The 495,885-nt window shown below is 37.9% G+C and overlaps 13 protein-coding genes across 33 annotated transcripts in view; 6 read left to right on the top strand and 7 right to left on the bottom strand.

Annotated features, from left to right (window-relative positions):
• plxna4 (plexin A4) overlaps positions 1 to 21,689 on the top strand; it is a 222,602-nt gene extending 200,913 nt beyond the window's left edge. The window contains exons 26-29 of the mRNA XM_032590154.1: positions 11,250 to 11,449; positions 15,652 to 15,864; positions 17,176 to 17,326; positions 17,786 to 21,689. Coding sequence (XP_032446045.1) covers positions 11,250 to 11,449; positions 15,652 to 15,864; positions 17,176 to 17,326; positions 17,786 to 17,881 — 660 coding nt within the window. The 3' untranslated portion in view covers positions 17,882 to 21,689. The remainder of the gene's footprint in view (positions 1 to 11,249; positions 11,450 to 15,651; positions 15,865 to 17,175; positions 17,327 to 17,785) is intronic.
• An 84,991-nt stretch (positions 21,690 to 106,680) lies between these two features.
• Positions 106,681 to 121,256, top strand: nrf1 (nuclear respiratory factor 1). Of its 3 annotated transcripts, none has more exons than XM_032589920.1 (12): positions 106,681 to 106,794; positions 108,922 to 109,030; positions 109,161 to 109,305; positions 109,753 to 109,867; positions 109,975 to 110,101; positions 110,908 to 111,048; positions 113,864 to 114,022; positions 114,852 to 115,067; positions 115,160 to 115,258; positions 115,389 to 115,546; positions 117,375 to 117,496; positions 120,265 to 121,256. In XM_032589920.1, the coding sequence occupies exons 2-12, from the start codon at positions 108,962 to 108,964 to the stop codon at positions 120,423 to 120,425; spliced, it is 1,512 nt and encodes a 503-aa protein (XP_032445811.1). In that variant the 5' UTR covers positions 106,681 to 106,794; positions 108,922 to 108,961; the 3' UTR covers positions 120,426 to 121,256. The 3 variants fall into 3 exon arrangements, with proteins under 3 accessions (XP_032445811.1, XP_032445814.1, XP_032445812.1); XM_032589923.1 differs by having other exon boundaries at positions 115,398 to 115,546; positions 120,265 to 120,425; XM_032589921.1 differs by having other exon boundaries at positions 106,689 to 106,794; positions 108,925 to 109,030.
• Positions 121,257 to 140,775: 19,519 nt separating this feature from the next.
• On the bottom strand, positions 140,776 to 164,551 carry ube2h (ubiquitin-conjugating enzyme E2H (UBC8 homolog, yeast)). Its single transcript, XM_032589252.1, has 7 exons — positions 164,237 to 164,551; positions 148,115 to 148,191; positions 146,801 to 146,875; positions 146,687 to 146,726; positions 145,958 to 146,010; positions 144,702 to 144,830; positions 140,776 to 144,596 (listed from the first exon to the last, which is right to left on the bottom strand). Exons 1-7 carry the CDS (start codon positions 164,287 to 164,289, stop codon positions 144,472 to 144,474), a joined length of 552 nt encoding a protein of 183 aa, XP_032445143.1. The 5' UTR covers positions 164,290 to 164,551; the 3' UTR covers positions 140,776 to 144,471.
• A 1,404-nt stretch (positions 164,552 to 165,955) lies between these two features.
• On the bottom strand, positions 165,956 to 171,928 carry zc3hc1 (zinc finger, C3HC-type containing 1). Its single transcript, XM_032589833.1, has 10 exons — positions 171,784 to 171,928; positions 170,692 to 170,794; positions 170,377 to 170,527; positions 170,181 to 170,264; positions 169,970 to 170,097; positions 169,709 to 169,848; positions 169,373 to 169,637; positions 168,099 to 168,299; positions 167,318 to 167,530; positions 165,956 to 167,233 (listed from the first exon to the last, which is right to left on the bottom strand). The coding sequence occupies exons 1-10, from the start codon at positions 171,909 to 171,911 to the stop codon at positions 167,162 to 167,164; spliced, it is 1,485 nt and encodes a 494-aa protein (XP_032445724.1). The 5' UTR covers positions 171,912 to 171,928; the 3' UTR covers positions 165,956 to 167,161.
• A 919-nt stretch (positions 171,929 to 172,847) lies between these two features.
• On the top strand, positions 172,848 to 179,659 carry klhdc10 (kelch domain containing 10). Of its 2 annotated transcripts, none has more exons than XM_032589919.1 (9): positions 172,848 to 173,099; positions 174,402 to 174,623; positions 174,717 to 174,871; positions 174,995 to 175,143; positions 175,244 to 175,328; positions 175,406 to 175,472; positions 175,863 to 175,910; positions 176,000 to 176,139; positions 178,826 to 179,659. In XM_032589919.1, the coding sequence occupies exons 1-9, from the start codon at positions 173,009 to 173,011 to the stop codon at positions 178,871 to 178,873; spliced, it is 1,005 nt and encodes a 334-aa protein (XP_032445810.1). In that variant the 5' UTR covers positions 172,848 to 173,008; the 3' UTR covers positions 178,874 to 179,659. The 2 variants fall into 2 exon arrangements, with proteins under 2 accessions (XP_032445810.1, XP_032445809.1); XM_032589918.1 differs by lacking the exon at positions 178,826 to 179,659 and adding an exon at positions 176,517 to 178,241.
• cax1 (cation/H+ exchanger protein 1) lies at positions 178,394 to 186,020 on the bottom strand. The gene is made up of 20 exons (XM_032589917.1): positions 185,864 to 186,020; positions 185,005 to 185,181; positions 184,769 to 184,887; positions 184,027 to 184,135; positions 183,350 to 183,466; positions 183,203 to 183,264; positions 182,942 to 183,115; positions 182,679 to 182,864; positions 182,133 to 182,232; positions 181,896 to 182,037; positions 181,377 to 181,560; positions 181,197 to 181,296; positions 181,006 to 181,124; positions 180,839 to 180,876; positions 180,625 to 180,752; positions 179,776 to 179,909; positions 179,565 to 179,659; positions 179,326 to 179,404; positions 179,000 to 179,108; positions 178,394 to 178,900 (listed from the first exon to the last, which is right to left on the bottom strand). Exons 1-20 carry the CDS (start codon positions 185,937 to 185,939, stop codon positions 178,827 to 178,829), a joined length of 2,322 nt encoding a protein of 773 aa, XP_032445808.1. The 5' UTR covers positions 185,940 to 186,020; the 3' UTR covers positions 178,394 to 178,826.
• Positions 186,021 to 187,485: 1,465 nt separating this feature from the next.
• On the bottom strand, positions 187,486 to 195,284 carry smo (smoothened, frizzled class receptor). The gene is made up of 12 exons (XM_032589485.1): positions 194,399 to 195,284; positions 193,619 to 193,818; positions 193,144 to 193,353; positions 192,855 to 193,027; positions 192,552 to 192,771; positions 192,343 to 192,466; positions 191,881 to 191,973; positions 191,469 to 191,577; positions 190,336 to 190,521; positions 190,106 to 190,254; positions 189,679 to 189,813; positions 187,486 to 189,524 (listed from the first exon to the last, which is right to left on the bottom strand). Exons 1-12 carry the CDS (start codon positions 194,649 to 194,651, stop codon positions 188,941 to 188,943), a joined length of 2,436 nt encoding a protein of 811 aa, XP_032445376.1. The 5' UTR covers positions 194,652 to 195,284; the 3' UTR covers positions 187,486 to 188,940.
• Positions 195,285 to 196,058: 774 nt separating this feature from the next.
• tspan33a (tetraspanin 33a) lies at positions 196,059 to 202,700 on the bottom strand. Its single transcript, XM_032589486.1, has 8 exons — positions 202,399 to 202,700; positions 200,519 to 200,576; positions 200,270 to 200,397; positions 199,426 to 199,500; positions 199,126 to 199,221; positions 198,739 to 198,867; positions 198,475 to 198,636; positions 196,059 to 198,377 (listed from the first exon to the last, which is right to left on the bottom strand). Exons 1-8 carry the CDS (start codon positions 202,498 to 202,500, stop codon positions 198,276 to 198,278), a joined length of 852 nt encoding a protein of 283 aa, XP_032445377.1. The 5' UTR covers positions 202,501 to 202,700; the 3' UTR covers positions 196,059 to 198,275.
• A 544-nt stretch (positions 202,701 to 203,244) lies between these two features.
• LOC116737121 (zinc finger protein 583-like) lies at positions 203,245 to 207,461 on the top strand. 2 transcript variants are annotated; one of them, XM_032590121.1, is made up of 8 exons: positions 203,245 to 203,380; positions 203,574 to 203,776; positions 204,536 to 204,646; positions 204,806 to 204,901; positions 205,175 to 205,285; positions 205,787 to 205,904; positions 205,990 to 206,190; positions 206,273 to 207,461. In XM_032590121.1, exons 1-8 carry the CDS (start codon positions 203,362 to 203,364, stop codon positions 207,298 to 207,300), a joined length of 1,887 nt encoding a protein of 628 aa, XP_032446012.1. In that variant the 5' UTR covers positions 203,245 to 203,361; the 3' UTR covers positions 207,301 to 207,461. The 2 variants fall into 2 exon arrangements, with proteins under 2 accessions (XP_032446012.1, XP_032446011.1); XM_032590120.1 differs by having other exon boundaries at positions 205,987 to 206,190.
• A 1,888-nt stretch (positions 207,462 to 209,349) lies between these two features.
• On the bottom strand, positions 209,350 to 400,910 carry cacna1c (calcium channel, voltage-dependent, L type, alpha 1C subunit). 13 transcript variants are annotated; one of them, XM_032589673.1, is made up of 53 exons: positions 399,924 to 400,909; positions 346,192 to 346,621; positions 338,710 to 338,815; positions 289,835 to 289,974; positions 285,791 to 285,930; positions 283,265 to 283,417; positions 281,401 to 281,600; positions 279,300 to 279,403; positions 273,661 to 273,748; positions 272,996 to 273,080; positions 264,649 to 264,739; positions 261,754 to 261,780; positions 259,001 to 259,161; positions 258,799 to 258,872; positions 257,051 to 257,202; positions 256,746 to 256,947; positions 256,499 to 256,619; positions 256,156 to 256,270; positions 254,947 to 255,064; positions 254,793 to 254,862; positions 254,429 to 254,561; positions 254,193 to 254,322; positions 251,805 to 251,864; positions 251,247 to 251,353; positions 250,828 to 250,842; positions 247,501 to 247,588; positions 247,304 to 247,411; positions 247,170 to 247,222; positions 246,927 to 247,073; positions 246,238 to 246,439; positions 245,649 to 245,807; positions 245,147 to 245,257; positions 243,098 to 243,181; positions 237,396 to 237,485; positions 233,612 to 233,749; positions 231,656 to 231,721; positions 231,218 to 231,309; positions 230,508 to 230,670; positions 230,217 to 230,344; positions 230,035 to 230,131; positions 229,369 to 229,471; positions 229,002 to 229,103; positions 228,774 to 228,901; positions 228,536 to 228,676; positions 225,953 to 226,317; positions 225,706 to 225,729; positions 222,899 to 223,027; positions 222,669 to 222,796; positions 222,468 to 222,565; positions 221,602 to 221,698; positions 221,316 to 221,424; positions 221,056 to 221,215; positions 209,350 to 220,106 (listed from the first exon to the last, which is right to left on the bottom strand). In XM_032589673.1, exons 1-53 carry the CDS (start codon positions 399,979 to 399,981, stop codon positions 219,612 to 219,614), a joined length of 6,885 nt encoding a protein of 2,294 aa, XP_032445564.1. In that variant the 5' UTR covers positions 399,982 to 400,909; the 3' UTR covers positions 209,350 to 219,611. The 13 variants fall into 13 exon arrangements, with proteins under 13 accessions (XP_032445564.1, XP_032445562.1, XP_032445563.1 ...); XM_032589671.1 differs by lacking the exon at positions 250,828 to 250,842 and adding an exon at positions 249,434 to 249,466; XM_032589672.1 differs by lacking the exon at positions 250,828 to 250,842 and adding an exon at positions 249,434 to 249,466 and having other exon boundaries at positions 228,542 to 228,676.
• A 7,897-nt stretch (positions 400,911 to 408,807) lies between these two features.
• dcp1b (decapping mRNA 1B) lies at positions 408,808 to 423,849 on the top strand. 2 transcript variants are annotated; one of them, XM_032589685.1, is made up of 10 exons: positions 408,808 to 409,277; positions 409,507 to 409,547; positions 409,930 to 410,057; positions 417,269 to 417,335; positions 418,298 to 418,457; positions 418,554 to 418,646; positions 418,735 to 419,458; positions 419,986 to 420,221; positions 421,466 to 421,678; positions 421,832 to 423,849. In XM_032589685.1, the coding sequence occupies exons 1-10, from the start codon at positions 409,125 to 409,127 to the stop codon at positions 421,907 to 421,909; spliced, it is 1,893 nt and encodes a 630-aa protein (XP_032445576.1). In that variant the 5' UTR covers positions 408,808 to 409,124; the 3' UTR covers positions 421,910 to 423,849. The 2 variants fall into 2 exon arrangements, with proteins under 2 accessions (XP_032445576.1, XP_032445577.1); XM_032589686.1 differs by having other exon boundaries at positions 408,811 to 408,948.
• A 2,914-nt stretch (positions 423,850 to 426,763) lies between these two features.
• Positions 426,764 to 492,428, top strand: LOC116736679 (voltage-dependent calcium channel subunit alpha-2/delta-4-like). Of its 4 annotated transcripts, XM_032589306.1 has the most exons (30): positions 426,764 to 426,959; positions 427,037 to 427,336; positions 429,531 to 429,727; positions 432,205 to 432,286; positions 434,574 to 434,690; positions 434,835 to 434,894; positions 435,418 to 435,580; positions 435,667 to 435,798; positions 436,123 to 436,183; positions 436,915 to 437,065; positions 437,232 to 437,306; positions 439,559 to 439,648; positions 439,782 to 439,895; positions 439,983 to 440,061; positions 441,038 to 441,171; positions 441,847 to 441,924; positions 442,152 to 442,232; positions 442,728 to 442,802; positions 442,914 to 443,000; positions 443,104 to 443,175; positions 443,387 to 443,448; positions 444,270 to 444,337; positions 444,427 to 444,472; positions 444,567 to 444,664; positions 444,777 to 444,870; positions 444,990 to 445,082; positions 445,321 to 445,448; positions 446,396 to 446,473; positions 447,266 to 447,334; positions 492,092 to 492,428. In XM_032589306.1, the coding sequence occupies exons 3-30, from the start codon at positions 429,552 to 429,554 to the stop codon at positions 492,268 to 492,270; spliced, it is 2,742 nt and encodes a 913-aa protein (XP_032445197.1). In that variant the 5' UTR covers positions 426,764 to 426,959; positions 427,037 to 427,336; positions 429,531 to 429,551; the 3' UTR covers positions 492,271 to 492,428. The 4 variants fall into 4 exon arrangements, 3 of the variants coding, with proteins under 3 accessions (XP_032445197.1, XP_032445196.1, XP_032445198.1); XM_032589305.1 differs by having other exon boundaries at positions 426,764 to 427,336; XR_004342654.1 differs by having other exon boundaries at positions 426,768 to 427,336; positions 446,382 to 446,473; positions 492,092 to 492,175.
• Positions 453,453 to 477,003, bottom strand: lrtm2a (leucine rich repeat transmembrane protein 2a). The gene is made up of 7 exons (XM_032589308.1): positions 476,225 to 477,003; positions 468,182 to 468,372; positions 459,749 to 459,975; positions 458,667 to 458,792; positions 458,243 to 458,331; positions 457,223 to 457,380; positions 453,453 to 456,157 (listed from the first exon to the last, which is right to left on the bottom strand). The coding sequence occupies exons 2-7, from the start codon at positions 468,255 to 468,257 to the stop codon at positions 455,631 to 455,633; spliced, it is 1,203 nt and encodes a 400-aa protein (XP_032445199.1). The 5' UTR covers positions 468,258 to 468,372; positions 476,225 to 477,003; the 3' UTR covers positions 453,453 to 455,630.
• Positions 492,429 to 495,885: the final 3,457 nt, after the last annotated feature.

The raw sequence follows: 495,885 nt of genomic DNA, 5'->3' as shown, positions 1-495,885 counted from the left end.
AATGTCCAAACAAATAACATACTATACTATGATGTCGAAAATGTCCAAACAAATAACATAGTATACTATGACGTAGAAAATGTCCAAAAAATGACATACTATACTATGATGTCAAAAATGTCCAAAAAATTGACATACTATACTATGACGTTGAGAATGTCCAAAAAGTAACACACTATACTATGTCGAAAATGTCCAAAAAATGACATACTATACTATGACGTCGAAAATGTCAGAAAAATGACATACTATACTATGATGTCGAAAATGTCCAAAAAAATAACATAGTATACTATGATGTCGAAAATGTCAAAAAAATTGACATACTATACTATTACGTCGAAAATATCAGAAAAATGACATACTATACTATGACGTCGAAAATGTCCAAAAAAATAACATAGTATACTATGTCGAAAATGTCCAAAAAAATCACATACTATACTATAATGTCGAAAACGTCCAATAGATAACATACTATACTATGATGTCGAAAATGTCCAAAAAAATGACATACTATATACTATGACGTCGAAAATGTCCAAAAAAATGACATACGACGTCGAAAATGTCCAAAAAATAACATAGTATACTTGACGTCGAAAATGTCCAAAAAAATGACATACGACGTCGAAAATGTCCAAAAAATAACATAGTATACTATGACGTTGAAAATGTCCAAAAAAATAACATACTATACTATGACGTCGAAAATGTCCAAAAAATGACATACTATACTATGACGTCAAAAATGTCCGAAAATTGACATACTATACTATGACGTCGAAAATGTCCGAAAAATGACATACTATATACTATGATGTCAAAAATGTCCAAAAAATTGACATAATATACTATGATGTCGAAAATGTCCAAACAAATAACATACTATACTATGATGTCGAAAATGTCCAAACAAATAACATAGTATACTATGACGTTGAAAATGTCCAAAAAATGACATACTATACTATGATGTCAAAAATGTCCAAAAAATTGACATACTATACTATGACGTTGAGAATGTCCAAAAAGTAACACACTATACTATGTCGAAAATGTCCAAAAAATGACATACTATACTATGACGTCGAAAATGTCAGAAAAATGACATACTATACTATGATGTCGAAAATGTCCAAAAAAATAACATAGTATACTATGATGTCGAAAATGTCAAAAAAATTGACATACTATACTATTACGTCGAAAATATCAGAAAAATGACATACTATACTATGACGTCGAAAATGTCCAAAAAAATAACATAGTATACTATGTCGAAAATGTCCAAAAAAATCACATACTATACTATAATGTCGAAAACGTCCAATAGATAACATACTATACTATGATGTCGAAAATGTCCAAAAAAATGACATACTATATACTATGACGTCGAAAATGTCCAAAAAAATGACATACGACGTCGAAAATGTCCAAAAAATAACATAGTATACTTGACGTCGAAAATGTCCAAAAAAATGACATACGACGTCGAAAATGTCCAAAAAATGACATACTATACTATGACGTCGAAAATGTCAGAAAAATGACATAGTATACTATGATGTCGAAAATGTCAAAAAAATTGACCTAGTATATGTCGAAAATGTCCAAAAAAATAACTTGCTGTACTATGACTTCGAAAATGTCCAAAAAAACTACATACTATACTATGATGTCGAAAATGTCCAGAAAATGACATACTATACTATGACGTTTAAAATGTCCGAAAATTGACATACTATACTATGATGTCGAAAATGTCCAAAAAGTAACATACTATATACTATGATGTCGAAAATGTCCAAAAAAATGACATACTATATACTATGACGTCGAAAATGTCCAAAAAAATGACATACGACGTCGAAAATGTCCAAAAAATAACATAGTATACTTGACGTCGAAAATGTCCAAAAAAATGACATACGACGTCGAAAATGTCCAAAAAATAACATAGTATACTATGACGTTGAAAATGTCCAAAAAAATAACATACTATACTATGACGTCGAAAATGTCCAAAAAATGACATACTATACTATGACGTCAAAAATGTCCGAAAATTGACATACTATACTATGACGTCGAAAATGTCCGAAAAATGACATACTATATACTATGATGTCAAAAATGTCCAAAAAATTGACATAATATACTATGATGTCGAAAATGTCCAAACAAATAACATACTATACTATGATGTCGAAAATGTCCAAACAAATAACATAGTATACTATGACGTTGAAAATGTCCAAAAAATGACATACTATACTATGATGTCAAAAATGTCCAAAAAATTGACATACTATACTATGACGTTGAGAATGTCCAAAAAGTAACACACTATACTATGTCGAAAATGTCCAAAAAATGACATACTATACTATGACGTCGAAAATGTCAGAAAAATGACATACTATACTATGATGTCGAAAATGTCCAAAAAAATAACATAGTATACTATGTCGAAAATGTCAAAAAAATTGACATACTATACTATTACGTCGAAAATATCAGAAAAATGACATACTATACTATGACGTCGAAAATGTCCAAAAAAATAACATAGTATACTATGTCGAAAATGTCCAAAAAAATCACATACTATACTATAATGTCGAAAACGTCCAATAGATAACATACTATACTATGATGTCGAAAATGTCCAAAAAAATGACATACTATATACTATGACGTCGAAAATGTCCAAAAAAAATGACATACGACGTCGAAAATGTCCAAAAAATAACATAGTATACTTGACGTCGAAAATGTCCAAAAAAATGACATACGACGTCGAAAATGTCCAAAAAATAACATAGTATACTATGACGTTGAAAATGTCCAAAAAAATAACATACTATACTATGACGTCGAAAATGTCCAAAAAATGACATACTATACTATGACGTCAAAAATGTCCGAAAATTGACATACTATACTATGACGTCGAAAATGTCCGAAAAATGACATACTATATACTATGATGTCAAAAATGTCCAAAAAATTGACATAATATACTATGATGTCGAAAATGTCCAAACAAATAACATACTATACTATGATGTCGAAAATGTCCAAACAAATAACATAGTATACTATGACGTTGAAAATGTCCAAAAAATGACATACTATACTATGACGTCGAAAATGTCAGAAAAATGACATACTATACTATGATGTCGAAAATGTCCAAAAAAATAACATAGTATACTATGATGTCGAAAATGTCCAAAAAATAACATACCATACTATGTCGAAAATGTCAAAAAAATTGACATACTATACTATTACGTCGAAAATATCAGAAAAATGACATACTATACTATGACGTCGAAAATGTCCAAAAAAATAACATAGTATACTATGTCGAAAATGTCCAAAAAAATCACATACTATACTATAATGTCGAAAACGTCCAATAGATAACATACTATACTATGATGTCGAAAATGTCCAAAAAAATGACATACTATATACTATGACGTCGAAAATGTCCAAAAAAAAAATGACATACTATACTATGATGTCGAAAATGTCCAAACAAACAACATAGTATACTATGATGTTGAAAATGTCCAAAAAATGACATACTATACTATGATGTCGAAAATGTCCAAAAAATTGACATACTATATACTATGACGTCGAAAATATCAGAAAAATGACATACTATATACTATGACGTCGAAAATGTCCAAAAAATGACATACTATACTATGTCGAAAATGTCCAAAAAAAATGACATAGTATACTATGACGTCGAAAATGTCCAAACAAATAACATACTATACTATGATGTCGAAACTGTCCAAAAAATTGACATACTGTACTATGACGTCGAAAATATCAGAAAAATGACATACTATACTATGACGTCGAAAATGTCCAAATAAAAAACATACTATACTATAATGTCGAAATCGTCCAAAAAAATAACATACTATACTATGATGTCGAAAATGTCCAGAAAATGACATACTATTATATGACGTTTAAAATGTCCGAAAATTGACATACTATACTATGATGTCGAAAATGTCCAAAAAGTAACATACTATATACTATGATGTCGAAAATGTCCAAAAAATTGACATAGTATATGTCGAAAATGTCCAAAAGAATAACTTGCTATACTATGACTTCGAAAATTTCCAAAAAAACTACATACTATACTATGATGTAGAAAATGTCCAAAAAATTGACCTAGTATATGTCGAAAATGTCCAAAAAAATAACTTGCTGTACTATGACTTCGAAAATGTCCAAAAAAACTACATACTATACTATGATGTCGAAAATGTCCAGAAAATGACATACTATACTATGACGTTTAAAATGTCCGAAAATTGACATACTATACTATGATGTCGAAAATGTCCAAAAAGTAACATACTATATACTATGATGTCGAAAATGTCCAAAAAATGACATACTATACTATGACGTCGAAAATGTCCAAGAAAATAACATATTATACTATGACGTTGAAAATGTCCAAAAAATGACATACTATACTATGACGTCGAATATGTCAGAAAAATGACATACTATACTATGATGTCGAAAATGTCCAAAAAAATAACATAGTATACTATGACGTTGAAAATGTCCAAAAAATAACATACTATACTATGACGTCGAAAATGTCAGAAAAATAACTTGCTATACTATGACTTCGAAAATGTCCAAAAAAAATAACATACTATACTATGATAAATTTGAATAAAAGTGTCCTGAGAACAAAGATTCTGAGTAATCCTGCATGTGAATTTGTTTACTAAGGTTTGTAATTAAAGTGGGGCAAAAAAAATAACACATAGTATAGTATGACGTTCAAAGAGAGCAAAAATGTTTCAGTACATTATGATGTACAAAATGAGCAAAACTGACTCATAGTATAGTATGACGTTCAAAAAGAGCAAAAAACACAGTATAGTATGACGTTTGTCATGGAAAAAATACTATTTCCAAGCACTGTTCAGGTGAAATCCCTCAATCAGGTTTATTCATATATTGTGCACAATACAGAGAGCTCAAGGACAATCAGTAATGAAGCAGGTCTGGGTGAAAAGCTCTGTCAGGCAGAGACAACACATGAGTTTTATACCAAGGATAAAGAATTAATAAAAAGGGGCGAGACAGTCTGGTTCTGATGCAGCTGTAGAAAACAACTTCCAACCTTCTACATGTAACCCAAATATTTCTTTTGGTGAGGGTTCATAAGCACTTCATATAACATGACTAGCAGATGTGACCTTAATGTAATTTTTCTATCACATTTCCCCCCTTTTGATTATAAATAAATATAATATTTAATATTAATCAACACACATTTCCCTCCTCAGTCATAAGACATAACACAACACTATCCTGGAAGACGTAACAAAAGAAACATATAGCAAGATACAAAAAAACCTACCAGCAGTTCCCTTGTCTACCCTGCAATAATATAACTGTGTTTGGTAGGAAAAGTTATCTTGCAACCCCTCCTTGCCAGGGAGGCAGTCCTCTATATGTTCCATCCAGGAAAAGTGAGGAGGTATCATACCAATGATTGAAGACAGAAAAAAATCAAGAAACAGTAAAAAAGAAAATAAAAATGTAACACAAAAGCTAATTACGGAGGAGAAAAAAAATTAACAATAAAAAAACATTTAAAAAGAAAAACAAAAAATCTACGTCAAAACAAAAAAAAAAACAAGCTTAATAGAAAACTTATATCTAATCGCATAACTCAATCTGAACCACATCACAACAACAATCTATAATCATGAAATACCTTACTCCAACTAAACTTAAAAAGAGAAAAAAACCTCAAAAGGAAAAAACAATTCATTTCCAGATCAAATGAAAAATAAAATCAGCATATAAAATGCATATTTAGAACACGCAGAAAGGACAGGCATTTGTTTTTGTGAAACATAGACATTTCTGTGAATTGCAAAGCAGTATAGGAAAGATAAGCTAGGATACTAGCCTGAAAATATCAATGATTAACACTACTTACAGACAAAAAACAAAATAAACATTACGCATTATCTTCAATATCACTGCCAATTAATATCCCGCAGTTCATGTAGCGGAAACGTTTCTACCGTAGCAGAGGGAAAGAAACAATAAAAGACAAATAACAAAAAATTAGAAATAACCAACACAAATGTCTGTAATTGAAACAAGATGAAGGCGTGACATCTGTCATAATGAATGTCCTTGTTTTTTTCTTCTTTCTCTCTGGAACTTTTTAAATATATATATTTATTCTTCACTCCCCACTTTGACCACTCGCCAGTGGACCAGCAATAGTTCTTTGGTTGGGGAGCCTTTTGATGTACAAAAGCAACCAATGTTTGTTATGTTTCAGTCTCTTCCGTATTCCTTTCGTTGCATCTTTTCCTCTTCCTGAAGGTTGGGTGTCAGAGGTTACCAGCACTTAACACCAATTGTAATGAAGGTATTTCAGTGATCAAGGAAATTAAACGTAGCTGTCTGCGGTGTCAGAGGTTACTAGCACTTAACACCAGCAGCAGTAAAGTAAGTTGTCCTCATCCAGAAAGTTGCACGTCGTCCTCCTTGGTCTGATGATCTGTCGACTGTTGGACACCAGGATGGGCGTTGTCTCGGCCCTCTTATAGTGGTTGGCGTGCATCCACTTCGCCCTCTCTGCGACGAGCAGCTCTGTACATTTTCCCCGCCAGCGTTTGGAGTTCCAATGCGTCCTCCAGAAGTCTTTCACCACGACCCAATCACCTGGCTTGATGGTATGGAGTGGTATTTCGACGTCATAGTATACTATGACGTCGAAAATGTCCAAAAAATGACATACTATACTATGATGTCGAAAATGTCCAAAAAATAACATACTATACTATGATGTCGAAAATGTCCAAAAAATTGACATGCTATACTATGACGTCGAAAATGTCCAAAAAATTGACATACTATACTATGACGTCGAAAATGTCTGAAAATTGACATACTATTACGGACGACCTATGACGTTGAAAATGTCCAAAAAAATAACATACTATACTATGTCTCCGAAAATGTCCAAAAAAATAACATACTATACAATGACGTCGAAAATGTCCAAAAAATGACATACTATACTATGATGTCGAAAATGTCCAAAAAATAACATACTATACTATGATGTCGAAAATGTCCAAAAAATTGACATGCTATACTATGACGTCGAAAATGTCCAAAAAATTGACATACTATACTATGACGTCGAAAATGTCTGAAAATTGACATACTATTACGGACGACCTATGACGTTGAAAATGTCCAAAAAAATAACATACTATACTATGTCTCCGAAAATGTCCAAAAAAATAACATACTATACAATGACGTCGAAAATGTCCAAAAATTGACATACTATACTATGACGTTGAGAATGTCCAAAAAGTAACATAGTATACTATGTGGAAAATGTCCAAAAAAATCACATACTATACTATAATGTCGAAAACGTCCAAAAGATAACATACTATACTATGATGTCGAAAATGTCCAAAAAAATGACATACTATATACTATGACGTCGAAAATGTCCAAAAAAAAATGACATACTATACTATGATGTCGAAAATGTCCAAACAAATAACATAGTATACTATGACGTCGAAAATGTCCAAAAAAAATGACATAGTATACTATGATGTCGAAAATGTCCAAAAAATGACATACTATACTATGATGTCGAAAATGTCCAAAAAAAATGACATAGTATACTATGATGTCGAAAATGTCCAAGAAAATAATATACTATACTATGACGTTGAAAATGTCCGAAAATTGACATACTATACTATGACGTCGAAAATGTCCAAAAAATGACATATTATACTATGACGTCGAAAATGTCCAAAAAATGACATACTATACTATGACGTCGAAAATGTCCAAAAAATGACATACTATACTATGACTTCGAAAATGTCCAAAAAATGACATACTATACTATGACGTCGAAAATGTCAGAAAAATGACATACTATACTATGATGTAGAAAATGTCCAAAAAATTGACATAGTATATGTCGAAAATGTCCAAAAGAATAACTTGCTATACTATAACTTCGAAAATGTCCAAAAAAACTACATACTATACTATGATGTAGAAAATGTCCAAAAAATTGACATAGTATATGTCGAAAATGTCCAAAAAAATAACTTGCTGTACTATGACTTCGAAAATGTCCAAAAAAACTACATACTATACTATGATGTCGAAAATGTCCAAAAAGTACTATGATGTCGAAAATGTCCAAAAAATGACATACTATACTATGATGTCGAAAATGTCCAAAAAAATACCATAGTATACTATGACGTTGAAAATGTCCAAAAAATTACATACTATACTATGACGTTGAAAATGTCCAAAAAATGACATACTATACTATGACGTCGAAAATGTCAGAAAAATAACTTGCTATACTATGACTTCGAAAATGTCCAAAAAAACTACATACTATACTATGTCGAAAATGTCCAAAAAAAATAACATACTATACTATGATAAATTTGAATAAAAGTGTCCTGAGAACAAAGATTCTGAGTAATCCTGCATGTGAATTTGTTCACTAAGGTTTGTAATTAAAGTGGGGCAAAAAAAATAACACATAGTATAGTATGACGTTCAAAGAGAGCAAAAATGATTCAGTATATTATGATATACAAAATGAGCAAAACTGACTCATAGTATACTATGACGTTGAAAATGTCTGAAAATTGACACACTATGATGTCGAAAATGTCCAAAAAAATTGACATACTATACTATGATGTCGAAAATGTCAGAAAAATGACATAGTATACTATGACGTTGAAAATGTCCGAAAATTGACATACTATACTATGATGTTGAAAATGTCCAAAAAAATTGACATACTATACTATGATGTCGAAAATGTCAGAAAAATGACATACTATACTATGACGTTGAAAATGTCCGAAAATTGACATACTATACTATGATGTCGAAAATGTCCAAAAAAATTGACATACTATACTATGATGTCGAAAATGTCAGAAAAATGACATAGTATACTATGGCGTTGAAAATGTCCGAAAATTGACATACTATACTATGACGTCGAAAATGTCCAAAAAAATAACATACTACACTATGACGTCGAAAATGTCCGAAATATGAATAGTATACTATGGCATCGAAAATGTCCAAAAAAATGACACACTATACTATGACGTTGAAAATGTCTGAAAATTGACATACTATACTATGATGTCGAAAATGTCCAAAAAATGACATAGTATACTATGACGTTGAAAATGTCCAAAAAAATAACATACTATACTATGTCTCCGAAAATGTCCAAAAAAATAACATACTATACTATGGCATCGAAAATGTCCAAAAACATGACACACTATACTATGACGTCGAAAATGTCCAAAAAAATTGACATACTATACTATGATGTCGAAAATGTCAGAAAAATGACATACTATACTATGTCAATAGTATAGTATGTCTACAATATGTTATACTATAATGACATATTGACATTATAGTATGTCAATATGTCTATTGACATACTATAATGTGGAAAACACATATAAATCTGAAACATGTTAAAACATGAACATAAAACTGTCCCCAAAATGGAATTAATCATTCAAACATACATTGTTGTCATCACTGACGTCGAAAATGTAAAAAAAATTACATAGTGTAGTATGACATTCAAAATGAGCAAAAATGACACATAGTATAGTATGACGTTCAAGAAGAGCAAAAATTAAACATAGTATAGTATGACGTTCAAAACGGGCAAAAATGACTACTAGTATAGTATGACCTCACGCACAAATTAGGTATTCCCTTGCCAGTCAGAAACTTGCTGGCCTAATAAAGATGTACATGATCTTATCTTCATAGAGAAATCGTAAGCCGTTGGGAATTCTGGCTGCATTAAAATTATTGCTGCAATTGTTGGACTAACAGGATTCCCTCCTCCAACTCTCTTTTACATCTCTTGACTTTCATTTGGTCATCTGCTTCTCCCAAATTGGATTTTTATTTGCTTGCACCTGTATACACCTCATCTGCCACACTCCATGGCCTCGTTTTCTGATAGGAAACCTGCCGTTTTAATTTCCCTCCTGTGCTTCCACTTTCTCCCCTGCATCCCATCAACTTGTTCTTTACAAGAGGATTAGATTCTTTCACTCTGTGTGTCTCTCCTCTCATCTCCTCCTCCTTAAAGTCGCCAACATTAAATCAAATTAGGGTCAATGGTGCAGTGTGGGAGCTAATCCGGCAGCACAAAGAGGCTTAGGAGATGCACCTCCTGTTCCCAGATATTATTAAAAGTCAGCTGTGAAATAATTTCTTCCATCAAAGCTGCAAGCAGATTTAGGGGTCAGGTCTGCAAGATATAAGTCACATACACAAACATCGGAATGAAGGGACTAAATGAAAATACATCTCACAACTCAGAATATGATTGGAAAAAATATTAAGTTTATAGTAACATCTCATTGGACATTCTTAGTATATCATAAAACATATAAGAAAAAAAACTGTCAATACTGTACCTTATTAAGTATTCATGACAAACTTTGATAAACTTGGTCATAACTGGTATATAATACATGCATGGTTTTAACATAAACAAAATCTCTAATACATGGCAAGCATCTATATTATACAATCCTTAAAATCCAGTGTCCCTTTAGAAGTTGCCTAATTACTAAATTGAGTTCACCTGTGTTTTCTGAGTATAAGCACAATAGACGTTAGGGAATAATGGTGAATGGCATCATTAAGTACAAGGATTACATGAGCTAAGGATAAAGTTAATAAAGTCTAGAGAAGAAAGCAAATAAGTTCAATTTCCAATTTAATCCATGTAGAGGACACAGCAGCCACGTGGGAGAAGGTGCTTTTGCAGGAAATCAATAAATGCACCATCCATCGGATGAAACGTGGTAATGTTACACTACGCTGGACCTGCAACAAGTTGTCTCAGTTTAGGTTGGCAACTGGTAGTGCTAATTTTAATTAGGGGTATCAACAGAGTAAAAAGTGGTGAAAACAATAATTTTTTTCAAATTCTATTTGTAAAATCTGCTAAACCATATAACTTTTCTTTCCTTTTTGATTTGAGAACTACTTTATGAATGTAATGTGATAAATGTGAAAAAGTTCCAGTGGTAAGAATATCTTTGCTAGGAATTTCTGAAGCTTTGAATACCACATAATACATGTGTGCATCTGTTCTCTCTGACCCACAGGGTACATTACAGAAGTTTGTTGACGACCTGTTTGAAACCATCTTTAGCACCGCCCACCGGGGAAGTGCCCTGCCACTGGCAATTAAATACATGTTTGACTTCCTGGACGAGCAGGCAGACAAACACAGCATCCACGACCCGCATGTGCGACACACATGGAAGAGCAACTGGTGAGTTCAAATCGGCAATATTTACTACTTATGAACACAAAATTGTTGACACATCAGGTGTGGTTTCTTTAATAGAAAGTTATTTGCTCATTTGTGCTGCGGTCTGGCTTTTTTCAAGGCCTCTTGTACATTTTGGCACATATACCATAGCAGTGTCTTGTCACTGCCAAGTTCCTCCATGTGCTTCTTCTCTTCCTAATACCCATTAGCCACAGGGGTGTGTAATCTTCGTTAAAGCCATTCACAAGAGGCTAATCCAATTGGCTGCCAAGACTCTCCATTATCATCATAGGTTACAGGGCCAAAATAATGCTCGTCACTGTGGAAATCTCCATAGTGACAAATGTGCACTTCCGGGTGCATGAGTACACCTCTAAATTAATATCCGCTTATTAATTTAGGCCACGTTGACCTCTGTGAAACCACTTTATGAAGCCTGGGTGAAGTTGAATAACCAGCCACGAACGGGAACTGAAGAGAAATGAAAAGGTGTTGAAGAAGTGGATGCAATGGGAGTTAAATACACTAATAACTCGTTAGCCTTCTGGCCTCTGTCAAGATCCCAGCATGCATAGCACAGAGTGAGGCTCAGAAGGACAATTCGAGATGGAGAGAGGAATAGGTTCTTGGAGGCCAAAGAGGAAGTGTTTGCTTTTCATTTTAATTTAGGTAATTCTAGTGTCATGTCATGGGATAGTTTGCGGTTTTTAAGTATTTTTTGACAGCAGAACAGGTTTTGTAGTATTATTTTCTTAATGGGCTCCATCTGTCATAAATGACCAGCAATCTATCATAGGAAACTGTCAAAAACTGCTGAGACTGAGCCGGTTGTAGTTGCTTGAATGTGCATCTGCCTGCACCTTCAGCGTGAATATGCATAAGTTTAAACTGGAATATTAGCTGTGACAAAAGGCCAAGAGTAGAGAATAATGATGCAAGCATCTCCTCCAAGCTGAGCCCCCATCCCATTAAGTCCCCCATTCTCATTGTCATCATACACACCATTAACCTCAGCTGCAGTGAAAGCTTTTGCACCTCAATGCAACCCCCAAAGTCCCATTTACCCCCGTCCCCACCCGCCAAGTATCACAGTATAGCCCTGCCCTTAAATTATTCCCCCGCCTACCATTTGCCTCCTATCTCATTTTCATGTGGTTCTTAATGGTGTTACTATGACGTTAGGTTTCAAATAACATGGTCTACACTGAGAATCTGAATGTTTCTTCAGTTTATTCTGCAAGCTGTCAAAAGTGAAATCCATTCCAGTTTACCTTTGCTTTTGTTAAAGTTTCAGACACTCTGAAACCAACTTGCATACTTTTATTTTCTACAGAAGCTTTAAATAACATAAATGCTCACTCGTTTTCTTCTGCATTGTGTTGAGTTCAGCTGTGGATTTATTTTTGCAATAAGTCTCTACATAGTTGAATCACTGGCTCTAGGAGCCTCTCCAGATGGTATCCTTTGGATTAATGGCAGCGTGTCGGCGTCTGCTCACATCTTCTCTCTTCTGTTTTTTGCCTGCCTGTCGATTGCCACAGTGTGTTTTTCGTGTAGAGGAGATAGAAGGAAATTTAATTACTGTGCAGAACTGTCACATAGATGTGGATCATCTGTCCTCAGTGCTACTGCAGCACCTCCCTACTCAGACTATAAACAGCCCTGTTAGGATAGAGATACAGATTAGTGCATGTTCTAGTCATTAATGTGCCTTTCTCATCAAAATTTGCATATTGGCTTATTGAAGTCCTTTCTGGAGCAAAGCCCACTAGATTGTGTTTATAAAGCTCGTCACTTTCCTGGCTACATTGTAATGCCTCCAGTGTCACATATCCAACCATTTGCTTGTTGACGGTAATTACCCTCACTATGGATGCACTTCGAGCAAATTATATGATTCTATAAAGAAACTGGGTTTTAAACTTCCTGTGAAAAGATTATATATCCTCAGTATGTACAGTATATGACAGTCATTTACCTGTGTGTTGTACCAACGCATTTGAACTATTCAGTGTAGAATTATCATGTAACAAACAACTTAAATGTGTTTGAATAACAACATTTTTGGGCCTGAATTTGTAGGTTTATCTTCAATACAGACAGTGTTACACATTCACTCAACTATGTTTAGTCTCAGTTTAAACTGCTTAGCTGTTGATGAAGCTAATAGTGAATAATTTTATATGTATTTTATTAACTTTTCACAATACAGGCAGTTTCAGAATTAGTAATGAGATCCCAAGCATGATGCTACCAGCAATTTGCTTGATTAAAACCAGTTTTTTAGATGTTTGTTCTTTGGGCTCATTGCCACTGTAGACCCCAAATATTGAGTTGTAAGAGCAGCTACTGCAGACAAATAAGTCGTTCTTTTTAAATGACTTTAGAAGAACGTCCTTATACCCATGTTACATTAACCATGAAACATCAGCAAGTATATTACCTCAATAAAGAGCCTGAATGAATGTTACTTATACCATTAGCTAATATTTATTGCAGTCCAAGAAGTTCTTTGTGATATAGATATTACAATACATTTATATGCATCACTGTGATTTTGTTGCTGATTATGTAAAAGAAAAAAAAGGATTCTGAGCATCAGTAGTTTCTTTATACTGATGAAAAGTTAGACTGCCCATTAAACCAAATAAGGCAACTTTGCCTAAAAGGCCCCATTAGCTGGCCTTTGTAGTCATGAATCAGTGGAAAGGGTCTTTTTTTTCCATGGTTTCATGCACCACCCATCATAATTCCTCCTGGATAAGCGAAGCCCTTGATCTTGGCAGATGATATTTACCCCTAATCCCCGACCGAAACTCCTGATCAAAAAACATCATTCATATACACAGCATGAGCCAACTGCCAAATTTACACGCTTTGGTAATTTTTAGTGGGTGATGCACAAGAATTATGATGGAAATTTTAAAAACTAAATTACAAAATTCGCATGGGGGACTTCATCATTGTGGCAACCACTGCCCTATTGAAAGAGCAGATTGCCAATGATCACTGCAGAACAGCAGTGTTAATATCCCTTTGATCCCTGTACCTAATCCCACTAGATTATTTGCTTAGATTAATTTTGCAGGCATAATACAGAGATCTTTTCAAATACCAAATCCTCTTTTGTTAGAATGTACATCTGAATTGCTTTTGGGCCAAAATACATATCACTAGTGTTCTGCGAGTATTTTAAATGATTTCATTTCCTTTTTTTAATGATTATTGTGCCACTGAAACACTTGTACTGGTTAGAATACGCTGTCTGTCCTGATTGATTTTTTCCTCACATCACCTAAAAAGCTTATAAAATATTAAAGCTACAGTGATCCGCACAGCTCTTTGTTAATACCACCTGAGCTTCTTTCACAGCAGCCCCCAGATAAAGCTGGCCCAGTATCTATTTATTTTGGCAGAAACAAGCTCAGCAAATAAAAAGACTTGTATATTTTTATCATTCTGGACAGGCACAAAAATAGGACCCACTTGCACAAATAAGCCAATATGAATTGTGTCACAGTGCAGCCTCAAGTGAAGACTGCTGGACACTGTTTGAGAAAATGAGAACCGGCCACCACCTGGTTTTAAAGATAAAGCCTTTATTGAATTAGGTAGATACAGGAGCAACAACAGCAACTGTGTACTTGCTTTTCAACATGATTGAATCTTCACCCCCTCTGGCAAATAATATGTTCATGCCTATTGACTAACTCACTGTGGCAAATTTCAAAATGACATTTAAACTTCATCTTAAAGCAATTCTGTGTTGCTTTGCTTTGTTTTCTGTGTTTGAATAGCTAGATTAACATAATGTCATTCACATGGAGCTCATGATTTTAGTCATGAAAATGACTAAAATTAAGGAACATGTGGAGAAAACAAGGGACCAAAACATGGTGTTACACCTGGAAGTCTGTAGTGTAAAAAAATGTTTAACACAATGTCCACCCTAAACAAAAGTAGCTCATAAAGATTTATAAGTTATTATATCCAACAGAAGGAGGAGGTTGTTACAAAAGCAACAGTTTGGCATCTTACAGAGGGATTTGACTGCTTCTGCCCAAAACTGTAAAAAACAGAAGTTAGAGTTTTCTTTGTCCATGTTTAACTGATGATGCACTACAGTAATATAAATGTCAAAGCCTTGACTATGTATAGTAATAATAGTTCACCACTAAACTCTTTTGCTCACCTTTTTTCAGCCTACCTCTGCGCTTCTGGGTGAATGTGATCAAGAACCCCCAGTTTGTGTTTGACATCCACAAGAGCAGCATCACAGATGCCTGTTTGTCTGTGGTGGCCCAGACCTTCATGGACTCCTGCTCCACCTCAGAACACCGCCTTGGGAAAGACTCACCATCCAACAAGCTGCTTTATGCCAAGGACATCCCCAGCTACAAGAGCTGGGTGGAGAGGTGAGCACTTACTGGATGGATGGAAGGAGAGAGAACTTACATTAGCTATGTGGCTGTAGCACTGATCTATGAGCTGTGAAACCCCATCCAAATTACAACACAGTGAGGATGGATGGGAGTGCCTAGGGCAAGAGAGCTGCAGCGCATGTGAGGAAAAAAGAGACAGAATATTAGAGGTACAAGCAGCAGAATGTGGTAATGTTAAAATTAAGACTTCACATTCTTTATTCTTTATCACCAATTAAATCCTGAATAAAAGATAAGACACTGTAAATTGGTTTGCAGTATCTATAATAGCTAGATACTATTCTGATCTGAACAATAACCAAAAAGTTGCATCTTAATTTACAGGCTAATTACATTTCTTTGCATCAAGACTGCGTTCAGTACATGTATCTGGTGTCTTAACTTTAGTGGACATCTGTCAACATAATGTGAAAAAGCTTAAGGGGTGTAAATGCTTTGCTGGGCCCTGTAACATTAACATTCTGACTTAAGTAATTTTGAAATATTTTAAAGGTTCACATGTTAGCTGTCAATTTCTACCCGCAATGATTTATTTTCAAGTCACAATTTACATGCAACTGATTTTAAAGTTTACATTTTGTGACACAGCCTTTCATATTGTAATTGATAATTGTTGTAGATTACACTTTTTAGACCACTGAAGGGCATTTTCAGGTCAAGTAGTTTTAAAAGCTGTATCAATGAAAGGATAGTTGGAGGAATTGTGACTGTAGCACAGACATTTGTGAGAAAATAGTCAAATAGTTCACTTTCAGGCTAGATGAAAACTGAAACAAACACACCTGCTTTTTGCACTAACAATGCCCTGCTAGGAGCTCAGCATTACTGCCTTCCAACACTGAGCAGGTGTTGATGTGAGCATGACCTCTGTGAGCAACACCCACCTGTCTTTCTTTTGCTCAGTTTGGTCTCTGAGCTTATCTGGCAGATACTCGCTCACACACACTCCTAAAATTATTTAGCTATCCAGCAGGCCTGTCCTCAAGTGGCTGCAGCTACAGGAATTTAATATGTTAATAAGCTGTTTTAATTAACATAGCTGAGCAGGGAAACACAGCTGTTGCTAACACTGACTGATTGCCTTTAACTTAATGGACCATGTGTGCATGTCTACTGTTGTGGTGCTGAAATCTGAGGCAGCACAGCCTCCTCAGTCACATTACTACAAAACACACATGTGGTTTCTATAAAATATGCATTAGCTAAAAAATTATTAATGGGAAGTAAGAAAAATATTAACACCTTTCTCTAAAAAAGTTTTCCTGCTACTTTGTCTCTCAACAGGTACTACTCAGACATTAGTAAGATGCCAGCAATCAGTGACCAGGACATGAATGCCTACTTGGCAGAACAGTCACGGATGCACATGAATGAGTTTAACACCATGAGCTCTCTCAGTGAGATTTACTCGTACGTGGGGAAGTACACTGAGGAGGTATGTAACACCGTTACATTTCTAAAGAACGGTCTTTTCAGAACGTGAAAGATGTCAATCCTTTATTGTAGCGTTGGTGACTGAATATTACAGAATAATTTAAAGAGATACATCAGCCATCTGCAAAGTATGTTAATTACTATTCCGTGAATACTTTGTTGGGCCTCCTTTGCTTACCTACACAATTCCACTCTGGTCTCATCTCCATTCCTTCTGGGATTTGCACCATTGAGTTCAATGATGAGTTTCATTTTCTGAAATAAATGAGAAAATAGGGATAAAAACATTTAACATGATATGTATGGTTTCTAAACTGCTCAGCAAAACAGTTTTAATAATACTACAGCTGAGTAGTATTATTGAACTATCCCTTTACATACTGTAATTAATGATTTTTATTGATATGATAAGTAGATTATTAATAAATGTTCCATGTTTGCCTCCCTGTCCTGCAAACAGATTGTGTGTTCACTTGAGCAGGATGACGTAGCCAGGAAACAGAGACTGGCCTTCAAGCTGGAGCAGGTGGTGGCCTTCATGAGTCTGGAGAGCTGAGGACCGCACTTCCCAGGGTGCACTGGGAAGAGACCCCGTCAGAAACCGAGCTGTGCCTGAGCGAAAACCTGTCCCCATTTTTTTCCATCATTTGACTTCCACCCTCAGCTTTTCAGAGATTACTTCTTCCTCAATTTTTCTTCTGCTTCCCTCCTCCCTGAGAGATATTTTGTTTTTCTCATCAACACAGCTGCATAGACTAGTTTACCTGAATATTTGCGAGGGGTGGTGCGCAGCTGAGGTCAACGTCTCCTGCAGTGCAATGTGGGGCGTCCCTCAGCTTCATCACAGGGGGGAGCTTCTTTGGGGGATTACTTGAGAGCTGGCCATATTGGCGTCCTCCCCCTGCTGGATTAAAAGAAGAAAAAAAATTATGTTGCCTTCAAGAATTTACACTGATAGTAAATCTTTGGAAACTACAACGTAGGGTGTCCATATGTTGAACTTTTAAAAATAGGATAGTTAAGATAAAATCATCTAGAGTTCTGTTTAATGTAGTTCTAGATTCAACATATGGCATCAAGTGCAAACATCAAGAGTGATGACTGCAAGCCAAATGAACACCTCTGGAGAAAATTAATGCAAGAATGGTTTGCCAAGTTTACACTGTACCTTCAAGCAAAGCATACATATCCGTGAATCTGGGTCAAATCCAGGCAAACCTAGAATGTTTTTGTGTTCTTTAAATGTAGCTCGGGTTGTATCTAAGGACAAGACTGATGGGGTGTGGGGAGGGAATATCGCTCCCTGAACTTTTCCTCCCTGAAACAAAGCAGAGCATCCTCAGCCTTTAGCTTGTTGTACCTTTCACACCTTTTTACCTGCCTAGTGTACTTTCAAGAAATAAAAAAAGCTCATGATTTCTGCTTCCATGGCTATTGCAAATTAAAGCTATTAGATCAAATACTAGAGCCCCACCCAAGTTGGATCCTCTGATTAAAAAGCACACAACCAACTCTGGAAGACAAACACCAGAAGCAGTCTCTTCCAACGGTCTATCAAAGCACACACAAAAATACACAAGAGAAAAAATAAATCAGCAGCTGCCCAGATATCCACAACAACCCTAAGGAGCTAAAGGGAGAAGCTGACTGAGATGCACGGAGTAAGAATGACTGAACACAGAGTAGCCAGAGATGGCTGACTGCTACCTAAAGGGGCTTTGTTGTCTGAGTAGTACGTCTTTTCGAGGATGTTATTATTTAAGACTTTCACGTGGGGAAAAATGAAACGAGATGGACTTTGCTGGTCAGCCAAAAACCAAAGGAGCTTGAAATTTTCAAAAAAAACGGTCAAAAATGTATTTATACATTTTAAATACATATTTATATGTATTTATAAAGTGCCACTGAGGAACTGACAAAAAAAACATATTGTGACTGGAACTGTAAGAAGCCTGTGTGATTTTTTCTGACCTCAGTGTGTCGAGGTGAGAGGCTCCGTGGGCGACGTGATCCGATCCTCCCCGGTCTCTCCTGCTCTCGGCACACCAGCTGCCCTTTTTTTGTCTGGCTCCTCGATTAACAGCTTATCTGTTTTGCACAAGCATTGGAGATGGTAGCTAGCTGCGTATGGCAAAACTCCAATTTCTTGAGGCCCTCTTTCTGTATTAGTGTAGTTGTCCTCAGTGGTGGCAGGGGGCGGCCTTCTCCAAGCCTCAAAGAAAAGAAACAAAATTCTGTCAGCATCACAGACATGAAGAGTAATTACAACTAGTCGGACATACGCCGGCACCATGAGAGTGAAAGAGTGACTGAAAGTGATGATGGAGGCGCCCTCCGTACCTTTTGACCTCTGCCCTTTCTTTTGCCTTGACAACGTGCCCCATGTGGTGATGTGAATGTGTGAAGACCGCCCTAGGTCCACCTTGGGTCCTTTATTGGCTTTTTAAGCGCATGTAAAATGTAAACCATTTAAGAAACTTATTTTAAAAAAAGTGAAAAACAAGAAAACTAAGCCTTGCAATGATGATGTGGATGTGTTCTTTATTCTTTCTTTTGCTTGGAAGAACCGAGATGGGAAAAAGTGGACTGTTCATATAAGAAAAACTGTTGTTTAAGGTGGAACCTTTATCTTGTTTGGCCTCCTGCAGAGTTTCATACCCACAGTTTTTGTGAAGTGGTAGTTGCTAAATATTACAGATATTTACCTTTGCATGTTGACCTATTTGGATGGTATGAAATGGAAATGCCTTGCTCAAAGATATTCATATACTCCTGCAACTACTTGGGAGATTTAGGTCTACCATGTCTTTCATTACAGGCCATCAGTGCCTCCTGTGTGGTTCAAATTTTGGGTGAGAAAACATACAAACCCTGCAGTTGATTATTTTACCACCCATCTGTTGAGCTTGGACAGAAAGGAAATGTATCAAGAGCACAAAAGAAACTTACTGATGAAAACCGACAGACATTGCTTCATTTAAAAAAATGATTTTGGCTAGAGTTGCCCCAGGTTTTTGTAAAACTTGAACCTGTTGATACTGATTCAGAATTTTCTTCAAGTAACTGCCAGCAGCATTTAATGTGTTGGAAGTACAGTAAACATTACTCACTAGACCCTTAACCCTTGGCTCCAAACATTTTGAAATCCAATAAAACTACCATGTTGACATCTCCAGCTGTAGATCATCTTTTCTTAGCGATAAGTGGGTCAGCATCACTATTTCAAAAAGGCTGAGTTTAATCTTTACACAAAGTAAACACTAATTTTACCTCTCAGAGTTACAAGGGCTGAACAACAATGAAAATCCAGCATATTCTATGACTAAGTGAGGCTGAAAGTTCAAAATCAGAAACTTTACTATAATGCATTCAGCCGTCCTGGAATCTACAGAAGTTGGCTCCAGTTCAATCCACTTCTTGGCCAACTCTACACAATATCTTCAAGGCATTTTCAAATTCACCATCTCCTGGCATACAGCTCATTTCATACTCTAAAGTTTGACATGAAAAGAACATGACTACAAAAGTAAAAAATTAGAGGAACCAAAGCCACCAGCAGCCTGAACAAACAGCCAGTATGTCTCCACAGAATGTAACTTCTTTCTAAATAATGTCTTAGTTTATTTATGCTTCCTCTGACTTCAAAACACATCACTGAGACTTCTTTATTCAGTAATGGCTTCCACACTAAAGAGTGCTTTTGGCACAACCCGCTACCGCTTAGGGTATAGTATATTCACTGATCAGGGAAAAATAATTGTTCACCTTTTTCTTATGAGGAGAATCCTTGCCTGTTGCAATTTAGAGAAGTACACTTAGACAGGCAGTTGGTCTACATATCAAAGATTTTCTGAATTTTAAGAAACAGCAAACTGAAACTTTCAGTAAAGACTCTCTATACATAAACCATGTCTAAAACACAGAAACAATGAAAAGCACAAGCTGAGAGTCCTTGGATGTCATTGTAAAACTCTCTCCTCAGTGCTACTTCCCAGCTTTCCTTTCTTCCTGGCTCAACATTTACCCTCCAACAAAGGTTGCCTGCTTGTAGCCTCCTCGTGCTACCAACAGCACAGATAAAGTTTCCACCTTCAAACATTTTGTAGGAATTTAAAATGTCCTCCTAGCTCAGTGTTATCGCAGGTGTTACACAAACATGGTAGAAAAGACTTTTACTAGATCATATCTGAAAGATAAAGAGTATCTTATTGAGAGATAAAAACGAAACCTGGGGAATTATAAGGCGAGCTTCTCTAACTTTGTTATAATTGTATACCTGTGTATGTAAATATAATGCATTCCTATTTTGCAGTCAAGAACAAAATAATATTTGTAATATAGAATAAACTTTATTATGAAACAAATGGCTGACTAGTTCTTGCTCATTGCCTCATTTTATACAATGTTTCAGTTTGATGGCTTAAGCATTATTTTGCAATCTGTCTTATGCAAATAATCATTCATTCACCTGGACTGTTTGTAGAAGCAGTAAAGACCATAATGGAAGTTCAAATAAATATTTTTGCATAATAGGTCTCTTTTAAAGCTGCAATTCAATTTCGCTGTTTCTTGCTAAAGAAAGGTGTTAAATATCTGAGAAAGCAGCCAACCTTAGGTGCGTGTTCACAATCCACATGTGTGATCAGATGGTGGTTCATGGCATTTCTGGAGATCGCAAGGTTGCTGATGTAACACTCCTGTAAAGCATAAAAAATAAAAATTAAAACCTTCCACAGGACCACAACCTAAATGTGTCAGTATAAGAATCTATGGAGCCGTTTCTGTCTTTTCTTGGCTTGAAATGATAGTCTATTATACAAATGACGATTCATATCAGGTCACATTTGTTTTCACTCCCTTTGACTTGTGTTCAGCACAGCTGAGATCATCTCAGATCTACTTTTTTTCTTATTACTGTTGACTGTGTGGGTGCTATAAATGTACTGCTCTGTAATAATAGTATAAGCAGATAAAAATAGTTTTAGAATATGCACTTAGACAATTGATAGTTTGACCAAAGATCACCATATGCAGGGATTATAATGAACCTCCTTAGGTGTTGCATCATGCACACAATGTATAACAGAAAAAAATCAGCAACAGGAAGTTAACGTTCAAAGGCTATAATTTCAGCCTGTATTTAGACGAGCAGAGGCCGAGTACAAAGTAAAGGCATCCAGTTCAATAAACACCATTGTCAAAGCATCAGATGCTAAAGAAGAAACTTTCCATATTAGTGACAAAGACATCTCACACAGTAGCAGTGGAATGAAACACAAACTATATATGCAACTGAATAGTAATCAAATATTTAACATCTGAAATCCATGTTTAACACGTAAAAGTCACTTATTCAAACAAGCGCTGCCACGTCTGGCAAGCGTTGTCAAACTATTCTGCCAGAAGTTTGCAGATGGCTACAAAAGGCATAACGGCTATTGCTGCAAGAAAGTGCCTGCATATGCAATTCTTACCTACTGTGGACTAAATTGAATCTAAAGTAATTTCAAGTATTTTTGCAGTTACTATTTTTGAAAGCCGGTGAAGTTGTCTGTTGTATTGAGTCTATCCCAACCAAAACTGTCCAAATGAATCAATAGTAACATTTAAATGAGCTTTATGACAATTAAACTGAATTGCATTGGTAGCACAGTATTTACTGTCATATTTATGTCAAAGGCGAGAGCATGTAAATGTCAGAACTGTAGAGCTGAACAATTTAAGCAAGTTCTGGCACCACTTAAAACAAACATGCATTTAATCTCCTGAGGCTTCGCTGTCAAGAGGCAGATTTAAAAAGTCTTTACTCTTTTATTGAGGCGTTTCCTGGCATGATTCAACCCAGGTTACTATAAGAAAAGGACAGCATGCTTGAAGCAAGAGAAGGAATCTGCAGAACTGGTAAAGATTAACTGAACCTGTAAGCCCTTTAGGTAATCACTGCCTATAGGGAGTTTAACTACAAACTGCACTAAATGTGCTTCTACAGTTAAATCTGCACTCCTCCTACCACATCAAAGGCAGTTAAAATATACATTTTGATTAACATTTTCCACGTCAACATGTTATCTTTCCAAACACAACTACTGTTCACAATCTGCATGATAAATTCCTTCACATACTACCTTAAAAATAGCTTCCTTGGGACAAACAGAATTGGAAAAAAGTCAAAAAGTTAGCAGAAGAATTGACAAATGGGAAGGAGGGCAGGAGGTGTGTGAGATGCACAAAACAGAGTGACAACTGGCTGGATGGGTAAATATAGACAGGGGGATGTGGCACTCCAGCAGACTGAGTGGTTTGACAGGGACAAGAGATTGAATTGGCCTAGAGTCACCCTCCATATACCGACCAGTGAACTGGGAGTAATGGGTGAAAAATAGAAGGAGGGATGGTGGGAGAACAGAGAGGAGAAGAGCGAGCCAAAGGAGGAAGGCCTGCCGAGTTTTACCCTAATTTTCTGACTAGTGAGCTGGGAATAATGGAGGGGACACTGGAGGCACCTCTGAAGGGCGGCGGGTGGAGAGAGGCTGGGTGGAGGTAGTGAAGGAGGGAGGATGATAGAGAGCCGGCTATGATTGCTTTGCACCAGGGTGGCTTTCCACACTCCCATGATCACGACAGCCCTTTAACCCTGAAACCCCCACACTGCCATCAAACCCACAGCCAGAAATAATGTGGCTGTGGAGTTTAAAATACAAGATGTGAAGGTCTGCTTACATGGAGATAGAGTGATGAGTAAAGGAAGAGAGGAAAACAGGATGATCAATAAGGCTGAACCCACTGTGTTAGAGACTTCAGCCTATATTCATTCAATGGTTAAGAGACTTATCCTCAACCACAAAAAAACCACTATTACATTTACTGTCAACACAGTAATATGAGTGACAAATCTCACTCCATCAGTAGCTGTGTCAAAGTTCTCTAGGAAGGAAACTAATGTGATGACAACATGAGGAAATGAAAGATCCAAAGCAGCTCTCTGTTAACATTATGCCATGTTGACGTATGGAGATGGCAAAAGCAAATTTCATGTCCATCATTTACAATGAGTGTGCTTATCATTTTCTCTGAGTTTAAAAACACTTCATGCTTATTAATGGCTGGGGCTGGCTAATGGTAGCAGCCTGTCAGATGTTTGTGATGCATCTTTGCGTTTGGACTTAAAAGAGCAGAGAAGGGGGGATATCAGAGGCGTCAAACCACTGAAGGTGCTAAGAGCTTCAATCTTTTTTTTAAATTTATTTATTTTTAGCATTTCACTCATCTTTGCTCTTTTTCTACTTGGAAAGGTTAGAAGATGGTGAAAGTGCATCCATTTTTCAAACTAGCCACTTTGTAACTCTTAATATGAAAGATGAAAGTTACAAACACATTTATACCCTTTACGGGTTTTTTTCCGTAATATAACACCATAAAACTTCATGTTTTACTTAACAGACCAACACAAAGTACAGCATTCTTGTAAAGTAAAAGGGAATTTACATGTTTTTCTTTTTTTAAGCAAATTCTAATCTGAAAAGTGGGCTGCATAACAAAGCAATATTTTGCTGAATAAAAGTTCAGACTGAATGTTTTGTTTGTTCTTTTCAAACAAACTTTTTCAGCTTAGGCAGACTGGATGGACATCATCTGTGTAAAGCAGAGTCATTCTAATGTATGAATATGATTTGACCAAAACCTTTCCTATGGAGCTCTGAATGTAGGCCTGTCAACAATTTTAGATCCATCCATCTTCCCATCACTCTCAGCCACTGACATATTCCTACTGAAGAACAGTATTCCCACAGGATGCTGCTATGTGTCATGTGGTCAGGGTGATGTGCAGTAAATTGATTAAAGCCCAAAAGCTTAAAATTGACCTTAAATCGCTCAGAGCATCAGCCTCTAAATATAGGCTGTGGCAAAACACAATTGTGGATCTTTCCTTGCCTCTCTGTTAAGGCCACTGATTATTAACTTGCTTACAGATTTTACCACCTGAGCTGCAGCTCTGTCCACAGCCCCTCCAAAGTATCCACAGGCCTCTGGGACTCTTCTCTGAACATCTATGAATAGCCTCTGTGGACACTGTTCACTTCCTCTGAAAAGACTTTTTTGATTTGGAGCTTTGGAATGAAGTTCTTCATCTCTCTCTCTCCTCACAACTGAATGCTAGGCAGGCGGGCAGGCAGGATGGATGAATTGACGACAGCAGCTCAGCCTGGACACTCGGTGAAGGGTCTAATTTCAGCAGTGGACTCAGTTATTGACAACTGCAATCACAAGCAGATGGGAGCAATTTCTGATTTATTGGTGCATTCTCCTCCGTCTGTTCTGTTTCTGTAAACATTTGTGTTGCTGGTGGCAGGAGGAAGAAAATCAGAAACACAATGTTACGTCCAGGAAAAAAAGGATTAGACTCTACAGATGGAGGAGGAAGATGCAAGTCTGTCAAGCTTTTTAGCAACAAGACTGAAATACAAAGTAACCTGCTGAGTCATTAGTGGAGTTACTGAGTAGAACAAAGAGCGTGGTAATTCTTCAGCACGAAACCTGCAATATTTCTCCTCTGTCAACCGTGTGATAAGCTAATGAAAGGTGAAACTGCTTATGACGACTTATATTGATAAAAACTAATGCCTCAAATGTTAATGATTAAAACATCATAGGACAACCTTGAATAGACATAGATTTAAGAGACCAGATGCATCCAGTTATGCTAAACAGCAGCTCTGCTTCCCTCACACATACATTAAGTCTCTTTTTTTTTATTGTCTCAACAAATCTTCTCTCCCATTCCAGCTCCTGATCAATAACAACCATGCAGTTCCTTCTAAGCTGCACATTTGCTCCCTGGGCTCCAGTGCCAAATGTTCTCACCGAAACACAAATTACCAAAGCAGCGTGAGTCTATACAACACAGCAAATTGATTATCTAGTTGAGGAGAACACAGAATTTATTTTTACTTCATTGTCTGCTTACATGTCCGACACGTTCCTCCTGCTGGTAATGGATTATAGCTGTGCAACAGATGAGCGCAATTCAAAGGATCCCATTAACATGGAAATATCTATAAGCTGCAACGGACATTTTGATCTTATTTCTTGTTTCAGTTCTGAGTTTTGGTGAATTTGTTCCAAATGATCTGAGAAATGTGCAATAAATTTAGTCTTTCTGCAGTAATGGTACTAAAATTAATGGATTTTATATGAACATATGCACAGTTACAGACAAAGTGTATCATTTACATGAATTTGGATATTATTTAATTGATTCCTATTCCGGGCACAACCTGAATTTATTGAAGATTTACTTTTGTAAACACATGATCAAAATTACACAGTGGATCAGATGTATACATACCCCTACTGATATTTGGTTTGATGTCCATGAGCAAATTAAATTGATTAAATTCTTTCTGTACCCATCAACCAGATTATTCTTTGACATTTGACACTCTTCTTATTTCATTTAATAATAGTGTCAACAATTTTCTTGTGCATAATTGTACATACATCAGACAGAAAGGGGATTAAGTTATTTATCATTTTAAATTGATATAAGTACATCAAAAATGTGTATTAAATGGGTCAGAACATAATTTATAAGTTATTTTATGCGGACCCCTTTATTTTGGATGGCAGGCAGACCACATTATGTTTACCTCTAGAAGTTCTTCTCATTGCTTTCAGTTTAAAAATATTTTGTTGAATTAAAATTGAGCCTCATCCAAAGGCAGATGATTGTGTCTGTTGTGCTTTGATTGAATCATATTTGAAAATTCCTCTTCTTCCAAGCTCCTGCATGAACACATAAATCTATCTACAAACTATTAATAGCACTCTCTCTATATATTACATACTTCATGCCATCCAACGTCGTCACCTCCCTGCAGACTGTGTGGGACGGGTCACACTGGCCAGGTTCACACCAGCCATGATGAACCCATCTGAGCCGAACAAATGCACCTTGGTTTGTTGTGACTGGAGAATGTGCAGTGACATTAGGAAGTGAGTTTGAGCTTTAGAAACTCATTTCCCATTCATCAAATCCACACCAAGTCTGAAGAACTTATTTGTCAATTTTTCTGTGTTAGGCTATACAACAAGAGACATTTCATGAGTCCTTATTACTGCTGGAGCCCAATGGTTTGTCATGGGTCACAAATCTTCCTGCCCAGTCATTTCTGTCAATATCCCAGTCATTTTTTTCTCTGGTGGTTGTTCTCCAATTAAAGATGTATCTCACAGGCAAAAAATGAAAACAGCTCTCTAATAGTGAGTTAGACTCTCCTGCGTGTTTAATCTAAACTTAAAGTTCCTGTCTTTTATTGTTTTAAGGCACCTGCTTTACCAGGATTTACCTGTATGACAGCCATGTTGAATTTTGAGGCAAGGAGTTTATGAGATACCACTGATTTCTCCATTTAAAAATCCAACTTAAAGAGAAAATCCTTACATTTCCAGTTCTGAATAAAAATGAGCTATAACTAACCGTCATTCTGAAAAAATCTCATCACAAAGCACCAATGAATGGATACAAGAAATTGCTCAACTAGGTGGTATAATAAAGTACTCAATTTTAAGACACAGACCCAAGACTTTAAAAATGTCCATCACGAGTAATAAAATGCACAGATACTTCTGCAATTCTTGAGTATCCCCTTTAATATGAGAGGGATCACTGTTTCTGTTAGGGTAGCAGACAAAGGGCACCACTCTATCATCCCCAGCCACCTGTGGGCTGCTGCTCCTGCTCCAGTCACATTGCCACCACGTTTAGCCCTCTTGCGATGGACAGGAGCCCATCAGCTGGACTCGGTGTGAGCTCTGGTTTCTGTGAGGCGACTGCTGTGTGATCCACAAAGACAAGTCCCAGCAGGCACACACTCACACAAAGCGTTGGAACAAACACCCCAGCCTGCAGTGACTCACCATAAGTGAACAAAGCAGCACACGTTTTCGCAGCTTCTGCAGCAACAACATTATGAATATGAATGACCCTCTGGCTCAGACTGCAGCAGGATGCACCATTCTGTGCGGTGTTCAAGCCCTCAAGATGTCAACACAGAGACAGAAGGGCAAACTGAGAAACAAATCTAACAACACAGTGTGGGCCAACAATTGGCTTTAGGCATTAGTCAGTGATCCATTACTGAAAGAATAAAAGGAACCCTGTCCTGACAGTATTTTAATGCACCTTTTTAATGCTGACAATTTGTAAAGAGCTGAGTGATTTTAACCAGTCGTTCAATTTAACACCTCCCTGAGCCCATATAAATCAGGTAGCTGTCCATGTAGTAAACCTAAAGCTCGATCAGCAAGGCAGTGGAGCTTGAAACATCACATCCTTGGTGCAATAGGTGAAAATTGGAGCCCTGCAGTGTTTTAGCTGTTTGCTTCTCTTACTGTTTGCTCATTAACAGCCCAGCACCTGCCCCTTTCTGGCTTGTTTGTGCATGCACATTCCCAGCTTGAGCTAAAAGTTTGTAATTCACTGAGCCGACTTGTCTGGAGCCTCGTGACGACAGCTTGCTGAGAGGGTGCAGATTGTATATGGGTGGAAACGATGGCAGGAAGATTGTCCTCTAATCCAATTCAGTGGAATCCATTTGAATAATTGATGTGGGGACATAAATTGGTCCATTCCAGATGTCCCCTGCTCCCTTAATCAATACTGATTCCCTTAATCAATGGTTGGCTGCCCAGCCCGTGGCTTTGGCTGTTCTCCCTCAACAGTGCCATGCTCTAGCCGGAGCTTCCCTTAGTCCAAGTCACAGGTGGTTGGCTGCAAAGTGGCTGTTTGCAGTGATAGACTCTGGGTAATTGAGGCTCTTCCCCGGCGGGGCTGTGGTGGTGGAAGCAGCAACAGGGACTACAGATTGGCATGGTGTGACTTCCACCGGGAAACGATGGAGGACGCATTCAGATTCTGCCTTCGTTTTACACAAACAATGAAATAATTAGAAGGGAGGAAGAATATGAATGGACTCTGGGATGGCCTGCAGCAAGAGGGGAACTTATTTGTCTTGAAGATCCAGAGGAGGACAGACTTATTGAGACACATGTTTGTTTACCTCAAAACGTTCATTTCCATACGAATAATCTGCTAGTGAAAAGTCAGGTAAATCTGAAGAGCACACACAGGGAGATAATGGTGGGCAGAGGGAGCTGAGTGCCAGGATGCCAGGACTGAGACGAGGCAAAGGGGTTTGTGACAGCTGGGTGGCACAGCTGGGGGAGACAGATAACCCTCGATCTGTTTGAGCTGACAAAACACCCCTCCCTTCCCCTCAGAAGAGGAAAAACAACTTCACCTGGCTTTTCTCACATTCTCTTCATCCCTTTCTACCCTTTTCTCTTGTCCCGTAGGACACCTCTCTCTTTCATTCAACCTTTCATTTTACTCTTTCACAATCCATGTCCCAGTTACATCCCTCACCCTTTCAACATCCTCTTCATACCTTTCTTTGTTCCAGAAGACCACTGGAGTGCACCTGGCCAGTGTCCTGCTGCTGTCAGCAGGACGATGCAGAGATTCATCAATGTGTCACCTTCTTTGGCCAAAACAGAGCCGAGGGAGTTAAACGATATAAAATGATGAATGCAGAAGTGCAAAGCCTTGTTATGAAGTGATTTCAGTCTTGCTCTTTAAGGTAAAAATAATACTCCATTATACAGACAACTGCTCAACTGTGCCAAACACTGCATCTTGATTAATAAGCATTCTTCTTGCTGAAAGTAACTTGAAAGCACAATTGACTTTAAGTATGGTGGTTTGAGGGAATGTCAGAATGTTCTGCATACAGCACATGTAGATAATCTATGTCTGAATGCAATGTTTAACATTTAATCACAATTCAAAACGCACGCTTGGGCTCTGAAGTAGTGCTTAGTGCTGGCTGACAGCATCCTCTCAGGGAGGTGCTGCTATAATCGATTTACACAGCAATCACAGATCAGCACACAGCAACCTTCAACAAGTCCTTGAGCACAATTCTTCTCTTGTGTTCGCAAACCATCAGCAGAAAACATTTAATGGATCGCACGTTTCTGTGCACATTCAAACAGCGACGGCTTTGTCACAAAGCTAATTTTCAGCCTTTTACTCAACAGGTTTTAAAAAAGGGTCTTTGGATGAAAGTCTTTGGATGCCATGGCCATAAAATGTCACATAAATTAATAAAAAGTTGCTCTAAATATTAGTATCAATTTAATTTCTTTTCAGCTTTAAGGAGAAACTTTTAATTATTATTATAACAAAGCATCCAATTCAAAAGTAAGTAAAGTACACCTCACTACTCAGCTACAGTATAGACCTTATAGTCAGTGAAGACTTTTAGAAATGGCAAACTCCTATTTGGACAAAATTTCTACTTGGGGGGAAAAAAAACAACAAAACAAAACAGTAATATCTGGAACATAATTCCCAGCAAAATTACAAGCTACTACATTTTCAAACATTCAACTTGAAATTGACTTTATTGAAGAATCTGACTAGGACGATTTCTTGACCAACGCCTAGCTCTAAATGACTGATCTGTATCTAGCACACATCTACCCATTCTAGGTGTTGACGTCTAAATATGCAATAAAACACCTCCTAAAAGTGAAAGCTTGACCTGGAATCAGAGACTATCTATCGATCATCTTTACATAGGTGCTGACAACCTTTAATAGGAGGTGCAGCTCAGTGTGCGAGTTCATGTGACAGATCTGCTGTTGTTTTCAACTCTTAATGGGCCCTTTGGGTTATAAGGCAGTCAACCAGAGTGTCACCTAGGAGACCAAAGGTCACTTCTGGTCAACCAACGCAAACAAGCTTGGTGGTAGCCACAGACATCATTGTCAGTGGGCAGAGAAAAGGTGAGTGTAGGATGTGCCCTCTCCATCTGCACTCTACCATGGCAGTGTGTAGCCGGATGTGTATGTGGCAGCCTTTAAGAAAAAAGAACAGATTGACAGAGAAGAGAGGGAAATGCACTTTTCAAATGTCACCTTGCCTCACCACCCTTTATGATGTGAGAAAGAATGGTGTGAAATTGAGAATCAAGGAAGGAAAAAGGATCTTGAGCAGAGAACAAAAGTATGAATGTCCTCAGCTGCACAAGACCATGGTACATAACAATTATCTGGTATGCTAGGAGACTTAGCAGCTTTCTCAGAAGACTTTTGTTTTTCAAGTTTCAGACTCTCAGACAAACTCAGTTATTTCTAAGCAAAACTAACTACAGAACAGAGGAGATCTGCACGGAAACAGTGCAAATGGCTTTGTACTGAAAGGAGACTTAAATAATAAAATGATGGGAATAAAAGGATGACAAAATACTGTGACAAAAAGTTCAACTTTTCTGATTACAGTAAGTGTTATAAAATTTTAAAATCTCAAAATCTGTACATCATAAATAAACAACCTTCAACATATAATAGAAACCTTGTCATTTAGTTTTTTTTAAGCCATTTTCTCTGAGCAGGTTTAAAACACAAATCAACCAAGTGTGTTGCTTCAAAGATATCCATACCATAGGCAAATATTTCTATCATTTCTGACAGCCATTTCCTGAATTCAACAAACTTTTCCCAACCACAAATATTTAAGGTTCAGAATTTCTACCAACATAATAAAAGCTATTAATGAATTTTGTGATGAACAAAGTGAAGCGTAGGGGTTTTATTTATTTATTCATTCATGTTTTTCACTGGACCTTCTTTGCTATTTATCCTTGAGGGTCTAATAAGGAATTATGGATGAACAAAATACTGGAATAGAATAGAAGTTTGCTTATTGTAACTTTTATAATTTCAAACCTGTTGGTTTTATGTTTATTTAATAAACATTAAAATAGCACTTTTGCTAAAAAAAAAGAAAAGAAAAAAGAGCTGAGAACGAAAACTTTCTGCCTTCAGATGGTTAGAATCAGTGAAAGGTGGACGCTTTTGATCAGCTAGAATATATTTTTGCCTTGGTAAATGATCTTATTCTCTAGATGTGTTTGTTTTTATATCCAGACTGACCATCAGCTTTCTGGCAGCAGTTGTTATTTCCTAAGTGTGTGCTTTTGTGATTCTGTTATATCAAACAACCAGCTGCATTTTACAGCCAACATGAAAAACAACTCTTGAGAAATAAAGCTTTTGATGATCAACTAAAATGAGTTATATGTGTTGTTCATTCAGTTACCTAGACTCACCCGAAAAAATCTAATCTTCTACTCGCTGATAGACAGGAGGTTTTGCCACTCTGACTTTCTCTAAAATAATCTAATGTAATCTTCTAAACACCTTAAAAAGGAACACAAAAAACTCTCAGAGGCTGTCAAAAAGACTTTAAAATTGGGTCGTTTTTAAAGCTTAAAGTGCATTCAGATAGCATGTTTTTGTTGCCCACCATGACTGAGCTCAAGCTACTTTGCAAAGACTTGTGGGTAAAACCTCACAAAGTGACAAACATGGAAAGTATCAGGAAAATGTATACTTTTTTGGCCATAGAACCAACGCATTGAAGACTGTTTTAAGAAAAGATAAATAAATGAAACTTAATCTTTTGGATTTTTGCTCAAATCCAAAAGATTATCTCCTTTGCTCATGTTTCATTTCTAATAATAGTGTCTGTTGTATAACAAAACACCTTTACATTCAATTTCTTTCCATTTATAAGAAAAAAAATGTCTTCAAAGAATAACTGACATGGTGTCAAGTTGAGTCTGACCTTTAGGTGTAGTGTAATAGCTTTCAAACTCATAGCAAGGTGGTGAATGGCAGGTGAAAGCATCTAAATGTCACATCTGGATGAAGCTTCCATGCTGCAGCACATAACATATTACTTAGACTGCAGCTTGCATTTTGCAGTAAAATACAAAATCTCAAACAACATGCTTGCACCTTCTGTTAATTTTTATCAGTTCTGTGCCACATCATGTTTATTAGGACATCAAAACTTAAGTTTCTAAAATAGGTCGACGCATATAAAAGTATCCATAAAGATATTAACTGTATTTAAATATAAGCTACCCACAATTTGACAGAGCTAAAACTCAATATTAGCAACATCCATTATAAAAGCTGCTACCACAGGTGAAGAAAAGCAGTGGGTCTACAATAACTGACTGACAACTCCTATCAAAGCTGTCGAGACAACCACAAGATGCTCACTAAACCCGTGCCTCTTCTTTCAGCAGGAACACCTGAAGTAGATCCTCGCAGGCTGCTGCAAAGTATTCTGCTGATCCCAACTGAGAGCTGCACAGTGATGTGTGATCTATCCGCGCTGTGCCAGAGAGCAGGTTTGACATCTTCTCCCACTGCACTTCAAAAACACATCAATCAAGTCATTCAAAAATGCCCGAGAACTTCTGCCTGTCATTGTAGGCTACTTTGCTGTGATTGATGGTCCGATGGTAGTCTCCCTCCATCCCTGCGCACTGCCCCTCCCTGCTGCTCGCATCAATTTGCACACCGTAAGAAAAATAAATGGTAATGTTTTGAAAAATGACTCACAATATCCTGCAGCAATTTAGATAAACTATTTAACCTTACTGAACAGAGGGAACAAAACAGAAACAGACAGCAAGCGAGAAGGAGAAAGGGAGATGTTCCAGCATTGTTTCTACATAAACATTTATGGCTTTGACGAAAAATGTTTGTGTTTTTCTCTTGAAAAAAACTTTGAATATCAGGAGGATATAAGAGGATGTGGTTGCTTTTATGTTATTTAAATATGCCAAAGAACAGCTTTCAAAACATGTATTTACCTTCAGTCCCAAGTCTATCTCTGATTTTTATTTCTAGTCCAGAGACTAATGTCCTTAAAAAATTGAAAGCTGTCTTTGTTCTGCTCTTGATAATGGGTGTTACTAACTGGTTTAAATTATTATCCCCCTTAATGTCCACACCTTCCACTACTGGACTAAAATAAACACTAAAATAAGCAATAGGTTTTTTAACAGTAACATTGTGAGTTGAGGTAGGTTCATCATACTATAACAGCAGCTATTGATAAATAAAATTACCAATGATTCGACACAAAGCAGCTTTCTGCTGCTATAATTGTTGACATGTTAAAGATATTTAATGCTGCAAGCCTCACTGTGTGAACTAAACATATTTACTAGGGGGAGACCTTAGTGAAAGAGCCCCATTCCTACAAATATTTTTGATATTTAGTCTTTCTTTTAGGATGCAGGAGCACTTCAAAAAGCTGTAAGTCAGATTGAGCTTTTATTATACAAATGTCACGTTTTAATCAGTGAAGAAAAAAATCTTGTTTTAGGCAACATTTTTTTTACATGTTGACATTATTTGTATTCATGCCACTCCCTCTGCATGTTGCTGTTAAGACTGTAGATTGCTTCCATGCATCACTACTCTTTACGTTTTATAACAAATTTATTAAACAGAACACGTCACTGTGTACTTTATAATCGGCTTCCCTGGTTGTTGTTAAGCCGAAGGTTATGGAAGCACCAGTACAAATTTATGTACAGCCTCACTAGGTAAACTTGCTTTTCATTTGACAGGATTTTGAACAACTACAAAGACTTGCTATAATCTGCAGGACTTGACTTCCCTTTAGAGAAACTAGAACCTTTTCTGAAGGTTTTCTGGTTAAACAGCATTTTTTTAGCGTGACCGTCGGTCATGTAATGATCTTTAATATTCTGAGCTCAGGGGTTGAATGCTCATAACTTCTGTAACAGGGGACTGCAACTGCTGTTCTAAAGCCAGAGCTTGATTTTGCATTGACTCATTTTGCTCATGTACTGTGATGTCAACGTGAAGTTTGTGACTTTTAAAGATGCACTTTCTAAGCTAGCTTTCCTTTGAAAAAAATAATGGCAGTTTATGTCAAGGAAGTTCTTGGACAGTAAAAGTTAAGTAAAAATAATAATTAAGTTCCGATCTGATGGGAAAGTAATTTTAAGAAATTTCTCCTGAATTGTAAGTAAACACTTAATATCAGGCCAAGCTTTGAGGCTTCTGTTCCCTCTCTCTACTCCCTCATTATGTATCTTTCACAAACTCCTTTCCACTTTCATCCTCCATCTGCCGCAAAACTCATTTCTCTATCCAAGTGTCTCCTGCTATCACAACTTCGCTGTTTTGCCCAGAATCAAAACTGATCCTCTGCTACGTCTTTGTTTCACGTGGTGTTTCCCCCCGGCAGTTGTTCCACGGCGCTCCGCCGACCCTTCCCCCTTCCATTCCCTTACACAGAACTATCAAACATCTCCGAGAAGCGAGCAGTAAAGATGATGAGAGGGATAGTCATCCTAATGGTGTGACATGAAGCATTGTCCCAACCCCCTTTGATAAATGAATTTCATCAAGCACTGGCTCAGTGGGTAAAGCATCCTAATTAGGCACGGCAAGCAAAACAAAGATGCAGGCAACTAATTGAGGTGAGGTCATAGAGATGAACATGCCTGTCAATGTGTGTGTGTGTGTGTGTGTGTGTCAAAAGGGAAAGCTCCACCTCATCTGTCTGTGGGATGCTTGTATTCGTGTGGGTTTATATGTGGGCCCGATGGGAGTTGACCTGATACCCTCTTGGGGGAGCCGGTAATAGCGGCCTTTCCTTTTGAGCATTGGCTCTGCAGCCGGAGTCAGAATGTAAATGGATGACCTTGTGTCCCATGTGCAATAACATTTGTTCCCTTCGCTGCAGTGCAGTAACTATTGCATTTCTGCTATTAAAATTCTAGTGGGGACCTGCAAGAGGTTGATGTGAAAATTGAAAAAATGAAAACAAGGGCAATTCTTTCACTTCATACTCAAATTACATAAGCTGGCTAACACATTGATTTCATCTGGATATGAAATGAATCTGTGGCGGAACACAGGAAAGTCTGCTGTGCAGGCCAGTCTCTTAAATAAACATTATTGATATGTTTAGAAATAATCCAAGCGACCTCTGAGGCTTAGACTCCAGTCATTGATAATATTGGCATGTTTACAATAACTCAATGACTGTGCATCTGTCATTCCAACAATATCCATGTGTTCATAATTGAACCACAAATAAGAAAAAATGCCTTTGAACAACTATTTGTTTCCTGCCAGACATATGTAAGTTCTGTATTTAAATAAAATAACCAAAAAACACTTTAGATCTTTGGTCAATTAAAACTGATTTTCAACAATTGCAGCAAAAATGCAGCTACTAAATTGCATGATCAAGTGGAATCAGCTAAATTCAAGTTGAATCAAGGTACATTTAAAAGGAGTTAATTTTATAAAACAATAATCTAGAATAAAATGACATACTGGTGCTTGTACTCATCCATTAAAACTCAGCCAGGCACTAGACTAGCTATCAATAAAAATCAGAAGAGTGCCTTTGAGAATCTCACAAAAGGTGAGGCTTAAGGAAAGTTTTGATTCTGGTAACTTGTAGGCACCTTGTCATTTTTAAACAGACAAGGGTGTAGATTTATATCATGGGGAGATCTAATGGCCATTAAAGCTCAGCTGGGAAGCCTCATGCATCTTTAAGTGGGATAGATTAAAGGTTGGTCAGTTGGGATTTGAGAGTGCCAACCAAGACTGAAGCTCATTTTGTGACTTCATTAACTTTTAATTGACTAAAAGGTGGTGAAGTTACTGGGATGACTTAATACTGTGGTGCAGATATTCACTCTCTTTGATGTTTTACCCTTTTTCTTGTTATAAAGCAATTAACAAAATAAAGCTTTTTTTAATCTTTTTTGTTTACAAAAAGAACCCTTTAATGTCAAAGTGAAAACTGATTTTTACAAAATCATGATAAATAAAAAATTAAACATAACAGAAGTGATTGCATACATTTGTGCAATATTATCAATGATGGGAGTCTGACCTAATTTAACAGTAGTCCAGCAGAATAGTGCCACTAGTCTCACAATGAGTAGAATGAGTGCAGTGATGGTGTCTCAAGTGATTGTTGTACAAGTCCACTTACTGGACCTTCCTGTCTCAGGACCCTTCAATTTTAGTTCCATCAGACCACAGGACATGTCTCCAAAACAAAAGTCTTTGCAAAGAGCTGAATTTTGACAGTAATTTATCACATTCCAAATTCAGTGTTAAAAATCACACTAATAAAAATACATATTTTTATAAATAAATCCTGCGTTAGCAGATGTTTCTTAAATTAAGAGCATAAATTCTGCAAACAAAATAATTTTTAAGTTGCTCTGATTTTACACTTTAAAGCAAAACTTTAGGACCTCCACATATCGACTATGGCCTTGCTCCCAGAATGCAAAACTACAGTATGTCTGTCATAATCTCTAATATTTTTTTTTAATGCACCTGAACTCTAGACAATTTCAATTTATGTTATCCAAAGAATGCCCCTCATAGTAAACTAGTTTTAATCCAGCAATAAGCAAACGTTGTAATATCAAACCGTTTTGAACAGTACGCTGTACATTGTAGGACAGGAGACACTCGCCCAGCTGCCAGCTTGTCTGTATTTGTGACTGGCTGGCTGCCTTCTGAGTTGCAACATGTCTAAACACATAAACCAGCCAGCTCTGCCTTTCTATATGCCAAAGTAAATTACCAGGCTTTGTTTGAAAGTGGGTGGAAGAGGGCAAGATTGGTTTGTCTCTATGCATGAGCATCCAAGATCTCTCACATCTTAAATCTCCCTCTAATCTTGTTATAATTGCCTGGTGAGCCACTCTTATATCCTCAAAGTTAATGCTGCTTTTTTCTGTTTGACCTAGCTTCTTCACAATCACCTCTACAACAATAGGAAACCTAACTGTTCTGAAGCTGGACACACTTTCAGAGTTACAAGGTAAAATTAAATACTATCTTTATAAGGAGCAGATGAGCTTGAGTGATCTTAGACAAAGAAAGGACACAATGAGGATAGAAGAATGTTACGTGGGAGGTAAAAAGCATTTAAATTTAATAGCAGCACATTCTGAATTTGAAAAAATATGATCCTTGCCATCAATTCTCAAAATTCAGAGTAATTTAGATCCAAACCAGAGCTCCACGACAGCAAACCATTTACTTCAGACAGATTAATGATATCAAAACTGAGAGTGTTAATCAAAGGAAACACATCCGTAAGTATTTTTTTTTAGGATTGGGTCTTACAAGTTGAAGGTTTAGATTAAGCTAATATGCTTGATAACTCAGAAAGTTCATTGGAATCAAAACAGTCCAAACAGGAAACAGGTTTTAAAGTTACCTCCATGCTGTGCCATTTACTGAAGACCAAGTAATCGTGTTACAGAGGACGCCAATGATATTAGAAATTATGTTTAAATTATACCTTCTCATTTGTACTCATACGTACTCATATATCCACACTAATACAGATGCATTCATACTCAAAATACTCACACATACATCCTCACATTATCTTCATTTTGTCTAGTATACATTTTCATAACCCAGGTACAATAAGCTTTTGCGAAAACAGAACAATTCCTCACCAGGTTTGGCAATCAAAAATTTGGAAGAATAGACCAAATAAACAATAAAGCAAGCAAATATTTTTGGTCTTGGCATGTAAAAATGTGTGTGCGGGCACGTGCGTGTGTGTGTGTGTGTCCTTACGTCTGTGTGTTTCTGTTGTGTTGTCGAGGGTAAAACTGAATGAGAACGTTTGGGGAAAACACAGTAAGTCCAAGACGCCTGAGGAAGAGAGATAATTGGATGTGGAGATTCTTACAAGGTTCTTTTGTTGCTATGGTTGCAGACATCATGTAAACAGCGACTGATCTACTCTCCTCATAGAAATGACAAAGCATAGAACTATGAGAGATGGACATAAGTCAATCACACACACTGACAGAGTAAAAAAGACACAAATAAGCCACACAAATAAATGAACATTTTAAAATTCACAATTATACACATCTTTCGCATAGCCAGAGACTACAGGCTCAGGGAACTGTCTTGTTTTAGAGAGATTAGGTGGCACATACTCTGTCAGGGCCTCAGGCATCAAAGCTAAATTCAGTCATGTCACCTATGCAATGCCCTGGAGAGCACAATCAAAATTACATTCACCACATTCAGTCTCTGAATAAAGCCTCAAGATGCAGGTCTTTCATGAAAATAGTGTAAAAATTGGAAAATAAAATTGATAATATTATCTTTTTCCAGCCTTATCTAAATGTGGCTCCCCTTGGATGTATACAGACATTATCAAAGGTAGTAGTTTTAAATGATCACGGCGCCTCACTGCAGCAAGATTAGTTTCAATTTAGTTGTTGTATAAGATGTGAGCTTCAGCTCTTATTTAACAAAGATTTCAAACCTCAACCTGCTTATTAAGAGTTTTTAATTTTGTGCATAAAACATGTTATCATCATGGTTTTAGTATGAATGTTAAGCTAATCAAGGCTGTTTTTGTGCTCAGATACAAGAGCTGAGCTCATTGACAAATCTTGGACAGATTTCTTTTAAAAAGTGCACAGAAACACACATTAAGGAGGAGCATTACATACTGCATGGAGAAGAGATGCTGTCCTGTGTTTTGCATCAAGCAGGCATACTTTTATACAAGTATAAATGTATGCTACTCTAAATTCTGTTTTCTATTTTGTTCCTCTTCCTGTACATTATGCACGCAAGTAGAGAAATAACGGCAAAGAGGATTTTCCACTAACATTAAAATAGTAAACTTCTGCACTGTCCAACATAACATTGCTTAATATTGCAACAGGATATCAGTTTTTACTCTTTTTTTAACTTGATGTTTCTACCACTCTTATTATTTGAATACAGGTTGCAGATTAAAATCCAGCCAGTCAAACAATATTATCACTGAAAAACACAGATTTGTCTGACAAAAACTTTAGCAGAATCTGACTGACCACATCACAAAATCTCAACTAGAGTTTTTTATAATACAAATAAAAAATAAGGTTAAAGTCTAAAGTGCCAGCTAAATTTATCAATATAAATGCTACTACCATCCTATAATTCCTATATGATTGTCATGAAAGGAGTTAAAAGAAGGCATTCTCTTTATCAACAGTCCAAAAAACTGAATTAACAGTTGAACCAAGTATTGAAGTATTTGGGTTGTTTAAATCACTTAAGTTACAACAGAACTTTGTTGCTGGAGGGCTATTTAAAAATCTTTCAACTTGCTTAGCATGAGGCCGACTAATTCCTGTTTTGAGTTTGTGCTGGAGCTAGTGGGATGTAGAAAATTTATCTTGTAGAGATGTTTAAATAAATGAACAATACACAATAAGCCTGTACATGTGGGTCAGGCTTAAGATTTTTGCTTTAACCTTCACACTCTCACAGCTTCTGCGTTCTTGAAAGAAAGAGTGAACTAGCAGCATAAAGAATTTTTTAAATAGATGTTATTTCTTTCTTTGTGGCATTACAATTTATTGCACTAAAATTGTAGTGATTTAGTTCAGTTTTTTATACGTAAATGTAATATTTTCTCCTACGAACATAATGACATGAGCTTTGACTTTACATTTTACTCTACCTTCATTAAGATGTTTTTTTTGGTTTTAGGAAAAACCCTTTGGAACTGAGTACCAGGGTTTCGACCTCTCCCCTGAAGTCCCGAAAGAGGGTCAAAAGACCTGAGTCCAAACTGACGATTCTGATGGCTCAAATTAGCATCCTTTCTTCAATTGTAAACGTGGCCATTGACCGTCAGGCCAGAAAGGAGGAGTGGAAAATCATGCAAAACTGCTTATAGGATGCTAGCTTTTTAGCTAAAATCCTTCAGGTCAGTCGACCCGTCTCTGGGCTCCAAAGGTAGAAATGTTAAAATAGGACCCTTCTCTGGTACTTACAGTGTTAAAAATATTTCCAAATGGCTATGAGGTAATTCATGTTTACTGTGGTTTCACTGCTTGAATGTTAAAGTTAATTATATTGTATTCTAAAAACAGTCCACCACATTAAATATCTGTTGTTTTTTTTCTTTTGCACTCTTCGGATTTGGGATTGAATGTTCTCATCCAATCTTATGAATCGGATCAAGCTTGAGGCATTTTTAAATGACCAGTCTCTCATTCCTTGACTAAACACAACTCTCAGTCCTTGTTCCTAGTCTACTGCCTGAGATTCAATGTTAACCATACTCTCAGCGAGCCACATGGGTTTAAGTATTTGAAATCACACTTATTTTCAGCAACTGGCTTGTCTGTGTACAAATACATGTACACATTCTTATGTTTATGTACATGGTCAGGAAATGCAGAATATCTTTTTAATGTTTTTATGTTTAATGCTGTCATCAGAATCAATCGCAGAACAGAGGCCATAATCCAGGCTCCCAGTGACTCATGTGAGATTGCTGGATGAAGAAAAGAGGGGAGGGACAAAATCTACGTCATTGTAACGGACATCCAGCCCGATGCCTGAGAATGCGTCTTTTTTGTTCTGTTGAAAAGTATGAATCAATGCATTCATTAAAGCAGACACTGTTGTATGTCGGTATGTGTCTTGAAATACTCTCCAGACCTTTGCTGACAGATGGATGGACAGAGCACCACAGGTAGCAAGAGACAACTTTCCTCAAACGTAGCTGAGGTCATTAACAGGGACTGTGATCCACAACAGCAGTCATTACTATAGAAACTGTGATCTCTGATACTGACATGCCATAATGTCCAGACTGTGTCAATAAGACAGAATGACCCATTTCAGTAGTCGTTACATGGAAACCATTGAGTCTGCGGATTTGAGGGCAAATGGAGAGAGGGAGTGAGGGGAAGCTGAGGAGCAGACGGCATCAGGCATATTGTTAAAGTCTAATTACAGGCCAGTGTCCATTCAATCATGGAGCTCGTCATCTGGAAAATGTGTGTCTGCTCACGAAGCCAAGGGCGAGTTGCTTTGAGTGATTCTGACCACATTCAAGGCTGTGAGCGTTAATTACTGAGAGTTATAACAATGCTATGAAGTCTGAAAGGCATTTTAAAACATTTACTCAAATACTCATCTTAATAACTTAACTGGCAGTGCATATATTTAATAATAGTTTAGAATTAGATGGTCAAGATTTGATTAACTAGCCAGCAGTGAATTATTTAAGCCCAAAATTCCTCTGGCAGATTTAGATTTAAAGTAGCAAGTTAATTTGGCAAACATGCTTCTTGTAATGAGAAAGAAAATAGATATTTGTCAAATTATATTACAATGTGCCATGGATTTTAGCCAATTTTAGTAAGGAGAGTTATTTTCAAGGTTTGAATTCCACTTTATGTGAAAACAGCACACCCAACTTTATGTTCATTGAAATTGGTTTTTTGGATTTTACACCACTTCAAATAATCCATGTTGCTCCAAAGTATCCGGATCACCCTGATTAATTTAAAACAGCTGTTTTATCAATGTTCAACATTTGAAAGGAAGCAGCTCTGTGTAATTGTTGTGGGGCAAATTGTGGCTAAAACAAAAGGACTCAGTGAAGATTTGCTGTTGCAATTTGTGTCTGGTTACAGCTCTGCAATGGAACTGGGAATGCCTGAATGTTCTCCACTTTTAGCCCCCACAGTACAAAAACATTATTTTCAAAGAATACAAGAAGTTCCAGACTATGGAAAATCTTAGAGAACTTGGTAGAAGGTAAAAGTGACACCTGCATAGACAAGAGTGATTATGTGAAAGGTGAAAAAGAATCTGAGCCTCACCTCCAGAGCCATCTTGAAAACAGCACAACCTCCAGGCATGCAGTCCAGTGGGCACTACAGGACACAGTGGATGCAGGCCAAGCAGAAAGGTTCTTCTCCGATTAGGCCTGCTTGGCATTTTAAAAATCTCATCTGGAAAAAGGAAAAAAAAACCTCCAGGTTAGATGAAATGAAAATTTTGCCCTTTTACCACAATGATGTCCTTTTCATTTTGGGTAAAAGGTGTTTGCTTTGTGGCCAATACCCAAGACGCAGTTTGAAAATGTTTTGCTTCTTATTTCTTAGTTGTTAATTCATTTAAAATATTTTTACTATATAATTTTTCAGTCATATATATTCTATCTTTTTTTACTTCAGCTCTTGGCCTTTTCTGAATATTTGAAAGATCCCAACAGCTTGCCACTGATTATATATTGTATGTGTGTGTTTATATGTAGGTATCCATCCCTCTATCCAGTTATCCATCCACCACAAGAAAGAGCAGCACACTTGAACGGATGCCGCATGAATAATAAAGAATGTGATTTCTGATTGTATACTGTGAAGCAAACTGAAAAGCCAAGATGATGGCAAAAGCTGGGTAATTGGAGGTTTTTACCATTTAGCAGCAAATTGTAGCTATTGGTAGAATTTGGGGGCTCTGAGCAGCATTTTAGTAAATTTCTTGAAAATTGTTTGAAAGCATATGAATGTAAAACACATAAATGGCAGCCAGTTTATATTGTGGCATCTCTTGACAGTTGGTTGAACTGCTGAATAATGCATGACGGTGTTTATTTGTAGTTGATCTAACTGCTGTACTCATTATAAATGTTGATTAATATTCAGTACTTAGAAACACTACAGTATTATTGTTTACATTAAAAGTATTTCAAGAATTTAAGAGTGTAATTTCACTATTTATTCATATGGTTTGCAACTTTCATTTTGGACAAACGCATGCTCTCCAGCTGCAGGCTATTTAACATCCATAGCAAAGCAGTTTGCATTGCACCTGTACTCAAGTTAAGAAGCACACACTGTAAATCTTTAGTTAGTAGGTTTTAGCAAGTAGTAAAACATTTTATGTACTTGCAAATTTCTGAATCGCATCAATCACAGCTCTCATCTTATTAGTAAAAGTCAAAGAATAAAAAAATTTAAATAAAAAAACTTGTTAGAAAATAACCACATATCAAGAAAGGGCAGATCACATTCACAGACTGAAACTTCGGTCCAGTCATTTTCACAAGGTAGTTTATGCTCAACCAAATTAGACAGAAAAACCTCTGTGAGCATCAATTGTCAAATCTTCTTCTCAAAGTTATTTAGTCAGACTTTAACTGGGCCATTTTAACACATGAATTTGCTTTGATATAAATCAGTAACCTTGTTTTTACACAACAATTGAGCCTTGTGGAAATATATATATATATAGTAAAATACTGCTATTTTTTGTGAAATTAAAGAAAAACTATTTTTTTGTTTGTTTAAGAACAAATAAAGTTAAAGGTGTGGTGCCTTCAAATTGTTTCACCTTGATATGTAATTCGCATTGTTGCACAAGTTTGTGTCTGAGATGTAATGTGCACTTACTGCTACAAAAATGGGTGAACACTGTTGATAAAGCTCAAGAAAACCGTTTGCAAACAGAGTATTAAATAGCTCAATATTCCCCTGTTGCATGCTTTGCTGATATTTTTTCCTTTTTCAAAAAATAACATTTGGGCGAGCGTACTTCCTCATATAATACCAAACATGAAGGGGCCAGGGCTGTGCTGATAGGGAGAATTAGGTTTGTACCAGAGCTGTTTGAAGATGAGCTCAGGAAAGTGAAACTTTCACAGTGTTAAAAGTTAAAGCTGACTAACAGTATTACATGGTTTCACTGCAACAGGCAGTCAAAGGAAACATTGACAGACCATAAAAATCAAGCACACCTCCTGAGATGCATTGCTGTGAGCACGCTTTGTTCTTCACATTAGTAAAACTAGCAGTCCACTGCTAAAGCCTGCCCAGGTGTAAAGGGTGATTTATAAGTAAATGTGCAAAACAAAGATAACAGGCAAAAATATCAAGGGCCAATGCCAATATTTTTGCTGTGTAATGCTGTTTAAAATTTCAAATAGTTGTGTCTGAAAAGCCCAGGAGGCAATCTACTAAGCCTGGGTTCACAAATCATACTATCACATTGCATTATGGATATTTTCTTCACCATTTCTTAAAGATATCAGTCGCCCTTCATTTTAACATTTAAAGTTGCTTATCACAGCAATCGACAGATCACTTACTCTTCGAATGAGGCACAATGTGCCTTTGAAGTTCATTGCCCTGTACATTGTCTGTGACATCCTCCGTACCAAGTACAGAGAGCACAAAGAATATTATAGTTATGCAAATATTCCTTTGACTTGTCCTTTTAAATGCCCTTATGCTTCATCAGGTCATGAAACCTTAATTAAATAGTACATTTACATCAGCATGTGTTTAAAAGGTCATTTTCTTTAACCAAGCACTCAAAATATATTTTTTATTTTCAATTTGTGCATTATTATCTCAAATTAATCACTCAGTGTTTTCCATGATGTTCAATAATGCAACATGCAGTTTTGTAGTATTCCCTGATGCTAAATCAAATTTCTCATTCATTACACACATCATGTTTTCACTCTCAAGGGTAATTTATTACATTCTTTTACTGTTCAAGATCCTAAACATGTAATTTAATTCTGCTGTTAGAATCTTTTTCTTGTTTTTAACTGAGGTGACTTTGGCTCTACAAGCACAATCGCCATGGCTATATGCTGGCCTGGAAGACCCTCTAACAAAGGAATCTCCTTGGATGAAGTAACATTGTAGTATAATTGAGAATTGATTTCACTTTGCATGCCCATAATTTAATTGTTTCAGGATGGTGATTTGCTTTAGTTCCGTCCAGTATAATGAGATGTACACAAAGAGCGATTAGCATCGCCTGCTGTACAACCACCACCGCTTACAAACTCAGTGTATATTTTCTAATTACTTAAATTTAGTTGAGATGAAACTTTTGATGGCTGTTAGTAATGCAAACATGTTCATTTAGATGTCCAGCATGCAATTTTTAATAGATTTGTGCACACTACTGGATTACGAACATAACGTTGTTTTATGTGTCCCCCGCAGTGCAAAAATATCTTTAGTAGAATGAATTATACAATGTTTCCACAAGTTAACCTTATTTCCAGAGGAGGAAATGCTCAAAGTCCAACAATATGACAACAACTTGGACATTTATAGTCCTTTTCTGTCTTGTCTTTACTGAAAAATGGCCAGAGATGTAGATGATCAAATCTTTTGCGAACAATCAAACAGCCAATCAAATAATCAGACTGTAGCTCTTTGTTTCAGAAAATATTTTAGTGAAGTACTGAAAACATTAAGACTCCCGCAGTATATTTGAGCAAGCACAATTCTCCAGTCTTTCCAGTTCCTGTTCTCATGCAGTTTCTTTTTAACCTGTTCATGCTGACTTCAGTGCCTGTCTGCATTTGTCTTTCCCCAGCCGTGCAAAGCTCCATGAAGAAAAATAAACTTTAATTGGTCATGCTTTCCAGTTGTGTAAAAAAAGAGAGTGTAAGCCTCTCAATTTTGATGAACAAGGATTGTCCTGTTTGATTCTGGAACAAAAGACCAAAGTCTCAGCCCTTGGATTTCTTTCCAACTTATGTCTATCAAAGGAACGAATAAAGATGTTCATGCTGTTCTTTTTACACTTCATAATTAATAAGACAAGAAAAAGGATTTTCTGATTATTATAAATGACCAGAATTTGTTGGCTGTACCACTCATAACTGCTACCTCAAGGTCCATTGATATTATTCATGTAGCACCTCTTAATTTGCATGTCACTATGCTCTGCACATATATATAAATCATATGCCCACAAGACATAGTTCATTTTTTATTCCATTTGTTGCAATTATAATTTAGACATTTGTGTCAACAAGCTTAAAGTTAGCAAGACATTTCCCCGTCTCATTTTATTCTCATCCCACATGAACAGTCAACAATCACTAGAACTAAATGAAATCACCAACAAACAATTTGCTGGGTTTAATGAGTTGGGACAGATGCATGCTCCACACGAGCCAGACCTGGGACAGTCCTGCCTGAAAAAGCAATTACATTGAGTGAATACGACCTTACTTCCAATGTGCCACACATTGCTCTGTCTGGATAAAGAGCTTTAATCAACTAAACCTCAAATATGAGGCAAAGCAAAGCTGGGCATCAGTACTTACAGCAACCATTTCTAAAATCACTAACTCCACTCTTTTGTCTGATAACTGTATAAAAATCTGGCTGCTGCTTGGAGTGTAATTCTTGTGCATTACTGTACAAGAATGGCCTTAATAATGTCATTGGGTTTGATTTAAAGTACTATTTCACACCTGCACAATGCAAACCTCGGCTTTTGGAATATATCTACAATGAATATTTTGCACAAGTTAAACAAAAATACATTACGGATAAGGCACTTAATATCAGGCGCTTCAATAAGTATTAAGAAATGTATACTTTCTTTAAATTTTTTCTTACTTTCCATCATGAACATTTCCTCACATGGCTCCAAACACCAAAGGAAACCTCCTTTCTACATCTCATTGTATGACCTTATTACTAATCCTCCACTCCCTGTTTCACTGTAGTATAAAAAGAACATGATATACAACAGTGACACATTTATTTTTGTCACTGGCTACTAGGCTAGACAAAGAGTCAATCTTTGCCACCATGCAAACTGAAGATGTTGGCAAACTAATTAAAACTATTTCTTTGGAGAACTTCAGCAAGGAGTAGAATCACCAAGTCTCCATCGCATCCATTAGATGTTGTCTACATCCCACTATTTGTTAAATCACACTGGAACCAGTTGAAACAAAGATTGAGTTTTTTGACAAGCAAAACCCCAAGTAGGTTAAAACAAAACATCACCCCACAGTAAGAACCGTAGAGGATCTGTGATACTGTGGGCCCTTGGAAACTTGTAAGAATGCATGGCATCGGGAACTCTTTAAAATACCAAGGAAAAAATATAGTGGCTTAAACAAGAAATGTGAAAATGGGTATTAATCAATAGATTGCCAAAAATATATTTCCAAATCAACACATAAGTAGTATAAAGGACACAAACTTAAACTTTTTCCTACAGAGAACCTGTGAAGTGAGCTATTTTTTGGCTCATCTACATGAATGTAGAGGCAGATCCATAAAGTCACGGTGTCATATATTTTTTTTATTTCAAATTCAATATAAAACTTAATTGGCTGTATGAGGACTGAGATCCTTCTGTGACTATTTAATTATTCGGATGCAGTCATGGTAGCCAAGTTAGTATTTAAAGATGAAAAAATATATATACTGCTTCTTGTTCAATGCTGCATAATATTTTGCATTTGTCCTGAGAAATCCTATGCAAGGTATTTTATATAGAGGTGTTCTAATGCACATTATTGGATCAGTGTTTGTTGAAAAAAACAACAAGCAACACCCTTGATGATCTTGTGGTAAAAATGATGATAGTGTTTGGTCATATCATCAAACAGTTGACAAATACCCACAAAAAAAAAGAAAAAAGAAAACTGCCAGAAATAGCAAATCTAAAGAGGAAAAAGCACAAAGTGAGGAAAGCCAGGAAAAAGAGCTTGTAAGGATGAAGGATAAAGTGTGAAATAGGAGAGGAGAACAGCTCATCATGGATTGATTCTCACACTCTTTGTGGGCTTGTCCCTCCTGTCTTCTTCCAGATGAATAGTAATTGCCCCACCGCCTTTAATCATGCGTTGAATTGGTGGAAAAAAGAAAAGAAAAAAGGAAAACGCTTCTTCAGCGATTGAGAATCAATTGCTCAAAGAGTCAACCTATTGCTACTTCGCTTTATCCCCCGTCAGACAAACAAACGCTCTTAGAGGCCAATGCACACCCACCTTCACTAAGGCTCTCCGTGACAGAAACATGCACAAAGTAGCGTGTGCACCCATGTCAGAACAAATGACAGAAGCACTAATTACAGTGATGGCTAGGTGAAAGAGAAGACAAAATCTGAGGCAGAGAGGCGAGGGCAGGAGAAAAATGGAGGTGCTGAACGGTGATCGCAGACTCTCATCTTGCCCTGTGTGTCAGATGTGGCAGCAGACTGAGAGGGGGGATAATTGTTTCGTCAGGAGCGTGATTGCCATCACATTCCTTCCTCCCTGTGAACAAAGCACATGCACCTTTTACCACCTGCCACTCATTTAACTTGGTTACATTGCGAGTAGCTACATCCCAAACTTTTTCCTTCTCATCAATACACAAAAGAAAGAAAGAATGAAAAAACAAGTGAGCCACAACCACAAGAGAATTCACTTTAGCAATGTTTTACATTCAGTGTATAAAAGACACTTCCTGTCATTTACTGACATTAATTTACACTAAAACTATTCTGTATCATGTCATCTAGTACAATCAAAATGACTTCTGTGTGCCAAATGACAGAATAATGTGAAATTATTTAGGTAATTAGAGAACGTTTTCAAGCATTTCCTAAAGTTAAAATATCAACAAGTAAAATAAATAAAAACAAATAAAAAATAAAAACGCTGTACATTTTGTCGAAGTATAATGGTAGCCTTCCTGACTGAGGTGGAGTAGCATTATCTTAGTTTTCAAGATAAATCTTTATATACATTTTTATTAACGTCAATGACTTATTTGGACGTGGAAACAAGAGCATCCATTGTTGCAATAATTCAAAAAACCAATAACACCAGTTAACATTGTCATGCAAATTTTGAGCAAATTTTTAAAATGTCCCAAAAAAAGAAAATAGCTGTTTGTATCCACTTATGTAAAGCGTTTCAACTAGGTATTGAATCTTTCCAATGCAATTTAAACAAAAAGTAGCATAAAGTCAATGTTCAACCCTCCCATTCCTTGGCCTTTAAAGGTCACTTTCAGAGTGATGGGAGATTGTTTTCATTTGTGTAGTGTGCCAACACCATAAAGTAATTTTTTCTCCTCCAAGTGCTTTCACTTTAACTTTCACAAGTTATTTTCTGCTTGTATCATTTTGTTGTAAGTATGTAACAGGTGGGGAGGTGGAGGATTATCTTTGAAGGCAACCATGCTGCTTTGGTGAGGCATCTGAAAAGTGATTTTTACCTTAAAAGTCTCCCAATGTAAAACATACTTGTTCAAAGACGATGGATCAGTTTAGAACGTAGCGATGAGTAGCTTGATCTTCTCTGAACAGAGATTAATCTGTTGCATTATGGGGTTATTAAAATCTTTCAAGATCCTCACCCATTTTATGTACTTGTTAGATTTAATTACTCCTCTCATTGCAGACCAACCCACAGTTTCATCCCCTTATCGTGGAGGTAGAGTGTTAAAATGATGGAATCGAAGGGAGATGGCTTTACAGCCGGGTCTCGGTGGTGGTTAATGTGGCAGGTCAGTCAATTCATTTAAACAACATTAGTCTCTGTTGTCGATTTGGGGTGTCAGCACCTCTGCCAGGCTCTCACCATTCTGCTACCTGTGGTGCAGAAAGGATCTAATGCAGGAAACAAAGGTTCCAGTTTGACCAAATAGAGACTGATGGACAAGGTGCGACACCTGAGGCCTGGCCACTTAACAGGCTCTAATGGTTGCACCAGATTACCTGTCCAAGGCAACCCATTGCCATCCCAAATCACCAAGCTTAAATTGATAGCACCAGGATTGCCACAGCAAAACAGATCACTTCAACCCAGAGATCTGATGACATCCCTGCTGCATTAGAAATGCCACTTTCACACCTGGGCGTTTCAAATTGTATTTGGGCATGGTTAATATTCCACTTCTGTGATATCTGGGAGCTCTGTGTGTGGGTGCTATGTGTGACATTATTCAATATTAAGAATGGAATATTAGAATATGTCACTCATCTCAAGGTTATTTTGCTACAAGGAATGGCAGCAGGTCATAAATCTCAAGACAGAAAATCATTAATTTATCGCATCTCAGACATTAAATAAGAGTGTGATCTCTGTGCTCTGCACAAAGTTAGAAACATGACAAAAGCAGCAAGAAAAGAAAGAAAGATTACATTTTGTTTCATTACAACTACCACTTGAATGTGTTATTGGGAGAAAATAATTAAGTAGAGGGAAAACTGTGCATGGTTTTATACATATTTCACAAAGATTTGTATTGTGTGGTTTGCATTGTGTCTAACTTTAATCCCACTGGATAAAACTAAATTAAACTTTCACCCTAACTACACCACTGCCACTGAGAAAAACAGTGGAAGTCAAACATAGAATATACAATCAAGAGATTACAAGTTTTGACTCAAGAAGGCTCAGTGCACATGTCCGCCAGACTTTTCAAATTCTTATTTATCATTTTCCCTTAACTTCACTATTATGCTCTACATTATAGTGGTCTATCTAATACAATCCTAATAAAAGACATTGAGGTTTGGGGTTGTAAGATGACAAAAGGTGAAAAAGTTAAACAGTTTTAACATTTTTTCAGGGCACTGAGTGCAATATTAAACAGGAGGTTAAAAACATTTATTTCACTAATTAATAATGTTCTGAGTTACGAATATAGTGATACAGTGTATCAATTGAGAAATGTGCTTTTAAAAATTCTGAGCTGTACAGTATTGCTTAGTTTCCCTACTAAGGATAGAACATCAAAAAACTCTAATTTTCTTTCCTTCCTCCAACAGAGCACAGACCTGTAATATTTTATGAGAAATGCTTTGGGCATCCATAAGAGGAGGAGAAATTACTATGGCCAGTGACACTCAGAAATCATTCTTTCAAAAGAACTTGAACCGTAATAGCCAGGCTACAGAAAGTTCTGGACTTTTTTCTCTTTAATGACTTATTTGACAGCTAACATCTACCAAAGTCTGATTTGCCTCACCACCTCAGGGCTGAAACTAAGGAAGTCCAGAGGTACTCAACAGCATGTCAAAACACCCAGTTAGGAAACAGCTAATTTAACATGAATAGTTACCTCCGAGCTCTTCGATTCAGGGTAGGAACTTGCAAGAATTATTATAAGACTAAATTGTTGTCTCAGTGGGGATCAATCAAACTTCACATTCATTTCTTACATCTTATCATTGTTTTATAAGAAGTTTAAAAATTAGCCAGGCAGATGATAACAAAACAGCAACAGGTGTTGCCTGCAACTAAATACATAGCACTTTATTTGGTAATAAATGCAAATATTTGTCCTGTGTAGTTATTCTATCTTATAAAAGTCAACAGACTAGCAAGCAAAAGCTAATTTAGGGGTAACATTTTTAGCCACCACATGAATAACAACAAAAAATGAAGCATAATGCAATGCTCAGCTCAACAACAGGGTGCTAGTTTGCATGTCAGTGTTTGCTAGGGTGAGAGCTTTAATTACACTTCAGGCAGTTTGCAGCATGGAGCCTAATAAACTGGAGTGTCAATCTCAAACTCATTTATGGGCGATATGCCGTATCTCTGATTACGTTAATCAATGATACTGAGCCTCAGTGGAAACATGGTAGTGTGATGGATTCTCCTCCCAACATGAGGAAGTTAGAATTATTTGTTATGGAGGTAAATCTGATCAGAGGGTGAGAGTGATTAGCGCTTTGCTTAGTCTATGACAAGTTGCACTTGAGCAAGGTACATATGGAGGTGTTGAAAAATATCAGCCAATTAACTTTTCAGGGTTTCATTTGTATTTTAGATACAGAAAACCTTTTGAAGAAAACATCCAATAATCCAAGGAAATTAACGTCAAAAATGAAATCGATTTGCAATTTAACTGTAAACATATCCATCAAACAGAACATTCACATATAAAATACCAATTAACATGACTACCATTGAGTACTATAATATTTACATAGCATCAAAGGTATTAGACATGATGCATGTTTATTGTTGACAAATTACAAATTTATGCAAAAGTCACAAATGTTTTCATAATTGAATGCATGAAGACACATTTTCCAACACACAGACTCCAATATGACGAATGTCACTTTTAAATTAGGCCACTTGTACATTGTACACTGTACATTTATTAATATGTACAGATACATATCAATAAATTAGACCATTATATCTTTGAAAGGCTTGGTCCATCAAACATAGAGTGAAATATTTCAAGCCTCTAATTTCACACTCTCCCTGTTCCTATTTTCGAAGAAGTGATGTGAAAACAAAATAAAAATCTCAAAGAAGGTGAAGTATGTACAAATGAGAAAGAGAGCTTTTACATGTAAACAGGACAATTTGTCATACTTTTAGTAGTAGCATATAAAATCATTTAAAAAACATATATACAAAAAAGGAAAGCCAAATTAATTTGAATAAGTTATCTCTGAGATCCTTGTAAAGACGGAAATACAGAAAGACTCACCACCAGCAGTTCTCTTCTGATGGGTTTATTCATCCTGTATAGCAACAGTAAGACTCTATGCAGGTGAGAGTTGGTGAATTTTGATTACCGCTCTATTATCCTACACATCACTGTCAATCATCCCCTTCCTTTTCTCTCTATTTTCCAGCCATTATCTTTTTCCTTCAACTCCATGAATCCATTATTCATTCTGTTCAGGAGTAACAGTCTTGATTTCTAAATCCCACATTTTCCACAGCATCTTCACCTGAACAGATGACAGATCGGTGTTTTTTTTCTTAACAGTCAAAGGATTTTAGTTTATCATACCGCTATGAGGCATATATTCATTTGTCTTGCAGTCATGTATCTCCTATACTTGGCTGACACACTGCCACATCTGCGTCTCAAAAAGGAAGTGCAACTTAACAGACTGTAGGTGTGGGAGTGCTGCTGCCCACACACACAGTCTGGTTTCAGGTTCAAGATGGTGCCAGTTAAACATCAGCTGGTGGAGCCCTCACTGCAACCTTAGCAGCCTGCTGTAAGCCAGGCCAGATGGCAGCATCCACCAGGGAGCACATGGCACCTTATGACAGGGCCCTCCAAACGTCAGCGTTTTCTCTGAATTATGGGAAATATTGAGAACTCTCTTCTAAAATTAACACAGCTCTTAATGACATCAAGTGTCTTTGGAAGCTGTGGTTGTTGCTGCTGGCATTCTGAGATGTCATTGTCACATATTTTTGCCATCTCTATTGCATTCTGGGGCTTTATCAGTGACACGCAGGCCTCATCTGTGCTGCTGTGAGGGCACAGTGTGATCCTATCAAAGGGCATGTTAACTGCTGCGTTAAGCCTTAATGAAGAATAGATTATGACATTACTATGCAAAGCACATACCATCCCAACGCCGAGGGGAAACCCGTAAAAGCCCGATAAGGGCTTTTTCTGCTGATCTCACACAAACAGTGTCAGTCCTCAGGGGGTTGTTTGGGCCTGGCTCAATATTTACAATGCCATTGATCACACTCAGACATGTTTGATTTGCTGACTGGGTATCACAAACACTTACAAGCACATAAGAAGGTGATCATGCACATACAGTATACACTAACACACTTGAGTACAAGCATATTCCACTGGTATAAAGCAACCCTTCTTGACCTTAGAGCCTTCAGTCTGCACCTCCTCAACACTTGGATAAGCAGAGTTAAGGTCAAAGCTACAGTTTGTACTTTAATTAACCCTTCAAGTCTCCTTGACTTTCTCTCCAAACCCATCAATGGTGGACTCATTTCCTTGAACTTTATCTTCATTTATTAAAACCCAATGCCATCATACCATCCTGAAACTTTCTTACATTAGCCCTCTTGAAATTGTTAACAATTAGGTTAATACGACACAAATCATATTTTAACACTTGAAAACCTAAAAATCTTCAAAGTATGAAATACAAAAAAAAGTCAGCTTTGTAAACATTTTCAATTCAAATAAAATAATTTTGTACAGAAAGCACAGTTTGATCATTTTACTGGCAATTTTCTACAAAACTCACTGTACTTTTTTTCTACATTTTTACTACATACAAGAGAACAGTTGCTTATGTCCTTGTAAAAATTCTTAAAAATTATAACTGTCCTTTGAACATAAAGCTATTCAAATATATAGCAAACTTGGTCCTTGTGTGTTACTTGCTTTGTTGGCAACAAAGACCAAGCAAAACTCAAACCAATAGAAATGATAGCAATTTCCTTTTCACAAAGTCCATCATCTTGCCAGTTTCCCATGTTTTTTCTGCTTTAAAACACACAGTGCTTTTTCAAAGGGGTTTCAATTTGACTGGTTGAGTTCATAAACACAGGTACACATTCTATCAGTGATCAAGGACACACATCAAAAGCTGTCCATCACTCACTAATGATAGGACATTAGTCAGAAGGTACGCCATCTTGGTGAGAGATAATACAGAGATGGAGAGATAGTCTAAGACAGTGAGTGTGTAAAGGGGGCATGATATATGAGATGGTGTCGACTGTCGTACCTTTCATCATCTCTTCCATAAAGTCTGGCCAGTCATAAAATGAGGACATTAAAATCCTACAGCAAATACAACCATCAACCTGTACAGCTAGCTGCCAGACAGGTAACATGACTATGAAGATGGCTGCAGTTCTGACTGGTCCTGAATGAAGGACGACTTCTTAAAACTGGTTTAGTTTAGGAGGCAGCAGATTACTGGTTGGTCAAGGTTAGTATAAGATTCTCAATCAATCAATATCCCAGATTTAGAGTAAACAAAAGTGATGTGGCTGTATTCCAACTTCTCAAGGTAACCCAATGTACGATCAGTAGTGACAAAGAAATCCTATGAAGGTTTCTTAAATTTCTTTAATCATCAGAACACCCAAAAAATTTGTTTTGCTGAAAGCAGCTATTGACCTCAGTTACAGAAGAAATAAGGAACATACCTTACCATATGGCAAATATATATATATATGTATATAGAATAGAATAGAATAGAAGTACTTTATTCATCCCAGCAGGGAAATTATATATATTTCAGGTAATAAAAAAGAAATTCAGCTTTTTCCTAGTCAATAACATTTTCCATTTTCTTCTTTTTTTTAAGCTGTGACCAAGCTGATTTAAACTGAAATTAAGAAATTATAAGATTACTCATATTCATTCAAAGTATATGTCTTGAGAACTAATTAGAACTGTATTTAAATTCGACATTTTTGGGCCAAACTGAAGATTTAAACTGAATTTAATGAACAGGACAACAATGAAATCCTTCAGTATCTGATATGCTAATCATTAATTAGGGCTGATCAAATGAAATAGATTTGGCATATTTAAATCTTTGCCAAACTGAGTGTTGTATTTCTAACTAAAAGAAGACACAGCCTTAATAGAAATTTCAATATTTGCAAGGGGGGGCAGCAGAGGGTTATCGTAAAATAAGTATTTTTAATGTGTGTGGCAAAAGGGATTTTCAGACAATATAAACCCACAGATGCCTATCAGTGCCCCTGCCATAATTCTCCACACACCCATTGCAACCTGCTACTCTTCCTGCTTTAGTTTACTGCATTGCACCAGAAGTGGTTAGCACATAAGCACCAGGAGACAAAGGAAAAATACAGAAAAAAAGCAGGAAAATCGTCAGAGCTTCAGAGGGAGAGGGCAAAAATTAGAAAGCAAAACATTCACTGGCAGTCTACATCTAGAGACTTTCCTTTTCCATTGATTCTTCAGACATTTTTTAATACACCCTCATCAATAGCACTGGTGGTCTGACAAATGCATTTTTCAAACACTTGGCAGTCAATAGTCATTTAGTCTGTATGTCTGTCCCTCGAGTAAATGGCCTCGATCAATTGAGGTGATGAAAATTCAGATAAATCAGAAGCAGGAATGAAGCGGGGCTCTTTTCAGTATCCAGTGCAGTTAAATGCAAGCAGTCGTGTGAAAAGCCAATACATGGCTACCCCCATGTTTGTTAATGGGAGCTCACTTAAAGGTGTGAGTTTAGGAGATCGAGCTAGCTGGTGTGTAGCACAACCTGGACTGCACACTACAGATATCAGACTTCCAGCTTCTCCAAGAGGAAAAAGAGGGTGGAGCGAGGGTGGAATCAGCTATTATAAACTAAGGTTGGTAAACTGATGTTGCAGTGTTACAGGTGCAGAGCTGTAACACAAAAAATTCAAACAGCATATCAAGTGTCCCATTTTAATCTGAACCACTGCTACACAGTCTTAAAAGATACTTATCTCCCTACTCTCACCATCCAGAATAACAATATATTGTGTTTCACTTCCAGTTCCTATAAACCACGCTTTTGCAAGATTCAAGAACTACAACCTCCCATAGGAGTTGCTGGTCATCTTGTACACCACCATAATTCAGTCCGACTTGCCTTGTACACATGCATTACTTTGCACTTTTGCTCATTTACAAAACATGACAGCTAGAGTACACTGAACAATCAGGTCAGCAGAGAGGATCATCCCTTTACCTAGGAAATGTAGAGGTCTCGGGTTAAGAAAAAGGCAGTTGGTATCTCTGCAGACCCCACATATCCTGGACACAAACTGTTTAGACTTTCACCTTCAGGTTGGTGCTGCAAGCTATCACACTGTTGAACACCTAAGTGTCTTGGAGTGCCTAGATCAATCTCATGCATATTTGAACTAATTAAGCCTCATATTTGTATTTTAAAAACACTGTATTTACAGGGAAAAAAACTTTTTTGCACACAATTCCATCATTTTATATTTAAAAAAGTCAGTACCAAAGGTAAATTCCTTGTTTATGAGAACAAATATGGCCAATAAAGCTGATTCTATTTCAAATAAAGAATTCCTCGTTATAATATGTGCTAGCAACAATAAAACTCCAATAGACATCCTAGAGCACATTCAAAAGCTGGGTTTCATTCTTATTTCAATTTTTTTCAACCTCATTTGGTACTGAACACACAACTTTAAAGTAACAGAAAATTAAGAAAACATTTGCATTTAAAGCCTCTGAGAATTGTGTTGATATCCCTTTCAAGCTATATACTGTACATCTGTGAAATATTATTTATTAAGTTTGTGTAAAAACTATGCATCAATAAATTTGGTATTTAACGCGCAAGTTTATCAGAATTAACCTGAGCAAATGAAGTGTGCCAGAACTAAGAAAAAACAATTAATCTGTCCAAAAAGCTGTCAACGTGAAGAAAACACTGCTATTTATACCAGACATAATTAGATCTACAGCACAGTTGTCCCTTTTTGCCTATCTAAATTTTAAAGTGTTAGTCTCACATTGCCACTATTGCCTGTTAAGATGTGACTCCGCTTGTAAATTGCATTTTCCCTCTCCCTCAACTAATTGCGGAAGATCTATTTTTATATCTCTAATTCTTGAAATGTGATAATGTCAGTTAGTGTTACTCAGAAAGACAACCACGAACTGACAAACAAGGGAATTTGGAAGTAACAAAAAAAATATCTGTTAAACTATAAGCCCAACGTAATATTAAACCTACCGATTTTTTCTTAAAAATTGTACCCAAATGGAGCATTTTAAAACCCATAGATTTCTCATGGGAAAATAAAAGTTGTCATTAAATACATTTGAATGATTTTGTCAATAATATGTTGCTGTATCGCATTATACTTAATATTAATCTTTGTCTATTGTGCTTTAATGCTTTTGTAGCCATCCATCTAACATATAGCAGCTAATAAATTAAGATGAAATAAAAAGATAAATGTGATTTTACACAGTTAGATTGTTGCAAGCAGACATTTAAAATGTAAAATGGAGAAACGTGGACAAGAAACAAAATAAAAACTGAACTTTTTGAAAACGGCATTTAAGCTAACAGAATGTTTAAAAGTTGGCAAGAAATAAAAAAAAATTTAATTAGACCACTGTTTTTGTTGATTACGTTCAAAATTTTTGATGCAAATGGTTCCAGTAGGTCGATTAGAATGTTACACAATTCCAGAGCATCCACAGTCTGGAATATAAGTCCTTTATTGTAAAGCTCCTGTGTCATCTATACCTAAATCATCATCATGGGATTTATCATGAGAACATGCAAAGAAAAATGTTTTCTCCTGGAAGAATTCATGTGTCAGAAGGGCATTGTGAACAGCAGCTCTGTCTTGTTGAAAGAGCAAGTCATCACCAGAAAGAAGAGCCGCAATCAAGAAAGATGCTTGCGGTCACAGTTTGACAGCAAGTTTGGGGTGTAGGAAAGACATGGCTTTTGAGGTCCATCTCTCCCACATGTCATATTAAATGCCTTAAATTGGGACAAGGAAATGGCTGTGTGTTTATGGACATCCCAGTGGATTGTCTAGTTCAGTGCAACTGAAAATAATTTGATACAGCAATTAATCATTTTGTTCTACAACCCTCAGTATGTTTAAACAAATTTAAATGATTTCTTTTGTACCCATCCAATCAGCAAAGCCACATTTCAAGAGGTTTAGCTTGTGCAACTCAAGAATCCAGCTATGTTTAAAGACAGAAAGCCTTTCGCTTTTGAGTTCAGCAGGTCATGACATCGACCCTCACATTTCAATTACACGAAAGCAAGATTTATGAACAGGTTTTCCCTTTTTATGGCTAAGTGTCTTTTGAACGGCTGATGATCGGAATTTAAAAGCAGTTTTCCATATTTTATCCTGTTTTATTGTCTGTCCCTCTTCTTTTTATTTTGAAGTTCTACTTTTTACAGTTTGGTTATAATATACAGCACAAAATGTGATTCTTGTAGTTTGATGCATTTTATTATCATCTCAAAAAGGTAATAATAATAGCTAATCCAATATATTAAATCCATCTGCTCCTAGTTTCACTGTTGATTTGTTTTGCCGACCAGAACTAGCAGCATAACCATCACCAGGTCAGCCGGTGGGCCCTGAGGTTGTGAAGATAACTCCCACTGGCTCCAAATCAAATTATGATCAGTTGACCCATTATTAAGTTGAATAAGTAATGTCCCTGTGGGATTAATACGTTATTTTGATTAGAATAAGGAACCAGAATACCCTGAAGAATATAAAGTAACACAGACCACACAGAAGGATACATGATTGGATATTTGTTTTTCTAACACAAAACTACAACATTTTACATTGTATTCTTGTGGACGAACCTTTAAATAACTTCCCTCCCCATTAAAAAGAAAAAAAATCAAGTCAGGATTATTACTGCATATTTTGAAGGCCTTGGTTTTATTGCTTATCTTGAGAGAACAGGATGGTACTGGAACTATATTTAACTGGGCTAACTTGTGTTTATTTATCACATGTTCAGTTTTCATTCAGGCTCATCCTAGTTCTCCATTCTGTCACCATTTTTAACTTAGACTGCAGGACAGTAAGAACCCATGGAGACCTAATTACAGCCTGGACCAAGACTTCTGCTTTTTGCTAATGGACCACCAGAGCATATCCCCTGGGCAAAATCTTCCTTCCAGTTAATTGCGATTATTCTAGATTGACAGAGGAGGGCTTGAAGTTCACTTGACCTGAAGGAACTTGGGGTGTGAAAAGTGGAAATGCCCCATAGAACCATGAAGCCCTGACTCCCCGACTGCCCCTTCTCTACCTCTTTTGTCTAGCTCATACCAATAAACAGTGAGGAAATGAATAATGAGATGCTGACCCTGGTCCAAATTAACCGTGCTTCCCAGGGCAATTCTCATCCATGCTCTTGCCTAATAAATTTGGTTACTTGCAGATGACTACAGTGAAATTTGCAGAGTCTGACTGTGAATATGAATGAAGATGGAAAAGATATTGATGAGTCAAAGAAAAAGTGAAGTGGTGTTGATCAGAAATTAAATTAAGGAGAACAAGTTATTTATCAACAGGATATATTCTAAGCTTACCAATGCAATGTCTAAAATACCATTTTTGTAAAGAAACCCTTAGTCTAGAATTACACATCAAAAATCACTACATCAAAGATACCAGAGGCGGTTTAGGATAAATTGCACATGTGCGTCTGCCTTCCAGCTCCCAGAGAGAGTGATGTCACTCAAATGGTTTAATGGAGCCCTAATGAACCCCAAACCTCCTGTCAGTGCATTTAAACTGCATTATTGCCCAATGACCTCTGGCCTCTCAATAGAGTGAGGCGGAAAGCACCTATGTCTATAGAGTTCCAGTGTATGGACTGACACATTGTACTGCGTCAGTCTCACAGAATGGGACCAGAAAAGTGGATTCCATGTACAGTGCCTTGCATATCTAATCATTTTCATAGTTAAATATGTTTTTGTTTTTTTAACTTACACATGTTCAATCTACTAGATAAAAATATACACTCAACACAATGGTTTACAACAATCAAAGTATGATAATTATGTATTATTTTAAGGTTTTCTGAAATAAATCAGACACTTGTATCAGCAGAGGTCAATTAAAGCATGTGGCCTTGTGTGAGCCATTCAGATCCTTCAAGTAATCTCAAAATACCCCAAATAAGCAAAAAAAAATCTCATGGCCAGACCAGTGATAGTTTTAAAAGCAAACTTAAGATGCATCTTTTTCTTTGGTTTTAGCTGAATCTTAATTAATTTTACTTATGCTTATTTTTGTTTTATGTTAATTTATACTTTGATGTTTGTAAAACTCTTAGTTTTATATTGATTTAATCAATTCATTCATTTAAGGGAGTTTGACACAAACTCAAAATATTTTTGGAGCATTAAACTACAGGATCATAAAAAAACATTCACACTTTGAAGGTTTAGGAATCCACTGTTGTGAGGTAAGAGGATGTCATGGCTAATTCCAAGATTTCAGCAACGATCTTTTGAAGACCTTTGGTGAAACAGTTAAATGTGTGGAAAAGGTCAGATCTAAGGGGTTCATAAACACTATAATTGTAACAAGATAAAATACAAGAATAATGAACAATTTTGCAAGACAGTGTACATAAAGTATATGTTAATGACTAATACATTCCCAAACCCAGCCCTGACTGCTGGACTGCCCTTCACAATTGAGTTACTGCTCTGTACAACATCTTGATTTGTAGCTTAGGGGAATTTTCAGAGTCAAGTAGAAAGTGGTAAAAGATGACCCCCAGGTAGTTGAGTAGTAAAACAAGGAAGGAAATGTCAAATAAGAAACTAAACCCAAGAAACTGAACATTTACTCAGTTTTCTCACACAGTTTATGTTTTATTCCTTCTTTCTCATTTGCAAGTGTCTCCATAGAGGAATTCAACTCTTGATTTCAAATTCTGTGTATTCAAAGATGGCATACTGCCTTGACAGATTTCCTCATTGGAGCTCAAAAACACTCCATCAGGGGAAATCCTGTCTCTGCATTACTCACTGTTAACAAATGGTGTTCCTGGGATTTCACCGTGTTAGGAGAAAAATTGGTGAGGAGGGATGAGGAATGGAAGGCAGAGTTCAACTAATTACTTGATGATGGAATTTTAGTGTCTCCTTCATTATAAAGCAGCTTCTAAGTGTTATTGATCTTAGGAGGAGTGTCTCGGAGCGATGTGGTATTAGAGGGCCCCACTACTCTGAGGGCCATGCATTATTCAACAGGCATTCTGGAAGGAATCCTCGCCAGGGCCTGCCAATTCCTTTCAGGTGGCCAGGGAGTTGCTGTAACTCTCGTCTCACCCCAACCTACCATATCATGCACTCACCAGCGCATTCATTCTTCTCGTGAAAGCTTTAATGCATGATATGTGATGTGCACACACAGAAAGAAAAACTACAAAAACTCTCAGACCAAAAGCCAGATTAACCCTGCTATCTCCTATTCCCAATAGACAGATCAGTTATCCATACCAAGATATACCAGGATTTTAAAGTTACACTTTAAAAACTTCCAAAATTTACTATGATCAGGTTTAGTCCTTTTAACGTACTAAGGAAAGTTCTGGAGAACCAATAAAGAAGGATACTCATTCTCCTTCCAGAAGAGAAACAGCTCTGTCCAGAAATATCATGGACCACAAAAAAACCTAAGAAAAGAAAAGTCTTGCTATGGAAAGCAAACGAGCGCTATCCCGTTTCTATCTATAAGAGGCATGTCCCATAAATGCATAAACAATAATATGAAAAAAAACAATTCCAAGTATGAAACGAAAATGTTTTGTGATATTCTTACACACCGACAGAATCAGGTGAGCACAAAGTAAATTCTGAATTTCAAACCTTGAAACTGGATACTTGCTTCCTCACCTTTTAAAGACTATTATACAACAAGTATCGAGCCAAATTTTGGGGACACTGTTTTTGGAGATACAGTAAGTGTCATGGAGTATTTTTTGCCTTAGGAAAAAACACTCCATGATGATCACACTGAAGTTATCATGAAAAGGGTTCCTCCTTTAACTGGAGGAGTTTTTTTAACTCCTCCAGTTCCTCCGGGTCTCAGTTATCTAAATAATCTCAGGCAGAAACAGGTGGATCTCCAATAGAAACCTGTTAGTGTCTTCATAATTTACTATTTCAATAACATTTCCCTTTTCAATGATCCAAGCAGTGTTTGCTAAATAGGAATTATGTCTGTGTTAGTCAGTAAATTAATAACTTTTAGTGACTGAGTTTGTTTTGGGCAAACTAGTTAGTGACTTTATGCACCATTTTTATTTCCATTATATTAAATTAGAACATTTGTTTTTAAACATACAATTTTGCACGCAAACTTTCAAGACATAAAATCCCTGTTTGAATTAACTATTTGTTCTACTACTTTGGTATGTTTGTGTTATTCTGTAAGGAGCAGAACAGCAAAAGGTTTAATATTCTGTGCAATAACCACTTGCAGGACCCTCTGGTTGCTGTGGTCCTAGCAGGTCTATGGAGTTCCTGGTTTCTGGGTGGCATGCAGGTCCCTGGGTTCTGTGTGGCATGCAGGTCCCTGGGTTCTGGGTGGCATGCAGGTCCCTGGGTTCTGTGTGGCATGCAGGTCCCTGGGTTCTGGGTGGCATGCAGTGACAACCCTTCCACCTGAGGAAGGGTTGCTATCAAAGAATGGAGAGGAACCAAGAGTGGTTCCTCTCCATTCTTGGTGGGGATCTCCAGGAGTTCTTAGCTGCAATCTCAGGCCTGGGGTCATTTGGGAGGGCTTATTCCCAGCAGAGGATTCATGCTGCTACCTTAGCCCATCCCCTCCACCTCAACCGGTGGAGCCCCCATATAACCTTGGGGCTGTAGTAGTGTTGGAGAGGGATCTCCCCCTTATGGATCTCATGGCTGCTGCAAATTGCCCATATCGGCTCAGTGGGTTGGGAGCTTGGGGAAGTTCCTCCTCCTTGGTATTTAGAGGTTTTGTTGCTGGGGGCTTGTGTGGGTCCCTGGCCACCAAGACAACCGGTTTCCAAGTTTGACCCACCCTGGGGGCTGGATTATAAGATTGGTTATGAGGTTTCTGTACCCTACATCGCTCCTGTGCATTTTAATCCTCAGGGCTGCTGGTCCTGTGCTTTGCTGCCGACCTGGTTCTGCGTCAGGCTTATCGCTACTTTCTGGGGCTACCTGGTGTCTGTCTGTTTGGGACTGGTGAGGCTCTAGGGAGCCAAGTCTTCCCACACCTTGCTGCTTTTGTTTGCTAAGTGCTGTGAGGTTTCGACCCATCTCCCTACTCTAACAACTTAACACATCAAGGTGACAAACTACCACACACACACACACACACACGCGGTTACCTGCCCTATTTGATAGGGACAGATATAAGAAACATAGATCAAGACAATCTAAATCCTACATCACAGTGTACAGAGCCATAGCTAATTTGCAACACTTACAATAGACTAATATGCTTATCTTCTATGTTTCAAAATCTAACTATTTTAGATATTACTACACCTGTAATAATCAATATGAATTGTTTTATCAGTAATTGTAATATTTGTTTCTTTCCTGCCTAAGAGTTCTGTCATGTAAAATGTTTTTGTTTTAAATTTTTAAGTAACTATGTTTAAACTGGTGGTATTTCCACTTGACTTGATCATGTCACAAAAAGGACTAAAAGTGACCCATGCTCAACAAGGCATATACTGTATGTGCAACAGATTTCCATTTTATGCTCACTCAAATATATTATTTAAAATAATACCAGCAAGGAAAGGAAAAATTGAAAAAATACTAAAATAAGGAGATTAAATAACTTTAAGGATATCTATAGTTCACCATTTTCATGATGGAACACAAATGTTATAAAATGCACACTTAAAAAAATAACTCAGAATAAGATTCTATTTACACCATGAAAAATGAGTAGGTTGGGATACATTTCCTTTTCTGTTTTGATTGGCAGATTACTTTCAGTACAATAAAAGATGCGCCTAAACTATCATTCTTCACTGCTACAAAAGACAAATGTAAATGTTATCCTTGTCAAGAAAGAATCAAAGCAAGATGAATTAACTCATGATCCAGGAATATTAAAAAGATTGTCAGTCTAAAATAGATAGTTGAACTCATCGGTTCATTCTCTGAAGGAAGGCTTCAACGTTTTAGTGAATGCAGAAGATTCCCTAGTGGACACTAGGAAATAAGAGCAACAGAAAGTCTCATCCATACATCATTGCTTAGCTCCAGCTTTGGACAAAGTGGGCTTACACTCTTATAATGCATCTTTGTTTTCACTGATTGCAATTATCCAGAAGATCAATGGGTGTTATCAATACCTTACATCAATTAACATTTAATATCCTTCCACAGCCACTTACTCCATTAATGGGTGATTGATTATGCAAGGCCTGGGAGCCCTGCGGCTAGGAATGACATGGATCCATTCTGTCTGTCAAAGCAAAGGCTAGTTGCTCTACTGCACAACTTCTGACTCCATCCATTATTTCATCAATAAGGGGTTACTTCAACTGAGCAAGGTAGATCTTGCGATCCAGAAATTTTCTTTGCTTTGAGTTTGGTGGTTTATCTCAATCCGCTGTTGGTACTCATTCCCTCCCCTTCCACCTCTGCAGCTCGTTATAATCTAATCAGAACTGATATATTTTTAGAGGAAGAAGGCAGTGCTTTCCATTTCAATCAAATCCAGGCTTTTTCAAAGAACCCATAATGCAATGATCCCCAACAAAATTCAGGCCCAATTTAAACCCTATAGACAGCAGATGTATGATAAACACTCCATGTCACCCTTCCTTTTGTGTGCCTCTGCTTTGCTGCAGTGCTTCATAATATGTAGGTCCTGTGCTCTCTGGGCATAACAGAGGAAAACTTTAAATTGGCCGAATAGGAGAACCGGTTTAGGAAGAAGGGTGTGAATAAAAGAAAGTAAGGAATCCTGACAGGTAGAACATTTAAAGAAATGTAATTGGAAGAAACAACCAGTCTCAGTTGGGTGAACAGGTCCAGAGAACAGCCTCTTTTTTAGGGGAACAGAAGAGAGCAAATAAAATGAGATTGGATGTGGGGGGGGGGAGGAGAAAGACTGGGAAGGTTTTGCTTAATAAACACTTTGTTTTCTGCTGACGATCAGAGAGGCAGAGTAAGGGATACATTGAGGGATCAATAGACTGATTTGTTCTAGGCTCTCCATGTTCATCAGACCCATACTTCTCCCTCGGGACATAAAAGAGGGACAAAAAGAAGTGGGAGGAGGGTTAATGTGTGAGTGAACAAAAGAAAATACAGCAGAAGGGTTCAGTCAGAATTGCACACAAACAAATGATTGTGGGCTGAAATAAAGAAAGTTAATTTGTGAGTGAAGGAAAATCTGATCTACAAAACACCTTTATTTTATTTTAGTTTTTTCAAATACCTTGCAAATACCCTAAATCTGCAAAGTAACCTAGTATCCCAATCAGAGGTCATTACTGAATGTTCAAAATAAGGCTGCTCTTATAAAACACAAAGGCTCAAACGGTACATTTGAACATCTGAAAAGTTATATTTTTGGAAAGCTTTTATAAATAATTCATAATTAATTACTTTCATTTTGTTCCAATTTGTTCAGGATCACTCAGTGACATAAAAAGTGTTTCTTTTTGTTTTGTTTTTTGAAGCAAACCAAAATGGTAAACATTCCTGGGACAAGGACAAGTTAAAAAGATCCAGTTTGGTTCACTGAGACAAGACAACAACACGGAGACCACAGTAAGGTTTTCTGCTGCTGCTTTGTGCAGTGTGCTGTGTCCTGAAATGAGTGGAAACAGTTCCAGGTGTCTTGGAAACTTTGAATCTCTACCCAGGTTTCCTCTCCTCAACTTTTCCCCTTAAATTAGTACTGCATGCGTGTCTTTATTTCGACTTTCTGTATGCTTTTACATACTTGAAATAAACTCTTTTTGTGCAATTGTTGCAGTAAGGAATTGTATCAGTCCTGATTTTAAAGAATTAACAGTTGCTATACATCTCAAGTTTTCAGGAAGTTTGTTTCAGAGATGACACTGACTATGTACGTATGTATGGATGGGCATTTTTTAGATTTAAAAAAATTGCAAATAAATTACATATTTGATTACATTGAATCAATTTAATCCAAAGGACAATCTGATTTCCAATAAATATTCTCTTACAGTTGCAATTGAGACTGCTCACTGGGAAGGGAAGGACTCACCCTTCAGAACAGATTTTTAATTTAAGATGTATGACAAATTATGAGACATTTATAATCATGTATGTAAACTACATAGAATAGAAAGTTTCCAAAGAGCCATCTACAAATGCCTACAAATGCTAAATGCCAACAGATTTGGTAGACTGAGAGAAAACGGTTCCAATCTCCGTAAAATCAAAAACAAGCCAAATATGTTCATCCGCCATGCACAGCTCTTCTGATAGAAACAAAACAAAAACGTACACATCATTCACATATCCTCGCCTCATCCTTCTTTCTGATAACCAACACAGCTTTGTCTCGGTATCTTTGGGGGGGAGCTGTATTTCTCCCACTCCCTGCTTATCTCACTCTGGGGGCAACTTTATTCAAGAAGAGATGATGAGCGGAGGAGGGGAATGGTTCGATAATAGCATAGCAATTTTGTGTCTTCTCCACAAAAGCATAAGAGGCCTGGGTGCATAATGGCAGCGAGCAATTGTATCTGCAAAGATTTCCATTGCTATTACAGCATTGTTCACCGATGTAGGATTCTATGTCAGTCAAAAAGCTATAGTACTGCAAATCACTGTCTGTACCTTCGAGGTTCTCTCCACAACAGAAAAGAGGCTTTTATTGCACGACAGAACATGTAGATCCAATTTAATCAATGACCGCAGAGGTCATAATTGTTCGTCTTGGTTAGATGCCCATGAAGGGATCATTTTAATTGTTCTAATCTATGAGGAAATTGCAGCCATTTTTTTTCCAGGTATGATTATGATTCTTTGGGAGAAAAAAAACCAATAATAGTATTTGGTTTTGATAGCTCCTTTTATAACCATAGGGGAAAAAATATTTAAATTGATATCAGAGTTGTGATAAATAATGTGAGTCTGCATGTTAAATTTTATGTCTTGCAGACAATATTTGGTTGTTGATTTCTAGTAAGGATTATGTAAAGAAAATGTATTGTCTAAACTTAATTAAAGCTTAAATGCCAATCAAGAAGCAGACGCAGAAAAAAATTGGCACCTCTGGTTAGGATGTATAAGGAGCCATAAAGTGAATTTATGTTTTAAGCTGCTGTTGCAGCAGCATAACCTCACACTAAAACATGCAGCTTTTCACTTGAATACATTTATTTAGTGGGGAAAAAAGATGTATTTTGTGTCTAGTAGAAAATTTCTGTATGGATTTGGCCATATGTTTTGGACCAATATCCTGTTTAAAGACCCAAAGTGACCCATTTTCAGTTTATTGGCAGAGTCTACAAGGTTTTTATTTAAGATCTCCAGGTATTTTATAGAGTCCAACAAGCCTTGCACTCTAAGGTTCCCAGGGCCTTTGGAAATGAAAGAGGCTCACCTCATCACAGATACCCCACAATAGTGAGTAAAATGCAGTTTTTCATGTGTAGGATTCGCCTGTGCGTAATGATTCTTGATAAGATGACACCAGCATCACCACTCCTTGTGAAACTCTATTAAAATCTTCAAGGAATTTAAGATTTTGTGGATTTCATGGAGTTTTCCTACCGCATTTTTTCCTTCTACTCAACTTTCTTTCCATATGCCTTGATACAGCACTTATTTCTGTAAGTGTTGGTTGCACTTATTGAGCAACCAGCTCCTTTGGTAAAAGATAATGACCTAGTGTGGTTTAAACTCATTATGAAAGATATCAATGCCTGTCTTTTGGAAATATCATTGCATTGATGCCAAACATTCAACTGTTGTGGAACAAAATAGCAAGAGAGCCTTTTGAATGTCTGTCCAGAAACGGTTGCTTTCTTTTTCTTTTTTATTTCACTGGAAGTTTTCCCCAACAATATGAGAACCAAAACAAAATACATAATTGTACAAAAATACATAAAAGGCAAATCTTCCAGCATAAATGAAGAACATAGCCAGGGGTGAGTAGATAAGAAGAAGGACATAAATGAAATTGTAAGGGTATAAATGGTCTACAGACTACAGGTATAAATATGTATTATGAACCCTGCTCCATGGGTGCATTGCTATGGGCTTCCATTCTTCGTCGTGGAAAACAGCCATGGATGCTGTGTTTTAACCAATCAAATTTACCCCTGGGCATGTCGTCTTTGAGGCAGGGGAGCTCAGTAATCTCAGCCAATCCGTTTGTGTGACTGCTGTGGCTTCTGGGTCAGTGAGGAGGGAAGCTGTACAAGGCAAATGCAATTGTACCCTTTGGCTACAAATATGCAGTAAATCCCTGAGAACTACAGCTTCTGTTCATTATGGCAAAGTTTGTCTGATTGTAGCAACACAAAACTTTCTAAAAACTTTCCTCCAAGTAAATTATTTTGAACTTTTGATGGAATTGCTAATGTCCGTTAAGTGTTGACCCTTGTTGCTCTTTCTATGTGTTTGGCTGTTGCTTCTGCTTCAGCAGCCACTCTGTCTCCTCCTTTGAATAACTCCTCCTTCACTTTAACTTCAGCAGTAAAATATATCACTTCTGGTCACCTGCCACCCTCTGTTAGAACGAAAAAGGCAGGCTGGAGCAGCACTGAGGATCCACAAGGGTTTAGCTCCATTCCTCAGTGCAAACTGAATACAAACTTTATTTTAAATCCTACCCAAGCTCCTGCAAGATGCAAAAACACAACAGTGGCTTATTAGGAGGACACAGGATTTTATTTTAGGTTAATTTTGGGATTACCAATTTATATAATATGATTCATTCTTTTATATTACTAAAAATTATAAATAAATTGTAAGGTACTATTATAAATTGTGAATGATCCATATGACATAAAAAAAGAAAGAAAAAATGTCTATTTGATTTACTCTTGCACGATTTTAATTTTCATTTATTTTCTTTACATCAGACGCATCAAACTCAGTTCCATTTTTATGCCATATGAAAAACATTAATGTGTCTAAAGGGTCAGTTGTGCCAGAATGTATTGAAACCCATTAAACTATTAAAATATTAATAGCTGTGTCTTCATTACATCTTTTCACAATCAGTCTCTCCAAGATTCCACAATTGATTTTTGTAAAATTTTTTGCTATTAAAAGCAGATTTTTGTGATGCTAATATAGAAATATTTACAACAAACTTTGCAATATTTGTACATATGTATGACAGTAAATGTGACTTTTTGTTACTCACCGTATAAACTTTAACTTGACCTAAAGCAAGGCTGAGGCAGCAATGTAGCAGAAGTGTGAAATGCTGCTGCCTGCAGATAGTAGTTAGCTTCAGCTTAAGCCCAATGTTTTGACTGTTTTTGCAATAAATACACAACTATGCATCAGCACGAAAAAATGTGAGGATCTGCTGAATTTGGTGAATTTCCAAAGCCATGTAATTCCGATGAAGTGGAGGGACTGTCTGATGTAGTTTAAAAGTAAACAGATAAAACTGCTATGATTTGATGGATAAAATATGATGTGTATCCTTCACTGGAAAAAGAAAACTTATCAATGTTGGAGACAATCTCAATTAAAAATATATATAGCCAATGTGAATCCCATCATTAAAGTTCGGTTTGCCATCCAGCTGAACCCTTTCCTGACTACAACAGAAGTGAACTAGAAAATTTCGGAAGAAATTTAGCCGGGGCCTGCCAAGGCGCGGCCGTGGGGTTCGGGCCCGGCGTCGACGCCAAAGAACGCCGCTACGTAATCAGTGGCACGCGGAGAACTGCAACAACGTTAAGCGAGGCGGACGTGCACCGTTCGGTACGATTTAAAATGTTGTCAAGGCTTTTATTTTGGAAGTTTTGTTAAACTTCATTTCAAAGGGCCAAACTAATCCCATGCGTAACAGTCCTTGGGTTAAAATAGTTATATAATGCTCAAAACACAAGTAGCTGATGTAAAAATATTCAAGGCTTTTATTTTGAAATTTTCAGTATGCTTCATTTTAAAGTTCCGAACCAATACCACGTGTAACAGTGCTTTGGATGAAAAAGTCAAATAAAGCCAAAAAGAGCAATTACGTCATGTAAAAATATTCAAGGCTTTTATTTTGAAATTTTCAGTATGCTTCATTTCAAAGGGCCAAACTAATACCATGTGTAGCAGTGCTTTGGATGAAAAAGTCAAATAAAGCCAAAAACAGCAATTACCTGATGTAAAAATATTCAAGGCTTTTATTTTGGAATTTTTGTTAAACTTCAATTCAAAGGGCCAACCTAATCCCATGTGTAATAGTCATTGGGTTAAATCAGTTATTTATTGCTCAAAAGAGCAATTATCTGATGTAAAATATGTCAAGGCTTTTATTTTGGAATTTTTGTTAAACTTCAATTCAAAGGTCCAAACTAATTCCATGTATAACAGTCATTGGGTTAAATCAGTTATATAATGCTGAAAACGCAAGTAGTTGATGTAAAAATATTAAAGGCTTTTATTTTGGAATTTTTGTTAAGCTTCATTTCAAAGGGCCAAACAAAAGGCCAAACTAATCCCATGTCTAATATTCATTTGGTTAAATCAGTTATATAATGCTGAAAACGCAAGTAGTTGATGTAAAAATATTAAAGGCTTTTATTTTGGAATTTTTGTTAAGCTTCATTTCAAAGGGCCAAACAAAAGGCCAAACTAATCCCATGTCTAATATTCATTTGGTTAAATCAGTTATATAATGCTGAAAACGCAAGTAGTTGATGTAAAAATATTAAAGGCTTTTATTTTGGAATTTTTGTTAAACTTCAATTCAAAGGTCCAAACTAATTCCATGTATAACAGTCATTGGGTTAAATCAGTTATATAATGCTGAAAACGCAAGTAGTTGATGTAAAAATATTAAAGGCTTTTATTTTGGAATTTTCAGTATGCTTCATTTCAAAGGGCCAAACTAATACCATGTGTAACAGTGCTTTGGATGAAAAAGTCAAATAAAGCCAAAAAGAGCAATTACATGATGTAAAAATATTCAAGGCTTTTATTTTGAAATTATTATTATGCTCCATTTTAAAGTTCCGAACTAATCCCATGTGTAACATTGCTTTGGATGAAAAAGTCATATACGGCCAAAAAGAGCAATTACTTCATGTAAAATATTCAAGGCTTTTATTTTGAAATTTTCAGTATGCTTCATTTTAAAGTTCTGAACTAATACCACGTGTAAGAGTGCTTTGGATGAAAAAGTCAAATAAAGCCAAAAAGAGCAATTACGTCATGTAAAAATATTCAAGGCTTTTATTTTGAAATTTTTGTTAAGCTTCATTTTAAAGGGCCAAACTAATACCATGTGTAACAGTGCTTTGGATGAAAAAGTCAAATAAAGCCAAAAAAGAGCAATTACGTCATGTAAAAATATTCAGGGCTTTTATTGTGAAATTTTCAATATGCTTAATTTTAAAGTTCAAAACTAATCCCATGTGTAACAGTTACTGAGTTAAATCAGTTATATACAGCCCATAGCAGCAATTAGTTGTAAAGGCCAGTTCAGTCAACCTCTGTTTCAACTGAGGGTTCCACTATAGATAGAACTACAATGATGCGTATTTGTAGTCCAAACCAGCAGCCAATAGCCTCTTGAGATCCGTTGCTATGGCAAATAATGGTCTCAGCAGGGTGTGAGCTCTGAGCTCTGAGCTCTCAAACACACAATTGTGTGTTTGAGCAAACACGTTTTACTGAAAAGAAGCATTGGAAACAAATCCTTCCTGTTCGGGAACCGTAATACATATTCGAAAAGCGTTTTAAGCGTATGACAGTTCAATGTGTCTTCTGCGATAGTCCCGAGATTCATATCTGTACCTCACTCAGAACATTTACAGCGATGAGAGAAAGAAATGTTGTGCCCAGATATGAACCGAGATGGGCTGTCACTCTAATTTGAGCAAAAATGAGAAAGTTTGGGTCGCTTAGAGGCAAATTGTGGACAAACCATAACTGGTATCGACGAGCCGTCTTCACTTTCGAAGAGATCACAGACGTATCTACAAAATGAAATTTGAATGGCATTTCTAGGTGAATTTGTGACGACACAGCAAATCCTCAAAAATAGGGTATTTCTAGGATTTTTCCCATTGAGTTATAATGGGGTTTTTTTCGTAGTTTTTTGCGAATTATGTCGCCACGTTAAGCCCAAATCCCACCAGAAGTAATAGCTCCAATGGCGTGAATTTTCTGCACGTTTTGATACCTCATTTGTAGGTGTGCACCCAGCGGTATGAGCCGCATTAACGGTTACGGAAGAAAAATAAAGATTAAAGAGACGCTTCTCTCCGACAATAGTAATAGGTTCCTGCCATTGCTTTGCATGGCAGGCCCCAATTAAAGCCGTGGCCTGAGATTCTCTCTTCTTTCATGCATCAAATGAAATCTTTCATCAAAACATTACTAAAGCTTGTAATGATAACCTAATTAACTTCCTTTAGTTTTCAGGTCTTTGTGGTATAGATCTCCTTTGGTCCAAATGACTAAAGTCCAAACAGAGTAAGCTGATTCACCAGTTTTGTGCTAATTGACTTATAGGGTGATATTCCTTAATGACTTGGCAGGGTCCTGTGTTGCAGCTGCTATAGGATGTTAATAAAGTAAAGCGGAACTTCATTATGTAGTGAACATATGGTCAGAGGGGACTAGCCAGCTATTTTTCAAAGGGCAGTTCTTTTACCAGCTATTTGGCAATCATTAGAAGCATGCTTTCTATCATGGACAAATTTTATTTTATTTTTTTTTTCCAGGCAAATTGCGTTAAAACATCTGGAAAATCTGCCCATCACAACAAAAGACTTGAAGCTTCCATGCTATCAGAAATAGTTATTACCTCAAAAAGCTTCATAATATATGGAAAAATATCTGTGGCTTGACATTTGTCTGTATTAGTGTCTCCAGTAGTGCAGTGGTTCAAATAAAGCTCTACTAAGAGTAGCCTATCTAACGCAATCTTCTTGTCTAACAAAAGGGGAAAATGATTTAATCTTGTCAAACACAGCACAAAGCAATCAGAAGGGCTGATCTTCGACGAGAGAGAAGGATTATAATCAAATTGAAACTCACAGTCTGGCTATCATCCTGTGGAATTAACTGTGGCACATCCACAAACTGCACCACTGTAATATAGGAGCACCACTGACATGGAAGAGGGATTTCATTTTGATATATCTTTTAAAACTGCTTTAGAGTGATGGACATGGGTATTTTTAAGAGAAGGAATTAGAGAATAGCTGGAGATTTAAAGTTCCAGAAATATTAATCCGAGTCCTTCTCTCCCTCACTCAAAAACACAATGTTATTTACAAATCATGAAAGTTCAAAGTTCAGGTTGAAGCTTCAGCATGAGAGTCTGGGGATGATTTGGAATGAATCATTTCACATAAATCATCTGAACGTTCATAAAAGGCGCTATATACATCTGATGTCATTTCATTTCATTAACAAAACCACAGTGCTTTATTAATAAATCTGGATTAAACAGATTTAGATTTGGTTCACCGTTAAGGTGCAGATGAGGTGTTGAATTGTTTGTGGTTTCTATAAATATTCACCTTGCTATGACTGACAAACTTATCTTCTTAGAGGGCTGAATGGGAAAATATTCTTCAGTTTCATTGTTGGCTCACAAATTTTGGATATTGTGTCATATCTGATTGTTGCATTCATGGGCCAGGGCAGATCTGCTTTACAAAAACCTTATGTCTGAAAACCATACGACAAGTTAAGATTTTGGTCCTACCTAAGATCAGTAGCATAAATATGTAGATGGCATCAGTTAAGAAGATGTATTGTATATTTATGTGACTGTACATCTCCTGTCCCTCTCTATACACATTTTATCTCTTAATCTAAAAGTACTTTGAGATTGTTCAACTAATTCATTTTTACCATATAAAAAATGCTTGTGTCAGATAGTTAATATCGATATAAACTTTCATAATAATAATAGGACATGTATGAACTCATATTTCAAAGTATTATTCTTCTTCCATTTTTCTACTCAGTGGCACAACTGTCTGCCTGACCGCAAATGCTCTATCTCACTCACAGGTAATCTGTCCTCTAACAGGAAAATGACCCAAAGCATTCAACTAAAATCTCTCAAGAAAAAAGAAAATAACCTTAGACTATTCTCAAAAGGCTCTCCAGGAGCTCAGATTGTAATCCTATTGAACATCTGCAGAAAACTCTTGAAATTGCACAATGAAGAATCCTGAGAAACCTGAGACAACTCGGTTTCATCAGGAAGATTGGGCCAAACTACATGTTGGCAAATGCACTTAACTTATTTTTGGCAGTGATTACTCCAAAATGTGCTCCCACTGAATATTAATTTAATTTTAAAAACACCCTCTTTCTTGCCTGCCATTTTAGTTAACAAGCTGAGACATTCGGCTTAGTTAATCATCCAAAGCAAAGTCTGATTTCTGTTAAATGTGGAATAATCACTGATTGGTTTCAAGTTGTCTATGGGTGGGTGTTTTTTTTTTACTGTATAGAGGTACCAACACATTTAGATTAGACATGTTCTAAGCAGGGCAGCTGTTTTAGATTGCATAGACTTGTGCTGAGGATTGAGCCACATAGTACCCCTTGCCAAGAAGGTAAATCAAATCCAGAAAATGGAAGAAAATCTACTAAAGCACTAGAATATCACTGTACCAGACATTAGTCACAATAACACCAATATTGTCAATATAAAAATCAAACAAATCCTTAAGATTTTTATGCTTAAAACCTCACGTGAGATTTTGCATTCCATATGCAAAATTTGTGTCCTTATTTTTATATACTCGGTTTAATTAGTGCCCTTCTAATTGTCCTTTGTAGCTTCTCCCTGAGGCCTGCAGCGATAGCAGTAAAACAATGTCAAGAGGAAACAAAGGAGACCCATGCTCATGCAGGACATTGAGGACAAAAGCTCAGTCACCCTCTGCCTTTTGGGACTGGAAGAGATATAAAAGCACCTCTCTCCAGAAGGCTTTCCAGGCCAGGACTTACATGTTTCAAGTTGTCCAGCACAAATGTATGGCTGAATATTAGTACAGAAAGTTTCTGAATTAGAAACCAAGCTTGAGAGATCTAGATATAAATCTATCTAACCTTTTTTGTAAGGTGTAAAAACATTTATCTAGACTTGTGAAAACAACACTAAACCAAACGGGACTCGTATCGCTTAAGTGCCACATGGGGGTGTAAAGCAGTAACAGGTGCAGTGCAACCTAATGACATGTGAGATGCAACAAAGAACATTTTCAAGTGGTGAAGATGGGAATAAGATTGTGCAAGAATACTTTGTTGGAAGTTGATTTTTTGTCTTTTTTGCTGAGGCAGCAAGATCTAAAAGGTAAGCTATAGACAAGGGGGCATTTCATCAAACACGACTAATGTTGAAAGTTAGTCTGTTCAACAATGCTCCTTTTTGAATTGGGGAGAAAAGCAATTTTTTTCAATATCAACTTAAGATTTTTTTTTTTATGTACCAAAACAACACCACTTATTAAAAACTAAAAGTGTTATTTCGTGTAGTTCAAACAAGGGGGTTCAAAGTGCAGCCTGCTGGCAATTTGTGCCTCTTAGAATAACTTTCTGTGGCCGGTGATTGAAATTCAAGAATGGTACAAATTTGATATTCCAACACAAGTGCAGCAAGCCATCTCAAACAAGATGCAAATTAATTAATCTTCTTAAAGTGCAAAATGTTAGGCAGAGAAAATACATACATATTTTACTAGTTACATATTTTACTTTGATGTTAACAGGATTAGAAATAACCAGTGACCTTTATATTAAAAAAAAGCACACTTGGGCAATCCTATCCATTAAACATACCGTAGCTAAATACGGCAACCCTTTTCAAACGAAGACTGACATATATGCTGTTATTGCTGTAGAGATTTTCTTCTAAACCAAGAAAATAATTGACCCAAATATTTTAGGAATTGTCACGCCTTTTAAGCCTAAGTGGCTGAATTAAAACAATTTGGCAAGGAAGACTAAACTAAAATTCCTCCCCAGTAACGTTAAAATAATTGCTGTCAGTTATCACAAACCTTTGATGGCTGTTGTTGCCACAAAATGTGCCACACACAGGGGTAATTACGTTTTCCACATAGGGACAACTTGATTTTAATAGCCTTTTTACTCTTTAATAGCCTTTTTACAGTAGTCATTTGAATTCTTTTATTTGCTCTGATTATACTCAGTTGTCTGGTATTAAAATGTGTTTGATGATCTGAAATCTTCAAGTGTGACAAAACACCAAAAAGAAATCTGCAAGCAGGCCAATGCTTATTCACAGCACTGTGTGAAATAACAAATAACATGTTACATCAAAAGTCAATCTGCATTTGCTTTCAGACATATTGGATTTGTTTACGATTTGTGCTTAATCCAATCAAGATTTTAACACGTGGGGAGAACAAGACACTTCAATTTGTCTGAGCAGATTTGGGCAGTATTTTGTACCAATTTATTTTTACACACCTACGTCTTCCAATAATATCTCAAGTATGTTTAGTTAGCATGCACTGCCAAATTATTTTCTTCAGTTTTCCAAAAGAGCCTTTCTCCATGGGTGCACTTATTAAGCCCCCTCAGCAGCACTGGTGAACAATCAGGCACATAAATCTTAACCCATATGCACTAAAGCACTGTTTTTTCTCTTCAGTGCACACATTCGAGAGCAAATAGGAGATGGAGGACATGTTTTTGAAATTGGCTTTGAATCCCTCAATAAGTCTTGGGGTTGAGTCAAGGAATTTAGGTTTGTGGAAGCGGAGCAGCTTGAAAAAAAGATAAACATGCTTAGTGCTTTGCTCTTAGGGTTCATTACTCTGCCGATCCCGGGTTGAACCAGAGTTAAGAGAAGGACTTCATTCATACCAAGTGACTGAGGGGAAAAAATGCATTAACTGAGACCTATCCATCTTGTTAGTGCTGACACCTCCATTTAAATCTCCTTTTTCTAAAAGGGTGTGGAGTCAGAATCGTCCTCTCTCTGCATGATGTCGTCTGCTAGAGTCAAAATCTTTCGCCATGATTTTTTTATTTTTTCAAATTAAAAATGCGAACCAGCATTTCCTGCTCTTTTGAAAGATTTAAATGGTATTTCCTGTGGATTAATTTCAGGCATGAGGTTGTATATTAATAAGACTAATGCAGGTTGCTGTGTTTTTTGTTTTTTTTTCTTTGCTCGGGGGAGTAAAGCTGTAATTTCAAAGTAGGTTTCTATTAATCTACTCAAGGGCCATATATTTAAAGTGGGTCGTATTAAAATTATACTTGACATTTCATCAACAAGAGGTCTACAAGACCTCTAAGGCAAACTATGTAAAGATGAAAAATTTAATTAAGAGTAGCTATGTCTCAAACATGTGGTCAATCATATGGAATATTTACAAAGGGTCCATCTTGCCATCTTTCTAACACTTCCTTGTCCTTTCACTTTAATCTCAATCTTTACTTGAATCTCCAACTACCTGCCTGTGATAATCCATCAAGTGGTTTTGTCACCTGGTCTATTGAGAAGTCTTAGAAAGGGATCTGCTAGGCTTAATCAAATTACCCTTGCAGCCCCAAACTCCCCAATGAGGGTAGCTTTGTGCCAGGTCTGCCAATAAAGTGCCCTGTCAAAAAACAATGGCAGGGAACACACGTCCAGAAACACACACAGACACGCACACACACACACTGATTGGCACTAATCACTGAAAGAATTAGGAGCTCAGGAGCCTTGGGTCTGCTTCACTGGAGTATAATTACAACAAAGGCAAAATGATTGATGTTATTAGACATGTGATGTGTCACTTCAAGCAAGTTTCAATGAAATACAATCCACAGTGATTTAATGGGGTTTTCTTTAATCCCACTATGGGGTAAAACAAAAGTTTAAACAAGTACTTCCTCAGAACATTAACCACTTTATCCTCCAAAAACATTTGTGGCTGTTAAGTGGTTTTATAGGGTCATCCTAAAAATTGAAGTTTCTGTGTGTTTTTCAGCTGCCTAAGACAAAAGGTATTATTACTGTGGCACAGTTTTAAGAATTTATCGTCATGAGCTTCAAGTTGTAGATTGTGGTTGTTCAGTGGTAGAGACTGGCTAATCTTTTCACTCCTGATGAGAGAGAGAGAAGACAAAGTAAAGTTTGTCTGCTGTTTGGAGAGAATAATGCAGGCCCACTAAGAATGGATTCTTGACATTCTTCAGCAATACATTCCTCTCTGACATGATGTGCTTCTCCTCTTTTTTTCTTGAGAATGGCCTTCTTCTGTAAAACTTAGACTGCATAAAACGGGTCATCTGTACGGTGACGAGCAAGCAGCACCTTGACGAAGCTGCCCTTGCCAATCACTTTGAGTAAGTGGAAGTCGCTGGGTTTGGCTGAGTGACTTCTTGACACATTTCAAGAAAAATCTGGAAAAACAAAGAACGTCTGTGTGGCGTGGCAGCTGCTTCTACAGATATTTGATTAATCCCTGAATTGATTCATTTTAACTGTTATGCCATTATTTCTAAAATCAATCAAACTGTTACATTATTTTAGCAGCAACCATAATTGTGGTGTTTTTATTTATATTGTGAGCACCTCATTCATTGATGACTGTATTGATAATCATCTAATTGCTATATTCTCCTTTTGATAAAAACTTTTCATCAAAGGACCTACAGTCAACTATTCAGAAATTAAAGATATATGCAGTTGACTGTTTCTGGAGAGAAATAGTGCAGCTGGATAAAAGCAATAGGCATAGCGAAAACATAAAAATTCAACATTGTAGGTCTGATTAGACTGCAAAAGGCAAACTTTTAAAAAGACAAACTCTGAATGAACCCAGACACTCTATTTTAAAAATCCATTGATGTTTCTACTCTGTTATACAGAGACGTATCAGAAGTCTATTTGCACGTCAACACACACATCACATAAGTATGTTAGGATAACAAATGGAAAGAAATAATTCATAATCCTGTCACTAACATATCACATACACTCCTGATCAAAATCTTAAGACCAGTCCAAAAATTGCAAGAATTAGCATTTTGCACCATTGAATCTTAAGAAGGTTCTAAGTAGAGCTTCACAATGTTAAAAGGACAAATCAGTGCAAGAGACAAGAACATTTGAGCAGGGAATTGTCTGAAAACTGCATTTACACTCAAACATGATTTTTTCAGCTGATCAAAAGTTTAAGACCATAGTCTTTAAAAGCCAAAAGCTGTGCAAACATCTGGATTCCATGTCATTTTCTGTGAAGTCTTTACACTGTCAAGACCTCCTGATGGCAAAAGCAAAAAAGCTCACTGACTTTGAACGTGGTAGGATTGTTGAGCTGCATAAGCAAGGCCTCTCACAACGTGCCATCACTGCTGAGGTTGGACGCAGTAAGACAGTCATTTTGCATTTTTTAAACGATCCTGAGGGTTATGGAACAAAAAAGTCAAGTGGTAGACCCAAAAAAATTTCACCAGCTCTGAGCCGCAGGATCCGATTGGCTGTCCGTCAAGACACGGGACGATCCTCTACCCAAATTAAGGCCATTACTGGTGCTGACTGCAGCCCAATAACCATCAGACGGCATCTGCGAGAGAAGGGCTTCAGAAACAAAAAACATCTTCAAAGGCCACGTCTTCTTCAACACCACAGAATTGCCCGTTTGGACTTTGCAAGGGTGCACCAAACATGGGACATTGAAAGGTGGAAGAAAGTTGTCTTCTCTGATGAGAAAAAATGTAACCTTGATGGTCCTGATGGCTTCCAACATTACTGGCATGACAGGGAGATCCCACCTGAGATGTTTTCTACACGGCACAGTGGTGGGGGCGCCATCATGATTTGGGGTGCGTTTTCCTTCAATGGAACAATGGAGCTTCAGGTTGTGCAGGGGCGTCAAACAGCAGCTGGCTATGTGGAGATGTTGCAGCGGGCATCCCTCATGACTGAGGGCCCTCGTCTGTGTGGTAATGATTGGGTTTTTCAACAGGACAATGCTGCAGTTCACAATGCCCGCCTGACAAAGGAGTTCTTCCAAGAGAATAACATCACTCTTTTGGACCATCCTGCATGTTCCCCGGATCTAAACCCAATTGAGAACATTTGGGGATGGATGGCAAGGGAAGTTTACAAAAATGGACATCAGTTCCAGACAGTGGATGCCCTTCGTGAAGCCATCTTCAACACTTGGAGCAACGTTCCCACTAGCCTCCTGGAAACACTGGCATCAAGCATGCCTAAACGATTGTTTGAAGTCATCAACAAGAATGGTGGAGCTACTCATTACTGAGTCCTTTTTTTTGACACTTTGTTTCTGTTTTGGGGGGTTTTCCGGTTTTTTTGAGCTATGGTCTTAAACTTTTGATCAGCTGAAAAAAATCATGTTTGAGTATAAATGCAGTTTTCAATTAATTCCCCGCTCAAAAGGTTTTGTCTCTTACGCTGATTTCTTCTTTTAACATTGTGAAGCTCTACTTAGGACCTTCTTAAGATCCAATAGTGCAAAATGCAAATTCTTGCAATTTTTTGACTGGTCTTAAGATTTTGATCAGGAGTGTATAAAAGATTTGTAACATTATTCCCAGCTACACAAGTTTCGGTCAACAGAGAAAGGAAAGTAAACAGCATAAAGTAATAACAAGGAGCAAAACTCTTAAACAACCATGGTATATTACTTCTTACAAATCTGCAATATGTGGCACAACTCAAACTATGCACTCATGAGCTTGCACACTCCCACAGGAACTAGCCTTCAGGGGAGCAGGACTCGCTTTAACAAAGTGGAAAATAATTTCCAATACATATTAATGAAGCCGAGTTGAATCGATGCCCTTGGAACTTTATGAGAGAGTAAGCCGGTGCAATGCTGCGACAGCAGCATGGTGTGTGTATAGCTTAGTGTTTTAGAGCTGGTTGTGGACAGTCTCCGTTTGGCTCAGAGTAAGAGCCCTCATCTATCATGCCGAACTTATTGTGTGATGGGCCCCAAAAGGTCAGATGGGAGAAACCCTGACTATGAAAAACTCCATTAATTCATGAGAAAATAAGCAACAGCAGCCCAGTTCTTTACTAATGTGAGCATAAGAGAATTTAAAATTGTGGTTAATGACTCAATCGATTGACCCGCTTAAATCTTACATCTTACTTTTTACATGGGAAATTTATGTTGACAACTAAAATGTGAAGACTTGGAGTGCCTATAACTATAAAATCTCACTTCAGCAGCAAATAGCTGAGAACAGCTTCAAGGGCAGACTGAATATTGAACAGAAATGGTTTTAAGATTTGTGCAGCATCATTAACAGCCTCATGACAAAACCATTTCAGCTCTATGATTCAGGTATTTAAACATATTAATAACTGTGCCACTGGCTTCACTCCATGTGGAAGAGAGAGCTGGAACAATCTAGTAGCTGCACCTTGAAAGTGTTTCTGCACCACAATAAATGATTTTTTGGGGGGGGTGGGAGGTTTATTCAGCAATTATTAACTCTTAAGAGGTATTTTAAAATCCCAATGCATGTTTTCTCAAAGGCTTACCACACTTAAGTTCTTTTAATAAACAATTTTAATTAAAATACATCTCTAGGGAAAGGTTCTCATAACTACAAGGCCCCAAGTTGGGTCAGGTATGAACAGCTAAGTGAATTTTCAGAATCCATTATTTTTGCTACAGTATCAGATTAATAAAGAAAATAATTTCACACTCCAGGTAAAAAAGGCAGAAATTTGTCAGCTTCCCAAAAACTGCTTAATTTGTTTCTGCAGTTTGGCCTTAATACTTGTATCAATACAAATTATATTTCATTTAATTATTCAGCCACGGCTACACTGTATGTAATCAAAAATGCAAATAAATAACCAATAAAACTAAACATAATACTATAGGAAGTGTCCTTTAGCATAACTAAGAAGCCACTCATTGCATCACTTGGAATTACATAACTTATCAGATGAAAGATAACTGCTCATGTGTATATATCCAATAGGAGGCTTGTATTTATTTTCTTAGTTAAATCCAGGTGGTGATGTTTTCTTGGCCAGACAGTATGCAAATATATATTTATCAAGGGTCTTAATATATTTGGTCAGTATAATGTCAATTTTCTAGACATAAAACAAGACACCCAGGCCCTTAATTAAAATATGCCTTGCAACAGCACAAAGATACACGTATAGAGTGAAATAGAGCTGGTTTGAGCTTGTTGTTATTCTTGTGCTGTGTTGGCACAGCGTGATCATGCCAATACCCTGAGGCAATTTGTTATGGACATCAGAGGAGCAACAAAGGTCACAAACAAGACAATTTATCAGCAAGCCAATCATAGCTACTGCTGAGTCAGCACTTCCAAAGACAACACCTGCTGCTAGAAGAAAAAGGAAACGGCTAGAAAGAAGCAAAAAGACAATTTAAAGCCAAAGAGAGGACAAGGAATCTGTCATGGAACAAGAGAGGGTATAAAACCAAGTTCCACCAAAGAATGGCAAATTAAAAAATAACTGTTATGACACTTAAGACCTAATGACTACCAAGTACGAATACAACAGTAAAAATATTTAAAGTGTCCTTTGGGAAAATCAAAAATTAAATGATTTAAAAAAAACAGGACTATTTCTTATATTTTTGTAAATTATATCAGCTATTTAAGGTCAAATACACAATAAAAACGATCTTATGGTATTGCACATTCAGCAGATACAACTCTTATATGACCCATCATTAGAATTGTAAAAAAAAAAAAACAACTATCTGTCATAGATCTTCTGTTTTACTTTTGTTACTGTGATTTCTTCTCAGTTTAACTGTTCTTTGCTGATAAACACAAAATATTACACTTTCTGTTTCTGCTTGAATCAGGATATGAAGGATTACAGGAACTCTGGACCCCTAATTAACACACAGAGTGGTGTCACAACCTCTACAGCTACAACTTTAAGAGTCAGCCAAAAAATATCTGGTTTCTGTAACAAGGCTTAAATGTACCAGCTTTGTACTCCTGTACTTCCTGTACATTAAGAGGAAATTGATTTTAATATATAGGTTTAAACAGTGAAATATCATTTTAGGATACCAGCTGAAGAGATACTACATTTAGTCAGCTTGTGATCGAAGCTTATTTGGTTTTTATATGAGAAGCAAATACAAAATAGTTCAACTGAAGCAGGAGAAATTAAATGTGTTTTTTCAACTTCCAACAGGTTTATTTTAATGGTTACCATGTATTTAGCTTCAAGTTGCAGTGTGTTACATTTTCCCCACACTTAGCATTTTGCATATAGGTCACAAGGCTTTATTTTTGTTATCATGACTTGAGAAACAATGAAAACATGACTTTTTAAGCCTTGTTTCAAAAACAGTTTCTTTCAAAAATAGTTTCCTTCATATTTGTGATGGTATATTGTTTTATCATCCCTTACAATGTTCGTTCTCAAGCAAATCTCTGACGCTCACACTCGACTTCTGAAGGCATCTGAACTTTAGCACAACTTTTGTAGTTATATAATAAAAGAAAGCTGAACATAAATGTATGTTGAATTGTTACTTCCAGTAATTGTGAAAAGTCATGCATCATTTTTCTCCATGTCACTATTATGCACTTCTTTGTCTAAAACCTTAAAAAACCATTATAACCCACTGAAACTGGAATGTGACAAAATGGGTATAAAAACTTTCCTTGACACCAACTTTTCTGAGAAAAAAAAAAGTTGTTCCAGCTTTCAAAAATGTATAAAAGTAATTACATGATAGAAAGAGAGAGAGTGTGTCAGGAATGCATCCAAAGTAGAGAGGGCGACGGGAAGAGTGAGTATTTAGGTCTCTTTAGTGCTGAGTTGCAGCCACTACTAGATTTGGTTCTTCACAGGAAATGGAAAAGCTCTCCAGCCAGGTGCTTATCACTGACCAGAGCTTACAGAGTCAACTGACCACCAAACTGCTTTACACCGACACTCTTAAAGTAAGTTCCAATCAGCGTGTGGAGAGTAATGTCCAGGAAACATACTTCTACCAAGTCCAGTGTAACTTTTCAGAGGGTTCTCTCTCAACTCATAAGACATCCATGTGAGCTAACAATAGAACAGTGGTAACAATGGCACTGGGAGAAGGGGAAGACACACTAAGGTTAGTACAGGTCAATAATAATTAAATACACAGTGGACAGCTTAATTAAATCTGCAATAAAAAAATAATTGCATTGTTGTAAGCATGCAACAGTGACTAAAACATATATAATAGGGTAAAGTACCTCCACTGACAGTATATTCTGCTTACAGAAACATTCTGCTTTTTTAGCTTCACATATTTCAGAAAGCTCAGCAGGCTCAAACTAATATCAGAACAACAAAGCTTGTGTTTAAACAACAATTCTCACTTTAACATAAACTGTAGCTGTGTGTCTGTGTCTGGTGCATTTTTGGTCTTCACTTAAAATTTTCTCAAGTAAGAGTAGTGATATTTTCTGTTAATATTACTCAAAGTAAAAAGCGTAGTGCAGTAAAACTACTTCCAAAATGTTACTCAAGCAAATGTAATTGAATAAAAGTCATAAGTTACTACCCACCCCTGCATTACCATTGATGACTGGCTAAAGATGAAGAAAAGGGAACAGTGGCTCATATTTACGATTATTACACAATAATTATCTGCATGGTTTCAATGAAAAAGGACCTTCTGGCTGAGCTCTACTGTTTTTTATCACTGAAACAACTCTTTATCCTAAAATATTTCAGAGGATGAAGTCTCTTGTTTTAAAAAGCAAGCGACAACACCCTAATGTTTATTATATATTCTAATTAAGCTCAACGGAGAAGGCTAGTGTTATTTCTTTGTTTATATTATGTTCCAAATGCCCTAATTTAACACTGGAACAAGTTAGACAGTGCTAAAAATGTCTAACTTTCATTCAGTCATAAAAATGTATCCTATAATAGTGGGTGCTGTGGTAGCGCAGGGGCAAAGCATGACCCACGTATTGAGGCCTTAGTTCTCGTGGCGGTGGTCGCAGGTTTGATTCCCAGCCTGGCGACATTTGCCGCCTGTCTTCCCCCTCTCTCGTTACCCTGTCTCCTGTCGAACTACTTTCAAATAAAGGCCACTAGAGCCAACAAAACCTTTAAAAAAATGTATCCTATAATAATAAAATTAAACAATAAGTTGGGGGTAGTTTTATTTAAGAATGAAAACTTATTTTTCACAAAAAATATGCTGAGTTCAGTGAAGAGTAAATTGTCGCTCTGAACATCAAACCTGGTTCTATGAATACCTTTGGTAAATCTTTTGCTCTCTGCAAATCCATTATCTCTGGGTGTATGAGATGTGTTGACATTCCCACAAAGGGGTAAAAGAGCTAAGGGTTAGGTGGATGGATGGTAGGGAGACTGCTGATAGTAAGGGGGGGGGAGGAGCACAGTGTCCTAAGAGGGCACTGGAAAAGAAAGGCAGATACAGTCAGATATATAGGTGTGGTATGGTACTGCGGGCTACTGTGTCCTGCAGGGGATTACAGATGGCCCTTAGAATTAAATGAAAACTGTGCTGACTGCCAAGGAATAGGCTCTGAGACACACTGGGTGCCACATGAGAGGGGCTAAGATTGGCGCAGGGGGAGGAGGCTGAAGGCAAGGGCTGCAGCCATAGAGTGAAAATCGCTTTCATATGAGTTTTTGAAATATCTAAAAATAAATTGCCTTTGAAAAAAAAAAAACCTCAATGGACAGCTGATATGCACGATGGATGAGGGCCAGTTTAAAAGTTACCCCTCCATTTTTCTTTGTCGCAGTATTTTCTGTAACTTATTTTCCTTACCTTTCTCACATACTATCTTCATGTACAGAGGCATTGTCTTGTCCTAAATTATGGATTGAAACTGAATTAAATTGCTTTCATTTGTTTGGTTAACAGTTGGGACATTTTGAAAAGGCAGTAAAACACTTTCCACAGGCGGACAATCGTTTTCAAAAAACAGATACATGCTGCAATGAGACAACAGATGGTAAGGTCTATTTTTAGAGAAAAACAATGAATGATATGTAATTTCTTTTGTCTGCGTTCTCATTATTTTTCTCTGCATATGCTTTGTACCTTGTTGTGCAGAAAGAATACCTGGCATCAAAGAAAAATGTTTGTTGGTGACCAAAATAAAACTGTTCCGCTTCTAGAGTGCCTTTCATAATTAAAAGTGTTTGTTTAGCCTGAAAATATATGGTGTTTTTAAGAAAGTTCAGCTTCATTTATTCAGAAAATTAAACTCACCTACTGCCAACTTGGAAGCATGAATGTCTTTCATAAAGTGGAGAATAACTTGTAAACACCAAACAGAACAGGAGAGATGGCATCTACATAATGCAACTTAACATGCAAATTTAAGAAAAATTGAATGAAAGAAGAGAAATGGTAAAAGTCAGTTTAAAAATCAGTCTTACAGAGTAAATCACCTTGATTTAAGACAATTAAGTGTACAAGTTGATTGACTAGTTCTTTAAACATTGCATACTAACTAGAGATACCGTGATAATTATTCTTAGGATCAGTTAGGCATGGGCAAGTTGTAGGTAACTGAGATACACAAAGTATTCCAGAGCATTATTGTATCAAAACTGCACAAAATTCCCATCATATGATTCCCACAGTTTAAAACCACTTTTATTCAGATGCCAGAAAAACTGCCAGAAAGATCAGAGTTTTCTCTGCATGACTCAGAATATCTGCCTATTTGACCACTACCGACTGAAGATTACTGGGAAAGCATTATAGGCGAAAGAGGCATCACACACTATCTATGCTCTGTAGCCGTTGGATCTGATGACTGACCACAGTTATCTCTCAGAGCTGAACTAGTCACCACTATGACGGCAGATATCCAAAGCAGGCTTAGTCTTGAAGATGAAAGCACAACAAAAAAAAGTTGCAAATATATGGATTAGTCTTAACACTACTGGTTGTGAAGATACTAACAAACTATTGATCAAAAATATTGTTTTTCTGAGCATTACAGAAGCATTGCTCAGCTATCATGACTAAAATGTCAACAAAGCAAGAAGAGAACTGCAAGTTGTTCTAGAGGTTTCAAAAACCAAAACATATCAATAGAACAAAATGCATGAAGCAATACATTGGTTTTAAGGATGACTACCAAAGTAGTGTTGATTACTTGTAATGATAACATAGCAAACCCTATATTCTGTGTGCACTGCTGTTTTCTTTACTGTGAAATCATAAATTACACCTCCAAGGAGAAGTTTTTGCCTTTGCAGAAGCATGAAGGTTCTTTCTGTTGGAATTAAAAATTGTTATGAAGTATTTCCATAGAATCAGTTAAGAACCAACTCAAGTAACAGCCCCAAACCAACGCTGATATCTTTTTGGTGGAAGAATCAGATGCCTGCTTCAGGAAACACAAGATGCCACAGTAAGGATGTGTGAGACAATGATAAGGTGGGAGAAATACTTAAACTGGATTTCTTTTCTGTCTGTCTGGGAGGATAACAGTGAACATAGGACGGTTCTAGCAGATTATGAGCCACTTTAAGCTGCTTCTTAATGTGTTGCACTTCATTGCTGCTATCAAGTAAAATAGCCTATTAAAGCTCATCGTGAAGCTGTGTCTGCCATCAAAACAATCTCTTTTACTGGTGTTTGCCTGAGAGGGAGTTTTCACTTGTCATTAAAATGACAATGATTCGCTTTACCATATGCAAATAGACAAAAATCTAGATAGAATTGCATCAGGCATCTTGATGTTTGTGTACTGCACCTGCTTTGCGAAGACCTGGTTTCTTTTATGGGATGGATTTCAGACAGCAGTTATTCCTTCTCTTCCTTTAACCAGTCAAGAATTACATTAGGAGTGAAACCAAACAGAACTTTGTTTAAGCTACAGGACATTTATCCAAACAGTGTCTTTAACCTCTTGGTAGATTGATGAACAACAAAAACATTATAATCCACAATATGGATGAAACTTAGAATCTTGTGCTACTAAACATCCCTTCTCACTGCTTTAGACAAACAATTATCCAACTCAGCTTAGTTTATTCTGTTGCACCACTAGCTGGCACTGACAAACGTACGTACAATCTCAAACCTACCATGGGATTTAAAAGGTTTCCAGGCTTGCTTCCACATTGATGCATATTAAAACAAGGATATAGATTATTTGATAAATAAGAGCTGCTCACTTGATGCAATATATCCAGCTCTGTTAGATAATCCAACATCATTGAGTATATTGCTGATAAAGTGATCTCAGTTTAGGCTAAATTGAAAGTTTTATAACTGCATTTTTCTTGTTTTAAAGGTTCCTTGGAAAGACTTATTATTTGGTGCTATATAAATAAGGATTTTGAATTGAACTGTTTGCAAATGGTATTTTAAGCGTAGGACCTTGAGAATCATTTAAAGGGGTCAAATACTACCCTCCTAAAAAGAAAAGGCAGGAAAATCTAATCATTTAGCACCTGATCAGATGCTTTAGGAAGATCACTTGAAAGCAAATTAAGTTTGCTGAAAATTCTATTTACCCACATACAAAGATGTGATTGCGTCAGCTGCAGAGCACGACTGCATCAGCTGCAGAGCACCTGAGAAGTGGCTCGTCGGCCATGTGTTACATTTTACAGCCTCCCAATTAAATTTCCATTTTAGTATCACCAAAGCACAGAAGGTTGAGAATTGTCATTATACTCATGAGAACACAATGAAGAAATCCCAGGGTGATGATCAATCTAACATAGCCTCAGGCCTTGTCATAACATTGTCACAGTACCAAACTAACATAGTTCCTGTTCATGACTTATACAAACTCACACCATCTCCGTCCCTGAAATTACACACTCCCATATGAACTACCTCTGGCAAACTAGCAGAAACATTAATACCACATTACCATTGGTTTTTGGTGACATTATGAATAAGCATTAATTCAGCACAGCTGTATTCATTACTCAAACGTGATTAAAGGAGTGGACCCCTTGGGCGTCCAGGACCCTAATGATCCTACCCCTGCCTTTTGTTATTCATGTTTGGCTCAGGGCATGCCACTGAGCAGAAGCCCTCACCGAATGAAGCCTCATTACCAACAGACCATTCACAATGGTGCCGTTCATACTCTGCGCCCAGCCGTTGTAAATGAAAGCGATGAACCCCAATCCTCGCTCAGGTCTACCCCTGCCGCAGATGGGTCTGCGATCTTTGCTTCATGAAGATGTTGATGTCCACTTGTGTGACAAGATGACATATGTTACATGGCATTCATCACTGGCTGTTAAATTTCCCACTTCTGGCATTCTATTCAACCCAATCAGCGCTCACCCTCCAGAGACTGGCAATACATATATTTACATAATACTGTGATGCAATAAAATAAATTAACAGAATCCTCTCTGAGGACTGGGAGGAGAGTTCAGTAAAGGAAAACAAATTTGTGCACTGAAGATGTACACGTCTGGCTCCAAGATAGCAAGTGTTAAATGGCCTGTACTTTTATAATGCTTTATCAAGTCCAGACGACCACAAAGCACTTGACTTTACATTCAGTCAGTCATTCATACACACGCTCACAGACTGTTTGAATATACCAAAACATTTGAATATGGTAAAAAATATATATATATATAATTTTTTTTCATTCATGTCAGAAAGTAAAACACATGAAATATGTAGATTCATTACACATAGAGTGCAATATTTCAAGTATTGTTTTTGTTTTTTGTGATTTTCACTTTCATGGCTGAAAAGCCAAAACCCAGCTAATTAACTCAAAACGCCTGTAAAGGTTTCCTGAGCCTTTAAATGGTATCTCAGTCTGGCTCAGTAGGCTACACAATTATGAATGCTGCATCATGTCCAGGAGAATGCTACATCCAAGCATATTCATATAAAGTTGACTGGAGGGAAAAAGTGTGGTAGAAACAGGTGCACCAGCAACACTGATAACCATGGCCTTGAGAGGATTCTCAAGCATTATCCATTAAAGAATTTGGGGGAGCTTCACAGGGAGTGAACTAAGCCTGGAGTCTATGCATCAAGAGCCTCTAAGTACAGGCAAATCCTGCACATAGATTACAAGCATCTTACCTGGCATAGGGAGAAAAAGAACTGAACATTTGCTAATTTTTCTAAAGTTCCCTTTTCAGATGAAAGTAAAGTTTGTGTTCCATATGGAAATAAAGTTCCCAGTGACTGGAGGAGCAGTGGACCTCAAGCGCATCACTCGAACTTTTCACAGTCAGTGATGGTTTGCGGCGATGGTTTGCCATCTACTGGTGTCTAATGTGTTTTCTGAAAACCACCATCAACACAGCCACCCATCATTAAAATTAGAATGCAATTATAACATATAGCATAGAGAGAGAGAGAAAGATACCTACACCTCTCTCATATTTTTTGATTTTTAACTTGAAACCTGTGCTATTTTCCTTCCTCTAACAGTTATGGGCTTCTTTGTGTTCATCTGTGACATTCCATAACATATTTTAAGTCACCGAACACAAGTAAGAGTGCACTGTGTTTCTGCCCTTCTCTGTAGAAATGTCTCCGAAGGGAATAGGAAGTTCTAACGATGCTGCTCATAAACCCAGTATGTCTTCAGCAAAACCTATATTCTGGCACTTTGGTCAATGTATGAAACAAAACCTGAAGCATTAATAAAGAGCAGAGACTACTGCCATCCTTTCAGTGCAGTGCTTGGTTAGCATGGAGACTGAACATAGGCTGGTGGACATGGCTGACCTGGGAGTCATGCTGATTTGAACCCCTGCTGCTTGGTCATCAAGGGATGCTCCCCACAAAGGTACCTTATGATATTCTTGATATGAAGGAAGACACTACTCCATCTTTCCTCCAGGCAAGACAAATGCAATTTTATCAGAATATGTAGATTTTTATGCATACTTATATATATGAACAGTTAAATTCCTTGGTCCATGTACTATTTTATGCTGAATCAAAAATTATTTTCACAAGTCTAAGAAAAACTGATACAATAAAACAAAGTGAAAAATACTATGTACTATAGATTATATAGCATAATTACATTAATGTGAAGCAGATCATTAGTTCACTCATGATGACAGTGTTGTATAAAGTACTGAAATCTCAGAGTCAAGTAAAAGTACAAGTACCTCTCCAAAATATGACTTTGGTAAAAGTCGAAGTCACTGACTGAAATGTTACTTGAGTAAAAGTCTTAAAGTATCTGAAACTTCTTGTACTTAAGTATGGAAATTACTGTAAAAATGGATGTACTCAAGTAATGTAATGAAAAGTACAAGTAAAAAGTAAAACAAAGCAAATGCAGTTTGAATGACATTTTTTATATTTTGGAAAACTTGTCAAATACACTTAAAATAATGTACCCAACCAAGTGCAGGCAAAATTAAACCTGCTAATAGATATACCTGCAGGCATCATTTAGTTAAGAAAATTAGGTGCTTTACCTATAGCACAAGGTTAACTTAACCTGCTTTACAACTGAACCAGCTTCTTAGTAAGTATACCCTCCAGGACAGAAAATACAAAGTTTTTGTAAGCCTTAAGTTTTCCCTTCAAGTAAGGTCAGTGCTGAAAATGAGAAAAATAAATAGTACAGAAAATGCGGCCAACATGAAGAAAAAGAGCTGTTACGATTACTCTACTTCACAAATCAGTGAATCAGTCAATGCTACAGTCAGTAGGTGGTGCACACAACTGGTCATTATGCAAAAGAAAAAAAAGAATTGGGAGGGAAATGCAGCTTATTGGCATCTGTAAACCTGGTTTTGAACTTGCATGCCTTTCCTATATTTGTTAAATTTAGTCTAAATTGCTATCGCTATGGCTTCTGCCCCCCCTTGAACAGAGGAGTCTAGGTAGCCTGCTACAGTCAACATTAGGCCTAAGCTAAATACACCAAGTGTGGAACTGAAACAATGCCAAACAAAGTTCATTTATGGTCAAGATTTCACAATACAGTAGTGCCTAGTGACCAAGCTATAGTTACTGAAACAGGAGGATTATAACCATTTCATAAGAAGTTACCTCGATGTGTTTCTTCAAGTTGGACGGGGAGTTTTTGTGAGATAGAATTTCCATGTGACTGCTACTGATTGCGAGACTTGCTTTGTGTTTAATGGGAGAAGCGAAACAGGTGTATCCTAATTAAAAGTAAAGAAATCAAGAAATGGCAAAAAATGTGGAATGAAGATAAGAAAGGAAGAAGATTATATGAAGTACAAAAGTCAGTTCAAATTCGAAGCATTAATGAAAGAAACAGAAGAGAAGAAATAATAATTAGTAGATTAAGAGTAGGTCATACCTACTTAAATGACATGCTTTATACAATAGGGAGGAAAAATAATGATAAATGTGAGAGATGTGGAGAGAAAGAAAATGTAGAACACATATTGATGAACTGTAAGTCAAATGAACTCGAAAGGGAAGAATTAAAGAGAATAGTTAGAAATATGGGGCATGAATGGAATCTTAAAGGTATATTAGGAAATGAAGGAAACATAACAGATATTCACAAATTAAGGAAAGCATTGTTTATTTATCTTAACCTTCCTATGGTGTTAGGGTCCCTACGGACCCGTTTTGAGTTTTAGCATGCATAAAAGTACTTCATACATTTGTTTTTTGCGTTGAAACTTTTTGACTTTGTCAGGGACTTCCATTTAAACAAAGTAAAATCAATTTTTTTTTTTTTACTAAATTATAAAGTGCTCTGGTGAAAAAAATGACTTTTGTGGTGTTCGGGTCATTTGTGACCCGGTTAAAATTTTCAATTATAAAACAATAAAAAGTGCCAAAAATTAAATCATGAACACACAATCAACCAACAGCCTCTTCCTCCAACCACTTGAGCTTCATTTAGGGGCTTTTCTCTTTGCCTTTTTGTGAGAACAAACAAAGGGAGACATATCCAGGCTTGTCAAGCCATTTGAGTGTAGAGGTGGTGACTTGCAGAGTACACATCTCCAATTCACAGGATGCAACAATGAGGAGAAGATTCACTGTAAATGAAGCTTTGGATCACATCTTTGCTGCAAATGAGGCAGAGGACACACAGGATTTTAGCGATGGAGATGAGCAGGCCTCTGAGAACGAAGATGATGTGGAGTACCAATTGGAAGAAACAGACACAACTGATCAGTCTGAAGAGGAGGTCACTGGTGCTGAAGCTGCTCCTGCTGAATCATTCCAATCCAAACGTGGCAACATCCGTTGGAGCACAGTTCCTCCTGATTAGCATGGAAGGACAGCTGCTGCAAACATCATCAAAATGACCCCTGGGGTCACGAGGTTTGCTGTGACAAGAGTAAGTGACATCAAGACGTGCTTTGATCTTTTTTTGCCATTGTCACTAAAAAAAGTCATAGTTGCTATGACAAACCTTGAGGGGAAAAAAGTCCATGGCAACACGTGGAAAGACATTGATGAGACGTACCTGGATGCCTACATTGGTGTTCTCCTCCTTGCTGGAGTTTACAGATCCAGCAATGAGGCAACTGAGAGTCTCTGGGATGCATCAACGGGCAGAAATATTTTCCGGGCAACAATGTCTCTTCGGACCTTTCAGATGATCTCAAGAGTCCTCAGATTTGACAATCGAGACACCAGAGCAAAATCTGACAAGCTTGCTCCCATCAGGGATGTTTGGGAGAGATGGGTGCAACTCCTTCCACTGATGTTCAACCCAGGGCCAGAGGTTTTGCCCTTTTCTTGAAGTAAATATATACGGGTCCAAAATGACCCGAAACACCATAGATGTTACTATATTTGATAATATTAAAATTAAAATCTTTTTTTTTGTTAAACATTTAAGAAATGTGTTTTAATATCTCTCAGTTACACTCAGGTAACAGAAAAACTGATTATTTTGTTGCCTTCTTCTCTTAAGGTTCATTTGACCACTTTTTAGACATTGAAAACGAGGGGTATGCTGTTAAAACAAAGGCCCAGGGGGCCACAAAAAAATATTAAAACCAATCTTTTCATGGATGAGGGAGCCCAACCAGCTAAACAAGAGTTAAGAAAAACATTGGATGATAAAAGATTGTTTTTAGGGTATTTTATGGCTGATTTAATACACGGGTCCAAAATGACCCGCTAACACTACAGATGGCAGCAGAAAGCTAACACCAGAGGAAGGTTAAGAATACAAAATTAAAAAATAGAATTTAATAGATGTGAAGTAATGCTTCTACACACTCATGTACAGTAGGTGGCGGTATGCACCTTAAAGTTGCTTGTGATCCGCCATAATAGAAAAGAAGAAGAAGAAGGTGTATCCTATTGGTGGTGATGAACAAGCCCAGGCAAGCAGGCTACGGACTTTGTTCGGTAGCCTACTTGCTACTTGCTAATCAGTAGGTGGGGTCAAAACACTTGCGTTTCTCTCTCTCGCTTTTTTGTAACGAGTAACTAAACCACACATTGAAAATGTATCGGAGTAAAAGTACGCAATTAAGTTCGGAAATATAGTGAAGTAAAAGTGAAAGTCATCAAAAATTTTCATACTCCAGGAAAGTATGAAGTACTCCAAAATATACTTAAGTAAAGTAGTGAAGTATTTTTACTTCGTTACTATACAACACTGCATGATGACATACTTTAGTAAATCTATTACTGCAGTGAACATTTCCTCGCCAGCATAAACTTCCTGTGCTGGATAAACCTCCTGTGCTGCTCCTTCCCATCAGCTGGATTCTGGATCACCCCTGCTGCTGACCATGCACTAAATTATTCAGTTGAAAATAAGTCCACATTAAAAATGCATTGAATCACAAGAATAAGACACAGCAGAACAAACTGCACTGTTTAAACATATGAGAGGGGGATCAAGGCAGGAAAGTTTTCCATCATTTGCATAGCAAAAATGGATCATCTAGGTCTCTGAAATCTATATTTAATATGAGTATTTGGAGTAAATTCATTATGTAAATGGAAATTATGAACAATGACTGATGGTATTTTTAAAATTTTGTTTTAAATGTTAGTTGATGTACGAAAGCAAGAGTAAATGTTTATACAAAAGAGGTGGGGGGGGGGCATTGCAACTCAGTTATCAATCCTCCAAACAAAGTTCATATCATCTGAAATACAGCTTAATAAAACAAAAAGGATCATGCTTATGGCAAACTGTTAAAGCTGTAAAAAATAATTTTTATCACAAAGACCATCACAATCCAAGTCAGATAAAAGTTATCTCAAGTTCTTTACCTGGTAACAGCAGGTGAGAAAGCAAATTTGGTCAGCACTGTCCATATACTGTATGTACATGCAGATTTTTAAAGGGTCCAATTAAAATCCCCTTAGTATCAATTGGTGTGCTGTTTGCATTACAAATGAAAAAATGGCAATTCTGAGCTCAATATCAACTAATATTTTCATAAATGCAAAGATTCTTGCAAGTCTGCCAAGAAAATGTTGTGTCTTTTGTTACAGCTACACATTAAGAGGATTCTGCATGTCAGCAAGTATCACTAATGATGAAGTTTAAGGTGCCAAAGACGCAGTGTTCAAAACATCTAGGAGGATGCTGACAGGATCTGATTTGGACTGTGCTGACTCTGAACATTCATGTCTCAGATGGACCTGTGGGGGGTGGTCAGACAGAGGGCTCAGCAGCTTATTAAGCCAGCTTTAATGGCCTTGACCCTGGCCCATAACCCCACAGAATTGCCCTGGATGAAGAAAGGTCAAAGTCTGTATAACATTACAGGGTCAGATGAAGTCAGAAATGCATTTTATTTTTTTTTATTTCCTTTGGCTGAGCTCCATCTTAACATCGACTAAGTGGTGGGATTCTGTTAACCTGGTTCTCTCAAGTTTCTCTCCTTGAAAATGTGCTGAAGTTTGCATTTAAACTCACCAAAGTTTGAAAGCTGTGGGCTAGGTTTTACCTTAGCTCACAGCTAAAGACAATTACAATAGCTTTTAAAAGGTTTTTGCTTTCATGAGGCAAACAGGAGAGTGAGGTGTGACAAATGGATCTTGGCTGGACCAAACGTGGGCCTCGAGGTTATGAGAGACAGATTTTAGACTATTTTACACCAATTTATACACACAGTTATTCATCTTAAATGATAATGCATTAATGTAGTCCACTTTGCTTAAATTACTGTCAGTAGCATTCAGGAAATTGTGAAAGATTAGCATTCTGTCAACTGCAAATTCAGTGCAAGTAGCTGTCATTGTCAGCAATAGATACTGTATATAGATTTCATTTTTACTAATTCATGTCTTTTTATTAAGGATTAATTTATGTATTACAGTCACATAAATTACATAACAGCAAAAATGTAAGTTAAAACTCATAACAGAGTCTGTATAACAGACTAATTTGATTAGTTCATGTGAAAATTGGAACAAACAGATCAGCATGAACCCTTCCGAAACTACTGCTGCCAATTTTGCTTTTCATATAAACTTCTTCTAACTTTAAATCCATCCTATAAAAAAGCAAATATATCTTAAACGTATAACTTTACAAATTCTGTTATACTGAATGTAAGAAGGAAGTGAAACCAGATACAACAAGATAATGCTTGAATTTGCAAGATAGCATCTGAACTACAAAGAGCTGTGCAGTAATAAGCGTTTTACTCTTTAAAACTGTCTTGAGTTAACAAACTGAGTGCTAGTTTTGAAACTTTTGCCATTTCTGGTGCAAAAAGATATTTTTGAATCAAACAATGCATTAGTTCATATCTATCTTGGGGACATTTTTCCACCAACAACCATTGAATATTAGTACTTCCCAAAAATTTACTCATTCTGCACAGAGATCTTGTTATGAGATTACAATAGATATTATCTACCAGATGTCTGATCAATCTTCTCAAATTGTTAAATTTTATGGTTGAACAGTAGGGAAGCGTATAGCTATATGTTGGTCTGTTTATGAATAGATGCAATATTAGTAAATTGGGATTAAATGTGTGTAGGGACAATTGACTCAAAGCCATCAGAACACGTCAGAAGAAACACCCTATATAGAGTTACAAAATATGCTGAATCACAGTTGTCATCGCAATGTCTATATGTGGAATTTCACAATTGTGAAGTAATGATTGGATGACACATCCAGTCGACTATGTTATTACAGGTCCCAAGCATTAAAGCTCTCCATGTCAGTAAAATATTTGGCCAATTGGATGGACTTTCATTGTTCTTTACACCCTACCCCCTTAGTGACAAAGACCCCAAAGGTCAGGCAGTATGATGTTGACCTTGTGATGACGGGAAAAAAAAACTGTTGAAAACAAAATGTGTGATACAGTAGCTATTTCCATCAATATTCAACAATATCATATTAATATGTTACTTTCCTGATATTCTGCAAACCTTAGTCTAATATAAACTGCCAAACAAAGTGATAACCAATCATTGCTTTCATAGTATGGAAAACATGGGTAAATATATCACAATTTCATGCTGTGTCACAGGTTTTACACAAGAAATGATAACATAATCCATCTGCTTCCATTTAAAATGAGTAAGAATGTTTGTTCTGCTAAATTAATGACTGTTAATCATAATTCCTTTATCATTTATTAATCATTATTTATGTAATGATACATAGACATGAGCAAATATTTAAAATAAACGTTCATTGAGTAAACGAGCTGCACAGGCAACATTATAACCCAACTGAAGTAAAAGAAATGGTGCTTTGGTTTCAACTGGGAATATCTGGGTTTCTCTTTAGAAACAGCGTTTCCAAAGAGCAAAATATAAGGCAACTTTTTAAAACCTCTGTATACCGCCAAACTACTTGTAATATGAAACTTTCCCTTTTTATTCACAAATCTCTATTATTTTCTGTGAATTTAACAGATTAATAATTTAAACTAATGAATCCTTTTTTTTTCTTTAACAGATTACTGTCGTTCTAATTTTCCATAACCTCAATCCATTTCTGCTCCATTTGGGGTCTCACTCAACAATTACAGTTCCCACAATTCACCTGCCGATTCCTTCTGCTGAACTCTCAGACATTTGGAATGGAGGTTACAAGTAAACCAATAAGGCTCTTGTGAAATGGCCATGGGATCAATAGGTGGCTTTATAGAGGCAGAACACGTATCCACAGCTGGTCAATTAAGGCAAAGACGGAACAAGTACACACTCAAATATAAAGAGCTAGAGTTGTTGGCCTTTAAAAACAGAGTTACTTTCCATCTTTCGTCAGCTCTTTTTCTGCAGCATAAAATGAATCAGCATGTTGGTATCTTGGCAAAGATAATACCATCCATTGTGGAAAAAAATTACAAAGGTACTGCTTCTCTCACACACACACACACACACACATAAAGGCTATTTTTTATGGCTCAAAATAACTCTTTCTGATAATAGTGGTAAACGGCTTCACAATAGCACATTGATTTTTTTGGACAATTGAACGATGAATGTGTGCGCGAGTTGCTCAGTGGTAAAAACTTTCAACATCCACACATTGAGTTTTTAAGTCACAAAACAAAGCATTGATATTATTTTTAATGCCAGTATGTCATTATGGGTTCTACTCATTGCAAAGATAAAGCACAGCACACGTTCCCTTTACATGTACACTTGCTTGTTTTTGTCTGGGTAATACATACCGAAAATACTACTAATATAGGTAGTGCTGTAGAATTTTTACCAATACCAGATATGTGAAACTTTCAGTTTTGACATATAGCTAACAGAATTGAAATTTGATGCTTGTTGATTTTTACAAATGAAAAGATACAAAAAAAAAATTCTTCACTGTCAAAAACTAAGTTGGGGTTAGCTTTCAATATTTCAGTTCAGTTAAGATTGCCAAGATTATTTTTGTTGGCTACATATTAGAAAAACAAGAGAACTTTAAAAAGAAATTATGCCATGCTGCTTTTAAAGCAATGACTCCTTCCTGACAGAGGGACCTCTCCATTCAAGTTTGGTGCAGAACATTTTTACTATGCATAATGTGTATGAACAACATATTTGAGCTTCAGCTGGTATATTTACAATGGTTTTAGCTTTTCAGCAAACTTTAATTTTGAGGTTAACAACACCTTTTTTTATTGATAGTAAGGCTTTGACATATTTTCTAGTATATTGCACAGCCCAGAAATGAAGCAATACTTTGAGTTACTGGACTTCTGCTCAAATTGTTGTCCATATCAGAACTAGAATCCAAGAGTGAGGACACATCCAAGTTGAGTGAGCTATGTTTGCAAGTCAGAAAAGTTAAGTAGTTTTTCTAACTGTTGTGGTTCTGAATGCAGGCTCTCTTTCCAAATTGAAGACAGATTTTCCACGTTTGCTGGCAAAAACACAAGAACATTCTCTGAAGCCACAACCCTGACTTGGAAAGTCAGAGATTGCAGAGCAGTCCCAATTTCAGCATCTTACGACTGCCACCTATGTAATCCTCTATGATACCTGCAGATGTAAACAAAGTATTTGCATATCTGAGAGTTTGTAATCCTATTAAACCACTGGCACACATAGCACTATACAACCTTCGTCAGTACAGTATGTTTCTTTAGTGCTTCAGTGCATAAAACTGGGAAATATTCTAATCGCACTCTGTAGTAGTGAGCAATACAAAACTTTGCAAATCTCACAAATATGCAAGGACAAGTCAAGGTATAACATTAGCTACAACTTTCTAAACAAACTGAACATTACTATTAGCTTTAAATGGCAATAACAATGTAATTCTCACCATTTTATGGATTCCAACACTGACAGAACGTAGTCTCAAAGAGAGACAATGTTTTCCACTGTAAAACTAGCCAACTAGTAAATGGTTGAAAACTGCAACTTTCACTATAATGCTGGACATTAAAGACAAGTTTGCTCAGACACCTCCATCTTTCCAATTTGGATTTCCAACACCATTGGATATTTTTGTAGCCTTTCTGCTTGAAACTCAGAAATGTTTGTGTACAACCGGAACACATCGTTAATCCAAAAGAAGTCAAGACAACCAATCTTTTACTATATTCAAGATACCTTCATGCATAGTAAGGACACTCCAGAAACACATAATTACTTTGTAGACATGTAGTTTCAGAGAAGCACTCCCTGTACCAAGTAATTAATAAGGGGAAAACAAAGCTCAAAACTAATGAGTCAGAACTTCATGAAGCTCATTAAGTCAAATGGAAAACATTTTGACACCAAGCATCATACAGTGAATCACAACTTATAAAATAAGACATTCTCCCAAGAATGCATCCCAAGTTTACTTGGAGCCAGGGATTTCTAGAAAAATGTTAAATATGTGAAAATATACAATCTGCATAGCTATGCAGCTCAACAAATGGACAATAAGTAAGCACATCAGTTTTATTGATCCATATTGCAAGAAATATTTTTGTGGCAACCAATAATTTTATAGGATTTGCCAACTTTATTATTTAGTTGTAATTTGTTTTTCAAATTGAAGCTTATGAATACAGACACTAAACAACAAAAAACACCGAAACTGGGGTGAGCTGATACACTTAAATCTATATAATTCATCTATACTCCTTTTTGTCTTCAATGAGCAAAATGTCAACCTCACTGAATGAGGTATGATTATAAATATCTTTAAACAACTTTTCTCAGTATTAATAATTTTACAGTGCATATGCTTACACAGTGCATTTTAAATGTGATATTGGGAACATCTTTTAATGTTGCAAACAAAAAACTCAAATTACTAGATGCTGATTTAAATGAAAAATCCTCAGAATTTCTTAGAATCTCTGGATAGATAATAGCAATCTCTAAATCTCAACTTTATTTTCCCATTTGAAGCAATAGGGAAGTTCTCAGAGAGAAACTGAATGAATGTGTCACATCTTTCAGCTGGTGTAACTGCAGAGCACCACAACATTTTCAAGGGAACTACATTTGATGCTAATTCGTGGAACACTAGTACCCTCTTGTGGACAATATACATATTTCACATTTTAACGTCCAATCAGCTCTGAAGGTGGGAAAAGTACATCATCTGTATTCTACATAGTCTTTGAAATTCTCACAGAACATTGATTTAAGGTAAATACACATTACCAGAAGGCTGCAGAGTGTGCCAGTTATCGTTAACCTCTAGAAAACACATTGACTTTTAAGATGTTTCACATCAGCAGCACCACTTCAACAGCAACATTCAAGATTTGAAATTGATGTTGACATGCAGTTTCTATCCCGTGTTATCGAGCTATTTGGCAAAAAGGAATGAGCATAAAGAGTCTAACTGTGGAAAACAAGTTGTGACAAACCTTAAAGGATTTCCAGATTACACTGGAGCCCGAGGTGGTTCGACAGAGTGTGGACTCAAATTAACTGACTTTAAAAGTATACCACACTTTTCAGATTGATGTAAAAATGAATAAATAAACCATCTGTTGTTTCCATCAGATTTATGCAGTACCCTGTTGATTACTCACATGAGATTCCAAGAAAATACTAAAATTATGAATATGTTAAAGCCTTTGCAAGTGACTGTATAAAGATGTTAACTCTAACTGGATGTGCCAGAAACTTAGAGGAGGCAAAAAATCTACATGAATTACCTTACAATACTGCAAACGTTAAGCAGACAAGCATTCTGTTTAACACTATATTTTTTGCTGTAATTTAATGAAACTTTGCAATGTATCATGGCTTTTTCTACTGAAAACACTGCCTGCAGCAGGTCTGCCGCCTTGCTATGTAATGGAGTACACAGGAGATATCGAAATACAATGTTAGAGTGAACGTTATTCCCCATCCCCACCACTTTCCATTTCTTTTTCTTTACCGCTATCTTGACCTGACTCCGAGGCACGTGACGGTTTCACAATTACCTTCAATTATCCTCACTTCTAGCTCACCAATTACATCCATTATTGATTTCAGAGCCCCCAGGCTGCAAGGCTTATCTGTGGCCTGCCACTATCCAAGGAAACGAAAGCAGAATGGAAGCACATAATAACCGCTTGCTTCATTTTCACTCAGTCTATGTCACCTCATCACTAAAATTCTATGGCAATCAAGTGTCCTTCAACCCCAAAATAAACTCCAAGTGGAGGGAAATGCAATACAAAAAAAAGGACCGCACCTCAAAACAGTTCAGAACTTCCAACAAAAACTCTAGAAATCTCGGTTGATTTGTCAGCCTACTCGTTTAAGTAACAATGTAAATACTGCCTATCTGTTGCAAAATGGTTTGTCCATCATGTAGGTGAGAGAGTGACAGCACAGCATCCTGTCTGTTCATGTAGAAAGCAATGACAGACAGGGAGAGGAATAGCAAACAGGCAGCGTAGAAGGAAGGAAGGTCAGTTACAAGGTACAGCCGCTTGAAAGAGTGTAATCGCACTCTGCAGCGCTCTCCTGCCACAATTTTGAATATGATCCTTGCTGACATCTACTGAGACACAAACATAAGCGGCTGTCATCACATGCCGAAGTGAAACATCCATCATCCTGAAAACATGCCAGGGGTATCTGTGGCGTGGTGCAGCAGCGTTGCCCCACTGCCACCTTTTATTATGCAAACTTGCATGAATGAAGCCAAAATACATTGTTTGCAGTGCAATGCCGCCCTCTTGAGGGTTGGAGATGAATCATAATGTATAGGAAAATATATAGACCTAAAAAATATATAGACCTACCTTAATTGCATTTCTGGTCCAGTTCGTTGAGAGCCAGAAGTCGCACATACGATACACTCCAAACCTGTTTTGAGAGTAGGGTTCATAATGTCAGTGTAACATAATTATTTCTCTACATTCATTTACATGCATGTGACTTGTGGCATCTCAAGTAACTATTGGTATGAATGTTGTTTTTCCCAATGCTTTGGAATCATTTTTACAGGGTGAACGAATTTGAATTCATAGTGGATTTATGTAGTCCACACTGTCTTGAAATTATGCATACAAGCTCCAATACATATATTCAATACCATTCAAATTAAAATTCAAATATTCCTTTGCAACTACTATAATTTTTAAAGCATTTGAACTGGCTCAGTCACAATTGACAACTGATTTAATCATGGTAATCAGATTTTTGGCAAATTCATAATATGGGTACATTTTGATATTAATGTACCCATTGTTACAAGATTTTGATATTAAGAATTGGGAATTTGGTAAAGATATAAAGGTAACCCATTATATGGCCTTTTATTGTTGAACTGACTTTCTTGAATACTTGGCTACACTAATCTTGACATAAATTTCTTGTAAACTGTTTTACTTTTACCAAAGACATCATTAAAACAACTAAAAACAACAAGAAAGCCATCACATTTTACAAAAAAAGCAGTTTGAAGAAAACTGTGTCCATAAGTGATGCAACAGAGATGTTTTCCTTATGCTAAAACAAGCAAGCAAGCAACACAGAACTTTATGTAAATAATTCCTTATTAAAAATGTATCAGGTGATAACATTGCTCGTGTAAAAACATTTGGTTTGCACATGCCCAGCCCCAGTTTATCAAGGATGAACCAATCCTGGGAAACCTTTTGTGCTTTTTAAATCTGGTATTTAAGAGTTCCTCATATGAGATGCACAAACTTCAATACGTACCAAAAAGCCCTGTCTGAAAGTTATCACTTTATTCTGTAATTTGGTTGTTACGAGAAGTTTTTTAAACTTACAGTGTGCTGCTTAATTTTTAAGATTGATAATAAAAATAAAAATGCTCAACTGAAAAGGGCAGAAATAGGGAACAGCCTGGTAACCGCTAACTGGATCGAGCGATTTGTTTGGAAACTAAGCTGAATGTCACAGGTGTTACTAATTTTTCCCTCTTTCTTTTATCACTTCTTTATTGTTTACTTTTCAGTTTGTTTGATATTTGTTTTATCATACTAGATATATGATACCTCAACTATCGAGTAGTTTAATTGTTAGACTTACTTCCGTCAGTATAATATTCCAGCAACGACATGAAACACCTGTCCTGCAGGAGCTCAATCACGAGTTGGAAAGGGGGCGTGGCTTCCCAACTCTTAATGTGACCTTCACTGGCTGTAGGAAATAAGAATTAAAATCCATGGCGCACAGCTACAGACACACTGAGTGGGATCGTTTAAAACGTTTAAATCTTATATACATTTTGGGGTTGATAAACAATTTTTGTCGCTCTCAAATGTCTCGCTTATGTTTCCGCAACGGATTTTGTTTTATAAAAACATTTTATGAAATTATAAATACTGCCCAGGTAAATTCTCTAGTTAGCCTACCCTAAAGCTCGTCAAAATAAGTATGTTTATTAAGAATAGCGTATTTTTACATAGCTTAGTCTAAAAATACATTTAAAATGATAATTGGTAAAAATAAATTAAAGGTTGAGGGTTTCTAACTTTTAAATTTAATCTCATAATTTCCAGGTTAAAGTATGAATGTCAAGAGTGAATATGTCAGTCCAGTCATATGTGGTTGCTGGAGGGGCTAGAACAGAATGGTGGACAAAACTTTGGACAAAACGTTTTTGGACAAAAAGGTGGCATATGCGTAAATAAATAAATAAACAAATATTTCAACCCACTGAAGCTTACTGTCTCCCTTTTTAATTTTATATCAATCAGTTAATTAGTCCGACTGCTTGTATTGAGCACAGAGGTGGGTAGGAGTTACATTTACTACATTACATTTACTTGAGCAACTTTTTTGGGGGAAAAAAATTACTTTTAGAAGATGTTTTACTACACGCTTGTGTTTATTTTTGCTTGAGTAAAATCATTATTAAATAATACTCCCTCTCAATCATTTGGAGATCAAGTGAAAATACAATAAACATTATTGTCACTAGAAGCTCTTCTCCCTGTTCCAATATATAATTAATAGCTACTGTAAGTATTAGTTTAGAAAGTCTTATACGGAAAAATAAATGCTCTGGAAAAGTGTTTCTTCTGCCAGAATTTATTTTTGTAGACATGTTATTAGTTTTTACCTTTTAAATTCTAGTCTCACAATGCCAGAATACATAAGTAATTATTTTTCTGCCAGACTGCATCATATTCAAATGATAAATTATATATTGTGATCAAAATCTACTTGAGTAATTTCTTGCATGACTGCTTTTTACTTTTACTTGATTAGAAAGATGCTGAATTGATACTCTTATTTGATTACAATTATTGGCTACTCTACCTCTGTAAGCATGCACACAACCATTAACAAATACAGAAAATGCTAGCTGATTAAATATTATGTTTCTTATCACTGTTACTATAAAAAAAAAAGGAAAATTCCAGTTATAAAGAAACTTCATGTAGGTCTAAGCACCAACACTGATTTGTTTTTAAGTGTCATTCTTTCCTTTCTCGTACATAAACAGGGCATATCATCTTGTTTCTCATTAGCAACAAACAGTAATGTTTCATTGTTTCCAGCGTGTTTTGACTCATTGTCTGTGTGCCATAGAGACTGCAGAAGCTAAGGGGGTGGTACTTGAACGCACCACCGGATCAGTATTGTTTTTCAGTGCTGGCTCCTCTCCGTCCTCCATCAAAGCCCGGCTCCATCTCCGCTGTACGGCGCAGGCCCGAAGTAGCGCAGCCGCTCTGAGGTTAGTGCCCTACCGCGCAATCTCCATTTATTTCAGCCCCGGCGCAGCCGCATCATCGAACCCGGCAGCGCAGGGGCGAGAGCTGATGGTTGTTTAGATGTTGACTCGGAGTGCAACTCTTTAGCATCTGAAGCTGTTTTTTTTGGGAGGGAAAGAGTTTGTTGGCGCGTTTCGACAACCGTTTCAGACAGAGAGTAGCAGCTCTGGATGATCTCTAGGCCGCTCGGCCTCTTTTTAGCGTTATGTTTTGTTTCATATTGCGCGGGTTTCATGCTAGCTGTTGCATTACTGTTGATCGCCTCACACCCTGCACAGACATCGTTATTGCTCACATTTTATAGCTGAATTACTGATATATATATATATATTCGTAATAGTGTTGATATCATTCAGATAATCGACTGTACACCGCCAAATGGTTAGCCAGGAAGCTAAGTAGCCGAATGTAGGACATAGCTAGCTTAGCTTCCTAGAGGACTCATTGATAACAAACAGACTGAAACAAATGTCCTCCGATACCTGTTTCTGTTAGTGTAAGCCTCGTTACAGGCTTTATGGATTATTACATGTGTATATTTATGGCTCAGTGCATTCTTCCCATTGATTTACTAAAGATCCACTGCAAACAAGCTTATCAGCAATGAATTAGATGTTTAGCTGGTTTTCTTTTCTATTATCTCCTCTGGATATAAAGTGATAAATTGAAAAATTAGCTATTTTAATGTAATATTTTTATTGATACTTTTGTAACTGTCACTCTTTAAATTCTGGAGTCTCAGTTTCAAATAATGTATGCTTAAATAAAGTGTGTAAAATTGCTGTATGCATGTATGTGTTTGTTTTTCTTGTTGACATGATTGTCATCTCTTAGGCTGTAATAACCAAATAGTTTACACATTCACACACCCAGTTAACCACTTGTAATGTTTTCTGTTAGTATGAAATAATTGAGATTACATATTTACATATAGCGTTCAGTTTTCTACTTTATGGCACATCAGGATGAACAGGGTTACCTAGTATCTAGATATCCTTCAGTGTACTTTAATTAATTTGTTATTTATTTATTCGTTTTTGCAATAGCCTGCAGTAAATCACAGGATAAACATTACCTTGTCACACAGCAAATTGGGAATACTGTTAACAAAAAAAAAAAATTATGACAACTGTAAAATGTATAAAAAATGCATTTATGTGCCTACTGTGCAGATAATTATGCATTTTTGCTGGTAACACAATTATAACAAGCTGATACTAGCTAGCTAATTAGCCTATATGCTATATCTTCAGCAAGCATAACCTTAATAAGCAAAGTGTTGGTGCTTCAGTACTTCTAGCACAATTTCTTTATGTCTTTTTTTCAAACATCAGAATTTATCTTTGTTAAAAGTGAAGTAATATGTCAAGTAGCCTTCTTTCAGCCAGCATACCAGCAGTGCACAGCTAGGGGATCAGTCTGGCACTTTCATTATCTCCTTATTAGGACAGTAGATGATAGAAATATTAATGGCGTGTAGCTTAAGTGTTTTTGAAACTTTTCAAAACCTTTGCTCATTTCTGCTGCTTAAAATGACTGATTTTCAGTCCTTACCATTTAGACATCAGCCAAACCCAACACAGTTCCCTGGTAACAAATCGATACACATCCTATTCAAAATTGTCTAATTCTATTGATTAGAATATGTAATTCTGATATAAATTAAATAAAATTAACTTGCTGGTTCATCAACAGCAGTAGTCAAAGAGGAACAGCCTTACACCTAACCCAGCTGCTGTGCAGGTTAGGTTGGTAACTGTCTCTATAACCCTAATGCATCACCATGGTACCTGACTCAGGAGATTGGATCAGCCTCTTTTTCTGACCTCTTTGACTTAGACACGACGTTTCTAAAATCCAATTATGGTTTGTTGTAAATAATTTTATTTTAACTCCTTGGCTGAATGTTTAGGACAGTTGTCCTTCTGGAAGATGAACCCCCACGCAATATCAAGTCTCTTGTAACCTCTAGCATGAATCAGTTCATGTTTCCAGACCTGTTTCTATAAAAGAAACATCTTTTGAAACAAAGCATGCATTGGTAAAATGTCCTCATCATGCAAAACCACGTCTTCTTGTATGTTCTCCAGCAGTACTGTCGATCTAGCTGTGTAAGCTTGGCGGCTGATAATGGACGAACACGGGGTGCACGAGACAGAACACATGACCACCATCGAGGCGAGCGCCGTCAGCCAACAGGTTCGCTTCACCGTTCAAATTTTGGAGATTCCAAATGACAAAAAAAAACAACATACATTTTTGTTTCTTTGTGTATTGTCCCATAAAATATGTTTTCTGTTGATATGTACTTCTGATATATTTCCTGTAGGTACACGTGTCTGCCTTCACAGACACTGCGATGATGAGCGCAGATGAAGAGTCGACATCCTCTCCAGATGACGACCCCTATGATGACACAGACATCCTCAATTCAGCTGGCACTGATGAGGTCACTGCTCACCTGGCTGCCGCAGGTGAGAACAATATTTACCTGCTTGAGAGAAAATGCGGTACCAAAATAGCTGGAAGAAGCGACTTTATTCTGGGAAGTTTTATGCGTTGTCTCTCAGGCGGTGGTCTTATAATTCAAATAGCTTTTATAAAGTGTAATTCACTTGGTTTGACAGCAGGTGGTGCCAATGTTCTTAACAGGATTCAAGAACATTGTCCCTCCTGTGTCTGGATTTTGCAGATTCCTCACCTAACAGCTTGATGTCTGGAGAAAAATCTGCCCTGTATATTCAAGATAAACTTTCTTATTGTGCTTTTAAAATGACTGAGAAGTTTACACATTTAAATCTAGAAAAATATAGAAAATATTATGCAGTTCTTCTGTTGTAATCGCAAGTTGTTTCAAAAGCAGATGAAAAAAACCCCTCTTTTTTTGTAGAATTTAAAGTAATTTGTTGTTTGTGCCTCAGGTCCAGTAGGCATGGCTGCAGCTGCTGCTGTAGCAACCGGCAAAAAACGAAAAAGACCTCACATCTTTGAGTCAAATCCTTCCATCCGTAAAAGGCAGCAAACCCGTCTGCTCAGGTGAGTTACTCCAACAGATCTTCAAAATTGTAACTTCAGACATTTGAGCTTGCGTCAGTGCTGCTTTTGATTCAACAAATGGAGTAAAACATGATGTACGTTTACAGGAAACTACGGGCCACGCTGGACGAATACACCACCAGAGTGGGCCAGCAGGCCATAGTGCTGTGTGTCTCTCCCTCCAAACCAAACCCGGTGTTTAAAGTTTTTGGTGCGGCTCCTCTGGAGAACGTAGTGAGTGGATCCACGCAGTCAGAATCTGCTCTAGTCAAACTCAGTGTGCAGTAACTGGAGTCTTGACGTATGCCATCTTGTTTCTTACAGTGCACTTTGCAGAAATGTCTTCCCAGAAATAAATGGCACTGAGCCCCACAAGAAATACTTTTATGTGACCCCACAAAACTTTGCAAAGTCTTAGATTAATATTTGTGAAATCATGCAAAAAATATCCCAGGTTCATGTTCCCAAGTTTTTAGAGATCCCAAATGCATTTCTTTTGTGAGAGCCCAAAAATCTTTAACAAGAGCCTGTGTTAAATTTATAAGATCCCTCTAAAGTTTCAGAAGTGGCTTTTGTTAAATTCTGCAAAGATTTTGAAAGTCATCCAGTTTTTTCCCCCAGAATTTTGCATAGAACTCGTGTGATTTCAAAACATTTCCAGAATCTCTCAAAATAGAACCTTGGATGTTTGAAGAGCTTTGCAGAATCTAGCCAAACAAAAACTGCAGTCTTCGAACTTGGGATTTTGAAAAGCTTTAAAGCACTTTTTTATTTAAGCAAAATGTAAATTATAAAAGTAGTCAGTTTTCTTTACATAATCCACTACGCTGTCTCTGTCATATCAGTTTTTTTTTTTTTTCAAGGTGCAAAGTTGAAAAATATCTAAAGAAATCTAAATTCCTCCAGAACAATTGCATAATCAGGCCAGAGTCCATCAAAGCTCTGTTTTTAACATAAGTGTTTTTGAGTTTTTTTAAATATAATTTTAATCCAAATATTGCCTGCATAATTCACGTCTCATGATGTCTGCTGGTCTCCAGGTAAGGAAGTATAAGAGCATGATGTTGGAGGACCTGGAAAACGCGCTGGCTGAGCACGCACCTGCAGGTGGAGAGCTGGCGTCAGAACTGCCGCCGCTCACCATCGACGGCATCCCAGTGTCCGTGGATAAGATGACACAGGTGAAACGTCCACAGACTTCTGTCTCATTAAATTAAGGAACAGCTGGTAGCTTTGCAGTAAATTACACATTTCAGCATAAAATTCATGTTCCCAGCAGAGGGCGCCCTCTGACAAACCAGAGTGGCGTAAAAATGATTTTATGCATTAGCATTTACTAATGCATAAAATTGGGATTTTTATGCAACAGGAAGTAGTGCATCACTGTGAAGTAGAGGTAAAATGTTCTAAATGTTTTACAAGTAAAATAAATGAAGTGTTACATGCATTTATATTAAGCTCCCTCTAACAAAATCCCAATTGTTTTACAGCAAAACCCTTTAAATGTATGTAAATATACACGTTTATTTTTCCTTCCCTTTTCTCCTACGTCAGCTGTGACACTAATTCATAATTGAACGCTGAATCAGCCAAAGCGAAGCAGAATCTCCCGTCTTTTAGAAAGTGAGAGGAAGGAAGTGTGGCACCGTCTGCTCCTGGCAGGCCTTTCACTGGGAGCATTAGTCCTCTCTTCACCCGAGGGAGCCCGGCTTGTTTACGCTGCCGTCCCCGTGCTGCTGACGCACTCTGTTAGAACATCGTCAGAGTAGGGCACGCTGGCGGCCCTCAGAGACGGTACAGGGAGCGTCCCAGCCAATCCCGGGGCCAGATAAATCCTCAGAGGCCAGGTGTTAGTCTGTGCTTGTTTTTCTGGAGGTTGTAGGATGGGATTATCATGAGTAACCTGTTGCCTCACTCAGCATGGAGAGGCCAGGTGGAATGGTGCGGCTGCTCTTAGAGCTATGAGCTGCCACACCATATCATGTGTTGGAAACGTGAGGCCTTCCTCCCCCTGTGGGAAAACCTCGCAAACCAAGGGGATAGAACTCGTTAAAGCGAACTGTTTCTCCTGATATATATCACAATGCAATAATCTGCAATGTGCTTGACACACATAGGCGCCCGTCACATATAAGGAGCATCTGTAGCAGGTGATCCCAGGTCTAGCCTGAGCCTGTAATTACCCCCCAGTCTTGTTAGGTTCAGGGACCCGGCAATACAGCCGCCATGCCGAACTCTGATTGGCCCACTGCTTTGGAGGATTAAGATTGGAAGCAGGGGGGTGGGGTGGTCGGCATGAGGGCAACATACCACTTAACAAACTAGCCACTTTAATTAAGCCATCTGGCCCCGCACACAAACATCCGCATCACCCACAGGTGGAAATGCAAGAATCCCTTTACAGCTAAGTCCCTGCCCTTGGCTAATCCAAGCTGCGTCCCACTGTTTGCTGAACCCAAGCTTCCCTCACTCCAACCACCAGATGTAGCCTCTGTTTTGTCAAAGCGGCTGTAATTAAGCGCCGCCGACCCTCCATTTTCTTCCGAGATCCATTTTGTCGTGTGTCGTCATGTGACGCCCTGCAAAGCAGTTTATTGGTGGCTGATTGTGACTTAGGAGAGGGGGGGTCTAATAGGGAGGAGGCAGGGATTTATTTCTCTCAGAACCAAATTTAGCCTGTGATGTCAAGGTAGGCAGACGCTGCAATGCCTCATTGTGCAATATAATCCCCTGGTGATGTGTGCATATTACCAGGACACTGAGGACACAGGCACTAAAACCCCACCACAGCATGCCGGTAACTGACTGTATGCATATTTGAAAGGCATAGATGGGACATTATGCATTTGAATATTAGTAAATATGGGGGTGGGGGGGAAACATACAAAAAATGTATTTTAACAAAACAAAAAACTTACATCAAGCATTCCTTCTTAAATTAAAACATGGACGGCAAAAACCATCGAGTGACAGAGTGGAGTTAAATCGAACCTTTGTATTGTATCCTTTTGACTAACAGCCGTAAGAAACCACCTAAAGAGTAGGTGAAATTTAGTGTTTTACATTTCAAGTCAAAGTGTAGTGGAAAACGAAGCGACGACCACACCCTGAACACAGCATCCCCACAATGAAGCATGGCGGTGGTGGCATCATGCTGTGTGGATGAATCTACAAGAGGTTGACGAGTTCCAGGTTTTTATTTTTAAAGAAAGTGAACCAATGCATAATTCACCTCCCATCTCATTATCAATTAATTGTGTTGGTCTGTTAGATCAAATAAAATTAAACACATTGAAGTTTGTGGTTTATTATTGTGAAGCAGAAGTTAGGTGATGCAAGGTTTTCAAAAATGTTTTACAAATTAAAGTTTGAAGGATGTGATGTGCCTTTGCATTCATCCCTGTTCAGTGAGTACTTTCACCACACACTTCCTACTGATTTGCAGTTTTATTGTTCCACCTTGCTTGCTAAATTTTGGTCCCATTTACTAAATATTTATATTATTATTTGTTCAGAGTAAATGCCTCTGAATATAGTTGATTTCCAGGCCCCTTAGTCTCACACATAGGTGCCTTATATGTGACGGGCGCCTATGTGTGTAAGACTAAATATAATTGAGCTCGCCCAACGTGCATTGCGATTACAAATGTCAAAGAATTCATATTTCATGTAGGATGAATATTTTGACACTTGTGAAAATTGGGGAAACCATCAATGTTTTGCTGGGCGCTGCATATAAAGCTCCCAGTCATGCTGAGTGTGTTGCACAGGAGGTTCTCCTGGTGTCAGTCTGGAGCCACAGCCATAGATCGGTCTCCTAATGAACATGTTCTCCTTTTAGCAACCCTGTTTCTATTTGCAGTTCTTCACCTTCTCAGTGTGTGTCCAATCAATACGTATCCACTGCGGCCTGCTCAAGGGCGTGCGCGCGTTAATGTGTGCCTTTTTGACCGGAAAGATTTGGCGTTTTATCTTTTCCTCGTGTTTTCGTTCCAGGCTCAACTGCGAGCCTTCATTCCAGAGATGCTGAAGTACTCGACAGGCAGAGGGAAGCCTGGCTGGGGGAAGGAGAGCTGCAAGCCCGTGTGGTGGCCTGACGACATCCCCTGGGCTAACGTTCGCAGCGACGTCCGCACCGAGGAGCAGAAACAAAGAGTACGCAGCATTCTCATGCAGTTATTTGACTGAAAATTCTTCAAGGGTTCCTACAAATAGGTTTTAGACAAAAGTCTAAAAGTCGTTTACCTTATTCTGTCTGTCTGTGCATCCTTAAAAGGTTTTAAATAGGTGTTTCTGAAACAAAGGCCTTTAAGATGTCTTAAATTTATTTATTTTTTTAATGAAATTTGGCATTAAAGACCTTAATTCCAGGTTTTAATTTTCGCCAGGGTAGGACTATTTAATCACATATATTCTCTTATATCTAGTGTTTTTCTCGCTTGCAGATATCTTTATTGCATACTTTGTGACCTGAAGCGGTTGAGGCTTCTGGTAGCTAGCTGCTAAAATACCCTACCTAGCAACTGGGTCACAGCCAGCAAGGCTTTGTGCAAAAAAACCCCAAAAAACCTTTTAAGGCTGTACAGAGCCATATGCGGTGCAGCTAAAAGCAACAGACTTTTGCTATGCATGATTGTAATACAGGAGGATTGAACCATCCTCTGTATTTCTAGTGTTTTTTTGTCTTAAGTTTTGATCAAGGTGCCATTAAAACATTTTGAATTTTACTGTATTCATCTATCCAGTTACATATCCTTTGTCAATCCATCTGTTTTCCCAATCATCCATCTTTCCACCAGCTCATACCTTTCTCTCATCCTTTGTATATTTGAACTTTGTAAATTTGCGTTAGGAGAAGTATGGAAAAATCACGTTTCTGTATCCCGACTCTATCCTGTTTGAATCCAGGATAGATGGATTCAAACAGGATCCATCTATCCTGTTTGAATCCAGCTCCGCTAACTGTTCTTCGCGCGTCCCCCAGGTGTCGTGGACGCAGGCGTTGCGGACCATAGTGAAGAACTGCTACAAGCAGCACGGCCGCGAGGATCTGCTGTACGCGTTCGAGGACCAGCAGGTGACGACCGTGAGCGCCGCCCAGCACCACCTGACCGCAGCCCAGAGCATCGCTCACCTCGTTCCCTCACAGACTGTCGTACAGACCGTCAACAATCCCGATGGAACCGTCTCACTCATCCAGGTGTGTGCGCTGCTCTGGTTTCGTCAAGGGTTTTGAGTGGCTAAATGTTTCTCAAGATTGATTTGTTCTGTTTTTTATTTATTTTTCTTTAGGTCGGCACGGGACACACGGTTGCAACTCTGGCAGATGCGTCAGAACTTCCCGGCGTCACGGTGGCGCAGGTCAACTACTCGACTGTTACAGATGGGGAGGTAACATTACTCCATATCACTTTTTGAAACATTAATTACACCAAACATAGACGTTCGTAATTATAGAGGGAGTGGAGGTAAAGGTAGAACACAGCAGCCTTTTTTTGTTCTGAAACTACATTTTCCCAAGTTGGAACAGAACTGGGCCACACTTCAGGGTGGAGAGATGACAATCCAAACAACTCAAGCGTCGGAGGCCACGCAGGCCGTAGCATCGCTGGCTGAAGCCGCAGTCGCTGCCAGTCAAGAGATCCAGCCGGGAGCCACCGTAACCATGGCTCTCAACAGGTCAGTCAACAGGGGTGGGGTCATGTAATGTCCAAAGGAAGTGGACGTCGGCTTAAGCTTCTTAGGGTATGATAACTACAAGGAAAAATGGCAACATTTATCTGTAGTCCTGCTAGTATAATTTCATTTAGAAATCACATTGTATCTAACATTTATTTTGATTTTAATACATAAAAAAACAGAACAAATACCCCCAAAATCTCCGATAGTCTTTACACCCTGTCAGATTGTCGTGCTACAAGAAACACAAAAACAGATGGCTCTGTCGTATGACATCATACAAGTCGATCCTTTGAGATCAAGGCCCCTTTGAGCTTTTAGATCATTTCAAATGACAAAATTACAACTTTGAGCATTGCAGATTTGCCCTGGGCAATGCAGTGTTTCCCAAACTCTCTTTCCCCAAACCTTTAAGAGAGAAAAAAAGACATCTCTTGATACTTTTAGCCCTGGTTTAGGAGTTCTTGATATAAATATTCTGGGCAGAACCTATTCCTTGAGGGATTTGCAAGACAGACTTCACTGTGACAGAAAGTAAAGTGATAGTGATATTTTATTGTTACGAAATCTGTTCACACCCTCGCCCCTTAAGCAACTATTTGCACTTTTCCTCATGTTTTACTAGTTTGTAAAACATAAAATCATGTATAAAAGTACTTTTTTGAAACTTCTACACTTTCATATTTAAAATATTTTGGGTAAATATACTGCACTGAGTTATAATAATCCTACTGCAAAGTCTTATTTTAATCTTGTTGTCAAAGTACTCCACGTTTGAAGCCAAAAAAAACCACTCAGACAGAAAACTCGGAGGTTTTCACCTCGCAGGACTCCGCTGTGGCGGATTTATAACATTTACCGTCATGTCTCTCGTATTTGTTTACACCACTCTTAATTTTCGCTTGAATAAAACTTGCGTCTGCTTCAGCAGGTCACCGGGGTTCAATGCTGATGAGTCACCTGCCTCTCGTGCCATTTCAGCAGCTAATTAATTACCCAACAGTGAATTGTTTGTCATACAAGAACAATTAATATTTTTAAACAGAAGCCAAAGGGACAGCGGCTCAGATAAGGATTCTATTTGCAAGACAAAAGATGCTTTTTTTATATGTTTATATGTATATATATATATATATATATATATATATAAAGAAAAAAAAGTTTTGAATTTGCTGAATTCATCATTAATTGCCTGAGATGTTTGCTCGCTCTCCGCTGCAGCACTGTCATGGCAATCCTTGAGTATCTCCCGTCGGGGCTTGTTACCTGCGCCCTCCTGGGTCCTGCTTCCTCTCCCCTCCCCTGCTGCTGTTTACTCGTGCTGAGCTGCTCCTCTCCTCTCACCCTGGAACATTTTCCAGCTCCAGAAGCCTCTTTGTTTTTTTTGATCACTAAGTACCCTTGCAGCGCATCTTCCTTTCCGCTTATCTTGTGCTTCTGTCACAAATATGATTACCAGCCGTTGCAGTTGCTTCCATAAGTTCATATCAAAGCTGCGGTGGTAATAAGCTGGCGATAATTCCACCGAGTCGATCTGGTTAATAAAACTGCTCTGGTAAAGCCGTAGCACCTGGCCTTTGGGGAGATGTGACAGATTCCCTGTAAGTCCAGACAAGTAAAGCCTCTTACCGCTCATACACTCCTGCCTCTTCACCTCACATCTCTAAAAACCCGTGAGCGCGCGCGTGTGTGTCTCAAAGCTTTTAGGCTTTCCGCCAGAAGATTGTATCTTTAGGCCTAGACTTTCCATCTACCTTTTTTTTTTTTTTTTGCTAATGTAATAGCATTTTAAAAACGTGCGCACAAATGTGTTTTGGTTGTGTTGCAGTGAGGCAGCAGCTCACGCTGTAGCAACGCTGGCAGAGGCCACTCTTCAAGGAGGGGGGCAGATCGTGCTGGCAGAGACGGCAGCTGCTGTGGGGGCTCTCGCCGGGGTCCAAGACGCTACAGGTACCTCTTCGCCCTTTGTGTTATCATAAACCCGACAGAAGTATCCGTGACCCTTCATCTTTTCCACGTTACAGCCACAGACTCGAATATAGTTTATTGGAATTTTACGTGACATACCAACCAACACAAAGTAGTTCGGAAATGTGAAACGAGAGAATAATTGTCATTTTCACTTTTTTTTTTTTTTAACAACTAAGATCCAATAACGTTTCGCCTTCATTTGTGTTCATGTTATTAAAATCAATTTTTGCTGCAGTTTTAAACACTTTGTTCACTAATGTTCTCCAAGAAAAAGTCAAAGCCCCTCACAGGCTGGCTATATTTACACTGATGTTAAATTACACAGAGACTATTTACTAACCGCATGTCTTTGAAAGCACCACATGATTTTATTTCGAGGCGTCTGATTAAAGGGAAATGAGTATAACTTTCCACCACTTCACATACATGCTGTATTTTCTATCAGTCCATCACATAAAATCCCATATTTTAGGTCAGAATGTGTGAACTTTAGCTAATGCTAACCAGTCAATGGCATTTCCAATTAGCCTTACTACGTGTAAGCTTCACACCAGTGACACCTTAGTTTTAATCTACTCTGTGCTAATTTAACAGATGGTGTGTTTCATCTGTGTGCACCTTGTAGTAACACTTCCTACTTTGAATGATAAGTTATTACAGTGCTACACAAAAACTAGACGACTCCAGATCCATGAATAGATCCCTCCTACAAAGCTTGATCCACTCCATCATCAATCCTGGGTTTAATCGCTTCACCAGCTGTCAGCACACACACACACAGATGTCCTCTTGCTTTTCTGTGTACAGTTTATGCACACACACAGGCACGGTTTCACCTGTTCATTTAGATTTTTGAAATTTCTGCTCTTGGATAGGCAATTCAGACACACGAAGATGTTTGAGCCAGCATCGCTTTCAGTGTTGAATGGGATAGAGCACTTATAGAAAATCAATCGGTTCGCATTCTTGTCTCAGCTTACTGTTTGTACCCTGCAGAGGTTAAGAAAGCCCATGAGTGAAGCCAGGACCAGAGCGCACACCTAACAAGCACAGTGCAAGAAATTACTAAATTTACAACAAAGATAAATGGGGCAATTGAAGATAAGCTGAAAGAAACTTTTTTTACTGTTTCTTTTTTCATTTTTTACGTTTTTTTATGTACTGCCCGTTTGAAATAAATGTCATCTTGAGATACTTTACAAGACAAGAAGGTCCATTTTATATAGTCAGACAGAATTCAATTTGGTCAAATATCAGTTCAAAACAATCTGATCAATTTTTCTGCAATTCAGTCATATTGCCAGATTCACGTCCAATTACATGCATTCTAATTCAACCCTAGATATTAAAAGGAACAATACCAGTTGGTGAAAAACTACATAACGAAGCCCAGGAAAGAACAGACAGAAAAATCTGATCACATCAGTGAAGCTGAATTATTTAATTAAAGAATACAGAATTTGTTCATCCAATACCCTATTAGCCAACGGTTTTCAGTTTCTACTACACAAGGAGTGTAAAAAAAATAAATAAATCTTTCTATATTATTGAAAAATTTGTCAAATTAAGATATCGGTGAAAATGTACATCAACATTGTACACCTTAAAATTAAGGGTATTCATTTTCATCATTTACAAATAATGCAATATCTGCTGTTGAGGTCAGCTAATCAGGAGCTATACAGAAGTGAAGTGCGCTGACTCAGACCGCTGGCTGACTGGCTCATGTCGTTCACAAACTGACATAAACACAGCCAGGCCTCTGTAATGTCAAAGTGGAAATATCTGAGCGGTCTTTTGGAAGCCTTCAGTCAGTTACTGTGGTTTCTGTGGCCACCTTTTCAGGCCGGCGTTTCTCCAGCTAATCCCTCCTCTGATATCCAGAGCTATTACCAGTCCTGGCATGAGTTAGCTGCTTTTAAACACTTAATTTTAAGCAAAGGTCCTTAAAATTAAGACTCAAAAAAGTATAAAAATATGTATGATTTAATTTTATCTAAGGAATTTCTGGGAATCCAAACTATTAGTAGAATTTGTGCATAGAGTAAAATGAATGAATGTATTTTCCCTGGTCTAAGCTTCGTTACAGGAGCGATCGCAAGCCACTGCCATCTCCTGCGCTGATATTCAGGCCTTCTTGTGACACAGTGGCAGCTTGCAGGGAGGAGCAAAAGGCCCACATGTCCGCAGCAATAATCCCTACAGGCAGAGACTCAAAACACTAAAACAGCTGGGAATGGGGGAAGCGAGGCGAGGATGTCCGATTGGTACAATGCTCAATGAAGTAGCATACAGGGTTCCTACACAATCTGAAGGAGTGTGGAATTTCATTTTTATTAGTTTCCAGGGCTGGATGAATATGGAAAAAAGAGAGGTTTATATCAATACACGTCTCCATCCATCCACTGACCCATTCTGTACATCTAAATTTATCTTCCAATCGTCTATACTTCCTTTTATTCAAATGATATGTCCTTCTTTCCATCCTTCTATTCATTCATCAACACATAGATCCATTTAATTCAGTCATTTGTTTGTCCATCACCAATATGTTCTTCTATTCATCTAAAGAGTTTTCTTCATCTGTACATCCATCTAGAACCAGGAAATTTTAGCATAAAAACTGAGTAGGAACTCTGACATGTGTTGTTGATGTTCTAACAAAAACGTCATCGTCTCTGAGAGGTAAAATGATATTTCCTCTGCTTGGTGTTGACGCCGGTTCCGCTCTCCTTTGTTCCCGTTAGGATTGGTCCAGATCCCGGTCAGCATGTACCAGACTGTAGTGACCAGCCTCGCCCAGGGCAACCGGCCGGTTCAGGTGGCGATGGCGCCCGTCGCCACACGCATAGACAACACTGTCACGCTGGACGGCCAGGCAGTGGAGGTCGTGACCTTGGAGCAGTGACACTATGGACCTCGAACGGAGTAGAAGGCACTGAACAGCCATCTTGGAGACTTGTTTCTCTTCTGTTTTTTTCAAGACAACACATTGTGTACGATGTTGAATATATTTTTAAATGTACCACTGCAGGGGAAAGTAAAAATGATTATCAATGCATTGTGTTTACTATGTAAAGATAAGACTTTTGTTGTTGAATTTCATTTATCTTCATATTTTTTAAGCTCTGTGATGTTGAGTGTCTAGTATTTATTTCTGTAAAATTAACCCTCACTTTAAACCAAAAAACAACAAAAATAAAAAAACACGGAAGGAAAGCCACAATATCATTGCGATCAATTTTGGGCTTGATGTGTACGTACTATGTAATGCTAGTCGATTATTTTTATTTGTTCAAAATGTGGTGCCACGATCAGCAGTCACTCCCTTTGGTTCCTCTCGTTCCCCATCGCTGCTCTGCACACTCCCATATCATTTTCTCACATTAGAGGGGAAAACTAAATTAAATTACATTCTCTTGTCATGTGCTTGTTTCTGTTTTTCTTTTATCACACCCAAACATGCCAAGATTGGCAGTCTCAGGATATACATTATGCTGTTGTTTACTGCTGCGTTACTAAACCCGTCTTGGTTTTTTTTTTTTTATTATTATTATTATTTATAGTGCATGAACTTGGAGGCGCACCCTTTAGTATGTTATTTTTAACATGGATCACTTGAATCTTCTTGATCAGTGCCTCTTCGCTCATTGCTGGAAGCCAAATTTGGATTAAATGTCACATTTGTAATGCAGATGAACATTTTGAGCCGTGAAATAAATGAAATGTGTCTCCAGAGTGGACGTCTGAAACAGCTGTAACTTTTACTTTAAACTCCACCATGCTTGTGTATTAAGAGACTCCAGTGAGATGTTTCTCGGTCAAACGGTTCCTCTGCTGATGGTAAACCTTCCTAACATAGGTTGTGTGTTAATTTATTAATATTAAATAACTAAAGTGACAATGCTTCACAATTTGAAATATTTGGGGATTATATAGTATTTTTGGCTGTCTCTCTGTTGATGATTTGTGTTGGCAGAAACTAGTCGAAGTGTTTCGAATCAGTGGAATATGTTTGTCTCATCTTTGTACATTTGTTTTAATTTAGAGACATTGGAGGGTTTTCAGCCTGAACACAAAATCCAGACTTTGGCTAGACCACTTCAAAGCTTCCAAATGTTTTCTTTTTCATTAAAGAAAGGTGGTAGACTGTGAAGCAGACGCAGACAAACACTCTCCCACCACCATTTTTGTATGATATCCTTTCTCTAAAGAGCAATTAAATTTACACCCAACATAACAGGAAGCACTTTCAATCACTAAGTAAAGGAGCTTTTAAGCTGGACATTGAAGTTTTTTTTGTTTAAAGGGAAAGTAAGACTGAAATCAAGGGCAGGGCTCCTGGGAATGTCTTTGGCAGGCGGAAGAGAATACGGATACGATTGGCTAACCTGGCCTTGCTTTGAATGAGACCTTCTGGAAGCAGCTTCTCATCTGGTCTGTTCAACAGCTCCATTCAGAGCCCCACTGGACAATAGACCCAGTCTGAGGTTCCTAATTTTGTTCTATTACAAAGGTGAAAAATCTTTTTCCTTTTTTGTATTTCGCTGAAGTGGTTTTCTTTCAACAGCACCGTGTTTGCTCAAGTCTGTGATCTTGTTTATGCAAGACACACACACACATCAAATCCACAGGTGTGGCTTACAACCCTCCTAAAGACAGCATCCGCGCTCTCCCAGATGGCGAAATCAGGCTTGGGGACAGGAAGCAAAAGACATCCACATTCACAAAGCAGTTCGGGAGTTACTCTTAACCAGATTCCAGGGCATCTGCTCCCAATCCTTAGAGGATGCAACACACTGCGCAGCTCTCCCTAGGGAATCTGTTGGCAAAGATGGCGATGACGAGTGATCTTTTACCATTTTCAGGGCTCTTCTCCATAATTATCCCACCAAAAGCCCTCAAATATGTAGCCTCAATTACAGAGTCTCTAATTGAAAACAATAGAAATGGCGTAGCCACAGCCGTTAGAGTAATGAACACAATAAATTTTAATTACAAGCTTTGGTAAAAGACACTAAGGCTGAGGCTGGCAGGCTGATGAGCAGCTTCACCACCCAATTCATGAAACGTTTTCTTCACATCAGTCAGGAGGCTCAAACAAACACCCACACATCAGTAGGGTCCTGAGGGCATCAATAATAATCCACATTGTTGAAGGTCATACAAATATAGATCACTTTTGGAGCATTACAGCCTGCCTACTTTAGAGCTGTCCTTTTCTTTAAAGTTCTTTTTTTTTTTTTTAAGTCAATCATGCAATTAGGATTCGGTCTTGTAGGCAACCAGCTTCTCTACGTATATAAAATTCCTGAAATGAAACGACAGGACACATGGAAGAAAAGGAAATTAAAGGTCATGTTTTATATTCTGTTTAAAACTACTATGGATAAGAAGTGAAGCAATGTGTATACTTTAAACCTTGGTATTTATAGAGTTTAACAGTACAGCCTCTGGAAAATGTCTAGTGCCTGCAATCCACTTGTCAAGTTCAATCTGGCGATGCCTACTCAAATTCAAAGAAATCCCACCAGATTTTCACCACACTGACCTAAACATTTGTCTCTTCACTTCTGACATCACTTCCTACATGGCCAAAACCAACTTACTCGTGTCTTTCTTCATGCAAGGACACGAGGAAAGACACATTCTCAGACCTCCGGATCAACAAAAAAATAAAAATCTTTACTTACGAGCTTTTTAGTGTTTGCTACTAAGATTAATTCATTTTTGTCTCCTCAGACATGGGGGATTTTTACTGCTTTGTGGCATGATGTAGACTTTTAAGTGATTTGTCTGTTCAAATCTAATTTATTTGCAACTGATCCATGTGGAACAAGTGGGGGCTTTTTTGTCTTCAATGTTCTAAATTTTATTCTAGTACAGCCTTTAACATGTCTGAAGTATATATATATATAAATATATTTTTCTTTGTAAGTGGAAAAAATATTTTACACTTATTTAGATTCATGATGGTAATTTAAAATAAGGCAAAAATCTAAAAGCTTTTTAACCCCTGTGTTTTCTTTCTGATAAAATTTTGTTCATGTTCTGAGGTTTCGCTGCCCACTTTTTTGTATCTTATTCTTATTGCCTCTTTTTTTTCTAATTATGCCACAAAACCCAATAACCTCAACGCTCCTTTCCACTCCACCCCCCACCTTTCCCGCAGTGACAGACAGGGCCTTGATTACATCATAAGCTTCCTGAACCTCCTCTGCTTTAAAGCCTGGGATTTGCTAGCAGGGCCCTTCTGTTGCGGAGCAGAACAGAGAGAGAGAGAGAGAGAGAGAGAAGCATACAGGCCCTAATCTATCAGGCGTCATAGTGTGCATCCCACTCTTCCTCCAGATTAAAGCCGAACAAGATTGTTTTCAGACAGATGAAAACATCCTTTATTGCTTATTGTTCTAAACTCTCCCCTGGTATTTTGGATTGGAACCTTAAAAGTGTGATTCGCACAAGACTAAGTGCATGTCTCCACATAGCATTTGAGTCATTTTAAGTTTGATATGCAAACTAACTCTGTAGATTAAAGGACTTATTAGCATGTTTTCCTGGAAAAGCCTACCTCTCTCTCTTTCAGTCAGCGACACCACCACAAAGTGCAATCAAATCTTACAGTAGGTGATGCAACAGCTTTGTGTTTTGTAAGTCTATGTTAGAAATAAACCATTTTTAAGGAGAAAATTCAATGAATAAATGATTGATATCTAGGGGTCGTCAGGTTTTGCAACTGAGAGCTACTTCCTGGGTACCACGAGCGGAACAAGTCAGAGTCGGGCCGGGGGGCGGGGCTAATGACCAGGCCCTTTGTACCCAAATAATGAAGCTCATGATAATTTAACTTTACAACATAGACATGCCCGCAACAGTGGAGCTTACAAGTTTCACCACCACTTAGAGCGAATATGTCATTCTGAAATGAATCTGACATGAAGTACAACAAACCGAGAGAACAACAGAAACATCAGGCTACTGGTCATTAACGATGAAACGACACAAATTCAAATCAGTTCAGAACCGCGGATGGGTTCGGATCATTTTGACACTTTATCAATTTCAACTCAGAGCCTGAAGCCTGGTTGACCCGTTGAACAGAGCACGCAGCAGCGCGCGTAGAAGCTACGCTGAGGCACGCTCCGCATGCGCAGTGTGTCGCAGCACCTCGTGCACCTCTGGATATTTGTAACTCGGCGCGGATCGCGCGCGCCGCGGTTCACGCTCGTCCGGGCGGCTCCAATGTAAACCGTAACTATAAACGCCATACTGCTGTCTTGGCTCAAAAACGCGCTCAACCCGAAGCGACTATAACTCAGCCTTCAGCCCCTGACATCACCGTTGTACCAATGACGGAGAGAAAAGGGGATGTAAGCTAGGCGGCTGGGCTGGTACACTTTACAATCAGTAAACTGTGTCAGCTAACTCACACATTGTGAATAATGTCAGAGTTGCTACCTGTAACTAGTCCGGCTCCTTCGCTGGGCTGGCAGCTTTGGCGGGTCTGAATCGCTGCCAACAAAAAAATCCGGTTCATCTCCCAAGACGAGAAACAAAATATGCGTCCAATGTTTGCCTTGTCCTTGCTCTCTTTTTTCCATCCTTTTCACGTTGCCGCTCCATGGAGCTCCTCTCATGTTAACGTAGTCCGTAAAAATGCTCTAGCTAGTTTGCCATCTGTTGCCAAGTGACTGATGATGACGTTGGTGGACGGCTGGTGACAAGCCTTACCCAGAATACACTTGGAGACAATAAGGACGATCCACTTGTGTCATAAAGTAAAATGTAAATAAAGCCAGTCATGTAGCACAAAATTTTATTCAATATTTTACACCCACTATGTCACTAAAATCAGTCGGTCTGGTAAAGTTTTTAGCAACCATGAGTCAACAATGACTGGGGCAGTCTACTATATAATCTACTGGGGCACCATATTAAGTAATAACTCGACAGGAGAGGGCTTTCTTTCTCCAGCTCTCATCAGACGTGATTAAGAACTGGATCCTTGACGTAATTTTCTTTTTTCCATCCGGGCCTCCTCTAGGCCCTGGCCGGAGGCTCGCCGCCCCCCTAAAGTGCCACCCTTGTCGTGTACTACAAACGGCTACCAGTTTATTTTAAATTATGAAATGTAATGATCAATGAAATATCTTTTTTAGGTCAACAGCTCATTGGGCAACTCCTAGGTCTGTGGGGGGCAAACCTGGGGCGCCCAGACACCCTGTTGGTGACCCCTGACCTAGACAGAAAAGCTTTGGTTCTCCATCATGAAAGCAATATATTTAGCAGTGAAAGATCCATCCGAAGAGGGGAGCCACTGCCATTGATCCTTCTTAACAGTTGGATGAAGCTTCAGCCATGACTTCAGTGGCACTGCACCACAGGGGGTGCACTGCAGGGAGGGGCTGGGTCATTCTTTTTGTCCAGAGTTCTGCAAGCAGACTCTGTAGCCGGGCTTTAATCTCCACTAATCGTTTCTTAATACGTGTGCATCCCAGGCTCTCCACCTCTGCACGCATGCACACATATTCCACACATATGGATGACATGCTTCTGGCCTGAGCCCCTACTTGCTCAAACAAGACTTAATCTCTTAAAAATAAAAAATCACTGCTTCGGGACCAGATGAACGCATATTTCTAGTTGTCCCTTATCAAATTGCCTGCGAACTTCCTAAGATTTGACCTTTGGTGAATTTTAACATGACTGAATAACTGTATGTACTAAGTCTTTAATTGGAAGTTTTTGCGACCTAAACTGGAAACACTTTAGAGCTCTTGAAATAGTATAATGTCTAGAAAACTATGTATAAATGTTTATGGACTTTCTCAGATTAAAGAAATGTCTTAGAAGAATTAAGAAAAGCATATTCGGTTTATATTGTGATATAATTTTTTCACATTTCCCACAATCCACCTTTGACTGGTTGAACCTTTCAAGCTCTAATCAAGCTCGTCATGATGACTCCTCTTCCAGAAGCATGCACTGGTAAAAACAGTGCTTAGACCGGGATTCAGTAAGAAAAAACTACAAAACCCACCAAGAGGGTTTGCCTGACCAAATCATTGCTATAATTAATGACCAGCAATTAATTGTCATTATTTTGTAGAAATCAGTTGTCACTTTGACATTAAAACCTCACTTGTGGGCGTGCCGTGGTGGAGTAGGGGTTAGCGCGACCCATATTTGGAGGCCTCGAGTCCTCGACGCGGCCGTCGCGGGTTCGACTCCCGGACCCGACGATATTTGCCGCCTCTCCTTCCCAGTTTCCTGTCAGCCTACTGTCATATAAGGGACACTAGAGCCCACAAAAGACCCCCTGGAGGGTAAAAAAGAAAAAACCTAACTTGTTTTAAACCTTTAATCAGAAAAGCTACATTTTGTTGATCATGACTGATTTGTAAATGCAACAGAAGGGTAAAGCATCCAAGGGAGTGAATAGTTTTACATGCACTGTGCATCAGCGTGCAAGCTAAGGAATAAGGTTGAATTGCAATTGTACATCATAAGTGGAAAAAGTTTGCTTTTGAGATCGACTGACAGACGGACCTGATTGATCCGTGAACCTCAAGCTAAGACGGCATAATCACACTACAAAGTGGAAATACATGCTTGGAGATCCTGTCTTTCAAACCACATCTCCATAAGATGGAAAATGTTCAACGATCTGTGGAAAGGCAATGAATATAATGGGCTAAAATGCAGACATGCTTGCTGATGAAGCATCTTCCGCCTTAAATGCAGCCTAATAGCAGCCGACTCACACCTTCGTCCAACTCCGGTCCAGACACTGCGTAAGGACGAAGATAATCTTATTTCACTAATGCTCTGCAGCCTGCATTAGAACACAGGAGAAGCACTGTCTCAGCTCGACTCTACCCACCCAGGAAACTGCGAGTGAGTCAGACTGAGAGAGAAAGGGGCCAGAGAGTTGCTGAAGGTGGTGGTTGGGAGGCGGGGTGGTCTGTGGGGAGAGGGTGCACTCAAAAATGCAGTGTAACCTGATCTGTTCGGCCCATCTGGAGAAGGCCTCGCATTGACAGGGGTGATCCCACAATGCACTTTGCTGCAGAGAAGATCGTTAGAGGGAAGCTGACACAATGGACGCAGTCTTTTTGGAAGAATTTATTACGGACTTTTTTTGGGGTGTGCTAAAAAAAGAAAAACAAGTAACTTGAGAGATGAGTCAGCAGGTGCCAGCACACTGGAACTTACAGACTGGATGGTTTTGACTAAGGCCTTTTGCCCGCTGAACACAGGTTTTCATTTAGATCATCCCAAATATGTATCTGAACAACCTTCGCACTTACCGACTCTCTTAGTGCCTCAACTGTGCAAAAGCGTAAGAGCCTTTTGCTGAAGTCTAGTGATGAGATCCTGGTAGATCAAATGCACCAGGCCTTCAGGCAAACCGTTCACAATACAAATCATATTAGCTAAAGCTCAAGTGTGGGCCATAAAGCAGGATTAATGCAAAGGCAGATAAAGGGTTTTAAATCCCAACATATCCCCCTGTCACCTACATTAGCAGACCCTGACCCAGATATAGAAAGCTCAGAGTAGAGCAGTTTTATTCTTCTTGATTTGAGCCAAACTGTCAATTCACTGTTAGTGCAAGGTAACATCTGAGGGAGAGTCCCTCGCTCGCAACCATTCGTCGTCAACAAGGCTGCATTGAAAGAGGAGGGTAAGACGACACCGCATGGGTTGGCAATTATGCCACAGGAGCTAAGACAGGAGTCCTCTGATCGCCGCTGGCTGCAAGCAGGAATGGCTGGACATCTGTGCATAAAGTCCACTGCAGCACATCTCATATCACTGCGCCATCAAAGTCAAAACCTATCAGGAAAAACTGACTGATGGGCAGAGAAATTCATTATTGTTGTTGTGTTGTCAGCACAAACTACAAGCAATTTGTATCATCCATTAAACACATGAATGGTCTGAAAGAACTTACTGCTATTGAGAGCTCTGCTTATCTATTTTTTCTAAGAATACGTTAGCTATTTTAGTGCATGTCAAAAAAAAAAGTGATAGTGGTAAATTCAATCAAGCTATTATTTTCAATCAAGCTATTCCTTAAAGGTTCCTTAAAAGTTATCACTTTTGCACATGATGAACAAATTTTATCTATATCACTTCTATATGGTAATAAATATTACTTTAAGTGGTAAAAATGATGACTCACCTCCAGTCATAGAAAATGTGATGGGTCTGCTAGCTAACTGCAAAAATGAGCTGACTGCTGAATTAAAACACCCATTCAAAGCTTCTTCCAGTTATCTAGACAAAATTTGACTAGTTTTGACTGGTAGTCGATGACTACCAGTCAAAACTGGTGCAGGCATCTTCTGAACTGCCTGCAGAAGATGCTAGCCAAAGATTGATGTCGAATTCCAGAGGAGTCAAAGAAAAGTGTTACTTAGCCTGACACAAGCCACCAATGGATCTGCTCATCAAAGTCTTCACAGGCGCTCTCAGTAAAAATTTGATAATGTCACACTTCCAAAAGAAATGGGACAGTATGAAAATCTCACAATAGCGTTAAAAAAACATGGTTTAATAATATTTACATTGCAATTAACATAACAAGCAGCTATAAGTTGGCTAGTCAGGCTATTTGCTAAGGCAATCCACATATAGTTAATTGCTTAACAGGCATTCAGGGTTAGCTTAACATTGTTAGTTTCAAAGCAGTGCTCCCCTTATAAGAGTGGTAGATAGTCAGGATGGCAATATGTGGGGTAGGAGCAGAGCAACTTTAATTGAAAAACACTCCAGTCATTACAGCACTTTCTTTAGCATCATATTTAATAGTATTTTAAGTTATAAGAACACTGAGGGTTTTTTTGTGTGTGTGTGTTTTGGAACTTTTCAAAATCTTGATATTTGTTAAAAATTGGTAAGCATCCTGAAGGCAGGTGCTTTTCTTCAGTAGTCAGTGGACATGAGGCTAGTAGTCTATGGGTACCTGATGGTTAGTGTGCTTTTCATGGGCATATAGTCATGTAAAACAGAGGTTTCCAACCCTGGTTCTCAGGCCTGGTCCAACATGTTTAAGATGTGTCTTTGTTCCAGCATATATGTTACATATAATATCTGATTCAAATGATTGCATGACCTTCTCTGCATGACATCTAGTGCTGCTGAAGTCTGTTAGTCACCCATTTATTTAAGTCAAGTGTCTGACAGCAAGGAGACACTTAAAACATTCAGGACAGGGGTGATTGAGGAACTTTGTTGGGAGTTAATGATCTAAAACAGAGACAATACATTATTGGGTAGAATATTTTGATGAATTAACTTCTCATTTTTTACCTGAACATACTGTATACACCCCACTAATAGCAGAGAGGTGGTTTTATTGAAAGATATGTACAAGTTGGGTTTTTTTTTTTGGAGTGTTTAAACACATTTCAGCTCTGACTGCATTCTGTTAAAAAAACCAAAACTTTTATTGACCTTTGACTAAAAACTCCATATCACATAAGTGGAAGATAATGGATGAATGGATGGACTAGAAACTTCAAGGTATGTTTTGTCTTCTACTGTGCATACGATGCAATCAATTTGTATGGCAGACTCCAAAGTGCCCACAAACAAATGCAGTGAGCATCAAATTCGCCATGAATTTTTAGAACATTTATGACATTGTAGTTGTCTTTTTTTACTTACATAACAGCAAAAAATATGAGGCTTTTGCTTGAATCCAACCATTACAATTGTATGTAACCTGTCCAGATGTGTAACCCATCGTAGATATGTTCCAGCAGCAGGGTGTGAAAAACAAATGGATGGACGACCTTCAAGACCACATACCAAAAGCCTAAAATGACCTTCACGGAGTTACTGGAGTTCTGAGGCCAGGGTGTGCAGGGGAGGAACAGAGGCTCACCCCACCCTTCATCACCTTCAGCCACTCACTCACTCACTAAAAATGTAAAAATGTTCCTCAGACTTTTATCAGCACAGGACCTGCCAGGTTGTTGTCGCTTTTAGCTGGCGGACGCTCCCAGACAGTAGTTGGCAAGTCTAGAACCACCGGATCCATCTACCTCACCAGTGTGAGTTCTACCATTGCCAAACACCACCTGAGAGCTGCCGGGACTCTCTGAACCCACAGAAGCCAAAAACATGAAGAAAGTGAAGACAAACAGTTTGCAATGGAGCCATAAATGCACATGGGTGGAAAAAAAGGTCTGATTTTTTCTTTGATTTGGGGAGAGTCCTCTTGGGTGTTGGCTTCCATTATAACATTCTCATAAAATGGGTGCATTTCCCCCGAAGAATATAAACGAGAGTTAAGCAACCAAACAAATCAAATTGGATGGCGAAAGCATTCCAATCCACAGCCGAGTGAATTCGTTGGAAATCTGTCTTGTCCTATATTGGCACTACACATAATTGCTCAAAGTATATATACAGAAGCAAAAATGTGCTAGTGCCAAAATGGGCAAAGAAGAAGAGTGGCTTGGGTATCCAAAGGCAAGCAGCTGTTGTCACAGAGACACATGGAGGAAAAGATGAACAACATGTCGCAATACAGCCCGTGCACCAGAAAGTTACATCACTTTCCGCATCCCACCCACGAGCGACAGAAGAGCACAGCAGCAGAAAGTAAGCTGAGAAGCAAGTGGTTCTTTCTCTGCTCTGTTTATGGCCCTATGGTAATTCACTGATAGCGAGCTCTCACAGTGAATTCTACCAGTGCCATACACAGAACAGGAGTCGTTATCAATACCCAAAACACCTACGGATTGGCCAGTTAGTGAGTCTGGGCGAGGACAGTCAGACCAGTGGAGCAAAGCTGCGCACCACATAGACCACCACAGACAGGCCTCCGGTGAGCAGAGGAGAAACAGCAGCCCAGAGAGAGAAAGTGCCAGGAAAGACGTTATGTCACGAAGGTGGAGGGGATACGCAGTGGTTGTAGCAGTGACGCAGCTTTAACTCGGATGTGCTGCAGTGCGGTGGACTGACCCAGCCATTGAGTAACAGGTCAAAGACTACTGTGTCTGGACTAAATATAAGTTCAGCCAATCCTGAGGGTGCGCAAACACCCTCGACTAGCCGTTTACGGCTAATCACCTGCGTTGCCATCTTTAGATTTCGAGGAAATTGGGGGTTATAATTAACTATTCTTAAAACAAATGTAAACAAGGCACATCTGAATGGGTTATTGTGCAATGTAACCACAAGAAACTCAAATTTAGAGTTGTACCTATTGGACTTCATTGGTGAGACCTTCTTTAAGGTTCGAGACAGAAAAATGTGTGGCAGGTGCGTTGATGGGGGTAGTAATTTTGAATCCAACAAAAAAAAAAAGGGAACTAGCCACATTTATGCGTATTTTCAAAGTATTTATCCGATTTTTATTAACCTAAAAAAAATGCAACAAAGCACCTGCTCTTGGTTGACACGGTTATTGCAAATACATTTGTAAATTTTCAAATTTTCAATGTTAGACCAGAGGATCTGATTTCTGGCTGGCTGATTGGTCCATCTCTACTAAAATCTAACCAGTGCATCATAAAGGGGAAAAAAAAGGCTGATCTTGCAAAATGAAAAATATTTTGACAAGTAAAAATGTAAACACGTCATCATTTCATTAAAACTACGAGGCCCAGCAAACAAATATCAAATGCAGCTGTGAAAACATTAAAAATCAGAGCAAATAGAGTACTACAAAGGTACATATGCACACAGCCATGTTAGACATAAGGTTTAGCTCAGAAGTTAATCTCTTAACATCCTGATCACAACCACGGCATTTCCAGAGATAGTCACCTTTAACATGACCTCTGTAGATTAGGGTCGTTTTACTTTCCAGCCAATGCTCTTCTGGGGATGACTTTATAAGAGATTAAAGGATATCTTTACATATTTTGGGAGAAAATTAACACCAGCCTTAAACTCAGTTGTGTAGATTAGCTTTTCAATTAACTGGCATACACAAGTTAGCTCCCTCGCCATCGCAAATGAGCCCACAAATCATAATAAAGCAAATACCTTACAAAGACCCAAACAAATTTTGTTATGGAAAATGCGATTCGTGAAGCTTCTCTTCAACATTAAGGCCAGAAATCAGGAATGAATCCATCCAGGATGCAACAACGACCTAACAGCAAATGACTGACCTTGACTCTGTTGTGTACAGCATCTCTCTGCTACAGATAATCCGAGAGGAACGAGCTTTCTCAGTCCTCGGCCCCCGTGCCATGCCAGGGCCCGTGCAGAAGACGCCCCACCCTTGGCCATTAGCTTCCCTGCACTGTGGGGCCCTGCAGTGCAACGGAGCTCCCATTGATTCTCAGCGATCAAACCATGTACTAAGTGATTCCTCAGACGCCCAAATGGCTTCCTGAGCAAGACTCTCAATACCATTTCCTGGAGAAATCAATACCACTAAAAAGCCAAGTCGGGGGAAAAAATAAATAAATAAAACAGAAGAAACACTGTCTCCTTTTTCATACTCATTCTATGATGATATTATTTTTAGTCATGCTTCTTTTCTTTTTTTCCCTTTTTTTACTGGAAGACTTTAAAACGCAGAAATGTGAAATAGAGAAAATACAATGTCATTTCTAACAGAAAGTTGCAGCTTTTAATTTTTTTAATTCCCTCAATGAGAAAATACACCTGGACTTTAAAATGTAAATCATTATCGATAACACAGATACATAACACATCCAATAGCAAAACCACTGTGGTAGACTGAGGTGGTTTTAAGTATTTAACAGGCTTGCATTTTCAACTTGATCATTTTTAAATACAAATAAGAACTGAAATGTAATCGGGAATTTCATGCAAGACATTGCTCGTTTCTTCTAATTGTGAAGCTGTAATAATCATAAGAGAAAGCCCTTTCAACTAATTGAGCTGAACAAAAATAAAAATCAGCTTTGTTGAGTCATGAAAAAAAATAACTCATGACTTGTGTGAAATATTCGAAGGCTGCTAAAATTATAATTCGACTCTATGTGCAACACATTATGTCCTCTTGTCTGCCGGCCTTAAATCAACAACATGAGAGCTGCAACCCCCCCGCAGTTAATCGCATTTGTCTCAGTAGGAACCTACAAGTCCTCAACTTCACGGTTATTTCAGGAGGATTTAGCGCTTCTCTAAGACCTGCAGTGAGATTCACCATCAGCCAACAGTCTCGAAAACAGGAACAACTGAAAACTTGGATCGTTTTGTCACAAAACGAGTTGACTCTGCTGCTTACATTTTCCAAACATAATCAGGATGTTTTTATGGTTTATATTTTTGACAACATTCCAATAATAATAGTAATAATTATTATTTTTTTTTTCTAAAGCGGGAATAAACTGCGAAGAGCTTAAAATTGTGCGGTCACAAAATAAATCCTGGACCTGTATTCTCCGTTTAAACGCATATAAAAGCAGGTGCAACATGGTGACGACAGCCAAGCAGCAGCCTGGAGAGCCACGCAAACAGCGCCAAAAACACATTAGAGAAAAGGACTGTTTAGTTCTCAGAGAAGAAATACGATGGAGAACCGCATTTCTGAATGCTGAGCTCGTTTTCGCGCTTGACTCGACCATGACTTTTTTATTTTTTACTATTTCAAAAATAGTCCCATCTCTTATTGGGTCTGCAATCAATTAAATATATTGCTGGAAATTTAGTTGTATTTTTTACGCTATTTAAAGCCACATACAATATATTTTATAATATGTAATCTTTTCTTTTAGGTTAATCACTCAGAAGCTTTTCCTAAATGAGTTCAAGCTCTATTTTTTTTTTTTTTTTTTTTTTAAAGCCTTGATTTCACATTTATCCGTTGCTAGAGTATAAATTCGCGTCATACCTTTGAATCCCTTGCAGCTGATCGGCACATCTCACACACTAAAGTCGCTCATTTTCATCGCAAACCTGTCATTACGCCTCAAAGCTTTTTGCTCCGGGTTTCAAGGTGCTTGCTGATGGTGACACAAGCCTCCGCTCCGCTCCGCGCCGCAGCTCTGCAGGATCACAATGAGACAAAAGAAATCCCAACGCAGTCCTGAACTTCCTGAGTATCAAATGTCAATTTCAGCCCTCTGGACTCCTCTCCTCCTCTCTCTCCTCCTCCTCCCTTTTTTTTTTTTTTTTTTTTTTTTTTTACCTGCGCGTCCAGAGCTGCTCGCTTGCGCAGGAAGAAGGAGAAAGGTGCACCTATTTAAAGGCGCAGGCACACGCAGGAGTGACTCAAGCTCCAGGTAGAACGAAAACTTAACAAGCTTTTAGATCCCGTCTTCTTCGGTGGTTTTTCGGTCAAAATGGATGCGGATGAGCGCTGGCCTGCACTGAGCGAAAAAAAAAACGAAAAAAAACAAACAGACTTTGAAAACAAAGAGCATGACAATTATTGCTGTGGCTTTTTGTTAAAGACACGGCCCGAGCAGCTTCCATTGAGTCTCCCTCCGCCTGCTGGACTTCAAACAGGCTGAGCGGATGAGGATTGGTTTAGTCTCTGCGGATTAAACGCTTTTACAGCTAAATGTTTTGGAGCAACCCCCTCCAAACTCAAGTCCCCACCTCCACCTGTCCTGGGCAGTATTTTGACTATATATATATATATATATATATATATATATATATATATATATATATATATATATATATATATATATATATATATATATATATATATATATATTAATGGACATTATTTTCAATGATGCATTACGATCCATTTTTTATTTAAACCTTTTGGGTTTTTTTAAAACATCTGGACAGGAACATATTCCAACTGTTTCTTCCATTTAAAAAAAAAAAAAAAAAACAGACAGCAGGAACCCGTCCGTTCTGCTGCAGTAGTTTAGTCATTTAGACCTGCGATATGCCGTGCGAGGATTTCAACGCAATTTTATTCAAATTGCACATTTTTTAAAAACAGCAGCACTGGAGGCTTTTATCATAAAAAACAAACCACTAACAGGCCGAAAGCATGGAGAGGCCTAAAGGCATGTGCTTTATGCAGTCTATAGATTACTAGTGCTTTATACCTTCACAACTGTTTTTATAAATAATATTAATAATAATAATAATAATAATAATAATAATAATAATAATAATAATAATAATAATAATAATTTTTATCCGAGAACCACACAGGTCCCATACAGCATCTTTCCTTTCATGAATTGGAAGTGGAGATGCAAAGTGGAACCATACAAAATACACTAAAACATAAGAAGAGCTGTTCAGTAAAGACAGGAACTTCAATCACAGAAGGTAACACAAGAAAAACATTAGATAGATGTTAAAGATTTAAAGCCATATACTTAAACCAAAACACAATTTATTATCAATAAAAGGCTAAACCTTTCCATCAAGGCAGTCTGAGGAACACATTTAACAGTATAAATATCGAGAATAGTGTCTGTTTCACTATGGAAATATTTGACCTTATTTCTGAATTGGGTCTAGTTCAATAAGTACAGTAGTGTGATGTTGGAAGATTTGACTTCCTATAAATTGGAAGAGATCCATCCTAAAGATTCCAACGAGAGGAACCTGGTTCTCCTGAAAAGTGTAATGCAGCATAATATGCTGAGTTCAGGCCGTTTTTATTGAGAAAATGTGACATGGATATAAATGATATCCTTAGAGAAAGGATATTTGGACATGTTTTAAGAAAAAGGGCAACACCTTTTCAAATAATAACAATAAAGTTTAGCTATAAGCTTTTCGAATACCTGAGGATAATTTCCCATCTCCTTTACATCAACCAGAGTGATAAAAGAACATAAATCTCAACAGCTCAACATCTGACGTAAAGCTGCTGCAAATGATCATGTCATCAGCATATAAATATATTCTGCTCCTTTCTAGATTGCAGCTCCTGTTAGGCTAACAGAAGCTTACAAGGTTTTATATGCACCGTAATTCCGTATTACCATCTGGGAACTTCAAACTCCACTTCAGAGTGTACGCAGAACACATTATGAGTTCATATCCCCATTTGTTTGTAAAAAAAAAGAAAAGAAAAGAAGAATAGAGTGGCACCGAGAACAGATCCCTGAGGAACACCAGTAGGTATTTTAAGTGGAGCGTCTGTGTTGTTTTCTATGGTAACCATCTGAAGTTCTGTCAGATAAATAATTTCTACAATAGTCTGTGGTCAATTCATAGGAATAAAACACCCAAGACTTACATGTTTTAGCTAAATCGACAATAATTCTGTTTGTAGTATAAGTTAATGATACAATTTGCCCCCGTTTTCAATTAAACACACAGCAATTAATTACTAAAATAGAAGTTTAAAATAATAAAAAAAAGACGTTATTGAGTTATTTCTGAATTAAAAACAAACAAACTATAAAGCCCAGTTTGCACTGACATGAATTTTCACATAACCAAAGCAATGCTCACATCTGATGGACTGACCACCGCACCCCCCCCCCCCCCCCACACACACACACCCCCACACAGGATTAGTTTTAGTCGGCTGCTGCTGCTGCTGCTGCTGCTGCTGCTGCAGTTGAGCCCGCAGTTCTCGCTTCGAGATGCTGCGAGATCAAATGACCACGTCCAGATGGCTAATGATTATCAAGCATTGCATTTAAAGCTCGCACTCCACTGCAGATTGCGTAACACTCCCTTGTCCGGGAACAGCAAGGGGCGGGAAAAAAAAAATGCCTTTGCTGCGACACCAAAACTGTGACAACGTATTTCTTTCTCGTTCGTTTTTGCTTTACAAGCCGATTGAATGTCGCCAAACCCTTCAGGTAAAGTTCATACGACCTGGTGATGGAGGGCCAGAGCTGCATCTCTGGGCCTTCACACGGCCTCTGCTCCTCATCCTCCTCAGCCTCCTCCTCGGTTTTACGCCGCAGTGCGCTCACACGGTGCGCCCGCGTTGCTTTTGGATGCTTAATATATGCGTCGGAGCGCTGGCCACGCTCCTCTCCGATGGGCAGCGAGAGTCCATTTACCTGCTGTTGATAATCAGATAACCGGGCGCACAAAACCCCGTCTAATATTTAGAGGTGATGCTGCCCGGATTCGGTTTCGCTCCATTCAGAGCGAATAGCGACGGTGAAATCAATCCTGACCGCCGCCGCTCAGCAGGAGCCCCTTCAAAAAAAAAAAAAAAAAAAGTCTTGACGTGGTTTCCACCTGCTGAAACCCGAACCGTGGATCCGTGTGAGGGACGGCCGTGTGTAAAGGAGACGAGGAGCTTTCTATGAATATTTAAAAATAATTTTAAAAAAAACCCTCATTCGGTTCCTTTTCGTGACAGAATCCGATGGGATCGGATGATGGAGGCAGGAGGGAGGCTGGATGAAACAATGATGCTACGAGAATTAGTCAGTTGGTTCGCTGAAAGGGAATATTTCAATAACCCGGGAATTGATGAGGCCAGGGAGTGACACCATCACAAAAAAAAAAAAAAAAAGTTAAAGTAACGATCACCTGACTGAATGAAAAAGACGCACCAGATGTATAAATGTAATTCAAATAAATAATACGATAACAGTGATGATAAATACATTCGAATCAGAAATGTATATATATATATATATATATATATATATATATATATATATATATATATATATATATATATATATATACATATATATATATATATATATATATATAAATTTTATATATATAAATATAAATTTTATATAGAATAAAAGAACGTAAATAAGTCAAGCTGTGATAAACTTGAGCTGGAGAACATTTTCAAACAAATACAGTAAAACACAACCGAAAATAACAACAACAAAAATATATTCATTCATTAATAAAAAATATATTAAAAACATTTTCTAAAATGGGTATCATACTTTTTATATGGATTGTGCTGTTAAATTCAACATATCAATATTTCGCAGCATATTTATTTGATTAGTATTTCTCAGACCAATTCGCTGTAAAGCTATTAAATTTACATTTATTTTTAATTTTCGTTTGGGAAACAGTTGTGCCAGGTTTGCCTTGGTTTCTCCTTTCAGCTGCTTTGAGTTGTTCTGTGTGTGTGTGTGGGTGTGTGTGTGTGTGTGCGTGTGTGATCGAGGCCATGTTAATCAGTAGCTTATGTATTAGTAAAGACCCAGCGATCATTGTACTACTTGCCGCTGTTGCAACCCCAGACATCAGTTATGGATCTGAAACAGAGCTTGTAACTCGAGAGAACCAATCGTCTGCCACCAAACTCCATTGTGAGGAACCCAACACCTGGAACACACTGATGAGAGTTTCCTCTGATTGGTTGATGAGCTCCCGGCTTCCCAGTATGATCCCATTCTACAACATTGTAAGTCTACGTTGTATTGTACTGTATGTACATTGTAGGAATTACTGACAAGGTCGAGAAAGAGGCATATGGAATCAACAGGGGGTCTATTTTTTATGAGTGGGATACAACCTTCACCTTTCAGCGCAGAGACTCGAGGTTCACTTCCTGCTAAAAGCTTTGTTCTGGAAAATGCTCGAGACAACAGCGATTGATCATGGCTCGCAGCAGACGGCTCGTGAGCTCTAATGTGGAGCCTGCGGGCTTCGTAATGCCTTAAAAGGCCACAGTGGCGCAGGACACCTGACCGCCCCGTCTCTGCGCGGGCCAATCGGATGGCTGCTGCATAGGCTTTTGGGATTACGTCAGCGGGTCTCGAGCAACGCACTGCGGATAAACCAGAAGCTTTAAATATTTCATTGAGGTTCTCAGGTTGCTGGACTTCTGGAGGTCAGGGCGTGGAGGGAGAGACGGCCCCCATTCTCCTCTCCTTCCCCTCCAATAACCTTCCAATGAGGAATAAAAGGGAAGTTTCGTTGAAAATTGTGATAGACCAACGCAAAGTGGTGCATAAATGTGAAGAGGAAGGGAATTGGGAACCAGTTGTACAGAAGTATTTATCCCTCTTTATTTCTTAACAACTGAACAAAACAAAACTTTATAAATCAGAATTTAAAACATTTATAGAGCCCTCCTATTTTAATTTGATGTCAGTACGATTCCAGCTCTTCAAGGGGGAAAAACTTCATTAAAACCGAAGAACCCCGCAGCAGACAGGTTAAGATTATGGAGAAGTTTAAAACAGAGTTAGCTTCTGAAACCTCCGACACTGAACACATTTCCACGGAGATGCTTGGTAGTGACAACGACAGGGAAGCTGCTCATATCTTTTAAACCAAGCATCTTTTTTTTTTTCTTTAAGCCCATTTTAATTCTGTTAGGGTTCCGTTATTTCAAAACCTCACCTCAAATTCTGTACAGTGTCCGACGTGTCGACGAGTTTGAATTTAAAAAAGCCATTTTCACGTTTTAATCAGTTTTCAGCTTCAGTTGCTCTTTAATTATTTGGCGGTTTTCATGTCAGAGATGGGAGAGAAATTCCACGTTTTGGCTTTGCAGCAGCGATGAAGACAAAACAGGAAGAGAGGACAGATTGCTGCGTGACAGAATACATTTTTCAGAGGAGAGCGGATTAAACAGCCTTATGTCGGAACATTTATCCCCCCTGCTGTGATTATACAGAGGGCCGGTGGGGAGTTTCAGCTGATGGACACAGGAACAGAAGATGAGCTAGCGCCCTCGTCTGGTCCGCTGGTAAAACCGTCATAGTGACCGTCATGTTTTCAGGGTACGCAACAAACTAAGAAATTATCAACTCCAGTCGAAGTTGTTCATTTACCATATAATAAAAAAAAGAAGCTAAACCTCAGGAGATGCTCATGAACCATCTACATTTCAGATAACAGCAAAGGCACCTGTTGTGCTCCGTCAGCTTCACAGCACCGACAGGAAGCAGGCCTCACTCTGGACGTTTCTGCACCAACCGCTGAGCGGGACCACACTGACACCTAGTGGAAAAATGTGGAAAGCAAAAACTTCCACTTGAACTTGAAATGTTTTACTAAATTATCTACTAAAATAACCAATTAAAATGTCGTTTTGAAACCGTTATCATTTTAAATAGATTAAAACATCATCAACAGCAAAGTACATTTTAATCCATGAAACTGAAAGCTAATAAATATAAATGTTATTAATCAAGTTCTCACGTCTACATGTAGAGATGGAAACACCCAGAGTAAACTACAAGTTGCAGTTTACTCTGGAACTAAAGGGATGTTTTAGGTACCACTGAAGATAATCAGTCTTAAAAATAATTTTTATTTTGCTGGATCGATACAACACTTTCTGACTTTTAAAAGAACAAAACAAATGCATCTTTTATGGCACTTTTAAATATAGGACTTACACAAAAGAAATCAGCATCACACAGAAGCGCATATACATATTCAATGTTTTATTAAAAAAGAAGTTATAACAGTTTATTTTATACACAACTATTTATGAGATTATAAGCCTGTTAACAGAGAGCATTTGTCTTTTTGACAAGCATGCCCACTTCACAATGGGGGAGGGGGAAAAAAAGGGAAAATAAGATGAACAAATTAAGACCAGAATGAATTTTTTTTAACAAATCAAAACATAAAACCTTCTGTCTTTTTAAATGCTGCAAGTATCACACAATAGGTACCAAATACATAGTTTTTTTTTTCCTTTTTTTTTCAAACTTACATGTTCAAAGCAGTGTGTGCTTGATAAAAAGGGGCTGATGATGGTAGGAGTGCCTGGAAGGGGTTAGAAAATCCACACAAGCACCAGAAACTGAGTGAAGGTGTGCACTGAAAAGCATGCAACTGCTAAAAGGAGACAGTCAACAAAGCGGAGGGAGAGAGAGAGGCGGGATCTTTTGTGCAGACGACTCTTCGGTTGTGCTAACAAAGAGTGGGGCTTTTAAAGTTTGGCTTAAGCTCCTCGTCGTTCTATCCGACAGGGTGCGCAGGCGAGCACAGATTACGGTCCTTTACAGCCAAGAAGCTCCAAGATGGGAACAAACATCAGGTCAAAACTAGACATTTTAATGTCTAGTTTTGCTGAGTGGATACAAAGTGCCAGAAAAGTTTAAGTAATTTCTCATATTTGGGTGAGTCGACCTTATTTTCACGATTCTTCTCTGGAAACACACCAACCTCAGCGCTCCAGTATAGCAATATCTCTGAAGTAGAGATGCATCTATCAGGCTTTTTCCAGCCACAAAAAATACCTGCCAGGACAAAAAAGTGTTGCAAATTGTTTGATAGACATGTTAGTTTTGAATCCAACAAAAAATGAAAGAATTACAAGATTATCCTCATGGATGGGTCAATGAATGTGACCTCAAATTTGATCTGATTTCAGTTAAACTTAAATAAATGCCCTGATGCATTTTTATGACAAAAATGTTTAGTCTTAATTTTATTAATTTAATTAGGGGGGGAGAGATTTCAGTATTTGACTCACTTATGACCAATGAGAGATGACCAAAAGGAAACTTGCAGATTCCAATTTCTGGCTGACTGACTGGTGCACTTCCACTCTAGATAGTTTCAATAGTATCTTTTTTTAAAAAAGACGTTTGCATGATAAATCAGCTGGTATATTAAAAATATATTTTACTAGGATGGCCAAGGCAAGTGTCACAAGCAGCAGGTAAACTAGTAGGGAACACGTGGAACATCTTGAAAAGGAAAGCTTTCACCAAAAGCCACACAGCTGCAGGTGAGAGAAATTAACACATCTTTTTTAAAAAAATAAATAAATCAAATTGTTCTGTTACAAACTGAAAACAAAAGGGATGCCTCTGCATTTGAACGAGTGGATGTTCAAGAGCACAAAAACAGTCTGACAGTAGAAAGATCCGAGCCACATTTCTGCTTTCTGTACAAGTCAGATCCGTCACAACCGCTGCGCCTCAAAATAAAATCGCTGTACAAGCTCGAGCGGGTGCATCTATACGGTTAGATGAGAGTGAAAATTCCCCGTTACTAAAGAACCTCATTAATAGGTTTACCAAACTACAAATCTATCTATCCTGACGCAGTAACAAAACAAAACAAACACAAAAAAAACCAGCTCAACAATTCCTGCATGATTTTCTGCCTGTTTTTTTTTTTAATACCTTCTAGGTGAAACATGGTTAACCACAATGCAGAACAGAAGCAAAGAGTACTTCAAACATTCGCTATAATAAAACCTGGGGCGTTTCAGATGAATTTTGTGTCGGCGCACAAAGACAACAGAACGGACTCGCACCCAGAAAAGAAAAAGAAGGAAGAGAGTTAAAACGATGTGCTTCTCTAGAATATTACAAGTCGTCTCCATGGCTTCTTAAATACATGGTTTTTGCTTGAGTTTCTTGATGCAATGATGAGGCACAGAAGAGTGGGAGGGGAGGGTTAAACTGAAGGTGATGTGATGACTTCCCAGAAGCATGCACTATTCATCTTGGGAACCAGAGCAACAAAATATGTCAGTTTTCTGGATTTGCACCAATTTTCACCCTGATCGGCATCAAAAAGTTAACGTTTTGGCTCAAACTGTTGGTTTTTTTTGTTTGGTTTTTTTGTTTTTTTAGGAGGCCAGAGCCATATGCAGTAGACAGACACTTTATTGTTTTTTAAAAAAAACCATAAAAACTCAATATTTTTATCACAAAGTGAACAATTTTTTTTTTTTTTTTTTTTTAAAGAGTACAGGTAATAAAAGTTTTTGGGTAATAGAACCAACTTATGTTTGCACTGTTTGTAATGTTGTTCTTTCAGCATCATTACTTACCACACAGAGGTTTGTTTTAGGTTAAGGAGACCAATTTCTACCTACATTTCCCCCCCCCCCCCCCCCCCAAATGTCTTTTTCTTCTTAGTAAAAGCAGACTGCCACTTGTCAGGTAACACAGCACAGGTCGGACCGATTACAAAGGGGACAGAGCAGTGGAATGTGAGAAGGACTAACCTGTATGTAGCGACCAAAAAAATAAATAAAAAAAAATAAAAACCTAAGAAACAGAACAAAAAGTGCTCTTCATTTTCAGCCCGATCAACCCAAAAACTCAAAGATCATTGAGTGTGGGATGCTTCACAAGTTTAAAACTTCCTTTCATGCTGGTTTTTAGCAACAAGGACAATCTGCTTTCTGACTAAGAATAATTTTATTCTTAAAAAAAAAAAAAAAAAAACAGGCCAAAAATATGGTTTATATTACAGACTTTTTTTTTTTTTTAATGAAATGTGCTTAAATCAGATACCCAGAGCAATCCATGTCACCCTGTAGTCAGACAGGCATTCATCTGTTCTGCAATATCGGCCTGTTTTTTTTTTCTTCTTTTAAACACCAAGACGGTCAAAAGACTAAAACAAAAATATGTAACATCCAACACAGCACTTAAACCGAAACAGACCTTATTATTCCAGACTTTTCTTCATTAGTATGTTACCAGAGATATGCTTAGCAAGTATTCTGCATTCATCGATGAGTATCTGCTGGGGCTGTGTGCCTTAAAATAAGAGTTTTGTAACCTGAATAAAACAGAAGCATTTCCTCCCCCCCATACTTGCTCTAGTTTGCAACAGTTGTGCGCATCGCAGCCAGCACAGCAGAGAGGGACAGGGGAGGGACATGCAGAACGTGTTTCGCTTCAAATTTGCAAGGAAAGTCAACTTTTGTCTCAAAAGTTATCAAGTTTTTACAAATACTGTCTTGGAGGAGATGGGAGCACTTTTCGCCTTCAAAGAGCAACCGACATGTTACCAATTAGCATGGAGGGACGTGGCTGGCTGTGTCAAATGGAGAAAGAAAAAAAAAAAAGTCTAAGCAAAGGAACGGGACGCTTCGGGTGGAGGAATTTTACAACATTGAACAAATGCAGCAGAGATTGTGAACGCTATCGGGGAGAACGACTACAGAGGAGAAGGGGCGTCTGTCAAAACACACCAAAGGCTATATATCCATAAAAATCCTTGTTTAGTCGTAATAATAAAAATAAAAAAATCAACTTGTTTAAATATGAATATTATAAGTCTGCTTTCTCGTGGTTAGGAAATCAAATATAGTCTCTGTGGGGGGGTTAAAGGAAGGGGAGTGATTGGGAGGGAACCCTTTATTACTACAACTCCATGTCCTGGGCTTCGTCTTCTGAGAAATCAGACATGGAGCTTTCAGATGAAGAGTCTCCCGTTCCTTCCTCCTGCTCCTTCAGGGCTTCCTCTGTTGCATATTTCTGAATGTACTCTGGAGAAGAAAAGACAGAAAACAGAGTCACAATGGCTCATAGGATTGAAATAAAAAGAGCAACTTTTTATTTTATTCTTTTTTTTAAACTCATTTAGGATTAACCTTTGATTTTTTGTTTGTACTCCTCTGGCCGATGAAGATACATGGCAGCTGCGTCGCCGTTAAGGGGGTCGATGGGGTTTGGGTAAGCCAGCAGTTGGGGCAGGAACGATTCAAAGATGTTGGTCAGATCTAAGCATGAAAACAACAAAAAAAAGGTCTGAATTTGACCATTGCAAAAGGTTTATAGACACTAGAAGTTCATAGACACTAGAGCTAAACCTAATGGAGCAATTCTAACCCATTAATAGAAAACATTCCACTGCAGCTCTGGCTGGGCGTTTTGGATCGATGTTCTGCTGGTAAGTGAACCTCCCAACGCTCTGAAGTCTTTTGAAACCTCCAACAGGTTTTTTTTCCCCCCTGCATTATGTTTTGTGTGAACAAAAATGTTTTTCTTGCTGTTGTTCTACAGTATGACTACTTTTGTCCTGTCACTCTCCCAGCTGAGCTGTATGTCTCTGCAGCTCTTCCAGAGTAACCAATGGCTTTATGCTCTCTTTTTACCTTGATAAGGTGCTGTTTTAAAAATCCGTAAAGTAATGAGTTCAAATATTTTTGACTCAAACTTAATTTTTTCATAGCTGGTCTTTTTTTAGAGGACCTGCAATTCTCCCCTTCTCCACTCAGTGTCACTGTTGGGTTTGGTCAAATTAAGCAGCTTCCCTTGTCTTTTCAAAGCAATTAGCGCATTTTAATGCTTTCAAAATCTCCCCCTTTGTAGGTAAGCTCTACGCACAATTCTCTGACTGTTGGCCTAGTTGAAACACCGTTCTCCAATCTGACTGTCTTTATCAGATTGGCATAAGCACAAATGGTCAAAGAAACAAAAGGAGACTATGAATCTAAAACTTATCTTCCCATGTGAGCGCACCGGTTGCAATTAACAGAAATTGACACTGAAGCGTCAGCTCTTTACATCACGATAGCACCATTTCTCAGTTCAACTGCTACTTTAGCTCTCGAGAGGCGACATCATGAGAAACTAATCGGGAAGAGTAATGAGAGCAAGCCATCTTAAAGCCGGCAAACAGAGACTCATCTGTCTGAGGTGAAGGTTTCCTGACCTTGGTGGGTTACAGCATTACCTTATTAGTGTTTACTTTTCTCCCCCAGTAAGTAGATTAGGACCAACAGTGGTTGTCTGGTGTGCTCAAGGGGCTAGCTATTCGCCCCTTATCACACGCCACAATGAATTATTCACACGGGTTTGGGTGGGCGAATTTAATTTAAACATGTACGTCTGTGAAATCACTCACCATAAAGAGCTGTCCATGTCTGGTTGATGACATCTAAGCACACTGTTCCTGACCTGAAAACCCAGAGGAAATCAAGCATTTAACACACTTGGGTATCCCAACAAAACAATGATACCAATTACACATTAAGAATGTATCTACGTAGTAGCCAAACATTAAACTTTTGGAATGGCCTTCCCAAAATATCAACCTCAACCGTTTTTAAACTTCTTAAATATGACTAAAATAAAGGTTTGTTCCAGAAATGTCTTTTTCAACAAGTTCTTCAGATTCTGGTACAATAGTCCAGGTGAACTATTCCGTCAGAATGAAGTTAGGAGTTTGTCAGTGGTGTGGTGTGAGATACTGTAGGTCTATTTCGCCTATAAATACCTTATCCAACTTATGGGCTGGATTAAGAGTGAATTGGAATCATAAGATCTTTGAAAAGCAAAGACATGTTAAATAAAAATCAGTTTGTCTCAACCAGAAACAAACCCAATCTGTCTTTGGACCCCAATCCTATAGATAGTGTGGTGTGCTCAAAACGTATTGCCCTACAAGTGGAACTGTATGTCTATAACAGACCTAATGTTTTGTAGACCAGTAATTAATAAGCTGTACAATAAAATGTAGTAAAAACTAATAGCTTTAATAGTCTGGATGTAATGTAATTGCAGTGTAAAAAAAAAAAACACGACAAACACTCAGAACACCATTAACATAAATATTTGACTTAAATGGACTCACGCTTCATCAATGTTGGGATGAAAAATCTTGTTCATGAATCCTGAAAGAGCAGAGTGAAATCAGCACAGTCTCAGTTAAAGCTAAACATCGGATGCGTGACGGCAGAGCTCCTACCTATGGATGGCGATTTGAATGGGTATTTATCAGGAAGATCTACTCGCACTTTCCACACACCTCCCTCGTACGGTGCTGTGCATGACAAGAGGAAAGGAGATGATAAAGGAAGACCACCAAGCACACAAAATTGTCTTACTTCCCTGATGTTCCACCCTTCACACACTTCAGCAGCCCTTAAGTTGCGTCAATTTCCTCCGCTGCAGCCGGGCTTTTCACTCCCATCTCTATGCCTCTTTTACAGAGTTACGCATTTCAGCCCGTGAGAAATCTTCACCTTCGAATCATTTCAGGATTATTCACAGACATCAAAGAGGAACGAGAGCGACGTTAGCGAGTGTGCTGCTCTCCCAGAATAGCCGTGTGTAACAAGAACCACGTACTGAAAGTGGCCAGCGCACACACTTGTTATGGCTGGACGACGACGCACATGTACGTCGGCGTCCAGCAGCAGCAGCGACGCTTCGTTTGACACATTTTGGAGTCAAGAGGAGCCTCTTCCTCTTTTTACCGATGCATGAGGGGCAGCGTGTGGCAGATGTTGTGAACACAATAAGGAGGAAGTATTTCCTGCAGATGAGGCTGTGGCTCTACTTTGTTTCACACTCCGTAGCCTGGGGTCTGGTTTCAATTCATTTTACATTCCTACCCGACTGTGCGGAACCTCCGTTTTTCACACAACAGAATCCCCTGATCTTTAGGATGACATTCATTATCGGTGTGTGTGCGTGTGTGTTCTGGAGTTCTGTAGTTAATAACTGAAAAATAACCACATCACTCCACCTAATCAAGCAGCTAACCTAAGATATTATGTATGTTACTCCAACCAAAAAGGACAAAAAAATAAAATTCTGCACAGTAAGACCTTGAAAACTACTAAGGGGATTCCGCAAGGTGCAACGCTCGGTCCTTTGTTTTCTGGAAATATACATAGCCAATGACAGGGCATTCTGAACTCTGCTTTTTTACATCTATGCTGATGACACAGTAATTTAGATGTTCTATGCCTACTTCTGAACAAGCTTCTCAGTATCTCCAACAGACCTGCAGAGGTATACAAGAACAGCTCTGTCATCGCCAACTTGCTGTAAACACATAAGATCATGTTAAAAATATTTAGATTTCTTGAGCAGATAACCTTGGAGCGTATGATGAGAATTTCGTCTCAGGTCATGCCCGTTTAAAAACTGGTTGATGATAAATGACTGGATGGAGAAACATTAAAGTGACTAAACTAAGGAGAGAATATGTGGCTGAAAATGGAATAAAAATATAAAAATGGCAAGAAAACAAAAATCAAGCAGGAATACTTACTTCCTTGTGGGCCATAAAACTTCACTACAAATTCATTGAGTCCACTGAGGATGGTGACTTCATGCTTGCTCTCGATGCTAAAAGGCTGTTAAGGAAAACTGCTTTGTGATCAGACAAACAAAAACAAAACCACAAAAAAATAAATAAATAAATAATCAAAAGCTATTAAAATTTGGTTGTATAGGAAAACAGAAAACATCTGAAGTTTGCTTTTCTATTCTCTTCCCATGGTTTTACTGCAAGAACACAAGTTGCTTAAGTCTATTTTCCACACATTTAGCCCATCTTTTTTCATTTTAGATTGTGTACCAACAGATTAGGAAATCTCCAGTAGGAAACATAATCTGATATCAACAAAAATATGCAGGAAAAAAACCCAATATGATTTTATTTGGACATTAACCACAAACCACTGGCCTTTTCTCGCTCCTCCTTCCCCCCCGCCAATTATTTCATTTTTCCCCATTCGAGGTTAAAGCCCTTCTGATTATTTAAATTTGTTCATTAAATGATAAAATATGCATCACAGGAGAAAATTGTTAGAAGAAATTCCAAGTTGTCCTTCAGTTAAGCACAAAATTCACAACAAGAAACCCTCGAGGCTCGAGCTGCATGAAACAAACATCTGTGAAGCTTAGGTTTACTCAAATTTTTACTCTTTTAAATCCCATTTATAAGAAGCAAAACAAAAGAATAAGTGAATAAATCAACCACTAAACGTGTACAATAAGAAAAGACCCAAAATCACAACAGCCAGAAATGACCGAAAACATCAGACACAAGGCAGCAGCGTGCTTGATTGAGAGCGTACCCCGTTAGTAGCATCACAGATATCAATGGGTTAAATTGAACTGGAGGTTATTTTAAGCTCCAGTTTAGTCCGCTAAGAGCAGAATGATTCCCTGGCTTCACTAAAGAAATGTGTCACTGTCAGACAGAAGAGGAGGCTTTCTGCTTGGATGTGAACTTGAGTCGGGGAGTCTCTTTCTGATGCGAGTCGAGTGAAATCCAAGAAATACTGATAAATCACCGACACAGAGACATTCGTGTAAAGCAGCACAAACTTCAGGAGCTGATAGAAACCATCCTCACCAAGTCCAACTAAAAGCAAAGTGTTCACATGTTGCAGCTCACCAAGCTCTGTTCTGGATGTAAGCACTTAGGGGCATTTATCCAACAGTGAAACCACTGGAGTGAGAGAAAAGCTGCACATACAACACAGCGGAGGGGGGATGGGCGGCAACGGTTACACTGGAAGATAACAGTGCGACAAGGTGGGGGATAAGAATCCATACGGATAATGCTGCAGGTTAACCATTTCAGACTCAAAGTCGGACCCGACCTCATGGTGTAAAATTTGACATAAATGCTTTGTGTCTTCAGAATATATGAAAGCATAAGAGGTCTTTACTATATTATACGAGAAAATTTGTTAGCCAGATATGTTGTCATCCAGTTTTTAAAAAGATAATACAAAAAAAAAACAACCTCACCAAGTCTCTAAGTCAGACCTGGGTAAGCTACAGTCTATATCCATAATATTTTGATGTCGAAAGCAAATCCAGAACGTCATATTTTTGGACGTCAAATCCACATAAGCCACAAACATAGGCAGTAAAATGATCGCCACTTCAGATAAGGTCTAAAAAGAAAAACTGTTGCTTTTGTCACCAAAACTTGTGTTTGAGACGAGACGCACAAAAGCCAGAGTCTGAGTTTGGCAAAAATAAAAAGGCTGCGTCCCAAAAGTAAAAATAAATAAATAAAGATAAACCAATAATTGCAGGCTATACTAAAAAGTAAATTTATGAATTTCATCTTTAAAAATGTTTTTTCTTCTAAGAGAGAGCCCAAGTAGTACAAGGCCTGGGTTCCCCTACTGGTATTAAGGGATCAAAACCACTGAAATTTTCTGTTATATCATTCCTGATGTGTAAATTAAGTTGTTTTCTGGTCACAGTGCTGTTCTGCTCCATATGTCACTGCAAGCTTCTGTTTAGCTGGCTAAAAGGAAATACAATAAATAGCATTTAGGAACAATTTCCTGCCAGAAATAACTAATAGTTTCCTTCAAACTAAAGGAGCGTCATACATCATGACTATGCTGGAGGGGAAGCTACAAGCGGCTAAGTCATTTTGGTCAAAACACCTCTAAAGATATACAACTTAAACAGATCATTTATACATTTGCTGATGTCTCTGTATGACATCAACATAAATGTCAGCTGGAATGACTATGAAAGACATGTTGCATTACCTCAACAACAGCAGGAGTAATTACTGCTGTTGTTAAACTGTTTTCTAACACTCCTGTGAAAAATTTCCAGCTATTACCATGACAACGTAGTATTTTTGACTCGAGCTCGTCATATCATGAGAAACGGCTACCTGCCCATGCTTTCTTAAGAACATCCTTCCCTTTGACAGTGAATATAGCTGGACTGGGTACATTCCATCTCCTATACATCATCCCACCAACAACAAAGCACTGCAAATTAATATGACGGCGTGGCGAGCAAGTCTGAACCCGAACAGTGATGAATTTTATCTGATCAGAGTCGTCAGGTGAGCTAGCGCTCTGAGTCATTGGCTCTTAATTTCAGACGGGGAGGCTCGAGGCGATCACTTCTCATAGAGACTAAATAACAAGGCCTCACTGATGAAGACGACTGCATTACGCTCCAGAAAGGAATGTGACAGAAATCGGTCAAAGGAAAAACCGAAGCCTCTTGATTCTACAGCTGCTGGTAGAGCGGCTTCAGAAGGTGGGGATGGACATACGCTGCGTGGCGTGCTACCAAAAACTGGGTTTGGATGCATGCTAAAGGAGTTTCTCCAAAGACATAAATGCTAGGTATAGCTTGAAGATGAAAATAATAACAACTTTGCACAAACTGAATTTTATGATGTTTTATTAAAGCTCTTTCGTGGTTTTCCATCTTAGCATAACACCTGTCCATCCCCCAACTTGGATTAGTACACATCATAATCTGAGGACAGTACCAGGTCAATATCTTTTTATATACACACACATAATCTAACACACAAGGGTCAGTCAAACCAGCAGAATGAATGAACAAAACACAGACGTATCCAGACTATTTCACACATGGAAACCAGAATATAAAGTAGTTTGAAGCGTTTTGAATGTAAGCTTACCAACTCAAGATTTAAATATATATAGTTGGATTAGAGCCAGTTAGTTGCACTTAATTTTATTCAGGGGTGTCAGAGTGAAAGAGGCTGAACACAAAGGCCTGTCAGGTTTTTTTCAGAGTGGATTTCCAAACCATGAATCACCTTCTCCCCACTTCACTACGACTATCCGTCTGTCACATCAAAACCCAATAAAATATGCTCAGTTTTGTGGTTCTAACAAGAATTATGAATAGATAAAACCCAATTGTGTTTCCTAATGTACTTTTGGTTTGCTTGCGGAGCACATCGTCAGCCTGAGGTGTAAATATATCCGGTAAATGGCATTTTCAGCTGCGGTGCAGACATGTTTGTTGTTCTTCTGGCCCTTCCAGGCCACTATCCCCGTTTGACCCCAGAATCAAAATATCACATCCCGCTCAACCTCTTTCCAAGTAGGGAAAATAAACATGACGAATTATAAACAGCTTGCTGTCAAACAATGTGGTGTCATATGCACTCGAACATCTCCTCCTTGGAGACGGTGTTTGTTGAACTTGCAGCAGGAAAGTGCTTAAAAGTTTCACAACCCTTTCTCTGCTTTGTGTACGAGCAGCAGGAGGCAGGAAAACACAGCGATGTTTCCTTGTTTTGTTCCATTTTTACAGGAGGAGATGAGGCTTTCAAAAAAGCAGTTTTAGAAAGTTAATTTTTAGTGTCGTAATCTTCATACATTAAAGAGAGAAAAAGATATCAAAGTTGAAAAATAAAATGAAGCACTGGCAACAAACAGCCTGCAGAGTTTCTGCAGATTTCTAAATTTCTAGATTCATTCAGTGAATCGGATCATAAGACATTTTTCCAGTTTGGGTCTTCATGTTTCACAAATCATCAGAGAACACAATTCTGAAGTTGGTGAATCAATTCTATAATAAAAGGCATTTTTACTTTATAGACCAACTTAGATCTAGTTTATTGTAGAATCTATAATACTTGTCCTAATTAAATCATTTGTGTAGAAGCTCACTATAAATACAGAATATGTCGAGCGCAGTTTGTGATCTGCAGTGTTTATGCATTGGACCTGGCATCTAAACCAGGTCCAGTTCAAAACTCTTGTGTAAGGGGGACTAATTTCTTATATTGTGTGTGTGTGCACATTGATGTATTGGTTCTATTGCTAATTTAAAAACCAAAACCATCAATAAGTTTAACAGCAACAAAAGCTGTGAGTCAAATTAAAAAGTAGAGTAGTGCAAATTAAATAGTAATAATAAAAAAATAGCAGCAAAACATGGATATTTTGTCGAAACATATGTAATTATCTTTTAGATCATGGAATTAGGAGAAAAATCTTGAAACTAAACATTTTTTCTGAACTTACCCCAACTCTGAAGATGGAAAAAAAAAAAAATCTAATTCTAGACTGTTTTAAACTACATGAGATGATTTAAAAGACAATATATTGTTGATTCTGCCTCAGAAGCAGCACCATTTTCCAACTTCACAAATGATCTACACAAAGAAATGATTAAAACTCTCTAATTATTTAAACTCAATCCAGATCTAGCCAAAGCAACGTAAAAGAAAAGTTACTAGCAGAAAAGTTAGAAGCACGTTTCATGGCATATGACTAAAAAGGCTGCAGAAAGGAGTGTTAGTGAAACTTTTTAAAGGGAAGAAGAAACAAGATAGCTTCAACAGAAAGAGAGAAACAGAGAGCAAGTTTTACAGTAGAGATGAGGAACTCTGCACCAGAGACCTCTGTTTCACTTTCCCTGCCTCAAACTCAACTTGAAGCAAGACTACAATGAAAAAAAAAAAAACCTTGAAGATGAAAGGCAGGAAACACAGCTGCTGTCACTGGGGTGTGAGCGACAGGTAGGCTTCCTCCACAAAAACTAGAACTACACAGAGTAAAAAATGAAAAAAATGTCCTTAAAACGTTCCAATCTATCCAAGTCTAAAATGTCTAACAAGAACAGAAACACTAGAATATACATCTGAAAACGAACAACCATTAACGTCTGTAATACATAAACTGTTCTTTCAGTGGTGTTACAGAAACGAGAGCCTACGAAAGTTTCATTTTGCATATTTAATTTGGAGATTATTGGTTTGGAATTGCTTTGCATGCACGCTGCTCCGTTTAAAGTCCAATCCTGTATTCAAATATGGCTGTTTGTGCATCCAACTTTGTATGTCACCGAGCAAAGTAGATTACTGTGCGACAGCACACGCTGAGCACGCCGCCTGAAAAACCGAGGTCGAGCTCGAGCGAGCACGGCAGCCGTCCTGCAGCGGCAGGCTGAGCGACGGGCCCGGCCGTTGCCGTGGGAACGAGATTAAACCAGATCAAACCCAAACACACAGTTTCACCCCCCTTGCAATTATCAACAACAAACTTCAGTGACCCATGACTCCATTTTCACCTCCTATCACTGATATTAACATTAGCCACAAACCAGTTTAATCCATCACATTAGTCCATGAGAAACAGTGTTATTTAACAAATCTTATTAATTTCGAAAAGAAATGCCGTAAAAGTGCCAAATTCTATTGAATCAGCAACTACTGAAATTCCTCTGTAACTTTTTAATGCATCTTGGGGTCTTAAATACTCTAATCGCATAAAGTTAAGTACTTATTTATAGTGCCACAAATATTGGTCCTCCGGTGAAAAATGTGCAAAACATTTTATTATGAGTGATTGTTAGAAGCAGAAACTCACACTGGGAAAAAAAAAATTTAGAAAACTAAAGAAATTAATCTGTAAATTTTTCTAGTTGAGGAAAAAAAATCCCAAGTTATGAAATTATAGCTTTGAAAAAAAAAAAAAAAGTATTTTTTTTTATAACCACTTACTGCTTTGCGCGCCTGTTGGGTGGGTATTATGATTAAAGAATTAAAATACAAAGTCAGTTATCAGTACCTACATATTACTACATGTGATTTTAGCTTTAATATATTGCAGTTCACGTGCTTATAGTTTGCGCTGTAAGCATGTAGCGCTCTGTCTAATAGTAACAATTTCAGAAATCACAAGATGCTCCAGCAGAAACATTCATTTATCATACGAAACAATCCTGCATTTATTCATTAATCAACCCAGAAATAAATGATTCAGTCGTAAAGCCCAATACCTTGATAAATTCTCATCAGGCAATTACATAGCCACTCACTTCTTAACACAACGCATTAACAAGGATGGGAAAACCAAGGAATATTCTGTTAGCTAAGCTGGGCTAGCATATAACTCAATTAATTAGTCAAGTAATACTGGATTGTAAAGTACTGTAAAGTACTACTGAAGGAGTTCCACAAGGTGTCATTTTTGATCCCTTTTTGTTTTCACCACATACAAATAACCCAGGATAGAGTTTTCCATGCACTTTACTAAACTACTGATGAGAACATGAACAGTTCTGTCACAATTTGCTTTTCATAGTTTTTTTTTCCTCTCACTGAAAAATAACTCTCTTCTCTCTCTGACAAGATAAATAAGTTCAGCTGTCGAATAGCAAAAATATATAATATTCTGCACAATAAGCATTTTGATTTGGAAACTACTTCTAAATTTAAGTAACTTTGGATTGTAGATTATAGTATAGTAATACTGTACCTGTCATATTTGATGCGTTTACAAGAATTATTGATGAGCTTGAATAAAAAAAGAAATCTGCATAGTATGTCTAAATATCATGGCTGCAAAACTGGATGACTCATACAGTCCATGACAAGTACAAAGACTTTTTTTTTTGAAAGTCCGACAAACTTTAGTAAGGGTTGTTGAACTGCTGTTGAAAGTTGGCAGTGCTGTGAGGCAACAAGTACAAAAAATGTGAAATTCATCAAAAACAAAAAGTGTGTCTCTCATTTCAGAAAGTGAAATTCTTATATCTGGATTCATTACACAGTATCGTATTTAAAGCCTTTATTTATTGTAATTTTGATCAATGTAGTTTATAGATAATGAAAATCTGAAATTGTGTCTTTCAAAAAATGTGAATATTACAAGAGATAAAGAAAAAATACAATACTTTCAGACACAAATGTCAAGTTTCTGAGAAGTATGTTCATTTCTATGCCCTCAGTCAGCCTGTTGCTCTGCTGAGGTGTAATGGAAGCTCAGGTTGCTTTGATAGCAGCTTTCAGGTCATCTGCCTTGATGGGTCTTATGTGTCTCATCTTTCCCTTAACAATGCCACATAGATTCTCTTTGGGGTTCAGCCCAGGTGACTTTGCAGGCCGATCAAGCACAGTAACACTATGGTCACTGAAGCAGCTTTTGGTACCTTTATCAGTGTGGACAGGTGCATAGTCCTGCTGGAAAATGAAGCCAGAATCTACTTGTCAGCAGGAAGAAACATTAAGAGGTCTAAGACATCCTGATAGATGGCTGTGTTGACTGAACCTGAGCGTCCTACAGTCATCATCAATGACTAGAAATGTTACAAGCAACATGGATTCTCTTCCTCCAGACTCTGGAGTCTTCATTTCCAAATAAAATGCAAACTTAACTTTCATCTGAAAAGAGACTTCTGGTATCTGTGGTTCAGAGGTGGCTTGACAAAGAACGCAAAGTTTCCCTTCCGCTCAATTTTCTATGACTCTACTTGGATACAGCCCTCTGAACAACCAGCTTTTGAGGCTTTCGCTCCTTGTGGAAGATATCAATGACCGTCCTTTGGTCATCTGTCCTTCAGTCTTACCCATTATTGTGCAGCCTACTGACCCAGACTGAGGTCCTGTTTAAAGGCTCAGGAAACCTTTGCAGCTGTTTTGTGTTAATTAGCTCATTAGCAGCACGATTCTCTACTATGATTCTCTGTACGAGTCTTACTTTCTGAAATGAGTGACAAAATATATTTAACTTTTTCACCTTATATTTGAATTTTTTTAGCAAGTAAAATGTCCCCATCCCAAAAAACTGTTAGCACAAACAGGACATTATAAAAAAGCATGATTTACATTTTACTAAGAATCATAGATCCTTATTGCCAGCCTATTCATAAGAATATTAACTCAGAGCCAATTTATAAAATCTGTACATTGATGCAGTTTGTTTGCATTGAAATTATAGAAACACTAAAATCCATAACAAATGTGCCTCTGATTGAGTGAACATGACAGCAGGAATTCCTCCTTCCACACATACATACGTAGCATCCTCTATTACACCAGACCTGCAGAAACTACACAAAAGAGCCTCCAGTGTTTGCCACAAATTAATAACAAAAGCTTCCACTCAAACTGACTGCATTTTACTAATGTTCAAATGAGAAGTTTGGCATTTCAGAACAAAACTGCAGCTTAAACCGACTTGCTCTCAAAGCTTTCAGCTCCTTCTGACACTTTCAGTGTCTGAATACTGATGGTGAGGCCAGCATGTGTGGGCTGCGCAGAAGAAATCCTTGCAGCAGGTTTTACATATCAATGGACATATGGCCCCAAAGGCCTGACTCACTCAGATCCACATGTAAATGTCTGGCAGATGAAGTGGTGCACTCACTTTAAAGGTTGGATGGGAAATACATGAACTGGGAATAACTTTACTTCGTTTTGCTTTGAAAAAGGTCAATAATACAGACCTATGGAGACTTTTTTTTTTTTTTTTCACAAGAAATTAACTACTGACTTAAAAATAAGACGAGGGGAATTCTTTAGCAGTAAAAATACAAATGTAAAAAGCAGAATAATGCACCTGAAACTCTACGACGCCTTGAAATAACTTGAAACACTACCTCAACAGAACCTCAACACCAAAAAAATAAATAAATAAAAAAATCTCCTTTTGCAATGCAGATTTGCCTTCCATTAGATGAAAGCCCAAATATATTGAAGGCTACCTCCCAGAGCGCGAGCTGAAGCAGCACAGAAATGAACAGGCCAAGTTCTTTGTCTTCACTGCTGAGAGATGAGAGCCCACCCACCGCAATCAAATGTGAATCCTTCAGCTGCTCCTCCTCTCAACCCTTCACTAAATCAACAGTCTATTTACAGCTACAGCACGCAGGGGCCCATCCGTGCATGTGTGCGTGTGTCTGTGTGCGAGTGTCTCGGCCGCATGCGCGGAGGAACAAATGACACGATCATTAATGAACACAAAACTGAGCCAGGGCAGGAGACACAACGGGCCGAATCTGAGGCGACAGCCTAATGAGGAAACCTCAGACAAGGTTTGCTGTCTGGCATGAGAACGACAAAAGGTGGATTTCCAGCTGTGTAATGAAGGAACAGCTAACCTGAAATTCAAAGTAGTGATGAAAAAAAAATATGTATATATATATATACACATGTATATAATGCAGTGTTCATTTTATCAATTTCTTCCAGACAAGAAGCGAACAGCAGCTGATTAAAAAATGGGGCGTGGACGTTGTGGACGTGCGCTCTTTGATAAGGGTCTTTACGAAAATACATTTTCAACATTCAGACAAATTCATTTAGAAGATAATAAAATAACAAAAAAAAACCATGATAATTACACTCATGCATGGAAAAAACTGGCTAAGCTACCTAGTGGCCAAAAAAAGAAAAAAAAAAAAAAAAAGAAGGCGAAACAGTAAGGAAGTTCAGTCCATCTGTTTTTCTGCGGGAACTCAGCCAGACGTGCAGGAAGCGTCACTGTAAGAACAGTGGAATTAAAGCCGAGGGGCTCACGTCTCCTCCAAGTGAAGGGGACCGGCTCCTGGACCCACAATGTAAGACTGTCAATCAAAGTGGGGACCTGTTAAGACAATAGCTTTGTTCAAAAGTCAGACAGCCTATTCTGTTAGACCTTTTAAACAACCAATAAGTATAAAATAAATAAATATTTTCTATTAAAAAAATATCACAGACTGAAGATATTTACAGTTTTACCAATTTTAAATAAATGGTATGGAATGGAACCAGTCAAATAAATAAAGGGCTGATGTTTACTACAGTATACATGCAAAAAAACATTTTTATGTTTTCCTTTGATACTAGGAAGTAAAACATAGGGTAACAGTTTGCCATACAGTTGGTGCCTGAAGCAAGTTTGGGATAGAGAGAAGTGAGCATCATGTGGATTTATTGTGAAGTCACGTTGAAACTGCATGCTTTTCTAATATGGTTACAACAAAACTAGCTTAAGTCTTAATAAATAAAATGTAAAACTATTCCTGGGGCTGGTTTTCATCACTGAAAAAAGCTAACAGCCAAGTCAGTGAGAAGTACATTTAATGAAATAATTTGAATAGAGAGGAAATAATACAAAGTATCGTCAATTTTCTAGCCGCTTTCTGAGCAAGTATGTGGCGGCAGTGGAGAGAAAAAAAAAATCTAGAGCCTTCAAAAGTAGATCTGCTACTTTCAGACCCACTATTACTGTTACAATGAAGCTCCCAGCTATTTTAACATCCAACACCATAAAGGCCTAATGTATCAGGTATGATACTCAGAAAATATTATAAACATTTTGTTAAAAGCATCAAATACAATGAAGCTTAATTTCGAAACATTCGTGGTAGTTACTTCTTGTATCAGATTTAAAGGGTAAATAAAGAAACTCATAACACTCTGCAGTGTATTCCATCTTTGTTGTCTGAATTTTTCCCACTCTTCAAACTTCTTCTATTTTTTTTTACCCACTTAAATGCTGTGAAGCTATCCCACTCCGTCTAAAACACTAAATCTGCTTCAACTCCAGCTTCTCTCAAATCAGTCGCTCGTTCAGGAAAGGGCAGAAAACTGCTGGTAATTCCCTTCAGCAGACCGCGTTCAGTTTGTCCAGTGCAGCGATAATAGCGTGGGGGAAGGTGGGGGGTGGTGGAGGGGCGAGTGTGGAGGTGGAGGTCCGATTAGCCGCCTGTGACTGGGTGACACGTTCTGACACAGCAGCAGGAGGTGGAGGTCACAGGGGCTCCTGTAAATGGGAAACACAAAAGAACGGCGCGCTGATGCTGTCCGGATGTCTCGTTACCAGAGCACAATGGGGCCAAAAGCGGAGAGCAGATAAAGCTCAGGAGTGAGATTCAACTTAAACGGGGGAAAGATGGAGGGCTGTTGATAAAAGAAAAGCAGAAAATGAGCTTATTTGGAAGGAGAGCGAAAAGCTGCCATATCATGCGGCGTTAATATGATGGATACTAGGGTAGGATAAATATGCAGGTCCCCTCCCTAATAAATCCCAATAGTCCTGAATATGAATTATAACCGGCCATGCTTCATGGAACTCCTCTCCATCCACACTGCAATCATAGTTGAATCTTGCCAACACACACTCACACACCCTTTCGTGGTATGAAGATTTAAGAAATGGAAAGAAATGCATACATGTTAGCAAAAAAAAAAAAAAAAAAGCAGTCAGACTGCGCTTGTCAGGCCTCCTTTGTCAAACTTAATTTACCAATCAGTGCTGCCACAGTTTCCACATTCATTAAAACTGGCCACAGATTCCACAATGTTGCATAGCAAACAAAAACTTAATAATTATCAAGTGGAAGGTAAATTAAAAACTAAAACTTTTTTTGCAAAGAGAAATAGCAAAACAAGATTGAGAACCTGAATATAATTCAGCCTTCAGAAGTCACACACAGGTAAATAATGAAACAACATCCAAGCTAAGAACATCTCATTAACCTCTGCTCAAGCCATTCAGCAAGACAGCCTATGTTGAAAATATAAAAGTCTTATCCTGAGTGTAAAACATTGCAACAAAAGCCAGCGTCCTCACAGTAGAACACGGTGGTGGCAGTGTCATGCTGGCATGCTGTACTTCAGCTGTGGCAGGGAAGCATGTTAGCGCTGGAAGGAAAATGAATGGAGCTAAAAAGAGGTTGACCTTCCAGCAAAGCAACGACCCTAAACACACCGTCAGAGCTCCGATACAATTATTAATATCAAAGCATGTTCTTATGGAAGAAAGGCTCAGTCAAAGTCCTGACATAAATTCAACTGGAAGTCTGTACAACATTTAAAACCGATGCTCAAGAATACTCTTCACCCAGTTTTAATAAAGTTGAGCCATTTTTCAAAAAAAAGAAAAAAGGATTGGCTCAAAAACAAAACTTTCATTCCAAATTATAATTATGTCATATTTTATGTTGTACGCTTCAGTAATGAAGCAAAATGTGAAAACTTTACAAGTCACTGAGTAGGTTTCAGCTACAACATGGATCAACATTTGTTGACCTGGATTTTAACCAGAAACGTCCTCTGATTCAAACAGCTACTTTAGCATCCATTGAAACAAATGTGGCCATCCACACATATGAGAGAGAAAGCTACAGCTAATCCTGCACAACAAGCTGAACCTAAAGCTCTTTGCAATGTCACAGTCTGCACAGATCCTCACTGAAGAACACCGTGTTCCAGAGAAGTTCAAGAGCAACATGGAATCCATAACAGGGAAAAGTTACACAGGTCGAGATTCAGACTGAACACCTTTTGCTGCTCAAGGCTAAACGTCTTTGTAAAAAGCTGCAAAAGAACAGAAAGAAACCTTGGGCAAAAATCGGAACTGAGCAAAGCAGCTATGAGCTTATAAATATATATATAAAAAATAAATAAATTAAAATGCAAATTGTCGTCGATCTTAGGAAAGAAAGAAAAAAAGAAGCTTTAAACCAATCATGTTACACGTTGAGGTTTTTCTGAGATTTCTGAAGACAAATTCCCTCATGGCCTCCGCTCCAGATTCTTAACTCTCTCTGGCGTTCACCGCAAATTAATTCATGCAACCTCTCTGAAGCCATCTTAAAAGTGGTGTGAGTTTCAGGCTTCAGTTACACCCACGGAGGGAGCAGATAGGCGGCACAGAAAGGCGTCAGCAGCAAAGTTTTTTTTTTGCTTTCTGAGAATCCAAACAGAGTGAGGTAGACTGCTTTAATTCTGACACACACAAAAAAAAATGAAACCTAGAGGCGGTGAATCCCACGTTTTAGTCTGGCATTTAAACACACGCTCGCCTTCTTGAACACTTGCTGCTGACCGCTAACGCTGAATGCTCTGCTAATAAACACAGCTCATTGTGCAGAGCTGAGCAGGTGGCAAACAGCAAATCTGCTCCAGCCTGTCAGTCAGGCAGCTGAATGAGGAGAGCGGCTGTACAACTACTGCAAGATTTTATGCACTGAGGGGGGGGGGAAGACAGAGAAGTCTTACTGTCTGTTTCACTCGTCTGTCACAGCTGCAATAACCATATTGGGTGTCAAGTAGGGGAAGCAAAAAAAGACTTGCTCAAACAAGTGCAGTTTCTCATAAGCAAATGCAACAAAATGCCTCAGGGAGTAGGCCAAAATTAGAGAACTCAATTCTGAAAGGAACATGTTTGATGTGTGAATTTTTGGACTGAAGAAACACACAGCTAAGTAATAGCGTATGGGTTTCCACACGGCTATGATTTTACAAATTATAATGGGGTTTTTTTTCTCGTTTGTTTGGTTTAAAGAACAAGCCCGAAAAATGTAGCTCTGTGTGGGATTCTGGTCAACGGCATCAAGCTGATCAGCTGGCATTCATAAAAAAAAAGTTTGGCAGATGAGTAACTTCTAGCAGATTTCAACAAATTATCAAGCAAACATCAACTAGACCATGTGGATGTTTTAACTACTTGGTCATGTCCATCTGCCCTGTTCTACATATAAAACTTCTGTGTGTTTTGTTGTTAAGAAATGTTCCTGAAATCCAAGCAGTGTTCTTACATTTTGCACATTTTGAAATTGTAAGAACTATTACAGATGTACTGTGCAGCTCTAAGCCACAAGTCCCAAGGACGATTAGGAGAAACTGTAAGATCCACAGCTAAGGTGAGAGAATTTAAATTTTTTTAAAGGATAATATTAGAAATTAGACAACTTTGAGGAAACGTCGCAAGATAAAAAAAAAAAAGAACAGAAAAAGCCACTGCTGTAAAAATAGCAATGGGAAGTTCCAACTGCAGTTTAGGGAAGAATGCAAGACCAAGACTGAACTTTCTGGCCAATACAGCAGATGACCAGTACTCCGCATAAGCCTGAACACAACAGTCCATGCGGTGAAGAATGGTGGCGGCAGCATCATGCTGAGGGGGGATGCCTGTCTTCAGTTAACTTAGTCAAGAAGATGGATGGATGGAAATACAAAGCAGTCCTGGAAAACAACCAGGAAGACATTGCAAAAGACATGAGACTGAAGTGAGTCAAAGTCCAGAACCAAATCCAATTGAGAATCTCTGGCAAAACTTGAATATTCATATCTGACTGAGAGGTTGTGAAGCAGAATTGGCAAATATTTCAATCTCTAGACGGTATGTAACAGAGATGTACTGAAAAGCCTTTGCAGCACTAACTGCAACACGAGCAGCTTAATGTACAGATGCCGTATCATCAGACTTATACTTGAGAGAATTTTTTTTTTTTGAAAACTACATATGGTTTTCTTTCCTCTTAATTATACAATAATTCATCCTGGTCTATGGCTTCATAGATCAGGATGCCAAATCTCCATAAAACACTGACACATTTATGGTTGTAATATAAAAAAGTGTGAGTATGCTAGTCAAAACTTGCTATGGGAATGGAAAACTTTATTGACTAAAAGAGCAAAAATAAAAAAATAAAACAACAACAACAAAAAAACTATCAAGTCATTTACGTTATACTGAGCTAACAAACTGCATGTAAACACGGTCTCTTTGATTCCACAGAAAAGCCTGGTTGGTAGCTTTAAAGTTAAAACAGAAATATATTAAAATCAAATTTTATCATATTCTCTCCCCTTTCTTGATAAATCTGTTAAACCTGTTTGGGCAACCTTCCCTTACTGATTTCATTTGACCAGCCCACTTCAAACCCCTTATTTGACTAAGCTGCACTGCCATCCCATCAGCTGTTCTAAGTCCCTCCCCCTTGTGGTTTCCGGATAGTAACAGGCTGCCCAATCACTTAGCTGGTTTTTTCACTGTGCTGGAACAAAAAACAACAAAAAGAGGGGCTACCAGTTCATAACGTTCAGGAACAATTTATGGGGCTGGAAATCCGTTTTGTTGCTGCTCTGGTTCGGCTGGACAATTCGCTTTTGTCAGAGCCAAAATACAGCAGCACTACAAAAACAAGTCAGCTGATGAAGGCTTTCAATAATAATAATAGCAACAAAAAAAAAAGTAGGAACAAACTAGATGCTGCTCTGCAGCTCAGACTCCAATGAGAACGAATGCTGTTCATAAACTACAGGATCCAGCTCCTTAAATTAACACCAGTAAGCTATGAGACAGTGAAACAGAGTCAGATACACTGATCAGGTGGCCATTTTGATGTTGAAATTAACCAACAGACTACACAGCAAAGCTCAGCTGCGTTTCAACAACAAAATTACAAAACCTCAGCGTGTTGGTGGACAAAAGCAACGACATAAAGACGGGGAGAAAATGTACTCGCTTCAACGGCGAGAACAGTTTTTCTATTGTAATGGAGTGAAACAAAAGAAAGCTGCTGCTTCAGTTAACCTTACGTTATGTAAACAAGCTCCTGCGTAAACGTTTGAGGGGGCAGTTTGACTCAACTCCCCCCCTTCCCTTCCCTTCCTCCTAAAAAAATAGCAAGCTGGACAAAGAAACCAAACTGCCACAAGGTGATTCATGTAGTACTGGATCTGGTAGTGGTCAAACAAGATGAAAGACATTCACAGAACAGCAGAGGACTAGCTTCGTTCTGGGACATTCTTAATATACACAGCATACTAAGCTAATGTTTGTCACATATTGTGCATAAACGCTACATGAACCTGTGACCGATGTGATTGGCTAATAGAGTTGTCCCGATAAGCAACTGAAGGTTCGCAGGACAGAAATAGCTAACACTTGGCTAACGCTATCAAAATGTTGTTTACACAAAACAGCACTAATTCACACAGAAATTCCTATATGTTTAGTCATACAAAGACTAACGAGCAGCATTCATTTAAACAGCTCACACAGCACTTATTCATACATGACGGATGTTAAGACGTACTGTTGTTTATGTTCTGTTGAAAAAAGGATACAGTTTCACCACATCGGTATCCATTCGCCTTTTACCCGGACTCGGAGACGACATTTTTTGTGCTATTTCCACCGCAGAACGCCAGTAAGTCAGCTGAAAGCCAGCTCCCAGGAACGCTAGACAGTCTAGCGGTCGATACTATCCGAAAGTTAACATTTGTTTTCCCAGATGTTCACGTCAGAACCTCCTCACGGTGAAGTGTCTCCGTCCTATTGAGGGTTTGAGCTATACGTTAGATCTCCTGTTCACTGCCTTCTCTGCGATCTCACCATGGTTCTGACAAGCAGGGATCCCTCCGCGAATTACGCCATATATGTGCGCCTAGAAACGCCACCAAATATGGCCATGTTTGTAGTTTCTAGACTAGAAACTACTGTCCAGGGCCAAAAGTGCTAGAAGCAGCCCAAATGTTTTAATGTTTTATGAATTCATAGTTAAGTAAACAATTGTTTACCTGACCATTTAAATATGCACACACACACACACATATACACAGGAGTAAGGTCCTGAACCTTACTCATCACATTTAAGGGGGGGGGAAAATACAATTATAGACCACATGATTGGTCAGCAAAATGATTGACTGCTGACCAATAAGTGTGAGACCAGGGAATGGGTTCATAATATTTTTATGTGTGAATTTAATGGAGGAAAAGACACATTTGAAAACATTATTTACCTATTCATGTAGTTTCCTCCCCCTTTACACTATCCCTATTAGTGTACGCAAGACTTAATGCGTGTCAGCCTTGGCTCAACCCAAAGAATAACAATTTGGTCAAAAATTAGCGATACAGTATTTCAAAATTTTTTAACACAAAATTAACTCTAACATAGGAAATCAGTAGATTTTTATTTTTATAGGTACTTAGAAGCACAAATTAACTTAAAGGAGATAAGGATGTTTTGAAAAATCATGGAGTTTTTTTTCAAACTGCATCAAATTCAGCTATTGCAGCTAACCTAAATCAAACTCCTGAAATTGTTACATCTGTTGTATATAATTTATTATCTGCAGATTAATGTTACCCCCGTCTGACTACCAGTTAAAAACTTTCTAGAGGTGCTCCTGTGAAGGTTAAGCAGTCAAATGATTGCATCTGCGTGGCATAAGGGTAAAGGTTGAAAATATTTCAAAACACAGGACATGAAATAAAGCTGATATAATTTATTCAGTTGTAAATACCAGTTTCAGTTAATTATTTCCAGCTTTAATTTAGTATTTTCAACACAGTAAACACATTCTGTATCTGCTAGAACATTTCTATATATCTAAGGTAGTTATCACTTTTACGTTGCCTTTTTGAACAAAACAAACAAAAAAAACATTTAGGATTTTAATATACATTCAATTTTTTGTTTTGTTCATAACCGGGGTTGTTGGCACAGCTTTTCCATTTGTCACTACAAACAGATGAGTTGATCTGAAATTAATTTCAAACTCGTTTCACTCCAGAATGAATGAAAATCTATAAACAACCAGGTTATAAACTAGTGATTCCCATAGCCGTTTCTGCTTCGATTTCCTTTTTCTTTTTATCTTCTTGATTTGTGACATTAGGTGGCACTGTAACCCAGACTTTGGAAACCACAATTCTCAACAGCAAGCAAGAAAAATTTCTTCAATTTCTTTTCCCCTAGTGCGTTTACAATTCAATCCATCATATCTTAAACTGTATTCACCTATTGTTAGAATGTCAAACAATAAATGCGAAACAAATATTCAGAAAACCATTTTATTAAGTAGCTTTCACAAAAGTCTATGAAGAAAACTGTCTACCTGCCGACAAGAAAATGCTTCAAAAAGAACATCATGCTTTAAAAACAGAAGTATGAGAAACATAAACTTAATTTGCTCACAGTTGGGTTTTTATGAGGTTCATCTTTATAGCTCCTGCAAACAACTATGCATACAGAACATTAAAAAAAGAATTATCTTTCCAGTGTTGATCCAAATGGCCATTTATCACAAACATATTAATTTTTTTGTTAAAAACATGATTGGGATAAGCCTTCCTTGCAGGTGCTCCTTTATGCGAGTCCTGTTATTTGTTGACTGCTTCTAAGACCAAGAACCCAGCAGCCACAAATCTCGCTTGTGTTCAAACCCTTTTGCCGTTTTTACGTTTGGCACATCACAACCACAAGCTCAATGGATTTTACCTAGATGTCAAAGTGACAAAACAACACAAAGAAGAGCATAATTGTAAAATACAAGGAAGACACATAACTTCCAAAGGTGTTCTAAAAATAAAAATTCTAAAAGGGTGTAGGATGCGAGTGTGTTTTCAGCCTCCATTTACTTTGATACTCCTAAATAAAATCAAGTACAGCAGACTGGAGGGCTGCTACCTTGCAGGAATAAAAAAACAAAACAAAACATGACTGTCACATTAACTGAATCCTCTAAATTGTTCTTAGACGCGAGTGTGTGTAGTGTCCTGTGTGTCTGTTTTACCCTGTGGCGACCTGTCCACAGTGTACCCTGCCTCTCTGCCAATAACAATTGGAGATGAGCAGCTTTGAAAACGGAGAATTCTTTTCCCTTCATTTCACAATTATGCACTACTTTGTGTTTATCTGTCAGCCTCAATATAATACATAAATGTTTGGTTGTGATGTCAACCAAATGTAAAAAAAAAAAAGTAAAAAAAAAGGGTCCAGGAAGTATGAAAACATTGCAAGGAGTTAGTTGTACATGTAGCATAAGTGAAATGTTTGTAATACCAAAAGGAATCCTTCACATTTTTGACAGTTTACAGAGAAAACTTCCACTAAATTCCCTCTAGCAACACTTTATGTGTAACAAAAGATAAAAAAGAGGGAGTGACATGCATGAATGATACACAGCACTCCTTTTATGCTGAGATTGATCTTGTTGTAAAGTTAAAAATAGGTAGATCAACAGCCTGTGGATCTAAATGGTCTACTGAGATGAGGAGGATACCTGCCACTGACGAAGAATGGCAAACACTCTTTTAGACTTGTCACGAGGGCCCTAGCAAGACAGAAAAAACAAATAAACTTAACTGTTTTTGGTTTTCTTTTTTTCCCCCAGACATTATTCAAGCTTTCTACTTGCCTGTGCTTGGGTGCCACCTTGTGCGTTGGAGTTCTTCTTTGTGGGCATGAGGAGGTCGAGAGCAGCTTTCCAGCCCTGCTGATTAACGGTCGAGGTTCTGGCCAAAGACGATAAGGCTCCTGGATCCATGTTCTCTTTGCCCTCAGAGATCCAGGGACACCAGTCTCTGTGTTGAGCAAGGGGGTCAAACGCTTTCTTGGGCAGAGGGCCATCCTGATCAAAAATATTTTTAAAAATTAAAAGATGAATTAGTGAGTTTCCAAGGTCCCTAATTAAATTTAACTACAAGAATTTCCAGGATGCTCAGTGCTTTTTCAAGACAAGATTCACAAGTAATTTGATAGAGATTTTTACTGTCATCACTCTTAAAATAGAGGAAAAAAAAACAAAAAACAAATGCGATGATAAACTTGATGTATTGATAAGACAGACAGAGGAAGCGGCAAAAAATGGAAGGACAACAATTTTACACTATTGGTCAGCCAATGAAGTTTGAAAATAAACACATTTTCCATGTTTTATTATCCATATTTATTCAGACCTGGAAAATATCCAAAAGAAATGCCATGCTTCCTTGTTAAAAATGCAATATTGAGGACAATGTTTTAAGTATTTAAGAATGTAAGGAACCTAAAATGGGCTTTTCTTTCAAAATTATAGCTCCAATTATCTTTTGTTTTGTCTTAGCTCTAAAACAAAATAGCAAAATAAAACAAAATGCATAGTAAGTGCTGCAGAGGATCACTTAAACATGGTGCATAGAAGTAATTTTAAGTCTTACTGGACCACCAGCCAATGAGAGACACAGGCGTTTGGGAGGGTGCAGGCTGGCAGCGCCGTCAGTCCCTGAGCCGAATCCCTGTCCCCGACTCCGGGTTGCAGGTCTCTTGCCTCTGGTTAAAGGACTCGGCAGATCTTCACTTGGACTTGGTGAGTCTCTGCTTCGGGCACGGGAGGCTACTGGAGATGCAGTACCATCATCCTGCATCAAACGCAAAGACAAGTCAAGCTGGCATCTGCTTGTTATAGGACTTTGCTGTGGGCACAAAGCTTATGTTGGGTATGAATCACAGAATATGACACATTTCATCTAAAAAAATATATATAAAAATACAAGGCGAGAGAGCAGCATATAGTTTCTATGCTCCTCAACTCCTTAAACGCCTGATATCTGCAGGAAAGGCATATATCAGGAAAACTTTAAATTTGGACTGAAACTTTGTTTACTGCAGTATTTGATCAACAAATCCCAAAAGTGAACTGCTTGTCCCATCCTGAAACATGACAGCAGCTCCGGTTTTAAAATAAACGTATCATTTTTACATTTATTTTTTTATTTTTATGCAACACTTTTAAGCATTTAACAAACTAATTTCTGTTTTTAGATTAACTCTAAAAGAGTTTACTTGTCTTGATATATTTTCTGTGATTTCATTACTTATGAATGGTTCTATGAATATACTAAGAAGAAAGTGATCATTTTATGCAAAGAGAATTGATAAAAACATTTTACCTCACTAGACATACAAATGATAATTTAACACCGAAAGACTCCCTACCTTCACAGATCCAGCTATATCCATAGCAGATGAAAGTTGAACAGTTAAAAGGATAAACTCCGTGTTCTGTTTAGCCTTCCTGTTATTAGCTTTGAATTTTGCCCTCTCTTCAGGATGAACATATCACAGACATGTCTCAATGTGTTGTAAAAAGTATGTTTTTTTTAAATAGCTTCTGAATTCTGCATTTTGTCTGATATATTTGAAAACACCTCACTGACACTGAAATAAGATACGAATGAGCAGTCTTCATTCAGTAACACTGAAGAATGTTTTTGTTACTGCAACAAGGAAGCACTTCTCTATGGTGCATTCCCTAGGCACCATCTTAACATCTTAAAACTGAACGCTCCCATCACTGTCTACTGTGCAAAAATAAAACAAGGAAGACCTGTGCTGGATAAAATTATATTGTGTCCTGAAATAGAAAAAAAACCCATCTCTAATGTATAGATAGGTCAAACCGTTTACTTCTTCTAGCTTCCTGAGAGCTTGCCTGGTCAGTGCGGGTGGAGTCCTGACTCCGAAGCTTCATGCGACATGGAGTTGTTGGAGCCGGAGTGGGTGAGACTGATTCGGAAACGTCTCCGTCGGACGCTGCTGACGCAGGCCCTGCGGTGGGACCAGAGGATCCCACGAGGTTTGGTAGAACTTCTGTGTCGCCACCAAGCCCCTCTATCTGAAGAAAGTTCCACAAGCCCACCTTTCGCATACAGTAGGAGCAGGAGAGGGTCGGCAGGCTCATTGCATGCAGAGCTGGGCTGGATAGAGAGAAGAGCGCATTGGTTATGAATTTCTTTTTAGTTATGACATAAAAGAAAATTCATCTTACTTTGCTCCCCAGCCACAGAGAGAAACGATGCATGCAGACACCTGCACGGCCAAAGACTCTGAGCAGGGAGTCTCTCCCTTTCGTTTCTGTTCTTCCTCAATCAACTGCAGCACAGTGCTGATCACATCCTCTGTCAGAAACTGCAAAAAAAAAAAAAAATAAAACTCACACAGGACAACAGTTACGTCAGGGTAACCAAAACATGCATTTGGATATGTTGGCTATCCTCTTCATGCAGTCCCCAGAAACACTTTACTTTACCATGGACTTGAGCAGCTCTGGCCTCATCGCCGGCAGCTGCTGTGCCAGGACACAGGTGCTCTGGAAGCGTTCCATAAGGGAAGTAAGAAGCTTGGATGGTTCAGAAGCTGGAACCAACCAGAACCGCTCTGGGAAAAAATAATATTTATTATGACAATACCAAAGACTTATGCCATGGCTGCATTAAATACAGCTATGTAACTGGTCCTACCTGGACATGGAAAGTCGGGCCAAGGACAATACTTTTCATGCTGCGTTTGAAGCTGCCTTGATATTTCTGCAACTCGAGTTTTATCTATTTGAAAAATCAAAGAGAGAAAACTTGACTTTCATTTAATAACCTCAGCAAAGCCTCGCCAAAACTGCTCCAGCTCTGGAGAAAGTTAGCTGCTTGAAGTCTTGCTTACATTTCTCAATGTCTAACGTTGGTTGTAGGGATGCACAAAGGAAAGCCTGGCAGCTGGAGCACTTAAGCATATCACAGCCAACGTTGATCCAACCATACCTGGCGCACATCAGAGGAGACAGGATGCGTGGCTTGGCTGCCCATTTCATACAGTGCAATGCTAAGGAAATCCCCAGTGCTATTAATAGAAACTACCTTGCATTGATAGAATGAAATAAAGAGTAAAAATGCATGAATTTATTAGCTAAGAAATAGTCCCAACAACATGCAGCAAAAGGAGAATTCCTCATTGTGAGTTGCAATGAGAAAAGGATATCGAATATGATTCCACTCTGGAGAAAAAAGCTTCATTGTTCGTAGCTTCACAGGGTGCCTGGTTGTTGCCTTTTACTTCCGGAACATTTAAATCTCCTTGTTTGCTGAATAAGACAAAAAAAATAAAAAATAAAAAACACACATATCTTGACATAATTAGTAACAAAATATTATATATTCTTTCTGAAGAACAGTGTAAAACTACCATTATTGTTTACAATTTTCAGTTAATTTGTTAGGGAGGAAATTAAAGGGAAAAAAAACAACAGTTAATTGAATAGGATTGCTCAAGATTCATCATGAGTTTCTTGTCAGAATTTCATAATTTCCTCTTTCATCCAGTGTTAACAGCATCAAGAAGAATCATGAAGAAACAAATAAGACATTAAAGAAGAGGATGGACAGATGACAAAAAAATATGAATAGATAAAAGAGCAACAGCAGGATGAATGGACAAACTGAAGCGAGACTATGATGGATAGATGGAGGGATGGGTAGGGGATTGACAGACAGATAGGCAAAAGGATGGATGGATGTACATACAGACAGACGAAGGACAAATTATCAATCAAAGCAAAGATGGATGAATGGACAAAAAGAACAATGAACAGATACCTTGTGTGAGGATAAGGCAACTGATAGAGTAACAGACAAAATAGTTGATAAGCGGGCATGAAGATGGGTGGTCCGATGAATAAATGGACGAATAAAAGAATAAACAAGTAAACTAATAAATGGGTGGATGGATCAATAGATACAACTTAAAAAACAGTGTGATAGGGGAAAACAGCTAAAATATCTATTACATTAGTCTTTTTCTGCAACTCTTAAAATTGTAAACGTTTAGCATTGACCTCTTTTTCTGTAATTATGCATCGTAGCTGTAGCAGCAATGCTTCACAGGACAAAAACAAATATGCCAAATACGCCACAGCTGTAGCATGTTCGGGTACTGCACCCAGCCCTGTCTTCCAGGCTCTCAGAAACCTCAGCAAAGCGAAGGCGCGGCTACATTGAGCTGCTCGGCTAAGAGCCTAAGCCGTAAGCTAACGTAAACATACAAGGAAAACGCGTGTTGGTTGGCATTAATCACCTGTTGCAGTCTACTGCAGATACCCCCTCATTAAGAAGTTCACGGACTTTCTCAGGGGAAGCGAGGCTGGATTTATGTTGGTTGGAAATGGCAATTCGCTCCCCGCGGCCACCACCGTCCGTCGCCATGGTCGACTCTGAATGGTTTCCCCAGAAACTAGGACCTAAGGAAAGACGTTCCTCTTTGCTAACCCGCCCCCACTGACACCAACAAATTTTAGCTGACTTAACATAGAGATATAACGTGATTTGAGTAGGGGAATGATTGTGGCATTAAACCACGAATTTATTCAATTATTGGTATCAGTATCATAATATAGCACATTTTTTTTCCACACTTTTTTTTTTGGCTTTATAGGTTTAAAGCAAGTTCAAAAAGCTATTTCTTTGAAAAAAAAGAATAAGCAAACTAAAAAAAATAAATAATTATTTTTAAAAATACATTAAAATTATATCTGAAATAGAATTATTATTTCCACCTACATTAAAATAGCATCTAATTTAAGTTCTTGAGATATTCCACTGTTGTTTACAAAGGTCAAAAACAAAAGGTGGAGGAATGTAAGCAACAAACATAGCAGAAAATGCTAATTAGTAAATAAAATAAATTCTGTCTGTTGATCTCTTTTTGCTATTTGGAGATCAGGAAGAAACACTGCACTTTAGATTGACACTGGGGATACTTTACCCAAGGTTCATAAGTTTTATATTGAAAATTTATTGCATTAGATCCTAAATCTGTTATTTTGTAAATATGTTATGCATGTCTATGATTTTTTCCCCCCCGCTTTTGACTATAAAACTAAATTTTGCTCCATTTGATGACAGTTACTCAGTAGCTAAGTACCCTTTTACAAAATACCTTTTTACTCTTACACAAGTAAGTTATTGGACAGTCACTTTAGTAAAAATGCATAGAAGTACTACATTTACTTAACTACATTTCTACTTACATCTGAGAGTACTTAAATTTCATAAACATATTTTTGATTCATACCCACGACCAGTTGGTGGCGCTAACTGCCCTAAAGCATTGTCTTCCGACTGCTTAGCAACACCAGAAGAAGAAGTATGTCATCACCGGTGGAGCTAAAAGAAAAACTATGAATGGCTTCAAAATAGGCTGAAATGCGAAATGAGACATCTACGCTTTATCGGACGCTGCGTTTTTTTCCATGTGACATCCAAAGGGACTGGGCAGTAAAGGGAGAAGAAGGGAACAAAAGATGTCGGACGTTGAAGGCGCTGACAGTTCAGAGCAGCTGAATAAATTTGAGAAATTGACAGGCAGGCCGCCGCCCGGACCGATGTTAGCAGGTAGGTCAACAACAACATTAACATCACGACATAATGTTTAATCCCAGCTTTCATGTCAGACATTGAAGATTGGCTCAGCGCAGTTTCTCCACTCAGAGTGCCTCCTCATAAATTACACTGATAAACCTCACATTCATGCTAAAAGCCACTCATATTAGACGTTTTACCGCGATGTTTCAGGTGTGCGTTGGAATGGCACCTACATGGCATTGTTTTGTTGATTACCGGGTAGCTTAAAGCTTTTCTGTTTAGCTTGAAGATGCACTGCCTTCTCCTGCCTTTTACATGTTTGACTCTTCAATTCAGATCAGTGAACATGCACTACAGTTTTACTGCGCGTGTGCTCTCAGCATTACAGCTCCACATTTTACACCTGCTCAGGTGTTTTTATTTTTATTTTTATTTTTGTTGCTTCAGGAGGCTCGCTTAAAGAGTTGGCACCACCCTGAGATGTTGTACAAATTTATACTCATCTTGGATCCTCTGCATGCCAACATATACACGCAGAAGTGTTTTCCTCTTTACATATTTGCAGTTTGTGCTTTTCTAAATGTCTTGGATCATAAAACAAGTGTTAAGCCATCTAAATCAATCAAGACTGTTTGTGAAAAGTAATCACCCTAAAATCTAATAACTGGGTGTGCCATCCTTGACTGCAACAACCACCATCAAGCTTTTGCTATATCTGGAAACTAATATTTTTTGTCAAAATGTTAGAATTTCCCCTACTCTTCTGAGTTCTCAAGCATGAATGACCTATTGAAGCTCATTTTACACAGCAAATTTTAATCCAGGCTTTGACTAGACCACTCCAAAGCTTCATTATACTTTTATTGAGCCATTCAGAGGCGGGCTTGCAGCCTCGTTTCAAATCTCTGTCCTAATGCTTAAGCGACCTTAAGGTCAGAAACCAATGACCAAACATTCAGGATTTTTAACTAGAAAACTGAATTAATTTTAATTAAGTAAAGTTGTGCATGTCTTGAATCAGTAAAGCAGCTAGAGACCGCTACTACAACCACCATTGTGTCAGAATGTTTTATTCAGATTCAAGTCTTTTGAAGATTTTTTTGACTAGGTTAGAGGTTGACCTGCTTTTCCTTTAGTCCTTCTGCATGTGCGCTTGGCCTTAAGGTCACAAGTCAATGACCAAACATTCTTCTTCATTGAATTTGTAGTAGACAGCAGAATTTCTGGTTCTCCAGGCCCTGAACTCCCCACCAACTACCACCACTACACTAGACAAATGCTTCAAAGGTATTTTATGTCCCCCTTGTTCCACCTTGACTCCTCTCTGTCCAGGTCCTCGAACTCCTCCCGCCCGCAGCGGCCATCGCTGCGTCGCTGACAACACTAACCTGTACGTGTTTGGGGGTTACAACCCGGACTTTGAAGAGTCAGGGGGCTCCGAAAACGAAGACTATCCACTATTCAGGGAGCTTTGGCGGTACCATTTTGCCACGGGCTGCTGGCAGCAGATTCGAACTGAGGGTTACATGCCCACAGAGCTGGCGTCTATGTCAGGTGAAACTCTGGTCCGGCTTCTTGCCTGTAGTTTAGAATCTAAGGTTTGTTGTTTATATTAAAATCTGAGTTTATTGTTCTGTGTCTCTCCAGCTGTTTTACACGGTAACAACCTTCTGGTGTTCGGTGGCACCGGGATTCCCTTCGGGGAAAATAACGGCAATGATGTTCACGTTTGTAACGTGAAGTACAAGCGATGGTCGCTGCTCAACTGTCGAGGGAAGAAGCCGAACCGGATATACGGACAGGTAGCTGCAGGAATCAGTTCCATATCTGCATATTGGATCATTTCTCTTTTAGTATTTAATATTTTGATTCTGCAGGGTAATGACTGTTGCAGTGCACTGACTGATGTTTTTTTTCCTCTCCAGGCGATGGTCATTATAAATGGCTTCCTGTATGTGTTTGGTGGAACGACGGGTTACATCTACAGCACAGACCTGCACAGACTAGATCTGACCACCAGGGAATGGATTCATCTCAAACCTAACAACCCGCCTGATGACCTGCCAGAGGAAAGGTATAGTGCTGGACATCAAACTGCTACTGAAAGCCAAATACATATGTTTTCTACTCTTCAATACACCCTTGACATCACTTCCTGTTTCTGTGTGTAACAGATACAGGCATGAAATAGCACATGACGGACAGAGGATTTATATTCTGGGAGGTGGGACTTCCTGGACGTCATACCCTCTAGATAAGGTACGACACCGCCAGTTTATCTGTGTCGATGTTAAAATATTAGTTCTTGTAAAATGTTTTGGGTTTCCTTTTTGTAGATACATGCTTATAATCTGGAGACAAACTCTTGGGAGGAGATCACAACAAAACCACATGACAAAATAGGTGTGTATGATACAACTTTTTTTCAGAGTTCAGCCTGCTTTTTCTACTAAGTGCTTTGGAAGTAAATCTACTCCTTTAACTCTTTCACATTTGGTCACATTTTATTAATATTTTATGTGGTGAGACCAACAGAAAAGAATGCAGAATTGTAAAGTGAAAGAAAAACTATAAATATTTAAAATAAAGATGTGAAAAGTGTGGGCTGCATCTGTGTTCACTCAATACTTCATAGAACCACAGGTATTTTGAGGCGTCTTTCGAAATAGCTTACGCTCAGTCATATTGGTTCATCTGTGAACAAATATGATCAAATCTCGTCCAAGATACCTACAAAGTACTCCATGTAAAATATCCACAAAAAAAAAGTAAAACTTCTCCGCTTTTTGACAGGATATCCTGCTCCTCGACGATGCCATAGTTGTGTGCAGATACGCAACGGTGAGACAGACAGAACTAAGAAATATCTGCTTGGTTTTTGCACGCTGGCAAACTAACGCACAACCTGTACTTTCCCCTTTTTGCTGTAGATGTATTTATTTGTGGAGGCTACAATGGGGAGTTGATACTAGCCGATCTGTGGAAGCTAAACCTGCAAACTTTCCAGTGGAGTAAACTACCAGCAGAGATGCCTGAGCCAGCCTACTTTCACTGTGCTGCTGTAACCCCTGTTAGTACCTTTCACCTAATGCAGAGAAAAAACAGGTTTATTACACAACATTAACATTTTTGGTGTTTTTCATCAATGAAAGTTTGTATAGTTTTGACTGAAACGTGCATACACACATCATGGGAATGAATGTCATTAGTTTTTATTTGAACTTTTTCTTCCGGATATTTGTTCTTTTAGCAAGTTGCAGAGAAAACACTCTTCCATCCTAGAATTCAGCAAATAGACTGTCAAAGAATATGCATGATACTTTAAAAGTCAGTAAATGCGTGAAATAAAAACAGAAATATATTTAATTAAAAGCATGTTTTCATAAGATACACAACTTAATGTCTGGCGTGCAGCCAGTCAACTGTTAACGCTGCTGTCCTTCCCAGGCTGGCTGCATGTACATTCACGGAGGCGTAGTGAACATCCACGAGAACAAGAGGACTGGCTCTCTGTTTAAGATCTGGCTGACTGTTCCCAGCCTGCTGGAGCTGTGCTGGGAGAAGCTTCTCAAAGCCTACCCCCACCTGACTTCTCTCCCCACCTTTCACCTGTACAACCTGGGCCTCACGGAGGAGCTCGTAGACCGTGTCAAGTAGGCACAGAGGAACGGGATAAATTTCCCAGCAGGACTCTAGATGATGCCTGATGTAGCCCCCGCCTTAAAGCCAAAAACAATGGGATGCCTTTTTTTTTTTTTTTTTTTAAGTTCCCGTGTTTTTTGTTTTGTTTTGGGTTTTTTTGCCTGTTTTTTGTAGATACGAGGATGAGCGTCAATATTTTTGGAATGTTTTATGGATTATATTCTATTCCCTGTGCCATCACTGCATCTGTAGAGCATTAAATTCTGGATGTCCTCTTCCAACAAACTGACAAGTTGTAGAAAAAAAAAAAAAAAACAATACAAAAACTATATTTTGCCATGTGAAAAGTCAGATACTATTTACTCTCACTTCTGCAAATCCTCCAGATATTTTATAAATTCAGAGTGAAGGGAATAATGGATGTATATTTATTTCAAGGACTTGATCACTTTTTGCTGGAATTTTTATTTTTTTTCCCCCCCATCATGAACCGATATTGCTCTTTGCACATTTCCCCTCCTCTGATGTTCTTGTTGGTAATTTTCTTATTTAATAGATCCTTTATTAATCTGTGGCTAGTTATTTCAGCCTAAAGAGGGTGACACATTGGTTTGCCAATTTTTCACAGTTACACTGACACCATACAGTTCTTATTGTCCTTTCCCCTGAGGGGATCTTCTCCGCTTTAGGTTGTCAGATGAAGTAATAGTCGTGCAAGTTTCAGCAGTCTAGTTATCTTGCAAATTTGCACGGACCGACGAACAAAGCTTTTATCTCGCCTCGGAAACGTTATAAAATGTTTTAGATCATTTGTGGTCAAATTACCTAAAACTTGTGCAGACACTTGGGTGTTCATTGCCATGACAAGAACATTTGCAACTAGATTTTTGTCTCTGTTCCTTTTTTTCCTGTTACCATATGGCTTAAACATAAAAAGGAGAATATTTGAGTTATTTCCCTGATTGTGTCGATTCCTAGCTTTATTTGTGAAACTACGCCTCACTGTGAATTGGGTGCTGTTTGAATCTTAAGCTTTTCGTTCGATGATTCTTTTTACCTTCTGTTGAAGAAGATGGCTTTGCACTGAGAGCTGCTTCAGTAGCACAGTCTTTTATCCTGCAGTGCCTTTTTCTAAGATGCATGTTTAATCCCTTCAAATATTCCAATCAGTTCATACAAGTGCTCATTTTAAAAGGCATGTTCTTTCCCCTGTAATAAACAGGTCAGTAACTCGTAATCGACTGCAGCATGTTGCCCTAAAAGAATTCTTGACACTTAATGTTTGTTTAAAAGACGCCAAATATTGTTTCACTTTGAGATCTTTGGTTTGACCCCTACATGACTAATCTTATTTGAAACTTCTGCACTGCCTTCCCAGATTCTTTAATGCATGATCCCTGTATCTGCTTTTCAAAAAAGAAAAAAAATCTTTACTTTTAAAATATGCTTTACAGGTTTCCTATTAAAAAAAAAAAAAGTTGTACAGTCTGATTTTATGAACATTGTCAATAAAAGTATTGTCCAAATATAGTCTTGCCCACATGACTAATTAGCACAAGTAGCACCCTTTACATTTATCGTTCCCCTTAAGATGTGTGCAAGAAAATACATTTAAAAGTAACATGAAGGTGGACAAGTTTGGGTACTTGTTCAGCTTTGTTTCTCTCAGTTTTAGAGACTCCGGATGTAGACACAATCGACTTACTGTTTTTTATTTTTGTTTTGTTCCCACATTTGAAAATACTTCTAGATGACTGCAATATTTTGTAGTATTTGTTAAAGCCACATTATTTTTCATCAATGAAAAGTTTCACTAAATGTGTTACAGTGCAAAAATAGAAATGTCTTAACATTTTGTTCAGGAATTTATTACATTTTATTTAATCACATTCCAAAAGTTTACATCAATAGTCAAGATTCACAAATATCAAACAAAAGCACTAGAAAAATGTTTCAGAAAACAAACGGTACGGTATCAATTGTAGGTCAGAAAAGACGATTTAAATACTCGGATCATTTCCCAGTTTTTGTGCCTCTGAAACCAAATCCAGTGAAAATAAAAAACCGGTGATCTTTTGGCATAAAACTGAACAGATGCATTCTTTTCTTTGCAGATTAACATGAGCGCGGAGAAGGAGCGAAGAAGTAAACGGCCAAAATGATGAAGTATACCACCACTAGGGCTGTACCTGCAAACACAAAGAAGACGACTGAGGACTTTTTGTTTTTCTACAACATGTGTTGAGCCTTGCAAAGTGGAAGCAGGAGTTTGCAACATGATAACTTACCCTGAAAGTAGTCACACTTCCCATCCATGAAGATGTAGTTCACCAGGATGACACTGAAGATGCTGGCCCAAAGATGAATGTCACTGAACACAAGCATAAATCCCACATCCTGGACACAAGAAATAAAAAATTATATTAAGCCAGTCAAGTTGAGCAGTTTGTCACAGACAATGTGTGAAAACATTACACCCAGCAGAGGAAATACTTCATTTTTGTGTGAGGTTAGGCTACTGCAATAAAGGATGAATTCCTTTTAACATGTTTACAAAAGGTGACAATAAATGAGTAGGATGCACTAAATGGACAAAGAAGTAAAACATACTCACATAGAAAGCATTAAAAAGGACAAGAAGTGGAATCTGTATCATGCAAACCTGCACAGCGATGCAATTGCCTACTTCAAGACTGCAAAAGAGTTAGAAATATACAAATCTTTAGACTTTACTGAGAGATTGTCAACAGAATTTCTGTACAGTTTTACATTATGTGTCTGTTACAACTCCCATTACTCAAAATACTACAGTTTGACATAAGTTACCATGACAAAAACAAACAAACAAAAAACCTCAAGCTGATATTGTTTTGCAGTGCAAACTGGATCCCATTGACAATCTCAGGAAGCTCCGGCACCATTGCCAATACGGAGACGCCGATGAAGTACTGCAGGGAAACAAGACCCAGCTGAGTGCAACTGGAGAAGTTCCAGTCTCATCATTTGAACCAAATGTTCTTTGTTGAGAACATTTGTAGCCACAAATGGTTTGCATTTTAACTACCTGGGAGATGGAGGAATGACTCAGGATGGGCTCAATGTTGACAGTGCAAAGATCCGCGCAGCTGGCCATGAGCACTGTGGCAAAAATCAGCACTGCGAGAGCCCTCCATCTGGACCAGTGGACAACAGGATGACCTGATGGCAACAGACTTCTTATCAACCACCAACACACTCAAAATACATGCATTTAAATATTTGTGTGCCACCTTTAAATGTTGACATGGCACAACTTTTTGTTAAGGGAACCTTAACTTTTTTTCCCCCCTTAGAATACCAACATGGTTTTAAAATGTCAGCTTTTAGTTCCTCCTCTAACTTTTATTTATTTTAATAGTGGCCAGTTAATATATACTGCAAAATAAATCTCAAATCTCACAAACACTTTGAGCTCCATCAAATACTTTAAATGTTTAAAGTTTTTCCTCTATCATTATATATATGTGGATGATGCCTTTTAATCCTTTTTGGAAAGTAAAATTTAAAAAAAAGCCTGTGACAAAAATGTTAAGTCAAAAACTTTTACAGCAGTTGATACTAAAAGGTATCCATTTTGCAGCAGTAAAAGGAATTCACAAATTTCAAGGAAAAAAAAAATGTTTCGGCATGCATGACTAACTTAAGCTGGAAATCAAGCACTTAAGATTGTCACATGCATGTAGTTTTTCAGGCAAGCAACATGCAAAAGGTTTTAATATTGCATGCAAATAACCACATGTAACCCACACACCTGTCGGAATGCGGCTAGGTGCAGTAGTGCTGGCATTAATACACATGTTGGTAGGAACCAGATGGGCAGCTGTGACCTCACCAGTGGGATTGTTGGTGTTGGTACCCTCCTGTGCATACTGACCGTGTGCTTGTCCCCCATGACTGTCGCTGACATGGATATCATAAATGTGTGCATGGGTCTTGAGTGTGAAGATGAGCCCGATCAGATAGGAAGCAGGCAGCAGGACGGAAATGGTGTACACCAGAGGCCTAGAAAAACATTTCTTAATTAATCCAAACTCAAGTGGAATAAATGTGCAAGAAATGCATCTTAGAATTTAAATGATTTTACTTACTCAATATGGGACAGAATTAAATGTGGGTCATCTGTAGTCTGTTGGGGAAATAAGAAAGTGTTGCCCGAGTTTCATTTAAATATGTAAAAAAAAAAAAAAAAAGCATAAAAATATTCCTGTAAAAATCTTGAACTTGTTCTGCCAAAAGCTGGGAAAAAGTTGCCCACCGTTTCATAGTGGCAGTCCTTGCAGGTGAATGGTACGGTGCCATTACCAGGAGTACTGGAGCAGCTTTCACACACCAGGTTACCAAAGGTCTTTGAGAAAAGGGTGGGTGCAAACACACCTTCAGAGTGAAGCGCAAATCTCATTAGGACAACTCTGGGAAACGTTTAAAATAACCAAATGCAATCCTTACCTCCAATGGATATGAAGAGCAAAGCTGAGCTCACTCCGGCCGAGCGACTGTTAAATCTCTGCTCACTGTGTTTGATTCCTCCAATAGTCATACAAATACCCTGCAAGAGAGTTTTAGAATCAATTAGACTTGCAGGCAGGCAGGCGGCTGCGTGCTCACATGTCCTTCAGTGACACTTACGGGTATGAACAGAATGCACCCAATCAGTGTGCCAGCCAGTGCAGATTTGACAATCTCCTCGTAACAATTACTGCCAGCGCGATGCCCCCGAAGCAGCGCCGTGATGTAGAAGGTCATCTCTGTGATGGAACCAAACGTTGCGTTGACTACCGCCCCCACTGCGAAGTTACTCTGTGCAGAAATGCTGAGCAGAACACAACAGCAACACTGAAACATGAATTCTGCACACAGCTCTTTGTAAATGTAATCACACTCCTTTCCATACTACATTCATATTTAAAGTGTATTTGATCCATCTAAAAATGAGAGGGGTTGAGGCACAACTGAAACTGAGCATATAAACCGACAGACTTGGAGTGTTAATAAGAAACAGCTCAGGACTGTCCTGTCAAAACTCCCCGTCTTCAGTTTGCCATGAGCCATTTAATGAACACAGTTAACATCAAAGGGCATGAATACTTCTGATGCATTTTATTTTTTGCCCCCTCATTTGTTGAAGACAAAATGGTGATATTTTACCTTGCAATTCCCATGCCAATATAGTAGGACAGGGGAATTATGGACACGATGGCTATTGTAAACATGGTCTCTGTACTGAAGTATTCATGCTCTCGGTCAGTGTAGCCAGCGATTACAGTCACGAATACCAAAGGTAGCAAGTCTGCAAGAAGAGATTAAGGAAAACAGACAGATGCGTCTTAAAAAGAGAAAAAAAAGCCCTCCACCCCCCCCTTCATGACCAGCTAAAAAGGATACTGAGAGCAAAGATGTTGATCCCTTGGACTGTGTATTTGTAGTAATAGACATTGAAGGCCTGATAACAGTACAAGACAACTCTTGTCTCACACGCATCCTTCTGGAAGATCAAATAAAAGAGCAAATGGTAAAAAATAATTACTTAACTAGTTAAAAGCTTTGCAGAGCGATCAGATTAAAGGAAGTCAGTTGCAACAATGAGTTATTTATAATGATCTACCTTTAGCCCTACGACAGAAAATAAGAAAAGTTTTGGTTTCATGGACAGAAAACTCGACCAAATCCCATTATGCAACCTACTCACAATTTTGCATAAACATGATATGTTCCTCATGAATGGCCTTTAAAACTTCTGAAATGTTTATTAGTGAACCTCAGTCTATGACAGAAACAGTTCAAAACACTTAAAAAGCAAGGTTTCTGAAAAATACGACGGGTCGAAAATCTTTGCCATGACTGTAGGTTACAAAACACTTCAAAGGAAAGTTAACTTTGCTGGTGCAACAATCAAAGCCATTGTTAAAATTAATGTTGCCCATAGGAAACCTTGTCCACTGAATGGATCTCGATGTCTTCTGGGGCCATGAGGAGAACAGTGGTTAGGATGCGGCTGTTCATCTTTGCAATGGGGATGGTGAAGACTGGAAGCCAGGACAGGACAAATGCGAGGCAATGGACCACAGCCAGTACAGGGTAACCCAGCAACAACCAAAGGAAAGTGCTGACGCGGCACTGCAGAGACACAATGGGGAATGACTTAGTAGCATGAGAATCATGGATAATCATAAAATACATTCTAACACTCTCACCCAGTGCTTTCTGGTTTTTCTTGGAGGAAGAGTTGGAACAGAGATCTTAATAGGGAGGGGGGAGGACACCAGAAGAGGTGCACAGTCCTTGTCCCCAACCAGATCCTTATGCTCTTGTGGAACAATGTTGCAGTTTGTCGGCTTCACGGCAGACATGTCAACTAAACGACAAGCCTGGAATTTTAAAGAATAGAATATAGAAAATAGTCCATTAGAAAAAGGTATTTGGCTAGAAATTGTGGATGATTTATATCCATTTACCCTTTGTACAGATTTTCCAAATGGCCAAATTATATACCAGGCCAACTTTAAACAGACTTTACCTGAAAGGAGTGAAACAAATGGCTCAACAACATGCAGTAAAACGCTCACGTTTCTTAATGATTCAGCTGGTTCTAGAATACATACCATAAGGGACACCAAAGACAGTCAGAAACATCACAGGACAAATGAGCAGGTAGAATAAGGAGATCCACCAGCCAAATAAAAACACATACACTATGTTTCCAACGCTGACCACTGGGGCTGGAGGACAGAAAGCAAAGAGCTTTGAGGTAAGAGCAAAATACTTAAGTGTATGCATAAAAATTAAATAATAGAGCTGCACAATATATCGCACAGTAATTATTGTTTCAGTACCACTGTATTTGCATTTGACAAAAAACTAACTAGACAATAGGTGCTAGGCAAATATTCAAATACCAGGTTTTTCTGCTCTCTATGAAATATTTTTGCAACACTTACAACATGGAGCAAAATTTTAGAAGGTTAAAAGGAATAAGGGGTCAGAGTTTTTAAAGGGATATCACCCAAGTCATTTCATTCCCAAAAAAGCAAAAGTTGGCCAAAAGCAACTCTCAGTAAAACCCACATTAAGGTGGAAATAGTTTTTTTTTCCACCCCAAAGCTGAACAGACTGCTCATTATCTAGAGTCAATATTTGCAATGCAGCAGAAAGCCAATTTTTAATAAATTGCTTATTTATCCCAAAGTTATATCTTTGCAGCAGCATTCTGAAACAACAGAACATTTTGCTTGTTTTCCTAATAATGTGCTCTCCTGTTGAACAGATAACAAGAAAAGACCTTCAGTGTTCTTCACAATGCTGAGGTCGGTGTGCAGTTCTTTGTCGATGTCAGATCGGTCTTCGATTGGTTTCTCTGTCACGTTGCCCTTCCATTTTCTAAATCCAAACTGGAAAACAAAACAAAATGGAGAATATTATGTTAACGTAGACTTTCATACCATCTTGGAAAAATATTCATCCACTGGTTTTTCCTCCCATTCTTCATAGCAAAACATCTCAAGCTCAGTCAGATTGTACTTGGTGTTCAAATTTTGCCACAAATTTTTTTGTCCAAAAAGTTTTTTTTATTTTTTATTTTTTGCATCATTTGGTCAGCAAAATGTGTTGCAGATATCTGGCATATCCTCCACATTACTTGTGACGAGCCAAAAGCAGTCCTGCAAACATTGTTCTAAACTACGAACCTCTTCAACCCTCTATATCTTCTTATGTCACTTTATTTTATAAGTATAGTTCTTAAAAATAATCATCTCCAAGTGTTCTGTGGAACATGTGAGAGACCAGATTGTTTCAAGGTTTAACGGCATGCTTTCATATTGTTCTCTCTGAAAACAAATTCACCATTGTACTTTTCCAGTAGTATACAAAGGAAATCACCGCAATCATTAGACAAGCTTAAATCACAAAAAAATAGACGGAGAGAAAAGTTCTTTGTTCCATCAGGAATTTCAAAGAATGATTTTGTTTCAAAAAGATTTTGGTAGTGAAATAGCTGATTTGACGCAGTAATTGTCCCCTACCTTGTAGTTGTTGGCCTCTCTGTGTGCTTCCACTTCATTGTCGACTCTGATGGTCGTCCTCAAGGTGCCATCATGCCATCCTTCCTCTCCATGCCTTGGGGGAGAGTTCCCATGTGTTCCTGTTGTAAATGTGAATTGGGTTTTTTTTTGCTATTCTTTTATCTCATTCAGATATGACAGGTGGAGGAATCGTGATGATAAGAGAGGTTTCGGCAAGTGAGAATAAATCCACTCACCTCTGGAGACGGCAAGCAGGCATTTTGGCGTGAACTGGCAGAAGTGATGAACAGAACCGTCGGGGGAGGGGGTCGCCAGTGCTCCCACATCTGGATGATGGGGCCCAACAAACAGCCTCTCAGGCTGGATCTGCAGCCGTGCAAACTGTTGATGATTCTCGGGATCGCAACAGTTTTCTGACAAAAAAAAAAAAAAAAGTCTTCTACACAGTCTGGATGTGGATTGTGACTGACATCCACAGCTAATGCCCTCCTGTGGAAATGTGTGAGACTAACAAAAAACTCATGAGAGTCATGCAGCGTCCTTCTCCATTTGGTCTCTTCCAAGACTGATCACATTTTTAATGCATTACAACGCACAAATGAGAAGGTTATGCTTTGATTTGAAATTCAAAACATAGACATGCTGGTAATACAATACGTGGTCTGTATACATGAGAGAGAAAGTTTTCTACATTAACAAAAAAGTCTAAAAATGATAAATGACTTTTGGAAGCAAGTTAGTCAATAATTCAAAATTGATTTTATAATCAACATAAAATATACACAGTAACACATTATTCAGTATCATTGCAATAAACTGCATTAATCCAAGCTGTGATAATCAAATCGTATATTCTTCCCAGTAGTTTTAAACACGCAATTTTAACAACTGCATTAAATTGGTTAAAAAGTTCCAAAGTAATCATTATGATCCTAAATGTACTTCTGAGGACCTTACATACAAAATTAAAACGTTAAAAATTCAGATGTCTTGACTGCGCAGGTGAATTTAAGACAAAAGCAACAAGCAGACTGATTAAGAAAACGCACAGACAGGCGCGCATTGGTTGGGAGAAAATGAAGCAGTTTGTATCACCTGTTGATTCAGCCACTGATCTTTTCCGAAGGTTGTCGACATCTCCAGACAGCAATGAAAGCGTTTTAAATGACATTTCGTGTGTTTTTTCCACTCTCCAAATGAGCTCTCAGTGTTTGGTCTCCTCCTTATGCCAACCGGCGTCTCATTACTGACAGAGAGGGTGGTGCCCTTCCAGCTGTGCTCTTTATTTTCTTCCTCTATTGCAAAATTTGAAATTTACTCAGTTTCATTTTATACTTAATCATGCTTTGTTCTCTATGCGCCACATGATTAACCTCTAAATATTTTTTATTTTGTTAATATTTTTTTTTTTTTTTTTTTTTTTACAATTTTGACTTTTTATCGCATGTCTGATTTGATGAAAGCGTGTGTTTAGCGCCCCCAGGCGGTTTAGTTGGGAAACAGCAAGAGACAGCTCGAGATGCAACAAAAAGCTGATTTCAAATTTATTTATAGAACACATCGTGTACAATTATCACAAACTCACTATGCTCTAAAGGAAATGTAAAAATATATATAAAAAAGACATTGGTTATTTATAAAATGTCTTTCACAAAAGCATGAATAAAACACGTAATAATATGTGAGCTCACATATTGCTAAAAATAAAAGTAATTTAAAAGTAAAAGGCATTCCATCCATCCATCCATCCATCCATCCATCCATCCATCCATCCATCCATCCATCCATCCATCCATCCATCCATCCATCCATTTTCTGTAGACCCTTGTCCCTGGTGGGGTCGGGAGAGATGCTGGTGCCTTTCTCCAGTGAACGTTTCGGGCGGACAGGTCGCCAGCCTGTCGCAGTGTAAAAGGCATTGGTTCAACACAATATGAACATAATTACTAACATCACCAAACATCTGACTCTGATTTGATTCTTGGCATAACCACAACCTATATACCATAAAGGTCTACCTTCCAGTAGTGTTTATATCTTAAATTGTGACAGATTTTTATCATGTTACAACCATGGTGTGTTTTTTTTTCTGTGATAGACTAATAGAAAGTACTGCTTAACTGTGGGGTCCATGTTACACCTTACATGATTGTTTTCAATTAAAATCTACAGTGCATTGTGCATTTCTATTCATCCTTCCTTCATCCTACTGTGCCACAGGAGGAGCTGTAGAAATCCACAGCTCAGGTGGGAAAGTCTGTATCTCGGATCGGTCAGAGGAGACAAAGCTGGCATAAAAGCAAAACACTGGTTGGACCACTGAAGACTGACCAGGCTTTTTTTTTCTGTGGTATTACTTTTATTTCCATATAAAAACAAACCAAGCATAGCTGCACAGTAAAGTGAAAGTATTGTTTTCTACACAACAATGTTGTGAAACGGTCTATAAAAACAGAAGTATTTACTTTTCAAGGACATAAAAAAAACACACTCTTCATTTAATATTTGAATAGTTCCTGAACATGAGCTATGCCACATTTCTGTTATTAAAAGTGTAGCTTAAATAAATCTGACATGATTTTCACTAAATAAAATAAAAAACAGAAGGTTTTTTTGTGTTGGCTCTGAAACAATATAACTGCACGCATGAACTTGCCCTCACCACTTTGTTTTGGTTAAATCACAAATAAGAGTGAAAGAGTTATTTGAAAGAAAAATACAGTCAACTCATCCCTTTTTATTTATCAACTCTGCAGAATGTGTGAGCTACTTGCAGAGTCACACAAAGAATATAAATAGCACCTTAATTTAGACAGGGAAACAAGGAAATATTCTGCTGAGAAACCCAGCATCTGTGATACAGATGAAACACTAAACCATAGAGGACAATAACATCCAGAAACCACTTTAAACATAATATATACAACAGTATATACAGTACAAATACATATTTTTTTTCTCTAAATGTACAAAACAGAAAAGTGGAAAGAAAATCAGACAAATGCAGTTTCATAAAAGTGTTGTTTTTTTTTTCCAAACAAAAGACAAAGTGATGCATTGTTGCACCAGGCAACAAAGCAAATACCAAAGAGTTTTGCACAAGAACATTGTGGTTACAGAAAGTCAAGAAACACTAAGAGAAGGGACACCAGAGCAGACAAAGGGATTGTCTGTAAAACTCAAGTAAACCAATGAAGTGTGAAGTGGCATCGTCTCGTGCAGACTTCATTCTTCTTCATGCCACTTTTACTCTATTGTTTGAATTAGTGATTATTTCTCTAATACTGGCAACATTAGGACATCAGGTTAGCTCATTTTAGTTTCAGTAGAAAAAGGCAAATATTTTATGTTTTTTTTTTGTAATACAAAAGTAGAGATATAAGTTTAGTTTAACTGTAATAGTTTAACTGAATTACCCCAAAATTATTAATCACCTCTAACTAGGACACCACTGTTTTATTGTGGAGGAAATTGCTGATCAGTAAGGTTGGTGCCTAGGAATAAAAATTGCTCACTTTGTTGTAGGAATGGGCTGGCTATGGGCAGATATGTGAAACCTTTCTCTAGAAAATACCCTTCAGGGGTTTAAAACTAATAATTTGATTCAAGAGAAAGTGGCTCTAGTAAGCATGGATCAACGCTCCATCCACACCTGCTGTAATCCACGCTGGTCAGTTGGCTGATAAGATGGTTCTACCAAATTCAGTCACTTATATATATACAGTACATATGTATATAAAATATACAAATTATGCTGTTTTAAAACAGTTCTGAACAAAAATGTAAAGTTATTATGTGGAAAGTAAAGTGTTCCTCCTAATAAGGTAGCCTCCACATTAACTCATGCTTACAAGACATGAATAGCTTAGCTGCCTGATCTGTTTTGTTGTCACAGAGTTGTTGTTGCTTTTTTCTTACTTTTAAAGAGGATAATGTACAGAATATGGTATAAAAACAAATCTTTTTAAAAGATATTTACATTAGTTTATTTCTCTATTATTCCCATACATTTTCCTAACACACTCACTCAGACACACTCACTCAATGTAAATAACAGAGACTTTAATCGTATATTTAGGATCTTAGTGATGTTGGAACTGGTACACTTGAGTAAGAATCTCTTAAAAGTTACTTAAAGGTAAATTTTTTCTATTCTTGCTTACTCTGCTGTTTTAAAAGTCAGAGTCAGCATCCATAAGCTCCGCCTCCATTAAATTGGTCCTGGAGTGGATGGGTCCGTAGCCTGCCCTGCGGCCTGCCGGTACCCGAGCCACATGAGCCATTCTCTCTGACAGTCCGTCAGTACGCTCCACCTCTCCGGGGTACATTGACGATCCACTGGGCTGCCAGTTTGAAGTCAAAGGGTGACAGCTTGGCCTGAGGCCCAGATTTTCTGGACAATCAACTCGGGTCATCAGGTAACCGTTTCTGCTGCTCCGGCACTCCAAGTATGAACATCTTTCCTCGCAGGGTTCATAATCTGGCAACGAGCCCGGCAGGATGTCCTGCTGCAGCGTCTGCTGCCTCTGCTGTTCACGCAGATTGGCCACCAGGCTTGGGTGGCAGGGAAGTTTCGGCAGGCGAGGAACTGAGCTGCGGCCAAACTCTCGCTGAAGGCGAGTCTGGTTTTCCACCACAACGTCAGGGTTACGTACCTCCTTCTTCCTTTTCTTCTTCTTCTTTTTCCTCTTTATCATCTCAGGTGATATGTCTGCCTCCACCATCCACAGTCTGTTCCTCTCCTCTGGAGGGGGCACTGTCAGAACAGGCGAATTATTGTAAGAACAAATAAGAAAATGTGAAAGGTTTAAGGGATGTTTTGGTATGCTGGATTGTAAATTAACAAAAGTGAACAGAGGAGGAAAAAATGTCAGAACCCACCGGTTCTCTGCAAAACAGCCAAAGCTCACCTGGAGTCCCAGTGGGAGTGACAGAAATGTCCTGAGGCAGAATGGCTCCCCGTCTGGCGACCATCTTGGGTACATGGAGAGCCCATGCTGATGAAACATCATTTGACGGCTCGTTCAGGTCAAAATTGATTCCAGCTATTAAAAGAGAAATCACAGAGTTTCAAATCTGAATCATCTTAAAGTCTGACATGGTCCTGGAGGCTTAAAGCTTAACCAGCAGCTTTACAGTTTCCACCACTTCTCTGAAATAAAATATATACCCTACATATGACAGAAAAGTTTCAAGTGGATAATCCCAGACAATTTCTTCTTTGTTATTATTATTTTTATTTACGTATTTAAGTTAGTACAGCCATTTGAACATAAACCCATGCAGTTGCAGTCACAGCTCACAAGGTGGCGCTATTAGTAGGGTTCAGATACTAACCCACTGGGCCATCATGTGACACAGTATGCATGCTGAAGGACAGCTCCTTCTCCGGGTCCTTGTGGAGCTCCTTTCTCATTGCGAACGCCTTAGCAATCATCTTGCTCTTCTTTATCCTCTTAGGTTCATTGTCACTTCGACCAATAATCCTGGAAAAATAACAAATTATAAGAGCCTGGTAGGCGCCAAACTATGATTTTCATCTCTGAAGTTACTTAGTGTTTCCTTACTTGAACCAAGTGCGTTTCCAGATGAGGAAGGTAGCTTTGGTCCAGACCCAGGTGCTCATGGCGATTCCTGTGCCGAACATGGAGAACAGGTTGATCTTCTCCACCATCAGGCTGGGACGGTTCTTAATGGTGCATTCTGGGATGGGCTTGTTGGTTTGAGAGGCGATTGTCACGTTGGCTTCACATCTGGTGGAAACATGAACAACATTCAGTCCCTTGTAGTTCATAAAAAGATGAACTTTTACAGCACAGGCTTGACTTATCGTTTGTTGGGATGAGGGGTAAATTAGTTCCAGATCCTGTATTGTCAGCACTGTGAACCCCGTTTGCTGACCATTGTCCAGTTAGATAGTGACTTCTGTATGAACCGTATCAGGTGTAACTTTTACTTTGCCTATTTAAGTGCAAACAAATACTATTTAATGTCGAAGTTGGGGGATCTCTTAAGTTGTTAATGCCCCAATTTAAAAATAAAACATTAAGATATTTAAAATACATTAATTTCCATTTACATGAGTTGAAAGAATAGAAATGACAGCAAAAAGAATAAATAACTGAGTTTTAATGCAATAGTGAGTAAAATAGTCACAAATTTCACAGCTTTTTGTTGTTTTTAATGGTAACAATTGTTACATTATTTTAACATAATAATGAATGGTTATAGCAACCAATCTTTAAAGAGGAATCCGTCAACCTTCTTCATGTTTAGCTTCTTTTTATAACGTGCTATTTGTTTCATCTCTGATAAAGATTTGCATCCCGCCCCAGCATGATGCTGCCACCACCATACTTCACAGCTGAGATGATGTGTCCAGGAAGTAACTGTTTATCCACACATAGCCTTTCTTGTCTTTAATGTCAGCGAGGAAGTTTCCTTTTGGATTCATACGACCAGAAACGTCAAACGGGACTTCTTATGACTTTTGTTAAAAGTTGGCTTTCCTCTCATCTTTCTTTTATGAAGGTTAGCTTTGCCAAGTGCACGATTAATAGTTGCATCTGAGCTGTGGATCTCTGCAGATCCTCCAAAGTTACAATGTGCTTCTTGGTTGCTTCCCTAAAAATTGTCATCTGACAAAAATAGCTAAAAAAAAAAAAAAAAACCTCATGGGAAATCTGTCTGAAGAACTCACAGCACATATTCTCTGAAGCTCCTCTCCCATTCAGCCTGGTTGAAGAAGTCATAGAAGTGACATCCAAATGTGATGAAAACAAAGCCAAAGGCAAGGAATCCAAATATACCTAATGATAAGAAAGAGAGTAACAAATCACACAATATCAAACAGATTGTTGGATTTTATTTTCCTTATTTAGAAAAAAAAAATGTGCTAGCTCAGAAAATGGAACCCATTAAGAACATTTGTCAGTGTAAACAAGGCGTTCTCCTGGGTCATCGTATCACATGGAGGTATTAAGGGTGTTTACATTCTTTGTGCCATGTTGCCTGCCGCTTCAGACAAAACATCTGTTTCCAGAGACAGACTTGTGTTTTAGCTCAGACGTTTGGCCCTCAAATGTTAGCAAAAAGAACGGGACAGATCTTACCTAGTCTCAGCATTGTCTCATTGATTTTGCTGGCTGCTTTCTCACTCAGTAGTCCTGGGTGGTTACTCTTGATGGAAAATAAGGTCATGACACCTAGAAGAAGAGTATTTTTAGAGGAAAGTGTTATGAGTTGAACCCTTTTATGGATCAAGGTCACTACAGTGGGTTGCAACTCAATAATAACTAGTTACATTTACTTTAGTAACTTCTAGTTACTAAGCAGATTTGCTGCACCATACTGCTTACTTTTACCCACCATCTGATATTATAATCTGTTACTAATAACTTGAGTATCCTATTTTACCAAATACTTTCTCATTTTTACTTCAGAAGAATGTAGAAAGATTAAAGGTCTATATAAGACCATAGATGACTCAAGATCTTTAGGATAAATACCTGGATTTATTTCATCGTCACTGCATATTGAACGCGTAACAGATGCATTTTAATGCACAAACCTACCCCGAATGAGAAAGTAACCACCAACAACAAGCACCACTCCAATGGGCGCCAGCACAAACCCGGCTCGGTAATGGTAGTTCTTGTAGCCGACAAAGCAGATCCCACTCACAGAGTCTCCATCCACCTTTGGACCACAAACACACAAACAAAACATTCATTTTATTCCAAAATTCTCAAAACCTACAACCTCATGAGGGTTTTCTACACACCTCAGCTATAGCAAGGATGGCCACAGTGAGGACAAAGGGAATGGACCAGGTCACCATGTGGAAGTAGGAGGTCCGTCCGGACAGCGGCTGGTGAGTTGTACCCAAAGCCTTGAAGGAGGTGTGCCAGGCGTAGGTCAGCATGACGAACCAAATCACGCCTGACATCAAGGAGTAATAGACGATGATGAAGATGGTGACGCACGAGAGCGTTTCTGAAGATCTATGGAGAGGACATCAGTTTGTATCTATCTCTTTCGGTTTGGCTGTTGTCATCCAACACTGGGCTGAAGCCCTCACACTTACGAGGGCTCCCCGAGCCGCATGGTGTTGTCACTCTTGCACACAATCTCTTTGCGTGCTCCGTCCAGGAACTGGGCGAGCCAGCCAATGCTGCCCACAAAGAAGCAGGCGTTGATGTAGAAGAGAATGACAGCCGGGTAGCGGTTCGAGTTTTTCCAGTCAGCAAGAAATGTGGCCTGAATCAAGACAGAGGGGAGACGGTGGTCAGGGAAGAGAAAAAGATTCAAATACGGGGAGGGAATGAGGGGAGATATTAATTTCTCTCTTGGTGGAGAGTGTTTATACGTCTCACCAGAGTGAAAAAGGTGCAGAGGAGTGTGATTGTGCCAAAGTAAGCAATGTAGGCGTGCATGTCATTGTGCTCCTCTTCAGTGAACAAGGGGTTGTCGCACTGGATACCACAACCTTCTACATCCTTGTACCAACTCGACTGTATGTCTGTCTTCACCAGAGGGGCTTCACACTGGCCTGACGTGTTGAACTTCAGCTTCTGCACTTCATTCTGGACAGAAAATTGATATAGGTAAGGGTGTTTTGCAAGAAAATAATCTTCCAAGATTTCATTGAAGAAAAGGAAGAGACATCTGGTATTGAAAGATAATATAACTGTTATTTTCTAAACAGTTCAGAACAGCTAGTAAGGTTGTGACCAGATTATCCCAGTTAACGTGTTTTTTCAACTTATGGCCTAATGTCAGATTTTGAAGCAACCAAATGGAGAAAGTATCTCCTTGGAGATCAATAAACACACACAAAACGAGGCATACCGAACAGCCCACAGGGAATTTGTCACATTTGAGGAAATTGGGCCATCCTCTCTCCCGATCCACAATGCTGCATGGGCGACGTGTGGCCAGACACAGGCTCTTGCTGGGCAGCTCCACTCGGCCATTCTCGCATTTCGGCATGTAGATGGCACAGAGCAGTGGCTGGATGACTGACCAGCAACGTGGGGCGTTTCGCAATCCTAGGATATGAAAACATCAGTAAAAGTGTGGACATGCACACAAAACAGCTACACAACGCACGACAATATAGATGTTGCAACTTTTTTTTGTCAATAATTGCCTGAGATGCACCAATCAGTGAGTCAGCGATTGATTTATTTCAGATGAATTATGTAAGTATTTTAGTCAGATGAAGTGATGTGGATTTCTAGTGCTGCACATCCTCTTATACACACAACATTCACACCATGAAACATGGTGGTGGCAGCACCATGCTGAGTGAATGTCTTTTCTGTAGCTAAAAATCTCCTCAGAGCTTATTGATCCGACTGAACTTGAGTTTACAAAGGATGTGAAAATAACATACAACCAAAGACACTCCCATAAATTGTTGATAGTAGTGGCGAATAGAAATGCACACCACACTTTTTAGTTTTTTATATGTAAAAAAAATAAAAAAAACTTTTGACCATTTTTCTTCAACTTTACAGTCATACACTACTGAAAACCCAATTGATTGAGAGAAAAAAAGTGAAAAGTTCAAAAAGTTAAATTAATGTTGACTGTGTCTCTGAATTTTACTGCTCTGATTTAACTTACCAGACCACATGGTCAGCTTCTCAAAAGCCTCCTCTTGGCTGCTGGAGTCCTCCGCCAGGATCAGAGATGTATGGGTGTAGGGTAAAGGTGAACCCAAACATGTGTTGTATTTAAGCACCTCACAAGTGGAGGTTTTCTTGCAGTTGTCCTCAAACATAGTCCCGTTCGGGGCCATCACTGCCCTGCAGACCGACAGCCAGGCAGCCCAGACGCAAAGCATCCCAACAATGGGGCTCCGACCCTGGGAAGACATCTTGGGAGAGAAGACGGACCTGAGGGGAAAAAAAATCCAACGGATTTCAAAATTCTTGAGGCTTCAGCTACCAAACTACAAGCTTCTCTGGTGAAAGCTGGTTTCTACATCTGATTTATAAGTTTCCATACTGCAGAAAAGCTGCAGCGGGGTGTTTTTTCTCTAAAGTTTTCTCGCAGTCCTCTCAAACGTTTTGCTTCTGCACTTTTCGTCCGTGTCCCACAGAATCGTCCTAAATTTCCTCATTATTCAGCTCCAATAGTCCCAAAACGTAAAAATAAAAGAGAAACAAAAATATTGACTGATGAGTTCCAAATTATATGAAGTATTTGCTGGATGGTTTTAGGAAGAAAAGCATAACAGAAAATGTTGCTTCGCCCTACCCCCACTTTCAGAAAAAAAAAAAACTTGAAAAAAGTCTGGACCTCTGTAACAGGATCTCCTGCTCACACGCACCACCCCCTTCTTCTTCAACGGAAAACTAAAAATGAGAAATGATCCTTATAACTGCGTCTACATCCCGAGAATCTGTTTTCCTCCATGTAGAGTATCTGGAAGAAGTCCAGTAGTGTGTTTGTGCTCCTGTTGGTTGCAGCTCAGTGTCTGGCTGTGGGTTTTTTGTCACTGGTATGCACATGGTGGGGGGAGAGCCAGACCAACAAAACCTCCTCTCCCATCCCCCTCTTGCTTGTGGAAGAATGTGCCTTATGCCAGGGGCTTTGCTCTGAGCTTCTCATCTGAAGGACCCCCAGGTCAACGCAACACAGATTCGACAGGTTTGCTCTTGTGAAAGGAGGATTTTGTAGCTTCGCTCGATTACTCCTCACCCACATCATTTTTAGGTTTGCACTTATGCGGTCACATGAAACTCAGGAGGGCCTCAGGTGGGCCTCGAACCAGGTGGGTTTAGATATTGATGTGGTAAACCATCCATGGCCTGTATTGTTCTGGTGGAAGGGTTGCCACAGTCGTCAAAACAGCAAATCGTTTTCATTGCTTATTTGCTTCAGGAGATTAAAGTTGATATCTGATTAGAAGCTGCCACCCTAAATTAAAGAGTTGCTGAAGGAAATCTTGGTTGCATCTCATCATCTATTGTTCAAGATGTAAAATATTAGTACACTGGCTAAACCGAAGTTTTCTTCAAAGAACAGCAAAACACAACTGGTGAATGATGAAGTCTTTGCTACATGTAAATACAAACATTGCATGGCAAGTTAATTACAGTCAGAATACTGAGAACCTTCTGCAAACCAAGAAAATTGTTAGATGAGTTTAAAATGCGACGTAACCAACTCAGCTGCGTAAACACTATTAAGAATTTTGTTATTTTATTTATTGAATTGATTATTAATTTAACAAAATGAAACCATTTCTTTGATAAAATAATGAAGGCATACGCTCAAATAAAATCACACTTACAGTTTGCTTTATTAGTGTATCCTTGCAATATTTTTCAAGATATGCATCTTCAAATATCCTTGGTTTTGGGAAACTTTCTTTCTTTTTTTTCCATCAGACTTTCAGGATGGATTCAGAAAACTTTTTCTTCTTGCAGATGATTTCCACTGAGATTCGTGTTTGAAAAAAAAGACAGAGATCTGAATATTTGAGGACATCATGACATGCTTATCAGAGAGAACAATAAAGTTTTCTTACGCTGGAGATCATTGGCAACACACTCAAATATTATGATAAATGTGTGTTTGATCTGACCAAGTCCATAGCTCAAAATTTGTAAAATGTTCTTTTGGGAGGCTGAAAATCAACTGAACTGTCATTCTCGTGCTTAAGGTGACTACAGAAGACTTTAATGCTCACCTATTTTCATCAATTGTTACCGAAAGAGCATGTGTGCATATTTACAGGACTTTAAGTTGTTTCTTCTCTTCTGGTTAAAACATGGTTGAGTTAGCTGCAAACTACGTATTAAACGAGAGAATGTGTGTGTTTCAGCCTCCTTAAAAGTCCTCCAAAGCATGCATGTGTGAGTAAGAGGCTGCAAAAAACAACAACCAAAAAACAAAACAAAACAAAACAAAGAAAAACAGGACCACACACATAGCGGTGCAGCGCACACAGGTCAAATCACATTCGCCACAATAAGAGACAGCCACAAAGACGTCACGTTTTCATCAGTTTCCCCACTAAATCACAACATTTGTTTGTGCGGTCGGGCCGCTGAGTAGTAAGGGTAGCACTGCAACTGTTAACACACGGATAAATGTAATGTTTAGATTGGGGAAGTGCGTCAAGGCTGGTTGTACATACAGGACCGCCTCTGCTCCTAAAGATTACAAGCATCATGTTTCAGCTTAAGAGTGTGTTTCCTTTAACTGGAAGATGAGGCTGAAATGGAGACGGGAGGCTGTAGTGCTTTCTGTTTTATGTTCAGCCATTGGAAAGTTGTTAAAAATGAGGAGACTGTTTGCAGTTAACGGTCAGACTAAAGATCTACTCACGTAAACACTAGTCTTAGCCGTCAAAGAAAAATTGTCAAAGAGGTAAAAGCACCGGTGGGTTTAACGATGCGACAACATGCCAAGAATTATTAGGGAAGTGTGTTTTAATAAGCATCTATGTGGCACTGCAGTGTGTAAAACAAGCATAGCCTTGTTAGCCTGTAGCAATGCACACATGTCAGTTGGCTGACAATAAAAAGTGACCACAACAATATAAACATCAGAGGTGAGCTAGAATAGTGCAATAAACAACAAACTGAACAGAAAAAAAAAAAATCAACCAAAGCTGAAAAAGAAGAAAATTTAACATTTTAACATCGGGTTGGAATTTAATGAGCTTTTGGATGTGGTCACAAAAAGAAAAAGAACAAATTTATATAATGGTTTGATATAAATAATCCAGTCCCTTCAAATGTGAAGAAAATAAATCATATGATGTTTGGAAATAATAAGAAACGAATGGGAATATACAACTATCCCTGTTGAAATACATATGAACATTTATTTCCGCTTTATGTGTTTTCTAAATAAAACTAAAAATGATAAAATTACAAAGAGGAGCAGTTCAGTGGTGTTTGAATCTGTATCAGGGTTTTTATTTTCCCCTACTCCTTTTGGAACATGGTGAAAGGAAATGTAATATGTAAAAATGATTTGCTAATGTGAATGTGCTTTGGTCATGTTTGAAATTACATGTACATGCTTTATTTTTTTTGTAGGTATTATTCATTAGAGTCATAGAACAACATTCCCTTCAGAGTAGGAACAAAACATCCCCAAAGTGTAGAGGTGAAACATTTATATTAATTATGACAGATAACAAAAATGCTATATGTTGTAACTAAAAGAAAAAAACCCAGAATGGAAACCACAACATCTCAGATGCATTAAAGAATTCAACTAAATATGATTTCTAAGTATTAACAAATCAAATACGCTTAAATGCTGAAATCACAAACAATTTTCAGGTATTTACAATATATAATAAAATGAATACCTTTCTATTTCCCCCTGAAAACAAATGAAGAGTAAAAAAATAAGTTCGATCAGTGCAGTGTGATGAACGCAAGCCCCTCGACTAACCAGAAGGTGGCAGCAAAGTGTCACTCGGTCCCTAGAGTCCCTATGCGTTGCTAAATATTGCAAAAAATCTGATCCAGGATCAGCTCCATGGGTCAGAGCTGTGCTTGAGGTTGTACTGTTGCAGTTCAATCTGGTCTTTGATCTGATTGATCAGAAGCTGAGACAAAAACATGCCCACCAGCTGCAAGAGAGAAAACAATGACCATAACAATAACAATGGATGAACATTTGGCTGCAGCAAGATCAAGTGTTTATGCTCTTATTGCTCCACTGTGTACCTCTGGTATTGCCAGTCCCAGTGCAATGCCGCCCAGTATGAACATGTTGCTGTGGATAAAGTCAACCAGCACGTCTATGCAGCCATTGGTGTGAATTTTTTTGCCAGCTTCACCGAATTCACGTTCTTGCATGCCTTGGCCACACATGGTGTTGACTACACTCTGCACAGAGAGAAATCCTTATGTCTAAAACTGAAAGTACAACAGAAACACGGAAGAAGAAAAAAAAAAGACTCTAATGTGTCTCCATTTTATCAGAGTGACCTCGTTTCTAGAGCGGATGCAACAGGAGAAGGGGACGGAGCAGCGCTCTCTGCTGGGGTTGGATTGGTTACAATCAAAGTAGATGTTATTGGACCAGTCGAGGTATGTCGCAGCACCACAGCATCCAAACTGAGGAGAAGGAGGAGGGAAAAAAGATTAAATACAAAAATATGATTTTTTTGTTTTATACAAGGGAAGCATACAGGAACAGATATTTCATCTTTCACGTACAAGACGCTCTTTCCTCCGGATCATTTTAAAGTAACATCGAAAATCCAATGCTAGTTGATTCTGTCTAAATAAACACCCCATCTGACCAAAGTAAGGCACTCCTCCGGTTCTGCCTCTGCTGCAGGAGTTCAAACACAATTTTGACAAAACACCCACCTCTTCTTGGCCGAAGTCTATAAGGTTTTGCAGATCAACGTCATCTCTGTAGTGAACGACTGCATCATTGATCACTTCTGTTACTTTTTGTCTTGCCTTGAAGGTAAAAAATAAAAAATAAAAAAAAATCTAAGACATAAAGACATCAATTTCTGTGTACAGAAAAACTATATTTTGACCAGATTAAAAAGCCTTTCAAGAGCAACATGATTTTACAAACTACTTCAGTTAGTCTTTCTGAATTTCCTTTTAATTGACATAAGTCTATGCTCACATTTAATTAATTAATTGCTTGATTACCTTATTTGAAAAGATGAAGCCCAGAACACCAGCAGCCAGCTGGATTATGAAAATCACCACCAGGGAGATACAAAACTGGGATGGATAAAAAAAATAAAATAAAATAATAATATATATATATATAACTGTAAAAAAAAAAGTTTACTATTTTATATCAATTAACTTCATGTAAATGTATTGTTTACATGACCTTGTACAGTGCCTGCACTCAAACACCTAAAACTTTTCCCTTTTTCCACCTTTCAACCACAAATAGCCATTTATTAGTTAAATAAAAGGATATGTACTAGCATTTTTACACATAGAAGTATGTTTACATATAGCAGTATTTTTGTTTGTTCAAACTCATCAGGGAGCAAACAGCAACAAAATAAGTCGTGAACATATACCAGCCAGATCATGGAGAATGTTCTGGGGAAATTGAATGCAATCAGATTAGATTACAGAACAGCATAGCAAGGTTTGGACGCCTCATCGGACATAGTGAAAACTGGAAATGAAAACGGTAGGCCTGCAAAGATTTGGTCGTCCAATTATACTGACAGGCTAGGAAAAAAAAAAAAAAAACGGCAAAAACATCAGCAAAGCTGGCAGAGGCAACTCTTAAGCTTGCCACACTTTTCAGGTTTTTATTTGCAGTAAGATTTGAAATAAATCCCTTTCTTTACACTTCAAATTTGTGGCTTTAATGTGTCAACAATGGGGAAAAAAAGGAGTATGAATACTCTTGCAAGACACTATATTTCGCTGCAGATATTTGGCTGCATGAATTTTTTCCGCCCCCAAATAAAACAGTTAAGTCTTCGATTAATAAAATGGACGACAATATTTAAAACCCAGGTACTGTTTGCAGGAGGCAGATGTTTTCTCGCAGCGAGCCCACGCAGCCACAGAAGGTGATTAGGAACATCAGGACTCCCACCACCATCAGCATAACGGCGGGATCCACAGACAGAGATGCCAGGGTTGCCTCTGCAAACAAAGATGGAGACATTTCATCTGCTTCCCGTTACGGAGGCTGATTGATCCTTGTGCCCGTTGAAGTAAAGCGGAGACCAGTACCGAATCCCGGCAGGCACGCGTGACAATTTACCTGCATGCTTTACCGTACGGGCGTAAACGCCGACTGCCACCATTACCAAGGAGATTACCTGTAGGCGAACATGAAAGAAAGGACAAAAAAATCACACAGAAAACAGGAGAATGTCCATCAGAGCAGCTGTTGAAAACTATTTTTATGTGTTTCAACTTGTCAGGGGTGTGGTGCCATCCAGACACTTCATCTTTGTAACAAGAAAGATGTGCAGGGGGAGTTTATGAATAGTATTTACTGAATCACTAATGAAATATTCCAAAACTATCCAATTTCTTCCCAATAAAAGTACGTAGAGTGGCGAAATCCTCTCTCCACTATCAGTAATAAAGCGTCTCATTCAGCTCTCGTCTCCCATTCTTGGCAGAATAAAAGAAAGAGTTCAGGAACAAACCCTTTCCGCCCTGAATGACATGGATCCAATTACCATAGAGACTGTAGCCTTGTTAGGAAGGAAACTGATTTCTCTCCCTTGTTTTCTGATGGCACAGCAAACAGACTAGGTATGACACCTGAAGCACACAGGTGGCTTTGGAACATGTTTAGATAGGAAAGTGTAAAAACAAATATTTTGAAAATCAACAAAAGTCGAACAGTCAAGATTAGAAAAAGGCGCAGACGTGTAGCAGCAAACGTCTGCTCGGAGCATACCGACTCTGACATAGCCAGAGGCAGCAGAAATGACGACGCATTCCAAGCTTCAAGTTCTCACACAACCTTACCTTACTTAAACAGCCGCGAGTCGTGCTTACCGAGAGTGCTGAAAACAAATTAATAAAGAGTCTGGTCTCATTTCAGAGGGGCACACCTGAAAGGTCATGTCAGATCTTGGGTTGTTTTTTTTCCCCCAACTCAACATCTTGGGGATTTTTTTCTGCCCATGCAGCAGAAAGACAAACAAAAAGTCTTTAAACCTCAGCAAGTTTAATCTGGAACAACAAACCAGCTCAGACAAGGCTGCAAGAGATCACCTGATGCCGAAACCCTTTGTATGAACTTTGTGGACTCACTGCAGGGAGTTTCGCTTCCACTATCTACATTCAGATGCATTTGAACTGTGAAGTTTCAGATCTGGCAAAAGTGCAGTGAATATTATAGGTAAATGCATTGATGAGGTTTTGCAATAAAGAAGAAATGTAATTTCTTTGGACTTAAAAAAAATGTGACAATTTGCTAAATCTGTCTTTGTGGCCAACTTTCTAAGCATAGAGTCCATTTGGATTCCAATCTTCCTTAGATTATAAAAAAAATAGTCTTGGTTCTCCAAGGGTGACTGTTTGCTGTGTGAAGGTAAATGTAAAGGTCACTTTAGGGTTGAGTATGTGCAATCCGTATGCTGACCCTTTCTGTGTTAAAAAGTAACTAAAAATTCCGTGAAAGAAGTGTAGGGAGCCTCGTGCCAGAAGCCCGTTGAAAGGCTGTTTACATTGTTTTAAACTGAGTGATTGTGAGCGTGAGTGGGAATAAAAATACCAATAGGTATTTCGTTTCATATAACACAGTAGGAGTGTAACCGGCAAACCTTTTATGGATGCAAAAGCAAGAACCCCCCACTTGATGATTTTGTGTTTCTGTGTTTGATATGATGTAAAGCACTTTGAAATGCCTTGCTGCTGAACTGTGCTATACAAATAAAATTTGATTTGATTTTGATTTAAAACCAAACAAAGAGGGACAAAGCCGGTAGAAATAAACAAAACAAAACTAACAAAAACAACAACAACAACAACAACAAAAACCCAACATAAAACTTTTACTTTTTAAAGATCTTGTCAAATGCCTTACTAAAATGATTGCTTCTGCATAACCACATTTTATGATTGCAAGATGAGTGATTAACTTAACACACAAAAGAAATAAAAGTGGTTTTGATCACTCACCCAGAATATGAAATTAAAAAAGAACAGCAGGTATTTCACAACTGAGCTGACAAAAGTGAAATCCTTGTCGGATCCAGTTGCGCCCCTGCGGTTTCCTTCCATCTCTGATCCTACTGCAGCGCGAAGGCGCTTCAGCCAAGGTTGCGCACAAAAACCAAAATGTATTCGTGGAAGTCGAAGCCAGTAGTCATAAGCATAATGATGGCGTCTGAAAGCTGCTTTGCTCCAATAACCGACAGATTCCAAGCAGCGACAGTAAAATCTGACTGGGCTTGTCAGCAGTGGGTGTTAAGTTTCCGTCTCACGCCTTTACATATGATCACATGATGCAAACAATGTGCAGACGGAATCCCCCACAAGTGGATGGGTAGTTGCTTTACGTTTATTTATTTATATAATTTTTGCGAAAAAATATAAAAATAAAAGAGGAAATGCCTCTAAAAAGTATAGTTAAAGGTCTGAGACAAAGTTGAAGAATCCATTGTTTTCATTTTAATTGTTATGATCAATATCTTTCTTTCTTTCAGCTTCACTATTTTTGTGTGCAAAGAATTGTAGCTTGCAGAAGCGTTCATATGTCTTAAACTTTTCCAAAGGATATTTGGAAAATGGTCAGAACTATCCTATATTCTTTGACTAGACAAAGTAAAAAACTAAGACTATATTTCTGTATAGTATAGTATGTCTGTATTTTACAAAAAGGTTCAAAAGTATGACTTGCACAGAAAATATTTATTCATTTATTTATTTGTTTACTTATTTATTTATTTTATTTATTTATTTATTATGTTCTGATCTACAGTGGTCACCGGCAGGTGGCGGTATTGCGTCGTAATATTGTTTGCTCATCGCCACAACGAGAAGAAGAACATCTGTGTATCCGGAAGTTGTTGTTAGAGCCTCTGCAAGATTCACGTGAAATTATATTTTGCTTCTTTGCTCAGACGTTTCCATTACCCCAAAATGGTGCGGAGTGGCAAAGGTTTGTTCGATAATTACACCCACATCCCTGCTGGTTTTATTACTTTTATAAATACGGCGGATTCCCAAACGTGTTAATTGCAACGCTAATTTTAGCTCATCTTCTCCTCTGTGTCGAGAGGTGGATGTACTTGCTTTTAATCTCCGGAATCTACTTCTCGTCATATGAGTAATGTCCGTGGTGTCGCCTTTAGGCTCCCCGCTTCCTCCAGCCTCCTTGCAGCTGCTGGTTCCTCCTGTGAGGCTCATGTCTGCCTTCGTGTGGAAAGCGGTGCAGCAGGACAGCGCCGTCCAGTATGAGAAGCTGCTGGACTTCATCGACCTGGCCACAGAGATCGTGCCGGAGCTTCTCAGTCCCAGTCAGAAGGGTCAGCTCGTCCTGGGCCTGAGAGCGAGGGTGAGGAAGATACTTTAAACTTGGATATCTGATGAGGTGGAGAGTTAGCTGACCATTGCCTCTTACCATTGACCATTCTTCCTTCTTAATGCAGGTAGCTTCTTCCATGTTTATTTATTTATGTATTACTGTTACACTTTTAATTTTGGCAAAAAAACACATGCTGGTCTCATCTGTCCAAAAGGAGAAAAAACCCCTCTTATATCGTCTTCTTGTTTCTTTGTGATCGGCTGTAAGGTTTGTTGGTTTCTGTATAATTTGATGAATGTGTTTTTCACTGTATAATGTTGGAATTCAGTTTTGGAAACACCTTATAACCCCTGGCAGCCATAATTGCATCTCCAAGGTCGTTGTTGTCGTTTTTGCTGTGATGTCGTGTGATCTGTGCACCAACATTTATAGAGGCGATCACACTTACTGAATGATTATTGAAGCAGCAAATTGTTCTGTATTGTCTTAAAACTTGTGGAAGGAGCACATGCGTACTTTTTGTTTTTCCAAACAGTTTTTACATTTTGGCTTTGTTTTTGTTTGACAACATGCAGATTTTATGTTTTTGTGAACTTGAGAGCAGACTAGATTATTTTAAAACATCCTAAAGTATAAAAACCCAGATTGGAAATGGTGTTAACTTTCTGTTTTATCATGGATGTAGGATTCTGTGTTGCAGTTTTCCCGTTTGTCACATGCTTGCATCTTTTATTGATGTTTCCCGGTCTCTGTCCTGATAACTCCACTCTGATCATTGTGTTGCCGCAGTTTGTCCTGGAGTTGTGCCGGGGTAATGGCGTAGCTAACATCAAGGCGATCCAAGGCCACCTGGATAAAATCCACACCTGCTGCCTTGAACTGAGCACCAGTGAACACATGGTGAGCCTTTAAAGAAAGCTCTCTTATTACTCAGTTATTATTATAATGATAATATATATATATATATATATATATATATATATATATATATATATATATATATATATTTAAAAAGCCATTGAGGTAATTGCTAACTTTTCTGTGCCCTTCTCTTTACAGGAAAGCTCTGATATTCTGAAGACTTCCTATAGTAACTTTGCAAGCTTGGTGCAGAACATTTTGAATGTTCCCTTAGAAAAGGAACTGTTCTTCCAAGTGAGTTTATTTAAACATTAAAGTAAGTAAGTTTTCCAAGAACAAGTCAGAAATTATACATCAGAAAAAAATAGCAAATTATTCCAGCTTTTTCAGACATAATGTTTGCACAGTAGTCTGGAAACCAATTGTAAGTGGATGTAATTAGCATCTGATTTAATCATGCTAACATGAATAGTAGCTCCTGCTAACGCGTCTAGTAGCAATTATTTATGTATCTCATTACAAGCTAGTCAAACTAAATTAAATCTGCTCCTCTGGTTATGTTTGTAGGAGGTTTTTCCTGATCATTATGGATTGGCCTTCAACCAGCGGATCCAACAGCTTGTATCTTTGCTCCTGTCAAGGCTGGAGCAGCTGCTGCCTATACCGGACCTGCAGCAGGTATGCTAGAAGCCTCTACAGAAGAGGAGTAGTCATGTACCTGCGTTCGTCAGTGCCTATGTGCAGTTTGTCAGTATGAAAACCTTGGATAAAAATAAAACATTTATATCGCAAAGACAAAAATGTCTCCTCAGACAGCCAGCCTGCAGTACGCTGCTTATAGTTTGCAAAATGTAGCTTTGTTGTGATGATGTTCTTTTAGCTTCCACACCAGGACTCTGGGATTTTTGTAAGTGAACTATTTCCCAACAAACAAAATTGTCTTTCTTGTAGGTAATGGGTAAACTACCTATAAGTAGTCGTATAAGTAGTACCTATAAATAGTCTTAGCTTTTGCCAGTTGACTTATATGCACAAGTACAAGGTGGGAGCATAGGCTTATGCCTTTGCTGGCATCTAATCAAAATAAATTCTAGGAAAACACTTCATTGTGATCAACCTTTTTAAATGGAGTCCGTAAGTGAATATCACTGAGCTACCTGCATGTCTCTGGCCTCTTAGACTGCAAATTGGCTCAATGAGTCTTCTGCTTCAGAAGACCTTGGACATCATCTGTCTGAACCTTTTCCTCTGAAGACTCTGCTGCTCCATCACAGAGAGCTGGGGATTCTCAGTTCAGGTGAGATCAAGGATTTGCTCTCTTTTTTCTTTTTTTTTTCTTCACCTAAAGTCACTCCAGTCCTTAAGAAGTTTCTCTTCAGCAGTTTCTTCAAGCGCTGAAGAGGATGTAATATTATCCACGCTGGCCCTCTCTACTCAAACCGATCAGTTCAGTGAGGATGATGAAGAAGACGATGATAAATTCGACAGTGATGAAGAGACGCTGGCGCTAGAGGACTTGGAGGAAGACTCGAATCAAAGCTTGGATGACACATCAGAAGACTGGGTGCCCAAAAATAAATCAGGTCAGCTGAAGGCCAGAAAAACTCTCTAATCTGACATGTTTTTTACCCAACTGAACTAGTATGTCCTTTCTGGTGTTTTCAGGGTCTCTCTCTCGTTTATTCATCTGCACCAAGAGTCCAGGCACACAGCCCATACAGAGGACGGTTCGAAAGAACATCCAGCGTCAGCAGCAGTGGGCAGCTCCTATTCAGAACACCAAGACAGTTAAAAAGGTCAACAAAAATCAGCTGAAAAGCCAGGAGATGAAAAGTAAAAACAAGAAAGCTGAAGACAACCTAAAGAATCAGCAGAGAGCCAAACAGAAAGACAGTGTCGACAAAAAGGGGGAACATGACCAGAAGAAGGACGGACCGAAAAACAAAAGTCGGCGAAAACGGAAAGAGCCCACAGGGGAAGATAAAAGGTTCCTGAGTACGCGACCTGTGAAGAAAAGCCTCACAGAAGAAGAACTCAAATGCCCAACGTGCCAGAAGAGATTTAAACATCCTAACCAGCTTAAGACACACGTGAAGCTCCATTCCTTCCGCTACAGCTGCATTGATTGCGAGAAAGGATTTACAAGCCAGTCTGGGTACTATCACCATCAGAGACTTCACAAAAGAGGGCGAGAGTTCACCTGTAAGGAGTGCAACAAGGGATTCTTGTGCCGTTATTCTCTCAAGCAGCACGAGCGCCTGCATGAAGGTCCTACCAACTTTTGCGACGTCTGTGAAAGACACTTCAGCAAAAACGGCTTCATTAGACACATGCAGATGCACAAGGGGGAAAGGAACTTCCTGTGCACCACCTGCGGAAAGGCGTTCCTCTCGTCCGGGGAGTTGCGGCTGCACAATCGGTCGCACACGGGTGAGATGCCTTACACCTGCATCCACTGTGGGAAGGGCTTCTCCAGCAAGGGTCACCTCGTCGTCCACACGCGCTCTCACACGGGGGATCGTCCGTACCTGTGCGCGGAGTGCCCCAAACGTTTCCTTACCCTGAACTGTCTCAAGAGGCACTCTCTCAGCCACAACGGGATCAAGCCTTTCAAGTGTCCAAACTGTGACCGGGAATTCTCCCAGCAGGGGAATATGAAAAGACACATGGCAACTCATAAACCTGATTGCTAGTGGTTTGACCTTGGTCACACAACAACACTTCAAACTATGGTTTTCAGGAACGTTTGGCAGATTTTCAATGATATGGTCAGTAAAACACTGTGCTAGTAATTGCAGTTTTTCACTTTGGGGAATCCTGTTCTGGAACCTATTAAAATACATTTACTAGTTGATGCCTTCTCATTGAATTGTCTTTCTTTTTTTCTTTCTGAGTGAAATGTGAAACTGCTATTCTGATTAATATGAATACTTCAAAATGACCTGAGTCAGTTGGCTGCCTGTTGTGACTGCCCTGCAGGTCTCACAATGATTGAAAGATTGATTCAAACTTTCTTTAAATCAAAGAAAGCTTTCACGCAGTTATGCCTTTCTTTGCTTTGCAGCCTTTTTACAAACTAATTAATTATTTGGATTTATTTATTTTAAAAAGTACTTTCTATAATCAATCTATTAGAAATCGATTAGATAAAAAAATACCAGGTTGTTTATGTATGTATATACACGCTCACACACACATTGTTCATATTGATAAATTCTATCATCGATGTCTACACTCCAGTCCGGTAGGTGGCGGTAAATGCACCTTAAGTTGGTTTGCTGCTAAAACGAATGGGCTATTTGAACGTCTGGTTGCGCATCTCCAAGAACCCATTCGTTTTAGCGGCATTTACCGCCACCTACCGGACTGGAGTGTAGACGTCGATGATAGATATCAATATGAACATGTGCATATTGATAAATGGTCCTTCTCGATAAGTGGCTCGGTCACTTCCGGTCTATTGAAAATGGCATTTTAGACTAGGTGCTTGCAGGGCTTGCCCAAGGTAACAATTACTTCAAGAAGTAAGCTGGAGAAAGGTTTTAAGATGTACGCCTCGTCATACATTCACGGATACGAAGGTGAGTTTTATTTTCTTTAAACTTTGTGGCTAACATTAACTTTATGCCAGTAGGCAATATTCTCGGGCATTTCTATTATAAAAATGTGCTGTTTAAGTATCTAAACATTTTCATTCATTCTAATGGACACTGTTTTTGTAATTATTTTGTGTTTATTTCCAAGTATGTTGCTGTAACGTGTGTTTGTTGTCATTACTGTTAGAGACCAAGTAAGGAGGGAGATTATGGTTCGGACTTTTTGCTTCCTAATCATGAGTAAGCACAACAAAACAAGCCCCATAGCTTAAAGTAGGGCTGCAGTGGTAATTGTCAGAGTTCTAGTTCAGGTTCAAAGCTGTTGCTTTTAGAAAAATATGGCCGTGTGGTCTGAGTATTATTTTGTTTTATTACTTTTGTATGCTTCTTGTGAAAAACTCAAAAAGGATTGTGTTTCCAGGAGTGTGTACACTTTTGGGGCCATGAGGACGGATTATTGAAAGATGCAGCATAATGAAGAAAATGGATTCAAGTTCAAGTAAGCATCTATGTTAAGTAAAATATATTTTTGTACTGCAGAAATGTTATGAATATGTTTGTTCTGTATCTTTGAACCAAGTTCACTTTCCAAACGCGCAACAGAATGTTTTTTTTTTGTGGACTTTCAATTATACAGCTTTTTGGGGATTTGAATAATATTTTATTGAGAAAAGCCTAACTGTGAGAGGCACTGCTCTTAGAAGGTTGTAGAACTGTGAAGATGTGGGAGCAACATACACAAACCTGACTCAGATACACCAGTTTTGTCCGGAGGGAAGGGCCAAAACTCCAGCAAGCTGTTTTGAGAAATTTCTGGAAGGACATCCAAAATAAGCCATTAAGTTTAAAGGGATGTTGTACAAAATATTGAGAACGTAGGTGTATGCTACTATGTTTAAAACAGTACTTTAAATTATTTTGGCACTAAGAATAAATAAATTGTGGCGGTAATCTCAACTGAATACAATTTAAAGAGAAGGACTGTTTTCAGTTAACTATTTTCAAACTTTAGGTTTGGTAATAATTTTCTAATCCTCCAACTGAAAATTGACCTTTGTGACAGACTGATCACATCACCCAGAGGTTCCTAACACCTGCCTACCATAACGCCTAGTGTGACACATGTGGAAGGAAAAGCAAAACAGCTGTAGGAAATGCAATTTATTTGCAATTTTTTAATAACATCATTCCTCAGATAAAAATGCAATGTTACAGGAATATACATCAGATATTAATTTAAAACTTGCTTCAAGGGACCATACAGTCTAAATATACTTTTTCCTTTTTTATGTACTGGTAGCGTGCGTTATAAGCAAGACAGACTCTGTCACCAATGACAGACTGACAAGTTACAGATACAAACTGTACATAACTTATTTACAAATAATTTTTTTTTATGTATTTTTTTTTACTTTAATTTTTATGGAAAATAGGAGTAGAAAAAGTGATTGAATTAATTTTCTGATTTATTTAATTTGTATTCTTTCCCTTTCTAATACCTAAATTAAATTGACAGAATAAAAAAAAAAGAATTTATCTTTAGAAAAAAAGAAAGAGAAGAAGAAAAATAAGGGTGTGTAAACTAAGACACCATGCAGTCATCGCTAAGAGACCAAATGACAATGTAAGGAAACTAAAATATGTTGGGCCAGTGTCACTTTGCAAACTTGGTATCAATGAAATCCCACCTGCTGTGGAGGGGGAGTGGCTTATGTTTAAGAACTACAAAAATGGCCACCTGCCTCCAAAGCTACCAAGCACAATAACATACTCTAATTCATTATTTAGACCATAAATAGTACTGTTAATATCACATTTAACAGTAGCGCCTTTAGTAACATTACAACAAATTGGTCTCAGTGTGATCACCTGCTTCCGAAGGAAAATAGAGCGATGAGAAACATCTTTCAGATGAATAAAAACAAACTGCTCAGTCGTATCAGTAATGGCCCTTTAACACTTTGCATGAGTAGCAACTGAAGACACAAATAGGACCATAAGACACTGTTTATGACAGGAGAGCAGACCCACACACCTCAGGCATTCACTCGGGTGATGAAAGAATGAAAAAGAGCTTTCCTTAACCTTTACCTTATATGGAGCTGTGGATCTCCTACTGCTAACGACGACTAGATGAAAACACTGATAAAGTTGCATCACATAGACACACAAGGCCTATATGTACCTAACTCTTTGTGCTCTAAAAAGAGAAACCTGCAGAGACCTAAGTGACATGTGGGGTCTAAGATAATTGGCTATGAAATACTGTTCTTTCACTCCATTGTCTCACCCTAAACATTTCCAGTAAGATCATCACTGTCTCCTACATTCAAGGGATACTTTTGTGGATTTTTAAAATAATTTTTAGTGCAACATAAAGTAGCTCTTGTGTGTAAAATCAGCAGTAAGAGACAAAATGCAAGCAGAAACATTCAATTCTAATGAGGATGAGAACTGCTGCTGCTTTGCAAAGCTGCTCCTATATGCCTGTGGGGTCGAATACACCGATTTCTATTATACATACATTGTATTTTATTCAGTAATATAAATGAAAGAGGGTTTGGGTGTAATTCCTTTTTTTTAAAAAAAAGAAGCAATGTTTGTGCCACGTTAGTGGGGACTCCAAAATTTTGGGGTTTACTCTTTTTGCATAACCATAAAAAAATACAAACAAATCAAAGGAAGAAGCACAAGGCTTTTCAACGACCTATTAAAACTGTCATCCTGTTGACATAAAGGTGCTGATGTATGTGCTGCTACACATTGAGTGATTTATACATAGTTATTCTGCATGCTGATTAAATCCTACAGTATAAGCAAATCTCTTCTGTTGCCTCCAGAGAAAAAGGATGCAGGCAGCTCATCACCACCAACCTCTGATATGCTCAGTAAAGAAGTACCACACTGGCAAAACAGATAAAGAAACCCCAAAAACAATAAACCAAAGCATATCTTACAGATTGCAAATTAAGTGTTTTTATGTGTTAGTCTTGCATACCTTCCATACATCATTCCAATACAGTTTCTGCAGAATCCTGCACTGCTCTCAGCTGTACTTCTGTTTTATTAATAAACACATAATTAAGATTCCATTTTTTTTTTTGCACAAGCAACAACGATAACAAGATATCTTTGCAAAACGTAAACTTATTAGTGTCAATTTAATGGAAGCATCTTGTTGATGATAAAACCAGGAACACTGCTGCCCTGTAGGTCAAAAATAGAAAAAATCCAGCATCTGCACAATTCCAAAACTCTCACAACATGGGAACTGAAAACCTGATGTTTTTTTTTTATTATTATTATTTAAACATCAAAATCATACAACAGAATGCAACATCCTGCATCAAGCTGTCATTTTACATTTTGTAATTTTGATATCCTTCTATAATTTTAATATCTAAAATACATCAGTTTCATTAAAATCACTTATATATATTAATATATCCCATATTTTACTTTCTGCCCTCTTTCTGTCTGCTTTATGAAAATAATATCTGTATAGCAAACACAGAGATGTTTCTTTTTGGCCTCCAAAAACAGAAGAATCAGTGTTTTTAATTAGAGTTTTTTTCATCAACAGACTATGCTAACTTTACCTAGAAAAGATAATAAAATCTCTATTCAAAATAGCAATCTTAAAATATTTTGTCATGATTTTACCATGAACAACAAAGACTTTGATTTACAAGAAAAATATAAAGCACTTCAGTTGCAACAATGGTAGATCCACATTAAGGAAATGTGAGGAAAATTCTCTCTTGGCCTCATGCTTGCAAAAAATGGAAAACTCTTAATACTTTAAGATTGTATGTGGTTCAAAATAATATGCAGCAGCTTCCCTCTATCATTATTCAAACCCTCATCACATCTTTCTGTCACAGAAACATAACTACATTCAGATCACCTTAGTTAAAAGAAAATCTGCTCAAACTTCATTCTTAGGATCAACCCAACATGTTCTTTAAAAACATGAAATATTCTTTTAAAACCTTTAACATAAGACAATTTATTCCGATTCTACGTCTGGAACCTGTAGTGTAAAAAGCAGCAGTAGCATCATATTGGTGTGAAGCTAAAATCGACTAGCCAGGCGCTAACCTACATGTATGTTGCGGTTCTAGCCTGCAAAAAATGCAGATAAAAATCTATACAGATGTAGTTCAAGTCCTCCAAATTCATCTTGGAAGATAAGCAGAGAAGCTACACAATTATGATTATTCACAATATATGGAAATCTAGTCCTTTAGAGGTTGATTTTTTTTTAATTTATTTTTTTGGTTTGTTGCTAGGATAATGCGTGTTTTGCTGATGTAGGACTACTTCCAGAGAAACGCGTCTCTCAGTGCTACAGTTGGGGTTTATGAGCAGACCTTGACCTGTGTTGACAGGCTGCTGGTAGGTTGATGTGTCGAAGACAAATGCAAGCAAAAGCATGTTAGATTTCAGGTCCGTGAATACCGTGATGTTTAACATTTAAACAAAGGGCCACCTTTTTTTTTTTACCGAAGTTGAAACGCTAATGGTGATCAGACCTCCACTGTTTTCACTTAGTCTTTTTCTAACCCAATAATTTTGCTGTATTTGTAGGACTGAAAAATCCGAAATGCAGCAGAATGATTGAAATGGTTACCAACATCCTCAGATTACTTTGTATATAAATTACACAAAAGTAGTTGCAAAATTTCAGGAATTTTCCAAGTTGGAAACTCCATGGAAATTAACAGGAATTTGTAGGAGTGAATGTAAAGTTTAAAAAACTACAATGTTTGCCTTTTAACAAGAAAATTAGGTTGGAAAAAACCTGGGCCATTATGGATAATTGATTTGAACTGAATTAAGGTCACATGTTTGACCCCAGAGCACCAGAAGATTAAAGCCATACATTTGATTCCTTGTACTACTTAAAATTTTGATTGTATTTTTGTATAAATTTAAGGTAAAGTATTATTGTTTAACTAACATATGTTTTATGTCGTCTACTATGGAAAATACTTTTACTTATGTCCCTAATTTCCTGTTTATTAGCATCAATTCCCATGAAAACCTTCCAATAAGCAATATTTTTAAAAAATTTCCAGAAATGTTGCGAACAATTTTGTTTCTCTTGGCAAGCTTCTCATGTGCAACAATGAACAATGTTATATTTTTCTTCAGAAAACCATATTATTTCTTGTTTTACTCTTGGCTACAAACACAGTCAATGTATTGGGAGTGCCACCTATAATTAGGCCCTAATAAGGCATCCAACCCAGATACATTCTCATATAGGTCCCCTTCCTGCTCCTTATTTTGACATTCTTGTGATTAAATATTTATATTTGTATACATTTTTGCTATATATAGTATATAAAAATATACAATCTTTAGCTAGTGGTGAGACAAAAGATATAATCCGCTATATAAGACCAATACTTTATACCTCTAAAGAGAGAGCCTCATGCATGTGAACGTTATTTTTTTATATAATCCACCATGTAAGAACTTAAGCCACCCAAAAAGTTCCAAATATCATTCCCTCAAATACTTTCCAAAATAGCCTTCCCATTGTCATCAATCGCCAGATTGTCATGATTCTGTCAAAAGTGGGATAGGGGGAAAAGCAAGCATTTATCAATCTTTGCTTTCACTTCAGTATATTATTTCACTTTGACCTGCAGAGGGAGTAATTTTCATCAAAGTATGGACTGAGTAAATCAGTCTGACACACTGCTACTCCAAATGTACATAAAGACAACAGGGATTCATGAAACGCAGGAGTAGGAACCGGTTTAGCAATGTAACTGATCCATAGTTTTCATTTAGTGGATGGAACCAGCACAGAAAACAGAAACAAATTACAATGCTTTTGATTAATATGTGTAGTATTCATAAAATTTTTGCCACTTAACATAATTACGGTTGGCCTGGTAAAAAATACTTTTATGAAGAAAATATGAACTTTTTGGTCCTTTTACTAGAAACAGTTCATCTTCTGTAGGTCTGCAGAGCAAATTATTAAAGACAAGCAAAATTAAACTCGTGTTAGAAACGCCTGTTTAGGCTTGGGAGCTAATGTATTCTGCGTACTAATGTTTTAGTATCTTTCGGTACCTCAGGATATCAGAAAGTATAAAACAAGCCCTATAAGACACAAGATATGCAAAATCATCTTCCAGACATCTCTCTGCCACAAGTCCAATGTTGTAATGTGCACTATAGGTAGAAAACGCTACTGTTTGTCAAGGTGATATGATGCGTAATGAGTATGAAACAACTAATCAACATGCAGACTTCATTCGATGCCGATGAATCTGAAGAAAAGAGTTTAACTCATTCAGAAATACACCTAAAAAGCAAAACAGACAAATCCAGAAAGGGGTCGAGACAGGAACAATAAAGCGAGCTGCGTTTTTCTGCTTATCGAAAAACAAAGAATATTTTTTCACTGTGACTCGGCTGTAACTAGATTGTTATTCAGCAGCAAGAAAAACACTGGTTGCAGGTCAGATTCAACCAAAACTCTAGTGCGACAAAAGACAGATAAATACAACTTAACTATACTGCACTGTAATGTATCTGATTTCAAGTATTTTAGGTTTTTTGTAATGTGGAAACCACTGAGTTAATGAGAAAATGACACATCTTGAAGCAGATTTTCGATTTCTTTTGTAGACTTTAACACACGTTTACTTCAGGAACTTTGTACACAGTCATTGTTATTGCATTGTTTTTGCATATCTTGTACTGCAACACAACACCTCAACGGTCATGCTAACGGCAATGCTGCTTGACTTCACACGGGGACGCCACAAGGCTCTGAATCTCTCACACTGGCAAAAGAAAGACACAAAGCAAGTCTGGTGGGGCACTTCGATATGCGCATACTGCTTTGTGCATATGTCAGGACAAAAGAAGTGAACATTTTTCACCATAAATAAATTACAGTATATATAACATCTGTCATTGAGACAGTCCCCATATCTGTCAGTAGATGAGTATAAATATTTAAGAGTAGCGTCTTCCAAACTATTTCAACAACAAAAAACAGAAACCAAGACACAATGATACAGTGCTTATTTTATCTGAATTTAAATGCTGCTCAGGGTTCAAACAAACCATATCTCTCCACCTTAGACATTCAGTTGAAACAGCTTAAAACATAAATGAGCAAATGGCCCAGAAATGGACTTTCAGTTTGGGTTTCCAGATGGGTTCAGATTAACTGTAAGAAATGCTAAGGTCATCTTAATGAAGCCGCAGGCTCCTATGGAAGTTTGGGAAGGTGAGGACCCAGACTTCAGGGTATGATCAAAAACACAAGACGGTAACAGCACTGCAGCTATAAACCCACTCAACATTCACATTTAGATTGCATAATAATGACAGAAGTCTGTTACTGGCACAGGATGCAGTGTATGGCAGTGTGTTTATGCATACTCTCCGCTGCCACAAACCTGCTTTGTTTCACATGTAGAGCATGACAGTGATGGGAAATCCAAGAAAAAAAAATCTTTTGGGCCTATGTTGATATATGATGGTGTTTTGGTGAGAGCTGTAATTTATTTCAGTTTTATTTATATAAAAGGGACATCGGATGACAAAAACTTTTCCAACATGTTGGAATTTAGTTAAAATTACAGTTGTCAGTAATGGCTTAAAAATATATACGACTTTGGTTCAGCTTTAGCTGTTTCAATCAAATATTTTGATGTATTTACATCTGAGTTAAATTTTAGCAATTTTACTTAATTCTCTTTGCATTAAGATGCTTATCTAAATTGTTTGTTTAAAAAAATACTCAAAAGTTCCTCAAAAAGCTGCATCTCAGATCAAAACATGCTATGACCTTGTCTCAAGTAGATCCACTTTATAATTAAGTAATAAATGTGAATTTATTATAAAAGAAATAACCTGCTATTTAGTTGGAGACAAACAAATCTTATAGCCGTTCTCCCTTCAAGGCGACCAAATAATTTTTCCTGATGCACAATTGTACATGACAAATGACTTTAGGTTGTATTACAATTTATCCAGCAACCAATGTAACCAGTGGATGAAATCACTCTGAAAATCCATGTTTCTCGATTGTGTGTTGGGAATAAAATATTTTTGTGATAGGAGTCTCAAAGAGGTTTTATTAAAAGCCTTGCAGCAACTGGACAACAGCCCTAATTAATCATGGATGTGTCACTGTGGCAGTATAAATTCAAACTTTTCTGTCGTTATGAATAAGGACAATTGCAACTGTAGTAATTAGGGATGTCCCGAGTCTGAACACTGAACTCAACTCCTGAGACCAAAAATAGTGGTAGATTTTAGGTGTTCTAAGCAGAGGAACAACTTCTTATGCAAGTTATGTTCAAAGATGATGAGCTGGAACCATACTGGAATATTCTACGAGCCATATTATAAACAACTTTTAACAAAACAGAGAGTAAACCTGCGAGCATTTGCTTAGCACTACAGCAAACTACTCTGCATGAAAACATAAGCGTTAGCAACATGTGAGCTTATTGAAAGCTATCTATATGTGCCAAGTCAGATATATGTTAAACATAGGATGGTCCTGCAGAAACTGCTTTAGTGAGAAAATATCTAACGTTATGTCCAGAGTGTTATTGGTGTATAAAGTTGCCACACATCCCCTAAAATACTGAATCATAGGTGAATTAATAATTGATAATGGATTTCTCCCGTTTTCAAATTGATACAAGACAGGGTTTTGACAAGTATTTGTTTTCTTTGAGATTTATTCTGCTTTTGGCTATTTGCCTAAATAAACCTAAATATCTCAGATAACCAAAGATTTTTTAATATCAGTAAAAAAGATTACCTGAGTGAATACAAAATGCAGTTTTCAAATGATAATTTCTTTTGCCACTCCTGGGAAGATTTATCCCTGTTCTGTGTTTTCTGTGTTTGTGGATTATGTGGCCCCCGGTGGTTTGCTGGAGTAGGGAAATTACTGTAACCCTCTCTAGGCTGTATTGAGATATCACTGACTTTGTTTCTCTTCTGTTCTTGATTTTTTTTTTTTTAGACTTGGACATGTTTTAGCCTACTTTGTGTCATCACAAGTTCCATTTAAGTGATTTTTAAATGTTATTGTGCTGGGAAAATAGCACTGAAAAAGGCAATTTATCATAGTTAATTAATGATTTATTCAAGACGATTGCAATAAAGTGCCAATTTGAAAATATTCATATTGGTTTTCAGGCATATACATGGTATCAATCTTGATGAACTTTTGAGCTTTCATTCTGTATTGGCAAAATGCCAACATTTTTGTATTGTTTGAATTGTTTACTGGAGGCAAATACTTCTGATTAAGACATCCCTATGTGAAAGGCTTCCTAACCTCTGGTCAAATACTATACACTTCCTGATCAGCAGTTTTATCTGCTTCATCCCCGCCTATATCCAAATGGGGGAGTAAAGAAAAGCTATGCAATGACTAGAGTTCAAAATGACACTTTTCTCTCTGCCACTTGGCTAAGAAAAGTAAAAACCGTGCTAAAGTAACCACAAAGCTTTGGAAGTATGCCTGTCCATGTTAACCCTGTGTTAAGGAGGCCCATTTCTACACAGACACACCCTCACACACATAACATACTTGTAATGCTACCTTAATTTACTGTATAGGCTTAAAATCAGCTTTTTATAGTACACAAGAAACCACACACACACCCACATTCCCACAGATTTTCTCTTCTGGAAAAAATAAATAAATAAATAGAATCTGTAAAAGGTGCATACAGATAGAGAGAAAGACCCTCCCACACACACACTCCATCTCACACACTCATAAGTTGTACTAAAATGCAGACACGCATATGCACATACATTTATAGGTACACTCGCCCGCACACACTACGCCCTGCTTCGATACTTAAAACCTCTAAAAATTTTTCCTAAAAATAAACCGAGCAAAAATACATTTGTAAGACCAGCACCCCGATTGTGCAAACAAATCAAAGATAAATTAAAACAATTACGTCATGAATATAAAACAAAATATTGTCATGGCTAGCCAGTTTTGCACAATATTGAACTGTTAAATACATAGTGGGCACGGTCTGTAGAAAGAGTGTGTGGCAGCAAATCCGACAGGAATCCAAGCTGACAGGAAGAGGAGGTGCCCCAGAGAAGGAAGTGAGGTTGATTGACGGCATTTCTGCTGCGGAACACCCCACCCCTTGACCAGAGTGTTCTTTTTATTTCTTCCTTTCAATTGGTCACTCCCATTCTTCCCTCCACTTTACCATCTGGGTAGCCCTGCATGACAAACACTCGCCTCCTCAAGTGCTGAAAAAAGCACACAAATCCAGCTATAAGGGGTGAGTGGTTGTAAGACAGCAAAGGAGAGGGAGGAAGGATAGGATAGAGAAAGGAGTGAGGAACAGTGAGGTATGAGGCAGAGAAGGGGGTTTGGGGGGCTTTCTGTCTCTGCTTATCCACCAGTTGCTCCTCTAGTTTCCTGTTTGGTGGAGTCAAACAAGGAAAGGGTGGATGTGGTGGAGCTACGTCGAGGTGAGTTGGTCTCATGCTGGAGTCCAGTTGAGAAAACCAGCTGAGAAAAAAGAGCCAGCTATCTCCCTGTTGGCCAGGAAGATTCCCCCTTCCTGTTACAGCCCTGTTGTGGCTGCTAAATCATCCCTCCAATCCTCCCTCCCACACCTGGCTGGGGGCAGCGTGTCCCCCTAAATCCACTCTCGGGCTGGCAGGACTGTGCTCCAGGTTCCTGTAGCTTTGGAAGAGGAGGAGAAACGAGATTTAAATGGGGCATTCTTGTCCCCATTTTACACAATACAGCGCTTCATCGTTGAACGAAGAACGAGTTGACCTTTAACCACAGGTGGGGCTGTGGTCAGATGGTAATCTTCAAGTGACCCTCCATGAGCTGGTCTCTTGTCCTCTACCTGGCGTCATGGCGGCCAGTCAGACAACAATAACACACCACTAAATTAGGCATAGGAAATGAAAACATTAACATAAAGTCCATAAAAGGACTTCCTGCTTCTTTGTTTGATCTTTCTTCCATTCAGACAGTCCTTTGTCTTTTTTTTGCTTGTCTCCATTTTCCTGCTCATTCCAGGTTGAGGACATGATAAAACTGTGAGGCACTTTAGAGCCACACTCTGACACGTGTGGTGAACACACACATACGAGTACAAATAGAGAAAAACACACACACAGACACACAGAAGCACACACTCAGATAGTATATAGTCTGATATACTTTACTGCAGACACACATACTAACTCAATTAAACCCGACAAAAGTCTTGTTGTGTTAAAGGTGCATCGCTGGCCGCCATTGTCCAGAGTGACAGAGTGAGCCAGCCAGCCGCCGCACTGTTTGCCATCACTGACAAACCTCAGCCTCTGATGGGCCAGTTTGCTGATCAAAGCTGCCGAGGTGGCACCTACAAGCTCGTCACACACTCCAAATCCTCATCCTCCAAAAGCCTGCTGTTCTTCTGCCGTGCTCCTGCGACCACAGCTGAACTTCTGTGGGGCCTCTCTTCCCTCACATTTGCCTCTTCCTCCTCCTCTTCTCGCCCTCCCCCTCTAGCTAGCAGTTCCTGTCGCTCCTCTATAGAGGATGGACCGTGGATGTAGCCCCTGCCCCCTCCAGCCTCTGCCCCCGCATCGTCGGGACTCAGGCCGGCGTCTCGGTCCCTGTGCGTTGCAGCTGCTGCCGCTGCATTGTGGCAGGGGAGGCTGCCGTTAGGGCTGTGCTGAGAGGTGGAAGAGGCGCTTGATGTGGGGTTTGTGGCGGTGTTGCCGTTGAGAATGTTGCTGGCTGCCTGCTCCATCTCCTCAATGGTCATGTCACAGGCATCAGCTAACTCGGCTTTGGTTGCCTCAATGAAAGAAGGGTCCTGGGCAAAATGACCCAAACCTTCTGATATAAGAACCTTTGAAACAAAGAGCATAAGGAAGAAATAGGGAGGAGGCAGAGAGAGTAGTTAGTGCCTTGCTAAAGCCTTTGAAAATCATGTTTACTTTACAACCACAAGTATATTTTAATCAGATTTTGTCTGATGGGCAAACATGAAGTCATGCATAATTAAGAATTAAAATAAACAGCATTTAAATGGTATGCATTCTATTTAACTGCCCTGAGTCAATACTTTGTAGAGCCACCTAATGCTGCAATTAACATTATAAGTCTTTTGAGAGTTAAAATTTTCCTCATTCTTCTTTAGTTTGGTCTTTGGGCAACGGCTCTGTCTGCTCTACACCAGATTTACCTTGTAGTTTGCTCCATACCTCTTAAAACCTTTATATCCCTCCCACTGTATTACAAGACCCCAGAAGCTTTTTTTTTTACCCTCTCTGGTGGGATCACACTGACCCTTTGTACACTTTTATGAGGTTTTGTGTGATTTCGGGAATTCGGGAACTGAAGATCTGACGTCATACTGTCTTTGGCTTATATGAACATTACCTTTTCAGTGAGAAATATAACATTTGTACTGCAGACTCATAGCAAGTGATAACGATTTAAAGATCACACAGAAATGCAGGATTTGACAGCTTTAAGTTATTGTCATAAAATTTTCAGCAAACTGATTTTCCTGATGCTCCAGTAGACAACTAATTAAATGACTTCTGAAGACAGTTGCATAGTTTTTCATTTGAAACCATCAAAGCAAATGGTACTGAATACAAATACACACAGAACTTTTCAGATGTCTGTAAAAACTTTCAAAAACCATGTATCATTTTTCCACTTCAGAATTATTCGCTATCTTGAGCTGGAGTGTCATATTAAGATATTTAAATACTTTCACAAAGCATTATGACTGTTTTTCCTTCAATATGTATGCTAATAGATGTAGATGAGATGCAGTAGAGACTTACCGCTTCCACTAGACTGCCTGCACTGCCATGAGACAGCGAGCTGGGGTCCTTCCCCAAAAGCGATGGTACAGTGAGTGACACTGGCCGCGGTGCCCTTTGACTGGACGCCGGCGTAGGGCTAGGACTGTCCACTGGGCTATTCCCATTACTGTCGTTGTACCTAAGCGCAAGGCATTTATTTGATTTTAAAAAAACAACAGGTTCTGAATCTATGCTACCAACTGTTATTTAATATGAAACCATCTAAGTTTAGGTCTTACCAGGGCCCACAATTTACAGAAGGCAGGCTGGTATTGAGCTTTTCATGAGAGTTGGAGCCCTCTAGTCTTAGAGAAGGAACTCGCTGGTAGGAGGCATCACTGCATTGGTCTACAAACCCAAAAAAAGAGGAAAATAGGAAAGAAAATCACAAGTACAAGGGAAACTCACTATGAGTAAAACATCCAAATTCTGGTTTCAATTATTTATTGTCCTTTTGTTAAATGTGGAAGCTATGTCTGTAGAAAAGACAATTATTTTTTCATCTTGATGGCCTTTGATATGTACCTGTGGGGTTAGCTGCAGGCGTGGAACACAGTCGGCTGAAGAGGGTAGGTGAGTGACTCCTTCTCAAAAGGGGACTCAAACCTGCCACTGCAAGAGCCTGGAAGAGAAAACAGAAGAGGGGCAAAAAGGCAATTATAATGCAAGTGCAGTTAGTAAAATCTTCTTCTTTTTTTCTCAAAATTGCAGTTTTTTGACTACAGGGTCGCTCTAAAAGGTCGTTCTATCATTAGAAAGGTAGAGGTCAGTTTCTTGAAGCTTACCAGGTACTTTCCAGGGCTTCTGTGAAACGTAGCAGGAATTTCTGACTAAATTTTCCATGAACATTGGTGAAACTTAAATTGTACTTAGCTCAGATATTTTTCAGGTATTTTCATGGAACTCAAAATTTACTTTTTGAAACTTTGACACTTTTATGAAAGTTGCCTGGCATTTTCCTGGAGCATGACAAGTAACTTTTATCAAGTGCCGCCCTGGAACTTTCGTGCAACTTGCCACTTAATTCCTGGAGATTACTAGATATTTTACTGGAATTTATCACGTAGTTTCAGAAATTTAACATTTGCGGTCCTGGAAGTTAGCAGTTACTTTCCCAGATACTCAACAAAACTTGGAAAAATCAGTGAAAGTTTCAAAAAAACTACCTGTACACTACAAAAGTTACAGAAAGTGCTTGATGTTCTACAAACATTCCAGAAAAGCACACACAGGGTCAGTGTGACCTCGCTGGACCGCGCACAGAGCAAAAACCCGTGAGATCTAAATGACTCCATTTCTGAAGACCGGGGGAGGGTTAAAAGATTACATCGGTCTGTTTTTTCATTTAGCTAGATATAATATTTTTGAAACATTTTGTCGACGTTTACTACCTGGTGATGTACAAGATGTAAAGGTACAGCAGTCTTCTGCGAGACATCTGGCCTTGTCTGCCTCCGGAGACACTCCAGATGGAAGGAAGATCTCCGTGCTGACACACAAATCACAAAAAAATGCAAATGTACAAATTACAGCCTGTATATTTATACAGAAGGTGGTTGCACAAATTTCTGTACGTGAATCTGTGCACACACCCAGGGTAGTTGGACAGAAGAAGACTCTTCGTGGAGACTGCCAACCTCCTCCTCCTTTTTGCTCCTCTACTTCTTCTGCTTCCTCCATAGGAGTGAGCTGTTTACATGTTTCATCATGATACACCAACCTAAAAAGGGTACAAATAAATACACAAGAAGAATTGTAATCAGCCATGTGCTCTGATCAGATGCAGGCTAAAGGCTAAACTGTGAGTGTTTTTCAGCAGTACATGTCAGAAGAAAGTGAGTGCTCATCGTCCTCGTACACCCTGTCGTCACCATAACTCTCATCGTACGTCTCCTCTGTTGACCCCTCCCCTCTCTGGATGATTGGCAGACGACTGTCACTCGAGTCCGAGCTACAAATAAATCAACCAGCGACCAAACAAGCACAGCAAACAAACACAAACAAAATTAACAGAGGCACACATCACAGATGGAGGCACATTGAGAAACATATGCAAACACATAAAAAAAGCAGCTGATTAGCATAACAGCAAAGAGCGTCAGAGGAAAGGGATTTAAAAACCTGGAGTGACTTGACTACTGCAAATGGAAAACAGTAGTAGGAGGAAAAGCCTGCAGAGAAGCAGCTGGGATTTATGGTTGTTTTGTTGAAGCAAAAAAGGTGAATAGCACTGAAGACAACACTTGGAATATGAGAAATGATAACCTTACTGAAATTCAGACATCTTTGAAAAGCATACGAGAGAATAATGTTAAGTTGAATTTCACCGGCAAAGGCTCTGACAGCATTAATATTACAGCAAATTAAATGGGACCCCATTGAAGAAAACGTTTTAAAGTGGAAAATTAAATTCACTTTGACTATATTTGAATACAAAAGTGCATACAATGGACAAATTGAAGCAAATTTTGTTTGATCATAACGTTTTTAGAATATTGTCTGAGGACACTGAAGAGTAGTCTTTTTAAATGTGTTTTTGGGATTCATTCTTCCTGATAGTTAGTATTTGCAACTCCATCTGTGTCACCATATCCACGTTTTCCTGCTTTCCTCATGCTTAGAAAAATGCTTAATTTTTTGGGTCCATAGTGTCATTCCATGTTTTTCTGATTTGGAGTTGAAAAGAAAGATTACAAAGTCAATATGTCAAAGGCTGTCAGTTCTGTTTCCTCACAACAAATTGCAAGGTTTTTTTTAAATAAGGAAAAACTTTCAAAGATGTCTTATCAGTTGGATCCGTTTCATACTCCAGATTTCAGCTTTAAGGAAACATTCTGACATTTAAATTTCAGTCCTTTTCTTCTTCACCAGAGTGTTTGTATAAAAGCACAAATTTCCCACAACCTGCCTTGGCACTTGAAGTTACTCACCAAGTCTTGAGTATATTGTAAAAAATGAATTCCGAAATATGTTGTTTTCATTTCCTCTTATTTGTGCAACAAAAAGTAAATATATTCTGAAAACATTCTGGTAAAGAAAAATAAAATAAAATGTCAGCTATTTCACGGCTCCACAGCAAATTCTGGGTTAGATCAGTGTTCAAGTAAAACGTTAATAAAACCATTCAGGATGACTGATCAATTCATAATGAAGCCTGCCTGTTGCTATGTAGATCAGTCTCTCTGAAAGCTTACATTTTGATTTATATGTGATAAATCACCAAATCTCATTTGTGGTAAAAGAAAAGGTAGTAAATAAACCTGGCTTAAGATTAAAGAACAACATGAAATACATAAACCGTAGTTTTCTTAAGGACTTTAATATTCTTGTTGGCTATCTGATGCTGGGTTGGATAGCCAACATATATGGATAAAGTGCTGTCTGAATATGATCATGCATTCGTTCAAATATCTAAATATAGAAAATGTGCTATCCAACTCAAAAATATTTAGGTTACCAGTCATGGTCAAAACTTGACATATAGGTGTAGAAGGATTTTAATGCTTGATTTTAGGACATATTTATTGAACAGCTTGTTTATGTTATTGATAATACATTCCACAAAACGGATAGGTATGGAGCTCAGTGCATGACCCAATTTTCTTAGCTAGTTGAAACCAGATATTTATATACATTGAAACTTACACTGAATCAGGCAAACATTTTTTTTCTGTTTTAGGTCATGATTACCAACACATATTAGCCTAAGTACAGAAAAAATAATTTTTAGAGGATGTTTTCATTATTTGTATACATTTGCTTTGTAATGGACATTCTGCAACTTGACTTTGTTGTCCTGAAGACATTTTCTAACTCATTTGAAGGTATATTTAAAGTCATTGTCAATCTGGAGGACCAATGTCCACCCAAGCTTTGAATTGAATTGAATAATTTTACTTCCTTCAGACCACAAAGGCATGAAGATGTCTTTATGTGTATTTCCACCTCAACCTATTTGCTATTACGTACTCACAGATTTTTTCTGTGGAATATAACCCAAAGTTATTCATGGAAAATTAGCCTATTCCTGGCTTTTTTTTTCTTTCTAAAAAATACCTAGGTGCATTGCTACTTGACACTCTATTGGTTGTAGTTTGCAAAGTAGCCAATCCAGGAGCGTCATTCATTGGTTCTGTTTTGCTGGCACTGATGTGGAAGTCTGTAGATGTTAGCTTCAGTAATAACGAAGATGGTTTCTGCTGTTCATGTTAATGCACATTCAGTTATATTTGCAACCTATTCTGTGGTCTTAGTTTGGTTTTAAAAAATGACTAGAAGCTTTCGAATATTTTGTAAGATTTCTGCAGAGGTGAGGAAGCTAGTTATGTCTAACCCAGACCTACTGTGATGTTCAATAAAAGCAGCAGCAGAAGCCCTCAACAGGAGAGGTTTGGGCATGTTGCACCAAACAGTCCATCTGTGGCTTTGGTAGCTGACTTTAAAGCTGCACTGCAAAGCCTGGCTTTTGCTGTAGCAACTACCGCATTATATGCATAGCAGCAAGTGGTATTGTTGCACCTTGACAGCTATGCTTCTTTGTAAAGCATCATAAGATTTTTTTTTTTCTGTGCGCACCCAGGAAGCTTAAAGAACCCACACACATTCCCTCTCTGACCCCTGGCAACATACCGCATGAGGGTGTCATAAAACATCCTGCTTGCCAACAGAAACAAGAGAGAAGGAGAGAAAGCAGGTGATGAAGAGAAGAAAATAGTGGACTCATTTATGTCTGCAGGCAATTGTAAATTTTTAAAATTATATTAACTCTATATTGAGGATAAACTTTAAAGGCAAGAGTATGAAAGAAATTAAAGCTCTGAGGGCAACAGTCGCGTGAAGATGCAGTTAGGTTTATAATGGGGATTTCAAGACTCACCTTTTTGGAGGGAAACACCATGCTGATCTAGGTAGTAGGATGGGTGTGAGGGGCTGGCCTGTGTGCCCATCCACCGTGCTTATGGACGGACTTGGGAATCGACTGACGCCCTGGGTCGTCACTCCAGTCATTCCAGTGTTATTGGCGTTGTTGATGTTGGCGTTTGAACCTGATGAGGAGTATGACGAAGGGGTGAACATGGTCGAGTCCATAAGCTTCTCGTGTGATGGGCTTTCCCCTTCGCACGGAGAGCCTTTCTGACTTATGTGCAAGGGACGTTGAGTGGTGAAGGACTGCGGAAAGGACCCACGGCCATCAGTCTGGTTGTAGTAGTTGACGTGGTTGCCAAACAAGCCACCTGTTCGCTGTTGTGTAAAAACACAGAGGACTTAGTTATGGGTGTAGAAAAACTTCCTCAGAACAGGTCAAAAACTCTTTCTATATTTTAGTAATGCAACGCCTTTCATAAGAAGGAATACCTCTTGCCTTTTTCACATTTTGTCATGTAACAAACCACAAACTTTATATATTGATGAGAATTTGTTTCAGAAACCAAATCAGAACCATGCATAATTGAAGTTATATATTTCTTTACCTTAGCTCCTCAAATGGTTTTTGACAGAAAAAAATCTGAAAGTCTAACATGCATTTGTGTTGAGTCTAATTTACTCTGAACCTCTGAAAATAACAATACAAATACTTTGCATGTATTTGTAACAAGTTTTAAAAACGTTTTATTTCTTTCCTTACATTTTACAACCTTCCACCACTTTGTGTTGGCCTATCACAAAAAGACCCAATAAAATACTTTGAACTTAGCTTTTTGAATAGAATGTGAAAAAGATGAGGTGTTTGTAGTAGTACTTTTTGAACACAGCACAGTAATGACTAATCATCAGAGGTGGGACCCAGTCATTGTGTTGCAAGTAATAAGTAAGTCTCAAGTCTTTCCACCCAAAACTTGATTCAGGTCTTGAGTAATTTTAATAATTTATTCAAAATAATAATAATTTTGAGATTTTTTAATTATTTAAAAAGCAAGAGAAAGTGAACTTTGCCTGAAATTGAGTGCTGATGATGTTTTTAGTTTTTTTTTTACAGTAAATATTAACCAAAACAAACAAAATATCCAGTAAATTTAGGAAATATTGAGCAAACTGATCCATAAGTCAATTTCTATACAAAATACAAGTAATTTTCTTTTTAAACAACTGCAATAGTACAAACCAAGTTATATTATATTATATTATTTATATTATATTTTATTATATTGGTAACATCAGATGTACTGCTGTCCGCCAGCTTGGTGCTTTTATTTGTAGTCAAAGCAAGACCTTTCATGATCTCATTGGAACCTGTGGCTTTTCACGCCGTCATTAAGGTTACATTCCTGTCTAGGTTTCAGACAGGAAACCTAGACAGGTTTCTTACATGTTTCCTACATGTTCCTAATTCAAATACAATTTTATTTACCCTCCTTGCAGTCTGTGCAAGTAAATTAAATTATTTGTAGTTTCTCTGTTAACTTAGTTGTGGGATTATGAGAATGTAAAAGTCATCGCTTTTATCTTCTAACAAACTTTCTGTTTGGTCATTGGTGTGAAAGTCCAAATTAGGTTTAAGGTCTTTGATTTTATCAAGTCAAGTCTAAAGTTTGTTAAATTTATGATTTGTCTCTGACTTGATTTAAAGTCACATGACTTAAATCCACACCTCTGCTATTTGAAGTGATAATCCTTTACCACATGGAAATGCAAAGCAAAGACCATCAAGCAAAGCAGCAATAAAGCCAAAGCTAAAAGGAAAGGCACAAGCGCTATGTCATAAAAAGTCTGACAGAGTAGTAGTTTCATTTCGAAAACAAAAGAAAATCTCCTATTTAGTTTTGTTTCTTCATTAACAAGAGGTATTCTTTTTCAATGTAAAAATATAGTTACAACCTAAGCAGAGCATTTAAAAACCTAAAATGATGTTGAAAATTTCAGTGAAGAATAAAAAAAAAATCTATATATACAAAAACTTTTTTTCAGTGATAAACAAAGATAGTTCAAATACTCTGACAATAATTTAATATTCTAGAATTTCAAATAGCAGTCACCATGTAGACTTGGAAGTTGGAGTGGTTGCCAGTCCTACATGACTGCACAATAGAAGATTAGGTGTTGGGAAAAACCATGTCTTTAGATGAACTGTCTGCTGTTGGAAAGACTCGTGCATTTGTTGCTGGTTCGGTTCAGCAAATAGCTAGATTTGGAGTTTTGCCTGTTTTTCTTGGTGAAAATGATTAAAATCTGCTTGTAATTGTTTGGGTAAACTAATTAAAAGCTAGCTGTCTTAACGTTGAAAAACACTGACATTAAGCTTTGGTTTGGTTCACTCTTCTTGTTCCATCATCACTTAGTACTGCCAAATTATATGATGCAGCGAAGCTATATGGTGGGGCATGCTGCTTACTTAAGTCTCTATGAGGCATTGAGCACATGCAGGCATGTATCTTGGTATGGATGGACCCTCAAGCTGGCACCAATTGTCTCTTTCTCTCTCTCTCTCTTTGGAGAGTGAGTGGGGGTGTGTGTATCCAACCTTTACCCTGAAGATATCGTCCTCAGATGCAGCTGACACGGATTCCTTCATGCCTTTATCTATCTCCTCCTCCACGTTCAAGTCTCCAGAGATGGCCCTTCTGATCTCTGGACCGATGTCATGAAGCGTCCGCAGGCCCGCCTTTACACAAATCAAGCACCATCAATTGCTACTCTCTGCTTCACTTTTTTTCAAATATACAATTCATCAAAGCAAAACACGAAACTCTAGTGAGTACCTGCAGAGAAAGGGCAGTTTTGGGAGGCACCTTGGCCACCAGGCCTTGTTCTTTTCTCTTCTTAAACTTGCGGAAATATTCTTGAATGAGGAAGGTGGCGTAGAACTTTCCAACTGTTACTTCATCATCTGCAAACCAATTTAAAAAGTTTTAAATTTAAAAATAGTTTTAAATAATGCAGCACTTTAGTTTCAGAGAAATCACATAGACATTAAGGAGGGTACGTACCACCAGCAGGGGGCACTACTTGATCCAACAGCTTCATGCTAGTTCTCTTCCAGATCTTTTTCACAATTGCTCTTAGCTCCTCGTTAGCCTGCTCCAGATTACCTGGACAAACAATACACAGCATACAACATCAGTATGTTTGAAGAGAAGCTGCCACACTTACAACTGAGGCCTGAAAATGTGAAAATACCAAAAATAACCCAGTTCAAACAAATACTTGTATTATAGTACCCCAAAATGTTTTTCCTTTTAACCACCAAAGTGACTTAATTGTCTTCCATTGTCCTGGAAGACTATTGTTTACATGTTTGCTAGCTTGATTTGACTAGTTTTGTGGAAACTGTTTGCCCATTTGTGTGTCTGTTACCTTCTGTCTTGATCCTGAGTGCAGTTCTGACCAAAGCAAACAGTGTGGCATTGAACATAACCGTTCCATCGCTGTTCAGAGGCATATTCATCGATACCAGGCGCTACAGGAGACCAAACATCATGAGTGTAACAGTGAAGACGCATAGTTGTGACAAACAGTTGTGGAGCAGATGGAAATAGTTCTAGTATTGTAGTATAGTATTGTTATCTTAAACTATTTCTGCTGCTTCTGTTGTTTGTAATGAGCAATTTATTTAGGTTTATGGAGAACTAACTAATATTCAAGGGGTAGCATCAAATGGACCGCAGGAACCAGAGTACAGTTACTTTCTCTATTGAAGACCTATACAAATTGTTTGGGGAAAAAGACCTGAATACAATTTCTGTCATTGTGACACTGAAGCATTGTGACAGCATTCTTGCATCATTGAAAGCCTTTGAAACGTATAAAATATTTATTTTTGAACTTCAGTATGCCATAGAAAGACTGACAGAAAATTTAACAACACTAAAGCAGTAGAGTTTGTGCAAAACAAAGATTTTGGTAGCTATGACTCTTTTATGTTGACACATACTTATGATTTGCTGCCTGCTTTTATATTTTCAATGTTGTGGACAATATACATTACAGATGATGTAAAGAAATTAGAATAAATTATTTTACCTTGCATGCCACCCGGTGTGGACAGAGCTTTCCAAAACCGAGGGGAGGCTGAATTCTCCGGAGCAAGGTGACCACGTCAAGGTGTTTTATCCTCCCCCTAAAAATAGTGAAGAAGTCGTATTGTAAATTTGACCATATCTCTATTTTCATGCTGATTTTATTCCTGCTCACTTAAAACTTACTTGGCCTCTGGGTCGTATTCGGCCCAGATTCTCTTAAACTCATCAAGATGATGAGGCCCCAAAATTGACCAGTCACGTGTCAGATAGTCAAAGTTGTCCATTATTACGGCCACAAAAAGGTTGATGATCTGGAAAAGGAGGACAAAATTAGTCTCATTCCTTCTACTTATCAATAAATGACATTTAAAATTTTAAGCTTCAATATTATGATTTGAAAAAGTAGAATAACTTATAAGTTTAGTTCCCTTGCTCAGAAAAGTACCTTTTTGTCTTTTTGTCTTCTGCACTTACCAGAAAGGCACACAGCATGTAGAAGCTGACAAAGTAAATGATGGCAAACTGGCTGCCACAATCGTCATGGGTTGTGCTGTTTTCATTGGTCGACCCTTTCTCGCATGGGTGTTTGGGCGAACACGCCAGCATGATTTCTTGCCACGCCTCACCAGTTGCACATCTGATAAGCACAACAAAAATACAAACGTGCAGCATGCAGAGATTCATGCAAAAATATTTAAATACACAAAAAAGAAAAGCAAAATTGCATGTAAAGATGTATGTAAAAAACATACATACACACACATAGAGGGAGACACAAGAAAAAACACAAGTGTGAGCAATTGCAATAGCAACTTCACATCTTTTGTTACAGTGCCTTGCAAAAATATTCATACCGCTTAGACTTTTTTTTACATTTTCTCATTGACACGATAAACTTTATTGTATTTTATTTGAATTTCACCATCACAAAGTAGTGCAGAAGGAAGATGAAACATACAAATTAGCTTACAATTAAACATCAGTAGTGTATCTTGCATTTTTTTATTCATCACCATATTCTAAACCAAAAAAATGTAGAGCGTGTAATATCAGCATTAATACAGCTGTTCTGTGAAGGCTTTGGATATTGTTTTGGAGAACACTGAAGAACAATGGGGTCAAACTTATGAACAAAGAAACGTCTGAAAGTCAAAAACAATAAGATTCGCTCTAGTCGCGCTAACCTGAAGAGCAGCAGCACTGCCTGAGGGAACGTCTGGAAATTGTTGTTCCTGTTGATTTGCGTGTTGTCCCGCAGCGCTATCTTACCAAACATCTGCACAGTAGGAGCGAAGGGGGGGAAGAGGGACAGTCACAGCGTTCAGCAAATGATGTCAGCATTGTCAAGAGGACGTCAGAATTAGAGGCCGGCTGTCTCCAGCAAATCAAATCAAACTGCAACTCCACATCAAGAGGGAAAGAGACAATACAACAGCTTACACAAGCAAAGAAAATACAGGATAAGGGCAACAAAAAAAGAGAGAAGAAAACAGTGGTCAAAAGAAGTGAAGAATGACGATTTGACTGACTCCAGGTGGACAGACGAAACATGAAGTTCTGCTTCAGGAGAGGAAAGGAGAAAGCTGACGACAAGGTTCGGGCTAGCAAGGGGAACAGCTTACCTGCATACCGATGACGGCGTATATGAAGAAGAGCATCACTATTAGCAGAGCTACATAAGGCAGAGCCTGAAAAGAGGAGAGAAGCATCAGTGCCGAGTACTTAGAAGTAATACTCACCAAAATTGCAGACCATTCACTTTTAGTTCCCTTTTCTTACATAGTTATGAACTTATTGCTATAAGAGGTTAAAAGTAACTAGTTGGCTCTTTAGGAGGTAAAAGTGAATGCGTCTGAAGTGGCACAGCACCAAAAACAAGCCAGCAGAAACCATCTGACGACACAGTTAGAAACCTTAAGAAAGGAACTGATCTCTAAATTTCAGGCATCAGACCAGCTTTACCAGAGATAAACTGCTGAGCTGTTGGCTAAAATAGCTCCTGTACATTGGTTAGTCAGGCCAAATCATTGTTTTTAGCAATTACTTAAGAGTAAATATTATATATAGAGGCAGAAAACGTCACAATTTTTAAAACAATAAAACGGATAAGTTGATGAGTGATTTCAACACATTTTGGGATGCCTCCATACAGTAGAAATGCACAACCAAATACTGATGATGTAGTTGCCTATAAATCTCTGGACTGCAACTGCTTTAATTGTAAACATAACTTACAGTGCAACAAAAACATGTAACCACTTATTTGGAAACAAAGAACATCTTTACTGGAAATGTGAGGGAGATTTATGAAAGCCAGAGCTATAGAGCGAATTTTTTCTTTTGCAAATGTTTCTGTTTGAAACTCTTTGCTTCAGGATTATGAAGCATTTGGAGTCTTGGCTTAAGGTTATGGAGGAACTTGGATGGAAGTTTGAGAATATTTCACAGTTTATGTCATAGAAATGGACAATACCTTTAGAGGAGCCAGCAATCAGCTCACAGAAGCAACCATGAGCTGATTGTAAGCCAGAAGTTTCTTAATCATTTATTTTTGCATGTGAGAGTTTTATGACAGCAGAAACGAGAATCTGAATGCTGCCAGAACTGTAGATTGTTGATTTACAATTTTGAAACAATGAGTCCTTCATTGATGTTTTGGGGCCTACATGACTTACTACAAACTGCTTTTAAATTTCTTGATAGAGTATTAGACTTCTAAGCTAACACTCTTAAATAGTATTTCTCTTGACTGTTTCCTTCTCACTGGACTAATCACCATGTGAATTGTTGCCTGTATAACTCACACTCAAATATCAAACTTTGCTATCCCGACCTTCTTCTTGGGTGGCCATTGTTCATTGTTGCCTGCGTCAAGTCTGTTCTTAGCAAGTTTTCATTAAAAAATTTCTGAATTTTGGACATGGAATTAAATCACTATCTACCAACACAAAGACAAATGAAAGAAAAAAGGATTATATATGTTCTTTAAAAATTCTCTATTTCAAACACAAACATACTTAATATTTTTTGAGTTTACCTTGTTGTACTGTAACAAGAAATGGCCCAACTTACCAAGCACAAGAGAGAGAACAAATTCCCTTTTTGTCTTTTATCTACAAGTCAATCAAATGATTTAGATTTTTTTTTTGGTGCTTTGTTGAACTTATGTTATCTACTGCTTATCTTGCCTACAGGGAAATGACGAGCTTGTAGAGTTAGTGATAGTAGGATATGTAAAAGTTAAAAGAATTGAGAAGGGAGCTAGAAGATGAAAAAGAAGAGGTGGAGATGGGGAAGAAGCAGAAAAAAGTATTTATTATTTCATCCTATTTCCCTAACTATGCTGCTGGAATCCAAACCTCCTCTCCATTACCTCCCTCATCCCATCTCTATGACTTTCTGCAAAATAAAGAGCAGAGAGGGATGAGGTAAGGAAAGGAGACATTGTTGGGTTTCAGTCGTGTAATCTTAGACCCTCAACAAGACCATAGTTTTATAAGAAAGTGCAAAGTGAGTTAGATTAGCACTTGTGCGCTGCCCCATTTTCTCTAGCATGTAGTGTCCGGTTCTCCCCTCACTTGGAAAGATTTGATGAAGGTCCACAGCAGGGTCCGAATCCCTTCCCCGCGAGATAGCAGCTTCACCAGCCTCATCACGCGGAACAGCCGGAAGAAGGTGATGGAGATCCTGGCGTTCTCTTCAGAATTCTGAAGTCCCTTTTGGTGGGGTTTGGTGTTTTTTTTCAGAGGAAAAAAAAACACAGGACGCATGGGAACACATGCAAATTGATAAGGGAGGGAAGCACACACACACACACACGCCCCCACACACAGTTCACACAGATGGGTATAAATGGGCAATGACAGACATGCATATATACACAAAGACATATGAACCACACAGGTCGTTTGTATGCATATTACCATAAACACGAAGACGTGGATGTAAATATGCATAACACACATATAAACACACACACAAACACACAAAGTTAATAAATGGAAATCAGCGTCCTAAGGAAATCCCATCAAAATCAAACAAGAAAAGAGATCTGGGAGAGAATCGGGCAGTCATGCTTATTTATGTGACTTCATGGAAAAATTATTTGGCAACAAATAAAATTATCCAGCAGCTTCCTAATGACAAAGGTCTCTGACTCTTAATTGCAAAACTGTATTTTTGATCTGGATGGCTATGCTTCTTTATATTTACAGCAACTGAGACTGACCAAAAGTCTTCAACTCTGAGAGGTACAGGTGCAATTTTAATAAATTGGGTTGTAATCGAAAGTGAATCCCATATTTGCTACACACTGACATATTTCGAGAGTTTATTTGTATTACTTTTGGTGATTTTGGCTTACAGTTCAGCTCAAAATATTCTTTTTCAAAGAACTTGATTATTATCTAAGCCCAATAATTTAAAAAAATGTCCAAAAGTGTCTATACACTATATAAACACTCAATATTTTGAAGAAGTGCTGCAGGCATGCAGCTCAGCCTGTGGCTCTGCTGAGGTGCTAAGAAAGCCCAGGTTTCTTTAATAGCTCCATTCAGCTCATGTGTATTGTTGCTGGCCGGTCTAGCACCGTGTATTAAACCTGGAATTTGTACTTTCGTGAACATGGTCAGGTAGCATAGCAAGTCCAAATGGAAAATAAAACCAGCATTTTCAAAAAGCTTTTCAGTTGAATGAACAATAAAGATTTAGATCATCTTAGACGTGTATGAAGTGACTTTTAAAGCATTAACTCCAGACACTCCTTGCTTTGTGAATCTCCTCCAAAGTAGTGAATAAATTTTCCACTGTGATACAGCTCTTGTTATCCCTGTAGTTTGTGTACAATTTTCTACATTTTTTCCTCCATCTACATTTTTCATTATACTGCTCCTTGAACAACCAGAATAGCATTTGCTGCCTTAATTAAATTACTAAAATGTATTTTCTTGATCACATTTTAATTTATTAAGATGCACCTGTACATACTTCCATGAAACTATGTAGCCACCAGGTAGAACCAGATACAGCATGAAAGCTCTAGCTTGTTAGCTAATTATCATACATCACAGCTGCACAACTGGAGAATAGGAAAACATTGTCGCTAAGCTACACTTTCATGTCCCATATCTGATTACATCTTCCTGAAACTTTGTTAAACACCACAGAAGTTGCCTTTTGAACAATCAATTACTTGGCATGTGTTGGAAAATTTGCCATTTTAAATGGTTTATATAAAATAAAAATAAAAAATTCAAATTTGGAGAAAACCCTTAGTTCCAACATCTTAAAGCCACTGACGCTGCCCACAGGAACTAACAAGCGATTAAATATTTAGACGTCTGGCTGAGTGCTTTTCTAATATAGATTTATTTATTTATACCACTTCTGCTTGCTCTGTGACAAAAAGGGAAGATATAAAGTGCAGTATTTCTGTATAACAAAAGAAGTAAAAACTACAGAGACAATATGATTAAAGGTCTAATTAATGGGTTGGAAGCGAAGTCCGGACTAACAATAAAAACAGCAAAAATGACGAGGAAATGTTAAACAATCTGAATGTGACCCATGAAAACACAGCAATCAGTCTAAAACTTGATTCTATTTTGCCATTTGTATTTTTCCAAGAAGCCATCAAGTCCTCATGTTAATCCCACAAAGAACACACTGTGCGCTCTTACAAAGAACTGGTCATTCTCCACACATCTCATTGCAGTTTGGGACAACAGAATATTACACATACCTTTAAACATAGCACTTAGCTAAATTATGGGTAATTTTGTGCACTAAAACTCAAACATTTTTATTTTAGAATGAATTTTGCTATGTTAACTTCTTTTAAGAATAGATTTTGTCCCAGACTCCCCTGACAGATAAGTGGAAAACGATGCGTCTTTCTCAGGAGTGGAAATCACAGTTCAGCACTGCAAGTAATACCACAACTGGACCACAGTGGGCGCCACTGCACCAATAGAAGAGTTGGGCAAGTGGGCAAGAGAAGTACAGTGACAGAAAGTGTGACAGAGAGAGGAGGAGAGCGAGAAAGAGAGGCTGAAGATGAAAAATAGTTTGATTTAATCAGATACAAACAAAACAGCAGAATTTGATACTGAAACATAGACAGATGCAGTGCCTGGCTAAAGAGAACTTTTTCTCATCTTTTGTCACAAACATTAGTGTGGAAATTTGTGTAACAGACCAAGACAAAGTTGCACATTATTTTGAAGTGGAAGGTTTTCTTCTTCTTTTGAAGAAGATAAAAAAACTTAAAATTGCATCATCTATATTCTCTCAACTTCAGTTAAGAGTTTCTGATAGATGCATCTCTACTGCAACACACTGGAATCAAATGACTCAATTACCTCCCTATTATCAAATTCAGCACAGGCCATTTGTTAAATTCAGGTGTGTTGGAGCAGATATGTATAAGAAAGCTGTAAGATAGAATACTGGGAATTGGATTTGGAAACCATTTATCTAATCCATTTCATTGTGTTTGTTTAAGGTTGTTGTTCTGGAAGATGAAGCTCAATCTTCATGTCTCTTACTAAGTTTTCCCCCAGGCCTGCCCTATATTTAGCGTCAATCATATTTCCATCAACTCTGACCAGCTTTCCTGTCTCTGCTGAAACAGCTTTTTTCCAACAATGGCTTTCAGTTGCCTTGGAGTGCACAAATAATTGTCCTGTCAACAAATTAGTCCACCTGAGCTGTGAACTTTATACTGACGTTAAATGGACTTCATTGAATAATTAAGTTATGGTATCAGATAAAAGGGGCTGAATCTATGTTTTATTTGTAAATAATATTGAAAACCATAATTTTGCTTCTCCTTTATAATTACTTTGTGTTGGTCTAAAACATTAAATGCATAGAAAATATTCTGAAGTTTGTTGTTTATAACGTAATCCTTCTTAAGGCACTGCAGTTGGATGGATAGATAGATAAACGGATAGATGTGGAGGCCAGTGGAGAAGAGAAAAAGGCTGCGTGATGGCGTGATCATGATGACTTGGACCGATGTGAAAGCACAAAAGATGCCACAATACGAAACACAACAATAAATCTACATAAGTCACAAAACTCCAGTTATACCAGACCTGCAATACGCAGTGTCCCTTACCGCACATTCACACACACACGCCCATATACATTTATATACATTTATATATATATATATACTGTATATATACAGTTTATGTATATGTATTCACAATATAAACAAGATGGACAGGAATGTAACTCTGAGCATGCTTGAGCAACAGAAGTAAGATGACACGCCGGAATGCTTTTGATGGTCAGAAAGAGGGATGGAAAGATGATAGAGGAGGCAGGGAGGCGGACGAGGTTACCGTTGGGGCGTACCATTGGCCTTACCACATGGGGGTGAGAGGAGGAAGAAGAGGAAGAGGAGGACGAAGAGGAGGAGGAGGAGGACGAGGACGAGTCAGCTGGCTTTAAGGAAAGGCAACAAAGATCAGCACCAGAATAGCGCCTGAATGCCTCTCTCTGTGTGCGTGTGTGTGTGTGTGTGTGTGTTTGTGAACCCTCTGCCCACACCTCCCACAAACCACAACACAGGAGTTCAGACTTTGATCATCCTACACATATTGGTGACAAGTGTCATTTCATCTGAGCCTAAAGGGAGATTTATGTGTGATCTTACGGCACAGGCAGATGGCCCCCATCGCCTCCCAAGGCTACATAAAATCCCTCCCTATCAAAGCAGCGGATGGCTGAAATATGTAGAACCTGTGAGGAACACATCTGTCCAAAGCTTTAAGGTCCCCAACACTTCTTGATTGATAGACCTGTCTGTATCTTTATAGGCTGATGTCATGGAAACAGATGTCTCTGCATATATGATGTGACCTCCCTGAAGTTAGTGTATTTTCTTGCATCTAGCCGAAGCCGCTTCAGCTGAGATGGCATGTTTACTGAAATGATCTAGTTTCATGAAGGTGATTATTTTGGCTGATGGTGGCTTGAAAAGTTAATAAGAATTGGGTTTATGTGTATCTCAATGCAATTTATTTTAAGACCATTTGTGTCTATTGCAAGACTTGGCAATAACAGCCTGTAGGGCGACACCTGCTGGTCATCCCTGGGATTACAGCATTTAAGACTGAAGCCATAGACCAGCAAAACGTTTAGTGACACTCTGTGTTTTAACTGGCCATGTTAAAAAGCCTTCTCACAATATAACTGCAATTAAAAATAATTTCACAGGCTTGGGTTAAAGAAAGGGGAGGAAGTTAAATAGGAAAGCAACAAACAAAAGGAAATGAAAATCGGAAAGTCAGGAAACAAAGTGTTATAAAATCATAGTAAGAAAAATAAAAAGAACAGGAAATACTGAATATGAAATATATTTTGGGGGAGAAGGAAGGGATTTTAACAAGGTCATACACAGAATATGATCACACATGTGTCATGAATAAAGCATATTCTTGTAATATTCACTATAAACTTTAGTGAGAGTTTAGCCTTTTTCCCTATAATCGATTTCTGTACAATGAGATCACTTGGTCCTTTGTATGCTTTCTTCAAACCACAGCTTTTGCTTAAGTATGCTAATAAGCATATTCTAGAAAATTCATTTACACTGTATAAGTTTCCCTCAAACTAAAGGATAAGATGGAGAAGATCAAATTCTAAATTTGAATCAAAATGTGCATCACTAAAGTATTGGTTTAATAGTGTGCCTGTTTATGTAACTGTATCCAATAAATTAGTTTACTTATCACTTGAATTGCACAATATATATATGAATATATGTAAAAAACATTTTTTATAAAGGAATGCCTTTTGTTACATCAGAAAAACATAGTCTTTTATTTGGGTTCTGTAGAGTAAAAAATTTCCGTACGGTTGAATGAAAACTTAAAAACTGTATGTGCTCAATTGATCTGAAGTAAATTTTTGAAATAAGCTGTAATATATTGAGTTGTAGTACTACTAAAATTTCAGTTTAATAATTAGGAACCACATGACAGACTACAGGAAAACAGTGTCCCCGAGTGAACTGCTACATGTGGTGAACGTGCGTCCAGAACAAATAGAGACAAATCAATCCAATAAACAGACATCTGTTCAGGCTGAACCGTGCAGATGTGAGTGATTCTATCTGCAGCTCTGGATTTACGAGCTTATTTAAATGAACTTGAGCTGCTTTCTCACATTGCACATAAAATTTTCAAGCAAAAAAAAAAATAAATCAGTCAGTTCTATGGGTAACATGGGAGTCCTCTTCAAATTGATATTTTAAGGACGTCAAGTTCTCTAATTGTGAGAAATGTTTAAATCATTGCATGAAATGTATGCTAAACGACATTTCATGATGATGCAATTAGCGGATTGAGTTGTGAGGACGAAGGAAAGCCCATGTTGCCCTGCTTGCATTTCAGGAGAGCAAGCAGCACCGCAGACCGACGAGAGAAAAAAGATAAAGAGAAGGAGATATAAACATCAACAACAGAAGGTAAAGTGAACTGAAAAAGCTCAGAAAGTAAAGAAGAAAGGCAAGAAAGTTAGGAAAGGAGGAAGCATTCCAAAGAAAGAGAGAGAAATAGATGCAATCCATAACTGGCATCCTCTGCAAGACATCACGCAGAGCAAACCACTACCAATCTAGTCATACTAGTTCTACACAAACCAAAGTAAAATGTAAAAGAATCCAGACAAAGTTTAAGAAGCACCCGCAGGATGCTGGGGGAGAATTAAAGACCCAGCATTAGCGAAATATATTTTTCTTTCAATAGCTGCAAAAAAACTAATTCAGCTAATCTAAGTCAACAGGCACCCAACAGAGCGGGAAAGTGGGCGCACCCAGATGGGATGTTTTGGCCTTTTAATTATTTACTAAAGACAAAGTGATAACATTTTAAAAGCTAGTCTGTCACGACACTTCATTTCGTACTTTAAAAAAAAGCATTTCATGTGCTATGCAGTTGGAAAAAAGGACTTGGACTTCTGTGACTAATGAAATGAAGTGGCAGGCTAACATTTGAAATGCCTATTTAACAGGGCCCTGGTTCAAAACAGGCATTTCTATCAGGATTGAAGTGCGGAGGGTTTCTTAAAAGAGAGAGAGAGAGAGAAAACAACCCCCCAAAGTGTAGCTTTGGATACTCAACGCCCAAATTATTATAAGACTTCAAGTAAATAAAAAGAAAAGGAAAAGGACTTGGTGCATGCCTTTAGATTAGACGTAAGAATAAAAAAAGATTACTCATTCAATTAACCAAATCAATCAATTAATCTCTCAAACTGACCCAATCAGTCAACTAAGGTGCACAATTCAAACCAAAGTGTGCAGTGCAACATCAGTGAACCGTATAGATGACAAAGGTGTATATCACTGGCCCAGTAAACCTCGACATTAAGGTGGCTTTTTTTTTATTGTTATTCCTGCAAAAAAAGTGCTGGTAAAAAGCTGAATAAAACATGTAATATCCAGATACAGTTAGGAATTTATCCTGTGTCTTTTAAAGGCAGCATAGTTAGCCTCTCATGCGGCAAATGGATTCCCTTTCTAAAGCCATGAGAAAAAGTGCCAAACTCATACACTCCTGGGATAAACCAGCTTTAATTTGTATGCAAGAGCCACTGTTTTCTGAGGTAAAACATGCTTTTCAGCTCAGGGGAATAAACCGGTGTGCCACAAACATTCTGTACTTGCTTCTAGTCCTCAATGAAACTAATATCTGATAATATGGGATAATTTCCAGCTAACAATATACATCCATCCCTGTTTTCTTTATTGCCTTTGTAAAATATTTGCCTGTCAAGGCTAACTTTTATGTGTATTAAATAAGCTAAGGTTGCACCAATTACTCATTCACAACCACTTTAAGATTAATTAAGATGGCCATGTCTTAGCAGCTAATTTAAAATGGGTAACCAGAGTATATAGAGTTTAGTTTTCTTAGTTAAACGGCCAAAATATTCACTCACTGTACATTGGTGTAGCTCAAAACATTTTTATGAGCTAAACTAAATTTAGTGCATTTTGTGAAACATCAAGTCTTGTCATGAATGGAAACTGTTTCCGGCACTTATGATGTAATCCTAACACAAGTGGGTTGTTACATGCTGCATTTAATTGCATGCATAACCATGATAACTTTTTACTCTAAGTGTAAAATAATCTAAAGATCAATTAGTTATTTAACCATTCAGATAATAGTATTTTTTTTCTTTTACTTTAATAGGAAATATGCTGAAAGCCTATCCAGAGACAACATGTAGTCATCTCTTCTCCTTTCACAAACAGTACCTTAGTATCACATAAAGCAACCGTTGTTCTTAATATGTAAACACAACAGACACTGAACATTTGACTTTGTCTTTGGGGGAATTCATTCTTATTCAGCCCCACTGCTGACCATAGAGCCTCCATGTCGATATTAAATGAAGTCATGCATACATTTGCATAAATTTCACGGACTACTGAGTGAATCCATTTATGGATCAAATTCTCCCCCCATGTATGCACATTATGATTAAAGCAACTTGTAATTTTTTCCCCCTCATTTAAACTTCAAGTGTTCCTGGTAATGTTTGAATTGAGAGTTTTCGAGCCTCGGGTCAAAACTGAAAATATCTTCCGCTGTTCTTTAATACTTGAAGAGTCATGCATTTTGCATGTGTGTTGATCTGTTCGGAAAACATTCGACACAGAAACGGGCCTGGATATGCCACCTTTGTATCTTCCATGCTATACAGTGTCCATCATGCCAGGGTAATGTTTCGTACTTCCCTCTGGCAGTGATGAAGGATCAGATAATGTGTAACCAAACCAAGTGCTGAAGAAATGCAAAAGGTTTCTATTGACAAATGCAATAGTCTTTGATGCTACCAACACTCAGCAGACCGAGGCATGTGCACCTATCTGTAGCCGTTTCAAATATTTGGGAATCACATCAAAAAATTGGCAGTGAGAAGAGGGGAACAGTGTGTTGCAGAACATGCAGTTTATATAATAAAAATTTGGGGGAATAATGACCGTGTTTTGATTTGATTCTGCAACATCTGTGAATTTCAATGGCCGTCTCTGAAGTTCACTTGGTTATTTGAAAGCTTGCGAGATAGGAATCAGTGCTCGGTCTGTTTGTGTGTGAGGGAATGGCAGATCAGGCAAGGCAAAAAGGAAGGAAGGGAGGGAGTTGGACTACTTACGTTAACCTCAGTGATCGCTATGTCAACAATGCTACCCACAACTATCAAGGCATCAAATGTGTTCCATGCATCAACAAAATAATGCTGTGTAGGGGATGGAAAGAAAAGGGGGAAAACAACAGAAGAACAAAGAAAAGGACAGAACGTAAGACATAAAAAAGAGATGGAAATGATCGAAATCAAAGGAGAGAGGAGAAAAAATAAGATAAAAACATTACATACAGGAGCATTGGAGTTCTGAGCAGGAGGAAAGAGGGAAAGAATCAACAAAATTAAACGGCGAACAAAACAAAAGAAGGGGCAGTCTGAAAAAGATGGACAGCAGAGGAGGAGCAGCAGCAGCTGGTCATGCTTGTCCACGAGAGGAGATGTCGTCAAGAACCACAGTCAGGAACAAAATCACAACAACAATGAAAAAGTGCCTTCTGCTGGAGTTAAGAAGCTGCGTGACACTGCTTGCGATTGGTCAGTGAGTTAGTTCAGTTAGTGAGGGGTATGTGCGATCAAATAAAATAAATCTAGAACCCAACAACATTTTAAATACAGTGGAGCAAAGAAGGAGAGCTCAATGGATAAACTTTTTAAGGCTGAACCCTGCCTGCGAAGGCTCTTCTTTCTTGTTTGGAAAGCCGTAAGGCTGGGAGAAGGAGACGAAAGGGGTCCCCCTTAGTGGCAGTGGCCATCTTGGATTTAAGTATGAAGGGAGAGGAGAAGGAGAAGGAGGAAGAGGAAGAAGGAAGGAAGAGAAACAGGCTGACAAAGAAGACAGAAACAGCAGCCTGACAGAAGAAGTCAAGAAGAGGGGAAGGAGAGCGGAGAAAAGAAACACGAGACGAGGACAGGAAGAGAAAAGACAACGAGAGCGAAAAGGGGGACATCGTACTTACGTTGATCTCACTGAGAATGACGTCTATTATGCTGCCAATTACGATGAGGAAATCAAACACATTCCAGGGATCACTAAAGTACCCCTACACAGGATGAGGTGAGCAAGAGGAGGAGGGTGAGAAAGGTATGTTAGAAGGAAAACAACATCTGCTGCCACTTCGCAGCCCCCATTAAAGTGGTATGAAGCTGTACAGTGGACTGTAGAAACTTAAAAAAAAACCCCAATCAGCTCAACTTGATGAGCTGACACATAAAAGTGCAAGATGTTACCATAAAATTTTGGACCCGTTCAAAATGGTGTGTTCAACTGTTGTTATTTTCGGTGCCTCGCAAAAATACGGACCCCCTTGAACTTTGTCACAACTACAAAATTCCATGAATTTTTTTTTAGGATTTTATGCACCAACAAAATGATTGATTGATTTGAACATAAATGTTCAACACTTGCCAGTTGGATTTAGTACGGGACATTAACTTGGCGATCCTGGCATATGAATATCATTTGCTCTTAATCACTTAATTGTTGCTTTGGCTCTATGATTGTGACCTTTGACCTGTTGAAAGGTCAATCTCAATCTGAAGTCTTTTGCAACGTCTGACAAACTTTCTCTGTTTACCTTCCGGTCTACCTTGACCGGGTTCCCTATGACTACTAAAAAATGCATTTTTAGTTTTTTGCTTTCCAGCATTTTACTGTCAATCACTGCAGCTCCTCCAAATCAACCATGGACCTTGTTGATGCTTCATTTACCGTATTTGCAGTTTAGGTAGTCTTAGTAGATTTGCAGTGGTGCCATAGTCTTTCCATTTTCAGGCAATGGATTGAACAGTGCTCTATAATATTTTCTAAAGCTTGGGGTTTGGGTTAATTTTGTCCCACGCTACAACAAGATAAAAGACTACCTCTCTTATTAAGTTTGTGCCTGGTGTATCCATTCATGTTGGTCTGGCACATAAAATCCTAATAAAATACAAACCTCTGGCTGGAAAATATATGTACATATAATTAAAATACATATGTACATACACTTTTGCAAGACACCATATGCACTGAACTGCCATTGTAACATAATCTATTAATTGGTGTTCTACATAGTAGCTCTATAAATAAAAAACTGTCTTAACTAATCTTTGGTACATTGGCTTTAGTCATTTTTAGAAAATCATAGTAAACTTCATGTTAAAAATCAGCCGTATTTGAATTTATTTACAGTGCTAATGAATGCTAATAGAATACAAATCTTGACAAACTTGCTTAAAACCAGAAGCATACAATCATATAAAATAACTCCCAAATAAAAAAAATTAAAAAAAAATTAGAAAAGCCATGTAAAACATTTCGACGTCCTTTTGTCTCGTGTTGGCTGTAAAATCTGTTTAAAAAGAAACAAACAATAAATTAGATAGCCTGCAGTAGACGTCCAGATAGGATTTCATGCTGGAGCCAATTCCAAGATTACCTACAAAGTAGACCAGAGCCTTTTTTCACATTAATAGTTCATTGATTGTCAAACCACACAAAGTGACATGTTTTTTTTTAGCAGAAATTCTTACAAGAACTTTGCAAAGTTCAATCATGCAGCAACAAAGAAGTATTTCTCATACATACAGTAAATATTTCATATTTAATTTAAATACTTAGTGTAATTTTCTATATTGAAAGATAGCTTTATAATTCAAAATGTTATCGTACAAAATAGATTTGAAACCTGAGCTCTTAATTCAGGAGGTAGAAGTATGCTACTGATTGTTTGTAGGAATTTTTCCATTAACGCTGCTGTAATTGAGCGAAGCATTCCCATCTGTTACTGTTTGAATTGCTAATACACAAGGGGATTATTAGCCTGGACCAATGAATGTATGAAGCTACATTGCAACCACAGTGAAGTAACAAAGGAGCAGTGAGATTAAAATATGCTGTGCACTTTCTGTTCTGTTTTGCATGGTTATGATAAAACCGATACACCTTAGATTATATTTGCGTACGTTGTTTATATCACAAAAAAATAAGCATTCTCAAATCTACAATAAAGTACCGTTGAACGTACCCTGGGCTTGAAGGCGATTAATTTTAGGATCATCTCTACTGTGAACAGTCCTGTGAAGAGCATGTTGAGGATGTTCATTGCATCATTGAAATTTTTGGTCTGTCCATGGTGCTGCAAAAGAGAAAAAAAGGAATGTAACTTTGACAGTACCACTAAATGCAGCACTCTCCACAATTTTTGTATGGCTCATCCAAAGAAAAGTATTTTATTGCTACATCATAGCATAATCTCAGTCAGAAACAACAAAAATCTAATCTTTGATTTCAAAACGCTTAATTAGTGTCCATAAATCCTGAATTATACCCAAAGTTGTTTCAGAATCAGTAATTCTTAACTTGGGATTTTCTTTCCACCTGCATGAAACCCCTTGATTTCTTGTTAGTGTGTATTTGTACAACTGCAATAAAAGCAGAACATTTTAAAAAGGCTTTTTTTTCCCTCTTTACCAGGCTTGCTGAAAACTCTGGAGAGTGCTGAGTGTCGGTGTACATGTGTGACTCACCTGCATGGCCAGACAGATGGTGTTGAGGAGGATGAGAGTGAACATCAGGTACTCGAAGTAGGTAGAGTTGACCACATACCACACCTTGTACTGGTAAGGGTTCTTGGGGATGTAGCGACGCAGAGGGCGAGCCTTCAGGGCGTATTCCACACACTGACGCTGAGACAAACATCCACAAATGTGAACTTTTACCTCTTATATTGGCCTGTATGGTAGTTCTCTTATTTCATACCCTTTTCTTTTACCCTGACTATCATACTGTAGAAGATCTAGAAGAGTGTTTTGGTAGTCTAAAAAAATTATAGTTCCATGATGCATAACAAAACCAGCTCCTTTTTCGCTCTTCTGTCAAACTTGCTGCATCAGCTTTATGAGTAATGTAAGTTGTTCTGGAGTGACCTTGTCTTATTGCTGCAACCTGCCTTTCATATTTTCATGTTTGACATTATAGAATCCCATTATCAAGCATTATAAAATCCCATTGTCAAGCAGGACAGTCCCCTATTGTCACACTGAATGCCTAACCGCCCCTGTCCATGACGCTGATCTACCACACCATAAAGCGCCCTCAGACTAAACCAAGCACTACCTGGTTCTTGTCCAGCTCACAGTTCTTATACTCCTGCTCTCCTTGCTCCTGAAATGTGACGATGACGAAACCGACGAAAATGTTCATCATGAAAAAGGCGATGATAATGATGTAGATGATGAAGAAGATCGAAATGACCACGCGGTAGTTGTAGATTGGACCGACATCTTCAGCGTGAGAGTCTATGGCTCGGTACAGCAACCTAACAGACCAGAGTAGATGGAGAACACAAAAAAATGTGAGTTAATTGTCAGAGATAGACCCACAAAGGGATGAGTTAAACTTTGTAGTGGCATGCAAAAATATTTGTACCTTTTGAACTTTTTTACATTTTGTTACCTTATAACCACAACCTTCCTTTTCCGTCTATTTAATGTATTTTATATGGTGAACCAATGCAAAAAAAAATCACATAAATGTAAAAGTGAAACAAACTGTCTAATAGCTTTAAAAATTGCATCCCTAAAATAAACACCACCATAACTGCACCAAAAAGTATCAACTAAGAAGTGTGCAAAACAAATGGATGACAAACTTCCCATTTTTTGTGGAACAATTTTCAAAGCAATACTTGGTGTTTCTTTGTAATAAAAAAATGACAAAATATTTGTTTCTTATGTGAAAATGTGTGAAAAAGTTCAAGAAGTATGAAGTCTTCTGTAATTCAATGTAAGTAGAAAGAAACACACCCGGGCCAGCCCTCAAACGTAGACACAGCAAACAAAGCCATCATTCCCTGCAGGACATCATCAAAGTTGAAGTCGCTGTTTTCCCAGATTCTCTGGGCTTTTTCTGGTTTCCCCACATCCCCATCCTTATACATGATGTAGAAACCTCTGAAAACACAAGTGCACACACATTGACGTGATTTGTCCAGCAAATAGAGTCTAAGAGAAAAAAATGCCATGCATGGTAAAAGGGAGTTTTCGTACCTGCACTCTGCCTGAGTCTGTTTGGAGCTGTCACTACAGTAGAAGAACTTTCCCTGTTTGAAAGATATAGAATTTTTGTTTCAGGTTTATTTTTCCTACAGCTAAAGACAGATGTTCTGCTCTCTTTTCTTTACCTTGAATAGTTGCACTCCAATACAGGCAAACATAAACTGGAGCAATGTAGTGACGATGACGATGTTGCCGATGGTTCTGATGGCCACAAAAACACACTGCACGACATGCTAAAAAACCACAGCAAAGATTACAGTTAGTGTATAGATGTCGGCCTCTTTGAACTAGGAGAGTATTTTCTTTGCATGTATGTGTGAACCTTTAGTCCTTTGGCTCTGTTGATGGCTCTCAGCGGTCTCAGCACTCGCAGGACTCTCAGGATCTTTACAACATTAATTGCACTGGACCTGAAAAAAAAAATCAGGTAGTAAACTAATACCCACTCAAAACAACCCAAGCACATCTCCGCAGGTAAAGACCTGCATTTTGGAGGAACTGGCATCACAGCTTATCTGCTTTTTTATTTTAGCCCAAACAACAAACTCAAACGAGAAAAGGTAACCCTATTAATGATTTTTTTTCCCATTATAACCCAATTATTAATAAAGCTATAGTAATTCAAACATTTTTAATATTCTCTCTGACGGGAATGATTCACAAGAGACTTTAGCAGCAATTTCTATGTAATACAGACACATAAAAACATAGACAAGAACACGGGTACAACATGAAGAGACCAACATAAAGACGCAAGACGTTTTACAAGCAAACAGAGAAATTCTGTGCTGTAAAAGAGTGTCAGGTCAAGCCGACGGTCAAACAGTGTGAACCTTTAAAGGAGGTGCTCAAAAAAGAATGACTTGTACGTACTACAAAGGGATCAAATTTATATGTTGACATTTTGAGTTTATCCACTAACTGATTAGTAAAAGCAAGAAGACTGGTTCTCTTAGCAACTGAACCAGGTTTCTGTGCATAATTAGTTACTCTTAAAGCCAACATATATGTTTTTATAAAAATACAGCTTATTTACTGTAAATTAGAGATAGGACTGATCCAACATCAATATTGAACCCAGCACCAACATGTTTTTTTTTTTGTATTGGACATCAACCAAGAGCACAGATCTATTCATGAATCCAGGATCTGTGATTATGTGCTACTAGAGGTCATGTTTAAGGCTAGTTTTATTCAGGAAGTGTAACATTACAGCCATAAAAAATGTTAATCACACCTAATCACATGCAATCGCAACATACTGAGACAGTTAACTCTTCTCAATGTTTTTCTTAATGAACTAGTGACACACCTGGTGTTGTATATTCTCTATTTGGGAGCATGCTCTATGCTTCCTTTGGAATTTGAACATGTAAAATGAACAAAAATACATTTTGCCCAGTTGTATCGGCATTGGTCGTTAGTACACTGCAGCTATTAGGAAATCTCATTAGTTTTCCAAATTACAACTAAAATGCTCTTAACTAGGGAATCAGATTTTTTTCCAGTAAACACCAATTATTGCAATAAATTTTCAGATCATTTTATAAACATTTTGCACCTAAAAAAGCATTAGAGTTGAAAGTCGTATTTTGTTAAACAACTATCAACTCTGGGTAAAGTCCTTTGGCCTCTTTCCTCCTTGTTCTCGACAGATTTTGCAGCTTTGCAGCTGAATGTGAACATAGTCATGAATAGATCATTCTTGTGCTTATTATGTAACAATGTGTCTTGAAAATGTAAATGATATAAACATCTTTAGCTGGCAATGCCTGTGTGTTTCATTCATATGAGCTTATTTTACACCATTATCAAAACCAACACTAATTGCATTCTGGATCACAAATATTGATATCAAAAGATAATTAAATTCCTATATCGGAATTAGATAAGAACCCATCTTTCCATTAGAATCGTTAGAGGAATTCAAAATGTCAACATAAATTTTCAACAGGGTGACTCTGGGGGAGGCTAAAGGAGTGATTTGAAGAGAAACATTATTTTTGAAAAGAGAAAATAGGATAAAAACACCTGTTGTGCAACTCTTTACAGAGGAAGGAAAAAGTCTGAAAGCAGTTAAAGGCAGTTTCCGTGGAGTGGGATGTTATCAGCCACATATCACAGTCAAACTAGCTGTGAGGATATAATCAAGTTATAGCACATTCTTTGAAAAAAAGTCAAGAGCATTTATATTGTAATAGTTTAAGATATTGACTGAGTTGAGCGGGCTGACAGGGATGAAGAACACTATTTACCAACCACCTGAAGATAAGAAGTACTCTATCCATCTAAAAGAAAAGCAAAAATAGAAATAGTACCATAAGATATTAAGATAAATATTGGCCAGGATGCTAATAAAAATGTTCAGTTTATATACGGAGTGCTTCAAAACATTTTACATTCTTAAGCTTTGTATTTTTAAGTTTTGTCATGTTGCAACCACCATCTTATGTGTATTTTAAAGTGAAATTGAGTTCCAAAAAAAACATAAAAGTAGGAAGTGGAAAGAAACTGATACATATTGTTAAAGAAAAACATCTGAAAAGTGGAGCATTCTTTATTCTAATTACTACTTGTACATCTTCTAAATAGAACTGGTAGCACTACAGTTTGATGTTTAAAGATATCACAAATACACATAAAAAATGCATTGCACAAATGTCAGAATTTTATTTACTACCATCTACTAGAAGGTTCACATGTTTTGGGCACATCTACACAAACTTATTTTATGTCTTACAAATTATGCAGACCTAACAAAGCCCCAGACAAATGTTTCAACTCGATAGACCTTGAAAATTTGTCATATTTAAGTCATATGAGATTAAGATACATAGACCAGGAATCTCCAAAAATAGTTCTTTTGGTTTTATGGAACAAAATCCCAAAGAAATACATTAGAGTTTGTGTTTGTAACATGACAAAGTCTAAAAAAAATTTTTTCAACGAGTGTTATTACTTTTGCAAGGTACTGTTCAGTGTGTTAATCACCAATCCAAGCTGGCTCTACTTCTCTTTTTATTAAACATGACAAAATAACCACGTGTCGACTTGCATTCACCTAAACTTCTGATCAAAGTGCTTCATAGGAAAAAAAAAAGAGAAAGTGCTATGTTGTAAGAGCCACAGGCACAATAAAATGCAGCACCATCACAATTAATTCAACTGTGATACATTCATGAAAAATCCCACACACTCATTCAGTACCTTTAACAGGCAAAAAACCCACTGAGTTTAACATTCACGTGTAATTTTTATAGCCCAGGAGAGTATGCCTTTATTCAGAAACAGGAGAAATGAATTTGACCCATTATATTAATAAAATAAGTGACTGCTCAATTTATCTGAGACCCAGGATAATTTAGCCACTGAAAAAAATCTTATGGTCAAAAACTAATTTTGCAGCCTCCTGCAAATACATATTATGACATAAATTTAGTACTAAGTCATGTGTTTTTTTTTATAAGACATCCAAGCACAAATTGATGTGCTTGAAATTTTTTAGGTTACTTTTTTTTAACAGGTTTTCATTGAGACGTACTAAACTCTCCAAGACCATAGAAATATGAAATCAAAAGAGTGACAACTTTACACGGTTGAGGTGAAGGTCTATTAAAGGGGTTATTAATACAGACTAATGTGGACTTACGTCGAGAAGTCTAGTCTATTAAGCATTAGAGACAGAGAGTGTAGCATAGCATATTAAACATCATAGCAGTTGAAGGAGTTATTAGACTAGAAGCAGAAAGTTAAGAGCAGAAAACATTCTTTTAATAAACATCACAAAGGGATAGATGGTCTGACGTACGATTGTGTGACAAAGTTAAGGTAAATGTGAAGTGTGGCAGAGTTCCAAGCTCAAATTGTTGTCAAGCTGCTAAATATAAGTGCATTAGCTCTACAACTCATGCAGTCATCTCCAATCTTTTGTGAGGTGTTAGAAAATTATATACATTTGCATTGCTTCCTAAATGATGATGAAGGTATCCTTGCAGAAAGTTATAATTGCATAAACATCACCCTTTAAGACTGGTAAACATGCCACGCAAAAGCTGTTGATACACTTACTGTATTCCAGAAGAGATGAGAGAAACGCTGACCACTACTAAGTCCAGAATGTTGAAATAATTTCTACAGAATGAACCTTTATGGAGGAAGGCTCCATAGGCTGTCATCTGCAATTAAACAGACAATGTTTTCCGACATGTTCTTTAATGTGAAAAAGATAAATTTTGAACTAACTCAGCCTCATCTAGAACTGATTGCTAACAGTATAGAGCTATAGAATCAAACAATTACTTTCACAGAATCTCAAAAGCAAGATATCATGCTCCAATCCGGAGAGCAGATGAGAATCAAAGTTGGCAACATTAATCAGAGTGGGGTTATAAAGTCCTCTCTAAGGCTTTAGAATTTTTACATAAATAGAAAAAGCCAGGAGCTGGGGGGAACCTTCCTTGGCATAAGATAACGATAGTTGGTGGTGCCTTTGTATTTACGCAAAGTATTTCTGTATGAAATATTTAAACTTGTTTAATCTGAAAAGAGTGTGACAAAAAAAAGAAAAATATGTGTCAAAAGTATTTGGCATGCTCCAAAATGTATGTTATCACCAGTAAACACTACCTTAAGAATGATCTCAATGGTGAAGAGTCCAGTGAAGACGTGATCTGCATAGCCCAAGATCTGAAAGCACAACAGGAAGTGTTGTTTTTTTTGTGTGTGTCTCATCTTTATAACCAATAAATTTCCAGGAGTAAACAGAAATATTTTATAGTTGTTTAATCTGTTTCTGTAATGAAAGTGTAACTTTTTTTGTTATCTTTCTGATGTTCTACTAGAGCTGCATAAGATATTGAATCACAATCATCATTGGAACATCAGTATTGGCTGTACTGCACCCGCAATGGATTGCTTGCATTAAATTTTTGATAGGATATATATTAAGAACATATTTACATATTTTAAGGAATCCGCACTTTGCGCACAAATAATATATTTGGACAGTTGGATGGACACTTGATGCCTATACCGGATATATGTTTTGGTTTTTGTAAATTTAGATGAATAGCAATTTTATAGTTGGTATTTCCTCATTATGAAGATCAACACTTTTCCCTTATTGAAATGGTATGTTCGCTTGTCTTTTCTAATTCTGAAGCCTTGCTAAGAAAAATAGGCCTCTTCCTTTTCCTTTTACTGATTAATTATTGATTAACTGAGAATAAATGTAAATCATCAACTAAAATGGGTAACAATAATCCAAAAGAGCACTGTGGATGACTTCACATAAACTAATATTATAATGCATTTGTTAAGATTTATTTCAAAAAGAGACAGAAAAAATTCAAGCAGATTAAAATGCATGTAACTCTCTGAATCTCTAAATACTTCTAAGTGCTTGGCCTGTTTAACTGTAATGTGTACCAATGCCAGGGAACTACTATAAAGCAGATCCTCGTTGGCCCCAGGGGACGCGTGTTTCTGACTGAGAGAGGAAACAATGTACATGAGCAGATAAAACACTCATGGTGCTCAGCCTTTCCATTATACCACAGCACAATTACCACCATAAACGCTAAATAAATAATAAGCTGTATAAACAACACACAGCGAGGCTTTATTAATAAATGCAGCTGCCTCATAAGGACAAACTGTAATGACTTTGTAGTTTTAGAGCTTACGCTTGAGGCCGACTGTCTATCGCATGATAATACAACAGTTAAGGCCAAAAGACATTGTTTTAATACACCTCAGCACAAAGTTTTGGTTAACTAAAGAAAAATAAGCAATTTGTATGTGTACAAAACAAAGATTACAATTATAATTCTTGCTTGGGTAAAAAAAAAAAAAGCAAGCGTTAAAGTGAAAAAAGAAGAGTTTTTTGGAAGTTAATAATAGTTACAATACTGAAAGCAATCTCATTAAGTGTAACAGGCCAGACACAAACAGCTTAATTTGTCTATATTTTGCTGTCAGCTATAATCCTTTTAATTAATAATATGTGTGTGGGTTGCTAATGATGGCTACCAAGACATCAGTCTGTGCCTTGCTTGATGTGCGTCTTATCTGGCCTCATGTGAGTGGAGAGCCTAAGGTCCAAAACACAACAATGGCAGATTAAGCTAAAGAACATGGCAAAGAAAAAGAGTCTAAGAAATATTTTAAACAGTAAAAAAATATATAGAGTAACTGCACCAGTTCTAAAAGAGAATCTCGGTTTATTTAGTTCATAAATTGTAAGTTCAACTTCTCCTGAATTGAACTTATGACTAGTTCACCTGGAATCGGTAAGGGAATTTACTTTATATCACCTTTAGACCTTTAAGGATAAATTTGACAGTTCTTTTTCCAAGGTGGAAGAATCTCACTACACCTTATTACACATAAGGTGTATTGCTGTATATACATACGGCAATAAAATAAAAATTAGAGCATTAAGAATTCCCATTTTTGTTTGTCCATTCATCCTTCACTTGTCTAAGATCAGGTGTCAGTGGTAACCGGTCTAGAAAGATAACGTTCTCCCTAGTGACGATCTCCAGCTCATTCTGAGGGATCCAAAGGAATTCATATCCTCGAAGGGATCTGTAATGTCCCTTCGATGAGTTCTGGTTCTGGCCAAAGGGTTTCATTCATGCGAGTCGGGATGCAGAGGAGAGCAGAGGACGAGGCATGCTGATTTCCAGAGGCATAAGCAGCATGGCTGATTGCTTATAATATCCCAGCAGGAAGTCATAATCCTTTACATTTCAAGAGTCAAATGGCCCGAATGAGGATCAAAACCATAATTAATAGACATAGGATGTAATTATAAAAAAACTTGAGGGAAAAGTACATAAAAATGGAGACAAATTTAAGCATATTCAACACGTATTCATCGGAATATTTAACTAACATAAGAAATAGACAGTTATGCAACGGAAAATTCATTGGCACAGAATAGGGAATAAGATGATAAAGTAGTAAAGAGGCAAAGTATCTGGAAGTCAAGTTTATAACTCAATCTGCCACCTGATTTCTGAAAGAGTCGTTCTTGACTGGATCCTCTGCCGCCAGACTGATGCTGCTGAGCAGGATGAAGAATAGGATGAGATTGGTGAAGATGTTGTGGTTGACAATCTTGTGGCACAGAACCCTGAATCTGTTGGGGAAGACGGAGGGAAAACAAACTGAAGCAGACGAACGAGAACAGGAAGAGAAAGAGGAGAAGAAAACAAATGAAAGGCAGAACAACAGCGTCAAATTACTTGTTGGTGTGGCTGAAGATGAAGAAGGCGCGGGCCTCGGGCATGGGAACGGCCTTCTCTTTCAGCTGAATGTCAGAGAGCGGCCGCGGCCTCGGGCCCACTGGCAATTCTGGCTCCTCCTCATCCTCATCTCCTAATGAGAGGGTTGGGCAAGAGAGAAAGAAAACAGAAAAACAGATGAGGTGAAACAGCTGAGAGAGATGGCAATTTTATTCCTTTTAGGAAAGAAGTTTTTTTTTTTTTTTACCAAAATGTCAGAAAAAGCACAATTGTTTGACAGCTTGGTTTGCGCCATTGTTCTAGAAATAGAACAAGTTGTGTAGCTGCTAAATATCAGACATATTTTTCATACTGTGCACTTTACCTATGTAATCATTCACAGGATATGGGTTTTTCTCTTCATTTTCATCTCCACAGCAGTCATCCATATTGATCTATGAAATAAAGATATATTCATCAGCTAATTTGCTTACTAAAATTTGTAGCTTCAGTCTTTTATTTTTTATGCCAGTAAGTACCTTAGTTGCAGTGTTGGTTTCTCCATCAGAAGTGATGGATTTCAGCTCAATCTTCTCACACTTCTTTTCCTCTATCGGTGGCTTCTCGTTATCCTGACGCTTCTCTGGACTGGCAAGCCTGATAAAGAAAGAATATCTTACCTTCTTTGAATGTTATTTACTCCCTGTTAAATCATAGATTTACCTTTGTTCACTGCGTAACAAAGAAGTGATGACAAGATAGTGGTGCACATTTAAGGTCACAAAAGGAACTTTTGTGACCTTTTTTTCCTACTATCAAAGGAAATGATAGTAGGCTGAGAAATTGTCTTCCGGTATACTGATGAGTGACACTAAGTTAGAATATATATATACAGTACAGACCAAAAGTTTGGACACACAGTTGTGTCCAAACTTTTGGTCTGTACTGTATATATATGTGTGTATTTTATTATTTTAATTTAAAATGCAAAACTTGTATATTTCATTAACTTTAAATGACATTTTAATAATATTTCTTATGGATCACAATGAAAACCCAAAATTCCAGATCTCAGACATTTCAGTACCAATAAAAAATGATTTTCACTACATAAATATCCTAGTAGAAATGAACATATGGAAATTAACTCCACATACTGTACAGTATACATATAATCAGTACTTGGTCTGGGTTGTTTTGCAAAAATTACTGCATGTGGTTGGTGCTAAAGTAACTTGGATTTCCTTAGTACCACTGAAGACCTGATCATTGCCAGTCATGCTGCACTGATGCAGTAATGTCTGCAAACTAAACTGTATGGCATGTTGAGAATAACTAATTCTGGGTTTTCCTCTATCTCTTTTAACTAGTTAGTGTGTGCTTGGGTGTGTGTATGCTCGTATACACACACCCACACACACAGAGCACACGCGCGCAAAGCTAAGGTTAAAGGAAATGACACTCGGGAATGCCCTCATTTTGGCCTGTCAAGCACAGTACTAAATAATTCTGTATAAGGAGTGGCTAAACATAAGAGATAAAGCTGTTGCAGCTTCTTGTTCTGATACGTCTATGTGTGCTCGCTCTTGTAGCATTGAGTTCCAGCATCCAGCATTTCATGAGTTGCCACATTTCTCAGACTTTGTCTCGCTCTTTTGGGGTTCGCAAATCATTAAACATGTCTCATTTCTTGCTCTTTCTGCTTTCAGTCGCTGCATCACTTGGTTTCTCGGTTTTCTCCATCTTACCTGGCCAGTTTTTTCCTCTCCTTCGCCTCCTCCTCTTCTTTCTGAGCCGATGTCAGACTCTCAGCATCTGCTAGATTGTCGACAGCGATGGCCAAGAAGACATTCAGTAGGATGTCTATTCGGAGGGGTAATGTAAGAAATAAATACCTAAGAGATGAGATGGTGCAGCAGGCGAGACCGGTCACAAATCATTCCAGTACAAATTTTGTAAAAATGCCATGATATACACATTTCTTTTGCACAAATGTATTCTGGGCAGAAAGCAGCTTGTCCATTCATTTCAATTCCACTGTGCGTATACACGTTAGCATGACTCTGATAGTCTGCAGACAGAAAAGGATACAGTTTCCGCAGATGAAGAGGATGATAAAGTAGATGCAGACCAGCATGCCAGGAAAAGACGGGCCTCCGTACGCCATGATGCCGTCATACATAACAGAGTTCCAGTCTTCTCCTGTTAGAATCTGTGGAACAAATAATACAGAGTGGTTTTACATGAAGAACGCATAAACCAGCTAGAGCACAAGCATACAAAGACGAGACAAACTGAACACTGATATGACCCTGAAAAAAAAACGTAGTATTGTTACCTGGAACACAGTGAGCAGAGACTGGGGAAAGTTGTCAAAGGTGCTCCGTCTGGTGTCGTCAAAGTTGAATTTCCCCCCAAAGAGCTGCATGCCCAGCAGGGAGAAAATGATAATGAAGAGGAAGAGCAGGAGTAGCAGGGAGGCAATGGAACGAACGGAGTTGAGTAGGGAGGCCACGAGGTTGGAGAGAGAGTTCCAGTATCTACAGAAAAGATAGCACAGACCCAGATGATGTATATGTCGGTGTTTGCCTGGAAAATGTTGAGCTTAACCTCTATAGTCAATGCCGTAAAAGTTGTAATGACCTTGTTATTTTAAATATTCTCAACAGGCGTACGCAACGTAACACTGAGATGCCAAGAGGAGACATGATCTTTGTTTCAACTAGAATGGTCTCTAGTATTCCTCCACACACGACGAAGCTGTCGAACCTGTTGAAGAGCGACACGAAGTACGCCTGTGGGGTGCAAAAAAAAGGGAAGATGGTTAGAATTGGGTCATAAACAAAAACATTTTTACTTTTTGTCACATTACAACAGCAAACATCAATGTACTTTATTAGGATGACACGTGGTAAACCAGAGATCTGCAACTTGCAGCTCTTCAGGGTAAATTGCTGGTTATTATTCGGTAAAACTGACTATGAACTGAGCAGTGGATTTAAATACCTAGGCATGTCACAATAATTAATCGTCCCAGAAATTCTTGTGATGAATGATAATGTGATTTTGAGATCACTGTTTACTAATAGTATAAATGGCCTAACGATGCAAAGACACACTCTCAAAGATCAATAAACTAATTTCTAAAGTACATTTAGCACTGACATTTTAAATATACAAAATAAACACACAAACCAAAAACAAATAAAATGGATTATGAAGTCTTTGTAAACAAACTTGCCCTTCAAAATATATTAATCATTAGGCTCAGACATTGAAAACAGAATATATTGTCGGAACTTTTGTTGAAAAAAACCCAAAACATACTGGGTGTCAAATATTTGCAGCATTTTTTGAAATGCTGGCTTCTCAATGAGATCAATGCGATTAAGCAAGCTATTTTGTACAGGCCTTTTTGTATTATTTTTGTCGATTAAACACTCTAGTAATTGTGGACCGTCAGTAAGACAAAGCCAGCTGTTGACTGAATTTTTTTTTTCTCCCCAGGCTGGAAAACCTGCATTGCATGTTTTATGTGTAGATACATGTTTGTTGTATTGTCGTGTTTTTTTGGTACTGTTTTACAACATATTTGCTCCAAAGGTTAAGTGGTTTATCACAGATTCCTCCCAGAGTGCTACTGTCACGTTTGGCTTTTAAACCAGCATTTCCTTTGCTTCCTCCTCCTCTCGGGGCTTTCATGCTAAGCTCTGTGGTGGTTCACTCCGCCTATGGGCTCGACACACGGGAGGCGATGTCTCTCTCTCTGCGTTCGTTACATAAGGAATTTGCATGGTGAGCGACAGTCACTTGGCCTCTTACCGGCAAGCAACTGGTGAAATTCATGCACGTGAAATTTTGAGGTCGTACCAGTAGACGTGCACCTGCAGTCTAGCGACAAGACAAAACGAAAGTTGAAAACTGTTGAGCCCTTTACTCTAAGGAAACTAGAAAGGAAGGAGGCAGCTAAAACCTCTCATCATCCCATCCAGTCTCCTTGCTAGAGAGATACATGATGAAAACAAACAAGCATGCGACTTGAAATTATTGAGCTCATTTTAACTTATCACGCGATTAATTGATTTATTGCTTACCACGACAGGCCTATGTACACCCACTACAATGCAGCGATACAATGTATGCTATGCATACCCACTACTATAGATTTCTTTATCTAGCCTAGTCTTTTTGTCATCTGGTTGCTAAATTCAAATGCATGACAGACATTTCAAGTTTAATTTGTTTTGAAAGGCATTTATCACCTTACTTTCACTTCACACCTAATAGCATAAAAATGGCACAATTATGCACCCCTCTGTGATGCTCTAATTCCATAAAATTCTGATAAAAGGGATTGAAGTTAGTGGTTATAAAGCTTTGGCACCACTTACCTGTAGACCAAGACTGTACATCTTTAGGAGCATCTCACCAGTGAAGAGCGCTAGTAATACTTTATTTGCTATATCTACAGACAGGAACAAAATTAGAAGATAAAAAGAAGCTAGAAAAATGAAAAGAATAATTTTACGCTAAATATTTTCATTCCTATGATTTGTGTTTTTACATGTAATGTATACATTGTGCGCGATGTACCTTGCACGTCTGTTAGCCACTGAGGCTGCTTGTGATGTTCAGAGGCGATGGTCAGCGTGTTGAGAAAAACCAGGAAGATGACCAGCCAATAGAAAACCTGGGACTTGACTGCTGCTCGACACTTTCGCCTACACAACCTGTTCCACCTCCGAGAGTAGCGACTGAGAAAGGCAGATTGAGAGGTGAGGAAAGATTGGAGAGGGTAGAAACAGAGGAAACATGTTGGATGGTATAGGTCAGAGGTCGGGTGAAGAAAAAAAATGAGAGAGATGAAAAAATATGGAACCAGATGGAGGGAAATATGGTGCCAATGAGGAAATAAGGAACAACCCACAGTGAATAAAGAGAGAAAGGCAGTCAGTGGTGGAAGAAGAAGAGGCAGAAGAAGAAAAAGTTAATTGGTCAGTGCACAGAATCAAGTTGACATGAGCTCCATATCCTGTGGCTATCTGTTCTCTTAAAGCAGAAATGTGGAACAGTGTTAGTCATCAAAGGTGTTTCATACTAGCAGCAAACTTGTAGAGCTTTGTGGTGGAGTTGGAGAGACCATTTAAAGAAAAGAGGGAAAAGACACTTGCAGACACACATTAAAATGAAATGTATTTTATCTACAAATGAGAACTGTATTTTTGACTAAAGAAAAGTAAATGTAGTTAATTGTTCCTGGGTTGTCGTGTGGACTAATTCCTCTTCACTTTCTTTTGCTGTCCACCGTGGAAAATTTCTGTCATTGTTTCTGATAATTGCCAGCTTCACGCCTCGCAAACAATCTACTCTACTCCCTGCACAGTGGGTCACACAAGGGTCATTTTACATCTCCTCCCATGTAGGAACAATTTTCCACAGTAATTTCATAATTGCCCCGTTCTGAGTAAGTGACATGAAAACATGTGAAGGCAATATAAGGGGATTTACTTGTTCTCATAGCAGCAGTAGTAAAGTGTAAATGAAACTTTGTGTGTCTAAACTGCATTGCTTTGATATGCATCTCCTTATAAATAATCTCTGAAATGACATCTACTTGTATAGATGTTTAAACGTCAATTATCCCCTCAAAAGGAAAAAAAACACTGTTTTATGAAAACAGTAAATCCTGCTTTGGTCTACACATAGTTTATTAGGCACATCTTCCTTGTGGCAGTTTGGACCCCATTCTCTGTTAGAAAATGCTCTAATTCTTTGTGCTATAGGTCCTGTCTGGATTCATAATGGTGTTGGAAATATCCATTTTGGTCCTTATTGTCTTAATAGCGTATTGCAATTTCATCCCTGAGGTCTTCTATTGGATTGAACCTTACCATGGAGGTCACTGGAAAACTCCAGTAGCTTCCAACTCAGTGTAATGCTCAAGAAAACAGTTTCAGATTATTTCAGATTTGTGCGTTATCTTGCTGGAAGTATCCATCTCGACTAACTCTGTGGTCATAACGTCTGTGGCATTTACACAATTCTCATTTGTACTAAGTGACCCAAGAAAATATCTCCCAAACCATTAAAGCAACACCAGCCGTCTGTGACTGTTGATACAAGGCAGGATGGATCCATGCTTAAAAAAGGTGTTTCTTTTGTGTTCTGCATCCTGGTTTTAAATTTGTCTAAACACTGGAAAACCATGGTCAGTTTTAGTCAAGGCTATGATATTGTGAGAAGCACTTAATCATTTTATTTTCATGTCTGCTATAAACATCAGAACTGTGCAAATGATTAAGTATTCATAACATTTAGTTTGACATTTAGGCTTCATGAGAAAACAACATTTTAAACAGCGTAAATAACCATGACGAACCATTTTTGTATCACTGGGATGAATGCAGTACCACACAACGTATCAGTTACTGTATTCATAAAGGTGTCAGATCTGTGATTGGTTGCTGACTTTCTGTTTTTCATACAAGTAAGAATGTGGAAGTATTTATGATCAACTAAATGTATAAACACGATTTAATCCAGGATTTCATCTCTTTCTGTTTGCTTTCATTTGGGGCCCACACAAGACACAACTCACAACACAACACGAGCATAAACATAAAAAATAAATTGAGAGCATCAATTTAAAACCTTTGTGTTGGATATCTCGATGTATCTAACACAGCATAAGAAATTAAAATTATGGGAATTTCTCACCTTTGAATGGTGTTACATCAAGGTATTTTAAGCTTTGAATTGAAAAGACGGATTCTAGATAACTTCGCTTTTTATCTTGTAAAATGATGTACCCTTTTGTTCTCGCAGTCTAAAATTAAATCAGACTAAACTTACTTTTTTATATCAGTTAAGATTGTTATTATTTCTATTTGCTAAATAGAAATAATAACTATACCTCAGAGAACATCTGAGGTATAATTTATTACTACCGGTATTTTAGGGCTTTGTCAGCTTCTGATGAATCCAACTGATTTAAAACAGGAAACTTTTGGTCTAATTTAATGTCAGACACTGAGAAAAATACAATTCTTTTTATAAAGAGTAAATACTTGATATCAACCTCAGAGTTAATATCATGGAATTAGTAGAGATTATTCTGTAAATGAAATGCCTGCAGACAATTTTAATTTATTACTGATCATGTTATTATTATTAGTGAGCTCAGAGGGAGTTTCTATTAGTTTGATCATGTTAGTTTTAGATTTTCCTGTTTCCTTTTCATTTTGTTCTTCTCTAAAGTAGCACGCAAGCCCAGAGACACTAACACACATTCACAGCCAATAAATAAGTACGACTTCATTAGAAGACTACGGTAAACATGTACTAACCTGAACTTGGATTTGGAGATCCTAATTCTGGAACACAGAAAACAAAATGGATTATACAAAAACACATAGCACACAGACAGACAAAAAACACAAGACAGAGGTGATTTGAAAAGGATAAAGGGGAATGTAGCTTCCCCTGTTTTTGTAAAACGATTTGCAGCATATATGTTTCTTGATCAACCTGCATTTGTTTTGCATATTTTACAGGTAAGAATTTTAGGCAAAACAACAAAAGATGTTGCAAATGATCAACGAAAATATTTGCCAAATGGTCCAATTCACCAGTTTTAAGTAGCCATAGTTTTAAGTAGCCATCTTGAGCATAGCCCAACAGAATGAATGCTTGTTGAATTTTATTGTGAGCAAATCACTCTCTTGAACACCCCCCCCCCCACACACACACGCCCACGCATATATATATATATATATATATATATATATATATATATATATATATATATACAGTATATATGCAGTACACAAACACAGTGGCATCCAGTCAAAAGAAAACAGTCTTAGTTTGATTTTCCTCCAGTCAATCCTGGTGTAAAAAAACCACAATTCATTAATGGATGGAAAGTCTGTTGATTGTTCACCACTGTAACAGGAAAAAGGTACAACAAGGAGAACTGAGGACAAGATATTATGGAGGACATTTTGACAGAAGAGAAAAGGAAAAAAACAATGTCCATTTCAAGTACCATAGTTCACAAAATTAAATTGATAACTGCCGAATCAATCTGAAATCTATTTTTTTGTGAGATGTTTGTATTTGCGCTCTGGTTTGGTTGACAAAAATCAGATGAACTTATGGAGCAGCTGACTCACTGGCTGACTGAACAGCTGACGGAAACAATGAAGCGTCTTATTGACGGCCTGAAAGACCGAACAGAATGACTGACTGGCTGGATATGGGACCTGACAGTGCATACTCCCCTTCATGTGTCCGTCTCGGTGAAGAGATCAGCAGGTGCTGAAGTAGCTCGTACCCCAAGGGCCTGTCTGCTGGCAATGTGAAGAAGAACTGACAAACACTGAAAGTCTCATTTTTTAAAAAACAAAAAAACAAAAGTGGGGGGGAAAAGCCTCCAGGAAACGCTCTACATCTAGGATGAAAACTTCTTAATGTAAAGTTTTAGTCAACGGAAGGTCTATATTTTTTTCCAAGTGTTGCAAATAAAAAAAAGAAAAAGAAATCTTCAAAACAAACAAAGTAAAATCAAGATGGCACATACTTTTGTGACTAATGTAAATCATAAGAAGTTGTTGCAGTCTGATTTGATTTAGTTCTCGGCTCTTTCCTCCATGTAAACTGAGTTGAGTGGCTCTAAGAGGTTAGGTCTCCTTAAGCAGTCATTAAAAAACAACTATTTGTGCAAGCTGAAAATTCATAATCTGTCATAACATTCTTGCGATCGAACTAATAAAACCAAGTTGATGATTTAATATGACAAATATTGAGTTTGAAATCTAAAATGACCCGTTTTGTTTTTTCATTCTTTTTAGACATTACAACAACAACAAAAAAAAAAATAATAATAATAATCACTTTTAAATTTGTAGCAAATATTTCTACAGAGGTCAGGTTCTAAATGTGGAGCAAGAAAGAAGGTAGACTGAGTGGTCAGACAGATGAATGAATGGATAGGTGAACATCAGAACAAATGGAATGAAAGACAGACTGGTAGATGGATGGATAAATAAATGTATTGGTCGGTAGGCAGATGAATAAATGGATTAAATGATTTCTGGTTGGAATCATGAAGAAGCAGAGGGATGGATAAATGACTTGATCAATAGAAAAACTGATGAAGGACAAAGAGCTGGATAAATAGAGAAACGGATGGACAGGTGAATGGGTTTGTTTTCTAAATAAACTTTACTTCTATGGATGAGCTGAAATCATATTATATTTTTATATACTTTTCATATTTTAGTTTTTATGTTCTATGTTTTATGTTAATTCATTTTGACAGTATACGAATAAACCCGAACAACACAACAAGTACATAATAACAGACAAACAGTGAACATACTGTACAGATAAATGACCATCCAAACATGCTCTCTAACTTCAGTCAGCAATTTTTTTTTTTTTGCGTCATATAGTTTTACTCTGGAATCGCCAGTAACCTGTTCCATTAATGAGCAATTTTGGATTTGCTTTTGCATGCTAAAGTAGAGGCTCGCTGGAGGTCACGGCTCCTGTGAGGCCCTGCGTCAAAGACAGAAAGCATCTCATTTGTTTTGAATAATGTAAAATCACAAGAAAAGCATCCGAGGATAGCAGGAGTGAGTGAGTCAGCCGTTTGTGAACTCCCACAGGGGAGGATGAAAGCGTTTCAGCGGCCAAACTCAGGTAGGGCAGAGACAGGTCAGAAACACAGAGAGAGAAATTATGTCCCATAGTCATACTCACGTAAGAAAACTCACATAAAAATATGTTTAGTCTTTAAGTTTTGGCAGTGTTATTACAGAAATGTCAAAGGTCATGTTCATAGACTTTGAAAAAGAAAAAAACGGCCCCTGTGGGAACAGAATATGCGGTTATTTGTCTCTTCAGATAAATCACCTTCACCCTAATTAAAGTTTTATCTGAGTGGAGTGTATTGACGACCTTCTGGTCCTTTACCCCGAGAGCCTTTGGTGCATGAATGCCTGCATGACACAATGAGTTATAAGGCTAAGGCTGGCTCAGTTAGATCAATGAAGGACCGAGGGAAGCCAAGCCACTTGTACCATGTCTAACACAGCAGAGCTGGTGGAAAAGACAAAGATCCTGGCAAGGCGAGGAGTACTCCATGGGAATGATGGTGGGGATTGAGAGAGCTGAAGAAGAGGCGTGGGGGTGTGTGTGTGTGTGTGTTTGTTTGTGTAAGAGGATAAGGTACTCACGCCAGTCTGGTGCAGCAGGTCTCCCCCTCCACATCTCCCCCGGGAGCGTTATCTGTGTTGACTGATTCGTTTTCACTGGCTGGCATGCTCACTGAGAGAAATGGGTAAAGACAAAAGGAAAAAAAAAGAAAATATGAGGAAGAGTCAGAAAGAAACAAAAAAAAACAAAAGGTCTATAGCAGCATAAGTGTGCAGGGGGTTTAACGTTTACCTGGAAATAAAATGTACGTTTCAAGTGCACATTTGCAGTAGCTTCCCAAACAATTAAACTTTTTTTTTGCCTTCTTAAACCACCAACTTTTCTGTATTTTATAGAAAATTTCCACAAGAGGAAGAAAAAGGACACATAGTTTTTAAGATAATAATAAAGTGTGGAATGCACTAATTTATTCCCCATTACTCAGATTCTCCTACATAAAATTTGGCGCCTTCAGAAGTCATGGATGCATTCCTTTTGGGTCAGTACTTTGTAGAACCACCTTTTGCTACAATTACAGCTGCGAGTTTTAAATGATGTATTTCTACCAGTTTTGCATATCTAGAAATGGAAATTTTCGGCCACTTTAGTTCTTTGCTAAATAGTTGAAGCTCGGTCAGATTGGACTGAGAGCCTTTGTGAGGTAAACTTTCACGTCTTACGGCAGACTCTCAAACAGATTTAAGTCTGGACTTTGTACTATTAAGAGTTGTCCAGCTGGACTGATCAGTAAACAATGGCCCTAGATACAAGTGCTTTTTATTAATCATTTTTTTTCAGGGCTGCCCTGCATTCATGTCTTAAACATAAAAGAGAGACTTTGTAGTTTCTTTGTAGTCTAAGGAAAGAGCTATGATATCAGATGTGCTCTGTTCATCCTCACCTTTGAGTCTAAATTAAAATATGTCTTTTGGTAATAAGAGAGCACAGTTCAAACAGCATATTTTTTTCTGTTTTAAATAAAACAGCTTGTGAGTGATGATATGCAAGGATAGAGGGATGAGTTAATATTGAGACGATGGGGAAAGACTTTGAAAAATGAAACATATTCATGGGTAATAATGGAAAAATCAATTGTTTTACAAAAAAAAAAAGTACAAAATGAATGGACAACCAATAACAGTGAAGTGGGACGGGGAGACAATAATGTAAGCACTAAAGACGGTTTAGATGACAGGAGATTGAGTGAGAAAGAAAAGAAAAAATGTGGAGACGGCTGGTTGAGAGACTGATTTGAAATGATCCATCGCTTTTTATTGCTTCTGTCAATTCAGGCTTGCTGGGGGGAATGAGCCGCATTCCTTTATTGTCACTTCAAATATTATTGCTACACCTGTAGGTATCAGAATCAGACACTGCACATGGAGTTCCAGTCGCCAGTTTGCCTTCACTCGTCACTGGCAAGTGTGTTACTCTAATTTTGTGCCTTTTTAAAGTTTATTTGAGCCTTCTTTTTCTTGCATGGAATTAATGTGCTACAGATAACTTCAATAGATTTAAAAGCGAGAATGTGATGCACAAGTTTCAACGAGGGTGACGGTTTCAACTACTAATTTGTTGGGAAACCTACTAATCTACAAACCATTTTGCAACACAAAATGTCTCATAAGCCCGTTGTTTCAATCATATTGAAACGTAATTGTGCATTGACACACAAATCGGTGGTAAAGAGGTTCACTTTTGTAAAATCTTGTCTCTGTGAGCGATAAAGCCTTCGCTGTTAATATGATGTAAGTTTCCACACTTCGACATGTCCCTCCTGTAGCTACGCTACTTGGTTAAATGCACTTGTGAGCAGCAAGTTTCTCCTGAGGCTACAAAGCCTTTGAAATACTATTCAAAAGCAGCCCGGTGCCTTCCCCTCAATGGAGCTATGAACTAGTTTAATACCTATTGTTAGAGTAAACCCCAAAGACCTGGAACAAAGAGACAAGAAACGAGGAAAATGAAGACAGAGGACAGTAGGGTAAAAAATGACTGAAGAGACAGAAAAGGACATGATGGAAACAGGAGTCACATGTTTTTTTTGTGTAAATTGGATTAGATTCTGCTTTAGCCTGTTAACACTGCAACAATTTTCAAGTTATCATGTAAGTACACAGACTTATTTGATTTTGGAGACTCTGGGAAATTATAACTAAATAATATCCTAACTTCACAGACTGACATTCAGTCAGTGAAGTTTTGTCTTTCTTATCTAAGCAAAATAAGTAAGACAAAATAACAAATATTTCTCACTGAACGGGACCTAAACTAATTGTTTTGCTATTTTAAGTATGGTTGTGTGGAGTAATTATGAAAAGATTATGTCTTAGCTTCAGTAGAATGCGATCAAATCATTCTCAAGCCCCACCCTGCTAACGCAGATTATTTATGACTTAGTTTAGTTTTTGGAGATGTAAAAACAGCTTTTTTATGCATTTGTGTGAATTGGATATCTCTAAAAAAATCTTAGAGATCATGGCCAAGAGAGCCACTTCACAAATGTCCATTATCACTTTTGCTGATAGAAGCCACAGCAGCTGAGTTACTGTCTGGAATTTTTCAGTGTATATTGCTTTCTTCTATCTCTGTGCCCATAAAATTTGAAATTTGAAATGTGAGTTGAATCTGTTAATAACGGAGAGGAAATGGGAAACTGTCTGAAAGAAAACACAAGATACAATTGGCAGAAGAAAATCTCTCAAATCTTAAGCATAGGATTGTTGTAGGCTTTTTAAAAGAAATTATTTTTGACATAGTTAAATGTTCAATGTATAACCACCTGCTGGTCAAATCTTTGAAAGGTTTTTTTTTTTTTTTTTTTGGACTATTAAAAGATTTTATTCCTGGACAACAACAATCATTCGATCTTTAAAGTAAGTTTTTTGGCATGCATTTGTTTTCACTACCCTTCACTCTGATACTAGTATAATCCAGGGCAATCAGCTTATAGAAGTCACTTAATAAATTAATAAATTTGTAAATAGTCATCTAGAAAATGATGGCAAACTAGGTGCATCATGAAGATCAAACAACACACCAAACAATTCAGGGATGAAGCTGAGAATGTAAAAGCAGGTTTGGGCTACAAAATATTATCTCAACCTCTGCCACTCTTCGCCAAATAACCTTGATGCTGTAATTGTGACTAAAGGTGGTTTGATTACGTAAGCATGCCAAACATTTCAGATTTGTAAAAAAACATTTATATTTTATGCTACATTTTCCTTCCTCCACTTTGTGTTGGTCTATCACTTAAAATCCCAATGAAATGCACTGACCTATCTGACTGTAATGTGACAATATATGGAAAAATTAAGGGATTATAGATTATTGTGCAAGGCATTGTATGTAAAACTTAAGAGTAGAAGTTGGAGAAGGTTTTTTTTCTGAATAAAATTTCATATTTTAGTCTATGAGAGGCTGGAATAATGCAGGGGCTTTTAAAGAAAGGAATCTGAAACGACAAGAAGAGGATTATGTCATCACTTCAGCAAAGATGATTTTGCATACACTATTTATGCTTTGCATTAGCCTCGTATGATAACATTCACCTCTTATGTTTTCAGACAATCAAGCAAATTATTTCCTTTCAGATAAAATTTTTAATGTCAAAACTGTAAAGTTGTTTCTTCTCTTTGTCTCCATTTACATTGCAATTAACTTTTTTTATAAGAAAAAGCAAAATTTTATGTGCACCAAAGCATCTCAAAAGCCAATATAGAGGAGCAACAGGAGTCGCAATTTTGGGTAAAATTTCATAAAACAAGAGGGTTAGAATATTATAATGCTTAAGTTTGAAATAATCATTAAATGAGCAGCAATCATTTGGAAGTAGGTGTGCAAAAGGCACAAGCAAGACATTGAGAACAAACAAATTTACAGTGTCGAGAGGTTTTTACTGCACACTAAGGGGTTGAAGCTCTAAAGGGGGCAAAAGATATTCTTGCTTAAGTGGCAGGAGAGTCTTTACAGGAAGGTAGAAATAAAAACAAAGGAAGATTTTAGGCGTAGAAGAAGTGCTCGGGGTTGCAGTCCGCTTGCAGTTCTAGGATCTGTAAAATCTTTAACTAATGTCGGTCCATGCAGACAAACGCACACGCCTTACGAAGGAAAGCCGCGTTTTTCTTCACGGCTCCACGCAGAGAGAGAAAATGTCGACCTTTACCTGGGGACAGATAGTACGGCTCAACAGGACAAACACACACACACACACACACACACACACACTTGTATATGACATAGAGAGAGCTTCACATCAGCATTTCACCTCCAGACAGCATGAGAGTCATGCACACATGTTAAATGTGTGCATGTCAGAAACTAGTTGCAAAAAAAACATTTATTTAAGCAATTACACCGACACCTCATTTCTTCATTTAAACCATAGTTTTACTTTGAAAAGAATTAATATGATTGCAGCACTGTCTGTTCCGCCTTTGTTGAACAATTTCATTGTTTGATCTTTATTTTATTTACCCAAACTTCTGCAGTTTTGCGTAGAGAGAAACACAATAAAGGGCAGAAAGTATGTTTATCTGGATTTCTATAGATGAAATCCAAGAAACTGACTTTAAACTTTTACTGAGAGCTACACAAGGTTGTTTTTTTTCTGAGAAATGTTGTAATTTTCTTTTTAATAATTTTCTCTATTGTATTTCTTTCCATTGTGTAACACTCGCATACTGGACTCATTGTCTTCTAAATCATAACATAACACATAATAATTTAAAATCTCTTGTACAGTAAAATGTAGAAAGATAATGTAAAATCCTGCAAACATTGTAAGTATCTAAACAAGAAACGGAATATGCAAAGTGATGCAATAAGAGACATAAAATTTATATTTTAAACAATAGCTGCAGAATTGCTGTAGCTCACTTAATTGTAAGAGATGAGGATAAATGAAACCAAGATTTTTCTCTGCCATTTTAATCATATGCACAGCTACATCCACATACACACGCCGACACACAGAGCTCTATAGTAAAGCATTTTTCATGCTTTCAAAGAGTAATTTTATACTTACATTTCTGACAACTATCACCGAAGACAACCCTAGTCCATCCTTCACTGCTCTTAGAGAATATCTGACACCTTCTCCCTCAAAGTCAATGGAAAATAATAATTTGTTGCAGATATTTCCTCAAAGTAGAGCTGGTGTTGTATTTAACATGACACCAGCTTCAATAAAAAATGTATCCAACAAGTTTTAGGAGTAGAATCCAAATGCATCCAATGAATAATAAATTAACTTAAAAATGGACAGTAACAGTCTGTTACCAATACCAACCAGTAGCTGGTTGATAAATTTAACTGGTACTTGTGATTGAAGTTGATGGTAAATTACTTAACTCATCTACAAAAAGCAGCTGAAAGACTCAACGTTTTATTTTATGACGTTCAAACCAAAGCGCTATGTTTAAGAAGCAAGAAAAATCGTAAACAAACCAAATTTAAACATCTTGGTGTGAAGACTGTAGAGGAATCTATTATACATATGATGCCAAATGTTTACATACACTCTTATAAGAAACATAACCCTATTTCTTTACTGTTTGGTATTAAACCACACATCATTTTCTGCTTAGGTTAGGATTAACAACATATTTCAAATTAAAGTAACACAATTCTCTTGGTAATGATCTTACCAGCTTCAGACAGCATGTTCACAAGTTCTTTAACTTTCGTTCTGTTGTTCAGTCACACATTTCATTCCAAAACCTGCTAATCTCTGTGACACTGAATTTGTCCATATGTTGTAAACACTCGCATAATTTAAACAAACTTTAATCAAAGGCACACGGCGTAAACAGAAAAGGTATTACACAGGTCGTGTTAACTTGAAGAACTCATGGAAACATGTCACACATGCCATCCTGAGAATCAGCAGTGACTGAAACAAACAAGCTTTCTGGTCTTCTGACAGAGGTGGACTGGAAACATTCATACCAGACTGGCAATGTCTGTGGATGAAAAGCATGCAACAAGACGGCAAAGGCGGAGAGCATGCAAGTCGCATAGAAAGGACCAGCATACTCAATGTGCTTCTGAGATGACTTAGGACACATGCTAAACTGCTGAGATGACACAATAAGATACAGTAATTGCATTAGTTCTAATTAGTTCTGCATTTCCCCCTTTTAGAATCGCTAAGTATCTTCAGAAGACTGCTGCAGAAGTAAGCCGAAGCTTGAAGACTGAAAAATGATAAGACCTGTGATAATCAGTACAGCAGTGATTACAAAAAAGAAAAAGAAAAACTGGAGATCATTAGCACAAAACTGAGTATCCTGGTTATTTCCAATTAGCTGAATCCAATTATAAGCCCCTGGGATGTTTTAGAGAAAATGGTGGATCAACACAAAGCCTTAAGCAAAGAGAACAAGAGGGGAATTTCTGTCTCTGACAAATACACTCATCAGGATATGGTTTTTGGCAATTGAACTGTTTGCAGTTCTACTTGAGAACAATCTGCTGTTCATCTTAGACTAACACAATTACTGTCAGGTGAGGACATTTTGAATGATTTTTAAACCACATTCATCCACACATCTGATTACACCCGAAACCCTTCGAATGCTTTCTCACTAATACTATAACAAACATGCTGACAATGGCAACGGACTCGTGCAAATGTATCCGTAATACACACAAACACGCATTCATGCTACAAAAGCCCACTGCAATGCGCACAAGCTACACATTTGTTGATCTTTGTACACAGATAGGATGGTACAGTGCTTTGCATTTCAACAACCACATCAACATCAATGTAATAGAATATTTTTGTCATATGTATGTATTCTGTATAGTGCTTTACCTACATGCAAAACACTATGTTAGCTTAAAAAAACATAATCTCCACATCACCTTACATATGTCATACAAACCATCAAAGACTTTGTGGAAAAGGACTTTTACAACGCTCTGTTGATAAATGGTCAACGGCATGATATGTCTTATAGACACATGCACATATACTGTTTTTTTTTTCTTGCCATTCTGTTTGTCAGTTTTTGTCATAAAGTCTCCTATCATCTTTTGGAAAAGAGTTCAGGTGATAAACTGTCCCAGGGCAGCAGAAACAGTCTAATACATCAACCAGGAGGAGCGTCCATCCATCTTAGTGATGGAGGCAAAGCAATTGAAATATTAAGTGACTTGATTTTTCTCCTTCACAAACAGAAATATGATTGATCCTTTTGAAGTCCAAGTTTAGACTATAAAAACCTATCATTTCGTCATCTCATCAACACTTGATGGCTTGTCCAATTAAATTAATAATTCACAGTGTTACACTGTATCAAGATTGACATCAACAACATTAAAAATTTGTCTTTTAAAAAACAGACGTGGTGATTTTTATTCAACATTTACTAAATTGCCAGCATATTGTTTATTTGTGACAAATACCTCAACCTCAGCTGATTTGGTTTTGCCTAGCTGATGGGCATGGACCGATAAAATGGTAACACATGAAGCTTTATTTCCTTGCAAACTGGGTCAGTCCGTCTTAGACCATGTTAATTCACTGGAATTCTCAGAAAGCAAATATCATCATTAGATTAATCAGTTCTCTTTTCCACCCATAATGTCATCAGTGTTTGTTTTTTGTTGTTTTTTTCTTTTGAAGACTGAATCACCAGCTCGGCACAGAAAATGTGTGCAGACAATCCATGCTGTCTCTGTGTAATTAGTTTTCATTCATTTCAAGTGCATGCAAGCTGTGTTTCAAGCCTCTAAATAAAAAAAAGACCCTTTCTCCTTTTCTCGCTGTCACTCTCCCAAGCTGAATTTAAGCTTTTGATGTCAGACTTCCAGGTTAGGAGGCTCTATTTCTCTGCTTCTTGAAGCAAGGATTAGTCCTAGAGAAACATGTGTGGCTGTCTCTCTCTCCAATCGGGTGGTAGATTGAAACTGGCTGTTCATTTGTGGAGTACATTTCTAGCAAAACACAAGTGCTCATATTTTTCGAGGTGTATACAGTTAGAACGTACATATGAATGAGTAGGTGCAGGATTGTGTTTGAGTGTTTGAGAGAAAAAGAGAGAAAGCATGCAACCACGGGCTATAAGCTGCAGCACGACACATTCCAGTAATATCTAAACAGGTTTAAAACCACAGGAGGACTTTCAAGCAAACAGTATTTGTCACACACTCGACATTTAGAAAGTCAGTTGATTTTTCTAAACTTTGCCAAAAGTACCACTCTGATGGAACTAGGTCTGGCAAGAACCTTTACAAATCCATACTTGCACACAACTTTTCTCCCAACTTTGTATTGCACTTAAACGCATATGCACAAAATTACACCAAGCAACCAGATCAAGGTGAAATGTTGGCCTGTTTGTTGGTAGAAATGAATTATTGTACTGCATTACTCACAGTTTCTGGGTTTGTCATCGTCCAAGCCCTCCTCTTCATTCTCTGGGTCGATGTCTTCAGCCTGAGTGATCCAGTCTAAATAGCCCTGCGATTGGACAAATGAATGCAAAGACGGGGAGAACAAGTCAACGGGTGTAACAGTGGACCAGGCAAAATGCATAAAAAGGAAGCATTGACTAGTTAGTGCTTTGCAGAAGTATTTCGTCTCGTTGAACTTGTTCCCATTTTTCAATGCAATTTATGATAAAGTACAAATAAATATTGTTTTTTATTTTTTGTTTGTGGTTTGGAGGGGTTGGCTCTATGTGCATTTGCATGCCAGATTTTTCAGTTTTTTCTTTTTTTCATTTTTAATTTTCCTTCCCACTCAGCAACGTTCTGCTTTATGTTGATCATGAAGTACAGTGAAGACGTTCGCAGGATACAGATACTTTTACAAGGTTTAAAAACAGTTTAAATTTCTCTTCCTTTGAATTTGGCAATCTTTTCAATAAAAGTGACCTTGCAAGAATTGATTCTTATACTGTGAAGCTAAATAATGTTATTTTATTTTTTTGAAAGACGTAAAGGACACTGGAGTGTTTAAATCAGTAAATACAACACATTTCTGCACTTTAGCTAATAAGTGACTTAGATAAACACTTAGTTCTCAAACAGCAGCCCACCTTAAGGTCCTCCTCCAGTTGCTGTTTTTCTCGTAGTTTCTGGAAGTCGCCACGTGCCTTGGCCTTCTCTCTTTCCTTGGAAAACTCTCTGGGAGAGGGGAGGCAGGGTAACGGGATGGGGTTATAGGTTCGGGGGGGAAGAGAGAAGAACAAAGAAACGAAAGACAAGAAGAAGAATCTGAAAATCCAGAATGAAAGTTTTTGGCAAACGTGAGATTACTGTGTTAACTAGTATGATGCAGCTTGCAGCATGGGGGGAGGGGGCAACCTGCTGAGGAAAAGGCAATGAGTGAAGGAGTAAAGAAATTAGTGTGCAAATGAAAATGGAAAACCTGAAATTTTAGGCTTCCAAAAGAGTCAGCTTTGAAGCGAAACCTTAAAGCGAAGAGAAACTTGGCTTTGGATATTTAAAAAAAAAACAAAACAACTTCAGTCTTCCACCTCTGCTGTGATTCATCTGCACCTCTTTAGCTTTTAGATCCACTTTTACAAGCTTTGCTTTGAATTATTTCTTTGATCACGATTAGGTTTCCATCAAATCAAAGAACTTAGTTCAAGTCCAAACAGTTCAAGGCGGTTTGCTTTCCATGATAGAGTGCTTACAGATTTCTTATGTTTTTTTGCTTTTATGTCACATCCAATTTTTATATTAGAGAAAGATCGCTTCCTTTAATATAAAAATATATTTTTTAAATGAGTAGCTAACTGAAAATCATCACTTTTGGAACAGACAGCTCAGTTTTCCTGGCCACTCTTTTCTGCCACTTAAACAAAACCTAACTGATGACATGAAGTAGGCTAAAAGCAAGTTGTTGAGGTCTAATCTCTCTTGCATTTCTTTAGGATTATTATAGCCAGAAAGAGAAGGCACACTTCAGGTATATTAAGATCAAAAGTCTTCTTCAAGTAAACAGAGAATGATTGAATGTTTCCGGATTGGGCCAATTGTCCTTTTTTGAAATCAAAATATGCTAATATTATGACTACAAATCATTTGCCAAAAAATAAAAAATAAAACAATATATATGTAATTTTTTACTGTTCTTTGAAATTGTAACTACAAATATAGTTTTGGCTGGGTTTGGTCATGTAAAGAAAATCCAATGTAACAGCAAGTCCGTCAATGATTTGTGTTTATTTTCTGTCCAGTACAAACAGTTTTGATTGATGCACTTAGCAGGAGCCGGATCAATAAGCTAAGCTAATGACTAATCAACAGTAAACCACTGTCAAACACAAACAACCAGTATTTTATATTTTAAAAAACCTATAAAATAAACAAATTTCAAATATCTTTTTAAAATTAAGCTTATAGTTTAAACACGTTTTTCATGTATTTGTTTATTTTGCAACACAGGATGTGGGAAGATTTGAAGCCTCCAGATCTCCACCTCTAAGTCTCCCCATCAGCCAAATTACTCAATCACAGCGGTAATTAAAAATAGAATTAGACATTTTTCATTAATGGATGATTTGCAACTACTTGAAACAAATTTGCGGATTTATAATCTGTTTTGTGGTATGCTTAAGATTAGTGACCACTTGGAATACACATCTGTGCCCAAGCCTCAACTTCCTGGCTCATGTTGCTTCAACATTTCCACATAGTGTTTTTCCCCCACGATGCCGGGTGTTATGTGAACTTAACGTTTCCCTCGTGCTGCAACTTAAAACCAGAACAAGATGCTGAAGCCCTGGTACTTAAGAGTAGGAATGGTATTTTCCTGTATGCATCCAATTGGTCATTATGGTCAAACAATTCAATTGCAGTTTTATCACAACTATGTCTACAAAATTTAAGGTCTTTGTCTCCGAATAGATTTGCAAATCCAATCACTTAATCCAAGTTCTGCATTTGTAGATTGGAATTAAAATTCCTCCACAAATGTGTCTCCATCGAAATCAAATGTTATGAACTACCTTTCACAAGCCATGAGATTATCATCTATCTTTTTTTAAGTGAATGTAAATATGTGTATATGCGCATTTGGGAGTATTAAAACTTAAGGTTTCATGCTTATTTTTCTATTCTCTCTTCATCGCCTTTGGGTTCCTTTTTCTGTCTCTTTTCCTCTTTTGTGAATTCACATCACTTTGTTCTGCTGTTTCATGTCGCATTATACCCCGAGTTACACTCAATGTTTCTGTCTCCAAATTGCACTGTAGCTGTTCTTGTTCCTGCTTAGCAATTAGTTATAATGCCAACCTGAGACGCCAATGAGAAACCAGTTGGTAAAAGGTCAGGCTGTGTAGTGTGCTGACAGCATCATTACTCAGAGGTTTAGACAAAGTCAGGAAGCCAAACCAACCCCAAGCTGTTTGGACCAGACAGACGTCTAATACTTTCTCCTGCACATAACTAGGAGCTTCAAGTCAGATGTCATAATAAACAAAAGGTAAATGGTTCTGAAAGTAATAAAGCACAAATTTACAGAATTTTATACACTCAAAAAGAATTAGATTTATAGAAGCCCTTACTCTAGTCTTGCCAAAGTTAGGTAGAGCGGCTCACGTAAATACATGTTTAACCAAGTCCCACCAGCAATCTACAAATATGTAGATTATTTTAGGGTTGCTTTCTTTATTTTATATGAGGAGGACTGTTTTCTGTGCCAGTAGCAGCGGTGCTGAGTATAGACCTTTTCATGATAGTAGTTCTATTTCCCAGAAACAGCCGCGTCGTAGTAACAGAGAGACAATACCCAAAAGGTCTCTGTGGTCTTGAGGCAGAATCACAAGTGATTCTACTACAGTCAGCTAAAGTCTATCAGCAGTTTACATTGTTCTCTTGGGAAAGGTCCTGAGCCTCAACTGTAAAGAGGTGTGATGACAAATCTATACTGGCTTGTAAAATTATTCATACCCCTTGTGTCCTTTCAGAGTTTTCACTTTTACAAGCATAAACTTCTATGTTTTTTATGGAGATCAGATGAGATAGACAACACAAGGAAATGTGTTTGCTTACTATATTGACTTACTAAATAAGTAACTTTTAAAACAAGTGGTTGCACTTGGTTTCATGTGTTTGACATAGAGTAAAAGGGGTGAAATTGTGATTTTTATTTTGTCTACCACATAAAATGTGAACAAAATATAAAGAGGTTTGTGCATATAATGGGACAAAAAAACTCACTTTTGAAAGGCTCACATGCATTCCCCCACATTCATGTTGTGATTATTGCAAATGTCAGTATAAGTAATAAATGAGCCACTAGTCCAGAAACTAAACTCCCTGTCTTCCCCAGAAACACAGCAGCGAGAGAGGGAGAAGTTGGTTTTAAATCATCTCTTGTCTGCCCTTACCCGCTCAACACCCCCAAAACCAAGTTTAGCACAAAGAAGGAGCCGATGATGATTAAGGTCACAAAATAGACCCAGGGCCACCTGTAATCTACTGCGTCATTCACCTAGGAGATGGAGCATGGAAGAGGAAATGGTCCAGGGACAAGAAGGACAAAAAAAGAAAGATGACGGGATAAGAAGGACAGACATTCATGGAAATATAAAGGGAAGAAGAAGGGAGGAAGGGAAGGAGTTAAAAAATGAAAATTAAAACAGATGGAGTGGTTTCAATTTTGTGTGGATTCAGAGTAAGAACATGAATAACCAACATGGATGTTAAAAATAAGTGTTTGTGTTTCTTTAGTTAAAAACTTGCATGAAAAGCAACCTTTGTTTGAGTTTGCAACATACAAGATCGCTATCTATCTAAAAGCGTTGTGTAAACGCTATTTTTCTCAGGTTTATTCCCTGTTGAGGAAAAACATCTTTATTTAGTTAGACACATGAACAGACTGTGCAGCAAGACTCCCAAGGATTGGATATATTTAGCCCTCATGACAAAAATGTTAATTCTCCAAGACTCCAAGATTGCAAAATAATTCAATTCAGGAATTAAAAACAATAAAGAATTTTTTAAATCAAATTAGTTTCAGTTGCATAGTTGATTAGATTAAAAGTTTCATATTTAAATGAAATCTTTACATAGCCCGCTGTTGTAATTTTATTATAATTGTTAGGATTATTACTTGTGGGACATTTGGAAAATCTTAAAATAAATGACTAAATTCTGTTCCCGTTTAGTGTTTCACAATTAATTCCCATGATTTCTATCTTTAATGTCACATTTCCTCCATACTCCACTCTGCCCCCAGAAGAATCCACCCCCCTCCTGTGTTTTCCCTGCAGTGCAAGACTTTTTAGCGTTCCACCTCAATGAGCGACCTGAGGGGTGAATTATTTATACCCCTGTGTGTCCTCACAGACCAGGAGGTGCTCTACTCGCACTAAAAAAGTGCGACTTGGCAAAGAAGAGTGAAAAAGCACCAAGGTGGAGCTGCACTTAGAGAAGAAAAATGCAAACATGCAGAAACTTTGTAACCCTTCATACTATCAGATGCACCTCATGTGCACAACACGGTGAGATTAATTTCACTTTTTTGGGGGGTTAAGAAAGCAAAACAATGGAGGTCACTTATCAAAGAAGAACAACAAAGCTGGTGTGTAGTCAAACTGAGAGAACAAATCTAGCCTTGGGGGGCGTTTGTGTGTCCATGTGTACGTCACATACAGGTTGTGACAGGAAGTGGCCCCAATGCAACCATCTGACATGAACATGATAGATTGGGACCCATTTTTTCTATTTCTGCATGGCACATGTGTTATTCTGCCAAGCTTGTGACGAAAGGCTAGGCAATTATTTATTGGACTGATCATCTACCTCTTCATTTATGATTAACCTTGTCCAAAGAGACTGTTGTTGAAAGCTCAAATTGTGATTTATTGATTTTTTCTGGGTATATTCTGCCTAAGCTATAGGAACAAAACTATTTAGTTAGGATTTTGTTTTGTATAAAAGAGGAAGAATAAAAATGTATGTTAAAATGAAGCCTGGAGAAACAAAAAAGACAAAGTTGTGACCTTGCAGGACAGAATAGTTTTCTATGGCGACATATCAGCTTTTCATCAAAGCTGCCACTGAGGAGAGCTTGGCTCTCCTGACTTTGTTCCTTCACCTTAAATTACTTTTGCAGAGTTTTTGGGGGGTTGAGAAAAGGTCTCTCTCCCACATATTCTAAACATCTCTTCCAATTTTCTAATGGGTTAACTGACCTAGAACAAACCTTAGCAGATAGCAGGAAAGCTGTATGTTTTAGAAAATATGTCATTTGTATACTTTTCAGCGTTCAGACTTTTGTCACGCATTTTACTGAGTTTTTAAAATGTTGACAGAGTTGTAACAGTCTACATACTCTACCCTGTATATCGCCCACTGAGCAAAGTTAAGGCTAAATGTCGACCTCATTCAGACATGAGTCGATGCTGCGTCTATATTTAGTTGTGATTCAGACAAAAAATATAATCTAAGCAAAAAAACTTTTCCAAAAGGCCTGTAGGCTGAATCATGCAAAAATGCGAACAAGCCTTAACCAAAACTCAAAGATGGCTTCGTCTCGTTTAGTTTAAATGGATTTCGTCCACAGAAAGTAAGTTTTTCATTTTTTATGACATGAATTGAGATAATTACGACTTATACACCATTCAGATATTTAAGAGTCTTGATACATAGTCGGTTTACACAAAGGCTCAGCTCACACAGTACACATATGTATACACATGACAACAGTATAAGCTCTTACCCGCTCAACACACCCAGAACGAGGTTGAGAACGAAAAATGAGCCAAAGATGACAAGAGAGACAAAATAGACCCATGGCAGCTCATAGCCCATAGCATCCTGCATCTGAAGGAGGAGAGAGGCAGAGGGGAACGGGGAACGAGGAAAAAAAGAGAGGATTATCAGAGGGAACAAGGGGGTTAAGATTAAAAAGGCCAGAAAGAAAGTGACGGATTAGAACAAGAGGGAAATGTATATGATGGTGTTTGGGACAGATCTAAAAGAAAACAAGTAGTAGTTCAGGCAGCAAAAGTCCAGCAAAGAATGTGTGTTAAAGTTAAAAACAAAAAAAAAGATGAAGCGTAGAAATAGGGAAAAAAAAACATGCATGTTAAAAAAAGAGCTAGAAATGAACTTGTGTTTGAAGGCATAGCTAATCATATATGTGACTAAACAACCGCTTAAAAACATCTGCTGCAGCTGCTTAACATTTAACACTTCTTTTTAAAGATATGTATTTGAACAGCCGCTTTTTTACTTTTAGCCAACTGGACCTTGAAAGGCAAACCCATCTGCGACAGACGATTTGTTTCAGTACATGAATTTATGGGAAATGCACTGCGATATATAATTTGGGACCGATCTGAGATGAAGCTGCTGTCAAAGGAATATGGGCGGTATCTAACTGCTGAAGGGCTTTGGATGTAAACATATTCACAAAAAACAAAAACTGTAAAAATATTTACCTCTTAACTGATAAAAAAGTTATGTAGAATTTCAAGTTGTATCTATTACAGGCTTTTAATTAAGTTAGGTGGATGAAGAAACAACAAGTTTCTGTCATTTGCTTTGACTGCAATAGTTGCTGCATCGTCTTTCTTATACTTATTCATCTAGATAGTGCAAGACAATGTAAATACATTACAAATGTATGTCAGAGGTGCAGTTGGCCTTGTTTATTCTCAAACGCCCGATGTCTTAATGTACTTGCAAGCTGCAGCTGTCAGAAAAGCAACAGAAGGGGTGTAGAGCTTGTAGGCTATCTGCTCCATGTGCATACATGTGCTCACACCAATACAACTCACACACACACTACATACACACATTTGTGTAGTACTAACATTAAAATCGATGTTTAAGTTTACAGAAAATAAATACATTTTGAAAATATGACTTTCAAAAATCAAGCCTTTTTTTATACCACGGTATAAAAAAGCCTTTCTTGTACTTTGCATATTAGTTTTGTGGTTGTTCTCTGCCACCATTCTGTGGTCACTTCTAAACAACAGACAGTGGCCTCAAAACACTTTGGTCCATTTTTCATCTACCCAAACGTCACTAATATCTTGGTTGGCGGCGCAGCCGTTATCTATGGGTTTTACTGGAAACGCAGAAGAAGCAAACAGGCAGATTCACTCTTAAAGCTTTGGCAGTGGGGACTCTGTTCCTCTTCTGCTTTTATATAAAGGAAGATTGGTGTGCTGATGTTACAGGACAGGACAGGCCCGAGCTGCCACAAATGATAAGTTCTTCAGAGAGGATCATCAGAGCTTCCCTCTACCCAGAACTTGTAAAGGTCTTGGGTCAAGAAAAGGGCAACTAAGTCCTCTGCAGACCCCACACATCCTGGACACAAATTGTTTAGACATTTATCTTCAGGTCAGTGCTATATTCACTCAAACCAGCCGCCACAGGCTTACACTGTCATATTGACCGGATTGATACCATGTACTGTTGCACAAATTTAACCTTGCCCTCCTCTGCTGTCATCTATTGCCAAATGATCAATTGCGATGTAGTATAAACCCAAGCATTACCCTTAAAAATATTTGATTTAGTAGTCTGTTGCAGAGTGAGTGAGGACAAGGCAGCCTCCTTCATGCTGTACATTCTGTACTGTACACACTTCTTTGTCTGCACATGGCTGAGATATAACCTAGCTCAGTGTGTGTGTGTTATACCTTATTCTGTAATAAATCTTTCAGTAAGTCTCTGCCTTCCTGCTACAGATATGCATTATGTTGCATGAGTATCTTTTCTAAAATGCTCTTGGTTGGTCAGTTTCAATCTAGTTGTTCTACATCAGGCACCAACATAAATCACAGTTGTGGTAAACGGCTCACCCAGTACAACACGTCCGTCCAGCCTTCCATGGTTATGCACTGGAACACTGTCAGCATGGCAAAGGCAAAGTTGTCAAAGTTGGTGATTCCATCATTTGGGCCTTCCCAACCCACTTGGCACTTCGTTCCGTTCTGCATGCAGTGCCGACCGTAAGCGCCGTCAGGTGCACATGGTGCTGGTTTTTCCTCTGCATTTGTACCTGCGACAAAAAGTCACATTTTGCATAACATAAAAATACAACATAAAGATGCATAAATGAATTTCCTCTGGAGAGCAAAACAAGTTTAGATTTGTATAAATTAAATCTGATACAATATTTTAACAGTTATCAAAATGTTTGATAATATACTCTCTTAAATGTCTTTTGATAAAAGCATGAACCAAAATCATAACAACATTTTGCTAGCACAATTGAGGGGATATGTACTCAGCTTTAAATACATCAATATAGTGTTTTAATATCAGAAAACCAAAGCATGAGTTCATACAAAATACTGAGGAAAAAAGCTATCCAAAGTCATCTAGATCCAGTGTAATTATCACTTAAACCTATTAAGTGATATCTTTTCAGCAACTACTGCTATCAGGTATTTGGGATACCTGACAATGAATCTTTTTTACATAGCCATATAGGAATTAAATGCTGAAATTCTGTTAGTTTTATTCCAGCTGTAACAAGATTGTAACAGGATTCATATTTTGTTTCTATCTAAGGACGTCTGTGTTCTTTTGGGTCAGCGATGGGTTTTGTTTTGGAAGTCTGCAAAGATTTTTTCTCATTCCCATTCTTATTATAAATTAATAAACAATGGCCTTAGCTGGTGCAGCTGAAGTCCTAGTGCTTAAGATGTTCTTGTTTTTTGTTTTTTTTGGTCCTTTTGAAAAAGTCCCCAGTAATTTGTTGGGCCCACTATTCTAAATTTGTCCCATTTGTGGATAATGACCCTCCCCAGGGTTCACTGGACTTCCAAAGTCGTAAAAATGGCTGAATTTATGTATATCGGGTCATCGTGCTACTTTTTGAGAATGCTCCACCTACTTAAAAGTTAAAAGAGTGGTAACATTTAAGTAATTTTTTGCACTTCTAGAAATAGACCTTGCTGTGATCAGTGAAACTGAACCAGAATGAAGTGTGTAATTACAGTTATCTTATGATTTAACAACGGGAACATTTTGATTTTCATACAGGTCCAGGTTAGTTTGGACAACTTACCCTTAGTAACTGAAATCATCATTTGAAAGCTATATTTTATATTTACTAAAGCTCTCTAGAATAAAAAGATATGTTGTGTGTTGAAGTGAGAAACATGTAAATGTGACCAAAAAGCAAAAACAAGGAGGTAATTCTTTATCTCAGCTTTGTATTTTACAATCATAAAAAAAATATATCTTAGTCTCAGGTGAACAGCTATAAAATAAATTCAGGCTATGTGAAAAATAGTGTTAAACTAATTATTCAAAATAAAGCCTCCAGGGTGATGTATAGGAGAATAGTGTATCACCACTTAACCCATGCAAAGCTAATGCCTCTCCAGGGGCCGATAACACTCGAGTCCATTTCCATCTAACAACCTGTGCTAAAAGTTGCTTCAATCATTTATGACGGCTCTCGTTTCGATAATTGTCCAAATCATTCATAAAATAAATGGTGTTGTGAATTATTAATTGAACTGTTTAAGGCATGCACTCTTTTTCTCTCTGCCACGTATTTCTGATGGATGAGTTTTTACTACAGATTGGAGTTAATGCACAGTCAGCTTTTTAATGAGCAGGGTTGTGTGTTATTTATCCCCAGTGCTTGTTTTCCATCTTTACGAAATGTTGTTCTCACTGCTTGGGCTTTTCATTTGTGCATGCGCCTACCTGAATGACTGTAAATGCAGGTCTTGTGCATCTTGCCCATGAAGAGCTCCAGGCCGATGATGGCATAGATGATGATGACGAAGAGAACCAGGAGGGCGATGTGGAGCAGAGGAACCATGGCTTTGATTATGGAGTTCAACACGACTTGTAAACCTGCGGCACAAACATAATGCTAGCAGCAGAGTTTCGAAGCTTTATGTGACTATCCTGCCATTGTAACAAAAATGGATCAATCTTCATCTTGTCCCTGTAAGTCCATGTTAATGCTTCACTACAGGAATCAACACTGGTCTTCCGACACTTTGCAGTTCATGATAGGTTTCACCTTGCTGACTGTGACTCAGTAGGTAGACTGGTTAGGGTTCGATTCCAGCTTCCTCCTGCCATGTGTGGCCCTGGGCAAGACCCTTAACCTGAAGTTACCTACCAGTGTTTGAATATGTCCCCGCTTCTGAGTGAGATTAGGTGATAATCTCTAGTCATAGCGATTTACAACTCTAATGTAAGTCACTGTGACTGGTGTAATAGATAAAGCAGGCATAGAATGGGGCTCCAGTGAAGTGTTTTGAAAAATTGTAGACTGTTGAATCTGGGTTGGTGCCAGAAAGCCAACCAGTTTAACTTAGCTCTCTGCTTGTTCTGATCCAACATCCAGCTACAATTATGCCAGGAACTTTTTGACATCTATTCAAAGCGTGACTTCTCTCTTAAATTCGCTAAGAAATCTTTAATCAAATATTGGTGACAATGCATGTATAAATTTGACCTTTTCTGTATAATTCTGAATCAAATTAATGATAGAAGCTTAGGTCTAGTTTTTAAAAATAACTTTTGTTCATTGTGAAGTAGTGTGGTCAAGGATCAGCAAGGTGAACAAAAAAACAGCATCAGCCACCAGTTCCAGAGTCTTCTGATGATTTTTATTTGTTCCTTTTGACTCTGACAACCCTCCCAAGCTTCCAAGAACTCACTGTTTTATAGCCAATTGGCAACACACCTGCACTAATGGACCAAGCCACAATCAAACAGGTAAAAAAAAACAAAGTCTAAACAGAGAAACATGAATAAAATTATTAATCTAATTTACAAACTCATCTACATAATGAAAGGGTCTGCAAAATAAACCATGTAATACAAGATAACTCAAAAAGTTACTTTAAAGAAAAACAAACAAAGCAATACTCCAAAGAAAACCCTCTAATTGGTAGAACCCAGCAAGGTAATCAGTGACATCATCCAGCCTTTTAAGCAGGAAATACTGGGCCGGCCCCTCCCATACTCCTGCCCTGCTGCAGATCTACAAGGGACAAACAATGGTGAGTTAAAAGGAAAACAAATACCATGAATATACTTTGAAACAAAATGAACAAGTTCAACCAATAGTCCAGAAGTAGTAGCTTTAACCTAAACGTATAAATAGATGGAAACTGCAACATAATCCTAACACAAACAAACCCGGGATAGTAAGTGAAGCAAAGTTACAAACTAATGTTTGAAATTTAAGCATTATGACCAGCTGCAGAAAGTAAATGAATCAGAAATAAGAATAAGAATACAAACTGAACCACTTTGTCACGTTCAGTAAAAAAAAATTCCTTTCTTGATTACAAAACCAGAATTATATGAAGCTATTGTCTATGATGAGTGAATGTGGAATGTTGTTGATTAACAAGGGTCAGTGTAACAAGTATACAGTTTCCTTCATTCATTGTTGTTATGAATTCGCCATACGCTTACTGCATTTTTTGTATACCTCTCTAATAAGCAACTTGCCGTTAGCAAAATACAATTACATCTAGACAATGTGAAAGCAATCTTAATATACAAGTTCTGTGTATCCATTGAAACAAGCTACTTATATTGTCTCATTCAAGTCCAGCAGTTTATTTGTGTTGCAGTGAATATTATCATGCCGTCGCCTACAATTTTGTTGAACTGCAAAACTGCCATCAGTGATCCAGAACATTTTAATAGGTTCTGGAACTTGTTGCTTTATTCACAGAACACAATACGGTTTATCAAAGATATAAAACTTTTATTAAAATTATCCACTTTATTCCTAAGTTCTCTGAACAAGCTCTTAGCTCTTTTTTTTGTTGTAGACATTAATTATTTTATAAGTGATATAGTTGAGAGCATGTTAGCAAAGCAGTCTGCGTATCAGCGACATGAATTATTGAGTTGTGATGACACTGAATGGGTAGAAAGGATTTGATCTAAATCTGTTGAACAGTGCAAACTTTTTACATCAGATAACACAGGGTCTAGTTGCTCACAAACACAGAAAAGTGTACCCTTGTATCCTTTTTGCTCACAGTTCCTTTTGTGTCACATAACCTTTTAAATCATCGATTTCTCTACTTCAGTAGATAGATTGATAGACAAGTCATCTGTTGCCCAGAATGTCTATATTTTTCAGATGGGACAAACTCACAGTATCAGCTCCAATGTGAGGTTCATTTCCCCCGCCAACACACCCAATAACCCTTCACATCGGATCCCCTGACCACAACGTTCAGTACTTACTGGGTACTCCAGAGACCAGTCTGAGCGGTCTTAGTACTCTGAATGCCCGCAGAGCCTTGACATCGAAGCCTGCCGCCTTCCCTCCAATCGGAGTGGCTCCATCTCCCTTTGTGGCCTGCTCCAAAATCGCACTGAATAACCTGTGGGACAGAGCAGAAACTACAGTAAATACATTAAATACAACTACAAGACACCAGAAGATGATAGTGAAAGAAATTGTTGAAAAAGATCCACATTTCTTATAGTTAAGGCATTGTTTACCATTTTATTTAACACTGCTTGTTTAAAAACAAGCATGTTTACTTATATAGAAAGAAAAATTGACAATTGGTACACTCGTATCTACGTAGACTTCTTTACCCTCCCAATACACTGCTGTATTTTCTGTTTTCTTACTCATACACTGATGAGCAGATGAGGGGGCAGTGTGCCATGGTGTCTTACCCACCATGCCACACTCCAGGGTGTGAAATTAAACTTTTTATCCTCCAACGCCCTGCAGCTGTATTAAAACCTCCCCTGTTGAAAGAAATTTGGAGAGATCGCAACAGAGGAAATACAACCTGCTCAATTAGTTGGTGTTTCTTGACAACAATAGAAAATTCTAAATCTGTTCTCTCTCTGTCTTCCAAAGATAGGAAAATGTGACACTTCTGGCATAAATTATTTAATAATCAGCTAAAATAATAATAATAATAATAATAGACACGTCTTCAGGATTTGCTTGGATGTGTGTGTTGTGTAAACTAACAAACATGTCCGAAAATACATTCATCTTTGAAAGGTGCTATATAAATAAAATTTGCTTAAAACTTGAGAGTTTTTTCTAAAATATTCCCAAAGTATCTAATTTAAATATCAGGATCTTGTCAATTCACTACCATAAATCCATTGGTAGTTTCTGTTGCCTCTGTGCTCTGAAAGTTTCCCCAAAACAAATTTACTAAATTTTTGCTACTGTCACATTTAAATGTTTTATGATCATCCAAATAATTTTTTAGTATCAAACATGAGAAAGTACAAAAAAAAACTGTTTTAAGAATTATTATTTTATTTATTACAGGAAAAAGCAACATAATAATGCACAGTATTGCATTTTCACTGTAGATTTTCTCCTTATTTTAGGACGCCAATCTAAACAGCTGACTGGGATGCAGGTAATCCAAACTGTACTTCCTTCATGGAGTCAAAGTCAAGGTAGGAATGTAGATCAAAATGAGGTGCATATTTGTGAAACTTTATCAAATCACTGTGAAAACATTTTAGCCCACATGATGAGCGACAAGATTTTAACCGAAATGCCAGAAGCAAACGTGAGATAATAATAACCATTGTTTGCAGGGCAGTACTTTAGAAACATAACTGCTGTCCTTTTGACAAACCTTATTTTAACAAGAGCAAAGTGAAGGTTTAAAAATTAATACTCATGCCTACAAATAAAACAGGATCAACAGTTATTGCTCTTAGGTCTCCACACATCAGTGCATTAATTGCAACTTTGACAAACCCCCCCCCCCAAAAAAAACCGCCTATCACATTTTTAAACGAAAGCTGTTGCCCTTCATGTGCCGTTGCCTTCAGTTAGCCATTATCCCTGTTGCTGTTATTGTTGTTTAGAGATGTCTCTTTGGGCCAAGTGGCTGACACGCTTGAATTAATGTACATCCAGCTGAGTGTAACAGTCTTCCCCCCTCCTTTTTTTCCCTCCATGATTCTGCTGCTGAGACTCTCTAGAAAATACTAGCTAGCTAAGCTCAAAGGCCAGTCAGTGGTGTGTTAGTCATGGAGAATTATCAATTAGCAGAGATGAAATGGCCACTTGAAAGGGCCTCTCAAAACATGTCGCCCTCTCTGCCTCTCTCTCTCTCAGCCTCTCCATTTGATTAACTCTGTGTCTAGGTGGGAAGCACGCCTTTTTCATTCAGTCCGACGAGCACGTCGAGGATTAACGAGTTAGCAACACCAGCATTTCATTTATTATTAATTAGAACGTTTGTGTAGGAGCACGTAAGGGTCTGTATACATCCACAACCAAACACTCGATCAGCTGTTTCCATTCATAGAGAAACAGCAGCTTGTGAGGTGTTGCCGTCATTAACTTTTCAATACTAAATAAATTGAGAATGGTGCCAAACTCTTTAATCATAGTATAATGCAGATTTTCCCCAGCAAAAAAGAGCTTTGCACCTGCTTCAGTAGTGTTATAGTCATTGCTTTTGTTTTGACAGTTCAGCTTATTTAAGTTAAGTTTAGTCAAAAAACAAAAAGGAGAGAAGAAAAATATGTCCTGAAGAAAAAGCCAGTGGACTACTTGTTCATTTACACACACATGCACTGAACCTTCATTAATAGCCTTTTAGGTATGTGTCAGCAACAGTGTGGCCTGTAGCAACTGTGTGTGCGTGAATGCGGGGGTGTGTTGGGGTGTGTTAGCTGGCGCATGAGTCCCGAGGCTGATCAGCACCAGGTACAAGCTCTTTCACCCATATGGTGAGTATTCCAGAGGGAGTGAACTCTTGTCACTTCTCATCTATACACACACGCGCGCGCGCACACACACTTGCAGTTTAACACTCACATGCATGAAGATGAGCGCTCAGCCATGCACATAAAGAGAGACGGTCCTGTCACAGCTGAATATTTCTACTGTAAGCGTGTTTGTTTCTGTTTCGCAACGTTTCAGTTGAAGTTGTTTTCCTTTTAGAACATCCTAGGAACATTTAACACACTCAGTCACAAAATAAATTATTAGGACACCCCATTAAATATTGAATTATTAATAAAAAAGTTTTTTCACATGTTCATTAAACCTTTTTTTAAATTAATTCCTGGAAAAGAAAGTGATTAAATTACAGATAAACAATTTGGTTTCTTGCATTAACCAAAAAATAAATACAAAACTGTGTAACTGTTTTATACTTGGGTGGGGGGGGGGTTAGAACACCCTCTCACCTATTAGATAATATTTGGCTGAAATAACTTCAGTGAGATGTTATTTCACATGGTTTAAACCAAAACAGCAAAAATATCTCCTAAAGTGTCCCTGAATAAGTCAAATTGTGAACCTCTGAACTCCATGTTTCACTGTTGCAAGAAAAACACTACTTACTGAATCACTTAACATGTGACTGCCAAACAAAAAAACAAAAAGATGCTGCATCACAGTAAAATCCTAAGTATAGCAAAAGGAGACAGAACAGAGAGGGGCAGACGAGGAGAGTAGATAGCTGGACTGGGAAAGGTTGTGTTTATGCCGGGGGCAATGGTACCATGTTGTTGGTATGTGTGTGTTTTTATGAGCTAGAGCCAAATGCGTTTAGTTAGTGATGTCTAATGTGAGTGAGCACTTGACTGGCAATGAAGAAGACTGGTTTAGAGTGTTTGTATCTGTGCCGGTGAAGCCTCCCCTAAGGCCGCAGGCCGCTTCCTCACCACCTCTCTCTTTCTCTCTCCCTCTTGGAAGCACACACACGCTCACACACATACGCTCAATTAGACCATTTTTATGGCTTTAATGTATCTGTCAGGTCCACTGGCAGTAAGGCAGAGACTACACTGTACACACGGCTCAGCTGGCGTGAAGTCACACACAGACACACACAGACACACACACACAAAAGAAAAAAGCGAAGAGGGTTTAGCAGATAGGCTGTGTTGCTGAGTTTCAGATAAAAGAAAAAAACAGAGCCGGGCTTTGCTCTCAGCAACTCACGAGCTAATCAGTTTAGGCTGCACCAGTACTTTCCAGGCCCAAGTTTACTTTCATCTGCATTCGCAATGAACAAAACGAAGCTTGCTTTACCAAACAAAAAGCCACCTCTAATATTATATTATGAAATACTTTTTGAGTTGTAAACGTATTTATACCCTTTCCATTTTTCATACTTTCCTTACGTTTTTGTTTCTTGTGCAAAGATAAAATTCATGATACTGAGGCCTTCACAGAACAGCTGGATTCATACTGACGTTTGCAGATTAGAGTAACCCAGAACATTTCTAACACATTTTAAACCTTCATTTCTTGCACCATTTGTCTTCACTTACCCTACTACTACAATGATGAAGTCGAGCAGATTCCAGCCGTTCCTCAGGTAGGCGTTGGGGTGGAAGAGCAGGCCGTAAGCTATTACCTTGAGGAACGCCTCCACAGTAAAAATGATAAGGAACAGGTACTCCACGCGCTCCTGTGGACACACAGAAAAGACGAGGTCCACTCATTTATCAGAGCAGCAACATTGCAGGAGACAGATGTTACAACATGAGAGAACAGTAAGTGTGTTAAAAGTATAACTTTTAAATTTAAAAAGTTCCCTGAATTAAGTACCCTAACTGTCCTGTTATACGCATGATCGTTTGCAGTCATAAAATTTTTTTATTTCCAAGAGATTTTTCAAAACTTGGGAGAACCAGAAGTGCTGACCCCTTTATCTGCCTCTCTGAGTTTAACAGCCTGCACAAGATGTTCACTTGCTGCGTATCAAGCCTCTACTTTGTCTACAGTGTGTGTGTGTGTGGGTGTGTGTGTGTGTGTGCTTCATTATTTTTTTGTGTTAGCATGTATTTGTGTAACTTTTGGTCATGTACACAATCAAAACGTTTTGATTGTTTAATCGGAGCAGCCATCTTCCGGTCCCTCATGGCCACTGTTTGATGCACAAATGAACACACACACACACACACCCCCACACACACACACACATACACATACGCGCAGACATTCAGAAGCTCTGTTTCTACCACAGCGTTCCTCGGAGATTGTTGTCACAGTGACGACCTCCTGCCTGAGGTCCTGAGAAATGTCCCGATTTGGCTTTCTGAGCGCAGGATCATAGGACTTTGGATAAGTTGTAAACAATTCATCATCCACCTAATTATCTGTCAGATCTCTTTTATAGCTGCTAGTTTTGAGCTCAATCAAGACGTGCAAAACATGAATGTTCTATATTCAGCTATGTCAGTTAATCAGACATATTTAGCTACATCTGTCAATCCACTCATTCGTCTCAGCCCCTGATCTCTCTGTCGATCCCACTCTTTTCCCATGGACACACATGCACACAGGGCCAGAGGTTTGGAACAGAGGGCCAGCCAGGTCCCTCAAGGCGCAAGCCTGTTCCCTTGGGAAAAATCAGCCAGACCTGAACCTGAAGGGACACAGCCTCTCTACGTGTCTAAATATGCAATAATAGCTTTCCACGAGGTCCAAGTTGGGAAAAACAGAAATAGAAATCAAAGCAGCTGAAATTTAGGTGTTGTATCAAAGCAGTTATACGAATATACAGCTTAGGTACGGTGTACAAGCAATTTCAGCAGTACAAACCTAATAAATTATTGATTTTCTTTTCACCACAAATGCATGAAATGAGATTAATAGTAGCCAAAATCCTAATTGCGTCTTTCTGCTGTGTGGGAAGTTTTTTGTGTTCAAAATTGAATGTTTGAACAGTAAACATGCATAAATGTTTTTATACAGGTGATTTTGTTCTAATTTTATTTTACAACATTTCATTCTCCCAATAAATCCAACTCTTGAAGCAATTGTGGAAAAAAAAAATACATCATGAACCATTAAATTGAACCTTATTAAAGTTTCATTCTCTGCAACACCAGTTAAAAATACATTTTAATCTTTTATCTTAAGGAATTATCTGCTCAAGGTGCACAGGGTGAGAAAACAAATTATTTATAATAATTTGTGCTCATGAGAATTTAACATGGCTGCCTTTCTAAGTTCCTCTGGTAGGTAGCTGTACTACTACGCTGAAGATCGCTTGTATAATAATAAGAGAAACAAGCAAAGAATGCTATGATGTTGATTTATCTTCTAATTTATAAAAGACGCACAATTAGCAAATATTTTAGCATATCATTTTATAGAGAAAAAATATGTTACTCTGTGGGTCGGTTTGTGTATCTTACAAAGTAAATTATTAGAGCAGGTAAATAAAATTGGCACATTCCCTCCAGACAGTGAACATCCAAGAAAGTGTTTTTATTGCTGTTTAAGTTTGTCAGTCCATGTCTTTATTTATATGCAATTTTTTAATATATATGTTGTGTCCAAATGTAGATTAAACAAAGATGTTGAATGTCAGGCAAGGTTAGTCAACTTCAACAAATACCTTCTCAGACTTATCTACTCATTTCCAGTCCTATGGTGTAAAATGGATGGATGTAAGATACATCCATCCATCCATCCATCCATCCATCTGTCCATGGGAAAACTACACTAATCTACTGTACACATTTTGAGAGGTTATTCTCCCAAGTGGGAAAAAACTCCTTCTAAGTAATGGACAAATAAAATCTGCCTTGTTGCTGAATTAATTATGATGACAATTACTCTAGCATCACCGTTCAATGTCAACAAATAAATCAGCAGCCTCGATGTACAGTTAACGTTGACATTTGTTTACACAAGTTACCCTGAGATTGGTCGTTAGGGCTGATCTGAATCTAAAGCAGTTCCAGAGAAAGCAAACAAATGTGTCGGAGCATGGAGAATGACGCCATCACACCAGTGCCAGGTCTGAATCAAGAAGTGGCCCTGCGTTCACTACAAAATGAGATTATGAAAACAACTCACCAAAAGTGAACGAATTAATGTTGAAAGAATGCTCCGGTTCACATTTCCTGCCCTTATTTCTGTATTTCCTCAATTATCTGGAATCTAAATATATTTCCTGATATTTGAGTAATTTGGACAATATAATGAACAGTAAGTTCTTTTTTTTTTTTTTTATCTTGTAACCAGGTTGCTATGTATTGCAAATTTTTTGCCCAGGTCCCTCTTGAAAATGAGATCTAGATCTCAACGGGGTTTACCTGATTAAATAAAGAATAATAAAAAATGTAGGACAGAAATATAGGTTTCTACCCAATTCTTTTGCACTTTATAGAAATCGAAAACAATCATGCACTGATGATTTTATTCTCACTGCCAATTTAAAGTTTTTTATTTTAATCTCTGGGCTTCTTTATCTTTATTTGTGATATTCTCGTATCAGCTTCAAAATCTGTCGTGATTAATTATTATTTTTTTAATATCCATCATTTGTTCTGCTGACCCTTCACCACACACGGTGCTGATGTGGAAGTAATTAATTTCTCAAATCCACACACTCACACATCCAACCCTCTCACAAAGGCTCTCCGTAACACTCCATCTTTCTTAAACACACACGGACACACGCCTACACACCCAGTCTGTGTATCTGCTGGTGACAGGCAGACAGCGTGGCGCTCAGAAGAATAAAACAAAGAAAAACATCTGGTAGGAGCAGCTTAGTCTGCCACACACAAACACACACTTCCCTTCCTCCTTTCATTCCACTCATACAGACCCATAAAGGGAAAAATCCATAAGGGGCACTACTAATTTGGTTAGTGACAGGGATGGAATGAGAGATAAAAGATGAGAGACTGAAAGAGGGAGAGGGAATCAGGTGCAAGGAATAGAGGACGACTAAAAGAGACAGAGAGGAAGAAGAAGGCAGACAGAACAACCGAAAGGTGAGTATGTGGGAGCAATAATTGAGTTAACTGTGATAGGTCAACCAAACCACCTATCCATCAACTAGACCAATCAGATTATAGTATTGACATTCTACCATAGAGAGGGCTATGTTTTCATTTGAAACGACCTTCTGTGTTTGTGTGTGTGCTGGAAGACAGGATTAGCCATTAAGCTGCTTTTGAAAGATCCCACACACCCATCATAGCATGTTGCTGTGTGTGATTGTCAGGCACTTTGACCACTGGCCACTCACACACATATGAACACAAAGCAGCGGGGGCTACTTCAAAGATAGCATTTTTATTTCAGAACTTATCCATTCAACACGTCCAAACCGCAAAGTTACCAGCTAATATCTGACAGTGCGTAAATACTGTGTGATTAGCAGCGATGCAACAACCTCATGATGTTAAAACACCACTTGTCATCAATGGGAGGCAGGGTTACAAAAGCACAATAAGCCTGAAAATACAGTCAAATTTGATTAGGGTTTTAAAAAAGTTTTAAAAGAGCCACAAAAACAATGTTGTACGTCAACAAATTGGTTTGATTTTGATATTGGCAGATCTGACAAAGGTGTGTTGGTTAATTCTCTCAGGAGATTAAAACTTAAGCAATTAGTTGTTAGAATCTCGATGTTTGATCCAGGTCATGCAATTTAAAACAATTTGACCAATTAGTAAGGAAACATGCAAACTTCTAATTCACAATAAAATATAGAAACATTTTTAAGAATTGCATTCCAGCATTCAGCAAACAGAACTACTTCTGGCAATCATAAGTGGAAGAAAAACATTTAGTGTTTGAGTTTGCAGTCTGAACTGCATTTCATCATCTCAGCTCAAACCTTTAGCTTAATAATTGAACAGAGCAAAGAAATGAATTTGAACTTTATGTGTGTATAGTTTTAATGCTTTCATTGCTAAGACCACTTTTTTTTTTATTTTAAAAACACAAACAATTAGACGTGTCTAATTAACAAATGATTTAAATCATACTTTCTTGGGGAAGAAGGGGATATTGTTTCTCAGAAGTTTTATGTTTCACTTTTTAACAATTGTGGAGAGAAAATTATGGCGGGTTTTAACGATGTTGGCTGGTTCTTATCTTGCATTTCCAGCTGAGAATATCTATGAAGAGCCTCCGTGGCTCCCTGTTAATTGATTTGATGTCAAAGAACTATTTTTCAAAAGAACACAGAGAGATAGTACAGGTTTATCAACAGGAGTACTGGCTTACTCACCTATGACAAACTGAGTCTTAGGTTCTTATCTTTCGGCATACCTATGGGAGAATTCAGCACCTTGTGAAGGCAGACATACAGCACTGCTTGTCACAACTCGATTTAATTCATTTTAGAAAGGAAAAAAACAAAACAAACAATCAATGTATCACTTTATCTCCAAAAGTGTATTCTAAACTTGGATGCAAAATACACCTGATGCACTTTTGTGAGCAGGCTTGGCTTTCGGTTTCCACCCTGGTATATCAAAGACTTTCTGCTCTTGTTACACTGAGCACTGTGAGCGTTCGCCCTTTTGTTGTCTCAGCCAACTGGTGAACATTTAATTTTCTCAACCATTGTCATTCTGAAGAGGGTCTCTATTTGTGTGCTGCACAGAGCAGCAGTGGATTTGAAACAGCTACTGGTGACTCTCTCTCACACACGTACTGTGTTGGAATGAGATGTCACCATGCAACACAGATATTTTAAAATAAAAATAGACTTTCATCTCATTTTTGATTAATGTGAATATGTTTTGATGCCCTGGAATGCATCAAAAGGAGTACAGGAAATGCCATAGCCTTATAGAAAAAAATTTTCCTTGGGCTAAATTTAATTTTAGGTTTTCACCATCTGCAATGCTTTATCACACTATAAGCTGCTGTCATACTGATTCTCGTCTTTCTATGTATGTTGGCGTACCTAAACATGCTTATTATGTGGGTTTAAACATGAGATAAAATGCATTTAGTCAGGATCCTGGGTTGGTTTGGGGTTTTCTGGGTTTATAGTTCATTTATCTGTTCTCTTTAGTTTTTATTTTGATCAGATCAACCTTGTTTCTGTTCTACTTTACTTCGGTCTGCTCTTAGTTATTGTAGTTAAGTTATTATATGTTGTGCTTAGTTTTTCTGTTTTTACATTTGATTTTTAGTTCCCCTGTTTAGTTATTCTTCCTCAACCTCTTGTGCCGTATTCTGTCTCTCTCTCTCTGTTCTCAGTCTGTCTTCTGCTCAGGATAGGGTTAAGGTAATCGGCTCTGGTCTATCGTTCCAGCATTCCCTCTCTAATTATTTATACACCTCTCCTCTGATTACTCCTCACTGGTTTCCCCCCATTATTTCTCCACTGCCATATAGTCCACTCAGTGTTTTCCCTGGCTTCCTGTGTTGTGCTCCCAGCTGTAAAGTTGTTTTTGAACCTCATTATACTTTTACTCATCATTATCCACTTGCTGCCTCTGTATTACACATTTAGTGAAATGTTAAATCCTGTCACTTCTATTACATTATTTAATTTCTAAGTGAATCAAAAACTAGGTTGGGATGTTATCAAGTGAAACCTATACACAAATTCAGCAACTATAGATGAATGATTAATGCAGACAGTAGCATAAAACTAAATACTTTCTACTCAAAACTTTGTGCACTAGTAGAACCACATTCATCCAGTTGTCTCAACAAAGATTCCCCCATTGATTAACCAATAAACAAACCAGTGGGTCATTGCTGCGACATTTGATTAGCGCTTGTGTAAATTCCAGATGGGACAGTTGGAGAGTGAAAGAGAAAACCTGCAGCAAATAGCCAGAGATACAGAATCGAACCCAGGATATGTGCTGAGGATCACAGCCTCCACACCTGATGTTCGGTTAACTGATTACTGTAAATTGCCCTCAGGTGTGGTGGTGTGTGTGTGCATGGTTGTCTGCCCTGTGGGTCTCTGTGTTCATCTCCAGCCAAGTCCTCCAACTCATGTGAGGCTGTAACGTAACAAAAATTCAAGTTTTAAAAAAAAAAGTGACGACACACTCAGATTTGCTGGTTATAAACAAATCTGGAGTGTCGTTAAAGTTTATCAATCTTTACACTTTTTTTTCATGTCTTGCTATTAAGTCCTTATCTCCTCCTCATTTTCCCATCAACTCCACTGTTTGACCCACTCCCTCACTTTTTTTGTCACCTACTGTCCTTCTTTTTCTCATCTTTCTTTCTCTCAATCTCTGTGGGTGCCAACATGAAGTTACCATAGAGACCAGGATGGGTGCCGACAGGTTTCCATAGCAACTGGGCTACGGCAGCAGCAGATTTTTTTTTTTCCCACACAAAGACAGATGACACTGATCAGTACTGTACCAAGAATATCTACAGCACATAGTCCTAATTACTACTGTTCTGTCAGCATCTAGAGTTCCTACTGTGTGTCTGCTGTATGTGTTAACAACACAGTTCCTATACTGTTTTGAAATTATACATTTGCGCCTGTTCAGTTTCCCCAATCATAGAATCACATGCCACCTGTTGATTGTACTAAATGGGCATATTTTAATAAAGCGACCTTCTGCTACACACTTTGTCACAACTGTAATGAAAAGTTCAAGGTAAAGAAAACCACGAATCCCATTTGAGAGTTGCCATTAAATCTATACCTACACCTACAGGTACCACGGCCGCAATTATATCTGCAAGTCTCTTGGGGTATGTCTGTCTGATTTGCACATATTGTTTGAAATGTTCTCAAGTTCAGTTTTGCCATAGATTTGCAACTGCATTTAGGTCTTGCTTTGGTTGGCCATTATAATAAATGGTGCTTTGATCTAAAACCATGTCAATATTGCTCTGGTGCTACAGTTGGTTGATGGTGTCCAATTTCAGTCTCCAAAGGCTAGTATAGCTTAGTACATAGCAGAGGTGGGACCGACTCTCAAGTCAAGTGCCAAGTAAAGGCATGAAAGTCTAACATTGAGTTCAAAGTCATGGCATGCAAGTCTTGAAGTTTGGTTCACAAACATTTTTGATTGTATCAAAACCAAGGAGCTGTAATAGAGCAGGTCAATGTTTTCAGGGCTAAGAGCTGCACTGAATGTGGTCTGATGTTCACAATTTCAAAAACGACAAAAGAACCTAAACTTATTACAAAAAGCTTTAGGTGTACAATACGTTGATGCCTTCCAACATGCGTTCGAATGAATGTTAACAGAGTAGCAGTTTCAGTCAGTCCTGGACAGCCAGTTTACGCCGTCACATCAATCCGCTAGTTTGAAAACTTCCTCTGTTTTCAAAATATGCACAATGTGATAGAAAAAAAAAAACACTTACAGCTGTATTTTATTTATTTTTTAAATATTCTACTAAGTTTGAAATATTTGAATTTAACACTAAACTTTATAAAATGTATTCTCTATATATCTGAGGAAGTAGTTCACTCAAAAGAACCGCTGTAGCAAATCATCTGTGAATTTCTGAGCACTTAGCAATCCTCTTCAGAGTTTATCAAATCTAACAGCCATAAAGAAGAAATCTAATTTCTCCATTTTAACACTTTGCCCTTCACTGAGGACATGGAGCCATCAGCTTTTCATAGACACTGAAGAAGAAAAACCTTTTGTTAAGGACAGATAAAAAAGTTTATTGAAGCTAGGCTATATTCTTGTAGTCTCCCGAATTGGAACTCCGGATATATTGTCAGCAGTCTTTCTAAATAGTTCTGTTCTTGAATTCAGTAAATAAAAATCTCTATATATATATTGTCTTCATTTGAAATAAATAAATGGATTAACCATAAACAAGAAAAGATTTTTTGTGTGTTTTTCAGTATTTTAAGGGGTCAATCAGAACCTCTACCATATCTATGCCACACAGTACAGTGTATCTGCACATATACAACATAATTAAGGCAATATCAGCCTGTAAGTGCATTCTGGATAGAGCAAACAGACAAATGTATAGTCAAACAAAACAATAAATAAATAAATAAAAAATAACCCATGACTATATTTAATCAAGCAGTTAAAGCAAGATTATTTTTTCCATCACAAAGATTTTTTTCTCTTTAGCATGTGCATATTTCTAGTCATCTAGAAATATGCACATGCACAACATGATGCACAATGAAAAAAAAAGATAATAAAAAAAGTGAACATTGTGTTTTACTCTGATACTCCTAGATAAAATTTGGTGCAAATCAATTCCCTTCAAAATGTTCCTATTTAGTGGATGCAGTCCGTTTTTGTATAATCTAATCTTAATTCAAATATAGCTTTTCTATGTGTGAGGAAAATCCCGAACACCAAATCAACATAACTACATAATTGGGAAATTGGAAAAGGAGGTTTTCACATTTTTGAGGAATGAAAAGTTTGAAAAAGTTTTACCTCCGGAGAGCAAGAGACACCTGAAGTACAGGAAAATAAAATAATCTGGGAAGAAAAAGTACATAGGCTTATAAATCATCGCACATAATCAGATGGTGCGTGTGTGTGTGTGTATATGCATGTGCAAATATGCATGTCTGTGGATGTTTGCATTTCTTTGAAGCAAGATAACGTGTACCTTTGAAAAAAAAAGGATGGCAAGAAAGCAGAAGATACGAGGTACTGTAAAAAAAAATAAGAAAGACTGATCAAAGAAAAGATAAAGAGCAATAGATCTTTCCTCCTCTCATTTTCCTCATTCATCTGTCCCTGCTAACATTTTCCCTTTTGTCTTTTCAGTTGTAACAAACTACCTCTCCAGCTCTGCATTCTGCTGCGTCTGACTTATCACGACTTTGCTGCCTCACCACGCAGGGAGACAGATGCAGGAAACACGGACATGCACGCCACCACAGTCCCAAATTAGGAATTCGTCTTTGTCCTCTCATACAGACACTCTTTTGAACATGCAGGTGAGTCGCAAGCAAAGTAAAAGATGAAGACAAAGTGAAATGACAAACGAACACACAGATCAGTGTTTTACATAGAGATCAGTGTTGCTGATTCTCAAACTGTCAGAATGGATAGATTACTATACTTTTACTCAGTACATGACTAATGGCATGTGAGTGCGTGTGTGTGTGTGTGTGTGTGTGCGTGTGCGCATATGAGTCATCTAGCATCTTTCTTTAATCAGTCTTGCAGTTGTGGCTAAGACAGACTGAATGGTGGCGAAGATTGACAAAATACTACATATGGTATTATGCTGAAACGGGACACTATAATACTATATTTAAAGACATAGTAGTAAATTCTTTAAGAAAAAAAGATTAGTAGACTCACAAGTGGACATCAGATATGTTTAATTAATATTTTTAACATCCTGAGATCTAATAAATGCCATCAAGTCTGTATAAAACACACAACTTCTGAGGGTTATGAATACAAAACCTTATGCTTGGGTTAATTTTAAGACATAAACATTAAAAGTTTTCAGCTTTTTCTTAACAGTCATGTAAAACATAGAAAAAACAGTTGTAAATTTTTGCAGAAAGTAATAAGCTATATCTACTCCATTAGAAAGTCAAATGGTATTTTTGCAAAGCATAATAAAGAGCTATGTGAATAATTGGAACTGGTCTTAGATTTTGCTTATTTTGTTCTGAAATGACCCAAAGTTATTTAATACAGAATTTATTTAAAAGGGGCATTATGTATTTTCCAGGAGCATAGTGCCGTTTTATACCACAATCAAGTAACTACACCTTCAGTTGTTATACAGATGCTTTATATGTATATATAAAAACTTAAAAGAAATTTCAATTTGCACTTTGACGTCTTGAAATTGGGACTCTGTCTCTTTAAGACGCTCCTCCTCTTTCCGACACTTGAAAGTAACAAACCATCTGAAACTTGAAGCTTACAAATATGAGCTGCTTAGAGAAAAGTATGAATACAATGACAAAACAGCCTGATATCTAATCAGAACCACATTTGTGTAGAGACTAATAGATCTGCATAACCATCCTAAATATATTGGAAGAAAAAATCTGTTTTGATAAGTTAAAAATGGGCTTCAGAAGAAAAATGGCAAAATGATGGAAACCTAATATCTTTAGGTTGAGTTTAAGTAAATCTTTAGGGACATGGAAGCGCTAAATGCTAAAAATCCCCATTCAGAATGGATTAATCACCTCTATAACAATAAATCCTGCAAGTTCTGAGAGGGAAATATGGTTTCAAGTCAACAAATGAAAGAAAACATAAACTCCCTCTTTCTTTGTGCGTATCCCTTTGCTTCCCTCTCCGTCCATAGTGAATTGCTTCTATCAGAGCCAAACACACCACTCTTTCTCCCCACGGTGTGCTGAAACAGCCATGCCTGTAAATGTGAGTCTGTTAAGAATTGCTCCATCATTTCCCCCTCTGGTTAGTGTCCACTGGAGCGAGACTGGAGCACAATACGAGGCAAATGTAGAAACAGAAATACAACAAGAAAACACTGACAGTTGTGACTGTTTTTTCATGAGACACGCAATCCGTCTCCATGCCCAAAAATGCAACACAGTGTTTTATGAACAATTTAATTCATTAACTCAAATTCATGTTTCTCAGACCTCTATAGATTCAACTGTTATTAATGGATTAAATCAGCTGTCTACTTTCTGTAACCCTTCATTGTAGGTCCTTTTGTTGGTTAGTTTCAGCGATGCAACTTTCAAGTGTCAGGATATCCATTTCCATCCAGTTGGTGGTCAAGTTTTCTTAAAATCCTGTTTTAATCAAATCAAAATTCTTAATTGAATTAAAACCCAGCCCTTTTATGGGGTTGGTCAAGTTTCATATATTCCAATTTGGAAAGTTTGTCCATCTGTGGCAGCAATCTATTTGTCTTTGTTTTGAAGGTGTAATGATAACTGCATGAATATATTCAACCAACACAGAGGGACACAACATATTTTCAGGATTTGTACCATAGACAGCTAAAGATTTTTTTTTTAAATTACACATTTTTGTCTGATAGCTAGTTCTATACTGGAATTGTGGCACCGTAGCTTGTTCACTTATCACACCTGATATGTGTGGTGTAACACACGATGCTGCGACAGTTAATTTCGTTAATTTTGTTATTTTCAATTTTGAAGATTAAAAACTTTAGACTATATGTATCAACATTTATGTGTGGATCCAGTATTGAAACAAAGGCCACAGATGGTTTTTGGTTTTGGACAGAAAAACATCTGGTTCCCCTTCCTGGTCCTGGGCACACAGGATTTACATGACTGGGTCACTTAGACCAGATCTAGCATTCATTGAAATCAGATGTGCTGAAGCCTGGACCTCTTCGAAGATTCCGATGAATAATTCACAAAAATTAGAAACAGCATTAGATTCAACATCGTTAAAAAGAAAAGAGAAAGAATAAGTTTAACATCCCACCTATCAATCATCTCAGAGGAAGTCAGCCAAATAGAAAAGACAGCGCACTCATGAAGCGGTTTATGTCTCTGGCTTGCTTCATCCATTGACAGAAAATCAACACGACTCCAACTATAAAGTTTTCTCATTTACAAGATATAGTTCTTTTGCACTTTCTACTGCATAAAAACTCGATTTCAGTAGTTCAGCTCATATTGTATCATTTTGTGTTTCTCTGCTCCGTTTTAATAGTTGAGGACTTGCTTACCAAGAATTACATGCTACTTAATGGTAATCCTAACAAGAAAGCAAAATTGGAGGTCTGTACTAATTATGATGTTGTGAAATATACTTTATTATAGCAATCTTCATGACAGTAATATGTTATTGCATACAGGCGCAAACATAATTTTTAAGACCTCAACAAAAGGTTGACTTCAGGAAAGCTAGATAAAATTATGGGTCTACAAAATTTAAATATCAGTCCAGTAATCGACCCAATACCTTATAAAAAGGCAGTAGAGAGATTTAAAGAATAATTTCTTAAACTTCAAAGATTTGCTTCTGCAGCCTATAAAATGTGTCATGAATTATTTTAATCTCCTTTCACCCTCTTTAGCCATTTGTGTTGTGCTTTTTTTTTTTAGTTCTGAAGGAGTCAGATACAAGGGAAATGAACTAAGTAATTCTGGATTGTAAAGCTGAAACTTTGATATATTGATATTTACCGTAGATATAATAAAAAAAAAATTCCCTTCTCACCCACCGCGGGTGGTTCTTATCCTCTGAGCTCGGGTCCTCTACCAGAGGCCTGGGAGCTTGAGGGTTCTGCGCAGTATCTTGCCTGTGCCAAGGATTGCACATTTCTGGACTGAGATGTCTGATGTTGTTCCTGGGATCTGTTGTAGCCATTGGTCCAGTTTGGGGGTGACTGCCCCGAGGGCCCCGATGACCACAGGCACCACTGTGGTCTTCACCTTCCAGGCCCTCTCCAGTTCCTCCCTGAGGCCCTGGTATTTCTCTAGTTTCTCGTGCTCCTTTTTCCTGATGTTGTAGTCGCTTGGTATTGCTACATCTATCACAACGGCTTTCCTCTGTTGTTTATCCACTACGACAATGTCTGGTTGGTTCGCCATTACCATTTTGTCTGTCTGGATCTGGAAGTCCCACAGGATCTTAGCTCTGGCGTTCTCCGCCACCTTTGGGGGTGTTTCCCACTTTGATCTCGGGGTTTCCAGTCCATATTCTGCACAGATGTTTCTGTACACTATGCCTGTAACTTGGTTATGTCGTTCCATGTACGCTTTCCCTGCCAGTATCTTGCACCCTGCTGTTATGTGCTGGACTGTCTCAGGGGCCTCCTTGCACAACCTACACCTTGGGTCTTGTCTGGTGTGGTATATCTGGGCCTCTATTGCTCTGGTGTTTAGGGCCTGTTCCTGGGCGGCCAGGATGAGGGCCTCTGTGCTGTCCTTGAGTCCAGCTTTTTCCAGCCATTGGTAGGATTTACTGATATCAGCCACTTGGGTTATTTGCTGGTGGTACATCCCATGTAGGGGCTTGTCCTGCCATGATGGTATCTCTGGCACCTCAACCTCCGTTCCCTGTTGTCTGAGATATTCACTGAGCACATTGTCTGTTGAGGCTTTGTCCCTGATGTATTTATGGATCTTCGTTGTTTCGTCCTGGACTGTGGTTCTCACACTCACTAGTCCTCTGCCTCCTTCCTTGCGGCTCGTGTACAGTCTCAGGGTGCTGGATTTGGGATGGAATCCTCCATGCATTGTTAGTAGTTTTCTAGTCTTAATATCAGTGGCTTTTATCTCCTCCTTTGGCCAGCTAATTATTCCAGCAGGGTATCTGATTACTGGCAGGGCATAGCTGTTTATTGCTCGGATTTTGTTCTTGCCATTGAGCTGGCTTCTCAGGACTTGCCTTATTCGTTGGAGGTATTTAGCTGTGGTTCCTTTCCTTGTGACCTCATCGAGGTTGCCATTTGCTTGTGGTATACCTAGGTACTTGTAACTGTCCTCTATGTCTGCTATTGTTCCTTCTGGGAGTGAGACCCCTATATATATATATATATATATATATATTTATATATATATATATATATATATATTTCTGAAAATAAATTTCTATGGCTGATATACACCTGCACTATGAGCATTTAAATAACAAGCAAGAGTCAAAGCCTGTTTTTAGTGATTGTATGCATCTGCAAAGGTGAAAAATCTACTTAAGAATAATACAGCAGGGGGGCAAAGGGTTTATAATAAAAGGTCTGTGTTCTTCTGTTGACACTGAGGAGTTCTGTGTACAGTGGAATTAAACTGTGAGCACTTTAAGTGACACTGGATTTGTGAGAAACCTTACCCTCTAACCTAGTAAATCCTCACTGATGAAATATGATTAAAGCAAAGGAAGCTGGTGTAGCTCTTCTGCTGGGTGCCTTAGCAATGTCACCATGACACCCAAACAGGATTAGCTGCTAACACCCACTCCCCTGCTGTTACCATAGTAGCACTGTTTAAACTGCGATCCGGAAGCTATAAAAAGACAAACTGAGCTTCAAATAAGAGAAACTTGAAATCTAAAAAAAATAATAATAATGTGATTCATATAAAGTTAGGAGTGGTTCCCAACTTATCTTTTAAGTGCATTTTAAATGACAGGACAGGAAAATCTGAGGCAGACAGAAGGAAAACAGAAAGATTTAACACCCCTTTTGATCCAGGTGGAAATGGATAAAATGTGTTGTCCTTCACTTGTCAGTTCTCTTTGTAAAACTGTGATCCTCTACGATAATTCTGATCCACACTAAGGAAACTCAGAAGTTCTGTTATGCGCTACCATTTATTTCCAAGCTATATCAGCATAATCACACTCTCATATATTTTACCTATGGATAAACACAGCTTTATTTTCAAAACTATGTTAAAACAAAATAATCAAATCTAGAGATTGACACAAATAAACTCATTTAAATAAAGAACATTTGAAACTAGTCTCTGTTAAATTGAATCTAAAGCATTCCTGATGTTTGAACATAGGAGATTCAATTAAATTGACAGTACATTGTGGAAGGGAATGACAGCTGGAAGTCCTGAGATCTCAGAGCGATGGCTGTAGGGTAAACAAGACTGTGAAATAACCAAAAATAGATAGAGACAAAGAAATCCTATGAAAACGCTGCAGCTAATGGTGTATCTAGGGGGGAGGAAAGACAGTCAGCGAGGAAACATGTCTGTGTGTGTCTGATAGGTATTTGCTTAAAAGGAATTATACACTGCTATGGTTGGTGCGTCAGGGCACTGATGCCAAAGAACATCTTGTGAATATGTCAAAGACACCATGAGCTTTGACAAAATGGCAGGGTCTGATAGCCTGAAATGGAGATTGCTTGGCTACAATGATGCAATGCACATTTAGTTGAGTAGTATGCCATGCCCACTAGATCCCATTATGGATATTCAATAAAATGTTGGGTCAAAAAAACAACAAAAACTAAGGCAAAGATGTGTTCCTGATGAGCCTCTAACTGTACAACGGACATTTAACAGGCCCAAATCAGAATCTACAACTCAGAGCTTCCCAACACTTAGAAAGTGAATGCAGCCTAGTAAATTGGAAAAGTTATACATCTTAAAAAGATATATAAAGAATATTGTAAAAAAAAAAAAAAATCATTTCACTGTTGGTTTTGGACTGAAGAATGTTAGGGGTTACATAAAATTGCTGCATTACTGTTGGATACTGCAACCAGATATGTGTTTGTCATGATTACTTCATTTGTCTGCATAAGCTTTCATATCTTGGGTGTATAAATCTAATTAGATGTAGGCATAAAAGACAGTCGAATGTCACATATTTGGCCCAGTATATCATTAGTAGGCAGAGTTTGAGTGACGTTTTAAAACCTATCAAGTATTTTCTGTATTTTTCACAATGCCATGTTGCCTCTTTCACCCTGCAACATCAGAGATGCACTTTAGAAAATAGCTGTTAACTAGTTCCATTTTTTTTCTCTTTAAGTTGTCAATTCAATCTGTCATGAAAATTGCTCACAAAATCTCTAATTCATCGTAAAGCGATACAAACTCTACATGAAAGGCCCTCGACTGCTGTTAATAATGCTTACAGTGTTAATCGTGCTAATTGCTGATTTTTCATACTAAAAACCGTTTATAATGTCAACTCTGTCATCATGCCGTCTTAGTTTACAAATTATTAATGAAACTCAGTTTAACCGCAGAGCTGTTTAGCTCTGACTCATGTCTCACCCACATGGTGTGACGTCACCTCTGATCTTTATAGCAAAAATAAACGATTTAACAATTTAACACACATCAGCAAATCAGAGCTTTGCTGAATTGGACTCAGATTGGACTCAACTTCCATCTAATTATAAATGATCGTCCATATTAGACTATAGGCATCAAACTCCGGTTGTAGAGGGAAAGTACAAAGGAGTGAAGAAGATGTACTGTAAATGTTTTCTAAACTTTTTTTATGTATAGCTGTTCAACAAGCTGAAGAATTGTACTATCAATATTCTAAGATGCGATGCAGATAGAGAAAGCACTTAAAATATGTCTATTTTTTGGAAATCAGACAGAAAATATTTGAAAAAGTGATCAGAAACTGCAACCGAAATCTCAGCTACTTAAGTTTTATGTATCAACACATTTATTTTCATTTAAACACTAAATGGTCCATTTAAAATGCACAATTCCACATCATTCACCCAATTCCCATTCAGTACAAATGAATGTGACGACGTTGCAAACACTACAGATGGCCCATGAGGCCAGTTGTTGGCCCAATCGAGAGATCAGCTGGTTGGACGAAATGTTCAGAGTAATAAATGTTCTGCTGATGTACAAAAATTGTTTTGTAAAAGACACGCAAAGATGTTGGAGGGGAAAAAGCAAGAGGAGGGCAATTAAAGCCGCAGCGCATCGCTCCAGTTTATGCAGAACACAGAAGCTGCAGACAGTCTCAGCTGATCAGTATCAGCTGACTCATTTTATATAATCTGACAAGCTTGCTGTTTTCTCTCTCTCTGATCATTCATGCTGTTCCTGCTGTGGCTACTTATGTCTTTTTATTGCACCGACACCCAAGCACCATCCCGATGTTTCCATATCAAGCTTGATGATGATTTCATGCTAAACTCGGCACGCGATTGCGCCTCTCGCCATGTGGGTCCCGCATGCTCTCAAACTCAGAAGTATTTAGTGAGCTTGTTTTGTTTTGCCAGTAGAATTCCCCATGTTGAGAAAGCAAAACTGTGTAATTCCCAGTTATGAGTTTCCATCATCTCATGAATCCAGTGCTTCTCTTTTCTGACTGTATGCAAAAGTTTCCAGAGAACGCAGCAAAACAAGAGGGAAATATGTTTGTCCTGTGATGTTTGTGCATCGCATATGAATTTCTCAGATCAAAGGCAACACCAGGCACCAACACCCAACCTACACTTTCCCTTAAAGCTCAGTGGAGAAAATGCTGCATGTGGTTTGGGCCCCTGTAAACCCATGTCCATAATTAACAGCATGAAAGACAAGGATGAGAATGGACCTCACATGTAATCCTCACCATTTTGGATGTTGTGCAAATTTAAGTCCCACATTTAGCGGAATAACTTCACTTTACATGTATTTAGATGGATCAACACATAAAATAATACGATATTTTTGCAGACGTAAAATTGGACGAAATATCAATCTAGATTATGAAGTGTTTTATTACCACCATGACCAGGTGTTGACCTCTGCAAAAAAAAAAAAGGTGCTACTCTGACTTGCAGTGATCTGTCAGATTCTTGTGCAAGATTTTCTTTTCTTGTTTCTTTTTTCTTTTTTCTTTGAACGTGAAGACCAAGAGAGTAGTTTGGTGCCGACAACTAGATTTTTTCTTTAAAAGGCATCAGAACAGGCCTGTGGTTTTAGTGATTCAGCCAAAGTGCAAACGCAGGAAAAGTGTGTGCCTGCTGTGTCATAAGTCTGTGTGTGGACGTATCTTTTAGTGCCTTTCATGTACAGCACAATGAACCACTGAAAGAATTACAACTTTGTTGTATTCATATGTCTGTGTATGACACCAAAAAACAGTACAATGTTTATTTTGAGTTTGCTAGCACCCATAATTTACTTGTGGGTAATTTAGTTGTGTACGTCAAGGACAATGAACATCTGTGAAAGGACATTTGTTTCTGAAAGACACATGCATGCATATACACGCTAACATGTACTGCTACCCTGACAAAGCATCGTCTCAGGAAAAAAAAGACCTTGTTTAAAAAGGCTTTATGCAAATGTGCTGCTGAGATTCTCAGTCATCCACAACATAACAATGCAAAGTGCTTAAGCAGAAGGACTTTCTTTTTTTTTCTTGAATTTGTTTCACCGCTCATCCAAAAGATTTCTTCGGTTCAGGTGAAACATCTTTCAATCTCACAAAAACGTCTACAGCATTATTTTTTCGTAGATATGTCTGCTACATTACTTACTTTCTTGGTTGAAGTTTGCTCAACCAAGAAACTTCTTGGTTGACTAAATCTTTTTTAATCTAAATCTGCCAGATGTATTAAAAAAATGTAGGGATTAACTATATGTTATTGGAAATTTCTTCTTTCTCACCAAGTCTTACAGAACGTTTCTCTCTGTTTATATTTGGCTCTCTTTATCTCAACTTCCTGTACAAACTTTCTCTTTGATGTTTGTGCATCTGCATGTGTAGTCCTGCACTAGTGATTTGTAAGTTTATATCGTATCGACTTGTTTTGATTGGCTCCACTGTGTGCCCTGTATGTGTATAAAGTGCCTAAATTACACCGTCTTCCAGTGGATGTTTTTGTTTCTTGGCTTCTCATTAGCTATCTACCCAGCGTTGTGATCTGAACTCCCGCTGAGTCTGGCACGTTGACCAGCTCCCACATTCCATCCCTTCGTCGTTATCAGGCTTTGTTTCTTCTGCTTGCAATGTTGTGCTTGACACAATCCAATATGCTGAACTGCTGTTAGTTTGCAAATAGGTTTTGGGAAAAGTCGGCGCGCATATGATACGGTACATTGCAGACCAAAATCAGTGTCAGCAAAACACTTTTTAAAAATTATTATTATTTGAAGATTGAGGTCAAATTAAAAAGGGGAAAAAAAGAAAATTGTTTTAGTCAAGTTCCTGCTTTAATATATAAATTATGATCGATGTAAGGTCAAAACATTAACCCAGTGAATGATAATCCTCACCTGCTAACAATGCAACACTTCCTACAGTCGCCATAGCAACATGAACATCCCTTTTATATAGGAGGAACCTCTGTAGGACAGTGTGTCCTCGTGATTTACTCGAGGGTGATGTCATGAGGTTGACGAGACAAGGGGACACGCCTCCCTGGAGAGGACACACTGTGTTCGTCTGGACACGGTGACTTACAGGTGTACAGTGGCTAGGTCATACATGCACGTTCCTGTGGACAGAGTTTTTAAAAAGAAAAACGGACACCTGTCCTTCTGCCTGAGTCTAATTGTGGCGGCAATCAAATGACAGAACGTTCAGCAGACAGCAGAAAATATAATGGGGCTCAAAATGAAGATGAGGTGAGAAGTCAAAACACATCTAGGTAGGAAAAGAGTTGAAGGGGAGGAACTTTACTTATGGCGCGACATGTGAAGGAAACGCTACACTTAGCAAGATTACGGATTAGCAAATGATCAAGATGTCAGAACCATTAGTATTTGAAATAAAACTCATCATCCCCTCTTGTCCTTTATTATGACACGTCTTCATCATAAGACATGTCACAGCTCATGAACTGTGCTGCAGCACCTAACACCACTTTCTAACTATAGCTAAACAAGTAGTTGCTCAAAGCCTCTGCGACTTTCCCATGTCTCTGTGTCTCATCAGTTCATCTACCAAGCATATTCACTTATATTAACTCAAACATCTCCTTCCTCCCCTCCAGAGCATGCCTATTAGTTCTGCTTGCATGGTCTTCGATGGGGCCTGTCCACCACATCAGTCCCCGAAGTGGCCTCACTGGAGTCGCCATAGAACCTCGACTTCATCAATCTCCTTCCAGCTGGCAGGAATAAGTGGCACCAAAGGGCGAGGTCTCTGCTGGCCACCTGGAGCCAAAATGACTGTCAGGACAGGAGAGGCAAGGAAAGGACAGGTAGGCAGCCGATAAGAATGTTTACCATTAGGAAAGAAGAGAGGTTGTGCAAACAGTTGGAAGATGGCATAAGCAGGTGCTGCAGAAATTATAGGAAAAGGGATGTTTGTGAAGCCTTAGATGCAGAGAAGAGCACCTGCTTTTTTCCTCCCTTTATTCTAATGCAAACACTTGAACAGTGCTGTTTTGTCATGTGATCTTCTCTCCCTGTGTGTTTCCAGAATGGGCAGAATAGCTCTTCAGTGCTAGAAACGGAATTTCATGGTTCTGCTGATGCACTAAAAGCACAGCAAAGAGCACAGAGGTTAATGGGCATTCATCAGATTGATTTATGGGGCTTCATGTAATCCTCCAACAATCTAGAGACACAATACACAGGCCAGGGACTCACAAGTACATGCAGATTTTCCAGTTTTAACACTACTAAAGGAAAATGTACAGATAATCTGAAGAAACTTGAAGGATAAATGTGCAAGTCCAAGCAGTTCTGCCTCTACAGTGAAATATATGCAAGCTTGCTGTACTGATTCTTGATTTTAGAATGCAGATTTCACGTTTGCGCATAAAGAATTTCCGATGCTCAGGTTTACAGAAATCTGGCAGGTATCTTTTCAGATTTGAAATGGAGATCCCAGAGCATCTCACGTTACACACCTATTCATAGAAAGTACCTTGTGTGCTTCAGCCCTGAATGGTGCCCTTGACTGTAGCAGCAGAGGTTAACCGCTGTGCTCAAGGGGCACTAAATCATCTTTATAGATCCAGCAGTACAGTTTGGGTTTTCTTAGCAGGCATGAGCATTTGATTCTGTCTTTTAAAAATGCACCCAGCAAGTAAAAGATTTAACTTTCCCATTACTCAAAAATCGGTTTGTCTGTAACATCCCAGAGAATTCATATAACGCATAAAAACAGATAAAACCAGGGTTCAGTGTGCAGTCTAAATAATCCATCCTTCCATTACTTAACCATCCATCTTAGCTTCTGTTCTTCCACTCTTTCTTTTATAGTTGTGTTGAAAAATCCTGGCCTCAACAGAAATATCTACCTTAAGTTTAGCATGTTTTTTATACTTGTATCTCAACAACTGGCCAAAATGGGAAGAGCTCATGAAAAAAAGCGAACAAATACAGAATACTCCAAAATGTTCCAAAAACCTCAAACCATACAAAACACAATCTACACACATGCCCGACATTTCTCATGCAGTAACTAAATTATATGCCGTCAGCCTCTCTTTCTTTGTCTCACAATTCTGCAAAACTGAGCTGTGTGCTACTGCATTGGTGAGTCAATGATGACACAAACACTAAAGATCAGTAAATCTTCTGCTCCCACATTGTGCATTTTTAAATGATTGAGATTTATGAAGCTGCACACTGACGTGCTGTTAAAAAAAATCCAAAACACACTGAAGCTTGAACAGCATATCTCTTCACAACCTGCAGACACACATACAGAAAAAATCATTTCTGTCTTCATTTTTCACTCCTCCTGTTGGTAGGAAAACATACATCTGGGCTCTTGAAAGCTTAGCAGGATTTGCAGCCTGATATTATAACTTTATAAAATATATTACATCTGTCTAGCAGTTTGGATTTTAATGTGAAGCATCTTCTAAAAAAACAAAACAAGGATGTAACCTGAAAGCTAGAGCGTCCACATGTTGGATTATGTAAACAGGCTGTGACACACTCAATAAAAAGTAATTTCATATTTCTTCTCTTAAACATGAAAAACATAAAATAACTTGCTATGCAACTTAGTTTATATTTTCTTCAAGTTCTCAATGAAGCAGTATTTATTTTAGATGTTCGCAGATTAAATATCACTCAAGAGGGGAGCAGCACCTGTCGCAACTTTTGATACCCACGCAGCAGAGCGGCAGCCAACGAGATCTGTATCAACCTCCCAGGTTATGTCGAGCTCTGAATCGGAAACAGCATCAGATAAGAAGCCACGTGCGATCGACTCTAAGCCAGAGCCACTGAAATTAACCGGGGTGTTTAACGTTCCAAAGACAAGAGGCTTGACGAGTTTCCTTGGCTAAGATACAGTGAAGTGGAAAATACAGTGCACTAGATTTACTGCAAAGAGTGTCGCGCCGGGGTAGTTATGCAATTACTTTCACCTGCGTCGGGAGCGTGCACCGGGTCCAGTTCACTGCGCCTTGATCTCTACCAGCTAGACGTGAAAGTAGTGAGGTTCTACCTAACAAACTGAGAATGTCTAACTACGAAGAGGACAACCATGTCTGTATAAACTGTCTATAAATTCTTATGCTCCACATATGTCATTCTCAACTAGTAAGCAGTTCTATTTGTCTTAAGATTCCCTACAAAAGTTCCTTGATTAAATCCCTGGTAGGATGGCTCTCACCCTGAATGCTTTGCACTCAGCTTTCAACCGCTCCAGTCCACGCTTGGGTCATGGTCCGAAGATGCCAACAGAACCACGTTCTCTTCAAAAACTGGAAATGAGACCCTGAGCTTTCCAAACTGCACACCATTTTTTTTATGTGTGTGTTTTTGGTTACTAACATAAACCCAGCAAATCTAAGTAAGCCTTAAATTTGATGTCATCATTAGCCCAGTTAAAAAAAAGGCTGCAGCAAAAAAAGAAAAAAAACCTGAAAAATCGAGACACAATAGTCATTTTAAGTACACAAAAACATTGGAAACAATTTTCCCTGCTAAGTAGACCACGATTAGAAAAGTCTGTGTAGTTCTTTTGAACATTTAGCAATGTGGGTCTATTTCATCCATACACCAAAAGACCAACACTGACAGCTTCACGTTTTACACTTAGCTAGTGCAAAACAGTTTAAGCTTTCTGAAATGAAAAAAAAAAATATGAAACTGCATCTCCCATGAAGGAATGTATAAGTGCAGAATTTTATATCAAATTTATTTCAGATGATTTAAAAAATATTTGGCATTTTTAGCTTTTACCTGCCAAGGGTAAAGATTCCTTCAAACATGTTGGAAGTAGGGAGACAAACGTTACTATTAACGCAGCAGGGACTTTTTTTTTTTTATCTTAAAGGACAATGTCAGGCTTCATCCACATGAACAGTGCAGCTTCATGAAATGCAAACTGGATCTTCTTATTTGGCCTGCCAACAGCCTAGATTTGTTCTTTATTAAAAGTGAATAGCTCATCGTGAACAATTAAGTCATGCAACAAAGACAGTGGATAGTTAAACAGCAGAAATTTTTAAGTCTGTAAAAATAGACAAACACCACCTTATAACACGCTTAGCAATTGAATAATTCAGTTTAAATGGTAAATACAGCTGCATACAACATTTAAATATTTTTTGACATTTGGCTTTGCTTATATTTTCTATTTATATTTTGAAGTCACTACCCTTTTAGCCCTTTTATTAACATAGTTTTTTTTTATCTTCTCTCAAAATGGTGACAGGATAAAGCAAAGCATTCCAGATTTACAAAAAGTGTTGCATTTCTGAAGTCATTATTCAGTCTTAATGTTTACAGCAAAAACAAGCACCTTCAAAAAATGTTCAACTTAAGTTAAGACACAATTGTTTCCAACTTTTGTGGAAATAAATAACCCACTGAATATTGACAAAAAGATCCCACTGTCTATAGGCATACCATGTTTTTTCTTTTTCTTTTTTTTTACAACTTTATTTATTTTCCAAAGAACTGTCGTGGAGGTGGACACAAGAACATCTTGCTTGTGTAATAAAGCTATGTAACGGCACTGAGCTCACTCTGGCTCATTATAAATGGTCTCCTTGGAGAAGGTTAACTTTGCCTTTTAAAACCAGTGCCGATGATTTGTGAGCCTCCTGTGAATTCTTGGGGCTTGGTTTCAGTCAAGCAAGCAGTAGCAGAATGTCTCTGCCTCATTTTATTTCTCATTTTGTACACTTTGTGCCATTTTCCCCCCTCTTCAGTCTCTCTCGTACATCTTGAAGCGATCACTATTTTGGCAGTGAGACAACATAATGGCAATGCAGCACGTGGAGAGAGCACAGCCACAGTTTCACTGCTGTTTCCAACACACACACACCCGCCCACACGCCCACACACACACACACACACACACGTGGCTTTAATTCCATTGTGTTAACTAGATGGCAGAGAGCCTATTTCAGTGTTGCCAAGGCAACAGGTCTGTAAAGTTAGCGTTCTTGTGAGTGTGCATGGGCCTGGAAACTTACAAACGCAACAGATCTAAGCACGAGTTAATTGTTCATCGCTGACAGCTCCGTTGCTGACATCTGCAGCTTGTCACCAGCTATTGTTCTCATCTAAGTAAATGACAGTCGAGGCATAAACGATATAATGTGGTGGTAAATCTTTTACGGTATTATCTGTGAGCGACTTCTCCCAGCACTTTACTTTAAACTCTGTAACTGAGCTGATTGTCCATTTTTACTTTTTCACTATTCCCCCCCCCCCCCCAAAAAAAAGACTCAAACTGTGCAGGCATAATTAGGATATGACATTTTTAAAATGACTTTTAGTTTAACTAGCATGACCCATTCAACTCCTTTGGGTTTAATTAACGTATTCAGAAACGGTTGGTAATAGGAGTTATCACAAGACACATTAATTTATGTCCAATCAGAAAGCAAATCTCACATGATACTAGATACAAAAATTCGAAATGATCTTAATAACAATATTAAAGTGATATTAACAAGTAATCAAATTTACTTTGCAATAGAATTTGGTGAAGTTATTTAAGAAAGACGAATAGATTGGATGAAGTGTTAACCAGTAATAATTGGGAAAAACAGATCATTAACACGGCTAAGGTGGTCAGAGGCTAACATAAATGTAGTTATTTACTTACAAAATAACATATATAATACACTACTATATAACTGAGTTTAAAATTATTAATACCTCTGGCAGATTAATATTGATAATTAAAGTACTCTTTAAATTTTATCAACTGGCTTATTCCAACTGGAGGTAATAACATTTTGGAATGGCCCAGCAGTATCCTGACTGGAATCTGATAGAGAATATGTAGGAGAAGCTAAACATTATGGTAATGAGACTTCAAACTCACTATTGATAAGCGATCAAAAGTACCAGCTGAAAGCTGCCCTGTGACTATAAGAAGGGTTTGATTGATGAAATGTCAATGAAGATTTTCCCACAGATTCTTAAGAAGGCCATAATACATTTTATTTCACTTGCCATTTAAGAATATGTAAATAAGCCAGATATTTTGTTTTCTAATTGATGCTCCTTCTACATTATTATTTGTGAAATATCTCATTTGTTATCATAAATAAACTTCTTGACTACATAAAAATACTTTTTTAAATCTAAATCTGCTAAGGGTATGAAAAATTTAGGCATCAACTGTTTTTTAGTGTCAAAAATAAACACTTAAAGAGGCTATAATCTGTTTTATAAAGGAAATATTCTCCAGCTGTCTTCAGTTGAATTTATACAGGAATCTTTTTCCAATACTGGAGGATTTCACTGTATTAGCAGATTGCCAGTGATCCAGTTTCTGCTACAAATAAGGGAACAAGAACCCAATGCTGACACAGACATAAAAAGAAAAGTGAGAAGAAGGTTTTGTGAAAGATCGATGTAGTTGGAAAGACGTAAAGAAATCATAAATGAAGTGCAGATAAAACAGAATATGCCTGCTTCTCCTGGCAAGGGAGGATGCTTGTGCCAACAGTATAGGTGTGTTATTGTGTTTATGGGATTATCGATTAGCAAAGTTCACAGTATGGTCAGCCAAAAGAGGACGAGTCCAGCTGGAACTTGTGTGTGTGTTTGTTTTCAAGTGTGTTTAAACCTTGAGCTGCCTTTGTTTCCTGAAGTGGGAAGTAATGGAATTAAAGAGTCTCTGTTGGCAAGTTGTACACACTCACTCAAAGCAGGAGTCTCCCTCTCTGTCTCTCATTGTTTTATTCCTTTGTTACATACTGAAAAGCTTGATTTAATAAACTTGAGTAAAAATCTTTGTTTGATTATATATTGACCTGCAAAAGTATGCATCCTCCTTGCATCTTTTTGGATCTAGTTGTTCTACAATCACAAACTTCAGAGTATTTTATGAGGATTTTTCTTTTTGATATACCAAACAAAAACTAGTGCAGAATTGTATATAAGGTATAGAAATGCTGCATTTATATCATGGAAGATTAGAAATAAAGTTGTGGATGTCCATCTCCACCTTCTCATAGAGCTGATCCTTTCAACGGCAGCAAAATGGAAGCTGGTCAGAGTTTGTGGGAAAATAATAGCAAATACATACAGGACAACCCACTAACCCCAAATAAAACTCAATTAGACGCTACAAAAAACTGGAAACTGAGACAAAGCACCAGCTTTCAGCATGACAAGTTCTCTAAACACACAGCGAGAGCTTCAATAGAACAGTTGAATTTAAAATATTGTTCAGTAGGGCCCAGTCAAAGTACAGCCTTAAGTCCAACTTATAATTTCTGGCAAGACCTGAACATGGGTGATCACAGACACTCTTGTCCAATCTGAAAGAACTTCAAAAAGTTTGCAAGGGCAAAAAAATCCAGTCTCTACATTCAAAAACTTCATAAAGATATGCAGCTGTTATTGCTACAAAGGTATTTCTGCAAGTATGACTTAGTGCATCTGAATGCTAATGCATGCCAAACTTTTTAGATTTTTCCTTTGTATAAAAAAAATAATAATCAAGCCAAATCATTCCTTTCACTTCACAAAAATGCATTGACTTTCTGTTGGTGCAACACAGGAAATATCTGTGGATTAGAGACGCTGAATCCTTGGGGTTTGAATAGTTTTGCATGGCACTATAAAACGGCAACTACAAAATAGCAAACACATACTAATGTGAATTCCTTATGCGGGGATTATGATACAGACACATATATACAATTACTGAAAGACAGACACTAATGATCCAAGTGCAGAATGTCTTCCCTGTAAAAACCTCAGAGTGGGAACCAGACCTGGACCAACTCCATTAGCTTTACAGGAATCCAAAAAGAAACCTCTTTTCATGAGTCTGTACTCTTGTGCATCGTTGTGTGTACTCTGTCCTGCCTGACCCAGCTGTCTACCCTCTGATTTCATTTGCATATCAGGCTACAAGAAAACCATGTGTTTGCACTCAAAGTAAAGTCTGTCGCCATGACTCTAATGACTGTTCCCCAGTAACCCTGAGTGGAAAATGAGAAAACCAGACACAGGAGAATGCAAAAAAGCAGAAAGGATAGATTTCTAGAAAAAAAAAAAGACGTCACTAATGTTTCCTGTTGAAATATCAAGATTACTGCCCCATTATGCATCACCATTTTCCGCTTAGTTGTATCCTCTCCTTTCCTCTGAATGTTCCCCATGGAGCAACATACAGGAGCCGATGGGCACTTTTGACCATGCTGAACTTCCTGTTCACTTGAGTGTCTGACGTACAATTGGTTAATAATTCAGATTTGGGAATAAGACAGGAAATTCAAAGCGCATAGAAAAGGAAATGCAAGCGGTAAAGCTTGTTTTAAGCTCTCTCTTGTAGTGCTTGTAGAACTCTACATGGTTTCTGTCAGAGGACTCAAAAGAAAAATCAGTAAAGAGCAGCTAGTCATGGATGGTTTATGGTAATATATTTTTTCCGCTTCTAGATTATGGCCAAAATTTTGCTTACTATGATTTCAGAAGCAGAAAAACCAGGAGTTCAGCTTTGCTCCTGAGATATTGCTGCAAATGTCAGTTTTTCTGAGTAATCAGTTGTGTGCAGCATATTCTGGACACATTTTTATGTTATATTGAGAATTGATGAAGGTCATACTAAAACCATTTCCCCAGAAGTTTTCAGAATAGGCAGACATTGTACTTAAGCAGGAGTAGCACCGCTTCAGTGTAATGTTACTAAGGTATAAGTAAAAGGTAAATATCCAGAAAAATGACTGAAGTACAAAAGCATTTGGTAAAATGACTTCTCAAGTACTGAGTAACTGTCAACATCTAATTTTATTTTGTGACAAATCATGTAATCTGAAAATATAAAGTTAATTCTGGTAGTAGCAAATTGACTCCCACATGTTTATTTTTCATATGCATCAATTTTCCTGATTGGTCCCGTTCAGTATTAAATGCACCAAATTTTATTCCACTTATCTTAACTGACTAACATTGCAAAAGCTTTTAACTTTTGTTTTCCGGCTGCCTGGCAGCTTATCTCGTCACCTACTGGAAAGCGAGGCAGTTTCTGTAAACAAACAGTTGATTTTCTTTGCAATTATCCCTAGGTATTAATTTTTTTATGTGTTGTATGTGTATCTCTTCATGTGTAACTGTGTGCCTCATTCTTTTAATGGTTCTTAACTGTCAGCTTTCTGGTAATCCTCCACCCACAGGCTTTCTTGTAAACGTTTATTGCTGCAATGCATTACATACTTTAAGTTATAAGTTGTGAAATACACTCAAACACATGAGGTTAATGACAGGAGGTTATGAAGTATATAACACTACACAAGCTCATGTTTAAAGAGAGAAATATTATGTTGGGTCCAAGTTAAGGCTTGCACATCAATGGGGAAGAATGGACAGCTGTCCAGTAGGCAGTCATTGGCACTATAACAAGATAGGTAAGCCACAAAAGACCTTTGATAAAGAATGTTATTCATCCTGGGCTTCCTTAACTCACCGAAAGAGCCATAGGTTAACCTCCTGCATTGGTTCAGTAATTCATGCAAAATGACCTCCAACCAATTTTTTTTTTTTTGCCTTAAAATTTTGAATTTTGTTATATAGAATAGAATGTCCTTTACTGCCCCCAGTGGGGAAATTTATAATCATTTTGGTGGAAAATTTGTATCGAATCTGTAATATACACGAGTTTCCCATTTTAACTGAAATTGCTAAAACAAACTTTCAAGATTCTTCTTTATAAAGATACACGTGATTGAAAACACCAGAGGTTTTTATTCGGTGACCTTTCTTATGCCTTAAATTGATTAAAATACAGAAGAGCATAACATATTCTCTTTAAACGTACACTATATAAATATACACATAGTCCTCACATACACTCTGTCCACAGCAGCTGCGACAGTGTCTCTCTAGACACAAAGTGTGTCCAATCCTCTCTGTCTATCTAGGTCAGCCTCGCATAAAATCCAGCATACCTCCCTCTTCATTGCTTTTCCTCTGTCTTAACTTCTAGCTTCACTCTTCCCGTTGCTGCATCTTCCAGTTGCTCCTTTACTTCTTCCTGTTTATGTTTTTGAGTATTTCTGTAAGTGTCCATGATCCATAAGTTGGCATTATTGTTTGTCTTGCAGATGGATAATGTTGCACTTAAAGAAAAGTGAAAATAACTTGTAGCTCCTTGTAATACTGCGACAGGTTAAGCTTGATGTCAATATTTCACAGGAAAAAAAAGCTTAAGTTCATGTGCTGAAGTATTACAGCATCTTTAGATTTTGTTTCCAGGCAGCTATGAGGGTTTTAAACTTTCTGTTTGAACATTGGCTGCATTTTCACTCCTTTTCTGTGAGGTCTTTGTAAGTGACTTTTTTCAGAGGCGTTTGGGAGTTTAAGCTACTTAACTCTGACCTATGAATCATCCCATCTTACAAAAAGAAACCTAACTCAACGGATGAAGTAGGGTTTTGTTGCGTGTACACACATCAGACCATAACCCCTTTTTGTGTAGGGACAGATTTAGTTTCCTCTGATTATCTATAAGTACGCTTACATTAAATGATTTACGAAAAAGTTATACTTCTTTTGTTTCATTTCTCCAATACGTTTCATGTTTCAAACCCTGATGATAAAAAAAATAACACCTTGTCTTTGTGTTTTAATATAACTAATTTTCTCAAACGTCTTCCTGCAAATGCAGTAAGAAATGTGGGATTCACTGATTGAGTGCTGCTGTGAAACACCATCCTAATTGTGAAGTACATGAATTGCTTCATAATTTTTTTGTGGGAACGTTTTACAGCAGGAGGGCCTGGTGCATGACACAAAATAGACTGCAACGAGGAACAAACATTGTGTGGAAAAACAGGAGCATCTCAAGACATCATTAAGAAAGAAAATGTTTGGGCATAAAAGGGTCTTCGAAACTCAGTGTGTATTAGCATATAAATTAGATTACAAAGTGGCCTAAAAACAAAGTTAGTGTATAGTGTAGGCTGGGTTGTCAATGAAATTGTGTCATCTTTGGTATATTTGTTGTGAAGGAAGGTGACAAAATAAACTGGAGAGATGACATTTAAATATGGTTAGAATAACATGAACTATTGTAATGAGTAGTTTGCTCTACTTTTGTAATATTAGGTCACAGAAAATGACTTTAAAATCATTTTTAAAAGAATCCTATACAGAAGCATTTAAATTTGGCTGTTCACCACTAACGATGTAATGTAACATAAGACAATATAGCAAAGGAACTTGTATTTTGTGTAGTAAATCAAGACATGTCCAGTGTTCATTCAGGATGTGAGTGAAAGAGAGAGAGTGAAAATGGCTAACAGGAAGGTTCAGAAAAGTTGCTCTGTTTTTTCATTTTTCTATTATATAACATAATGGATTTTGGAACATTGTCAGCCTTTTGAAAATCTCTAAGTTAGAGTAAGAATGTTTGAAGTGAAGACAAATCAAAGTAATGCTAATTGCGATAATCACAGTATTCACTAATACTAAATAAATGTAAACTCCCCTGTTTTAAAATCATAATGAAATCCTGTTTTACAAAAAGTGCAACATCGCCTGTGTTCATAAAATACTTAATGAATGACAGCTTACAGCTAGAAAGCCAGAAAAAATATGTTGAATTTTGAAAATCTATCCTCATATTTTTTTTCGCTCTTAGAGAATTCAGAATCTGACAAAAAGTTGAACTTCAGAGTTATTTAACCTTAGTGCAACAGATTGTTGGTTTTTCAACTATTTATTTAAAAAAATACTCAGTATTTTACTTGAAAATCAATTATGTGAAGTCAGAGGTGAATAACTATTTCCATAAAGTGCAAAATAAATCATGTAGCACATTTTGTCGTGAAATAAAATACTATCGTTTTGTTGCATCATAAAAACAAACTAGTAAAGTTCAGGAGTATATTTTCAGTGATGCAAACAATCATTTCCATCCCCACCTACTTTAACAGCAATCATGATCAAATGACTAAAAAGTAAGCAGAAAGGTCTAGTTGGATGGCAGCCTGGACAGATGGACTACAACACCAGGCAAGGACACCAACAGGCCTTCAGGCACACACACGCACACACACACACACACACACACACACCCACGCCCCCCCACTCACACGACACTCAGACCACCGGGAGATGGGCAATCATAGCAGCTTCTGAGCCAAGGTCAGCAGCCAACTGAGAAAGATGCACTCAGTGTGCGTGTCTGTTTACGACTGTGTGCCTTTATTAAATGTACGTGTGCTTTCATACGAAAGCGTAAAATACATTTGTATTATAGTTAATGCGCCTGTTTTCAATTCAAATAGAGCTTATTTGGTTCAGGTTTAAGTGAGTCAGAACAAATCGTTGAGTTGTGTTATTTTGTAGTTTGCCTCATTTCAGCTTTAGGAGAACCCTCTGTGTCTATTGCTAGCATGTCATTAAGACTTGTTGAGGTAATTCCTCTCCAATTAGCTTGTCTGTGCTATGAGTACCAGCTAAAGGAGAAATCAGTAAAAGACTAAAAAGACTAGACCACTCAGAGCTGCTGCCATGTTGCACTCAATCTTGTCTGATCCTCCCTAAGCGGTTTAACTCTGCTGCTCTTCAGACCAGCGCTACTAAGGAACTACAGCGACATTATTCTGTAGCGAACTACAGAATAATGCATATCTTTAAGAGTCACACAAGGAAGCCAACAATAGACGACTTTTCTGTGGAATTAGAAACACTGTGTGACATCCATTTATCCTGTGTTGGGTCTTGGAGGCAGCACCCTAAGCAGAGAAGCCCCAGATGACCTGTTCTTTGTTGCTTTATAGAAAAGTTTGTCTCTTGTATTTTTCTTATTTTTTTATTTTATTTTATTTCTGAGCCATTCAACTAATGGTATAAATGAGACTCTTATTCAATTTGGAAAATAATGGAATTTGATTTTGTTATTTTCCATGTCAGGATAAATATGGAAAAACCTTGTGAGTATAGAAGAATATTTCCAGTCACTATTTAATGTTCCACTTTCTAAAAGTTTTCAGATTTCCACTCTTGCATCCTTCCTTTATTCTGCCTATTCATTCATTCATTCATTGATGAATGCATTTGTACATCCATTCATGCTTTATCAATCCATGCATCGATCTGTTTGTCCTTCCAACCTTCCTTCTTTCACTACCTTATGCAGTCATTCTTTTGTTCCTTCAAAATGATATTTATTTTTCAGATGGATTGAAAGGAATCCAAAGCTCAAAATTTTCTGTAGTAAAAGACAATGGCATAGATGTACACAATTAAACTACTTTTGAATTGACTTTGATAAATTAGTTGAATGACTTGTTATACAAATGGATAAAGTCTTCAAACTAGATAAATGTAAGAGTAAAAGCACGCTTGGCAGTGTAGTTTTAAATTTACACCTCTTTTTGCTGGTTTGACTCATTAAAATGTCATCTTAACACGGATGAAACTCTCCCTCTCTTCCACTCCCACCGTTCTCGGTCACTTGTTCACCTTCTTTCTCCAAACATGGTAAACAAATCAGAGCTGCACCAACACACTTGGAGAATATGCATGTGTGTTTGCGTTTGTGAAGCTGCTGAGAGGTAGATAAACATCTTCCTCTGTCTCTAAGAGTCAAACAGCTTCCAACCCCCTCTTTCTCACAGCCCAGATCCCATTCTTTTTAAATGCCACTGAAAACTTTGCTGTGTAGCTGCTGGAAACTCTTGTGCTACAGGCTAGCAACTTCAAAGCAAATGTATCAAATGCCTCTATGTGCTGATACTAAAAAACAAGTCATAAAAGCTTCAAAAGGTAAACAGAATTCTAAAAAAATCGGCTTAAGTCATTCTAAACAAAAATTGTGGAAAAAAAATAACTATAAACAATATAATCTGCGTCATATCAGCTTATTTTCAAAATAAATGCCTTGTGTAATTAGTACAAATATGCATGACTACCAGCATGTGTATTATGTATGTTCTCTGCATGTACCAGTCGACATACACATTAAGTGTCTGCATAAATACGAGGCCACCAGACTTCATCACCAAGGAGACCAGCTTGTTGCCAGGTAATGATGTGGAGACAGAGACAGGAGGAAGGGGAGAAGCTACAAGATCAATTAGCAAGACAGAAAAGACAAAATTAAACAGGTGTAGCAACATGTTACAGAGACACCTGCCAGAAAGTCGCCTTCGTTTTTGACCACAGGCTGTAAGGTTCCCATGTGTGGATCTGGACAACTTCAATCAACATGCGAGTGCTGGAGCTCCTGATTAAATCTGACTTCAAGGCCGCTGAAGAATTAGAATTAAATTAAAGTTTAATTCTCGTTTGACAATGAACCCGACGCACGGACGAGGTTACATCACAGCTCTGAACCAATAGGAATGCAGCTTCACACTGTGTCAGTCTGTCAGCTTTCATCAGGAGCTGACACACTGACAATGTGGTGAACAGAGTGGGGTGGAAATACTAGTGGGGCTGTTCGTGTTTATGTGTGTGTGAGTAAATCTGACAGTACCTGTTACAATCTCAACACTTCAAGAGACCCGTCTATATCATTGTATTTTTATGTGGGACATTAAATGGTAGACTAAGTTTTTCTTGCTACGTTACCGACATCAAACCAACTCCTGTAACTAAAACCGAATCTATGCCTGGTGCTTTCAAGGAGATGTGTTTTTTTCATTTCAAAGACACCAATGATTCTCCGACAAGCTCAACAAACTGTCAAAGGAAGTAGATTAACCAAATTGTGGCATGTTGGATTCAGGATTTAAACATGACACAGCATGTTTACACTGCAGCAGGAGTACAGAGGGACGAGGGGAGGGGGCTCGCCGGTGAATTCAAGATGGCATTTTAATTAGATCAGGGAGCAGACGTGGAGAGAGGGAGAACGATAAAAAAGTAAAGAGAAGAAAACAGAAGATAGGAGAAGAGAGAGTGTGCTTTCAAGTTCATATCACCCTGTTACCCTTTCGCTGTATAATTAGTGGAAAACATATCTTCTTTTCAAGCTGTGTAATTATCAATTGGTGTAAGAGGAAACAAGACAGAAGATGATCAAGTGTTAGGCTTACAAGGCTACCAGGATTTTTTTGTTTGTTTTTTTAAATAAAGGATACTTCTGAATAACTGAAGGTAATTATTCACCTGTGTGAGGAAGTGGAGAAATCTAAAGTTTTTTCAGAATGTAAGAACAAATGTGTAACCAAAATCTTAATTTTTACATCCAAAACAGCCTTGAACTTTTCTCCCATCTGTTATGACTTCAACGTCTAAGTTAAAAACACAAAGAGAGCATCGATTGACAGGAAATCTAGAGCAAAGACAGAGAACAACCCAAATATGGTCGTCGTTGTGGCTCAAGTCGCCTGGCAACCTCAGTTTGCCTTGACTCACACTGTCAAGTCATTACTGCAGTGAAACAGACTGTATCCTTTTATAACGACTCTGAAGTTTGAAAGGACATTGAGATTTACAGCACAGAATGTTGTTGCACCAAAAAATATGGGCCGCTTCAAGGACAAGTGCAGAAGCTCATTAAAAAGACCACAGTGCAGAAAATGGATGCTTGTGACAGGTTGATAGTCTTAGTATAGTACACACACAACATGGAGCTGCTGAATGCAACAAAGATCTGTAATGCAACATACTAAAAGCTACCTGGAATTGACAGCTTAAAAAAAACCAAAAACAATGATGGATCAAAAAGATGTGGTAAACGTAACTGCAGAATTATTTCACTACACCGCAGCAGCTAAGAATCCAGACACTGAACCTGCTGGAAAAAGGTTCATGCTGAATCTTCCTTTAGCAGGGCTGGGATTCTAATCATATCAGTCATACTGAACGTGCTTTGTGTACAGAATGTTCTGAACTTCTTTCATTCCCCTGTCATACTATATATTAATAATAATATGCTATATTGCAGCAGGGATTGCTGCGTGAGTCTCAGCTGATCTTTGCACTACTCTATTTGCATCTGTGTCGTTGCGTTTTGGGGAATTTTTTTATTTTTTTTACACATCAGTAAATACCAGAGATACACCACACGGCCAGACTCAGCTCAGTTTCATCTCGATTGCCCCATACTGGTTACTAGTCAGCCATAAACTCAGAAAACCAATCTGATCAGTGAATGGCATGCAATACACTGCTAGCCTGATCTGACAACAACAATTTAAGTGTGAATGCAATAAGTAGGTTAAAAGATTTATGTAAATCTTGACTATTTTAATATCAGTGAGTTTCCTTCAAATAAATCAGAGGAAGCACAGATCATTACATAACTCTGCGATGCGTACTTTCCATATCTTCTGATAATATACTTTTTCTGAATGTAGAAATTTGGCAGCGTTACAATTACAATCGTGCTTTTTAATTTGTTCATCATTCTGATTTTGTTAACCCTCTTTGTCAATTTGTTTCTTACTGTTTCAGCTTTTAATATTCTGCTCTAATCCTTATTCTTTGGTATTGACTCTTCCATTGAAGTCCACACATTTTTCCAGACTTCCATAAAAAGCAAATGGCAACATGTGGGGCCATGTTTAAAGCGACAGGTTCCTAAAGCACGTGTAATCTCCAGTTATATTGCAAGGGTTTCTTTATGAGCTCATGCTTCCTTATGAGCTCAAATAAAATAGACGCTGTGGTATTTTGCACATAAGATCATTACCGACTATATCCCTTTTGAAGTAAGGAATAGAAAAGAATAAAGTTTTCGTAGCTAATTTAAGTCTCTGACACAACACTTCCTCCATCTTTGTAATTGGTTTACATTAAGACATGGATGTCATTATAGACTTACAGTTGCCTCTTCAAACAGTTTGCTCAATAAAACATTTATTATAGGAAAAAGAGAGGCTGGACATACTTTAAGCTCCTTGACATCTGTTCTGCAAGCTTGGCTCAGTATTTTGCATGTTTTTCGTTCTTCCGTTTTAAGCCCTGACAGACTGACAGCTGTGGCAGACAGGTGATAGGTGGACACCTCTATATGCCCCTTTTTGTAGGTCTGCTGCTGCTGTTGAAAGAAAGTGTGAGACACAATACCGGTGCATGCTGCAGTCACCAGCAACAGAGATAAAGGCAAAGTGCACAATGGCTCACAAAAACAAATTCATACACAGCCAACTCACTGGATAGGTCTGTAAAAGCTAAAGCATCAATGTTACTTTTATTTAATGTTTTTTTTAACTTGTCCTCAAATCTGCAATATGAAGAACCTGGTTGTCTACATGTGCCAGGGCAGCTTTTAGAGAGAAGAGATGGAATCCTAATTGTTTGATTGACTATTAAATCAGAGTTCCATCTGGCATCAGAGTAGATAGTCTGTTAATAAAATATGAACCTGTGTTCGAATGACCTTTAGCTTTTTGGGTTATTTGTAAAGGTATGGGTGTGCGTGAATGTGTGTGTGTAAATTTAGAGGAATAGAGGAGAAACGTCCTGCTTTGGCTCCCTGAGGCTGCAGGAGCCCCAGGCAGATAGACCCCAAGAACCCCCCCACAGAGTAGCCATAAGCTCAGCATGGAGGCGTGTTGGCAGCATAGCACAGGAGCCAATAGTCCCTATGCCAAGGAGGCACATGGAGAGATGCAGGGTATCAAACCCCCCCTGCCTATCCCTGCAGTCATATTCCCAAGTACATGTCAATCAAGGTGCCCACACAAACCCTGGTGGCAGAACGAGTCAGTAATGAGGAGGAAGAATCCTCCCCCAAAAAATTCCCAACTTGCCAATCAGGCATCTGCAATCCACACACTCTCAAAGACCAACAGTGGTGCTAAGACAGATTGTTATGACTTTTTTCTTTTGTTACACTTATGTGATCTGTGGCGATGAAAAGTAATCACTGAACAGTTGACTAAAAAGAACTTTTCTGTCAAAAAAAATCTGACAACATAAAATAAACTAAAATACCACCAGAAGAAACTCCTAATGCCAGATCTGAAGAAGTTCAAAGACAAATGTGAAACAAAGTCATTGACATCAATCAGTGTGGAATAGGCTACAAGTAATTTCTAAGACTTTGGTACTCAGAGCCAGGGCAAAGTAGACTACCGCTGCTAGTCTTTTGGTCAGGCTGTATCCTCAAGATAACAGGTTTGGTTTTTGATAGGAAGAAAAAGTTTTTATCTCATTGTTATTGACCTAACCTTGAATGTTCCAAAGGGATAGAGCTTCACGTTGCGTTTTTCAAAAATTGACATCTGTCCACCTCACTTCGAACTTATTTGTAATTCCCATCTCTCCTGCTGTCCTTCAGCTTAAACCTGAGGACTTTTGAATTGTATTTTATTCATCTTTCTGTGGTGGTTCTCCTCCCATTTCTGATTCATTCCTCAGTTTCTTTGACTCCTCTCTTATATCTCTTCTAATATCACTCCTTCCCTTTTCCTCCATTCTTGCTACTCCAATGTACTGTTCTCTCTCTCTGCCCTCATCCGTTTTCCTTTCTCTCACCGCACTTTAATACTCTGTCAGTCTCTCCATCCATTATTCATGGCACAGTCGCAGCCGGCATTAGAGGACCTCGCAATATTGCTACGGCAACAACGCAGTAGAAGCAGCCGTGTTGGATCATGGGAAACTGGGTCACCTCCCAGGAGCGGGAGGGTGCAGGGGGTGCAGCAGAGGGAGGCCGTCGTCATACACACGTGTCCACACACACCTGACAGTTGTCCTACAAAGCATGACTCTTTGAAAACAGAAAAATTGATGAGAGTGACAAAAGCGGAAGGAATAGCAATCGGTCTGATTAATGGTCCAGGCACAATAACTGACTGAAAACAAACTGTGCTTCTTAGCCGAATAAAGTGAACGTTTACACTTCTGCTCTTAGACTTATTCCTTTACTCAGGGTGATTGGAGCCCAATCAGTGTTAACTAACTTTGACTGCACAATGTTTAGCTTGAGGGAACCAGACAGAGAAAGTTTGTCTCATTACATGCAACTTATTTTGCATGACATGTGAAAATGTGTGTAAATTTGACATAGCACTTAATATGAATCCATACAAAACAACACGTTCAACTTCAGTGTAACTGGTTAAAAGAAAAGTATATCTAAGGATCTGTTTGCATTAAGTCACTAACTTTCCAATAATACCTTTTAGTGAACAGAAATGTAGCAACACTGGACCATTGACTTATTAAAAAGTTAATTTTGTTGCTGAGTTTATGTGCAGTCTAAGCATATAAATTAGGTTTGTATCTACTGTATATCTGCTACAATGTTGTTGAACAAATAAATTATATATTTTTTTTGAGTTGCTGTTTTAGATAAGATCTCAATGAAATACACCGATGTTTTGTTTGTAATGTGACAAAATTTGGAAACGTTTGAAGGATATGGACACATTTATAAGCCATTTTTCATTATCTCTTATTCAACACTTCAGATACAGAAAATGGGCCTGTTCCTCAAAGGGAAAATTATGATTGTAAAACAATTTATGTGATTTCCTAAAGCTCATCTATTGAAAGACCCATCTCAAATTCATACACTGTCATTTGTGGGAAGAGATCTACCGCAGAACAATGACACATATTGATATAAATTAAGATTCACAATCTGTTTTACAGAATAGTATTGTTAAGTTGCACAAAATTCGAGACCAAACTTTAGCTTTAAAAGAGAACAAACACAGCTTTAATTAACATTTGCAAATGGAGAAAACATACAAAGCTCACATCTCAGTGAGAATCGGATGAGTTCTGACTTGGGGCTAAACATCCCCTCATTTACATAGGATACATCACACATTACTTAGTCACACCCCCTGGCTCAAGTGTCTGGTAAAAATCTATACGTTACTTATCTGTAAGTTTCAATGGAGCAGGGTTGCATACACATTCACAGCTCAACTTTAGGCGTTTATCCAAAAAGCCTCTCTGCTGATGGCTAAACAGATACTAGTAACTGAACTTCTACAAACTAGGCTTATCACCTTAGCCATGTCTCACATTTCTAACCGCTGAACACCCTGTTCTTCATTTATTTGAGGAGGGTCAGAAGAGGATATGTCCTGTTGAGCTGCAACTGAGTGCAAACCTTTAATAGAAACATCATAAAGTGTACATTCAAATTTATTTAAACTTTGTTACTAAATTTTTCCTTCACAATTTGTATCTGTTCTTAATCTAATTTGTGAAAATATCCCTAAAGGCAAATCTAACACATGGTTTTATGAAATACGTTGAATAAGCACACACAACAGAAAGGCAATTTAAGGCATCCCCTTAGGTACAATAATCATGTAAGTTATCTTAAAGTTCCCAACTTTGAACTGTTTGACTTAATCTGCATCTGAAACTATAAATTTAACATGGCTGGTTAAAAAGAAATAAATGCCAGAACCAAGATTATCTTCCATACTGTTACCTTAGAAAATGCAGTGCTGGAAGTCTGCCACATGTTACCACCAAGGAAGAAAATGGAAACATCTGTTTCTATGGGAACCCGGCTCTTTGATGATGCTGGCAAACACATAAACCACCCAAGGAAGTGTGGAAATACACAAATAATCACACAACCCCCAGTGTCGCACAGATCCCACTGATACACCTTTAAAACAGCCTTCGCCCAGATGTAGAAATATGTGCTGACCATCGGTTTTTGTGCCAGTGTGTCTTCAAGAGCAAGAAGGCAGAAGGGAAAAAGACTCAGCTCCCAGACCAGATGGCTAAATGTCAGTGAATGCCACACAAACATGACTGCTAGTCCTCCCTAGAAGAGGCTGTACACTGTGTAACACTGCATCACCTAATAATTTAGCGAGTAAGAGAGCTGAGACATTTGCACTACCTAATATGTCAGATATTTTGCTTATTGTTCCCAATCTGAGGACTTCCAAAGCACACACCTGACTGTAGTTCATCTTAAGAGATTTAAACCTAACTTTATTACTTTGCGTCCATAAAACTGGGAAAGAGAACAGAATAAACGCTGGTGAATTTACCATCAGGTCAGCTTTGTTCTTGATTGTGTCAATGTTTCAAAGGTTTTTCCCCTTTTGTAGATTTCTTTGTCACACTTTATTTTTAATATCAGACATAGGAAGCCTGAATAAATACAAACTACAATTGTTTTTAAAGTATATTTTTGTTCATTAAGGAAAAAAAGCTGTCCAAACCAAAATGGCTCTGTTAACTGCCTTTAAACATAACTGGTTGTTTCACTTTTTTGAGGGAACAACTGTCCTCGAGCTTTCACAATAACCGGCAAAACCTATTGCATCTTGACTGGTTTCAAGGTTAAACTTTGACTAAGCCACTCCATAACAATTTTTTGTCTAATCAGTTCAGAGGTGGATTTGCTGTCGAATAACCCTGCCGTGCTTGAGCTTAAGTTCACAAACAGATGACCAGACGTTCTCCTGCTCACTGAATATCCCTGATAGTGAGCAGAGTTCAAGTTTTCCAGGTCCTGACGCATCAACGCAGCCATGTCTGTTGTCGGTTTTAGTTTTAAAGGAAATGTTCAGGACACACGACTTTCAAGATTCAAGAGGTTTAATTATCAGAAAGTTTTCATATAATTGTTTCCCAGAAGTCTTGGAAATCATAATATTTTTTTGACAAGTGTGTGACAAGTTCAGCAGTGGTTCATGCCTTGGCTGAAATTTTTCTGCAGCATTTGTTTTTCTTTTCTTTTTAATTCATTGATGTTGGATCGTTCTGTTTGGTTCTTTTATGATCTCCTGCATGAGTTGTTTTTTATTTCACTGGAGTCTCAAACCTTTCATAAAAATGGCTTTGTAGCCAATATATCATGTAGCGCTACTTAACATTGTTGAAATATGTATAATGTCATTCCTTACTGTACTGAAAAGATACTTTTCAAACATTCATGTAGCATTGATTTTTTTTTTTTTTTTTGAAGAGGGACTTATAATAGGCAAGTTGCTAAGCTTAAATTGCTTTGTTTGGTTTTGAGTACAACTGTTTTTCTCTAAATAGATCCAATATCAATTACTATCCCAGATGTGCGGAACAACTGTCTTTAATCCCACTCTGGTTGTCATTTCAGCAAACAATGAGAAGAATGCCTGACAGAAACAGGGACAATAAGACAGACGTCGCTCCCTCTGGTAAGCGTGACGGACAGAGACATTAGGTTCTCATCTCCCTGTGTGCTTTGTTTGAGCTGTAATATGGGTCGATGTGAGGGAGAGGTGGACACTTATAGCTCAGTAAAAATATCCTGCTCTCTCTTTTTTGTCCTTCCCTCTTTCACCGATTTAACACCAGCACCTTCCAACATTTTGCCTTCAGGATATTTGAGGCTTCGGGCGGCATGAAGATGATCAAAAATGCAACCCCTCACTGCTAGACTTTTACACACAGTCGTACAGTATTAATGAATAAGGCATTGGTTTGAACCTTGGCTATAATCGATTATGTTTTCACAAGTTGACCTGATTTAACCCAGAGACCTCTTTGATGGTCTCTGGACTGTGAATAACATTTATTATGCACATGTTTAGCAAGAAAATGAAAAAAAAAAACAAGGGTAAAAAGTTTCAAAACTTGACTTTCTTCTCAAAAGATTGGGAATAAATTTATATGACAAGTCAAGTCATGATCAGAATCCTTTTAATGAAGACACAATGGATGCTGGCTTGTTTTCCATCTGGTAGCCAGCAGAAACATCAAATTATTCTTAAGTCTTAGTAAACAAAGTAGACTTATCTTGGAAGAAAGTAAGAAAATGGGTAACATGATCACAATACAATAAAACAAGCGAAATGGTGGCGGCAGTTGTTGCCATCACACGATCAGGAGGGAAAGGAATCAGCGGGCCAATCAGGTGAGTACAGGGGAAATCTGGACGTGTTTAGGGGCGGGTCTTAAAGTGTGGCAGGATGGGAGGGGCAGAGTGAGAAAGGAAAATCATGTAAGCACCTCATAAGTTTTATGCTTTTTTTTGCAGGCTAATAACTCAAAGTACCTCATCACACAACAGCAGCGATTTGTCATCAACTTATTTTAATTCTGCTCTTATTATTGTGTTAACAGGTTTCATCGGCATGTCATCCCCACCTATAGTCTCGCTCCTCCACTTTGATGGGTGAGTTTTTCAGATAAAATTATTTTATGAGAACCATGAAATAATTAAATACATATTTAAGTATCTGCACTGGCTATTATAAGTTTGCATTTTAATGATTTGATTACATATTTAATAAACTGACTATTTAATAATTTACTTAAACATTTAATTAGACATTTATTTATTTCACGGCACATTTAATCAATGATTTAATGATGTGTTTGTTTAAATTTGTCCCCTGTAAGCCTTCACATTTATGCAAATCTGTCCACTGTTTTCTCTCAAGAAAGGAAGTCGCTTCATAATTTTTAAACTATAATTCGCTGGGATGTAACATGGCTGATGTTGGTCAGACTTTAGTCAAGCAACCTACTAATTATATGCCACTAATTATATGTGTGGAAGACATGACACATGTTGCAGTAAATCACATCTGTTTACATATGACATAAGCACACACTGTCACACCCAGTAATCATAATTAGCAAATCCATGCTAAAATGTTAAACTATCCACATAGGCCACCACTAGCATAACTATTCACGCATGATTTCCACTGAGATCACTCAGATTCTGTCTCCAGCACAAGAGACCACAGAGCAAATTTGTTTAGATAAGAGCAAGTACAGATCATACCTCTGCATCTATAAATAGACATTCTTGGCAACTAGCAGAAGAGCACCCATAGAAACATGTTACCTTGAACCACAACAGAAATAAATAATGGGAGGATAGAAAAAATCAACTGAGACAGAGCCCAGCGCTTAGTTAAAAAGGTAACTTACAACGTTACTCCATAAATACAAATCAGCTCTTGCTGCAATGAATGATGCTCTGTGGAATTTCTATAGTCATTTCACACAATAAAAAAATACACAAAATATTTGTTTTCTTTTCTCAAAGAATATAAATGAAACATGATTGATGTTTGCTCATTTGTAGAACAACCTATAAATATCTGTATCTCAGCTAGAACAAAATAACTTGTCTTTTCCATGTCTACTTTGTGGTGCATTTCTTAAAGAAGGAGGTTCATTGCCAAGAACAACTATCCTTACCTCTGGATCAATTTCACATTTTGAAGAAATCACAACCACAAATTTCAATTCATTTTTTTTAGTCTTTAAGTGATATATCAATACATAGTAGAGCTTAATTTTAGAGTGGAAAGAAAAGGATATATTAACAAAATCCAGTCTTAAAAAAAACTATTGCGACCACTTGCTTTCAGAAATGACTTATTTAGCCCATTGATACCTAGTTTCATTTCTGCTTAAATGCAGCTGTTCTATTAAGGTCTAATACGTTTGTTAGAGAAATTTAGTGAATGAAAAGCGCAGTGAAGACCAATGAACACAAAGACAAGTTTGTCAGAACAATCTCAAGAGAGGTTTACAGCAAGGTTAAGTTATAAAACAATATCCTTATATGTGCCTGCCCACCTAAGCTGACAAGCCGGTCATGGAGAGTATTAATGAGGGAAGCAACAGATTAGATTAGATAAGATCAAAATTGATATTAATGTCTTGGAAGGGCCTAGTCAAAGCGCTGACCTTAACCTGAAATTAGAATTTGTGGCAAGACTTCAAAACCGATCTTCAGTGATGGTTTCCATCCAGTGTGACTGAGCTTGTGTCATAAAACGGTGTGTTGAGAGTGGTGAGGCAGACGCTGTAGACCCAGGATGTGGTAAATTAATGGTTTTAATGATGAATGTCCCACAAAACACGGTCCAAAATAACGGGCAGCACGGCCGAGCTGAAACCAGGGCTCGACGCCGGTAGCAACCGTAAAAAGGAATCGTCAACGGAACAACACGAACGCACATTAGACGAGGACCCGACGAGGAACAAGGAACACAGGTGGAGTTAAATACACGGGAGGGTAATCACAGAAACGAGACACACCTGGGAACAATCAAAGGGAGGACAGGACAACGAAGAGACCTAAGGACACACAAAACTCTAAATAAACACAGAAAAACACAGATCCTGACAGCTTGAGCTGTTTTCATGGAAGATTGGGCAAAAATTTGAGTCTCAGCTGTACCTTTTTAAAGCTGGTACTGAAGTAATATGCTTCCATACTTTGGTGGTTAGGTGAACTATAGATTCAGGGCTGATTCAGACAATTTTCAGATATTGTACAAATTTCCAACACACACTGTCAAAATAGCTTTGTCACCCTTGCATTTCAAAAGAAAATTTCTATTTGAGGTATAAATGTGTCTGTGTCCAATGCTCTGCCCTTCATCAGTCAGTGTCTAATCAGGTTCATCGATCTGCTAATTGCTTGGCTATGACATCATTATTCTGTCGATTTCAAAGCATTCCTATCGACCTCACTAAGATCGATTGTGGAGAGTGACTGAAGGGAAGAAATGCAATGGAAGAAAGGGTCTGGAGAAAAAAGAAAGACCACAATTTAGACAAACCGTTTTGAAGTGCAGCCCACATTTTCTCCCTGACAGAGAAGAGTTTTTTGCACTTTGGTTCCTACCTGCTTTTTCTCTCTGTAACCAAGTGCACATGAGGAGCATCACTACGGTTACCATTTCCATGACAACCTCTCCTGCTGCTATTATTGGGAATGTTGTCAAGGAGACAAAGCAGCGCATTATGGGATGCAGACTGAAATAGAAATCTTGTACAGGAAGCAATTCAACAGATCTCTGGTGTTGCATAAGAGACTTTTTATAAATATAAGGAGGGCTGTCGTTAATCAAATATACTGCAGGTTTGGAGGTAAATAAAACCTCATTGCCAGGATACTAAACCACAGTCATGATGCTGATCTTTTTATCCTTCTCAGATCTAGCAAAACAAGAGATATTAAAATTCAACAAATACCAAAAACACTGATTGACAAGTGACCTGAAATAAGATCTTTCTTTCAGAGCGTTATTTGAAGCGTCAGGGCTTACATGATGGGAATTTAATAAGCTGCCTTGTAGTTTTCAACATTTTGATGCAAATATGAGAAGTAATAAGTGTGCTGAAAATAAAAATATCAATATATTTCCTTCTTACGACATTATAAATTCACAGATTATTGAAACACTATGTACCCCTTACAGATTGTTCTGTTTGTGCTTTCTCTCCCCTATCAAATAAATTTGAATGTGAAAGATAACTTCAGTAAGTAGAAAATATCAAACAAACAAACATGATAGTACATACAATATGTCACCTTTGTGTAATCATGAAAGGATTGTGATAAGTCACATTTTTTCTCTTCAAATAGGCTAAAAGATCTCACAAAGCAATTTATTATGGACAGATCTAAAGAAAAAAACAATGGGTGAGAAACAAAGTGACTGACATCTATAAAACTGGAAAGAGTTACAAAGAAATTTTTTTGTTTTTGAAGACTTTAGCAAACCCCATTAAGAGCCATTATCCACAAATCCACAAAGGGAGAAAACATGTAATAGTGGTGAACTTCCCAGAGAGCTTGACCTACCAAAGTCACTCCACAACAAATAACTTTGGTAGCTCCTTTATTGGCAATGCATTACAGAGCTCACAAGAGTCCAGAAAAACTTCCTAAGTACTTCAGACATCACTTGAGTCAGTGGAAGTCTGTTTATGATTCAACAAGAAAGAACAACTTTTGGAAATTAGACTTTGAACTAACCAAATAATCCGTCAACAGTGATGTAAAAGACCCATTGCCAGCTATGCTTGATGCAACCAAGAGTGGCACAACCATTTATAAAGATTAGGGGCCAATTTATTTTCACACATGGCCAGCTTCTATCCTTCTTCATGTGATAATTGAAAACATCATTCGAGAACTGCTTTTGTTTACTTGTGTTATGACCGCTGATCTTACACATTTAAATTTGACAAAAAAGCAAAAACGGAAGAAATCTATGAAGGAGAAAACACATTTTACTGCACTGTACCTAGACTGTTACTGGGTATTAATGTTGCGAAAACAGCAACTGTAGACTCAGAAAAAACACACTACGGTTTTTATAGATGTATGTAATGACAAAAAAGCCCCTATAAATTAACAAAGACAAACAAATGTTTTCTTGAAGTCTCTTAACTTGTAAGCACTTTGCAGCAACTTAATGATGTGCGCTGCAAATCCAGAAATGTTATCAGATGACGATGCTTAAAACTTCTCCATTTCAAACGCTGCCTGTCTGGCACCCAGACAGATGCTTAGATCAACCGCATAGTTAAGCCTCTGCCCCATCTATCTTCACATTGCTTCCTGTATGTGTGAAGGTTATAAAACTAATTAGCCACAGCTGTGGTGGCGGTGAGTGGCTTATACGTAGGGATCCGAATGTGCATTCTGTATAAGTTAACTTAAGGAGTCTTAAATTCTTTGTCTAAGGTAAAAAATAGCCCACCAAAAACAAATGTTATGAGATAAGGTTATATTTTAAAAGAATAAAAGCTTTTCAGAAAGTTTTTAATTACTTTATCCAATAATTATACATATTAATAATCCCCACTATTTGGCACACTCGTGGAACAAATTGTCTATTTTATCCAGGGTCTTGGATCCTCTTATATTTTTGGATGTCTCTTTTCTGCCTACCTCAATGATTTGTTGTAGGATTTAGATTCTAAAAGAGTTCATGATGCCATGCATTCTAATGAGGTTCCCAGGGCCTTTAGGAGTGAGACAGACCCACAACATCATAGATCCTCTACCACATCCTTGGTTTACTTCAGATACATCTGAGTGTTTATTACCAGAAACCTCAATCTTTGTCTCACCTGACCAAAGCACATGGTTCCAGTTAAAGTCCCAGTGAAGTTTAGCAAACCTAGCACACTTAGCTTTTTAATGGTAAGACAAGACAGGCTTTTTTCTTGCCTTGCTCTCAATCAGTTTGAATTTAAATGCCATCTAATGGATATTATAGAAAAATCTCCTTCAGTTGATTTACTCTGACTCATATACCTGCTCTCAAACTGCAAAACAGAACAGAAGAGGGGCCGGTTTGGTTATTAATTTAGTGATAAAAACGACGACTGTGCTCTTGATAATACTATGCAGGCTTTATCCAGTAGTAGACAACTTGGATAAAGTCGCAAAGTGCAGCATGAGGGATTAAAAATGAGCAAAATGTGTCAAAATAATCCTCCTTTCAAAAGAAGCAAAGACATAAACAGTCAGAGTGATGGCTCCTTCACTTAATCAGAGAGATAAATGTCCAACTTTTTCTGAAACACATACAGCGGCACATTGATCACAAAAACATGAATCTTACACAGTGATGTATAAAGATTTGATACAATAACCTCCACCTAAACAATAAAGTAATAAATAAAATGTACTCAGACGAAAAGCAAGACAAAACCTGGAAAATACCATATTTCAGGTCAAATTTAAGATTTGAGCTAAAGTTTCCTCAGTTATATCTGATGAAATACAAATACACTTAATTTTTAATAAATCAATCCATTGTTTTTGAAAATGGCATTCCTCACTAAGAAGTTATGAAAATTTAAAAAAAACTGGCATCAGAACAAAGTAACTGAAATATTAAAAGAAATTAGGTAAGTAAAGTAAATCTAAAGTAAATAAGTAAATTTCTTTCTGTAATATTAGCCTAGACAAATTTTGTGAAATTAAAATGTTCTAATTTGTCTTAAAGAAAACAACAGCTCCACAATAAATAAATATTTTAAAATTTGATGTCAATGTGACATTACTAGCAACGCATCATTTAACAAATTACTGACTAGTCAGTGGTGGCTATTCGCAGACTGGATGGGAAATGAGCACCATAAATACAGCCCACGTACCTGTCTATTACACTAACACGTTGCATCAAACTGCACAACCAGCAGCTGTCTGTCAGGTTCATAATCACAGCTTTTATAAAGCAACTGCTTGTTTGGCAGCTAGTGTCAGAACATCGGAATTTAGGTATTTGTACGGATGTCCTAAAAACATGATATAAGAATTATAGTCTGTCACAAGTATAAATGCTGAAGAGATGTACATGCTAGTAGTAATTTGAAGTGACAAACATGCCAGTTTAACATGCTGGGTAAGTAGTTTACCCAGTAGTTTAGGTTTCTATCTATCGGTCTGTCTGTAATGGTGTAATGGTGAGCCTTCCTTCTAAATTAGTAATACAGCACAGGTACTTGTTCAGCCCTTCTCATAAATTGTATCTAATTAGACAATTAAAGCAAGTGAAATCAGCACTACACAAGAGCTCACAGCTGATCTTCTTTCATCCAAGCAAAAAGCAATTCAAGTTCAGTATAACTGAACCGCTCTAATTACCTCCACACCCTAATATGAGCAATCAAGGCTAAACAATTCTGTAATTCTGAACTAGTGTCATTCAGGTGGGATTTTCTTTCTGGCTCTCTTCTGGTTCCGTGTTAATTCCCATCAAAATGCAATGATTTCTCTGCATCTTCTAACAACATCTTTTGTGCATGAATGTTTTATAAAGACAGGTAATATAAATGCCATAGAGAGACTGGCTTGTCACAAACAAGTCATATATAGCAAACCCCAAGACAAACAAAGAAGATGCGTCATCATTCTCTGTCAAGTCAAAGTCAAATGTGTTTTGGCAAAGTAAACCCAGCAGATAGAGCAAAGAAAAACAAATAGTGGCAGCAAATGTGAAACCAAACATTTGCTAACAGCAGCTCAGAAAACCGATACAATGATATGCTGCTTACCAGGTTGGAGTTGGTGGCATTCGAGTCATCCTCAGGGAAGGGGATGTAGACGGCTAAGGCCACACAATTAGCAAAGATGGTCATCAGGATGATGATCTCAAATGGTCTGAGTGGAGAGTTAAGGAAAAGTGAAGTGCAAGACAAAATGTTTACGAACCATTCAAAACATAGATCCATCCATTCATCTATGCAGCTTAATCCGAAAATCCCAGTAAGTCAAGAGACAGGAGGGAAATTGATTCGCTTGGTGGTTCGTACCCAACAGGCATCATGATCAGTTATAAGAACCACATTGACTGACTCCATTTGATCAATGAAGACCTCTTTTCTGAGGTCTTCCTGAGGTCTTCATCTATAATTCTAAATTCATCCACCCTACAGACGAATCCACTTTGTCAGAGATGGGGTCGGACCTTATACAGCACAATTTGTTTCATGACAAACCAGAGCAGTGCCAGGATTATATGTTCTACCCCACCATTTTTCATCAGCAAGACACAAAGATACTTGAAGTCCCCTGCTGAAAGTAAACAGACGGAGCAGTCTACGTTTTTTCTCGGTTGAGGACAGTGATCTCAACACTGAGAGGAGCTGACGGTCATTCTCACCATTTTCCCATTCAGCACACCCTATTTCTGTGAGGCTGAGAAGCATGAAGTATGTTCCCTTTGATAGATGAAACACAGTCTTCAGTCCCTTTTCTTAAAGATTGTGACCGCCACACCGATCTGCTACTCTGCAGGTGCATCCCCAGGCCTAAGTGCAACATTAAAGAGGTCTATCAACCATGACAGCTCCACAATGTCCACAGTCAAGATGTGGAAAACTCAACTTTTCCCTTTAATTTATTAAAGTTGATTCCTTTTTAGAGATATTCTTTACCCTAGAATCTTCTTTTACAATTCTGGTTTTAGATCTTTTTCACAGAAATGGCTCTTGTTAGTCACTAAAGAACTATTACACATTTACACAAGAAAAGGTATTCACAGCCAAGAAAGCAATGTTCCTCTGCTTAGGGAGATCAAAACTCTTCAGCTTGTCTTTTAGTGAACAATAAGACACTTAGAGTAACTTTGGAATCTCTTGAAGTGTGTGGGCGGGGGAACTCAGAGACAACGCATGTCCTAATATGGGTGCGACAAGGAGCAGGCCTGTCGCGTGGAAGACAGGATGCAGACAGAGAGAGAGAGAGAGAGAAAGGGAGAGGCCACGATGGAATGAGAGGAGAGACGTAGGGTTTTTATTTGGAGCGATCCTTGAGAGGGGAGTGACCTCATTATTTCAGGCCTCTGAGAGAAAGGGAGAGTGCAGAGTGAAGAGATGGAGACAGAGAAAGGGAGAGAATGTGAACGAGAGATGGAGGAGGTCTGGTTTTCATCAACACAACTACAAACTGCCACCACCGTCAACTCCTGTGTTCGGTTTTTGCCCCGTCTTTATCTCCCTTTCTACTCTATCCTCCTGTCTGTTCTACCTACACAACAGTTTTTATTTTCTCTCATGTAGAATTTGCCCAGACTCAGGATGGCCTATGAAGTAAGCAGCAAATTACAGTCGAGCTTTGAGGTCAGATGATAAGGTTTAAACAAATCAAATTCCTGAGGAAATTTTCAATTATGATTAGTCTAAGGTTAGACTTTAAAACTCCAATCACATTATTAAGGTATTTTGGCAATAGGAACCTCTTCCATTAACATCCTAAATGCTCTACCTAAGTCATGTCTGAGCTGCCACTGGCCATTCATACTTCACAAAAAAATATACTGCATAGCTGTAAGCTTTCAGAAATGAAGTCAGCAGTGCAGAACAACAAAAGGTGACATCAGAACAAAGCATTCAACTTGATTTTTTTTTTCTTTTTAATGGCTCCCTTCACTCTATCATACATGGTTTTATACTGTCCTGCATGTTTTAAGCATTTCACTGTATCCGCACACATGAAGGGGTGATTATCAGGCTTCTGCTGAGCAGTTTCAGACATGATAAGGAAGTAATGCCATCATTTCATTACCACCACAGGTGTGCTGGAGCGTGGACATGTCCAAAACCTTTTATTCATTTTCCAAAATTTGGTTGGGTTTTGGTCCCTAGGAGGTGATATAAGCTTGATTTCAGTGATGACAAGCCTTTCTTTTTCCAAAGAGGGAGATGTCGCTAGACACATCACACTACCTTTATTGAAAGCAGTTTGGCATCGGCAGAGAGGATTTGGCAAAGGTTTTATGGGCCCAACCCACATACTTAGCTCTGCTATTCAATCCACACATGGATTTTCTTAAGACATGTGGCATCATTTAAGGGAAAACAAACATGTTGTTAAATAGTACTGGATTTATTGCCAAGCAACATTGTTACAATGAAAAAAAAATTCAACTAAACACAAATTTATTTCTTCCTAGATCAGACACAGAGAAGAATTTATATTTATTTTATTAGACAACGGCTTAAATGGCAGCCAGGTGACCAGGATGATTGGAGATTGAAGCTAGCTAACATAGCTGCTAGCTAGGTGTCAGAGGATAATAAAACTACATGATTTAGAATTGCCCTTTCTTTTATATGTTCCTATTATAGCAAGGTGGATTATTGCACCTACACAAAGCAAGTACACCCATAGATTAAGCAGGCTGTACTTTTGTTTTTGCCTCACTCCAAAGCCACTTCCCTTGTTCCAGGTGGATATCCCAAAAGTGTCCATGAATAAAAGAGAAATCTTATTTCAGAAGACAAATCTGAAAAAAGCTTCAACACCTAGCTCTACATTTCTTAACAACCTAGCAATAATGCTTAATTGCTCCTAAAGGCTATGTCAATTGCCATATATAATTCTAATGAGAGTTTTGAACATCTAAGCTAAGGTAGACTCAGAATGTGATATTAAAAAAACGCATTTAAAAAAACCTGTCCTCCCTCCAAGTCAAGTTTTTGTTCACGTTTCATTAGTTTTGTAGTGAAATTTTTTTTTATGGTTCTTTATGCTCTTATCGCAGGTTTTTTAAACATTGTTTATTGTAAGTTTGTAATAACTTTGCCTTTTCAGAAGATTAGTGTACTTAAAAAATCTAAATATTTATGTATTTAGTCGCTGGAGCAACTCTGTGTGGTCTTCCAAAGAGACTAACTATAGTGTTTGATTTCTTACAGTCGGTGTAGGATCAGCTCTGCAGTCACACAAGAAAAAAAAAGTTTTTCTAAATGTAGTTTATATTTGGATTAAGAACTGACCTTTGATCACTTTCAACCACATGATCATTCAGCCTGGGATCAAGACGCATTTGAGGTCAATCACTCGCTCTTGAACCGAGGGCTCATCAAACTAACTTCGGAAATGTTGAGATCCTCTGAAACACAAGTCTGTGACTCACTCTGGGTTTCTGACCCATAATTTAAAAAAAACCCTGGAGGTCCGCTTCCATCAACATGACAATAAATCTTCTGGCTGCTGTAGTGTTGAGAGCAAAACATTAGAGGCCTAACCGAGGGATCAAATCAAGTAGCAAGACTGAAATCAGCAGTGTGTCTTCAACAGCATGGAAAAAAAAGACATGAGGCTGAGTGTCATACTGTTTCTTCTGCGTCTTACTGTAGCAAATCTGAAATTAAAATTCAGGTGCTTTTCACTGTTAAGCCCATACAACATAACATTTCCTCTCTAATACTTTTTAGAACTTAACATAAACATTATGCTAAGCATCTCAAGCAGCCAGCTGTATATACTCAAGACATATTTTCCCAGTGGGATTGCATCCAGACACAAACACCAAGAAGCTGTTTCACAGATACAGCAAGTGGCTTCCATAAACACCTCATGCTTCACGCAGTAGCACATATAATCTCTTATCTCACCAGAACCCAATCAGTAAGCTCAGATATACTGATGTTGTCAACATTTTATGATGATATTTTAGTGCACATATTACATAGGTAATGCGTGTAAATGACATTTATATTTGTAAGTAATTTATTTACACATAAATACAATATATCGGCAAAAGTAGTTGCTCGTATATCTTCACACATAGGAAGTTGAGTGACATTGTTGAGAATAAATAAATTCTGTGTTTTCCTTCTATTTCTTTTAGCTAGTTGCTAAGCTAAACCTACAGGAAATGACATGCAAAGGAGAGCTCTGCTTAGAGGAAATGACACACTAGGGCTTAGCTCAGAGAGAGAAAGGGAATGGAAAACCCTTGCGGGATGCCATTTGACTGTTAGCTCTTAAAGGTAGCATGTAAGAATGGACCGGCTGTATTTTGGTACAATAAATGGAATTCATGAATTCAGCTCACTAAACATTCAGTATGGTGTTGGCCCACTTCATGCAGCTATAGCCAATCCAACTTTCCTGGGGGGGCTTTCTATGAAATTTAAGAGTGCATTTATGGGAATGTTTCATGATTCTTCCATTAGCACACATGTGAGATCAGACACAGATTTTTTTTTTCTCTTGTTCTTTTTTTTTATTCCAAAGGTTTTCTGTCAGGGTGAGGTCAGTACTCTCTGCGTGCCAGTGAAGTTCTGCTTCCACCCAAAAGTAGCTCATCCATGTCTTCACAGATCTTGTTTTGAGGGAGAAACTCCCAAACAAAGCTCAGAGCAGGACATTGTTCAGAATGTATTGGTATGCTGCAGCACTAAGAGTTCCTTTCCCTGGAGCTAAGGGGCCAAGCACAACTCCTGAAAAACAGGCCCACACTTTAATCATTTCCCGACGAAACTTTACATTTGACACAGTGCAGTTGGGCAATTGCCGTTCTCCAATCAACTGCCAAACCCAGACGTATTCACTGGATTTCCAGACAGAGTCATGACTCATCACTCCAGAGAACCCATCTCCACTACTCTAGACTCCAGAGGGGGCATGCTTTACACCACTGGATCCAACACTTATGTTGACTTGGTGATGTAAGACTTGGATGCAACGGCTCGGTCATGAAAATCCATTTCATGAAACTTTCCATGCCCTGTTTGCGCTAATCTGAAGGCCACATGAAGTTTAGAGGTCTGTAACTATTGACTCTGCAGAAAGTTTGTAACCTCTGCACATTATGTGTCTCACCAAATAGCTCCCTTGTCTTTTGTGAACTTTAACACTTCTGATGCCAACTAAGGCCTGTAGAATCCTAAACAAAGTTTTGTTTTGTTTTTTTACAGTTTGTTGGGGATTTTTACATTTTGAAGTTAGATTCAAATAATTAGCCAAGTGATTTTTATGTGTTTCCGATTGTTTGTTTGCAGCTATTGCTCTTAAACCATATCTTGATTACACAATGGAAGATTAATATAAACATGGCAATTAATTATATATCTTTGTTTTAGTTTTAGATTTAAAAGCAAAGACTAAATTCTTATGTTTATATTGGGAAGGAGATGAGCCCCTTAAGAAATGAGATGTCAGAGGAAATATTTAGGTGACCTGAAAATTTAAAATTGTAAATAGTAGCATTAACCAGCTCCATACATTATACTAATGTATTATGATCAGCTTTTATTGGCTGCACACAGTTTTTGTTGTACCATATGACGACTTTTCAGTGGATGTTAAGAAGGACAAAATATGACGGCTAACATGTTGGTTAGTACAGGTGAATTTAAACGCAGCACATTTGTGTCGCTCTTTTTTCCTTTCACATCTTTCGGGCTTCATCACTTTTCCTGTCGTCTTCTTTCATCTCTGCCTTTGGTTATGTGTGAATAAATGATTCTGGGAGTTGTAAATGATCCAGAGACTGATATTTCATTGGGTTTGACTGCTCAAGTGACCCTCAGGGTTTATTGATTTTCCATTCCATAAAATATTTATTTATTTATTTATTTATTTATTTTAGATCACTGTTGCAAAAGCTGATCGGTGAAGGAAAATATCCATATTTTCAGTCGTATAGTGCTCAAGCACATTAGCATACTTAAAAATATATCACTGATCCCATGGGAGGATACTTTATTTTTTAGAAATATATGTCTAATTTGCGAAGGTGTAGTGAGACAGGATTCAGAACATCAAACATTATGCAGGACTAAATTGGACAGAGCAAGGTTTTTATTGCGCTTTGATATATTTCCTGTTTTGCGAGAATGTCACAAATAATTACGCAATCATTTATTATAAACAAATTTCTTGCCACAGATAATTCCCCCTGTTGTGTAAGAGAGAGAGCCATAACAAGAAAAAAAATCATAAATTAAGTGCTGAAAATCTATCTCATAATGCACTCCTATTTTCCTATTTTGTTACATTCACTGCAATGTATTATTTACTTAATGCAGCACTCAACAAAAGCAATTAAAAGGTATCTTTCCGAATGCCAATTTACCAGTTTCCCCCTTCACTTCCCTTGGTTATAACACTGCCTCCCTACCTCCCTTCACTGATTGTTTGCCCTCCACCTGCCATATAATTTTTCTTGTTTACCCTCCATCCCAATCTCCCTCAAGCCTCCTCGGCTTCTCCACTCCATTATCTCTCCTGTCAACATCCACGTCCTGCCCACATCCCTGCCCTTCTCATTTCCCTGACGCCTCCTTTTCCTCTCCTCCTGTCCCTCCGAGGTCGATTTGTAGCTATGCTGTTCCAGAGGCGACGCTGATGGTGACCCCGCGCCCAGTATTGATTACTTCGATTGTGACACTGATCGTTTCCACCTCCCTTGGCCTCTCCTATTATTCATCACCCTGAGGCTAGATCAGGCCATTGTGATTTAGAGCTTAAAAATAAAAAGAAAGAAATAGGATGTGCGTGGACAGAGAAAGATGGATGATAAGACGAGAAAAAAGGAGTGATTAAATGATTAAAAAGAAAAGTTAAGACATGAACAAAGGCAGATAATCAGATGGGAGAAAGTCACTCTTATTATGAAATAAATGAGATGGGTTTGATTGTTTTGAGTCCAACATTATCATCTGTAGTGAAAGATAGAACAGTCTCTGAGGTTTCAAACTGTTCCTTGTTCTAAGGTGCTTTAAAACAAGAAATAACGCAACAGGCATGTAGGTCAACCAATCCACCTCAAAAAACACTTTTAAAATTTTCAGCAGCATGAATCTGGCCCAGTCTGTATGTGTTATCTATCTAGTCACATTTGTCAAAAGTGTGCAAACATAATGTATCTGTCTGGGAAAAAACTGTGGGGAAAAGTAAATCAAGCATTTCTTTTTTGTATAAGTTGTAACTGTAAGTTTATTTAGGCGACTAAGAAAAAATGGTTTGTTCCCATTCGTGATTTACATTGTGCTGATTTCTGTGGGACTTGATGCTGCCTGAAAGAAACTACACATCGTCTCACACAAGCATAGACCTTAAACTGCTTCATCTGTTGCCATAAACAACCACAAACTTAAATGTATGTTGTGCTAGATCAGCACAGTGCAGTGTTTTGGGGTAACCATGCCTCTCATAAAGCTTGTGTAAAAAGAAGCTTTATAGAGCCGCATTCAAAGCAGAGATTAAAAATAATCTATTATTGATGTTTGGTTAAAGGATACTTCCACTCCACGATGCTGATGCACGCCCGGCGGATGGGGTTCTTGAGTGTGAGACAAAGCAGGGCCCGCGGCGGCCTTGTGGCTGTCGTTGTGGTTTGTTTCTTGGGTTTAGAAGCGTAGTGTTGTCTCTTCCTTTGCGTGGAGCTGGCTGTGGAAATGGGGCCGCCCCCACCCGACCCAAGCCCCGCCCCTCCGCCTGACGCAGCATTGCCCATCATCTTCGCCTGCCGCGCGGCGTCAATGGCCGCTTGCCAGCTCAGGGCTGCTCCCGGGGTGGGAATGTGCTCCGGTGCAAGGCCAACCACACCCACCCCACGGTTGACCCCTCCTCCCCCGCCGCTGTGGTCGCCATGGTTACCGCCTCCTCTGTGCTCGTTCGTCAAGCCAACTGGAGGAGGCCGAGGAAGGGGAGGGGGAGAGTAGTCGGAGCCTACAGAGGAGAAAAATAGAGACAAACATCAAGTTAGAAAATCATACACCTTAATTATCAATAAATCAGTAGATCACTTCCCTCAGTAACCATCTGGCACCCGCATTAATTAAAGAGATTACGCATGGCTTCTTAAAGATGACATAGTGTCCTAATTTTCTGTTTGGTAGGTTAATTTGAATGCTGCAAGTGTCTCAGCTGTTACTGAATCCTGCATATTTTAATGTCCTTGAAGAACAGGCCAGATGCACATGTCCTCCCATGAGTACTGCAAGTACAACAGAGCTAATTATGCTGTGTTTAGCTCTTAACCATTCATCTGGGCTCTGAGTTTTCATCAGGCTGAACTTTAAAGACAAAACAGAAAACAAAGCACAACACGGGCAGTTTTACCGTCCCTGTGGTTTGGAGCAATCATTTTAGATACACAGAGGAACATTTTCTCACGTTCTCTGCTTTGAAATAGGATAATTTATCGTGATCTTATCTCAATACTCTCCCAAATTCATAATACAAAAGGTTTACTGTGACTTGGAAGTCAGAAGGTTACAGCCCTCTTCACTTAGCGTCACAAAAAAATCCCCAAAAAACAATCATGTCCTTATTTTCATTTATACAGAAATCTCACTAGAAACGGAAAAAGTGAAATGCATATGATGTAAATGCAAAACAATCTATTAACCAGTTGGTTTCTGTTTTACTTCAACATTTATTTATATCACACAGCACTTCGATAATCTCTTGTCAATTCAGTTTTGTTTCCCTTATTGATACTCTTAGATGGATATTGCTTTTAAAAGAACAGGCAGCCAATTTACCAGACATCAAAACAGACACCGGGAAATGCTCAGATAGGCAGGCTTCTAAAAACACAGCATTGTCCTTTTGGTACAGCAAACCTTCATCCAGAGAAAAAAGATGATATTCTCCCTCTAAAGCTTGATTGAATAAGGCATACTATCATCCTGTCTGATACACAGAGCCTATTGGTAAACAGAGATTTACCATTTAGCTTCTATTTGTTTGTAGTTCCCATCACTTTGTTCCTGTCCTTCAAAGATAGGTTACGCCAGAGAGCAAGATAATACCGGCTCAAAAAAAAAGAGCTTTTTTGTACCTGTGTCAGCCTTAAATTAGATATAAGTACATCTTCCATGTGCTTAAAATTGTAATCCACCTGCTGAAATACCATGTTTTTGTGATGAATCTGACATGGGAATACATACACAAGCGCTACAATAGCCTAAGTGTGCACATCTTTAAACCAGTAATTTGTTAAAACAACTTTTGGTTTAATAACAACATACCTTCAACTTTGGTAGGAGCATTTCACATCTTTACTTAGGAATATCTATTCACTCTACCTTGTATAATCTCTCCATATCCATCAGATTAACTGGAAAACTCTTGTCTTACAGCCTTCTTTGAGTGACTAAATGTATTTTCTGTCATATTTAGTTCTGAACTCTAAGAGCTTTCCAAATCTTGTCTTTTTAATTCAAGTAAAGCTATTCTATTGTTGATATTGATGGATATCAACAATAGCGCAATCAAATGAAAAAATAAATTCTACTTCATCAGTTTTTGAGACGATGGAATAGTGGTCGTAACTTTTCATAATTGAAGGAGTTTTCCTATTTATACATATACAGTTGCATTTCTTATGTTTTCCTTCAAAAATAATCCCATTAACCATGTATCCATGTATTTACAAAGTTAAAGATGAGCTGGGAGAAATACAAAGAGAACACGACTTCAGATATCAACGCATGTGGGGGAATAAACAATGAAAGACATGAGCAGTGAGCAACAGTAATCTTTGTCAGATTAAACATTTTTGCGAATAGAAATAGGAGGAATAAGACTAAGAAGTGAGCCAGAGCGGATTACCATACAGTATGCTTAGCCAGATTAAAGACAGCTATATCCTCCTTTTTTTTCTATCAACATCCAGGGCTGGATTCTACAATGGTTCATACACTTCAGTACGTGCCAAAATCAAGTCATTTTCATTGTTGCATATTTGCATATTTTAGCTGCAAATACTACTAACATAAAAGCTTACCCTCCATTTGCTTTTTGAAATTTTCTCTGAATGCCAAAGGACAGTTTTCTACAAAGTTCTCCTTATTTTGTCTTTATAATTGTTGTTTATATTTGTCTCAGTTTGTTACCTCAACCACATGCAGGTTCTTGTGCCATTAAAATTAGGTTATTGATTTCATAATTGTACTTGCATGCAATTAAACATTTATGGGTAAGAATATTCTTTGTTAAAGTCAACATTAATCATGGCAGTACCAGTCAAAATCCTAACAGCATAGCAGGTTAAGCTAACCGTAGGAGTACAAAACCACAGTCTGCACATTCCAGCATATAATTATTTAAAGACGAACCCAAATTAAAAACTTTGGTCAAAAATTAAAAATATAGAGAACAAATCCTAATGCAGATGAGCTCTGTATCATAACTACATACTGTAATGTAAGTACAATTAGTGGACACTAAAAATCAATTTTCTCTCAGTTCACTGATGAATCTGTCTGTCATTGTAGCATCCCACTTTTTTCCTTGAGAACTGGAGTTCTGCATGTTTTAGACATTCTCCTGGTTCCAAACACTTGATTAAAATGAAATAATCCTGGAGTTTATATGAGCTGTGTTGGAGCAGTGGGTCATCACTGGTTTAAGAGAACTTTGACTTCAGCTAAATGGTTCTCACACAAACTCGTAAGAAGGAGAAAATGGTATGGACTATCAATTTTGTGTTTTTAACTTGTTAATTTAAGATAACTGTATTAATTAGACTATGGTTCAGTCACATCTGCCTTAACTTGACCATTTAATTAATCAATATCCTGTTTTTTTTCTTATCTCTGACTTAAAATCTTGGTGGTAAAACCAGTATACTCAGGGTTTCTTCTTTTGTCTCTGAAACAGAAGTAAACAGTAAGCGTGATGCAATAGTTGTTTTGAGGAATGCTAAATAAATACATTTTATGGCTTTCATTGCAGCGTTAAAGCTGCAGTGCCCTGAAGGTGTATTTAAATTAAATGGACTGAGAAAACAACACAAGAAAGCATGGGAAATACAGAGAAGTGTGTTTTCAATAAAGTAGTGAAACCAAATTAACTTGTGCTATATTTCACTTTTTTTTTTTTTCTTTTTTTAAAGACCGCTAGGGCTATTGTTTCATGTGTTGTTTCATAACTAACAAATTCACAAACTATAAATGTCTAATCTCAGGTTATTCCTTGTGTTCCTCTTTCTCTTTACCTTTGACTGCTTTCTCTTAATGTCTTCTTCCTGGTGGCTGTTGAACACCAATGTCTCTCTCAGCTTGCTATCGCTGACAAACACACCTTTACACAAACATGCACTGTCACATAATCACTTCCAGTATATTGACTTCTGCCTGATCAGCTTATCTCTCACTGCTCACCTCTCTCCCAGCAAGCTCACCTCAGAGCGACGATGTGCTTCTGAGGTATTTGTGTGTGAGCTGTGAGAATCAGAGCACAGTGTGATGCTGTTCTGCTTTTCTCGGTGGGTCTCCATTTAGTGGCATGTGTGTTTCGCCCCCTTAGATTACGTTCTCCTGCAATTATGCTGTGTTGTGAAACATAGCTGTTCATATTTATTAATCCGTCTTTATTACAAGGACAATCAAGAGCAACAGAGGTTCAAAGGGTAGAAGAAGAAAGAATGAGATGGAGTGGGATCAATACTTGAGGAACAGACAGAACCAAATAGGAGCAGCAAATCCAGAATAAAGACATAAAAAAAACTACTGGGAGAAATAAAGCCCTGGATACCTGAGAAAATATGTCTTAATATCCAAACATGAAGGAAGCAGGATATTATGTGCTTGTAAAGCGAAGCAAATTGGTGTAATAAATATTAATTTTAACTATTTTACTGCATACAAATGTAGAGAGAACCACTGAGAAATTATCTAATAAAAATTGGAAGATTTTCAGACATGAAGCTCAAATTTTTTCCCTTTTTCCAAGCAGTGAATGCACCAAGCACAAGTTCATGGACAAGCACAAATTGGACTGATGAGTTTCTATTTGTTTTCTGACGGTTTATTATCGGTGTTGATATCTAACCCTTTAAAGTTTAAATGCCTCCCTGCCATCACCTTAATCTTTAGGTCTTTCCAGGGTTCTCTGTGAGATTGAAGTACAAATTTTAATATCATCCAGTCAAGACAAAAACATGCTCAAACATTTTTTAAAAGACTGGTCAATTTATAAATCTGCCTCAAGGTTCTGGTAAGAGCATCTTTACAAGCTCAAGCAGAAAAACAATAAAAAATTTTAAAAAGTAAAAAAGTAGTACCAAAAACATGATGGAAAATAAAAAAAAGGATAAATAAAAATGTATATATACAAATAGCGCCAAGGATTAAGTGTAGACTAAGATGTAATTATACACATTATCAACATGTGTTGTGATTTGAAACCTGATAGCTATCATTTGTGTCACAAGAATGCAGAAAAAGCAGCTAAATAAACAAGGGAACAGGCATTTGAGAGAAAACCAGAGTTATATTAAAACCAGTGAATAAATCTGGGACTAGGCCAAACCAGAAGAAACATTTCTATTGAAAAAACAAAAAACAAGGCCTGTAGTCAAAAAGAATAGCTGAGAATGACAAAGACTTGAGTTAGTATTGTATCTTCTCTTCTTGCAACAAACAAAACAAAAATCCAGAGCAATGACAATAACAGTTTTATAGCCAATGTGGTTTGAAGGTTCTGAGGTTTTCTTGTACTGAAGTCAACTAGTACGTGTTAAATAACAGTACAGCAGCTTTCCTGGAAATGTTTTACCTTTCTGTTCATTTGGTAAACTTTTATGGGACTACAAGCCATTTTTTAACGACTACTAACTCAACCATGGGTAAATGTCATACACCCTTTAGCAAAAACAGCCTTCTGAACTCCCCACCCAGCGTCTGCATTGCATTACTTTATTTGACTTCCAACATTTAGCCTAGCAGGAGAAAGGTGGCCGATGAATATTGTCAGTATTTTTCGTTAAACTATGCCTTCAACACATACTAACCACCCATGTAAGAGATAAGCACATCTGAATTTAAGGCCATCAAACAACTTATGAAAATAATTTTAAAGAACTTCTAGAGATAAGACTCATTTAAATAATATCAAGATTTTATTTATTTATAAATTTTATAGGGAGGTTGATAAAAGCTTTTGCGATTATGGTTAAATGTACATGAATCTATTACAAATTTAATGATGGAACTTGACTTAATGTCATGTTTTGATTGTTGATTCTATTTTGCATTGTGTTTCTGTGTTTGATATGATGTAAAGCACTTTGAAATGCCTTGCTGCTGAAATATGCTATACAAATAAAATATGATTTGATTTTAATTTATGAACATTAGTTAAACTGAGAATAACTCGGAAGTTTTATTTTTTCTCCAATAATGGTGTCCAGCAGCTATACAGTAGCAATACACACATGTGCGCTATATTCCTAAAAGTATTTGCTCCCCTCTACACCAAACATTAATTGACATCATACAGCCAGCCAAATTCTGTTCCTCTCGAGTCTGCCAGACCGAGACTCGTTTATCGGATTGCCTGACTGAGTGGGATGTCGTTGTCACTCTGGGAAACACATCTCTGCTGCTCTTGATCCACCGTTGGTGTACTTTCCACCAACGTATCCAACGCTTTGCGTTGCACTTGCTGATGCAAGGCTTGGATGTAAGCACTACGCTCTTTAGCATCTGCTTTGATTTTACTTGCCGTACCACTTTGTGGCAGAGCTGCTGTCATTTCTAAATGTTTCCAGTTTTCTACAATAATACACACGGTTGACTGGAGAATATTTCACAACTGAATTTGGTTTTTTTTGTGTTTTTAAAAAAAATTTTTTAGAAAATACTCAATTTCCCATTGCGCCCTAACCCTAGAATGAATTTAAGCTTTGAGAACAGACACGTCACTCTCCTACACACCTTCAAAGGTGCCAAAATAATGAGGTAATCATTGTTACTCATTTCACCTGTCGGTAGTTTTAATGTTGTGATAAATTGATGTAGACTGCGCAATAATCGACTATAACTGAGTTAAACATGTGGAGGCTACTTCCTTGATTGCACAGGCACAGAAATGGTTCCAATTCTTTAATCAAAGTGTTTCGTCAGACTTTTCTTCCTTTTTATCAGTGCACTGACTGTGCAGACTGTCAGCATTCACTGTAGCTGAACCAGAAGTGAACCTAACTGAGCTGAACTTCAGTGAGAGCTGATCTGCGCGCTGTAATGAGCTGTGATACAAGCTAAAGTCAGTAGAGCTGTTATCTGCTTAATGATAAAGACCACAGACAGATGCTATCGCCGCGGCTCTAAGCGCTCTGCCTCAAAACGTCATTTTCACCATCAGTATGCCGCTGATTGTTCAGCCTAATATTTGTCACCAGTAACAATGCAATTCCTCTGCAAATTGCGGCATTAATGGAACAAAGAGCTTTAAAAGTATTACGTAGCCCTGTCACTTTAATTGGCTCAACCAGATAACGTACAAAGAGGAGGACCAGTCACTCTAACTAAGTCTCCTACATCATCTCCTCTGTGTGCCCTTCATTGTTCACATTCATCTGTCTGCTCTGTTCAAACTCTGTCCCTCCATCTGCCTTTCTGCCCCTGTGTTATTCCAACGTGACTGTCTGGGTGGACAGTGAAGACGTAATTATCATTCAATTAACTGACGATGACACCTATTCACATGCTAATTAATAGGAGAGGTACACCTGCAAATGCGTGTTGGTGTATTTTACAGCTGCTCTGATAATGAGAAGTAAGGGTTTTGAGGGCTTCACCACTGGTCTTCTGTCCAGTTCAGTGCAGTCATTTGCCAGCCTAACTAAATTACCGTTTCCTTTAAAAGATTACCTCTTTTATGCACTGTACCACTTTTTCTATAGCTTCCACTACTTTCACTTGAAAACAATTCATCCTCCCTGCTTCCTGTACATCTCTTCATATGGTGCTGTCCTCCTCGTTCATTCTACTTAACCTTCCCTCTTCCTAACCTGGCTTCTCCCCTTCATCTTTTTTCCCCCAATCCATACAGCTGTCGCTCCTTCCATTGACCCTCTAGCAGCAAACCAGTTCATTTTCAGTCCTCCCACCCTTTTCCATCAATCTACCCCTCCTTGTTTCTCACTGCTCCTTATTTCCCCTGCTTTGCTGCTTTCTCTCTTTTTTTCATCAGTTCCCTATCAGTCGTTTTCAAATTCCTGGAAATTATTCTCTCCATACTTCCTATCAGCCATTTGTAGAGTTGAAAACACAAGCTTAGACCTTCAGCATTCTGAATCACAAGGCTGAATCCATACTCAGTCACCCTCAAAGAAAAATAGAAACAATGGATTTATGGTTGGTTTTCAACATAATATTTAAGATAGTTGGACTCAGGCTTACAGTCAATGGCACAGTGCACATACCTATAGTACACTTATTTATACTTCTTATACAGTTGTGTGCTTAAATAATATTTTATCAATCAAATCAAAGTATGTTTATGTTGCCCTATGAAGACATTGATGATCTTGATGTGACACAAAATGAAAATAAGTCTGACACCAGTGACCATGTAGAAAATCTGAATATCCTAAATTTAACACCACTCAGTATTTTTGAGCTTGTACTCTCTCCACATACTGATGTAATTGTTTCTAAAAAAACAAGGAAATATGCACATGAAATATGCACTCTCACTCCACATTCAACATAACATCGTTCATAATATGGGAACATTTTTAGTTTACTGCTGCAGCCCTCAAACTGTCAGTGCTGGATTTGAAGCACTGAGTCTATGAATTGCATGTTTATGGAGAACTAAGCTCTAAAAAAATGCATGGATTTAAAAGGCTTCTTATGACAGTGTCCTTGTGGAAAAAAGATTGTTACTAAGGTGATATAATTTTCACTCTTTATGCACCTCCTGAATTCTGTTAGAAATGTTACAGGAGTCTTTGGAAAAGACAGAAATGGACAGCAATGCCCTCTTTTATATCAAACCAACCTTATTCAAGTATTGGCACCCTTGTTAAAGATCCTTATGTGCTTCATATTTAGCATAGTGGAGTAAAAATATGCTGTTTCAATTTCACGCAACTGCCAGAAAAAGATTATTTCTGCATCCAAAATGTATATTAGGTAAATGCAACATTTTCAAGCACTGACCTTGTATTTTTATGGAGAAAATAGAGGTCAATTTCTTTCTTTTTCTCTTAAAACTGGTCAATAACATTACAGGACATGCTTTCCAATAAAGTTATTCATATATGCAAATGTTAATTAAAACCCTCTCAATCATACTTGCTTTTCATAGCAGCACCCACAGAAACCGCGACTTGCCATTTACCCTTGTTCAAGTGAAAAACGTTATACGTGTCAAAGAAATTCCCCAGAAAGCTAAGTTCAAGCTAAAGATGAGACTCAGTAGGCTGTTTAATATTTAACTAGTCAAAGTCAAAAATGACTCAGTGGGAAACCTCAGATGTCTGAGCAAGACCCAGAAAAGTCTTTATTTTTTATGACTTAATAAAGTGAGAAGACTTATTTTTATTAATGAGATATTTAAGGCAAAGCAAAAATATCTCTTTATATATTTTTAAAATATATTTTATGCTAAAATTATAACATTATATTATATCCATCTTAAAACACAACTTTGTTGTTTTGTTTTACTTCTCTGGGCAACTGAGCATCACTTTCTTTCCAAGTCGAATGATGGAGTTATCAGTCAACAGAAGCTAAACTGAATCAAAATGACCAGTTCAACTTATTTTTAAAAAAAAAGCACATATAAGCAACAGCTCCTAAATTTGACTTCCATCTAAATTTGACTCCTCCCGTTGGTCCTACATACACCACTACCAGTCAGAAACAACCAATCAGCACCAGGAGGAATGTTTTAGCAGTGTCAATCACACTTGTGTACTCGCCACTCACACTCTTCCTATGCACAGCATGCACCCTCATTCAAGCTGAAGATTACTGGTGTGCTGCAGCTGTGCTAATGGTAGAGAAATAACCTGAGGTTACAGAAAAGCTAACAATTTATTGAATTCCCCCTTATTCAAAATTTCTGTTAGTTCACAGTTTTCTCAGAACTCCCTACTGCAGCTTTATTGGCTGTTTATTGCAACATGGCCATGAGTCCTAAAATCCCCTGGTAGGGTGGTCCAGTGCTTGATGATTTCACAACAAAACTCAACTGAAGAAGAAACCAAATCACAATCAAAAGACCGATCACCATGTTTTATCATTTGATTTGTTTTGTTTTTCCTTCATACACCTGTTGGAGACAAAAACTCTACTGATTTGTCAAGATTACTTCTTGCACTGTTGTCAATTCAGTTCCAAACTCTCAATCAAGAACTCCTTTAGGAGGCCAGCCCCAGGAGAGAGACAGCTGGTCAGTCTGAGGATAACCTTTCTGGCCGAAAAATAGGTCAATGGTGCAAGATAGGTGTGGAAACTCCACCTGCTGATGGAGTTCCCAGAGAGAGGCGACTTAACAGATTGATTTCGGTCCAAAATAAAGAGTCGTGATACCAGTTCACTGTGGTGACCAAACCAATAGATTCATTTTTCTTTTCTTTCACTTCCAACCTTTTTCTTATACTTAAGTCAGGCAAAAGGAGGCCAATTTTTGTGTGAAACTTTAGTGATTACTTTTTAAAGAGACACAGATTAGAGTTTTGATCAAGTTAAACTTTTGATCAGCTGATGATTCTTTGTGAATATTCATTTCGGTTTCTATAAGTAATAGATACATTAGCTGCTTTTCTAACCGTCACCCTTAAAGCATGTAAGTCAATGGATCCATGAGGACAGCGATATCCTCATGGCAGGTAAGGGGTTAAACTTAAATTGTGAATTCTAACAGCTTAGTTTTTCATTCTACGTGTAATGTTTTCCATAATCAATTTCCAATTAAATGCTAATATTCTTATGAAAAAAAATAGTAAGATATGGATCTGATTACTTTCTGTAAAGTTTGACAGATATGAGGTTGATTAACATTATTTCAGACAGATGAAAGTTTGTATGCTTAAATAAAATGAGCATCGTCCTACGAGTCCCCTGCAGATTAAAACTGAGCACATTCCTACTTCTGGTGTTCTCAATTTGATTCCTAGATTGCATGGGAAAACATATTGGTCTGACATGTGACATTTAACAAGTTTTGCAACTCTGAGTTTAACAACTCTGAACCTCACAATCAATCACAGCATGACATTGTATTGTACAAATATGATCATATCAGAGATGATGTCTGGTCTTCCTTGAAAACCTTATTGTAATAACTCACGAAAATAAATTGGTAAATTGAGTTAATCTTTCTTGATTTATGACAATATAAGTGCAACACCGATAAGATCCCCGCAAGAGGTGAAAGATGTAAAAGAAACAGATTGAACAGAAAATGAGGAAGTGGCAGTTAGCACGGGGAAGAGGAAACAAGAGGAAAGGAACAGGATACATCTAGACTTCACATATACACACATTCATGCACGCAGAGCAGGCAGCAGATATTAATAACTGCTTATTAATATTCATCTGCAGTGGAGGGGATGTGAGGCTAGAGTAACCCAGATAGAGATGTCTGCCTGCCGGAGTCTCTATACGTTGCTACTTTTCACATCTAATGTTCATTGCTCTCTTGTTAATGTATACATTAAACATTCAGCAGACACTTTTATCCAGTTTGCTTTGACTGATAAAATTCAAAAAGCACATTCTCCCCTTTCTGCCTTGAGCAGAACTTGACACTCCAAATTGATGTGTGGGCTCTGATTTTTTATTTTTATTTTTTTCTGATGTAAATATATTTAGATGGGCTGACATGCTGTGATGACTTCAAAGCTCCATTTGGTTAGTTTTAATTAGCTGCAACTTATCCTTTCTCTCTCTTCTGCTGGGTGTCCATGTCCGACTGTTACTTACGGTGCCGTTCAGATGTTGTACATGGCTGTGACTAAATTGTTGTGGGGTTTTATTGATACCTTTGAACTGCTGCTCCTTTTTGGGGGGAGGTGTAATTACAAACAGATGAGACAAAGATTGAGCTCTCTGGACAGAATCACTAGATGTGTTAGCAGGAGTTTTTTGGCCTGCTTCATTCAACCCGTAATCAAGAGGGACTTTGAACACAAATGTCTTGTCCACATTTAGCACATGCCGTATTTCATCTAATGATGTTCATTATGTGTGAAGCACTTTGTGTCTGTGTTTATTTTTATGTGTGCAGCATAACCCTCTTTACAATGAATATTAAACATTAAAGCCAGCAAGCAAATAAAAAAAACATGGAAGAATAATACAAAGTCGACTTATTCGTATTTTAATCATTCTAGTAGTCTGGCTCTGAAAATCATCCACAGATTTCAGCAACTGATGGATGCATACATCAGTTCCTAACACTGCCCGTTTGGCAGCCAACCAAATTATCCTTTGCCCGCTCAGTTGCTTAATTCATTCATCTTGTAAACACACACTCATCCACTCCAATGGTAATGGCTGCTTAGCAAAGGCTTTCGACTTCTTGCAGCCACCTAGATTCTTCGGATGAAATGATCTGACAACAGGAAACTCCTTTAGTAGAATTGTGCATATTGTAATTAAAACACTATTAAGCATCATTGAGTCTACTTGTAGGAGAAACTGAGTTTGAAAGAAATGAAAGTTTTTAATTTATTTCTAGTGCTTTCCTTTTCTTTTTATGTGCACATTGTTTGGTCCAGTTTGTTTTTCACACTGAAGTGTGACATGACCATTTGGATTTTAATTAGTACTCCTCTGCAGCATATTAAACAACTTGTACTGTGAACATAGTTTTACCAGTAATTAACAATTCTCAGTTACTCACTCATACATTGATTCAGTTCTCTGTTGCTTTTCCATTAAGCTGCTAATCAATTTATGCCACATATCACTGATATTTATCCTAGTCCTTGTCTGTTCCGGGCTTTATTGATGTTCTCTAAGCACCTCATAATAGTTATGAAGTTGTGCTCTGTCATCTGTGTTCAAATTACATTTTACATTTATTTTCTTTGTAGATCTCTTTCTGTTTTGTCTGTAAGTTTCTTACAGACAAAACATGGCAAAATGTGTTGTTTAGAGCAGCATAATAGGTAAATCTGGATCTTTTGGAGCATGTACCTCCGCATCAAAATAGTATGAATAAAGGATGAACGCTCCTGCAAGTTACAAAACAGCAAAGGACAAGTCATTAAGACAATGCATTCTACATGAAAGTTATATCGCATAATGAGTTTTGATATAAAGAGCAAAACTCATCTGCATGTTGCATGTTCTGTTGTCTTTCCTATTTTATAAGAAGAATGGGCCGGTGTTTCATATTATATTTGGAACCAAGAGAAACATTGTTCCCACACACTCTGATTACTTTAAAATAAGTCAAGCACAAATTTCAGTATATTTTGAGTTAAACTACTACTTCTCTTTCAATATTGAAAATTAATTTGAATTTACTGAAACTAATGGTTGGAGTTTTGAGAAACTTTCAGTCTGAAGTTATGCAAATGTAACCAAAACTGAATTTAAATTTAAACCTTTTTCACATTTTTCTCTGTACTTCATAGTGGTAGATTTGAAGGAACAATGCATTTTCTTATAGCTATCCAAGGGACACTTCCATTAGAAAACTAAAAGTCTTGTATAGAACAGATCGTTTGAAAGCATCACGTTCTATAAATAACCATCTAAAATACATCCATAGCAGTTCATGGACATGACATGCTTTCATACAACACAGTGAACATTCCCACCATTTCCTAGACTTATGTACCTCATGTACGATCTATCCCTGACACTCTATTTCCAAACCTGTCAAATGGCCAACTTGCAATTTTCTTTGTGTCAAACAAAACAAGAAAAATGCACTGTCTTTTATATCAGCACAAACATCCAACCTCCACTTTCAGTGATTCCCCCGCCCCCTCCTTTTCTGGCTTCACGTCTTTGCCAAGCCTGCCGGCAGGACTCACTGCTCTCACTCTTTCAAGAGGCATGCAGCTGCAAAGAAAAGTGTGCTTCAACCAGATGCTTCAGATTCAACAAGATGTTTAAGGGAAGCCAAAACTACGGAAATTTGAAAAAAAAGATAAAAATAAAAAAATTGACTTGTTAATTTTAGAGACGAGAAAAATCATTGTAGTCAGCAATTGACTATCAATCTCCCTTTACCTTGAGCAACGACTGTAGCCTGTATTTACTCCAGCAGTTAGAATACTCTGACTTATGTAGTCAGGAACGAGTGTCTTTACCTGTTTCGACTTAAAACAGAGAACTGTTGGAAATGTAGGTAACGTGAACACAAACATCATCCATACAAACAAGTCTCAAAAAACCATAATCACATATTCCTTTTGAATTAGTACTCAGTTTTTGGCTTTTCAAGTGTAAACAATACAAAAGAAACAATAATTTCAAGTCAGTACTATCGATGTCTGCTTGGTAGTCAATCTGGTTCCGTGCTTGTGAAACACATCCCCTCATTTAACCCGGACAAACTGTGAGTAATTTTTTTCACTATCAATTTAAGGCCTTTTTTGACAACATACTTGGAACACATTTATATATGGATTGTTCTTGAATCCGTAAGCTATACTCAGCTGCTTTCAGCACTTTTGTCATTGAGTCCTGTAGATCACAGTGGTTTAGGTTTTTGAGTTAGTCTGCTCTTAAAGCAGGTTTGTATGCATCAAACTGCAACGCATTGCAGGTTCTGCCACCTTTCTGTCAGAACTAGGTTAAACTTCTTTAGTAATTTAAGCTACAGTAGCTCTTTGGTTGAATCAGACCACATGGGTCAGTTTTCTCCATTCAGTAGTTAACTTCTTTTTTTTTTTTACCTGAACAGGTGAAAAAAGGTAACAAAATATTTTAGTCATTGAAACAAAGTTGTCAAATCACAACCATGACAAAATGTGGCAAAATAACTTTTAGAAAGCATTTTGTCTGTAGTCTGTTTTGAGAGTTTTGTAATAAGAAATATCAAATAAGATAAAAAGCCAATTAATTGTGCATCCCTTTAACAGATAAGGTAAAACATAAATTACCTTAAAAGCTGAAACGTTTTATTTTCCAGCTACAAAACAGTTTGAGAGTGGTTTTAAATAAATACCTGGAACTTTATTTGACAGAACCAGCTTTCATAATATTGGAACAATTCACATCTTTGAAGGCCTTGTCAATCCGGGACAATAACGTCATTTAACAAGAGATCGGATCATCTGATCAGGCCATACGTGGTGATTTCATACAGTTTGATGCCATTTAGACGGTCACAGACCATGAATTAGGGCAGCTCTTTGAAGAAAATCTCCAGAAAGTAAATATTACCAAAAAGTCCTTGTGCTACACTCTGGTGGATATTTCACGCTCCAGTTTGAATAGTAATAATTTGGCAAGCTTTTGCTTGTGCATGAATTGACAAGAAAAAAAAGTCCACAGTGCTGCGGAAGCATATGATTGCACTCCTGCAGCAGCTCCTGGCTGTTTTCTGACAAAATTCAGAGATATTCTTTAAATCAAAGGGATTGATAAATAGCTATTACAAAGAAAATGCTATGAAAACCTTCTTTATTACTAATCAGCTTCAAATACGAATGGCCGAGACCTATAAAAGACATTACCGTAGGGGCGTCCCGTGGTAGCGGAGGGGTTATCGCGACCCGCATTCAGAGGCAACGTGGCCTCGACGCGGCTGTCGCGGGTTCGACTCCCGGACCCGACGACGTTTACTGCATGTCTTCCCCCCTCTCTTTTCCCCTTTCCTGTCAGCCTAATTTGAAAAAGATCCCTTGCAGGGTGATAAAAAAACCCCAAAAAACAAATAGAAAAAGACATTACCATAAAAATTCCATTAATTAAGCCATCTTTCTCGTGCTACCAGGCTATCAAGGTGAAGATATTTGACTGTGGATCAATAAATGCCCTCGCAAGCTTTACACAATACAATGGTGTTTCTGTGAATCCAAAGGGGAAGCTGTAGTCTGAGGTCGAGCAACACACCGGGGTGAGTCATCAAGCAAAGCACAGTCGTAGTAATGTCTTTGCGGATTTAAAAGATGAGTGTAGCCTAGCTCAGAACCTTAAAAACAAGAAAAAGAAAAAAAAATCTGTGTGCATGCCTGTAATTAACCAACGTGCCAAGAAAGCTATAAAGCTCTAATGAATGTGTGTTCATAGTTTAGCTTGGAGAGTCTGGCTTGGCATGGTCTCAGAGGGAGTGTTAAGTTTATGACTCAGGCTCTGCCCATCCTGCACAGGAGAAGTGAGGCCCTGGGAATAGATGTAGCAGCACACCATGTTCCTAATCAAAGTGGTTATAGTTGAAATGAAATAGATCAAATGGCCTCAAGTTGCTGAATGTGACAATATATTTTTTTCATTATTTAGAGTTACGGTAAAGGCTGTTAACATCAGAGGCAATGGTTGGTATAAGATTTTACACAATCTATATGGAATCTTGGGTAACAAGATCACAGCGTTGTGGTAATTGTAGAAACATTTAAGCAAATTATGGTCTAATTGGTTTCATTTCAATTTGAGAAGCAGCAAATTGCATTTCTTGACAGCTTAGCTTTTGTTACTGTAATAATAATGTTATCGATATCATTTATTTTGTTGTTTATTGATGAGCAAGTATGAATAATCTTCTTGGTGCTTATTGCTCTGAGTACGAGACTTTTTTTGTTCTGCTCAGTATAGCGCAACACAGGGAGTACAACAAGCTGGTATTACTGGGTTCATTCATTAATCTGCCTGCTCAGGTAAACCCAGCAGTTGTCAGTTTAACAACTCATAGCTTTCTAGCTGTAGTTTTAAATAGAAAATACAACTCAAACACCTCTAAATGCCTAAGTCTAAAAATGACATATTTTCTCATGTAATCTATACAGATAGTTAGTCTGTGGCTTAGGGATTGAACAATTTGTCGTAATTTACCAAATGAACATTTAAAAATGATCGTTTTATGTTTATTTATTTCAATACTTTAAAAAGGAGCTTAAGTATCTTGGGATCTTGTTCACAAATGAGGGAAGAATAGAGCGGGGAGATTGACAGGTGGATTGGTGCAGCGTCTACAGTGAAACGGGCGCTGTACCGGTCCGTTGTGCTGAAGAGAGAGCTGAGTCAAAAAGCGAAGCTCTCGGTTTACCGGTCGATCTGCGTTCCCACCCTCATCTATGGTCATGAGCTTTGGGTCATGACCGAATGAACGAGATCGCAGATACAAGCAGCCGAAATGGGTTTTCTCCGTAGGGTGTCTGGGCTCTCCCTTAGAGATAGAGAAGCTTGGTCATCTGGGAGGGACTCAGAGTAGAGCCGCTGCTCCTTCACGTCAAGAGGAGCCAGTTGAGGTGGCTCGGGCATTTGGTCAGGATGCCTCCTGGACGCCTCCCTGGTGACGTGTTCATGTCCCACCTGGGAGGAGGCCCCGGGGAAGACCCAGGACACGCTGGAAGGACTATGTTTCTCGGCTGGCCTGAGAACGCCTTGGGATTCCCCCTGAGGAGCTGGAACAAGTGGCTGGGGAGAGGGATTTCTTTAACTTACAGTAGACCCTTGATATCAAATACATAATAACTTTAAATGCCCCCCTTGAATATCTAGAACTGCTTATGTGCCAAATATACCTTCATACGCAATAATATACAGAGTTCAAGACATTTTGGCACTACTCTCTTTGTCTCTGGTTTTGGGTTACAGCCAATCTGTGCCAAGAACAATAATTGCTGCTCCTGGATTAGCTCGTTTTGCAAACATCAGCCAATACCCTGTCAGGTATCAATACGCCAAGATATTTCGACTTCCCAAACTAAATTCTCTTTCCAATATGCTTTCCAAAAGTTTCAGCAAATAAGTAAATTTCCTGCAAATAATTCTTCTGTATGATCCAGTCTGATGTGGCACCAACCGGCTGAATACCAATATTTTCTCCTCTTGTTGCAGGGATTTACTTTGCTGTTTACATATTGTTCTTCTGCATCTCATGATATTAAAGACTCAGACAATGGTAGAGAAGTACTGTTCATAGCCATGTGTGCAAAGTTGGAGCAAAAAAAGCCTGTATGCAATAATGTATGTATGTAAGCACAAGCCTGAAAATGAGAAGGCTGCCAGTGGCTGTATTGACATTTTGCCAATTATGCCAGAGCTGTCATAATTGTGTGGCAATTTATTTTTCTACACGTACATATGTAGGATACAAATTGGCTATTTAAATGTAATAAATATTTTTGTCAGATAATGTTTACATGCAGTGTTTAGAACGTTCTCATAATCCTCACATCTAACTTAACAGACAAATTGCATCTAATTTCATCTATTTGCACAGACAATGCACAGACTGGTCAAAGAGAAATAAGTTTGAGTAAAAAATAAAAATTAAAAAATATAAAACTTGTCGCCTGAAAACTAGAAAGGCAACAACATCAAACATTTCAGCATTTGAACTTACACAAATAATAATGAATCAATGCGAATTAAAAAAATATATTAATTTTAGTTTACCGATGTTTTCTGTGCTTACTAATCGCAACATGTGGAAAGACGTACAAATTTAGTGCATAAAGCTCGCAGACAGCAGTAGATCTGATTTTACTCATATAATTAAGCATTTTTAAGAAAAGTCCTGAATTGCTCCAATCCAGTTTTGGGACAGTCAACTCTAATAATGTACCCAGTAACATTATACAAAACCAACATACTTCTCAAAATGAACATGGCCACACCTGCTGTCTGATTAGCTGTTTTTGTTTTGAGATAGCTTTGCCAGCTTGGACTGATCAATTGATTACTAAGAAAATGTGTTAGTTTGAGGCAGCTGCTTATCGTCTGTTTGAGACATCCAAGACGAGCCATTAGCTGTTTATCCTGCAGTGGAGGCAGGGAAAGAGAAATTGTTTAAATCATTAAAAATCAGTCTATTTGTTTTTAACAACCTTTATAATTTCTTAAAATATTTACTGTATGTGTTCGTTGTGCACTGCACTCCACAGAAGTAGAAGCTCCAGCTAATTTTTAAATGAGATTTCTAAGTATATAATCAAAGGATTTGAAGATGCATTAAATTCACTCTCCAAAAAATTATTATTCAAGTGAAAGGCAGAAGATGTATGGTGTGGCTAGTCTTTAACCAATAAAAAGCTGAAAAGTTTTTTATGCATATCTACTCAACCCCTTTTACACTGACTCACACAAATTAAATCGTCACCACGATTGCCTTCAGAAGTCACCTTATTAGTGAATAGATTTCATCTATTTGTAATTTAATCTGTCTATTATAAGTGAACAAACTGCATCATAAAAACCAGGGAATACACCACAAAGATAAAGGATGAAGGTGTGAATTTGGTTAAAGCATAAAGGTCATTAAACAATACTCAAGTTTTGTTCATCATCTAAAAATGTAAAGAGCTTGGGTCAACTGAAACCTGCCAAGACAGTGTGACAAAAGTTCACCACTGGCTCATACAAAGATGGCCAACTAAATCCAACTAAACGTCTGTATCAGGACTTGAAATTTGATGTTCACAAATACTCCTTAAGTATTATTTTGAAAAAAATGTGCAAAACTTTAAGTGTTTTGCTGTTCAGAGCTACAAGGCTGACCTAAAAGGCTTTCAAGAGTGAATCACTCCACACTTTTTAGATTTTTACTTGGAAAAAAAATAACGTTTCTTTCGTTCCACTTTGCTATTTTGCTACTTTGTAGTCGAGGAAGCAAAAATTCCTAATTTAATATACTACACTTTGTAGTTCTAATATGACAAAATCTAACACATTTAGGGGGTGTCAATACTTTTGAAAGGCACTTTAAAAATTTATTATTCACATCAAAAGAACAATTTAATAAACAAGGCAAAGCTGATTGCAAATTGTATGAGACAAATACCAAGCAGCCAGTGAGTTTTAGTTTTTTATTATTATTATTTTGGTGCAGATTTATAATTTTGGATCATAGTAGATGCTGGGCTTACAGCACAGCCTCTCCGTGCTCCATAATACCCCCAGTCTACTGGGATATGTGGGGCCCGAGCTGCAATAGAAGAAATCAAACAGCCCTTTGATGAGAGTTTGGCTACCAAGTAAAAAATGGCACAGTGTGTGTATGAGACAGTTTATGGATATAAATACACCACAGAGCTGAAGAGAAGCACAAAAGACTTCACTTCTGTTTGTGACGGGACAAAAAAAGCATGTGTGCCACCCACTTCTCGCTCTGTCAATAGTAAAAAAAGCTGACATAAAATTCATAGATTAAACAGGGATTATGAACGGTGGAGAGGAATAGAGGAAGGAGAGCAGAGGAAGACATATGTTGAGTGGGTGGACAAGCAGGGAAGGCTGGGGAGGGGGTAAAAAAAATCACAAACACAAGTGAGTCTCTTCACCATCTGCAGGAGTCACTACCTTTGCCAGTCGTTCTCTTTAGCCATAAATTGGATTTTTTTTCTTACCCTCCTATTCTTCCTATTCTCTCCTTTGTAATTCTTTTGTATAAAGAAAAAAACTTTAGTGCACAAATCCATGTGTGTTTGCTTGTGTGTGTTTGCTGGGGTGTGTGTGTGTGTTTCTCCTTTGTGTGCAGGGACCTCTCACGGCTACCATGAGCTAATGAGCTCCATTTAAATCCAGCCCCTCTCATCCTTCCCTCTCGCCCAGTTTCTCTGCCCCATGGGCCGTTCCCTGCTCTGCCCTGGAAACTCCACTTCGGTAGCGGCCATTTTGGCTCATTAGAAACAAGCTGCTGAACCAACATGCACGTCTATCTGAATCAGTATCAGGCTAATGGATCACTGGTGTACTGGTGTGCATACGAACGCTCGTTTGGATATGTGATCAGGCGTGTGACTAAATATTTGCGCGCAGTGGATATGTGTGTGTCTGAGGACACACGACTGTGTGTGTTTTAGTGTGTACTTGTTGTGAGCGTGTGTTTTTCTGTGAGGCATCACTAGCTTATGGATGAGTCATCCTGAAGCGCTCCAGTAACATCATCTCTCTCCTTTCACTGCACTTCCAACTTTCCCGATTTCTTGTTCTCTTTCACTCTTTCCCTTCTTTTTTTATGTCACTTTTTTTTCGGTCTTCACACAGTTTTAGTTGTGATGCCAGACTGACCACTCCCTCTGTTTGTGCAGCTTGTTTGGTAGAGATCATACAGCATATGTGTGTGTGTATTCAAAATTCACATGGTAACAACCTTTTCTCAAGGATATATGTTCATATTTTCACCTCATCCGACACGTAAACAAACACAGCTTTTATGAATATGGGCTGAAGGAAAAGAGCTGTGCTTATTTTTGTCCTTGTTGAGATATCTGAGGAAAGTTATGCAAGCATGGCAAGGGCATTGTCTCAAAATACCCAATGCAATCACAATTGTTCTACATCTAATAGAAAAATACAAGTGTGAAGTGGATGACAAAGGATACACAGTTATTAAAGTCTATCAGGAATAAAGTTTTGAAAAGTGTGGTGTGTGTTTGGATTCCTGTCCCTCCTGAATCACACTTGGCAATACTACCAAGCTCCACATCTTTTGGACTATGTCTGTGCCGCCTTTCCTCATCTAGAGATAAAAGTTTTTGCCCATTCTTTGCAAAACAGCTCATTTTCAGGCAGATTGAATGGACAGGATCTGTGTGAAGAGGCATTTCCATCTCTGAGAACAGATTCTCAAATGGGGTTTTAGTCTGGACTTCGATAAGACAACTCTAACATGTTTTGATCTAAACCATTCCATTGTAGCAGGTGGACCTTTGCAGTTTTTTGCAGTCTGTAACAGATTTTCTTTTAGCATTGACCTAGATTTATCCCTTGTATCATTTTAGTTGCCAGTCAAAAATACGTCAAGCAGGTCCTCCAAAACTAGAACTTAACTCTGAAACTGCTGAGAAACCCCAAGTTTAGTATCCAATATGACTGCACTGACATGAAGTGAAAGTTATCTATCTGAACCATTTATCAGAATTTCTCAAGGTTTGTAGCTCAGCAAAGCAGTGATGCGTATCATTCCATCTGTAGTGCTAAAATTAGGATCAAATCAAATGGCAAAAATTAGCAAATTTTATTTTGTCTTTTTACTCTTACAATGCATTTATTTTATGTTTATTTATTTTGTATACAGAAGACAAGTGTACTTCTTGACTCAGTCTGGCTCGAAAAAGAGATTTTACCTCAAGGGACTTTATGGTAAATTGATTAAATGTGAATAATAATTTAAAAAAGACCAGTTAGCTTTCTGCCACATATAGCATTTTGGATTTAGACTAATAAGCTCAATTTTGGTGTCATGTAACTAGAGCAAAGTGCTTTACGTTTGAGGATCTGTGCATGTTACTTTAAGACGTACACTAGTTCCAAACGTAGGCAGTCACACACCACAACTCAAAATGAGCATTTCCCATTGGTATGAAATGAGCGACATCTTGAGAATTGTGACACATGTTACAGATATGTGATTTATTTTTTATTTTTTATTTTTTAGATAAACAAGTGAGCTCTCATGTGCTGCTAGGCTGCAAAAGTAGAGTGTAAAACACACACAGTACGCACAGAAACAAGTGCCAGTATTTCTGAGTCATAGTGCTATTGGATACCAAGCTATGAACAGACCTCTTTGTCCAACACATTCCTCCTTTCAAAACCATCAAAACATATTGTAAACATTTACTTTTTAGCACACCAGCTCCACCATCTCACACATACATTTGTCAGTTTCTGTAAAGGTCTCCCTCTGTGTCATCCTTAAACTGGTCTTTGTTACAGCCTACTTTGTGTCTCTCTATTGCTCCTAAACTGGTTTCAATAAAGGAGTGGAATAACTGATAAAAAAAAAAACAACACACACATACACACAGCTTGAAATGTTTTCCAGAGGTACTTCTTAAGTAGAGCAGTAATGGTATGACTAGGCTTATTTTCTAGTGGAATTTGGTGCTTCCAGCTAAAATAATCAGGAATACTTGAATGCCATGTGGCAGTTTGAAGGGGAAGTTTTACCAGCATGACTGTTGTTGGGGGCTGCGGGGCATAAATATGTTCGAGGAAAACCGAGAAAGGGTGAAGAACTGGCAAACCTAATCCCAGTAGGTTGTTTATGCTGTACTCAACTGCTCAGATTGAGAGGCAATATGTCTTTTTCATGGGATAATTGTGTATTCAGCACAAAATCTTTAATCTGCTTTGTGGACAACGTACATGAAAAGATTGGTGGAAGTCTGACCTTTGTGTGTGCAACATTTATCTGTTTTGTCTTGCCTTGTGGAGAGGCTTAAGCACATCAAGGCATAAGCTTGGTCAGCAGCCTCTCCGCGGCGCTGTAAAGAAGTGGATGCACGACACACAAGCCACCTCGCCTCCCGGCTTTTCACAGAACAAAAGTGGGCCAATCAAAGAGCTTACTATCCTGAAAACTACTGTAAGTGGCTCAAAAGATGCTTTAGAGGAGAAAGAAGAAAAGCAAGGGCTTCCAGATCCTCACAACCAGCATCAACTAAAAATGCATGTTTATCTGTTCACTGCACATTAACTACAAAAAAAAACCATGCATGCCATTACTTTCACCTGACATATTTAAAATACAACATGGCCAATTTTATACTGATCTTAAAGGGTCAACTAAGGCAGACCTTAGTTCCAACCAATAGCATCTTTTATGGTATTGGTGCCATAAAAGATGATAGAAATATACTTTGGTCATGACCCAGATGAGATGTTAGCTTCAGCTTTCACAAGAATTTATTTAAACAAATCTGTGGTGCTATGTCATTTTTTTCATTTAACTGAAAATGGACAGGATACAAAACAATGTTACATTTAGAAACCAGTCCCGAGTCTGGTTAGGCTTTTTGTATCTTTTTCCAAACTAATCTGGATTAATAATTCATGTGAACCCTTAGAGAAAAAATACTGAGTTATCCCTTTAAAACAAATCTTTCCTTTCTCATATACTGACTGACCATACCCAAATGTGAGTCTGGGTCACTTACACTTGTGGAGAAAAAATCTACCTTATTACAGTCTAACGTATTTGTACAAATGGTTACTTAAAATCTATTTCAATATCTTGGAAATGGCTGCTCGGCTAGGTCTGAAACAAATTGATACTTGCCACTACCAGCCTTTAAAAACTGTTAATGACAGAGATCATTTTTCTATGTTAATACTAAAGCACGGAATAACATTCCACAATATATTATGCTGGGCCAGGCCTGATTTCTTGTAACCTTTTAATTGCCAAGAAAGGAAAGAAAATATCTATTAAACATTTATTTAAAATGTAGTAAAAATTTAATTTCTGGTGAGAAACAAAGTGGGTCATTCCCATTCTCTTTTCTGTTAAAGTGGCTAAAATCACACAGATGTATCTGTCACACTAGTGCCATATGGTTAGAAGATTATTACAATCTCACTATCATACAACCACCGTGAATTCTACCATCTGAGGGTGCTTGAGGAAAATGTAAGACTGTCAGTAAGAAATTAAAAGCAGTAGCAGAACTGGGCCGACCAAATACTAAATGAGAATTCACATATAGAAAGTCCTGCGCAGAGTCAAAGCCCAGATCTTAATCTCGTTGAGACGGTATGGGGTGTCTTTAAATGAAGTGAACATGCAAGAAAAACCTTTTAAATATCTTACAACTGAAAGTGGGGAGTGGGCTAACTTTTCTCAGCCTAATATCAGACTGGTAGATGTATAGTTATTCCAACCAAAGACGGTTTGAGTAGCTCTTAGGGAGCGTCCTAACCATTTTGTCAGTTAGAACACAAGATGTATATAGTCTTCTATTGTGTAAGAGAAGATAAATGTTTAATGCTGATATGTGAAGACTTTTTCTTAGAAATGGATGAATATTTACTGGGATATTTTCAGTGTTTTATAAACGGACACTGTTTAGAGTTATTTTAAGGTTTTTCTAATAAAAGTCCAATTGAAAAAGTTGGTTAATCCAAAACTGACTCTTAAGTCAAGTTCCTGTTGCACATAAGGCTATGCTTTTGACCTATTGAAAATATTAATGTATAGAAATTCATAACAATCAGTGATTAACCACCTGAATACCTTTTGTCATCAGATTTACTCTGCAAATAATGGATTGTCAGTGGTGAGTGCCTTTGTAAAATACATTTTTGGACCCTCTGGGAGTGATTCAGAAATTGGACTGAAAGTGAGTAAAAATCTAAAAGAAAAAAAACACTATAGCAGACTCACAAAAATGACAAACAGAATATCTGGATGAAGAGCAAGCATCGGAGAGACTAAATACTAAAAAGAGAGACTAAGTTTAGCTCTTCCCCTGAGGACTCTACTCAGGTTCTTGCTCTCCTCCCTTCTTCCTGGCCTCTTCCTTTCCACAATCCATCACAAAATAATTAACTTACTATAAGTGAAATTAATCCCACTAATTGGTTTTAAAGGTATTTTTGGAAATGAAAAGGGTGAGGTGAGAAAAAATGTCAGTGTGTGGATGTGAGTTTGAATGTAAGTGATCAAGAAGGTGGGGGAGGATTCACCCATATCTTGGCAGAGAGGATGTGACCTCGCCAGACAGGAAATGAACTTGTATCAAAATAGAAAAGATGTAAACTGCAAATTTTCTTTGATTCTCTTTCTCCTCTCTGAAATACATAGAACTGTTTAGGTTTTCAACTCTTCTGTCCTTCTGCTGTCTGATATTGAGAGAAAAAGCTTTTGTTTTCACATGAGTGGATAAAGAAATAGCAAATGACAGAAAAGGCTTCTTAAGTAGCTTCAAAGCTTAAGTGAAATGTGAATTCACTGAAATAGCACCGTAAGTTGTCCAAACAGATATTTTTATCCTCTTCGTCTTTCATGTTTGACATTTATTGATGCATTAGGGACACAGAATGAGAACAGCTTAGTGGATCAGAACAAATACAGATGCATACTAGGATTAAAGCAAGAAGGCAAATTTTGTGGAAAAATAGAGCAAAATATGCAACATTTTGCATTTTAACAGAATTTTCAGTTAATATTGAACGTCTAAATGACATCTCTCATGACTTACAACAAAGGAGGAGGGAACTATTGGGGCCTGTGCCAATGCTCTTATACAAACATACATAATTCCTCAAATAATTATGCCATACCCTATAGAAGCTAGAGGCTATACATGTGCTAAGTTTTAATAGCCTCGTCACGTTAATGCAGATCTGCCTTTTTTTTTGTTGTATAAGGATAGTGATGCAATGACATAGAAAACAACTCAGTATGACTTTACTACATATTTGATTGTGTTGTATACACAATTCACCAGTTACTCCCAACTGCCACACTTATTGAACATATCAAAACATGAACTCATAACTCTCACACCACATATACTACACATGTACTCTACTGCTACATAATCGCTGCAACCGCTGTTTAAGAGGCTCGACACACTAGGACACGTGTGTCAAACTGAAGGTGCGGGGGCCAAATCTGGCCCGTTGTAGCTTTTTATTTGGTCCTCTAGACTCCGAATTACATCAATAAGTCCCTCCAGTTTTTAACAAATCTGCAAAATTCACACAAAATCAATCTTTTTTTTTTCTGATTTTACTGCAAATTTTTCTCAAAATTGGCCAAAAACATTGGGTTTAAATGACTGCTGCTTCAGCCTTACTTGATGTCAAGTTATAGTTCGTGATCATGATCAATGCGGCAATTTTAAAAAAAGTCACTTTTCAAATATTAGTGCAAATATTGTAAAAAATTAACACTGCAAAATCTGTGACAATTGATTGCAAAAAAACACACAAAAAATCACAAAATCCAGGATGGACCGAAAATGTGTTTAATATTATTTTCATTTTAAGCAACACTTATTGAATGCTGAAACCAACAGCTAATTATTGCTGTTTTTTTAACAGGTCAATGGATTTGATAAATAGATTCTGGCACAACCAGCCCTGTAAGAACATTCAGACTGATATGGCCCAAAAGTTTGACGCCCCTGGAGCACGGAACGACAGTGAAAAGCTAAAATTTCTGACACTCGGAGTGAACCCAACACACAAGACGCAATAGCCACAGCAGCATCAGCAACAACAGTAGAAAAATTCTAAACTTTCTTGTATCACGTCGCTAGTCCCCATGTCTACGTCTACGAGCTTGAAATTCCACATGCACAAATTTTGCTGGTCGTTTGACTGGAGGACAACCCATAAAAAACTAATGAAGAAGGAGTGATGTCGCCTTCCTTCAGTATGACAGCAATAACCCAAACAAAACATTGAGTCTCATACTATGCTAGTTGAACATTTCCCTCACCTCAGCATGGTGGATATTTGAAAATGAAGCTGATGGCACAACTTACTTTCTGATTCATTTGGGCTAATATATAAAACGGACCTCCTGCAGGCACCTCTAGAGAATATCGATTTAATTCATATGGCCAATTGATCACTTAATATGAAATGAAAATGTAATTAAATGAGACTGTGACATCATGGCAAAAGTAACAGGCCTACAGCTATAATCCCTATACACATGCACTTAAATGGGAGTGCAATGAAAACAACACATATTTCGAAGATTTGACATGAGTTGACGTTCCACAAAATCCACTTTATTTTCTTAGCATATTATTTTCAAGTTTACACTTTTGACAGCTAGATCTCTCAGAGAAGCATAATTAAGGTTGTAACACTAAACGATGTCAGAGACTGCTCAGACCATCTCCATGAACGTATTGAGCTAAAGCCACCAAGCAGGGGCGGACCGGCATATGGGACTACCGGGAACTTCCTGATGAGCCGGTGGGTTAGCGGGCTGGTGATTTAGCCCATGGAGAAGCTGTGATGTTCGGCATGCGGTCACGCAGCATGTTCTTGTTTTGGACACCACAATACCTCATACCTTGCCACATCAAATGCAGAGTATGCCTTCTATCAGACATGTCTGCCGCACATGGCTGCAGAGTGGCCCTGTAAACACATGAGCGAGACTAGAGGACCTGCCGGCTGACAATGTAGAGGGGAGATCAGAGAAACTCGCCCCACAAAGCCCGGCCTTAGAAAACAAATAGCCTCTGAGGCTATGTATGTATGCATATATTTTGTAGCGGTAAACTGACAATCTGAGAATAGAAATAGTCACATTAGCACTGTAACTATGGAATGGACTGTGGAAGGAAGCTGGAGTTCATGTTAAAAATATCTAACTGAGGGAGACAAATCAAGCCTTGGCTCAGTCATAAAATTGAACTGGTGACTCGTATAATTTGTTTCTGCAAGTTTTGTTTTTGAAAATCATGCAAAAATTATAGTCGCGTTAGCTTAAATGTAGGTAACATGATTATATCAATTCTTTAGCTGTAGATTTTTATAAATAGGAAGATTTTTGATACTTGTAAATATTTTCTTCTGCTTTTCCATTTGTAATTCACCCCTTAAGTAACTGCTAGATCGTGTTTGTGCTAATTTGTTTGCCAAGCCTAACCTTCTGGACCAAATCTGTCATTTATAATTTTGCTCTGTTATCGTTCACTCTCTTTCCCTTTGCCATTTTGATTCACTGCAACATATGCTGCCACTTTCCTCACACGCAGACTAATTATGGGTGTAGGAAAGGGAGGAAGAAATATAACATAGCCTGTAAGGGTGAGAGAAAAGAGGTGAGAGAAAGGGCAGGGAAAGAGAGGAAAAAAGAAAGAGAGAGGATGAGAGTAGGGAAGGGGTCCTTGGGGTGAATTATTCATCTTACACCGTGACACCTGAGGGCAATCTACCTCTCTGAGTCACCACCGTTAAAGAGACGGAGAGTAGACTGTGTGAGTCAGAGCTGCCCAAGAGGATATTAACATCTGTATGTGTGTGTGTATGTGTGCGTGTGTCCTGTAGAGTATTGTCCCCTAAGTCGATCATGTGCCGCCTACATACAGAGACTATCTAAAGTGTAACTGGTGGTTGTCGCTCACACACACAGGCATTCAAAAGAGTCTTTAATAAGTTAGGTCAGCACAGCACAGTAAGCTTTCCTCTTACTGAGCTCTAACCGAAAACTGAGCTAGCATGAAGCAGCAGCATGGGGTAAGGAAACGCACACACAAACACACAAAGCCAATGTTGAGCTTCTCAAACATTACACATGTCATCTTTCCATTAGCTGTTATTAAATTAATAACTGCCATCATCCTCTTTGCCTGTAATGCGCTATAATCTGCCTTCTCCAGTCAGGCTCTCAGACCTCTCCGACGGTTGACGGGATCATCGACATTCATCAGCACCAGTCTCGCTTCTTGGCTGAATTATTAAGCGTACACATTTCTTACATCCCAAACCTTGGTATTCCCAAGCAGAAGACAGGAATAAAAAAAATTTTCTACAATGCCTTTAAAACTGCTGGACTTTATTTGAGGGGCTCAAACCAATTCAGTAAGTTTGTAGGCTTTCAGCAGAAAGATCCTTCAACATGCTGCACAGAGGTTGATAGAGTAAATGATTCATAAAGCGATACTTAAACTTCAAGATACCCAATGGACTCATGTTCCTGCTTTTCTTAGAATTGCTTAGGATCCTGGTTTTATAAGGTAACCTTATGTGAAAGAGAATACATTTTCTACAATTTTGATTGTGGAATATTTGTATTACACACGGCACACTAGATAATCAATTCATTATGTAGTGTGAAAAATGTTATAGGAGAAAAAATGTATTTGCAATTTCCACTGTGCGTATTAATAAATATTAAAGCAAATCTTCAGCACTGTCTCTTGCTGAGAAAAAAGATCAGGAGCGTTTTGATGTCTCTGTTTGTCTTGTGGCTCTTTAATATGCGCTCCACTTTCTCTGGCACTGAGCTTGACTTCTTACTGAAATTATCCAGGCAGACCAAAAATAATCCACCGCTAGAGAGAGGCAGCAGCGGCGTTGGGATGGAGGAGAGAGGAAGAAAGGTAGAGGAGTGAGGGGGAAAGAAGAGGTGGAAAAGAAAAATCAAGAGATTGAGAATAAATAGAAATGTGAAAAGTGGGAAAAATATGGATGCAACAAAAGAATGTAAATTGGCAAGAAAAATAAGGTAGAATCAAATAGGACGCGCAGCAATCACAGTTACTGTCATAAGTGTGAATTTATTTGAATTCCTGCTTTCAGTTGCATTACCTATGAGTCTGTTGGCTGGAAGATCTGTAACAACGCACACAGAGACCAGAAACAGTCAAATACTTTTCCCAAATTAGGTGTTTCTTATTGTAAAGATAATCCCTAGCAGTGTGTGAAGCACTTGATATGGGCTTGGATACAGGACTATGACAGAGTGTTACAAAAAAATTGCCTGCTGGGACTCTGCTCCTACAGCTCCTCGGTTTGAAACTTTCAAGAAAAGGAAGGAGAGTCGGAAGTGAAGAAATGCCATGTGATCTTCCTTCTAACATTTGACTTTGGTCATGAGTTTTGAGTTGAAATGGTAATAGGACTCAAGTGATTAGCTGTGGTTTCACCAGTGGGGTTTATCCATTTAATGTTTTAGGCTAGCTTCTTGTTAGCACAAATAGTCAGGAATGGCTTATTTCTGCTTTCCACCAAAATTATTTCAAATAAACACATTTGAATATTGCTTCTTGTATGCAATGCAAAGCAGTTAACTTCTCAGAGTTTTAGATATGTTTCTTCTGCACTTCAATCCAAATGTACTAGTTTGCATATTTTATGTTAGTATTTGATCTGTATCCACAATCATCAATATTACAAGAAATGAAGTACTGATATTTTTCACCTTGTGCGTAATGAATCTATGTAATATGAGTTACATTTTCTGAAATGAAAATATAGAACTTTTTCATAGTTTTTTATATGTTTGAGATGTACCCTTAAATTCTGTTGTCACATAAAAGCACAGAATTTAAGGTTAACAACAATTAACTCATGTTGTCAATTAAACTAGCAGGCTTAGAAAACTGACATATTCATCTGGACATTATCCCATTCTTTAAAGGCAACGTAATCTTAGTGATTTAATTGAGAAATGTTAAGTCTGATTTAATATAAAAAGGTTAAGTGTCTTTTTATACAAAGTATGTAAATATCTGAATGAGCTTCTTATAAAGTCAAACTTTTGCCAAGACTAACCAAGCTGTACCAAAAAAAGGATTTAAAAGTTCTTTCTCAGTCACTGAAGAAAGATCCAGATCATTTTCCAAGTAAGTGCTCCAGCACACAGCCCTCGCTAATCACAACTCCACAGGTTTTCTCATTTGTAGAACCACTTCAAAGTAAAAGTGCATCCCGCAGTAACACACACCATGTTAGGTGAGGTTGAATGTCACCTTGAGAAACAAACTGGCCAGCTGCGATGATTTACAATGCACGACTGCGTCTGCCCGCGCTACGTCTTTCTACCAGTCTGCTGAAAACTACGCCTGCACTAATTCTGTGCACACAACACCACGCAATAAAACAAACCAAGCGTCCCACCGTACACACAAAGAGGTCAGTATTGCTAGGTGACAGTTACACTGAATATTTCTCATAATTACTTTATTAATCAAGAAGTAATAAATGTGGAGTGGCTCCACACGGTGTTGATTAACACAGATGATAGAGGAGCATGGGGGAAACACTGCATCTATCCCTCATTATTACCAGATTGGTAGCCGAAGGGGAAGCCTCCATGCCTTGTTCCTGCAGTGCAGATAAATGATTGACAGACTGGTCGGGTGTATGTGTGTTTGTATGTGGGGGGTAAAATTGTTACACAAAGAGGAAGTAAGTTGTTTCCTGGCTCCTATTTTCTTTTAATCAAGTGACACTGTGTGTGTGAAGGGGTGTTTGTGCGTGTGTGTGTAATCACAGTGACTTTCTTTTCTCTACTACAGCTTTAATCCATCAACTGGCTGTTGCTATGGTGTTTCTCCCTCCGCCCAGTCAGAGCAATGCTGCTGAGCACGCTCAGAGATGAGAATCACAGGACAACTGCTTGTCTTCGGTAAGACGAACAAAAGGATGATGGAATTGGTGATTAAGAAATCTGACAACTAATTCAGAAGGGTGAAAAACGGCACAATTCAGTACACATGCACAGCAACCTCCCATGGAGTTCTGCAACCACCAGGCAACTTACTTGTTAATTGTGCACTTTGGGAGTCAGCTGAAAAACTCATTTTAATACATTATAACCACAACTGATGAATACATCTGATGTCTGACATCAGACTGTGAAATTGTCTTTGAACGTATAACAAAAGCACAAATCAAGAAATAATTTTCTAATAAATACTTACATAAGTGATACCTATCAATAATACACTAATAAAATGTAACAAATTACATAAGAATTTATTCATTTTTGTTAGATGTGTAAATAATTCCTTAAATAGTCATACAAATAATTAGATGTTAGACTCGGTAATGAAACTTTGATTTAAATATGTGTCATACGTTTCATTTTTTGGTTTATTTTGGATTTCCTGCACTTTTACTCTTAAGTATTTTATATATCTAAGCAAAAAACTGAAAATTAACAAATTCATACAGTTCCACCAAACTAAATAGAATAGAATTAAATTAAATAGAAACTCAGCAAAATAAATACAAATGATGGAGCAGTCATTCATCCATAATATAGGTTAAAAATGGACAAGTCACACTTATTAAGGTTTACCAAAGATAATTTTCAAAACTGAGTGTTATTATGCTTGTTTGACGCTTTACAGTTGTTTTATTTAAATGCCAGAGGAATTGCTTGAGTGACTGGAGTTTGTTGTATGGTCTGTAAAATAATCCAGTGCCCCCCCCCCCCCCCCCCCGTTCTCTCTTGTTGCTGTGCACAGCCAGTAAGCTGGCTGAAAGAGGCCTTCTAAATCTTTCCATTTCCCATAAACAAAAAAATTCTGTCATCAGGATAACTATCTGAGCAGACAACTTAACTTGAAAACCTATTAAATTACAATTTATAATTATTTTACCAGCAGGAGGAGTAATTGTCCATTTTCTGTTTAGATAAAGTGATTAGTAAACAGCAAAAGTTGTCCATGACATTGCAGTTGAAGTTTGAAGGCTACAGAAGACATACTGTTCCCTTTATATGGAAACAGACATCATTTGAGGGGAGCAAATGATGTCTGCTGTAATTAATCGCCGAAAGCTTTCACTCAGGTCATTTGATGCAAATTGGAAGAATCAATGCGATCTTGTGTCACTTTAATTGCAATTTGCAGTTCACAATGCAATTTCTGCAGAGAAACTGCATTGTGAACTGTAATACTCTTGCCGTCACTCTTGCAGTTTTTATTTTTGTGCATTCAGACAAAGCAAGCCAGTTTTCATACTTGAACAAATGTAGATAAGTTAGCATTAGCTTGCCCAAGTGAACAAAATACACACGACAGTGGTCATACTGTAGCCGCATAATAAAGTGTTTCTATAAAATATTCTTAAAGTAGGATAATCAAATAAAAGTGTGCTAAGACCTCCATGCATTTCTATTTAACTGTAAGCCAATGATTAATTTACTCCTGCAGGTAAATTTATCAATGATGACAGTTCAGCTCGGAGCTACTAGTGCCTTTTAAAGCTTTCACAATCCGGGCAAAGAGTTCCAGGACAGCAGTGTGCCTTCCCCTCTAAAGTGACAATTTGGTACAGCTGGGCCTCACAAACTCCAAAAAGGCCGGAGAATGTTGGTGTCTGTGGAAAAGAACAGAGAGCAGACGCCTGCCTGGCTCTCACTGTCATATATTTGAAAGAGGATTTATCATTTCCAGGCCCTAACCTGTCCTCCGCGAAAGGATGGTCCTGCCTCGCCTCAGCCCTGCAAATTACCGCTAACCCTGACCATGAAACGTCTTTGTCCAAATCACACGGCCTGTGATCTCAGAGTACGGCTCCAAGGCTGCTAAACCTGTCAACACTTCCTTTTGGTTTTTATGGCTGCTTTTACAACAATATGAGGAGAAGATTGAGTGATTATGTATTAGGGTTTTAGAATCTTTTTGCTCAACTCTATAATAGTTTATCTGAAATTCAGTTCTGATTGTTGAATCTTCATTGGAAATTTGGTTCTTTGACAAGGTTGAACTAAAACTACCCAGCTGACTTTCCTGTTAAACATTGTAGCTTATAAAAATATTAATTGTAATCTCCTTGAACTTCTACAGATTTTGTCATGTTACAACTGCATACTTTTGTGCACTTTATTAAGATTTTATGTGATATACCAACAGTGGAGTTTCCATTTGTATTGGGCTCCCCTGAGTTAATACTAAACAGACCTACAGGTTTGCAGCTTTTAGCACATCTAGCGACTGACATTTTTGCCCATTTTTTTTCTCAAACTTCTGAGCGTTCACACCTGTTAGTTTGCAGAAAAAAGCAATTTACAAATTCATTTTAGGTCTGATCTGACCACAGTGCTTTCTTCTCTATGTTTAAGGTGTTTCTTAGATTATTCCTCACTCTAAGCGGGGGTTCCATGGCTTTTTTTCAACAGGGGTTTCTCTGCCCAACTAAAACATATGGTAAAGGTTTGGGAAGTTCATGACTGACAGTTGCTCTGTTCACACTTTATCAAAGTAAATGGGCTGAATTCAAATACACCCTGCCCTTTTAAATACTTTGTTACAGATTGTTTTTTTTCATATCAGATGCTGCAGATTGAACCGTTTATATAAAAGTGCTGTTGTGGTCATGATTTGGATTAGGAGATTGGACCTTTTGCTCTCTGAATCCCTTGCTTTCTTCCAGCACACAAACTAAATGAGGTCTACCTTTGCTGTCAGAGCATTTCACACCTCTGTTTCACATCTATTTAAGCAGCAAAGCCGTATTATTATCAAGTCTTCATTCCCAAAAGCCCAAATGTGTCATTGCCTGTTTCACACATCCTACCACACTCTTCTCCTTTCTCTCCCCCTTCTCTTTTTTCCTCTTTCATAACCTTCTGTTGCCCTGTGTGTCTTCTTCTTGACACTTTTTCTACCTCCATGCAGTACACCCTTTCCAACACGGTACAGCGTATGCTTGCGTTCCAATAAACGCTGTGTTTTTGTGACACGGCAGTCAAAGGAAGCCTGGGCGATTAACTCTGATAGCCACCAGATGCTTGGCTTAGAGGTAGAATCGCAGTTTATAACCTACTAGAAAACTTTTTAAACATTTAGATGGACAGCAATGTATGACGAGTCCTGTATGAAAGCAAAAGAAATTGACACATAAAAAGGATCAAGAGTGAACAAACGGGCGGGGGTGGGAGGGGAAGCAACCCAAGAGGTAAACTGTGAATTTGGGACATTGTGTGCAGTAAATGCTGGCTTTGTTCTTTGAAGAGAACATGCCATGTTTCCCTCCTGAGCTAGTGCTTTGGAGAACAAACAGCGCATGAGTGAAGGCAGGTGACGGTCACATTCTTCAAACTGGCTGGGATGTGACCGCAGATCAAAGCTTTGATTGGTCACAAGCTGCAGATGTTGTTTGTGCTGTGATGCATTTGTGTTTGTCTGTGTGTGTACGTTTTAGCATTTCTCACCTTGTAAGGCCTGTTTTTCCAACAAATGCTGCCTTGTGAGGACCCACTGCTCCTAATGGGACCCATTCTTTTGACCCCATGAGAAGTACTGTTTTTTGGTAAAAGGTTGTACCTCAGATCTTACATGAATTTATGTTAGGTTTCAGGGCTAGGGTTAGGATATAAAAATTAATGAAAAATGAGTGGAAGTCAATCCAAAGTCCTTGTGAAGACAGAAAGACGTAAGGTGTGTGTGTTCACTGAAATCCAGTCTTTCAGATTGTGAATTCAACAGGCAGATGGTTTAGAGAACAAGTGGCAAAAGCAACAACTAAGCAACAAATTAACAGACACTGGGCTGAGAAACAAAATTACATTTCAAAACTACAAAATATTCAACCAATGAAATGAAGACTTATGTAGAATGTTTTATAGCAGGTCATTTCTTTGTCATGTCTTAGAATCCAAAGCAATTTTTTTAACTGATCATTCCATCTAAGAAATATATTCTAACTGGGAAAGTTGGGAAATGACCATCTCTCAATCGGTCTACAAGAAAAATGTTCACCATAAAACTAATATCAGTCAGTGTTGAAGTGATAGCTCTTTCTCCTCAACCCACAAATAAATGTAGCCAATTCAAACAACGACTAAAAGATATTTAATACCAGATTATTGCTTAACATGCAGATGTTTGAAACTGTTCACCAGTTTTGGCAGAATTGTCATAAAAATCCAGTTTAACTTCTAGCTTTTCTACTGTTAGAGTAAACAATACGTTGGAGTTCACTCTTCAAAATGTCTTTGGCTTTCTTTCCGGCCACAAATATCCCAAAATGATCAGCTTCTAGACCAGAAAAAGAAACCTTTGTGCTAGTAAGGACCCAACTGTGTTGAGACATGAAATTCGGCTCAATTTCCTTTACACAACCCAGTCAGGGAACACAAGAAAATGTATGAATCGCTTCTGGTATTATAAAGCGTCTCCAGGTGTTTTGGGGAAACAAATTAATAAATAAAAAGAATCAATAGTTCAGTGGCATTTAAAACTGGAATGAATCACAATAACAGCACAAAGTTGTTTTATTTTTTTCAGTGCATCTAGTACCGCTGGTGGTATCCTTGTTCATTTATGTATTGATTGATAACAGCAGTTTGAGGTATAATAACAAGAACCAGACGTCCTACAAAATGTTGATGTAAAGAAAAACAATGAATTTTCCACTTAGCAATTCTTACATAACCGAAGTTGCCATTAGAAAAAACTTTTGTGGCAAGCTGCATATGATTCAGCCTAATTGGCAAGTCGCGTGACAGTGTTGCACCAGTCTCCTGAGACTCTCCCAGCGGAAACCCATTTTCACTTAGAAATTCCCAGATGCAGTTTCTAATCACTCAGCTGCAACTTGCAGAGTGTGAAATTATGGTGCCAACTCCACAAATTTCTGCTTGGGGAAATACAAAACACACATTTTTGGGGGGGGATTCTGTGGTCTTATACTATATTGTTTCACTCAGAGTCCAACAGCTTCCATTATTAAGGAGATTTTAACAGCTTTAAAATCTCCTTAATAGTTTACAAAGCAAGGCAAGGCCAGGCAACTTTATTTATATAGCACCTTTCAGCCAAAGACAATTCAAAGTGCTTGTACAAGAAAGTTAAAAACAACATACAACAAGAAGATAGTAATAAAAAAAAAAATCAAGCAGATTAAAAATAGGCACAGTAAACATTAAAAATTTTAAATATAGTGAATGAATAGAATTACAATATTAAAGAATGGACAACTTCAAATAAGAAGGTTTTTAACCTTGCACTTCATAATAGAAACCCAGACTAAATTTCTGATCATCTTCAACCCTACAGTATACCACTCAGACCTTTAAGATCATCAGAATCAAACCTACTAACTTCCGAGAGTCAGAAATAAACATGGTGAAGCAGCTTTTAATTTTTATGCTCCAGGGTCTGGAATAAGCTTCCTGCTCATTGTAAGACTGCCCCTACCTACCCTACCCCTATTTAAAACAAGGGTAGTGTAGGGAAGTGAAGTGTTGGATTCTGACACTCAACTATGGACATAAGATGATCATGTCCACAATAGATGAGATCCAGGATAAAAGAAGCTGAAATGAGATGCTGGACTCGGCTTTGCAGAATGGGTCAGGAGCTCCATCATTCGGTGGGAGTTTTTAGTAGAGCTGCAGCTCATCTGCATTGAATGGGGTCAATTAAATGAGGCAGGCATCTGATCAAAACCTGAGTAGTGTCACTAAAAGGTTTTCTAGGCACGTTTCACTTTCTGCTTTGGAAACACCATGGGTTCCCCCAGAATAGGGCAGAGAGTGTGGGTTATGCCCACAACTTGATCCCAGAGAACTGGAAGACGCTGAGCGAACGGTAGATGGTGACCACCGCCCGCTTCCCGGGAATGGGTATTTCACAGTTTCAGACTTCTCCGTTCTGAACATGTCTCTCTTTTCGTCATAAGTGAACACAAAAGTTTCATATGCAGAGGTGAGGAACAAAGGATGATGGAGTGATTGAGAGGATGTGGGGTTGATACAGGAAGTCATGTCTGATCATATGTGGTTTGTTAAAGCTTTCAGAAACCAAAGGCTGTTATATTATGCAATGCACAACAGACCATGAAAAAGTTCCAGTAACTGAAAATCAGTTAGGTCATCCATATTTGAAATGGTGCTAATTTCATTATATCAAACTAGGATGACCCTATAAATGTCTCAGTTGTGTTCTGACCTCCTCCGCTGTTAGTCAACAAATGTCAAACAACCCTACTGAATCGACCAGGATGAGAAATCTTGCTGCCTCCCGTCTCTGTCCTCATCACCATCACCATCTTTCCTCGTGTCATCCACGGCTGTCCCCTCTCCCCTCACCTCCTTTCCTCTCTCTCTTTGTCCCTGTTGGAACAGCGTGTTTGTTTAATGTGGTGTCTCCATGGTTACCCGTCTGCCACACTGATGTAATGTCATTAATCATCAACTTTATCATGCTGCGACCTAGACGCATGTATGCAGAAAACCGGCCATGGCATTTTACACAGCAGAAAGACAGGAGGAGGGTGGTCCATTTAAGAATATTAAAAAGTAACAGTGAGCAGATTCAGGTTTCCTTACGGAACGTCTGCGTCTTCACATACAAAATAAGAAGATACATTTGAAGTACGATGAATGCTCTTCTTTTTCCTCCTTATGCCCTTCCATCTCTTCATGAGATTGCCCGCTCTCTTTTGGTTAACATGACAACAGACAGGCAATGTCGCGCCTCCTGCTCTGGTGACATCACCACAGGCGCCAAGCCAATCCCCGAAAAACCTCTTTATCATCTCTCTCTCTCTCTCTCTTCCTTGTTCTTTCCTTCATGGGCATATTGATCTGGAATACAAATCACAGATGCAATAAAATGGGTTGGTGGAAAAGTGAAAAAAAGAGTTGGAGTGGAGGAAGAACAGAGAATGGATGAACAAAAAAAAGGGGGCAGGAGAATAACAGATAGCCTCACTTACTTATGAGCTACTACCTCGCCTGGTACTTTATTTCCAATGTCTGAGATGTAGTGTATTTTTGCTTTTAAGTCCTTAACTTTAAAATGTTAGGTTATGGAGAAAAGCAATGTTATCAATTTACTTTAGAAATGAGAAAGGTTCGACTGAAGACATTTTTTTTTTACTTGCTGTGTCACTGTAAAATTAGAATTGGGCACCAGAATATAAATTATTTTTTGTTTAGAAATATTTGTTGGCAGGCAAAATCCATTAACATCAATCTGGCTGGCTGTGCAGATCACAGGAGTCCCCTACAAATGTAGCATGGCTGTCCAAATAATGACTAGACTACTTAGATTCACAGGACCAAGGAGGGAGGATCATCTCAGTGGGTCCTACTCTAATATGGCCACATCAGTACTCAATAATTAAGAGTCAGCATTCAAGAAAAGCCCTTATGAACATCAATTGGAGAACCAGATAACCAACAAATTGGTCAAAGCAGATTTTTGAACCACTGAAACCGGGCCCAGTGATGCTCTGTTGAAAGACTTGGAGACCACTGAACCCTACACTTGCTGGAAATGCTCAGAAAATGATAAACGATGCAGAAACTGCTGGTTGCATGTAGTTAGAAGTGTTTACTTTGGCTTTTTTTCCCCAGACTTCCAATTGTGTATTGCTTATTTAGTGACGGTTTGGCTAGTTTTTATGACGATAAAAACCTTTTTTCTTTTATTCCTTGCTGTATTTTTTCCCCCCAGAAATATCAGAAATATTTTTTTTAAATAAAACATACACATTACTAGAAAAGCTACAGCACCGTTTTGAAATGTAGAGACACAAATTATAGATGATCTCATTGAGCCAAAAGTGGAAACAAAGTGGACATCTTTTAAGGTTGTAAGACCTCAAAGAATCAGCACTCTGGTAGGGCTGCCCCAAAATCTTTATTACTTCCAGTCAAAAGCAGCATGTTTGTAAATTTGAAAGATTACTCAAACCTAATTCTTCCAGAGACATGAATACTTTTTGCATATGTGAGTTATTGGTTTAATCACATAGAAAAAGTCACAGGTGCAAATAAACTGCATTTCAGTATTTTGCTAAACTCCGAATTAGAGAGGGGCTTTCAGCCTTCTAAGTTTGAATTCGCACTTCAGAGGCCTTTTCTGGTAACTTTGTCCCATTTATAACTGGGAAAGTCCGAACTTCAGCTATAAATCCGATGCTCTTTCGATTCTTTGTTTAAAAATCCAAAAATGTAGATGCAGTTTGGTTAGGTTTGAACATAAAAAAATAAATAAATTTTGGTTACGTTGTGCTTTAGTTTCTGCTGTATTTTAAAAAGAACATGATGTCAATGCTTTATGTGCTCTGCTACTAAAAACTGGTCCCTTTTTACAGTAGTGGTGATGCCATGAAAACCATATGGGGCAGAATTCATCGCCTTGGAAAAGCAAGTCAACGAGGAAGAAGCTCTGTGGTGTCAGCAGATGTTTCACTTATTTCTGAGACACCAGATAAACATTTAAACATTCTCCTGCTTCTGGACCTAATTATAGATGCAGGTCTGGAAATGGAAACACACACACATTGTTAAAGAAGTCCTGTAACTAGCCTGCTTTAGCCATTATAACTCGAGTGTAAAAGTGACTCTGGTCTTTTGGGAAGTGGACCGCTCTGTACAGACATACCCTCTCTCTCACTCACACACACACTTGTACAGTATAGTCTGTAGGGAAGCGGTCCATGGAGCACACACATCAAGACTGGCCTAGATAGACGGGATGGCAGGGGACACAAACACATAACAGCCTTCTCTCTTTCAGCACATGGACAGTCAAGGACATTCTGACGGCCTACATAGTTGGGTCATCCATCCATTTTCTAACACCCTTGTCCCTAGTGGGATCGGGAGAGGTACTGGTGCCTATCTCCAGCTAACGGGCGAGAGGCGGGGTACACCCTGGACAGGTTCGCCAGTCTGTCGTAGGGCAACACAGAGACAGACAGGACACACCACCATGCACACACTCACACCTAGGGAGAATTTAGAGAGACCAATTAACCTGACAGTCATGTTTTTGGACTGTGGGAGGAAGCCGGAGTACCCGGAGAGAACCTACCATGCACAGGGAGAACATGCAAACTCCGTGCAGACAGACCCCGGGCCAGGAATCGAACCCAGGACCTTCTTGCTGCAAGGCAACAGTGCTACCAACTGTGCCACTGTGCAGCCCTAGTTGGGTCATTTTATACCAAATCTTAATTTTGTCTTTTTGTGAAAGGCAGGGAAGATGAAGGTAACAGAGAATAAGGAGGGAAAAGAAACAGAAAACTGTTTTAAAACTAGAATATCTAATTCAAAGACAGGGTTTGGAGAAAGAGGATGAATAAAGATTTGTACATTAGAAGTTGAAAAGTAAAGCACAATAATTTCCCTCTAATGGTCCACTGACTATATGGAAAAGTTTTGTTTTTTTTTTTACATTTTCATATGTGAAATTTGTTTTTTGGGTTCAGGAGTGCCAACATCTGAGTAAGAATGACAAAAGTTCTACCTAAATGATGAACCATTTTCAAAATCAGTAGCACACTTCTCAGAGTGACTGAAGCTTCTTTCTCTTTAAATTCAGTTTAAAGCTTCTTAGAGTGTGACAAGACTGAGTTACTTGATTGTAGTCAGGTTTTAAGCTGAGCTTCAAAATGTAAAAAAAAAAAGCTGAACAGATCATTTAAAACTTTATAAAAACAGACTTTTTTTTAGTTGATTAAGTGTCTATGGTCACAGCCCAAAGAAGTAGTCAAGAAGGACTTAGTAAGAAGAAACTTCCCACCAGGCTGAAGAAGAGCATCTGCAGTGTGGAAGTAATATTCATTCTTAAGCATAAACCTTCATTTTCACTGAGATTTACAGCAGACTGCAGGGTGGTCCAAAAGAGAAATTTGAAACTAATGATAAAAGTGCTGCATTGTTTTGTTCAAAGACCCGGCCATCAATCAAACATAGCCAGAGCCACCCTGCATGACCTGAAGCTCCACTGTTTCATCAGTGAAAAAGCTCTCCTGGTCATGATGGCGCCTCCTCCTCTGCACCACATCTCCAGTAGGATCTCCTTGACATGCCAGTAATAAAAAAAAGACGCTTCTTTCTGCTGCAGTGATGATTCACATACATGATGGAAATTCCATGTCTAGACTTGGATAAAAAATAAAAGTGAATTTAGATGACACCAATATGCAACAAGATAGTGTGACAGCATCTTTACTTCTTTTTTTTTTTTTAAGCTGAGCTGTTTGGTACTATTCAGCCTTTCGATGAGGTCATTTTAGCTGTTATTCAAAACAAGGTGGCATCCATAGAGCAACTGCCCTTTGCTCTCTCATGCTGAAGTGTTACTTAACCTTTTCAGTCTGTCTGTGTAGCTGAATAGTAGAAGAAGCAGCAGACAGTGCCCTGTGCCCTAAGCTATGCAACAGGCTTTTGTAGCCCATGACTCTTTAGCTGTAAGAGGTGATCTGACAGGTTCTGGCCCAAGACACACACACACACACATGCCAAAAAATGCCCCCAGAATGAGCAAATCTACACGCAAACAGTGACACAACAGCACACACAGTGACAAATGAACAGAGAGTCGCATCACACCTCTCTTCGTTTAATCTGTCTTTCCTAGGTGGTGTCACCCAGCAGGGGGATTCACCCAGCGTACTGCGTGTGTGATGATACGTGAGTTTCTGCAGTAATGCGTGTAGACCCCGTTCCTCTGTAGTGCAGCTATTCATCCATGACAAGCCCACCAGAGGCCTGACTAACGAGACTGCCGGAACTCCGAACCCGCAGAGCATACTCTTTGTGCTTTAAACCTCGCTTCCTGAGAGACAAGTGCGTCAAAAAAATGAGGCAAAAAGCAAGCTTTATGTCATGTGTTGCTAAAGGAGGTGTATGTGATGTCTCCCACATGGAGAAAGTGAAAATTTAAAGGGGACCTATGATGCAAAATTGTCCTTTTGCACATTTTTTGTACTTATACTTTTGTCTCTGCTGCCTCTAGAAACAGTCCAAGTGCTAAAAAAATAAAAAATAAAAAGCAAAACACACACCTAGCCACTTTTTGGTAATAGCTAAATGCTTTGGTGTCTGGAAAATGACCCATTACTAAAACCTCCTCATTGTTAGGTCACTATCGGCGGATACTGTGACTCACCTAGCAATCCCAGCTGAGCCCATGCCCTCACCAATCCAAGCAGAGCTTTGTTCACTTCATATTTCAAAGAATAGCATGTTTGGTCAGCTGATTTTATTTCTCTATGCGCAGTACAATGGTTGCTGGATAAGACGAGCGTTTTGTTGCTGACTGCGATGAACGATGTTTGTCCATGCACATTCTCTGAGTCACGGAGAAGAGAACCGCATGACTTTGTTTTACTTGTTAATGACAACGTCCCAGCCACAATGCCAAAGAAAATTGGAGTTTGCGGAAATCACTTCATGACAGATTTTTTTTAAACATAACCGAGAGCACATGACAAGATTTACCAACAGACTTCAACGGAGGGAAAGTTATGTCCCGGCTGTTCGTCGCAAACCGACAGATTAAAACTCTGCCACCGTCTTAGCTTTATGCCCAGGAAAAGGAGGCAGATGTTATGCTCGGATGATAGAGATGCAAACGAGGTGTGGCGTCAGTTTCTGAAAGCACACAAAAAAGAAATGCTAAAAACAAGAGATAATAAAAGTGCCCTCTGGGTCAATGCGAACCTTCTGGGGCAAATGCAATGCGATGAGTATAGTGTTGGGCATCATCAAGATATTTGGTGAATGTGAGAGGAGCCTTTGCGTTCTTTTTGTTGGGCTGGGGTTTTCACTCGAGGACTCTCCAAAACCATTTTAATCTGGTCTGTTTCTTATTGCTGAATCATCAACACTGGTGAAGTGGCTTAGATGATGTTGGGGGCTGTTTTGTGGACTCCTGTATGAGTCGTTATAGCTATAGGAGTCATCTTGGCTGGCCACTGCTTGGAAAGTTGACCACAGGTTTTTGTTTTTCTCCATTTGTGAATAATGGCTTTGTGGTCTGATTGAGCTCCAAAGTGGAAAAAAGGCTTCTTATCCTTTTCAACAAGGATGGATGTTAATGCTTTTGTTTCTTATTTCTTATTTCATTAGATCTGTGCATAACGTGTTGCTTTTTGGGATATTCACCTGACTTCAAGGTGCAGTACAGTTTAATTTTAAGGTAAAAATTGAACCTGAAATGTAGCTTCTCACAGCTATTTCATAATTTAACAAGAGGGAATAGTATTTTCTTCTCTTAAGTCCAAGTTGATTTGTATGTTTCTCCCCTTCTAGATTACACTATTTGATAACCCCATCTTGTATTAACTCAGGTTTCCTTTGATGTTAAATTTGGTTTGATGATCTGAAACATTTAAGTGTCACAAAGAGCAAAATCAAAAAATCTTTGAGGATTGAAAAACCCTTTCTAGAGGAGTGATGTAATATTGCTACGTCCCACAAATGTTGCAGAATTTTTTACAAAAACTATCAACTTATTTGATCAGATGTGACAATGAAAGTTCTAACTGAACATTTTTCTTAAACTCTGGAGGCTACTGGACCTCAGGCTAAGAAGTAATGAACCACTAACTTTGTAATTTTCTGTTTGTATTATGTAAAGCACTTTGAAGTGCCTCGCTACTTAAATGTGCTATATAAATAGACTTGATTGATTGATAAGAAATTAGCCATTAGCATTAGATTTTATCCTTTGTACTTTTTGTCATCTATTATTCTTTCCTCATATCTTTCTATCTTTGCTTGCTGTTTTGCTTTCTTTCTTGTTTGGATGCTTATGAAAACTAGTGTTTTGACAAGCTCTGATACGTTAACATTTCACTTGTTTACATGTTTAATAATGTATGTTGTTCCTTTTAAATATAAGACGGGATTTTACTGTATCACCTGACAAGCTTCTGTTGCCTCAAGTGCTGAGGCAACAAAGAAAATTGGATTTAAAATGACATTTGTTATGATAAACGTTTAAGATAAAGTTAACATGTGGAGCGCTGTACTGTTAAAACATAAATTTCTTCTTATCTTGACTAAAATTTTTAGCTCTAGCTATAGAGTTAATCATAAAGACAGTTAACATTTTTTTTTTTTTTTTCACAAAGTCAGTTTCAGGAGTCTAGTCAAGAACCAGGTCCAGCTGGATGCAGGAATGCCAATTTCCTAATGTACAGAGAAGCACGCATCTGCAATGTCATGAAAAAGCTGGAAACATCCCTGCAGAGAGCCTGGGGGTGGCGAACGTTCCTCCCTCCTCTGTTCATTAGCGCTCTCTATCATTCTCTTCTTTTTCTTACTTTAACTGTCTGAAATAAGCCTCATAAAAAAATAAATTAAGCCTTGACTGCATGTTAAGGAGGAGCGGTGAAAATTTTCTCAGTAGAAGAATATGCATGGGCCACTTCTGGTCCTGGTGTGTATATAGATGTGTTGGATTAGAACTGCTAATGAGGGCAGGGAATTCACTGTCCCACTGCAGACCTTCACCCCTCAGGAGCCTGAACAACTGGAACAGAGAGCGACGCTGCTCCAAAGCTGTAGCTTCACTCAGGCTTAGTTTAGTTCATTCCAGGCTTAACACTCAGATAGTTGACAAGTCACTGGAAAATTTGACTAAATCTTCAAAGTGGAGTGTTGACAGAATCTTGGCTTCACATGCTGGAGCTTCTGTTTCTTGATGACTTCAGTCAACATGCTTTCAGGTTTAAGATAACACAACATATTGTTGTGATCGTTTTATTTTATATTGCATTACTTTGCATTAGACTGGTGTAAACTGTATCTAATCCATGAATAACCTATAAATCTTATGTGCAGAAATGAAATTTGATTTGTTTTCAAACTTCCAAGTGAAGCAGAACATTAGCAAAAATGTCTTTTTCTAGAAATTTATTTTAAAAAGATTTAGATCATAGCAGAAGAAGTGGATCAAACTGCTGGGTCAGACGTTCAGTTGAGTTAATTTATATGGCACATATTCACAAACAACACATGTTGCCTCAAGGGACTCTACAAAAAATATTGTCATAAGGCAAACACTTTTTATTTAGAATGTTACTAGTTTTTTACTTTTCAGTCCTCTAAAAAAAAATTTCTGTATTAACTGGAATAACTTAACATGTGGACGCAGACAGTTTGTGTCACACAGATGTGCATTGTGTGTCATAACACCAGCACTGTACAATAAAACCCCTGAAACACAAGTCCTATTAAAATCTAAGCTACATGAGTTGTTGTAACTGTTGAAATTAGTCTTAGTTTGCTTGGGTTTGAATTGTTTGACATGGAAAAAATGTAGTGAGCGTTGATGGGCTTCAACCTTTCTTAGTCAGACATAATTTAACCAACTTTCCATCTGTTTCAAGTTACTTATAATTACCTGCTTTAAGGCTGTGTTTCCTCTTGACCTTGATTAAAACACATGTCTAAACATTAGGCTATGTTAAGCTTGCACAAGAAAAGCTGAAAATTGATTAAATGTTTGTTTTGCATGTAAGATATAACTTTAAACATTGTATTAAGATTCAAAAGTAGTTGTTTTGAATGTTTAATTTGTCGTTAAGTAGAGTAAACTTGTAATCAGATCCACAAATGAGATACGAAACTAATATCGGTTAAGAGGGCTTCTTTAAAAAGAGTATGTCTGTTTGATGAATGGACAACACATTTTGACAAATTGAGCCATGCTGATCTTTGATCAACACCAAACAGATGAGTGTCAGCCTAAGAGTGCAAGTTTATGGCGCTCAGTTTCAAAACACCTCCATCATCGTTGTTGGACATCACCCCCTCTGTTCCTCCAGTGCGATTGCATCGACTCTGTTTGCTGAGATTTATCGTTGCATAACTGATGTCAAAGTGCCAAACTTTCTGTGCGACCCACCCTCCCTCCTGTTACGCAAAGACAAACGCATCCAACACCGCGGGGAACGGTGGAAAACGAGCTGAGGTCAAATCTGAGCCTTTTATAAATCTCCAGACTTTTTCTCCGCTTCTAAATAAAGAAAACTGGTAGCAATTATTCTTGCTATATCAGCATGTGAGCTCTTTAAGTCAATTCTCACAGTGCGTCCTTTTTCATTCACATCTTTTGCCAATGTGGTAAAACTGTTTACATATGGCACAATGGGATAATGTGATTGATCCCTAAATCTAATTACGGCTTGTGCCACCTTTGGCGACATCAGGCTTTTCAAATGCCTGCCAATGTGTGACTTCTAAGCCACTCTTCCTTGAAGAATTGTTTTGATTCAGCCACATTGGAGGGTTTTTCAAGATCATGCCACAGCATTCTGTTCAAATTTAGGTCTGAACCTTGTCCAGACTAGTCCAAAAATATTCACTTTGGGTTTTCATTAGTCATTTAGAGTTGGATTTTCCAGAGTCCTGTGGACCATTGTCCAGCTGCAGAGCCCAAGTGAGCTTGAGCTTAAGGCAACAAACCGATGGCTGAACGTTCTCCTTTAGGATCTTCTGGTAAAGCGCTGACTTCATGGCTCCATTGGCTACAACAAGTCACCTAATCCCTGAAGGAGTTAGTTTCATGGGCCACACAGAATCCCAAAAGTTTTACTTTTATGTAAGAAACTTGAGAGTAGCCCAAATGCTGAGCAGTAACACCAGACAACCTGTTCATACCCCTGCCATTGCGGGGTCTGCAACCGTTCACCAACTGCGACCCAGTGTAGAATGCGCCCCTGCATGCAGTGGCCCCATAATACAGGCCATGCCGCAAAGTTAAGTGACACTATCACCATTCACATATGAACAATCGCTGGGAACCCACAGACTGCAACAACTGATCTTGCTGTGGATCCCACCGATGCAAGTTGCACGCTCATTATGTATCTGAGGAAGGTGTGCAGGAAAAACAGTAAGCAGGGCAGCCTTCCCAAACAACCGACGAACTGGATTCATCACAAACCACCTATGCCTTCAGAGAAGAAAAAGCTGCCACACCCTCTCCCAGCAGCCTTTCAGCTGCCCTACCCAATGAACCCTACATTGGGCAAAACTAAGTTCTGCTGCTAATGCTTACAGTCAAACAGCAAGTAATGTAAGTGCATGAACTAGTGGTTTTTCCACTTTGTGTCTTACAATGTCTTACGTGTTGAGCTTCCCATCCGAATCCTCCCCCGAGATGAGACACAATGTTTTGTATCTTGGTTTTTGGTGGTTAGTTCCACTGAAAATGCTAAAGACCATTACAGTAAAAGCATGAAGATGGACTAATTAATTCATGGAAGAAAGGAAATGCAGAAACTAACACTAAATGGTTGGCTGATGGATAGAGCAGAAAGGCAGAAAACAAAGCAAATTATCTGTGGGGAAAGGCAGATGCAAAAGAGGGCATGCTAGATGGTAGAAGTGGGGAAATGCATTGTGGGCATGAATAATACAGAAATCTCTCTACTCCTGTCTCTCTTCATCGTTCAGCTTCCACAGTAACTTTGTCGAAACACGTGCCTAAAAACATTGGGCACAGCTGGTGGCTTCTGTTTGCTTGACATGGCAAAAGTCGCATTATGTATCAGAGGACGGTGTGCAACTAGGACAACCTCTTTGCCTTTAGATTTCTACTTAGAAGGGTGGTAAAATATCCAACCAGTAAAATCCCAGAAACTAGTAGAGGTCTGCAAAACAACATGTGTGGAAAAGATTTGACCTACAATGCTTTGTTCAAGGCAGATGTCGGTTAACACTGAATCGAGTAAATGTTGTCCTCATTTGTTTGTCGAGAAATCTGAACATCACTGACTTGTGTAAAACTAGGAGAAAGGAAAAATCATGCTGGTTTTCAACTAACTGCCAATGAATACATAAAGAAAGAAAATTGGGAAAACCAATAGATGCAGATAAGACATTATCTAATCTTGCTGATTTTAGCAATGCAACAAGTTGTAAATTGAAGAAGTCTGGAAATGTACAAGTGGTCAAATTGACACCAGGAGCATCAAGAATGGTGAGCTTTTACAGATGGGACGCATGAAGAAACAATCATCTTTCAGGACATCATCTTTTAATATGTTTCCATTAAAGGATCGGTAGACATTAGGAGGTTATGTAACAGATTTAGGGGTTACATAAATCTAAAATAAATCTTGACTAAAACACATTTAAAAAAATCTGAACTGACTTAGCATTGTGTTACCATTACTTAGACCAGGATGGCATTGCTTTAGCAGTAAGCTAACAGTTAACAGCCAATCAACTGAGCTATGATTGGAGTATTAAAAAGGTGAACAATGAGGGACAACAAATTAAAATCATAAAGGGGAGCCAAGAGAGAGAGAGAGAGGAGTGGGGAACTTAAGGAAGCTACAGGTCTAGAGTCATTATTTCTACTAGCTGCCTCAGGCAGATCAATAGGGAAATGTGTGTGTTTAAGAGGGACGGACATATGTCGAAACACACACACATTAACATTCGCAGACGGAGGCAGTCAGGCAGACACAATGCATGTGGGCAAGCAGCCAATTGCACTCCTTTTATGTGTGTAAACACACACACACAGAGGGCTGCTGCTGCTGGCAAACTGTCCCTCCACAACTGAAGACTGGGGCCCGGTAGCGCTAACGGTAGAGGACAGCCTCTGGATAGATTTCCAATACCCAACCAGACGCTTAAGCAAGAAACAGTCCAAGATAATCCCCCCGCGCTTTTCTCCTCCTTCTGTCTATCCCTTCTTTGTTTCTACTTCTGCCCTCACCTTTCTGTCATCCATTCCCTCAATCTCTTCCTTTGCTAGTCTTCCATGTTTTGTTTTTTTCATTTTTTTATCTTTCCTCTCCAGTTCAATTATGTCTTTTGCTGTAACTTTTTGTGGTCTCATGACGACTTCAGTTCCCCGCCTCCTCCCCGTTTTTCTTTCATCCGCATGTTTGCGGAGCTTTGGAGCTGGTGTTTTTACGTTACAAGCAGCTGTTGTTGAGTCACATCCTCAAGTTAACGCCTTCCTATGCTACGAGGCACTGAAGTAAACTTTGCTAATACTGATTGGCCTTTAATCACTAATTACATCCTTCACTGCAGCCACTATAACCTTGCTTTGACTCACACGTGCTTAAAAACAGACATTAAAACTACTGTAAGCTGAAGGTTTGGCACTAGAAACGAGACGCTGCAGTGTGTAAAGTGCTCAAAAAAAGAAACAGTAATATCTAAACATATTGTATCTAGTTGCAGCCTCTTATCCACTTCTGAAAGGTAAAACAATTTAGACTTTAATTTTAAAAATAGAACAAAATATAACTTATAATGAAAATCTTGCGTTAACCCAAACAGTAATTAATTTCTTGCTTAAGCGTTTGTGACATACAACTGCAATAAATATGCTGACAACTAATGAACGGAAGAAGTTTAAGTGAAGATGTTTTTACACATATTGTTTGAGCTACCAGAAAAAAAATTAAATTTCTATCCAGCCTAGACAGGACAAACAATAAATTAAGTAAAACTGTTCTTTAGCTTGATAAGCTAATTTCCAAACTCTTGCCAGATGAAACTCAGAACCAAGCAAACTCAAAGTGTAGAAGCATTTGTTTTTAAGTTGGCTAATATATTGATGATGAACTACTTCCATCTACATCAAACATAAATTTTGTCGTTTCTTTTTAAAAGAGACAAACATTTTTACTGGCCGGCCAGAGTTTATCTTCTTTACTAAATCACGTTAGTTGGAGGAAAACATGAAAACCTGTCTTATGGGTTGTCTCCAACAGAATCATGGAGGACATCCAGCCGGGGTATTTGAGTGAGCTGAACTGGCAGGTGTCCAGCCCCCAGGTAGCCATCAGAAATCAATTACCATCCCTAACGGAGGTTTCATCATGCCTGTGGCACAGTGCCCACAGAGAAAATTACTCACTGATTGCACTTCTGCTGAGAAAAAAAAAAGCAACAAAAAAACGAGGAAATTCTCAGGCACATGCTAACATGCTATTCCACAGGTGAGTGTATTCATCCTGAAAACCCATCATGTAGAGCCAGTGATAACAAATCTTCCCATGTCTTTCTTGAACATTTTTTTCCCCCGCTCATGCATGCTTCATGAACTCTTGACTCATAAAAGTCCTGCAGATATGAGACTGTTCAGATGTAGTGCAGTTAAGCATTCAGTGCAAGTGAGTATTATTATCTGTTTGAAATGCAGAACAGATGTTAGCAACGAGCGGATGATGGAGGGATAGTTGGGCACTCAAGCTTCATCCTCTGTATCTTTTGCCTTGTCTGTGCCGTCTCTTTTTTTGTCCAGGAATAAAATGACTTCTAACTTCATCTTCAAATAAAAAGGTTGGGGTCAAATATAGCATATCATCTCCAGCCTTGGAAGAACCCTATTATGAAAGGTTAACATTACAAAGCCGCCGAAAAAATATTCTTCCAAAAGTTGGAGATGATTTTGAAGCCATCCTTCATCTTAATTAAAACTCACTGAGGGTCTTTGACATGATATCCATCTGCCTTTTCTTCCCCCGACCAAAAATAAATAAATAAATAACTCAAGACCAATAAATTTAAAATACTAGAAGTAAACGTGGCTCATCTATTTCGCACAAGTAAATTTGCCATGTGGATGCTAATTCAGCAAGTGAAGAAAAGATTAATTTTAAAAGTAGTAACTGTAGAGCTGTGTGATAGATTGTAGCTGTCACGCGGCTGTCAAGAGACCAATGAAGACTGAACTGTCCGTGGTACTGAAACCACCAACCTGACCCGCAGCTTCAGATCAACTTGTTTAAAAAAAAATAAAATCATAATCTGGCCAGCTCTATATCATAGTCGGATTTTAATACGATTGTGATTCTGGAAGTGATTGGGATTGGTTCAAAGTTTGTAATTATTTGAAGAAGAAGCCATTAATGCCTCCCTTCCCTTCATATGTATTGACCTTAGAATTCATGTTAGCAGTTATTTTTGAAACATTATCTAAACTATGTCTTCAGCAACAAACATCACATGAAGGCAAAAGGCTGAAATAAAGTGAAAGTACTAATAATCTTATGTTGGGCTATGAAAACCACTTGTCAGTTTTCCCATCTGTCTGCACCACCAACCTGGTTCAAAGTTATAGTTTAGAATGATTGCAAAGTTATTCAACACCTTCAATTGTTTGTGTTTTGCTACATTACAATCTGAAACATGACGGGGGTGACATAATGCTGCTTTTCATAAACAGGGATGAAGAAGCTGACCAGAATTCATGGGAAGCTGCATGGAGCTGAATACGAAAGAAAACCTGGTCGACGCTGCAACCGTCAACTTCCAGGAAGAGAAAAAAATCTGAGACTTCGGGCGTCAAACTCTAGTCCTCGAGGACCAAAATCCTGAGACTTTTAGATCTATCCCAGGTCCAACATGCCTGAATTACCTCCTTACCACGCAGTCAAGTTCTACAGAGTCAATAACCCGTTCATTTTATTCAGGTGTGTTGAAGAGAGACACTTCTATGTTGCAGGACACTGGGTCTTGAAGACTGGAGTTTGACTTCTATGATTTATATCAAAGTTCAGACTTACATCCTACTGAGAATATGTGGAAAAACTTTAAAATTCCTGTTCAATCTGCACCTAATCTAACTAAGCTTGTGCTGTTTTTTGATCGTCAAACGGGTGAAAATGTGCGTCTCTAGACATCCAAAGATAGTGGAGCCATTCCCCATGGTACTTGTAATGGTGGTTTTATAAATTGCGAGTGCTGAGTATAAATGCACACCACACTTTTAAGTCTTTCCTCTTGTACAGATCAGCTCTTTTTATAGAGAGATTCAAATAAACACGAGCGGACTAATTATTAAACTGTCGCCCCACAATCACGCACTACTTTCTTTTTTTATCAACAAGTTCAAGGGTGTGAATACTTCTGCGGACCACTGGAACAAGTCAAAGCGGAATAATTCAGGCTGATCACAGAGAGCTGCCTCTCTGTTTAAGATGCGCATGAACATGACAGCTGTTCTTGCTTCCTGCAGGTAACATCCAACAGCATGTGATGAGTTGCTTCTCGGTGCAAACTATGCCACGCTGTGACACGCACGCATGAACGTCCACGCACAACCCGCACAGACATAAACATGGACAAGCAACGCCACCCCTCGTCTCCTTTCCTCCTTATCCCCTGTTGCTATGGAACCTGTCGCCAAGGCAGAGAGGTATGTGGTTGTGATGGAGGCGGCAGATGAGGAGGATGAAGAAGAGGGGGCACGGAGTGCCTTCGTTATATATCAACGAAGGCGGGTTCGATGGCGGTCATGAGGGGGATAACCGTGATAGAGCAAATAACATCTGCCCTAAATGAAGGTATCATCGGGCTTCGCTGTCTTTCCCTCTCTGCAACGTGGGTGGAAGAAGCGCCGCGTAATACTGCGCCACGCACACAGACCCCAAAACAGATCGCAACGTTGGATTTCCCTTTACTTTTTGATTGTGATGCAATTTTAACACACCCGGGTAGTAAAATCTGAGAACTTTATTCGTATTTTGTACAGTTCTTGCCTTATTCCCCTCAAAATAGCTCAGCATCAACACAATCTCAGCAGACAAATAACTCCTGCAGGCCCTCCTCTACTCCCACCTGTCATCTGTGATATTAAAGGCAAAAAAAAAAAACTTATTGTGAAACATTGTTATCCTCTTGCTCAAGTTCCTACGTAAAAAAAAATTCTTGGAAGTCGGGATCTGTCAACATATTTCACGCACACACGCTTTCCCTGTCATTTTCCGCACTGAGAATGTGTCCAAACCAATAATGGTCCCGCCTACAACAGCCTGTTGGCTAAATATGACCACTGCCCACCCGTTATGCCACAGTTCTCCGATGAAGAGGCCTGTCAAACCCACAAGTGCAGGAGCGAACCAAGAAATTGGAAAGGGGAAAAAATGAAAGAAAGAAAAAAGATGGCCTCATCCATATCCAACCTGCAGCTTTCTTGCGCCATTACGCGAGCACAAGTTGAGTGGTTGGAGTAGGAAAGGTGAAATAAACAAACTGCACATAGAGGGGAAAGTGAGAGGTGCATCTGTTGAAATGAGATTTTTTTTCTCTCCCCCTTCCCTGCTCCCTCCAACCCCCATCCCATCTCCACTTGGAGACCATCATACTCCCCTCCCTCCTTCCTTCATGCATACACTTGGATATTTGTTAGTTATAAATAAAAGACACCACATACCTTGATGGTTCTCAAGGGTGTCCTCCGGGATGTACATGTTTTTGCTTTCATTTACCATAAATGTAGTCCGGCGTTATCCTTATAGGTGAATGGAAAGGGAGGGGAAAATAACAAGCCCCCCAAAAATAAAGAAATCAAAGAAGAAAAAGGGGGTGAGGAAAGGGGTGGGGAGGGGGGATACGAACCAACTGTCTGACACGGACAGTTTCTGGGGGGGTATTCCCGTTGTTTGTGTTTATGGGAGTCTCTTTGGATGGAGTGAATATTACCTAATTCCCATGATGGAGGTGAAGGCGAGAAAAAAGAGGGAGCTTTCGGCGGAACCGGTTGGAAAAACGCACCGGTGCATCCCTCGGTACATCCGGGCCCTATAGGCGAGAAACACGAAACCAGCACCGCCGAGTTGGATTCAATTCACACCTTGCCTTTCGCTCAGGTATCCAACCTATCGTCCTCCCTTCTCTTGTCTTCTTGGAACAACGGGGGGGGAAAAATCCTAAACAAAAATCACAGGCGCTTTTCAGTGGCGGTCGCAATGCAAGTGCGCAAAAGACGCATTCGTGCGCATCTTCAGCAGCGTGTCAAAATGTGAGAGGATGGAGGAGAATAAGAGGTGGAGGTGATGAAAGTGAAGAAGGAAGAGGAGGAGGAGGATGAGAAGAAGAGGAGTAAAATTAGGGAATGAGAAGAGTGTGGGTATTCCATCACGGGTATCACGGGGTTAAATCTCCCAAAGGGTTGTCGGTTATTCCACGCAGAAATACAGCAGAGCCCCCCCCCCCCCTTTTAACAGAAGCCACGGCGTCCTGTCTCATCCGGATACTGGTTTCTCTGCGCTCATCCAGTCCATGATGGTCCGGCTGTGTGTCTGCCTGCCTGCCTGCTTGCCTTGCCTTGTCTGTCTGTCTTACTGGTCGGGAGTTGGAGCTCTCTCTTCTCTCTGGCTCTGCTGCCCCTGCAGCTCAGCTCTGCAGTGATACCGAGAGAGAGAGAGAGAGAGAGAGAGCAGAGGTAGCCCCCCTCCCAGTGCATGTAGACGCTTTGACTGTTTCCAGATGTGTGTGTGTGCGCCTGGCTGAGTGTGTGCCAAAAGAGAGAGAGAGAGAGAGAGAAAGAAGGGAGGGAAGCTGTATATGCTGGTTCCAGATGATGATGATGACGATGATATGAAGGAAAAACGGAGGAGTACAGAGTTCCCCCGATTAAAAATAAATAGGGAAAGTGCTAAAACCTGAGTATCAAGAAACGCAGCAAGAAAGAGTGTGCAAAGAAGGAAGTGGGGGGTGGGGGTGGATAATGATCCATACGGAGCTCAAGCTTACCAACAGACTCCAATTTGCCCAGGAACAAACCAAGACTAGAGACCTGCACATCTCATTGGTCTGTGGTCCCTTCACATCTGGAGCCTTTCAGCTCCATTCTTTTCTTTGGCCAAGGTTGTGTTTACACACACACTAAATATCTGGTTTTTCGACTCTTTCATGACTAAACCTCTGATCTGTTTGCTGCTCACATTGTTGATTTTTTTCCTCTCTGTCTCTCTTATTTTTCTGTTTTGAAGCAGCACAAATGTGGTCTTAAATTTACAACGCTATGCAAAGGTGTACCTTTTTAATCTTTTCACATTTAGTCACAACAAACTCCAAATAAAACATTTGGTGTGTTTTATGTGGAATTTATGTGACAGAACTACACTAAGGATAGAAGAATGAAAAAATGCATGCTTTTAGACACCTGTGTGTCTGTATGTATTGCACAATTGCTCGCCTACCTATCAAACTGTCAGGTGGGGCAAAGAGAGCACTAATGAGAGAAGCAGTCAAGAGGCCCATGGTAACTCTGGAGAAGCTACAGAGATCAGAACTCAGGTGGGAGAAGTTGCTGTGCACTCCCAAAAACATGACCTTTATGGAAGAGAGGATAGCTGAAAGCATGTTTGTTAAATCCTGTTTGCAGTTTGCAACAAACAACCCCAAACACCCAGGCAGGGTGGTGGCAGCATCATGCTGTGGGAATGATTTGTTTTTCAGCAGGGACCCAGAATGTTCTTATTGTCCAATAAAATTCCACACTTTAAATCCAGTGAAGAATCTCTCCCAAGACACCAACAAATTGGTGAACATGCTCTCCCTCAAACCTAACCCGGCCACACTTTACAGATTTTTATGTGTAAAAATTTTAGAAAATCATAAATCCTTTTTTTCCCCATTTCATATTTATACTTTCTGTCCTATTACCACATAAAATTGCAAAACACTTTAAAGTGTGGGGTTGTAAAGTTTAGACTCAAGGCATATGGATGTTTCTTTAATGCAGTGCATTCAGACTGGCACGCAGACTCAGTGTGAACTCTTTTATACTGCCAAATGACAACAGAAAGATTATTGGGATTTGATTGTGGCTTTTCCCTTTCTTTCCCTCCTCACAGGACAGTGGCATATGTTTCATCAATGCCCTCAGAGCCCTGAAATTAATTTCGTCTGTCCCGCTCAGCACGCTAAGTTACTGTCTGGAGACTTCAGATGCTGTTTCATACAACAAAACAATGAAATGGGGCTCATCTGGGAGTAAAACGTCAAATGGAGTCAACAGTATCACCTCTTAGCTAAATAGCGCTCGGCAAGGCTTTGGCTCTGTCGCTCACAGTGGCTTTTTTCTTCCAGATGAAGCTGCTTGCACAAATAATGTGTCAGCTCTCAAACTAAGCTGCTATCTGAAGGCCTTCACAAGATTAACACTTTTACTGAAAGGGAGAGAAATCTCTATGTGGTTACCAGACTCGTTATGTCATACCGGAGGGACGAAATGCATCTACTGAATACATACAAATAACTTACAGAAAGAGCTTTACAAAATATAATAACTGGGCTTCATAACACACGAGGACACTGAACTGTGTTCCCGGATTCTAATCGCGGCACCAGCGGTTCCATAATTGTCTCTGACACTGAATGCAAAGTTCACAGTGTGCAGGCCTCATGTCAATCTGCTGCAGGCTATAATCAGGAGGTGAATCGGATGACTCAGCCCAGCCTGTATTCATTTGTTCAGTGCCATAGTGCAAAGTCACCACCCACTATTCTAATACTGTAAAGCTTTTGTCTGCATGTGTCAGTCTAGACACAGCAGCGGCAGGGAGTCAACTCGGAAACGATTCTATTGATGACATCTGACAATCCGTTTGTCTTCTCAGAACAATCTGTAGTGATTTCCGTCCTGAATAGTATATAAATATTCTGTGTGAGGGAAGTGATTTTGTGCTGGCACTGATGAACGAGTGGAAACACTCCCCGAAATGTAAATTACCGGCTGCTTAATCTCTAGACGGGAGAGCGCTAAAGAGTTCATGAAAAAGATAAAAGGCATTCAGCTTTAGAGACTTTTAATATTAAAATTCTGCTTATGCGGTAATGCATCAGGACTGAGAGTCCAATCACATGGCGAGACAGTAGATAAATGAGCCAGTTTCTTAAGAGAAGCCCTTACACATGATGGCTTTCCTAACAAATGGTGTGATAAAAAAAATGTCAATGCAACAAAAAAAAAGTTATATTAAAAGGGCAAAATTAAAAACCCAGAAATTTACCAACATTCAAAAATGTTTAAAGTAATTTCAATTTCAAGATTTTAATTGACTATTGCATATAGAAAGTTGATGGTAATAGTGCTGAAGATCTAAATAGATTCCGTCATAGCTGTTAAAATCTAACTTCAAACGCCACTTTTTAGACATAGGATTCAATATTTGTTTTCAATTTTGCTTAAATTTAATCTAGCCAAATTGTGTTATGAAGTTTGAAATAATTTGGTTTGATAATGCTCGCTTCTTTTCTCATTTAGCAGTTGTTTTATCCGTAACGCTCTGTCTAAATTGCTTAGAAGAGCACCATTTTACTTTTGGGGTAATGATACAGCAACATAAACTGTTTTACCCTGGTAATTCCAAAGGCATCGAGGCATGAATAGAATTGGATTAGTAAAACTGGGCGTTGTGGAACCAGTTTAATCGGTTTTATAAATGTACCCAGTGTTTCCAATTTGGTCTCTCGAAAAAGTCATCCAGTGAAGTCCATTAAGAGAGTCACAAGATCAATCTGTGACTCTAATCTGCAGTGACTGATTTGACAGTCGGTCGGCCTCAAGCACTTGTTTTTTTCTGAAAGCTCGTGAAAGTTAAAAAGGTTAAAAGTTGGTCTAGGTATACTGGAGAAAAACTGCCTGAACTCTGTTTACCATACAAACACCTTCTCGTTGCTGCAGATGGACGTCTCACTGCTGTGGAGAGGTTGCAACACAGACAGACAGCAGAAGATTTCAGCTGGTCTGATAGTCTGTGAATGGAAGATCGACAGACAGGAAAGACTGAGAGAAGGAAGACTGGATGGAGGGCAGGTCATGGGAACAGATACTTCTCCCCAGGGGACACGCAAGCATGCAGACACACACACACACACCCCGACACACTAATGTCCTCTGTAATCCAGCCTGTACATGGAATATCTTTTCTATTTGGGCATCTTCTATATTTGCAGTTCCAGACCTTTTAGTATGTGCGAGTGAGTTTGTCTCTGGGAATTGCAGACAAACGTGAAAGTGCTGAGATCTCTTGTAGGAAAAAAACAGCAACCTGCTAATTTACCAAAGTGTAATTCCCTTATTAAAATAAAAAGAAATAGTTCATAAACTGCATGGTTTTTCATGTTAGCCTTTTACAAATGTATTGCCAGATTAGTTTGATTTTATTAACTGACAGAGGGGTCAAATTTAGGAATATACAAATATTTTCTAATATACATAGTGCTCTACAAAGAGAGTATTTATGTCCCTTAAACTACTAATAATAGAGGAAAGAAATCATACAAAGTTTACAATTTTGCAAACAAATAGCATGTATTAATATTCTGATATCCCTAGAGAAACCCAGAGTTCTTACCAGAATCTTTTGTGAAATCATGGAAGCCTTCCAACCTTAAGCACCTTAGGCTCATCATCAAGATGATAAATCATCTCAATATCATGCAAAAAGTGCAGGAAGGGTTTGATGGTTGTGGAGCCAATAAAGGCTTTTCAATTTATCACTGAGTAAGGTATAAATAATTACCTATGTCAATTTTTTTGTTACAGCGTTAAAAACAACATTTCTTTCAAAGATGATACCCTTTGCTGTCTTTTCAGATGCCCAATTTGATAAATGCCAGATTAAAGAAAGGCAGATTGTTTTATCTTCCTTTAAAATCAAGTTATTTAATCCAGTTAAGTTCTTGTTGCGTCATTTCACAACACATGATCTCAATTCTCTTTGTAAAACAGTCAAGTCAGTTCAATCCAATCACACATGCATTCTAACTGGTCCTAGTTAAGAGAGGGTGCATAAAGTTCAGTTCGTTATTTAAATTGGCTTAAAAAGTTTTCTATTTAAGGAAACCCAGCAGATTGCATCTTGTCATTGACTTGCTTTTTTTTTTTTTTTTTTAAAGTAAAGTTGAGATAATTGTCATGGTATTGTGGACTTCAATACAATCAACTTTGTGTTAATTCACAAAGTTTGAGTAAAATGGTGGAACGCTTGTTGATGTGTCGTAGGTTAGTAGTTGGAGATGATTTTGTCCCTTTGGGGTAATTATATGTGCAGCACAGTTGCAATCAGCCACTTGTTAGCAACCACCAGACAGCAACAGATCACATAAGGGGCATGTATTTGAAAAATAGGATTATAAATCTAAAATGCCAGTATATTAGAGTAAGTGTTCAGAGTTAGATTGCTACAAGTACTACTTTTATTTTTGGAAAATATACCAATTTTATTACTCACATACAAATAAAAATTAGCTTAAATGGTGATAAAATATGGTTTCATACTCTTGAACTTTTATTATTTGGTCTAAACGCCTCCTTTAATATGGACCGTATCATAAATTCAAGTTTCTAAATCCAAATATTAGTCAGTGAATTTAATTTATCTTCCATCTGAAGATGTACCTGATGCTAAATCCAGGTGGTGCATTTCAGGCAAGCTATTCATCACCCATTAATCATGGCTCTTTGCCTTCAGACGCAATGTCTCTTCCTGTCTGCAGAGACATACAGAAAATATGTGTGTGAAGTTTTGTGTTTAGTAAGTATTGAGGATTGTTTTTGTACTGGTCCTCGAGCAACTTGATAACTTTTTCTTCCACTGAATAACTAAATTAATGTTTTATTTTACAGCAAATGTGACTTTTATAAACTTGTGGGTGTTACTCTAAGGTTGTAACTTATTCTATTGATAAAATGATCAGGATCAGCTGGCCCACTGGTTAAATTCTGATAGACTGTTACATGTTTCCTTTACCAACAGGAGACAAACAATCAGTCTTGACTGAGTACTTATTGGCAGTATTGATGGCCTGATAAATGACTCATTAGTACTATCATTTGCAAACTGACACCTTGCAGCCAGCACATTAGAAGCTAATGAGGTCAATTTTAAGCACATATACATGTGAGCTTACACCTTGCAAGGTTCTCAAGAAAAGGCAGACATAGTGGACCAAGAAGATTTTTATTTCTATCATGAGAATTGTTATTGAAATTGTTAGCATCACTATTTATAGCAAGGGAGAGGGATAGAGAGAGTCTATTTTTTATATTTTTTGTCAGAAATCCTCAGAAATCTGTCAAACTATTGAATATAGACAGAAAGCTCCGTTTTGACTTTCTGCTAAATGCTCGTTTTTCAAGGTTAATACTTTTTTCGTGCTCTGATGGTTTCATTTTGTAAGTAGAATAAGAAGCTGTGTGGAAAAAAAATATCATTTTGGAAATTTCACAAAGCTTAAAACTCCAACCTGAGAGTTCAACCTTGATTCAAAGTATAGTTGGAGAAGGATTTATTATCAGATCCTAGACCCGATACTGTAATTTATAATTGCTGAGTCAAATTTTAGAAAGATTTTTTTTCCTGTATCAGTTTCTGCTCTTGTCCTTGAATATTTCTTTCAGGAAGGATGTGTCGTATTTCCAAACATCTATAGCCGCTGCATTCAGTCTGTTCACTGAAATTTAATTGGTGATGGATTACAAAGTCGATTCAAGGGGGAAATAAGAAACTAAGTTCAGGTATTTAAAATACTTATACAGCTTACATTAATGCAATTTAATAATAATAATAAGATTAAGATTCAAGATTTTATTTTTTTGGCAGGACTTCCCTCCCCACGACATTAGCAACATCACCTACTGTATACAACAGCCATGGATATGTGCATAAAAATTATTCAACATGCATACATCCTAAACTTAATATGTACTAATAAATTAGCTAGATGAATGGGAAGAGGTGTCACAAAAAGCCATGGTTAGAGGAATCATTCAAAAACATACTGACTCCCTCTGTAGCACCAAAACCTGATCATAACCTATTTAATGATAGATCAAATATCATCAAATAGATATTTGATATAGATATATATCTAAACATTTGTTAAAATATTTAGATACCATTTTTGTCACATAAGTTTCAGGTCTGAAATCTAATAATTCAACAAAATCCTGGTCACAAATGCAAAGCATACAGGCTCAGCTCAAAAAACTTAATATTGTAAAAAGGTTCTATATTTTGTTTTCGCTTATGTCAGATTTTAAATTTTCAGTACACACAGAATGAAATATTTCAAATCTTTATTGCAATTTTGATTATTATAGTTTACAGGTAATGAAAACCCAGCATCTCAGAATATCTGAATATTATATAAGATCAATAAAAAGGATATTTAAAGAAGAAATGTCAGGTTTCTGAAAACTATGTTCATCCTTCTGCATTCAGTAATAGATCGTCCCTCCTTTGGTATGAATGCACGGTGACATGGAAACAATCAGCAAATGAGTGACAAGAAATATTGAACCCTTTCACAATATTTACATTTTTTTGATCCGTACTTGTGAATAACATCACTGTAACCTAGCAAAGAACATGAAGGTGTCAGCTGCTGTTATGTGTATGTTATGAATGAAATACTTGACTTGATTTTGAATGAAAAATAACAGCATCAGCTGAGTACACCGGGAGTCAATTAATGCCCCCGTCTTTTCGCTGGTCCTATAAGGATATTAAGAGTAGTTTTGGATTTAAAAATTGGTAGCATCATGTTTGTTGTAGGGAAAATATGTGTGCTACTTTTCAGATATTAGAAATATATTTGAAGTAAGGTCAATTTAGAAAAGTAATTTCTTTTTACATTTACTCAAGACTTTATCCTCACTAGAAAGACTAGAAAGAGAGATTATTTTTAGTCGAGGAGACTTCATAAACCAAGTAGAACAAGTTGAATACCACCCAGACCTATAAACATTGTGGCGTTTAAAAGTTTTCCTTTGTGAAGTTTTGAATTCAGTTGCATTCAAATTAACTACAGTTCAGGCATATACAGTAATTTAAAAACTGGAGATGAGTGTTGTCAGAAGCATCTCTTTAATGCCCCCTAGTGGCTGTATATGTAACTAGCTTAAACGCCATCATTATTCTTCAGAAAATTACAATCACATTATTTACTCAAAGATAAATTCATAAATTATTTTTAAAATCGTGAGGTCAGAGTAAATAAGATTAATAAAATAAAATAAAAAGTTGCTGCAGATGGTAAAATCAAAAATACCCTCTTAAGAAGCCTGCTGTTACATCACAGTGTAGTTTAATTTAAATGCGTATCAGTATCTGTTCTTTTGTCCAGAACGGCTCACTAAGACTAGACTTTAATAATAATAATAATAATAATAATAATAATAATAATAATAATAATAATAATAATAATAGAGTTACAGCTACTGATTTTAAAACATCTACATGTAACTGTTGGCATCCCTATCATATCGGAATTTATTTATTTATTTTGATTTTCAGACTTACACGTTTCTTTTATCGATTTTTCTAAGCTGAATTATAGGATCTGCATCTCGACGCGCAACTTGTTATGTCTGGGATGTTTACAATCTGCCGACTTAAACATGGCTGGTCAAAAACTCACTCATTACAGTTAGAGCTCGAAAAGTAAGAAGAATAGCTTTTACTTTACTCATACTCGTTTAAAGACAGTCAAGGGGATTCTAGTGATATAACTACATTTTCCACTTACCGTTTGTGTGTTTTTTTTAATTTTTTTATCAGTCTTTCTGTGAGTGTTGAGGTTTAAGCTTGCTAGCTGGATATCTTCTCCATAGAGAACGATGAGTTCTGCAGCTAGCAATAGCTGCCTTGCTGCTAAAGGGCTGGACATAAGTCTGTCTGCCCTGCAGAGACAAGACCCTTACATAAACAACATTGTGGACGTGGCCAGCCAAGTCGCCCTGTATACTTATAATAACCGAGCAAATGAGTGGGTAAGTTTTGAAAAAATGTGCTAAATGCTAGCTTAGCTTAGCCTATTTTAGCTTCTCTCTGGTAGGCACGCGTTTAAACTGGCTTCAGGTTTACTATTATTGAACATACCATAAGGAGTTATTATTTTAAATATAGAGTTTAAAATGTTTGAAATATTTAATTAAACTTTTATTTATTATTTTTTATGTTTTTATTTATTTTTGTTCTCAACACTTTATTGTTTTTCAGGAGAAGACAGAAGTGGAGGGCACTTTGTTTATTTACACAAGGTAAAGTTTTTAGAAATGTTTAAGAACGAGTAGTTTGTGTTTATCCACTAATTTGCTCCCGTCTTGTCAAGTCATATCCACAAACCTGTATTATTGTCAGTATTTCATAAAGGCAAGGCTAACAGAATGCAAAACAAGTAAAATATTTTTTTATGACATTGCTGTTTAGTAATAAATTTTCTATAGAAAAAAACCTCTCAGGCCTTAAAGTAACAAAATACACAAAGGTGGTTTCTGTTTAAAAGGTAACCTTTGAAGGAAATTAATTGCTCTGGATTTTATGTAGGTTTACTAGAGTAAAGTATAAAAAGTAGCTTTTCTAGCCATATTTATCAATAATTTTTTTAAATCTTTTTTGTGTTGTGTGCTTCTCTTATTTCAGATTGGCATCTCCTAGGCATGGCTTCACAATAATGAACCGTCTTAATATGGAGAATCTGACAGAGCCCATCACAAAAGACTTGGACTTCCAGCTGCAGGACCCTTTCCTTCTTTACCGTAATGCACGATGTAAGCAACATATGCAACAATACACATGATTTCAAGTGATTTACAACTCCTGAAAACTGTGAAAACAATATTGATTACTATTTAACCACACTTGTCAAAGATTTTTATTTGTTTACCATTACACAATGTCTCACGACACACTGGGAGCTTTGGTGACTCGGTAGCAAACATTAAATATCAGATTGTGGTGAGTGAGGGCAGTAAGAGTTCATCCAACTGGCCATGTGTATTACCAGTATGCAGACCATTAATGCATGACACTTAACCTGTGCTAACCTAACACATATTGCATCCAAGATACTTTGCAATATAATCTGTGCTGGTATTATGATGATGACTGTGATTTGATATATAGTGTAGCATTAAATACACACGTATGCATAGTTGACCTGTTAGTCATTGATATTGTCTGTTTTTTCCTCAGTGTTTTCCCGTTATTGCATGCACATCAATTGGGAACTGGGTTATAACAAAACAAGCTAAGTTGCTCTAAAGAGTATGTATACCAGTATTAGTTATAAGTAGAGGAAAAAAGGGAAAGTATTCTATACTGTGTTTAAACCGTACAGAAAAAACAAATGTGGTAACTTCAACTGCTCATAAGGATTTTATTTATTTTTTTTTTGTTTAACACCTGTAACATTTTTGGGATTAAATCATCTGTTCTGTATTGATTTTAGCATGCAGTGGTACCACTTATTTAGATGTGTGAAATGCCTTACAATTATTTATCTTTTATTGCTTTAGCATTATGTCACATTTAGTAATTTAGAAAAATAAAACATTTTTTACTAGCATCAATCCCAAACAACTTGGTGATTTAAAAATTACGCTTTTGCCTTATGCTCTTTAAAAGTGATATTTTGTTGATCTTCCTTCAGCACCCAGCTCACTGCATTGTAGCAGCATAAAATGGGTGTTCATTCAGCTAAGTGGCTAACGAAAAAGGGATTTTGTGTCACATCATAGTTATACAATGATAACACTAGAAGCCATAGATTACTTATAGAACAATTATTTCTAAATGCAGTATTTTTTTCCACTCACTTAGTAAACATACTCAAATTAAAATGAGCATTTTTCCAGGTTTTTCTGTTTGGATTATTTAGTGTGATTTGTACATATCTTTACCAGAAGTGCTAAAAATGTGGTTGGCAGTCTATGCAGACCTCCTTAATTTTTTTTTATTTTATTTTTTTAATTTTCTCCGAAGAGTTTTTATGGCGCTAGTGGCTCGTATTTTTAGACAGTAGGCAGACAGGAAGGAGGGTGAGGAGAGGGGGGAAGACATGCGACAAAGGTGGTCGGGACCGGGAGTCGAACCCGCGACGTCCGCGTCGAGGACTAAGGCCTCCAAACGTGGGGCGTGCTAACCCGCTGCGCCACCACAGCACGCCCCCAGACCTTCTTAATTACTTGACTCCCTTGCCTGTCTATAATAGATGTAGACTCCTCTTACAAAGTTAGATGCAATACTTCTCAGAAGCCAAGTTAGGTCATAATACCGATGGTGTGATCATGTCCCTACAGAAAGCAGGATAGATTTTGTGCAATGATTTGGAAGTCTGATAACAAATAATGAAAGGGGAGAAAGTAGATCATCTGAGTGGGAACTAGTAGCTCCATTTAAGGAACTAAGTAGAGACGTTTTAGTAAATTTTATCAGCCCAAGTCTCTCTGAGACCTACATACGACCCTCGCTCACACAATCACGTTGCTAAGTGTGCCTGTGGGACAAGAGTCTCACAGCACTACAAAAACAGCCAGCAGAGATTAGATACACCTCAACAGCCTCTGATAATCTAAACACAGTGACGCAGAAGTTGCTGACACACACACATCCACTCCCCCTGCACACCCACCTGCCTTCAACTCTCCTTGAGGCTTCCTAGGAAGCAGATGGAAGTGGATTCCTTACGCCTGCTTTGATCGTTCTGCTTCTCGACATAGATTTTGTGCTTACTCATAGTAATAATAAATAACCAGGAGGCTACTGGAAGTACTGTGTATAACATAAAGTTTACTAAGTGACCTTTTCCACTTCCTTTGATGGTTTGAAGTGCAAATTAAGGAATGTAATAGTTCAGTAACGGAGAATGAATTTAAAATGTGAGGCTGACTCACTTGTTGTGGGAAGAAAGAAAAAATTAAAAGTACTTTAAACAAGTAATCACGACAAAGCTGATGATTGTTTCCTCTGCTAAAATGGGAGTTATGTGAGTCAAAGAGGGTGTGTATTGCAAACATAATGGTCAAACCTAATGGTAGCCTTAATTTACTTTGATTATAAAACACCAAAAGAGGAGATATAAATAATTGTTGTAATCAGACGGAATTTTATCTCTATAGCTGCTGCGATTTAAAAGATTGTTGACTATCCAGATAAAAAAATAAAAAAGTACAAAGTTTGGCACATTAGTCAAGTAATAATGCCTCAAGTGCTTTAACATGCCTTCAAAACCAACACTTCTGAGTTATATTAAAGGAAAAAAGCTCTCGTGTGGTATTTTGGGTCATTAGGTTGCTGAAGAGTTGTTTTCACTGGCCAACATTCGATTCATAAGCTACTGGCAAAACTGACCGTCCCAGTGCATCGTGACCTCTGGTGGAGGGGTCATGGAATCTTATCATTACACAAACATGTAGCCCTCTGAGCGGCTGTAACTTCCTGGAATGGCGTTTGGCACAAAGTGGCATCGCAGGCTAAAAATAAGCAGCAGAGATATACCACAGAATGGGCTAAGATTCAAGCAAGAGCCATGTAGTGCGAGCAAGACGTTATTTCCCCATCCTCAAGAGGAAGAGGCTTTTAACTTTCCCTACAGTTCTGCTATGCATTATTATTATTATATGCATTATTTTCCAGCTTTCAACAATTGTTGTTGTTGTTTTTCTTTTGTTTCTTTTTTACAAATACAAATCAAAAATGTGTGTCCAGTTAAATCAGGTGAGCATTAAGACGAATTTTAATATCTTTGAAGGAGCTACAAAGTTGCACTGCTCCAATGGAAAACAAGACAGCTTATAATTGTGCACTTTACCAATATGACCTTCATGGAATAGCAGTGAGAACAAACCAATTGCTGGAAGAAAGCCATGAGCCCTCCTGTTTCCCTTTAGCCATTTAGCAAACATGTACAAGACTATGCTCTGGTCAGATGGACTAGAAGATGAACAGCTTGATTTAAATGTGTGGGAAAAACTTAACACCAGGTGGGCTCACCACTTTCACAGTACTTGCAGTGTCAAACTATTTGGATGCTTATGCTTAAATTGAAGCTGGTCAAATGAATGGGCAGGACTGGATAGTCCTGGAAGAATTTTTATTTTTATTTTTTTAAAGAATTGAGACTTGACTGGAGGTTCGATGTTTTCAGGACACTATAAGCATGCAGCTAGAGTTACAAAGAAATGGTTTAGGTAAAAGTATGTTCAGTGGTTTGAATGGCCCAGTCAAAGTCCAGACTTCAGTGAATTTGATATTCTGTGACTAAACTTGAAGGTTGGGCTTCACAGATCCTCCCCTTCCAGTCTGACCAAGCTTGAACTTCCAGTAATAATTTGACCCACTAGAAATGTAAGACACACAATTTAATTGTTTATCATCATAAACAAACTTGACATATCTTTTGTGAATATGATAAAGAGTTTGATTGTATATTGACGTGGCAGTACTAATGTGCATAAAACCAAGCTCTCTCTTCTGTCACAGCCTTTGATCTCCTTCAAATCACATGTGTGGGTAGTCTTACCTCCGGGTCTGATGTACTTGTATCCCAAATCTCTCTCGGACACCAGCGACCCCTTAAATCGGACCTCGGGTTCCTCCTCCAGTCTCTCATGTTTTAGTTTCCTCTGAAACAGGCCCCTCAGCATGGTCCCAGAGCAGTGGAGCAGTTTTAAATTTCTTCAACAGTTGATTTTAATTTATCCTTTTTCTTGCAAAAAAGTCCAGAAAAATTGCCAAAGATAATTTGACACTATTAATTACTGGTCTCTTTAGGCCCTGTCTTCAGTTGCAAATTTAGGTAGAGATATTTACAGCAATTTTTCCTTCACTGTACATTTATTTAACTCTTAAGTTTCAATACGTACTCCCCTAAGAATCTAACCAAAAACAGCTATGGGTCTTCTACTACAACAATAACTCCAAAAAAAGTGTGCGTCTTACTTTAAGAGCCGAGCCAATAGGAATGTACACAAATAGTCTGTTATTGTGAGCTTTCTTTGCAAATCTGGTCTCATTCTGACGTAAAAGTCAATCCAAACTGTCTTGAACAACACATCCTCCACCTTGGCCAACAAAGCTTTCTAAAACAGGAGAAAGTCTTCATAAAGATTCTGTTTCCAGCAGTAAATGGTTAAGAAGCGAATGCAGAGCAATCATCATGTGCTCTCTGTCTTGGTTGGATTGTCCCGGTCCCTGAGGGTTTCAGATGCGGGTCACTTGCAGACCTCACCGGACAGTTGTTAGTTGAACTTTCTGGCATCCAGGTTGAAACGCCGACAATCTGGAAGGTTTCACTCCTATCTTCAGCTGTTCTGAACAGAAGGTTGTCCTGCTGAAGGTTTCCTCCCACATGGTCACTTAGCTGTCTTCCCAGTTGTAGTGGTATGGCTTTTAGCTTGGGTGTTACATGTCTGACTGCCCTCCGCCTCTTCCCTCCAATGTCCTGGGACCAGACTAGAGCCTCCCCTCTTTTTCTCCTCCGTACAGTTTTTGGTGGTCTTCCTCCTGCCTTTCTTCTAGCAGTCTTGCCTCTTCACTGATAAAACAGACACTTTCTACAAATCAGGGGTCAGCATATACCACACATTATTGGTAAGACGTCTAAATAAGCTCTTACGTTTTTGTTTTTTTTATCTTTGTGCTCTTTACTTTGGTCATCCGTCTCTGTGGCTGCGTTCGGAGTGGTCAAAGAGGCGTCAGAGATTCTTACCCAGTTGTCTTTCTGTCACCTTCAGTTCTGCTTTTTTGTATCATTAGCGAATGTTACCTGACAGCTCCGAGAACTACATGTTCCTATTTTTATGGAGTTGATTATCTCCCTCAAACACACCTCACTCCTTCCTATCAGTCCTGCTCATTTTTCTTCAATTTTCCAGCTGTCTGACTTCGACTCTGTGTGTGTCCCGGGGTCTCTGTCAAGCTGTCTCATCCCCAGTGAGCGCTAAGTGGCTCTGGCTCCACCAGTCAAGTCTCCCACTGCAGTTACTTATTTGGAATAGGGCTGATTTTTCCCAGGGTCTACTTAACTGACTGTGTATGTCTCTGCCGGCCCCTTCTCTGTCTGTTCCTACATCACGCTGACCTCTCTGGTCTGTGTGCCGGATTGGGAATACATGTTCTCTGTGTGGTATTGATAGCTACCACATAGATACTTTAGTTGTTTTTCTTTTTACACAAGGAGTGTATCTCTATTTTTTGTTTGTTTTGCGATAGTACTTTGTTTAAACCAGACAGTATTTTGTTTCCTTTAATGTGTCTTATTGGCTTATAAGGACATGAAAAAATAAGCATTTATTTAATACACACAATATATTCCAGATTAAAGTGACGAGAAACAACTCATTGCACAGACAGATAATAAGCTAATATTTCTTGTATTATAATGCCAGAATAACAAAACTGATTGTGAATCATACTGTCTTATTTCAGTCAAATTAATCCAGTAAATTTGTTGTATTGTTATTGTAACTAGTAAACAGCAAAACAAATTTGTGTTTTTCTGAGATTGTTCAACAAACTAGTGTGAAAACAAAATCATCGCCACAAGCTATCTTAAGATTTTCCACATTTTGCACGTTGCCGACATAAACTTTAATGTGTTTGAATTATATATGATGGATAAAGATTACTATAAAGCAGAAGAAAACTTCTACAAGATTTTTTTTATTTATTTTACATTTCTGCAAATTAAAATATTAGTCAGCCCTTTGCTGTTCATACTTTGTAGAAGCACCTTTTGCTCCAGTTACAAGTGCTAGTACTTTGAGTCATACCCCAACCAAGTTCGGATGTTTAGGAACAGAACGTTGTGGCCGATTCATGATGTTCCTGCTGAGGAAAGCATCTCCACATCATGATGGTTCCACCACCATGTTTCATGGGGATGATATACTCAGTGTGAAAAATGTTAGTTTTCTGCTATTTGCCAAATTGGTCAAAATGTTCATTTACGCAAGCATGTGTTCTCGTGACCTCATTTTTGACAATGGCTCTCTTTTGATACTTATTCATAAAAGCCAGACTTGTAAATTGTACGATTAATAGTTCTCTCAAAGAAATTTTTTTATGCGAGTTGTGGATCTCTGCAGCTCCTTCAGAGTCACCATCGGCTTCTTGGCTTCTACTCTGATTAATGCTCTTCTTGCTCACTTATATGTTCATCATGTAATAATAAAACACCATAGAAACCTAAAATGTTCAGTCTGAAAATGTTAGGAACTTTAAAATGCTGTTTTTGGAACATTGCGTTATTAATTCTTTTTAAGCTATAAATTAACAGTAAGACTGGATTCATTCTGACTCTGATCTCTCACCATTTCCTTTTCTTATTTTCTGTATTTTATCAAAGATCCAAACTAGATAAAATGAGATATAAAATGTTTTGCACCTTTTCCTGCTAATGGGAATACAGCAATTCTGGTGCATTTTGAGGAAATATCACACATAAAAACAGTTAAATCATTTGTAGTTAAATATAGGAAATATACTTGATTAATAAAACATATTTAACTTGCTGCCATGCAACCTTCTAAAGAACCATGTTGGAATGGTTTCCCTCTTGTCCTCGCTATGTTTATACAGTTCAAGAGACTCCTGGGGCCCATGTTTCACTGCATAATGGTGCTGCCTGCCTCTGTTTCCCATTGGCTTGGCTGGGAAATTACTCATTTTAAAGCCTCGGCTGTGTGGATTCTGATGTCATAGAAGAAAATTGGAGCTATTTTATGTCTGTGTATTTATTTGATTTTAAGGTTATGAGTAGGTCAATTTGCTCATTTTGTGGTCTGCTGACCTTACCAATGATCTCATCCCAGAACTGTAGAGTCGTATTTATAAAAATTGATTTTTCTGCTCATTGTCTGAATCATTATTGCAAAGCATCTTGTTCGATTTTCATTTTTTATACTTTTTTATAGTACTATTATTATTACTGTAAATGTGTTTGTTCGGCTGATTAAACCTTATCTTTTTTTTTACTCAGTGTTTATTCATGGGATCTGGTTCTACGATAAGCAGGACTGTCAGCGAATTGCACAAAGGATGAGGATGTAAGTATAAATTTAATAGATGGCAGTTTCACATAAAATGTGACTGTTTCATTTAGGAGTTGTTTTGCAATCAAAAACTAATGTGTTACAGAAAACTATTTACTTCTGCTCATTAGAAGATGAAGCTATAGACTTGCAACCCAAGCCATTTGAGGCTATGAGAGCTTTTATGATTGAATAGGCTATTTCTAGAGTAGTAAAGCTACGAGAGTGGAGCTTTAATCTGTTGAGAATTTGCACAAATGCTAAAACTAAAATCTCTCACGTTTTGTCTGTAAACACACAAAATAACAGCAGATACTTTAACACATTTGGAGTTACAATTTTCTTATTGAAAAAGTTAAGGGTTAGAGATGAGTTCATTGAGTCATAAATGAAAAAAATTCATAATTCCTTAATTTTCTGTTTAATTTGAAACTACTGCCACATCAAAGAACTTTCAACACATTTTTAGCTGGTATATTTATTTGTTTCTTGCAGGTCTTTATAATTTTTGGAGATTTATTTTATTTCTCTTACCTTCCTCCTCACAGTGGGTGGCTTCAAGTTAAACTTGGACCCTCTCTCTTTTTCTGTCACAGTTCCAGCTGTTTTAACTTTTTAATTGATCTAATCTAATAGTAAATTTAATTAAGTAACTATTTTTTTTACATGAATTCTTAGTAGTATCAATAAGTATAGTACTAGGGTTGTTATTTTTCTTAATTTATATAAAATATTAGTTTTGCATTGGATTTATTTTCCCATTGCATAAATGTTCTCCAAGTAAAGTTTGATTTTCTTTCAAGTATGAACATTTTAGAAGTCTTCTGCATTTATTTCTTGCTAAAACATATCCAGGGTGCATATTTTAAAAAAAAGAAATGTGCAGAAACATTTACCCTAGTTAGGTTTTCTAACTTTTAAATCTTTCCTTTAATTAATGGCCTGAAACTGATGCGGGGAATCTGCACTTTGTCCAGTCTGACCCAGCAGGAGCAGATCCTCGCTCAGTCTCAGGGTGGTTCCTTATCCCCTAGAGCAGCAGCAGGAGGAGGAGGTGTCTTAGTCGGAGGAAATAACGAGGCGAAAGCGGTCGACATCATTCAGATGTTGACTAAGGCACGAACAGAGTATGATAAGGTAGCGGAACCCAGATGTTTCTTTTAGGTTTACATCATCTGTAAGGGTTCTAATGGATTCTTTTGTGTGTTTTTTACACTGTTGTCTTACTGACAGTCTACCTCAGAGCCAAAGGAGATTGGGGGCAGCAGTGTACTGTGTGGAAATCCTAATCTGATCAAACCAATACCAGTTAAACCAAACACTCAGGTAAAACACACACATAATGTGTTTTCAGGCTGGAAAATATCACATTTCTCCATAATATTTCTACCTGTGTTAATTTTGTCCCTTCCAGGTGAATGAAGGAGCAGACACCACGGTTGTGACCTTAACCACCCTGTTAGGCTCTCAGCATCAGCACCACCACCCTCTTAAATCTGACCCAGTTCCTCCTCTGGCTGCTTCCACGGCAGCAGGAAAGGTCGCCCGCCCACCTGTCGCCCGCACACTGACCTATGAGGATTCACTAAACACTGGCAGAAACGTCGCCACCTCGGGAGGTGGAGACCCAGCAGTCGGGCCGGCGGACAGGGAAGAGAGCGGGAACGCTCTCCGCCAACTGCCGAACCAACTTCAGCACTGTCCGGCCATTGCAAAGCTCATGCAGGGACAGAGGGGGGCGGCAGCAGCTGGGGGTGTGCTTCAGACACTGTCCGAGTCCCCAGAGAACCGCCTGTGTGACAACGGGGTGCCGCTAGAACACCACCACCACCATCATCCCCACCATCACCAACATCAGCACCCCCACCTCCATCACCACCACCAGGAGCAGCAGCACGACCCAATAAAGCGTCTCCTGCAAAACCATCCACCCCCTCTACTCGCCACTTCTTTCACTGCCGCGGCTCCTCTGGTGCTGCAGCAGAACCCTTATCCCGCCTCTCAGCCTGGCCAACTGGATTCTGTGTCACGTTCCCACCTCGAAGCACAACAAGGTCAGCAGCTCCTCCTCGGCCTGACGAAGTTACAGGCAGAGATACAGAAGAGAGGGCCGACGGATTCTGCTGCCATGGGAACAGGTGCAAAACCTATTTTACTGTGATTCACCAAAAGACAAACCAGAAAAATGTACATTAAGCAGTTTTTATTTGAAAAAAGAATTATTGATTAATAAAGTTAACTAGTAATCTAAAGTTAATCTAGATTAAAACCTATTTACAGATATGAGTGTTTTTATCTTAAGTCCGAAATGTATATAAATTATGTGCAGTTTTGGCATAATTACCGTTCTCTGAATGTGTTCTTTTTCAGAAAATGTAGTTTTTTTGAGTCGGTATACGCCAGTTGATGTTTAACCGATTAATAAATTAGTTGGTGATTTAGCGTGATAAATCTGTTTGATTGTTTCAGACATCATTTCTGTCAAATCTGGTCTGATTTAGATTTAAAAAATATATTTTTCCAATAACTCACTTCATATTATGTGACTTCTGAATATGTCTGTCTGTTTATCTTTCAGCGTGAACCTTAGCATATATTCAACTTTATGCTGCTTTAGTCAGTGTTTGCTGTGACCAAGTAATGATGCCCTATGGTTGTTCACCAGGTTTGTCATCCCAGATGCAGGGTGTGGTTTCTCCTCATGAGCTCCTGCAAAAACTCCAGCTGGTCCAGCAGGAACAGAGCTTGACTTCCCACGAGCATCCTCGACTCCATCCGCATCCAGGACTGGCACCTCGATTCCTGGGGCCCAGTGCGAGTCAAAGCCAAGGCTCATCTTTAGGCACAGGCCCAACCCAGACTTCAGTTGCCCCAGATCAAAAAGCTGAGCTGCAGTTTCAGGTAAAAAAAAATAATTCAGTTGGAAGCTGAATACAGGTCATTTTTTCTCTTATCTATAAAATTCTGTAGGTAAAGTTTAAAGTTGTTAATGTAAGAGAGAGAATAGAGCAACAGCAGTGGTTAAACAGTAGCTCTTCTTGATTGAAACAAAACTACAGCATGAGGAAATGGAAGGATTGTAGTTCTTGTTTCCAACAGTTGGTGTCATTAAGGACCAGCAGTTCTCTTCCCATGACTCTTTGTGCTTTGTCACATTACAGCATCAGACATTTCTTTGCAAGAAAAAAGAAGTTTTTTGGAAAAGTAGTTAACTTTAAAGACCGAAGCTCATAATCGGTTGCTTAATAGCACACTTTGTTTTTGTTGTGAAATAGTGAGGCAGATTTTCAGATACAGAAACTGCTGCAACTAGACTTTCTTATGGCATTTACATAGCACATTAGAAAAGTATTCATATCTATCTAATGCCTTAAAATCACCCTATATGTCACTATTCACAAAAAAACTGGGATGAGTGGCAGCATCATGCTGTGGAAAGCTGATTAGTACATTGGAAGATCTAGTTAGTTAAATATAGGGGAATTCAGGTAGAAAACCTTTTAAGTTGAAAAGATTTGGAACAATGACCTTGGTTCACTTTCCAGCAGGACAAGGAGCCTAATCCTAGATCCAGAATTGAAATAAAATGATTTATTAAAATCATGTCAGTGGGTTAGCATGGTCCAGTCAAAGTCTAGATTTAAATTCAGTTGGTAAATTTGTGGTAAGACTTCAACAACAACAGTGGTTAAACAGTAGCTCTGTGATATTCACAGACACTTTTTCCAAATTAAAATAACTTGAACTTTTTTCTGAAGATACATTTGCAAAGCTGTGATTGCAGCGAAGTGTGATTCTGCAAAGAATTTATTCAGAGATTCTGAATACAAATGAATGCCAGACATTTAAAATATGTAATTGTGATAAAATGTTATTTTCTTCCATGTGTATCACATCAGATATCAACATTATAAGTTAATAATATTTTTGTTTTGGGACATGACAAACTATATAAAGGTGCAAGAGGTGGAAATACTTTTAAAAGTTTCTCTTCAAATTTTCCACGGCTTGAATCTAATATATTACCAGCTGCTGTTGCATGTGAGTTTATGTCCTCAGCTGCTAAATCGTTCATGGTCACCTACGGCTTTCAGCCTGGATGTGTACACTGAGTTCCACTTTAATCCCTGTCCCTGTCTGTGCAGATCATCTCCCCACAGCGGATACCTGCCACAGTGGCCCCCATCCTGCTCCTCTCTCCCAGTGTGTTCACTCAGACGAAGTCCAGCAGCAGGCTACCAGTGGCTGCTCCAGAAAGCAGCTCTGTACCCTCAACCTTATGCAAACCTTCACTGCAGGAGGAGGTCAGAGCTCTTTCTAGAAGCCAGCTTCAAGCAGCACTGCTGCACCTGATTCAGGTAAAACCATTAAACATACCTGACACTTTGCATTTTAATTGTTTTATTTTAACTCTTAAACAATGTAAATGCAGTGTGTACACTCCGTGGTAATAAACATACATGCTTAAAAACAGCTTTCTGCGCTAAGTTTGCTTGCTTACTTTGTTTCAGACTGACAGCTCATTCCTGGACTCCATCTATAAAGCATACGTCAGCCGCTTCGCTAACAGCTCCGGCAGCAAGTACTGATGACTCTTCACACCCACTGTCTGTCTGCACACACTTCCTGTCCAAGGGCTGAATCTGATGTTTAGTGAACCACTTTCTCCAAATCTCACTTACTGTATTTAATCTCAACAGTCCAACTCACTTAGACCAGTCTTTTAAAAGATAAATACAGGAATAGAAATGCTAAATATTTTTGCTTTTAGCAGTAAAATACACTTTTTCAGTCTAAATTACAAAAGTTGGCTACATTATATTGACAATAATAAGAACACACTGCTCCTTAACGGTTTTAAAAAAAAAATTATAATGACAACTACAAATTATATTCTGCACAGTTTATTCAGGTCTTGCATAACAATATAACACTCTTTTAGCAAATGTCATTATCGACCAACAGGCTTTAAACTTGGACTTTGATTTGGTTTTCTTTATAGAATCCAATTGCAGCAAATATGTCAACATTATAAAAAATGTGATTAAATTAGGCCTGTGACATTTCAACGGCATATATCTGGGGGCTTTTTTTTTCAAATTGTGTTCAGGCTTGTAGTTCACAACTGTTCCTTTCAAATGCTTGGAACTGAAAAATAATTATGAAAATGTGAAAGAAATAACCAGGCCAGAATGTTGCAAAATATTGTCGTTGGATTGCTAAACCCGAACAAGGACTAAAAATCCGTCCTTAACACAGTGTCTACCCAAGAAAAAATTGTTGGCAACAAAGTCTCCTTTTTTGCATTGCAGACAGTGGGTGTGCATTGCATTGAGCTATGCAGTGGTCGTAAAAGACTCACTTGTCCAAATCTGTGTTTTGGGGGTTTAAACTGCATAACTTGTAATCAAACCTCAAAATGTTAAAGGACACGGTCTGTTACTCAAGCTCTATATGTACATCAGCAGTTTTTTCCTGCAAAAACATGAAATTTGGCTTTAAAAAGTCACTTCAAGTTAAGGTTATTCTTTTGGAGGTAAACAGGAATTTTAAATTGACAGTAGCAGCTGACTGACACAATCAGTCATTTGGCTCAGACACAGAGAAAAGAAAACTGTTGTGAAAAAAGCTAATTAAACATGGAGGACAGTTGTTTGAAAAGTGGTCATTATTGAAATGCAATATGTGGACGTTCAAGGCTCTTTATGACAATAGTAGTTGTTTGTCCTAACATCCTATTTCTATGAGGGGAAAAATGTATGATCTTACTCCAAGTTGAATAAACTAACAAGCTTCATAGAAATCTACTCACAGCTACCTCACAGTTTGCTCATTTAGATGTGGAGCTATAATTTGATTGTAACAAACAGCAGTTTTTAAGGCTAATAATAACAAAACAACTTTATGTTGAACCTTTCAAGATGAGAATCACAAAGTGTTTCACAACAAGGAAAAAAGAAACAAGAATATAGGAGCAGATAGAATAATAAAATGTTAGTTTTTGAAATTTACTCATAACTGCAATGTTTTAGCATGCTGAAATGCTCAGGTCGTTGCCACAAAGTGAGCTTCATAAAACAAGCAACAAAAATATGACTATGTCAACATAAGATTGGCACAACTTAACATTTTATTCACGTCTTACTTTTTCAGTTTGATTGAACTGATGTGTATTGTCTCAGTAAAACCTTACTTAAATGACAGAAACGATTTAAAACACAACAGAGAAAACTTAAGCATATCCACTTTCTACTTGGTTATACTTGGTTAGAAATTCTTACCTTGGCAGGGTCAGTGTGTGTTTAGCTTTTGCTGTGACGTTGTACATAGCTGGTCTATACTGTAGCAGTCAGATAACAACAGTAAATGTTTTTATTAAAATAAAACATTATTTTTGTATTCCAGAAGGACAACATGTAGCTTTCACCACACCAGGAAAAAGAATGCTGCATTTAATTTCTAAGATCTGTTTATATTTGAATTGAAATATTGTTTTCTTTTAATTCAAAGAAATACATAAGAATTGTTTCTACTTGTTTTTTTTCTTTTCTAAAAGATATTTTGTTAAATGACTAATAAAATATTCTACTCCATGGTCCCTGTGTTTTTCTTTTGTCTGTTTGGTTCATTGCTTTTCTGATTATTTCTCTTGAAGATGGATGAAACCCAAAGATAACACTAATCACTAAAAATATGTTATCATCATTGCTTTAATGTCACTTTATTGCCTTATTTTAAAGAAATCGATGGTGCAGTGTAATGTTCACAGTGACTAATCAGGAGCTTTTACACGTCTAGCAGAATGGAAATAACTTGGTAATTAACTGCAACAAAGTCAATGTTTTTTGTTTGTTTTTCTTTTTTTCCTTTTGTTTCTACTTTGGTTAACAAGCCAGCATAAGAGAGTTGCTGGTAAAATAGTTGGAATCCAACCTCATGGGATGTTTAAACACCTAAATGTGTTTAAATCTCTGAACACATTTAGGTGTCTAGTCACACTAAAAATGTAACTAGACATACAAAACAACTAGCATATTTTAGAGAAAATCCACAACAAATTCCAACTTGTGTATCCAATTTATGTTTGTAAAATTTGTTATGTGCCGTTTCATCATCCCTCCCTGAAATAATGGTTCAGTTGGTCAATAAAGTCCTAAAATGTGAATACCATTCATGCCAATGATGGGTGTGTTTAAACATGTTAATGACTCTGGAGTTGTCCTTGTAATTGTAATGAAAGTAATTTTTTGTGTGATTGCATGAATTGTTTGTGTCTTCTGTGCTCCTAATTGCCCTATTAGTGAAAACCCAAACAAAAGTAAGCAACATGTGAAATGATCAGAGGCTGACTGTTCCCATCCTGCTTGAAGGTTTCATCAGCCTCTCCCTTTTTCTCCTTTCCTTCCTGCTTCCTTTCCCCAGTCGGCATTGTGTTTAGCATCAACATGAGGATTTACAGTTGCAGATTATCTAATATAAAACTTCTGTTGGGTAAATTGAACCTGTTTCAGTTCACATGCACCAAGAAATGATGGAAACCTAAATCTGTCAAATTCTACTTGTAAATCTTGTTTTTGAGGAGTTACGCGCAATCCTTTTCCCTAACAAGACAAGGTTTCAGATCGCTGGTTCAGCTGATGGCGCTAAACGTAAAGGCTGACTATTAGCTCCAGCCTAAACTAATCAATGACTGGTGTACACTATGTGTGTGTTTGTTTAGTCCAAAGAGGCAGGCTCACCACTTTCCTTACTACTGAACTCACAGGCAGAAGGCTTTGTGCAGGCGATGTCAGCCGACATCTGATGGGTCCCGCAGGCACAATGTTGTACATAAAACTTTGAACTGTTAAGATCTATTTTTATTATTCTTAGATCATTCTCAAACGGTGGAGCTGCTCAGAACGGACACAAGCTGGAATAACAGTTCAGCTCTGCAGTGATAGAGGTGAGTAATACTTTTTTTGTCCCCCTGTATAATTATATAGACCTCTTCATTTTTTAAAAATCTGCTGTTGAATACATGTTTATTCTAATATTGGATGCATGGAAAATGAGCAAATAAGACCTAGTTGTGATCAAACTTAAAATAGAAAGATAGACAAAACAAATGGTAATTTGAAGGCTATAAAAAAACTCACATTTTATCTACATGAACTTAGAAGACCTTGATGCACATGGACCATTTGATTATTTACCAAAAAATGAATGCAATTACTAAGCATTTAATCAACATTGATATTGTTTTAAATACTTGATATTTGAGTAATTAGTTTGATTTTGAGAAATTGTTCAATGAAGCATGTTATTATGTGGAATGCTTTAATTTCAGTTTGGAAGAAGCAGTCTTATTGCTGCTGTATGTCCCCTTCCGTACTGCACAGTTGCCATTGATATTAAATACTGTTTTAGTTTTCTGCTTTTGTGATCTTAGTTTGACTATATTAAGCCAAACTCAAATGAACAGATGTTTTTCTGTAAATCCGTATGTGTGCTTGTATAATTCATGAACTTTGCTTGCTGAATCTGCATGTTATCTACATTTATTGGTCTTTGCTTGCTCGAGTGTATTGTAGGTGTGCTTAAGTAAAAAAAAAAAAATAGAAAAATATAACGATCATTGCATCTTAAGCATTCAGTTTCTGTGGTTTACTTGAGCACATCAAAATGCTTCAGCTGTTTTGCAGATGAAATGAGAAGGTTTACGTTTTATTTGTTGAGGTTTGACTTTCTAGAAGTTATAAAATATAAGGCTTTCTGTGAAGTCATAATGATAGATTTAGTATACAATTCTGAAAAAACTGAATGAGGTAGAAATGTGTAAAATATTATTTTTCTTGTATAAAAATATAAAATCACATATACACTAACTGCTATAGAATTTTTTTTTATAATGCATATTGTGCTTGTTATTGCTCTTTAAATGTATTTGAAAATGAACAAAATGAGCACTATTTTTTAACCTTAGTGTAAAGGTTTAAATATGCTAAACTAAAAGAACTGATTTGTTCACATGTGCTACAGTGAGAGTCCACTAGGTGTCTCAGTGTGTTTGTGTCTCAGCAAAGAAAGTTTCCCTTGTCCCACTAAAACAACCTGCAAATACAATGAGAAAACCTATCCCACCAAGTGCAACACTAATTCTTCTTCGACCATTGTTAGTTGTTCACATTTTCCCCGCTTACTGTGTTTTTCCATCCACTGGCAATCTTAGTAAGCTAAGAAAAAAAGAAGAAAAGAAAAGTCGAGTTAACATAGTGAGCGATGCTTCTGAGAAGAATGCAAAAGTGGGTGAGAAAGATTAGGAGAAAACAGGGCAAAAGACAACCAGAAAGAAAAGCAGGGAACAAAGCACGGCTGGAAGAGAAAATGGAGCGATATTGTGTCGGTGTGTGTGGACTGTGAGAGGGATGGCGGGAGGAGGGGTTTAATCCTGGCTGGATTATGGTATAAAGTGGTGCTGGAAGAGAGAAGGAAAAGATACTCTGGAGAGACAGGATGTCCCTACAATCCATTTATCAGTCTATCTATCTGCTCTCTGCATGTTAATTCCTTTGTTTTGGACAGTTTTGTTTTTCAACCGGGACCATGTGAAGCTGTCTGGAAGAGCGGTGGAAAATTCTCACATTATTCTCCGGAAATGTAAATGCTCCCTTTCCTTTTTAAAAAATATGACTGAACTGGACTGAATTTGTATCTAGTATTTTCTTTCTTTTCAGTCCCCCCACCCTCTGGATTCAAGAGAGGAGAAGGATGGAAGAGAGAAGTGGAGGATAGAAGTAATAGAAATCAGATCACAAGCCCTGGAAAGTGAGGTGTTGAAGAATGACAGGACTTAAATGGGACCCCTTGTGCACAGAAGTGACGTCTGACATTGGGGATAAAAACATTGCCTATTCTTTCATGTGCGGGGATACCCAGCTCAGCTGACATCAAACCAGTCATTCAGACTTTTTTTTGTTCAACATCTAGTAACTTTCTCTTCTAATCAGCATGCCTCTTAAAACCTTTAAAATACAGTGAGTACTGTCCTCTGCTACTACAACATTACATTTCAGTATTACTTGTTTTTACACAACACTGCTTATCTGCGTGTTATTATGGACTACTTTTGAGTTCTTAAAACTACCACCAGGAAGAACTCAGTCTTTGCGTTTAGTAAAAGAGCTTAACGTATCGCTGTAGATCTGGAGAAGACCACACAACAGTCATGTCGTTCAGGACATTTTTGCAGATGCATAGATGCTTTTAAGGGCAGTCATTCATCTTTTAGTTTCTGCCTATCCAAGATCGAGTTGCTGGGGCAACGAGTTCAGGAGGGAAACCTAGACATCCCCTGGAAATGCTCTACAGGTCATACAGGGGGAGGCCAGGCCATCCCAAACCACAGAGAACATGTTGACCCACCACCTAAGTCAGGGTTTCCTCACACTGGGACTTCACCCGAAAACCTCCAAAGAGATCCTGATTAGATGAACAGTTCACTTCAACAAACTTCTGTTAGTCTGTTGATGCAGAGCCTCTCAACCTATACATCAGACTGAGCCCTGCCACCCTACGAAGAAAGCTTATTTCAGCTGCTTTTATCCGGCTTTCTAGTCCATTATATTGAAAATAAGAGTTGTTTCTACGTTCTCAGTAAAAAAATTATTTTGCTCTCTTTGATGATTGAACTCTGTTAGGTCCCTTGTTACTGACCATGTTGGGTGTTTACTCCTTATGTAATGTCAAGGTATATTTAAGGCTGACTCTGGCTTGGTAACCTCAGGGTCACCACTTTACTTTTTGCAGATGATGTGGTTCGGTAACTCTGGAGTCGTACATATTCAAGTTTGATTCAGTGTGCATGAGATTCTGCATGATTCTTAAACAGAAAAAAAAATTTTTCTTTTAGTAATAGAGTTCAAGTGTCTTGGTATTTTGTTCCCAAGTGACAATAGGCAAGTTGAGTTGTCTTGTCTATATCCCATTTGACCTGGGAATGCCTTGGAATATCCCTGAACGAGATAGAAACTGTTGCTGGGAAACTGGATATCTAGGTTTCTCTTTTTTCCCATAAGATTGATACCTTTAAAGATAATTTGTTATTCCACAGCAGATTTTTGGAAATTCTCTGATTTGCTAATGGTTAATTGCAATATTTATTTTACACTTTGGTACACTTTATTTCAAAGAAAGATTTTACTGTGTTCAGATTGACACAAAGGCAAAGAAACATTGTTTTTCAAGAGAAGACCTAAATCAGACAATAAAATTACATTATATCATTATCGTGCTATTTGACCAAAGTCAAATAGAAATGTATTTAATATGAATTTGAAAAGCACATTTTTTTCTTTTAAAAGTGGAAGCCTAAAAGCTCAAATGTTTTTAGATCATATTTTTGATTCAAAAAAGAGGGGGGGAAACTGTAAGATTACTGTTACAGTAATCTTACTGTAACAGTAAGATTACTGTTTCTCTGCTCTTTAATTTAATTAGTAGATGTTATATTTTACATGTGACTTTGTTTTTGATTACAAGAGAATTTTTTTTATTTTCATTTTATTTCTTTGTCTAGCAAGCAAAGCTTACGAATCAGATCTTCTTTTCTTTTCCAAGGGGAAACCCGAACACTAAAGTAAAGCTAAATGATCTAATTATTATGTTATTTAAATATACATGACAAGAATAATAATATCACTTACTTTTAAATTCGACAAGACTTAGCAAATAAGTGTGTAAGTTAACAAGGCAGTGCTTTTTTACACTTAATGCTCCTTAATAAAAAAAGTCCATTGGTCAGTAGGTAAATGTTGTTACATATGAGCATAAATCACAAGTTCCCAAATTCAACCCTCAAACTGCAACTTTTAAATGCATTCCTTCTCTAACAGACTTGATTAAAATAAGTGTGTCAATACCAGGCGTCAACAGACCTAAATGTAGATGAGAGAATTCAGCCTGTTGGAAACAGGATGCATTTGGCATTCAGTGGTTCCATTTCCTGATCCTGATTCAAATGGTGCCTTCGTTCAAATCTGGTAAACAGGGAAACACTTGACACAATAAGTGTGATCTACAAAACAGTGAGACTGACAGCAAGCGGTGGATACTACTTATATGTTGCAAACCAGTTTTTATCTCCTAATGTGGACGCAGTCCAAATGACAACAATTCCTTTTTTAAATTCTTTTAACACTAACCCCATGATTTATGTTCTGCTTGGGCCAGTCTGCAGCAATAGGTGGAACGATGCAGATTGCAACAGCTGCATGGATGCGCTGTTGTAGCTTGGGAAACGCTGGGAATGCCATTAAATTGGGCAGAAGTGGGCCACGCAGAAGGAGGCTGATGATGCTGATGTGGATTATCCTCTCTGGCTCACTGTGCCTGATGGTTGACGGCCAGATGAAGATCCCACCAGAAACGTGAGTACAGCTGCAATAAGTACAACTCTGGCAGACCTATAAACCACGGAGAAAACGATGACGGTCTTGATTTTCTAAACCCCTCTCAAGTCAGCTTAATATGTTTAAAAGTTCACATAAATACTTGTTTTTAAAATGAATCTGTCAGTGGCTATTGTTTCTTCTCAAAGTGAAACACATTGATCTGCCATGCAACGATAAAGTTTCCGGCTTAATGTCAAAAGACAATTTGATCAGGTAGTTTCCATGTGTACGCTTTTAAATCCACCAGCAGCATGGTTGTTCTTAAAGCCATTGCCATTATGGATGACTCAATATTGTTTTTTCCAATTTGGCTTAAGCATACTGTATGGGCCATCTGTTAACCTGTGGGATACAAAGAACTGCCAAATTATCTCACAATCTTTCAGCTGCCACAGACGGAGAATGATAATCTGTTATTTTTTTTCTGACCATAACAAAACTTCAGTTATTATAATTTTATATATTTCTACAACTGTTCACTAGATGTTGCCAAATTTAATAAAACATCTGATCCTGTTACCTGGTTTTATCCTTTACTGTTGTGATAAAGTATTTACCTCCTTACAGATTTCTGCTGTTTTCTTTTGTTATGAGTAAATACAAAATTCAGTTTTCAAATGATGATTTCATTTAGCAGAAGAAAAACAATGTTTAAACCGAAGTATCGGTGAAAGAAGTAATTGCCTCTCTTTTTAAATCGTTTGTTTATAATTGAGAAACCCTCTGATGTGGCTGCTGATGTTTTATGACTGTAGGAAAATTGTGTCATTGGGTCAGAGTGACTAAGAATTAAAGCAGAAGTTTTTTCCGGTCACCTCGGGTCACTTGACACAAAATTCATTATGCCGTCTGAAGATTTGGCAGCGCCCTGTTGCTTCACTGGAAGTAAATAAAACAACTTACATTTCACGTCAGAAGGGGTCAGCTCTCTAGTCGCTGTGGCAGCATCACTGTACTGCTACCATTAGGAAAAAAAATTATATGTTTTAATCCTTATCCAGGAAAAATATTCTCTTTCCAATCTACTCTGTTCACATTTACTCCTGTTCTTGTTCATTTATTTCCTCTCCTTCATTTTGTTCCTTATTTTCAATATCCATCCAACTTTTCTTTTATTTTATTTTTCACTTTTATCACACTTTTGCAGTAGACAGAATTTTGCATTTATTAAGTATTTTCTTTTCTCTCAAAATCTGACCTGCTTTCAGACACATTTTCTTCAAAGTGATTTGCAGCAGCATCCTGCTGCACCTTAAATTCAATTAAGGCCTTATGTGTTTTTATGAAAAGTACTGTTAGGATGTTTTTGTACAAAGAAAAATGGGCATTGCCTCTATCATGTGTACAAGTCCTTCCAATTTTTTTTTGATAGACAGGATGACAAAAATCATATTGAAAAGAAATATTAAACATTCAACAACCTTTAATGTGTTAAAGTTGTACTTGGAGAAGTATGGGATTTTATTTGATCACTTTCCAAATTTGAATAAGTATAAAAACATGAAAAATTAGTTTGGCAAAACATTTCAGTTCACAAATTTATTTCCTGTTCTAGTATCTATTTACATGATGAACTTTATTTTCAGCTTACCACATCCTTGGGTTTTGGTCAGGTTTTAAATTGGACCAAATATTAATGAAATAGTCTTATACTATAAACTCTGATTTAAAGAATAACACAACGCAGTCATGTCATCAATGTGGTGCCTTTCTTTGTCACTCACTCTTTCTGCATCGAGTGACAAAGAAAGATTCTTCCTCGCAATTTTTAAAATCTCAGAAAGTAAAGATGTTTTTTTTTTTTTTTTTACTTCTTTTACTTCCCTAAAACAGTTTGTAATGAATCTGTCCACAAGTCAGCAAATACTGAGAGTGTTCAGTACTGAGGGGAGCAAGCTGTCTGTGTCCCAGTGAGCTGGCTGACTCCCCATTGGTTGAGCCATCTGTCACATCCTGTCTACGCTATGACCTTATCTCAGTTGCATTCACATAGAGGATTTGTAGAATTACTGCATGTTATTGAGCACAGAATAACCCTTTGGCCTGGCAGCCATGTCTGTCCTCTTCCACTGTCACCTTCAGTAATCTCATTTAATCTCACCTTGCTTCAATGTTAGTAGCATCTAAGCTTTTTTTTTCCATTTTGTCATTTTTAAAACTGCAAATGTCATTGTGTTTTATTTGAATATTAGTTGGTCATTTTGCAGTGAAAGAAAAACTATACCTGTTTTTTTCTTCTCCTTTAGTGGGGTTACATTGTACAACAATATTCCAAGATTTGGGTTTAATCAATCAATTAGAACTAGAGATATGGCACAAATGCAAATCTACTGACTGATTCTATAGACTTTTGACATTAGACATTTGCTGTTTTTTGGTTTGACTTTGGAGCAGTTCAGACAATAATAACAACTTTAAAGCAGTGAATGTTTTTTGTTTTTTTCTGTGTTCAGTGTGCAGCAGTGGGCCGTGTCCTTCGGAAAAGAGATTGCTGCTTTGTCGAATAGATACTCTGGAGCTAAACTTTTGCAGAAGGTAAGATAACCCACATGTTCACACAGTTAAAGCTAACTGACCCATTTCTGAACAAAACAGATGTCAGTCAGTAGATATTTCCAAAGTGCTTCATATGCCATCTGGGAAACATTCCCTGTAGTTTGGGAATTTCACACACCTTTTGCTGAGTGGAAGCCAGTGATAGTTACGTGTTAAGGATTAAGAACATTTACAGTACATCTACACAGATGAATATTGGAGGTTGTGCAAAGAAATTAATCAAGCTTTTTGAATTACATTCTAGCTGTCAGAATACTTAGATTAATACACAAATCTTAACAAATTAATTTAACTAACCTTGGCTGCTGCTTTTTTATGTGGATAGAAAACAATATTCAAAGACAGGTTTGAAAGGGAAACCATTCATTACCTTTGAGTTTAGTGGCATACATTTTCCATACAACATCTGCTCGATAACCATAGACCAATCTAGTGACACGGTTAACCTAAATATTACTCTGATATGTTTTTCAGTAATTAGTACATGCAATTTTTCCTTGCATGCTACCCTCCAGAGTCCCTGGCAGGCCCATTCACCATCTGCCACATTTGTATTGTGTGTTTTTATTCTTATACCTTTCATTAACTTTTTGATCTTTTACTAAATGTGTTGTAAAATAAAATCTCTCCCAACAGATTTGGATGCTGAAATATATCCAAGGCATGCATTCGTTCAGGACATTAACTTTCCCATTTAGACATGTAAATCCTTTGTTCTCACATAAATTTGTGCAGTGACTCTACTATTATTGGCTGTGTTTATGCAGACCGTGTCACTTTCTCATATTTTAGAAGCTTATATTTGTTTTTGGCCACCGGTGTGTAAAAAGCATCCAGTGCATTAGTTTAATCTTCGCAACATGAAGCCATTAATCACCTACCTGTGTCTAATCAATGGCTTTCTAGTTGCAGAGCGTTTTGTGACTCGGACCTCTTGCTTGTGTAGCCCGGCTAAGCTATTAAATGTTTTTCAGTTGCAAGATAATGAAAGAACATTTTGATTTTGTTCAGCAGCCACAGCTTTGTTTTTATTTGCTGTAGGCTGCAAAGAGCTCTTCATAATCCTTTCTTTATAATCCTTTCTCTTGTTTATATCTGCTTTCCTGCTCCAAGGTAGGGGAAAATTAAAAACTGTTTCTGTGAAAGTAAAAAAAAAACTATAGGTTTTAAATTGATTTGTTTGATAGAGTTTGATAAATTATTTTAAGGTGTGTTCTCGAAGTCTTATAATTCATTTTTGAAGTCTTTTTCTGGTCAAATGAGTATAGGTTATTAGTATTATGATGCTTTATTCCCCTTCATATTTGTTAAATATGATGAGGAATAAAATTAACATGATTTAATACAACAATCTGTTTGCCCTTACATCCATTCATCCATCCGTCCACCTACATTTTGGACTTGTTACCTGCTTTGACAATCAATAGTTTAATGTAGCTTTCTATAATCTACTTATTGTAAGAAAATGCAAAAATGTCACTCCACCCAGCAAGAGACTGTTCAAATTTGTTTTGACTTAAAGAGAGGTAATAATTTTTTGATATTTCAAAGAATCTATTAATTCTGCTACTCCCATTTCCAAGGCATGAAATCGGAGTGTAATATGAACATTTTAGAAAATATATCCAGTCATCATTAGATTTGTTCAGTTTTAGCAATTATCCCTAAAAGGCTTAAAAAATATTAAACTGTCAAATAAATTTACTCATGCACATTCATATCAGGTGGAGCTGTGAATTGGGTATGATTTTAGCAAGCTGTTCTAGTTTTTATAGAGTTTAGGAATCTTTCTTAGCAGCAACAAGGTGGCGTGATTTATGGTTTTTAACCAGAATACGAGATCTGAGGTTTTTTTTTTTTATTTTGCCTGTGATGGTACGGAATAAGATTCTGTCTGGTTTCATGATTTACATAAAGACACTAAGCTGCAGCAGAAGTAGATTGGGAAAGCTGCTTAACAAATTTGACCCAAAACCAGCCGAGTTTCTACACAAAACCAATTGCAAACTCCGAATCTGTTCCCACCGCGTATTCAGGAGGCACAAGAATTAAAGCCATCAGCACTGATGGTTATTTTAGCGGTGCTCAATTTATTAAAGTGAGGATAGTTGAGTCACTTTTGCAATTAGGTCAAATTCTGTAAGGTGCAGACTTAGTGGGTGGCAACCCAAACGTAGCTTGTAGATGCTTAGACTAGCTTTTTAACAGCAAATGTTTAAGTGTACATAATGTGGACTTGGCTAAATAGGTAAAATTTGTTTTGAAGAAATATACGGATGTGGAGGGCGTGGTGAAGATGGAGGAGGTGAACGGTGAAGAGCTGGTAAAGAAGTTTGCGGAGGAAATGGAGGAGATGCTCGGAAGGAAAATGAAATCAGTGAAGGTAATAATGACGATATGGTTAATGCAGAGCGTCTGCTGCTTGTTTGATCCATCATCAGTAACTGTTGCTTTATTGATCACAATAAGTGCTTCAGTAACATGATCATAGTTTTGAGTGTTATTAAGAAGTTGTGTTTTGCCACAGAAATTAGCAGAAGCAGCAGAAGATGCTGATCTTGGGCACGAGTACAACGAAACACTAGAAGTAAGTAAGAATGTGCTTAAGTTCAACCATTTATCCAGATCATCATTTTATCCTGTTTACTTATTTTTAGTGATTTTCAGCACTACCAATTTACCAGAGCTGTGTTAAATTGTGTAAACTTATATTATTACCCTCAGAAGTGCAGTTTGAATGCCTATGTCTTTATTTTTATTAGACTTTTAATAAGCAGAATTTTCTTTCTGCAAAGCTTTTATACTTCATAGATTCATAACACAGAGACTGATCTACACTCTAGTAAAGACTGTTGACCTAACAGACTGCTGCATCTTTAAGACTTCTGTTCAGAATATTGTATTAAAGCATATTAATGGAAAGTTGAGTGGAAGGAAAAAGTACGGTAGAAAAAGAGGCACAAGCACAACAATTGCAGTGTTTGTTGGTTTTGTTTTTTGGTGGTGTAATTGTCTTGTGACATAAGAAAGTGAATTCGTCACAAAGTTTTCTTATGCCCCAGGCTGGCCCTGCCTTCCAAGCATCTGTTCTTTATTTTTTTTTCCCCCAGTTTGACTACTTTAACTCCCTGTTGATCAACACTGTGGATGAGGAGGGCAATCCAATACCACTTGGTGGAGAATTCCTCTTGGAGAAAAATGAACATTTCAATAAACTTCCAGTTAACACACAGCAGAGTAACATCCAAGTTCCTACAAATGTTTACAATCGAGGTAACAAAATCATAAAGCCTGGATTTACCTACAAATGCAGTAAATTTCTTATAATATCCAAATTTGTTTTCTGTCTCTTTTTACAGATCCTGATATTCTAAATGGGGTCTACATGTCTGAGGCTCTGAATGATATTTTTATTGATAATTTCCAGAAGGATCCAACTCTCACCTGGCAATATTTTGGCAGTGCCACAGGCTTCTTCAGGCTCTACCCAGGTATACTGAGAGACATTTTTACATCCTGCAAATTTACCTTGCTTTTATTTTTACCTGCTGTATTTTCACCCATTACTGTGCTGTTAATGCAATAAGTGGAGCAGCAGATGCATTTTAAACTACTCAAGTCAAACAGGGTACTTACTTGATTTGTTGTATGTAAAATTCAGTGCATGATGGCAGTAGATGTGGCAGGAGTTGTACAATCATTTACCTTTGGGGGAAAGATGGCTACTGTTACATTCTTCTGTGTACTGACTCTCAAATTTGTTTTTGTTTTTTTGTTGTTATTTTTCTTTTTTGCTTTGCTTTTTACATTCCCAGGAATCCAGTGGATTCCAGATGAAAATGGCGTGGTCACGTTTGACTGCAGAAACAGAAACTGGTAAAGCTACAACCTTTCCATCATCAGTCACACAGTGATGTCTTTTTAAAACAAACATGTTGCCTGCTACTAAAAATCTTAAAAATATAGATTTTTTTTAACACTTTAAATCTCAGCTACATTCTTCCTACACTTTGTGACAGAGACCATCAGCCTCCTCTAGGTTGTTATTGATTAATTTCTTTCTTGCAGCATATCTCATTTTCACAGGCAGGCACCAGTCTTTGGTGTGAAAAAATAGGAACACATTGTATGATAGCCTACATTTTTAAAATTTCTGTTCTGTTAAAAAAGCAATGGTCTGGCCAAATATTGTGCTCTTTTAATGAGGAAAGATTACCTCTTTTCATAAAAATAATCAAGTAAAACATGTAATTCTGTGACTTCCATTCCCAGGAGTAAGGCTGCACAAACAGCAAGATTTTGCCTTCCTGGAAAGTTTCATGGAACAGCTAATGAAGTTCCAGGAACTTTGCAACGTTCTTAGAGAGGCAGGCTGTTGTTTTGGAAAGCGGAAATCACGGAGCTAAAAGGTCTCGGCTGCTTCCAATCACATCTGCTACAGTGGAAATCTCATTTGCGTGTAATTGGCTTAGAAAGTCAGGGGATGACAATAAAGGGATGATGGTACGCAAGGAACGGAAGACTGGAGGAACAAATAAAAGGATAACCCTTGCTCCGTTCCTCCCCTTCCTTCTTAACGTCATCTTTATCTTTACCTGTCTGTTTAGGTACATACAGGCCGCCACTTCTCCAAAAGACGTGATAATCGTGGTGGATGTGAGTGGCAGCATGAAGGGGCTGAGACTGACGATAGCCAAGCACACAATTAACACTATCCTAGACACTCTGGGAGAAAATGACTTTGTAAATATTATAGCTGTAAGTATAAGAACACGCAGGAATGTGAAGCTGTTATTTTAAAGAATAAAAGGTTGCAAGACTTTCATCTGATTGAATATGAAAATATGAACTTTTTTTATTCCTATTATCTTTCTATATTACTAAATGTTTCCTCATTTCTCTCATTTTGTTGGTTTCTCTCCAGTACAGTGACTATGTTCGCTACGTGGAACCCTGTTTCAAGGGCATGCTGGTACAAGCTGATCTGGATAACAGAGAGGTAACGCACACACACAAAAAAAAAGCCAGACGCATACTAGCTCACAGCTAATTAATACAATTAGCTTCTGCTGACCCAATCCTGCTAATCCTCTGATGACAGAGATTCACATGATAGTTAAACATCACAGGTAAAGTTCACAGTCAAGGTCTTAAGGGCATTTTATCCTGCTTCTCGCTGGCAGCAAGTCAGTATAATTCAGCTGCATCTCAGTAAATTAGAAAACTATTGGGGACATTTCTATGTTTCTCTGCACTATGATTTGCTGGTACAGCTCGGATTCCATGCTTTTTCTATTTGTTGTGTCACATCTAAACTTTTTAAATATTAGTATGTATGGGTAGATAAAGATGAATTAAATCCTTTGTGTAAGAATGTGCTGTAATTTTAGCATTCACTGTAAGACCCTTGTGGTATGTGAAAGGAAACATTTTTTTATACCCCTAAACATAATGAAAACCCAAAACCTATTATTGACTTGTGTCCATTTTTTGCCAGCCAGTTGTAATTTCTGTTTTTATTTGTCTTATAAATACCATTTCTGCCTACTTTATTCTAAACTGAGGCATACAAATTCTCTTTTTTAGTAGACTAAGCATATTAACTACTTTACTTTTAAGCCACATCTTTTATTTCCCCTTTATTTCATTCTTAGAGTGAATAAAAACAGTATCAATAATGTCTCATTGCTTTACTGCTGCAATCATTTTTTCCTCCTCCTGCTCATCCGTTCTCATATTTTGATATCCCAACACCTGCTCAGTCTGCTGTGCTGCAGCATGTGCGTGTCTGTTTGCTGGATGTATGCCCTACTTTCACTCCCGTCCACATTGTTACAGATCAGGTGAGGTCGCTGGCCGCTGACAGTTTTATAAGCACGTCATGTGGCATGTGAGGGTGGGATTTGATTGGCTGAATGCACAGAGAGATGGGCTGCAGGAGAATGGACAGATGTTAGCTGGCACATTTGTTCATCCTTATTAAAGAACGCTTAGCAGTCATGTCTTTCCAAAACCTATTTTATGAAACAGGAGCTCATGATAAGCGTTTCCAAGCTACCATCTACAAATGTGAGTGCTTGTTTTTATGAGTTAGACACAGTGCCCATAATAGCATCCACACTCATTGAAATTTTGAAAAAAAAAAAGATGCTACCACCATAAAGTTCAATGTGTGAAGGGTTTTAGAGTGGTGTGAAGTTAAAGAAAAATGATGTGTGGTGTTAAACAGTTATTTTTCCCAAAGTATTGAGTGTGTTTGTAATTGTTATTCCTGATTCAACATTTTGTAAAAACACATTTTGCTGCAGTGTCTAGCAGCTTTACACAGCTAGAAACTGGAACTTCTTTTGTACAAAATAGCTGAAGGTCAGACACGTTGTATTTTGCACTTTGTGAGCATCGGTTTTCAAGGCGCGCCTCAGTCTTGATTAGATTTAGATCTATTCTTTGACTAGGCCAATCGACCTCATAAATATATCTTGATTTGACACAGCCCACTGTAGTGCTGGCTGTGTGTTTAGAGTCGTTCTCCTGCTGGAAAGTGAACCTCAGATTGAGTCTGAAGTCTTTTGCAGCCTCCAAATGGTTGGCTTCTAGAACTGGCTCCATCCAACTTATTCTGATTTGCTAACTTGTTAAAATACCAACAAAACACCTTTAGTTTTGTGTTTGCAACATGCAAAGGAACAAAATGTGAAAAAAGTCAAGGAATATACTGTATATACTATTGTAAGACACTGCATATTGCAGATTTTTCCCAATTTTCTTTCCCCCTTTTCCCCTTTTGTTAAAATAAAATAAAAATAAAAAACTTTACATGTTTCTCTTTTTTCTGGATTTTAACAAAATATACATATTTCTGCAAATGTACCAAAAAGAGTGACAATAGGTTAATTTTTAACAATATATTCTGCTCATATAATTTAGAAAAAATTGACAGGGTCAAATTAAGAGTCTGTGGCTTGGGTTATCTTTAACCTACATTTTCTGTAAAGTCCAACTGCAGAAGCCACTACTCATTGTGGCTGAATTAGCCTGTGTGCATGTGTTAATTAATCCTGATTACCTCCTAGAGCTGTAGTAACTTTGCTTTTATTGGCCAGGGAACCAGGCATAAGCTCTTGACTGCACAGTCCCTGTCATGTTTTGTACCTCCTAAAACACATGAGTCAGTTTACCTGCATTTTCCAAAATTAAAATAGCAATGAAGAAGTGATGTTGTGTGAGTATGTATTTTATCTGACTTTACAGCACTTCAAGCTTTTGGTGGATGAGCTTCAAGTCAAAGGAGAGGGCAAAGTAAAAAAAGCAATGAAGGAGTCTTTCAAGGTCCTTAACGAGGTTAGTCTCTATTCTTTGTTATATATATACAGTATATATATATATATATATATATATATATATATATATAAGCAAAATTTGTTGTGAAATGGTGCAGTTATTTCCAGTCATGTTTGTTAATGAATATGTTTAGGCTGCTGCACTGGGGCAGGGCAGTCTGTGCAACCAGGTCATCATGCTGATAACAGACGGCGCCATGGAGGACTTCAAGGATGTTTTTGAAGAGTTTAACTTTCCAGAACGTCGGGTGTGAAGTTTATTTTCATTCAGCTGTTCAGAGTGCTGAATGTGGGGTGTTTTCTGCCGCTTAAACACTTCTTACCTGTTTCTGCAGGTTCGAGTGTTCACGTATCTCATTGGCCGCGAAATGACTTTTGCTGAAAATGTTAAATGGATCGCCTGCAACAACAAGGGTAAAGCTAATTTATGTTTTTGTTTCCTCTGTTTTCCTGTTTGAAATGTTTCAGAGAAACCCCAACCCAATAATTAAACCAGAGTCTCTTAGGAATATCATGTCATTATCAGAGTAGAGATGAAGGTATTTCCTTATTTTCAATTAGATCAGAATTGAGGCTATTTGTAGCTATCAGTTGCTGCCCCCTTGTGAATTACATTGTGTCATGCATCAGTTCAGATCAGAAAGATGCAGCATTCAATGAAATTTTGGTCTGGTAATTCCTCCCAACTGCTACAGTTTCTGTATTTATATTCCTTACATTTTCATACATTTTGTCATATTAGAACCACAAACCTCAGCTTGATCACAGCGTCCTTGTGGCAAAATGTGGAGGAGGCATCATGCTTTTGTTGATAAAGGAATGGAAAGCTGGTCAGTTTAACAGAATTTGGCCAGTTGGAAGCAGGGTGGTGGCTCCATCATGCTTTGGAGTCACTTTTCTTGAGTAGAGACAGAAAGCCAGTCTTGGAGAAAAACTTGTTAGAGGCCGCAAAATGCATAAAAATCAAAACCATCAAGATAAGAGCTCTAAACATTTAGCTGTTTGCAAACATTGTCTTGTAACAACTGAACAAGACAATGTGTGAAATCTGCAAAGGGTGTAAATATTTTTGCAATTCACTCTATATTTGACAGAGTTATTAGTATTTTCCTAAAACTGTTCATTTGAGACTTTGATAATTACATAAAACCTGGACTAAGTCAAACTACAGGAGTTATCGACACACACATTTGGGTAATTTTGTATGTTGAGATGTCTGGTAAAATAATGCATTGTTTTTATTTTAGTATCAATAGAAATCAAACAGATTAATAAAAAAAAATCTACCATAATCATATCTTAATAAGTGATCTGATATTTTATGGACTCTAAATTTACTGTATTTTCCAGGTAAGTGAAATGTGTTTATATGAATTTGCTTGTCCTGCAGGTTATTACACACACGTGTCCACGCTGGCTGATGTTCAGGAAAATGTCATGGAATATCTCCATGTTCTCAGTCGACCAATGGTTATCAACCATGACCACGACATCATCTGGACAGAGGCCTACATGGATAGTGTGGTCAGTCTTCTTCTCTCATTATTCACAAACATGTTGGGCAGAATGAATATAATAAAGTTAGAACAGAGACAAATCTTTCTTTTTAGGTTTTGGTGCATCTTCTTTGTTTAGCTGCTTAATTTTTCCTTCTTTGTCATTCTTTCATTTTGTTGTCATGCATTTCATCCTGGTTTGTTTTTTTCCTCTTCTCCATCATCCCATTCAGCTTCCCAATAAAGATGAGGTAATCATAATTAGAGTTTTAGCTTAGTTATATAAAGTAACGGGTATTTGTGTAAGGGTTCTTCCTCAGAATGCTGTTTCCATCTAACAGCTTTCAGAGAGTATTTTGTTGTCTGTAGATGTTTTTGTTTGTGGTACGTTTTTCTAAAACTGAACTTGGCTAATAATGCTCCTCAGTTTGATTTGTTAGAAACCGACCATAGAGCATGCTAAGCATTAGTAATCTTTGTCTTATATATATGTTAGTCTTACAAATCTGGAAATACAAAAAGTATTCTTTTGAACTCATTCATTTATTCACCTCATTTTCATCAACTTTTCATAAGTATCATATTTTCTTGTTGTTTTTTTTTTGACTACTTTGTCTGTCAAGTTCTCAGTTCCCTCATGAATGCGTCCATAAGTCACTTTTTCAACAGAAGTTAAAGTGTAAATCTGTCTTTTGTATTGCAGCTGTTTAACACTCAGGCACAGAGTTTGCTCCTGATGACCTCAGTTGCCATGCCTGTTTTCAGTAAGAAGGAAGAAACTGTAAGTTGACTTTTTTTATTTGCTAAATTTATGGTTTTATGTTCATACTGATGCATGAGTACAGAAGGAAGGGAAGTATGTACATCAATACAGATTATAATGGATTCAAAGTATGGCTCTATTTTTTTTTTCTGTCAATGTTGTGCAAATGCAAGTCTGTTGATCTTAAAGGTAGCGTGGAATTGTATAATTCATTGTATTTAACTCTGGTGTCCTTTTCTCTCCAGCTGTCTCATGGGATTTTGCTGGGTGTGGTAGGAACAGATGTGGCCTTAAGAGAATTGATGAAATTAGCTCCAAGATACAAGGTAAATCATCTGTGATTTACAGCTTAAAGAAACAGCCGGCATGTCTGAGAAGAATAGTTCCTTTTAAATTGCTAATCACACCATTTGGTCTTCTTCTGACTGACACCCAGAATAGTTTACTGAGCCTTTTACATTAAACTACAACTTCCACACAAGGGAGTGTTTATCACTTCACTGACAGCAATAATCGGATGTTTCCGTTTCCCAGTGGCTGATCACTGATCAGGGAGGAACAAGCTAAAAATCAGCCTAATCCGGTCTCTATTTTATTTCTTAGTGTGTTCTTTTAAACTTTTGCTGTGCTGTTTTCATGGTGTTTTCTTCCTTCCTGTCTTTATGTAGAATCTGCAGTGCTGTGCTGTATTTGTAATTTTGATGTTAATTGAGCACATCTTTTTCAACAGCAGTGTGTGTGACTGTAACACACCGTGTAATATCATTAATGTCATAACAGTAAGGAGATATAAGTGGTTTTCTGCTGTTCTGTTCCTCCAGCTGGGTATCCATGGTTACGCCTTCCTCATCACCAATAATGGTTACATCCTGTCTCATCCAGAACTACGGCCTCTGGTACATGCAAAGATTTGCTTCACATCCTCTGAGAGACGGTTGAGATTTTATTAACCCAGCGGCATTAGTAACAAACTCCCATATGTCTGTGTTTTTGTTTGTCTGTGACAGTATAAGGAGGGAAAGAAACTGAAGCCTAAACCAAACTACAACAGTGTTGATCTGTCAGAGGTTGAATGGGAGGATACTGAGCAGAAAGTCAGTGCACAATTTTGTATTTCATATATATATATTTTTTATTTTTATTGAATGACTGCTGTACTAAAAATGAGTCCTGAATATGTTATGTATCTGTTTATAGCTGAGGACAGCCATGGTCAAAGGAGAAACCGGCACAATGTCTTTAGATGTGAGATCTTCAGTGGACAAAGGAGTAAGGACTTTGCTTCTTTTTATGAAATAGTTGCTGCTGTAATTTTAGAGCAGGGAATCTTATGTCGTTTCCTGACAGGTTTTCATTCCAATTAAACAAGTATTTCTTTTATCTATTGTCATCTAAATTAATTCAGAATATGGCTTAATTAATGGAGATGGTTGTTTTACCAGTTGTCAAATTTGTGATCTTTTGTCTTTCTTTCTTGCAGAGGAGAGTGATCTTTTTGAAGAATGATTATTTTTACACCGTCATAAATGAGACACCATTCAGGTTTGTTTGATTATTTTTGCAAATAGCATCAACTGGGCTTTGCAAAAGTATTCACACTACTTCAATTTCTTTTCCACATTTTGTTACTTTAGAGCCAGAAACTTCAATGTGCTTCATTGGGAATAGATGTGATATAAGACAGCCCAGGATTCTGACTTAGAAAGGAAATGATCTGATGACTTTCAAAGTTTTATTTTACATATGAAAAGTGTGGCATGGATTTGTATTCAGACTCCTGAGTTAATACTTTGTGGAACCACCTCTCGTTGCGCTTACAGCTGCTAACCTTTTGTGTCGCTCCCAGCTTTGTACATTAAAAGGTGATTGTTCTTATGCAAAATAGTTCAAGCTCACTGTAAGCACACTTTTAGCACTCTGTAACCCTGCTTTAAACTTCTCCACAACTTCCTCCCTGACCTTTCTGCTGTCTGGTCGTTGTGATGCTGTTTGTTCACTAATATTCTGTAACAGACCTCTGAGGACTTCATGGCATTTTAGTGACATCTGATGGCATTTTTTAAAAATAAATAAGCTTTAGAAACATATTTTTTCTGCTTCACTTCATAATTAATCACCACTTAGTGTTGTTCTGTCACACACCAAAAGGGTGTATTAAATATTGTGGCTGTAATGTGAAAAAAGGCACTGTATGCTCACCATACTGAGAAATATTTCATTTATTTAAAAACACTAATCCTGGCATAACTAGAATTACTGTATATGAACAATGTATATTTTTAGATGTTATCACCTGTAAGCATATGGATGCTTGTGCTATTGTGTTTATTATTACACATTTTTTTCTGTTTCTATTTTGACAGTCTTGGTATAGTCTTGAGTAGAGGGTATGGAGAGTACATCTTCACAGGAAATGTCTCACTGGATGAAGGTGGATTTAAAGCTTTAGTAAATCTGTTTGATTTTTTAAAGAGAACAAACTTTTTCAGTCTCTCCTTTTCCTCTTTCTTTGTTCTTCAGGTCTTCATGACTTAATCACTCCAGATCTGACCTTAGCCAATGAGTGGTAAGCATATAGTATTGAATTTCCTTTTAAAAGTTTCAGTGGAAAGGTTGTTTTCCTTCATACAAATATTTATCTACATATGTTGTTTTTGCAGGACCTATTGTGAGATAGATATCGACCCATCACATCGCAAACTGACCCAGCTGCAGGCGGTCATAAAATATCTCACTGGGAAAGAAAAAGATCTGCGCTGTAAGCCTACACTCAGTTTCATTTACAAAATAATTTTGTTTACTTGCGATTTGAAATGTAAATATTTTCTTTGAAAACTTTCAGATTTTTCCCTCTTATTTTGTACTTACAGGTGATAGACAGTTGTTGCAACAGACTCTATTTGATGCTGTTGTTACAGCACCTATGGAAGCGTACTGGACCGCTCTCATGCTTAACACATCTAGGTGAACAAAAACACTGAAATGAAACCCATGAAAATTCTCTCTGGATGCAGTGTTGGGCTTCCAGCCTTATATTTCAACCTCGCCTCACCTTTTAACTTTGTGTTTTCCTGCTCTCCCAGTATGGACGATGGTGTTGAGACTGCTTTCTTGGGGACTCGTTCAGGCTTGCAGAGGTTCCTGAGGTACACGGGTGTTGAAAAAAGAGTTGGCAAGTGAGTGTTAAAGCAGTATTTTGTGTTTATTTAAACAGCTACAATGTTTAAGAGGTTAAACATTGTCAGGCAGTCAGGCAGGTCATTAACTTGACTCTTCTGAGATTTTTTCCCTCTGTTCTCTTCCAAATTGAGAATAAACATTATTTTCTACTAACATTCAATTCATTTCTCTGTTGTTCTTCATATATATAGATTTTAAACTAAAGGTAAACTTCAATGGCTTTTGTCCCCGTAGGTCTTTCCTGACCTCCACAGATAAAGAGAATATGTTCACTCTGGACCATTTCCCTGTGTGGTACCGCAGAGCAGCAGAGTATCCAGTTGGACAGTTTCTGTACTACATGCCCAGACAGGACACAAGAGGTAGTGGGATCACATTCAAACAATTTAGAGAATAATTAGGAAAGACATATAGAATACCTGCCAATCTTTTTAATTTCCAAATATTGTAGCTATTTCTATGAAAAGGTTCATTTATCAACAGTTGGCAACCTACAACTTTGTAATTGTGTCTATATGTGCATTTATGTAGTATTTATCAAAAGGAAGTTATTTGTTGACGTAATCTGGAGATTTGTTCTTAGTCACAGAAAATATTTTTCATGAAAATCTTTATTTGGACAAACATAACATCTTCCATTATGTTGATTGTCACGTTATACTAATATTTCCTCTACTTAGGTTTGACAATAACTTGGCAGTAGATTCAAAGAAAAAGTGGACAGTAACTTTTTCTTTTTGAGCTTTTTAAGATGTTCCCATGTTGAAATAAGTTTTAATTCTTTACACAATAAAAAGAAGTTGAAAAAGAAACTTTTTCATATTTTGCCACTTTACAAAATCCTAATGAACTTATCAAATCCTGTCTTATCCATCCTGAAGTATTTTTGAGAACAAAATGTAACTTTTCTGCCAACATGTAAAACGTGTGGTGGAAAAGTGAATAAATATATCGGAAACAATGTTTTAGACTTTATTTGTACAAAATTCTTATTCACTTTCCTTCCAGTTGACAATTATTCTCGACTTTGTGTTGCTCTTTCACATAAAATCGTAATAAAATACTTTCATGTTATTGATCGCAATGCGATTAAATGATTTTACAAGGCAAGGACTGTTTAAAACTATAAAGAGTATTCTGAGAATAAAGCTGAAAGATTTATTTTCTTTTTTTCCTTTTTAATGTATTCACATTCTCAGATTGTTTTATACAAATTATTAATTTATGTTAAATAGTGCGTGTTAAATTTTAAATAATCATCTAAATGTTTTAGGACGGTGGTGAAAAAGAGATAGTGTGTCATTTTCAGATCTATTCAGGGATTATGAGGCTGCCTATAGTGCCACCTTCAGTTCAGAAGAGGTGCAACACCGTGTGGAGGAGCAGGGTAGAGAACTGCCTCTGATACTTGGCATGCCTCCACTTTTGAATCTATCCTGCCCATAATTTTCCTTGGCTCTGGGCTTAAGACGGTATAAACTGCTGTAGCTCTGTGTTTCTGTTTTTAGTTTATTTTCAGTTTTGGCTCGGTCCTGCCTTTTCCTTTTTATCTTTCCGGTTCCCACTCATAAAGCATGCCATTTAAATATGAGAACATCCTGTCAGTTTTCTCCCATCAGAGAGGAAGATTCTTGCTGCTTCATTTTCACCCATTTCAATAGTATACGTTATTATAAAAAATATATCAGAGAATCTATGCAGTGCAAGTTATCTCTCACAGGATAAGTAACAGAAAATAAATACAGAGAGCACATGGACTCCCAAAATATACAAATGCATTCCTTTGGTTATGAATGTATTATTCAATTAGCTCTCCTAATCTCAGTTATCTAACACTTGAAATGTTAATCTGTTTGAAATCTGAGGCTTGATGACTGTCAGCATCTGCTGAAGGCTGCAAATAGATGCAAAACAAATTTAAAATAGAGCATGAATCTTAATATTGCCTAACCTAGTGCAAGTCAGCCTGCCACACATTTTTCTAAATACATTTCAGCAAATCCGCTGCATTAATCCGACAGTAACATTCTAAAATGCTGATTAATAAAAAATTTTTTAAAAACTGTGTATTGTGCTTCTGCATGTTAGAAAAGAATGCATGCATCCATGTATCTCATTATGCATGAAATGACAAAGGTGCCAGGATTTTCTTTTTAAGATTTTTCTGTTGCTCTACCAGCAGGAAGAATTGTGATTAGCTCCACTGCTGTGACTGTGACGGTGGGCAAGAAAACAGCCATCGCTGGAGGTAGGATGACAGCTCTTATTTCTTCTTCCCATTCCTGGTTAATCTTCTCTTAATCCTCCACCTCTTTTAATGTTCTCCACTGATTTCTCTAAGCTCTGCATATTTAAATCACTAAACTTTGATTTCCTTACTTTGTCCTAAAGTTTGTGGAATTTCTTCCAGCAAAACTGGATGTTAAATTTTGCTAATTTGTTTGAGACATTTGAACAAAAAAATAAAAAATAAGTAAAACTTAATTTTACAGTACATTACAATCAATAGTGATATTAAATTGAGACTTATCTGTTGGTTTGTCGCAATAGCATCTGTTTTTGTGCTGGATGAATCTCTTATGGTTATCATAGTATCAAAGTTAAAAACGCCACTACTCACTTTGCTTACAACAAACCCAAAAAAGAAAGACATTAAAGTTGTAGACTCGGGTAGACTAGATGTGAGGCAATCAAAGGGTGAAGAAGAGAAGTAGCCTGTTGCAGACCTTGTAGAAATGTACTGACTGAATTTGGACATAATATCTAGATGATTTTATTTGGGTGCTTTAAGTTTTATATTTCAAACTCTACACTTCTAAGTTCCATGAAAAATAGTGCTTAGCTCACTAGTTTCAGTGAGAGGACTTTTACCTCCCAGTGCCTTGTAGCTAATTTCTCATTCCACAATCGTCAGTCTCTGAAAATCAACTGGATGGATACAGTTTATAGCAGACTGTACTTTGAGCTGTCTTGTGATTGAATCTTGTTAAATGTGATGTCTGAACTGAGCTTAAAATAACTCGCATTTGCTCTGCAAGAGCAACACGGTGGAGCACAGTTATCTGTTAGTGGCTTGCTTGGAGGCATTGTGCCAGATTTTCTTACATTAAAGGAATTAAACTCCTTGCTAAGAAAACATCTAAAGTGAGATGAAAGAGAAGTAAGACTATAGCCAGCAGAGGTTCCGGTTTGCGCCAAGAGGGAGAATCCTAAAATCTGCTACATTGTTGCAGGATTTGTTTCCGTTTGGTTCAGTCAGACATGGCTGACCTGTGCTGATAACCAGTCTAGACCAGACTGGGAAACACTACATACACTTGAGTAAACTCCTAATAACATATAAACCTGTAGTTCACTAACTGAAGTGTAAAAATGATATATTTAAGCGTGAGAAACAGGAAGAAGTAAATGTTACAGCATTTTATTCTTTGTCCTTTTTTATGCTGTGTCCTTCTGTGTCTGCATGGTGTCTTATTCTTAAAACAACAATACACTGAACTGCTAATTCTGAACTCTGTGAACCGATGTAGGTGGAAGGCTGCACTATAATATACAGTATATGCACTATAATGTATGTTAAGGCTATATGGCTGAGTTTTAGCCTTCCAAATCAACTTCTATTTGTGCTGGAGATCCTGAGTTTGATCCTCTCTATTCTTCATTCTTTTTTTTCATGGTGTCAGTGGATGCTAATTTTTAATCCAATTTAAAAAATTTTTTTTTTACATTTAGATGTAGCAACTATGAACAGTGCAACAAGAGCAACAGAGACCATTTTGTTTGTTTACATTGTTGTGTCTGTCCATCCTTGTGTCCTTTAGTTCTAGTTTTCTTTCTGTCTTTCCTTTATTTTAATTTTCTGGTTCCTTTGTTGTTTTCTTCCAACGGCTTCCCTCTGTAACTTCCTTTCCTGTGTCCTACATTTCTTTTAAGCATTCCCCCTTTCTTCTGTCTGCTTTTTTTCTTGGTTCCTCGTATCCTTCCTTCTTTCTTTCCTAGTGCCTTTTCCTCCATGTGTCCCACCCCACTGTCTCCCTTTGTAGAATCAGACACATTTCACTGTCCTCTTTACCCTGTTAAACCCACTCAAGCATCTTTCCAATTTTTCTTTTCCTCTCCAACTAAGCTGTCAGATCTGTCTTTCTTCATTTTGGCAGATTTTTTCCCCCCTTGCTCCGCCCATCTCTTCCCCTTGTAACTCTCCTTGTCACTCTCTAAACTCCCACTCTGCTTCTGTTTTTCACTGCAGTAAGCGAAGGTTTTCTTCTAAAAAAGGAGAGGATATCAAACATTTAGAAGCTAACTGATTCAGAAACATATGCAACTAAATTTTTCCACTTTATTTTAACCACGTGCCTACTCACCTTACTCAGCTGATTTACTCTTCTCAGAGGTTTAAGGTTGGTATGTGTTGGAGATAATGTTGTAAATGTATCAATGAGAAGAATTTGCTTCTAATCAGATCTACAGAGGTTTAACATCTGTATCAAAGCTCGCAGTATATAGGTATCTTTTGCATGTTTGTCATAATTGGCTTCAGCAACAAAAGTTTTTCTTGGTGTCTGAGCCAAGTGAATGAGAGCATGTTTGACTGCATCGGTATTCTGATTGTATATGTACATTTTAACCTCCTTTCCACTGAACAAATATATCTTTAACTTACAGTAACTTTTTAGGACTACTCAATTTACTGTGAAGGGAAAAACTATAATAATGTTTGGTACATTTCTGTACTGTTGTTAAATCCATACTAGTAAAGCAGCTGCTGTGACTTCAACACTACTGTACATTTTTATCCCAAACATTTTCATCCTCTGTTCACAGTTTCACAGTCATATAAAAGAATCCATCTGTCTTTATCTACAAGTCTGACCAAAATCTGAAAGAGAAAAGCTTTTAAAAATATAATAGATGTCCTTCATATTTTGGATTGTAATTTAATTTCTATGGAGCTACAATTATTTTCATGACCACAGAGTGTCAGTGTTTCCCTGAACACGAGCAAGATCCGTTCTTCATCAATGTCTCTGTTTACTTGCATGTTATTCCTTCATGCTATTTTGGTGGCTGATTTAATTTCACATTCTTCAATGAAGGCCAGTGGTTTCATCTGTTGGAGGATGATCCAGAATCAGGGCTCAGCTAGAGATTAGTTCTTCGCTGCAACACAAATGACAGGCTGTGAATAATTTTGTCATGCTCCATACAAAGGTGCTGAAAGGATAATAAAAAGACAGATAGGAAATCTGAACCGAGGGATCAGTAAATAAAAACCAACATGAGAGGCAGTGGAAAAAAAATAGACGTAATGGTGCAGAAGAAATACTGGAAAAGAGAAAAAGGTGAAAGATTTAGAAAAAAGATGGCAGAGGAGGTGACAGGAAGATAAATGGAGACAAGAAAAGTGAGAGTAAAAAGAATTGAGGGAAGATTAGAAATAAAAAGAGGTGAGAGCAGATAGAAGGTGAGGTATGGAAAAAAGGAGAAACTCTTGTTTGTATTTATTCAGTCTAAGCCTAATGGATGTGAATATTTTACACCTGTTCTTTTGGAATAGATGCTACTTTTTTACATTTTAATGAAAGCATAATGTTGTGCATGGTGGACATAAAGCTGACACGTGTGATATGTTTTTATTTATATCAGTATTGTAATAATCTAATAGCACAACACACTGTATATTTCTGGGTTGTGCCATGGAGGCCCTCAGTTTGTTGCATGCAGTGTTTATGCAACAAGCTAGAATTTATTTTTCCTTATACACAAAGGCTATATAGGAAGACGATTGAACTAGCTAACATACTTTGCTGTCAATATTACCAGACCTGCAGATTAGGGAGTTATGGGAAAATCTTTTAAAATCCATAGACAGTTGGAGTCTCTGAAAGTGATTTTTTATCATAGCAAACAGAGGAATATGCTTTTTTTTTTTAAATCAATTTAACTTTACCTACATACATTTTACAGGTGATTTTGCTCAACTTAAGCATCATAGATTAAATCAGAATTTGCAGTGTTGCTAATATATTTGGTTTGAGGTCTCATGATGATGGGAAAGTAAGACAGGATTAAAAAACATGGCTAAACATTAGTAGTATTAGCATCACAATAATATTGCAGATTAATGTGTTTCTAAAATTAGACAACCCTAATTTTCTAAATTAATTTGTTGCTACCTTGGTGTTGGAGTTAATTCTGCTTGCTTAAGTCCCTTATGTGTGCAGCGTGTGTAAATTAAGTGTAAAAGGCAAAATAACCATTTAGCACCCATGGAGACTTTAAGTAGCGTTGAACAGTACTGCTTTAACTCTTACCTTCTGCACTTGTGATTTTAAAAGCAGAACTAAGCGTTTCATATTTTCTCACTAAATGTCCATGTTACACAGTTACTAAGTTTTACATTAAATAAATATTTCTAATTTTTTGAAGCATGGTTCTACAAAGCTGTGAGTCCAAGTTGTGTTTCCCTAAAGTAAAGTAAACCTTTGGATTTTACAACAGGCTTTCATTTGTGCAACAGCACTGTTGATAGTTTGCTTCTGTACTTTTCTGGGTCTAGTTGTTTGGGAATTATCCTGCTGGATCCTGTTAGCCTCTACTTTTCTGAGGACTAATTCACTTTTGTGAACGTCTGCATGAACATTTTTGTCCTTAGCAAACATAATGTGCTTTAAAGCAGAACAGTGCTATACAGTCAGAGACCAGCCATAACCTGCATTAATATGTGTGTTGCTATGTTTTGACACACGAAAAACACTACTGATGGATTTTGCCTTTTGGATGCAAATCATATCATACATTAAGACTTTGGAGGGAGAATCTACCTTGTACACTCGTTGATTTAAGAAAACGTGAAGGACCAATAAGGAATGATCCAGTTTGTACACAATGTGATGCACATGCAGACCAGCTATTACCATGTAAATGATTCAATTTAGAAGATGCTGGCAGTTCTAGAAAGAGCGTCATGATACAAGTTACCAAAGTGTCAGATAGTCAGTCAGAACAAAGTGTGAAGGTCACACACACAGGAGATGCTTTATGGATGCATTATGCAGCATTAGTGGCACTTGGCAGGTTTTGATAGAGGTTACATCTTTGATATGCATGAGGCCAGGTGGTTGGGTCATACAGCTACCTCCCATGTAGGGTGTAGAGAAGTTGCAGTGACCTGATGTTAGAAATGATGGGTACATGATGGCACCTACACCCATGGTGTCGCAAAGAAGATTCCCCGCAAGGCGGAAAATGGCACAATACCACCACTTGGCCTCATGCAAGCAGGAAATGCATTAACTTTGGAGGAGGGTACATAGTTTCTCTGTCAAATATGAGCAACCCTCTCTAATGCTATGTGCCTCAGTCTGTGGTACAACTACTACTGCTGATTCTTGGGCTGCCTTTATCGGTACACAGTAGTAACCTTGGGCCATTTATCATCTTCACTACATCAGAATCTTCTCAAAAGAAAAGTAAAGTGGAGAAACTTCTGACAATACCCAATTATCCTCCTAACACACCAGGAGCCAGGGTTGATGTCTGCTTATGGCATGTTCCATTTAAATCTGAATTTGAACCTTTGAAATTGATCACTTTTAATTTAGGTTGGATGTTACTTCAAGATTTCAGTTTTAAACCAGTATGATTTTCTCATTAATGTTCTTGCTGGCCTGACTACTTTTAGAAATAAAAACAGATAACCGTTCAGTCCAATGCATTTTGTACTGTCAAACACTGTAGTAACACATTTGGTACTATGTATGTGAAAGATTTCATTTGAATGATAGAAAGGTCCAGGTTTTTTTTACCATGACCACCAATGACTTTTATATGCCAGGGAGTCATTGTGGATTTTAGTTTGGGAATGGAGTGAAATCTCTGCTTTTTCTATGAATTTCAACTACAGGAAACATTTCTGGTAATTGTTCAATGTTGAAACCTGTTTCTTCTTACTTATTTCAGTTTTTGAGTAAAGTCTAGGTATTAATTGTAGCCTTAACCAACCATGCATTGAAAATAAAAACAGTTGTTTTCTTATTTATTCTGTTGGTAGCATGTATAAAACCTGCCTGTAGCATATCGCTCAATTCATTTTGCAACTATTTTTGGGTTGTGGTGCCCTTTTGTATGTGTCATCTTCCTGAAAATTAAACCGTTTAAAAAGCTATTGCTTCTGCGTGTGTGCCAAATTATAATAAAGACGGACTATGCCTTCTAGGTGGCTTATGAAAAGGGACATGAAGTTTCAGTGTGACTTAATTTAAATTCACTCTCTTGTACTTAATGTCTACTTCTTAGTCTGATGTTAAACCATACAAAAGATGGCAAAAATGAAGAAATGGCTAAAAAATGACATAAAATATATTTTTTTAATTGCTTTTCTGAATGATTTATATGCTTCTCATGGGTGCACACAAGGAGGTTCAGCTAAAATAGCAAAAAAAAGTCTTGTCATTTATAAAACCTAAGATTTAATTCAAAATAACAGAGACAAGGCAGCATAAAGCCCATTCTGACACTTTAAACTCTAAGTTTCTTACATAAACTTTAGCAACTGTTGGAAGGACACAACAAATAACTATCGCAGTGATATTAAAATCTAAATCAAAAAACCGAATCCATCAACACAACAAAGGACACATACATTGTGGGTTCATACAAGAAACCAAAAAACAGATAAATTTCTGGAATTTCTGGGCCAACACATCATAGTAGACTAGCATAATAATATCTGCAATAAAATCTGATATCAGAAGCACGTTAATATTATAGGTTTATTCCAAGCCAATCAAAAATTGAGAGGGAGCTTAGATTTATTTCAGGGTTGCAATAAATGCTGCTGAAATCACTGTCTGTGCACCTAAGATAATTGCTCACATAAATCTTTCAGGGGAATTAATCAAATAATGGAAACAGTTTCCAAACAAACTGAATACTATGCATGTATATATAAACACAATTATGTTCCTGTCAAATCCTGCTAACAGAGAGACAATTTTCATTGCATATTGCAGACCTTTCTTGGTAAATAAAAAGAGAAATTGTTTTAAGGAAGGGATTGTTGAAAGGGACAGATGAAATCCTTAAGCAGTGTGGAAAAAGCTTCCGCAAATATTACTGGGTAGAAAGATGGGTGAGGAGATGGAAAAACGGGAGGAGGGAGTAAAATAGCAGCTTTCTTTTGATAATCCCTTTCCTTATAATCTCTCTGGGTGATTTATCTGTCTTTGAAAGGTACAGGAGGAAAGAGGCTGGGAGAACGACCAGAGGGTATCTGATAAGAGAAATAAAGTGCAGAAGGGCAACATTTGTAGTTCATAGATTACGTTTCATAGTCCTTAGCAGAGGACAGTGCTCTCTGAGGTTGCTGTCCATGTCACTGTAACAAACCTTTACCTCCTTGAGGGGGTAAACGGAGAATAAAATCTGTTGTCCTTTTCCCAGGAATTTTCACGATTAATCCACAAGTGAAGTTTTACTACTTCTTTTACTGATTGAGATGTTAATTTGTCCAGACCATTTTTAGAAGCTTCATCTCTCTTTTTTTTCCTGAATATGACAAGTTCATCAGCATAAAATTGCAGATAAATGCTACTGTATTTTCTGGTTAGTCTTGACAAATGAGCTTCTTATGTAGTAGTTTCTGCTTGTTGATCTTTGTTAGTCCAGAAAGATCAATCGAAGCAGTGGCTACAGGTAGAGGGACGGAGGTTGATGTAGTCGCTGACATATTCTCTTGGATTTTCACACACCAGATCTTTTTTCTCTACGACTTTGGTCTCATCAGCATACATAAGCAACTTACCAGTCCTCTTTTTGTTTTAGCATAAATATCCCAAATGTGCTTCTTAGTGTCAGTCATTTCTTAGAGCTTGTAGACTAAAGGTTGTTGTTAAAATTTGCTCTGAGGACTAAATGTGTTGGAATTCGGATTTTTCCAAGTAAGCACTGGGTTTGAAGAGGAAAAGACAGGTGATGGCACAGAATCTACGAGTCAGTGTCAACATTGGTCCAATTAACACCATGCATACTGTGAATCCCTGAATCCTCACTCCAGGTTTGCAAATACTTACTGACCATGCAGCATGGGTGCTTCATAACATCTTAAATGATATGTTTCATAGTATAGGGACATACCAAATCTGTTTTTTTTTGTTTTTCCTTGCCAATATAATGGCAAATTTAGTTGCAGTAGGTGGTTGGCAGGCAACTTGGAAGAATAATTGGTAAGAAATACTGCAGACAGAGAATGGGCCCAAAATTGAAGAGAAAATCAGGGAACAGATAAGGTTTGTGTGTGTGGGAGAGTATGTTAGAGAGAAGGACAAGACTGGAGGAGGTTAAAAATAGATTAAGGATGAGGAAAGGAAGACAAAAAATGGGAAAGAGGTGTCAGTATGAGAGTCAGAGGGAGAGATACAATATTGTCCGTGAGTAGAAAAACAAGCCTGTCCATCTCTCTCCTCTTAGAGCCCTTTTATTTTCATCGCTTATAGCCTTCGCCCGTTTTGACTTGCCAGCTCCTCTCTGTCCCATCTCTCTTTTTAGGCCACAGAGGAGATTTGTTTGTCTTCCCTGTCCTCCCCGTCAGCCTCTCCGTCCCCCATTAGCGGCTGCCTCTTCTTCAGCTCTCTCTGGTACTTGGCCATTAGAGAAGCGTAGATGCAGCCGTAAGCAGCGGCGGCCACCATCATGATGCAAACAATGCCGCACACCACGCCAGCAATCACCACCGTGCCGATGGCGCGGCGCACGCTCACGGGTCGGTAGCGGGCACGGCTGCAATCCGACGAGGCCTCGCCGCCTCCGCCGCCTCCTGTGGATGAAGAGGAGTCAACACCGGCGCTGCCGCTGTTGTCAGAAACTGGTGTTGCCCCACTTGGGATAAGAGCACTCCTGCTGCATGGAGGGCCGCCTCCTTGTCCAGAGCGAGCACCGTCACCACCCCCTCCTCCTCCATTCTCATCTTCAAGTTGGAGGCAGTAGTTGAACATCTCCACCGGAACGCCGCGTATATCCCTCCCACGCAGGTCCTTTGGTAGTGTGCACTCCAATGCATCCACCTTACCCCCTGAAGGAAATAGACAGAGGAGTTTGTTTTAAAAAAAAAACTACTCTTTACATGTGAAGCAATGCTGATTAACAAAAAAGCAAGGAAAAGAAACAGAGAGGTGGCTGTTCTAACTCAAGATGAGTCATACAGCTCTTAATACAGGCACGGTATTTGCTGTGCTCAACTAAGCCCTTCTGCAATTTATGAGATGACATGCCTTGCTTCAGCAGAGCTGTGCCGTGTGAAAAATAAGAAATATCTGAGTCACTAATTCCCACAGACAGCACAAGGATTGAGTTTTTGTTATCTTTAAATTCCGCCTGAGCCTCCAAACTTGGTGTCCATCTTAAGGTCGCATGTCAGAAAGCCAGTGTGACCTCAAATAAGTTAAGCAAGAGCTGTGATCAAGTTGCAGGATCAAATTAGAGAAGATTATTTAGGTCTGAGTTGTTTATTAATCTGGACGCCTCACAGAAACAAGTCCTCTATCTTTAAATGCTTTGCAATTTAAGAAGCATCTTGAAAAATAAACACCGCTTCACTGAATGCATTTTATGCATCACTTCTCCTTTTTAGAGGCTAAAGTCACATGATTTCATGTTCAAGTTTGAAATGCCTTCTTGTAATTTTCTCTGCTGCTCTCATGATTATTAAATTATCACGTTCCTGTTCGTCTTTGTCGGAAGAGCGCTGAATTGAGCGAGAGTGCAGCTCAGTTAGACAGAAGAGAGCAGAATCAAAAGGAGAGCAGAATGGAGTAGAAAAAAAAAGAAGAAATACTTCATTAGCAAGGCATCTGAGGCCCCAGGCATTGAGGTGAATGTAGATTTTTACACACGAGAGCAGCTGTTGGTTATCTGATGTGCTAAAAGTCTGCAGAGGCACGGAGAAAAACAATGAGAGCTGTAATGTGCGTTAACAGAGCTGGGTAGCCAAATAATAGAGCTCAAAGCATTCAAAGTCTTTCACAGCATCCAGCTGTCTCCTTTTTGAGTATTCCTTAATTTTAGAACAGTATTTTAGCATTCTTTTGCCTCCTTTAATGCAATAGGGTCGGTCGTTGTAACATAATCAAAAATCCACCTCGGTACAGCAGCCACTCCATCCAGTGTTTGAAATCACGAAGGTTGCAGTCGCATTCCCAAGGGTTCTGTCCCAGTTCTAGGTGTTGCAGGTTGACCAGTGGCTCAAACGCTGCCCTCTCCAAACCATGAAGTCTGTTGCCTGCCAGCGAGAGCCACCTTGAAAGAATAGGCAGAAAAAAAAATTACTTAGGACAATATTATTATTTTCTGTATAGAAAATAGCAGACTTTGTTCTTGCAAAACAGAAACCAAAAATAATGATAATAAGTTTATTGTATCAGAAACCTCTGAATTTAGGCTAATACTGCAGCTCAATAAATTTTTTTATTTTCCGAAAAGTTCCAAGTTCAAATCAGAATCATAATATGATTGAAAGCAGAATTAATTTACTTGGACATAGCATGGTTATTAGTTTCAGATGGGTTCACCTGAGAATGTCAGAAACAGGTGATCTATTGGGATTTTCACCCACAACTTCAATTTGTATCCTAGTCCAGCCCTGGTGTCAGGGTTTGGTGTAGACATCATGAAAACACGGATTCATACTACCTCAAATCAATGGTATATTCTGGCAGTGTTAGGGACACAATTTGACACACTTAGTGCCAATTGGACATGTAAACATTACAGCCTACATTAATATTTTTGCTTAGTTTGTTCATGCCTTTATGACGAAAGTGTACTTATCTTCTGATAGCTACTTCCAGAAGTATAACACACTACGTCACAAAGCTTAAATCATCTAAAACTGTTTCATTGAACGTGACAATGAGTTCACTGTTCTCCAAAGATGTCCAAAGAAGAGCATCTATGAAGTGTGATGGAGTGGGAAATTCACATCCTTAATTTGCAGCTGACAAATCTGCACCAGTTGCTTAATGCTGCATTTGTGGCATAAAGAACTGAAGTAGTTCAAAGGGCAAAAGGGGTCAAACCCGGTACTAGAAAGGTGTACCGATAAAATAGGCAGGTGAGTGTCTGTGACATTTGGAAATAATGCAAGGTGTTATATATTTACCTGAGGTGCTGCAGCTCATCCATAGAGCCTATGGGAATGGTGGACAGACCATTCAAAGACAAGTCCAGACTCTGTAGACTCCCTAAACCCTATGGAGACATCAAAAGCAGATCTTTCATTGTTTGAAGTTTATCTTTTCCATTGTGGTGTCAGCTACTCCAGCAGTACTTTATACCTCTGTCGTCATAAGTCATCATATTTGCCTGAATTGATAAAGATATATTAAAGTGCAGAAACAAAATGTAAACTAAATGCTGAAGAAGCTTCTTTTGTTTTGACGGTAATTTAGATATTTTGGATCATTTGATAGTATTTAATGCTTGACTTTTTCTCTTTTTTTTGCTGGATTACAGTTATCTTTTCATGTGCCTAAGCAATTCTTTGAATGTACAAAATATAATGCAGTACAATGTCCAGTGCCTACCTGGAAGAGCTCTCTGTCCATTACTGTTAGTGAGTTGTTGTGCAGAGTCAGTCTTGTCAGGTTGGACATGTCTCTAAACAATCCGGCTGGTAAATTATCCAGGTAGTTATTTGAAAGGTTCAGCTCCTAAAATGCACAGAAATGTACTTCATCAGTGTTTTGTTTCTCGTGTTATACTTGTTTAAGATGTTTATAAGATTTCTGACAAAAACAATAGTTAGGAAGGAAGCCATGGACCACAAATGTCCAGTCTGCTATGGTTGTTCAGCTCGATTTGTCTGTTATTATCATCATAATCATCTATTTATTCCAGACACAAAAAAGGTCTATAGTAGAAAGATAAAACAAACAAAATAAGAAGTAAAAAAAACCAACAACAAAAACACTTATAACTCTGTCTGCTTCAATCTTAGCCAATCACATTCTTACAACGTGCTTGTGCAATTCCAGTTGCACTTTGCTTGTGCACTGGAACAAGCAAATAAGACCTGAGACAATTCTCTCTTTATTTTACCAACCAAGAGTAAAATTAAGATCACAAGTGTCATATAATCTTTTTTGAAAAAAATCATACTGTCATCTGCAAACAGTGTACTCAGTCAACAACACGGTACTGTATTTGAAATAGATTTAGTGTCGGTTTTCAAGGACAATCTTTTTTAAACTGTCCTCAGAGCTGTAGCCCAACTTAGATTGTGACATATTAAGGGCCAAAATAGGAGATGGCAGACAGATCAGAACTTTGCTAATTGATAACGAGCCGAGCCATGCCAACTGTGTGGGATGAATTTCACTGTGGACCAGCCACTCGGCTCATTTAGAAATCCCATGTGTAAACAGGCCAACATTGAGGCACAGATTGCAGCTTGAGCCAGTTTGTCAAATGTAATTAAGCTGAGCGCAGATATTTTCTGTTTGTCACTCAATACTTGACTTTCCATGAAGTTTCAGTTCCTATCCTGTTGTTTTTAGTGTGTAGTTTAAAAAAATAACCTGTTGTCCATTATAAACAACAACAAAACAGGTAATGTTCAAAGATTAGGCAAATATGTTCTGAAAATGATTAACAAATGACTGCAGACCTCTAGAGAGGATAGGTTAGCAAAGGATGAGGCTCCCAGTGAGGCGAACTTGTTGTTGGCTAGCAGCAGGGAGCGACTCCCTGGAGGCAGGAGGTGCATAGGAGGCAGGGAGGAAAGTCCACGTTCCCCACAGTCAACCACAAGGGTGTCCGAGGAGCAGAGACAAGGAGGAGGGCACAAGGATGCTGGGAAAAGCAACATGGCCAAGAGGCTCAGGACATAGAAGACTGGAAAAAAAAACAGAGACATTGATAAACTCATTATTCAGTTCTTAAAATGAAATATTAATTCAAACATCTGCTTTTTTGGAAATTGTGATAGTACTTCTCAGTGGAAAAACCTCCATTTTAGTTCTTTATTCTTTTCTTATACATCGGCATTATACTTTGATGGCTTCACTATTGTAACTTTGAGGGCTTAGTCTTAGACTTAATCTCTACAGATTTGCAACAGTCTTGCCTATAATTTTCCCAGTTTTCTCTTTGTCCGCAATTAAGGGCAAAAATTGCTGAGACAACAAAAAGAACCAAAATGTCAAGACTAGTTTCTACATTTACTGTTTCTTCTTCCACACACTGTATGTCTAGGCCTAGAAGAACCGCAACCAAAGCCCACTGTTTAGGAAACATGTTTGTGTTTCAAGTTAAAAGCACCCTTGCAAGAGAAATCCCTCTTTTTCACATCATGCTGTTTTCCTGCTGACGTGAGTCATCTCTTACAATTCGTTTCTTTTTTTAATTTGACCTGTTTACTTTGGCCTACTCTAGACTTCTGTTCTTCCCTTTCTCTCCTCTGATTTAATTTTCCTTCATAAATCTGGGTAATATTTGCTCTTTCTTTTTTTCCTACTGTTTATATAAAGCTAAATCGGACTGTTGCTGTCTTCACTCTGCACGTCTCTGCCTCCCAGAAGACTCTCTTTATATCTCTCATTCCCCTTCACTTCAAGCCTCTCAGCACTTCTCTGTATTCCCTCAGTGTCTCGTTACACTGGTTGACTTTGTTTCCAGCCAATGGCTTATCGGCACGACTTTTATCTCTCTGTTTATGTGTGAGTGGGCATATGCTTGTGCAACTACGTGTGCACGTGTGAAGCATCCACAAAGCGTGATATTAAAAAATAAAATCCTCTCTCTAAACTCCAGGCACAGAGACTTTATGCTGCCTCCTTGGCTCACTTGCAGATTTTATCACTTGCATCTTATTAGCATTCATTTCTTAATAGTTGAGAACATTTTGATTTTCTGTCAGTAGTTCAGTCAGTAGTTGTATTTTCTCCAATTCTTATTGCATCTGTTTTTCTTCTCATAATCACCCTTGGGTGAGTTGGTCATGATTGTGAGTGTTGATATTGTTTGCAGTCAGTGGCGCAATGTAATAGAAGATAGATTTTTGTTACAAAGTACTTTGCCCTAAACTGTTTTTTTCCTCTTTTTGTCATACTTTAGATGTTTAAGATCATCTAACAAATTTTAATAATCTGACTAAGATAATTTGTACTCAAAATGGTTTCATCCTTTGCTGTTTTACTTGTTCAAGGGAAAAAACAAGTAACATATCCAAACCATCCTGGTTCTATTCAAAAATATACTTAAAAAAAAACAAAAAAATATGCAGAATAAAGACATAGCTTAAATAGAACAAGTCGAACAACATGAAGTATGATAAAAGATCTCAACACTTAATGGGGCTTTCTAACAAAATGAGAAACAAGCCTCAGGAAAAGTCCTATAGCTATTTCTAAGACTTTGGGACTGAACTGAACTGCAGTAAGAACCATTGTCTACAAAAAATGAAATGCTGCCATGAATAACGTGTCTAGTACTACTCCAGTCACAGTGCTGTGGGTGTGTACCAGCTACATCTATATGCACCACTATCACAAAACCTGCTCTTCTGGCTAAAACCTAAACATTAATTTAAAGCTTTAGCACATTATATTCATTTTATCTGGCAGACTTAATTTTGTTTGACAGTGTCTCTCTTCGACAATGCCTTTTGACACCTTCAGAGCTTCAACTGTCTGTAAGTTTATATCCAGAGGCCTCTGGGTGACACTGGACCCTGCTATGATGTCATCACCACGGGCACTTCTGTTACTGAGCCCAGTTGCATGTTATCAAGGCACAAGCTGTTTTCCATGCAAGTGGCAGACTTACTGCTATCTTGTTACGGGGATGACCAGCTGTCCTCCACACAGAGGACTCACTGGTCTGTATTTCTTCCCTCGTCAATGTTTCACATCGGCTCTGAGTTTAAATTTGAACTCCGGGGCTCCCAGTGCTGGTTACATTTCCTGACATATTATTTTGGTCCCTCGTATGATCCAAGAAAAAGCGTTTCAAATTACAACTTGATTTGTTTTGTTGTTTTGAGTTTTTTAGATTAAATCTTCATTTATGGATGAGTAAACTCAGTTTTTGTATAGATTCATTTTAGAAATCTGAGAAATATAGCCTACATTTTCCTCAGCCCCACCTTTTCTTGGAGTTGTAGCTCAGATTTCCTTTAGAAATAGTTAAAGGTGTGCCTTCTGGAAGAGTCTTTGACTAATGCTGTATGTCAGTTTAGGTGTATAGATTTCTTACATGGATTTTAGGCAGCCAAGGTGTGGGGCTGACAATGTCTGTTGGCTCAAAGAAACGCATAAAAAGCAGATGGCCATGAACGAAGCCCTAGCTGCAGAGCCATAAGATTAAATGCAGAGAGAACGCAGAAAAGAGAGAAAGCCGTTAGATTTCAAACCTGGACATTAAGTCCACATGACGTTGTTTCCATCATATGCTGAACTGTTTGTCCTGACTCTCTTTTTAAAATAGGAGTATAATTGCTTACCTAAACACAGGAAATCACTGTCTCCCACATGCAGACACCCAAACACACTTTGACAAACATGCAGGATCTAAGAATAAGCAGCAGGGACAGGGTGTTTGGGTTTATTCTCTGCTTGTGCTGACATTGTGATGGGAGGAAAGAGCACATAAGAGCTTGTTCTTGTACATTTATAAAAAAAATGTATTGGTAGTATTAAGAATATTTACCTATTTTTGTCTTCTCTTTCTTCTACTCCCCTCTCTGCTTCCTCTTGTTTTTCTCTCTCTTTTATTCACAATATCTCCACTTTAATCCCCTCTGTCTTCCATTTTAGTTACACCTCTGATGAATCCTATACCTGAGAGACAGTATTATTATTTTAGCCAGGGAACATACTCATGTCTCCTTCAAATTCATGCTATTTCCAGCAATTTGTTGTGACAGATGGGCTTGTTCTCATGATATAGAGGTTGTAGATTGTTTGATATGTGGTGACTTTTTAGTGTTAATTACAGGAGAAAAAAGTAAGACGAAGATGAGTGTAACGTGAAACCATGTTTGCTGGATAAATTCAACACATCATATGTGTAAAGTTGTAGAAGTGATTGCTTGAACACTTTAAGACTATGTAAAACTGCAATATCCAAGTCGAGTCCTAGAGTTACTATCCTACCACTTTTAGATGCATTTCTGCTCCAACACACCTGAATCAAATTGCTGGATTCCCTCATCATTCAGCTCTGGAGAGGCCTGGTAACATGCCATTTATTTAAAACCGGGTGCGTTGGAGAAGGGATGCAACGACAAGTTGCAGGATGGTGTGGTAGCTCCCCAGAACTCGACTTCGACACTCTTGATGAAAAAATTATGAACACATTTGATGTCTTGTGCTGCTCACAGATTCTTCAAACTGTGTTGCTAAACTAAATTAATTAAGCTAATCCTCTACCAAAGACTGAATTCTTAAGTTCACACATAAGACATTTGTTTTGTAAAGACTGTATTTTAATGCTAAAGACTTTTGATTGGGTGGCATTCTGGAGAGGTCTGGAGAAGTAGGGGAGTTAAATATTTTCCCAGTATTTATTGTAATGATGGAGAAAAGTCAGGAAAATATGGGGTATTCATGATTGATATTGTCATTGTATGTTTCTCTGTGATTTTTGTAGCTATATTTAGTATGTATATGTACTGTAATTTGTTATTGAGAAATAGGTTTACTCGTCTTTTCAGAATCTTGAACACTTGAACAGCATATTTGTAATTGAATCTAGCAAACTCATTGTCAGCTAGTGTTTATTATTACATAGTGGGGTCACAGTTTATTTCTGTCACCTTTGCAGTTGCCATAGTGATGTACATCTGAGCTATAATATAAATTATATTCTTTGAGTTTGTGAGTCTAAGCACTTAGCCAATTAACCTGCATCAGTATTATTATTTGATAAAATGCCATGTTTTTCTGCCTGGCACATTCTTGCTCAAACTACTTAAGGGAAGCTGCTGCTGTGTATGTACATTTAGTATCCTGCTTGCACCCAGATTATGGTCCAGAGCCCATAATCTTTAGCTAGTGGTCACACTGTTGTACAAATGAGAAAAATTAAATTCCCACTATTTTGTTTATTAAATTCCGAATTACAAGCCATGGGCAGAAAAAATCTAATATGTATGACAAACTGCATAAAGAACGAGTCAATATGAGTGCATTTAAAAGGGATGGAAAATGTACTTGGACAAAAATTACTGTTCACAAAATTACACTTTAATCTCATTAAATTAACTTGAATTTGCTTAAACAAGTCAACTGAAAGCGTTCTTAAATTTTGCATGATTTGGCTTATTGGCAAACAAGCTGTCCTTCCAATCACCTCCTGAGCCTCACAAAGCAGCATGTGAAAGCTCCACCATATTTGTCAAATACAGACGATGATAAACTGCTGCATCATAAAGCAAACTGAATATTTCAGGGAACTGACTATTGTCATTACCCAGAAAGCATCTTATTTCTTCTACTGACCAAACAAATGGCCATCAGCGGAATGGAAAGCAGCAAGGACTTAGCCTAGCATAAGGTTAACTGGATTACTGAATGCTATTGATAAAGCTGACACTGTGCCTGAACCACCAACAACAGCGTCACCCACAATATAGCAACCTGATAGTTTCTTCAAGTGTCCTGACATTTATAACTTTGAAGTTAGTTTTCCATGTCTGTACTACAAGCCAGTTAAATGAATTGCTGTAATCTCTCTATTCTGACCCTTATGAAGCACTTTTTGCCCACTAAACTACATTATAGCTGCACTTAGCTTAATGCTGTCATTATTTGGCGTTTTTCCAAACTAAGTATTCCAAACCCAGACTGCATTATTTGCTGTTTAAAAGCCAATTCTGAACCGCTTTCACTCACACAACATCAGTCTCTGTCCCAGTTTTCGCTAAAAGCAACGAGCTATTGGGCTCTATTTGGGGCTGTTAAAAGTGTCCAAAAGCAAACACACACACCCACACACTTACACGCACACAGATACAATGTATATTCATTCATGTGGATAGGAATTATTCCGTGCTTTCTGTGTACAATTGTGTGTTGATACCCTCTGCTGGGATTGTGAAAGCCTAAAGGCACCATATGGTCTCCCTGTCATTTGTAGATTTGTCTCCTTCATCTTTCCGTCTCTCTTCCATTTCTTTGATCTCACATCTCCCATTTGTCCTCCTCTGCTCCCCCGACTGCTTCCTTTCTTTGTCACTCATACTTTCTTTTGTCTTCCTCCAGTTTACTCCAATCTGCTGTTGAATTTCACTTTTTTTACTTTGCACCTTTTAAATTTTTTGATATTTTAGCATTACTTTACAGTAGAATAATTACATATTGACTGTTCAAATGTAATGTCAAAGACCAAGACTTAATTTGAAATCCACTTTAAACCTCCATCACCCAAGTATATACTTTCTCTTGCACTTCAATGGCATAGTACAATGAATGGTCACAAAACTACTTCTGATGAAACGTTTTCCCTTAATACTGGTTCAGTTTACTAGCACTTCCAGTAAGTCAGACAAATAGAGATACAACAACACAAACAACATCTATAGCCAGTATATTAATTTTATATTTTTGTATGTGCTGTTTCACATTTACCCTTTATTAGAATTACTATTAAACGAACAATTATTCATACCCATAGAATATTTGGATTGAAAACGATTTTGCATTCAAGCAGGAACTTTGCTATTGGTTGGAAGTGAGACCAGCATGTCTCAACAGCTTATAGAACAATTTCAAAGCGGGGTCAGTTTAATCTCTTTTACCATGCTATGAAATGCTATAGCTGAGAAGAACTGCTGAGTTTCACTTCAACACACTGTGGACTACAGAAAGGCATATTAAAGGCTCTTGATCATTTCTCCGGGGTTCCCAGTAGAAAACGTATTTTCCTCTGCCGCAGCCACCAGAGAGGTGTGTGTATTGATGTAGATGATCTGTGTGGGTGTGCTGAGGTTCTGATGGATAGTGTTGCCCTGTTATTAAGTGTGCCTGGTGTTACCACAGCAGCTTGTGGGGGTGTTTTCTTTGCAAGGCTCCTCTTGAAGATCCAAAACTTATCCAACAATTCTACCAGGACCATCCATGTTTTTCTTGTTCCTTTTTCTCTGGTTTAAGATTTATATAGCTTTGCACAGATAGCAGCATGAGTTTGCACAGCACAAACTAATTTCAGATGTAAAAAAGTAGCGCAGTGTTTGCCCATTATTTAAAAATCTCTGCAGTATTTTTCAGTCATATTGTTTAATCTACAACATGTGTGTGAATGAAATAAGTAAAGAGAGGAAAGATTAAGGTCTGCTGGAGAGTGGCAGGGAGGAGACATGAATAAAAAGGAGAGCAGTGACAAAGGAAGAAAGAAAAGTGATAAACAATTTTTAAAAATTTGTCATGTTACAATCACAAACTTGAATATATCATTTTGGGATAGACCAAACCAATACAAAGTAGTGAAGAGGAAGTAGAAATGAAACATGGTTTAGTCAGTATTTTTCCATTCCGAAATATCAACATTTCTGTCTAGCTGCTCTGAATCAGCTCTTTATAGAACCACCTTTTACTGCAAGTACTCCTGTAAGTTTTTTTTCTAACACATCTCTCTACAAGCTCTTCCTGATTGTAGGCTTGAAATTATACCTGTTAATCTTTGCAAAATAGCTCGAGGTCAGTCAGGCTGCTACAGGAGTTTTCTACTTGTTTAAAAGAGAGCTATTCCTTATAACCGTTGCAGCACGCTCACTCAGCATGAGGCATTGCTAAAAAGTTAACAACTAAGTGTAATCAACCGTCCACTGTCGCAAGATGCTCATTCTGGAGGTGGGATTGCTGACAAGTTAATGGCTCGATACAGTCGGCTGGGTTTCCTGGTTACTACTGCATAACCAGCTGAACTCGACTCTAATGTACAGTATTATACCCAGAATCACATAGGAATGTATATAATTGAATTTTAATGTGTCATTTTTCAGAACTGTCTCAAGTCTTCCTCCTATAGGAAGACCCTCTGTATTGATTTATATTTACTTTACCTCCATCCATGTATGCACTGTAAGGTCTTGGGATATTAGTTTATGACCTCCAATCCAGTTCTGTTGAGGACTTCACAGAATAACTGTCTTTATTCTTACATTTCAGCAGGCACACAGTGGAACTGCACTAATTTGGTGACTTCTTAAAGACTTTGTTTTATTTAAGGTGTTAGATTTAAAGGACTGTAATACAAAGGCACAATTTTTAGATTTGTACCTTGAAGCAATTTTGAATCCGTTTTTTAAGCTTGTAAGATCTGTAAAATCCCAAAACATTAAAATTTGCTGTTGTAACATCATAAAATGTAAAAGTGCCCTAATAAACGTTTTTATGGCACTTTAAGTGACCATGTAATAATAACAATAAGCCATGAGGAATGCGTCAACTGAAACAGAGAGTGGTTTACTGAAACATTCAGTCTCGGTTTTCCATGTTGACGCTCAGCTGTTCTTATGTTACAGTTGAGGCGCAGATGGGCTGTTCAAGTGAAGAAAAGCTGTAAAGGTTGGGTATGGGTCAAGGGCTTAGAGCAGGAACTTTAACACCGACACATGAGGAGGATTATGTCACAGAGTCATACCACAGAAATACAGTGGCTGCTTTTCTTGTCAACAACCCACATGGTTAAGCCACAGAAAGACAATATGAGTGACGGAAAAGAGAGGCAATGTCTGTGCTGCAGCTTTCTACTTTGCTAGCGGAGAAAAAAGAAAGAAGGGGGAAAAAACTGTTCAGATCCATCTTCGTCTTCTTCCTCCCGCTGTTTTGTTTCTACAGACTTCCGCCCGCACTAAAACATACTCTCTTTTGGGATTTCACCAACAGACTTTGGCACGTGCCGTCAGAGCCTTCATCTTTTGTGTTTGTGTGTATGTGTGAGTCCGATCACGCTGCGCATGCTAACATTAGCAGCTGTCAAAACAGGCAGTATTCCTGCTCCCTCGCGGAGTTAGGAGCACAGCAGAGCAGAGTTGAGTAGGATTGAAGCAGAGTATTTCTTTTTGGAGGTTTGTTTGGTTTTTTTTCTGTCAACTCACCGCGTCTGGTCAAGAAGATGGTAGCGCCGGTTGGGGGGAGGCCAGTGCCCCCAGGGGGGTGGATGTAGGGGGGCATGACACAGAAGTGTGTGGCCTTCCTCTGCCAGAGGAGTGGGGCAGTGAAGGGGTCAAGCCGTCATGCCTGCAGCTCCCACATGAACAGTGACTGAGGAAAAGCTGCAGCAAGTCACCTGAACAGGGAGACAAAAGACAAGTGAGACAAACATGTCCTTAACCCAGGTCATACCACATTATTTGGTGATATGATGCGTGACCTTTGAAAAAAATACACAGGAGTGAGTTTGCATATGCATTCATTAAAGAGCATTTGTGTGTCCGTAAGTCTGCAATTTTCATGGCTTGTGTGCACGAAGGTGGATGTGTACGCAGGTGTCAGGCAGGAACGCGCCAGAAACTTTGAGGCATGAATAATAAATGTGTTTTTAGTAGTTCAAGCAATCAATTTGTCTTAACAAAAACAGCGCACCACCCGCTGCTGTGTGAGAGTCGTGGGGTATGACGGCGGAAACGTAGGGCACAGAAACAAAGGCTCCCAGAAAAATAAATGGTAATTCAAACAGCATTTCATATACAGGTTAGGACAGATTTATTGAACGCCTCTGGCAAAGATGTACGCTTAAAATAAATGAATGTTATATTTTAGATTCATAATCTCGCACTGACAAGTTAATGAACATTCAACTTGTAATATGAGTGTATTTAATCAGTCAGGAAGTAGCTCCCACATTGAGAAATAGTTTTTTTAACAAAATCATCAGTGGGACAGTTATTGGCACCCCTACCAATCTCTTTAAATTAAATGTCACTGAAGCATTTTTTAATTAAGCTTGACTTTTTAAAGACTGAGAGTTTTTAGTGATCTTTAATAAGTAGTCCATAATTTTGTGTTTCCCTGAGGTGGAAAAAGACATGACATGACTTTAAGCCACAGGCAAGAGGCTAGATGTGGTTATACCAGCAAATAAGGTGAGCAGGGATGTTAAGAGAGATTAAGAGAAAGTTGACTGTTGGAAAACTGTGGTAAAACGGAGGCATCAACTTTTTTCTACCATCATAAATGTAAGCAGATGTGTTTAAAACACTTGGAATTTCAGAATACGTTTTGTTCTCGCAATAAAATCACATATTATAGTCTCTGGAGGACATTGAGGTTTTGACTCTTCAATAAGGTTGAACTTTAGCCTGACAAAAGAAAGTTTTCTTGTTATTGTCGTGTTATAAGGTGTAATAACTCCTTGGTATGAAAGGCTGGTCTGCACCTTAATATGACACAACTGTTGACTCAAAGCCTATGGGCCAACCAGTGCAATTTTCAAATGCTGCCTTTTTCCCAACTAGCATGAAATCCAATCAGAGGCGTGTGAAATGCGGGACTAATCAAATTAATATGTTTGTGGGGAAAACTTGAAAGCATGCCGTGTTTTTCTTTGGGGCTCATCTTCCCATAGCGTTGACAAGAAAATAATGTGTATTTGGGGCTTGTGCTGTGCACCATAATTATGTAAATCTCCACCTGCAGCACATTAAACAGCAAGATAGGAAAGAGAAAATGGTGTGATAAACTGTATTAAGGTGAACCGGAGGTCAGTGAGAGTGCAGCTGACTGTCAAGCAGTCACTTCCGTGAGTAACATTCATCTGTCTGTCAGTAGTATCAACAGGTCATTTACAGATGGTTAAATATGGAAATTGAGGAAGAGGAGAGAGAACGAGAACAGGTGAAGTCAGAGAGATGACTGAGTGTGGAAAACAGCTCGCTGATGAAAGGATTTGGAAAAAGATGAGGCAGGAAATCCCAGCAGGAGACGGGAAGTAAAAATAAGTGCAAGGGGGTAAACAAGGAGGGCATTAACATTCCTCTCCACAACCTCTTGAATCTTTTAATCTTGAGTTTGTGTCACTGTGGATTGTTGTGTTCAACCCTTACTGCAGCTAATTGTGGTGAAATAACTATTAATAGCCCCTGCCAGACACTTTGCAGCTAAGTATTAGCCCCTATTTCCTGTTGTTGTATTAAGCTTTCACGTTTCTCCAACATTTATTCCATCTGTTAAACCTTCAGTCGTCATTGTTTTCTCTCCCAGTGTTCTTTCTAGTTCTCACTCTGAATCTCCTTTCCTTTTCTCAGCGAAGTAACAGAGGCATGAATCAAGGAAGCTCCGCAGATAGATTTCCTCCATGTGATTAAAGTCACATTAGCTAAGCTCCGCTGGGAAATGTAGTTATTCTTTGTAAATGAGCGCCGTAGCGATGATAAGAAAAGGAAGAATTTTGAGAAATTACCATCTTTAATTGAAGACAAAATTGTTTCCTTTTAGGCTGCATGGGCTTAGCACTGCAGTCCTGTACATAACGTATTTGTAGGCGATTCCTTGAGGTTTTTTGGTGTCCCTGATCTAATTAGTGCAACGCAGTGAATGCAGTTGGTTCTGGGATATTTTGTTGCTGTCCTTGATTCTGACCACAGGTGGTACTGAGCACCCGGTACTTGTCAAATGCAGGTAAATTTATGAAGTGGTGAATAAATTTGATTAAGCCACGGCAGGAGGTTTGAACTTTAGACACAAAAACCATTTTCAGTTGCTGCAGCTGAACTTTAGGGGGCAGCAATGTGTCCAAACATCATTATCAGTAGCAGAATTAAGCGATACTATTGCTTCACATTACTGGTTCAAAGCAAAGACCACAACAGTCTTTGTCAAAACCTGGCAAAGAGATAAACTTACGGGTGATGTATACATATTTTTTTTATCTTTAACGAAAACAGTTGGACATTTTTTTGTAACTGGCTATTTTTTAAAATGTTTTGTCGCCATTGTCGGCAGTAGTTGCTGGTCGTTTTGCGTTTTCGTCGTTGCATACTTTTGGTCATTTGTTTGATTTGATTTTCCCCAAACAATTTGCACCTGCTTTGAAAAAGTCAACAGGTAACATGGATAAAAGGAAGAGCATTTGACCTAACAGTAGTGCTTTTGGACTGTGGGAGAAAGAATACCCAGAGAGAATCCATACATGCACAGGGACAACATGCAAACTCCATGCAGCCCAAGATTCAAACCCAGGACTTTGTAGTAGTGGCAACCGTACTATCACCTCCGCCATCATGCAGGTCCATTCCCAGCCAGTTAGATCAAATGTTAGCAAAGGCTGAGATTGTTTGAAAACATTTTCTCTGATTTCTATCCTGAGAAACATTTTGTGATAAAGTTCTTACACCGAGTCATGTTGTGAGCATGTCATGTTCCGTGTTTTTCTGTGTGTTTATTTCGAGTTTTCTGTGTCTCTGTGTTGTCCTGTTCTTCCCCTCGATTACTCCCAGGTGTTTCTCATTCCCTGATTACCCCCCTGTGTATTTAGTGTCACCTGTGTGTCTGTGTCTTTGTCGGGTCCTCGTCTAATGTGCGCTCAGTCTTTCGTGTGTCGAGTCGTAATCAGTTGCTACCGGCGTTGAGCCCTGGCTTCCGCTCAGTCGTGCTGCCTGTGTTACTGGACTTGTTTTGGACTGTTTTTGATATTTATTTCTCATTAAAACAACCATTATTCATCTCACCTGGGTCATCTGTGTCTGCCTCACAACCTCAACACCACCGTTCCATGACAGAGCAAGTGAAGAACTCTGATAAAAAGATTTTTTTCGCTGTTTTCCTTTTTATCTTTCACTTAGGCTTAGAGCTTTTCTAAATTGCTGCCATAAATTGTGCCGCCTTTGTTGTGGTGGATCAACTCTGCTACATGTTTTATGTCAAGACAAAGACCGTCCATCATTTTTTACAAGCAGACCAAACTTTTATAATCCTTACTCATCTCATGCCTTCGAGTGTCATAAAGTTTCCTCTAAATATCACTTGCCAGTACACAGTGAACTGATTTATCTGTTGCTCAGTGTGAGGGCCTTTTACAAGAGAAGGTTATGGTCCCATATTAGAACAGTATTTTGCTGCAGAGTTTATGCCTTTTTGCAAAGTCAGCATTTTTAGCTCTGCTCACCTCAACTCTGCAAAAGGACTGAATTACCAGGATTTCCTCCTGCGCCGGTGACATTGTCTAGAGTAAATGTTTGAGGCACTTTTAACATTTAAGGAGCTTGCTGTGAAGTCTGAACCACCCTGTGTGCTGAAATATTTACCAAAAAGGGTTTTACTTTCATTCCAAATTGAAAAGAGAATCATTTCTATGTTGTAAGCAGGGCTGTTTAAGTATGGGGTGAGGGGAAATCTAGTCGCGTCATCTATGTGGGTACTGTAAAGGCAGCACATTATTTATAAACACAACTTGCAAAGAAGAATGTGGCAAAAAAAACATATGTTTTTTCATCAATTGCAAAATTTGGAGAGGACAAAAAAATACAAATTGAATCAATTACACAGCCCCAGTTGCAGGTTACCTCAGCAGCCATCAACTCCTGTCTAAATGAATGGGCAATGTGGTGGTGAGCCAGGCGATTCTCAGAAGGCTTTTTTTTTCTTTTTTTTTTTTTATTACCCCTCCAGGGGATCTTTTTGTGGGCTCTAGTGTCCCTTATATCACAGTAGGCTGACAGAAAACGGGGAAGGAGGGGGGGGAAGACATGCGGCAAATGTCGTCGGGTCCGGGAGTCGAACCCGCAACGGCCGCGTCGAGGACTCAAGGCCTCCAAATACGGGTCGCGCTAACCCCTACGCCACCAGGGCACGCCCAGAAGGCTTTTTTTTAATCCATTTCACCTGAACATGAGGGCAGGCAAAATCTACACATGGACGTTTTTAGTGTACACACTGTGTAAATAAATGGGAGGGCACCGGCATGTTGGGGACTCATGTAACACCTTTACTGTCTCTCCTTTTTTGTTAAAAAACTTTTTTTATTTTGTTTTATCCTGTAAATAGGCAGTTTATGATTGTCAGTGTTTGAAAAAGTGACCAAAAATAATGTCATGTATTTGCTTTAGGGCTGTTGTAAAATAATATTTTAGTAAAATATATATATTTATAAATCAACCATACACATTTAAACCCCCTAGCATCATAGCTCGCATTGCCTACAGCACTCCTACCCACTATCGAGGTAGGAGAAGCGCCGTCATACTCAAAGCATCGCGGCAATTTAAAAATGTTAATGTGTCCCCCCAAAAAACGATGAAAACCCGGAAAATTCGATGTTATGCTGATAGCACTTAACAACTCATACACGTGAGAGTTTCTGCCCAACACAAATCATGATCTGACCAGAACACGATGCGCTAAATAATACAACATAATTTGACGAAGCTTCGAGGCAAATAAATTTTCCTCGAGGAATTTTAATAATCGAGCTACTCGATTCATCCAGGAATCGTTACAGTCCTAATTTGCTTTAGTTATTTAGCAAATAACTGGATGAATTCTGCAACAAACGGGGATTTCTATAACTACTAAAATCAGTGTTTCATCCTTCTGCGGAGTATGTATGCGTTTGTGCTTATTTGTGTGGATTTCTGTCAGCCCACTTAAGCCCATTTTTACAGATTTTTAATCCTCCATCTGACAAATATACGTGGCCTGACTAATAGATTTTAATCAATATGACTGGAATGCTGCCCTACGAGCCTCCAAATGAGCACAAGGGAATAATTATCTAGGTGTGGAAGAACGTCTGTGTGTGGATGTGTCAAAGTGGGTCCCCTGAGCAAGTAGCTTTTGAAATAAATGCATCAGATCATCCGCTTTGAGCTCCACTGTTGACTCACTTTACAAAACACTCAAACTATAGAAATTAGTGATATAGTTACAACAAAATGTTCTCATTAATGCCCGTCTTGCTGTGTGCTACAATGTTTGTTGCTAACAAAGGCAGCGAGGTGCAGCCAAGCTTCCTAAATCAATTTTTAATGCATTTCTTACACAGGCGAACTGAGAGACTTTGCAACATGGCGTTCACACACACACACACACCCCTACACACCCCAACGCGTGCTAGCATAGTGATAAATAGACCTGCTTATGTGTTGACAGCTACATGCTGCAGGAATTTGCACATATATTTTACCATCATCTGTGATTGGTCGGATTGTGAACAACTGCAATATCTCAAGGGTGTTTTATACATTTCTTTATTGCTGAGTGTAACAGACCATGCTGCAACCATTTTATTATTTATGGCTTTGTTTAACTGTAAGTATTCATACATCCTGAACTGCTCTAAATTTTTTCATATTCTAACTACAAACTTTAATGTAATTTATTAAGGCTTGGTGTTGGAGATCAACGCAAAGTAGGAGCAAATAATCTTTAAATGGAGGGAAATGATCCGTGTTTCGTGAATAAGAAACTGAAAAGTGTGGTGTGCGTTTGAATTCGGTTCTCTTTACTCTTAAGCTTAGGTGTGTTAGAGCAAAGAAGCACTTAAAAGCTGCAGGACAGTAGCTCTCGAGGACTGGAGTTGAAGACTCCTAATTTAGATCAAACTTACTTAACTCTTAGAATGACCCAGTCAAAGTCCAGACCTAAAAAGCCAATTGTGAATCACATGTGCTCTCTGTCCAATATGACATGTGAGTTATGTTATGTAGAAGAGAGTGTCTGTAGATGTTCAAATACAGTAGCTTCTCAGCTGTAACAACAGAAAAAAGGTAATTTAAGTATTTTTTTAAATACAAATGTATAACATCTCTCAGATTATTTATAAATATTTTATAAACTTACATTCTTAGGCACTACTTTGACAATTATGGTTTTAAAGAGTCAAAATGTGAAAACAGTTGAAGACTTTCACAAAGCACTGTATAAAGTATTTTGCATACATGCTGTGTTGTCAGTTTAAACTAGAATGAATATTGGTGAGGTTTTCCAGGCGCAGTAATTTTGAACAAAATATTGTCGCGCGCAGCAGTTTGGTTGATTGCATCAAACGTCATTAAACCGATTCCAGCTGAAATGCTTGCGAGGATTTTACGGGTGTTTTCACTAAAGCCATCCAGTTGGTTTGAAGTGGCAGCCTTGTTGCTTATTAGACATGCCAAATTACTGCACTACCCATATAATCACTCAGCGATCTTAATTGTTTTCCCTGGAATTATGTCAGGATGTGTCTGTGTTACTTGACAGAGAGTCAGACAAAATAGAGAGACACAAAAGCCTCAGGGACATTAGACAGGCGAGGCCCCACGCTCACTGCATCATCATATAATTACAATGCAGCTCCATCGAGTTAATCACTTTTACATCACACCTTCTGAATCACTGTTAGAACTGATAAGTGTAAAAAGAGCAGGTTAAAAAACAAAACAGCTGCAGCTCTTTACTCTATAGCCTCAGACTGAAAATCAGCATCATTTAATAGCGGAAGTCAAAGGGTTTTAAATGGATTAAAATTACATAATGCAATATGAAGGTCAGACTTAAAAAGACTGCAATATTACTAATGTATAATATCTAACAAAAAGTCAATGGTACTTTCATGGTTCCTTAAAATAATTTAAGAAAAATACTTGAGGGTCCGCTGCTTGGGTTGCAGTATACATGAGAGTAGCAATTTTTTCTTCTTTTTGCACCAGTTAAACTGTAGAAAACATGACATAGGAAGTGAATGAGTTTCACTTTAATGACTAAGCTGGCTAGGAACTGTGGCTGGACCTATATGGAGTTTTTTTTATATTACTTATTAATATACAAAAAATACTTGCATCACTCTTAAAGGTCTGCACCAGGACTTCTTGCAGAAGTACACAAACAATTTTGGAGAAACCTTATAGTTGTTTTATAGAAAAGTTGGTTGAAAAGCAAATAATTTTTTTTTATTTTTTTTCCCCCTTACTAGTTTCTAGGTGTTTCTTCCCCTGTTAACATCTGCAGGATTTCCCCCCTAAATCAAACATTCCTGCTGGTGTTCTCTTGGTTTGTGAATTCTGTGCCCACCATCAGTTACCGACCATTACAACTGACTAAATAGCCTGCAGTTCACCTTACAATGATCTGTAAATATATTGAGATTATGTGGGGGGTTTTTTTTTGTTTGTTTGTGTGTTTTTTAGTGTGGCAAGCATAACTAGCACCATCTCTGGACTTACCTTTTTACCAGATACCTCAGTTGGCACCAGCCTTACAGCTTGCTGCTGTCAGCCATTAATCCAAAGATATTTGATTGAAAAACAAATGATCAAAAAATGTCTCACAGGACAAAACATCGAAGAAAAAACCCCGTCACTGCTTCAGCTAAATCAATCCGCAGGGTAAAGATTGTGATTGTGTCTTGTCTGCTTCTCTCAGCCCACAAATGAATTGTGTAAAAAAGAAAAGATTGTTTTTTCTTTCTTAAAAGGAGGGATTGTTAAAAAGACAAAAAAAATGAGGTAAAAAAGGATAGGCTTAGAGGAACACGAGGAGGGAAGAGGGGATAAGATCCTTAGAGGGAGAAGACTGGAGGGAGTTAATCCTTTCCTTCTGATCTTTTCTCTGTATGAATGATACGTCCAACGCCGTCCCGCTCCCTGGCTCGTGTGCTGCCGTGTGTCTGAGAGGCGTGAGCGTGTGTCTGAGAGAGAAAGAGAGAGAGATAAAGAGCAAAAACACGATTGGTTTGCTGGCGTCATGCATTACCCCCTCTCCGTGTTTCGCTATGTTTGTGATTCCAGCAGTCAGACCGCATCCAGTGCGTCTTAAAGCCCCGGTGCCCTCGCCTCCCCTTCCTCTTTCTCATATGAGTGTGCAGCCGTGCATGTGGCAGAAGAGGGTGTGCGCGTGCCTTGTCAAATATAGCAACATTAGTGCATGCCGCCTCGTCTGCCTGCAGCTCTCCGACAGTGACAGAGAGAGGGCGAGGGAGGTGGAATACAGAGAGGGATAATACGAAAGAGTGAAAGCTGTGATGGGGCGGGGGGAGAGAAATAGAGAAGAGGTAGGAAGGCAGGGGATGCAGAAGACAGGGTGGGATGAGGTTGATGATGGACGGGGGGAAGAAACAGAGATCCTCAATAGAAAGCTTGTGGTGGAAGGAAAGGTGGAGGGAGGGAGAGATGTGATGATTTCAGTGTAGTTGAGAATCTCCCTCCGCTCCGCCACATGGGCTTTTCTCCTCCCTCGATTTATTTTTTCTCTCTCTCTCCTCACATCTCCCTTGCTCTCCTTTCATTTTTATTCGATTCCCGGAGGCATCTCTCGTCACAGCTGGCTTTGTGTGTCTTTCTGCGTGCGGGGGTGGGTGTGTGTGTGTGTGTTTGTTCGGAGAGGGACTCCAAATAGATAAAATCTTACATATGCATGGACTTAGAGAGCCATGAAAAAAGCATTATCCCCTTACAGATTTCTTCTGCGTATGGTCCACACTTAAATTTTGGAGATGGAATTTGATTTAAAAAAAAAACAGGATTTCAGTTATTTAGTTAAATGATCTATTCAAATCAATTTTCTCAGAGGGCTCTTATGTCAGTCTGTGGCAGATAACAGTAACAAAAAACAAGCAACATGGTGATCCCTGAGACCTTTGGAAAATTATTCTCTGAACTGACAAGACAAAAGTTAGTTTTTATATAGGTGTCCATCCTGCTAGAGTTGGCATAAAACTTACATTTTTAGAAAAATAATGTCATATCAACCATCCAAACACACTGGTGGTAACAGTGATGCTGCTTTACTGCTCCCTTATCTGAGTTGATGAAACCAGGAATTTTGCTCTCTACCAGAAAATCCTGAAGGAGAATGTCCGGCCATGAATCTGACCTCAGGTCCAGTGGCGGAGCCAGAAAATTTTCACATGAGAGGCCAGGCTGGGGCTGCTGCTCACTCAGGCTTGGCCAAGAACTGATCGGCACCAGGGCTGCTTCAGAGCACAACTTCTGTATTTTCTAAATAATTCACCAAACAGAGAATTCTAGCTGCAGTCAAATAAATATAAATCTATTGGTACCACTTTATAACAAAAGTCTACGTCTAGATGACTAATAAATACTTTACAGATATGTTATCAATTCATCTATAGACACTTTACAAGTCATTAATAAGTCATTATTATGCATTAATCAAGAGTGAGAATGAGACTATATGGTAAAAAAAATTACATTTACAAATACTTATTGTGCTTGCAAGGTAGTCTGAAATGTTTATTATAACAACTATAGATTAAAATACATATGTGAACAGATATGTATTTTAATCCATACATACATAGTCTTGTACCTCTGTAAATAAATATTTATATCTCGTAGAGCACTTCTGGATAGATGCAAACTACATCTCGTTGCTTGTACTTGTGACAGTGCAATGACAATAAAGTTGAATTCTATTCTATTCTATTTGGCTCACGATTTGGCAAGAAACCAGTAGATTTTGTCTCATTCTCAGCCTTAATTAATGCCTAATGATCAGTTATTACTGATTTAAAAGGTGCTTAAAGATTAATAACACTTCTATAAAGAGAGCCTTATTGTAAAGTTGTAGACATCTATCATTATAATTTTTTTCTGTCTAAGCATATTTCACTGCTGCCACCAACTGTTTTGGAGGGGAACTGCTTGTTCCTGCTTTGTGTTCCCACAGGGAGTCGCCTCCCTGTGGGAACGATCGATCATTTCAGGACTGACCTCGCCTGGTAAAAACTCGCCTCTTGTTCTACGCTTTGCTTCGTTGAGAGGGTCTGGACCCTCAGCTAGTGAAAATTGTTTTCTGGAGGCATTGACTTTGTTGAAGTTTTACATTTTGTAAAGTGAGAAGTGCCGAGCTGAACGGGACGGCCAACACAGACTGAATGACTTTGTTCACTTCCTATACTGCCGTTGCTAAAACTACAGGCAGATTGCAATTCTGAAACAGTGCAGAAAATCAACGTCATCATTCACAACTTCTCTTTCTGTTCACTGATTGGCCTGATTGAAATTCAACTGGAGAAATCAAGCTGAATGGGAGAAATTTCAGGTAGAGTACTGAAGGAAGATCATAATCATATGGAATTGCGTAATAAGTCAATGACCTGGCTAGTGGTATGGTATTCCAACTAAAAAAAAGATTTAAAAAATACCCAATTGGATTTATCTATATAGAAATGTCAGTGAATCTGTAAAATGTGTTTCCAGTGACATTTAGGTTCTTGTCTTGTTTTGTGACGCAGCTTTAAATTTACCGAACATGCAGATGGGCAAAGGTGATCTGTGGAAGAGATTCTGTTCTTAACGGCTGGTGCAATTTTATGTTTGTTTACACACAACCATATAATTACTTGGCTTCTTCCTAACATGCAGTGAATCATAGAGACACACATACACATTATGCTGTTAATGAGCATGTGAATCATTTGGCTCACTTGGCAGTGGGAAAATGAAAGAATACTGATTCCCCAAGGAAATCAAACCAGAGGAAAATTAGAAAATATCAGTAACTGTTATCTAAACATTATTTCTGCACAGAGAATAACTCATGCCCTGATGAGAAAAAGATAGATTTTAATTATTTGAAGCTTAACAATATTTCAGTTTCAACGATTTTTAGATGCCAAAGTCCCCACATTTGACTTTATTGTGAATTTCCTCTCATCATAAGAAGGTCAAACTTGACAATCAGTCTCAAATATATACATTCACAACTAGTAATGATATTTATTTATTTAGGTGACCCCAACAACTAGCACATCTATGAAATTCTCTTTATAGCCACCAGAAAGCTTTTGGCATTATTCTGTCTGGATATTTGACCTTTCTTTTTAGGAGAAATGGAAGTTCTTTTAGATTAATTGACTTCCTGGTACCGACGTTACTTTCAGGCATAAACCACAAATTTCTGAACAGCTTTGAGCTAATGGCTTTGGGAAGGCCATTTCTTGTTCCTAATCAAGTTTCTTTAATCCGTGGCAGACTGTTGGGCTCCAATGATAAAATCTTTAGCACAATTTATTTTACCTATTAAATATTTAAAGTGAGTACTTTAGCAGAGCCAGGAACTAAATAATTTCTTATTGCTGTGATACTAATACAAAAATTAACAGAGTGTGGTATAAATTTAAAAAAAGAAAAAGGTTTACGTCTCTTTTGTGCTGTCCATGGTCCTGAACCATGAAACGGAGAGAATTGTGTATCATGGTGGGAGATTAAAATCTAATGATATGAATAACGATGGTAGTTACAAATTCAAGAGCACTTACAACAGCGGCTCATTCCACTTTAAATATTTAATAAAAGAGTTAATAAACAGTATTACTCCTGTCTAGCTTCATTTCACGCAATTAGCTTATCTCATTGTAGATAAGCTAATTGCCCTTTTTTTCAGTCCTCTGTATTAACTGTACACTTCAAGTTTCATTTATATATTTTATAGCGATTTGCCTCAGCACTGTATCTCTGACACGGCTTGTTCATTTTACCTTCTCAAATTACTGCTGGTCCCTGTTTTTGCTTATCTGGATATCTGAAGGTTGTGAAGTTTTCTGCTGACACATCCCGGTTTGCATTTAAATAAGGTCATCTCCAAAAGTGACCAGTTGTCCCTCTGGCTTTCTGTGATCTTGCCTCGCCTCTTTTTCTAGACGGTGACCTTGTGCTCGTTTTCCGGGCTTGGAAAATCTGGCTCTCAAGCAGAGTTCAAAGGAAGAGGATAATCTCAGATTTACATTAATCAGTTGGCCATAAAATCCAAATCCAAATGAGTCGAAGATTGCATTTATTTCTGCTGGGAATGTGGGGGAAAGAAAGCCAACACTCCCATCTATTACTGGTTATTTATCCAGTATCTGAGCTGTCTAGATAATCATTTGTTTTAGTTTTAAATGCATGAATCTGGACCTTTTATAGGTTGGGTAAATTGGCAGCACAAACACACATAAATACAGTGTGGTCATAATTTCTCTGCTTTCTTGTCCTGTCTGTCACTGGAGATCTTGGCCAGTAGAAATCTGTTTTAGCAGCCAGTAGCTTATGCCAGCAAGACACTCTGTTCATTGGTTATGGACGATGATTAGCTGAATATCTCCATTTTTGTTATATTACTGATCTGCTGTCGATTATTTACTTTTAAATCTCTGTATTGCATGTGTGTGTGCATGTATGTGTTTATTAAAAACTGTACTTAGCAGATTAAGTGGTGTTTCAGGTTGTCAGTCAGTGACAACATTTAGTCATTTAGAGCTGCAACAAATTAAATGTCATACACAGTCAAACTTGGCTGATTTGGACACGATGGTAATTAGGGAGATTTATGATGCCCTCGAAAAAAGTATTCAAATCCGTCGAACTTTTCAACTTTTCTGTTGCGTCATCTCAACCTCAAATTTTAGTGTGTTTTATTTGATTTAGATTTTATGGACACAACTAACACAAAGTAGCACATGACTGCGAAAAGGGAGAAAAGTAAAAAAAAAAATCTAAAGTTTAACAATTAAAAAAATGGATGTTCTGTGAAAGCTCCATATACTGAACAGGAAGCATAAATTAAAACTCATGCCACACTTTCAACCTTCTATTTGTAAAAAGACTAAATGCTGTTTTCATCCCAGTGTCTACATATGCAGAAGTTTGTTTTGGTGTGTCGCATAAAAAATGCCCAAAACTCATTGGTTGTTCCTTGAACATGAGCATCTGAATTTAACATTTGTTCTACATTTGACAACATTTTTTTACTCCTCACTAATATTTCGCTTCGTTCCAAGTTTTTCTGTCTTTCCGTAGCCTTTCAGTTTTCAGCAGATGAAATGACAGCTGTCTGTGATGTAACCTGAAAGCAATCTGAGTAATGAGTGGACGGAACAAGAAAACTCTTTCATGTGAGCCTGTCTTCATTATTATTAAGCTCCTGCTTTGACTTCTTAAACACAAGATGGATGCTGTCTTTTGTGTCAAATTGAATTATTGAAGTAAACATCACTGCTTCGCTCTGTGGTACACTGTTACAACTGTGGGTATAATAAAGCAGTTGGGAGAACATGAAAAATATGTTTATGTTAGGGTTTGGAGCTTTGCAAGATATATTCAGTCAAGAAGTAAGACTTGGAAAAAAATATAAGTATTCAAGCTATGTCTGATAAAAGCTGAGCTAAGCAATATGTTGTTTTTTCTTGGCTATTGGCAAACAGAGCTTCTGGCACAGAAATCATCTGGAAGTGCCAGAGACTTCCTGCCAAGGCAGTTTTTAAAGCCAGCTCTGTTCCATCGCTGATGCAGGAACTATGTGATGGAAAAACATTTGTACCAATCATCTAAAGCAAAAGAGCTTATTTTTAACTTTTCTAATTGCCATCCATTGTATTACCCAACATTTCTGTTTTATTTTTAATACATTCAGGGGTATTGGTTTATTGCTCTCCTTGATTAAATCCCCACAGTCCTTGCCTTCAGTTGCCAACAATATTGATGGCATATAAATTTACAAACATTCTTTCGTTAAGAGAGTCACCTCCTCTTTGTTTTTCTCTCTCTTCAGAAAAGCTTCTCTTCCTTTATCTCTATCTCTTTACTCAACTATACACCTACTTTGCTCTGTAATTTACTCTGCTATTGGATGTCAGTGAAGATGAATTGACCCAAGGCATCGTATTAACACCAGGTCTGGCCAGACACACTTGTATCAACTACCATAGGTTCCTGTGTAGGGAAGTTGCTCCAAGTCATCTATCTTTTTACACACATGCACACACACACACAGGAGGGTTTTATATATGGGTACTCCAACCAAAGAGTTGCTTGAACCACTCTTCACTTTTGTCACGTTTTTATGAATTGCCATCATGGTGAGTGAACATCTCTATCTTCCAAATAGCCAACAATGGTTTCTTTAGTGAAGATACATATATGTTTAAATACTTTCATCCCCTCTTTATATATCCGAATTATGTTGCATAGCTCAAATTATTTGATGGACAAATTCATGGATTAGAATGAGACTTAACTCCTTGAATGTAGTGCACCTTTAATCAATTCCTTAGCCTCAGGCTACAATTTCCCTTAATTGCCAAGTGGATTCAAGCTACTCACTGTTCATTGGTTTACACTTTAGGTTTATTGCTGCAGAGGCTTCATTCAAAAATGCATCCCTCTGGTCCAATCTCTGCAGGAATAGGCACCATCCCTCATCAGTCCCCCATCCCAATCCTTTGCACACTTATCAGGTTTAGATTTCTCAACATTAGGCAACTGTGACTGAGAAGGAGTTTAAAAAATTGTCCTGTTGCTGTGGAGGTGAATGAGCTACACCGAATTTTAATGGTAATAAACAATTGCAAAAAGTTTTGGTTGGTCTTGAACTAATTTTGGAAATCCTATGGATTTTGGGTGAACTATTGTATGTTTTTCTATCCAAACATACTGTAAGTATCATCAACAGATCATCAACACTTAAGTAAAGGCAACAGCAGCTTGAATATGCTACCAAAAGCAGATCAGTTTAAGACCTTTTTCCCTTTTCCCAGCATCATGAAAGAAAATAACGCAAGTTTACAAACCCGCAGAAATCTGGCGATTTCATACCGTCTTTAGAAAGGTGATAAAATTCATAACAGCCAGATAAATGGTTGGGAGGCATTTCCCAGAGAAACAAAGAAAGTAGTTGGTAGTCAGGCTAGGTGAGGGATGGGGAGTAACTGGGAGCAAATGAGAGAAGCATCCTGTCATGCAAGGTTGATTTTTAACGCATGTGCAATCTTTTTACCTGAAATATTTTCACATCAAATGGTAACCATTAAAGATAAAAGCAGAAACTTGGGAATTCTGACTGGAAAAAAAGGTGTAATATTGAAAATAGTGTGGGAAATGTCTTATATACATCTCAAATTCAGCATATGTGTTGGTATTTTAAATCTTGTCCTAATTAAAGATGGACTTAGGTAGGTATCTACCTGAGTGTTGCTAGATTTACATTTTTTATTTTTATCCCAAGCAGTCATTAATCATCTGGACAGGGTGCTTTATTAAATCTGTCCTTTAAAATATTATTAGTTGTTTTATTGAATCCACTATAAAGCTGCGTCATTGTTGAGCAACTAGATATCGAGATTTTTTTAGATTGCTCTTTGTGCAATTCAGGTAAGTCACGTAAAGCAAGAAGGTTCATCACAAATTTAAGAGATACACAATGACTGGCAAATTCTTTCTCCATTTACATTATTAAATATTCAGTCATTGGATTTCTCACCAAATCATTCCAGAATGTCCTAAACTAAAATCCTGTTGGCTCTTTGACAAAATAATTCTGATATATAGATTACCATCTGCCTTGACTGAGAATAAAGGAAGTATACCACATTCTAAATTTGTGGTTTTATCCCTCACACAGACACGCAGGACCAAGTTGGTTGTTTTTTTTTTTTCTTCGTCTCTCCACTATGAATGATTTAGTGAGTGCGCCTCCAACAGGGCCACTCAAGAGGGCTTGGAAACTAGGTTAACTTGAGGTAGGCTGTGCTGACTTAAAAGGTCCACACATAGACTGAATGTCAACAGCATTTATTTCCATTTATAAGAAACAGGCCATCATTTTAACTCTTTCAGCTCTGTTCCTGTGCCACTGCACTTCTGCTCGCCACAGATTCATCCTTAACACGACTTTTGGATTCAACAAAGAAAAGAAGCAGCCCTGATACAGATGATTTTATTCTGGAAATCTGAGTTCACCACAGCCCATTCTGTAGAAAGATCACAGTCTACACTTTCATTTTATAACTACTGCATGCCTGTGCCTGGGCACGTGTCTCGGTTTGCATCCTCGATGTCCGAAAAGATAAAGTGAGAGACTTGTCTATGAAGAAGAGGAGAGCATGGTGAGACAGAGGAAGACAAGGGAGGGAGGTTGAGTCATCATCATTTTTGTCCAATCCCCTCACTCCTGCCTGTTGCTTTGGTAACATGATGTCAGTGCAGCCTCTGTCAACTCCTTCGAGGTTTGTGAGCATTTGCACAATGTGTGTGGTCTTCTGCAACTTTTGAGGTTGAAAGGTTGCGCTTAATTGTTTGTTTGATGTCAAATGATTAAAAGGTGAGTCTGTCTGTGCTTAGTATATACATGTTCTGCTCCTTTTCCATGTAATAGTCGCACATTTTCAAAGAACCATGAATTTGACTTAGTGGATATTTTATCTTATGTATGTTTTCGTGTTTCTCCTACAAGCTTTAGTGTATTTTATTGGTGTTTTATGAGCTACAGCAGCACAGACGAGTATGCAACCCTATTAAAATATTTTTTTTTTTATTAATTACAATCAAAAACGTGTGGCCCCCTAGACTGAAACATTTGAAGATTTACAGGTTGTAAGCTTGATTGACGTTTAGACTTTGACTGAGCCACTTTACCGCATTATGCTTTGTTCTAATCTCCTCTGGTTTTACTAAACCATACTGTTTTTGCCTTCATAAAATGTCCCTTTTTCCATGGTAACCTGCGTAATTGCTGGAGCATTATCACTTCATGAAAGCAAAAACTTGCAGAACCTTTAGAAACCTTGAAGAAGAAGGTACAAAGAAAGAAAGTCTAAAGGTTTAATTGTACTCAGGAGCAGAGAAAAGAAACAGTGCTCTGAACTGCTTCTTCTATCTTCTTATTCTGATGACATTTGCTGCTACAAACTGTAATTATGTGTTTTTGAGCCTGACAGACAAAAACAGAGCACAAATGGCATTTGTAACCCAGAAAGCTTATCATCGTTTGTTTCAGTCCGACCATCTCGTTGACAGTTTTGATGCGTTGGATTGTGTGTGTACCACAGAGCAAACAAACAGAGAAGAGTGAGACATTGTAGGAGAAGATGCAATGACATCTGTTGAGATAAACAGTAATCTTCTTGCCCACAGTCACTTCAAACAGAACACACTCACTTTTTTTAGGATTTCAAGCGAGCCTAACAAGCTTTTCAAAGCATCTTTTCCGAAAGTCTTTTTTTTCTGTCTCAAAATAGGCATAGAGCTTAGCTAGAAGTTTAATACTTATACTAGGGGTTATACTAAGGCAGTTTTTTTCATCTCCAAAGTAAAGTCTTTACTAGTTTATTGTGGTCATTTTCTTTCTACTGTAGCTTTTTTTGTTTCTCTTAAAATGATGCATTAATGATCCATAACATAAAAGTAAAGTATCCACCTATGATATTGTTAAAAAGCAGTTTACTGTTGGGAAAATTTACCCTGCTTATTGTTTTAGCAGACAAAATTATGCACAACCAGGACGTAAAGAGGTACACCTTACATTCAGATTATTTCATTATAATTGTAATTATATGGCATTTGTGATTCAGTTCGGTAAACTCAAAATTAGGACTTTTTGTCCTGTTTTATATGAAAAAAAGAAACCATTTTCTTCTTGCTTTTGTTCATTTCTGAGGTTTTTAATAATTCCAAAAGAAAGCAAGTTTTATATATTAAAATGATGACATATTTAACAAAAAAAAAACATTATCAAGATAACGTATTTAAATTGTTACTGTAGCAAGACGAACTTTATTATCTCAAGGTAGTTCTTCTGAACAAAAATCTTCATTAAACGTATTTTGTTTTGTCTTTTTTATTTTTTATTTTTTTTACAATAAAATTTTACTTGGAGGGATATTCAAAATTATTTAGAGACCATTTTACGAAATAAAACAATGTATGCAATGTTTAAGCTCATCTATTAATGTTCTGCAATTACCTGTGTTTATGAAGATTAGACGCAGAGATACTGCATTGAGTTTTATTCTAGAAAAGCTGCATGACTTTTTCCACTTGATGTATTTACTCTGTGGATACATCAAAGTAAATGTGGTCATCTCATTTAAGCGAAAGTCATCTTACCTATCAGACATCGGTCTCCTCGCCTTTCATTTCTAACATTTACTCCTTTTTTTACTCTGCATGCAAAACAAAGACAAAAGTCAAAACATGGCAAGTTGGTGTTTACTGTGATGGAAACTCATGCAGAAACATTTGATCTCCCCCACTTTACCAATAAAGCCCACATTGAATATGAATAAAAAGCATCCAGATCATAACATCAGTAAAATTAATTTATCTTGTTTTATCTCTTTGCTTTTTATCAGTTTCGCCCATCTTGGTTCTTCTCTCACCTATTTGACCTGACTAATCCATCAGTTAATCTGTTGCTGTGATTACAATATCAGTGCTTCATTGACCTTCCTGCAGATAATGGCTTGCAGTCTTATTTTCTCTTTACCTCCATCTTTGCTATCCAGTGCCTTCCACTCATTTTATGTCACAGCCTCAAACTGGAATTAAATTTCATAGGATTTTATGTGATAGACTAAATACAGCAAAATTAGAAAGTCAAAGGGAAAGATGATATGATTTTCAAATTATTGCACAACAACCAAGTGAAAGGCGTGGGTTCCATTTGTATTTAGCCCCTCTGACATTTCCTCCTTTTGAGAGATGTCTCTATCACTGTTCCACATCTAACCTCAGGTTCTCAGAAGGATCTAGGTCTGAACTTTGGCTAGGCCCATCTGAAATGTCTCATTGTAGCTCTGGGTAAATGTCTGGGTAAATTTGTTCACAGATTCTTCCACATCGGTTGTGAATCTCTGCCGCTTTATGGGTCCCTTGGTTGTCTCTGCGATTAATTTTCATGTTTATGTCATGACAGTCTAGGTAAGAATCTTCAAATGAATGGATCGAACAGTGCTTTGTAAGATATTTAAAGCTTGAAATATAAGTTTAGATAAAACTTATTTTGGGGTATCAGAGTAAATCAGGATGAATACAAATCCTCACCACACTTTGCAGATTATTTTTCTAAAAAGATATTTAAACTATAGATCATTTCTTTCTTTCTTTCTTGTTGGGGTAACATGCGCTACCCCAATAAAATACATTGGCATTTGTTGTTGTAAAGTTAAAAAATGTGTTCAAGCTCAAGGAGAAGGAACACTTTTGTGTCACACTATCAACCTCACACATCTACCCTAAATACATACTGCTGTTTATAGTGTGTGGGATATGTGAATGCACTGACCTCCACCTTGATGTGTTTATTGACTCCTATTGTGTGTGTTTCTATATATTTAATCTGTATTCAGGGCTATACAACAACACCCGCTCCATACACCAGTCATTTGACACAAATTGACCTTCTGTGCAATCTCAGCACTACACACACAAACATGTTTAATGAAGTCCAAAGATGTGTGAACATGAAATAGCACTCGTTTTTGGCTTCCATGCTGCACGGATGCCCTGAATGTGGACATTGGGTGAATGTCAGAGGATCAGTGTGTTGGATGAAATGCAAGCTGCAGATTGAAACAACCTTCATATCTCTTGCTCCATTCTTCACTGTCAAGCTTATAAAAAAAAAAAATCTGGTTACATCTAAAAATACCCAACTCTGTTTTCCGCAAAACAGAGTTGGGTTGGTTTACAGTTACGATGGTGAGTCAGTCTAATGACAAGAATTTAGGCTTTTACGCAATGGATCAATTTTGTGATTATTAATTATATAATATGATTTACTGTGTGGAGGAAAAGGGGTCCATCTCTTCCCAACTCTAGACTACGGAGTCGTTATATTGTAAAAGACGATGCAGTTAAATGGACAACAAATCCTTGAGTTGCAGTGAAAAGGGAGGCATTAATTCAGTTCTTGAAGACGTTGAAACCTGATTCAAATTCAACAGAAGTTTGTCTTACGATAAACAAATTTTATGAGTTGTTAAATTGAGATTTGTTTAAAGATCCTGGTTTCTAGAAACAGTTGTGTGTTTTTTTGTGTTTTTTTCAGAGTTTCTTTTATATCTCACCTGACTGATTGTATTTATAATGCATTGACAGCACAAATATCCACATTTTTGAGGGGTAAATTTGTCCTGAAGAAAAAATACATCGAGGGTCAGCCTTTAGTTGTCTAGTCTTACTAAAACCATTGTTTTTCCTTTTAGCACATTGTTCAATATTTACATGCCTTTGTTTCTCCTGTCACTATCTCACTAGTGAAATAGCCAATTAACTCCAGCTCTGGTCTCCAAAGATTTGCATTTATTTTTTATTAGCTCATTTTCTATTAAAAATATTCTCAGTTGTGATTGGCAGCTCTCGCTTATTGTGCCTCAGAGTGGGAGTATACAAAATATGCTTACAAGCACACACATTTTCTCTCTCAAGGTCCTTGCAGACTAACCTGAAACCAATGTTAGCACATTTAAAAGCACACACTTATATTTACCTGAAAGAGCTTTAAGTACTGCAGCACACACACATCCATGATAGGTGATCAGAGCGTTGGCTTTAATTAGATTTGACCTATCAGCCTCTAACTCAAAGGAGGAAAGACGGCAGATTACTGCTGCCCTCTTTCATGGCCTTTTGAACAAATAATTTAAGATTACAGTGGAGGGGGTTGACTTCAGGGTCAACGTCACCATGGAGGTGGACGGATTCAAAAAAAATCTTACTCTTTCATTTTTTGCAGTGGTGACGAAAACAACAGACCAAATGTGAACCTTTTGCTTTTAATGACTTGTGAATTTTTTATTCCTATAGGCAAAAAAAAAAAAGTTTAACCCTTCAGGAAAAGATAAACAACCTCAGACAAAACATCCCTCCAATCAAACACCGTTTCCTGTTCATGATTGACTGTAGGCGGATTACAGCCGTGATTTTTAAAAGATTGAAGAAAAGAATGACACAGAGGGGAGAAACCAGGAAAAGACAAGCCAAACTACACATCTTACAATAGAACCTGTTGCCTCATTTCTAAAATAAAATCTACATGTGGTTCTACTGTAACAGGTCTAAAACTCATCACCTAGTGGCATTAACAAAAATATATTTAAAGTGATGTTTTCAGGGCAAATCTGCCTCCTACAGCTTTTAATTTAAATGCTTGGTGGCTATAAAAGAATCGTGAGTAATGCCTGAAAAAGGGTTTGGTTTTGAAAGGTTGTACTAATGCTGCAAGAGAAAGCACAAAAGGAAAAAAGCCTTTGGTGCTTTTTTTTATGTATGTTCGTCTTTTAACATATTGTACTTTAGAGATGTTTTCATACATTAACAACCTCTTAGTATTTTTTCTTTTAAGAAAGCCATTAGTCTTCCTTGAGTTCATGTTTGCCATAAGCTACTCGTGTCGTCATTTCTATGTTGTACCAGACTGTGGTTTGTAGAGTCAAGTCAACTCTTACATTCCTCATATTTGGCCTTTGCAGAATAGTGAGATTACATATTATCTAAAAAAATAACTCACCATCTGCACTGTAGTAAGTCAGTGTTGTGGGAATGCTTTTTTCAGCAGGGACAGGGAAGCTTATCTGAGTTGTTAAGAACTTGCATGGAGTTAAACACTAGGCTACGATGGATCTGTTAAAATAAAAGCACATCCATGTTTTTGAATGGCCTGGTTAAAGTCCAGACCTTAATTTGTTAGAAAACTGATGTTTACATATACTCTTCATCTTCCAATCTGACTGAAGTTGAGCTATTTTACACGAGGAAATGGACAGTTTTTGTCTCCAGATATACAAAACTGGTAGAGACATTGAAGTTTGTGATTGTAACATGACCACACGTGCAAAAGTTCAGGAGACGTGATCGTTTCGCAAGGCATGGAAGACGCCAACGTCTAACAAAAACTGAGAAAGTCTGAAGAAGTCTGATAAAGTCAACCTTGATGATTGAAAAAGCTTCTTGTAAGCATAGAATGAAGCCATTAGAGGGTTTAAAATGTCTCCAAAGTAATGCACGTATTAGGTTAAATGATGCTCTCAAAAGGGATTTTGCAGATTACTGTATATACCTTAATGTCCTAAAAGTATTGAATCGGTGTTACTAAGCTTGTGGGATGTGTACTGTAAATTTCCAAACAGTATATGTCTGTAAGGGGAGGTAGATGTGAGCTTTGTGTATTGTAATCAGCAGAGAGGTTTTAAGTGGCTACCCAGGGCACACTGGGAGGAAAACGCTGAGTCTCTGATGCTAATACAAAGAGTCATATCTTTTCACGCAGCGTTATGTGTATTTTCCTGTGTATATGCGTGGGTGGTATATACAATATGTGTCTACTGGGAACTTATGCAATTACGGCTTCTTCTTTTCTTTTTTTTTCCTTATTACCAGGCTGACTGAAATGCTGACAGACGTATAACCCTAAGCTGACATAAGCAATCGCTTCGCCCTTGTGTGTATATTCCTGCGCGTGCGTGGGACATGTTCAAACGGACACTAATTCTCTGCATTTTATGACTGAGAGGGCTACGTAGTGGAGGCGTTGGATATACACATGCACTCAAACACATTCTGGCTAAGAATAGGATTTTTTTTTTTTTTTTTTTTTTACAGGGCTGTGGAGGCTCTGAAGGCCAGTGACTGTAAAAAGGATTTTCATAAGTTGAGTTCTGACTTCAGGGCTGATCTCCACTAAAAGACATCTTCTCCTCATCCAACCTGAGAGCTGGGGCATTAATAATGCTATTAATGTTCTCTTTCTGAAGTGCCTGACTAGAAACTGTAATTTGCTTTTTCTGGGTGCCGAGTAATAGCAGGTATTATCTAACCTAACGGTACATATTGAATATACTTTTAGGTTTTTTAGGGTCTGGGTGTGTAAAGGGTTGAGTGTTTTAAGCATCATTCAGTTTTCTGAAATACAAACCATAAATGTCCAAAATCCTTCTTACATTTATTAATATATCAGTTTCATCATTAGTCTTAGACTTTGTCACACAGAATCAAAAAGGGCTGATTCACTGTTTTTTTGTTGTTGTTTGTTTTAATTTTGGGTATTAAGTTTTAACCTGGATCTGAAAAAGCATAGAATCGTTGTGTCCTGTATTCATCCCTAACAACTTCAAGCACAATTTTGCATCATGTGTGAGTTTAACTCCATGTCAACCGTCCTAACCTCTTAAATAATTTTTTGAATTTATTAGTAAATTAAGGCTGCCGTTGCCTATGTTAATGTCTGTCTGTGAAGATTTGCTTCTGTAATTATGCAAAACTGACCTGTGTTATTTTTGGTGTCTTTCTTTTTCTTTTTTTTTTGTATCTTGACAGCTGTTGGGGTTCAGATGACTCTGGAGGTGCTTGAATCCAAATTTAGGACCATCGCTGCACAGGTAAGACCATTCAGATGGTACACTGTCAGTAATATTTTGGACGTGGCACCAATCAGACTGGATATTGTATTTTATACTAAGGCCTTCAACTCATCCACCATTCCTGTCATATTTTAGATTTACCTGATTATTTAAAGTTTAGACATACAGACATCCCTTCTTCATGAAGCCTGCTGCTCATTGTATCTTCTTTTCAGATATTTTAGCAATTAGAAAGCACAAGACCAGCATATTTTATGTCCTTTACATACATTTAATGTGGTGAAAACTAGTTGCGTTTATTTATTCTAGTGAGTTTTAAAGGGTATTTTTGTGAGTTTTCATATTTTAATGATATTACAGGAATTTCTTTGTATTTTTTTAGAATTATTATTCAATATCGAAATGTCTAAAAATAGACTTGCCAAAAAGTATAATTTGTTCATTCATAACAGTAGATTTGAACATCTCTATAGTTGTTTCTCTTTTTTTTTCTGTTTTATTTCCTCAAAAACGTATATTTTGGAGGGCTTATACTAGTGTGGATTATTAAGCTTTTAGGAGCCATTTTTTGGCAAAACAACATTTTACAAGAAATTCTTGTCAGGTTTGATGCAGTTTTCATTGCCTTCACTTATATCTCCATAAACCAGCTGAAGAAAGAGTTCTATTCATTAATTTTATTTTTAAAAAGCAGCATCACTCTTTGCACAAATATCAGTTAAAGTGTAGAGTTTTTAAACTAAATTTAAGCAGACCAGTTTGAAAGAATGACTTTCAGTTTTTGAAAGGAATGAAGCAATTTCTAGACCTCTGGAGTTGCCCCGCTCTGTTGTCAAATTAAACCTTTAAATCTTAACTTTATTGCTTTTTTTCCAGTGGTAATTTAGTTTTTCCCCTCGTAGAATATTGAAGGTAGAGTTTATTGTCCTGGCTTTAATGACAACTTTTTATTGTAACGTTAATTGCTTTTTATTGAAGAGTGTTTGTGCAATACAAACATAGTTAAATTCCAACCCCCTATTTTGTTGCTTCAAATATTAAACGCAACTTTGAGGCTGACTCTATTTCAAATTGTCAGGCAGGTTCAATTAAAGTGATTCTACAAGTCAGGCCAGACTATGGCTGGAGGAATTGGGAAAAATAAATCAAATCGGTTAATTATGGTAAAGAATGAGGGAAAAAATGAATACATTTATGCTTAATATGAGAATTAACATTAATTAACATGTAATTTAGTCCCCAAGAAGTTCCAGATGTTGATCATTGTTTTGGTATCCTGGTTTAAAACAATGTTGTTCAGTTAGATCATAAATTTTCCACTAAAAAGTCCACTAAGTCTATGATATATAAATCCATTATTATTTTTACTTATTAAAAGATCCAATCAAATTATTTACTAGTCCATTAAAATAGTTATTTCTACCTCATTAGCTGATAATTAAAACATGTAGATCTCGTTTAGCCTAATGTAGTGCTTCATCTCACTGCTTTCACCGATAAATAAGTGCTTACCACGGCTACTGGAGCATATGTACAGATTAGATTCCATCATGGAAACTGTTTAGTGCGATTCAAGCTCTGCTGGGAGTTGCAGAAATAGCCGTAAATGAAAGATGTGAGTAACCTTCCACACCTCCAGGAGAACCGGGAGAACTTACCTAATTTGCCGTAACACTTTTTGCAGTAGCAGGTGTTTGATGGTTTGCTCCCTCTCCTCTGCTCCCATGGCTGTAAATGACAGCAGTTAAAAGGCCATTTAGAGCTTCTGGCTAGCCATTAGGTGATGGATAGCTCCAGCAGCGAGGCTCTGTGTGTGGGTACGTTTCTGTTTGTGTGTCAGGATATGCGTGTTTCTGTTGGGGCGCATTGGTATGTGTTAGAGATGTGTGTCTGTTCGTGTTAATATGTGTCAGATTAACAGTGAGCATATGCTCTGCCATCTGTGCCAAAGTATCTATTACGTCCATCTTCACACACTTTGTTTGTGATGTAATGTAGTATTCTTATTTTTTACTCGGTTTGTCTGATAAAAGAATATATCACAATTCTTCATAAATTTTTTTCCCCTTTCTTCCACATTTTCCACAATTTTCCTCTTTTAGTCAGTTTCCTTCATATATTCATTTTCACCCGTTTCCTCTCTTCCATCCTCTCATCCTCCCTAAGCCAGCTTACGTAATCATTTTATCTTGTCATGTACTTTCAAAAGGCTTGTACACTCACTGCATGTGCTTGTTAGACCAGTGTCCATGTGTGTAAACGCATAGGTGCGCGCAGTGATGTTGCTCTTGCTCCATCAGGGATTACGCTACTGCACATGTGGTCAGTCCCAATTTCTAGCAATTATCAGGCTGAAAGGAGAGTATTCCTATCTTCTCAAATATTTAACTTTTTTAATATTAAAACAAAATGTTATGTATTTTGTTGTAATGATTTGTCACATACTAATAAAAAAATAGCACATGATCATTAAGTGGGGAAAAAATTTGCAATTTTACAATTAAGCCCCCCACCCCCAAAATTAGATTTTTGTCTGTGCTCTTCCCCTTTTAGTCAATTTGTTATTGCATCTTTCTTGGCTGCAATTAAACCTGGAATCATGGGACATATGTCTCAACTGTAGCAGGGTTGTCAAGATAATATAGATATTTTTGACATAATTGATGCAAAAAGTGTATTATTTAAAGATAATTGTTGGGGCTACATAATATCACTAAAACATGCAATATGCCATAATTTTAGCAAACATTGCAAGGATATTATTACTTGCAAAAACTCGTCTTTGTGTTTGTGACCACTGCAGACTTGGACATCTAATAGTAAATCTGAAAATTTATGGCAGAATGTCGATTATGTTTATGAGTCATCAAGTTTTCCTGCATATTATTATTATTTCCAATACATTAATGAACTTTATGCCGTCACAATCAAAAGCCACTTTGAAATTCTCCATAACATTACACTGTGAATATTGATAGAAATAAAACTGGAACCGAGTGTGTTTACACTGATCCTTTAATTCCCCTTTAATTAATTGGATGAGACAGTCCATTTCCTTTTAATTTAGTCTCCCATCAAGCCTCACTATTTGCCTGTGTTGTAGCGGGGGACACGCCGCCATTCCTCTCAGTCCACTGAATTGTTCCCCGTCCCAGGAGGCAGCGATGGGAGGCCGAGAGAAAGACTGACACTCGGCTGTAATGGGACTGAAAAGGATGATAAATTGTTTCATTCACAGTTCGACATGCTCTGTTTGACCTGACCATGATTCCAAAGACATACTGTCCATAGACGCCAACCCACACATTGTGCTCAAGACATGAGATGTGACCATTTAGTGCTTTTTTGACATATGGGCAGATCAATAACGGAGAAAAAGAACAAACTTCCCTCTTGAAAGAAAAGTTTTAAGCTATATTTTTGCTTTATTATTATTATTATTATTATTATTGTTATTGTTATTATTATTATACTGTAGGGACATAGGCTACTTTCAGCCATTCTTTGCTGCTATGTTGATTTAAATATTTATGAACATCTCTGGTATATGTCAAAACATGTAAAAGTAATATTTTTTTAGAAACCAACCTTTTATTAGAGTACATTTATTCCCTACATGTTGATGGTTTTGGAACACATCAAAAATAAACTCATTTGGGCGAGCCGTGGTGGCGTAGGGGTTAGCGCGACTCGTATTTGGAGGCCTTGAGTCCTCGACGCGGCCGTCGCGGGTTCGACTCCCGGACCCGA

This window comes from Xiphophorus hellerii, chromosome 17 (assembly GCF_003331165.1).
Source record: "Xiphophorus hellerii strain 12219 chromosome 17, Xiphophorus_hellerii-4.1, whole genome shotgun sequence".
NCBI lineage: Eukaryota > Metazoa > Chordata > Actinopteri > Cyprinodontiformes > Poeciliidae > Xiphophorus > Xiphophorus hellerii.
This window is presented reverse-complemented; position numbering and strand designations above follow the sequence as displayed.

Bases quoted from the DNA above. Each gene is read 5' to 3' on its own strand.
- cacna1c (XM_032589671.1), bottom strand. From the start codon at position 399,981: ATGGTAAATGAAAGCAAAAACATGTACATCCCGGAGGACACCCTTGAG. The intron at 283,418-285,790 runs GTAAGTACTGAA...TTTGTGCCGCAG, and splicing joins ACTGGTCTCTGGAGTACCCA to GTTTACAAGTCGTGTTGAAC. The intron at 247,589-249,433 runs GTAAATAGTGTT...TTTTTTTTTCAG, and splicing joins TTCTTATCTTCAGGTGGTTG to GTCCAGTGCAATTAATGTTG.
- dcp1b (XM_032589685.1), top strand. From the start codon at position 409,125: ATGAGTTCTGCAGCTAGCAATAGCTGCCTTGCTGCTAAAGGGCTGGAC. The intron at 409,278-409,506 runs GTAAGTTTTGAA...ATTGTTTTTCAG, and splicing joins ATAACCGAGCAAATGAGTGG to GAGAAGACAGAAGTGGAGGG. The intron at 418,647-418,734 runs GTAAAACACACA...TGTCCCTTCCAG, and splicing joins CAGTTAAACCAAACACTCAG to GTGAATGAAGGAGCAGACAC.
- klhdc10 (XM_032589918.1), top strand. From the start codon at position 173,009: ATGTCGGACGTTGAAGGCGCTGACAGTTCAGAGCAGCTGAATAAATTT. The intron at 173,100-174,401 runs GTAGGTCAACAA...CTCTCTGTCCAG, and splicing joins GCCCGGACCGATGTTAGCAG to GTCCTCGAACTCCTCCCGCC. The intron at 175,911-175,999 runs GTGAGACAGACA...TTTTTGCTGTAG, and splicing joins TTGTGTGCAGATACGCAACG to ATGTATTTATTTGTGGAGGC.
- nrf1 (XM_032589920.1), top strand. From the start codon at position 108,962: ATGGACGAACACGGGGTGCACGAGACAGAACACATGACCACCATCGAG. The intron at 109,868-109,974 runs GTGAGTTACTCC...GTACGTTTACAG, and splicing joins CAGCAAACCCGTCTGCTCAG to GAAACTACGGGCCACGCTGG. The intron at 110,102-110,907 runs GTGAGTGGATCC...GCTGGTCTCCAG, and splicing joins CGGCTCCTCTGGAGAACGTA to GTAAGGAAGTATAAGAGCAT.
- tspan33a (XM_032589486.1), bottom strand. From the start codon at position 202,500: ATGGAAGGAAACCGCAGGGGCGCAACTGGATCCGACAAGGATTTCACT. The intron at 199,501-200,269 runs GTACCTGGGTTT...TATCCATCCCAG, and splicing joins ACATCTGCCTCCTGCAAACA to TTTTGTATCTCCCTGGTGGT. The intron at 198,637-198,738 runs GTCACTCTGATA...CTCTCTGTGCAG, and splicing joins GCATCCGCTCTAGAAACGAG to AGTGTAGTCAACACCATGTG.
- smo (XM_032589485.1), bottom strand. From the start codon at position 194,651: ATGTCTTCCCAGGGTCGGAGCCCCATTGTTGGGATGCTTTGCGTCTGG. The intron at 193,028-193,143 runs GTGAGACGTATA...GTCTTGATTCAG, and splicing joins TCTGCACCTTTTTCACTCTG to GCCACATTTCTTGCTGACTG. The intron at 189,814-190,105 runs GTTAGTATCTGA...CTCTTTTAATAG, and splicing joins GTCACATGATGGCCCAGTGG to CTGGAATCAATTTTGACCTG.
- ube2h (XM_032589252.1), bottom strand. From the start codon at position 164,289: ATGTCGTCTCCGAGTCCGGGTAAAAGGCGAATGGATACCGATGTGGTG. The intron at 144,831-145,957 runs GTGAGTGATTTC...TTTCATGCTTAG, and splicing joins GACATGGACAGCTCTTTATG to ATCTGACCAACATCTTTGAA. The intron at 144,597-144,701 runs GTTAATCCTAAA...TTTCTTCTCCAG, and splicing joins GTACAAACAAAAAATCAAAG to AGTACATTCAGAAATATGCA.
- cax1 (XM_032589917.1), bottom strand. From the start codon at position 185,939: ATGTCATTTAAAACGCTTTCATTGCTGTCTGGAGATGTCGACAACCTT. The intron at 183,265-183,349 runs GTATGTATTCTA...CACTCCTTTCAG, and splicing joins TGTCTTTGGTGTCCCTTATG to GTAAAGTCTGTTTAAAGTTG. The intron at 183,116-183,202 runs GTAAATGGATAT...TTAAAATTCCAG, and splicing joins TTGGAAAATCTGTACAAAGG to GCTTGTCGTTTAGTTGACAT.
- lrtm2a (XM_032589308.1), bottom strand. From the start codon at position 468,257: ATGCCCCCCTACATCCACCCCCCTGGGGGCACTGGCCTCCCCCCAACC. The intron at 458,793-459,748 runs GTCTGCAGTCAT...TGTGCATTTTAG, and splicing joins CTAACCTATCCTCTCTAGAG to GAGCTGAACCTTTCAAATAA. The intron at 456,158-457,222 runs GTGGATTTTTGA...TATTTCCTTCAG, and splicing joins GGAGTGGCTGCTGTACCGAG to GGGGTAAGGTGGATGCATTG.
- zc3hc1 (XM_032589833.1), bottom strand. From the start codon at position 171,911: ATGGCGACGGACGGTGGTGGCCGCGGGGAGCGAATTGCCATTTCCAAC. The intron at 169,849-169,969 runs GTAAAGTAAAGT...TTTTTTTTGCAG, and splicing joins CAGAGCTGCTCAAGTCCATG to TTTCTGACAGAGGATGTGAT. The intron at 168,300-169,372 runs GCAAGCTCTCAG...CGTTTGATGCAG, and splicing joins ACTCCACCCGCACTGACCAG to GATGATGGTACTGCATCTCC.
- LOC116737121 (XM_032590120.1), top strand. The intron at 203,777-204,535 runs GTGAGGAAGATA...GTGTTGCCGCAG, and splicing joins TCCTGGGCCTGAGAGCGAGG to TTTGTCCTGGAGTTGTGCCG. The intron at 206,191-206,272 runs GTCAGCTGAAGG...TGGTGTTTTCAG, and splicing joins GGTGCCCAAAAATAAATCAG to GGTCTCTCTCTCGTTTATTC.
- LOC116736679 (XM_032589306.1), top strand. From the start codon at position 429,552: ATGCAGATTGCAACAGCTGCATGGATGCGCTGTTGTAGCTTGGGAAAC. The intron at 441,925-442,151 runs GTAAGTTGACTT...TTTTCTCTCCAG, and splicing joins TCAGTAAGAAGGAAGAAACT to CTGTCTCATGGGATTTTGCT. The intron at 445,449-446,395 runs GTAGTGGGATCA...TGTCATTTTCAG, and splicing joins GCCCAGACAGGACACAAGAG to ATCTATTCAGGGATTATGAG.